At 40.9% G+C, this 571303-nt stretch overlaps 2 protein-coding genes across 5 annotated transcripts; one reads left to right on the top strand and one right to left on the bottom strand.

The window, feature by feature from the left end:
* The first annotated feature begins 23673 nt into the window (after nucleotides 1–23673).
* Nucleotides 23674–28856, top strand: TRIL (TLR4 interactor with leucine rich repeats). Its single transcript, XM_050783191.1, has one exon. It carries the CDS (start codon nucleotides 24146–24148, stop codon nucleotides 26579–26581), a length of 2436 nt encoding a protein of 811 aa, XP_050639148.1. The 5' UTR covers nucleotides 23674–24145; the 3' UTR covers nucleotides 26582–28856.
* Nucleotides 28857–150970: 122114 nt separating this feature from the next.
* CREB5 (cAMP responsive element binding protein 5) lies at nucleotides 150971–567155 on the bottom strand. Of its 4 annotated transcripts, XM_050783194.1 has the most exons (12): nucleotides 567102–567155; nucleotides 489175–489246; nucleotides 482726–482819; nucleotides 469923–470044; nucleotides 405640–405812; nucleotides 256935–257061; nucleotides 251417–251527; nucleotides 172382–172705; nucleotides 167522–167752; nucleotides 158723–158831; nucleotides 158111–158139; nucleotides 157708–157783 (listed from the first exon to the last, which is right to left on the bottom strand). In XM_050783194.1, the coding sequence occupies exons 2-11, from the start codon at nucleotides 489226–489228 to the stop codon at nucleotides 158135–158137; spliced, it is 1350 nt and encodes a 449-aa protein (XP_050639151.1). In that variant the 5' UTR covers nucleotides 489229–489246; nucleotides 567102–567155; the 3' UTR covers nucleotides 157708–157783; nucleotides 158111–158134. The 4 variants fall into 4 exon arrangements, with proteins under 4 accessions (XP_050639149.1, XP_050639150.1, XP_050639152.1 ...); XM_050783192.1 differs by lacking the exon at nucleotides 158111–158139 and having other exon boundaries at nucleotides 150971–157783; XM_050783193.1 differs by lacking the exon at nucleotides 158111–158139 and having other exon boundaries at nucleotides 150971–157783; nucleotides 167522–167749.
* Between the last annotated feature and the right edge of the window lie 4148 nt (nucleotides 567156–571303).

Below are 571303 nucleotides of genomic sequence, written 5' to 3'. Positions count from 1 at the left end.
AAATCAGTTACCATTTATCCTAGGTAACGCTGTTTCATGTAGTAAATGATCAGTATAAACTATTTTTGTTCAATATTACAGTGAATATAAATGTTACGGATAATTAACATAAAATATGAGTACTAAAACCTGTTCCTTTACATGCCTTCTTACCTTTTTCCACTGAGTATTGGGAAAAACAACCCTTGCACATCTTCTAGGATTCAGCCCCACAAACAGGAAATGTGATTTAACCGCATTTAAGCTTCTGCGAGTTAAATGGATCTGGCCATTGATTGCTTACCAGCATTAGGTGGGTTATTAGAAATGTATTCTGTTAATTTGCCTGACAATGGGATTGACAGCATAACAGCATTACCACCAAAAGCAGCTTTGGTTTTAATCTCTAGAACTTTTGTAGCAAAGCAGCTTGGATTTGCCAGGGATTTGTGTTTTAAAGGGATTATGTTAAAGATTATTAAAGTTGAACCCTCAAGGAACAAGGCTGGATATTCATGCTAGAAATGCAACTCCATATCTCTACCGGCCAAGTCGCTTGTGAATGTTTGAGGATTCCTGTCACACTCTAAGTTGCTATGAAAGTGTAGACTGGCTTAAGAAAAATCTTCCTTAGGAAAAGGCTGATGGGGAGTTGGGAAGGCAACTGTAAACAGGACCCAGACTTTCCCATTTTAGAACATTCAACAAGTCTAAGAGCTGGAAATGGAATGGCAGAATCATCTGAATACCTAAAAGTTAAGAAGATAGCAAAAGTGCGCTTCACTAATTAAAGAAGATAAAATCAAGAAGCAGAGTTGGGGGATGGAGCTAGCAAAGAGCTAAAGAGGCCTTCATTCTGTGGTCAGTGGAAGCAGAGTGTCAGATGGGTGACATGGCCTGAGGCAGCCTCACAGGGCTGAGGGCATTGGACAGGTCCAGGCAGCCCTCCAACCCCGAGCTGGATCAAAGGGACTGGCTGCACAGGCTGAATAAGAGGCACTGCCCACAAATCAATTAAAATATTTCATAATTAAGAAAAAATCGGCCGGGCGCGGTGGCTCAAGCCTGTAATCCCAGCACTTTGGGAGGCCGAGACGGGCGGATCATGAGGTCAGGAGATCGAGACCATCCTGGCTAATACGGTGAAACCCCGTCTCTACTAAAAAATACAAAAAACTAGCCGGGCGAAGTGGCGGGTGCCTGTAGTCCCAGCTACTCGGGAGGCTGAGGCAGGAGAATGGCGTGAACCCGAGAGGAGGAGCTTGCAGTGAGCTGAGATCCGGCCACTGCACTCCAGCCTGGGTGACAGAGCGAGACTCCGTCTCAAAAAAAAAAAAAAAAAAAAAAGAAAAAATCATTTCTAAAGCACAGTGCCCCATGAAAGGAATTTGGAATAAGCCCAATAATAAAACAAACTGGACCTCTATTTGAGCTACTACCCTATGTGGAAGTGCTGGCTGTGTCATGACCTCCTTCCTCAAGAGAAAACCTAAGACTTATGCAGGGCTCTTCCTAAACTGCCAGTAGGATGACACATTCAGGTGACATGAATCGCAGAGGAGGGAGGTACTACCAATACCCCTCCCAACGTGACACATTTACATATTCCAAAGATGACAAAAAATCAAGCCTCCGCGTGCTTGCAATTCATTTGGAAGAGATAAGGCTAGGACATACCCGAACAATACTTCAAAATACTTATTAAGCAATAAATAACCAGCTGCAGTTGAATGCTCTCTGGATTCCAGAGTCTAGTTTAATCCTATTTCAGCCATTTAGATTCCTGCATAAGAGCTCTGGCGTGTATAATTCCAAGTGGGGTAAGACACAAAAATTTCCAAATATATGCCTTGATAATACTTTCCTGAAATGGAAATGTACTTACTACTCTTACTGATTAAAAGAGCAGATTGAGAGCAGCCTAAATATCCATTATTGGGTCTTCTCATATAAATATGATGTATTCCTGTTTGTGTTTTTTTTTTAACTAGAGAATGAGGAAACTCGCTATGGACTGATATGGAAGGAACTATGTATCATTCAGTGCTCAAACACAAAAGTAGAAACCACTCTATGTCTCTCAAGCAGAGTAGGATGGAACACAGGAAACTGGTTAAAAACTACTGGAAGGACTGAGGAGCAAAAAAAGAAGGGGCTCTTACCCAAAGAGGCTGGGAAGCTGCCACTGTCCCTTGACTGAATCCTGTCAGGGATACTCAGTGTTGATCTTGTCGAAACTATCCCTGGACTGCTGGAGCCCAGGGCACAGGCAGTCCAGGTCAGATGGGAAAAATGGCTAATCTCCTCCTCCCACACTGGAATCTAGCACCAGCACCTCCCATGAAACCAGCTGGATGAGTGAGTCTGGGAAAGGGGATGGAGGATTATCCAGAAGGGTGGACTTCAACTTAAGAGTCAAGAGACACAATCCGGCACATCCACCCTTTTGCTACTCAGCATCCACACATTCCATTGTATGCACCCAATAGCAACATCACACTTCTTCCTCACAGAATGCAATTTTATTCCTCACATAAATGAATACAAGTTCACTCTCTCCCCAAAAACAGAGAATTCAGAGTAAAACCACTGTAAGATAGTGGCCTCAGCCCACTGTATTCATCCCAGGGTGATGTTAAATTTTTCCCTCTTTTCAGTCACCATTGCACCTTTTATAATGGATGTTCTACAACCTAAAGGCTAAGTTGTAAAATTAACCACCAATACTCAGTGTTATGCAGAGTAGACAAAGAAGGAAATGTGCATAGCTGCATAGCTGCTACAGGTTTTGTTTTGGTGACTGCTAACAAAACTAGTTGACTGATGATGATAATAGTTAAATAATAATTGAGAATGAGCTTCTTCCAATGTCCATTCTATCTTCCTTTTACCTTCAGCCAGCACCTGAAGTTAGTTGTCTGGGGTTCTTTTTTTGGCAAGATTATTTAAACCTTCATTTCTGAAGGGTCTAAGTCTTTAGTTGTCCTGCAGGTTGCAATATTATTCCAGTAACTTTTACTCCTGGACATGGAAGTGCTAAGAGGCACCCAGGAGAATTTCCTGGGCTTCAGATGTAATCCTCCCTGCCACCATTGTGTGTCATGGCAACCCAATTACTTCCTGGTAATTCTGATCAGTCACCCCAGCCAGAAAAGTCACCCTCTTCTTTGCCTGTCCATTTAGTGGCAGAAGAAACTTGAAATGGGCAGACAGAAGTATCAAATTCCAGTTCAGTGGAATGCTATTGTGTCCCCTAGAGGAAGCATTCTCTCCTTGGAATCAAGACCTTTAAACCAGCTGATCTATGTTTTGTAGAAAGGAGGGCAAATATTCCGTGAGTGATACTCAGGATGTGATAGTGAGAGGAGCCACTCCCATTTTTACCCCTTGACTCAGGTCTGTGTATCCTGACTATGAGAGACACAGCACCGCTCATTTGTTGCTGATTCAAAGCATAATCTGCTTGCAGTAAGAAAGTCACCTAGACTGCAGGCAGTTATCTTCCAGATGGTACCATTTTTGAAACTTCAGTTTTCTATTTCTAAATTTTGTAATGATAACTACTTTTGGGTGCTGGAGTACATGGTAATCCAGTAAGTCCCATGGGCATGATACCAATGCTGTATTTCTTTTGCTGTAAAATTAGTTCTTTGATCATAAGCAAAGAACTTCTCTGGTCATAATCATCATGCTATTGAATAAGGCTCTGTGTTAAGTTCACAGATGGTGGTACTGATGAACCCATTGCAGGCAGTGAATGCACAGCATATTTAGAAATAGTGTCCTGGGCAACATAGCGAGACCCTGGCTCCACAAAAAAAATTTTTTTTTTAAAAAAGAGCTGGGCATGGTGGTGAGTGCCTGTAGTCCTAGCTACTTGGGAGGCTGTGGCAGGAGGATCACTTGAGCCCAGGAGTTCAAGGTTACAGTGAGCTATGACTGCACCATTGCACTCCAGCCTGGGTGACAGAGCGAGACCTTGTCTCTATTTAAAAATAAATAAATAAATAAATAGTGCCTATTCCAGAGGACAAAATCATGTCCTTCATAATAGAAGTTCCATGCAATAATCTGATGGCTGACTGGTCCCCCTGGGGAATGACTCCACATCACAGACTAGATGGTAGAGCCCCTGTCAGCAAGTTAGTCATTTATCAGTGACAGGAGCCAGACCAGTTTGGTGAGGGGAAGTCCACATTGTTGAACCTATGTCTGGCTTCTCTCCCTGCCACAATGGCCATGCTCTTCATGAGCCTATTAAGCAAGCCTTGGGATTGCTGGGAATGGACTGACCGACATCCACAGAACAGGCCATCCTGTCAGTGGCCTGCTGAGGGCCTCATCAGTGGATGCTCTCTAACAAGAATTTACATGTGACAGTGCCCATAGGGAGAGGTCCATCTGCAAACCCTTTTCCTAGACTTCCTTGTCACCAGTACACTAATAAAACCATTAATGACCCGTACATTGGTATATATCTCTACTTCTGGCCATCTCTCCCTCCAGACAACATGCTCAGTGTTTGGTCCTGAGAGAGCTCCTCATACCACGTTCCTGATTTGGGCTGCAATGCTTCAGCAGTCCACATCTACCTGGTGCCTCCAAACCAGGCCCAAATGTTTTCTTCCTCTGTCAACAGTCAGTCCTAGAGGTCACAGATGTGGACTAATTGGTGAATTAAAATGGCAGCAAGAGTAGATGCTATGGGAGTCACAGCCACTTGCTCTTGAAACTTACTTGTGCCTGAAGGACCTGCTCAAACTGAACCTGGTATATACTATTTTACTACTTACACCTGATGATGGATTTCTGCCATGTATGCCTAACCTTACGGCTCAGAGGACTGGTGTATTAGTTGTCTGAGTATCCTGAGTAATAAATTACCCCAAAACTTTGCAACATGCATTTATCATCTCACAGCGTTTCTGAGGGTCAGGAATCTGGGAACAGCACACTTGGGAGAATCTGGCTGAGGGTTTCTCACGAAGCTGCAGTCCCAGTTGTCAGCCAGTACTGTAGTCACCTTAAAGCTTAACTAGACATGCTGTAGCCCAATAGTTCTCACCTTAAAGTTTAACTAGACATGCTGTAGCCCAATGGTTCTCCAATGGGGGTGATTTTGCACCCCAGAAAATATTTGGCAATGTCTGTAGACATTTTCAGTTCTCAAAACTATGGGAAGTGATGCTACTAACATCTGGTAGGTGGAGGCCAGGGATGTTACTAAACACCCTGCAATGCACAGGACAGCCCCACAGTAAAGAATTGCCTGTTCCGCAAATGTCAATAGTTCTAAGACTGAGAATCCTGCTCTCTCTTGAGCCCTTTTTTGCACTGGTCCCTACACAATACTTGCAGTTTAGTAGGTAACTCAAAACACTGCTCTGAACGTTAGACTCTAAAAGGGTGTATGTTACCTCAAAAATAAAAAGACTCACAGAATACTATAGCTCTTCTTCGTGGTAGGTGGTACAAAGTACAGTACTTTGTCTTTCACTTTGGAGAGGAAATGCCAATATTCTCCAGACCACACTGGACCCCTAGCATCTTCACCAAAGCAATAGGCCTTTGATTTTTCTTGGGGATCATCTCCCACCCTCTGGCATACATTTGTCTTATTAAGGCACGTACGATATTTGCTCCTTGCTGCTCACCATGTCAATTACACATCAGCAGGATGTTCTGCAGGATACCAAGACAGTCCAGGCTCCTGCAGACTATTTCTTGTCAGAGAGCAGGAGAGGCAACGCAGGCCTGAGGTAAGATAGGGAGGTGTTTTGCCATTCCTCCAGCTGGTTGAGAGCAAACTTCTTCTGGTGATCTTTGCTAATTTGGTATTGGGGGGAAAAGCATCCACCAGATCTGTAGCTGCATACCAAGTGCCAACAGCACTGCTGTGTTATCCAATAAAAGAGACTACATCTGGTCTAGTAACTGGTTAATGTTGTAAGAATTCACAGTCATTCTCCAATAACCATCTTCCTTCTGTACGTGCCAGACAGAGGAGCTAAATGAGGACAGAGTAGAACAACTCCTGTACTGTTCTAACGTTAGATAGAAGTACCAATCTCTGTCATTTCCCCAGGGATAAGGTAGTGCTTTCAGTTTACTCTCACATAGGAAGGAGAAATCCCAAGAAGTTTTCACTTGGCCCTGCCTACCATACTAATACTCACCACACAGGTCAGAAAATCCATATGGAGGTGCGCTCTTTTTGTTTCTGAGATGACAAGTCCATTCAGGAATGGCAAAATAACCACACCATGGGTGAAGAGACCCATTGGAATCCAATGAAGCAGCCGCAGGTCCAAATTTCATTTACTACCTGATTACCAATAAGTGATACCCCGCCTCCAATGGGTCAGTCAGAGGCATTCTGGGTCTCTAGAGATTAGCATAGACTCAGAACCAATGTCCAGAAATCTACCAAAAGCCTGGATACTCCTCCTTCCTCAGTACACAGTTACCCTAGTGAATGGCTGCATGTCTTTTGGGGAAGACTGAAAGGAATATTTATGCTAGATACTTATAGCAATGTTATATAGTCCTTCCTCAAACTTCCCAAGCCTCTCCTTCATCTAAACTTCAGGGTTCTCAAGCCTTAGCATGCATCGGAATCAGCTGAAGTGAAGACTGCTAGGACTTATCTCCTGAGTTCTTGTGTCAGTGGGTTTGGGGGCAGGGTCTGAAAATGTGCATTTCTAACAAAGTCCCAGGTGATGTTGTTGCTGGAACTTCTTGGCCACGGTTTGAAAATCAGCAATCTAAGGATTTCTATGTTTTAGAACTGACTCAGATCTGGAATGTAGATGACAGGCAATGACTCTCCATTGAACAACTCAGGTTTCTATTCACTAGACCTAGAGATTTTCTGATTATATAAATCAGATAATTCTTAGCAGACTGCCCATCTAGTTTGGTCCTAGGGCCACTATGAATAGTGAGCCAATAGCAAAGGTCTCTGTGTGCTATGACGTTCCACTTGCTGCTCCAGGCTCTCTGACCATTATGGCAGCTGTCCCCAACTTGCTCCTGGATGATAAGAGCTGCCACCTGGTTCTGCCCCTCCAGGAACCCATCATCCATTAAATTCAAGAAGTCTATTTTAATGAAGAGGTCTTCTCTCAGTGGGGATTCTTAAGAAGCCCCAACAAGACAGTTGGCTTGAAACATCTGCCAACTCTGGAGAAACCTGACCACAATAATGCCAATCAAGAAAGAGCTTTTCTGCTCTTACCACTCTATCTCCCTGCATTCCCTGCATCCTGGAGGGGCCAGAAACTGTGGCGTGCCTGAATTTCATCCAGGCAACAAAAAAGAAATATCTCAAGGATTGGATTTTAAATGATATTGGGGGCCAGGTGCAGTGGCTCACGCCTGTAATCCCAGTACTTTGGGAGGCTGAGGCAGGTCGATCACATGAGGTCAGTTCAAGACCAGCCTGGCCAACATGGTAAAAACCCATCTTTACTAAAAATATAAAAATTAGCCAGGCATAGTGGCATATGCCTGTAGTCCTAGCTACTCAGGAGGCTGAGGCAGGAGAATCACTTGAACCCAGGAGGTGGAGGCTGCAGTGAGCCAAGATGTGCCACTGCACTCCAGCCTGGGTGACCCAGTGAGACTCTGTCTCAAAAAAAAAAAAAAAAAAAAAAAAAAAAAAAAAGATATTGGGAAGTACAAATAAGGTTGCTTTATAATTGAACCCTCTAAGACCTGTTTGTTCAATGTACCAGTAATAATGGCAAATGGTGTGAAAACATATGGCGATAGTTATATCTCCATAGAGAAGGCAGACAACAAAACAGCATGTTCTCAGACACAGCCACAGTTTCCCAGATCCCCAAAAGACCATGGAGAAAGGCAGCTGTGGATGGTCCTACCGTGAGCCGTGAGAATTCTGCCATGCCCAAGAAGCAACCCATGGGTTTTAACACCCACCTGGCCCTCTCTCACACCTGATTACTCTGAAGAGTCTGCAAATGTGCCTACTCACTCACTGTGTGCAAAACTACCTCAAGGCATTTCTGAGTGTTAAATAAAAGATCAAGCAAAGTGAAAGGCAGTTTCATGGAGCAACCCCCCAGGAGGTCCAGACTTTAGCCTGTCTGAGTTCAATCCTGAATGTCCCCATTTGTTGGAGAGCCTATCAATTCCTCTCCTTAGTGAATAAAATGAGCTATTTAAATGAAGCATTTAAATATATACACAAGTCTGTTTCTGGATTCTGCTCTATATGGGCACCAGGAGAGCAAAAAGGCTACTGGGACCACGGCAATGTGAGCAAGAAGGGTAATAGAAGGTGAGATCAGAGAGGGATGGTTTGTGTGTGTGGGTTGGGGGGATATCACATACAACCTCTAAATGCTCAATGAGACGGGAGCCATTGCAGAGGTTTGATCAGAGGGGTGACATGACTTCATGAGTATTAACAGGATCGCACAGCTGCTGTGTTGTTCTATGGAGAACAGACGGTGGGGGCAAGAGTAGAAGCAGGAGAGTGTGGAAATAATCCAGAGGAGAGAGGACTGCTGCCTGTACTAGCGCGTTGGAGATTAAAGTGATGCGAAGTGGTCAGAATCTGGATATCTACTGAGGCTAGAACCAATGAGACTTCCTAATGGACTGGAGTGTGAACAAAAGAGTGAGGTCAAGAATGAGTGTAAGGGTTTTTGTCTGAGTAACTAGAAGGATGGAATGACTGTTGCCTAACGTGGGGAAGAATATGGGAGGAGCAGGTTTTAGGGATAAGACCAAATTTTAGACATGTTTAATTTGATATATCTCTATGGTATTTTAGTAGAAATGTCCAGTAGGTAGCATAAGACACAAGTCTTGTGTTTAAGAGAGACATCAAGGCCACGGACAATTTGGGTGTCTTTAGGGTAGAAACAGTATTTAATGCCATGTGATTACAGTAGATCACTGAGGGAGGGAGCACAGAAGGGATAAGATCCAAAGACTGGGTCCCGGGCACACCAACATCAAGACATCATGGATACAGGAACAAATCAGCAACAGAGAGTTCGAAGGAGCAGTTAAGGTCAGAAGAGGGTGTGGTATCATCAAAGCCAAGTGAAGACAGTGGTCCAAGAAGAATGCATCAGCTCTATCAAAGGCTGCTCAAGCAGAGTAAGATGAAGGCCAAGTACTCACCACTAGATACAGCAACAGTCATCAGTGACTTGCTAAGAGCAGTTTTGGTAAAGTAGTGAGGCTGAAAGTCCTAACTGGAGAAGACTTGAGAGGATGGAAAGAGAAAAACGAAGACATGGAGTTTATACATCATTTTTCTAGAAGTTTTGATGCAAAAGGGAGCACATAAATGGAGCAGTAGTTGAAAGGGCAAGTGAAGTCCATTAAGGAATTATTCTTTCCAGATGTAAGAAATGACAACATGTTTGTGCTGTGATTAGAATGATCCAGTAGAGAAAGGGAGACATTGATGAGAGAAAGGAGAGAATCGTTCAAGAAATGTATGGGTGCCCATGAGGCAAACACTCTCAAACACTGTTGGGTACTGGCTCAAAAACTGTATACTGGCTCAAGCTCTTTGAAAGAAAATTGGGCATTATATATAAAAATGAGAGATGCACATACTCTTTAGTATAGCTGTTTTATTTTCGATATTCTATTCTGCACTGAAATGCAAAGACATATTTACATGTTATTTATTACAACATCATTCATTACAAGATTGTAAAAACCAGGAAAAAACATTTAAATGTATATTGATAGCAATGGTTGAATCCATACTTGGAATATTACACAGCATTGAAAATGAGGTGATCTACGTGTGCTGATATGGAAGCATCTCCAAAATTACTCAAGTAAAAAATACCAAGGTATAGAAGAGTACATGGTATACTTCCATCTGTGGGGGAAAAACCAGAATAAAGTAACACAAAGTTATATAGAAAACAGATTTTTACATGTGCATAAAACACTTCTGAGAGATCTTATAGAGACTTTCCATTGAATATGATTTTCCAGTGTTTCCATTTAAGAAATTAATTTATTTTTCATTAAAAATTAATGAAAGTATAAAAAAGGATTTACCCAAAAGAAAAAAATAAATTTAATAATTCTGGCTGTACATTATTTTATTAATGTAAATGTTCTTACATAGTGTTTAAGGGATAAATACCACTATCTTCTAGTGTTGTTTTGGAAGGTAATGAAAAAAGATACCCAATAAATTTTTTTAAATACATTTTTACTGAACCAGTAACCAGCAAGGTCTTTATTCAATAATTTGCAATTTTAGAATATAAGTTCTCTCTGTATACCCAATGTAAAAGGCTTTGGGTTTCAAAGTGTGTTTCTGTTGGGCACACTACATGCATTCAATAAAAACTTGTTGGGTTAAATCTGATCACTAATTAGATTAATGTCAACCCTATGCATTTGGGAAATAGAATTTAAATAGGAAACACTATCAAGGCTTCCTCTTTTTTAAAGGTGAATTTGTTTGTGTGTATACATATATGTGTGCTTGATAAAGATTAGCATTTTTTTATTTTCAGCCTATTGGACAGAATATAACAATGCTATGAGCTAAAGCAGAAAGCCATTTTGATATAATTTAGCAAACTATTTAATCATATTAACAAGTGAGAAGTTATGAATTAAGGGTGAAAAGGAAAATGAGAAGGAGAAGACCAATTTCCAGAAGCAGAAATTATCCCTGAGGCTGGAGTTTAAACATGTAACTATACTGAATTAACAGGGTATATATTGTATATTTGTATATATTTAAATATAAAGGTTTTAGAAATTAATAGTTCTTAAAAATAAAGAACTATACCCATTAGGTACCTTTAATTGGGTATAGATGGGAAAAGGGAAGGTGGAAATTGATAATTTTTAGTGTCTGTCAGCTAGGAATCTTTTATTTAGTACTTCATGAGCAACACTGACAACCATATTGATGATCCTGATGGATGACAAGACCTTGAACTTCTTTCTAAAGCATCAAGACTACATGTTTTTCAATGTTTCTGGTATTAAGCATACTTACTGTAATAATTTTTTTTAAACTAGCATTATATGCTACATATTATCATATGTAACAATACCCTGATTTCTCACCATAATAATTTATTTTATTTTATTTTTTGAGACAGAGTCTCATATAAGAATATTTTAAGCATTAGGGTGTCTCTGCTGTTTAAGCACACGTTTTTCCTTTCATCTGGCTTACTGAATTATTTATTAGTTCCAGAGTATTCATGCTCTGTGCTAAGAACCACTTCTCTTCCCTTTTGCAACTGAAGTGCAAGTACATATTCTATTTCATTATCAGTTTTAAAACCTACCTGAAGCTAAGGAAGTAATTATTCATAGGGATGGAATCGCTGGGGTGGGTGTATATTTTTAAAAACATTAGGACTTGTTTTTAATACTGGGTGTATTTGCTGCTTTTGTTTTGTTTGCTAACAGACAATAATATATAGGCAATGCATAAAATCTTCACGCTAAGGTGCAATTATTTGTAGTCAAGATCCACACGATGACAGGCTTCCAAGACTAAAAAGGCTAAAACTTGGTTTGCTGACAAAAGGCGCATCCATCTCAATTCAAACAAAAAATGATTGATGAAGCATTTGCATACTTATTTGGGAGACTATGCAAGATGCTGTAGACAAGTATTTTTCAAACTTTATCGTGCATACAAACCGTCTGGGGGTCTTGTTAAAATACAGAGTTGAATTCACAGATCTGGGGTGGACCAGGATATTCTGCATTTCTAACATGGAAATGCTGATGCTGCTGGTCCACAGACCCCACCTTCAATACTGTAATCCTGGCTGCATATTATGGGGAAACTTAACTGTGCAAACCAGGAAGACAGCCCTCACCAAAACCTGACCACTCTAGCATGATGAACTCAGACTTTCCAGCCTCCAGAACTGTGAGAAAATAAATCTGTTTTGTTTAAGCTACCCAGTCTATAGTACTTTGTTATGGCAGCCAGAGCCAACTAACATACCAGGTGATTCTAATATTACACAGCCTAGGTTGACAACCATTGTTGTGAAGGGCATTGAGATGGCATAATCATAACTCTGTTCTAGGACATTTACTTACTAGGGAAGCTAAGACCTAGGCCTTAAAAAGTCACAGGTAGTCGAGTGGAAGACTGACTAGTAGAGTATTAAAAGGTTCAGAGTAAGACAGCAGCCAGAGTTAGAGTAATAAGTGAAGTGGACTGTGTCTCTGCTTAACGAGTTTGCTAAGGGCTGCATTTTAAAAAATTAAAGGCATAATTTAAATTATACGATTAAAAGGCTGCAGAGATATTCATTATTCAGTTTTGACCATTCTATAAAGGTATGTAATTAGCACCCTAAAAAAGATACAGACCATTGCCATCAACCCAGAAAGTTCTGTAATATCCTGTCCAGCCAATTCCCACCATTCTCAGAGGCAATCACTGTTTTGATTTCTATCACCACAGATGAGCATTGTTCCAGAATGTCACATAAATGGAGTCACACAGGAAGAGCTCATATAATCTGAGCTTCAGTAATGGTGGGCACTAGATGGCACATGCCTTCTTATGTAACTTCAACTGAAACATATGACAGTGCCCAAGATGTATTCCAGACTAAATGTATTAACGTGAACCAGCCAAACTCTCAGATCTCAATCACAAATTATAGGAAGTACAGAGAACAGAGGAACAAGCTATACTGGACAGTATGGGGAAGTAATCAGACAAGTACTGTGAAGAAAAATTAGTAGATGAAAAGAAGAACAATTTTAGATTTTAAAATAGCTAAGCACCACACAAACCAGATGTAATGGATGATCCTGACCTAAATCCTGATTTGGACAAGCCAGCTTTGGGGAGACATTTGGGAGAGAATTAGGGTAATTTGAATATAATCTAGGTATTAGCAATAAAATTTTATTAACAGGGAAAGAAAAATACTACAAGGAAATAGGCAATTTACAACATTATGATCTGATTTTTTTTTTTTTTTAAAGCATACGTATGTGTATAAAAAGTTCTAGGCCAGGCGCAGTGGCTCATGCCTATAATCCCAGCTCTTTGGAGGCCGAGGTGGGTAGATCACTTGAAGTCAGGAGTTCGAGACCAGCTTGACCAACGTGGTGAAACCCCCTTGCTACTAAAAATACAAAAATTAGCTGGGCATGGCGGCATGCGCCTGTAGTCCCAGCTACTCGGGAGGCTGAGACAGGAGAATTGCTTGAACTCGGGAGGCTGAGACAGGAGAATTGCTTGAACCCGGGAGGCAGAGGTTGCACCACTGCACTCCAGCTTGGGTGACAGAGTGAGACTCTGTCTAAAAAAAAAAAAAATAAAAAGATCTAGAAATACATATAATAAAAGGTCAACAGTTATAATCACTGGTTGGTGTGTACATCAGTTTTCTACTGCTGCCATAACAAATTTCCAAAAATTTGGTGGCTTCTAGCAATACAAATTTATGATCTTACATTTCTATAGGTCATAAGTCCAAACTGGGTCTCATGGAACTAAAATCAAGGTATTGGCAGGATTGCATTTCTTTCTGGAGCTTGGGAGAAAATCCATTTCCTTTCCTTTTCCAGCTTTTAGGGCCTGCTGGCATTCCTTGGCTCCCCCTCCTCCATTTTCAGAACTAGCAATGGCTGGCCAGTCTTTCTCACATTACATCACCCTGAACTTCTCTGCCTCCTTCTTCTACTTTTAAGGACCCTGGTTATTACATTGAGCCCATCCAATACTCTAAGACAATCTCCCTATTTTAAAGTCAATTGCTTATCAAGCTTAATTCCATTGGCAACCCTAATTTCTCTTTGCCATGTAACCTAAACATATGTACAGGTTCTGGGGGTTAGGATGTAAGTATCCTTGAGGGACCACTGTCCAGCCTACCAGGGTGGGAATAAGATGTTTTATCTTCTTGCTGGTTATCTTTATCTTCTGACTTTCTACACTGCACATACACTGCTTCTGTAATAAAAATCTAATCTTCATTTAAAAATAAATATAATGGTGGAGGAGAAAGTAATACAATAAGTGGTAATACTGTGGAGATCATGAATACACACCTACAGTAGGAATGAAGAAAACAAACATAATTATATGTGAGAATAGGTATTGGTGGCATGGAAAATTGACACTGAAAGAATCATATTTAAAAATGCTACAGTTCAAACAGTATGTATGAATGGGCAGATGATTTATTCTGGAAAATGTTAAGTATCAGTGACTCTAGCTATGACAAGGACACTGTGATGAAAGATTCTTGTGAAAAGTATGCATAAAAATTTTCAGAAAATATTAATTCAAGTCCCAGCATTGTCATCACTTACCAGCTGTGTGACCTTATGCCAGTTACTTAATCTCTCTTTGCTTTGATAGCTTATCTATAGATGGGACTAACTCTACTTTCCTCAGGGGTCCTTGAGGGATTAAGTGATTTAATACCCGTAGAGGGCTTAGAACTGTGCCTGGCAAATGACCAACCCTCTGTAAACGCTAGTCATTACTGTCGCAGGTATTTGTAGCCACCTGTTTCAGATGGAAAACCACTCTGGAATTCTAGTTAAGCTGGTGCTTACATGCCATCACTCAGGGAATAATAAGAGTCACCTGCTGATTACCCATGAGGTTCTTACACCCAAGGATACTAGCTTAATTAGCTAGTATCAATAGCTAATTAAGAATTTATATACTGAAACTAGAGAAATTCTTCCCAAATGGCTAGGTTTCCAGGAAACACTCCTTCCATGTTAGCCTGGTGACTAAATAATACTTCTGAAGAGTCAACAGCTATTTAGCCCAGATCTTTAACATGCCAAATGGTGCTTTCAACTATGGGGTTCTAACGCCTATATCCTGATGGAAAGAAATGTCTAATAATTTGCTAGTTTGAGTGACAGCTTGGGGACAAAGCAAAGAAGCTTTCCAGAACTGTGAGAGACTGGAGACAACTTCAGTAAATATTTTCCTGCTCACTGTGGATTAATGTTAAACCGGCTGGTCGGATACCATGAGTTGCTGAATTGGTCAAGCACAACGTGGAAAAGCACCTTCCACTGTAGAATGTGACAATTTTATGTAAAACATTGTATTCAAAGAACTGTATCATCAACAAATTTCAATGAATTCAAAGTGTTCCACTGAAGAAATGCAATCAATTCCTTACTGTTTAAAGCTAGAAGGGCTCTTTGAAAACATGTAACCCAGTGTTCCTCAAACTAGGTCAACAGTTCTATCTCCCATCCCCCATTTCTTTCTTTGTTTTCTGTAAGATTTCTCAAAGCTTTGTATATACTATTTCGCATTGTGAATCTCCAAGACTTAGACGTGGTATTGAGGGCCAGTATGACTACTGGCTCCTTTTCTTTACATGTAATCTTTTCATATCTCAAGGGCCACTAATGATGACAAGAACCTTCTGGGCAAACACTGATGTATCATCACAGACATTACATCAGACAGCAAGAAACTAATGTCCAGCACTGTCAAGTGATTCGCCCTGTGAGCTCAATGACTGCAGAGCTGGCCCAGAATCCAGGCCTGTCTATGCAGCTATCCAGAGAGAACCTGTGGGTCTAAGATGTGTGCTCTGGGCCCAGGTGGCCTGGAGAAGGGCTATGAAACCATAATAAGATGGCAACAGAATGTACAAGGAAAGACAGTAAAGCCAGTCACCTGGGAATGTGGCTTCCTCCTCCTTGCTTTTAGCTCAACCTAACATAAAAGACCTACAGTTTCAGAAAAGACCCTATGTTGGATGTTACAGAGAACACTACAAAGCTGTGCAAAAACTTGGTTCTGCCCTTGAGGACCTCAGATTCTCCTTGAAAAAACACACGCATGAGGTTGAAATGTTGGGAACAATTCTATGTTCATACCATTTGTTGTGTTCTAAGCAGTTTCACATACATTTTATAAAACTCTTACATTGGGCAAGTGTGATTTCTCCCTTTTTATAGATGGGCAAATGAGCAACTGATCAGGGAGACTGTGATGTGGCTCAAGGGCAAGAAACATAGCAAGTGGACCCCACATACACCACATGGGTAGTTTATGACAAGCACTGGATTTTTAAAAAAAATGACATCTGCAAATGCCTCTGGGGTTTTACACTGTATACAATAAATTGTCTGACTAACCAAGGTTACTTCTAGTACCAAGATAGATGTTTAAAAAATGTTTCTAAGAAAGACATTTGTAACGAAGCAGGGCATGGCAGGACAATGGAGAAAGCAAGAGTTGATATCCATGGCATCATATACATTTTTACTGAAGATTTTTAGCTACAAAAACAAATGTTCACTGTAAAAAAATTTTGATTGTAGAGAAAAATAAAATGAAGAAAAAATATCTTCGGTCTTACCAACCAAAGAATAGCAGTGTTCAGCAAACTCTTATCCTCCAAATTTCTAAAGCCATGCACGCTATAAAACCTGATCACTTACATTAAGCTTCTGAACATTCTTCAGTTCCAAATATCTAAGTGGTAACAACACATTTTCCTTTTTCAATCTACAACACATTATAGCAGGCAATGAAAAAGATGACGGAAGCATTCATGTTTGAGTTTTCTCAATTATATTTTGGATATGAAGTAGGGATGATGGGGGGCTGGGAGTGTCATTATGGATCTATTAGCATTCTACGACAGAAATATTTGATCCTGCCTACAGCAAGGACTCCAGTGTTGTGCGTGGAGGCTTTGATCTTGTGTCCCACTCCAGCATATGGTGTTACTAAGCAAAATCAAAGTGCAAATCTTCATAGAAAATTACAGAGACTGAAAAGGGGATGGACGCTTCCTTCCTCTCATTTCCTTTCCTGCCATGTTCCTGGTTTTAAGTAAAAGAAGATTTGGCCTTTTGATGAAATCTGCAAACACTTTTAGGGTATTTACACAGTATAAAGTCAATTATTTAACTGTCTAAGATTATTTTCATTACTGAGACTGACAGAATGTTTCTTGCCAGGATAAAGCCCCAGTTTTCGGCAACATGGGTCTAAAGCTGCCTCCTTTATTTGGGCCCTATACAATGACATTAGAATAAGGAGACATTTACAGCTCTGGGGAAGGGGAAGAATAACCCATGCACCATCCAGGTTTGGATAATAAATATTTGAAAATTTACAGGATAAGTTGCTAATCGTTTTTGTTGTTGTTGTTGTTTTGTTTTTTCTGAGATGGAGTCTCTCTCTGTCTCCCAGGCTGGAGTGCAATGGTGTGATCTCAGCTCACTGCAACCTCCACCTCCTGGGTTCAAGCGATTCTCCTGCCTCAGCCTCTCAAGTAGCTGGGATTACAAGAGCCTGCCACCATGCCCAGTTAATTTTTTTGTATTTTTAGTAGAGACAGGGTTTTGCCATGTTGGACAGGCTGGTTTCAAACTCCTGACCTCAGGTGATCCGCTCCCCCTCGGCCTCCCAAAGTGCTGGGATTACAGGCATGAGCCACCGCGCCCAGCCGAGTTGCTTATCTTTTAAGCTGATAACTCTTCAAAAGAGATAGAGGTGCCCTCCTACAAATAGTTTTAAGCCATTAATTGTAAAAATTCAGACCAAGTGGTGAAAAAATAGAACTTTTAAAGAATTAAATTCCCTTTGAGTATATCTGTCAGCTCCCTGAAGACAGTGGGAGACCATTTCTGATTTATAAATTGAAAATAAAACTCACGTTTTTGTCAAAGTTAATCATCTTCACCCTCTCATCAACGTGCTATTGTTGAGTATGAATGACTGTGATGAACTTGGGCCCAGGGAAGTAGGCCCCAGGCAAGTTTGCAATTTGGAAGCATTTGGACCCAAGAAGCCTCTGTATGTTGTTTCTCGTGGTTACTGACTATTGTGCCCAAGCATTATGTAAATTGTTTTAAATAACATCATTACCAAGAAAAAAAGTGTTACATCTAAAGCATCATTCAGAAATTTGAATCAAGTACAGGCGAGTCCACCTGAAGCTGCTGGACACTGGCACAGCAGGGCTGGTTGTTCCTGGCTGCTGTCTTTCCTGACTGGTCAGTGCCCAAACCTGACTAGCCCTTGCTGTACCAGTTGTTAAATAGTTTGAATATCACACAGAACTGGTCCCACTGCTTGTACATATCGGCAGATATCAATGGGGAACCTGCTGAGGCTCATCTGTTTCTATCGTGGTCTGCACTCTCCCATTACAGTGGTGGATCATTCCAGAAGTTAGCTAACCTCTCTAGCTTTTAGCATCCTCTCCTCCAAACTGGAGATATGAATAATCCTCACCTAATTCCCTCCTGAGATTTAGATTGATGTTAAAACCAGATATTAGATAGGAAAACTTACTAACATTTAAAAAATAATTTAGAAGAAATACATAGTATTTGTATACCATTTAGAAAATGCCAAAAAGTAGAATGAAAACATTTACTTTCTCGCCACCTAAAGACGGTAACTGTTAACATTTTTGTTTCTTTTTCTTATCTTTACTAAAACTTTGACAATTCAACAATAGTTGCTGAGCATCACAAAAATGAAATAAAATAAGCCTTTTGCCCTTCCAGTTTGGTGGGAATATAAATGGCTAAGTAAATGTTATTAGGGTCATGTGCAGAAGGCCAAATAAAAGAATAGTGGCAAGTGGTATCATAAAATACAATTACAGTTCTGGTTCCCAGACAGGACAAATATTTTAGTACTTAAGAGATACATTTGTACCTAGAGCATCTCCTAAGGCTACTCACTCAATTTCATTCTAAGGGAAGACAGCATTATATTACTGCTATAAAATTTCAGTTACATGTAAACAAACTCCATACTGTAACCATACACAACATTTGGATCTGTCTTACCCCCTAACTCATTACACTCAGTCCACATCTGCCTTGCCCTTTTGGCTTGCAGAAATGCCTACAGTTCACTGCAGTTCTTGTAGATACACAGTCTGTTTATACATGTTCGTTTCAAACAATCAGGTCTCTTTGAACTAAGGGATAAGGATTTTCCTTGGACATAAAAATCCAGAGTGTTGGAACAGTCACTTTGTAAATGGCCTGCGACACATACAGTGTTCGCTTTCCACAGAGGTTTTCGTTCTTCCTTATTTTCCTCTCGAAAAACAATTGCTATTACAGCATATTATTCTCACTGTATTACCCTAGGATCGTACTATCCTTCCGGATTATTGTCTTTTGTACATTCATCTTCCCAGCCATGCTGAGCTTGCTGAAGGTACCGGCTTTGTCTTATTCCTCTTTCTATCCTCAGCCTCCCAGCAAAGGAGATACTTCAATGTCTCAATAAGCCCTTACAAATTCTAGTTTTGTAGTTCCTAAGCTTGAGTCTTCACCACGCAATATCTGGTAATGTGCTAAATAAAATCTCTAGGCCCTATTATGAAGGTTCCAAATCTGATTTTCTGGGGTTGGGGCTAGGATCCTGTATTTTTAAAGAGCTCCTCTGTAAAATGAAGACAATAACCATTTCTACCTCACCAGGTAGTTATGGAAGTAAATGAGCTATTTTATGTAGAGTGCTTAGATCACTGCCTGGCCCTCACTAAGCACTACATAAGCGCCAGTTATTATTACATTATTATTATTGTTACATGATCAGCCAATCATAAATAGGTGTTTTGAAGTATTGTCTATTGGTTTTCTCAAACTTGAGTGTGCATAAAAATCATCTGGTAAGCTTACAAATGCAGATGCCACAGCTTTGCTGCCCAGAGATTCTGATTTAATAAGGCTGGTACCTAGCCATGGACCTGCATTCCTGTATTACCCAGGAAATGGATAATTGGTGGATATTCTGTAAACCAGTGGGTATCTCATTCATATCTCTGATCCCAAAGAAAAGAAACTTGTCTCTCAGGCTAAGATGCAGCTCACAGAAAGACAACTTTGGGGGGCATTTGATAATAAGCAAACTAATCACTGGGGAGTCTCCTGTTTCCTACATCGTCTGTGTCAAGGACCATACTACCTGTCTGGGGTTGGCTCCCATGAGGGGAAGAAACTGCTACCATTCCTGCAGGCTGCCTGAGTAAGCTCCAGGATGCTGCTCCAGAAGAACTGGGCTAGCTCCACCTCCTCGCATCCCCTGCAGCCAGACCTCTCCTCCCCCTCACCCATCCCACACCAGAGCACTGCCTGACCAACTGCTGTCAGATCCAGGGGCTGCTGAAGACATGGCCTGGAATCCTTCATGCCTCTGTAGCTGAAGTTCAAGGGAACCACAGGTTGCTTGGGAAGAAACAGGTGTACAACCGTGGCAAGCTCGCGAAGATTTCATGCCTGGGCAAGACCCCTGAGAGTCCTTACAGCATATGTATGTGTCATGGACCCAGCCCAAACGCATTTGTGCTTCTGACCTCTGAAACTACCCGGCAGTGCACTTGAGATTTAAAGTGCAAGCTTTCCAAAAGTGAAAAGACAAAGTTCTTGTATTTTCTCATGAATGGCATTCCTTCCTGGATTTCCAGTTGTGATTATGCCAATTATACACTTAAGTATAACCAATACTTGAATCTCCTGGAACCTGATCAAGTCTGGATCCATCCATTAACAAAGACTTTACATAGTTAAGAGACATTCATTTACCTAGAGACAATTGTGTCCTTGCTTTTACTAAAAAGCACTGCTTTTTATAGAAAATTAGTATAGCCTATGTTACAATAAAGTAGAACTTAACATTTCTAAAAACCACTTTCCGGCCAGGTGCGGTAGCTCACGCCTATAATCCCGGCACTTTGGGAGGCCAAGGGGGGTGGATCACCTGAGGTCAGGAGTTTGAGACCAGTCTGACTAACATGGTGAAACCGTCTCTACTAGAAATACAAAAATTAGCTAGGTGTGGTGGTGCGCGCCTGTAATTCCAGCTACTCAGGAGGCTTGAGGCAGGAGAATTGCTTGAACCTGGGAGGCAGAGATTGCAGTGAGGAAAAAAAAAAAAAAAAAAAAAACCTGCTTTCCTTCAAACTCCTGATTTTTTTCTTGAACTTTCTGAAATCAAAGTACATTTACTTTCTTCCCTCCTAAAATAACTACATATAGACAGGCCTGTCTTTAAAATTTGAGAAGCCCAGGGTTAGAGTGTGAAAGGTCACTCACTGGCCCACGGCTGTCCTTCCCAGCTCTGGCTCCTGCATTATGAGAGGTCTTCTGGGGCCTCCCAGTGGAAACTCCACCCTACATCTCCAGATTCTTTTTTGCATAGCTGACCCCTTGGTCTTCCCTTGGCCCTAGGAGGATACACACTTGTGGCATGACTGGCCACTGGGAAAACAGATGTGAAGACAGCCTACATATACTTAGGCAGTTACACGGGGAATTCCAGGGTCTAGAGAACTCTGAGCAGGAGGTGGGATATAGGTGTGCACATCTCCTTCGAGGCCTGAAATCCCACTCTTATTGGAGGGACACAGCCAGAGGAGGACTGGAACACAGCCCTCTAAAGCACAAGGTCCACAGACAGGGCCCACATGGGCCTGGTCAAGGGAGGTGCATTCACAGTATCTACAGGATGCCTATGTATGTGGTATAGCTGAATGCCTCAGTCTGGATGCTCTATCCACACATCTCACACCTACTGCTGTCACAGATTTCAAGGACCTAGAAGGCAAGAACTAGGAAGACATTTTCTTTGTATAGCACCTACTTTGTTTATTTAGGCAGAGATTCCTCTTGAGGTTGTAGTGCAAATATGATTACATCAGCTACCTGCTGAAATCCTTAAAGGGGAATAAAGGAATATTTATTTCAAGTCACTGTATAAGCTAGGGTGTATGATACTGTTAAAGAATAATAAAGCTCACTCTAAATATGTAGACAGAAGATGTGGAGGTTTCTAAATCCCTCCTTGCATGTGTCCCCAGGCTTCTCCTCCTTGAGTGCCTGTTCACCCTCCTCTAGGTAACATCACTCACCCCTCAAACTCAGCACAGGTTTCCCCTCTTCTAGATGCCTTCCTCATACTCTCAGGCCAGGCGCTGCTCCTCAGGACTATCACAGTTCTACCCCTCAGTGCTCATCTCCTGGAATTATCATTGACTCACCTCCCTGCAAAGCCAAGGTCCCTGTTCACCCATGAACGATCTCATCTTTCTCTAAATTCAGAACTTGCCTCTATCACTTGCCTATATTAATTGCTAAATGAGGCAATTACTGTGAAACATGGAATTATTAAAAATTATTTGTCACCCTGTGCGGTGGCTCATACCTGTAATCCTAGCACTTTGGGAGGCCAAGGTGGGAGGATCGCTTGAGACCAGGAGGAGTTCGATACCAGCCTGGCAACATGGCAAAACTCCCTCTATAAAAAATACAAAAATTAGCTGGACATTGCGACAAGGGCGTTAGTGCCAGCTTCTTGGGAAGCTGAGATGGGCAGATCACTTGAGCTCTGGAGGTCAAGGCTGCATTGAACGGAGATTACGCCACTGCACTCCAGCCTGGGCAACAGAGTGAGATCCCTTCTCAAAAAAAAAAATCATTTTCGTTTTTGCAGTGTTCTGTATTACTGCCTTACATTATTATCTAACCTTTCAATGCACTGCCCTTCCGACTAGATTGTCTTTCTCTTGAGGTGAGGATCTGTATCTTTCCTTTAATTTTCCACATTGTTGCAAAGTATGTTCTCAAAACTTACGTTTTCTCAACACCTTGGATGGGGGCAGGGCCCTTATTTTTTAGCAAGACGGTTTACATAAACAAACAATAATCAATAATTAACAACTCCTCCTTGTGTATTCTCATTCTCAGCAGGGGCTGACCCCAAAGGAGCCATTGATTAAATGCTCCATTCCCTATAGATAATAAATAATAATGCTTCCCCAACTGAGCCAGGCCTAAACATTTTTGGGCCTAAAGACTTTGAAGATCACTGCAAGTCCAGGCATAAAGCAGGAGGGCCCTGCAAGGAGTGTTTACTTTAGGATCTGTGAAGGTTATTAAGTGTGTGCACATGAGCAGAGCCTACTCCAGGGGCTCTATTACTGTAGGAGAGTTAATGGGACTGAATCACCAAAATGTGGCTGACATTTTCATGTTGGCAGAACCAGTTCTGTTATTTCTTCATGTTCTAGCCCACAGCAGGATGGAGTAAACGCTCCCTTCAGACACCTAAAAAGGGGTGGTGCCTCTCCTCAGCTACTAGTCCACGTCAAAACCCAAGCAGCAACCGTCAGACTGGGTTCACCTACCCTCTTCTGATGGCCTTTTGCAGGCAACCTTGCGCTCCCCCAAACTTCCTGTAGAATGCTGGCAGACTCCGTGCTGCTCAAACTTCCCGCAGGGTGGCACCTGGAAGAGCAAGTGACAAAAACGAGGAAGGCCAGCCGCACTCCCACCGCTCAGAAGCGGCTGGTCTACTCGTCTAAAATAAAAAGGTCTCTGTCTGCAAATCCCGTTTGCTAGCCCGGTAATCCTCCCCCGCCCCCGGCCTAGCATGTCCGACCGGTACAGCTGTTTTTAATCCCTACTTTTCTCACTTGGCATCCCGGGCTCGGGCTGACCAGACGCGGAGCCACTTAGCGTTTCCTCCTCCCCCTGCCGGGGTCTGTCCTCCCTCCGCCGTCTCCTCTTTCTCCGCCAGCGTCCCCGCGGGCAGAGTGTGGGAAGAACGAATTTCCGCCCGGTTTGCTCTCCGCTCGCCGACTTGGGTCCCTTCCAGACGCAGCCCGCGTGCTCCCCGAGCTGTTGCACCGGGGCCGCGCTCCGCGTCCGGGACCGCGAACGAGAAGGTGCCGTCTGCGGGGGCCGAGCCGCCGGGGCTCTGCTGCCAAGCCGCGCCCCGAGAAGCTCTTGGAACGGCTCCCGCCTGCAGCTGGGGAATCCACTCGGCTAGGAGAATCCGCACCAGGGAATCCAACTCTCCGGACTCAGCTGCAAACAAAAAGCGCCGGGTCTTGCTCCCTCCCCCCGCCCCCCGACGCGCACCCGGAGAAACAGTTTTCCACAGAAATGCAACAAGTAGCACCCGGGGTCTGCAGAGCGCCCCGCGCCGCCTGACTTGGCCGGGCGAAGCCCGCCTGCAGAGACCCGGGCCGGCCGCCGGACAAAGGACGGAGGAGGGGCTGGACGGCGCTGCGAAGTCCGAAAGAGGCCATTTAGCGACTCTGGTCAGGCCAAGGGGAATGCAGAGGAGACACAGAGCCGGCGGGCCAAGAGGACGATCCGGCCGCAGCACGCAGGGCGGGCGGCGATGGAGGCTGCCCGCGCCGTGCGCTTCCTGCTCGTGGTGTGCAGCTGCCTCGCGCTCCCGCCGCGGGCCAAGCCCGTGTGCCCGGAGCGCTGCGACTGCCAGCACCCCCAGCATCTCCTGTGCACCAACAGGGGGCTCCGCGTCGTGCCCAAGACCAGCTCGCTGCCGAGTCCCCACGACGTGCTCACCTACAGTCTCGGCGGCAACTTCATAACCAACATCACGGCCTTCGACTTCCACCGTCTGGGGCAGCTCAGACGGCTGGACCTGCAGTACAACCAGATCCGCTCTCTGCACCCCAAGACCTTCGAGAAGCTCTCGCGGCTGGAAGAGCTGTACCTGGGGAACAACCTCTTACAGGCGCTTGCCCCGGGCACGCTGGCCCCGCTGCGCAAGCTGCGCATCCTCTACGCCAACGGGAACGAGATCGGCCGCCTAAGCCGCGGCTCCTTCGAGGGCCTGGAGAGTCTGGTCAAGCTGCGGCTGGACGGGAACGCCCTGGGGGAGCTGCCGGACGCAGTCTTCGCCCCCTTGAGCAACCTGCTCTACCTACATCTAGAGTCCAACCGGATCCGCTTTCTGGGCAAGAACGCCTTCGCCCAGTTAGGCAAGCTGCGCTTCCTCAACCTCTCTGCCAACGAGCTACAGCCCTCCCTGCGCCACGCGGCCACCTTCGCACCGCTGCGCTCCCTCTCCACCCTCATTCTCTCGGCCAACAGCCTGCAGCACCTCGGGCCGCGCGTCTTCCAGCACCTGCCACGTCTGGGCCTGCTCTCGCTCAGGGGCAACCAGCTCAGGCACCTCGCGCCGGAGGCCTTTTGGGGCTTGGAGGCCCTGCGCGAGCTGCGCCTGGAGGGTAATCGGCTGAGCCAGCTGCCAACCGCGCTGCTGGAGCCTCTGCACAGCCTGGAGGCGCTGGACCTGAGCGGCAATGAGTTGTCCGCCCTGCACCCGGCCACCTTCGGTCACCTGGGCCGGCTGCGCGAGCTCAGCCTGCGCAACAACGCGCTCAGCGCCCTATCCGGCGACATCTTCGCAGCCAGCCCAGCCCTTTATCGGCTGGATCTAGACGGCAACGGCTGGACCTGCGACTGCCGGCTGCGAGGCCTGAAGCGCTGGATGGGCGACTGGCACTCGCAGGGCCGGCTCCTCACTGTCTTCGTGCAGTGTCGCCACCCCCCGGCCCTGCGAGGCAAATACCTGGATTACCTGGATGACCAGCAGCTGCAAAACGGGTCCTGCGCGGATCCCTTGCCCTCAGCTTCCCTGACCGCTGACCGCAGGCGGCGGCCCCTCCCCACGGCCGCAGGGGAGGAGATGACGCCACCTGCAGGTCTCGCGGAGGAGCTGCCGCCGCAGCCGCAGCTCCAGCAGCAGGGGGGATTTCTAGCTGGGGTGGCCTGGGATGGAGCCTCCAGGGAGTTGGTAGGCAACCGCAGCGCCCTAAGGCTGAGTTGGCGGGGCCCAGGCTTCCAGCAGCCCAGCCCCTCCGCCGCTGCCGCCGCGGGCCCGGCTCCACAGTTCCTAGACCGGCACGAGAAGTCCCAGCGGGGCCGTCCGACTCCGGCAGATCCCGCCCACGCGGAGCCCACCCCAACGGCCTCTCCCGGTTCCGCGGCGTCGCCCGCTGGCGACCCCTGGCAGCGCGCGACGAAGCAACGCCTGGGCACGGAACACCAGGAGCGTGCCGCCCAGTCCGACGTGGGGGCCGGGCTGCCGCCGCTGGTGTCCGACCCGTGCGACTTCAACAAGTTCATCCTGTGCAACCTGACGGTGGAGGCGGTGGGCGCAGACAGCGCCTCGGTGCGCTGGGCCGTGCGCGAGCACCGCAGTCCCCGGCCGCTGGGCGGCGCGCGCTTCCGCCTGCTCTTCGACCGCTTCGGCCAGCAGCCCAAGTTCCACCGCTTCGTCTACCTGCCCGAGCGCAGTGACTCGGCCACGTTGCGCGAGCTGCGCGGGGACACCCCCTACCTGGTGTGCGTGGAGGGCGTGCTTGGGGGCCGCGTCTGTCCTGTGGCTCCCCGGGACCACTGCGCAGGGCTGGTCACCCTGCCGGAGGCCGGGAGCCGGGGCGGCGTCGACTACCAGCTGCTGACCTTGGCCCTGCTGACGGTCAACGCGCTGCTGGTGCTCCTGGCCTTGGCGGCCTGGGCGTCTCGCTGGCTGCGGAGGAAGCTGCGGGCCAGGCGGAAGGGTGGAGCCCCGGTCCACGTTCGCCACATGTACTCCACCCGACGGCCCCTGCGCTCCATGGGCACCGGCGTGTCCGCCGACTTCTCGGGATTCCAGTCTCACCGGCCGCGCACCACCGTGTGCGCGCTCAGTGAGGCGGACCTCATCGAATTCCCCTGCGACCGCTTCATGGACAGTGCGGGCGGCGGTGCGGGCGGCAGCCTGAGACGGGAGGACCATCTCCTGCAGCGATTTGCCGACTAGGTCCAGGGCATGTAGAGACCATCTCATTGGCCCTAAGGAGCCGCCTCTCCCTGAAGCCCACCAGCCCACCTCAGGGGAAGTGCCCTTTTGTGCACTTGCCAGAGAGGCCAGTGGGGACAGAGGGCCAGTTCGGGCACCATCTCCCAATTCCCAATACTCAAGAAGTAAATGGATGGTACTTGGTGGTCAAAGCCAGAGTAGGGGACAAATGGATGGTGGGATGCTGAGGTTGGAGTCTTCACTTGGAGGCTTTGACACAGCTATGCAAATGGCTTTTGTAGCATCGCAATGCAGAAGCCAGGATTTGGGGGTAGAAAGGGGGTGCTTGTGCCCCCAACATGGCCAGAAATATTTGGGTGCATGCTTTTTGTTTGCTCAGTGTCAAACAGAGAAGTTTTGTTTCTATTTAAGGAAAAAGGAACTTATTACCATTACAAAGGAGGCTTGGCCAGGGACTCCACTGCTTTGGTGATCTCTGCCAAAAAGGGGGATGTAAACAGGTGGTAAAGTTTAACACACCAGCCAAGAAACTCATTTATGTTGGCTGATAGAGCATGCAGGATACCTTAAAGTTTAAATAATAAGAGAAGCTTTTTTTTTTTTTTTTTTTTTTCAAAAATGTGAAAACTCTTGACATTTAACGAACTGACCAATAGACTCAAGGACTGTTTTAGTTGGACTGGGCCATTCTATTATGTTCCTTTTAATATTAACAGTAGAAGAGCGCTTGCTGACTTCGAGGATAACTAAGATTACATACTTTCTCAGGAGAAGGCTGCATGCAAGACTTCTCTGTCAGGGTTGCTCCTGTGGCTTTTTTAATTTAATTTTTTTAAACCTATATATGGAAAAGGAAATTTCAATGCCAGATTTGATAAAAGAATGTGATGTATATGTAGCTGATGACCCACTGGGGAAACACCAGCGTTCCAGTTCACTTACCACATCTGTGACAGTGTGTTTAGATTGGAATAAATGTGATGTGGTACTTCTCCTGTTTTTATCAGTGACATGGTTGACTGTGCCCTAATTCTCTTGAGTTGCAGTTAAGCAATGAAGGTGATTTCCTAATAGGGAAGCAAAGGGTGATTGTCAATTGATAGTTTAATGTTTGACCACATTAGTGTCCTCGTATGAAATAGTAGAGGGGAAGAAATTATAGAAAAAAAATGTAAAAAAAAATACACCAGTGGGTATCTTTTCTACTAACACCAGAAGATTGTTATGAGTACTTAAACCTCACTGTGAATTAATGATATATTTTGCAATTAATTCCTCCCCAACTCAGTGTCTTACTGTGTTATTAAATCTTATCTTTTAGTTAATAGTTGCAGTATTTCTTTTAAATGTTTTTGTTTTAAACTTAGGGGTAGGAGCCTTTATTTGTTCAGTTGTTTCCAACTATTTGGGATACTTTCATTCCCTGCTATTTATGAAGTACATGTTTATCACTAAGTGTAGTGGTTTGGTTTACATTAATAATTTTATGTATGGTCTAAAAATGCAGTCACTAAGAGAATATACACTGTGGTTATGTTCACAGTGGTTATGGATTTATTGGCAGTGGAGTACCATGGAGGTCACTGCAATGGTGCTAAGGCTGACAGTGGAATCTTCTGTTTAGGGCCTTAAGCCGCTGAGGGTCCTGGTGACTCAGGGAATCCATCACAGCCCCTGGTCTTTCACCCCAGTTCACTCCTTTTATGTTTGACCTAGATTGACCCATGCCTGCCCTCTTCTCAACAGCTGAGTAGGGAACCAGCCATCTGAATGAGCTGATCGTTGTTTATGTTCAGATGAGTAAATGTCCAGACCACTGAAACTACAGCTGCTTTTCTGGCAGTCTTGTCTGCGGGGCAAAAACTTAATAAACCACAGGAAATAGACTGTCATTCTTAGTTTGCTGCCAGGGCTTATTTTAGATTCAGAGCATACTGGTACATGGGAGCGGTAGTGTTGTTTGCTCTTATTTTCAACCAGTGAGCTGTCTGGCACCTTTTGTGCTCCTGGCTTTTTTCAGTCATAGCACTATTGCATCTCTTAGCTATTTCTTTTGCCCAGCAGGGTAATATTGAGTCCCATTGCAAGTATGGACAAGGCCTCTGGTTCTCCTCACCACCCACCTTTTCAGCCATAGAACATCACTGAAAATGCCTAATGCCTGGATCTGTGTTCTACTTTAGTTTCACTGGGAAGTCTTTCAGTGGGAAATGAATAAATGTTATACATTGTTATGTTCAGTTATGTCAATAAACCCACTTACTAATAGAGATAATTTGTTGGAGTTTCCAAATATTTTATACACTTTCACAATGATACAATGCAGTTTCCACTTACGGAAATGAAACATAAGCTTGACGTCTTTCTGTCCTTTTTAATGTTTTTTATTTCCATTTTCATAGTGAATATGGACTTTATTTTTAAGAAACAGATGTGTGATGTTATGCGCAAAGGAACAATGAAATGGCTCTAAAAGCAGATGGTCAGCCACAGTATGAAAGTGCTGTTGGAAACCAGTGACATTAAGGTGCAGATGATCGGGTCTCGGCAGGCATTGCCTGTTTAAAGGAAACTGATGAAAAGTTTCTGAAACTGATGAAAAAAGGCTTGACTAGCCCTTTGGCTCTCATGGTCAAAAATATGAAGGAATTATCTTGAACTGGAAGTCATTTTTGATTTTTGCCACTACACAGCTTATGAAAAGATAACATTCCTAAGGAAAAAAGAATAAACTTGTTATGAGTTAGGAGTATTCAATGAAAGAGCCACTGGCTAGTCTGCAATGTTGTAGGACCTTCAGGTCAACCAATGGGATTACTGTTTCCATAATGCAGGGGATTTTGCGGTGCTACCAGGTAATAAATAATTAGCATGTGATCAGAACACCTTGCTAAATTGTCACACACCTGATTTTCACCAGAAGTACAGCAACGTATATTAAACCATTAAAAGAGACACTGGATTGCCTGGTATTTGTGTTTAACCACTCCCTCCTGTTCTTGTAAGACTGGAAGGTAAATGGTGATGAAGCATACTAGTGGTAGAAGTTTATTCCCAATTCCAGACCATTGCCTAGTATCAATATCGTCACCATCCTCAGTATAGCATCATGAAAATCTGGAATGATGCTAAGGAAGTGATGAAGTCACTTAGTCATTAGAGGGTTGCATTCATTCTTTTTACCTGATCTCTACTTCAGCTTCCTCATCAGTTAAAATGGGCAGCCTAAGAATCCTGATTGCATAGTGCTATTGTGAGGCATAAATGGGTAAGTAGCATTCAACAACGCCAGTTACACCACAGATGTTCAATAAATATGAGATGTAGCAGTGGTAGTAGTAGTATTCTTTACACAGGGCAACAAATTGTATGATTAAGGAATTTCAGGGACAGGCATTTCTGCTTAAGCCATAACCAGCCAGAGAATTCAGATAATGGAATTATGGCAATCCTTCTCCTCCTCTTTTTCTAGTTAATTGAAACATTCCTGTATTTCTTTTGAGAAGTGTCTGTGCGTGTCTTTTGCCCACTTTTTAATGGGGTTGTTTTTCTCTTATAAATTTAAGTTCCTTACAGATGCTGGATATTAAACCTTTGTAAGATGCACATTTTGCAAATATTTTCTCCCATTCTGTAGGTTGTTGACTCTGTTGATAGTTTCTTTTGCTGTACAGCAGCTCTTAAGTTTAATTAGATCCCACTTGTCAATTTTTGCTTTTGTTGCCGTTGCTTTTGGTGTCTTTGTCATGAAATCTTTGCCCATTCCCATGTATGGGATGGTATCGCTTAGGTTATCTTCCAGCATTTTATAGTTTTGAGTTTTACATCTCAGTCTTTTATCCATCTTGAGTAGATTTTTATGTGTGGCGTAAGGAAGGGGTCCAGTTTCAATCTTCTGCATATGGCTAGCCAGTTATCCCAGCACCATTTATTGAATAGGGAGTCTTTTCCCCCTTGCTTGTTTTGTCAGCTTTGTCAAAGATCAGATAGTTGTAGATGTGCAGCCTTATTTCTTGGCTCTCTATTCTATTCCATTAGTCTATGTGCCCATTTTTGTACCAGTGCCATGCTGTTTTGGTTACTGTAGCCTTGTATAGTGCAAAGTTGGGTAACGTGATGCCTCCAACTTTGTTCTTTTTGCTTAGGATTGCCTTGGGAATTTGCCTTCCCATTAACTTATAGATAGTATCTTCAAGTGTCCCTTTACTTAGTTTACTTAAAACAGTATTTTGCATGCACAAATACTTTTTTCCTGGGGATTTCAAGTCACTTCATCCTTTTCAGTCATGTGGCAAATAGTATTCTTTTCATTTTACATGGGTAGACTGAGGTATTTGGAGATTATGCTTAACTATTTTAATTACTGAAATAATTAGGAAAGAACATACAGTTTCCTGATATGTACTTGCTTTATGTTAGGGCAGAGTACCTAAATATTCCATTACAACTGTTGGAAAGATTTTTAAGTTACAGGCGGTGAGATTTCTAATTGACACAGAACCGTGAGTGGCTTTATTTGGCTGTGAAATGGTATCAGATGCTAGAGGGAAATAAATTGTCGTGTCCCAGTATTTCAAGCAACAGCATCTTCCAACTATGTAAATCCACAAAATTTCTTTCAAACTAATGAAAGCTTTATAATGCTAGCTCTATGCCATAGTTAATGCTGACAAGACAGCCCTGTTGCGTATTAAGACCAGCTGTGGCCATGTAGCGGGCTTCACTTTGCCAAATTACAGTTTTTTGGTTAAGTAATGCTTACCCCACAGCTGATTTCACAGTCGGCTCTTAGTATATGGATACTGAAGTGTGTAGAAACACACTTTGAATGGTGGCCACCATCCCTTATTCCATTCTCTCCTAACTCTTGTGTCCTTCTAAGGATTGTTACTTTAGGAAATTAAAATAATCACAAATTAAAACAAATACCCGTATTAGCACCACTCAGTAATAGTTAACATTTTGTAATGCTTGTTTTCAGCCTTAAATGTCTCTATTGACAGATACCTCTGGTTTCCTTCTCCACACCTTGTCCTCAAAGCCAACTACCATTGTGATTTGGATGTTTCCTTCTAGTTCATGTTGAAATGCAATTGATTCTTGTTATTCACAGTTAGTTATGTTCTATAAAGTCACCACAAACACTGGATTCGTGAATACTGAACCATTGCTCCTAGGGGAAATACAGCGCTGGGTTCCTGCAAGCCTCTGGTCACATTTTCATCAATCAATATGTAACCTTCATTTATGTGTGTTTCTATTTAAAGACACCTTATGTGGTATATATTGTTGGCTAGATGTGGTAGCTCACACCTATAATCCCAGCACTTTGGGAGGCTGAGACAAGAGGATTGCTTGAGCCCAGGAGTCTGAGGCCAGCCTGGCAATATAGTGAGATCCCATCTCTATAAAAAATAAAAAATTAGCCGTTCATGGTGGCATATGCTTGTAATCCCAGCTACCCAGGAGGCTGAGGTGGGAGAATCGTTCGAGCCAGGGAGGTTGAGGCTGCAGCAAAGTATGATGGTGCCACTGCACTCCAGCCTGGGTTACAGAGTGAGTCTCTCTCTCTCTCTCTCTCTCTATATATATATATATATATTTTTTATATATATATATATGTGTGTGTGTGTGTGTGTGTAGTTGGTTCATTAACATTGAACTCAGCCAACAGCACTGTGACTCATGCCTGAATGGAGCTTATCTAACATGCATATTTTCTCCATAAGACAGCTTCCTGCGCTTAGGAACACTAAGAGCACTTTGGCACTATGCTTGGGGAACCGTTTAAACAGCAAAGTCACCAGCAAAAAGCACAAAAATGGGGAAAACACGGCATTAAATAGACTAGGAAAAGGACTCTTGTTAACAGCACGAGAACTGAAACAAAAAGGCAGGACATCACCTTGTTCAGCCTCAGCTGGGAAGCTGAACGGCGCTCAAATTTTTCACTGCCCTCAGCATGTCAGCAAATGTCTGTGACAGTGCTGTGGAGTGTTGATTCTAGGGTCACAAACACATTTTGGTGAGAAAATGAATTCACAAATACGTAATCTGAGACTCAGGAAGGTCAGCTGCACTTTTTATCCTCCCAGCTTCTTCTCCTGTGCCCCTTACCCCTATTCCTTTTCTTTTTTGTTTTTCTTTTTGAGACAGAGTCTTGCTCTGTCACCCAGACTTGAGTGCAGTGGTGCCATCTCACTCATTGCAATCTCTGCCTCCCAGGTTCAAGCGATTCTCCTGCCTCAGCCTCCCAAGTAGCTGGGATTACAGGCGTACGCCACCATGCCCAGTCAATTTTTGTATTTTTAGTAGAGACAGGGTTTCACCCTGTTGGTCAGGCTGGTCTTGAACTCCTGACCTCAGGTGACCTGCCTGCCATGGCCTCCCAAAGTGCTGGGATTACACGTGTGAGCCATTGCACCCGGCCCTCTTTTCTAGATGCCATAAATTACCTTTTTTTTTAAATTTAAAATATGCCTGTGAGTAATCTTGTCTTTTAAATTGGTAACCACACCTACTTTGGGATTGTTTGATATTTTCTAGTGATGCTCCTATGAGTTTTGTTCCCTTGCTACATGTGCACAGTTTTCAAAAAATTAAATTTTTTTTTTTTTTTTTTTTTGGAGACAGAGTCTCACTCTATCACCCAGGCTGGAGTGCAATGGTGTGATCTCAGCTCACTGCAACTTCCGCCTCTCAGGTTCAAGCGATTCTCCTGCCTCAGCCTCCCGGGTAGCTGGGATTACAGGCGTGTGCACAGTTATTATTTCTTCTTTGGGGATGCTTACCAGACATTAAAAATGCAGCTAGTCTTGTGTCCTTTCTCCCCTCTACCCACTTACTACTTCCCATTTCTCAGGAAGGGCTCCATAGATGAGAAGGGCTAAGTATATCTCCTTACCACCATCTGGCCCAGGCTCACCCTTCAGAAGGTGTCAGTTCCTGTATCCCTTTTATTTGGAAAGGCTCTTTGACACTCTCTTACTCTATGGCATTCTTTTATTTGCCAAGGAAAAGGGTGACTGGCTCTGAGAAGAACGTAGTTTGCTTCTTGGAAGCTCTTATTTGTGTACATTTACTGCCTTCACACTCACTATTTGGTGAATTTTTTTTTTCTATTTCTGTTTTAACTTCTGAAAACACACACACATGGCTTTTTGTTTGTTGTTTTTGCTTTGCACATAATTTGACTTAGGCTGTTCTTCTTCCTCTTTGTTAGTATCACTAATTATTTCTACTTTCTGTTTCTCATTTGGTTCTTCTAAAAAACACATAATTTTAAACTTACCAAAAGAGCTGCAAGATTATTTCAGAAAACTTCTGTATACCCTTTGGCCAGCTTTCCCAATTGTTAATATTTGCCCTGTTTCCTTTCTCATTCTCTCTGTCAATTACTTAAGAATAAACTACAGACAATTATAGGGTTTTTTTTTTTTTAACCACTAAATATTTCAGTTGTATTTCTGAAGACTAGGACATTGTCTTACATAACCACAGTACAATTATCAGGATCAGAAAATTTAACACTGATAAAATCCCATTATCTAATCCACAATCCATATTCAAATCTATCAACTGTCCTAATAACATTCTTTTTAGCTATTGCCTCCTGATGCAGTCTAGGATCATGCATTGCATTAGCTATCGTATAGCCTCTCTTTCCATTTTCTTTGTTTTGATTTTCTTCTTTTCTAAAGTAAGGTATATTGAGGTGTAGTTTACATACAGTAAAATGTACCCCTTTTGAACGTACAGGTCCATCCATTTTCACAAATGCATACAATCATTTAGCCACCACCATAATCAAGATATATATATAGACCATTTCCATTACTACAAACAGTTCATTTGTGCTCCTTTTAATCAATTCCCTTCCCTATAAATTCAATCCCTGGTGATCTCAGATTTCATTTCTCTCCCTATGGTTTTTCCTTTTCTAGAATGGCATATACATGGAGTCATACAGTATGTAACATTTTGTGTCTGACTTTTTGAGTAGTATTCCATTGCATGAACATACCCCATATTGTTCATTCATTCACTGGTTCAAATTGATTTTAAAAATAGATCCATACCTTATGGTGTAAGATATGGATCAAGCAAGCAAGCAAGATTAATGTTTTTTGTTTTGGTTTTATTTTTTTCCATATGAATATATAGTCTAGTACATTTTGTTATATATAAAAGATAACCAATTTTTTCTGCTTTGAATGACCTCTGCAACTTTGTTGAAAACGATCAGTTGGCCGTTTATGTGTGTCTATTTCTTGAAACTCCATTCTGATCCACTGATTCATATGTCTCTTCTCAGTCCAGTACCAAATTGTCTTGATTACATAGGCAGTCTTGAAATCAGGTAGCATAAGTTCTCCAAATTTATTCTTCTTTATCAAAGTTGATTTTGGCCAATTAGCTTTGTGATGTTCCATATACATTTTATAATTGGCTTGTTATTACCTGAAGAAAAATGCCTGGTGGGATTGTGATTTTGATTGTATCTTAGTCCATTCAGGTTGCTGTAACAAACTACCATCATCTGAGTAGCTTGCAAACAACAGAATTTTATTTCTCACAGTTCTAGGGGCTGGAAAGTCCAAGACCAAGACTTGGGCAGATTCAATGTCTGGTGAGGGCCTGCTTCCTAGCAGACAGCCATGGTCTTGTTCTAACCTCACATGGTGGACAAGCCAAAGGAACTCTCTGGGGCCTCTTTTTATAAGGGTACTAATCCCATTCATGAGGGCTCTATCCTCATCACCTAATCACCTCCCAAAGGCCCTACCTCCTAATACCATCACCTTAGGGGTTAGGATTTCAAGGTATAAATTTGGGGAGGGAGGAGACACAAACATTTAGACCGAGGTATATTGCCTTCAATCTATAAATAAATTGGGAAAGAATTGACATCTTAACTGACTCTTGATCTGTGAATGCAGTACGTCTTTCAATTTATTTAGTTCTTTGTAATTTATCTGATAAATGTCTTAAAGTGTTCAGCCAACAAATCTTAAATCAATATTGTTAGATCTATAAGTATTTCATGATTTTTGATGTTATAACATCGAAAGTATACATGGCACATTTAGAAAAATTCAGTTTCCAATTGTGCATTTTCTAGTCCATAGAAATAAGTTGGATTTTATACATTGACCATTAAAGTTAGTTCTTGTAGTTTTTTTAATATTTCATGCATATAATCACATTATCTGTGATAAAGATAATTTTATTTCTTCCTTCTCATTGGTATGCCCTTTATACATTTTTCTTGCCTTATTGCACTGTTTAAAAACAGCAACAACTCGGGAGGCTGAGGCAGGAGAATCACTTGAACTCAGAAGGTGGAGATTGCAGTGAGCCAAGATCACACCATTGCACTACGGCCTGGGTGGCAGAGCAAGTCTCCCTCTCAAAAAACAACAAAACAAAACAAAACAAAACAAAACAAAACAAAACAAAAAACCAGCAACACACTATTTAATAGCAGTAGTAAGAGAAGGCTTCCTTGCCTCACTGCTAATCTTAGGAATAAAGCATTCAATCTTTCACATTAAGTATGATGTCAGCTCAATGTTTTCATGACACCTTTCATCAGATCAAGGAAGTTATAATTTGCTGAGAAAGGATGTTAAATGTTGCCAGTTGCTTTTTCTGCATTATTGAAATGACAGTATGATTTTTCCTCTTTAATCTGTTGACATGGTGAAAATTACATTAATTGATTTTTGAGTTTTGAACCAACCCTGCAACTAAGTGGGACAATATATAATATTATATATTATCATTTTTGTATACTACTGGTTTTGAATTCTTCACATTTTATTAAGGATTTCTGCGTTTATGTTCATAATGGGTTTGTCTCCAGTTTTCTTTTTTTTTTTTTTGTAATGTTTGTTTTTGGTTTTTGTTTCAGAGTAATGCTGGCCTCACAAAGTAAGTTGAGAACTGTTTCTTGCCTTTCTACTTTCTGGAAGAGCTTCTATAGAACTGGTATTCTTTCTTTCCTAAATGCTGGTAGATTTGCCAGTGAAGGCTTCTTTGCTTGAAGTTTTCTTTGTAGAAAGTTTTTTTCCCCTTATGAATTAAATATATTTAATGGATTTAGGACTCTTCAGATTATCTAATATTCTTGGATGAACTTTAGTAATATGTGGCTTTCAAAGAATTTGTTCATCTCATCTAAGCTATCAGATTTATTAGCATAAAGCTTGTTGGAATATTTTCTTCTTCTTATTTTTAATATTAGTAGAATCTATAGTAATGTCCCCCACTTCCATTCCTGATACTGGAAATTTGTATCTTCTCTCTTATCAGCCTTGGTAAAGAGTTACCAATTTTATTCTGTCACATACAGATTTGTTTGTCAAATAGCATGTCCATAACCTTTAAAAATTGTTTCTTTTTTGTCAGCATTTATGTCTAGTAAAAAAGTAAGTTTTTTTGATTTGACAGGCTATGTTGTTTGAGACTTTGTACACATGGACAGGTATTCTTAAATTTGTGTAATAGTTTAGGCTAATATATACAAATTAGCACCCAGAAGTATATTTTCTTTATACTTAGCTCTTCTCTGTCCTCAACATTATGTAAAACATGGGGGGAAACCCTTTCCAAATAAAATTAATATGAGACTCCTTTTATAATGTATCGGGAGAACCTGCTCCCGATGTTTAACGTGGGTTCTTTTCTATTTCCTAAGTATCTCAGCTGGGTTGAGAAATAAAGGGAAAGAGCACAAGAGAGAGAAATTTAAAGCTGGGTGTCCGGGGGAGACATCACATGTCGGCAGGATCGGTGATGTTCCCCGAGTCGTAAAACCAGCAAGTTTTTATTAGTGATTTTCAAAAGGGGAGGGAGTGCACGAATAGGGTGTAGGTCACAGAGATCACATACTTCACAAGGTAATAAAATATCACAAAGCAAATGGAGGCAGGGTGAGATCACAGGACCATCAGATGAGGTGAAATTAAAATTGGTAATGAAGTTTCCACATGCATTGTCATTGATAACATCTTATCAGGAAACAGGGTTTGAGAGCAGATAACCTGTCTGACCAAAAATTTATTAGGTGGGAATTTTCCTCCACTTAATAAGCCTGGGGGCACTATAGGAGACTGGGGCTTATTTCATCCCTTTGGCTGAGACGCCTTAAAAGGGGCCGTCTATAAGTCTACCTTCAGGGTACATTCTCTTTCTCAGGGATGTTCCTTGCCGAGAAAAAGAATTCAGCCATATTTCTCCTATTTGCTTATGAAAGAGGAGACATATAGCTCTGTTCCATCCAGCTCACTGGCGGGCAGTTCAGTTACCTCTCTTGTTCCCTGAACATCGCTGTTATCCTGTTCTTTTTTTAAGAGCACACACACACACATACACACACATACATATATACATACACACATACACATGTATTATTTAATTTATGTAAGACTCATGAAACATAAACTACTTTGAGGCATAAGGTATTTTGTTTATGTAATTTAGCAGACCTTTATAAGCATGTATTTTGTGTCAGGCATGATTTTAAGAGCTATTCCTACACTAATTCATTCAGTCCTCATAATATCTATCATCTGAGGTAGGTACTGTCGCTTTCTCAGATGAGAGAGGAGGAGACTGAGGCACAGAGAAGTTATGTGTCTTGATGGAGGTGCCTGAGTGGGGAGCTGTCGGAGCTGGATTTGAAGTGACACTGGCTGGCTCCAGAGTCCTTGCTGTCAATCCTGATAACTTTTGTCACCTCATGTGTACACATGATGAGTGATAAAATCGAGGGATTGCTCTTAGGGTGCATGGTGAAGATTTTCCCCCTCCCATGTAATGCTAAAACCCATGCTTTAGCTCTAACCAATTTGGCCTTTTTTTCCCACCTATTTCTCTTAATTTATGTAACACATGTATGGGGCGCTATCCAGTGTTACATTATTTATACTTAAATATTTAATGAAGGACGTGCAGTTCATCTTGCAGCCATAAATACTTCACTCTGTCTTGACATGTAGGGTTAGTTCTTTCCACTGGTTTGTGAGCTCCCTAAGGACAATAATTCTATCTTGTATTTCTCTTTGTGTCTGCACAGGGCCTGGCTGGCTTTGAATAGAATTCCTGGATACCTGCTTATTGATGAGTGCTGCAAGGCAGCTGTTCAGTCCTTTCCCACTGAGACACACGTGCCAGACACTGTTCATAAAAAGTGATATTCATTTGTGTGTGGGGCAAGTCACTTACTAGCTGTAATTTCACCCAAATATACATTTATATAGTCATGGTTAAAAATTGACAGATACTGTAAGATGGTACATTCGACTGGAAGCACAATACTTTTTCTGTCTTTAATGTAGAAATATAGTTTTTAAAAATGAGCATTTGGATAATTTAGTACAGATTTCTCCCCTCAGCACACTCTTTGTAGATTTCATATTGCATATAATAAATCTGGGATTATGTCTTATTTATGTCCCATCACCTAGAATAGTGCATTTCACAAAGTAGGTTCTCAATAAATGCCAGTCAAATTTTTAAAGCCTTGGTAAAGCATCAGGCCTATTAGAAAGGGAGTGATGGTAGCAGAAATTTTTCATCAAAGATCTTTTGGATCTACTGAGTCTGAATTTTTGCTTTATAGGATATGGAACAGGATATTGTTGCGTGCACACTGATGACTTATTTTTCACCTCGTCCCCATTCTTGAGTAACTTCTTCCCCCACAAAATCATGACGGAGACAAAAAACAAAAAAAATCCAAGGCATAGCAATAATTTATGAATTTCTTTCTGCACCAGAAAGACATAAGACAAGTGTTTTTGTGAGATAAGGAACATTTCAGCAACACTGTGAGGCATGAATTAAGGTATAGGCAACTGGTCCCACCAGGTGAATGATTATCTGCAGTTGCCAGAGTGAGCTGTCTCAATGGCTGATGAAGCTGCTGACCTTGACATATTTATCATCATTACTCCAGGGGACAGGCACCAATATCTCTATTCTTGTGCATACATAGCCGGAAAAGGAGGCACAGTCCAGTGGAAAAGAATTTATGTATATAGGTGTGTGGTGTTTGTGTGTGTGTGTGTGTGTGTGTGTGTGAGAGAGAGAGAGAGAGCGAGAGAGAGAAAGACAGAGTAGTTGGTTCTTACATCTTCCTTCCTCTTTTAACTTTTTTCTGTTTTTACTGAAAAGGGAAAATGGCATTAGGCTCTCCTCTAAAAGATCAGATTCACAATAGCTCCTCAGTCTGCAAGACTTCAAGGGGCATAGTTTTTCCTTATAAGGGAGCCGAGTAAGGCTGCAAAAAATAGACAATCTGTGTTACCATCTCTCAGGCTAAGATTGCCGGATTGCCATATGATTAGAGGAGGCCAGAGTGAGGGATGTGACCCTGGATACTGCTGGTGCTGTGTCCTCCCCTCACCCCAGGATGGTGCTGATTGCTTTCTGGCTTGGAGTTAGAAATCTGTTCCACTGTCCCATGCCTCTGGCCTGGCTTTCTGTGTTTTGCTGGCATTCTTGGGTGTTCATTGGCTTGTGGGCACATCACCCTGATCTCTGCCTTCGTCTTCATTTGGTGTCTTCCTGGTGGGACTGTCTGTGCATAAATTTCCCCTCTTTATAAGGACACCAGTCACATTAGATTAGGGGCCCACCTTATTCCAATATGACCTTGCCTTAACGAATTATACCTGTAACAACCCTATTTCCAAATAAGACCACACTCTGAGCTACTGAGGGCTAAGACTTCAACATAGACATTATAGGGGAGACACAATTTAACCCATAGCAGCATCCAAGCCATTGATGGTGATTCACTTGGGAGCTTTTTCTTCATTATGAGTTAAACAAGGAAGAGGCAAGAAAACAGCAGAGGAAATGGTGGAACAGTCGATCTTTTCTGATAAAGGATCTGGATGTGGAAACACGAAGCCTGGGGGATGGAGCGTAGACCTCCTGCTCGTTCATCAGAACAGTCACCTTCTGTCAGAGGACCCTGAAGGTATCTGAGTTGAAATATGATGTACGGGTCAAAGAGTGCTTAAGGCTCCAAAGCTTTTTGCAGACTCCCAGTGGCATGTGAATTTTAGCTGCCCAGGCAAAATTACTTGAAATCCTTGGCCTTATGCCTCTAGAAATCTGAAGGTGCTCACCTAAGAGGCCTGCCTTCTCCCCTGGTTCTCAAATATGGAGGGGTACTGCTTGTCTGGTCTTCTCAGTCACTTGACTTCCTAATAGTACCATGTTTTAAAAATAAATTTCCTATTTCCTTAACAAATATCAAAGTAGAATGAAATTCAGCCAAGACTGGGTGCTGGGAGCTTTGTTAGACCCTTGTATGTCTAATCTCAGTTCTCACAGAAGCCAACAATATGCCTATTTCCATTTCCAGATGAAGCCACAAGGCTCAGCGTTTAGTGGCTTGCCCCGGGGGCTCAGAGGAGGCGAGCAACAGCCCAATCCTATGCACTTTGTATTTGGGTGTCAATTTTTGAAGGACGCAGATTGCTTTTTAAAAAATCTTAAATATCACATTGAGATAAGAATTCATTTGACCCTGTTGAGTCTTTCATGTAAAATGAGGAGTCTGGATTTAGATGATCTCTCTGTGCCTGTGCAGCCCTAAAATGCATCTAAAATTATGATTTTTGTTTTCCTGTTTGGGATGTAAGAAGGAGAGGATGTAGGCTGTCCATCTGTTTTTTTTTTTTTTTTTTAAGATGGAATTTTTAACATCTCATTGTGGAATTTCCTGGATCTCAACCAAGTATGCAGATCCCCATCTTCCAGAAGCTCATCTATTTTTGACTGCAATAGAATTAGAATCTGGTCATTTGGGGGACAATCCCTTTGGAGGGGTATTTTTCTTTTCTCTTCTTCAAATATATATTTCTTTCCTCTTCTTCAGATATTCTTGTGCTCCTATTGCTTCCACAGATGTTCAGAGCTGGCCACACACAGCCTCATTTGCACCTGGCTGACAGGCAGTAGCCTGTTGCACTGGCCAGAGAAACACTACACCTTTCTCTGCAGAGACCGGATTCTGCTCTGGGCACCTCTCCTGTGGAGCAAAGTGGGCCAACCAACAGGCATTGACTGATTTATTTCAGGAAGACTTGCTTGTTGATGGATATGGTAATCATGCCAGTAAAATTCAATTACTGTATCCCTGAGGACTGTAGCAAGCAATAATAAATTAGGAAACATGAGCTTTGGAGTATCTGAACTGAAATTATAATGGGGTTATTGAAAAACAAACAAACAAAAATCCAAAGCATTCATTTAATAATAGATGCTGCAGTTTTCCCCACCAAAAATTAGTTCATCAACTAACCCTTTGTTCTTGTCATAAAAGAATATGCCTTATACATAGCCAAGATCATTTTGTCTTAATTACTTAGTATTGTTGTAGCTCCCAGAGCACCCCTGCCATCTGGGTAACGGTACACAGGGAGGAAGCAGCCGTCTGGAATGGCCTCCCAAGGCCACCGCACTAATCCATGCTGGGCTCACACACGCTCGCTGCTCATGGCCTTGGGTTTCAGGTTGCCATCCAGGGCTGAGGTTTGAATGGAAGTTGTCATCTCAGAAAGTCTGCCTAGCGCTGAACCACGGACATCCATCAGGACTGTCAAGTTGCGCATTGTCTCATTAACTTGAGCCAGCTTTCCTGTTATCAGATCCTTTTTCATTCCTGGCCTTTGCACCCTGTCTTTCTTCCTTTGTGTAACAGTTTATGGCTTCTCCTGTTTGTGCCTTCCACCCGTGAGTTGTGCACGCATCTCCCCCATGCCATAAGTAGAACTTACAGAATTAGCTGACATTTCTTGTCCGACATAAATTTTAAGTGCTTGAAGGGAGAAAACATTCAGGCAGTCTGGTTATATCTGCAGACTCTATGGTCTATCCCCAGATAATTTTAAAGTTAAAATGGTTTGTCATGAATGTCCTCCTTCACTTTATTTTCTTTCTCATCTGGATCCCAACATTCAAGTAGATAACACAGAACTGATGACCAGGGGAGATATGGTGAAGATGACAGAGGACCTAAAAATATTTTCTGAATCAGTAGCAGTAATTTTCCACCAGTAATAAATGTCTTTCAGGGTATCCACTAAGACCAAGCCTGTTTATTGGAAAACTGCTACCCTCTCCCCACAAGTACATGAAGGACTTTAAGCCTGGAACATGCTTAGTTTACATGGCCCGACGGAACTGGCCAAATCCTGACCCAAGCTGGGCTCCATAGAATTTTTCTCCCAGAAGTTGAAACGTTATCCAGTTGATTGGTTTGCTGGAGTTTGGAGATGGCAGGGCTCTGGAGTTTGGGGTCATTATTTTTAGCTATGTGAACAGTGCCATGTGCACAGGAAAGGGAGAGGTGGTTTTGTAATGAAACAAGTGTCGAGAGAAACAGAGAACAGAGATGGTCCAGACATGGGCAAGTCACTGCTTTGGTTCTGGTGACTGTCACATCCTGCTTCTAGAATGCTCGTGAGACCCAGCTGCACTCCATTGCCTGCCCTTAGGTCTTCCCAGTACATTCCCTTTTTTTGCTTTGGTTGGTCTCAATAGGAAGTTTTGCTATTTGTTTGTTTTCTTTTTTTTAACTGGCAAAAGAGCCTTGAGATGTTATAATACCATCTAATGCTTTCTTGGACTTGGATGGCATATAAGGACAGAGGAAGGGCTCCGGCATGACACTTCGAACAGTAATAGTGTAGTCATGGTAGTAGTTCCCATTAGCTCTGTGTTAAACGGGGGGTTAGAGTAGGCCTGGCAGTGAGGGTGGCCTTGCTGGAGAGGGTTACTGTCCTTTGGTAGAGGAAAATCCCCCATTTCACCATCTGTCCCTGCTCCCGTGCTGGTGTACACTCTGTAAGTCTTTGTCCCCAGCGCTGCATCTCAGGCCTCACACCTTCATTACCTCTTCACTATTTTGCCTTTTAGCCAATGCCTCTTCCATGCCCATCTTCCTAGGACCTTAAACATTTTTCTAAGACATTCACAAATGATGAAAAATTATAAATTATTTCATTTGGGCAAGGGAACTGACAATTCATGGCAGCATACTTTAGGATTTGCCAAGATTAGGGGTGATTCTTTCCATTACAACGAGATGGACTCTTCAGGACATCAAGAGACAAAAAGCAGCCAGAGGAGCTTACTGTCCCTTTATTTCCCATGAAACAATGCTGCACAGTGCCCATATTGTGCCCACACTGCTTCCTGTGCTTCGCCAAAGCAGAGATTTCATCCAGCGTCCCAGCTGTTCTGGAGCCTGTGCTGGGGTGGCTGGCTGGGAACAGGGGACACAGAAGGGTGTTGCTTTCATGCCACAGCCGTGCTTGGGCCCTCTGCAGAGGCAATCAGTGAGTTCCTCAGGGCAGAAGACTGTGGGAATCTCCAGTCTGACTCTGTCCTCATTAGGCCCATGAAGAGCAAATGTCCACTATCAGAAAATGAATCAGCAAATACAACCTCCAAATAAAGGGGGACTTGCAGAGGAGATTGTAGTTCTCACTCCCTTGATGTGGGCTATCTTCTGGAAAAAAGGCATGACACTTAGTGTAACTTGTTTAAGAACCATAGTAACAATTTATTAGCCTCTTCTGTTCTTAGAGGGGAAAAATCACAACATAAGGTGTTCAGGTCAACCATTACACAAATCCAGGTATGCCCAGCCCTGTACTAGGCGTCTTGCAGCACCTTATTTAGATGTCATAGTGGTTCGACAGGAAGACATTATTACTACAAATTTTCTAGCAAGTTATGTAACATGCTGAAATAATCACCCACCTGGAAAATAACTGACACGGAATGTGGACCCGAGTTTAGCTGACGCCTAAAACTATGCTAATTCCACTGCAGTGTCATTCGGTATTTCTTAAGTTTGTCTGATGGGACACTCAGGGTGAGGTGAGTACTTGTTAGAAATCTGATCCCAGGTCATGTTGCAGATCCAAGACATCAGAATCTTTTAGAAATGGGTACAGGAATTTGCTCCAGGTGAATCTCATCAGGCAAGTTAGATAAATGCTGCTGTAATGCCTTAAAAAAAACAAAAAACAAAAATACACAGTAATTCTTAGTGAGGTGTGTGCTAAGAGTCTTTTTTCTTTTTCATAAACTTTTTATTTTGCAATAACTTTAGATTTGCACATAACTTGCAAAAATAATACAATTTCCTTATACTTCCTCTCACCTAATTTCCCCTAATGTTAACCTCTTTAAAAAGCCGTGGTACATTTGTCGTAACTAAGACACTAACATTGGCAAATTACTATTAACTTCACTCCAGATTTTATTCAGCTTCTACCTATATTTACCCTAATGCCCATTTACTGTACCAGGATCCAATCCAGGGTACCACAGTGTGTTTAACAGAGAGACTTTTGGTAGTGCATATGTTCTGAACTAAAGCTAATCATGAGTATACCTAATGGCACAGCAGTCGCACTCCTGTATGTATTTGTAGCAAATGACATGTATGAAAATGTTTACAGCAGCAGCCTTCAGTTGAGATAAAACCCAGACACAACCCATCCATAACAGAATAGATAAATAAAATGTATATTCATGCAATGGAATATTGTGTAGAAACGAGAAGGAATAAACTATTGCCTGTTGTAATAATGAGGATGAATCTTGCAAACACGATGTTGTGGATACGATGCAATGCAAGAAAGAGCAAACACTCTAGGCTTCTACTTACACAAAATTAAGACAGGCGAAACTAAACTATGCTATTTGAAGTCAGAATACACCACACCTTTGGGAGGGGTGGTGACTGAGACAGGCAAGAGATTTTGGGGTGTCGGAATGTTCGATTTCTTGAGCCGGATGCTGGTGCCATAGGTGAGTTCACGCTGTGAAAATTCATCAAACTGTGCACTTCAATATTTGTGTAGTTTTCTGTATATATTTTATTCTTCTTTAAAATTCATTAAACACAGACTGAAGTGTTTCTGTGGAAAAGCAGCACCGTGGGTTTGGGACAGCAGCTTTAATTTATATCTGAAAACAAATTAGCTTGATGCTGCAAATTGGATACAATGGACTGTGCAGTCACCCTGCACTAGGAAACAAGCATGGTTCCTTGGCTAATTTACAGACACCGGGACATCCTCCTCCACGCAGAAATGTTCGTTGCCATGTGCTTTTAGGGCAGGGTGTGACTTTTACAATAAAAAAGCTTTGCCAGCTGGTGGTGTGAGATGCATCCTTCCTCGTGGAGTGAGGCCATGCTGCTGGGACACATGGAGAGACATGCTGGCCCCAAGCATGAGGAGCAGCCTTTCATGTGCACAGGTGACTACCAGAAGCAGGGTGCAGGCCACCCTTCTTGTCCTGGTGAGAGCTGTGACATCAGGTAGGACACATCACCAAGGACTGGGCATAGTAAGTAGGTGGTCAGATCAAACATCACCTCATAACCCCTCCCTGTCCCAACTGTCTCTGTCACCACTATCCTCTCTCCTTCTGCTCCCCCTACCCAAGCCAGCTTTACACAGCAGCAGCTCCTACCAACCACTAGTTCCACTAACTCTGTTCTCAAATCCCACCCCAGCCCCAACTCTTTCTCATTTAGAGCCCTCTTGTGTCTTTTCTGAAATTTTCCAGTTGTTTCCCAATGCTTCCCTCTACCTGCCTGCTATCTAGAGGTATAAAAGTGGTCCTTTCAAAAACTGAAATGTGCTTGTTTGGATTCTGGGATTAAACTCCATTATCTCCATAGCTGTGAAGACAAAGCTTGCCCCCTTGTACTAGCTATGGTCTGCATGTGTCTCCCAAATTCATATGTTGAAACTTAACTGCCAATATGATAGTATTAAGAGGTAGGGTCTTTAGGAGGTGCAGAGCCCTCATGAATGGGATTAGCAACCTTATAAAAGAGGTTGAAGGGAGCTCCCAGGACATTTTTGCCCTTCTGTCATGTGAGGACACAGCATTTGAGGCACCAACTTGGATAAAGACAGCAGCCTTCATCAGACACCAACCTGCTGGTGCTTTGACTTTGGACTTCCCAGCCTCCAGAACTAAACAAGTTTCTATTATTTATAAATTACCCAGTCTCAGGGATTTGGTTATAGTAGTACAAATGAACTAAGATAGTACTCAGGTCTCATATGCTCCTTCTAGAATGTTCTCCCCTTAGCCACCAACAAGGCTTGTTCTCTTGCTTCCTATAGAACATGTTTCAAATGTTCAAACTAAAATGCAACCTCCTTATCCTCCTCCTCATGGGTGTAGTTGGCTTTAGTCCTTGTCATATAACATATGCTGTGCATCACCTGTCTTCTTCAGGACCTTGTTCCACTCTGTGCCAGTGGAATTTCTGCAAAGGCAGGGATTTTTCTCTATCCCAGTTGCTCTCACATTGCCTGGCACATGGTAGGGGCTCGATGTGTTGAATGCACTGTGGAATGAATCTGAGCTTGGCTTACTTCTCCAGGTTTATCTCCCGCCATATCCCTACAAACTCATTGTGCCCCAGTCCCATTGATCCATGAAGTTCCACATCACTCCCCCACAAGGCACTGCGTGCAGTCCCTTCCTCCCGCAATACCTGTCTCCCCTTTCTACACATGCCAAGCTCGTCTTCATCCTCTGGATTCCACTGGAGCTTCAGCAACTCCATAATGCCTTCCCATGGTGACACATAGTGCATGGACCACGCTAAATGCTACTGGCTTGTTCAGGCCTCAACCTTCCCCGGAGACATTAAGCAACCCCAGGGCCAGACAGGGCCATTGTGTCTTTTCCTCCAGCCTGGTTCTTTAGATGTGTGATGAAAGAATACATAAATGGCATGCCTAAAGACATACAGGCAGTTAGTGGCAAGGAACACACTCGCTTCCAGATATGCTGGTCTTCCATTCATGATACTTCACTTGTTATTTCCGTTAGAGAACTCCTTTGAGAAGACATTCTCACCAACCTTCCTGAAACTCACAATTCCTCAAATTCCTTACATTAATCAAAATGTCATGTGATTAATTACTTTTCATGAAGTGGCTCCTACTGCATAGATTTTAGGCATGAAGATTTCTGTGAGATTTTGAGATGTTTTGAAATTCCTCAAGCAAAAGAAAGATATCCTGGGCAAGCTGAAGGTTATTGTAACCTCAAACCTTTTAGCTGAAAGTTTGAAATGCTCCCCTACTTTCTTTCCTGGATGGGTGGAGCTTTATCAAGGCCTTCGTATTCATTTGAAATTGTCTTCTCTTAGAGTCTCAGTCAACGGTGGCTTTGGAGAACTGAGCCCTTTTTCTGGCTTATCTCCAGGCCCTTTGAGGGCTGGTGCCTGCACCCACCTTCTACAGGCAGCCTAAATGCCAAGGTCGAGGTTGAACTTAGGTGATGAGGTCTTTTCATTTGCTATCTTCCTTGTTGGTCCTGGCATCTCCTCAGCATAGTGACCAGTTAACACTAAGGGGAAAGCATTCAGATTAGCGCGTGCCCATGGCCACACAAACCCAACCAGATTAGGCAGGGCCCTGTGTCTCCCCCTTCTTCACTCCTCCTCCGCAGCCTGAGGCTGGTTTTCCCTTCCTGCTAGAGCGCTGCTTGTTTTCACTGGTTGCTAAGCAGCATGTAACATGCTGGCAGGGTTTGCAGCGGTCTCTCCTCTCCCAGCAGACTCTTTGGATTAACCCCGTGTGGAAAAATGGAGTTTCAAAACATGGGGCTGTGTCACAGTCCAGAGAAGCCAGACCCAGAGTTGATAACAAGCCACGCCTTGCTTTGAGGGGCAGGGATTCACATGGGCCCCAGCTCCCAGGCCACTGGCACTTGACTTTGAGTTCTGGCCCCACCCCTTGGTAACTGAGTGACTTCTAGGAAGTAACTGACCCTCTCCAACTAAGTCTTGGTTTTCTCATATGTGAAAGGGGTTAGGCCAGGTGTTGTGGCTCATGCCTGTAATCCCAGCACTTTGGGAGGCTAAAGCAGGTGGATCACCTGAGGTCAGGAGTTTGAGACCAGCCTGACCAACATGGCGAAACCCGTCTCTACTAAAAACAAAAAATTAGCTGGGCACGGTGGTGCATGCCTGTAATCCTAGGTTCTTGGGAGGCTGAGGCAGGAGAATTGCTTAAACCCGGGAGGCAGAGGTGAGCCGAGATTGCGCCATTACACTCCAGCTTGGTTAACAAGAGTGAAACTCTGTCTCAAAAAAACAAAAATAAAAACAAAAACAAAAAAGAAAGGGGATAATAGTACAATTTCTGCATATGTTGTTCTGAGGATTAAATGAGATAAGTGTGAAAAGTACCCAGCACAGAGTCCATTATGTGGTAGGAACCCAGCACTCACGGTTAGCTGCTGGTCATGCGATTTTCACAGCACTGTTGTGCCTATGATCTGCCTCCACATCACTACAAGGCACCTGGCTAAGGTAACTGTTGATATTTCCATTTTAAAGATGGAAAACACAGGCACAGAGAGGCAAGGGGAGTTGTTCAAAGCTAAACAACTGAACTAGTGTTGGAGTCAGGTTCCCTAATGACTTGTTTCGTGTTTTTCCTACTTTGTCACAGCACCCCAGAGGTACCTAAGTCTCAAGGTTCCTTCCATCCGGACTTTTCTTTGAGGAAGAGAAATCAATTGGAGGCAAGTGAGTCTGTGCACCTTGCTTCCCACTTTGAAACAGTTTCACTTTTGATCATTACTAAATCATCCCCAAGACGAAAATTATGTGTGCATCCATTCTCTGTCTAGCGTAATGGGAATGAACAAATAACATGGACTTCACGTGAGACTATGAGTACTGGACAAGGAAAAATTGGCCTTGAAGTACGTGGTATGAAATCATGCTTCCAATCTATAGAGTGACAGAGCTGTAGGAAAGCTGAGCTTCATAAAATCAAAAATAGTGAGAGTTTGTCATACCACCCAGGGAAAAGTAGGTAATTTTAAGTCTTTTTCTCTGGACTCCTAATGACTCTAATTATACTGCTTCTGCTTTTTAGAGTCAGTTAATTCAGCTGGTTGCCAGAAAGGCAGCAAATTTGATCCTTGAAACTAGTTTCACTTTATTCTGTTATAGCCCTGGGCTGCACTTTACCCTAGCCTGGTCCAGGTCTCTTGGGAAACCTGGTGAGAAGAGGTGGGGAGTGACTTTCCACTCTTTTGTAGAATCAACTCCAAGACTCTAAGCACTCGGTGGCATTTGAGTATCGCTTTCAAACATTTTTGTTATGTCCTGGACCATTATGTAGTTAATATTTTCTTTAAATTCACTCATTTATAACCTTAAAAGTTTTAAAATACTGTTGTATTAGTCAGGATAGTCTAGGCTTTGTTACAGTAACAAATAAACCCTGATATTGCAAAGGCTTAACACAGCAAAGGTTTGGTTTTCCATATGAACAAAAGCTCAACATCACTGATCATTAGAGAAATGCAAATCAAAACTACAATGAGATACCATCTCACGCCAGTCAGAATGGCGACTGTTCAAAAGTCAAAAAAACAATAGATACTGGCAAGGCTGTTGAGAAATAGGAATGTTTTTACACTGTTGGTGGCATGTAAATTAGTTCAACCATTGTAGAAGACAGTGTTGCGATTCCCAAGGATCTAGAACCAGAAATACCTTTTGACCCAGCAATCCCATTTCTTGGCATATACTCAAAGGAATATAAATCATTCTACTATAAAGACACATGCACATGTATGTTTATTGCAGCACTATTTACGATAGCAAAGACTTGGAACCTGCCCAAAAGCCCATCAATGATAGACCGGATAAAGAAAATGTGGCACATACACACCATGGAATACTATGTAGCCATAAAAAGGAATGAGATCATGTCCTCTGCAGGGACATGGATGAAGCTGGAAGACATCATCCTCAGCAAACTAACACAGGAACAGAAAACCAAACACCACATGTTCTTACTCATAAATGGGAGTTGAGCAATGAGAACACATGGACACAGGGAGGGGAGCATCACACACCGGCACCAGTAGGTGGTTAGGGGAATGAGAGGAGGGAGAGCACTAGGACAAATAGCTAATGCATCAGGGCTTAAAACCTAGATGACGGGCTGATAGGTGCAGCAAACCACCATGGTGCATGTATACCTATGTAACAAACCTACACATTGGGCACTTGTATCCTGGAACTTAAAGTAAAATGAAATAAACTAAAATAAAAAAGGTTTAGTTTCCATTCATGTGAAATCCAATGCAAGTCAGATGACTTTCCAGGGCAGCTTTTCTTGGAGTTAGATGGCAATGTCTAGATCCATGCTCATTCCATTGTATAGTGCCACCATCTCAAAATGTGACCTCCAGGGCCACTGATGCAGAGGAAGAATGACTGGAGGGCTGTGCACCTGCTCGTCAATGCCTTAGCCCAGAGGTTGTATAGGTTTCTACCCCGTTTCATTGGTGAAGACCAGTCACATGACCCCCCCTAAGTGCAAAGGGGCTGGAAGTAGAGGGGCACACCAGGGGTATTTGCTGAGTACAATTGCCTTACCCAGAGATGGAAAATGAAGACTGATGTTACCACTTGCTGTGCAGAAGAGATGGTCATAAACAGATGTATTGAGAACAATGTGTTAAATTCCAGGTAGATATTTTTATCTGCTAAACATTCTTGACTTTCAGCCTCAGGTGTATTTAGTTTGTCCAAAAGATGTTGATGGGGAGAGAGAGAAAGAGAGAGAGAGAGAGAGAGAGAGAGAGAGATTAAGACATATGACCACCAGAGACTTTCTCCCTGAAGAAATCAGAAACGTTGGCCAGACATGGTGGCTCATGCCTGTAATCCCAGCACTTTGAGAGGCCGAGGTGGGCAGATCACCTGAGGTCAGGAGTTCGAGACCAGCCTGGCCAACATGGTGAAACCCCATCTCTACTAAAAATACAAAAATTAGCCAAGCATGGTGGCGGGCACCTGTAATACTAGCTACTCGGGGGGCTGAGGCAGGAGAATCGCTTGAACCTGGGAGGCAGAGGTTGCAGTGAACCGAGACTGCATCATTGCATTCCAGCCTGGGCAACAAGAGAGAAACTCCGTCTGAAAAAAAAAAAGAAATCAGAAATGTTGAAGGATCATTGGGTAAGGAATAACTTTCTCATTATATGATTCAATGTTGTTTTATACCTTGTCCATGTCCTATCTAAAATCACCATCTTTCCACCTAAAATCATCTCAGCTGTGGTCCACATGCCACGCTCTGGGAAAATGCTGCCCTACTGGCCTGGGCCCATGACTTCCAATCAGCTTCCTGTGGTGGTGACTGTGGTGTCCAAAGCAGTAGCAAACATTTATGAAGACTGACTGTGCACCTGGCACTGTGCCTGGGCTGCAGAAGACAGAGTTGGCAATGAACGTCCTGCCTTTAACATTTCATAGAACGGTCAGGCACGGTGGCTCACGCCTGTAATCCCAGCACCGAGGTGGATGGATCACCTGAGGTCAGGAGTTCCAAACCAGCCTGACCAACATGGAGAAACCCGTCTCTACTAAAAATACAAAAAAATTAGCCGGCCGTGGTGGCGGGCACCTGTAATCCCAGCTACTCAGGAGGCGGAGGCAGGAGAATCACTTGAACCCAGGAGGCGGAGGTTTGCAGTGAGCTGAGATCGTGTCATTCCACTCCAGCCTGGGCGACAAGAGCGAGACTCCATCTCAAAAAAAAAAAAAAAAAAAAATTCATAGAATGAGAAGAAGAATAAACTTGTAGTTACAACACAGTATAAGAAACACATCTGGGTAACTACAAGATGCTGATATAGTGAGTATCTGAGGAGTGATCCTTGAAGGGCAGCAGATTTTTTGAGAAAAAATCTGTAATAATCTAGTTGTGTAGTGTTCACTGTGTGATGTTCTTTCCTTTAAATTTTTCCTTCAGTGGTATTAGTGGTATTCTATTCAAGGTGAAGTCCAGTCCGCTGGTAGAAGAATGAAAAACCCAGCTAATATTTTCTTGGTACTTTGAATTGAGTGTCCCTTGAGGCATCAAATATTCTCAGAGGGCAAATGATAAGCCACACAACGCCATTGCAGGATATGGGGAAGCGGATTGCGATTCACAGAAAAGGTTAACAGTGTCAGATCATGTACCATGGTTACTGGTTGAAGCAACTAAATGTAGGCCAAAAGGAGTGAGCTGTGGTGTTGACTGGCAGGTCTTGGTCCTGCTTCCCTACTGTGCACCATTGACTCTGTGGTCGAGTTGCCTTCTTAGTAAAATTAGAGGACTGGGCCAGATGTGGAGCTCCTGCCCTATGGATGTTCTCAGGTGCAAAGGAAGCTCTCTCCTCAAGCCCCCTACCTGTAGATGAATGACCTTGGAATCCTGGCACTGTAAATTTAGCCTCAGCCATCCCATCAGTTGTTATTCTGGTGCATTTAGATTGGATTTTTAGGTGTTGGGGGAAATAGTATTAATCTCATCACCATAGTTTTCATTTATTTATATCTTATTTAGTACTACTACGTGCCAGGCACTGTTCCAAGTACTTTTCCAATATTTATTAATTTCATCTGTACCATGATGGGTACTGTTATCACATCCATTTTAGAGGTGGGGCAACTGAGGTTCAAGGAGGTTAAATAACTCACTCAAGATCAGCTGTCTAGGGAGGGGCAGAGTGGATTCAGCCTCAGGCAGGCTGGGTCTAGAATTGGTGATTACCACCCTGTACTGTCTCTGGACAAAATAATTGAATAATAATAACACTGAAAAGAGCTGAAGCGCTGAGGACTGAACCACACCTTCACTTGATGGAAATGCATCTACAAGCTGTGCACCCACATTTAACCAGGGTTCCACAACCTTGGCACTATGAACATCTGGGGTGGATGATTCTTTATTGGAGGCTGTCCTATGCATTGTAGGATGTTGAGTGATATCCCTGGCCTCTACCTACTAGATGCTAGTATCTATGTCCACCCCGTCCCCCCAGCTGTGACAAACACAAATCTCTCCAGACAAGGTCAAATGTTCCTTGGGAGGCAAACTCCCCTCACTCCCTCACCCCGATTGAGAACCACCACTTTGATCTTATACTCTGGGCTTACGAACGGTGAAAGCTTCCAGAAACTACCCTGTTCTGATGTCGAGGAGTTCAATATTCCCTAAAACTCCTTCCAACTCTCAGAAATTAAGAGAGAGAAAAAAATGATGGGTTAGCTTCTGCAGTGCAGATACTTTGCCATTTAGTTAAGTGTGTATATTTGAGGGGGTGTATGGATATGGAGAACAGGGACTGGATAAGCCTACTCACCACACTTCTTCACAATACCTCTGTTTCATTCTATCTATATGCTTATTATTTCAGCTCTTCTTATGCGCGATCAAATTCTTATTTTGCACCATATTGCCCTCTAGCGGTCACTTCTCTTTGTAGCACGCGGAAGAGAGGCACAAATACAAACCACTTTTTAGAAAGAATGAAACCCAGGCAGGAACTGGCCGGGGATGTGGACGTGGTTCCAGGAGCCGGGTAACTTCTGGCTTCGCGGATTGTGAGCAGCCTGTTTCTCCTCCAAGCCGCGCCTTTTTCCTTCCAAGCCCCACCCTTCTTCCTGCAAGCCCTCACCTCCACGTTCCAGCACCCAGTGGCACTTTGCGTCTCCCGCCAGGATACCGGACCTTCTCTTTGCAGAGAGAATTCAAATCTACTTCTATTTTAAACAGAAAGAGCATCCTCGGGGTAGAAATATCCGACGAGAAGCGTTTTCCGAATGCCCCGAAGGGGGCTGTTACGTGAAAAATACACACGATGCGCTGAAAAACTGTATAGATACTTTGTTGTTGCTTTTGGTTCTCAGCCGGACCTCAAAAACAACCCCAGGATTTTTTTCCTCCGAAGTGGAGCCAGCTACTTTGCAAGTGCCCCCTTCTTTCTCCTTGCCCATCCCCAGACCATTTAGTTAACCTCAGCGGGACAGGAACCGTCCTACAAATGCGCGTGTTTGTCATCTTAAGAGCTTTGGTAAGCCTACTTAAATTTCAGACAGCTGGAGACTGTCATAATGGCTTTGTTCTGTCGATAGGTGACATTGTGTAATTAGTAACCCTATAAAGCCCTGGAGGATAGCTTCTTCTTTTCAAAATGGAAACCCAGAGAATTAAGACAAAGAAAGCTACTCTGTGCAGTTAAATGTCATCTTCGAGGCGGAAATTTTTACAAGTACCTCTACATCTACACGTGGGCTTCAATTATATGTTTAACTGTCTCCAAAGTACAGCACCCAAACGTCAAACCACTCAAGCCTGGATGGTGAATTTGTGATAGAGATTGACTTTTTTTGTAAAATAAGTTTTCTGTTTCCACAAAATAAAATTGTATTTAGGGGTATAGGCGCCAGAATTTCTTTTAGCAATTAATCAAAATGAATGACCAAAAAGTTTAATTCTAGACTAGAGCTATTAAATTAATTCCCAGCTATGAAAGCAGTTTTGATTTTAGGCCACATCAATCCAGGACAACACAGAACAATGAGCCTGGAGGGTCTGATATTGTGAAGAGTACATTTGCAGAAGGCTTTTGGGTCGGCAACAACTGGGTTTCCTTAAGATTTATGGGCTTCATAGGATAAACACACACTTTATATCTGCTCTGTCTGAACACACAGCAGATTAAGTTCCACTAACCCCTTTCCCCAGGCCCTACATTTCAAAACCTTTCTCCTTCTCTTTTCTTTACTATCTGTGTGAATGGCTTAAACAGCAACCTGTGCTTTAGAACCATAAAGCATGCATACATGTTTCATTAGAAGAAATGGAAAAAATAGAAATCTCCAGTGTGAATATTTGTTTAGGAGATGATTTCACCCCTTTTACTTTATCACCTTACTTGCTCTGACCCTGAGACCCTAGAATGATGTGGGCCTGAACCCTAATCCTCGGGTGATCATTCCTACCTAAAAGCAAAGGTGATGTCTATGGAGGGGCATAAAACAGGGTTTCCCATCGGGGGGCTTGCCAGTCTGATCTGTATAACTGGTGAACCCAGATAGTGTGGGTCCAGAAAGTTGGTGTGACGCCGAGCTCCCCACCCTCAGAGGGCTCTGGCGTTCTCCCTGAGGACTCGCATCCCATTTATAGCTTCGTAGATGTAAGCAGCCAAGATGATTTGGGGGAACTTCTGTGTGACAAAGGAGACGAGAGGCTGTGGAAACCTTCCATAACAAATAGTTGAATTGTTTAAGGAATTTTCCAAACCCTCTAACTGGAGGATCAGGATGAAGGCAAAAGAATACGTGATGATCATTGCTGGCTAACATAATCAGGTGATTTGCGTTAACAATATGCCACAAAATCCCAGGAGCAAAGTCTAGGTCCTGTCTTTAGCCATGTCGTGTCCATGGCAGTGTGAACCTTTTATCTTATTACTGGATGGTCCATTGAAACCATCCTTAGGAAGTTAGAACCTTCATAAGAGAAGATGAGATCCAGTCTATGTGGAAGGGTGCTTTTTTTTTTTTTTAAAGAGGTGCTCGTAATGGTGGTGACTTTCCTACCTTCACATTAAATGAATTACTATCTCTACATATAATCTTGTGCATATCTGTCCTTCTTCCCTTCCTTCTTCCTCCCCTCCCTGTCCTTTTGCAGGAAAACTATATTTCAGGACTATGCCCAGCAATGATGGCTTCAAGATCACAATAAATTGTTTAGCCTTTTAGGAGATGAGAGGCAACATGTTTAACCACTGGAAAAAGGCACAGGCAGGTAAGATCCCGATTTTGTGAAGCCCAAAGCTCATATGATTTCTTTTAAAAAGAATATATAATTACAAATACAAAATTAGGCAGGAACGTGAACATTTCTTTAGAATGAAAAATGATATCGCAAAAAATTATTGGAGACTTGGAAGTTTAGATCCTTTTTCTCCTGAAGATCTCTTTAGGCAATTTACCAAAAATGGCCGATTAGAAATGCTTTCTGATTGCAACCCAGCTTCCTCTCTTCTCCCGGAAAACTGGATGACTCCTCCCAGACCTCACAGAGGCCTATGAGGAAGAAGGGCCGCAGGCTTCAGCTTCACTCGCTTCTCGCTTCTCGCTTCTCGCTTCTCGGGATTTTGTGTCTGGTCTCAGGTGCCATCTATTTAGAGTGGCCAGCAGCTGATAGCAGTTTGTATCCATACAGGTAGGTCCTGGCCACCATAGCGCCAGGGTCCTGGAAGCAAGCAGGGCGGCTCACAGACGAGGAGAGCAGTTTGGGTGAGCAACACAAGGTCTGGATTCAAGTCCTGCTCAGTACTTACCAGGTGGGTGAACTTGAGGTACATTTACTTCTTGGAACCTCTTTTTTTTTTTTAATCTTATCTGTAGAATAAGGATAATTAAAAGAGACTGGGTGCGGTGGCGCACTCCTGTAATCCCAGCAGTTGGGAGGCCAAGGCGGGGGGGAGGGGTGTGGTATCACTTGAGTCCAGGAGCTCAAGACTAGCCTGGGCAACATGGTGAGACCCTGTCTCTACAAAAAAACAAAACAAAACAAAACCCCCCATAACAATTAGCTGGTAGTCCCAGCTACTAGGGAGACTGACGTGGGAGGATTGCTTGAGCCTGGGAGGTAGAGGCTGCAGTGAGCCAAAACCGTGCCACTGCACTGTAGCCTGGGCGACAGAGCAAGAACCTGTCTCAAAAAGAAAAAAAAAAAAAATCACGTATATAAAGCACACAGCAAAACATCTGGCATAGGACAGACACGCAATGAGCCTTTGAGAGTGAAATGTATTTTAAAGTTTGATACTGAAAGTTATGTGTGTGTCTCTTTGCATTTGTCTCATTCCCCACCTTCCCTTCACTGTTGACTACAGGAGACATTGAAAATCATTGAAAAATCCATTCCCTAGTTAATGTTCCCCGGCTTGCCTTTTATACTATCTGTCGGATCCAATCCATCATGTACGTAATCATATTTTACATTGGCTGCTCTATGAATAAGAAATGAGTGGAGGGTGTTTTGTTTTCTGCCTCTTCCCTATCGTGGGGGACTAGGTACAGGATGCAAATTTCAGCTCCACAGCTGAAGGGTACAGATAATAAATCATTTTACATGTCTGGGATGGAAGACAGGCTCCTTGGGGATTCTGTGATGATGGTGGAAGATGGGCCTTCTTCCTGATTAGCACTTTGAGTGCCAGCCTGCTCTGGTCAATGGGAAAGAATGGAAACCTTAGAATTCAACCATATCTGCCTGGGCGTGGTGTGGGATGAACTAAAAAACCAGAGCCCCAAGATGGCTTGGGTAAAGTGGCTATTGGAATTTACACTTTCTCACAAGCGTCAGAAAGATGTTAGGACACAAAAACCTCTTTTGTGCTGCAGAAGATTTTGCCATCTTTGGGTGCCTGGAAGGGTTTCAGTTTCCTTAGCTGTAAAATAGAGATCAAAGCCCCCTTGCATGCTTCACTGGATCACGTGGAGAACAAAATATAAGGATGAAAGTGAAAACGCCTTGCACATCTAGGGCGAGCTTACAATATTGCTATTAAAAGCAGTAGCATAAATTAACAGCATGAAGCATTTATGGATCATTTAACAACCCACTTTTCAGCAATGATTTCCTCACATTCCTTATGTTTGTATTTTGGTGCTGTTTTGTTGTTTAGATGATACGAATTAATGCTAAATGTTAAACTCTACTGGATTCTGTCCTTCAAATTGGAGTAACACAGGGAAGGCAATTCATGGATTCATGGTCTTCCGTTTTCAGGGGCCATGGTCTCCTGTGAATTGCTAAAGCCTTTCTCAAGTATGATGAAACAGCGCCACCGTGTGGTGTCGAGGCTTACCACACTTCACTCATTTGCCTTTGGATTTTTATGCAACATTGGTCAATAAACATCAGAGTATGTGTAAATACATACTGAAATAATGGAAATTGAGGTAAATTTGGTAGAATCCTCCCATAGCGGTATTTGTGAACACTAATTAGAGAAATTATCCATTCATCATTGGCATGGACATGCTTGAATAATGTTTGTGACAACAAGCTTAATATTGTCCAAAAGCCTATCTTTGTGATGGTGGTAACTAAAAAATGCATTTTCCCAGAATATCTCCCTCTATTCTCTGATGAAAAAGTCTATATAGTGTTAATTTCATGAAATGCATTTTATTGTATGCGGAGGGGGAGAGAGAGATATATACAATGCAACATATATTTAACAGAAAATAAGAATGAAAAATGGTAAAAGTCTTCTTGTCTAGAGCCACTCATTTATCCTGAAGTTAATCAAGCAACCAAGGCAGAAGCACTTTGGGGAGCGGCGTGGTAACTATGCATTGGACTGTTACTAAATAGATGAGCCTTTGCCAGGAAATATTTGTTAGGGATAATAGCACAGCAAGGAATGGTTCTCTCTCTCTTTTTAAAATGGCTTATGAATGACAATAACAATAATAACTTATGGTGTTTATTTAGCTAGGGGCTGTCTGGAGCACTTTGCCTGCATTGTTCCACATATTAGTTGGAGAGGAGTTCAGTAATGGCCATTTAAAAAATATAATCTAATTTAAAAAAATACTAGCCAGTGTAAGCAGACACACATTCAAGCTGAGAGCGAAGCAGGTGTCGTTGGCGCTAGACTCAATAGCTCTGAATTCGCCGGGTGGTTGACTCCCTCTGGTGGCCATTCTGGGAATTTACAGATGTAATGCAAATGTCACCCAGTACTGTAATAATCACGAACACTGGGATACGTGTTGGTGAGTGCCGTCCTGTCCAGGGAACATGAAGCCACTGGGATGTGACCATTAGAGCATGACCATCTTTGTTCTCATTACGTTCCTGCTGTAGATGAAAGAGTAAGTGAATGATCCACTGATGTGCTAGGATGCAATATGGAATGTAGGAAGGAGCATACAAAATGATGGGCGTTAATAAGGGGCTAACATGACGCTCTCTGTTTTCCCCTTCAGCTCTGAAATCAAAGGGTTGAAAACGTTAAACAAATAACTGAATGGGTAAATAAACTGTGCTGTATGCATTGGATCCATTTGAAACAGAAAGCTTCTTTTTGTAACATACATTACATCAATGCTCATGCATTTGTGTGTATCTATACATAGAAGAGATCTAGAAGGATAGATACCAAGAAGCTAACAATCGTAACCTCTGGGGATGAAGATGAGGAGAGGGCAAGAGAATGAAGACTTTTGTCTTTTATTTTATCATGCATTTATTAACACAAACTTGTATTTCTTTTTTTTTTTTTTTTTTTTTTTTGAGACGGAGTCTTGCTCTGTCACCCAGGCTGGAGTGCAGTGGCCGGATCTCAGCTCACTGCAAGCTCCGCCTCCCGGGTTTACGCCATTCTCCTGCCTCAGCCTCCCGAGTAGCTGGGACTACAGGCGCCCGCCACCGCGCCCGGCTAGTTTTTTGTATTTTTAGTAGAGACGGGGTTTCACCGTGTTAGCCAGGATGGTCTCGATCTCCTGACCTCGTGATCCGCCTGCCTCGGCCTCCCAAAGTGCTGGGATTACAGGCTTGAGCCACCGTGCCCGGCCTGTATTTCTTTTATAATGAAACAATCAAAGTAAACAAAAGAACCAAATATATGCCCCTCTGAAATGTAACATGTCCTGAAAATGTGATAAGTGGGTTAGGGAAATGTTGTAATTTATCTTACGATTGAGAACTTCACAATATATAGCTTTAAATATTAGCAGTCATAGAGCCCCTCTGAAATAGAGTACTCTATAAACGTTTTAGTAGAATTCGTATTAATTCCCTGATATTTTTCTTCCTTCTGAACTTATGAAATGGAGGAGCTTACTTGACCACAGATCTAAAATATTTTCATTGCCTGCAGAGGAGTGTGTGAGCCACCAGTTAAGGCAAGAAATTTGGAAGTCTGCTTCCAAGTTCCAATTTATTCCTTTATTTGTTGATCTTATTAAGAAATGTCCTTCCCTACAAAACCAACCTGAAAAGGCACGTAGTATTTTGTACACCACAATTATTAAAAATCACTCTGGTTCCATGTATGTATATTAGAACTTTGAATCAAAACATTTAAGGTGGTTTTGGAAATCTATATAGAACACATAAGATAACATGACATAAAATAGACATCAGTTTTGGGGTGCGGGGTAAGGAAAAGGGAGGAAAGGAAAGGGTAAGGACATGAAATGGGGTCAGACGTGAGATGAGTCCACAAAGTACACTAATGAAAATGAGGTTCTGCAAAACTTTTGGTAAGGGTGAATCATAGATTCGGTTTGCAGTTTACTAGCAATTCAAAGAAACAGGGTAAGCTCCAGGAGTCACAGCCCTGCAAGGCACAGATGAGTCGATTGTTAAGGAGGAACAACAGCTACTGGGCTACTAAGACAAGAACAAATTGTCTTCTGCTTGACTGGCTTCTAGTTAAAAATAAGATGGGGTTCATCAATTGCAGAGGAAAACGGAGGAGAAGGAGATGGGATCCAAATCCTGGCAGGCTCCTTACTCCTGGCTTGGAGGGAAGACAGCTCTGCCCCCAGTCCCTCAAAAATTTTTATTTTCCATTTTTAGTAGTCTGCCTTTCCCGTCTACCCTGACCCCAACCTGAACTTCATCGTTTCCTCAGTGGGCCCTGAAACGTTCCCCAATTCTTCTTTATCAGACTAAGCTCAATGAAATGGATTTACTAGACTTTTTCATATTTATGTGGGAGTGATTAATCATAGATTCTGCCCCTGCCCCACTTAGGGCATGGGCATTTATTTTTTGTTCTCTTAGAGTGGCAGCTGGGCAGGTGGTCTCAGTATACGTTTGTTATAACAATGGTTACATTTCACTTGGCAATATCATTTATCATCTCCTGTGACTTTTCACTGTATTTACAAATTCTCCTTTTGCTGTAGAGATCACAAGTGAACTCTAACAGATTAAATTATGGCAGCTTTATTTACTGCATCCTGGGTACTATCTTCCATATATTTTATTCTAGAATTGTTTATTTTCCTACAGCCGTTGCCCACTGAAATTCAGGGTAGGGTCTACTATGACCCCATCATCTTTTAAATCAGTCTTTAAACAAGGCCATTCATTCCCAATGGCTGTTTGTGTCATTTCCCCTATCCGCCCGCCCGCTTTAGTGTTCTTCATTTAGCATCCAAGTTCACACATAAAAAACACATTGTGCAATGACCGACTGTGATGGCTTGACCCGGGGCAATAAATGGACTATTCATCTCACCAACGTCTTGGCCTCAGAAGGAGACTTGAAAGGAAAATAAACAAAGTTGTAAGTTTGCGTAGGTGGAACCTTCCAGATTTCCTTTCCCAGACAGCACAAGAAAATTAGGCCGAATGCCCATAAAAACGTAGGCTCTGACATTCTTTGATTCTGCACAGTTTTCCTATACATAGGACGGGAACGTGGTGTGAGCCCATCAAGCGTCTTACACTAGGTAATGGATGGGCCAGTTCTAAGACTGGAGATTCTCGTTGGGGCCAGTGTTCCCGCTAATTAACTTGGGTCATGAGTGGACAACGAAGGTCTCAAAGCAACAAAATTTACTGAGTGGGCACATGTGGACCAAGGTCAGTGATGGCCTTGGGGAGGAATTGAGGCAGCAAGGAGCTTGGAAACCTTCTTCTTCCACTTTGGCCTAACCAATGTTGCAGCATGTCTGCCATTCCGTCTCATTCCAAGTGTACTGTGAACAATAAGAACACATCATCACTTCCCTCTAGGAGGGTCCATGTATGGGACCTGCCATCAAGTAGCTGGTTGATTTACCAGGAACAGAGCCATATTACTTTACAGGTTTTCTGCCAAAGGAGGTGGCAAGAGTGCAATTGGCCTTAGCGAGGGGGCATTCACGCTGTTGTAGGCTATGCCTCGGCTGGTGTGAATTATTATGTATATACATCTGGATTATTCCGCAGCTGGTTGATGCCCAGCATGCACCTACCAATACGCTTTTGGTAACTATTTTCTCTTACAAATATTTTGCTTTGTATCAGTGGATGGTAGTTTGTTTGAGGCATAGGGGTTTGCAACGGATTACCTTTATGGTGGATTAATCTGTTGTCAATACAGAAAACCATTCTTTGATTAATGCAGTATTTCAGGCTGTGAATTGCTTTTTCTGATATTATGATATCAGAATATCAGAATATGATTGCTACCTCTGCTTACTCTTAGTTTGCATTTGCTTGAAAACACAGCCTAAAATTTGCTTTGAATTTTTAAAAAGTTTACAGTGAAGTGTGACAAACATACAGAATGAGAATAAATAGCTTGATGAAAATTCCACAGTGAACACTCCAAGGTAACCAGTTCCCAGAGCAAGAAATGGAACCAGCACCCCAGAAGGCCTCTTCCCCAGTCTCCCTCCCAGGCACAGTTCCACACCCAAAATAAACACTAACCTCATTTCTAACACCAGAGACTAGTTTTGCCTATTTTGGTACCTTATATAAATGAAATCACACAGCTTGTACTTTAACTCCTTTCATTCATCATTATGCTTATGATATTCATTCATGTGCTCACATGTAAAAATAGCACACCAATTCTCATTCCTGAATAGAAATACATTTTATTGAATATACCACAATTTATCCATTTTACTGGTAATGCACATGTGGATTGTTCTGGTTTTTGGCAATTGCGTAGTGCTGCCATGTACATTCTCAAACCTATCTTTCATGCATGTATGTATTTTTTGGCTTGAGAGAAAACTGGATTAGAATTGCTGGGTAATTGGCCATGGTAATATTCAGAGTAGATTGTGCCGAAGAGTTTTCTAGAGTAGTTTAACAATCTCACTCCCAGCAGCAGTGGATTAGAGCTTTGGTTGTCCTACAGCACTTGGTATTTATTGCCAGTCCTTTTACCTTCAGTCATCCTAGTGGAAATGCAATGGTAACCCACTGTGGTTTCCGTTGTAATTTCCCTAATGTATAATGATATTAAACACTTTTTCCTTGTTTATTTGCCAATTGAACATTCTCTTACGTGAAGTGATTGTTCGAGTCCTTTTAATTTGTAGAAATTCTCTGTATATTCATCATGTAAATGTTTTGTGAATATGCATATTGCAAACTATCTTCTCCCACTCTGTAGTCCGTCTTTTCACTCTCTTACAGGAGTCTTATAACGAATAGAAGTTCTTAATTTTAATAATATATGATTATTTTTTCACCTTTATGGTTAGTGCTTTTTTTGCAACCTGTTTAAGAAATCTGCGGCCGGGCGCGGTGGCTCACGCCTGTAATCCCAGCACTTTGGGAGGCCAAGGCGGGCGGCTCACGAGGTCAGGAGATTGACACCATAATGGCTAACACAGTGAAACCCCGTCTCTACTAAAAATACAAAAAACTTAGCCAGGCGTGGTGGCTGGCGCCTGTAGTCCCATCTACTCCGGAGGCTGAGGCAGGAGAATGGCGTGAACCCAGGAGGCGGAGCTTCCAGTGAGCCGAGATCGCGCCACTGCACTCCAGCCTGGGCGACAGAGCGAGACTCCGTCTCAAAAAAAAAAAAAAAAAGAAAAAAAAGAAAAAGAAATCTTTGCCTACCCCAAGATGATGAAGATATACTCCAAAGACTTTTTTTTTTTTCTTCAAGTAGTAGCTTTATTGTCTGTCATACTTATATTCCTCATTTATCTGTAATTATTTTTGTGAATGGTGAGATGAGGGATGAGGGGATTATGGGAGCTTCTCTCCACCTTCCCTTATGGCTGTACAAATTAACCTAACACCATTTATTGAAAAATATATACTTTCTGTATTGTACTGTAGTATTACCTCTGTCGTAAGTCAAGCAACTGTAAAAGTGTGCTTCTGAATACTCTATTGTGTTTCCTGGTCGATTTGTTTATTCTTGGACTATTGCTGTACTCTCTTAATTGTCTGTCATTTATTTTTAACTTTTCTTTGTCTTTTTTCTTTAGACATGTCCCTTATTAGCAGCATATAACTAGATGTAAACGTTCTAAATCCAGTTTAAAAATTATCATCTTTTTGGTTGGGCATGGTGACTTACGCCTGTAATTCCAGCACTTTGGGAGGCCGAGGGAGGCAGATCTTGAGGTCATGAGTTCGAGACCAGCCTGGCCAACATGGTGAAACCCCATCTCTACTAAAAATACAAAAATTAGCTGGGCATGGTGGCGCATGCCTGTAATCCCAGCTACTTGGAAGGCTGAGGCAGGAGAACTGCTTGAACCCAAGAGCCAGAGGTTGCAGTGAAATGAAATCATGCCACTGCACTCCAGCCTGGGCAACAGAACAAGACTCTGTCTCGGGAGGGAGGGGGAAAAAAAAGAAAAAAAAGTCTTTTTAAAAAGGGATTTTTTAAGGTGACTATAGCTAATAAAAATGTATTGTATGTTTCAATATAGCTAGAAAAGTGGATCTTGAATGTTATCACCATAAAGAAATGACAAAGGTTTGAGGCAATGGACATACCAACTACCCTGATTTGATCATTATACAGCATACACAGGTATTGAAACACCCCACCGTACTCCATGAACATGTACACTGATTACATGTTCGTTATAAACAACATTTTTTAAAGGGGGATTTTACTAAGGCTTTTGTATTTTTTGTTATGGTTGATGTGTTTGGCTTATTTTTATGTTTCCTGTTTTGACTTATTTCATGTTTTTTTCATTGCTTTATTTTTAAAACGTCGGAACCCTACATAATTCTAACTATTAAAATTGGAAAGTTGACATGTATTAATTCACTTCTTTTCAGTCACCTCTTTGATATCAGCTCTGCTGCGGCTGCCTGGGGTTTTTTCTCTGAGTCCCAGAGCTTTAGAGGTCCAATGTCGTTTTCTGCTTCCACAGCTCCCGCCTCTTACTGGCTTCGTCGTTTTTGCCTCTCTCTTGATCCTCCAAGATATTTACCCACCTCCTTGATTTTTGTCCTAAAACATCACTTTTGCTCTTAACCATTTTACTGCCAATTTTATTTTTTGTTATTGGAATTTTAGCTTTCGAGTGTTTTGCTGAGTCTCAGCCTCTGAGCCAAGAGAGAGACCGGAAGAGACCATCAGGGAGGAATAATGCCTGTTTCTGCCTTGTTTGGTTTTGGCCTGGCGGGTTTTGTGTTGCTAGCAAACCTCTGGGCTTTACTGCTCTTCTGTTTTCAGTCCAGCCCCGTGATTAGTAGAAGCTAATGAAAAATCTTCCGAGACTATGGTAATGAAGTGACTGTGAGTCTAAGTTTTTGATACTATGAGATTGCATATTTTCTTAGAAGTGGACAGATTTTAGAAAAGCATCGAGGGAGGTCCCCTCTGAAATCACTAACAGTTATAGGTACTAGAGTATCTTCTTCCACTATTGTATATACATCTTTCTAATGTACTTCTCCACAAACATCTTTTTAAACAATAACAAAAACTATCAACATAGAGACTTCACGTTTTAGCAATCTTTCAATCTTGTTTTCTCATGAATTCTTTATAATATCCAATGCCATTCAGTCACCTTTTTAATAGCTTTTTTAATGAGCCAGAGCGTTGAATCTTCTGCTTGCTGTCTGACCTTGCATGAGTCGCTTACACACTGACGATTTGGGTTAACTCGATCCAGATAATGAGGTAATTACATTAAACTGATTTCTAAGATTTCTTAAAATAAAAAATTCCACACTTTTAAAACATCATACACAATCATGCTTGTGTTTAAAATTATACCCAGATTGGTCACAAAACAAACCAGTTTACAGAAATCACAGTTCTTGGCACTAATAAGCTCTCTTTCTTAGCAACTTCTTTTCATTGACCAGAAACTGCTGGCATTGTAGTAGTAAAGTGCTTGTTCATAACCAAAATATGTCTGATCTGCTACTTCTCACTGGTTAGGATGGTAAAATGAATGCGTCAGCACCAGATACACTTATCTATAAGACCTTTGCAATCGCCACTTCACAGACTTCTGCTGAGAACAGGGCATGGCTAACATATTAACCCACTCCTGGGTGACAAACAGGATCTTGCAGTGGGGAGGTAAGAGGAATCTTTTAAATTCTCTGAAAAGATAAAATAAAGAGATATTAATGATGCTAGAAACATGAAGTTGTGATCTATACATATATGATCTCTTTCATGTACATACATTTCATTGTTTTCCATGCTATTCTACCCAAAAAGGAAAACATTTCTTTTTTTGCACCATATATGTATATATGTGTATATATGTATATCTATATGCATATATATGTGTATATCTATATATACATATATGTGTATATATACATATATACACGTATATCTATATATACATATATGTGTATACATATATACACATATATGTATATATACATATACGTGTATATATACATATACACACACATTTTTAAATTTTTAGTTGTGGTAAAATGCACAGAATGTAAAATTTATGAGATTAACCATTTCTTTTTTTTTTTTTTCCCAAGACGGAGTCTTGCTCTGTCGTTCAGGCTGGAGTGCAGTGGCAAGATCTTGGTTCACTGCAACCTCCACCTCCTAGGTTCAAATAATTCTCTTGCCTCAGCCTCCTGAGTAGCTAGGATTACAGGCGGCCGCCACCATGCCCGGCTCATTTTTGTATTTTTAGTAGAGACAGGGTTTTACCATGTTGGCCAGGCTGGTCTTGAACTCCTGACCTTGTGATGCGCCTGCCTCGGCCTCCCAAAGTGCTGGGATTACAGGCATGAGCCACTGTGCCTGGCCGAGATTAACTATTTCTAAGGGTACAGTTCAGTGGTTTTAAATACTGGACGTCCACATGGTTGTACAACCATCACCACCATCCATCTTTATAACTCTTTACACCTTGCAAAACTGAAACTCTGTTTCCATTAAACAATAAACCCCCATTCTTACCTCCCACCAGCCCCTGGCAACCACCATTCTACTTTCTGTCTCTATGAATTTGGCTACTCTAAGTACCTATCTAAGCAGGATCAGAAAGTATTTGTCATTTTGTGACTGGCTTATTTCTCTTAGCATAACGTTCTTGAGGTTCATCCATGTTGTAGCTTTTACGGTTGAATATTCTATTGTGTGTATAGACCATATTTTTCTTATACATTCATCCATTGATAGATATTTGGGTTGCTTCCACCTCTTGGCTATTGTGAATAACGCTGGTATGAACATAGGTGCACAAATACTTCTTTAAGATCCTTCTTTCAGTTCTTTTGGATATCTACTCAAAAGTGGAATTGCGAGCTCATGTGATACATCTTTTTAAAATTTTTGAAGCACTTCCCTAATATTTTTCATAGTTGCTGTTGCATTTTATATTCCTACCAACAATGCACACATTTTTAAAAATAGCACTAGTTATTTTCTGGTTTTGTTTTGTTTCTTTTTAAAGTAATATTATTATTTATATATACATTTTTTGTTTCAATAGCTCTTGAAGTACAAGTGGTTTTGATTACATGGATGAATAATATAGTGGTAAAGTCTGAGGTTTTAGTGCACCAGTCACCTGAGTAGTGTACATTGTACCCAATATGCAGTTTTTTTATCCCTCACTATCTCTCCCACCCTCCCCACTTCTGGGTCTTCCACATCCACTCTGTCACTCTGTGTGCTTTTATGTCTTCACAGCTTAGCTCCCACTTATAAGTGAGAGAACATGCAGTATTTGGTTTTCTGTTCCTGAGTTACTTCACTTAGAATAATGGCCTCAGCTCCATCCAAGTTGTGCAGAAGATATTATTTTATTCTTTTTTATGGCTTAGTAGTATTCCATGGTATATATGCCACATTTTCTTTATCCACTTATCAGTTGATGGGTTGGTTCCATATCTTTGCAGTTGTGAACTGTGTTGAGGTAAACAGATGTATTTTTGATACAGTGGCTTCTTTTCCTTTGGGTAGACACCCAGTAGTGGGATTGCTTGATTGAATGGTAGATCTACTTTTAGTTCTTTGAGAAATAGCCATACCGTTTTCCACAGAGGTTGTACTAATTTACATTCCCCCTAGAAGTGTATAAGTCTTCCCCTTTACCACATCTGTGCCATCATCTGTTGTTTTTTGACTTTTAAATAATGGCCATTCTGGCTGGGGTAAGGTGGTATCTCATTGTGGTTTTAATTTGCACTTCCCTGATGATTAGTGATGTTGAGCACTTTTTCATATGTTTGTTGGTTATTTGTATATCTTCTTTTGATAAATGTCTATTCAGTTGCCCACTTTTTGATGGGATTATTTTTTTCTGCTGATTTGAGTTCCTTGTAGACTCTGAATATTAGTCCTTTATCAGACGCATAGTTTGCAAATATTTTCTCACATTCTCTGGGTTGTCTGTTTACTCTGATGATTACTTCTTTTGTTGTGTAGAAACTTCCAAAAAGGAAGACATTTCTGTGCAGCATTTCTGTTTGCTTATTTAAACCAAAATCAGTCCCTTTTGTAGAGTACCATTATAAGAATAATTTAATGGGTCAACGAATCATCACATAAAGCCAAAATATCTAGATGTGAATAAAAGAAAATACAATTCCAGCCTGAATATTTTATCTCAGCACTACTGTATGGGGTAGTTTGCAGTCACTGCAGAATGGGCCAGCTTCTCCTCTCACTGGACATGGACCTTGTGAAGTGGGCACAAGTGCAGGATGGCACTGAGGTGGCAGTACATTTCTTTCACTGTCTGAATGACTTGCTATAAAATGAATAATAAAGCTGGGCTTGGTGGCTCACACCTGTAATCCCAGCACTTTGGGAGGCTGAGGATTACCTGAGGTCAGGAGTTTGAGACCAGCCTGACCAACATGGGAAAACCCTGTCTCTACTAAAAATACAAAAATTAGCTGGGTGTGGTGGTGGGTACCTATAATCCCAGCTACATGGGAGGCTGAGGCGGGAGAATTGCTTGAACCCCAGCAGGTGGATGTTGCAGTGAGCCGAGATCATATCACTGCACTCCAGCCTGGGCTACAGAGTGAGACTCCATCTCAGAGAAAACAAAAATAATAAAATAAAATAAAATGAATAATAAAATAATTTTAAATGTTAAAAAAAAGTTTTGCTAAAGATTTTAAAGTGTCACCTCCAAAAAATTTTTCAGAGTTCACTATGGGAATGATTTTAGCATCAAAGACATTGTTTCCAGTCTGTAAAACACCATTTTTACCCACAATGAAGCTAAGTTTAATCCTCAGGAAAGTAGGGTTAGCACAGACCTGTGGTGTTTTAGTACCAGAGATTCTTGGAAATGACCTGTGAGATTTATAAAAAGCTTCCACCAGTGAATTTAGAGAGAGGCAAAATGAAATGTGTCCAACACCCTGCCCTGTCTGCATTTGTCTTGCAATGAAAAGGACTTTAAATGAAAACAGGTGTTGCTCTGGAGCTAGGTGAGACAGTGTTCATAAAATATACATTTATCTACTTGAAGGGTGCAGGGCATGTGACCATTTACATCAAAGGCAGTGTTGGGGTACCCAGAGATCCTCCAGCCAGGCTACACAGACACCCACAGGCCAGGATAGTTTTAAAACAAAAAAAGTTGGTGAGAAAAAGTTTCAAACAAGAGGCCTCTGTTTTGAGGTGTTTTTTATGTTTTTGCAAATCAGAAATGTAGGAAATTTAAAACAAGAATAGAAAAAAGTAACTACAAAGAAAAAAATAGTATAACATGTATTCATAATCTGTCAAGAGTTATCACTTTGTGAGCAAAACATTGTCCAGACTTTTTATTAAGGGGGTCTTAGACATTATCTAATCTAATGCCTTTGTTTTATACTAATTCTGGTCACAAACATTGATTCAGGCCTACTATGCACCATGCAAAAAAGAAAATTGAGGCCAGAGGAGTTAAGTGGTTTTTCCAACGTCAGGTAGGATCTAGTAGTTATCCATGTAGGTAACAAATTACTCAAAAATGTAGCAGCCTAAAGCAACACACTTATTATTTCACAGTTTCTGTTGGGGAGGAATCTAGGCACAGCTTAATTAGATCTTGGCTTCAAAGTCTTCTCACATCCCTGCAATCAATGTATCAGCCAGGGATGGGATCTCATCTGAAGGCTCAAATGGGGAAGAGTCTGCTTCTGAGCTTATTTATGTAGTTGTTGGCAGAATTCATATCCTTGAATGTTGATGAATTCAGGGCTTCCTTTTCTTGTTGAATATTGGGTTGAGGTATCTCAACAGTTTGTTTCATCTAACCCAGTAAGATAGTAAGTCTGCTATCAAAATGGAAACCATCTTTTATAACCTAATCATGAAGTGACACTCCCCCCATCACTTTTGCCATATTCACCTGGTTAGGTAAGATAAGTCACTTGGTCCAGCCAACACTCAACAGGAAGGGATTCCATAAGGTCACAAACACCAGCAGATGGGCATCACTGAGGGCTACTTAAAAGTTTGTCTACTACACAGAGAAAATGGCAGGACTTAAAAAATACTACATTGTGTTCTCTGTGCTATAGGCAACAGACTTCAGGTACATAATAGAAAATTAAGTTTTTCTTTTTTTGAGCCAAGTGGAGTGGTTACTGGAGAGAAATTCAGTCAGTTTTCATCAATATAAGTTTAATTTTGTTAATATCCAACTAATTGCTTAGTAATTTAAGGAGATAATCAAAAAGGTTTTCCATATACCAGTCATAATCCAAGGGACCATTTCTTCTCACTCCCTACATTAATCCACTTCTATTAGAGTAACCATATAATGTATCATCCAAACCAGGGCACTTTGGGAAGTGGAAGGGGGTACTATTAGTATTTACTTCAGAAACTACAGGAGTAATCCATGGTCATCCCTGATAAACCTGGCCAAAGAGCCACCCTACTTGTAGCCACGATGGAAAGCAATCCTGAGCCAACTTGGAAGCTCAAAGCTTGAGTGAGAAGGAAAAAAAGAGAGGCTTGAAATCAACCCTGACCATTGGTGAGGTTATAGGTCTGAAGCCAGATACCCTGCCATCCTATATGCCAGCTGGCTTCTCTGTGAGCCTTTTCATGCAATCAAGGACCTCTGGAAGCCATGAAAGAGTCTTAAAGCTCTTTTATCACCTTCCCTGTGGTCACTTCTCATTTCTCTCTCTGTTGATTTCATGAACAAATATGAGGTGCACCATGCCTCTTTCAGAGTTTTGTAATAGCTTTATTGTTCTTGAGCCCTTTTGTTTCATTTTAATATTTCAAAATACAGCCATGCAGGATATATGGGCAAGTTTGCCCACTATTGATGTTTGAACAATGAAGTTATTTTTTGAAAAACATTGACACCATGTTTTCAATGGAAAAACATTACTCCAGGATTTCAAATGCTTATTTATCAGTGAAAACCTGAAATATCACTATTAGTTGTGTATTCTTCTTCCTCATTTAACACTCATTCTATACACTTCCAAACTAAGCATATAGCAGGCATTCACAGAACTGCTTGATTAATTAAAGGCAGTGAGCATTTGAAACTATTTGTTAAAGCTCATGGAAATACTAACTGCCTGCAAAGGAAGCATTTATTTGATAACAATATCTGTTGAAACAAATTATTTCTTTGAGAAACAAAGTAGGTAAAACATTTACTTTGTTTGAATCCATGTACTTACTACTTTAAATAGAGTTTTAAAACATGAAAATCATTTCTGTATGTACATGGCATCAATTAAAAGCGAGGTCTAGCAAAATCCCTCCTATAAAAGACTTTTAGGCTGGTGCAGTGGCTCATGCCTGTAATCCCAGCACTTTGGGAGGCTGAGGATGGTGGATCACATGAGGCCAGGAGTTTGAGACCAGCCTAGCTAACATGGCGAACCCCCATCTCTACTAAAAATACAAAAATTAGCCGGGCATGTTAGTACCTGCCTGTAATCCCAGCTACTTGGGAGGCTGAGGCGGGAGAATCTCTTGGACCCGGAAGGCAGAGGTTGCAGTGAGCTGAGACTGCACCACTGCACTCCAGACTGGACGACAGAGCAAGACTCTGTCTCAAAACAAAAAACAAAAGACTTTCTAAGAGTGAAGTACAGTCAGCCCTCTGTATCTGTGTGTTTCACATTCGTGGATTCAACCAACCATGGATTGAAAATATTTGGAAAAAAACTGCATCTGTACTGAATATGAACAGGCTTTTTTTGGTCATTATTCCCTAAACAGTACAGTATAACAAGTATTTTTTTTAACAAGAGAAAACCAAGCAGGTTTATTATCATGTGGAGGGCACATCATGTGTGAGAAATGTCAATGAAAAGTAACTCAAAGCAGTGGCTTAGTATTTTACAATATAATATCTAGGTTTTTTTGGTATAACAACTATTTATATAGCCTTTGCATTGTATTAGACATTATGAGTAATATAGAATAATATAAGTAATATAAAGATGATTTAAAGTATATGGGAGGATTCCATAGGCTATATGCAAATATTATGCCATTTCGCATCAGGAACTTGAGCATCCAGGGATTTGGGTATCTGCAGGAGGTCCTGGAACCAAACCCCAGAGGGACAGCTGTATACACATGACTGAGCTGTCCTCCGATGACACCTTCCAGAACAGCACGTCTATGTCTTAGCTGTCCACCGAGGCCTCTTCCTTGTTTTCCATCCAGTCAACTGCGGTAATCTTCGCAGTTCCATTTTCCCATCTCTTTGCACTTTTTCTTGACGACAAAAAGAATTCCACATTATAGCTGATAAAATATTTCAAACTTTATAAAAAGGCACATAATCAAATACATACAACACTACCACTCCCCAGAGGCAACTATGATTTAACATTTAAAAAAATGAATATTACTTTGATTGATAAATCATAATTGTATATATTTATGGGACACAGTGTGATGTTTTCATATATGTACATAATGTGAAATGATTAAGTCAAGCTAATTAACATATCCATCACCTCAATTACCTATCAATTTTTATGATGAGACATTTGAAATATACTATCTTAGTTATTACTCAGTACACTATTATGGATTATAATCATCCTGCTGTGCAATAGCTCTCAGAGCCTATTCCTTCTGTCTATCTGAAACTTTGTATCCTTTGATCAAAAATTACTGTTTCCTGCCTCCCCACCTCCTACCCTCAGTCTCTGGTAACCATCATTCTACTCTCGACTTCTATGAGTTCAACTTTTGTAGATTCTACATGTAAGTGAGATCATGCAGTATTTGTCTTTCTGTGTCTGGCTTATTTCATTTGGCATAATGTTCTCCAGATTCATCCATGTTGCAAATGACAGGATTTTCATACTCTTTTAAGGCTGAATAGTATTCCATTGTGTAAATATACCTCATTCTCTTTATCCATTCATTTATTAATGGACATTTAGGTTGATTCCATATTTTGGCTATCGTGAGTAATGCTGCAATGAACATAAAGGTGAACTTTTTTTCCCCTGACATATTGATTTTAGTTCTTTTGAATATATACCCAGAAGTGGGACTAATGAATCATGTGATCGTTCTATTTTTAGGTTTCTGAGGAATCGCCATACCATTTTTTATAATAACAAATGTAAATCCCCACCACCAGTATAAAAGAGTTCCTTTTCTCTGCATCTTTGCTAACACCTACTTTTTCTTTCTCTCTTTTTTTTTTTTTTTTTTTTTTGAGACAGGGTCTGTCTCTGTCACCTAGACTGGAGTGTAGTGGCGTGATTTCAGCTCACTGCAGCCTGCACCTCTCAGGTTCAAGGGATTCTCGTACCTCAGCCTCCCAAGCAGCTGGGATGACAGGCACCCACCACCATGCCCGGCTAATTTTTGTATTTTTAGTAGAGATGGGGTTTCACCATGTTGGCCAGGCTGGTCTTGAACTCTTGGCCTCAAGTGATCCTCCTGCCTCGGTCTCCAAAAGTACTGGGATTACAGATGTGAGTCACTGTGCCTGGCCAGTTTTTTTCCTTTTTGATAAAAGCTATACTATACTAATAGGTGTGTGGCAACATTTCATTGTAGTTTTTTGTTGTTGTTATTTTTTTTTTTTGAGGCAAAGTCTCACTTTGTCACCCAGTCTGGAGTACAGTGGCTCGATCTCAGCTCACTGCAACCTCTGCCTCCCAGGTTCAAGTGATTCTCCTGCCTAAGCCTCCTGAGTAGTTGGGATTATAGATATGTGTCACCACGCCTGGCCTCATTGTAGTTTTAATTTGCATATTCTTCATGCTTAGTGATACTGAGATATTTTTCATGTGCCTTTGGCCATTTGTATGCCTTCTTTTGAGAAATGTCTATTCAGAACTTTTCCCCATTTAGATATCAGATTATTTGTTTTCTTGCTATTGAGTTGTTTTAGTTCATTATATATTTCAGATATCAAGTCTTTAACAGATGTATGGTTTGCAAATGTTTTCTCCCACTCTGGGTTGTCTCTTCACTTTTTGTTTTGTTTTTTTGAGACAGAGTCTCGCTGTGTTGCCCAAGCTGGAGTGCTGTGGTGCCATCTCAGCTCACTGCAAGCTCCGCCTCCTGGGTTCACACCATTTTCCTGCCTCAGCCTCCAGAGTAGCTGGGACTACAGGCGCCTGCCACTATGCCCAGCTAATTTTTTTTGTATTTTTAGTAGAGAAGGGGTTTCACTGTGTTAGCCAGGATGGTCTTGATCTCCTGACCTTGTGATCCACCCATCTCGGCCTCCCAAAGTGCTGGGATTACAGGCGTGAGCCACTGTGCCTGGCGCTCTTCACTTTTTTATTGTTTCCTTTGAGGTGCAGAAGCTTTTTAGTTTGATGCTGTCCTATTTGTCTATTTTTGGTTTTGTTGACTGTGCTTTCAGGGTCATATCCAAAGAAATCTGTTTCACAATCCAGTGTTGTGGAGCTTTTCCCTTATGTTTTCTCCTACTAGTTTTACAGTTTCAGGTCTTATATTTAAGTCTTCAGCCATTTTGAGTTGGTTTTTATATGTGATGTGAGACAAGGGGGTAATTTCATTCTTCTGCACATGAATATCCAGCTTTTCCAACACCATTTATTGAAGAGACTGTCCTTTCCCCACTGTGTGTTCTTGGGATCTTTGTCAAAAATCAATTGACTGTAAACATGTGGGTTTATTTCTGGGCTCTCTAGTCTGTTCCATTAGTTGACATGTCTGTTTTTACAGAGGCAACCATTATCAGTAATTTCTTATGTAGCCTTCCAGAATTTTTCTATGTGTATACAAGCATATAAACATTTGTGTATATATTTCTTTTTTCTTTCATTCTTGTATTATTTTGTTCTTATTTACACAAAGAGGAGAATACTATCATACTTAAAAAAAATACCCTTAACAGTATAGTTGGAAGATCTTTTCATATCAATGCTTGCTGTTGGTCTTCCTCATGTTTAGCAATGCTCCAAGTATTTCACTAACGGATGTACCGTATTTAACATGGCTAGTCCTAAGCCCTTAGATTGTTTTCTGTTACTAAAAACTTGCTCTTGTGTACATCATTTATCTCTGCATATGAGTACAAGTATATTCATTTGTAAATCTCTGGAAGTAAAATTGCCAGGTCAAAAAATATGTACTTTTTTATTGTGCTAAATATTGTTAAGTTGAGTCCATTTATACCCAAGATATCTCTAAATACGGAACCAACTCACACTTCCATCTACAGAGAATACACATCTTATTTCGCTACTTAACTTGTGTGTCATTAAACTAGCTCCTCGGTTTCCTAGGTGAAAAGCTTTCCTTTTTTTCTGAGTTGATTTTCTGGAATTATGACTGTGGCCAAGTATCTTTTCATATATTTGTATTCCATTTAGATTTCATTTTCTGGGAACTACATGTTTTCATGCAGTTAATACTTGCCCATTTTTCTATTAGACTCTTGGTTCTCCCCTACCCACCCCCTACAATATGAAAAGTTCCACTAGCTCTGAGTAGAGTTGTGCATTTATATAGATATATACCAAATCCTGGATCAAGGGTTCTTAGGAACAATCTAACTACCATAACGTCTTATATACGAGTTTTACTACCCTTTAGTCGTTATGGCTCTGGGCTTTAAAAAATACACAAGGTCTGTCTTTTACAGAATGGATTTCAATTTTTAGCATCAGCGCTTAGGAAGGCCTCTCTCCCATCTTTCCCTTAATGATGTGCTTGTGCTCAGCACAGCGCACAGCTTTCTGGTTCTATGAAGGCATTAACTCGGGTTCTGGTTTTCATTGGTCCTCTCTGGATTGCTGTCAAATACTGTGATGATAATAAAAATAATTCTGTGCTTCACTTTGAAGTGTTAAAGTTGGGAGTCACTTGGAGAGGCTGATTTTATCTGGCCAATGTGGTGAGGGTTTATGAAACTGGGACGTGGGGGTTTGTCTTGATCTAGCTAATGCGGCTCTTCAGAGAGGCTGTGTAAATAGAATATATTTATCCATTCTTTTGATTTATATATTTTCTTAAAGGTCATGATTTACATTCCAGTTCTCTATCTCTCCTTATGTTGCTTTCTGAGAAATGCAAAACCCGTGGGGAGAGAGAACTGTATTTCAGGATCTGGCTTTTGGGAGATTTTCAAATGTAATTCCCATTAGTATCTTTGGAGGCGGGGCTGCCCAGTCCTTCCTAAGCCGGCCAAATGCCTGGAGGGTAATGGATTATCTACCTCTCAGCGGGCTCCATGGGAGATATTCTCAATGGTTTATGCATTCTGGCTGGAAAATGCTCCCTGCAGACATGAGGAGAAAATTCTTCCTGTGTTCCCCAACAGAGGTCCACTGGGATTGCATCTGGCTCACGAAGTGTAAACCCCATGTACTGTAAAGAGAAGATCAAGGGCAGCGTTGGCACTAAGTGGTTGTTCAAAAGGTTCCAACTGTTCTAAGTTTTCAAAAACAGAGTGAGTGCTTGTTGCTTTAGCCTCAGGGAATACTTGAAAAAGGTGTCTTTAAACACCTCCTCAAAATGCCCAGATTTTAGCAGGAAGAAAGAAGACCATAATGGGAACAAAGCTATTGGTTTCACTTTTGGCTAAGAAAATAGAAAGGCAGGAAACAACAAAACAAAACAACAACAACAACAACAAAAAACCAAATCTTCTGGAGCAAGCTTTTATGATTCTCTGTGCAGAAAACAGTTTCAAATTGAAAGCCAAACCATGGGGAACCAAAAAATTATTTGGTACTCAAAAATACTTCCTTGACATAGAATCGTATTGTGTTAAAGTTTAGGTGTCTGTAACATTTTTTGTGATGAAGCAACTGGTAAGCTTAGTAAATGAATAATGTGCTTTTGGAAAATCAGCAAGAAAATCTTTGAGAGCAATCCAAAGAAACAAAAGTGCTCTCTAAAAAAATCTTTGGGGTGGAGTTGTTTCTGTATCTCAAATCTTGGATCAGGAATATTGGAAGATTGATACTATTACTCAGTGTGCATTAACCAATGTAACTTTATCATGTAATGTTTTTGTGGTTGTTCTGCAGAGCTTAAAGGACAAAAGGTTAGCAAACACTTAAATTACTGGTCACATTAAGCTTTTGTTTTGTGATCCTTAGGCTCAGGGGAGGCCTACAATTGGGGCTTGAGTTGATAAAAGGCAGATTCAGGGAATTATTTATTTTGCTTATTTTTTTTCCATCTGGGCTTCCACATTAATTGAATGGATTCATTTGGTGCCATTTTCTTTCCCTTTAGAATTTTGGTCATGAAAATTAAGAATCATAATTCTAATATCTCACACGGTCGGTGAGTAATGGCAGAATGCTTTATGGCTCTGACCTTTCTAGTTTTCTAAGTTTTGATTTGCTGAGTTCTTTCCTCTTCTTTCTTGCAGTTTACTTATTATGATTATTAATGAGGAAGCAGAAAAATGGCCATTCAGTCAAACTTTAGGGAATGGAACATAATAAACGGTCTCTGTCTGGGATCTAACATTTGCCCCTAAATACAGTAATTATTAGGTTGCCTGATGATGTGCTGAATTTTACAAGGCTCTTATTAGGGAAAGAAAAAGAACATAATAAATCCACTAATGTGGGTAATGACTGGTATGGAAATTGAAAATGGTTCAAAATTAACCCACTCTTTTTTTCCATCTTCTAAATGCTCCCTTGGTCTTAATATTATTCATCATATAAGTATGCTTGTTTTTCTCTCATTTTGACTACTTCTACATTGCCAAGAAGCTCCAGAATTATTTGCAATTAAGTGCTATCTGGCCTTACACAGGCATTGCCAACAAATTGAACAGAATCTGATTTAAAAAATATATATAACAAACCTACATTAGTAGACTGATTCACAAACTGGCCCTTAAGGCCTTTGTGTCTTACTTATCATTAGTTCCCTCACACACTGAGCAATGGGAACAGGGAGGCTCATGGTAAGTGGGAGCTCTTAGCGTCACCACTAGATACTCAATGATGCCTGCTGAAGGGTTGCTTAGCTTAGTTTTCTCTTTGGGCTTTCCCACTTTTGTGTGATAAAAGGCAATCTTAGAGTAAATACAGGACTTTCAGTGTGCCTTTTAAAGAAGCCAAAAGACAATGGGTAAAGTGGGGTGTGATGAAGATTGTGGCAGGGAGACTATGAAGTAATGTGTTCTACTCTATAGCTTGAAAAATATCGGAGGCCTGAGTCTTCACTATTTGCAATGCTATTGTCTAACTTCCAGGTTACATTAAACACTGCATTTATAAAATACATTTTTTGTAATACATTCGATGCCTTTCTAAAATGTAGTTATTTGTTGAGGATAAAATTGAAAAAAATAAAGCGTGATTGAAAAGAGACTTTAACGTCACCCCAAATCTCTCTTCCACATACCTTCTACTGGTGTTTAATTTTTTTTTAAAGTGTAATTGAAATAAAGATGCTATTCTACTAGGAGCAAATTCCAGCTCTACACCACAAAATAAAAATAAAAAACAAGTATTTAAAATAAATAGAAAAGTATGTCTATTCAACAAATGGTTTGGGATTTATTGGGATAAGTTGACTCACTATTCAGAAAATAATAAAACTAGACTCCCACTTGATACCATGTACTTAAGTAGATTCCAGATGGCTTAAAATGTTCAACATTGAAAACAAACCCAAAGAACTATCAGAAAAAAATATAGGCTTTTTTTTCCCCATAACCTGAGGCAGAGAAGACCTTAATAAGCAAGATAGAAAACTCAACAAAACAAAACAAAAAGCCTCTGTGTGATATCATAAATAAAATAAAAAATCATGTAACAAACTGGAAGGAAATAGCTATGTAATAGACAAAGGATTAATTTTCAAATCTATAAAGTGTGCCTATTAACAACAAATTATCAAGAAACCACCAGAATAATATACACAGGAAACAAACAGTTCATTCACACTAGAAATACTGTAAGTGGTCAAGCAACTTAAGAATTCTAAGCCTCGGCCGGGCGCAGTGGCTACGTCTGTAATCCCAGCACTTTGGGAGGCTGAGGCGGGTGGATCACAAGGTCAGGAGATCGAGACCATCCTGGCTAAAACGGTGAAACCCCGTCTCTACTAAAAATACAAAAAATTAGCCGGGCGCGGAGGCGGGCGCCTGTGGTCCCAGCTACTCGGGAGGCTGAGGCAGGAGAATGGCGTCGGCCCGGGAGGCGGAGCTTGCAGTGAGCCGAGATCGCGCCACTGCACTCCAGCCTGGGCGACAGATCGAGACTCCATCTCAAAAAAAAAAAAAGAATTCTAAGCCTCATTTCATTAGTAATCAAGTAAAATAACGAAATACAGCATATTACCTATCATTGGTAAAAATGGAAAGGATTTATATGTCCAGCATTGTTTAACATGAACAAAATGATACTGATGAAGCCTTTTTGAAAGGTAGTTTTACAATTTCTGTCAAAATTAAAAGTTAATTATATATTTCGAGATTTCTCTTCTAGTAACATAGCCTAGTGAAATATTCACACATGTGCACAAAGATGTATGTGCAAGGCTGTGCGAAGCTGTTCACCAGAGAGGTCTATGTAAGTGTAAGACACTGGGGTACTAGTTTGCTAGGGCTTCTGTGATGACAGATTGGGCGGCTTAAGCCCCAGAACTTCATTTCCTCACAGTTCTGGAGGCTAGAAGTCTAAGAATAAGGTGTTGGTAGAATTGGTTTCATTCTGACGTCTCTGTTTCTCTCCTTGGCTTGTAGACGGCTGACTTCTCTCTCTGCTTTCACATGGTCTTTCCTCTGTATGTGTCTGTGTCCGAATCCCCTCTACTTACAAGGATATTGGTCATATTGGATTAGGGTTCACCCCAATGACCTTATTTAACCTTGATTACCTCTTTAAAGACTATGTATCCAAATAAGGTCACATTCTGAGGTTTGAGGGGTTAGGACTCAACATGTGAATTGTGAGGGATGGGGCACAACCTATAGCATATGAAAACACACTTAAAGTAAAATAGGAAGTGATTGTGGTTCATTCAGGCTATACGTTAGTATATAGTCATTGATAAGAATGAAGTAGACCAATGCAAGATTTTCAAAATATTAAGTGAAAAAAGAGTCACAGTGTATAGGTGTATCGTGTGATTCCATTAATGTAAATAGAAGAGGAGAAATGGATTTGAGTATTTATCAGTATATATTTCGAGAGAAAGAGAGAATTGGAAGGATGTACACCAAAATGTTGGGAGTGGTTGCTTTGGGGAAGAGGTGGAAATGGGGTCAGGGTGGAGGGAAGGGTAGCAGATAAAGGGTGTTTTATTTTTTTTCTCGGCATACTAATATTTGTTTGGATATTTTACAATGGGAACACAATTTTAAGTTAGGAAATGACATATACACATACACAAAAGGAAATTTCAAGTTTTGTGTTCAACAAAGGAAAATTTGTAACTATTTAACTTATTAGCTGTTTTAAAATTTCCATTCTCTACAGAGTTGAGAGCAACTCTCATTCAGTTTCTCTGCTCTGTGCCGTTTGCTTTCATGGGGAACATGGATCAGTGCCCTAATCAACTAGCACAGTGACATCAAAGGACAAAATGCCAAAGAGAAGCCAGAGAAGGCACCTACGAGCTTTTCCTCCAGAAGCGTCACTGGGGAATGTGGTGGGGAAAGAGCTAACTTGCTAGCAGGGCAAGGCTCTGATGAGAGCAGGGCAGTTGCTGTCTTTCTGCTTACTCTCCACCTCCCTCTGGCCTGGGATCCCAAGAACTGTCAGAGAGGGGATTGGGGGCAGCAGCTGGCCCTGAGCTATATCTTCAGAACTGGCTGGGGATTAAGCCCCACCTGTTGGGAAGCTCTGAACTGGAGCTCAGCAGGAAATTATACTGGTGAACAGGGAGACAAAGAGTGGCAAAACTTCAATCCCTGTCCTCTGTAATCTGAATGTTTCTTGTCGCTCTCAAAACCTTAGATCTAAGTATGACACTCAGACATTATCACACATGCCATAGTTTAAGTAAGAGCAAGTATAAATGATTGGTTTATTCAACTAAATGTTGCTTCAAAGGTGTACTCCAAAGAGTTTTCCTCCCCTATATAGTATACTATATACTCTCTTCTTACCACAGGGAGCAGAGTTGGGAACATAAGCTCTGAGTGTCATAATATGAAGATTCTTGGGAGAAAAGTCAATTTGCAACCCAGTATTTTTTGAAAAATGTGTCATGGTGGATAAATGTGTCAGGATTGTGGAGCTTTCAAAGAAAGTGGGCTTTCAACAATGACTTCTGCGGCATGATAGGCTGGGGAAATCAGAGAGGTGGCCAGGAGTTATAGTGAAATAATCAGAAAGAGGGAGATTATTTCTGGTAAAAGAAAATCCAGAAGAAAGGCTCAGTTATGAGAGTGTGAACTAGTGAGAAGGGCTTGCACAAAGAAAGCTGGAAGGTACTCACTGGGGAGGAATGGAGTTGGTGATAGAAAGTGGTTTATTCTTTTTCTGCCCCTTTTCCTCCATATGAAAGTATCAGACATGATACTGGTCACCCACCTTAAAAGCATGGTGAAAATTCATGGATTCATTCTCAAATGTACTGTGAGATATTAATGCCCTTATTTACATATATTGCTGTTTTCATTGTATGATGATTATTAGAATTATCCCTAATTTCAAGGAGCAACACGGCAGCCACCACTTCTACAGACTCATGGGGAGAAAAGTCTGCTTTGCCAGGTGCCCTTGATGTTGTCCAGCATGGACGAGGGGCCACATCCTAAAAGGAGGAGCTTTCAGAAACAGATGAAGTGAAAAGATCAACCAAGATTTTCCATTTGTAAACTCTTCTCAAAATAACAAGAAATGGAAATGAAAAGATGTACTAAAAGTAAATGTCTCCTGGGTAAATCACATGACCTATTCCTAAACCCAGTCATATTCTGTAAGAGAAATTACCCAGCTTTACTCTGATATAATCTCATTCAGTATCCCTTAGCATTCACCCTGTCAGGCAGCATTCATATGCAATAGAGCATTAATTAGAATAGATTATGCTTAACTAATGAACAGACACCTTTAGAGTATTCATAAGGTAAATCTGGTCCCGGGCCATCTTTCTGCCTTTTCAAAAAACGTTTATTGAAGTATAATATACATATTGTACAGTGCACAAATCTTCATAAGCTCAATGGACTTTTAACAAAGTGGATGCACCTATGTCACCACCATTCAGATCAAGATACAGACCATCCTTATCTCCCAAGAAGGCTTGATCATGTTTTTTTTTTTTTTTTTTTTTGAGATGGCGTCTCACTCTGTCGCCCAGGCTGGAGTGCAGTGTTGAGATCTCAGCTCACTGCAACCTCCGTCTCCTGGGTTCAAATGATTCTCCTGTTTCAGACTCCTGAGTAGCTGAGACTACAGGCATGTGCCACCATGTCTGGCTAATTTTTTGTATTTTTAGTAGAGATGGGGTTTCACCGTGTTAGCCAGGATGGTCTTGACCTCCTTACCTCGTGATCTGCCTGCCTCGGCCTCCCAAAGTGCTGGGATTACAGGTGTGAGCCACCACGCCCGGCCTTGATCATGTTTCTTTTCTAGGCATTTTCTCTTAAAGGTAACCATGATTCTGACTTCTAATTATTCTGACTTCATCATAATTAATCTTAACTGATTCAGAATTTTCTTAATCACATAAGTTATGGGCTTTTGCATCTGATTCCTTCATGCAGCACCACATCTGTGAGAGTCATTCATGTTGTTATGTGAGGTCATAGTTCATTCTTTTTTGATAATTCTATAGCATTCCATTGTGTGACTACACAAGCCAATATATCTATCCATTCTATTGTTGATAAGAATTTAGGTTTGTTTCTACCTTTGGAATCGGACTGTTCTAATCTGTCATGTACATGTCTCTTCGTGAACATATGTAGACATTTCTGTTGGGTGCAAATGTAGGAGTGGAATTTCTGGGTCATCAGGTTTATGGGTGTAAGCTTTAGTGGATATTGCCAAAATACTTTTCCAAAGTGGTTATACCAATTTGTACTCCATTCACAGAATAAGAGAACTCTACCTCCTTGCCAACATGAGATATTATCATCCTATTTAAAACAATACCTTAGTAGGTGTGTAGCATCTTCTTGGAGCTTTACTTTGTATTTCCCTAATGGCTAATGATGTTGAGCATCTCTTTGTATGCTTATTGGCCATTTGGGTATTGTCTTTTGGGGTTTGGGCAGTAATTTCAAAGGATACAACCCTGAATGCCAAAATCCCAAGTGATCAAAATTCCTAAAGTCTAAAATTTCAAAAATCAGAATCCCAAAAGATCAAAACTTTGAAATAAAAATTCTGGAAAAAATAATTGTAAAAAAAATTCTTCAAAACACATTTATTTACATTTATAAAAGGGGATTTGTTTAAGAAACAAGAGAACACTTCATAAGCCATTTTACATAATAAAATAGATAATATATTTTTGCAAATGTAAACAGGTATACTAATGGCAGTCACACAGGTGTAATAATTATGAGCAGATAAACCATATTTGTAAAGAAATAGGTCAACAAGCAAAATGTACAGGCATACCTCATTTTATTGCACTTCACTTTATTGTGCTTCACAGATATTTGTGTTTTTTACAAATTGAAGGATTGCGGCACACCTGCATCTAGCAAATCTGCCAGCACCATTTTTCCAACAGCATGTGCTCATTTCATGTGTTTGTGTCACAATTTGGTGATTCTCACGATACTTCAAACATTTTGCTCCTATTATATCTGTTATGATAATCTGTGACCTTCGGTGTTATTGTAATTGTGTGGCATCAGGAACCACACCCATATAATATGGTGAACATAGTCTATAAATGTTGTGTGTGTTCTGATTGCTCCACCATCCAGCTGTTGCCCCATCTCTCTCCCTCTCTTCAGGCCTCTCTATTTACTAGGATACAACAATATTAAAATTTGGGCTGATCTATACCCCTACAATGGCCTCTAAGTGTTCAAGTGAAAGGAAGAATTGCACATCTCTCACTTTCGATCAGAAGCTTGAAACTATTAAGGTTGGTGAGGAAGGTGGCATGCTGAAAGCTGAGACAGGCTGAAAGCTAGGCCTCCTGGGCCAAACAGTTAGCTAAGTTGTGAATGTAGAGGAATAGTTCTTGAAGAAAATTAAAAATGCTACTTTAGTGAACACATGAATAACCAGAAAGTAAAATAGGCCTATTGCTGACATGGAGAAAGTCTGAGTGGTTTGGATAGAAGATTAAACCAGCTACAACATTCCTTGAAGCCAAAGTCTAATCCAGAGTAAGGCCCTAACTCTTTTTGAATCTATGAAGGCTGAAAGAGGTAAGGAAGCTGCAGAAGAAACATTTGAAGCTACCAGACATTGGTCCATGAGGTTTAAATAAGGAAGTGGTCTCTATAACATAAAACACAAGGTGAAACAGCAAGTGTTGATGGAGAAGCTGCAGCAAGTTGTCTAGAAGCTCTAGCTAAGATAATTGATGGAGGTGACTACACTAAATAACAGATTTTCATTGTAGACGAAACAGCCTTCTGTTGGAAAAAGATGCCCTCTAAGACTTCCATAGCTAGAGAGGAGAAATCAATGCCTGACTTCAAAGCTTCAAAGGACAGTCTGACTCTCCTGTTAGGGGCTAATGCAGCTGGTGAATTTAAATTGAAGCCAATGCTCATTTACGATTCTGAAAATGCTAGGGCCCTTGAGAATTATGCTAAATCTACTCTGCCTGTGCTCTATAAATGGAACCATACCTGGATGACAGCACTCTGTTTTCAGCATAGTTTACTGAATATTTTAAGCCCACTGTTTAGACCTATTGCTCTGATCAAAATATTCCTTTCAAAATATTACTACTCACCCAAGAGCTATCATCCAAGAATTCTGATGGATATCTACAAGGAGGTTAATATTTTCATGGCTGTTAAAACAACATCTATTCTGCATCCCATGGATCAAGGAGTCATTTTGACTTTCAAGTCTTACTTAAGAAATACATTTTGTAAGGCTATAGCTGCCATGGATAGCAATTCTTTTGATGAATTTGGGAAAAGTCAATTGGTAACCTTCTGGAAAGGATTCACCAGGCTGGGCGCAGTGGCTCACACCTGTAATCCCAGCAATCCTAGAAGTCAGATTACTGGCTTAAAAAATAAGTGCATGTAGAGTTTTGTTAGGTATTTCCAAATCTCCTTCCAGAAAGATTGTGCCAATTTGTATTTCCATCAGCAATGTATGAGAGTACCTGTTTCCTCACAGCTTTGCCAACAAAATGTATTGTCAGGCTTTCTAAGTTTTGCTAATCAGTTGTTGAGAAATGGTATTAATGAATGGTTATCATTTTACATATGTTTTGGAACCATTTTAATATGTTTTTATGAATAGTTTATGCCCTTTTCCATTTTTATATTACATTTTGCTTCCCAACCTAAATGCTCATCAACCAAAGAGTGGATAAAGAAAATGTGGTATATATACACCATGGAATACTACTCAGCCATAAACTGGAATGAAATAATGACCTTCACAACAACTTGGATGGAGCTGGAGGCCATTATTCTAAGTGAAGTAACTCAGGAATACCAAACATTGTATGTTCTCACTTATAAGTGGGAGCTAAACTATGAGGATCCAAAGGCATAAGAATGATATATGTACTTTGGAGATTCAGGGGAAAGGTGGGAGGTGATGAATGATAAAACACTACAAATTGGGTACAGTGTACACCTCTTCAATGATGAGTGCACCAAAATCTCAGAAATCACCACTAAAGAACTTATCCATGGAACCAAAAACCACCTGTACCCCCCAAAACTACTGAAATAAAATAAAAATAAAAATTTTTTTGGTTCCTTGGCCCTCAATTTTTAAGCATTCTCTAGCCCTTTATCTGTAATATATGTTCAAATATTTTCTCCCAGTTTATCAGTTATCTTTTGACTTTTTAAATTGATATTTTGTTTGTTTTTGTCATAAAAACCTTTTTATTTGTCAAAAGTTATTTTTTATCTCTTTTTTTATTGTGTCTGTATTTTGAGTCATAGTTAGCAAGGCTTTTTCCTACATTAGGATTAAAGAATAATTCAAGTACTTTATGTTTTCACTTTTTTTCTTTATATCCCTGAAGTATTTGGAGTCTATTCTTATGTATACTGTGAGATATGGATCTCATTTCATCTTTTACCAAATGTCTACTCAATTGTCTAACATCATTTATTTTTAAACTTCTTTACTCCAGTGGTTTTAAATGCCATCCTCATCATATACTACTTTTTCTTATATGAGTCTATCTCTGAATTTTCTAGTCCGCCTCACTGGCTATGTGCCTGTGCCATGTTGTTTTAATTATAGAGGTTTATAGTATGTTTTAATGTCCACTACTCCTGCCTCATAAGTATTCTTTTCCCACATCTGCTGGTTATTTCAACATATTTGTTTTTCCACATAAAAACAAATATGGTCATTTTTTGGTTTATAATACAGGTAAGTTACTTTGTTACTGCTTGTACTCTATCTTGAGTTTGGTGTCACCTTTAACTTCATAAAATAGCTTGTTGGTACTTTTATTGGGATCGCATTTCATGTGTAAATTATCTTAGGGAAAACTCACATCTTTTATAATATGAAACTATCCTGCTTAAGAACAGAAAATGCCTTTCTATTTGTTCTAATCTACTTTTTTTTTTAATCTTTCAAGAGTGTATTAAAATTTTCCTTATAAATATTTTACACACTTCTTTTTAAGCTTATTTCTAAATATTTTATCTTTTTACTATTGTAAATGAGGTGTTCTCTACCATCATGTCTTCTAACTTTTCATTGTTTGTGGATATGAAAGCTATTGATTTTTTGTCATTTTAATATCCTGCTACCTTACTCAATTGTTTTATTGTTTGAGTTAGTTTCATCATTGATTGTACTGGGTTTTGCTAGTATACTGTTACAGCATCTTCAAATAGAGAACAGTTTACTTTAGCTTTATCCATTCTTAGGCCTTGATTGATTCCCCTTACCTGATTACTTTGGCTCATAACTCTAGTACAATGTTGGATAGTAGAAGAGGTAGTGGTCATCCTTGCCTTGTTCTTTATCTTAGTGAAAATGCCTGTTAATGTTTTATTAAATATGAAAAATTATATTGAGTATGAAAAATTATAGAGAATCTGAATAGTTATTTTCCTGAATTTGGAAATTAATTTTCTTCTAGTGGGCACATAACAAATGAAAAAATCACTCTTTGATCTAGTTGGGAACTGTCAATTTCTCAAGGTATGTTACCGTTCAAGTTTTCAGGTCAAAATCATTGAAGACTTCTTTTTGTAGGTTTTGGGCCCCCATTTTATCTTCCCAGGACTATAAAACTGTCAAAATCTCTACTTAATAGATACTTTTGGTTTAATTTCACAGATCTCACCTTATACGTGTACATTTTAGGAATCAGCAAGTACTGCGAGTGGAAATTAATGCAGAATCTTAAGGTCTCCTAAGAGTACTTCTCCCCTGAATCTTAGCCATCATTGGGTATTCTCTAACATCTTCAAACAACTGGATTTTTTTCCCTGTGTATTCTGTCCGGTTTTGATGGTGGCCTCAGCAGGACAGATGGTCTGATACCAGGTACTCCATTAAGCTGGAAACAGAAGTTATCTTCAGGTCATATTTCTCAAGTGAATGCTATTTTCTGGTGAATTCTGAAGACCTAGTAAGACTAGATTTTGAAGATAATTAAGTACTCACATTGGGGATTTATGCATTTTTACTGAAACTGATTACCACATTGGCATGCAAGAAATGCCATTGCCTCAGGCCACTGAGATTGGAAATCCGAATAGCTGTGCCCTAGTAGATTTTGGTTTTAACAGATCCCACTTTGAAATTATTGTACATCTTCCCTGGTTATAATACTCAGATTAGAAATCTTAAATATTTTCAGGTCTCCACTCTCCCTCACTTTTCTTATTAGGTGAGTTGCAAAAACCTACGGATTTTTGCCTCTTCTATAACTCTCCTCTGTCCTTCCCTTTCCATTCTCAATGATAATGCCCAGATTCAGACCCTATTGTCCTTTTCCTGGACTACTTTTGTAGCCACTGTCTGTGCTTCCAGATTCTCATTTCAAATACCCATCTCCCTTCTAATCTATGCGATATGCTGCTAACAGAGGTGGTCAACCTAATAAATAGTTCAGAGTATGTAAATCCCCTCAGAAACCTCTCCACTACTTAATGAGGGAAGTCCATCATTATCTGATCTCACATTAGAATCTCCTCCACAACTTCTCCCATTCATTATCCCATGAATCTGTGATCCAGTCATTCTGTCCTTGAACATGCCATACAATAGCTCACCTTCAGCTTTGGCTCATGTTGTTTTCTTTGATGAAACCATCCTTTTAAAATCTTTTCAAATTTTTGAAATCCTACTCATCCTTAAAAACCCCACAGAAGTTCCAGAAGCTCCTTGAAATCTTCCCTAGTCCTTCTAGTCAGAATTAATTGTTCCTTCTTTTGTATTCCCATAGCATTGCTTGTAATAATATTTAGCACTTGCCTTGTATAATATGGAGTTAACATACATTGAGTACTTACTGTATGTTATGCTAGAGAATGAGCTAAGCTCTTGACAAATGTTATCTCATTCATTCCTCTATATTCAGTGAGAAAAGGACTAAGAACTATTGTTATCTTCATACATAGAAGAGGAATTTAGAGTGATTTATGTGTCTTGTTTACATAATACAAACTCATTCAAAGTACAGATCTGATAAATTAATACCTACTATTCTAGTGCTTTCTATAAAGTAGACTCTTGCTAAATAAATTTTGCTGAAACAAAGAAGCTCTTTATTGGATGACCTCCCATTGGCCTGAAAGTCTTATTATCAACAAGAGATTCATTCATTCCCTTCAGGAAACTAAGCCGGGTAACATTCATTGAACACTTATTATGTGACCATTTATATATTTCACATAATCTTGAACACAGGTTCTGTTATGTTTCCCATATTACAGATGAGAAAACTAAGGTTTGAAGGAAGTTAAGGAACCCACCTATGACCACACAACTAGTAAGTGGTAGAGTCCAAACTGGAGTTATTGCTTTCTGTCTCCAGAACTAGATCTCTTAACCATTATGTTATACTGTCTTGTAGAGCTAATGGTAATTGTAATTGATTTCAAATTGGATGTGTGAGGTGTATTTATCTTTTCAAATTTATCTTTACTTTTTTCTTGGAGACATAGCTTCCCAGCTAGATACTAAATTTCCTGACAATATTTGCAGTTAGGTACAGCTATGTGGCAAAGACTTCTTTGCCAATGAAATGTAAGCTTCAGAGATGTGAATGATTTCCACATTACTTGTCAAAAAGAAAATTATTTGCCTTGTTTTTCCTATTTTTCTCTTCCTCAAGAGTTTAAAACCAGGCAAAGCAATAAGCCATTTTTGATAATTTAAATAAAGACAACATTTTAGGAATGGCAGATTAGCAAGATGAAATAAATCTAAGTCCCTCAATGGTTTTGTGGAATAGAACTGCCCACTATCTGTGTATGTGAAAGAGAAATAAAATTCAATCTTATTTAAGCCACTATATTTGGTGGTGGCAGGGAGCTAGGGGAGTCTCTGTTATAGCAGCTTAGCCTTTATTAACCTAATACACCATTTATTTCAAATTGATGCTAAGGATGCTTTTCTGGAGACAATTGGAAGCTTCTCATCACCATATTCTCAGAGTAGAGACAGATATGAACCAAGCAGTTACTTACGAACACATCAGCAGCAAACCAAGCATCAATGAATAAATTACAATACTAATGACACAGTTAAAATGTTTTCTCTTCATGTTTTATGATCTCCAGTTTGAATCTCTTTCCACTGTACACTTCATTTATGTAACCAATATACTATAACTTGTGATAATAGCTTACAATCCAGTCACAGGATGTTAATATTTTTCTTCAGCTAATATACGGCAAACACTGAGAATTTTAATGGAATAACCAGCTGGGTGACACTGAATATATTCTTCTCAGTTCACTAGATGCACACAGAGGGGAAGAACACTACCCAATCAGGGGATTACAAATGGGAAGACACCTGGCCAGATGATAATGAGAACCACACCAGTCTGGAGAAGGGAGAGTAGGCGCCAGAGGACTATTCAAATACTGAAGCGTCCGAATATGAGAACTGTCCAAGTGAAAAATCATCTTTATTCTATATGTGCCATGAGCCAAGGTGGGACTTGGTTTGAAAAGCTAAAAACATTTAGGTTAGCAAGAAATCCAGGTTAAGAATGAGAAAATGAAAGGTGAGAGCAAGAAGAAAGGAAGGAAGGAGGGAAGAAGGGAAGGAAGAAAAGGAAGGAAGGAAAGAAGGAAGGAAAGGGAGAAGAAGGAAAAGGAGGGAGGGAAGGCAAGGAGGGAGAGAAGGAAGGAAAGAAGAAAGAAGTGGAGAGGAGAGAGAATGTTTTGGAAAAGAAAAAACTACACAAGCTGGAGAGGTAGGTTAATTTATGTTCCTCCCTTAGAAGTCATAAAACTTTCCTTTGGCACCTCCCTCTGCAGATGTGTGACACGCCCAAAGGAAGTCGAAGCAGGGGCTCAATGACACAAGAATCACACCTCATCTCAAGGCCCTTCCAGCTTCTGGCAAGGCTTTCTGTGAACTTGACACTTATGCAGAGTTTTGTTCCTGAGGCAGGCACCTCCCTTGTACATGTAGGAAAAAGTCAGAGGTGACTTAGAAGCAACTTGGCTCCGAGGTCTAACTGGAGGGATTTTATATTTTCCAGTGGTCTGTTTGCCATGCCACCATCTATGCCATGGTAGCTAAACCCTGGGCAAGTTAGGGACTCCCACGTACGTTTTCTCCTAGTCCATCACGTAGAGCAGGAGGTAGATTAGGCTATCCATAGACTTCCCCATGGCAAGTGCAGCCGGGGGTCTGTCCTATGGTAGAATATGGGAGCCAAGTCCTCATAAATATCCTTCAGGGATCTCCATATATATTCCAGTTTCCTAGTGAAGTTCATCATTACAACCTTCACTCCTTGAAGAACTCAGCCTTTTCACATTATGTACAAATTTTTTCCCCAGAGAACTTTGGTGAGTGGTCCCTGGCATGGGAGTTTTCAGCTATAGCATTCTTAATGATGAATTTGCAGTAATTTATACTGATGGTTCAGGAATGAGAATGTAAACTTCCATAGCCCATCATTTCCTGGAAAGATTTTCTCTTCCAGTAAATATGAAGTCTGATATGGACTCATATTTCACAGCTAAATGTTTTCTGGTTTGAATCATTTGTACTTTCAAAAGCATCACTGATAAAATGTTAAAGAGATACATTTAAACATTATTTAACAAACCAATCTCAAGAGTTTGTTTAGAAGACCATGAGAGATAATAGAAGGATATGTTATTTACAAGCTATTAGGAGAGGAAATGAGACAATTAAAAATATCTGATTAAGCTAAAAAGATAGGAAAACACAAAAGAACAAATAATAGGTGGGACATGTAGAAAACAAATGGCAAGATGGCAAATTCAAACTCAAACATATTAGTAATTATATTCAATGTAAATGAATGAAAAACTCCAAATAAAACATAACTTTGTTAATAAATAACAAAACATTGGTCAGGTGTGGTGGCTCATGCCTGTAGTCCCAGCACTTTGGGAGGCCCAGGAAGGTGGATTGCTTGAGTCCAGGAGTTCAAGACCATCCTAGGCAACAAGGCGAAACCCTTTCTCTACTAAAAATACAAAAAAATAGCTGAGCATGGTGGCCTGCACCTAAAGTCCCAGCTACTCCTGAGGCCATGGTAGGATCGCCCAAGCCTGGGAAGTTGAGGCTGCAGTGAGCCAAGATTGTGCCCCTGCCCTCCAGCCTGGGCAACAGGAGTGAGACCCTGACTCAAAAACAACAACAACAACAAATATGCCACTTACACAAGATTTACCTTAAATATGGAGAAAATAGAAAAGTTAAAAATAAAAAGATGGAGAAAGATATACAATGCGCATATTAAGGTAACAAAAACTAACATAGTTATCTTATTGTGATGAAAAGTGGACTTCAACATGAGTTATTACTAGAGATAAAGAGGAACATTGTATAAGGACAAAGATCTAGCAAATTCAATCCTGAATTTGTGTGCAATAAATAACATAGGCTTACACTGTAGAAAGAGAAAAAAATTGGCCGGGTGTGGTGGCTTATGCCTGTAATCCCAGCACTTTGGGAGGTTGAGGCAGGCAGATCACAAGGTCAGGAGTTTGAGACCAGCCTGGCCAATATGGTGAAACTCCGTCTCTACTAAAAATACAAAAATTAGCCAGGCGTGGTAGCAGGTGCCTGTAGTGCCAGCTACTTGGGAGGCTGAGGAAGGAGAATTGCTTGAATCCAGGAGGCGGAGGTTGCAGTGAACCGAGATTGCGCCACTGCATTCCAGCCTGGGGGACAGAGTGAAACTCTGTATTAAAAAAAAAAAAAAAAAAAAAAAAAAAAAAAGAAAAAATAAATTAACAGAACTGAAAAATAGAAATAGCCATATCTACAATCATAGCTGTAAATCTTAACAAATCCCTTTCAGTAACTGACAGGCAAACATTCTGCAAACATATAGGAGATTTGAAAAGCTAGAGTAACAAATTTTATAAAATTTATATACATAGAATTCTACATTTAGCATCTGTAGAATACAATATACATGCAACATTCACCCAAAGAAACCATATACTTGGCTATAAAGCAAGTCTCAACAAATCTGAAATGATAGAAACCATGTAGAATACATGATCTGAATATAATGGAATTAAGGATGATAACAATAACAAAGAAACACTGGGAAAATCCCTGAATGTCTAGAAATTAAGCAATATACTTCTGAATAACCCCTTGGTATAAAAGCAATTACAATAAAAAACTTTAAAAAATAAACTAAATAAAAATATGACATATCAAACAGTGGGATGCAGCTGAAGTTGCACTTAGAGGAATACATATAGTTTTAAAATCAGTAGATTATAAAAAAAGGCTAAAAGTGAACAATTTAAGCATATATCTCTAGTAGCTATAAAAATAATAGTGAGACAATTCCAGTAAAAATGGAAGGAAATAATAAAGATAAAAAGTAGAATAAATGTAATAAGAAATAAATGCATAATAGAGAAAAATCAACAAGGCCAAAAGCTGGTTCTTTAAAAAGACCAACTGCTACCAATAAGTTCCTACCAAGAAAACAAGAGAGCCAAAGATTGCTAAAATTGGGAATGAAGAGGGAGGCATTTGTAGAGAAAAGCTTCAAGCTTTTAAGGAAAAAATAATGCTAATTTTATACAAATTCCTTTGGAGAGTTAAAAAAGGGGAAACAGTTTCCAGTTCGTTCTATAAGGTCAACAAAGAGAACCTGATAACCTTACAAGGATAAAACCAAACCTGAAAAAGAACTTTACAAGGAAAGAAAAGCATGGGTCCATCTCTTCCATAAACAGATTTTCCAAATCCTCAACAAAATATCAGAAAATGATTCTTCATGACCACTTTGGGTTTCTTCTGGGAATACAAGACCGGTATTTGAAAAACTATGTAATTCTTCACATTATTAGAATAAAGAAGAACACCTAAATAGCTCAACCCAAACATCTCAGTAGCTGCAGAAAAAGTATTAGATAGAATAAGCCCCCATTCTTGATAAAAATTGTTAGCAAACTAGGAATGGAAGGAAACTTTGCAAATTTAATAAAGTGTATATCTAAAAAAGAAAAAAAAGTCTAACTCCAACTCAGTGTAGAAATATTGAAAGCTTTCGCTGGGTGAGGTGGGTCACGCCTGTAGTGCTAGCACTTTGGGAAGCCGAGTCGGGTGGATTACCAGAGGTCGGAAGTTCAAGACCAGCCTGATCAACATGGAGAAACCCCGTCTCTACTAAAAATACAAAATTAGTCAGATGTAGTGGTGCATACCTGTAATCTTAGCTGCTCAGGAGGCTGAGGCAGGAGAATCGTTTGAACCTGGGAGGCAGAGAAAAAAAGATATTGAAAGCTTTCCCTGTGAGATTGCAAATGAAACAAGGACATCTGCTGTCACTGCTCTGTTCAACATTGTACTGGGGAGGTCCAACCCTGTACAAGGCAGAGACTGCTGGAGCACTCAGAAGCGGTAGAATCTCAGGAGAGGGTTGGCCCTTTGAATGGAGGAGCCTCAAATCCAGCAGCCTCTTCCTAGAGAGGTCTGTGATCTCAATAGCATTGCACTTAACAACAGGCATGAGAAGGAGCCTTAGAGAATCTCTCTGGTAATATCTAGGATTGAAAGAAGCTGTGGGGACTCCTGAATGACCAGGAGAGAGAAAGGTGAGAAAATCCTGTTTCAGAGAACTGAGAACATTCCTAAGGAACCTTAGTGGTGTGTGAGAGGCATATAAATATTAAAGTACAATTATGCACAGTATTGACGCTTCCTCAACTTTTAAGAACTATTTTTGTTTATTCTGTGAGATGTCCAGGCTTTCATTGTACTGTACAGAGCACTGGGGGAGAGGAGAATTGAAGGTGGCAGAAAGGGCTCAAGTGGCCTCTATAAGAAAGATAATTTGGAGATCTGGTGAATGGAAAGCAAGAATATTGGTGGTTGGAAGAAGGTAAGAGGGAGGACAGAGGGAAATGTGGGAGAGAGTCTAGAGGGCAGGTGTTGTTTTCAGTCAGGAGAGATAAGAGAGATTTGGGAAGTAGTCAAGATGAGTAGAATCTGCCGGTGAGAGTTGGGATAAGAAAATTTTTAGAAAGAGAACTCCAGTGAAGTAATTACATTACTTTTCAGAGCTTTATGAAGTATTTAATTTTGGGTGGTGGTCGAGGGGATGTGCAAAAAATGCCCGGTTTTATTGGAGCTACATATAGAAGATCCACTAATTGGAGTTGCTAAATACAGGATGCTCGTGGCCAGGCCCGGTGGCTCATGCCTGTAATCCCAGCACTTTGGGAGGTGGAGGTGGGCGGATCACGAGGTCAGGAGATCGAGACCATCCTGGCTAACATGGTGAAACCCCGTCTCCACTAAAAATACAAAAAAAACTAGCCGGGCGTGGTGGCAGGCACCTGTAATCCCAGCTACTCTGGAGGCTGAGGCAGGAGAATGGCCTGAACCCGGGACGTGGAGCTTGCAGTGAGCCAAGATCACGCCACTGCACTCCAGCCTGGGTGACAGAGCGAGACTCCATCTTAAAAAACAAAACAAAACAAAAAATAACAACAACAACAACAAAAACAGGATGCTCAGTTAAATCTGAATTTCAGATAAACAGTGAATAATTTTTTAGTATTAGTACATCCTAAATATTGCATGGGACATACTTATACTAAACAACTGTTTCTTTGCAATTTATTTACCTGGGCATTGTGTATTTTATTTGCTAACTCTTGCAACTCTATTGATACAAGAATTATAAATAATATTGAAGAATTTTGATTATTATATAATTACCATCACTTACCAGTTGCATTTGCATTTATATCCATAAATACAGATCTAAAAATGTAAACATTATACTTATTTTCTTTTGGTAAAATTTCCTTCTAATTTATTGTGGCCAGTGTGCCCCTAAATGCAGAGTTTGTGTTGCTGTTAGACTGTTGAGTGGAGAGATTTTCCTAGGTTACTGGGCACCAAGAAAAGTGTGATCTGAAAGGAGGTTTTACAAGTGGAGAGGGAAGAGAGTTTATGGGTGCTCTGGGAACCTGGGTAGAGAAGAGGGGAAGCTGGGAAACTGGGAGCACCCGACAAGCTTTAGAGAACGAATTTTGAGCTACTCTTACTTTGCAATCACAGCAAAAATCAAACTTCCTTTTATTGCCTTTGTCCCCTGCTGGAGCTCGTTAATTGTGATTGTTTTTGTCCACCTCAGCAAACACTAAAAGTGCTGTTCTATAGACACACCCTTTTCCTGCTCTAGCCAAAATTACTGAAAAAAATCATCCCCTATCATTTTAACACTTATATTTGTTATGGAAGAGGCTGTGGTTTCAATTCTGCTTTCTTTTCATTACATCACTTCTCTTGCCTAAATATATTTCCTGCCTGTATTTCAATTTTCTTTTTTTATCCATTTTATCCTTACTATTGATTCCCTCTCTTGAACCATATTCATGTTCCCTCTAGTAGATAGTGATTTTTAAACATACATTTCCAATGTTTTCGACTTTAATATTTTTCATTAGCCAATTTTCAAAGTTCTTTAAAATATGCATTTCTATAGGTACACATTTAACATGCCCAGGGCTACTTTTTATGCACTCTACCATGTACCCTACTGGCCTGAGCATTATGTGTACTACATTCTCTTTCTGTACCTTCATAGAGAATATAAAATCCATTCATAAACATGACTTACAATACATCCCAGCCACAACATTGAAGATTATTTGGTTTGTATGAATATATCTCCACTGAGGAAGTCCAAATAAACAGCCTAAGGAGTCAATGTCACCACTGAAAAGAATTTATTCAACATTCACTGATGGAAAATGCTCAGAAGATTTGTGTTGTTTATACAGAATGAATTATACAATGTGTGGTCCATAGAGAGCCGAGAGAGTTTATAGCAGAGTTCCTAGGACCCCCCTGAGAAAGCTTCCAGTTCATCCAGGCACCTTGTCTTGGCTTTATAAACATGAAGCTCTATATAAATAATACTGAAGAAATGCAAGACATGTTAGCATTAAAGCCCCTTCAGAATAAGCACAGAAGTTAACATTTTCATGTGCCTTTATTTTCTAATGGAGCAGAAAGTGTTGATCATTTTTTGCAAAATAGCTGATGTCTTGAAGCAAAAGCAGAAAACCAAATTACCACCTTCGTCTGAATCACTGGGAAGTCTGAATTATCTGTGTTTTAAAGCAACAGTTCAGTGACCTGATAATAGGGTATAAGCAAAAGCTAAAGTAACTCGTGTGCATTTCCAATGGCAGCTACCTTAGACCAGCCTTAAGGGGCAGAAGTTAGATAATAGATATCATTTGTAAATAAACTGGTGGACCTAAACCCTTAACATCTTTCTATCTCTCATTCTCTTAATTAGAATGTTTGAACCTCATTCTTTCCCTCAAAATCTAGTTGTAGCCCAGTTACCAGGAGGGCCTACCTGATATCAAAACTTATTATAAAGCCAGAGTAATTGAGATAGTGTGGTTTTGGTGCAGGGAAAGACACACTGATCAATGCAACAGCATAGAGGGCCCAGCAATATCTCACACACATGAGGCAATCTGATACAAGGAAGAGGTGGCATTGCAGATGACTAAGGAGGTGAGTGAGTGAGTTTGTCTCTCTCATTAAATATGTTGATTGAGATAATGGGATATCTACATGGGGAAAAAAAAATGAATCCCTACTTCACATGATAGGAAAAAAAAAATCCCCAATAGATTGCACAAAGCGAAACTTCAAGACTTTTAGGAGACAAAGAGAGTATCTTTATAAACTTGAGGAAGGAATAAATCCCTTAAAGAAGACACACACACATACAAAGAAAAGTTTGATACATTTGACTACCTCAAGGCTGGGCATTTCTGTTTACCAGAGGTCACTCAAAAAGGAGTGGAAATGTAAAGCCACCCAATGGGACGAGATATTCATACTGTGCGTAATTGGCAAGAGATTAACATTCAGTATTAATAGCAGACTATGATAAGTTGATAAGAAACTAACAGAAACTAGAAAATAAGCAAAAAAAAAAAAAAAGTTCACTGAAGAGGAAACATACATGGTGAATTAAACTGTGAAAAGATGCTCAACCTTATCAGTAATCAGGGAAATACAAATGAAAACTATAATGGGATTTGTTTTATATTCTCTTGATTGGCAAACATTTAGAATTTTGGTAATATGCAGTGTTGATGAAACTGTGGTTCGGTAAAAACTCTCATCCTCTGCTAGAGGTTTTATAAACAGATACAACCACTAATGGAATAAAATTTCAAGTAATAGTTGAAAACCTTGTAGCCCAGAAACTCCACTCTGAATTACATAGTCCAGAGAAACTCTTGGTCATTGTGTTCCTGGAAACACATACAAGTTTGCTCAGAACAAAACTGTTCATAATAGCAAACACAGAACAGTCTAAATGTTTATGGACAAGAGAAGAAATACATACACTATGGTGTATTTCTAATAAAGGACATTGTGGAGCAGTGAAAGTGAATGAAACTCAGCAGCTCCCACACCATGAAATAATTTCAGGGACATAATGATGACAAGGTGCAACGATTGCATATAACATGACAGCACTTCTATAAAACTCAAATATGAGGAAAACTAGGTAACACATTGTTCAAGTCTATGTACATACAGGATGTAATCGTTTTGAAAAACAGCAAGAGAATAAGTACAAAATTCTCGTAGTAGTTTTCTTCAGGAAGGAGGTGGAGCACACCAATAAATGTAATATAGTGGTTTAAGTTGAGTGATGAGGTCACAGGCTCATTTTATAATTATTTTCAAAGTTTATATATGCTACATATATTCTCTTTCATGTATCAAATATTTCATTCATTCTTCATCATCATCATCAGAGTCATCAAGGACTCTTGTAAGTTTCGGAGATTTTATTTTTTTGAGATGGAGTCTTGCTCTGTCACCCAGGCTGGAATGCAGTGGCGTGATCTTGGCTCACTGCAATCTCCACCCCCTGGGTTCAAGCAATTCTTCTGCCTCAGTCTCCCCTGTAACTGGGATTACAGGCGTGCGCTACTGCGTCCAGCTAATTTTTATATTTTTAGTAGAGACAGGGTTTCGCCATGTTGGTCAGGCTGGTCTTGCATTCCCGACCTCAAGTGATCCCCCTACCTTGGCCTCCCAAACTGCTGAGATTACAGGTGTGAGCCACTGAGACCGGCCAATTTCAGAGATATTATTTCAACTTCCCTATCGTTTTGAGATCTAGGCCACAAGAGCTTCACAGAAAGGTTAACCTCCTTCCATTCATTTTCTCAGAGGACTCCTTTCCGGTGTCTACTTACTAAACCCTCCTCCTCCCTCCCCTCATTTTGCGTTTTCTGCTGTTCACCATTCCCCTGGACCCTTGGCCCAGACAGTCCTCTCAGGCTCAGGGATTCTCATGAACACATAAGCAAGTGGGCTGTATCTAGTCTCCTACAACTTTAACCTCGATTCAAACCTTAAGTCCCACTGGCCTGGGAGGGGTGATTGAAGAGCAGCACCCAAGTGTGGCAGCCTGAGATCCACAGAAGCATTAGCAGAGAGCCCAGGTGAATAATTCTGATGCTTGAACCAAAGGACTTGACCACTTACTAATTCATTTAGTTAATCCTTAGAGCTATATTCCTAGAGTACATACCTTCTTTAGCCTAGGCTTGGGCAGATTCTGAAAATAAGTTGGGATAAGTTGAATAAAAGTTTATTGTCACATAATGCATTAACTGAACTTGAATTCATAGTTCCAAGGCTCTGTGGATTATTTAAACAGCATAGATTAAATTTTTATTGCATATTCCCATGATGAATTTTACACATGGGTTGTGGTAGATTGAATAATGGCTTCCATTTCTTCTCCCTTTCTTGTATACATAGTTTTTGCCATGTTACTTTGCAGTTCTCTCCTCTAGAGGTAGACATCCCTGCCCTTTGATTTGGGTCCAGGCATGTGACTTGCTTTGGCTAATGAATATTGCAGGTGTGACACAAATGGAGGCATCACAGATATGCCACTGGTCCCAGTGGCTGGTCCCAGGCAAATGACAGCTCTACAGAGCAGACCTAATTTGGACCTGCAGCCTGGAGTTGAACACAAATGAGATTAGCAAAGCTATCCCAGCCAACCTGCAGATGCATTAGACTGAATACGTGCTTGTTATTGTATCCTACTGAGTTTTGGGTGGTTGACACAGTGTTATTTTGACACCAGGTAACTGATACCCTAGTGTAAGAATTGCCATAGTCTTTCAAGGGACATCAGGTATCACCAGGACTGCTCGGCAGTAATGGCAGTTTTTACCAACACATCATTATCATCTCTTATCACCATCATTATTAGGAAAGTGTCAAGGGTACAAACTTCTTGTCAAAGGGTACAGACTTTCAGTTATAAGATGAATAAGTTGGCCGGGCGCGGTGGCTCAAGCCTGTAATCCCAGCACTTTGGGAGGCTGAGACGGGCGGATCACGAGGTCAGGAGATCGAGACCATCCTGGCTAACACGGTGAAACCCCGTCTCTACTAAAAAAATACAAAAAAACTAGCCAGGCGAGGCGGCAGGCCCCTGTAGTCCCAGCTACTCGGGAGGCTGAGGCAGGAGAATGGCGTGAACCCGGGAGGTGGAGCTTGCAGTGAGCTGAGATCCAGCCACTGCACTCCAGCCTGGGCGACAGAGCGAGACTCCGTCTCAAAAAAAAAAAAAAAAAAAAAAAAAGATGAATAAGTTATAGAGATTGAATGTATAGCATGGTAATTAGAGATAATATTATAATAGTGTTTTGTTTAGTTAAAATGTGCTAAGAGAGTAGATCTTAAATATTCTCACCAAATACTTACGCGGCACAGAAAAGGTAACTAGATGAGGTTATGGATAGGCTTGATTGTGGTAATCATCTAACAACATATACGTATGTCAAAACAATACATTGTGCACTTTAAATATATGCACTTTGTATTTGTCAATTATATCCCAGTAAAGCTGGGTTGGTAGGTGAGTGTCATTGCTGAGAACTTTGAAGCAGATTTTCTGAATTTCACTCCTGGCTCTGCTTCTTAATAACTGTGTAATCCTGGGCAAGTGACTGCTTTAAACCTTACTTTTCTTATCTTCTTACTATGTCTACCTCTTGGAGTACTGGGGTATTCTCAATGCTTATTACCATACTAAAGGATCTGAGAAGTCCCACAATAAAGACAGCTTTAAATTTCTTTAATCTGGTTTAACTTTGAAATCCTTTGATTTGCAGACAACTGTTCAATATCTCAGGGCACCCACATCACTTGGGACATGCTAGTGTGCAGCCGTTGAAGAATGGATTTCAAATGTGGCTTAGTGTCAGCAACATAGTCAAATGCCTTCCATTGCAGGGGCCTTTGCCAGGTTCTAAAACATTTCCTTTCTAGCAACAATAAAATATCACTGCCCTTTTCTCATTTTCTTCTTGTATGATAATAATTAGCAAAGTCTTACCTTAACTCTCCAATTTTAAGCATTAAAACCTTTGGATAACTTCTCAAATGTAAGACAGAACTTGATCCATTTAAAAGTGGGAGATTGACATTGAGATTATATTGCCCACAGAATCACCAGTTTTTCATTATTTTTTTCATGTCTGTGTATACTGTTCCAAAAATCAACACATCTCTGAGCTCTTGCCAAAGAACCAAATTCACATTTTCATCTGCCTGCTGAACAGTTTTACTAGCATCTGAAATTCAAAATGCACCAGTCATTAAATGGAACTATCCTTCTAATTTATTCAGTGGGGTTAAGGCAATACCACTCTCACTGGGACCCCAGTGGAACTCCCAGAGTTATTGGTTCTTTTTCATGTCACCGTCTCCCTAATCCCGAGCATTGCTGAGTCTTACAGATTTTGCTCCTCTTCTATCCTTTATATCAGTCACCTCTTTTTACTTCTGTTATGATACTCAGGATCAGGAGGTGGAAAACTCTTTATGGAAAGGGCCAGATCACATATTTTGGGTTTTGTGGGTCCATATGGTCTTGATTGCAACCATTCACGTCTGCCATTGTAGCTTGAAAGTAGCCACGGATGAAACCTAAATGAATGGGCATGGTTATGTTCCAGTAAAATTTTATTTACCAAAAAACACAAAAAAACAAAAAAACCCAGGTTAACTGAATTTGTCAACCACTGCTCTAGGTCATCCCTCTTTATCTCCACAACTAGAACTTATGTTTGTTTAGGGATTTATAGGTGCGTGTGTGTGTGTGTGAGTGTGTGTGTATATGTGTGTTAATGCTTTGCAAGCTCCCACACATTGCACACCATAAATATTATCTTAGTTGGCAGAGAAAGAAAGTGAGATTTGGAGGAATTAAGTGACTTCCCAAAATCTCTTAGAGAGGAAGTGACAGAGCCAGGATTCAAACCTAAGTTTTCTGCCTGAAACTCTAACACTCTGGCAATGGAAATTATCTGGACCACTGTCTCCTCCATGGCCTTCTGGACTTTTGCTTGCATCCTCATTGCTCAGCCTCATAATATGACCACACCATTTTTCCAAGGCACAGCCTGCTTCATGTGATTCCTCTGCTCAAAGCCTTCAGTGGATCTTGATTTCTCCACTGTGTACAGACTCATCTAGTCTTCAAGACCTTCCACAGAACGGTAGAAATTGCTTTTCTGAAAATAACTACCCGGCTGTTGTGCTGAAATCCTACTTTGTACCCAAGGCCTACTTTATGCAGCACCTTTACTGTGAATAATTTTCTACCCAACTATCATGAGTTGGTTCTCATGGAAGCAATCTCTGAGCTAAAGTTTAGCCCTCAGGAATGCCCTTGGCTCAACACCCCTGGAAGAGAGAAGAAGAAAGCAGGAGCTACAATGAACCACAGATTCAGATGACACGAGGGGAGCTCGGGAGCTGGAGTGGTCCTTAAGAAGTGTCCCAAGTGAGCCTAGGTGATCAAGCCTTTTACTTCCATATCAATCAGGCAGGGCTGTGGGCTTCTCAGGAAGGGGCATGACCTTGGACAAGGTGGCTCTCTGCAGATGGGACAGTCCCTGAAGGGCCTGACAGCTAAAGGTTGTATGTCCCCAGCACTCCCAGCAGCTGGGATGGGCACTTCACTGAAGGGGGATTATCACAGCATCCACCATATCAATCATATGTTGGATTTCTTTATAATCCCTTAATTCAACTTTTTTTTTTTCTTTTTTTGAGACGGTGTCTTGCTCTGTCACCCAGGTTGGAGTGCAGTGGCAGGGTCTCAGCTCACTGCAAGCTCCGCCTCCCGGGTTTACGCCATTCTCCTGCCTCCGCCTCCCGAGTAGCTGGGACTACAGGCGCCCGCCACCTTGCCCGGCTAGTTGTTTGTATTTTTTAGTAGAGAGGGGGTTTCACCGTGTTAGCCAGAATGGTCTCGATCTCCTGACCTCGTGGTCCGCCCGTCTCGGCCTCCCAAAGTGCTGGGATTACAGGCTTGAGCCACCGCACCCGGCCAATTCAACATTTCTTACACAATTTCCTATAATCTACTTAGTATTACAGTTTTATATATACTTGCATTTCTATATTTCTATAACTCTATGTCCCTTCTTTGTGAGCTCCTTCAAGGGTGTGGTATAGAAAAAGCATGGACTTGAGTCAGATATACCTGGGTTAACTGTCAGCGTTACCTCTTACTAGCTGTGTAAGCTTGGACAAACCCCTTAACCTGACTGGGCTTCTGTTTCCTGATGTGGAAATCATAGTACCTATTTCACAGAGTTGCCATGAGAATAGCAGGAAATGACAAATAGGAAACGCTCGGTTTCATAGGAATGCTTGATAAATATTAGTTTTCTTTTTCTTGAGGGAAGAGACTCATTTAGGTGTTCTCTGGAGCAATTGTCATAGCGTCATAAACAAATAACACTTGATACATCTTTGTTGAATTAAATCTTTGAAAGCTTCTTTAAATTCATTCTGACTACTGGTATGAATTCCTCATGCATAAAGGGCATATCCATATAGGCGCTAACCTAGAGACTTTGGAAAGAGGAAGAAGTGAAAGAGAGTGAGAGATGGGGGTTAGGAGAGGGAGAGTGAAGGATCTTTTAACATTTCTTTGTTTGTGTGGGCCTGAGTGTCTGTATATTCATGAGACTATTGGGACCACTGAGTAAACACTTCATGAGTGTCTCTTGTTGAAAATCCATCACTTGAGAACCACAGGACAGCAACAGTCACAAAAAATTAACCAAGGCCTTTGTTCTCATAGTTGGCAGTGCTAATGACAGTTCTGGCCCTCTGCTTGAGGCTGTAATCTCTTTTGCAGCAAACAGCAGTAAATGTCAACTCTGAAAGCCACCCAGTTTGACAACAAGTGATTTAAGCACTAAGGGTGACAAGAAGACTATATTTTATGGAGCCATTGGCTGGCTTTGAGGACTTCCTTGCTGGCATTTTATATCAGATGGGCAAAAATGCCTAGAGTAGCAGATGGGGAGTGTCAGCCTGGGAGGTTTCTTTCTTTCTTTTCTTTCTTTCTTCTTTCTTTCTTTCTTTCTTTCTTTCTTTCTTTCTTTCTTTCTTTCTTTCTTTCTTTCTTTCTTTTTTCTTTCTTTTTTTTTCTTTCTTTCTTTCTTTTTTTTTTTTTATAACTCTCAGCTTGCAATAAAGTGTAGAAACTGGAGCTGATTTGTTACTTTAAAAAAAGAAGAATTTTGGAAATTCTCATGGACTGTATTAAGTGTAAATCGGTTATTCCAGAGAATGATACCATGTTAGTCTCAATTAGAAGCTAATCATGCATCTTAGATGCTATTACTTGTAAATTTCTAAGAAACCTCTGAGGTTGGAAGCAATGTCTTTATTTATCTGAAAATTCATTATTATTTCCATGGAATATTGTCAACTGAATTTTTCCAAAAGACAAAGCTTTACTAACATGCGATGGCTCTTATCATCGTTGTTGCCTGAATGCAAACCCACAGCAGGCTATGCTCTTCACAAAGGTGCCCAGCCAGGGAGGTGAATGGGGGATTGAAATCGAGTCTATGTTCAGGAATCAAGCTCTGACTGCATCCACCATTGGACTGCATCCAACACAACGAGGCCTCCTTTTCTAAAACCTCAAATGCTTTCATGGAGGACAATAATTTTCATAATTCAATTTCTCTTTATTATGCATAAGAGTGCAGAAAACTCAAAGAAAAATTGATGCCCTATGGGGAGGAGAAGAGGAGGGAGGTGAGTGTAGTAATAAAAGGCCAACACAAGGGATGACTGTGGTATTGAAACTGTTCTGTATCTTGACTGTAGGGGTCATACACAAATCTACACATATGATAAAACTGCTTGAAGCTTAATACACACATATACTCGAATGAGTACAAATAAAATGAGAAATCTGAGTAAGATTGATGTAGTGTATCAATGTCAATAATCTGGCTGAGTGATTTTCCTATAGCTTTTCTAAGATACTACCATTGGAGGTAACTGGGTACAGGTCACATGGGATCTCTATTATTTCTTACAACTGCATGTGAATCTACAATTACCTCAAAATTAAAAAGTTTAATTAAAAAAACAGATGGTCCAGGCCAGGTGTAGTGGCTCGGCCTGGGTGCGGTGGCTCACGCCTGCAATCCCAGCACTTTGGGAGGCCAAGGTGGGAGGATCACTTGAGGCCAGTAGTTCAAGACCAGCCTGGCCAACATGGTAAAACCCTGTCTCTACTAAAAGTACAAAAATTAACTGGGCATGGTGGTGCACACCTGTAGTTCTAGCTATTGAGGAGGTTGAGGCACAAGAATCACTTGAACCCGGGAGGTGGAGGTTGCAGTGAGCTGAGATCACACTACTGCACTCCAGCCTGGGTGACAAACAAAAAAAGAGTTCCAGACTTCACAGCAAACTATCCCTTTTACAGGGTGGTCTTCTTCCTATTTATGGCAAAGCTTCAACTTTCTCATCTAGTGAGAAAAGATAAATGGCTTATCCTATTTTATTAATAATAGCATAACTTGGCCAGGACCAGAGGGAAATGATTCTTAATCACTGTCTGCGTGCATTATAATCACCTTATCAAGAAGATTTTTCCCATTGACATTTAAGAGAGAATATAAATATGGGTGTGTGTGTTTTAAGTAAGTCCCAAGAGACAGAAGCTTGAGATTACAAATCTTCAGAAGTGTTTTAATAGTCTGTCAAACTCAGTTGACAATGTTTTATCAATTATGGAAGCTATTTCCATAATGATAAAATTAATGGTTTAGAAGGAGATGAAGAATTTCTTTGACCTGTAAGCACAAAAGACATCCCAGGGGCTGTGCAGATAAATCAAACCCAGTGTTCCCTCTGTTAATGAAGAGAATCCATTTCAAAAGTGTACTTCTGTTCCAGAAACATCATTAGCAGGGGAAGGAAATAATAAAGTACAGGGAACGTTCCAGGGTGTCAGATAAAAGGCAGCCCAGATTAAGAAAATATTAAATGCTAACTAAAATGCAATCAAACATCACCGAAAACACAAACCACACTGTGGGAATGGTGGGGATTCTGGTTTTCATGCTGTCTGTATTTTCAGTTTGAATAAAGGATTTTAGGGGCAGAGAGACATTTCCTGGGAAGAGTATTTTTATCTCCCCTTTCTCCACTCTTTCACAACTCCACACTCAGCCTGTTTTTTTTTTCCTGGAAAAATAAAACTATAGGCACATGGACAATGGGCCCTTCTGAAAGCTTATCAAGGAACCCGCTTTTAGATACTATTAGTGCACCACCGTCCCTTTCCCTATTCACTTCTGAATTCTGCCTCTTTTTCTTCCATGCCTATTGTCTCTTTCAGATTTCTTTAGTAGTGTTCCACCCATGCTGGAGGAAACTTAAGGATTGATGCTTTTATCCTTTAAGTAGCTTTAAAGTCAAAAAAATGAATATGCATTACATGAATCTGATGTATAATAACACTTTTTATTTTCCTAAGCTATTTCAGGGAGGGGTGATATCCCTCACACAGAAAGCACTAAATTCCCTTATGCTTCTGTAGTACAACTGATGGTTCCATTGATTACGGTTAATGCTAGCTATGCACTGGGCCAGTGAGTTTGTCTAGATCAACCGAACACAGTATTTCATACAAAACCTCACGAGACAGGGCCGGCGCCTGTAACAGGCAAAAGGCAGATGAGTCTTCCCTGTTGTCAATATGAGAATTACAGAAAACTTAAATTTTAATTGTTGAAGGAAATGTTTATTAAGTGGGAATACAGTCGTGTATTGCTTAACGTTGGGGCTATGTTCTCAGAAATAGGTGATTTTGCCATTGTTTGAACACGGTAGAATGTACTTACACAAACCTAGATGATGTAGTCTGCTACACACCTAGGCTGTAGGGTATATATAGCCTATTGCTCCTGGGCTACAAACCTGTCCAGCATGGTACTGTACTGAATACTGTAGGTGATTGTAACACAATGGGAAATATTTGTGTATCTAAACATAGCTAAATATAGAAAAGGTACAGTTAAAAAAAACTATACAAAAGACAAAAAATGGTGCCCCTGTATAAGGCACTTTTCATGAATGGGTTTGCAGAGCTGGAAGTGCCCTAGGTTACTCAGTGAGTGAGTGGTGAGTGAATGTGAGTGCCCAGAACTTTGCTGTACACTACCACAGACTTTATAAACACTGTACACTTAGGCTATATTCAATTTATTTAAAAATTATCTTTATTAATTTAGTTATCATTTTCTACATGATAAACTTAACTTTTTAAGCTTTTTGACTCTTTTAATACATAGCTTAGAACACAAACATACTGTACAGCTGTACAAAAATATTTTCTTTATATCCTCGTTCTGTAGGCTTTTCTCTTTTTTTTTTTTTTTTTTTTTAATTTTTAAACTGTTTAAAGTTTTTTGTTAACAACTAAGACACAAATGCACACATGAGCCTAGGCCCACCCAGGGTCAGGATCGTGGTCGCCAGCTCCTTTGTCATCTTATATGGTTTATTGTCAACTGAGACGTCATCATTCAGCCCATGACTGTAGCAGGGTTCAACAGGTTGATTCCAGATCATTCAGGGGTCTCCTGATCATGGTCAGAAAGAACTCAACAGGGCTATTTTGTGAATAAGCTTTACTCTTTCGGAACCTTTGACCAGAAATCATTCATATTCATACCATGTAAGTTGTCCTTTAGCAAATTGGACATTTTGGATTAAGATCTTTGAGGACACAGACCATTTATCTTTGTATCTTTTACAAAAACCTCTCCCAGTGTATGCGTGGTAACTGCCTGAATTTCCACCTGTGGGTTCATGTTTTTCTCTCACACTGTCTTTTCCTGCTCCACCCACCCACTGTGAGCCTCCAGTGGATTCCCCGTGCTCTTCAGCTCTCAGGATAATGGCTAAAGTCATCAGCACAGCTGTCGAGGCCCTGTGTGATCTCTCTTACCTCCTTTCGCAGCCACCCTGACCCCCATCAACTCCCCAGCCCCACGGCAAGGGCAAATCACGTCCTCGTGGAAGTCTTCCCTGATCTCTTTGAACAGCTCATTCCCCAGTTAAAGGTACTCAGAGCACACGCACCTTTCCTGGCAGCCCCATTATATGGCAATTTTACATCTATTTATGAGCATTAACATTTAGTTCCTGGCCCCCTCACTAGACAGTAACTTTCCTGGTGGCAGAGACTGATTTTAGTTTCTTGCTTTGCCATTAAATCCCCAGCACCTAACATCATGCCTAGCACATAGCGAGTGTCCAATAAATGTTTGTTAAATGCATGCATGAATACACGACACAAAGATATCTTATGGTTGGCCAGGTCTGGAAGTGAGGCATGGGGGAGTAAAATCATCGAAGCGAGTATGGGCAAAGCAGAGAAAAGGGAGTCGGCATGGCATATCTAATTACTCTACAGAACAAGGAAAGAGCATGAAATTACATCCCAAATGCAAGAGAATTGCACAGTGGAAATTCAACCCACATGGAGATTCAGGGACAATGTCTCAGTTAATTCATTTTATAAAAGATTTCTTAAGCACCTACTAGGGACTGTGCTCAATTATGGGGCACTGTGATAAACAAAACAGCCTAAGTTCCTGCTTAAGTGGGATTGAGTTTTATATTTGCAAATAAATATTTATAAATTGGGGTAGACCTACATAGTAAAATTAAGTAGGATGAGAGGAAGGGCATATTGAAGGTACTATTTGAGATAGGATAGTCAAGGAAGGTCTCTTGCTAAGGTAACATGGGGCAGAGACCTGAATGAGGGCAGCAGGGAGCCTTGTTGATCCCGGGATGACAGTGTTCAGGGCTGAAGGAAGAGCAATTTCAAAGGCTTGGAGAGGAAAGGCTTCTTCAGATATGGGGTCGTTCATGCTTAGCACTCTCTATCAGTCTCTCCTTCTTCCTTCATTGGATAAGTTTCCTTATACCTGGTCAGGAAAGGCTCTGCTCCTGTAAGCTATGAGGAGTCCTTGTATCCCACATAAAGGTGCCCAGCAAACAGCAACTCTGGAGGACCTTGCAGCTGATTCTGTCTTGACCTTTTCTTATTAGCCATCTACCTTTCCCCATATTGTTCTCATCTCACTCTTTATGCCTAGCTGCCAGCTCTGCCCCTGCCTTCTCTTGACTGTGACCCTCACTTAGGGCTGTTAGGTTGACCTGACCTGAGAGCAGGTTCTCCGTGGCACAGACTCTGCTCTTAGGGGTGCCTCCTTAGACTTTGTTAGGTTCCTGGGGTGCTACCAGCATGGGTTAACCATCTGCAATCCTTGCCAAGGTATTCTCTGATAGACTTACAGTGTTAGCCTTCCACAAATGTCAATGTCAAAAATACTGAGTAATTCTGAAATTCTCAAACCCCAAGTCTTGCCTTTTAAATGGATGCAGAAGAGATTTCCATACAGAGGAGGGGGCTGCCTATGCTTAGCATGCTTAAGCCACATCTCTGATATGGTCCCCATGTGATTAGAACATTGAGCTGACTAACAATATCATTAACAGTCCTGTTACCTTCTGGGAGAGGGAATTCACAGTGATGATGGCTCCCTGGGTCTTTTCTGGATGATACGCCTGTAGAAAAGGGTGTGGAAGATGAACATCAGCACCCTCGCCCTCAGAAGTATACGATAATGTTCAGTGACGGCTTGGAATCTCACTGGCCAAGTTTTGTCTTTCCTCTGGAATGCGATGAATGTTTGCATTTTTTCTTAGGAAGACACTGTTAATCTCAAGAGACATAAAATAACATGCAGTTCCGTGGTAGTTTAGCTTTTAAGAAATGCGACGAATCATTTCTAAGCGGTAGTGGAAAGGATTGTAACAATGGTGGAGATGGAGAAAGTTATGAAGCCACTGTTCCTAATGATTGCCCTGACATGCTGTTAAAATAAACTCAAATATTGTAACAAAGAGAAATAATATTGCCTCCTTCCAAACTTGGATAGAACAGAAGGAATTCCTTTATACCCCTAAGGGTTTTTACAAGATCCAGTTTACAAGCATCAGCTATTAAATTACAGTCAAGAGCTTAGTTTCCAGATATACATAAGCTGCAAGCGTGCAATTGAGAAGAACAATAGAATTTTCTTGTGGTCTTTCTGCTAGCAATGGTATGTCTTCCATGATTAGAATCATTAGATTATTGGTAGAAAGGACCTCTTTTGACACATTTGTTCCAGCAAATAGTTGGTTACTTGAACAATAGTTTCTGTTATAAGACTTACTAGCACATCAAACCAATATTGAGTAAGCCTTGGTAAATGATACCTTACACTGGCGTCTACTCATTTGTTCATGTATCTAATTTGCCCTATTTCTAGTGTTGAGAGATGAAGGGCTTTTAACAGGATCTTTATTTGCTGATTAACTCAAGGCAATGGTGAATATCAATCACTACGTATACCTTTTCTGATACACATGCAAACACAGAAAGTATGCTGGGAATTTAAATAATAAAAGTTCCACACTTATGCATTCAGTTGATGATTACTTTAATATATAAAATGAATATAAATAAGAAATCAAAGTGTAGATGGGTTGAACTTTGTGATGGGCATGTCCTCATTTCTGCCTGCCCGTTTCTATCTGCATTCCCATTTCCTTCGGGGAAAATGGATCTCAGTGGAAGCCTCCTAGCAGATCTGTGGTGTAAGAATGCATTTGGATTAAGTTGGCCAGAAAATGTTTCTTTAGCTTTTAACTAAGGATCCTAACTGATGTGTACTTTATGAAGAACAAAGAAAAGAAGTAAATAAATAGACCGGGTGCAGGGGCTGACTCCTGTAATCCCTGTACTTTGGGAGGCCAAAGCGGGTGGATCACCTGAGGACAGGAGTTCGAGACCAGCCTGGCCAACATGGCGAAACCCTTTCTCTACTAAAAATACAAAAATTAGCCAGGTGTGGTGGTGGGCGCCTATAATCCCAGCTACTTGGGAGGCTGAGGCAGGAGAATCTCTTGAACCTGGGAGGTGGAGGTTACAATGAGCTGAGATGGTGCCATTGCACTCCAGCCTGGGCAACAGGAGCAAAACTCCATCTCAAAAAAAAAAAAAAAAAAAAAGTAAGTAAAGAGTGATCAGAATTTAAGACATACTTAATAACTGTGAACCTGAAGAAAAACTAAAAAATCAATTCTGCTCTATATTCCCCAAGTTGATCTAGTGGGAACGGAACTTTCCACTGAGGCAAATTCTATTCAAGCACACAATTATCTTCCCCTCTACAATGACATTTTCTTTAGTCTCCTCCCTATAAATAGCAGATAGGAAAAGAACATATTTTAACATTAACGAACATGGTGGAAATAAATGGGTTATTGTTCGTGCCTTGTCTTAAACGGCTTGGATAGAAAGTGCTCTGTTAGGACAGCAGGTTATGATTACTGACAGCTCACTGGGGGATGAAGAGGAGAAAAATCAATAGTCATAACTTCCCTGGTCAATAGTGTTTTCTAAATCCCTATGTGGTCTGACCTGAGTTATTTCACTTTTTAAAACTGAGAGTCATGAACAAAACAATTAGCATAAAGTAGTATGCGTCTAATATTTTAAAAGACTACTTCCTACTTATTCTCCTCTGTTGTCTGCTCGTTTGAGCCCTGTGTGTGCAGCCTGTTGCTGACAAGGAGAGTGGGTCTTCGGGTCCTTTCTGTATCAGCATCAGTACTGAGGCTGAATGGGCTGGAACCAGGCAGATCCAGCAGTGTGGGGAATGGCTGTTTCCTTCCCAACCCAAGCACACTTAGTTTGCCACTAGAACACCTCCCCATAGGCTGCTGAGATAATGAGCCATTTCCTCCTAGTGTTGTTTATTTCAGACCTATGCAATGTTAGATGTAAACAGTCCTTTCGAGACCCTTTGGTTTAATCCTGTCACATTTTGGAAAAGAAAACAGAAGCCAAAGAGAGGTAGAGTCTAGTCTAAAATAACATGACTAGTTTGGGCATAAGAGAAAAGACTGGAGTTTTATTTCTAGATATGACTTTTAGCCTTTAATGGGAACCACTGAATTTGTCCCACAGAAATAAGTTTGAGGCATGCTGTAGTGGTCAGTACTTTATCTAGTGAAACCAGACATTGGTTTTATATTGCAGACAACACTGTCCCGTAGAGCTTTCTGTCACAGTGGGATAGTCCATCTCAGCACTATCCATGTGGCCAACAGGCACTTAAATGTGGCAAATGTGACTGAGGAACCGAATTTTCTTCAACTTTGTATTGTGCAAGTGCAGAAAGCCCTGTGCACCCTTCACCCAGCTTTTCCTGATGTGAACATCTCACAGAACCCACTCAAACGAAGACATGAACCTTGGCCCAATGCTATTAACTAACCCACAAACTTTATTCAGGTGTCATCAGTTTTTCTACTACAGTCGTTTTTTTTTCTGTTCCAGGATCCAATCCAGGACCCCACATTGCCTGTGGTCATCATGTCTCCTTAGTCTCAAAGAACTGAATATTTAATTGAACTTCATTTCAATTTAAGCGGCTGCCAGTGGCTAGTGGCTATTAAACAGAGAGTGCGGCAGGAGTGGACAAACCCCTTCACATCCATTGCCTCCATGAACGCTGATGGCAACCCAATAAGGAGGCATCGTTACTTCCGAGCTGCAGAGGAGGAAAGTGAGGCTCAGCCGGGCGGTGACTCACTCCTGTCACGTCACCAGCGAGCAGCAAAGTGGTTGAAAGCATCCAGGGTTTTCTGACCCTCGGCTGCATGCATTTTCTACTTTGCCACAGCTGCCTCCCCAAAGTGACATATGTGACTTAGAACTCACAGGAGACGCTGCTGTAACATTTATTACTAAGATATGTGGAAAAATCTATATGTCTTAGGACATCTTTTAAAAAGCAAACAGCCCTCTGGAGTGGAAAAGGTCTCACTACTCTGGAAGAGCAGCTCCTCCTCTCCCTGCCCTCTGGATCGATGTTGGATCCAAGGCCCCAGTCTTGGGACCTCTTCTGTATTTACACTCTCTTCCTAAGTGATCTCATTCAGTTCTGTGGCTTTAAATAACGTTTATAAACTGATGGGCCCCAAATTTATATCTCTAGGCCTAACCTTGCCCTGAAACTCCACCTGCTTCCCTCCCATAGTCATGTGAGTGTCTACCAGGCATTGCAAACTTAGAATTCTTGATATCGTACCTTCTCCAATGCCCCCAGCGCAGGCTTCTCCAAGCCTTGCCGTCTCTGTAAATGGTACCACTGCTATCTGTTACTCGAGCTGAAAACCTGGAAGTCAGTCTCAATGTCTTTCTCTCCTGTAACATCCAAACCATCTGCAAGTGCTCTTTCTCCAAAATACCAATGACCAATCACTGCTTCAAGCCCCATTTTTCAACCTGGGCTACCGCCACAACTTTCTGCTCATCAGTCCCCAATTAAATCTTGTAACTTCTCTCTTTAAAATCATCTAATGGCTTCCCATTGCCCTTAAAATAAAATCCAATCACTTTGTGATGGCTCAAAAGACTTGAAATGATTCCCCGCTAGGTCTCTTTGTTCTCTTTACTCTCCACTTATGGCATTTCAGCCAATTCAGAATTTTGTCAAGTTGAAAAGTCAAAGCCACCAAATATGAACTTGTCCGCCTCAGGGCTTTGCAGCTTCTGTTCTCTTTGTCTAGAAGTCCCACCTCCAGATCTTTGCATCACCGGTTTCTATTAATAGCTTAACTGTCACCCTTTCCTAGAGATCTCCTCTCACTGCCCTCACTCTCTACCACCTTGTTTCCTTAGTAACACTTACCCGCTTGTTGAAATTATCTTATGTATTCTTTTTGTTTCTGTGGTTATCGTAGCTAGAATGTCAGCTCCATGAGACCCAGGACGTTGCCACTCTTGGGCACTGGATCTCTAGCACCTGGAAATGTTGGGTACATTGTAGAAGCTCAATAAATATTGTTGAGGAAATGAATAAAAGAGGGCTCACCTGCTAATACTTATGTGTTGGGTCCTCAGTTGTAATGAAAATTCATTTCTATTGCCCACTGAGTGATTTTCTGAGTGGCATTCCAGGGAGAGGACATTGCTGGATCGGTCTCTCTGGTGATATTAAGAAAATGGTCAGCCACAGCTCGGTGAGCCTCACAGTCACATAGATAACAGAATGACACACCAGAAATCACAGCCAGTATTATTAGGCAGGCTAGGCTAGGCTGCAGCAACAAATACATGCAAAACCGAAGTGGCTTAATAAGACAAAAGCTTTTATTCACACAAACTCCATGGCAGGCTGGGTCACTCTCCAGGGTACCTCTTCTCCATGTGGCAAGTCAACAATGGGGGCAGCTTAGATATTATGATGGTGTCATCACAGTGAGTGGCTTCCTGGTATCATCACAGCTGGGGAAGAGAGAGTTGGCCATTCCCACTCCAGCTTCTAAATACTTTGGCCCAGAAGCAACATACACTATTTCTGATCACTGCCCAATGGCCAACATTCACCATGAGATCTTGATAAATTGCAAGGGAGCTTGCAAAATGAAGGATTAAATGAATATTTGATGAGTAGAAAATGTCTATGCCATAGTCTACCTTGAACACACATGAGACAACTAACACCTCTCCGGGGTAATGATCTAAAATTCCGTCTGGTTATTTCATCTAGCTTGAAGTCCAGGATGTCTAGGTGATGTGTCCATCAGGACACGGTGAGGCTCACTGTGGTCCTGAGACCTCTGCACTAAAATGATGTGATTTTTCCTCCCCATATACACCCAGCATACAACAGCGGTGCAGGAAAAAAACATGCTCCCTTTTGGCAAAGAGAAGATTGTGGGACACACAGCAGTCTCTGGTCAATACCAAAGTCCAGAGTTTTCCATGGTCTTTGATTCCACCCTTTAGAAGTTTCTTCCTTTTTTATTATCCCCTTTGGTCAAATATAAAGTGAGTGTGAGGGAATGTGCCCTTCTAGAGAGCTGTGTGGCTTTCTCAGATCGTCTCCTGCTTGCAGAATATTAGGGGCCAAGGTCATTTTAAGTCTCAAATAGTCTCTTTCAAACCGAGAGCAGTTTTCTCATCTATCTGCTTCCAGTCAATTCTATGCATCGGCAACATAACCTTCCACTGTTCTTTTAGAGAAATGACCTAATCTTTATTTCCTTGCTTTCTGCACGACTCTCCACGACTCCAATGTCTCAAGTTAACAGTGCTGTCTGCTTGGTGGGAAAACTGTCCCTTTTGGAGGATTTTAACATGAGTCTTTCAACCCAACAGAAAGGTCTTCTTGGACGCCACAGCATGAGTCTCATTTTTGTCCTGGTTTTCTTTGTGTCTTTATTGCTCAAATGTTTTCTTAGCACTATTAGGAATCAAGAAGTGGTCCCTTGACCAGTTTTGATCAGGTCTTAAATTTCTGGAATGTATTTTGTTTATTTTCTGCTTGCAAAACAGCCCTTTCCGTCTTGAGCTTATCTGCTTCTCCTAACATCTTGCCACACATAGTCCATAACAACTTCTTTTCCCTGAAGCAGTAGGCTCACTACTCCTGCGACCTCCTACACCATGGTTTCCTATATCATGGCAGGCCACAGACTGCATAGTATGGATTACGATTTTTGTACAATTTGACATTAATCTCCTCCCCGCCCATTACCTAACCACTGAGACAGTGCCACATATTTCCAGTTTGAGTTCTCTTGACATGGCAGCATCCCTGGATTAGGTGATCTCCAAGATCCCTTCAAACCATAGTGCCCTATGATTCTAAGATGATGCATTTGGCTTCTCCCACAGTAGAATCCTGTTGCTCAAACAATATTGTTAAAAGTGTGTGAATTACACCCATAAAGAAATCAGTACTCTGAGTAAATACTGATGTGTATTTTCCTCTTTTGCTTGCTTTAAAAGAGCAGAAGGAGATAAAAGAGGCAGCAGTGTGAAACACGTGAAAGCCTAAAATGAGATAAATCACACATGCTCTTACCACCTCTGGATAACCACTGCTAAATTTGATGTATGTGCTTCCAGTATTTGTTCTAAGCATGGCTATATAAAGGTGGATACATATATTTTTTAATTAACATGGAATTATTCACCCTATAAAAAAGCAGTAGTATAACTTCAGTGGTTAAGTCTTCCATATTTTTGGTGTAATGGTACCATGCTGATCCAGTAAAAGAAAGACAGTCAGGGAAAAAGCTATCTAGTGTGAGAAGGCAGGGAGGAACAGAGGCTAAGGAGGAGGGGGGAGGGGTAATTTCTATGGCCAAACAGGGTGTGGTGGGCAAAGGCAAGAGTGATTCCACCTTTCTGAGTCTCTGGCAGCCACACAGGAAGGAGTTAACGGCAAGTGTCAGCAAATGACCCCAAACAGAAGCAGGATTGACAGCTGAAGCCTCAGGTCTTAGCACTGGGAAGGTCAGGCTTCAGCCACTTTCTTCAAGAGTATTTGAAATTCTCATCATCCCGGGCTTTGTAAGAGAGACAGTCCAGTTAGGGCATGGGATTATGGTCATGGTGGGAACCAGTGGGGCCATAGGAAAAGCAGGGTCCAGGGGCTGTTTGCCTTCAGAGCCAAAGTTCTCAGAATGCTGGGTGAGAAAGGCAGTTGTGCCTCTCCAGGGGCAGTCAAAGTGGATTAAGAAGACTGACTCAGCAGAAAAAAGCATTTAAAAAGATCTTTTTGAATGCTTCCTCTACCAGTAATTAGCTATTTGACAACTTTGGGCAACTTACCTGATTGCTATGATTGTCACTTTCTTCATGTGTAAAATAGAAATAATAGAAATACTGAGGTTGTGATGTGAAATCAAGATGGTGAACATAAGTAGCATGCCTGTGATGGTTGATACTGAGTGTCAACTTGACTGGATTGAAGGATACAAAGTATTGATCCTGGGTGTGTCTGTGAAGCTGTTGCCAGAGAAGATTGACATTTGAGTCAGTGGGCTGGGAAAGGCAGACCCACCCTTAATCTGGGTGGGCACAATCTAATCAGCAGCCAGCACAGCTAGAATATAAGCAGACAGAAAAATGTAAGAGACTGGCCTATTCTCCCAGCCTACGTCTTTCTCCTGTGCTGGATGCTTCCTGCCCTTAAACATTGGACTTCAAGTTCTTCAGCTTTAGGACTTGGACTGGCTCTCCTTGCTCCTCAGCCTGCAGACAGTCTATTGTGGGACTTGTGATCATGTGAGTTAAAATTAATACTCAATCAACTCACATATTGTATTCTAATGTGGTGAAGAATGGTTCTCAGGAACAGTGAACGACTGTGAATTTATTCACTCAAGCATTTTTTCAACAAATGTTTACTCAGTCCTTTTACGTGCCAAGTAATCTGGCAAGTTCTGGGCATTCAGAGATGAACAAGAAAGTTTTCTTGAGGAGCTGATGGCCAAGTGCAAGAGCTTAGGCAAGAAAATCAACTGCATACTTGGGCAGCAGTAGCTTCAGTGAAAGATGGATCACATAGGGATCTCACCTACTTTTATCATGGAGAATTTCTTTTAAAAAGATGTACTGAGCACTTTGGGAGGCAGAGAGAGGAGGATTGCTCGAGCCCAGGAGTTTGAGACCAGCCTGGGCAATATAGTGAGACCTCATCTCTACAAGAAAGAAAAAATAAAAATTAGTCAAGCATGGTAGCAAGCGCCTGCAGTCCCACTTACTTGGGAGGCTGAGGTGAGAGGATTGTTTGAGCCAGGGAGGTTGAGGCTGCAGTGAGCCATGATCACACCACTGCACTCTAGCCTGGGCTACAAGCAAGACCCTATCTTAGGGAAAAAAAAAAAAAAAGATGTACTGAAATTAATAAAATAAAATTTTGTTCAGTTTGAATGGTAGGTATGTGTTAGTTATTTTGTTATATTTATGTATGTTTGAAATATCTTATTAAATAAGAAAATGCTACATTGTGCCAAGAGCAATGGTAGGGATTAACTTAGGATATGAAAGGAACAAAGAGAAATCCACCTGCCAGCTAGCCCAGCGAGGGTGTGGGAAGCAGTGGAGAGAGTCGTAGAACGCTTTCAAGAAACCACTGACACTTTAAAAAAATGTCTTTAGTTTTAATTGACAAAGACAAATTGCATGTATTCATACAATGGGGTACAATGTGATGCTATGATACATGTATACATCATGAAATGATTAAATCAGGATGTCACCCCACATATTTATCATTTCTTTGTGGCAAGAGCATTTAAAATCTACTTTAATTTTTTAGCAATTTTGAAATGTACAATACATTATTATGAGCTATAGTCACCATGCTGTGCAATAGATCACCAGAGCTTATTTCTCCTGTCTAACTGGACTTTGTACCTTTTGACTATCATCTCCCCCTTCCTTCTCCACCCCCACATACAGTCTCTGACAAATACCGTTCTGCTTTCTACTTCTATGAGTTCAACATTTTTAGATTGCATGTATAAGTGAGATTTTGCAGTATTTGTGTTTTTATACCTGGCTTATTTCACTTAGTATAACGTCCTCCAGGTTCATCCGTGCTGTTGCAAATGACAGAAAATGTGGTGTACATATACAATGGAATACTATTCAGCCTTAAAGAAGGAATTTTTGTCATTGACATTTCTTTTAAAGTAGGGAGATATCATAGGGGGATTTGCATTTTAGGAAGATGAATGAGAGAGAATAGCAATATGGAGGCAGAGAGACCATTAGAAGACTATTTGCCCCAAGAGGAGATTTGTGAAGGCCTAAACCTGTGTGGGGATCAGAGGGAAGAGCAGGGACTAGAGGTACTCTTCAGAGAACCCATACATCTTGGGTTCCAGTTGGATGCGAGAGCTAAGCAAGAGGAAATCTCGAATGCCTCTTAAATTTCTGTCATGGGCTCCTGGGAGTTTCTGGCATCATTAATTCAGCTTGTGTTTTACAGATGATTAAGAGGTTAGAAGCAAGGGAAAGAAGAGTTTCCTTAACAAAGTGTTACATTTGTGGTTCTTATGGTATGCCCAAGTGTCCACAGCAAAAGAATAATGAATTCAGGAGAGAGGTCCAAGCTAGAGATAAGGACTTGGAGGCCGGGCATGGTGGCTCACGCCTGTAATCCCAGCACTTTGGGAGGCCCAGGCGGGTGGATCACGAGGTCAGGAGATTGAGACCATCCTGGCTAACACATGGTGAAACCCCATCTCTACTAAAAATACAAAAAATTAGCCGGGCCTGGTGGTGGGTGCCTGTAGTCCCAGTTACTGGGGAGGCTGAGGCAGGAGAATGGCATGAACCTGGGAGGCGGAGCTTGCAGTGAGCCAAGATTGCGCCACTGCACTCCAGTGAGTGCACTCCTGGGTGACAGAGTAAGACTCTGTCTCAAAAAAAAAAAAAAAAAAAAGATTTGGAGGTCAGCAGAGGTCTGGTCGTCTCTCAAGGAGGGAGAATAGATAGGAATAAGGTCAGGAAGGTGGCCAATACAGAGCCCTTGAACACACCTACTTTAAAATCTGGAGGAGTGGGGGTGAGAAGGAAATCCTTCCAAGGAGGGCTGAAAAGAAACAAACAAGACAAAGAGGAGATAAAAGCCAGAAAGAGTTGTGACTGAGCCCAAGGGATGGTGTGAATCTCCAGGAGAAAATAGGCCAAGAGGTAAAAATTCATGGAGAAGCCAATAGAATATCCATGTAAGTTATCCACTTAATATAGCAAGCCATTTGCAGGCCAATGATAATTACAAAAGCACTTCAGGACACCAGATTGTAGAGGGTGGACTTGTAGCATGGTAGGTGTTCATTAAACATTTGTTGGATGGAAATACACAGGGTTACTGCCATCCTGGAACAGGCCTTGGTGCTCAGGGAACGGGTAGATGTTAGAGAAGGAATGAGGTCTTTATTGGACATTCCAATTTGGTCTAGGACCAGTAGCCCTGGATCAATCTAGAGAGGAGGCTTCCTCTTCCCAGCCTGGTTGAGTCTTTGCCAACATTTTACTGCTCCGATCCATTATCAGTGTGTCACCCCTTTGCCATGTATAGAAACAGTAAGTGCAAAGAAAATGCACTGTGGGGGTGGATGACTCAGGAGGTTTGGCAATGGATAAACAGCATTTTACCTTTAGTGGTGATAGACTGAGGGCCCGCAAGGCAAAGACTGCTGTCTGCTTCTCCTCACTGGCGTCCTCCTCCTACTGTATTTTTGTATAGCTCCAAGCATGCCACAAGTACCCACAACAAACCATTAATTAAAGCTGGCTTCTGGTCTAGGTTTTAAAACTCCAAAGTTGTCACATGGAGGTGTGTGTGTGTGTGTCAGAGGGAGAGAGAAAGAAAGAGAGCTTCACAAACCTTTATAGCCACTGCCTCTCTTATTTACCCACCTAACTTAGCACATGGGGTTAGCAGCAGGCCCTGAAGCCCAAATCAAAGAAGAAACCCAGTGTGCTCTGTCCTTGGAGGCATCTCCAGAGTACAGTGTCTTGTGCCTGCCACTGCTCGACATTCAGAGAATACTGACTGACAGATAGGAGGGATGAGGTGGCATTTTCTGGCACTCTGAATTTCCTTAGTGCTTTTTCTGATTTGGATTGCGTGGGTTGTACCAGCTAGTGTTTAACCTCAGACACAGAACCAATATATCCATTCAGAGATGTCTTACTAGGAATTGGCTTATGCTGGCCCGGCGCGGTGGCTCAAGCCTGTAATCCCAGCCCTTTGGGAGGCCAAGGCGGGTGGATCACGAGGTCAGAAGATCGAGACCATCCTGGCTAACACGGTGAAACCCCGTCTCTCCTAAAAATACAAAAAAATTAGCCAGGCAAGGTGGCGGGTGCCTGTAGTCCCAGCTTCTTGGGAGGCTGAGGCAGGAGAATGGCGTGAACCTGGGAGGCGGAGCTTGCAGTGAGCCGAGATCCTGCCACTGTACTCTAGCCTAGGAGACAGAGCAAGACTCCGTCTTAAAAAAAAAAAAAAAGAAAATAAATTGGTTTATGCTGTGTGGGAGCTGCCTAAGCACACCCAAAGTCCACAGGACAGGGAGTCAGGAGGGGGAGCTCAAAGCGGAGTGGAGCTCTGGGCACCCCTGAGCTGTTATTCATGGGTGGCACCTCCTCTCTGTCTCTGTCTCTCTCTGGGGAGTCTTGGCTCTGCTTTGAGGGCTTCCAACTGATTAGGCCAGGTCCACCCAAGTTATCCAGTATAAACTCCCTTACTTAAAGTGAACTGATTAGTGACTTGAATGACATCATCAAACCCTTTCACAGTAACAGCCAGATTAGTGTCTGGTGAATCAATGGGAACTTTAGCTTAGTCAAGTTGTCTTACCACAAAAGCCATCACATGGGGTTAAGAATAATGTTAGAGATCCTGTGAATACGTAAAGAATAGGGTGTGTGTGTGTGTGCGTGTGTGTGTGTGCACGCGCATGTGTAGGGAGGGAGGGAGAGGGAGTTGGAAGTCATGGGACTATCCTTTCTCTTCCTTTTGAAATCTCACAAGTCTGTCGGGGGAAGATAATTGGTGTCTAACACCTTGTCCTGGGAAACCATGCCCTGAGGTTCTGCAGCCCCGACACGCTGATGGAAGAACCATGTTTCCTGGCAGAGCCCCGTCCAGTGCTTTAGATAGGTGGCACCCACCCCGCCGGCAGGGCTGCTCCACGGTGTTGTGCGGCATGGCGCCTGTGGCCGGGTGATTTCCCCACGGCGGCGCCAGAGGGCGCCCGAGCTGAGGATTCGGCACTGGGACTCCCAGAGGAGACCAGCAGGTGCGGCGACGCCCAGGACTCCCGCAGCCCGTGGCCCCGGCAAGGGCACCGCATCTTCCCTGGCTACCAAAGCTACCTCCTTCACGTGCACGTTTCAGGGATGGGCAGGCCGACTCCTGGGAGAAAGGGGCCGCTTGTCTTTGTAAAGGGAGGGAGAGGTGCCCCGGCTGCTGCGGAGGGAGGCGGCAGCCGCAGGGCCCGGGAGGCTCCGAGCCTCTCTAGTCCACGCTCTTGGCTCCTCCCTCTTAGTCTCAGACCCAGGGTGAAGTTTTCCTGGGGCTTGGGCTTTCAGAAGGCTCGCTGTCCCGGGAGGACGGCCCCGGCATGCGCTCCCCGACCTGGCCACCGCCTCCCTGTAATCCCCCGTGGGTGCGCATCGTGACCAGGACTCAGGCGAGGTGCCCCTTCCGCGCGCTTTGCATCTAGGCTGCTGCGGACTGCAGCGGGATCTGCGCTTCCCTCCCACTTAACCACCCCTCGCAGCAGCCCCTGCCCCCTAGAAAAGTCAGGGCCCGAGGCAAAGAAGCAGGTCTTTTGCTTAGTTTTTGTTTTGTTTCAATCAGGAGATTAGAAAGGATGTATACTAATGTCACCCTTCTCTCCGTTAAACGTGCAGAATCTTAATGCAATGCTTTTAAAAGCAATATAAATTTTGAGGGAAAGAAAAATCACTAGAGGACTTTATGGTTAAAGGTTTAAATGCAATGGTAGTATCACAAAAATAACTGGCATAGTTTTTTTGCAATTCCCAAAGGTAGTGGTGAACAAGGACAAAATAGATCAGACAGTTGGAAATGATAAGGGCTTCTGCACTCATAATTTTCACTCAGAGTACTCATAATTTGCACAATTGGAACAGTTAAACACTCAGTGAGACTAAGCAATAAGCACATTTCTCACTCAAACATAGCAGAGGTCAGGGAGGGAAGCCCGTGTTCTTCTTTTCTTGTCTGATGTAGGCACCTCCCTGGCCACAGCTTATTTGTGTGGTTTTGGAAAACTCTGACAGAAATGAGTGTCTGGGAGGCTTCTCAGTTGTCAAGAAGCTTCTTATATTTCCTAAAGAAACTCAACCTAGATTCATTAAGCCAAGTCACAGAGCAAAGATAATTAAATATTTTTCTAAGGCTGCAACTAATCCTGAAACTTAAATATAGTGGGGGAGGGGAATCTGACATATGAAAGGTCTGTGATATTTTTATGGCAAATGTATAAAGATGTTGTGTTTAAATATCCTTAGATGAGGAAAAACGGAATTTTTTTTTGTTTTTTCAAAACAAAAACCAAATGATTTTCATCCACCTATTCCCAGACCTCTCCTTATAGACTTCAATTAAGTAACATAACATCTTTTTTTTGAGTCATTTAGGAAAATATTTATGTCAGTGAAAGCAGGGAGATCCTTTGAAAGATCTTGCTAATGTATGTTAGGGTAAGGCCAACCCTTGTAATTATGATGGTTTTTCTTTTTCTTCGAAATTGTAGGCTCACATTAAGGATTTCCCCCCCCTTTATAAACATCAGCACAGTGCCGTACCTTCCTTTATTTGCAATCAGTTATCCCATGGTTAACAAAGAACTTTTTTAGAGAAAAATGTGGCCTAATGAAATTCAGTAATTCTTTATAGAAAGAAAAAAGGATCTTTTATATGCATTTTTATATGCATTAAATATATAAGCATGGTGTGTACCTGGTAAAGTTGATTTCTGCTGACGGTGTAACGCAGGTAAATCAACATAGGGTCTCTAGCACATTATAGGTACGCTTTATTGGGTTTTACCTTCAGGTAAAGACTTCTATTAAGAATATACAAGTGCCTGCATACCTAACCTGCCTTGTTTTCCACAGGGCTGTATACATAATCTCTTTTTAAAAATTTGTTTAATCAAAGCTTGCTATATTGAATACATTTAATTGGAATCCAGTGGTTAAAGAATATAAAAATTTACTGCTGTAGAAAAGTTTTGATTAGTGCTTTCCATTAGTGAGTGTTGTTGAGTAAACCCTCTAACAGCATATTTGAATTCAGACAAGAACTGACTTAGCAAAACAGGTGATGCTTTCAACTGTACAAATATATTATTTCCCATAAATATTCCTAATGAAAGAGGTGGTCTGTTTCAGAGGAAGTAACTGCAATGACGACTTTTAAATAATCGGAAAAAAAGTTCCCAACCTTGATAAATATGTGCATGGGGACTGAAAGGGTGAATTATTAGGTGTGGAAAGGTAGAGTCTAGAAATCCTGCCCCATGTATGTTATAAAGTAAGCTGCACAAAAGCATGGCAGATAGCATCTGTGAGCCAATGCCATTCTCCTGCATCAAGATCTTACCCTTTCTTCTTGCATCCAAAAAGTGAATTCAAATACCTAGAATGGATGTTTTACCCAAATGAAAAGTTTCAGGCAGAAGAAAGTTTGTGCTTTTTTTTGTTTGTTTGTTTACAAAAAAAGAAAAAAATGTTAATACCTTCGAACAAAATTAAAATACAAGAATGTTCAATTCTCAGAATTTTAAAATTAATTTTCATTCAGTGCTCAGCTATCAACTACAGACTATTAGTTAACAACAAAAGTAAAGATAAGATGCAGGTTTTAAAGGGAATTTTGGTTCCCATTTTCCCATTTATGATTCTTCAATTCAGGAAGGGCTACATTTCTTTTCAACTGTGTGTTTAAATCTGGAATCAAGATGGGAGTAGTTAAACCACTGGCTGTGTCATGAAGTAACAAGTCAGGGTTCTGCGTCTCAGATGGCAGACGTCTGACTTCACATATTGCATGGAAAAGCCCCATGTACTGGAGTCAGAGGTCTGAATCTAGATTTTTTGACGATAGAATTCCAGCCCATTTTTTAGAGGGAGCTAAGTGCTGTGAATATCTTCATGCACATGAAGAGGGTGTGTGTGTATATGTGTGTGAAGGTGACACAAGTGGCCTGGGCAGTAGGAGAAAGGGAGAGGAATTGGGGATGCAGAAAGCCTCTGCTTTGGAATATTACATGTTTTACTTTTCTATTATTCACAATGAATTTAAAGAAGAATATTTTATAGAGAAGTAAATCCCCCCTTCTTTTTCAAAATTGGTGACAGTTGTAGCAGACTATTTTGTTCTACTATTTTTCAGATGTAGTGTATGAACAGTGTCAGGGATGTAATGTATGACTGACTTGTGTGTGTGATACCCAAGACTTATAGATTGAAAACTGAAAAAGTTCAGAGAGAAATTTGTGTATACACAGTTGTTCTCGCTTTCTCTTTCAATATCACCACTGTTGGCTGACAATGAAAATGTGAAGAACATCTCATTTTGTGTAACATCCCAATGTTCTATCTTTGCAAAAGTAATACCTCAATATAATGGATGGAATTCAATGACAGTGGCAAACAATACTAATTACAATGCTATGTATGAAAAGAATGTTATACCATAACAGTACATTGCATAAAAATGACATTTCACGTTAGAATTGTTTGATTGTGGTGAAAAGAAAAATGCTAATGTACTCAAATAAACTAGTAAGCAGTCAAAAAAGCAAAACATGTAAAAGCATCTGATTTTTCAGATGAAATATATTTGATTACTACTCATCTAACATTCTACTACCAGTTTAAATAATTTTATTAATTCAATCTAAAATTATATAACATATTAATCTTGTAGACTAAAAGGGGAAAAAATAGTTGAAAGCCTGAATATTATAAAATGAAGTTGAATTATTTTTAGGTATGAGAAGAGCCCTTTTCACAGTTTTACTTCCAAGTGGGTTTGACTGACTATTGATAACTTCCATTTGTAAGTAGCCTCATTTGCATATAAGCCATGTATATTATGTCATTCAATAATAATAATTTTAAAACTTATTAAGCACACTTGAGGTACCTGGCTCTGCCCAGAGTGAATTTACATGAGGAATAAGAAGAATCCAGCTTGTTCCCTGGAAGGCACAGTCGGATGTCTTAGAAAAATTAAACAAGTCACTATGGAATCCAGTGTACTTGTTGTTTAATAAATGTTTCTTATTGACTAACATTCAAAACATAATCTCCACTCAGCCCCAAAAGACTTTTTACAAATTCTGAATTTGTGTGGTTTTAATTAATAAAATGTTTCTGTAGCATTTCCAAAAAATTGTTTAGGTTGAGAGTTTTAAAACAGCCTGGATATATGATCATTCACTCTTTATTACCATTCTATATCTTGAACACGTCTTTATCACCTATGCCAATTTTTCTATACACTCTTCCCCTCTAAAAGTGTCTGTGAAGACAGGGATCTTTCTAGCTATCCCAGAACCTTCTGTTTTGAATGAAATAAAAAGCTAACACATTTAGAAATGTGTAAAAAATCCACATTAAAAATATTTTAATTGAAAATATTGTTCTTTTAATACAAAGTAATGGATACTCTGAATTAAAATGAAAGTCATACCATAAATAAAAGTATAAGAAATAAAACAAATAACCCTCATAATTCTCCCCAACACTCAGGAATGGGGAGTGCTTACCACTGTTAGCATTTTGACATATATTTTTGTCTGGACATTTTTCTACGGATATATGCACACCTTTTACAGCCCAAAATATGCATTTATATTATACAGTCTAAACTACTTTTTCACTTAATGTATCAGGAGCACATTTTGATATGAATAAATACAGAATCTTCATGACTATTTTAAAAGATTTTAGAACATTTGATTTGATTGTGGTGAAAAGGAAATGTATACATATCAAAATTAATTTAATCAACTTTCTATAATTATCCATTTGTACTGTTTTGGAGGGGGTTGTTTGGTTTTGTTTGTTTGTTTTTGTTTGGGTATGCCATCATAATTTACAAACAGTGGTGAAGAGTGCTTTCTCTCTCTCCAGCAAAGACCAGTTTTAAAAACTCCATGCACGCACTCAAGAGCCCATTTTTCATTATGTCATTATTCTGCTGCACTAGAGTGCTTCAAATCTTCCCCCTGAGCAGTATAGTTTTAAAGTAAATTTGGTTTCTTTAGCCATGTTTGGAGTGGCAGGAAAAGAAATATGGAATACATGGATTCTGCCTGCATGACTTATAAGTTTGGGAATAAGACATTCTGCAAGTAGAGACAGCAAATCACTCCACAAAAAGGCACCAAACAATTGGAAAGCCTTGACTAAAGTGAAGATCTCTAGGAAGCCACATATTGCTATGAAAAAATCTACTTCTAAAATCTGTTACCTTGTTATGCAGGCAGCAATGACAAAGTCTAAGAAAAAACGTATTTGTAAAATACTTCAATTCTTCATTTGGAAATGATAGGTGAAAGAAATACGGAACTTTAAAAAATGATGGTTATTTTGTAGATGTTCAAATTACAAAATTATGGCTTAGAAAGGTCAAGAAGAAAAATGGCTAGAACATTTCACTGACTGCCTGTGTTCTTGATCACACCCCACGGGGCCTTGAAGGAGTTACAAAACTGCTTGCCTCCGTGCTACCCTTTCTGGTCATTTTAGAACACACGAGTCATGATTTTTCAGTAGCATCTCCATTGTCATTTACTTATGGCGCTGGAACAAGAGACTGGTATTTTCTAGGATGCTATGAAGTCAAAAGCACCCAAGACCCCCTCCCTAGGGCATGTGCACTAAGGAGGGTACAAAAGAAAACAGGGCTGTCTAACCAAAGCTCTGTCCAGTGTGCACAGAAAGTTCTAGAAAGAACAAGAGTACTTCTGAGTGTCGCTAGGTGAAGATGCATCTAGGGTGGTTCTAATCCTATTACGGAATTCTCTGATTTCACTGACATCTCCAGTTTTAGTCTGGACTAAAACCCTGGTCGTAAATGAAAACCCAGTCCTGTGTGGGGTGGGGAAGGAAGCCAGATCCCCTGTCCCTCCTTGCCTTCTCCCCTCCATCATCTCCCGCCGGGAGGGCCACTGTAAGTTGGGCCACATTTGGCTTGCTGTCACAGTGAGGATGATCACAGCCCAGGGCAGCCTGAACAACAATCTTCCTCTGTCATATTTTGATAGTTCCCTACTGTTTTCCTAACACAGATGAGGCCGGGTGAGCCTCTGCGAGGAAGTTACTGTTTCTTTCCTGAGATGGTCAGCTAGGCCAGGGTGGGGAGCAGGGAGGGCCCGGCTGAAATCCTGGCGCGAGCCTGAGAGTGGACCCCACCTAAAAGCTGACAGAACACACGGTCTCGGCCCAAGCTGTTCCACATATGTAACCGGTTGCCTCCCAGCTCCAGCTGATGCGGCTTAGTGGATGAAATGGCATCTTTCCCTGAGGAACTTCCACTCCTGAAATGTCACTCAGGAGATGGGCTGCCTGTGATAACCGTGCAGAATCAAGACGGCCTTTCACACCCAGTCCTTGGCTGACCTGGGAAACAGGAGACAGACCCATGGTGAAGGAAACCTGTGCAGAGAAGTCCACTGAACGGCCACATCCCCTTGTTGGTGGTGGTGACACTCTCCCCCCGCAGAGCTTGGTGGCTGGTGTGGGAGCCTGGCCACATGTCCCAGGGCGTTTGGGGATGAACTGAAGCAGGCGTCTGGAGCTGCTGGTCTAGGTATTTATTATTTCATGGAATTACTGCTGAGTGACTAGGGCTCCTTGCATCCTAGCAGACTGGCATCCATGGAGCATATTTTTAACGTGAATTGCAAAAGAAATAACAAAAATATAAAATGGCTAATTAGCCATTTCACAAAAGTCCTGCCTGATGACAAGTTTCCTGGTCAGTTTCACCATTTGCTTGTTTTCAAGTGGGATGAAATCAGAGTCCATGAATCCTGGACTCAGCTGAGGCTGAGGATGGAGGGGGCAGGGAACGAAGGAATAAGGCTGAACTATTCAGTCTACCTTAATACATTTATAATGTATTGGGTGAGTTAACTGCTTTTTGGAAAGCTCTGGGGGACACCTCAGTTTTTGGTAGAATGGGGACTCTTAGTCACATAGCACGTGATTCTAGTCTTGTCTCCTCTAAGACACTACAATGGGACATGACTTTGCTCTCTGGGGGACTTCAAAAGCCTTCAAAACAGGAAACCATGCTGTTGACATCGGATGAAGATCTAAGTCTATTAATCTGTGCAGGAGTATGCCTTTGGAGTTAATACTTTTGGAGATAAAAAATGAACAAAAAATATTTCCTCCCTTATTTGACAAGCGAACACTTAAGTAACTTCTTATTTAGAGGTGGGGGCACAAAGAAGACAACACACTGGTAGCTTCCACAGATTCCACACAAGATCTTTCACCCATGAGGAAGGAATATTATGAATTCCAATAGTGTTTACCTTTGACCTACATAAAAGAAGATCAGTCCCAGAAGGAGAGTCAAGCACACACCAAGTAGAAGGGAATACAAAGGAACTCAGATTTCTCTTTTAATATGTATGGGCTAACAGGCTAACATCCTAAGTCATGTTAAGAATCTATTTCCCTTAGCATTATATATCCATCTTAGGATCTTGGTGTTTTGGTGAACATTTCACTGCACAAAATATCCCAAAACGTAGTAGCTTAAGCCAGCCATTTTATTTTGCTCACTATTTCGTGGGTCAGGCATTCAGGAAGGGCTTGGCTGGGCAGTTCATCTTTGATCTATGTGACATCAGCTCAGGTTTTGGGGACCAGAGGCTCCCGTCCAAGATGGCTTCTCCACTTACATGTCTGGTACCTCTGTGCTCCTTGGCATCTCTCTCTCTCTCTCTCTCTCTCTTTCTCTTTGTCTCTCCCTCCCTCCCCATTCCCTTCCTCCCTTCCTATATGGCATCTCATCCTCCAGAACCTTTACATGTGGCTTGGCTGGCTCCTAAGAGGCAGGAGGTAGAAGAAGTCAAGCCAGCTAAAGGCCATGCCCAGAACAATGAATGTTGATTCCACTGAATTCTGTTGGTGAACACAGCCACAGGGCCCGCCCACATTCAAGGGCTGTGGACACATAGACTCCTCCTCTTACTGGGGCACAGCAGAAAGATATGTGGGATGAGAGGTATTGTCACTTTTGGAAACTATCATTTGTCACAGGAAGAAACAAAAACCTAAAAGCTATGCTTAAGAAAGTTTTTATTGTTGTTACATCATCATCTATAAAGTGTTCATTTTCCACTCTGACAGCAAAGGTTGCATTTCTGTCATAAATCCCACTTCCTCAGTGCCCGTTGGGAACCTCCATGAGAGTCCCTTTGTTCAAGCACCCACTCTTCCCTGAAGCCCACCAGACCATCCGTCACCCTTGCTCTCGGCCTCCAGCCCTGTGCTCACCTCTCAGACACCACTTGTCTAACGTTCCTTGTGCACTCTCACTGCTGGATTGTGAGTCAAGGCAATAATTGTGTCTTTGTCTTATTTGTCTCTATAGCTTTTAAGTGAGTTTCTTTTTTTTTTTTTTTTTTTTTTTTTGAGACGGAGTCTCACTTGGTCCCCCAGGCTGGAGTGTGGTGGCGCCATCTTGGCTCACTGCAAGCTCCGCCTCCCGGGTTCACACCATTCTCCTGCCTCAGCCTCCAGAGTAGCTGGGACTACAGGCGCCCGGCACCACGCCCGGCTAATTTTTTGTATTTTTAGTAGAGACAGGGTTTCACCGTATTAGCCAGGATGGTCTCGATCTCCTGACCTGGTGATCCACCTGCCTCGGCCTCCCAAAGTGCTGGGATTACAGGTGTGAGCCACTGCGCCCAGCCCCTTTAAGTGAGTTTCTTAAAGCTCAGTTCACTTACATTAACTGGCTTAATAAATGAATGAATGTTAGCCTGATTCCAGGAGCTTGGCTCAATAGTTTCGTTCATGTTGGTTCAGATAAGTGAATATAAACTGGAAAGGGAAGACTGGTATGTGGGTGGGAGTGTTTTAGTCTCCAGAAGTGGCAGAGAGAACCTGGATTTTCAGATGCAAAGGTAGGGAAAAGGAAGTCATCAAGTCAGGGTGAGCCAGCTTCAGCTCACCTTTTCCCACTGCCGTCATCTTTCGACTTTGGCTCCCTGGAGACAGTTCCTACACCAACATGGCTGCAGGTCGGTGGCCTTGGAAGGACTCCTTCTGTTATTCAGAACACTGGCATGTGCAGATACACACATGCATGCCTATCTATTTATCTATATCTAGCTGTCTACCTAGAGAGAGAGAGAGAGGGAGAGAGAAAAAGGCACTGAAAACATGACTTTGATAGTAATATCACTGATCAACATTACAGCCTTTTTGTAGGGAAGTTAAAGACTAGAATTACTCTAATACTTCTCAAATCTAGGACATATTACAGTGCATTTTACATATATTATTTTCTCCAAATACATTTCACCATAAACAAAAAACCTGAGGAGGCCGAGAAGGCTTTTATTCTACTTGCATGGGGGTGAAATGAATCCACATCTCCTTCAACTGATAATACCACTGACAAGAGAATTGAAGAGCTGCAAATAGCAGCTAACTAGCTTGTTTATCTCCAGAAAATATAATTTAATTAAACATTGTTTTCAGCAGCTTGTACCAATCAAAGAATTAGGACTTCTCTGGCTGCCAATTAGAACCTCTTAGGAGGAAATTATCTGGAAGAAAGATAATTTTCTCCACCTTGAGCTGGGAGTCAGGGAAAATATGAAAACAAATATTTTTGGTTTTATGTTTAGCAATTTTAAAATTTCATATTTAGCTCTACAGTGTCTATTTTTTTCCTTTAGGCCAAATGTCATTTTTGCTCAGAACATTGCAAGGTAATTTTCTGGCACTTTAATTGCGTTTCTGTAGTTTATCACCTTTGAGCTTTGCCTACTGTCCAGAATGGTTTATTTGTTACACCGAGGAGAATGTAGACAAAAGTTTGTGCTTGCCTAGTTGGGAAGCAGATTAGAACGCCCAGATAAAAAGGGTAAGTTAGTGATCTGCTCTGAGCAGAAAGTCCTGCAGGTGGGGGCAGTGAGGTCACCGGAGGCTCTAATACTACAGGAGACTTAGAAAACCCCTCCCAAATTCAGCACCATTTAACATGCTTATCTGATAAAATTGGTAGCACCAAAGCTATCGGACATGAGGTCGGGAAATGACTGATTTGGGGTAAGAAGACCCACTGAATCAAAGGGATGGTGGCACCATTCAGACGGAATGCAAACCAGGGAGCCCAATGTGACCTCCTGAAGGAGCACAGACATGTGGTTTTGGGCTGGAGAGTTCTCTGAACCCCTGGATGAATGGCTCTCCCAAGGCAAAGCCAGTGAGAGATGGCCAAGAGCTGCCCTGTGCACTTCAATCCACATGTGCTTTTTCAGGGAGCTTGCAAGTTACGTGTTCATCATGTGTCTATTATATGAACTGCCCGAAGGAGTTCTATGAGAAAAGTGAAGGCATAGCCTGTGCATTGTTAGGCAAAATATTCTTGCATGTGGGTATCAGAGCCCTTACAAAGGATTTTTAAATTTTCATTTTATGGGGGGGCCAACTGTGTGTATGTACATGCCAGACAGGTGATAGAGGTGATACATTGATAGACACTAGGGAGATAGATAGTAGGCAGATAGATTGTGTATATTTCTGACATTATTATGGAAGTTAGTGGCACATATTCAAACACATTTCTGAGCCTTTTCTCAGTGCCAAGCTCTGTACTAGGTGCCATATGGGGTTATAGAAATGAGTAAGCTACAACACCAATCCCACAGATGCTATAGCTTTGTGGGAAAGAGAGATAAACACAAATATTGATATGAAGTACATTTTGATAAGGCTATGATAAAGACACAGCTGAAGTACTGTGAAAGTAGCTGGAGAGATAACACTCTAATTGGCAATTTTTGGAAAGGCTTTGTGAAAGAACAGGCAGTGGGCCTGGGCCTGGAGAATGCAGGAGCTTGGCAGGCAGCAATCAGGGTAGAGGATCAGGTAGTGGAGGGATTCCGGGAAGAGGGAAATGTATGAGCAAAATTATCCCTGGAGAAGATACAGGCCTTGCATGGGAAAAGGCATCACTGGGTTGGTGAGGGCAGAATCTAGGGGGAAGAGGCTGTAGATGATGGAGGAAGATGGAGGAAAAAGGTAGATTATGGTGATTCCACAGAATCACATCTGGATGCTCTAAATTATTGAATCTGGGCTTTGCTTCATAGACACAGAGGGGCCACTGAAGGTGTCTAAGTTGGGGTGGGAGTTATGTTTTGTGTGTGTGGGCAGGTGTGTGCTTGAGTGTGTGTATGTGTGTGTACACAAGCATGTGTGGTGAGTGTATTTGTGTGAAATGTCAGAGAGAGAGATGGGGTGGAGGGAGAGGGAGACAGAGAGACAGAGATCTGTGCTTTAAAAAATACTGGGTTGGCAGTTTGGTGGTTACAGGGACATGAATGGAAGCAGGGCAGGCTAGGTAGGGCGTTGCAGTCATTCAGCTCGGAGCTAATGAGATCCTACAAAAAGGAAGTGGACACAGTAAAAGGGAGGCAGGTTTAAGTTTTATTATGAAGCAAACTTGCTAGGGTTTGCTAACATTAGAATGGGGGGTGAAGGCATGGGAAGTATGAATAGGGGCTCTGAAACACCAAACTGGCATAGTCTTACCAGGTTTGAGATGGGGAAGGAGAAGAAGGAACAAGTTTGCATATCCAAGTATTCATTCGTTAATTGGATTAATGGCAAATCTTTGGCAAACGATTATTGAGCATGCTGCAGGCACTGAACTAGGGACTGAGATATAAGGACTAGGGCAGATATGGTGCTTCAGGGGCTTGGAGCAGGGTGTCATGGGAGTAATTAGGTTCAAAGTTAGAGATTTGGGAGTTGTTCTTCTAGAAGTGATCCATGAATCCAGGGGAATAAATGGTTCGTTAGGGAGGAAGTTCTTTGGCAATCTGTGGGAAGAAGATTGTGGAGTCCTGATAAGATACATAAGCAACAATGTAGAAGGGCCCCAGTTGTGGGAGGCCCCCAGTGGGAAAGAACAATGAGCAGTTGTTCTGAGGGATGGCTAATCACAAACCCACAGGCACAAGAACCTTCTTTCTAGGGCACAACCACCTCCCTCGTTCCCCACGAAGCCCCCTCCAGCATGATCCTTTGAAACTTCTCCCCAGCCCATCTCTGCAGACAGCCCCTTCTCTACTGTGCTGCCCATTGCAACCTTGCAATGTATTTTCATAGTTTAATAAATCTGCCTTTCTTTACCTACAACTGTCTTGGTACATTCCTTTACTGCCTCAGTTACTGGCCCCAGATAGTAGCTACCTGTGACAAAGATCTCATAAAGTTATTTGATCCCCTCATTCTCAACACTTAATTCAGCATGACTTATATTGTCTCTCTTTTCTTTTTTCTTTTCTCCTTTCCTTTTCCCTTTCTTTCTCCTTCCTTCCTTCCTCCCTCCTTTTTTTTTCTTTCCTTCCCTCCTTCGTAGAAAAAGAGCACTAAGAAAGAGTGATTGTTTCAGGGATTCTCCCCACTAAGGAGAAATGCACACTTGTGCGTGCATGCATGCACACATGTGTGTGTATACATGCACACACATGTGTGTACACATACCTATGTATAGCCATTTGGTTCCTGAAAGATATGTGAGGTAAGCTAAAGCATCGTAGCCTTGCAGGAACACCTGTTCTTTACCTTTTCCTGATTGCAATGTTTCAGGCACAAATATTTTAATTTTTCTTAAGTGAGATTCACCTAGATGCAACTTTTCTTGAACCTAGCTAAAGTAATAAGAGACAATCACATTGGAGAATTGCTTTTCAAGAAGCATATTGGGGTGTTTGGGCTCTGAGCTTGTGGTAGTCCACACCTTCACAATCTCTTCTCCCTATCAGCGCCATGGCCGCTGCTGAATTGTTCTCCCAGTCCTTAGAGACTGACCTGCTCAGGTTCATTAATGGTTGGACTTTCCTTGGTATTTGCTTACATAACCATATCAGGACACATATCTTTAATATTTTATCAGGTTTAAAGGGTAGTTTTCCTAACATGGCATTGTGTGGCCTACAGAACAAGGTATGAGGGAGAAAGAAGGGTCTTGGCTTCTACTAAGCAATATGCCTTTAATATACATTCTAACATTAAACATTTGATTAACTTGATAACGAGACTACAGGTGGGTATTAAGATGTTGGTTTTCCCCTTATCATAAAGACAGCTATTAAAAATAGTGTACTTTACTTAAGCGCATCTCCCTTAGCTGGTGTAATGGACTCCTGAACATAAAGTCACATAGTCTCAACCTGTGTCTATGCTGCCTGCTTGTTCTGGAGAACCGGGCACGGTCTAGTTGTTTGATTTGGCTGTTTGCATATGAAAGTGGAGTTCAAATGCTTCTTATAAGTGAACACTTGGAAGGCGAGTGGAAATGTATCCATTAGCTGAAAGAGCCGAATGCACTATAGGATGTAGAAGAGCCACTCTACTTGATTATTAAGTGTTTTGCAACCAGAAACTGTAAGTTAACAAGAATAAAATGAAATGACCCAGGAGTAGAACATTTCTTTTAAACCTTCAAATGAGAGAAGCAACACCTCCTGTGGCTACTCTGAGAAATGGCCAGGATCCTTTTAGATATTTTCTAGTTGGCTAGCTGATTATAAAACAGTGTCTGCTTGGGAAACATCATATAAATAAATATTTCAGTGTTTCCTACCAATTAAAACCACCCTGGGAAACAAGTACTTCCACCTAAATGTTTAAACAATCGAATGTCTCAAGGCTTGCCTTTGAGTAGGCTGGCTCTTAGGATGGGAACCATGACCCTAGCTGGAAACATTTGCAGCATGTTCTAGTTTTTTCGATGAAAGCTCTTTGGCTCCCTTGCTGTTTGCCTTCTTGATGGTTATATTAAATTAACAATGTTAAAAGAAGGAGTTTTTGAAACTCCAAGGAGTTTTCAAATTTGAGTCTCCTGGAGGGCTTGTGAAGACACTGCTTGCTTGCCTCACTCCTAGAGTTTCTGGTTTAAAAAGTCTGAGGAAGAGCATGCAATTTTGCATTTCTTACAGCTTCCCAGGTGATGCAGCTGCTGTTGGTCCCACTGAGAGGTGACAGCGTGCTAGCAACCCTCGTTCGCTCTCGGCGCTTCCTCGGCCTCAGCGTCTGCTCTGGCCCCTGGAGGAGCCCTTCAGCCCGCCGCTAAGCTGTGGGGGCCCCTCTCTAGGGCTGGCCCAGGCCGGAGCCGGCTCCCTCTGCTCGCGGGGAGGTATGGAGAGAGAGGCGCGGGCAGGAACCGGGGCTGCAGGTTCCAGGTGGGCGCGGGCTCAGCGGGCCCGGCACTCGGCTTGGCCGGCCGGTGCCTGCCGGGCTTGATCAGAGGCTGGGTCCCGTGTGTGGACCGCCGTTCCCTCTTCGGAGGGTCGTTGGCCCAGACGGCCGGTCTCCGTCTCTTTCTCGCTTCCCCTCTTTTCCTCTTGGTTGTCTGGGACGAGCTCCCTCTGGACTGCAGGAGTGCCCGGACTAGGTGCCACAAAGTCCCTCGGCGAGTGCCAGTGAGAGGTGAAGCCGGCTGGGCTTCTGGGACAGGTGGGGACTTGGAGAACTTTTCTGTCTGGCTAAAGGATTGTAAACGCACCAATCAGCATTCTGTGTCTAGCTAAAGGTTTGTCAATGCACCAATCAGCTCTCTGTAAAATGGACCAATCAGCAGGATGTAGGTGGGGGCCGATAAGGGAATAAAAACACATCTGAACATCTGAAGGAACAAACTCCGGACAGACTATCTTTTTTTTTTTTTTTTTTTTTTTTGAGACGGAGTCTCGCTGTGTCGCCCAGGCTGGAGTGCAGTGGCGCGATCTCGGCTCACTGCAAGCTCCGCCTCCCGGGTTCACGCCATTCTCCCGCCTCAGCCTCCGAGTAGCTGGGACTACAGGCGCCCGCCACCACGCCCGGCTAGTTTTTTGTATTTTTAGTAGAGACGGGGTTTCACCATGTTAGCCAGGATGGTCTCGATCTCCTGACCTTGTGATCCACCCGCCTCGGCCTCCCAAAGTGCTGGGATTACAGGCTTGAGCCACCGCGCCCGGCCCAGACTATCTTTAAGAACTGAAACACTCACTGCAAGGGTCCTTGGCCTCATTCTTGAAGTCAGTGAGACCAAGAATCCACCAGTTCCGGACACACCAGGACCACGCTTGGAGTCACAAAATTCAGTGATTTCTCAGACCCCATAGGTGCCCCTAGCAGTCCAGTGAATTTAATGGAAGCTTTTCTTTCACGATAATTGATCAACTAAAAAAAAAAAAAAAAAAAAAAAAAAAAAAAAAAAAGAAAAGAAGCCTCATCTGATTTCTGTTATTCAGAAAACTAGCTAATCTCTACCAGAAAGTAAACTTTTTATGACAATCTTAGGTGTATTTAATTAGAGTAAGTGGTAGAGAAATGCAACCTGAAATGCTGGATTGTTTTCCCAAGGGAAGTGTGAATTGATTGTTGACATTTCTATTTATGAGTTTTGTTTATCAATGGAATGAGTTGCTACTTGATAAAAAATTTAAAGTAGGCATTCAAATTGTAAAATATTTCTCCTTGATGGAGACCAGAGGCATAAGTTAGGGCCAAGCAGTGTCACTGGGTAGAAAGAAGGTCTGAGGCAAGTGTTAAAGAGAGGAGTGAAAAAGGAGCAGAGAAAGGCTGAATTAGAAATAATAGTAGATACTGCCTACTACATGGTTTTTTCTATGAAAGCTCTTGGCTGCCTTGCTGTTTGTCTTGATGGGTTATATGAAATTATCAATGTTAAAGAAGGAGTCTGTAGAGGCAATATGTTTGAGTGGATGAAACATGTACCGTATCAGTGAGTACCTGTGGTCTTCTTAGGTTCTTTGGTCCTGTTTCTGCTACATCCTTTGTATAATTAAGGTTTCCAAACCAAGGCCACCTGATGGAGAAACTCTAAAGGATATCAAACTTTAAAGTGCTCATGGATGACCTGGGTTCTTATTAAAATGCAAATTCTGGTACATTACATCTGGGGCAGGGCCTGAGGCTCTACATGGCTAACCAGTTCCTAGGTGATGCCAGTGAGGCTGGTCCATGACCACCAAGGCCAGCTTCATGGTCATGAACCAGTGAAGTTGTGCAGAATTGGGCCCTAAAGCATCACATTAATTTCTTCTGATCATTGCTTTATCCTCTTATCTTACAGCCACGACATTAAATATTTGGTTGGCTTGTATAACTGTTGCCACATACTAAGCTAGGAGTTTTATGTTTCTCTCCACTTGATCTAAGTGGTCCTGACACTCTCTAGTTTGTAGCTGGAGATTATTTAGCAAATGCTCTCCTTTGCTGTTTTTCAAATCTCTTTCTCTGAGACAGGCTTCTTTCTCCTGTGCTAAATTGTTAGTTTGTCTTCGTTTTTCAAATCTCATTAACTGGGTTTTGGGTTTTGAAGTCACCTGTAGTTTTCTGAACCTTCCCCTTGCCTCTGGGCCACGAAGATGTTTAGGAAAAAGCAGGCAGTGACCCCCATGACTGCCTTTGAATCACCAGTGTGTCAGTGATAAGTAGCTCCCAGCCCAAGGAATGGATGATATCTGGTGGTTCTTTTTACATGAACTTGCCAGCTGCCTTCATTTGTATAATTTCAATTCTTTTCAATGCCAGATGCATATTCAATCCCAGTGAGCTGCTGAGCAGGTAGTTTAATAAATTTTCATTGATCATCTTCTGTATTTAAGGCACTCATAGGATACTAGACTAGGTTCTCAAGTTGGTCATAATCCAGCAGAAAAACTTGGATGGAAGGGAAGTTTGTTGAGGTGAAGACTGACAGACTGTTCTACAGAGTGGTGATTCAGCAAGTAAGGAAATGATGCTGGTGTACTGACAATAGGCTTGCAGGAATCAGGAGTACAGATAAGTGTCTTCTTCCTGATCTTTTCTGAATCCCCTCAACTTGGGTTTTCAGCATCCACGTTAGCCAAAGACAGATCTGGCTACTTCCATGAAATTGTCGACTTTTTTGAACTTTTCCTATAGTCAACATACTCAGCGATTATGTTTTGTAGCTAACATGGGGGAAGTCCGAGTTTCTTAATCTGCAGGCTTTTCCTCACTGTTGTAAAACAAACATTGTCTAAGCAGTGGGCTGGCATTCATGTAACGTATCATAGGCATCTCATGCGATATGTATTGTTTTCCTGTTTCTACAAATGCAGTAGCTGAGGCCTGGAGAGGTTAATTTGCAGGTTAAACAGCCAGTGATAGAACCAGCATTCAGGTCTGGAAGTGCTGATTTCAGGTCCATTATACTTTCCACTGACTCGTGGGATTTGTGCATTTGAAGAATGTTCCTTAATGCATTGTTCATTTCTAATTTTTATTTTTATTGTTCCTGATGAATTTGCACTCTACTTTACTGTTTAGAAGAACTTTAAAATTGTTTAGAAAATGAATAAAACTAAGTGGCTTTGGGAGATTGTTTCTGGAAACTCTCTAATTTGAATATAAATATTTTAATCTTTTATTAGTTAATGCTATTTGGTTTAGTCAAGAACGGGCCCAGGCTCATTGGAGTTAAGTAACATCATTCCATCATTAATGCTTAGTGCACAGTGCTTGCATTTAGAGACTATTGTTATAGTAACTGGTCCTCCCATTTCAAAGTTCCCAGGATTTTAGAGGCAGGCTGCTTACCCAAATAGACAAATTAGGCCATGTAATTTGGACAATATTGGGAGATTTTTATGTGAATGAGTTAAAAAATCAATCCATAGCCAGTTTTAATTTACTTGAAGTTTAGTTAAATGCCATTTTCTTTCCCTTTTCTGTTTTATTTTAAAAGAGAATATTCTTATTTTGTTTTTATAAACTCAATTTGGAAAGCAATAATGTGTTTAATTCCTAGGGCCAATAGACAAAACGAAACAAAACATTGGCCTAGAAATCAGGAGGCCTGGTGTCCAGTTTCAGTTGTGTGACCTTGACTGAGTCATTTAACCACATTGGGCCTCTGATTCCTCACGGTAGAAGGAGAAGTTTGAACTAGCTGCTCTCTGAAGCTTCTTTCCAGTTTTAAATCTGATTTTGCTATTATTGCTTATTTATACTAGAAAAAAGCATGAACGTAAATGTTTTTCCCTTTCTTCTGCATTACTCAAATTAGGTTAACTGTTATTAAAAACAAAACTAACAAACAAAAACCTTAACGGATTAACAGAATGGAAGTTAACTTCTTACTTCTACAAACTCCAACATGTTGGTCAGCTCTCTTGGGCATCCCTCCTACGTGCAGTGACTCAGGGATCCAGGCACTTTTCATGCTCCTTTGTCCTTCTGTAGGTCCTCTGAATCCTCTGCAAAATCCTTGTCAGGGGAGTGATGTGAGTCTGGGGCATCTCGCAGAGGTGTTAGGGGCCAAAGCACACTCCATGGGCTATAACGTCATGTGACCCCACCTGGATATGGTGGGCTTAGGAAACGTAATCCACCTGTGATTGCCCAGAAGGAAGACAAAAAGATTTGCATAGCATGGTCTCAACCACAGTTCATTAATTCAACAAATATTTATTGAGAGCTACTCCATACCATTTCACCATAGCTGGCACTGGAGTATGGCAACCTACTCTCTTCCTATGGATCTAAATTCTAGTGGGGGAAATCATGTGGCTAGTGTGTATGTGCATAAGCATGTGTATATCTATGTACATGAATATGTATGTATGTAATCTATTTCTAAAATATGTGAACTCTGAGATTAAAAATAATATCACAAGTAATAACATTTTAAGAACTTGCTATAGACTAAGCATCATTTTAAGGGCTTTATATATATATATTCTTTTTTTTATTAATCCTTGAGCAATTCTATGCAGTAGATGCTATTGTTATCCCCATTTTCCATATTAGTAAACTGAGACACAGAGAGTTTAAATACCTTGCCCAGGATCAGACAGCTATAAAGCAGCAAAGCCAAGCTACAAATGCAGGCAGTTTGAAGCCAGAGTTCACACTCTTACTTGTTGCTCTGAAAGCATGTGCCTGACTAGAGGGACAGTTCATCTAGCTGTGTCTTTCTTGGTACCTGCCCAAATTAATTAACTGAAAACTAAGGAACACCTGAAAGGGGATGTGTGAAAGCACTTTGCAAACTGGAAAACATTATAATATGACATGACATGTTGCTTTTTCACACTACTCCCAGATCAGTTTGGTTAAAAAAAAACAAAAAATCAAACATATCCCCCAAATCAGCTATATCAGATCAGTTTGAAAAAAAAAATTAAACTATTCCCAGCCTTAAAATCTCTGATGGCTTCCTGTTGTCTGCTGTCTACAAAACAGAGTTTAAGTTCTTTGGACCTTTACCATCTTGCTTGTTTCCTTCTTCACTCTTTCTCACACCCTACCCTACTAGACAAATCACTTTCCCAGAATAAGACCCCAATATTCATGGCCTTTTGTCTGTCCAGTTTCAGTACATCATTTCCCTGCATCCTAGGCCAGCAGTAGGTCTAAATCACCTTTGTACCCTCGATAGTACTAGCGCACAGTCAGTGCTAAATAAATGCTTGGCAAGTTACACCAAAGGTCAAAAAGTGAGGGCCATAAATAATACAGAATTTAGGATGATCAAAGCTGACTCAGCTGTCCCCATGATGCAGGTAGCATGGCTTTGCATGAGGTGTTTTGCTCTTACAATCTCTGTTCTCAGAGGCTGGAAAATGGCAAAGAAATAGGAAACAGCGTAGCCCTCCCAGTTTAGCCAGAACTTTGGCTTATGGTTGGCAAAGAATTCGGTTCAAAATGGAGTTATTTTGTAGGATTGTTTTGAAGGTAATTGGGCCATTCTCCAAGACATATCCCTGGTGGAAGGGGCTATGCAAGGAGAAGCTCTATTTAATTGCTTTGTACAGGAGGTCTAGTCTTCACATACCTTTAAATGAGAGCTGAAGAGAAAAACATACATAATTAATCAATGCCCTGAATTCAGTGGAGTGGACGCTTATAATCCATTGTGGCAGATGCTGTTGGGCTGCCGTCCATTTCTAAATCTTCTTTGCCAAAGGAACCTCTATGCGTTTGGGATTGTGACATGCCCAGCCTCTATGGATGGATGGCGGATGGTCTCAGCCAATGTTTCCAAACATTTTTTTTAAAACTTGCCACATAGAAAATCATTATACTTGTATAGTACTCTCTACTAACCTGGCAGGGGGAGATTTGGAGACATCAATATGAGATTTGGAGAAAAAAATAACCTATTGTATTATCTTCATATCATATAATTACTATAGGAAAAATAAATATTAATATTTTGAAATATATGAATTATTGAATTTGGATAAAATTTCACATAAAATATTTTCTAAATATTTAAAATGAGAAACTCAAGGTGGCTGATTAACAAAAGCTTCCTAATCAGTTTTTAGGCTTGAAATGGTTAAATGTAATTTCTCATACAGATTTTTAATGATGACTTCTTCAAATTCTTGATAATTATTGCAATTTTGCTCACCAAAATCAGTGGCTAAAAAGTTAGAACCATATTTATAACCATTCAAAATTTGTAGTAGTTTAAATCACTTTTAAAATGTTTAACATTCCTTGACAAATGTAATATAAAGTTTCATGTGATAATGAGAATGTGTTTCAAATCCAGTCAAACTTTTTATATTAAGTATTTAAAAATCATGATGGACTGGGCATGCTAGCTCATGCCTGTAATCCCAGCACTTTGGCAGGCCAATGTAGGAAGATTGCTTGAAGCCAGGAGTTTGAGACCTGCCTGGGCAAATTAGTGAGACCTTGTATCTACTTTAAAAAATTGCAGTGAAGCTCTAATTTGCAGAATGTGTCCTCAGCCTGCAGGTAGATTGGATGCTACTAAGACAATACATCAATTGCACATGGACAAAAGTTTCTGACACAGGTGAAGGCTGAAATCAGAGGTGGTCAATCAATCAGAGGTCAGTCTGCCAGAACCCCCATTTAAATTCCCTGATCCCCAAACGCTAATGAGTACACCTTGGGTGGTATAGTCTCCTCCTTGGACACTATAGAAACCTCTTCGATGGCACCACAGGCCACCTGTCCCCACGTATCACTGAAGGCCCTGAAGCTGACTGCTCTAGCGCATGCCCAGGTGGGACGTGCTCCCATGTGGCCAACAAGTACCAGATGTTTCTCCCTGTACTCTTCATCTGAAGAGACCACAGGGGATGTCATTGGATGCCACTCACTCAGGCCACCTTCTAAGGAGCTCTGGAAGAGTGTGCTTATAGCCATAAACAACCAGCCAGGAGGCTCGAAATGAGCAGATCAGTTTTACACAGAATAACTGTAACCTATAGGCCTTTCTCAACATAGCACACTAGTTGGGAAGTGTGGGTCAAAGGAAGCATAATGAGCCTGTTCCCCATGATTTCAGCCTGTTTTAAAGCGAAGAGTGGCCAAATTACCCCCATTCTGGCCAGGGTTGAGAGTAGTTCTAGGAAAATCTTTGTTTTATTGATAAAAGAGGACAAAAGAGGATGTGTCTGGTACTGATTCTTCCCCTTCCCTCCTGCCTTCATTGGAGGTGTGATGTAGAGCTTCAGCAGCCATCGTGTCATCAGGAGATGACAAACATCCCTGAAAGGTTAATAGTACCACAGAGCTGCCAATACGGTTTCCAAATGTATGCCAAAGGCTCTATCTCCAGATTTCCTACTATGCAGGAAGAGTAAGCTCCTATTTGTTTAAGCCACTGGAAATTGGGTTGTCTTGTATTTGTAGTCAAAAGTATTCCTCATACTTTTTTTTTTTTTCATTTTATTATATGCCTAAGGACATATAGGGAATGAAAAGCATTACCTTGGAGTCCTTTATCCATTCATCAAAGTAGGCAAGTATAATGCTAATTTTGCAAACATTCCTTAAGAAGAATAACTTAACTCATTGTGAAATAGGTGTGGATATTCTAGAATAAATACAGCTTGTTGGTCCAGGGAGCCACCTCTAGGGCATGTTCTCTTCAAGTATGGTAACACTCTGATGTATGGAGCTGCATGTCCTTGTGTTGATTGGGCAACTTCACATCTCCTCTTCTATGCCAGTGTAATATAGACCCTAAGGGCCGAAGATGGTCTTCAAGTGGCTTCTTATGGTCACTTTAAGAATAGACCTCTAGGCCGGGCGCGGTGGCTCAAGCCTGTAATCCCAGCACTTTGGGAGGCCGAGACGGGCGGATCACGAGGTCAGGAGATCAAGACCATCCTGGCTAACACGGTGAAACCCCGTCTCTACTAAAAATACAAAAAATTAGCCGGGCATGGTGGCGGGCGCCTGTAGTCCCAGCTACTCGGAGGCTGAGGCGGGAGAATGGCGTGAACCCGGGAGGCGGAGCTTGCAGTGAGCCGAGATCGCGCCACTGCCCTCCAGCCTGGGAGACACAGCGAGACTCCGTTCTCAAAAAAAAAAAAAAAAAAAAAAAAAAAAAAAAAGAATAGACCTCTATTGCTTCTAAGTGATAGAAACCCACCTGAACTAATGTAAGCAAAAGGAGACATTTATTAGAAGGACCTTGGGCTATCTGATGGTAAAACCATGCTTCGGGGAGGGTTGTGGTTGCAATGAGCTATTATGAATTGCTTAAACAAGGCTGGACTCCATGGCTCATGTCTGTAATCTCAACACTTTAGAGGCCATGGCAGGAGGATGGCTTGAGCTCAGGAGTTTGAGACCAGTGTGGGTAACACAGTGAGACCCCGTATCTACAAAAAAAAAAAATTAAAAAATGAAAAATTAGCCAGGCATGGCAGTGCACCTGTAGTCCCAGCTATTTGAGACTGAGGTGGGAGGACTGCTTGAACCCAGGAGGTTGAGGCCGCAGTGACCATGATCATGTCCAGCCTGAGCAACAGAGTGACAGCTTATCTCTCAAAAAAAAAAAAAAAAAGTTGATAAAAAGAACTATTTAAACAGGAAATGAGCATTTCCAGAACTCTCTTTCTGCCTCTTCCTTCTGTATCTGCTGTGTTGATTTGACTTCTCTCTCTCGCTACTGAGTTCCTTTCCCTGACAGAAACATGGCTTCTGGCAGCTCCCAAGTTTTGTATCTTTTGGATTCAGCTGCCAGAGAGAAAACCCAACTCTCTGGGTTCCCTGTCCCAATATCTAGTTGTTGGGATTGATGATTCCACTGGGAGCTAAGGGCCGAGTGTTAGACTAAGAGCATAAGCCTGGAGGCATGGTTATGGAATCTCTTGCAGACGCCAGCTGGATGGAGTTGGGGGAAGAGAAACTCTCCAGAGAAGGAGGTAGTTGTGGTGTTGGGCAGAGTTCCATAGAAAGCCACTATAGAAATTATGCCCACTTCACCCTGAGTATGTTTATACTGACAAAGGAGACAAAGAACCAAGATTTGTGTTTGTTTAGGTCATATAGGAAATCAATAGATAATTTGGTATTAAAATACAGAACTATTAGTTCTTACTCCAGGTTTTTAGATTCTTCGTTAAGTGCTTGTTCTACTCTTCTTTGTAGCAATACTCTTTGCTTTCTTGGAGGCTTATTGATGGGAACTGCCCTGTTTCCTTGTCACAGAGATTTATTGAGATAGTTAATATAATACTTGGAGGGGGTCTGGGGACAAGAGTGTTTCCTGACCCCATCCTAGAGAGACATTATGCCAACATCCTTATAAACACTAACACATTGGAGTCACCTATGAGTTTATAAGAACAACATAGCAGTAGTCCTTCTTGGAAAGCATATGTGTAAAATCAGTTTAAAGTAAGAGAACAGTAAATCATTATAAAACATGGCAAAATAAAATCTCACTCTTGCTGATGGTTAACTTTTATATTCTGGATTTTATGGACTACAAGCTAAGCTATTACGTCCACAGAATCTCTAGCTTTGTAAAGTTACTTATGTTATCTTCAACAAATATTCGATTTGCTTCACTTCAAAGCTTTCAATAAAACAAGAATTCGTAGGGCCAGGAGTGGTGGCTCATGCCTGTAATCCCAGCACTTTGGGAGGCCGAGGCAGGCAGATAACCTGAGGTCAGGAGCTAGAGACCAGCCTGGCCAACATGGTGAAACCTTGTCTTACTAAAAATACAAAACTTAGCTGGGTGTTGTGGTGGGTGTAATCCCAGCTGCTTGGGAGGCTGAGGCATGAGAACCACTTGAACCTGGGAGGCGGAGGATGCAGTGAGCCAATATCACACCACTGCACTCCTGCCTGGGTGACAAAAGCAAAACTCCATCACCCACCTCCCCAAACAAATAAACAAAATAAAACCAAGAATTCATTAACCATTCATTCAACAAACATTTGTTACCATCTACTAGATGTCTAATTTTGTGCTAGTCTCCTCACTGTACTTTAATCCCTTGGTAGGTTTTAAGGGAAAGTGACTAGATTCTTATGAGCTAGCTTTAGAACCACCAATTATTTCTTTTTAGCAATCATTTTCTCCTTTCTGGAAATCCTGCTCTGTCTCCAGAAGTAAGAGCATGTAATCCTGCTTCCCCACACATAGTTGGTTGGACTAGGGATACAGGCCTCATCTGATATGGCCAATCAGATTCTCTCTCCTGAGAAATTGGAATAGAAAGATGGAGGCATTATCAGTTGGTTGGGTGCTTGAATTGGAAGCCCATAGATATGCTGGGGGGTGGGGGTGAGGCTATTGCTTTGGAGAAGAAATGATGGGCCAACATAGAAGCAGTTGAGTGAGTGTACAAATCAATTTACACAGAGAGAGAAGCAGGCACAGAGCAGAATGAGAAACCATGTGGCCTCAGAGCCAGAGACAAACCAGGAGATTAGCCACTTAATGACCTTCTGGAAGCCTCCTATAATTGCCACAGTGCCTGGTTGAGCTCCACTAGCTATCCCTTATACCTTTATAAGTAATCTCCTATCATTTGAGCCTACTTTATAAGGTTTCTCTTTCTTAAAGCAAATCCACTTTGACTAGGAGGTGAATCAATCAAGATCAAAGTTGGTGGACTAGATTTAAACAGAGAATGCTCTGTTTAGAATAACCCAAATGTAATAATAGTAGATCAAGGACTTGTCCTGTGTATACACAATAAAACAATCAATCTTAGATGGTTGGAACAATTTTCTTGCTGTAAGTGTATTGAAAAATAAGACTGTGTTATGAATGAACTAGAATATTCCTATTTGATTCATTTAAATGAACATGTAGGCAACTCTTCCTCCGAGGAAGTACAAGTGCAAGTGACTTATGGGAGACCCTTTATAGCCTGTTGGATCTATATATTGGAGTAATATTGGAGTAAAAAGATTTATAGAAGATTGCTGACAATTGCTATGATTCGGCCTCCAGTTAGGTATGAGGAAATATAATGTTGGTGAAGACACAGTATTTGACAACATATAAGATGAAACTTTATGGTTACTAAAAGCTGCACGGCTTTATTTCTAGGTTTAAATATAACAATTTTCAATAATAAGTTTTGCTAGGTCTACTAGCTAACAGACAACTATTTTCAGATGTTATAATTTATCCATCCTTTCAGCCATTTTTGAAAAGCCATCTACAGTTGCTGAAAAGAAGTATCTTCTGAAGTATGCAAGTCTGAATCCAGACTCTATCTTTATAGATTTAAACTTAGTCTTTCCCCCCAGCTTCTTTGGCAGCCTAGTTTTTATGGCTGGTTTGATAAAATCAACCTTACTGCCATGGGAACAGCCCTATCAAAGTGGCTTGTTTTCAACGACTTTAAAAAGAGGGCCCATCGTTGCTCCAAATTTTTACAATCTCTTAATAAACATACTTAGGTCTCAACACACAAAGCAGGTCAACTTGATAAAAAATTATTTTTGTTGGATAAGAGAATATGTAATGCAAAAGTAAAATGTGATCTAGTCATCAACCAGTTACCAGCCACATCAGCAAGTGTAAGATAAAGAACACTACAAAGCTCCAGGGACCCACAGAGATGACAGGTAGGATAGAGATTAGAATTGGCTGCATTCAAAGTACAAATGTAGGATCATAACAATTTTTTTAACCAATAGTAATGGCTTTTGAAATTGCAAATGAGTGTGGAATGGGCATTAGAAAGACACTCCTGGGAACTATGAGAATACTGAGTGGTCTAAATGTAAATGTAACAGATGGGACCGCCATTAGAACAGCGATCTTTTCCCCCAATTGTTTCTGTACCGATTACAAATATCCTCTCCCACTGCCATGTGTCTGATGACATGTCTTGGTACTGGTTTTAAAATACAGTTGCTTTGGCCGGGCATGGTGTCTCACGCCTGTAATCCCAGCACTGTAGGAGGCTGAGGTGGGTGGATCACGAGGTCAAGAGTTCGAGACCAGCCTGGCCAACATAGTGAAACCCCATAGCAACTAAAAATACAAAAATTAGCCAGGCATGGTGGCGTGTGCCTGTAGTTCCAGCTACTCAGGAGGCTAAGGCAGGAGAATTGCTTGAACCCAGGAGGTGGAGGATGTGGTGAGCCAAGATCATGCCACTGCACTCCAGCCTGGGCAACAGAGTGAGACTCAATCTAAAAAAAAAAAAAAAAAAAAAAAAATACAGCTGCTTTGGCTGCAGGAACAGGTGGAAGGGTTGGAATGTTCTGAGAATAGGAGGAAGATAGAAAAGGACAGGTCATCTATTCCAGAAATGTTTATTGTGTGCCCATTGTGTGTCCACTGTTCTAGATCTTAGGCACAAATTTAAACAAAATAGAAAATACCTTTGCTCTTGTGGTGGCAACAAAAACAAGTAAATATAAATTATGGTAGGTGGTGCTAAATACTATAGAAAAGATAGTCTGGGCAAGGTAGACAAGTGATACAATTTTGTATAGGAAGCTAAGAAAAGGCTTTACTGATAGGAAGACGCTAAGGGTAGTGAGCTATGCTGATATTGGGGTGAAGAATATTCTTCACAGGTTGTGAAAAGGCTCTCAGGTGGATGGTGCTTCTGAGGTTTGTGGAACTGCAAAGACATCAGTGAAGCTGGCGAGGGGGAGAGGGAAGAGAAGTGATAGGAGATGAGTTCAGGCAATAAATGAGGTGGGGGTGGGTTACAGAACTTAAAGTAGGTGGTGGGAGAATTTTTGCTTTTACCTGATTTGAATGAGGTGAGGAGTCCTTGCAGAGTTTTGAGCAGTGAGGGGACGTGGTCTGACATCCATTTTCAAAGGCTCCCTCTGGTTGCCAGTTAAAAGATTATTGTAATAATCCAGGTGAGAGATGTTGATGGCTTGGTCAGGGCATAGCTGTAAGATTGGTGCTACATGATGGTTGGATTCTGATCTTGCTGATGGATCAGATATCAAGTGTAAGAGGAAAAGGAGAATGACTAAAAAAAGAAAAAGGAATAAAGCAAGAGGAGGAAGAAAGGAAGGGTAATATCTAAAAGAATGCGTAAAAGGACTAAAACTACCCTTAGGATTCCTCTGGAGATCAAAGAAAGAACCCCAGGATTTGATTGTCTGAGAAGCCAGCACGTGATTCTTGGTTCCTAGACATGGCTGGAACATGACCTTAGGCTGCTTTTATTTCTTGACTGTTAAAATCTGCTAATTCCAAACTCACTTAAAGTGAAATTAAGTTGTATGGCCAACCCACTGTGAATGTGTTGGATTAGTGGCCTCAGTTGGGAAGTTGGATGGAAGAGGCAGTGGGAATGTAGTGCTGGTTTGGGAAGGAGAAAATCTGATCTCCTTTTGTCCATAAATAATGGTTACCCTGAAAGGGTAAGCCTTGGTTTATAAGTCATGAATGAGACTGTTATCGGAAAGGGGTCTGGGTCCAGACCCCAAGAGTGGGTTCTTGAGCTCGTGCAAGAAAGAATTCAGGGCAAATCCATAAAGCAAAAGCAAGTTTATTAAGAAAGTAAAGGAATGAAAGAATGGCTACTCCATAGACAGAGGAATTTTTATGATGATTTCTTGATGATATGCTAAACAAGGGGTGGATTATTCATGCCTCCCCTTTTTAGACCATAATAGGGTAACTTCCTGACATTGCCATGGCATTTGTAAACTGTCATGGTGCTGATGGGAGTGTCGCAGTGAGGATGACCTGAGGTCACTCTTGTCACCATCTTGGTTTTGGTGGGATTTAGCTGGCTTCATTACTGCAAACCATTTTATCAGAAAGGTCTTTATGACCTGTATCTTGTGCCAACTTCCTATGTCATCCACTGAGTTAGAATGCCTTAATCATCTGGGAATGCAGCCCAGTAGGTCTCAGCCTTATTTTACCCAGCTCCTATTCAAGATGGAGTTGCTCTGATTCACATGCCTCTGACAAGAGTATGTGAGGAATACATGTCATTACCCCCAATCCCAAATTTCATCATACAAAGGTGACATATATTATTTGCATTTGAGTGCTTTATTATATTGGAATTGCAGTGATATTAACATTTGTACAAATGCACAAAATCTTGTCTCTTCTTGCTAGAAAGAGATGTAAAAATCTGACCTAGTTGAACAGTCTTAATGAACTCATTGTCCATTGGTAACAATAAATGTGTTCACAATGCAACAAAAAGCTTAACAAAAAATTAAACATATTAAATGCTGCAGCAAGTATTTACATGTATGTACCCCTTTTTTTCTCCTTCCAATAAGGAAGGTGGTTGCTTTACAAATAGACAAACAAACACAAATGCTTTGCTGTTTACAAATACAAACAACCCCAAGTCCAGAACTTAAAGTGACAGCACCTTTTTGGGACTTCCTCTGTTAACACTTACTTTACACAGTGCTAAACTTTTTTCTTTTAATTATATTTTTGGACAATATTTATATTCCAATTGTCCTAGAACATTGTGTTAGAACTGAGCTATTTTTCTGGGCCTTTTCAGAGGATCCCAAACCCTATGTCCTCTTTAGAGAGAACATTTCAAGCTTATCTTTTCTCCAAGACAGTTCTCAAAGGCAACATTCCTTTCTCTATGAGGCAGATGTGATTTAGCAGAACTTAGAAGGGAAAAAAGTGAGTAGGTTGTATTTTTTACTGGCTGCTGGTTGGGAAGGGTCCTTTCTCTTAAACCCACTCCATTCAGCACAACTGATACCTTTCATTATCTCCTGCAGTGTCTGTGGCATTGGTATTCTAAAGGAGAAAACTAGAATCTAATGAGCTTATTGTGCATAAGATTTTAATGATGTATTTAAAGCTAATTTATTCAGCTTCCACATTCTCAGTCCTGAGGCTAAATTATTCTATTGTAAAAAATCCAATCCTATAAAGTTCTATAATATGAAGCTCAATGTAAGAATATCTTAAATGGCTTAGAAGGAGCTTTCTAGATCCTGCCTTCTAATGAGCTAGATATTGTAAGTTGGTCTAAATACAACAGTTGGTAATTATTGATTCCTTTCTGATGACAAGTTGGAAAGGTATCAGAGTGCCACTTAAGAGTATTAATCTTTTAACAAATGTTGGCAATTTGGCTTTACCCCCCACTTCAGCTGTGGTTAAATAGTTTTTTTTTTTTTTTAAATAGACAATTTATAAGGAAAAAAATATATAAACACTCTTTAAGCAATTTGGCTACAAGCATTACAGCACTGAAAAACTCCACAAGAAATAGTAAAATATTTTGAATGGACATACACTTTTTCATTTTCACAACATGACAAGCTAGGTTTTTTGTTTTTTAAATTTCTTTGTGTTTGTTTTGGTATTGAATTTTACTTGTAAGTTTATTGCTGCTGTGTCGTCTTATCCTACCTTAGATTATAATTGTGAATTAGAGGTGCTGTCCCTAATTATGTTACAAGGCAACATTGTATTTTTGAGACCTAGGAATGAAATCGATAGGGCCACTGTTCTTTCAGTGGCCTCAGAGAGTCTATGGCTAGGACAACAGTCAGATGTGCACCAGGGTGCACAAAAGAATAAGTCTCCTGGCTTATTCAGGACACTTTGGTTTGGAAGATGAGAGAAAATTCTTAAGTATAGCTTAGCTGCTGCCTCACATCTGTTGCATAATATAACATTTTTTTAAAAACATGCTATGAATAAAGGGATAAAGAGTATAAACCATATAGTGTACTGGCTCTTCTCCTTGGCATTCTTGTAGTATGCTTCACCTAGGCTGATGTGAGACACAGGTCTCAGCTGTGCTACCAATGGATGCACATAAATGTACCTGGTGCAAATATCTGTAAAGTATTTTAAATGATGCCGCTCAGAGCCTTGGAGGAGGGGTAGGGGGCATTGTAAAGGAGAGCAAAGGCAAGTTTGAGGACAGAGAAGAGGTTAGAAAGAGAGTAAGAGAAATACAAAGGGATCAAAAAGCTAAAGTGCAATTTTAAAATATAAATTATTTTAAAAGCAGAAAAGAGATTCTAAATTGCTGTTCGCATAGGCACGGTTTTATTCAAATTTAAATGGGTTGTTTCCTTTCCCTTCTCAGATATACTGCATAATGGAGCTTGAATGGCTTAAAGCTACTGCATATTGTTCGGGAAGGGACAAAAAGCACTAAGGGAGCTGAATAGTGCAAGGCTTTCTAGGAAATTGGGGTGGGGTGGAGAGAGGCAGAGATGAAGTTGTTTTTACACTTCTACAAGAAAGCTGTTCCAGTTATAGTTACTGATTCCCTTTAGCTGAACTCTGCTTCCTAAATGAAAGAGCTTACTTTAAAAATGAAAAAAGAAATAAATGTTTTAATAAAACTGTTCAGAGTGTTGATTAAAAAATAACTCACAGAGCAATAAAAATCCTTGAAATGTCTATGCACAGAGATCTAAGCAAACATTTCCACCAAATGATGGAGAATAGCCATTTGAAACCCTGAAAAATGAAAATACACACAACTATAGTAGTTTATTATGGACTAACACTTTAAAAACAAGTAGATCCTACAGAATACTGTTCAAATGGAATGTTTAAAAATAACATTTATTAATAAATATCTTATAAAATTCTAAATTAATAGATTCCTGTTCAAATTTTGCTTTGGTCCTTGAATTCCACTGTATACACACATACATACATATATATTTTCTTAGATGGTTTTTTCTTTTTTTAACCAGAAAGAAACACATTCTATCCTAACTGGATGGCTAGTTTTATAGCAGTTACTGAGGCTTAAAACTCCCCAGCCAAAGGCTTGTCTGTTACCGTAGCTGGTTTATGATTTTAATGACAAACTCGACTTACACACTAAAGTTTACTTAACAGGCAACAACCACCAGAACATTCACCATCGACATCCCTCTATCAGAATACACTCTCCCTGTTTCACTGACTACATAGGATCTGAAGAGTATTTGCTCTAAGTCACCCTAATTACTATAATATATACTGTGAGAGCACACAAACTGCTTGTCTCCCACAGGCTGTGTTAAGATTGTGACTTGCATCCATTGATGTGGGAGCAGGAGAGGGCTGAGTAGTAGTGTGACGGGAAAACATCCAACTTAACACTTGGCTTTCAAATCAGTACATTCATCCATGGCTGGGATTTTCGCTCTACTTCTCCTGGCATCGTGGATTGAGAAATATGTCAAGGAGAAACAATTAAGATGTGGACACCTCCATTTAGGTGAGAGTTTACCTGGTAGAAATGCTCTCAGGTGTACTTATCTGAGTTGTTAACTCCCATCACATAAGGCAGGGGAGGTACTATAGACATTCCCAGGGAGGCTGGCAGTGACTTCAGAGACAGATCTCGCTGATCAAGAAAACCACACATGAATGGGGAGAGGCAGTGTGGCAGGATTTTCCCTCCTTAGGACAGGTGCTCTGAAGGCCATGATAATTGATTAATGAACACATGGATGGGTGACCCAATAACTGGTTGAGGGAGGAGAATGGAGTACAAAGATATTCTCCCAAATAGGCAAAAAGTGTAAGACAAGGAGGAGGGATTTTTCAGGCAGATTGATTATTCTGTTGTCTGGTGACTGATGGGCCTTTAGGTAAAAGACTTAATATTGATAAGCCATGTGTTGGATCTGACCAATGTATCTTTCTGTTTGGAATTTTCAAGAAGCACTGACAACTAGTTGGAATCTTTCATTTACTGTATTTCCATACCATGAATGAACACACCTAAAGGCCCTGAGTAGAACAAGAAGACGGTTTATTCTAATTATATGTTGAGGCCGGTTTGCTAATGTGTGTGGTTGGTTTTCCTACTTAGCATAAAAAACAGACATAATTGAGCTGTATATAATGCACATCAGTCAAACTGTCAAGTTGCTGAACGACGAAAACTCAGGCAAGTTCTTAACTGCAGAGGCTTTCAGCCTAACAACTAAATATTTCAATCAAAAGGTGGAACAGAAGTAAACTAAACCATCATTGTAACGACAGTCACTCCCTGGACATTCTGATATTACTAGTGGATTTTTAAAAAATCCATTTTATTAAGTGCTATGCATGCAGTAAAGAAAAAATTTTACTTAAAACAAAGCAAAACATAAAATAAAAATTAAAAATTAAAAAACCCAACTAAACATTTTAATGCACTCTTTTTCCTTTTGTGGGGGGAGGGGAGACAGATAGTCAGTCCTAGGAAAGAATTTTGAAATATTATTTTTGATTTCAAAACAGAGATATGAATGTTAACTTCTTTTTAAAGCTGAGTCTTAAACATTTCTTAGGAAGCCAGTCAGATTAAACCATTCAGCTGTTACTGTTGGAATTTAAAAAACAACAACTATGAATTCAGTATTTAAAATACTTGAAAATGATATGTTTGTCTAAAATATAATAGAAAATTATTTCATTTGCATTTTTTCTTTTTTTCTCTTTTCTTTTTTTGGTTTTTTTTTTTTTTTTTTTTTTTTTGCTTTTGTTTTGATTCTTCAACCATATACCCAAGTCATAAGTTTCACTGGACACTCAAAACCATCTTTTGAAAGCACTGCATACATGGAAAGATTGTTGATAAATATTGATTTAAAAAGTAAGTTATTAGATAAAACTGAAACTAGTTATATAAAAATCATGCTTCGAGACCCTCATATTTTCTTTTTTTCTCCAAAATAGATTCTTATACTATAGTGAGAGAAAAAAACACATCCTTCCCTTTTCTGAACTCTTATAAAAGCTACACCTTTTGTAAAATACTGTTCTTTTAAAACCCATGAACACACACACACATACACACACACACACACACGTTAAGATGTCAAGCATTCAAATGGAGATGAAACACCAGCACCTGCCTAGATTGCTGGAGAGAAACATTCACCCCTGTTATTTGTGAGATGCGATATTAAAACATTAGCACAGTAGAATGGCTTGTTTCAAGGAGGCACGACTGTGGTTCAGGGACTATCTGCTTTGTATCATGCGCAAGTTCACAAAAGTTGTTGAAAATAAATCAGAATAATTCAGAAGAGGGAAGTAGGCTGGGTGCAGTGGCTCACGCCTACAATCCCAACACTTTGGGACGAAGAAGTAGGATCTTTTGAGACTAGCCTGGGCAACGTAAGAGAGACCTTATCTTTTATTTTAAAATAAAAGTAAAAATAAAGTAGCCAGGCATGGTTGTGTGAACCTGTGGTCCCAGCTACCCGGGAGGCGGAGGTGGAAGGATCGCTTGAACTCGGGGGTTGATGCTGCAGTGTTCTGTGATCTGTGATCTGCAGTGATCTGTGAAGTGCACCACTGCACTTCAGCCTGGGCAATAGGTGAGACTCTGTCTCAAAAAAAAGAAAAAAAAGAGTGAAGTAGCCTGCGCCTCATCCATGGGGTTCCTTCAGCAGTCAAAGAGTGCTGAACTGTCGTGGGAAGGCTAAAAGTGCCCCTATGGAAACACTGGGTTTTCTTTCTCTCTTTGTTTCTCCAGTAGTTAGTCTATTTTCACCCCCCAGAACAGCAAAGCCGGTTCCATAGGCTTAAGAAAAAAAAAAAATAAATCTTAGGCTATTAGCAGCTGATGATTGAACAATGTAATCCGTGTAGTGAATAGAGCCCTTCTGAATTATTATATAGTACATGGATTTTCAATGTTATAGACAGGTCATATAAAACCAGTTGCAATCCAAGGGTGTCATGTTATAGCCCCACATCAAAATTTGGACTTTCACAATCAAGGCTTACAAAGCTCCCTTCCCTAGTGTCTCCCCAGCTGGTATTCAACCGTGCTTCACTTATAGCTAAACCACCTTTCATTTGCTCTGATTATTAAAAACATTAAATCAGGCACATTAAACATCTCCTGGTTACTATTTTGTGAAAAGCAAGAGTTGAATGAACTCCAGCTGTGGGTGACGTGTAAGTGAAGCAATGGTTAGGTCCACGTTTTGGAGGTTTGCTTTTTTTTTTTTTCCTTTAAACATTATTTTCTTCTTCACATGCAATGCTAAAGGGAAAAAAAATAAAACAGAAGGAAGTCAAAATGAAGAGTAAACAGGGAGCCCAAGAAAAAGTGGAAATGGAGAAGAAAACTGGGCATTAGCAAGTGGACCAAGAGGAGAAGGAGAAGTGAAGAGACGCTCGGTGGTGTTATTTGGACATCAATGAATCTTATAATATTTTATAGTAAGAAACAAAAAGTTATGGGAAAGGCTGTGTGTTTATCTGGGATTCTGGTGACACCACAGCACAAACTCAACATGAGTTAAGATGTCAAAAGATTTTCTACCCAGTTACCTTGGATCTGTCTTACTTGACATCTAGGTATGCCTCATTTTGGCTAAAAGCTGTGGTTTAACAAGATTCAGTGTTTCAGGCAAAGGGCTGGACTGATAAGAATGAAACCATGGCTATATACAGAAAAGGTTCAGTTTATAAACAAGTAACTGGTACCAGAAAATTGGAGAAAAGCACCAAAGCGTTTCCCAAGCTGATAGATATTAATTGCATAACTCCCTTTTTTCTTATATAACTAAGTATAAAAGACAACATTTCCATAATAACTATAAAAATGAAAGCCAGTCTTTGAAGAACTGAGGAGTCTTCCAGGTCTGAGTTAATTCTAAAAATGCCCTTAAAAGAAAGGACGCATGGTACGCTACAGCTCTTCTTGGAGGCCAGGTCTGATGGTGCATTTTAAAGAATTGGATTCAGGTCTGTTCTGTGAGTGGTGAGCTGGCTGAGGGTGGAGCTTCCTACCACCTCGCTGACTGATGAGGAAGTAGTGATGGTATTATGCTGGATGACTTGTTGCTGGGAGCAAGCTGGGACAGGACTAGCAGGAGGGCTACTCTCCGGACCTAGAGAGAGAAAAAAAAAGACAACACACACACATACACACACACCAATATAGGTCTTTTTTGTATGGACTTGTGGACTTCTCAGAGAAATAGTACCGGATATTTACTTGAAATAGAAGTTTCGCACATTTTCTTCTGAAAGTTAATTTCAAAACTTTATTTTCAACTGTTGTCACAATGCTATGCCTTTCCAGTTTATATCTACAAGCAAAGCCATGCTTTCTGTATCAGTAAAATGATTTGATGTGTTTAAGTCATGGACATGTGAACTTCCCCATCTTGTCTTTTAAATAGCCATCCATATATCAAATGTGGAAAAATACTCACATGTGGTGGGAGAATCTGTGTTGCTCAATCTAAAAAATTATTTGAAAATAAATTGACCTTCAGCCATGAATCCCTGCTCCTCCCACCATCCCTATTCAACTATCATTTAACCAACTGGCATTCCAGATGCAGAAACCGGGGTCTGAAGGAAGGGATCATGTTACATATTGATAAACTGAGGTCAGTCACTAGCTTTTCAGCCTAGGGAGTAACATGCAGTGTTTCTGGAGGCACTGGATGTAATTCACCCAAGGCCTGGGTCCCAGCCCACAGATTTCTGAAGGAGACTGCTGGGCCACTGGTACTTGGGCTTCAGCTGGCTCTTTTCTTACTGGCTGCAAAATTGGAATTTGGTATTTTTTTTAATACTTCAAGATGCCAGGGAAGGAGTAGCCAGAAATTATCAGGAGGTGGTAGGCATGGTGTTGCACAGGGGTCAGGAAAAAGGGATCCCCTTGGAAGAATAGTCTGGAAGCCACTCAAGAATTCTTGTATATCTGCCTGGAAGTATAATCTACACTTTACTTTTGCTCTTTCAATCAAATTCAGTGCAAACTTAGTGGCAAAAAAAAAATTGGACACTAAAGAAAAGTGAAAAAGTCGGTGACTTACTTAGATATCCTTGTGATTCTTTCTGCATGGCTGTTATTGGGCAGTCTTTATGTGTTAACAACAACTGTTTCAGCTGGGCCACCTCATTTTTCAACATAGACACTTCATTCTAAAAGAGATGTATTAAAACCATGTTGAGAAGACCAGAGGATACAAACCCAATGCCCTGTGCACTTTCAACAACAAAACTGGCAAACTCTTCTGTTATGTCTAAATGACATCAAGAACATTATTTACTGTGGTTCGCCTGAAAGTTTGTAGCTTACCTTTAATTTGGCCCTCATATTTACCAGGGCCTTTCTGAAGAGATTAGGTTTTAACTCAAGAGCTGAACCTTATTAAAAGGCTAGACCACACCCTTAGGTGATGAGAACTGAAGCCAGGTGAGAATCCTTACTCCACACTGACTGCATGACCTTAGGTAGATAACACAACCCAACTGAGCTCCAGCAACCTCGTTATAAGATGGTGATAAGAGTACAACATTATTTGTGTTACTGTGAGGATTAAATACGGTAATAGATGGGAAACAGAACAATACCCAGCACATACTAAGCACTTAATACATTTAACTATCTTAACCTTCACAAGCTCAGGTTGACATCCAACTGAGAATGTGAATATGAGGCATGCATTGGGCAGAATTATGTGGTAGGATTTGTGGCTTCCACCTGAAATGCAATCAGAGTAAGCTGACTCATCTACCATCAGATTTTCCAAAAGAAGTATGTGTTGCTCAATCTAAAAGGAATATCTGAAAATAAATTGACCTTCAGCCATGAATCCCTGCTACCCCCACCATCTCCTACTCAATTGCTGTTCATGGGCTACTGTTGAGCAAAGCACGTCCACTTGCCTGATGCCCACTAAGCAGGAGGCATGGAAGCACATAGTGCACACGTTGGTCAGCTGCAGGTGGATGATGTCAGCTCAGGGTGGCAAGAAGCAATGAAGTTTTGGGCCATGATTGAATTAATTTGATTGAGTGCATTGATTATTTGGTCAATTTCGGTCTATAAAATACTCTTTCCCTCCTCAATATCAGGATATTGTGGATGGTGTGGGGTTTTCTTCTTATTTACTCATGTAAGTGCCTCGGATCTCTACTTTATCTATTAATAGTAATTCACAAAGGCATGCTCATAGCTTTGTAGAATAATGAACTTGGCATCCATTGTCTACAAATATAGACACAAAATAGATGGCGGCTCCGAGATGCTTCCACTTGATAAAAGTGAACTGTAAATGTAGTGCTGTCTTGAATAAGCCATTTAAAAATTGTGATCAGTAATATCCTCTCTTTGGTCAAGGTTTATTTGTGACTGCCAGGCATTGTACTTCACATGTAGGAAACTTAAAAAATGCATGCACACAGAAAAGCACGATTAACATTGCTGTCATTAAGTTGTACCTACACTTTCAATATGAACTTGGCTTTTCAGCCATGTATTTATCACCTAGGAATGCATGTTTGGGATTCCAGAAGTTACTCTAAAAAAAATTGAAATCTTTTTAAAGGAATATCTCCCATTTCTAAATTTCTTTGTGAAATACATTATAAGCAACCACATATTGAGTAATATTAATAACAAAATAATAAAACAATAATAAAACAATAACAATAATAAAAATCTCATCTACAAATCTCATCTCATTCCCTTTCTCTTCCAAACTTTATTTTTACAAAATAAAAATGACTATTTGGGAAGTTAGCCTTAACGATGAATAAATCACTTAATCAAACAAGAAAATTGGTCTTACATCTCAGAACATACAAGAAGGCAAATTGTACCTCCCAACTCCAAATGAATGTGATTGATAAGGGGCTCTGTGGAAACCAAAAGTGACTCTGTCAATTCCAGGGTCAGTGGGATAACTTACAGGACAATTTATTTTAGCCTTAAACACTACCTTCTTCCTCTTTGATTTTACACCTATCTAAATTCAGATGGCCTTCCTTCTTTTTCTCAGTTCTCCCTCTGCTCAAAATAGCACATATAAAAGAAAGTCACTTCTAGACCATCATATGAAGGCAATCTCTTGTCAAAAACAAACAAAAACAAAACAAGGAAACAGAGATGTGTTTATGTGTGTGTGTGTGTGTGTGTGTGTGTGTGTATTTATGTATATTTACTTCAGAAGGAATGTCATATTATTTGCATTAAACTACAGAAATAACACTTTTCTGAAATCAAAACTGCCAGACACCTTGCCCCCTGAGTAGAAGCTCTCAGCTGCAGATAATGTAGACAATGGATCTTAGAAAATGGAATCAAATTCCAGTTTCTAGCGAATCCACACTTTTCTACGTAGAAAACAACAACAACAAAAAGTATTAAAAACAAAACTGGGTTCTCTTGCTTTCTTATACTTTTGGAAGAAAAAACACCCCCGCCTGTGGCCATCTTGGAGAGGTTGAACTTAGTCTCCATTTCTTCCCCCACTATGTCCCGGGCAGTGAAACCCTTTCTTGGCAGCATTCAATCTCCCAGGCACAAAGTGTTCATTGCCCCTTCCTTAAGAAAACACTCTGAATTCTATTCTCTGGGTTTCTACAGTTAGCAAAGAGCTAACTGCCTATGATATTTGGCATGCCCCAAACAGTTTCACAATAAATTTTTGCTTTCATAAGGCTGTTTTACTATAAAAAGAGCACCAGTCAGCACATGTGGTGCCCTGGCCTATCACCAAAACTCCATACAAAGTATATGACTTTGGTGGCATTTAGTCTATGAACAGCAAAACACTTTATTAATAAAGCAATATGTTGTAAGTACAGAGACCAAAGGCCTGAGTGTTGTGAGGGTCTGTAAAAATGCAGAACCCTGAGAATATTGAGACAGCTGACCATCATTTAAAGATATATGTGAATATGAACATATTCTTTTTTTCTTTTTTCTTTTTATAGAGACAGGGTCTTGATCTGTCGTCCAGGCTGGACTACAGTGGCACCATCATGGTTCACTGCAGCCTCTACCTACTGGGCTCAAGCAATCCTCCCACCTCAGTGTTCTGAGTAGCTGGGACTACAGACATGTGCCACAATGCCCACCTAATTTAAAAAAATGTTTTGCAAAAATGGGGTCTAGTTATTTTGCCCACGCTGCTCTTGAACTCCTGGCCTCAAGTGATTCTCCAGCCTCAGCCTCCCAAACTGCTAGGGTTACAGGCATGAGCCACTGTGCCTGGCAGGACATATTTCTTAATGTAACATGTTAATAATTATGTTATTTAGCCATGTTATGGTGGGAAAATGAACACCAATGAATGTCAGTAGAGAAGGGCAATCAGCTTCTTGTTTATACCATATACACGTAACTACGATGCTGCAAGGACTAAATAAAGGCCTAATAACCACAGAAGCCATAGAAATTCATGGGGCAGCATCCAATAGGAAAAGGAACTCTCGCCTGAGAGTTGAGAATAATAGGGTTTGAGTTCTCAAGCTGCCATGCCAACCAAGTATAAAACACGATGGTTTTATACTTCATGTATAGAAGTAGAGAACTACTTCTCTAAGTTCCTTCCAGAAAGAATTTTTTTTTTTATTCTACAAGCATTTCTGTGTCACCTTCTATTGAGAAAGCAAATTACCCAATTATCTAATGAAAGATTCAATCTTGACTTTTATTCATTACTTAACTACTTTCAATATGCTCAAATATGCTTATAATTTTGGTCTTATCTTTCATAAGGGAGCCAGTTCTATCACCTCTTATGCTTCCAAATCTTAGTAAGGCAGATTCCAAAGCAACATTTATAGTTTCATTTTATAACAAAATTTTGTATGTCCATTTATGTGTCCATATTGCTGAGACAGCATCTATGGAGCCTTCATTATATTTCATAAAGGGTCTTTGGCTTAAGAAAGGTCAAAAATCACTATCTTGGAGAAAGAAGAATGAATTGTGTGGTGAGCACATGCATAATCATCTTAAAGATTCCATAGTGAAAGAATGATTAGTATAGGAAATGCACAAATACTAGACTATATTTTAAGTAAAAACCCTTTTCAGGGGAACATAAGTGGAATCACCTTGAATTCATTTTGGAAGAGAACAACCAGATAGCAAATGTTTCAAAATGCATAAAAGAAATCAAATGTGGCCTGGAAGTCTAGTAGGGAAATAAAAACCAGGCCTTCTGGAGGCATTTTCTTACTCTGAATTACCTTGTTTTATAAATTGAGGAAAATCACCATTTTTTATTCCCCTATGTAGGTTATAATCAGAGTTTTAGGTCTTAATATAAAAGTACTTTGTAAATACAAGGTATTAATAATACGTATCGATTGTCTGGTAGAAATCAACTCTTCATCTTTTCATTTTTCTAAATGAATTTGAGTTTGCTCCTCTAAAGCAGTTAGCTGTTTAGCAATTGTAAGGTCCAGTTGGACTGATCTATTTTTAAACCCATAGTTTGCCTTGGGGTGAAGCAGCACTCCATAGAGATATTCAATACTACAATAACATACTTTAAGCAAGCACTCCAACAAGTCCCTAATAGCTACATTTGCAGTGTTCAGCTTTGGGGATGTCATTATTTATACGATAAATCCACAGTGCTTTTTGGTGTAAGCAGTAGTTTGTGCCAAAAAAATAATTATCAAAATGGGCCCCACAATATACCCTCCCCCAGCTTTTTTGTTTTGGTAGATTAGCTGAGACCAGGTTTGGTTCACTCTGAAACAAAGAACTTTCAATTTGTCAAGCAACAGTTCCCATCTGGCCTATTCGCTTGCCAAGTCCCAGACCTGGGCTCATGTGTCCAAAATTTCAGCAGCAACTTAGACCATGTGTCTTTGCACTAAGAAAGAAAAGCAATTATTTCCATGGGTGACCAGATGATTTCCATATCCTCTACTGAACCCAGACGTTCTACTGAGTACCACAGCAGTTGATGAATTTAGAGCTGATCTTAGTCACTTAGTATCAGAAAAAAGAACATGGATTTCTTTGGCTTACGGAGTTTCTAAAATAAAAGACCACAAAGAAGTGGGTTAGGTCAACAAGAGACTTCCCTGAGTCCTCATTCTGCCACCTACTCATTGTGTGACATTAGGGAAGACCCCTCATTTCCCTAACCTCAGTTTCTTTCTCCATAAAATGTCAGATTAGGTGGTTTCTAATATTTTCCCCAATTCCTATACCTTTTTGGACCTCTTGGGCAGAGATGTGTTGTGAGACTAGGAAATGAAGTCTGGGAGTTTGATTTTGTTTTCTTAGGTCTGGTTTTTCCAATCTGAAATGCTGCAGCCTAACCAGAGGGTTCTATGCTGGAAAACAACTCAAAAGTGGCAGCTGGCCATCCAGACCTTGGATATTCCATTTGGCTGGAGTTTGTTTGCTTAGCACCTTCCATTTCTGTTTACTTAAAATTTGGCTCACTGGTCCAGCCTCAAGAGAGCCACCTTTTTCTTTTGACAAAGGTCCAGTGAGAGGGAAAGGGTCATTCAAAGGTAGCGGAATCTGCAGCATCCTCTCCAGCATCCCAGGGCCTGATGCAGGACACTCAGCTTCACAGAGAACACTGGGCGGTTGTGGCTTCTGTCCCTCCAAGGCAAAGCGGTGGTTGGAAAATATCAACAATTTAGTCTGTTCAGAGACTGTCCCTTTTTTGGGTACTGTTTTAACTACCAAAATATTGGTGCCTGTCACATGAACTCAGTAGGAATTTTTTTTTTTTTTTTTTTTTTTTTTTTTTTTTTTCTGGTTTTGGGAGCTAGAGTTCTAGTTCCTTTTTTTCCTCAGCCATTTGGCTCTAAAGAAATGTGAAAAAAAATCAGTGCATTAGGGTCTAGCAAAGGGTAAATTTACCTTGTATATTTTGTAAAAGCAGTCATAAATACGCATATGCCAAGTCACGAACACCTCTGGCCTCAAAGTCAATGGACATCTTTACTTTCCTGGCTCTCTGCTATGATCCCTCCATGTTTGCATGCATTAGGATCACAGTCAATACCCTGAAGGAATTCTGCAAGGACTCATTTTAGTTAAAACTGATTTAAAGCCTTGGCAGCTGATATGTGCCAGCTGGCTATTTTTGGCCCCTTCATCTAAGCAGTGGTTCCTAACTAAGGCTGATTTTGCCACCCAACTTCCCTTCCCAATCACCACTAGGGGACATTTGGCAATGTCTGGAGACGCTTTGGTTGTCATAGGTGGAAGGTGTGCTCCTGATACATAGTGGGTAAAGGCCAAGGATGCTGCTAAATAGCCTGCAATGCACAGAGAACAACAAAGAATGATTGAGCCCAGAAGTCAATAGGGCCAAGATTGAGAAAACCTACACGTCTGCATCATCCTCCTGCAGACCTCAGAAATGGTGGCAAATTCCTGGGTTTCCCCAACTTCAGTTATCACAGAACCACTGCTGTAATATTTACTAGGTTCACATATACAAGAACTTTTATTTACTTAACATGTTTGTGCAAATTAACTCAATTTTGAATAATTTAGCCTTCTTACTAATATCTTTGAAATTGCAGATTTGATCTTCTAATTACATTTTTCAATACACATCAAAATTAAAATATGATTATTAATATTAAAAATGCTTGGCTGGGCATAGAGGCTCACACCTATAATCCTAACACTTTGGGAGGCTGAGGTTGGAGGGTTGCTTGAGCCCAGGAGTTTGAGACCAGCCTGGGCAACATAATAAGACCTTGTCTCTAGAGAAAAAAAAAAAAAAAATTAGCCAGGCATGGTGATGTACACTTCGGGAGGCTGAGGTGGGAGGAACACTCGAGTCCAGGAGGTCAAGGCTGTAGTAAGCTGCCCTCCAGCCTGGGCAATGGAGTGAGGCCCTGTCTCAAAAAAGAAAAATGCTTAACCACATTCTACCTAAAAGTTTCTCAGATACTACTGTGCCTATCAGATTCTACAAGTGGTTTTAAAGGTGTTTGAGTCCAGCCATTTCTCTGGTGGCTTGACTCCCTGCAATCACATCCTTGCCAAGTAGTCAAGCAGCCAATTCTTAGACACTCCAGCAATGAGGAATTCATTCATTTATTTAACAAATGGTTACTGAGTGTAGACACTATACTATAAACAGGGGAACCCATTCATTTATTCAACAAATAAGTTACTGAGTGTAGACACCACACTATAAACAGCAGATAGATAGTGGGCGGAGGGAGTAGCAAGAGACAGTCCCAATCTTCCCGCAGCATGCAAGTTAGTGCAGGAATCATTATCTTATTTTCCTCACATCTGCTATATGTTTCGCAGTTTCTTGCTCATCATGTCTATCACAAAAAGAATGACACATTTAGGGGGAAAAATGAACATCCATAAATTATGAAATTCAGGCCCTCATACAACACACACTTTCCTTATATACTTTCAATTTGTACACTGGAAGCCCCAAGCCATCTCCATTTAATGAAACTGAATATGCAAAGGCTTTGGGGTTTGGCACCCTAACTGTTCCTTTCTAAGGATGCACAGAGAACTAGGTGTGGGAAGAAGATGAAAGTAACCTACCAATGCCTAGCCATTAACTGTTTTTTTTTTTTTTTTTTTTTTTGAGACAGAGTCTCACCCTGTTGCCCAGGCTGGAGTACAGTGATGCGATCTTGGCTCACTACAGACTCTCCCTCCTGCATTCAAGCCACTCTGCTGCCTCAGCCTCTTGAGCAGCTGGGACTACGGGCCTGAGCCACCACGGCAAATTTTTTTGTATTTTTAGTAGAGACAGGGTTTCTGCACCTTGGCCAGGCTGGTCAAACTCCAGACCCCAAGTGATCCCGCCACCTCCCAAAGTGATTAGCCTCCCCAAGTGCTGGGATTACAGGTGTGGGCCACTGCACCCAGACCCCATGAACTCTTAAAGTGCAGAGTCTCCCTATGTAGGGTACTTTCCTCCCTGCCCCACTCTCTTTGGCCATTCTCTCAGCTTCTGGAAGCACTGGAGTATAATCCACAACTCTTAATGCTCTCCCTGGACTGTGGGTCACATACGTGTCTATTTACTTGCCTTTTTTTCTGCTGATAAATAGTGCACATATTTTTAACATTAGAACAAATGCTCTGAACTACATCATTATAAACTATAAAGTCTGCCGGAGAAGCCCGGGTACTAGAGTTTCTTCCTTTTCTCTTAGACACGCCCAGACACTTCTGGGCCTCATTATAAAATCTCCCCAGTGAAGCCATTCATAAAAAGCAAAAATTATGCAAGATTCAAATCTTGGTGAGTTGGCAAATGAGATGAAAACATGCCTTTTCTTTCAGAGCTACATAATGACCATAAACCTTTCTTTCTTTCATGTGAAACAAAAATAGACATAATCAAGTATAAGCCAAGGCAACCCCCTCAACCTAGTGAATATAACGAACAGCTCCTTTTCAGTTGAAGGTTTATTATGGGCCAGGCACTGGGCAACTGCTTTGGAGACATTAGTTTGTTTATTCCCCCTAATGTAACAACTCTATAAAGTTATGATTCCCATTCTATAGAGGAAGAAACAGAGCGCCAGCGAGTTAAACCTAGCAAGTAATTGCTGAACCGGGTTTGGATCTCTGTCGGATTAAAGCCTGTGCTCCCAGCCTACAACTTAGCTGGGTAGGTCCCCCCTTCTCAGAGCTCTGTGGGCAAATTGATTGAAAAACTGAACGGTTAATTTTGTTTTGTAGAGTGTCCCGGAATTAATAAAGCTCGAGGAGTGAGGCTGCGGCTCCTCTGTGGACTAAGTGTGTGGCATCACTGCTTAGGTCAACAAGTGCCTGTCGGGGCCGGAAATGCCCGCGGAGCAGAGGGCCTTTGAGTCCCGGGGAAAGACACCGTGGGCTGCACCTGAAGCTGCATGTTTGTCTGGGTGAGTTCTTCTGCTTTCTTTTCCAATGACATCACCCAGACCTTCCTCTTCTGTCTGCAGCGGGTGGCAGCTGCCCGGTTCCGTTCCAGAAATTTCCGCCGCCTCTCGTCAGGATCCTCGTCCACCACCCTTCGCCGGCGCCCCCCTGTGGGCTGGGGTGGCTGTATTGTCTGGGTTGGCTGCATCTGTTGTGTTGCTGGTGAAACCTGCTGGGACAGAGAGGGAGGAGGTGATGGGGATAGGGAAGGACGTGTTAGGTAAGGGAAGAAACCCAAGCTGATGTTGAAATGCAAAGCACAGAAAGTCTATCGCTTCAGTCAGCATATGAGACTTGCCTCCTATGAATGAAATAAATGATGAAATCACACTCAGAAAAGAAAAAGTATCACTGACCTATATATTCTATGATGTGTTGGCAAGATATAGGAATGACTTGTGAAAAGATGTAGTCAGATGGATTTTTCCCTGACAGGCATTTAGCCGAATCATGGTAGAGGAAACATTTATTTTTCTCCTTCAGCTATTAAAAATGTTTTACTGACGGTGTGTTTAAAGTAAGGGTCAGGTGTGGCAGGAGGATCATTTGAGGCCGGCAGTTTCAGACTAGCCTGGGCAACATAGCAAGACCCTGTGTCTACAAAAAAAATGGAAAAATTAGCCAGGTATGGTGGTGCATGCCTGCAGTTCTAACTACTCAGGAGGCTGAGGTGGGAAGCTTGCTTGAGCCCAGGAGGTCGAGGTTGCCATGAGCTATGATTGTGCCACTGCACTCCAGCCTGGGCAACACAGCAAGACCTTGTCTCTAAAAAACAAAAACAAAAACAAACAACTTTAAAATAGCCAATGTATGGCTACAGGGTGAAAACAGAAAGGTCAGGGTTATTATCACAATATGGATGACTCAACTGTCATCTGCAGAAAACCTCTGAGCAGGTTGTGGGCTCCTTTCATTCTAATAGTGGTAAAGTTGTGTTGCTAACATACCTCTGGGACATCGTTGCCACTGTGGCTCCTATCAAAAGAAGCCCATGAAGCCAGGAAGGCAGGTGAAATCCTATTGTGACTCTTTCACAGTTCTTAATGCAGAGGACTAGCCGGACCTGCACACTCCACCTGGGCCTGCCTGCCCCTCAGAGGGCTCACCAGGGTGAAAGGAGATCCAGGAGAGCTTTCTAGGTGATTGGGAAGCTGGGCCTTTGAAAGCGTTAAATCGATGCCTGAAGCAGCACTGAGCCCTGTCACACGCTGTGTGTATGAGATAGTGAGAGTTGCTTGTGCATTACCATACACTTACATTAGAAGGAAATCCTAAGAGTGGCAAAGCACTTTATTAAAAAATTTTACTATGCTTATAGAGTTCTTGCAAGGTCTGTGTGAGACTCAGCAACATCTAAGGCTTAGAGACCTCCACACATACAGCTTTTTTTCTATTCATAAGGCAGACACACGGCACCTTGTGAAATTTCTACGACTGACTCTTTATATGTCTGGACACCTAATGCTTTCCCTCATGCACTTCATTCCTTCCTCCTTCTTCATTCTCAATAAAAGGCGGTTTTTTTTTTCCTCTCCCATTTCTCAGTCACTCAGGTTTATGACTGTAATACCTATAAAGTTGTTTTACAAGAGACATTTAACCTGCAGAAGTAACAGGCCAAAAGTTTTAAAAATGAAGCCCAACAATCTTTTCTACCACATTCCAGCACTATGATTGAAATCAATCAGAATGACTGTAATTGCACTAATAATGGCTACTGGTTGACATCAGTTGACTGATGGTGATATATTTTAATCCAAAACTCTATCAAACCTTCTATGACTAACTGTAAAAGAATCAGGCCCAGGGTTAAGGTTGAACTGCATCTCAGTAATTTTATGTAAAGCAAAGACATTTTCTTTTTTTCTTGAGATGGAGTCTCTCTCTGTCACCCAGGCTGGAGTGCAGTGGCATGATCTCAGCTCACTGCAACCTCTGCTGCCTGGGTTCAGGCAATTCTCCTGCCTCAGTCATCCAAGTAGCTGGGATTACAGGCACCTGCCACTGTGCCTGGCTAATTTTTGTAGTTTTTAGTTGAGACGGGGTTTCACCATCTTGGCCAGGCTGGTCTTGAACTCCTGACCTCGTGATCCACCCGCCTCGGCCTCCCAAAATGCTGAGATTACAGGCGTGAGCCACCACACCCGGCCAGCAAAGACATTTTCTAGAACTGTTTGTTGGTGACTATTTTCCTCCTGATTATAGAAGAATAACAAAATAAATTAACTGTGTAAGGTCTTACTCATCAGAATTGCTAGTGAAGACATCATCCTTGTTATTGGCAAAGGCTTACCACTTGCCATTTCGGATGGTAATTCCTGAGCTAACTACTGCAAAGAAAAGCATTAAGAGGGAATGTGCTAACTGCTTGGATATTTTTGCCTTTAACTGTTTCCTTTTGTGAATTATGATCTCTTATTGCCAGCCCCAGACAAAACCCTCAAAGAGGAAAAAAATGTTTTCACATCTCCATTGCAGGGACTTATCTTTCAATTCTGTATCCACCTACCCTAAGTTTAATCAGTGTAACCCATGACACTTTTCGTGTGTCTTCACCCAAAGGCATAAGTGACGTGGTTTCAGGTGTAATGTAGGTTCAGGATTGGTTAAGAGAAATTCCTTGAAACCAGCACTCTACTATCACATCCTTACATGCAGGAGGAGCACAAGAAGCCAGGAGAAAATGCAAATACATTCCTAAAACCAGAATCTGTGTAACTGGTAATTATTGTTGCTTGTAATTTTATTTTTAAAGCAGAATTCTCTTGGCATAGATGCTCTGAAAATTGTGATCGAAAGTAATCAATTATAATTTCAAAAAGGCAGAATTTATTCCAAATCATCTTAGAATCTCAGAGTTCAAGGATTCTATTCCTACTTTCAGATAATCATACAATTAAGAAAAATGGCAAGATCTCAGTAATCAGCCAAGTTAATACAATTTAAAAGTGGTGTTTTGGGATACTGCCTAAATGATCTGGTTCAAATTTTAGCAAGACCAACCTGGGCTCTTTCTTTTTAGTATACAATTAAAAGAAGTAACTGTTCATGAAGCTAATTATAATAGCAATTAACTAATTGCATATACAATTGGCCACTTACTGACTTGAAACAGAGGGCAACTGGCTAATTGGTAATTAGCTAGTGAATGGCTTTTATATTCAAAGAATTGTTATATAACTTGCCTGTGAAATAACTTGCCCACAAAGGTGACCAAACCTTGATGTTCTTGTTTCCTTATAAACTAGGTACCTATGTGAATCAATTTGACCATCGTTGACTTTGTAGTTTTTTTTTTTTTTTTCCTTTCTAAATACATGTTCTAGTATGGCATTTGACTAAAAATGTGACCAAAAAGGTTCTCTGGGTAACGTTTGATTGCTATACAATTTGCTAAACTTCTATTATTTTGGTTTGGAATAACATATTTTGAACACTGTGCCAAGGGCTTTACAGAGATTCTCTTATTTAATACTCATAAGAGCCTAGAGTTTAGTCTACTATTACCCAGCCCCATTTTACAGATGGAAAAACTGAGGGTTGGAGAGGTTAATCGTTTCTGTTCACAATCACACAGTGAGGAAGCCAGGAAAAAAGTTAAGGTTATCTCACTCTAATGCTCGATTCTTATTCACAATGTAGAACACCTCTAAGGACCTTGCAAAAGACAGTTTATCTAATAAATAGCTTAGAGAGTTGCTTGTGCCTGATCCATTCTGTGGATGGCTGTCCAGGTTTGGTGCACGTTAATGGAGGGGGGCTCAAGAGTTCAAAAAGCTGCCTGGTGTAAGGTCTCGTCTCCAGGGGCAGATGACAGAGGAGACGGTGAATAAGTGTTATTTGATGGTTCCATGCTTCCGACACCCTTCTGATCCAGCTGGTTGGAAGCTGGCAGTGTGGACTGGGTGGAGGGTATGGATGAAGGTCATTCTGCTTGAGGATCCAAAGTGTCTAGGCCCAGCCATGCTCCTGGACATGCCCTTCATCCACTTACTAAAACTCACTCCAGTACAGGACTCGCCTCTCTTCTTGGCCGTGGGTGACATAATGTCTGCCTGGTCCCCCAACCCTCTTTCAGTTTTGTCTAAATGCTGGCTTTCTTTACAGCCACTCCTTGTGACTCTCCCCCACTGGGATTTGGCCTTTCTCTTGGTCTGATCATCTACAGAACTTGGCTCTCTTTCTGTTCCCTCCAACGCATTTCTCATTCAGGGGGATGAGTCACCTCTCTTCACCATTTACACAGCACCTTATGCCCTAGCATCCGTGATGGAGCTTCTTTGTCTGCCTTGAATTGTTAGTCTTTAGATTTTTTAACATTCACTGTTACTCAGAAGATTGCCTGTTGTATTTAACTTCCATTTTACAGGTGACAAAATTCAGTCTCTATGATGTTTTAAAACAGCAGCTAGAACCAGGGTTAGAATTAACTTGTTTTTCTCATTCTTAATTCACATCTTTCTTCACAAATTTAAGTTCTTCCTAATCCATCAATTCATATTACTTTTGGGAGGGGCTAACTTTCTGACACACTGCAGAAATAGATTTTGGAGAACTTAAAGTTTATACTTGCCCTTAGAGACTAGACCTGATATTATTTAGTATATTATTTATAGGAATTATGATCTGGTAGGGTCTTATGGGTAAGGGTTGCCTCCTAGGAGATAAACAGAGCTCCCTAGAATGTGAGATAGAACACCTGGGCTTGTCAAACAAGATTGCTGCAAATGACCCCAGCATTAGAGCTTGCACTGTTAAGAAAGAGAATAAGAAGGGGAAAGAGATCACAGAAAAGGTCTACCTGTGCTTGGTTGCCGGTGTGCAGGGGCGGATGTGGCGAGGTCTGGTGATGTGCTGGGTGTGCATGAAGGTGGGAATGGGAGTGGTGATGTGGATGGTTCTGCTGGTGATGGGGTTGAGGGTGAGGATGGTGCGCTGGGTGCTGGTGCTGGTGTGGGTAAGGGTGGTGGGGTGGCAGTGTCTGGTGCTGATGTGGGTGCGAGTGCATGTGATGGTGTGGCGTCTGGTCCTGCCGGGAGCCCATCATCTCCATCATGTGTCCCATGGTGTTCATGTTCCCATTTGACATGGCAGCAGGGTGGTGAGTCAGTGCAGCCTTCAACCTCTGAAACAGAACAAAAGGGAGGAGAGGGAACAACTGAAGTCAGTCATGTATATGATAGAGATTTAAAAGCAAAATGACTCACATTTTCAATTCTATATTTTAGATACTATTGTTAATGTTTCCTACCAGTAGCTATCTTGCTACCAGTACAAGATAGCTTTTGTATTAATTTCATATTTTCTTACATATTGTGGTCATTAGGAGGGTCCATGTCAGCCAAATAGGTTAATTCAACTGTCAAAGCCAATGGACAGGATATCCTATCAAGAATTACACATTCTACTAAAAGGTATTTCCTATTATCCAATCATGCATTATATCGTATCTACAACTGAATGCAAGCATACACCAAAGAGCACCATTCAATATGATAATGCCATTGAACAAAGAGCCTCCATCTGGTGTGCCACTGTATTTTGTTTTTTAATTTTTTTTTTTTTTTTTGAGATGGAGTCTCACTCTGTCACTCAGGCTAGAGTGCAGTGGTGCGATCTCGGCTCACTGCAACCTCTGCCTCCTGGCTTCAAGCAATTCTCTGCCTCAGCCTTCTGAGTAGCTGGGATTACAGGCACCTGCCGCCATGCCAAGCTAATTTTTGTATTTTTAGTAGAGATGGGCTTTCACCATCTTGACCAGGCTGGTCTTGAACTCCTGACCTCGTGATCCATCCACCTTGGCCTCCCAAAGTGCTGGGATTACAGGCGTGAGCCACTGCGCCCGGCCAGCCACTGTATTTTGTAAGAGTCACAAGAACAAATGCTCTTGCTTCTCAAAAGATTTCTCAGACACAGAGAATAAATAATTTCAAAATTTAAAATGTAGAGAACTAATCTGATTTTAGGGCTTAAAATTAGAGTTAGTAATTTATGAGCTTTGGAGGTAATGTGTAGGTATTTTCTGTTACCAATATCTTTCTTATGGTCCCTTCCAGTACTCTAATTTTTCTCACTCAATAGCTTTCTTTTGACTTTGAGAAGGGAGTGAGGAAAATAGAAGAATATGGAGTATAGTACCTCCTTTGATGGCCACATCAACCGGCCAGATATATTTCTAACACAGAAGCATTATCCATTCATAAGCAGACATGCACACAAATAACTTGTACCTGAGTCTAAAGGAAGGGTCAGCAAACTTTTTCTATAAAGAGTCAGACAGTCAATATTTTCTTCTCTTATCTTCTCTGTCTCAACTACTCAACTCTGAAACTGTGGTGCAAAAGCAGCTGCAGACAATGTGTAAATGAATGAATCTGCTATGTTCTAATACAACTTCAGGGACAGGAAATCTGAATTTCATATAATTTTTACATGTCATGAAATGTTATTCTACTTTTGATTCTTTTTCCCCAGTCACTTAAAACGTAAAAACCATTCTTAGTTCATGCACTGGACAAAATTAGGCAGCGGGCCAGATTTGGCCCTTGGGCCATCATTTGCTAACCCTGTTCTAAAGGTTCAGTTGATAATCAGCTTAGTCCCAGTTTCTTCAAATTGTTTCTTCTGTGACACAGTCAATTATCATCATATCCCGAGGGGCACAATATGCTAAGGACTGTATAATGCAGTTACTCGTTGGAAATATATCTTATGCAGAGATGATTGTCTAATTGGCAAGCTCCCATTGGCTTCATGAAGTATTTACCAGGGGACTCAAAGTTCTCTCCAGATTTATGTTCTTATCTGATCCATGATAGTGGTGTATAATTGCTGGGCAAGGAAACAGTTGTATTTAAATGATGATCAAAGCTACCATGTGCTAACATTGTACAATATTAATGATTCTCAACCGGTTACATACACTATTGAAAAATACCAATTCAATTAATCAAAATCCTTAGTTAAACATAAAAAGCCTCTACCTGCTAAGAAAAAAATAAATAAAAAACAAGAGGAAAGGATGGTAGATTGTATGTTAATATGAGATCATCATTTCAAATATTTTCGCATCCTGATTCAGTAACCACATAGTCCACTTCTCGCCTCTTTCATGAGCAACAGATACTGCACAACAGCTACTCAACTTCATAATCCTGAAGCAGTTCAGCATCCTAAATGTCTGGAAAAGATGAGATGCTGGGTGCTGGGTATTGTGTTTCCTTTTTTTTTTTTTTCTTTTTTTTTAGATGGAGTCTTGCTCTGTTGCCAGGCTGGAGTGCAGTGGCACGATCTCACTGCAACCTCCACCTGTTGGGTTCAAGCGATTCTCCTGCCTCACCCCCCCGAGTAGCTGGGACTACAGGCGTGTGCCACCATGCCCAGCTAATTTTTGTAGAGACAGGGTTTCACCATATTGGCCGGGATGGTCTCCATCTTTTGACCTCGTGATCTGCCTGCCTCGGCCTCCCAAAGTGCTGGGATTACAGGCGTGAGCCACCATGCCCGGCCATGTTTACTTCTAAACAGAAGAGTGAACTAACACTTCTCATCTCCAATTTTGAGCAATGATTTCATTGTTTTTATAAAAATGCTTATTATAAAAATTTAAGCAATGCTTTGCAATGAAGTCAGCAACAATGAAGCCAAACGTGTTGTTTATATCTGGTGGGTGAACAGCATTCCAGACAACTCTATATATGTATATGGAGAGATGAAAGAATAACTAGAATAATTTTATAACTGTGGAATTAAAATAGCATGTAATTATAAAAACTTTTATTTGACTATGGCATAGCAAAGAAATGAAAATCCGGGAAATTGCTGGGATTTAGATACATGTTTCTTTACCCTAAGAAAAGTTTTTAGATGATATCTCTGAATTTAAGGATGAAAAAATATGAAAAGAGGTTATGTTGAAATCATCATGCCTTTTAAAAAAACTGACATGATGGAAAGTATGGATGGACTTTTCTAAACTATCCCTTGTAATTTCATTACTATAAAAGTATACTTTTTATAATAAAAAATCAATTACTACAACAATATTAGATGAAAAAGTAAAAGCCACTTGCCTAGCCTTCTCCCCTAAACCCCAGTCCCATTCCTCAGATGTAACCACCACATATCCTCAGACATTTGCTTTGCATTTATTAGGATACATTTGTGCAAGCCCTTTTAATACATAGTTTTGTATCCTGCTTTTTGTCCCTTTAGCAATATATCCACAAAATAGGTAATAATAATGGCTATCATTAGCTAAGTACTTGCTATGTGCCAGTTCTTGTTCTATATGTTTTACAAATATCAAGCCACCTAATCCTCAGAACAACCATGTAAGGCTAAACGAGAGGCAAAGCCACTCTACCTCCAAAGCTTGTTCTCTAAACCAGGAGAGAAGGTGCCACAAGCCATGCCATTCACACTTTGCCAAAAACAGAAATGTACTGTGTTTTGCCACCGCCCCATCATCAAAAGGAAAAGCAGAAAGAGTGAGAAGGGGCTAGAAGAGCTGACAAGAGGAGAAGTTATTGCTGCATGGTCCAGCAATGGCCACGTGCAAGTGTTACTCAGCACACAGCTAGGGACCTGGATGCGCTCTTTCTGAAATTTAGTGGAAGAGAGAATGGATGGTAAAGAATTTCCAGGAACTTCATCTGCAGCAAAGAAAGGATTATCCAGGGTTCAGCATCTTCATCTCCCTTGTATTTGTGAAGAATTGATACTTACATTTCCCCAATCCAAAACACAGACATGATAAGGGCCATGCATCCGTTCTCCCTGCCTCTACTTCCTCACCCTTGGCTTTAACCCTTGTAAGTCTGTCTAATGCTCAGGGGATGAAGGTCAAAGCCCTTAATATGGCCTAGCTGTGGTCCCTGCAGGGCATGGGCCTGCCTTCCCATCAGCCCTTTCTCTTCCCAGCCAGCCACACTGACCAACTTTCAGTGCATCATGCACCCCTAGATATGGGGCCTTCGTGTTTCACAATCTTCTTGCCTAGGATGCTCTTTCCCTTTCTTCAGACATTCCCTTTCTTCAGTCCAGCCTTCTCCTTAGTAAACTTCTCCCTGGTTTCCTAGTGTAAATCAGTTCCTGTTATATGATCCTAGTAGAACCATATTTCTTTTAAAAAATAATTTAGTTTGTAGCTATATACTTTTAGTATGATTAATTAATATTCATCAACCATCTCAGATTGTAAGCTTAGAGCAGAAACCATGTTAGAATTTGCTAAGTGTTAAATTCACAGCTTTAGCACAGAGCCTGATACATATGATACGCTGAATTCATATTTGTGGAATGAATGAAGGAATGAATGAATTAAACTTTCTGAGACTTATGATAAATGCAGCATTTTAATCTTGGATCACTGTATCTGCTATTTATGTGGGAGGATGATTTTATTAGTCAACCAAGGTTAGCAGAATCAACTACAGAAGTCATGTAGGCAGATGGGCTGTAAAAATACAGTCAAAACAGTTTCCTGCTCCACACCTTGCCTGCCCTTTAGAAAACAGTAACAGAGAAAAGAAAACAGAAGTAAGTAAGAGGAATGCCTGTTAATTTTATCTTGATGTATTTTCCTTGAAAATTTGGCAAGGAAAATAAAAAATCTATGTAGGAGTGGGTCATTGTGCCATCCCTTCAAAGCTACAAGCAACTTTTCCACCTTTAATTAGGAGCAAATGGAACCTGACAAATAAATATGATGCACCAGATCTTCATCTCTCAAATAATTAGCTTATACTGTTAAGGGAAATTACTTGATTGCCTCAAGTCTATTCTTGTACTGTTCAGGCCAACACAATAATGCTAGCAATGCTTATAACATTCTACTTAACTATTTATTTACTCAACAAATGTTTATTGGGCTTCAACTATGTGCCAAGTACCATAATAGGCACATTGTTATTTGCCCACTATTTGAAGGAAATGGAAGATGCATAAAGCCAAGTTTTTTAAAACACCAGAGAGAAGAAATACACATTTAGATGTGGAGATGAAGACTTTTGATCACCCCTCAGAAAATCACAGGCCTCTGGGTTGAGTCTACCCTCTGAGCAGCAGCTTGTGTGAATGCAGTGAAGATAAGTGATTATCCAGCTGCTCTGCATATACCACATTGAATATTCTCCGTGTCATTTCAAAACAGTTTGGGACACTCCTCAAAGTCCTAAGGAGCCTACTGCGTCCCTGGATCCTGGTGCCAACAAGAGCCGCAGTTGCACTGTAAATCATTCAAATCTCCCAAATATAGAAATTTCTACTCCACTCTCTTAGGGATGATAAATGACCAGTAAATGGGTCTAGGCTGTATTTTGCAGAATGATTTTTCTTTTTGAAGTTGAACTGTGTCTTGTTTTAAATAACATTCCACCTAATACCAAGAAAAGGCAGCATTCCACCTAATGCCAAGAGAGAGGAAAATTAATGAGTAAATATACATATATTTTTCAGCTATAAAACCCAGGGCTATTACTGACATGACTGCAAGAAAGAAAGAAATATGATTCTTGTCAACTTTCTGTCATCTTCTTACCATGTTCATTTATATGAGAGAAAATTAGGAGAGGCGGCGAGAAGCCTGACGCACAGCTAGTTTCAGTCGAAAGGGGTCATTTTCATTTGGTCCATGTATTTTCTAAGCTCCTGTCCACTGTCTGTGATGGGAGGGTGGGCCTGCTGCCGGGTTCTTGGTAAGGAACCAACTGTCCACCTCCTCCCATCCCAGTGTGGCCACTGCTGTCATGGCCCAGCCCTGGTCCCTCTTTAATTTCCCGTTTAGCTCAAGTTTGCATCATGGCATGTCGGGTGAAGCCTGGGTACACCCACACGTCATTACCGCCACAAGCATGCATGCTTGTGTGCCTGCGTGAGTGTGCACACACACAGCACACCCACCCACACCCACCCAGGGCAATTTATCTCCCATTAGCAAGTGGCTCATGCCAATTAGAAACATTTGTGGAACTGTGAAAACATCACTTCTCCATCTTCGACAAGGCTGACTGCTTATGCTTTATAGACTCTGAAAGCCAAGCCGAATTATTAAACATTAATTGAAATTCAATTGAGTGAGAGTGAGGAAGGTTGGAGTATTCTTTCCAGAAAGGGTTTAATTATAAATGGCTGTTGGTTTTTGCTCCAGAAAAAAAATGTGAAAATATCAAAAGGTAGTGTTTCTGGGTTGACCACAGAAGTAAGAGGCTGTCTACATACAAATATGACAAAATCTGAATTCATATTTCCTTTTGAATACAAAATAATTGTCCTCTGTAGCCTTTCCAAAGCATTACTGTAATTTCTCTCTTTTTTTTTTTCACTTTCCAAACACAGTTGATCCACAAAAGCAGTCAACACAGGCTTCTGAATGGTCCAGTCAGTGGTTTGAGACCAAAAGCCTTCACTGCATGAAGCCTTCACTTCATTGCTTTTAATAGCAATGATTACCGACTTCCTCTAGGTATCAAAGATTTCTGAAATTCTTTCTGAATTACTAAAGAAGCCCAAATTGATATTTATCCACTGACTTTAACAACTATAAATGGCCAGCTTAGATCCCCAAATGCTTTCAAAACTTGGAGATGTGGCAATAGACAGAAAAACTGTTCTGTGCTGTGCACGGGATTAACTAAGATCATATTTGGCTTAATCACTTGGAATAAAATCTGTTCCTTTAAAACCTTTCATAAGGTAATTCAGTTTTGATGGTTCCACAATTTAAGTATTCTGATTTAGATTTTGGTTTGCTAATAAAACTTCAAATAAGTCCGCCAGGTTGGAAGGAAACATTACCCAGGAGGAAAAGGATTCCATAAGACCTGGAAAAATAAATATTCCTTTCATTTGTCACATTACATCATTCAAACTTATTAACTGAAGATATTAGAAAGGATATAATTAGTAAACACAAAGGAGTTGTATTATATATAAATCAATACTCTGGTCCATTGGCAAATGATGCACGGAGTATCACAGGATGAAGTACCATGCTAGCTCATGAGTAAGGATGGTATTTCAGAAAAGTGGAACTTCCGCAGATCTCATGTAAGCAAGAAGAAGAATTTGGTGCTTGATCAGACCTAACTGCTAGGTGATACATTGCACTTTGATGTCTAAAAAGTCAAACCCCAGAGACAAATCTTAGCAATTTCCCTGCCAGCCTTTTTCATATTAATATCTAAATCATATATTAATTACAGTTCTGTAAGAGTGAGCTTTTAATTTATTCTTGCTGAATGAAGAAATTAATGAATGCACATTTATAGAATTATTTTATTTCAGATACCAATTCCCTGTGTCTCTTATATTTCAGTGATTGTCTTTTATAATTCAGCAGGAGGGTGAGCATTTTAAGAGGCTGTGCATTTTGGCAACTTTTAGAACAAACTGCTATTCTGAGAGCCAGAGCTAGTCTTAGCTCTATTATAAGGCAGCTCTAGGTCCTTAGAGAAGTAAACCACTTAGCGCCATGTGCCTTCATCTATCTAACAAAGGAGGGCAGGATTCTTCATTCCCCATTTCATCAGAGAAAGGATCCAAGCTGAGGTTTACTAAGTAAAGAAATGTGTTGGAGAAATGAGTTGGGTGAATGTCTAAAACAAAGAAAGAAAAGTTATCATTGCAGAGAACTTCAGAAAAACAACAGAAGACTTAGAGTGAGAAGTCTTGCTTTTAAAGCCTGGCTCCAGGATGTTGGGTATTCACCTTAAGCTTCAAATTCCTCTTCTGTGAAATGGGGGTACATAATGAGATGAGAATCTGTGTAAACCATAAAGATATACAGCAGAGTCGATGGAACTGAGTAGAGTTGTTTTGTGGATGAGGAGTGGGTGGGTAGGGGTGAGGTTAATAATCAGCTTTTGATGAAAAATAAAGCATAATGAATATTATTTGTCCATACAGAGGAATGAAACACGGATATATCCTACAACATAGATGAATCCCAAAAGCATTATACTAAACGAAACAAGCCAGACACAAAAGGTCACATTTTGTATGATTACATTTACATAAAATACCTAGAAATACTTAAATCATAGAGACAAAAAAACAGACTACTTATTGCTGGAGGCTGAGGGAAGGATCACGTCACTGCTTAACGGTCCCAGGGTTTCCTTTTGAGATGATGAAAATATTTTGGAACTAGACAAAGATGATAGTTGCACAACATGTCGAATGTACTAAATGGCACAAAAATGCACACCTTAAAATGGTTAATTTGGGCCGGGTGGGTGCGGTGGCTCATGCCTGTAATCCCAGCACTTTGGGAGGTCAAGGCAGGCAGATCACTTGAGGTCAGGAGTTTGAGACCAGCCTGGCCAACGTGGTGAAACCCTGTCTCCACTAAAAATATAAAAATTAGCAGGATGTGGTGATGCGCGCCCATAATCCCAGCTACTTGGGAGGCTGAGGCAGGAGAATTGCTTGAATCCCAGAAGGTGGAGGTGGCAGTGAGCCGAGGTCGTGCTACTGCACTCCAGCCTGGGCAATAGAGCAAAACAAACAAACAAACAAACAAAAAACCAGTTAATTTTATTTTATGTGGATTCTATCTCAATTTAAAAATGTTTTAAAAAGTAAAGCAAAATGAGAACCTCTTCTGACAGTGGGCTGATATAGAACGCTTGACTTCATCTGAGACTTACTGCTATTTATTTTGATGTCACCTTATGTGAAACACTGTATTATGAAACAATGAACACCAAAAAGATATTTGCCCTAGAATGGCTAAAGTCAATGCCAGGCTTTTAGTATTTGCCTCAGAATTTGGCTCCTCTGCCAGATACTGGTACCCTCCTTTTCTTACAATTCTATTATCTACCAGCTGGCTTAGAACCAAAGAGAAAATGCAGAAGCCACAGCCATCCAACTGTGTATAATACAAAGCTAGTTGAGAGTGTTTAACACACTGGACGAAGAATCAGTATCCGCAAAGATCTTGTCTAATGAGAAATTTAACAGGAATCAGTATAACATCTTATGCTTGGTTAACAAAAACAAAACAAAAAGCATCTACTATCCAAAGCAGCTTAGAAAATATATAGCTTGGTGCTAACATATATGTAACAGAAGGGTGTGGGGATTTTGACTTCATAAAGCATCATTATGCAATGCAGACATCAAAATAGCTGATGTGATTTTTCTGCTGTATCAATAAAACTAGATTAGAGAACTCAAGAGAGTGAGTCCTGTTCTCTGCAGGGCCATGATGTGAGCCATACAAGTCCAGATCCCTCACCTGCCTGCCCCCACCAAAGATCTAAACATCACATCTAATAGTGTTGGATTTTTCTCTAGGGGAGTATCTCAATTCTGAATTGATGGGCAGGCATGCTGTTTCTATTTTTCCTCTATAACACTGGGATGAACATCCCTATATACACATCTTGGCATGTTTGATGATTTCTAAAAAGTGTTCATTAGTTTTTTAACAAAATCTGATGAATTGATCCATTTAGTTGGGTTCAATTTCTGGGCAGAGACAGTGGTGGTGGTGACAGAGTGTGTGTGTGTGTGCACATGTAGGGAATGAAGGCTGGGTGTCTCTTAAAGGATATCTAAAGGGAAGAAATGCCCTGACAAGTTCAGCTTTAAAAAGCCTTTTTGGGGGTCTGATTTTCTTATTCCATTAATATCCCCATACTCAGGTGAGATATTATAGATCCCCTGTTCCTTTCCGGCCACTGAGCTCCTTAAGCATTACGGCATAACCTCAGGTACTAATTTGAATCTAGAAAATATTATATCCTAGTTTCCCTGGGAATTTTAAAGTCACTAAATGCACAATGGATGTAGAATAAATATTTGTTGATTGCCAGCCTGCCTGCTGCCTGAAAGTCTCCAGTAGTAGTGCCTAATTTTGTAATATCTTTGAAGCTGTGGCCTATAATTTTCTTTACAGAAAGAACACTTTCTGGTAGTGACTGCAGGGAGAATAATGCCCTTTGTCTTGCTAACAAACACTACTCACCTCTAATATCTCAGCACCTGCAAACCTGGGTAACTTTAGGTGAGGGCTTATTTCCAGCTTTTATAGAAGAAGAAAGTTCTATTGGAAAAAAGTAATCCCTTGTTATTTTATTTTGGATGAACTTTTAATCAGAAACACAGGCAGTAACATATGTTAGAAAAATACATATGAAACATAGAACTTTGCATTTATAACCCACCATGGAAAATGCGTGCTAATGCAGCATTAACTTTGGGGTTTTAATTGCACAGAAGTCAGGAAATTCGGAGTTCAAGTTCCCACAGCAAACTTTACTCCACATGTGTATCACAGGGCCTTTCCTGAGTGGGTGACCTAATTATTTGGCAAAAAGGGGTGCAATGAATAGTGATGGAAAGGATTTCTCTTCAATGCTACACGTCCCCAAATCCCAAGCAAGATGGACAGAGGGCAACTCTAGCTACATAAATGGCACCTTTTCAATGCATAGTAGTCATTGGGTATGTGCTTGGTGACGATCGTGACGACAGTCCCTTTGCAGTGCGTGCTGCAGGAGGTGCAGGATTTGGCAGTGTGCTGCTTGGGTGGGACAGCCAATCGCTACCACATCACCCAGCTCTCTAGCAGATCCTCCCCCACGCCTCTGGGAGGGTGGCTATGCTCGGCTCGCTTGATGGACACTGCCCCTTGCTCCATTCCCAGAGGGCATCTCAATAACTGATGCTTAAACTTTTGAATCTGAAATTTGACTAAAAAGCCCTTAGGGGACTGGAGATGGAAGCTTCTCCCAACACATGTCTGCCCTTCTAGACAGCTGTCATCTGGCTTCCCTCCAGTTGTTGGGAAATAGCAAGATGTGTACCATTGGGCCCCTGTTGTAGACATTTGGTGTTCTGGCCAACAGGGCCTCAAACTTTTTCTAGTAAGAAGTCTCCTGGTTTTTCTAATGATAGGGTAAGTTGATTGTATGGAAGTTTAGATTGTCTCGTCCCTTGGTATCCATATCTGAGACTGTCTAATGTGCTCTGTGGGCGTCCAGTCCTGCTTTTTCTCCTTGGGAAAAGAGTGATGGTGTATTTGGGTCCTGCTTGCTATCTGTTGCCTCTGAATCTCACCCCTGCCTGAGACCTCAAAGTGTGGGGGCCCCCAGTACTCACCACTGATATGAGAGGAGTGGTGAGAGGGAGGAGAAGTCAGTGGGGGTCAGGGGAAGCAAGAGAGAGAGGGATTGCAATACTCTCTGATTCTTAAGCAGCTGCCTTACTTCCTTTTTGGACTTTCTATTAGTGGTCCAAAGTCATCGGACCAATAGCCAAATCAACTTGCTGTGACAGTTCTACCATCCTGCTAAAGAGGAGGTCTGCCTGTGAGTGGTCTGGATCATATGGTACCCAACCCAGCAGTCACCTGACCACCCAAACAGCCCATTTATAAATAGCTCCTGGACTCTGAGCACAATGAGAATCCATGATGCCATTTGTCCACTGCCTGGTCTCCCTGAGCCAGACCTGTAGAAGCCTCTGAGGGACACAGGATGGAGGCCAGTCATCACTGATAAGAGCATGGTCTTCAGTATTTCAGGTAAACCACACCAAGGAGAAGAAAGCTGTGCTCAAGAAAGCCAGAACAAAAAATACAGAATCTTTTCTTCTTTCCCCTTCATGTCTACATTCAAGGCATTTAAAGAAGAGTCATTCATAATCTACTAAGAATCTGGTGCTCTGTGTGTGTGTGTGTGTGTGTGTGTGTGTGTGTGTGTCTAGAAAGTTATGCTTAAAAAGAGCTTTTGAATTATGCCCAAGAAGATGACAGTGCACAGCATTTCCAACTGAAAAATGAGGAACAACTTCCTTCTGAGCTGATATGCATCCAAATCATACTGGTTCTCAACCAAATTGTTAAAATTTCAGTAATAATCAGGTATTAGAAAATATTGAGCATTCTATGCTTTATTCTAGTTTCAGAGTTTTTCTAGTTTTGCTTTGTTTTTTTTTTCATGTGATATGACAATTATTAATTATTTGGCAATTTTTTTTTTTTTGAGACAGAGTCTTGCTCTATCACCCAGGCTGGAATGCAGTGGCATGATCTTGGCTCACTGCAACATCCACCTCCCAGTTTCAAGCAAGTCTCATGCCTCAGCCTCCCAAGTAGCTGGGATTACAGGCACTTGCAACTATGCCAACTAATTTTTGTATTTTTAGTAAAGATGGGATTTCACCATGTTGACCAGGCTGGTCTCGAACTCCTGGCCTCTAGTGATCAGCCTTCCTCGGCCTCCCAAGGTGCTGGGATTACAGGTGTGAGCCACCACATCCATCCTATTTGGCACATTTTTGACAGTAGAATCACTGGCCCTTGCTAAGCTATCTTTTTACATCTCCATTTCTATTGTCTTTATGGTGTACAATTCAATGAACCAGATATCTGAATCTACTATTTTACTGCCTACAACACAAGTAATGGGGGTGGTGGGGTGGAAAGTGTGGAACCATCTCTTTAAATCACATTGTCACAACTGAGTACCATTCTAAAAATGCCAAATAGAAAGCTTTCTGGTTGATTTATTAATTGAAAATGGCCTCTCTAAAAATTTATCTTCTTACAAGCTTAAGATATCATTTTCATGATCTGTCTTCCTTTCCAGCTCAAGCAATTTCTTTTCTGACTCCAAATTTCTTTTAAGCAACTGCTCACCAGGGACTGACAATAATATGTAGTAGCTTGCCCTAAATCAGTACCTTGCAGATATTAAACTATGAAATAGGTGACAAAAATTATTCCCTACCTTTTGGAGATGTAGAAAATTCCTGTGAAGAAATGTTAAGTGATCTCTTAGGAGTCACTAAAGGGAAGGAATTTGAACCTCCTGCTTTTCTTTGTGGTGTGACCTACTTAGCTGGAGAGCCTCTTGGTTAAAAGAAAGATAGTGGATGATAAAGAGCAAGATGGGGAAGGCAAGAAGAAAGGTGAGAAACAAGGACAGACAGAAAGAAAGAAGATGCGTGAGAGTATCAAGAAAGAAAACAAGTTAGCTCTAGCTGAAGGTAGAAAACATACATGATCCAAGGGCACTAGTATTTATAAATGTATAATGATAAGGCAGAATCATTCCAAAAGAGAAGTGAATACAAGATTGAGTCAAAGTATTCCAAACTCAAAAGAAGCTCAATTCCTTTTTTTGGAGAATTGTCCACTCCACCCTAGTTTCCAGATAAATTAATCACCAAAGGGGTATTATCAAGTGGGTTCTTCTTTTCACCATATGCCAGCAAGATTTGGTGTGGATTTGGTGTGGCAGATAAGGAAGGAATTGCATCCTATAGGGTTGTTTTTATATGCATAAGATTATGTATGGAAATTTTCCCACTTCTGTAAGGTTTTCAAACCATAAGTGGTTAACCAGAGGCTAACAAAATGGTTAACCAAATGTGTCAACCGCTAAGCCAAGTGGAAATGGTGATGGCAGGTCTAGCAGTGGGGAGTTCTCCCATTTCTGTGACATGTTCCAACCAGCCTGACTTCATATGAACAGCATCATGCTTAAGGAGCATATCTGTATCTGGAGAGCTCACAAAGGTGAAGCTCAACTTACCAGGGGAAGGGCCTTCTGCATTTAGTGACTGCTTCTCCTGCTAGGCAGATGTTGCTACTCTGGGTTTGGATTGAAACGTTTCCTCCAACATGTCCCCAAAAAGTGAGCTCACCACTTGGTTCTGGTCTGACTAACTGATGGGACCAAGCCCATCTGAGTGTGAATCTTTTTTAAAGTAGAGGAGGGATTGTTTTCCTTGGTACTGATTCAGTGCCTGCTAGTTTTTCCCTTTCTTTTTTCTTTCTGCTAAAATGTATCCTTTGATTGCCTTCCAAAGCCCATTCACTACGGGAAGTAGATCATCATTAAGCTTCCTTGGTGAGACACCACATATTGCATACTTTGCCAAGGAGGGCAACTGTCAATAGCCAAATACTCAATTTATTATGGTTGGATAACATTTGCTATGAGTAGGACTATTTTTTAAATGAACTGAACTGATTTGTATTATTTAGAAGCTTAAAATCCTTTCTGGAAGAAGGAGGGATACGTACTAAAATTCAATTTGTAAACAAAGAAATAAATAAATATTATACCGTTCTGCAACCAACCCCAACTGTTTCCCTAAACAAAAGTAAAAAAAAAAAGTTTTAAAATCAGTTTCCAACAAGAGAAAATGCATCTAAGTGCTTTCATTCATTCTATTCAAAAATGTTTAATTCAATCTGGGTCTACAACATTGATTTCCTTGGTGTTCTTGGGGTGGAAGATTGGACAGACAGAGACAGAGGGAAAGTAAATGGAAACAGAGGCATATTCTCATTCTCCTAACTCTCTTTCTTCTCTCACCCCAGGTTCTAAAATTTTGATCTATTTGTGTTTTTTAAATTTAAGGATAGAGTATGTATCATTAGATAGAAATCTGGGACTCTAGGAATGTGTATTCATGACCCATGCTGATGAAACTGATACTCATTGCTGTATGAATCCACCTTCTGAAATGACAGTTACACTTCTCTTTGAATCCTAATTTTGAGCCTTGGTTTCATGTGCAGAGATGGTAAGTCCTACAAATGTGCTCTTTCTACTCCATTGCTCTTTGCTTAATTTTGATCTCACAATTAAAATCTCTGTAACATCAGTTGTTAATTAACTATATTATCAAAAGGATGCTACGACAGAGAACATTTTGTAGAGTGCTGATAAGGCAGAGTGTTTCCAAAGCACTTGCCATTCAAACTCAATAAATGGACCTATTGGGGAGACCTATTCTGAAACTAAGACATCCCCGGTGAGGATGGGGAGTGGGGACTGAAAGATACGGTGGAGCACTAGTCTGGTGGATTTCCTCCTAAATGACGAATACCCAGCTAAGAGGTGAACACTCTCACAATAAATCAACTTTGTTCATTTCAGAACTTAATGATTACAAAGTCATATCAGATGAAATCCACAAACCTCATGAATCAGACCTAATGCTTGCATTCAGTGATTCAAATAATACCTATAAAACAACAAACATGAAAACAAACTCAATGCAGTACTAGCATCTATAGTGACACATACAGGTGGTTTCTGTGTATTCTGAGAAAGTTAACTTGTCAGGACAATGGAGTGAAACATTTCAAATGCAACTTAAAGTCATACTCTTCAGGCACATCAGAAAAAACAGTAGGACTCCCATGTTAGGGAGATTAACATGGCAGATGCACATCTGAGATTTCACAGTCCCATGCCACCAAAATATACGTCAATGTAGTAATACAGAAGACGTAAAGCAACTGAATCTTTTACTCTTATTTCCCCTTAGGGAGCCTGGGTGATGTACAGCGTGGGCTGTGATGTACTGAGGCTCGTCATTAAATGTTCCATGGCCTTTTTTTTTTTTTTTTTTAACCAGAAGAGGTTTTTAACCTGGCTTCACTTCAGCGAGGGTAATGGCAGCCTCCCTCCCAAAGATTCCTTCTACCCTTCCAACTGGCAAACACTTGCTTCATTTCCTCCTGTAGAATAAGAATCATGCAGAATGACTGCCTGAGCATGGCAGCTCCTCATTCTGCACTTCTCTGGTGTTTTGGAGCAAGTTGTTCATTCTTTCAATAATTTGCTAAGCGTTTACTCTGTGCACGGTAAGAATACCAAGACAAAGATGATATTGCCTATTTCCAAAAAACTCGAAATGCAGTAGAGTCCATTGCCTGCGATGCACTGTAACATGATAGATTAAAGGGATTGTTTCTGTCGAGATTTTAGAATGAGGTTAGATTGTTCTAACTTGAATTAAATAGATGGTACTATTGCTCTGGGGCTAACTAGTGTTTTTAGATGGTAACACATCAAATCTATGTAGTTAACCCTGGCCTAACCTGGTCATGGCTTAACCTAGTGGTTCTCAACTGAGGGCAGTTTTTCCCTTTGGGTGACATTTGGCAATATCTGGAGACACTTTTGATTGTCACAACTTGGGGTGGGAGGAGGGTGCTGTGGTACTGGCATCTAGTGGGTAGGGATGCTGCTAAACAACATTCTACAATGTACAAGACAGACTACCTGCCCCCTCGCCCCACAGCAAATAATTATCCAGCCCAGAATGTGAATAATGCCACAGCTGAGAAACCCTGCCTTAACCTGACAGCCAGGTTAACTAAACCATGACTAAACGACATTTATCTATGTTATTTATTTTATTACTTTGAAGGAGACAGCACAGGACCACTATCATGTGGTATTAAAATTGACTGGTATCAAAATTCAGCTAAATAACAAAATGTCTTTGTGACATATCCTCTCTGTCCTTAATGAAGTTCATCAAACCACTCTGTGGTTCAAGAATGGCAATGACGATAGCAGAGTTAAGAGTCTAGTTTTCAGGCCAGGCGTGGTGGTTCATGCCTGTAATCCCAGCACTTTGGAGGGCTAAGGTGGGAAGATTGCTTGAGCCTAGGAGTTTGAGACCAGCTTAGGCAACAAGGCAAAACCTGTCTCTATAAAACATACAAAAATTAGCCAGGTGTGGTGGTACATGCCTGTAGTCCAAGCTACTCAGGAGGCTGATGTGGGAGGATGGCTTGATCCAGAGGTCAAGGCTGCAGTGCAGCCTGCATTTTAGCCTGGGAAACAGAGCAAGACCTTGTCTCAAAAAACAACAACAACAACAAAAGAATTTAGTTTTCTATTACCGTAGGATCTAATAACTGAAAGAGATGTGGAGCCCACCTGGCCCAAGAATATTTCATTTCACAGATTAGAAAACTGAGAGCCAGTAAGATTAAAAGCCACTGTGACACATGGCAAGTTGAAGGTTGAAGGTGTATTAGAACCCATGCCTCCTGATGGCCAGTCCAGGCTTTCTCTGCTGCCCTAGGGACTAGTCTGGCACTCAACTGCATCTAGAATACTAAATAAGAAACAAGGAGGAAGTATGAAAGTGCTAACAGACCATGTACTATGTAATTTCTGTGGCATTGAGTCAATGTGTTTTGAGGCTGGGTCACTTCTTTTCAGGAGCCACAGAGACAGTGTCAGCCACCGGGCCACATGCGGAGGGGCAGAGTTAGTTAAACCCACAGGCAGATGTCTCTTCTCAGCTGGGGACAGGTGCTGTCCAGGTAGGATCTGCCAACCTTCTCATCCGCACAGCAGGTACGGGCAGACCCTAGAACTCAGGAGTGTTATCCAGGCCATCGCCCAATTCTCCCTGACCAACAGCAGCTGGAGAACTTCTCTCAGCTTTCTTCCACTGGCTTCCTAACATGGTTTTAAACTATATTCTGTTATCTTTCAATAACTCCAACCCTACGAAGTTCTCCGAAAGCAATTACATAAAAAGCTTTAGCCCTGACATTCTCTTCTCGGTGACTTAGTAGATTTGCACATGGACTTTGGCTCGTGGGGTGGGAGAAGAGGCACAGACTCCACTTGTTCATAGGAGAACAATGATAGTGGGGCCCTGAGTTAGGTAGTGACTTTAACACTTTAATTTTCCAATAACACTCACATAAACCTTTTTAGAAGACAGACTCAACCTTTTCTTAGTCAGTAAGAGTCGGGAGGAGGATTTGCCTTCCATCCCCACCCTATCTTTTATCTGTAAGGAATTTCAAGAGAGGGGCCTGGAAATATTCAAATTAAAGTACCTAGGTAGGCCGTAGGCCTGGCGCGGTGGTTCATGCCTATAATCCCAGCACTTTGAGAGGCTGAGGTGGGTGAATCACCTGAGGTCAGGAGTTTGAGACCAGCCTGGCCAACATGGCAAAACCCGTCTTTACTAAAAATACCAAAAAATCATCCAGGTGTGGTGGTCCGTGCCTGTAATCCCAGCTACTTGGGAGGCTGAGGCAGGAGAATTGCTTGAACCTGGGGGGGCAGAGTTGCCGTAACCCGAGACTGCATCACTGCGCTCCAGCCTGGGCAACGGAGCTAGACTCCATCTCAAATAATAAAATAAATAAATAAATAAAGTAAGTAAGTAAGTAAGTATCTATTCTTTTCTCTACTAAGTATTGCCTTCTTTTCTCTACTTAGATCTTCTGTAAAATCCAGGGCACATCAAAGCCAACTTTAAGTTTTAATGTTCTGTTTTATGCTACTCATTTTCTTTGAAAAGGTGGGGAGAAAGGCCTGTAAAATGGGCAGCCATGAAACTGAATACAAATTGGCTGTATCTTCTTTCAGCCTTCTGACACGATCACTAATCTTCTTGAAACTATCATCATCTGTCCCCCTGATGCCATTGGATCTGCCCCATGGGGGTAAGGGGAGGAAGGAGGCATGATGACACATGACCACGTTCTAGATATAATGTAGAAGTCTGCTCAGAGGTTTCTGTATGGCCCTTTAAACAGGATCCTTATTGGAATTTTTGGATTCTGTCCCATGGAGTTCAAGTGCATTCTTCAGGGCAGCCGGTTACAGTTCCACAGAGGTGTGAATGTCCTGGAGTTTCACAAGCACAATACTTCACATTGTTGGTTCAGAATTACTTTAATTCCTCCCTCCACTGCCCCAGCCCCACCCCACTAAGAAGCCCTGGATCTGCGGAGGGACCTAGCACAGCCAGGACTGAAAATGCCAATGAAAGCACAAAACCCCTCAGTAAACATTCTAGTATAAGAATATAATCAAACATTAACAAAGAGTGTGGGCTCAAGTTTTGCCTGATAGTGGTCAAGGTCTGACTTAAGCAATGACATGAAGTTTTCCCAGAGCTCTGTTTTCCTGCAAAAAACCGTTGCTTTATCCCATTTTAGGGCAGTGGATGGAAGTTCTCCTCCATACAGGCAGTGAAGAGCCTATGCTCTGGAGAAGAGCTCCTTCAAAGTGTGTTTAGAAGCCCATGAGTCAAACAAATTGAGAACCCTGCATTCACGCAACCTACATCTGTTGCCAGTTCCAGGCTGTTCCATGCACATGATTTGTATATTATTACACAAGGCGACATCCTATAATGCAAGCACCTCTAAGAGAATTATGGTGTTAAACTGGGACATACGACCCAGATGCTTCCCAACCCCAGTGAGCCCTGGGAGGTCTCCACACCACAGAGTGAGCTGACACAGAAAAGCCTAATGATGTCTACACATGAATTTAGCCTGATGGTGACTGTTTATTTTTCTAACTTGGAGAAACTGCACTGGAGATCATCAGAAAAATGAATAAAGAAAAGCCTCCTTAAATTGTACAGGACTATTAATAGGTTGCGTGATTCCGGTGAACAATCCTGAAGAACGGCTTGTAAAAATCAATACCTTTAACAATTGTGACTTGAAATGAGGCCCTAGGATACAAAGAAAAGAGGGTGGAGGGAGAAACTAAAGCAGGTTGCTAAGGTGCAAAACTGGGTGAAAAGCAAACAGTGCATCAGGCAGCCGCTTCGATTCCCCACAACTCTGGTGAGGCCTTTGCACTCATTCCAGAAAGGCCCAAAAACTGGCATTAAAGGTTGAGCGACAGAAAGCAGACATCATAACCCTTCGTTTCGCTCATCAACCACATCACACCCCCTCCCTTAACAAGAATCTTGTGGGCTTAAACCACAGGCTCATATCCGAACCTTTCCTGCCAGGGTAGCCGACAAATCTTGCTTTCCCACACACTGGCGCAGAATTTCTGCATCCCACCGCCCTGCCGGGGCTTAAGGATCCATTATCGGGGCAGCCAGATACGTTTCTCCACTCACTTCGACTGTATCCTGGACCTCAGCCAGAGTGAGAAGACCAGGAGGGGGAAAAAAATCCTATAGCTAAGCAAACTGAGCAGGAGGGAGGGAGTCCCGAGAAAGGGTTAGAGTGGCTAATTTTTCCACTTTCTCCCTGCTGTGGTTAAAGCAGTGACAGATAATTTATCACACATTTTGATTGCACTCCAGCTGGCTGTTAAAAAAAAAGAGTTGTTTATTAATTCAATTAGCTGGCTTATTTATCAGGGCTGGGTCAGCAGGGGCAGTGAGAAGCCAAAGGATGCCTGTGTCAAGCCGTCTCTCTCGCGGGCCCTGCAGGCAAGTGGAAACACACACCCTCAGCCCCAAGACTCGAAGTGTCCCAGAGCTGTGTTTACCCTGAATGCTTGGAGCACGACAAGGAAGCCCATCAGTTGCAATGAAATACTAGAATAGAAAGATGCTCCAAACAGGACAAAGTCATCTGAGTGACGGCAGTCATCACTGTTCATTACCCTTGCAGGGGCCACTTTCAGATACAATACTATGTCCTTTCTAGGTGCATTTTGGTGGTTGCCTTTGCTTTGTTCTCATTCGTTGGTGGGTATTTATTAAATATATATGAGGCTGCCAGTGTATCAGCACTCTGTCCAGGCCAGCATTGCCCAGGATCAGGGAAATCATTCCTTCTGTAAGTGGCTTAAGAAAATCTATGAAAAGTTTATCAAGGGCCTGCTTCGTGCCAAGCTCCGTTTGTTGTACTTTCACTGAGGCTACCGGTTAGAGTTAATTCCCATGCGGTAGATGAGGTTTGGTCCCATTTTACCAGTGAGTCGGATATGGTAGAGATTGTAATGGATTTACCCAAGGCACCCCACCAAGGCCCCTCTCAATTCAGTGCAGCTGTTGGTGACTCTAGATGACACATCTGCTGCTAACCCTGTAGTAGCAAGTAGAGAAGAAGAAAGAAAAGGAGGGAAAGTTTTACTTTTTTTATTTCAAAATAACCTAATGGTAAGCAAATGGTTATAATGCATGCATTTTATTTTGTTTTTGTTCAGACTATGACAATTTTTCTCATGAGTCTTACAAATAAAGTGCTTTACAAACATGAAGGAAGTCAAATTCTAGACAAATGTATAAGAATACTAATTGTCATGCATCATTTATTATAGAATAAGTGACATTGTGGATAAAAAAATGGATGGTGAGAAATGAATCTAATATAAGAATATGATAAATTTTCTGGTTCATCAGCTGGCTAATCAAGCAGCAAATGTGACATGAAAATGATGCCACTGATAAGGCCACATCTGTAACTTTAGTGTGGACATTGCATATTAAGGAGAAATGTGATTTTTGATGCTGTACTGGGGCCAGGTCTCAGGGAGGTGGAGTGAGGCACATGAGTATTTTATTGAACATTAGTATTCTGGAGGAGTATTTCGCTAGCTTCTCCATATCATGCTAACAGTTTGAACCTCTTCACTGTTTCACATCAATCCCCAATTATATGGAAGCAAAGGTTTTTCTCAACTTCTGGAAGTGTCTTAAATCATCATCTTCCTTTCCTCCCTCCCTCCCTTCTTTCCCTGTATCTTTCATGCACACAGTACCACGTTTGAGAATAAAACAAAATGTCAGGTGCACTGATAAATGGGTGTGGAAAAACTCGCAGCAGGATCACCTTGCTGACTCCTGGACTGTCTGCCCTGCACAACTTATCAAAGAGCCTGTGCTGTCTCTCTTCCCTCACCATTGGCCAGCTCAGTTTTTGGCTCACTGGTTGCTGAACTTAGCTTTTCCCCTGATAATCTGCTAATTTCTAAAATTTCCCCCAAGAAATGCCAAATCCTTAATGTTAGCTCTTTTTGATGATATTTCCGACACTCGCATTCCAATACCTAAAGAGTGTCTATTGAGTTGAATGCAATCAAGTGGAATTAAATTCCATCTTCCTATTCACTTCTTTTGCCTCATCACTTGCAATTGGTGGGGAGCTTCTGCTTTCAAAAATGGGAAGGAAGCATTTTAGGGTGATGTGCTAGTATTTCTTTCATTTCTTCTTTTTATTTTCAGATCAGCTTGAGCAAAAAAGAAAAATTAAAACTGACATATTTTATCTCATTTTAGGTATTCAATTTTTTGTATGTGTTCAAATTTTATAATTAAGTGTGTTTTCAATTTCTGCTGCTGACAATATATCAAAATAAGATTGTAAATATTTTGTATGATAATTATATCTGGAGATGGCAAGGCCAATATAATAATTACCCTTGCATTGCTTTAATGTTTTATATCTTAAAAAGATGCTTTGTTAACCTTTCAAAAATGTATTCAGCAGTCTTGGGTCAAAAACGCTCTTACTGTATTTCCAGCAAAAGGACAGACAGATGTGATGTATGGTAAGTACATTCATTTTTGGTTGAGAAGTTTACCCTTATGTAGAAAAAACTGCTCAATTTAAAAATCACATTGTTGGGGATTGCCTGGGATTACAGGCATGTGGTGCATGCCTGTAATCCCAGCTACATGGGAAGCTGAGGGGTGGATCTCGTGAGGCCAAGAATTTGAGACCAGCCTGTGCAATATAGTGAGACTCCAGGCTCAAAAAAAAAAAAAAAAAAAAAAAAAAAATCACATTGTTGAAATTTAATGAATATTTGTATTCAGCAACATCTCTAGTAAAGTTCGGTTTTTAAAGTTCATTTTAAGTTTTTAAAATTGTGGAACAGTCCAAACCCTCTGCCCCAGTACAGTCTAAATACTATGTATACTGTTTCCAGAAAAAAAAAAAAAATCAATTTTCGTACCAGACAATAGACTATTTGATTGATAGGGAATTTCACAGAAGCATTCATAGCTCCTCTTTACAAGTATCTTGTCCAGCCTCTTGATTTATTTGAAATGAAAAGTCATACTTTTAAAAGTGAGAGAAATATTCTTGTCTAGCATGAGACCACCTTAGCGCTGAAGGTCTGGCTTCTTAACTTTGGTAGGAAATGCTGTGGATGATTCATCCCTGGGCACTGCTTGATCTTCACAGAAGTATTTCTCAGGTTGACTTCTGGGGTTTGCTTCTGGAAGGTTCTTATGACTGAATACGAATTTTACATTTCAAGCCTGATTCCTTTGAAAACGGAAACATTGCCAGATCATTTCATTCATGTAGATTCCTTAAGACCACACATTAACATTTTAGAAATTTTTAATTTCACCATGGAAGCCTTTCAAACAGCTCTATGAGAGCAAGACTTATAATTTCCATATAAATCAGGTACATTAGGGATTTTTCAGAATTTCTCTTGATATTTTCCATAAGGAATGGGAATACCATCTGCTTTGTTGAATGCAGGATAATCGAAGGGCACTAATCTGTCCAAATGGCCTCATTCATTACTGTCTCTGGATCCTCCAGAGTGTCTGTCGCTCAGAGAGTCGACTCAGCTACAGTCTGGGCTCCAATATATGTCACAACACAGCCAATCCAGTCTACACCTCCTTTAGGATGCAAAATGCTTGGAGATGTACTAGCAGGAAGGAATATTTTCTCCCTCAGAGTTCAAAGTTACAGAAATAACATAATTCTATTCCTCAAGTTCTGATTTAATATGCATTCAGAACCTAGCCCTATTTTGGCTAAGACAGTTTGAATATGTTTTACTGTTTTGCCATCTTAAATGCAAAACTACACAGTGTACAAAACTACAGTGCAAACAGGGAGAAAATAGTCTGCAGTTACTGAATGCTGAAATAAAAAAGCATTATCTTGTATGCTGGGTAAATGCTTCAGTATATTTCAAGAACAAGAGTTGAAAGAACCACTAGACTCATAGTATAGGGAATCTAATAAGCTTTGATTCTGAATCTGTGGCCCAGGCTGGAGTGCAATTGCACGATCTCGGCGCACTGCAATCTCCACCTCCCAGGTTCAAGTGATTCTCGTGCCTCAACCACCTGAGTAGCTGGGATTACAAGTGCGCACCATCATGCCTGGCTGATTTCTGTATTTTTTGTAGAGATGGGGTTTCGCCGTGTTGGGCAGACTGGTCTCAAAGTCCAGACCTCAAGTGATCTGCCTGCCTCAGCCTCCCGAAGTGCTGGGATTGTAGGCATGAGCCACTGCTCCCAGCCCTGATTTTAAATCATTTTAATATAGGATTAATTACATTGTGAATTGTGGAATACCTTTTCTACTACTTAGTTGAAGGCTATTTCTTCCATTTCTGCAGTGCAGAGTACGCTGACTCTGGCAGGGCATTGTTTGTTGGGGTAGTTCCAATGGCATTCAGCTTCTTTCGTCTCCTTAGTGCAAGGGTCTGCCGCTATTCTTCTCATTGCAGTTTCCTTGCCTAAGCCACAGGAACTAACCAAACAGGGCTGACGATGTGTGGGAGATGAGAAGGAGTGGAGAGAAGCAGAAGATCTGGCTCCTACTCTCAAGAAACTGACTGTCCAGTTGGCGGAATAAAAAGTATGCACATGGCCGGGCATGCTGGCTCATGCCTATAATCCCAACATTTTGGGAGGCTGAGGAGGGCAGATCGCTTGAGCTCAGGAGTTTGAGACCAGCCTGGGCAAAATAATGATACCTCTGTCTCTATAAAAAATAAAAACAAAAAAATGTACACACCACAGCTTAACGATCAAAGTGGCACAAGTGTCAAATCAGTGAAAGAGAGAGAAAGTGGGTGTCAGAGAAGAAAGAGCCTGACAGTATCTGGCTATCATTTTATGTGATTTTAATCACATAAAATCCAATTTGGAATTTGGATGGGTTTTATGGAAGGGTTTGAGAGGAACAAATTCCAAATTTCTAACAAGGCTTAGAGAACTAGTCTAGTTGACAAAGAGCTTTTTGGAAGATGTCCCCTTCTTTTCTTCCTCTGTTCATGACCAAGACTCATTTTTACAGTGACCCCAATTATTTATTACCTATCTAAGTCTACCTTCCTAACCAAAAGCAGGGCATGCATTTGTTTGATCAATTTCATCTGTTAAAAAACAAACAAACAAACAAAAACATGGGAACTGTCACCAGTTGAGGGCAGTTAGGGTTGACAGACCTGGATGAGGGAGGCAGCATGATTCAGAAAAATGCATTATTTGTGCTATAAGAATACTCAGTTTCCTCCCTTCTCCTTTATCTAAGGAGGGCTGTGCAGAAACAAAAATTCCAGTAAATAAACATCTCAAGATAACAAGTCCAGTGAGCCCTTTTCTTTACATTTTAAACTGAGAACTTCCTTTGTGTCTATCCACCCTGCTTTCTTCTCCTCTGAAACAGAGCTGGATATGGCAGGCTGAGTTCCAAAACAGTACCCTTTGCTCTTCTTCCAGGAAAGAACTTCTCAAATAAGGTCCTAAATGCTCACACAGTATTAGTGAGCACACACACACCTACACATGGTTGATACATGCCAACTCCTGACATGAGAATTTTCAGAAGCACACCAAAGTCTCTGTTTGATTTAAATTTATTTTTAATCACATAAAATCCAATTTGGAAAATGGACGCATGGGATTTTCTGAGTCACCAGAAGCTCTTTGTGAGATTGCAAATGCATCCAGAAGGAAGAACTCTGTCTTGGCATGGCGGGTATTTCACAACAACTATAATAACAATCAATTTCCTCAGTTTAGAATGAATAAGTTTAAAAATCTATAAAAATATGTGATTAAATCCTAACATAAAGTCAAAATACATTTGCTATATCTGACTCATAATGAAGAATGGGAAGAGTAGTCACCATTTTGAAATAAGTGTTGGCTTTCTTTTTCATTGTATTTAATTATCCAAATAATGTTTAATATTCTGGATCTGATTAATTAATTATAATAGTGATCTTTGCCCTCTATGCCCAGTCATGTTTTGTTGTTTTTGGCACTATACTAGAACATTTTCTAATTCCTTAAGGAGTTCCCAAAATGATAAAAGTAATTTGAATTCATTTCATACTTACTCCTTATTATTTATAGGCCCATGGAAATAGTCCTTGTGTTAATATCCGTAAGTAGATTTGTTGAAAAAAAGCATGACAATTTGTATTAAATCTAACTAGTGCCACGTCTCCACCATGATCAAGAATCACAGATTTATAACAATGGTTAGTTCTAACGATAATCGATAGCTGTATCTTAAAATTCAGGTGTGTAGGAGTAACTTCCCGTCTCTACCAATCTGATGTGCCAGACATCCTTAAAGTGTTGCTTGGTCTCTTTCTATGCACAAGGGATCTTCTGCTTTTAATTCAAAAGCTAATGCCTTGTCACTGGTGGGTTTAATATTACATACCTTTTTACTAATTGAATAGTAAATTACAAAGTACAACTAGAAAATTCTGTTCACATAAAGATGTTTTCAAGTTACTACAAGTTCCTAGTATTTTCTTATGAAACTTTGTTTTCTATTCTTCCTAGGGGAAGGCTAGGCAGGTTCTGTATGCCTGTGCCATTTTTCCCACCATAATATGAAAACAGTATAGAAACATCAATAAACAATATGGAAAAGATCAATAAATCATTCTCCATTGGGGATGGTTCCATAAATCACAGTAAATTAGTATGGGACATGTCATTCAACCAGAGAAATTACGTTTTCAAAGAATATGCATGCATAGACAAAAGACCAAAAGAAAATATTCTGTTGACAATAGTCGTCTCTGAGTAACTGAGTTCTAAGCTACTTACTATTATTTTTATTTTCTTTTATCTTTTCTTGGCATTACCTAAAATTGTTTTTGTTATTAACACATATATCTTTCAATCAGAAAAAATAAATGCTCTAATTTTAAAAATTCACTGAGCAAAAATTCGAAAGAAATATTGCGAACGTTTTTATTTATGCAGTGAAGAAAAGCCTCCAAAAGAGAGTGAGTCACAAGTCCCAGAACTTTTGACAGGCAAACATCTGGAAGGCGGATTAATTTGTTCTCCTGATTGTTTTGCAGTGGTGTTTGCAAGACTTCCCACTGTCTTATTTTTTCTTTTCATTCACATATGAACAAGCTACCTTGTTAATGGAATGTAGTTACACAACGCTTCTATATTTTTAAACCAGGTGGTATTTTTCTACTAGTCTTTATATATCAGAGCCATTTAAATTTAGATGATAAAATAAACATGGGATGGAAATTACTACAAGGATTTTCCTTACAATGAAGCCATATTGAATTGAGGCTAATGTAAAAATGAAACCTGGCATAAGACTATTTCATTCACAAAATGGAAAGGCAAGTATAAAAGTGTTAGATATAAGCACCAGATAGTAGCACATCACTGTACAATGAGTTCAGACATTGTTTTAAGGTTTGGAACACTAAATTGAGGACCACAATGAAGACAATTAAGCTAGAAACGTCTTTGGAGTGTTGAGTTCCTTATAAGAACCTACTGTGTAAAATGGTTCAATTGCTTTGAAAAACAATTTTGCAGGTCCTCAAAAGATTAAATAGAGTTACTATATGACCCAGCAGTTCTACTCCTAGGCATATACCCAAAAGAACTGAAAGTATTTGTTCTCATAAAAACTTGTGCATGAAGGTTTATAGACACATTATTCATAATAGTCAAAGAGTGGAAACAAGCCAGATGTTCATTCACTGATGAATGGGTGAATAAGATGTGGTATAGCCATACAATGGAATAATATTCAACAATAAAAAGGGATGAATTACTGACACATGCTACAACGTGGATGGACCTTAAAAACATTATGTAAGTGAAACAAGGCAGCCACAAAAGGCCACATATAATAGATCCCATTTTTATGAAATATCCAAAGAGGCAATCCATAGAGACAGAAAGTAGATTCCTAGTTGCCAGACGCTGGTGAGGAAGGCAAGATAAAGGAATGCTTACAGATAAGGGATTTTTTAAAAGGGTAATGAAAATATTCTGAAATTAGATAGTGTTGATGGTTGCACAACTTTGTAAATATACTAAAAACCACTGAACTGTGCACTTTAAAAGAGTGAATTTTGTGGTATGTGAATTATAGCTCAGTTTAAAGAAAGTTTAAAAAAATTCTCTTGCCTTCTTATGAGATGCAGTTCCTTCAAATAAAAAGCAGAAATAATATAAATTTAAAATTTTTCAATGCCAAATTCTGAACTAAAAAATTCAAAGTTTTATGAATATAATAGGGGAGAATGATTGTTAAAATAGCACGCTTAACTTTCTAGTCAAGCTCACCACAAATTCTAACTTCTAATTCTGTATCAGATGTTAATTTGCTGTACACATGGGACAGTTATATACTGTCCCATGTATATAAATGGGACAGTTTCCCCATTTGTAAAAAGGTGGTAATATTTGCTGGCTCTCTTGCAAGGATTTAATTCAAAAGAACAAACATACATAAAGCATCTACTGGAACTGTGCTAGGCTGAGGGCAAAACGTATATAGGCAACTGACCTGTCTATGGTACAATGTAGTAAGTGTCATAATAGTGATTTAAAAGTTATAGGAGATCAAATGAAAATACCTTAAATGTATACCAAGAGAATGATCAGTAAATTTTAATGATGAAATATTCTACAGCAATGGAAATGAACTAAAGGAAGTCAACATGATAAATCTGCTAAACATAAATGTGAACCCCCTAAAATCACTCAAGTTTCAGAAGAATACATAAAACAAAAATCCATTTATAGAACACTTAAAATATGCTAATATATATGTATGGTTAAGGAATATATAAATATGGCATAATATATTATGTGAGAATGGGAATGATATATACCCAAATCAGATAATGGTCTTCCAGTTCTCAGGGGACTTCTGCATGATAGGTAGTGGGTAGATGGATGTTTATTGTATCATTTCTTATACAGTTCTATATGTCTTAAACATGGAATAATAATTTTTAAAAATTAGACTAAGGCAAAATTGATAGGTCAATTTCTATTGGGTGAGGTGGGGGATCAGGGAAGACTTCTAGGAGGAGGTAGCTGAGCTGAGCCTAAAAGACTCAGAATTTCAACAGGCAGAGAGGAAGCAGGAGGTATTGCAGGCGACGGGAATAGCGTACAAAAATAAAATACGTCAGGGTTTTAGCGTTAGGGACCACAGGTTTCTTTAAGACACACAGAGTATTTTAGGTTTCACTTCCTATATATTTTTGAAATGCAGAATTCAAAGGACACAGAAAATTTCATGAATCATGGTGCCGAAAGCCTGATACACTAAAAACAAAATATAACCAGAATCTCAAACTGCCTTTGGAGATTGCAAGCTTGTTCCTTCTTTTTATTAGTGAGAACAAATTGGGATCCCTGGACTATACCACTTGGGAGATGGTGGGAGAATAATTTTATCCACAAGTATTAAGTTGTTGCCTGAGGACAGCTGAGTAAACAGTTTGCTGAAGTCTGTTTGAGGACTGCCAGCTAGTTACACCCATAATTTCATCTCTATTAACAAAAACAACGCATCCTGTCGTAGTGCCCTGCTTTGGCTACCCCATGGTTTGCAGTATGTGAGTTATGGAGTGTCACTTGAGTAACATTCTATAGCAGTGGGGGCTGTGTTTTGATGTCCTTTCGTTACCCACCCCCACTCTGCTGATTTATGGCATACCGTGCAGAGACCTAAATCAAAACTAGAAAATACGTGTGAAATAATGCAAAACAGAGTCGAAGGGTTGGCAATTCCGTAATTATACCTAAAGGGAAAATAATTATGTAATACCATATGGCAACAGTCAGTCTCAGAATAACACATGTCCGTACTGTAAATGCAGGATTCCGGGAAGAGCACGCAGGGTGTTTGAAGAGAAGCCGAGGACAAGTTCGCCTTTGAAAAGGACCTATAGACAACGTTGTGAATGGTATTTGGCCTTTGATAGTCCTGTTTATTAGCCCAGGAAATGAAGGCCGGAGTGAGTGAAGTGACATGGCCCTGACAGATGAATGCTAAAAAACGGGACAGGACTTGAGTTATTTATTGTTCCTGCTCAGTCTAGACTCCTACTTGCAATAGCCATTGGTTTTAACCACCAGTTGAAATTCTGGAAATGTGAAAGCAACTTATTGATAGAAAACAGAAAACTCTCCAAGTCTTAACAGCGACTATGAAATAGAAGGTAAGTCAACATAAGAAATAACTCATACTGGTGACCTTTCAGTTAAAAGAAGGAAAGAAAGATGAAAGAATTCCTTGGTAGTCAAGAATATGAAACTCTCCTCTACAAGTTTATCAGTGAATGAACAACCTCTACGTGGAGGGAAATAGGAGAGAAATGACCTGGGCAGTATTGCAGCTGAAATCTTTATGTTGGAAAACAAACCTCCATCCACCTCGACATTGTAAGGCGTTGGCATGGGAACTGAAATGAAAGACGCTAGGAAAAGATTAAGTGACTAAGGCTCTTACTGGCCAACTTTCCTCACTAAAAATTAGCCCTGAATTTAAGTGTTCCCTGAGTCCTTCAAGTCACTCACCTGGTTGGAGCCATATTAAGTGCTGGTCTGAAATACTGTGAACTCAATGGACAGGGGTGACAATTAAAACCATTCCAAACAGGGAAAGCAGAAAGATATGGGTTTCTTTAAGACAGGGGTTGGCAAACTATGGCCAGCTGATTTTGTAAATAGAGGTTTATTGGAACACAGCCATGCCCATTCATTCAGGTATCGCATACAGCTGCTTTTGTGATACGATGGTAGACTTTGGTAGTTCTTATTTATTTACTTTTTTTGAGATGGAGTCTCGCTCTGTCGCCCAGGCTGGAGTGCAGTGGTGCGAACTCCGCTCACTGCAAGCTCCGCCTCAGACTTGGGTAGTTCTTATAGACATCATATGACTCACAAAGCCTAAAATATTGATTATATGGTCCTTTTCAGAAAAAGTTTGTCCAATTCTACTTTAATATACTATTTATCTGGAATAGCTTCAGTTATTAAAAACTTTAATTAATAATTTATAAGAATAGCTCTAAAACTGGAAACAACCTTTAGGTAATTATGTTTAAGCTTTAGACCTGAAAACTACCTCCTTGGGTTATTCATGGTTATTTTACTTTCCTAATTAAGGGTAAATATATGTTATATATTTGGTCCTAGCTTTGAAAAAATTTTGCTCTGCACAAAAGAACCTGGCAATAGAGGTAGATAGAGTTCCACATAGTCAAACAGTCTTAAAGAGATTTTTTTTTTTTTTTTTGAAACCAAGCTATTTAAGAAAGTATTAATTTTACAAAACAGATATTAAAAAGGAAATGCTAAATGGGGGCTAAAAGGAGGAATTTACATGTTGAAAATAACACTAACAATGTCTAAAGCTCTCGAAAACGCTGCCTTGTAATCACGTATTTAATCCTTACAATAATTCATACATTAGATACAATGCAGCTCATTTGAGAACAATGAACCTGAGATCTAGGAGGTTATGAGAGCTGCCTGTAATCACCAAGTAGTGAAGTGGTAGGCCAGAGCTGGTGCACAAGTGTCACTTAAATCCAAGTATTTTCCATACTCTGCCCGCCCCAAAGTGCAGTGGATGAGAGGAGGAGGACTTGCTCAGGAAAGCTGAGCTTCCGCATCTTAAACCTGAGTGAGCCTGGACGAGACTTTTAGTCTCTCCAGATAGCAGTTAGTTTATCAAAAAATGAGCGCTGGTGTTCTATAAAGGCTTTACTGCTTTGCACTATGAAACTTATAATCGAGAATTTTGCTACATTTAGCTTGAAAATGTCTTTCAAAGAGAATTTAAAACCTTCCTGTGTTTCCTTTGTTACAACAGTTTTTGCTTGTTTCCTTTCAAGTCTTTGGTGGAATGAACGGGCAATTTCATGCCTGGATTACCCAGTTTTTCAGTGCTGGGCGCACCTGCTCCCACCACTCTTGCCTTTCTGCTGCACCTAAAAAAGTGGTGAGGCTCGAGCGGCACCTGGGCTCCCAGCCTTTGGTAGTGAGTTGGGCTCCCCGTTCCACCTGGCCTCCTGAGCGCCCTACTCTCCACTCCCAGTGTTGCCTCAAGCAGTCACCCCTCGAGCTGCCCAGGTCACCCTGCAGCCCTCATTGCTCTTTTGCCCCCACTTCCAGTGGTTTTCGGCTACTAACCTGAACATTTTTTAAACCTGAGCCAACAGGTCCCAAGTGTCTAGCCGTCTGAAGCAGAGTCTCTCTAAAGAAAGATTCTGCCAAATTCAGGAAATTTGGAAATTCCACCAAATTTCAGGAAACTCCACCAGTGTCTGCTCTCTCTGAGGAAGTGGATTTTATAAGTGAAACTATCCCATGTCCCTTAACGTCTGGGCTGGGCAGCCAAGGTAGGTGGTGGCCCGAGAAAGTGGGAGTGTTTTACAGAATGACAACTGCCCTTTGCTGTCTAGTTTTTACCAGGCCAGGAAGAAAAAGGTGACTTTCCTCCTCACGGGAAATTTATTGCCAAGGGAAAATAGAGACTGACACATCAGCCACACAGAGGAAGGCTGGGATGCTCCCTGAGTTTATGGAGCACACTTACTAAACCTTTTTTAAATGACCAAAGAAAAATGTTACAGACAAGAAAAATGTCTTCTCCTGAGAGATTGGCCCCACCCTCCCACCCACGCACAGGGAACTATAAATTAGATATTACAGGCACAGCAAATTGGCAGCTGATGCTTTAAACATTATGAAGTGCCAGGTCTGGACCTCAATACAGATACTTTTTTGTTTTAGGTACTTGCCATTTAAAAATACACTTAGAAGTTTCTGGAAGGGGTAGGGCTATAAATGAAATGCCCACACAGAGAGATCATGACACGAGAAGGGTTGCCCTGCTCCTCACATGTACGGGGAGCCTGATAAGAACCATTTCGTGTGTTCACGCAACGACTCCCTGAGGAAGGCATCGTTATCTTCCTGTTAAAGAGGATGAGTGGCCCTAATGGAGGCAGGACACCCCCAGCCTCCTCGTGAATCCCATGTCTACATCAGGCAGTGTCCAGAAGACAACCAGAAAACACATTTGATAAAATCCCCCTATTCTAAGGTGGCTCCCTTGATGAGGGAACATAAACTGACTCTGAATTTTTTCATTGAAAAGTCTTGAAAATGTGGCCCTGGAATTTCAAGCCCTGTATCTCTCCCCTAAAGACGGAGCCATTTTTTTTCTCTCTGCTTACAGAACCACTGGGGCATCAGATATCAGATCATCCAAACACCCTTACAGAACAAAGCAAGAAATTAAGGCATTGACATGTAGGGTGATTTATGCAAAGAAAGAAACTAATTAGTGGCGAAACTCCTATTTTTTGGCTGTACCACTATTTCATACTTTAAAAAATTACAGCTTTATTGAGGTATAATTGACAAATAAAATTTTGTGATTTTCAGGTGCACCACAGGACGATCTGCTATCACATATTTTGTGACATGATTACCACAATCAATTAACACATCTATCACCTCACCTAGTTACCCCTGCTTGTTTTGTTTTATGATGAGAAGACTTAAGCACATTTCAAGTATACCTTGAGTATTGTTAACTGTAGTCACCATGCTGCATATGGGATCTGAATTTACTCATTCTATAACTGAAAGTTTGTACCCTTTGACCATCTCTTCTATTCTCCCATCCCCCTGCCCCTGGTAACCACCACATATGTTTTTTAAACATAAGAGAGAACACCCCAGTCTGTGAGAGAAAAGATGTACTGCTAATGTCACAATTAAAAATTTACGTACCACCCACATTTTTCCCATTGGCAAAAACCATCATTAGATGATCAATTCATAGCATGATCATTGATGTAACTATCTTTACCACAATTGGGTTTTCTCCCCTTTTCCTTAGTTATTTTTCTAGTCATGAAAACCAAAACATTAAGTGGACTAATGAATAAAAAATGGATCATGATGAAAGGTATAAATGTACCCACTCATATTAAAAAAAAGTTCCATTCTTTCTCTTTCTCATACTTTACTCAGGAGGGTTGGCTAACACAGATGTTCTTTGGCAGAACTACAAGAGAATGTGGAAATGCTCTGGGTTTTGTTGTTTCCCTTTCCCTACCCAACTCTAGTGGTGAGATTAAGCTTACTAGTAACTAGAAGCTCCAGTATTACAGGCTTTCATAGATGCCCAAGAAAGACTGCAGGGAGCTTGTTCTTCCAAGTGGCCACAGGTCTGCTCTGGAAGGCAAAACAGACCAAGTTGAAGATGAAGCCCTGTCATATTAACTCCACTCTTCTCTCCCCTTTCTCTACTGGCTCCTCTTCCTTACAGCTCACTTTTTCACAACTGTCACCTTCTATACGAAATTTTCCATTAGAGACAGGAATACGGCTGTTGCAAGAACTTGTTGTGGGGACCTGCTCCACTCTGAGCTCAGGCTCCATGTCTGTCACGGGCCAGCAGTGGCTCACTCTGGACACAGTTGTACAGAACTATGGAGCCTATTGCCAAGAACTGTCCCAATTTCACCATTGGCAATAGTAGTCTCTTTTGTGGTCATGGAAAGGTCTGATTCTAAGGCTGGAAGAATGCTCTAGTGATCCCACTCATCTTTTAAATCTGATCTCAATTTCCAGCTTCCTGGATTGTCCTATTGAAATAAAAAATGGCGGTCTTCATTTTAGCCATTGTCATACTCTAACTGCCTTACATGGCCAAAAAATTACATCTTAGCCAGGTACCCAAGGAGTCTTCCCTGATTCTCTTTAATAAGGAGTTAATGCCAAGCCTTATTCTGTCCACCTGAATGTACAGTTAACTAAACTATTTCAAAGCATCAACAAGACATACACCTTGGGGTCCTAGGACTTTTTTTGTTTTTTAAAAAATTAATCTTCAAATTAATTTTTATTAAATTAATATATATTAATTTACTAATTTAATTTTAGTTTATTAGTATTTGACACATAATTATACATATTTATGGGTATATGTAACATGTCAATATACGTATACAATGTGTAATGATCAAATCAGGATAATTAGCATATCTCTCATCTATCAAACATTCATCATTTTGTTGTGTTAACATTCAAAATCTGCTGCTGTACCTATTTGAAAATATACAGTAAATTGTTGTTTATTATAGTCACCTTGTAGTGCCACAGAACACTAGGCTAGGACACGTTTTTTACAAGCACTAAAGGTTCATAGGCAAACCAGATATCCACTGAATGAGCTATAGTTTCAGGCCTAGTCAAAGCATAGCTAATTTATCCAGTTTAGTTTTGATAAAAAGAAAAAACTGTTGTTCTTTTAGTATCTCCCCAACTCTCTGCATGTTAATGCTTTATCATTCAGACCCCAAATAAATGTGTTTCCTTTAGTGTACCAGAGGACTGAGTTTACACTCAAGGACTCACAGCTAGTGGTCAGTGCTCACTCATTTATACCACAGAGTTTTCTGAATGGTCTGGAAGAATGAGAAAGCTCTTGCTTTGCCCTAGGGGCTGCCTGAGGACAGGCTGAGGCTGAAGGAAAGCTATCCTAAATGCAAGCAGCTCAACTCAGATCTTATCAACTGGATGAAACCACCTCCTTCTGGGAAGATGGCCAACACCGTTAACTCATTGGAGTGGGAGGAATTTCTCAAGCGGCATCATCAATGGTGGGACTAGATTGGATTCATGACCAAATTTCAGTGTTTGTAGGACCTTCTTGACACTCGTCAGGAAGTGAGTGCTTAAAACCTTACCCATGGAAGCAGAACTGGAAGACAATCTATGCAAGAATTCTCCCCCATACACCCACACAGTACCTTCGGAAGGTTACCATTTTATCCTCTAATTCAGGAAAAGTTCCCTGGCTATAAAGCAACTTCTTCCACCTCAAGGTAAGATCAGTTTTCCTGAAACTCTACCTCCTTTCTCACGCTGCAGATTTTCAAATATATGAGGATAATTATTTCATCTCAGATTAGATATTGGGGTTCCGTCAACCTTTTTTGTTTTGTGACATGGTTTTCAGATTCTTTACCCATTTGAGAAAGAAAACTATTCCCCCAAGAACTTCATCTCACTTCTGCATTCATGAGCAGATGAAAGCATTGGGTGTAAGTTCCTCCAATGACCACTGTCCCCTCCTTAAACGGCATCCATCCGCAAATCCTCTTACTTCCCACAAGAGTCTTTTTCTTCACTAGCCTGTCTTCTTTCCCTTCTGAGGAAACAGAAGAAGGCCCCTTCCCTGCACATGCACCCCTTACTCTGGAACATACGCCTCAGACTCTGCCTCCCCACCCCAACTCCTCTCTATAAGGCATATCCAATTCAGACTTAATTCTGTATTTTTAACCAAATAGGGCTAAAATATGCAAAATCCTTAGATTTTATAAATGATAGAATTAGTTCCTATCCTTATGGGGATCTTAGACCAATTTTCAAATACTTTAAAGACTGCTCTTTAAATTTTATCTTTTTATAATGGAAATTAAACTTTATCATATTTGTAAGATCTGAATGGATGCAAAAATCCCTTGTGCAGAGATTAAATTCTAGATGGATCATGGGAAGGACTGATGTTTAGAAACTACTTTTAGGTTGAAGAGGCATTAGGCAAAATGAGCTGCTTTTGTTCCCCTATTGGGAGCTTGGCAGCTTGGGCTGGATGGATACAGATGCGATGCAACTTAATAATTCTGAAAGTGACTTTCTTTTATGTGGAAAAAGCCACAGAAATAAAATTGAGGGTAGTAGAAAGGATGTGTGCCAATTTGCAGTGTGTCGCTCCTCCCCCCATTCCCACCCCATGTTAAAGGTTAAAAATGTTCCTCAGCCTATGCCAATATCTGCCCTGATTCATCTTGGAAACTCTGAGTCTTTAGGGCCATGTTGGGCTGAATGGTTATTTTGCAACATCTCTAATCAGAACCATTGCCAAGTTCAAAATAAACCCAGGTTTGTTAAGATATTTTCTAATAGGAAGATTCCTGAAAGGATAGTGCAAAGCTCAAACAAAGAAAATAATGTCATGAATATATCAACTCAAGAGAGGCTGGTTAACCCATCTCAGAATTTCCGTTCTCTTTCTCTCTATGTTCAATATGCTTTCCAATTTGTCAGTGTCACACTGCCTGTAGCCCAGTCTGGTACACATAATTACAATGAAAATAAAAAACAAAAATAAATGCATACATGGAGTGGGGCAGCAAGAATTTTAAAATGGGCTAAGTTACGTGGGTACATAAATTGTGAATGAAGTCATTTTGATTTTGTAAAAATTAAGTCATGACATGAAGACAAAACACAAGGTCCTGGGCAATTCTCCTTCCAGGATTTTTCCCCTAGTATGCAGTTTAAAACCAAGTGTGTATTGCTCTTTGTTAAAACAAAGACACAAACAAAAGAAGCAGAACTTGACATCAGTATAGAAATAACGTTTACTGTCCAATTCAGTGTTTGAACTGGAGTGCAGATGACCTGTCCTTACTCCATACTCTAGAGAGGTTTGAAGTATGATATCACCCTGTCTCCAAGAGGTATCTTGTAAATAGAACCTCTCTTTGATGAAGACACATGATCATCCCTACCTTTTCCCATGGATACTAGTGGGTGATGGGATCAGAAAGTCAGGAAAGTTTACCAATCTGGCTGAGCTGGATGCTTGAGGGAGTCTTCCTCCTCACTATTTAGGGCTTAGTTACCCACAAGGGCCATTCTGGTTTCCATTTCAACAACCAAGCAGCTATACAGCCTGAAGGGCAGTGTTCAATCTGGGTCGACATTCCAGCCCGTGGGTGCTCCAATGTTTGCCATGCGCTAACACATTCAGCTTTTCCTGCGCATTCCAGGGTAAGCTGGATAACAATTAGAAGGCATTTGAGAGAGATCTGTTTAAATCCTTTGCTGAGAACCAGTTGAGAAATTTAACTAAAATTCTGGGAAAAGAAGCATGACTTTGTCATCTTTTCAACAGACTTTGCATATTAATGCTTTATCATTCAGTCCCCAAATAAATGTGTTTTCTTTAGTGTGACTGAGTACTGAGTTTACACCCAAGGGCTCATGGCTAGTGGAGTTGGGGTGAGGAGGCAGAGTCTGAGGGAGCTTGTTCCAGAGGAGGGGGTGCCTGTGCAGGGAAGGGACCTTCTTCCCTTTCTTCAGAAGGGAAAGATGACAGACTGTTTTTTATTTCTCATTTATCTTTAAAGTAACTTTAAAGAGATGGTGCATAACAAAGAAAATAAGGATAGTGGCTAAACATATGTAATGAGTTCTCACTATGCCCTAGGGATGTGCTTAGGAACATACAAATATCTCATTTTTTTTTTTTAGTTGATGTGTTTTAGGACTTCTGTTTTACACTCTGGAAAAATGTAGCTCCAAGAGATCTAAGTAACTTGCCTAAGGTATTAAACACACTAGTATGATTTCAAGGCCCTTGCTTTTCCCTGCTGCACCACCCAAAGAAAATGTCTGAGATTAGAGTCAGTGACAATTTGATATTAACTCTCGAACTGTCTTGCACATGGGCAATAGCTGCAGCTCTCTGCCACCACTGGGTAGGAAGAGGCTTGAGGCATGGTGGGGGCCCATATTTGGAAACATACTTTATCTGTTATCATTTTCTCCCTACGGGCACAATACTGCGTGCCCACCATAAACACTGCTGGTCTTGAGATCTGGTGCAACATCTGAGAAACCTCTGCTATAAATACCAACAGGCAAAGAAGATATTTCTTCTCGCAGCCATTCATATCTCTACCAAATATTTTCCTGTCTTTTTATTGCTGGTGCTAGCCCTCTCCTTCAGTTTTTTTCCCCCCTTTCTCCCTTCCTGTCCACTTATATCATGGCTCCATGGGAGAGAAAAAATACATGTACACACAAAAGTATGGATAGGGCAAATATGATTTTGTGGCATTTGCTCCACCTGAGAGGGGAATACCAAACGAAGAAAGAACAACAACTAAATATTTCACTACACACCTAAAACACATTCATGTTTGTTGGAATGAAATGTTGATAAATAATCTTGAATAAATATTGTCACATTTTAAAGTGCTGGATTTGTACAAGGGTAAAACACTTAGGAAGTACAGACTCTTATGTTTCTGACCCTGCACCAAGGTCTAGATTGTGTTCAAGAAAATCATACCACACCAGGCTGTGGGCCATGTGAATATATCCACCATCACCTCTACTCCATACACAGTTTCTGTCATGGCACACATGACCACAATAGATGAAATGTAAACACACATTGATAAAACAAGCCTGCTTTGGGACCCTTTTAGATATTTTGTACTTCAAAATAATGAAAATGTCAGTGACATAAATACGGTGAGATAATTGGCTCATCTTTGTCATCATTTTGGTGATCCATGTTCTAGATGTTTCATGGCTGCCTAAACAGAGAACTGGAGTATGAATTTCGGAGCTCGAGGCTGCATACCTACATCTATGAGAGACTATGAAAGGCAGCAAAACTGTGGTCACCTAAGACACCGAAGTGACTAAACATCATTTATGAGATAGTAACAAAGTGTAAGTGACCCTTCTAAATCTCATTATTCTCAGAAATAAATTCCTTAAACAATGTAAACAGGAATTGTCATCGACATTTATGTTTAGACTCTAGTGAAAAGAATTAAATCCTCAATCACCTATGAAAACATATAAAACTGACCCAAGTTTTAAAAAATATAATAGTCAATCCATGGAGAGGAGCATTTATTTCTCATAGAGAGATAGTAGCTTTACAAATCAATATTTGCAAAGAGTTTTAAAAAGTGGGAAAGCCTAATATGAAAATAGAATACAAATAAATTATAGCTCAGACTTTCTTTTAACCCACCGAAATCAAAGAGTCTAAGACCATCCAACAGGAATATTTGCACCAAGCAAATATTTGTGCAAATAAACTCTCTGGTTTTAGTTTTGATCTTTCTCTTAAACATTATGAATTTTATAGCTTGGCAAAGTGTTGTGTTTGGCATCCAAAACCCAAATGGCTAATGGTAAATTAAAAGTGTAAACTTCTGGGTCAGTTTTTTTTTTTTTTTTTTTTTTTTTTTTACCGGAGAATTAGGGCCTTTCCTGCATTTCAGCTCTGGCTTATGTGTAAAACTGTATAACTTGTTATAATGTTAATGTTATATCATTTATATTTTGCTTGAAATTTTAAAAAAAGAGTAAGAGAATGTTAAAGAACCTAGGAGTGTATTCAGGTCAATAAAAAATTATTTTTGTATCTATTGAGTAGTCCTTGAAGACAACTTCTCCAGCACCATGAATGTAATTTCTGTACTACTGACAATACATAATATCCTTAGGCGAGGCACGGTGGCTCACGCCTGGAATCTCAGTGCTTTAGGAGACCAAAACATGAGGATTGCTTGAGGCCAGGAGTTTGAGACCAGCCTGGCAACATAGTGAGACCCTCTCTCTACAAAAAATAAAAAATAATTAGCTGGGCATGGTGGTGCACACCTGTAGTCCCAGCTACTTGAGAAGCTGAGGCAGGAGAATCATTCAAGTCCAGGGGCTTGAGGCTGCAGCAAGTATGATCATGCCATGTACTCCAGCCTTGGTGACAGAGCAAGACCCTGTCTCAAAAAAATCAAAAAACAAAAAAGTAATATCCCCACAGTGATGACATCATGCTTTCAAATCTCATGAATAATAACAAAAAGTAAGGAAACTTTTCTCCTGGAAAAGTATCTGTTATAGATCACCAAAACCTCAGAATAAGAGCAGGATAATTTACAGAAATACTGAGAATCCACTGAAAATATATTCAAGGGCCCTTCTTAAGTTCAGGTCTGTGCTATAAAGTGGCAAGGCACAGAGGAAACGTTATATGTTGTAGCAAGACTCGCTTTTAAAGGCTAAAGTGTGGTAGGATAATTAATTGAAGGTTTAGGGTAAAGTATTTAACTGCATGGGGAACTTCATAAGTTGCTTGACAGTATTAAAGCAATAAGCCCAAGGTTTTTCTATTCCTAAAGACTCAAATTTTCTCCCCAGGCTCCTAAGAAATAGTGGTCTGTCTTTAAAAGCAACTTACAGAAAGAAAGGGGACTCTCTTTGAAATAGAAGGTATGGCAGTCCTAAAAATAAACAGGCACGTGTGTATAATGTATGTACATGTCACAATTTGAATACCTATCAGTAGCTACTAAGGATGCAGAAGCACATCTAAGTGCTTTTCTTATTTGAGATGATTTTCTTCTTTGCATGTTTTTATGTTAAAGAGTGGAATAGATAATCAGGAAAAAACTCATAGGAAAGACAAGGGAAATTCTGATCTGATCACCCTCAAGATGCCCTGGAACCAACAAGATGCACAAGTTATACTTTAAGCAAGGTTAGGCCTCTTTCTGTTACAATTCCCAATTTTTTGGTAAAGCTCCTGACAATCTGTGTGTCTTGTCTGGGTAAATGCTGTGGAGGTAAGAAACAAGGCCCACATCTTAAGTGGAATATAAATAAGATCTTTGGGGACACTGTATTTATTCTAAACAATGATTAGAGCCAAGAGTCTTTCTTTAATGGATTTGTTATGTGTTACAGCTATTAAGCAAAATGGAGCATTGAAGATGTGTGAAGAAATAAATGAATGAAAAGAAATGCACTTTCTCTCAGTTTCATATTGTATCAAGGTCATCTGACAGTCTCAAAAAAAAAAAAAAAAAAAAAAAAAGAAGAAGAAGAAAAAAAAAAAAAAAAAACCACAGCCAAGAGTTTAAGTTTAGGACAGATGGCTATTTTGCTTAGGGAAAGATCAATCCACTTAGGTTTATCAGAGTTTTGTTTTGTATTCTTTTGTGTTGGGTAGAAGGGAAGGTTTAAAGCACAGAAGGTTCTCGTGCATGGTGATAGAGAAATACAATTATCAAATGGTCACTAAAATTTTATCATAGCATTATTTTGCTCTAAATTTCATATAATTAGTTGTGTTGTAGCAGGATATTTGCATTTAATGCTGCATGTACAATTTTAAGTCCCTGTCAACATTAGCAGCAGCAAATAATAAAGTTACTAAATAAAGGGTTGCTGGAAAATCCAAACCACCAAGCACAATATATTGAAAATTCCTTTAAAAGTAATGTAACCTGAAAATGTGAGCACATCATTTCTGACATCTAAATATTTAAAATTCTAACCATACAAAATTTCTTTCTGTAAAATAATTATTTATTTTATCTTAGATTTACTTTGAAATGTGGGGTTTTCAAGTTCATCGACCCAAATTGACAACCAAAATAATAGTTTATGCCAGATGTGGTAACCATAAGTTTAAAAAACAAATATACAAATATGGGTTGTGCCATTGCAATGCTGCATGAATATCTGGGAAAATATATAAAGCTTTCATTTAAATGACTTAGCTGGTAAGTTTGCCTTTCTCCTCATTACAAACTTTCTTCTGCTAGAAGTTTCAGAATGAGATCAGTTCTACCCCCAACCAGTTATTTACATTTAGATTCACATGTTTCACACTACTTTATCTTTATGTTGCAAACTCATTTCTAAAAATTATTCTGCTTCCCAAAGCAAGCAGGATCACACTAGTTTTAAAAATGATTTAAATATTTAAGGAATCACTGAAATCTTCTCAAGTCTTGGCATATACAATTGGCTTATTTTCCTGAGTTATCACTTTTGACCCCCCCACACACAAATATTTCCATAAAACAAATGATCTCACACACACACACACACACACACACACACACACACCCCTCACATCATTTAAAGTGATTACATATAGGAAAGAATTTGGACTCTCTCCCAGTCACAAAATGTTAGCTATATGACTTGCTCCAGCCAAAAAAGCCCCATACAGTATTTGCATTTCTGATATTGGTACGATGCCATGAAAGAGAAATCTTTAATTGAGGCTTGAGTTTAAATCTAATTGGATAAATGTACTGATTGGGGATTTATGCCATGTTCCTGCTCAGCAGCTAAAAAGTTGCCCCCTCAGAAAACATTCCCCTGAGACCCATCTCAGGAATGAAGCCTTGTCTATTGACTTGCCATCTGCCCTGAGCAGAAACCTGTGAATTTCAGATCAAGAAGGATCTTGAGACCTTCTCTCTAACACCCACAATTTACAGTTGAGGAAAGCAAAGTCCAGAGCGGTTAATATCTTGCCCAAGGGTCCATCACTGGTGAGCAGCAACTGTGGAACCCCATCTAGGGTCAACTACATATAAAAATATATTTCTTTCCACTTTAATTGACTCTCCCCTTAAACTTGGGATCACTGGGCATATGCTCATTTATTTAGAATTTCTGGATATTTGAATTCCTTTTCTTTGTCTCTCTTTCTAACCCTGTCAGTTGTACACTGTTGTGTGCTTTGTCAGTTCTCTACCTGACAACATTCATGCTGGTTTAAATGTGTGGCTAGCAGGAGGAAGCGCATGTAGCAAAGTCTCTAAGGGTTTTCCTGTAACGTGAGCCCCCTGTATGTGCTACGCTGTGTGCAAGTAGAATAATATATGTTCCTACTACTTGAAACTATTATGGAAGATTAATTAGTTAGCATTTTCAAAGTGCTTTGAAAATGAAAAGCATTATTATTACACCTAATCAAATTTCTCTCTTATATTCCGCAACAATTCATTTGTATTTGCTTCTGTGCCAAGAAAATAACTGTAGGCTCATAGAGACATTACTATGAAAGCCAGTCATAGGTAGGCTTTACTACTTTCTTTTTCTTCTTCTTTTTTATTCAGTTCTTTTATTACTCCTTCTTGTCTCTAGACACAGACCTGCCCTGAGTGGACACATATTCATAAGACAATGCTATATTTTGGAGGCAAATATTTCTTAATAGGTTTTCATGTGTGGCAAAACAGTCTACTAACAAGGTAAATGCTGATTCAGAAAGAGACAGCCACAAATGATAATATATGCCCTACATGAGTTATGGTAAGACTGCCCATCAGATGAACACAAACATGCGGAGGCAGCATGGGTTGAAGCAAAAACTTTGGCGGGTCTGAATCATTCTCTGGGATCTTCAAGGTGGTATAATCAGTGGGACCTTGTAAACATCTTTCCCCACTGGCTAGGCTACTGTCTTAACCTGCCGTGATGCATCAGAACTGTAGAATAATTTGGTTGGTCTGGTTTTGCTGCCACATGTAGATACCCAGTGGAGTCTCCCAGGAGAGGAAAGAGGTGTGTGTGGAAACTCAATCAGATTTAGAAATCAACTCCCCTGTAGGTAATGTTGTGTTCTAATAAAGACCTGGAAATACAGACTCAGAGGGTATAATTAACAGAGTTGGGAAATCAACAAGCCGGAAAACTGTTGATAGAGAAGTATTTCTATTGTTCAAAACATGTTTTGTGCATTAGGAAAACAAAACCAAATTCTTTCTCTTGGCATCTACCTTTAAAAGCACATCAGCTAATGAAGGGGGCATCAGAACTGACATCATGGCATTAACCAGCAGCCTGAGACCTATTTGTATGTGGTTAGAAGCTAAATTCTAATTTACTGCCCATGTCATTAGTCAAACTCACATTAGTGATGTGAATTGGCAAGCTTTCCATTTCTTCCACATAATAAACAACCACGGCATACCACAGACAAACATAAACCTGAGCATGTCACACATTCTGAAAAGTTGCGTGGTATGTAAATTCCGAACGGTTCCCACTGCCCAGAGCTGCGGCAGCAGAGAAAAGCTGAAGTGATGACACAAGACCTTCCTGTTTTGCATTCTCTATACAAAGGAAAGTGACCCTCCATCCTTGCCTGAGCACAAATGAATGGGAATGGTTTTGCAGCAAACTTACTTAGCTAGAAATGCTGGCAACCAATGCTCTACTTGGTAAACTCAGCAGGAAATAAAGAAAACTAAGCCCTCATTTAAGGAACATGGTTTGATCTGCATGAATGTGTACATTGTAAAAATCTAATTGTGCATCTATAATTTCTGGTAGAGTGCACATATCTACTGTAAACCTCACAAAGAACACTGCACATCTGCTCTGGCTATTGAAATTCTGAGACAGCGTTCTTCAAATACATTTTTCTAAGAAGCCCCGTGTAAGTATAAATAACCAAACTCAGAGTTCACATAGCTGGCAGAAGTAAACATCAAAATTGGGTAAATTTATATTTTATTGTTTGTTCTCTTTGTTTTGGAGCTATTTCCTTTTACTTGACATGATATAACATATCTTAGCTCAAACTCCGCTGAGTTTCCAGTACAATCTCTGTGGCATATATGTTGTCAAAAGTACACTGGGTAGGTGTTCCAAAAGCTCAATTAATCTTTATTTACTTGCTTTATGAACAAAACATATGTATCTGCGTGCCTGTACCTGTATGCACACACAAACACATGTATCCATTGCCTGAATAATCTCCGGGGGTTTCTACCAAAGTGTTTCCTAACAAGAGAAGCAGTTGAGTTAATCACCCCCATACAAATTAGGGGTGCTCAGGACTGAACCATTTGCTCTTCCATTGGCCTCCTGACTGTGTGTTTTTCATTAATGCTATTCCCTCAGTGGAATTACTGACGTCTCACTTTAAATACACTTTTCTGTAAGTCAACTAACAAAACTAATTAGGAACTGTGAAAGGCCATATTGATAGGGTACAAATACATAAACCAGCTCTGACAATTTCTCCTGGAGGACTCCATACATCATGGGACTTTGTGCTCAACTTTGGGTTCTTTTTGGTTAGAATATAAATAAACTAAAGTAAAGTCTCTCGTGTTAAAGTGACTTTAAAGAACCACACATTTCCTGAAAGAACCATTTTCAAATTGCATATAAACATGTTTAATCAATCTTTACTGCTCTAAGTGGCTGGGGGATTTCACAGGGGCATGACTCAGTGACCTACTGACGGGTAGTACAGACCCTGGTGGTGTCTACATGGGGCTATGGTTTGATCTGTCTCACTGAATTGACAAGCTAGTTCAGTCACAACTAATTTGACTGACTTTCCCCACTGGACTTCCCTCTATTCACATACCAGCCCTCACACTTCCAACAAACTGGTGGCTTGAACATGACAGAGACTCAGCCAAGGATAACAACAACAACAGTGACAACAAACCTTTCAAGTGCCATAGTGTATGGCAGCATGGCCAAACTCATGGCCAAGCCGCTGAGCAGGAATTTCTGCAAGCTACAGAACAGCCATTTTCTTCTTACGTGAACATCCTGAGGGGCAGCAAAGGACTCAGATACCTGTGAGCACAAATCCTGTTCTGCCACCTACTCGTTATTAGGTCTGCCTAAGCCTCAATATCTTCATGTCTGAAAGGAGAGTACAACAACCAGGGCAACAGAGACAACGATGGCTGCTTCTACCGCTGCACCAGGACAGTATGACTACAGTGCTTACTATGTTTTGCACTGCTGCTGCCGCTGTGTCTACACTACTGCTACAAAACAACTACTATTATAATAGCACCACCATTGCTGTCATACTACTGCTACTAGGACTACAGATTGAACACCCCTAATCCAAAAATCCAAAATCCGAAATGGCCCAACATCTGAAACATTTTGAGCATCACTGTGACACTCAAAGGAAATTCTCACTGGAGGATTTCAGATTTTGACTCTTCAGATTAGGGATGCTCAACCAGTGTAATATAAATATTCCAAAATCTGAAAAAATCTGAAATCTGAAACACTTCTGGGCCCCAGCATTTAGGATAAGGGATACTCCACCTGTACCATCACCACCACTACTACCACAATTCATACTATTATTTTGTTTCCTTTTTTCTTTTCTTTTCTTTTTTTTGAGATGGAGTCTCGCTCTGTTGCCCAGGCTCGAGTGCAGTAGTGGGTGCGATCTCGGCTCACTGCAAGCTCCACCTCCCGGGTTCACGCTATTCTCCTGCCTCAGTCTCCTGAGTAGCTGGGACTATAGGCACCTGCCACCACGCCCGGCTGATTTTTTTGTATTTTTAGTAGAGACGGGGTTTCACTGTGTTAGCCAGGATGGTCTTGATCTCCTGACCTCGTGGTCCGCCCGCCTCGGCCTCCCAAAGTGCTGGGATTACAGGCGTGAGCCACCGCGCCCGACTCATACTATTACTTCTATATAGGTTCCTTTCCTCATGTTGCTGCGCATTGTTATAGTGGCATAGTAGTTAAAGGCATGAACTCTAGGAGTGTGGCTGCTGGGTTTAAATGTCAGCTCTGCTATTTACTAATTGTGTGACTTTGGGTAAACCATTTACTCTTTCTGTGCCTCAGTTTCCTCCTCTGTAAAATAAGAATGGTATTAGTAGATGTCTCATATATGATTGTTGTAAGAATGTACTGTGTTACTATTTACAAAGCATTTAGAACAGTGCTTGGCTTGGGAAATTCTATGTAACAGTATGCTAAAAAAAAATTAGGGTGAGTAACTGAAAACTGGCAATAATGCAACATGATGGGCAGTAACTGTGTTTAACTTGGTAGCTATAAACAATATGTTGCAGATTGTCAAAATTTACTTATTAACAGTTGACTATACAATCTTTGAAAGGTGAGCGCCTGAACCAATCATCCAACAAATTGTAACCAGCAATTTAAACACCTTGCAGAGATAGCCAGCTGATCTCTCTCTGCCTCTCTCTCTCTCTCTCTCTCTCTCAAAAACTGCTGTTGTCAACTTCCAATAAGTGTTTCTGAACTTTACTTAAAGCATGTGCCCAGTTCAGAGTATACCATTGTGGTTGACACTAATAACCAATATGGTGCTTGAGGAGAGGGCCGCTTTGGAGAGCACCAGTGGTAGTCATGGTGGTTAGGGATATTTTGAGTCCTCAATGAACACCTCACACTTCTGGAAGACTCCATCCTGCTGAAATGCAAGGGCTACTTAGACTCAATGTACTTTTTTTTTTTTGGAGATGGAGTTTCGTGCTTGTTGCCCAGGCTGGAGTGCAATGGCGCGATCTTGGCTTACTGCAACCTCCCTCTGCCTCCCAGGTTCAAGCGATTCTCTTGCCTCAGCCTCCCTAGTAGCTGGGATTACAGGCATGTGCCACCATGCCTGGCTAATTTTGTATTTTTTTTTTAGTAGAGATGGGGTTTCTCCATGTTGGTCAGGCTGGTCTTGAACTCCTCACCTCAGGTGATCTGCCCACCTCGGCCTCCCAAAGTGCTGGGATTACAGGTGTGAGCCACCGTGCCCAGCCACTCAGTGTACTTTTGTTGAGTGAAAAATGGAGATGGCAAGCCCTTCATTTGGCTGCAACTTGCTTTCCACTTTTCTCTTATAGACCACAGCATCACTGACCCTCAGCCAGGCCTGTGAATGAGTTCCAGCAGGTAGGTAAATCCCCCAAGGTAGGAGGGTTTGCATACAATAGTACTATATATGCTGTAAATTCTGGGCTTCTATACCTTCCTATGTTCTATATTTTTAAAAATCTATAGCAAATATAAATTTCTTGAGAAGATATATATTTTATTGTTCTTTATGCCCACCCCCCTGCCCTACCCTGGGACTATCGTGGTACCCAGCACATAGTAAGTTTGATCTAAATGAATGAATGAATGAACTTGAAGATCTCTGAAACACTTCAGAAACACTCTTTGGCCACTAACACCTACAGATTTTAGGGCCTACCTGAGTAATAATTGGGTCCTTGGTTCACAGCATTCATTTCATTCTTTTCACAGCGAGCAGCTGTCAGGATCAATGTTCTGCAGCCATCAGCAGAAACGAACAGGGTTCATCATTTAATCATTGTTTAACACTGTCTAGAGTGGAACTTGTAATATTCCTAGCTTAGTGAGATTTTTCTTATTAGTATTAGTTGATATGTGCTTCTTGCACATCCCTGCCAGATTTATCTTCCAAAAAAACTGATTTCATCGTGTCCCTCCCTACTCCTAATCCTCCAGTGACTCACTATTGCCTAAAAGATAATGACCATTTCCTTAGGCTGGCATTCCTGAGCCTCCGTGGTCTGGCTGGGATCCAATGTATCTCGCCAACTGGACCTCCCTTCTCTCATAGGAATCGACCCCTCAACTCAACAGGTCTACTGCTGATCCCTGAACAGGGAGAGGTGGTCATCTGTCAGTCGACTGATCTAGTCCAGAGTTTGTATCTTCAGCAGCTGTTATAAATACGGCACCAATACCCTTCTCGTTACACTATTTTTCTCAACTGGAGATGCCCAAGCCTGTTCCTCCTTCAGTGACCTCTCATTTTCTGTTTCCTTTACCAAGTATTTTCTCCAAGTCTCCCAGATCCAGTGGCAGATCCTTCCCTGAACTTCTAAAGCACTTCCTCTTGGCTATAAACTTACAAAGGGATCATGTAACCCCCATAATGCCTATCCTAACCAATCTTATGCTCTCATTTATCCCCAGTACTGATCCCCAAGATGAACTCTATAGAATTTGGTTAACTTAAAGAATCAATCTTACCCATTCTTGAAGTTTTGGTTCAGGGAGGGTTATCTTTTCACTTAATGGGAGTTTATATGCTCAGGCCTTAGGTGTGAAAACTTTCCAGGAAAGATTTTAAAAGCTGTTGTTATTCCTGGTATCATGGCACCTTCCACGGTAGGCACAAGCAAAGGCATGGTACCCATATCTTGAAAATATCTTATTATTTAAATTGGATGCTGCTTGATGCTGACTGGAGAATAAAGGATCCCTCTCCATTGTAAAGCAGGAGGTAAAATGTTTGGAGAGCTTGTTGGGGTGAAAAAGGGTGAAGTTTTTTCATGTTCTCACAGCTCTAACGAAGATCGTGTTGACTGGGAGCTATGTGCCAGCATGCTCTTGGCAACCAACTTATTCCTCTAAGTTAGTAGGATATGTAGGTAAAATATGAACTGACATGCATCTTTAACCAATATTCTGGTGACTTAGCCTGCCACTGCTTGGGAGGGAAGCACACCACAGTGGGGTCCCCATAACCACAGCAGCGATCCCTCGTGAATCTTGTGGCAGGGGAGCAGGAAATGGAAGGTACCATCTTTTCCTTTGAGAACAGGTGGCCAATGTGGATGTTTAAAGAAGCAGAAATTATACACTGCTGAGGTTCTGGCCACATGCTACTCCTTGAAGTTCTGGCTCTCCTTTGGAACACTTGAATTATTCATGACACACAGTACCATCACTACACACAGGCAAGTGGGGCTGCAGCCCGGCACAAACAAACTGAGGGCCTTTGGTGTGAGAATGGCAGTTCTGTGGCTTTAAGAAAGAGCTGGTGCACCACACTGCAGAAAGCCTGTAGATTCAGCTGTGTTCTTACCTCACTCTCCCTCTGCAGTGACCTCACCCGGCCACAATGCTACTATTCATGCAGATGGAGTGGAACACTGCATACAAAAGTTTCATTTAGGCACATAAACATGAATATTTAGGCCTGCTTGATTAAAAATGAAAGCTAGATATTTGGCTTTCTGTAATTTGATGAGGTTGAGGGAGGGTTTTTTTTTTTTTTTAATGAGTTTAATTTTAAAGACTAACCTTGAAAAAGAATAATATAAAAAGATCTTTTTATTTTATTTTATTTTATTTTTTCCTAAAAGACTGTATTCCCTGGTAGGGTTAGCTTTCTCTCATCATAGCCCTTACATCCTATAGATTTTCTATTTAGATTTAGAAAGCCAACCATGGAAAAGCTAGATATTGAATTTTTTTTCTCCAAATGCACATCTAATTTAAAAAATTTTAATCATTTCACTTCATCATGCAGTTCATTCTGGCTCTATAAATGTGTATGTGCATGCCTATACACATAAATATTTAGAATAAATTCAACAAGTGCATGCCATTTAGTTTCTTTCAAAGTTGTAATCTACACAGGGTTGAAAAAGAGGAAATGTAAAGGTATTTCACAGAATCTATCTCCCCAAAGGGTACCTATGGAATTACTGCTAATTTTCTCAAAAATATCTTCCTGTTGTTAATATAAAAAGATTATAGCACAAGAATTGGAAAACTAAAAAGCATAAAGAAAATAAATATCAGTCATGATTCTAATACCTACAGATAACTTTCTAATCAGTATTTCTACCAATTGTATGAGTGTGTGTGTGTGTGTGTGTGTGTGTGTGTGTATACATGCACAAGAGAGAGAGATTAGGGACATATTGTATAGACATTATTTCTATTTTTTCCACATAGTATGTTATTGTGATCACTTGAACATGTTTTTGTGGCATTTGTTTTTGAAAACATGAATTGAATTGTTGGACAAAATCCCACCATTTCCTATTTATTGGGCATTTAGATTATTGCCAATTTCCCAAATCACTTCCTTAATACTTTATAATAGCACTGTAGTAAATATCTTTTAACATAGATCTCTGCTTGGGTCTGTGATTATTTTCTTAGGACAGATTCTTTGAGGTGGAACTCAAGGCTTGGTACATTTTGCCAAATTGTTTTCCAGTAAGTGGAATCATGTGTATGGCATATAATTGATATCCTCTGAGCCCATCTACTTTGGTATTATGTTATAGAACATTATCTCTGAAAATTTATTTCCACAAAAAATGTATATTTTCCTGACCTTCCCACTATTTCTGACAGTAAAAAAAAATCCCTTTCGAAAAGGATAAAGAGTAGAAGATTTAAGCTCTGTTTCTTCTTTCAGTGACCTACCAGGTAAGAGAAATTCTGCTGTTTTTTTCTCATTATATAAGGGGATAAGAATATATGTATGCATTATTTGAGAAGACAAACATTGTCCTCAAAGAGACCATTGTAGCAAACATTGTCTCAAAAAGTTAACTGTCAACATGTATTAGACAAGCCGTATGTTAAATGTACCAGAACTGAGATTGTTATTTAAAATTGAATCCTGGGGTGAATTCTTTGGAAAAGTGAAGAATTCCTTTGTTAATGCAAGAAAATACATCAATACTTATTTCATAAGTTCAGGTTTCTATGTGAAGATTTTCCTTAAAGCAGGGTGTTCATTTGTCTCAAAATATTCTTCTGAGATAAATATTAATTACAAAGAGAAGGTTGGGCATGATGGCTCATGCCTGTAATCCCAGCACTTTGGGAGGCTGAGGCAGGGGGACCACTTGAGGTCAGGATTTGAGAACAGCCTGGCCAACATGGTGAAACCCCGTCTCTACTAAAACTATAAAAATTAGCTAGGCGTAGTGGTGGGCACCTGTAATCCTGGCTACTTGGGAGGCTGAGGCAGGAGAATCACTTAAATCCAAGAGGCAGATGTTGCAATGAGCTGAGATATTGCCACTGCTCTCCAGCCTGGGCAACAAGAGCGAAAAGAAAAAAAAAAATACATAGAGAAAGATAGGAACTTGAGAGTGGAGAACACTGGAACGTCCCACCTTAAACAGGTGATCAGGGTTAATATCACCAGGGATTTATCATCACATACTCCTTGACATGACAGAACAAAAAGGGTACAACATCACCTCTGAAGTATTCCAAACCATGCATAGCTTCAATTTAATCATGAGAAAACATCATACAAACAAAACGGGGGAAATTGCACAAAAGAACTGACCAGTATTCTTACGAAATGTCAAGATCTTAAAAGACAAAGGAAGACTGAGAAATTGCCATGGATTGGAAGTCTAAGGAGACATAAAAATGAAATGCAATGTGGCACTGGGTGCTGGAACAGAAAAAAAGGCATTGGTGAAAAAAATAGGGAAATATGAATAAAGTCTGAAGTTTAGTTAATAACATTGCACCAATGTTAATTTCCTGGTTTTGGTAATTATATTATGATTGTAAAGATGTTAACATTAGAGGAAGCTTGGTGTGTATCGGAACTCTCTGTACCATTTTTATGACTTTTCCATTAGTCTAAAATTATTTCAAGATAAAAGTTAAAAAATAAAACAATTACAACATTAATAAGTAAAATAAAATACAACACGTGCCTATTCCACATAACTAGGGAGGCAAGCCCTATCTGGAAGGCACTGGATCCTCGTAGATATTTGCAAACCACAAGTAGCTCAACGACTGAGTGGAAAACCGCTCAGGTCTGACATGACGAATTTAACCTGTCTTTGCTGAAATCTGAGAACACATTATGGACAAAATCCACTGGATCTTCACACAGGACAACATGCCAATTCCAAATGTGTCAGTTTCTCTTTTCTGACAAAAGGATAATAGTGGCAATCCTTTCCAGCAGAGCTGTGGCCTTCTTTGAATGCTGGGGATGGCATCTGAATTAGTAGAGATGTGTAGAGAAGAAGGAATGCCTTTCCTCTCCGCAGTGCCTGTCCCGGCCCATGTGCAGTCAGCTTATGCTTCCTGATGCTTCCCAGGCTTGTGGGCAACCAAGTGGCTTCATTTGTTGGTTAATGGGGAAAGGGAAAACCTGCCTTGATATTTGTTTGGCAGAAGCCTAGAGAATCGAAACTGAAACCTTTCACCCAGGGATATGGCATTTAATTCTTCATGAGATTATCAAACATTTCATTTCTAAACTTAAAATTTTTCCGAATCTGTGCTCAACCAGATGGACAATTGAAAGGTTCCATAGGAGTAATTAGGCCTATGTGTAGTACAGTTCTGAAGGCTGATGGCAACCTGAAATTACATTACCTGATAAATTCATTCCAAAAAAATTAGATTTCACCTCATGACGCTTCAATTACACATTTAAAATGAGTATTTAGTGCATATTTAATTTGACAATTATTACATGCTAATTAGGTGTAATAGTTTCATAGAAAATATATCTTCTCTGGGTTTAATTACCACATTGCAGAAACATCAAAATAAGGCTTAATTCTTATGTTTTAATCATCTTTTACCAATTAAAATACAATAAATATGGAAACAGCAAGCATCTCTAACTCTAATAAAAAAAGAATTATATATTTCCTATTAATCTTCTACATGTATGCTTACATTTCTTGTGTATCACATATCTATGGTAGAGGTTAAAAATGATTTGCGTATGGGGCCATTCTCTTCCTTAAAATGAGATCCACAAATTTTCTTGTCAGAAGTTTATAATGTTAAGTGAAAAAGCAAGCCCAGACAACTCCATTCTATATACCATTTCATATAAAGCTCAAAAACAAGCAAGATTAACCAGTTTCTGGTTAAATATGCATACATTTGTGATAAAACTACTTTTTAAATGCCAAAGGATGATGGGCCCCAATTTCAGGAGAGTGACGACCCCAAGGGTGAGGCTGGATGGAACATGGAAGGAACACACTGATAGTTAGAAATTAGTGGTGATGCTCTGGTTCTGGGTTTGGGGGCTGGGCTCGTAGGTATTTGTTGTATCATTGAGCCCTACAACATAAAGATGTGCCACATATATTCTCATTTAAAAAATACTAAAGGAAAAAAGAAAAAATGCTTATTTCCATTTGAAATGTTGTCTATTGCTGTGACCAACAGTTAGGAAACTTACTTTTCATTTGCACATATTGATTAATTGTTAAAAGTTATATTTGTAGTCTAATATTATATCTAGAAAAGATATACTGAGCTTTTTATATTATGCACATTAAAAAAAAAACTATCAGTTGCCAAGAATGATGTCAAATTTCAGCTCTTGGCCAACTTCTTGGCCAATTGGATTCTACTTCTGAGACATGTAAAACTATTTATCTTGCATAAAAATCTGGCAACTGCATTAAACCCTTCTTCTACTTGTACTGATGTATTAGGTACCCCTAGCAACCTAATAAACACAAAATAACCTTAAAGATTGTCTTGAAAAAATCAGCTGACTCCATCATTATGGACGTTGTTGTAATGAGACCTACAAAATGCAGATGACTGATTTAAAACCAGCATCTATAACCTTTTGTTTTAATACATGCAACAGACAATGAACATATGGAAACTGATCCTATTTGGCCAAATATACAACTGCTTCACAATGTGCAGTATCCAGTGATTTCTTGTTCAATAATAATTTCATCCACGTTATTTGTATTCAACCCACTCACTTCTTTTAACTGTCACTTTAAGCAAGTAGATGCTCCAACCGCTGGGTGCCACTCAATGGGCTTGCAGCGGAGGAAGCAAGAGTGACTCAGATCAGAGGAGTGCCTTGTAAATCAGCCACATGCAGCACTGAGACATCCATCAGGGCGGTGTGCCCTTTCTCCACTGCTGCAGTCATGAAGTCATGGGCCTGCCAAGGGGCTAAGATATTATTAAAATAAATCACTGGCCTGAAGACTTGTATTTAAATACTAATTAACTCATAAGTAAATGGGAAGGAGCTGACTTGTCTCACCCAGAATGTTGTTTGGAAAAGTTGCTGAAATTACCACTCTGGGTTGAGGCCTCTGCTTTCACAGATGCTGAAACATTCAGAGAATAAGGGGTTGGAGAATACACCTCAGAAGGTCAGGCTTGGATTCTGCTTACAAATCCAAGTTGCAATTGGCTCAAGGCAGTTTTAGTAGGAGCCTGAACTTTCAAGAATATTAAAGCCTCATTGATTGTTAAGTGTCCGACAGTCAAATACATAAATCCCAGCCACCCACTCTTTGGTTGCTTTCTTTGTCCCTTCACAAAAGCAGCTACAACACTGGGAGAGCCCTCTGGAATAAAAACTTCGTTCAGATTTTCCTCCCCTCTTGCATTTATTCCTTTCCAGGCAGAATCTCACAGAGGCTTGCAAACTCACTGTCTGGAGGGCCAAGACCTACAAACCATCTTAAAATCCTCATTGCACGCTGGGGCCTGTGCAGGCTGCTTTTCCTCGCTGGCATGCCATGGTAACTCAAGTCTATCTGAGTAGAGGCTTCCTTGCTCAGCACTATGCTCCGATGCCAAGTTCTAGCTTAACTAGTTCCATGGATACTGAAGTCTCACTTCTCAAGGATGAAGGTACCTCCACAAAGCCTGCCCAGGGTATTTAAAGAATTTTCTCCAGAACTCTGAGATTCTTCTTTTTTTCATAACACTGAGCTCTAGTAGTTCATCCTCCTTGGCTTGGACACATTCTCTCTAGTTTTAGCAGGGTCACACTCAGAATGCTCTCTCTGTCCTCAAGATCGCTGGTTCTGGCTTGGAGCAGAGCTTTTCCTTGCCCACACATTGTTCTTCCTCATGGTGACAGCTAGAGTGATAACTGGGATTTCAGAGAAGTCCTACACATATATTTGCTCGTCTCTTTCGTAAAATCCTGAGATACCCACAGATCACAGGATTTACCACAAAATTTGGCTTGTAGAGATTTAGATTTGCATACAGTACCCATGAAGACAATTCATTTTGCTTGTCAAGAAAACAAAGCAAAACACTACACATGAGCTCTATGCTGTCCCTGTCCCCAGTGACCTGCAGACATGTTATTAAAACTCATGGTCTATTAAGTCATTATTTTTTATCCTGCTTATCCAAAGCCATCAGGTAACAAAGCAAAATCTGCAGCCAGCCACATGGCCAGAGGCCCAGCTGGAATACGTTCATTGACCCTGGCCTGTGGTTCTGGCTTTCCTCCTATGGGAATGGAGACGCCACTGCGAGCAGTGATTCTAGAAGGGCCTGTTAAGGACGGACATCTTCCAGAATTCTGCTCCCTCTCCCACATCCAGCTGAGAAAGTGTGTTCCTTCAGGGGAGGGGCGCCCTTAACAAGTTAAAGGGCAAGACTGGGAAACAAGGGCTGTTTTTCAGCATCCATTACATGCTGGGAGGCTTTGATCTTTGTGTTAGGTAAAGTAGGGTCAGGCTACGCTTCACCATCACTTACAGGACAGGCACTGTGTCAGGCTGGCCAGCCCAGCCCATTGTCTGAAGCTTTCTCAGAGGGAGAGACTGGAAAAAACACGCTGGGACTGGTCTTCTTTGCCTGCTGTCTGGCTTCAAATTAGGGCTCAAGAATGTGTGTGTCTACTCTGTGCTCGGCCTGGGAGCAGAAAGGTGAGTCCCTTCACCACTGCAGGTTCCAGACGGCTACCAGCTAGCCCCTGTGACACAGCTTCCTTCCTCACTCAAAGGGAATTTGCTGTAACTCCCTTTGGACAGAATTCTGCTATGCTACAGATAACTGTCTTGTTGCTCAGCCACTTCACTGGTCTAAATGCCTCTTTCTCATGATGGGACTCATTTTGCCTTCACCCTTAATGAGGAGGGAGTGACACATTTATCAACTATTACAGAAGCGATGATGCTGAGAAGATTCAAATACAGACTTACAAAGAACATTGAGGCACCCAGCAGGTGCTGTGTGTGTATTTGTACACAAGTGTGTGAGCACACACATTTCTGTCTTCCTGTATCTTTTCCTCTCCATCTGTCTTTCTCGTTTGTATAAGATCATACACACTGGCAACCCTCACATTGTTTATTTACTGCAGGGGAAAGGAATTCCACAACAGCCTCAGGAAAAAAAAAAATTCTTGTTTCTAGTGTGGAAAATGATTGAGAGGATAAGGATTTAGAAAAGAAGGTATGAAAAGCCATATTTGAAATATTTCTTCAGGGGAAAAAAAGAATCTGCCTTGTTTTGAACTGAAAACTATTTTCTACTCTAGAGCCTCATGCTTCCACCTTCATCAGCCTTCCTGCCCTAGGAGCCTAAGAAACGTCTGGGAACCAATAATGTTTTCTCTGGGGATTTCATTACTGAAAGGGCTCATTAGGAAAGACATTAAAATACGAATTACCTCATAAACTATTTAGTTGTGTACCCAGTGGGAGTGTGCTTATTAGGGCCTGAGCTTTTCACAAATAGAGCTAATCAATTAAGCTTCATTAGAAACTGAAGGGGTCTCAAACAGGATGGATAAGAGAGGGACCATCTGCAAAAGGACTTGATAGGAAAAAACCATCACCTCTAACAACTGCTAAAGTTAATTATCAGCTTCTGGGTAGAGACAATTCAGATCTTCCTGTCTTTGGATAGAATCTCTTAAGGTTCAATAGTTCCTAAAACAGTGCTTCTCACAACTTAATGTGCTTGCGAACTACCTGAGACTCTTACTAAAACGCAGGTCTCAGGTAGGGCCAGGGATTCTGCCTTCCTAAAGAGCTCCCCGGTGGTGCTGTGGGTCGAGGGACCCCACTTTGAGCAGCAAGGCCTTAGATTATTAAAATTTAGCTGCAAATAGCCTTTGAAGTATTAAAACGAGCCTCTACAGACTAATGCCACGTTGAACTTACAACTTTTCTTGTTGCTCTACATAGAGTGAAAGAATGAGAAAGTTACAGGCAGACTGACCTTATAACGAAAACTTCTCTCCATGTCACTAGAGAATTCATTTTTGCTAATATTAATGGTGCACCTTCCACGTAATACTAAAAAGGGGGGCTCATTGCAAAATTAGCTTTGTACCTCCTTAGAGAGCAACTTCTAAAGGAAATTCTAGGGTACGTTTTGAACAGTCAGATGGAAGGGTAGAGGTGGCTTTTATTTTCCCTCAGAATGATAAAATTTTATCCCCTCAGAATGATAAAATATTTCATCAGGCTCTGCAAATTCATGGTAAGGCACTGAGCTGAGGAAGTGAGTAGAAGCTTCAATCTGGACTTCCTCCAGGAGGGCTTGAGCAGGTTCTTGGAGGAAGCGCATGTTCTTAGGCAAAAGCAGGGAGCCAGAGCACTAAAATGTTCATCCTGAAAGCCTGGGACTTAGCTGTCCTAGCTGGTCTATTAGAAAACAGCAACATTCACTGCCTCACTAATCACACCACTGCTGGGAAGAAAACAGCATTGCTTCCACGGCCAGATCAATCACTGCTGAGGGTAAGAAGGAAAGCTCTCTCCTGTCTAGACAGCTCCGGCCTGTTGCTAGAACAGCAGCATGCTCCAGAGGTGTGGATCGTCTGCTCCAGGTCTTGGAGCTCTGCTCTGCCATAGCAGAATGGGTTTCTAAAGTTCACGGCCACAGCCACTGGCAGAGATGAGGTGCATCTGCACCTGCTCCGTTCTCAGAATAGAGCTGGACACTTATAAGAGGATCATAACACTGAAACAGTGCCAAAGACCTCAGCATATTCTGAGCCTGGCTATGGATTCACAAATCAAGGCATGGAATCCCTTCCCAAATCCTGGGCTGTCCTCTAGGTCATCATCTAGCATCAAGGCTAAGAATGTGGCCAAATAAAAGCAAGCATGCCATTGGGTTACAAATGTAGAGATATGGCACAAGGACTCCAAAATCTATTCCTGGTTCAGTGGCTGTTACTATTAACAAGGAAATGACTTAGGACGCCTTCATATTCCTTCCCCCAGCCCATGTTAACAATCACACTATCAGTCAGCTTCTGAGAACACTTGAATACTAGATGTTTGCCAAAATGTCATTGAAAGAGTGATGTGAGGACAACTTATAAATACTATTTGCCTTCCTCTACAGAAGTGCAGGGACCAGGGTGGAGCAAGAGAGATGTCCAGGGCACAAGATTTAAAGAGACATTCACTCTCAGAGTTGTGCAAATGCACAGTACACGATCAGCATACAGACAGCCGAGAGCAAGCTCTTCCTATATTTGCACCCTGGGCACCTCTCTTGCCTGCTTTCAGCCTCAGAAATGAACCAGTCTGCAAGCTACAATATTCTCAAGGGAGAGCTCTTCCTGAGAAAGACCAGCCCAGCACAGTTAGGCTTTACAGATCCTCACAGAACTCCCACTGGAATCCGAGATTTGATTTTGCAAAGGCAAATCATTGCATCCTGGTTAGGATTTTGTTTAAGATTTTAATATTTAAGCAATCTTCAATTTAGGAAACTGCTATCAGCTGAATTTTGTTCCTCCCATACCCTACCTCAAATTCATATGTTGAAATCCTAACTCCAGAACCTCAGTATGTGACTGTATTTGGAGACAGGGCCTTTAAAGAGGTAATAAAGGGGGCCAGGCATGGTGGCTCATGCCTGTAATCCCAGCACTTTGGGAAGCCGAGGCAGGTGGATCACCTGAGGTCAAGAGATCGAGACCGTCCTGGTCAACATGGTGAAACCCTGTCTCTACTAAAAATACAAAAATTAGCAGGGCGTGTTGGCGTGTACCCGTAATCCCAGCAACTCGGGAGGCTGAGGCATGAGAATCGCTTGAACCTGGGAGGTGGAGGCTGCAGTGAGCTAAGAGCACATCATTGCACTCCAGCCTGGCGACAACGCAAGACTCTGTCTCAAAAAAAAAAAAAAAAAAAAAAAAAAAAAAAAAAAAGGTAATAAAGGTAAAATGAGGTCACATGGATTGGCCCTAATCTAATACAATTGATGTCCTCATAAGAAAAGGAGATTAGGACAGACACAGCAGAGAAGAAAGACCAGGTAAGGACACAGGGGGAAGTTGACCATCTACAAGCCAAGGAGAGAGGCCTGAAACAGATTCTTCCCTGCAGAGCCCTCTGAAGGAATCACTGCACTGACACCTTGATCTTGCACTTCCAACCTCCAGAATTGTGAGACTGGAGAAATGAATTTCTGTGGTTTAAGCTACTCAGTCTGTGGTATGTTACTGGGATATCGCTAACAAACCAATACAGAAACAAACAGTTTCCTAAGTTTTTTTCTTTCTTTCTTTTTTATTTTTTGAAACAGGGTCTCACTCTGAAGCCAGGCTAGAGTGTAGTGGTGCAATCACAGCACAGCTCACTGCAGCCTTGACTTCCTGAGCTCAGGTGATCCTCCCATCTCAGCCTCCCAAGTAGCTGGGACTACAGGTACACACCACTATACCCAGCTAATTTTTGTATTTTTTTGTAGAGATGAGGTTTCACCAGGTTGCCCAGGCTGGTCTCAAACTCCTGGCCTCAAGCAGTCCTTCTATCTTAGCCTCCCAAAGTGCAGGGGTTACAGGCGTGAGCCACTGCACTCGGATAGAGACAAATCATTTTCTAATGTCCACTTCCCTGGGTTTCCTCCCTGCCGTATTTTTGCAAAAAATAGCCTTGAGTCACCACGGACAATGAGCTATAGCACCTTAGGGCCTGCACTGTCATCCAAGTCTCATCCCTCGATTAGTAAAAGCAAAATAAGCCAGGCACTGTGGCTCACGCCTGTAATTCCAGCACTTTGGGAGGCTGAGGCGGGCAGATCACTTGAGGTCAGGAGTTTGAGACCAGCCTGACAAACATGGTGAAACCCTGTTTCTACTAAAAATACAAAAAAATAGCCGGGCATGGTGGTGCACGCCTGTAATCCCAGCTACTCAGGAGTCTGAAGCAGGAGAATTACTGGAATCTGGGAGGCAGAGGCTGCAGTGAACCGAGACAGCGACATTGCACTCCACCTTGGACAAGAGTGAAACTCCGTCTCAAAAAAAAAAAAAAAAAAAAAAAAAAAAAAAAAGCAAAATAAGAAAAAGCAACAGGGTGTGATACTACTTGAAAATTTCCCAAGTATATCCTGAGAGGTGAATGTGGATTAGTGAGATAGTAACTTATATTTTGAGAAATCATGAATATAATTTCTAGGTGGCCAAAAATGTCAGACAATGTTGGTGTTAGTAATGATGAGGAGGAGATGAAGGGTTTGTTCATTTTCTAATGTGAAGTAAGCATACAGAATGCTTCGATTAGTTCAGACCTTGCAGTGGGTAGATTTAATCTTTCTGTAGGTCATTTCCATCACTCCCATCTCTGGTTTCAATGTTAAAAAGAATCAATTGATCGGACATCAAAAAGTCACAATATATTAATTGAATGTGAGAACACCACAGTATGGATTTTTTTTTTTTTTTTTTGAGAGGGAATCTCACTGTTGCTCAGGCTGGAGTGCAGTGGCGTGATCTCTGCTCACTGCAACCTCCGCATCCTGGGTTCAAGCATTTCTTCTGCTCAACTTCCCGAGTAGCTGGGACTACAGGTGTGTGCTACCACACCTGGCTAATTTTTGTATTTTTAGTAGCAACAGGGTTTCACCATGTTGGCCAGGCTGGTCTCTAACTCCTGACCTCATGATCCACCCACACTGGCCTCCCATAGTGCTGGGATTACAGGTGTGAGCCACCGTGCCTGGTCCACATTATGGCTATTTTTAAGGACTATGAAAATATTAATATCTTGGCAGATGGGCGATGCATGCCCTTGCTAAACAACGAATCCAAGGGATGATAATTTTGATTGTCATATGATCATCATTCCTCTGGTTTCGAAATCCAGTAATGGTGCAGAACAGTCATGATGAAGATCACGATAATAAAAGAAGAGATAGTTCAAAATGCACTTAATTGTTGTTATTGAGCTATCTCAAAGGAAAGAAACACATCTTGGTTGATAAACATTCACTCTACAAAAAACCATTCCAGGGATGGTTTCAGAGAGAGAATCCACTCAGAGAGAAATGTGTTTCCTTTCTTTCTCCCTGAAGTCCAGGTGGCTGCCTCAGCAAATAAAAAGTGTTGCCCTCAGGGATTGCAGGGTGGGGGTGGACGGGGTGGATTTCTGTCCAGTACTACTCCATTCTTCGCTCAACAGATGGAGGGAGGCTCTTTCAGATACATTATGGAATAAAAGGCTTTTGTGGGCAGCCCTGGGAAAGTAACCATCTCTGACATTTCTTGTGAGGAAAACTGTGTTTTGAGTTCTGAATGACTGACTTTTAAACACACTTTGGGAACACCACTCATGAGTGTGCATGGAGGCCTGTTTTTAATGGAAGGATTTGTGGAAGCTCCACCTTGGAATTCCAGAGGAAGCACTGTAAAACTTCCTGAATTGTGCTCAATTCCACAACATTTTTGGTAACTCAACAACCTTTAGTCAAGTAGAAATCAGTTAATTCAACAAGTTTGTTTAAAAAAAAAAAAAATTATCCCTGCATGGCCAGGTAATATGTTCATAACGTATTATCGGTCTTGAGAAACTAAAAACATAATATTCAGATAGAATATGTCCCTTTTGATTTTTTTTGCCTGAATAAATATCCAACTACATTTAATTAAATTTTTAAAATCACATTAGGTAACAATGAAAAAAATAAAATTTCCTTTTTCTTTCAAACAATTCATGCCATCTTTCTAATCACCTTTTTATTTTTCAAAGAGTTACATGAGTTTCAATAAAAGGATTTTCTACTGGAAAAGAATGAAGACGCAAGCCTTGGTTACCCCATTTCAAAGGAGATTTTAAAGAGTGATCTGGAAAACTGTTTTTTCCTTTATTTCATCATCATGTTACACAGTTTCTAAAGATCTGATCTCAACTTTCCTCTCAGCACTGGCTATGATTTTTTTTGCTAAGAAGATCCTTTTCTGTCATTCTCTTGAATGTTTCTCTTCCTGGATGACTGGGAGAATTCCTTCAAAAGGATTTCTGAGACTGGTGTTTCCCAAACAACAGAGAACATCATACCCCTAGAAATAGAGGACCAAGTGGCTTTTGTGATAAGCAAGATTCACTTGCACTTTGCAGACACTCCCAGCAGAGGAAAAATACCAAACAGAAAGGGAAAGTGGTCATTGAACAGATTCTGATCCCAAGAAATCAGGGAATAAATGGCCAGGGATGAGTTTCATAAGACCTGAATTACACAATTCAGAGAACAAAATTCATAAATTTATATAGTTGTTTACTGACAATTTCATTCAATCTGCCTAAGTTAGCTACCCCATAGTTCACCTAGAACTGTTTCCTAGTTCCCTCACCTATTGGTGCATAAAAACTGCTTTCACACATGTCTCCAGTTTCCAACCTACATATCAGCCAGTGATTTGCATAATCCTTAACCCCCCACCCCCAATCCTTTTTTCAGCCACCTAATGCAAACAAGATCTGGCTCAGGCTTCCCTAAACTAATCCACGGAACACCATTTAGAAGGGAGACTATTCCGTGTAAGTTGGCACGGCCGAATGAGATCTCTATTGTATAAGGGGCAGTCCTAGTAGAAAGACATTAATGAATATGCCAGTGGGGAGAGCCTCAGCTTCCCAGTTGCTTGCTGGACCCTAAAGCTATAAGAACTTTGTGAAACTTGAATGTTTCTTTTTTTAACCAAGGTAAGGAATTTAATGCCACTGCCCTGTCTGAATCCTTACAGTTCATCAAGACCCAGGTCATAAACAACTTCAGGAAGAATGAAGCCTAGCCTGAGCCTCCCTGCAAATTCTTCTTTTCCCTACTCACTGCTTCACACTTGAACTAACCAGTCTGTCCTCTAAACTCAAATATGCATTTTTGGTGGTAATTTATGACCCCTACCTTGCCCATAAAAAATGTAAGTTCTTTAGAGACTGAGACTGTGTTTAAGCATCTTTGTAAAACCCGCGGCTTGTTAGCACAAATAATAAATGTTTCTTGAATAAATAAATACATACGTTTTAAAAAATAACTTGTTATTTTAAAACAGTTATTTAATGCGTTTTCCCCTAGCATCTCCAGGTTTCAGCTCACTCTTTGTACTCTTCCTCCAAAACTCCTCCCCTCTCACCTTTGAGATCTGCTGAGACCAACGCTATTGAATAGACATAATGGAAATGTTCCTTATCTGTGGGGGCCCATATGATAGCCGCTGACCTCATGTAGTTATTGAGCACTTGAAATGTGGATAGTGGAACTCACTGATTTTTAAATTTTATTTTATCTTCATGTATTTAAAACTTACCTAGACACAGGTAGCCACTAGGCTACTGTATTGAAGAGCACAGGACCTTGACTCATCTCAGAAGTCTTGCTGAAGAACCACTCTAGACACCTCCCGGCCATCAGTCTGAAGGCATATTAGGTGCTTACCTTGTACTTGACTTTATCATAATATTTATCACAACATACTTAGTTTTCTATTTATTTACCTGATTTTTTCATTGGACTGTAAGTTCTTGAGTCTTAAGTTATAGCTTATTTACCATTGTATCTCTGAGAACTAAGTGTAATACTGGTATTTAAAAAGTGCTCAATAAATATTTTTGGAGGTAAAGGATGAATGAATGAACTGATTGCTCAGTGGACGGCTAGAGACATTTTTTTATATATAAGAAATCTGCAAAACAGACCTGTTGGAACAGTGAGCTGGGAACTAAGAGATGAACGATGGTGATGTGACAAATTATCTTTGTCTAAGGAGCATATGCAGTTCTTTAGCTTATCTTTCCTCACAAGCTCAGGCCCTGTCTTCTGCTTCACTGGAACACAGGAACAACTCGCTTGTAGACTCTCTGGTCATTAAGCCATGACTTTGTCCAGACTTGCCCTTTAAGAAAATTCCCAGGAGATAAAGTTCACTGCAATGATGGAGTGAGATAAACATGGTTTTTGCTGTGATCCCATGTTCTCACATACCCCATACTGGCCTACCGAACAGCTGAACTCATTCATCAGATTTGAAAATAATCAGGTTTTTTACACTCTGTTATCACGGGTATGGTTGTTCCAGAGGGTGTGTTGGCAAAAAGCCTACTGAACCATGTCTGGGAGACCCAACCACCTCCATCCAGGAGCCTGGGGAGTTCTTGCTCCTTTGCTAGCATTTATTCCAAGTACACTTGCAAAGCCTAAGGGAAACTCTTATGCAAATCAGAAATGATCCTAGGTGTTTAGGAAAAAATAATGGCAAAAGTTGGCATGGCACGATTCATGTCATTTTAGGGTACCTAGATAATTAAGTCTCAGGGCTAGATGTATTCCAAATATTTGGATAATTCAAAGTAATTTGCACAGACAGTAAAAATCTATTTGAGGTGACGGAATTTAATATATATTTCTTGGTGAGCCTTTAGTCTTTGTGCAATTTTAGCCCTAGTATTTTAACATTAAAAGGTTTAATGTTATAAAGTGTTTTTGTACTTATAAGCTTGTAAACTAACAAACCATAAAACAATAACATGTGTTTAAATTTTGAAAATATACTGCACTGAGCTCTGTTTTCTAAAATAAATTTTGAACTATTTGTGAAAAATTTTAAAAGTCACATTTACTTTTTCATATTTCAATTAATTAATTGGTAAATTCAATGTAACAGCTGTGTAACTCCCATGAGTTTCTCTATCCAAGTCTCTACAAAGGACATGGTAACTAAATCCATTAATCAAAGCTAGGAGTTGAGTGCTAGAACTGACTTTTACCATATCTTTGCTGAATGATCTAAAGTAAGTTACTTAATCTCTTTTAGTCTCAGTTTTCTCCTTTCTAAGACTATGCACCTTGAACAAGTATGTTTTAAACCATATGAATTAAACCAGTGAAAGAAACAGAAGTATCCTTTGAAACAGGAGTTAAAAGTATTTCTATATATACACATATATATACATACACACAGAGAGAGAGAGAGAGAGAGAGAGAAATTAGTATGTGCTAAATGATTTCTCTGTTACCTCATTTAATCTTTAAAAATTATCCCCATTTTGTCAATGGGGAAATGAGGAACAGAGGGGTGAAGAAACCAGGAGGTACAGATAGATCTGAAGCTAGGTAGTCTGATTCCTTGTTTTTGTTTTCAATCAATGCTTCACCTTGCTTCTTAAAAAGAACAACAACAACAACAACAACAAAACATTTTATTCTTAATTCCAATTGAGAGCTATGGTTTCCCTGAAAAGATAGCCTACTGTCTATGTGAAAGTTATGAAAATGTTTCCTAGTTCTTAAAATACGAGCTAGTGGTCATTATTAACATTATTGTTAATGATACAGAGACTTGGTATTTTCCAATTTAACACTCGAGATTTCGAATATTAAAAAATACCCCCCAAATTCCATGACCTATAGTGGTTTGCGCTTCTGCTGGGGTATAGATTTGAGCTGCATTTGCTCCACAGCTCTGGGTGGGAACAGGATGATGAGCCTGGCCCTCCATCTGGGGTCAGGATTACAATGTGGTTGTGTTCCCCACTTGCTGCCCTGGGTGCAGGGAAATGATGTGCTCCATGCATGGGTCTAGGGATTCATAACATGGCCAGGAAAAACCCACCGAGGAACATCAGGGGCCTACTGTTAAAAAAATAGAGAGAGAGAGAGAGAGCCTAAGTACACAGTTGACATGGATAATAAGCATTTGCTGGCTAATTGTCGCTGCTTCCATGCATCCATACCTCCTGAAATCCACTCACCACGTTGCTTTAAGGTAACCAAAGCAAAGACAGCATGGAAGGGTCAGCTAGTCCTCTAGGGTTACTCAGAATGTAAGCTTTGAAACCAGAGCTGGATTCAAATTCTTGGTTGGCCATTTGCTGGCTAAATGATCCTGGGCACTGTCCCCTGTACATCAGTTCATTTGTCTACAAAAATGAGGACACCTACCTCATAGGACAGTGGGATAATTAAAGAAGATAATAGACATAAGTGCACAAAGTGCTTTGTGTGGGACCAGGCACAGTGGCTCACGCCTGTAATCCCAGCACTTTGGGAGGCCGAGGCGGGCGGATCACCTGAAGTCAGGAGTCCGAGACCAGCCTGACCAACATGGAGAAAGAAACCCCGTCTCTACTAAAAATACAAAATTAGCCGAGCGTGGTGGCACATGCCTGTAATGCCAGCTCCTCGGGAGGCTGAGGCAGGAGAATCGCTTGAACCTGGAAGGCGGAGGTTGCAGTGAGCCGAGATCATGCCATTGCACTCCAGCCTGGGCAACAAGAGCGAAACTCTGTCTCAAAATGAAACAAAACAAACAAAAACAACACAAAGTGCTTTGTGTGTAGTTCCTCACTGACTCCTTACCACATAGCAAGCACACGGGGCCAGGTGTGGGGGCTTATGCCTGTAATCCCAGAGCTTTGGGAGGCCCAGATGTGAGGATCACTTGAGACCAGGAGTTTGAGGCTGGTCAACATAGCAAGACCCTGTCTCTGTAAAAAGTTTAAAAATAGCTGGGCATGGTGGCATCTGCCTGTAGTCCCAGCTACTTGGGAAACAGGTGGGAGAAGCCCTTGAGCCCAAGAATTTGAGGCAGCAGTGAGCTATGATTGGAGCACTGCACTCCAGCAGGGATAACAGAAAAAGATCCCATTAAAAAAAAAGAGACAGAGAGAGAGAGGAAGCACATAGTAACATGGCCCATGATTGCCACTCAGTGCATGTTTAATACTGTTATATAATTAATTATTCATATTTATTCATTTGATAAATAGATATTTTCTAGCAACTATATGCCAGGTGTTCAGATCCCTCCCTTTCAGGGAGCCTAGACACTAGTAAGGAGGTTACAACCTGGTTAACAGAGGACTCACTCAACTTTAAAATAATATTCCATTAATAACACTTACGCTCCTTTTATTTTCTGTTTAACTTTCTTGCTTGAGATCGGAGTCAGCAACACTTACCCATCCAATGATAATGATAAAGTGTAACTAACATAAATCTATATACTTACATAGTGACCAAGGAAATAAAAATGGCCAGAGATTGATTTGTCATAAATGGGATAAGAGCAGGATCCATGTAATCCTACCTCAGAACATTGTGAATGACACAAACACATCTCTGATTTATTTCAGATACTTAAGCATATATTTAAATAATCAAAGGCTTGGTTAAATAAACACAGAAAATGTGGAAGAGCCACAGTAATACTCCTAGAGAAGCCAATATTTTTGTATCACATAAGTTGTATAACTATAAAAATCAGAAAGCTTAAGATTAGAATAAAAACCAACCTCTAAACACCGCTCCCAAACAAAAAAAAAGTAATACAAAACAAACACAAAATCCACAAAATAAAAGATTAAGTATATTTTTAAAATTATTCATTTAGTCTTAGCGAATGAAAGTATAATTTGTAAAGTAAGGTGGTGAAGCTGGTTAATTAATAAGAATTTTCAAAATGCAGCAGAGGAAGGACAATCTACTCTATTACTAGTTCCCTGGACCACAAGGAAGAAAAACCACCTTTACCTTAAAGTACAGAAATTCATCAAAGAATAAAATCAAGTGGCCAAAAAATATTTAAGATGACGTTCAACATTACCTATAATGTAAGAAATGCAAACAAAAATTTGGCAAAGTCTTGTTAAAATGATAATGTTAAATATCTCTGAAAATGCTGTAAGATGAAAATCCTCCTATATTATAGAAATAAAGAAAATTTAGTATAAATTTTAAGAAATTTGGAAGGGTTATAATGTTTATTCCCTTCAACCTGTGAATCCTAATTCTGAAAATCTATCCTAAGGAACTAAGTAAAGATGTAATTAGTTTCAGATTTTTTTTGTCTTTCTAATTTTTATAATCAAAGGACTATTTCTAGTACAGAAAATTCAAATATCCAGAAATAGAAATAAGGAAATAGTTAAATTTTTAAGTGATACCCCATAACATAAATTAGAAAATTATTAAAATGTTTTCAAAAGACACTTGATAGGAAAAAATACTGGTAAAATTTTTAAAAACATGATATAAACTATATTTAGTATGAACCCAATTTTGATGTATTACATATATGAACAGAGAAAAAAGGCAAAGGAAATTTTCATTTTAACACATTCCTTTGCCTCTATGTATTAAAGGCAAAAAGTTTAGTTTACACCTATATGTTTGGACCAAAATGACACTGGAATCCATTAACCTGTGTGTGTGTGTGTGTGTGTGTGTGTGTGTGTGTGTGTGTATGTTTAAAGTACTAAAGTCTTGGGCCTACAGCAAGAGGATTTTAGCACTACAGTGCTAAAGCATTTGATATAAGGCCACCACACCTTCAGATGGTACCACACCAGGGGTCAAGAGGCCTCATACAGGGCTTCTCTGCAGAACTGTACTTGACTGTGGCTGGCAGAGCCCCCAGGTACCAACGTAGAGATTTGGGGAATTTGGGGTAGAATTCACACCTGTTCAGTGTCTCTCTCCCACCTGCTTATTATGGGTCCTTGAATTCTACCATTATGATTAAATGGTAGAATTAAATTATGATTTAAGTCTCATCTTCTCCCTGGAACTTAAAAAAAAAAGTAGCCCACAGTGTGGGATGACATATTAAATCACAGTAACACCACCTCAATTAGTTTATCAGATTTTCTTCCTTCTTTCTGTCAGCAAACCTTTACTGGGCACCTAGCAAGTACAGGAGAGATGGCAAACTGGGGACATGGAGCTGAATCAAACTGGCCCCAGCTCTTATGGAGCTTGCAGGCTGGCAGTGAGGCAGGTCCTTTGGACAATGACAACACGGTAAAGCTCCATGAGGAAGAGACAAACAGTGCAAGTGAAGTCTGTCCTAGAAGAAGGCATGGCTCCTGCCCACCTAGGGAAGGCAAGAAGACTTCACAGGAAAGGTGTCTTTGAGCTGAGTCTTGACAAAAGGAGTGGAGTTTGCAGCAGCAAACAGGGATTGTATGCAAGTGTAGGCAGGGCAGCCAAAGGCAGCAAGAAGCCGTCAGGAAAATGCTGAGCTCCTGAGAGGGGCTCCTGGAGCGAGATCATGGTGTGCAGAGATGAGTGGAGGAGAAGGGGCTGGCAGGAACACTGGACCAAACTGAGGCTCAGGTACCACGGAAACATGGGTGTGGCACGTTCCTACGCAAGATGCCAAAAGGGAGAAGGAAGTTCCAGGAAAGGGTGCATGTGAAACACTTTACCAGCTCTGAAATTCTGCCCAAGTGTGCTCCTTACACCTCAGATCCTGCCTCTATTTTGAAAGCAAGGTTACAGACTTGGCTCTCTGGTAGCTCTTTTAATCTCTGGAATACAAGGCCACAGTTGGATTAAAATCTCGTCCTCCTTGAACACTTCTGTCCTGGGGACTGTGTATACAGTTTTGAAATAAAAATAACTGAGGCATGCTTTTATTGTCTGGGACCTAAGTATCCTAGGAAGTTAATGGTTCGTCTTAGTTATACTATGGCAATACAACAATCATTCAGTACAATCCAGCTTCTCAAACAAGTGATAAAAAGACAATTTTAAAAGAATATCAAAAGGGAAGACATACTCTTTATAGTTTAAACTTCAAGATTGGATTCTTGGGTTTTAACAACAACAACAAAAAACCCTAAACCTTTAGGAAAACTTTGCCTCCACTGTCTACCTGAATGCCCCACCTTCCATCCCTTTCAAGGCACAAATTTCCTGTGCTTCCCACAAAAACAAACAAAGAAACAACAACAACAACAAAAAAAAAAAAACAAAGCAAGACAGAGTCATCATCCCAAAGTGCAAAGCAAACTTTCATTATTGGCTGTGCTGGCAAAAATCTTGGAAGTGTAAGCTACACACATTCCAAGAAAATGACCAAAATATATCTCTGCAAAGCAGAACTTCCCTGTAACAAGATTGTTAAATTTCCTTTTTTTTCCCCTGGCTTCTCTGACACAGCCGAACTTATTTGCACAATGTTCCAAAGCAGACAGGGACACACGCGTGCTCACACGTCCACAAATACACAAGAAAGAGGCGCCTGAAAACTTTGTCTGAGAGCGGGTGTTCTGACCCAAACCATATGCGGCTTCTTTTTTGCCCAGATGCGTCTCAGTTCAGGCTCAGGAACAGTAAACAAACATAAAAACAAGACCCAGCAATGCGCGTGCTGGGCTGGGTGACAGGCAGCTAGCAAATATTGGGATTGTATTTCACCAGTTGCCGTGGTTACCAAAACAGGGTGGATACTGGCAGAAAGAGAAAGAAATAAAACTGAAAAGACAATGAGTCCTAGGAGAATGTCTGTCTGAGTGTGTGTACGAGGAGCCGGTTGTGAGGGTGGAGAAGGTAGGGCCCGGAGAAAAGATGGGATGGAAAGGGGTGTTTTGAAACCCCTCTGTGCTTGTGTGAGCAGTGGATTCATTCACCACTCCACACCCAGCATGACATGGAGCTCTAGAACCTGAGTAAGATCCATGCAGGCTCAATGAAAACAGTGAGACAACACAGGGATTTGGGTTGGTGGCAGGCAAAACCAAAGCATTTTGTACTGGGTGCCAAGGGTGCCAAGGGATGAAATCCTCAGCTTGTATTCATACTCTGGCTGGCTAATAAGCCAAGTCAAGACCACCAAGTCTCTGGCAAAATCATAGAGAATTGAGCCCATTCCTTTGGGCGATTTGATGATCAGCTTCAATTCCCAGTTGACATAGAAGGGAAAAGCTGATCGGCCTCTTTCACCCCTGTGTACTTCACTTCAATAACCCAATTGCAGAAAATGCTTCATAAGCTATCACCTTACAAAGGTCACTCTCACAGCAACCAGCGGATGACTTTCCCATCAAACCCTGATAGTATATACAGAGGGAAGTTCAACAAACTTGAAAATCAGGAATCTGGGTTCTAATTCTCCTTCTTCCACTCATTAGCTTTGTGACCTTAGACAGGTTATTAACTTGAACTTCAGGCCTTTTTTTCCTCAAAAGAAAGGATTTTGCCAAAAGAATCCCTGAACTCCCTTCCTATTTTGGAATTTGGTGATTCCTAGGCAATTAATCATCTCTCAATTCTTGTTTTCAAGACACATAATCAAATGTATATTCTCGTGCATCTGGAGTTCTGATCAGGTCATGGAATACAAACTCTGTAAGAACTTACTCTTCCCTGTATAAATATAAATAGATGGTTGCTAGCCCTTCTCTTATCAACGGTCTCATAATCTAATCATTTACATTTTATTTTTAAGATGACATGATGTATTCCCAAATTAAACTTTCTACAGTTTAAATGGGCAAAGTGGCAATGGCATATAAAAGTCATACTTCCAGCCAGCAGAAAGGAGATGGGGCTTCTGTTAGCTCTCAAAGTGTTAGTCTCAAAGTGCTATTGCTTTTAATTCTTTAATAACAATTGCTAAACTCAAATTCAGCACTTGTCTCGGCCAGACAGAAATATAGAGAAGACTCCTCTCCAATATTTAGCTGATGAGGTCTAGAGAGTTTAATAGGCATAAGCAAAGAGGTGATGGGGCCTGAGCTACTAATTTGAGCCTAATCTTACTTTATGCCACTGAGCTTTATTTTTACAAAGGCACACTTTTATTCAGAATAAGTTACCATGGGAACGCCAGGGCTAGCATGATATAATAGAAACAGGACAAAAATCAAAGAAGACCTGGGCTCAGGTCCTGGTTATGCCACTGAGTGATCCTGAAAAAGTCACTTAACCTCTCTGTGTCTATAAAACAAGCATAGTAATTTTCCCTGTTGATCCTACAGGGTTGCTATGAAGCCCCAACAATATGATGTACATGGAAGCACTTTGCAATTTGTAAAGGGCTCTACTAATGTAAACTCATAGGATAACAATCCCTACTGCTGGCTAAACATTACAATTAAGGGCTAGAACCAGGAGCCCAGTGCTTGGGTTCACATCCCAGACCATATTTTACCAACTGCGTGTTCTACAACATACCCAACCTTTCAGTTTATTCATTCATAAAATAAGATAAGGAGAGTCTCTGGGCCAAGTGTGGTGGCTCATGCCTGTAATCCTAACACTTTGGGAGGTTGAAGTGCGAGGACTGCTTGAACCCAGGAGTTCCAAGATGAGCTAAGCAACATAGGGAGACTGTGTATCAAAAAAAAAAAAAAAAAAAAAATCTGGGTGTTGTGGTGCACCTGCAATCCTAGTTACTAGCTGCACTACCTAGTACGTGGGAGGATTACTTGAGCCTGGAAGTTTGAGGCTGCAGTGAGCCATGGTCCCTCCACTACACTTTAGTCTGGGTGATAGAGCAGGATGTCTCAAAAAATAACAAAGAAAAAAGAATATCTACCTCATCAAATTGTTCTAAAAATTGAGAAGATATTGCAAGATGCTTAACATAGCTCCTACTACATACATAAGTGCTTGATTCAGGCTGGCAATAACTACTTTCTACCATGGTGTTTTCAGAAGGAAAATCGCTTTTAAAGTGAGACACAGCATATATACGAGTGACAATATAGATTGTTATTGTTGCTGCTGTTGTCATGGAATCTTATGTGATTCCTATTCATCTGCATGGTGGACGGTGGTTTTCACAGCAATGAGGGAGGAGGATTCTGAGAAATGTGGTCACCTTACTTCAGTCCATCATCTTCATGTTCTGATCACAGGCTACAGGGTCACATGGCTGCTGGCATGATTCAAAAGTTGATGAGAGCTTCTTTAAAGTCAATAGCACTTCCTTCCTGGTCAAGAGCTTCTGAGAAGCAGACAGCCTATTCATTCATAGTTTGTTAATCCTGGACTTTTAGGAAGTGATGCTGGGGATGATTAAAGCAAATAGGCAAATCGAAGAACTGCATTTTTCAGGAGTGGCAGAGACATGTTACCTGGAGACTGTCTTTTCATGTGTATAAGCTTTCCAGGCAACCCCATCTGGAGCCAGGCTCCTCTGTGATTTATCTGTTGGACAGTGGGTGGCCAAGGGGCACTGTAGGCAAACAGTTATCCAGCTCGATAATTAGGGAGGGGAAAGGCAAACACAAACACACCCAGGTTGACATTCAAAACAAAGTGGATATGCAACCATACCTCCCTAGTTCTTGTCTGCCAGGCTGTGTGGAGGAAACCACGAGCCGACAGAAGCACTGTTAGTAATGTATCAGTGCAGCTGACAGAGAAAGCACAATTCTAGGTAGAAATGTGAAGGCCCAAGCTCAGGGTCCAGTTTTGTGTTTACAATAAGGCTTTATCTCCCTAAATCTTTAGTGGGCCTTGGTGTCCTCACTTGTGAAAAGGGGAAATTGGAGAAGGTTCTAACTAAGTAGTCTCCATTTCTAAGATGCCTTGTCTTTCTCGTCCTTTTAGCTTCTTTCATTGATTCATCAACGCATTTACTTATGTATCTATTATGTATCAATAAACTGCAAACCTAACTATAGATGAGGTATGGACAATAAATGATCAAAATACGGCATGGCCAGTCCAAAACAATGGAAGAAATGGCATTTAGTATTGATTACTCTCAACTCCAAGGAGGACAATGACATTCCAACTTCTGTTTTCAAAGGAACAGACATACTGCTTTTCTCTCCAGGAAAAAAAATATGACAGATTTAGGTATTTTTCAAAGAAATCAAATGAAGTCAGCTACTCTTGATAGGCTGATTACTTAGCTTAGAATTCATCTGGATTTATCCCACTTCATCCCACCTTCATCATCATTGCTAGGGTTGGTTCCTTCTCATTATTTTAATTCAACTCAACTCAACTCAATTAAATTCATTTCTCATTTATGGGACCTTTCTCAGTACAAGGAGCTTGCAAGATGCATAGATTATTTTCAAGGAGCTTTCAGTCAATCAAGTGAGAGAGACACATGTGTAAAATAAGAAAAGTCAAGACAAGAATGTGTTTGGATAAAGAACAGTGAAGCTGTACCAGTTAGTGAGGCTACAGAACCCTGTTTAAACCAAGGGGGAATGCTACTAACTACTCTACATCTTTTCCAGGTTATTTGGAGGTATAAACTATCCTTGCAATCCTTGTCTCCAATTTTTATGTAAATAGAAATTAAACCAAGAGAATCTGATTTAACCTGCTGGTTACTGACATCTATCAGGTAGCCATATGATATTTTTATCGAAGGATCAATGTTGTGATCAAAAAGCTTTGTTATTGGAGTCTGAAACTTTAGTCTTTGCTAAGTGGTGTGTCACTGGGCCAGTTTTATTAACCGTTTGTAGCCTCAATTGCCTCAGCTGTAAAGTGGGGACAACAGGCCAGGCATGGCGGCTCATGCCTATAGTCCCAACACTTTGGGAAACTGAGGCAGGAGGATGTCCTGAGGCTAGGAATTTGAGACCAGTCTGGCCAACATAGTGAGATCCTGTCTCAACAAAAAAAAATTTTAAAAACTAGCTAGTCGCACACTTGTTATCCTAGCTACTCAGGAGGCTGAGGTGAAAGGATTGCTTCAGCTCAGGAATTCGAGGCTGCAGTGAGCCACAGCCATGCCACTGCACTCCAGCCAGGGTGACACAGTGAGATCCTGCCTCAAACAAACAAACAAACAGTAACAATATCTCTGTCGTGGGGCTGTACTGAGGAGAAAATCAGGTCGCACCTGTACATACCTTTTTCCTATTCTCATTCCTAGTATCAACACTCCCTAGCCTTCACTAACTCTGTCTAAACTTAAGGTGAAATCTGGGCAGAGTGGTCAGAGCCCTCCATCATTTTAATCAGTCGTATACAGTAGTAACCAACTCATAGATAATGAGACACAAGACAGGTGTATGGCCAAGTCTCCACCCCCAACCCCCACTGCTTATTTAGCTTCCAAATCGTTACTGGTTTCTTTAAAGTAAAAACAATAACTTGTTTCAAAGCTAAATAGAATTGGTCTAATTCCCATAAATAGAAATGAACACAAATCTACAGAACTCTGAGAACACCATAACCACATTACTACAGAATTATTTGCATGTTGCAGAGACTGGAAATGTGTCCCAGTATGGTTTGCATTTCCCCTACCCCCTCCTTTCCTCCTTTTCCCCTTTGAATGTTAAAAATGTCCACCAGGTATCTATCCAGTGAAATTCTTTCTAGCAGACCCCACTTTCATCTAAGACACACATTGCTCCCAGGAATCTAGAAGGAAGAGCCTATGATGTTGAGAGGTTAGAAAGACAGAAGGCTCTCAGAGCTCTGAGTCTCCTCTGACCTCCAAAAGAAATCCAATATGTGCATTGTGAAGCCATGTCTGTTGACTTAATTCTTCAGAAAATGAATCCATAAAATGAAATTATAATTAGCCAGAATTATGATAAAAATAGCTTGGACAGATGTGGCTACAGTACATTGATACTAATGGACATTAAATCAAAAGATTTGCACATGTGCTTCTTGATCTAGGCTGTCGTAGATTAATGCACTGGAGAGCTTGTTAAAGGCACTTGGTTTGCTTTGCGCTCACAATAGAAATTACTAATTTGGGGCAAAGAAAACAGATGCACTCTAATGGGCAATCACTAGTCAGAAAAATTCTAACAAAGTTGTGCATTTAAAGCAATCCTGTCTTAAACTTTTGTCCACTTCCAAGACCTCCAACTTTCGCCAGAGATTTAGGATAATGGCTTTTGTCTGTGGCCAACAGGGAGCTCGAAATGGACACTCTGACAGCACTGTCCCCAGGAGAATAAGTCTGCAGTGTTTTGGTGTGGGCAACACCTCCCTTGCAGCTCTCTGGTTACTTGTGTGCTCTGGGAACACACCCTGCAGAGTGCATTCATCACAATAGTCCATGTGTGACCTTTGGAAAAGTCCTTGAAAATAGTGAAACAAGAGTTTTAGTTGAAATCTGGAATCCATTCCAGTCTTACACAGGAAGAAAATGAGGCATAGAACAACAAAGCCCATAGTTCAGAGAAACCTGGGGAGGCTCTGGCTGACATTAAAATCGTGCAAGTTTTTTTTTTTTCCTTCACTACTTTGTATTTCATAAAAGCTTTTCATCTGAGCAGCCCAAAGCTGTTAGAAAATACTATATGGTTAGTATAGGGCAATAACTGATTTCTCCAGTAAAAACACAAGCATAATAAGAACAGAGATGCTGAGTGACATATTCAAATTCACTTAACACTTTTCCAGTGCTATTCTTTCAAACATAAGCAGCCAATGCTACCATTTTTCCCTTCAAATTGATGTATTGGCAGTAACAGGGGTAGAGGTGGGAGCTTGAGCAGAGAATAGTTGTACTCCCTAAGGCCCAACCCTGTGATAGAGTTAATTAGCTCAGATGCTGTGGACCTGGAAATATTCATTTTCTTAGAACATGAATCAGCCTTGTGGTGTGCTTACTCAGTAAATTTAACCCAACAAACATTTGTGGGGTAAAACTATTTTTATAAGTACGGACCAGTTCCCTTTGTTTCCAGCTGACATTATTCACTATTCATTTGCCAAATCATGTGATTTATTTCATACATATAAATGAGCATAAACCTATACCACCTTTGGAAGCATTTTCCTTCTTTGACAGCAAGAAGAGGAGAAGGACACTTTTGAGTCAAGCAGTGGCATAAAATCCAGTGAAAATCAATTGGCAGAGACATTCAGTTTGGAATTGTTTTAGAATCTACCTAACATCTATCTGGAAGGTCCCTCCAAAAGGTACAGACCCTGAAGCAGATAAGAAGATTCCGAAGTAAACCACAGGGAGTCACATCTCAGACACAGACCCTGAGCATTTATTCATATACATGAAGAACTTACATTTATTTTTCTTAAGTACCTTCACAGTTCATTTTTTCTTTTCTTTCTTTCTTTTTTTTTTAAACAAGATACATGGCATTACTTTGGTCTCCAAAACAGATGCCAGTTTGAACTTTATTCTGCCAGCAAGTATTTGGTTTGGCTCAGCAGGGCTCAAGTTGAAAAAATATTTGCCGATTCCAAAAAGATTTAACGAGCTTTGCTGCAGATGCTGGTGCCATTTGGCACATCACAGGGACTGTGGCATAGCAAAGAGAACTCTCTCGACCACAGATTTTATTTGCCCAAGGTAGCCAACACTGGGAGCTCAGTTGATTCCTTGGGTCAAGAAGCTGCAAGTCAAATGCGTGAAGTTTCCAAGAGAAAGTGACCAAAGCAGGCATGAGAAAACTCTTGCTGACACTAAAAAGGAAGTCACTGGGTCTGACTCCACCCTGCACAGGAATTGATGGCTAACTTTCAGAACTATCAACAACATCCTCACACCAACCATCAGATACAGTCTCTAATTCTGCCAGTCAGCAGACCAGATTAATCTCCAACTTCTAGCAAAAGCTATCCTTATCCAATATCAGATGCTAGAAAGTTTGCTGCAGTCTACTTTGTAGTCATGTGATACCTTATTAATTGTGGTAGGAGAATTAAACTTTATGTAAACTAAATGACCTATTTCAAGTAACGCCACTAAATATAATCACCAAGCTTACTTCATATTGCAAAGACAGACACGTATTGCATTGGTTTTGCTAATATTTGGTAGAATATAGATGCATAACTCTATCTGTGATTGGAAAGACTGACCTTACTGCAAACATACATCATATGTTAAAAATCACTGAAGATTTTCACCTGAAATCATGCCTTTCAGTAAGAGTTGCAAGAAAATAAGAGCTCTCATCCTTTCAAATCAATGTCACTTCTGACAATATAACAGAAAACACAAAACATTTTCATGTTTTGTGGGTGCTTAAGCATCAAGCTTCTGTCTTAACGAATATGGGGACAGGAAGAGTGGCATTGAAACTGTAACTACCTTGAAGAATGAGTAGTTTTGTATTATTTTTATTATTTCACATGTTGAGCAAACATATACATACTTGGGTATATCCTACCCCAACTTGTATGGATCTACCAAAACTCCTAAACGTTCCTTTCATTAACACCACATGCCAATCCAATGCTTGTTACATGATTATCTGACTCCAAGGCTCTGTAACAAATATCCTCAAAAAGAGGGGCAGTCTCTGCACTGCCTTTCATTCACCAAAACAAAGACGGAGCCCTCTACCTGGCTTAACTAAGATTTTGGAGTCAGAGTAAAAGTCAAAAGAAAAAGTCACAGAATAATGAAAGGGTGATTATAACTGTTACTTACCATTTTGGCTTCTGAATGCATTGGCTGGACCTGGGGAGAAGCACAGGGGTTGCTGAGATTTGGACCTTGTATCCCCATGATGCTGGAGTTCACTGACATTTGTCTCTCCATCTAAGAGAAAGGAAAGAAAAGAATTAGAAGTCTGCAAAAGGCAGTCTAGGTCATTAGACAAAGCTGTACTCTTTCTGTCCAATGGATCATTTAGTATTTCTTTGAAGAAATCCTGAGAAGCCCTATGGTTTGGTGTGTGGTAAGCAATGCCCTCCTGAGCCTTGAACTCAAGCACATCAAAGAATCATCCAAAGCCATGCTTCTATACACGGTGCCCCAGGCCAAAGAGAACTACATTGTCATGGCAGATCACTTTCAAATAAGATTACCAAATATTTCCACTTTTGTATATATTCCAACTACCACCAATAGTGCTTATTTTTGTGGATGCAAAGAATAATATATCCATACGAAAACTAAATGATCTATTTCAAGTAACTCCACTAAATATAATCACCAAGCTTACTTACTATGAAAGGATAAATAATATACCAAATGGTTAACTTGGGATATCTATGGCTTTTTTTTCTCTCTAAATTTTATACATTAAACATAAATCTTTTGGGCAGTCAAAATAATTAGTTAGAAGAGCAACACTCTCAGAGGTGGTGGGCCTTCCTGTCACCCTGGTTCCCAAACACAATCGTTATGATCCAGCCAGGCATTTGAGGTGCTGCCCAGTGCATCTCTTCTTCCTTGTTACCCTGTTACTCTATGCAGCCACAGTTTCAGGCCTGGCTTCATAGCAGGGCTAGGTCTTTGGGTAAGTGAAGAAAGCGGCCGAGGGTTTTGTATTTCACATGAATGGCTGCTCTCACATTGTCTTCCTGCTGGCCTGCCATTGTGTCTAAAATGAACATCGTTCAAATACCTGAATCGAGTTCTGGCATTTTAATCTCCAGGGTGCTCCTGTTAAGAAGTAAATACAGCAAAATGTCTACTTCCATCCAGGAAGGGTGTGCTTGATTAATAATGTTTTCCATTTGGTGGAAAATTAACACTTTTAAAAGAATAAGAATAAATCAAGTACACTTAATACTAAAATCACACAGAAAAGAATTAGACTTTCCTCAGGGGAACAAGAATAGATTCTTTAATGCAAGCGTGTTTCCATTTGCCATCGGATGGAAATGAAAACAATGATTGGTCATTTTAAGAAACCAGGTTTCTGCTTAAAGTTAGCCTAGGCAGTTTTGGAAAATACAGAGTTGCTTACTATTGGAGGTGTTCAAAGAGTGGAGGACTGAAATCTCATGAACGAGAGTGAAGCTTGATAGAGATCATTGAACTAAATGACCCTTAAACAAGTCTCTTCCCTTGTTGCGATTCCATGACTGCAATTTCTGTTGTGTCTGCCCCGGAGGCAGGGGTATAATTATGACATAAATCTGTGGGTTAGTAGAGGTGCTAGCTAAAAGCTTTCTCTCAATTGACTGGTAGCTACTCCCTGTGACAGTTAAGAGCCATCAGCCTTACCTTAGCCTGAATGAGCTGATCAGTCATCTGGCAGTGTACAGATGTGTGAAACTGTTTCAAGAGGACCTAATAAAGGTGAATTTTCTGTACATTTCCAAGCATTTCCGTACAACTTTGTGAGGCCTTGACAATTCAGTAAAATAAAATGTTCACTCCCACACACCCCTCCTAAATCTCTGAACAGCTACTCTAATTTTTAAAATTATTTTTATTGTGGTAAAACACAAATAACATAAAATTACCGTTTTAACCTTTTAAAAGTATCATTAGGTACATTAAATTCAGGGCCATTAAGTACATTCATGTACTGTAATTGTAAATCATGAAGAATTCAAGAGTTTCACTGCTTTAAAAAAATTCATGTTACTTTTATCTCCCCTTCCAGAGGCTGGTGGATGGGAGAGCTGGAATAGTATTTGACCCCTTATTCCGACTGGTGACCCTCTCAGAGAGGGAAATCGAATTCCAAAATAACTTTTGCTTCCAGTTTGCCAAAGAAGGATCTTTCAGGAGTACAGATAATTGTCCAGAGCCTTCCAAGCTACTAGTTATATAAAGAGGTAAGAGTAGCCTGCTCACAGCTTCTGGAATTGTAGTCAGCAATGCTTCCCACTTTTTGGAAAAGTTACAGTCTCTACCTAACCTGTGACTCACAAAATGCCAGTTTTAAACAGGCTGATTTACCTATTTAAAAGAAGTACATTTCCAACTTCATGACCGTTGTCTTACAGACCTAGAGTGTCAGCAAGAGCCTCTTCAAAATAAATATTTGGTGCTTTGGACTAATAAGGCTCTGTCTGCACCAGGAGCTTGACTTTAAGGAGTTGATTAGAATAAAAAGCCTAGAAGATGGGAGTGGCTTTGCTGAATTCTGGGCAACATTTGGCACTGCAGGTAAAATACCCGTGTAAAGGATTTCGCCTTCTGCACACACTGGAAAACAGGTGCTAGCATGTCTGTAGTTCAGTGAGGTTCTGTCATTATAAATGTGTGTTCATGCTTCCAAATTATTAAAGCATTTGAATTTCAAGATAAGAAATCACAACCCAGTGAACTCCTTGAGGGCAATGGCTGCCTTGTTGTTCATCCTGTCCCCAGCACCCAGCACAGTACTTGGCACACAGAGGTGCTCAGCAAGTTTGTGAAATGGATGAATGGGCAAATGGATGAAATAATACATCATTTTGTTTCACGCCTAGACTTCATAACATGTGTGGTCCAGCAGCAGGCACTACAAATCTGTGAAGATTCTTGTCCTCACTTATAGACACAGTCTTATCTTTTATACCCAGGGAATCATGGTCTTCCAGGGCAGAAGCTCTAGGGGAAGAGGCTCCCCTGTGACCAGGTTTGAAATACCCAATTTATAGTACAGGAACTGGTGACATGATAATAAGGAAGAAAGGGAGTAGGCTTCTAGGGCCTGGAACTCTTACGATATGCTTTTTAGAGATCTTAAGTTAATGTTTATTTGTTACATTCATGTCCCTCAAGACGAGGGCTTCTCAACCTCAGGCCTGTTGAATATTGGGCTAAATAATCCTTCATTATGGGGGCTGTCTTGTGCATTGCAGGATGTTCAGCAGCATCCCTGGCCTCTACCCACTAGGTGCCTGTACCTTCCCACTGACCCTGATTGTGACAACCAACAGAGTCTCCAGATATTGCCACATATCCCCTGGGGGACAAAATCACCCCCTAGGTGAGCATTGCTGCTCTAAACTGACACCTATTCCCATGGCAGCTGTACACATCAATGTCACAGGTTTGGGAGCTCTTGACCATGCAGCTGAACCTTTGCTGCTACTCTGAAGCACTAACAGGAGGTCAAGCTGTAGGAATAAATTGTGTGGTAGAAACTGGTTTCTCTGGGTCTTTTTAGCCTACGTGTCTCATCTTTGTCCCTGGGAATCGTGCACAGCTTAGCCAAATTAAAAAAAAAAAAAGTCTCAGCAGTGGTATTTTTCTGGGCAATGGGCAATGCATGGAAGTTCTAAAAAAATAGTTTTTGGATGGGAACAACTTAAAGCCTAAAAGAAGACAGCTCGTGATGGAAGTCTTCACATAATTGGTTGGGTTGAATAAAATGTGGGATAATTGCATTGATGGTGCTGTTTTCTTTCATCTAGAGGGGTCTAAGGAGAGCAACATAGCAACATAGGTAAAGTCAACCAACGTGATCTGTCCTCTGGCCCAATGTTGCAAAGACTGTTTCTAATCTGGACTACTCAGTATTTAGAGTGGGCAAGTCCATTTCTCTAGACTGAGTCTGCGGACCCTTCACCGTTCCCCTGCTTACACTTAGATAAATGAGCAAATTGCTCAACCTGGGATGATCTGAGCTACTCAGTGTCAATTGAGATGTGCGTTCCAGCCACAACTCTTCACTCACAAGCTGTGTGATATTAGACAACTACCTTTAACTTCTTCTTCAGCTTTTCATCTGTAAAATGAGTATATCAATAATTACTGCTACTGCATCCCCACAGGATTGCTGTGAGAATAAAATGAAATAACAATAGAAACAATTTCTTAAAATGCTAAGAGGCTTTGCAAGGCGTTGTTAATATTGTTGTGGGAAGGATTTTAATTGAGTTGTTATAGTGCCTCTAGGGCTTCTGAGAACTCCTGTGGCCCTGTGAACACACCAACCAACGTCACCAAAACACAATGCCAGGGAGGATGAAGAACAGGTACAGGGAAGAGGTCCATGGAAGGAGAGGAAGGTTTCTTCTGGAAAACTGGGTATCTCCCTTCTATGTTTATCTGCTATTAGTTTTTGTTTTTGTTTTTCGAGATGGAGTCTCACTCTATCACCCAGGCTAGAGTGCAGGGGCGCGATGTCGGCTCACTGTAACCTCTGCATCACGGGTTCAGGTGATTCTCCTGCCTCAGCCTCCTGAGTAGCTGGGACTACAGGTGCACGCCACCACACCCAGCTAAGTTTTGTATATTTAGTAGAGATGGGGTTTCACCATGTTGGTCAGGCTGGTCTCGATCTCCTGACCTTGTGATCTACCCGCCTTGGCCTCCCAAAGTGCTGGGATTACAGGCATGAGCCACCATGCCTGGCCTTATCCATTATTTTTATTGTTTGTCATTAGATAATGATTATGAGTCGAGACTCAGAAGTCAGAGTACCTGGATTTAAGTCCTAAATCCATCACCTGCTAGCTCTGTAAACCCAGCCAAGTTACTCAGCCCCTCTATACCTCAGTCTCCTTATCTGTAAAATAGGCATAGTAACAGTGTCTATCTCACAGGTTTGTTGTGAGAGGGAAAGGAGAGAGTGTGTGCATATCATATAGTAGTTAAGAGAGTGGGCTCTAGAGCCAGAATTCCAGGGTTCAAAACTCAGCCAGTTCAAAAGCAGTTCAAAACTGCTTCTTAGCTGAGCAAGTTACTTGCCTTTCTTTCCTCATTCAAAAAGTGGGAACAGTAATACACCCCCTTTGTAAAATTGTTTTGTGTGTTGACAAAGTGCTTGGATGTGACTAGCATACAGTAAACACTCAATAAATACTGCTAGCATGATTAACAGAACAACAGAACATGATATGCATAAATGTATGTTAGCAGCTATTATGTATCATCGTTGTTATTGTTATTATTATAGTTATTACCCTGAGTCCTGGTGAGACCACTCACTGGCAATTTAAGGACACTCTGTATACAACCCAAACTGTAGACTTTGGAATAGATACGAAACAGCATCTCCCTGAACAAATTCCATTCCCTGGGTGTCACAGGCCCACTTGTCACCACGGGACCATATCTCATCGCAAAGCACTGAAGGGTGGGGAAGCCAACACAATGCCTGGGGATGGGCAACTGGGCCCTCAAAGCAAACTGGCACACAGCTCAACCCTCCATTCAGAAGCAGTCGCCTTCTTTCCCATCAGCTTGGATCTCAGAGTTTCCTTTGCCCTTTCAAGAGTGGCAAACCTCAGTGCAAGTGACAAGCTATTGTGAGACACATAGAAACACTTACTGGCATCAAGACGGCGGAAGATCCTGGCATTGTGGGGTTGGGCAGGGTCCCAGGCATGGAGGCTGGCATGGGCTGTCTCTGTCTGTTGTGGAGATGTAGCAGAGAAGATAGAGAGCCTGGGACAGGCCTGGGACAAAGAAAAAAAACAAACATGATTCCTGGTGCCCTGGGCCTGTTTCCCCAGTGTCCAGAACAGCGGGGACAACAATGTCACATGTGCAGCAGATCAGATCCACTGATGGGAGAGTCACATAATTGAGGATATTAGGGAAATAATAACAAATAAAACACAAGCCTGGCTTCCTTTGCTGCTTCCTAGTTAATATATCAAATTCCACTTCATTTCCTGACCTCTGTTATCTAACTGATGTTCAATAGGAACAAGCCAATAAGTCTCCTAAACTCTCGCATCTTAGGGAAAGAACTTGGTGGTGAAATTCTTTGTTTACTCAGAAATCTCAGCCCTCTGAAGTGTCTTAGAGCCTGAGATCTGCGTACATTTATTTTAGCCACACTCTCCCACACCTCTGCCTGGAAGCCTGCCTGGCTTTGCTCTGGAAACACTTTCGCTCTCTGGATTTGCAGAGCAAACTTCATTCATGAATTCTCCACAGAAATCTGTTTTGACTCTTTCATCGTTCTCCACCGTGAATGGAAAAAAACAAACCAAAGAAGCTGGATCCCGGGGCGGCAGCACAGCTGGCCTTTCTCAGAGCGAGTCCGGAGCCTAGCCTCCAATTACCAGCCTCTCATTTCATAATAATGTGAGGTGTTAGGCTGTTTCACAGAAACTGATTTGGGCCTGACCTACAAGACTTGGGTAAGCACTCCTCGGGGGAGTATTGTACATAGTTTGAGCTTTTGCTTCAATTTGCCAGAAAAAAAATTTAAGGGCCTTAAATTGATTTAATGAGCCAGAGAATGTGGAGCTGAGGGAAAAAGGGAATTATTTGTGTTTATTAAAAATGGCAAACAAGTGACCTCTCCACATAAATTCTCAATCTCCTCACGCTTTTGCTCTAGGGAGCTGTATAAATGTCAAATCATTAAATTAAAGACCTAACAACAAACAAACAAAACAAAACAAACAAACAAAAACCTCCCAGGACCTCTGAGTCTTCCATGTTAAACAACCTATCCCGAAAGTTATGCTAGAAACTAGTGCTTCCAGAATGAATGCATTCTGTTAAGAGAGAGAGAACAACACACACACACACACACACACACACACACACACACACACACACACACACACGGGGAGAGAGAGAGAGAGAGAGAGACAGAGAGAGGCTCCCTCGTGCTAAGTGCTGGGCAAAGGTTGCAGACAGAGATGTTCTGGGTAGGACAATGCTTTCCTGTGCTTCTGAAGACAGCCCTGTCTAGTACCCTCAACTAGAGTAGGAGAAGGAGCTGCTTCCCCGGAGTTCCTTTGACTCCCATGAAAAGTGGAAGATTGAGGTGGGGGAGAGAATGCCAACATATTCTTCCTTCACATGCCTATTACAATTTCAAAGAAGATAAAGTTTTCCACTCTCTTTGCCCAAGAGCTCTTTTGGAAATAGAGCTAACCACCAGAGTCACACATCATAGAACGATTAGTCATTAATCAGTCAAGATTTATGATCAGTTTAGAAAGGTGTATATATGAAAATATAAAAGAATATAAAGAGTTTGAGACCAGCCTGGCCAACATCATGAAACACCATCTCTACTAAAAACACAAAAATTAGCTGGGCGTGGTGGCACATGTCTGTAATCTCAGCTACTTGAGAGGCTGAGGCTGGAGAATTGAGCTGAGAATCCACCACTGCACTCCAGCCTGGGCCACAAGGCGAGACTCTATCTCAAAAAAAAAAAAAAAAAAAAAAAAAAAAAGAATATAAAGCCTTTCCACAGAGGTTATGCAGATGTACACAAATTACACCCAGTTTTATTAGTAGAATGTGTATGTGAGGAGATACACAGAGAAGCTAATGGAAGCAGCTTGTAACGATGATGAGTGCTTTCGGATAAGCAGATGAAGTGCTATGGGTGTTTCTTGACATGTACTCTTGGACCTCTGGAGTATAGATTGACAATAACGACTAAGAGGGCCTTTGAAGGTTCTTTGGCTTTTACAGATCTAGAAGACTGCTGGTTTCAATTGCTCCAAAATACTATGGCAGGTTGTGCCTTCACTAGGTCTTAAAGTCTCCTTCAGAGGTGGATAGACCGAGTCAGTTCGGTATAGGATGTGGTTTAGTCAACCAAATTTGTCGATATCCTCCAGTCTTAATGTTTTGTCTGGAAAATTTACTGAATAGAAAATAGTAGAATATCAAAGTATATAATGTTTAATAATGGTCAGTTCTTCTAAATCCAAGATAAATAATCCAAACTCCCTACCTCCATAATGAGAAAGATTCATTGAGAGGACCCCAACATACAGCTAATCATCCATCTATATATCCATCTCAATAGATGTACACAATACATCTATACACACATACAGCCTTTTACCATATGTTTGTATTCCTAGTCACCAGAGGGGAATGTTTTGAGTATAGACAGTTAGGAACAAGTAAAAATATTATAGCAAAGACAGCTAAAAACATTTTTTTATTATGTTGGTTTACAATATCATGCTCATGGGACAACGGGCAACATACTATCATCATTTACATTCTGTCTCCAGTGGGACATACGAAAAATAATAGTGTTCATTAGGATTTTTTTGAGGCGTTCTTTTTCAAAAAGAAATCAGGGGATCTCTCTGAACCTATTCTGGTTCAGGGGATTGCCCATTTAAAAAAATAAAAATTAAAAAAATTAGAGAAAAAAATTAATTAAACAACTTAATGGTTATGCAAATGGGGATGCAAAAGTAATTACATTTAAAATGAGTTTTTATTCTTCCTGAAACCATGGAAAACTCTCAGTTATATAAATAGTTTGGGAATGGTATGTTTCATTTAATTCAGTGTTCTTATTAGGTAAGTTATTTCTACACTTTGTAGAGACCTACCAGATTTTAAAATATCAAGTACTTCCTCATTAAGATAGCCTTTCAGGGTACTAGATTCTCTTGGGATTATAATAATAATTTCCTAATGATACTGATCAGGCTAATTAGTGATGTATAGAAGGGAAAGGATTATTTGCGACCTCTGTATGTTTGGATTCTGAATAATTTTGAGCTTAGAGTGTTCTACACAGATTCCATAAATTATTTCCCCACCCCCCCACCTACCAAACCAACAGAATTTTCTCTCCATTTCTTGCTTGAATTTTTAAAACTACAAAACCTGAAAAAAGTAAATAAAATGACCTGTGCCTACCCATCACTAGGTATATAAAGGACTAGACTGAGGCATGTAGCTACGTAGCTAGGTCCAAGAAACAATCATTTGTCCAGAATGCTCATATCGTTAAAGTAAGCATGGCACTGGAATAATTGCATTGTCTAATTCCCTTTGTGTATATTGAAATTAGGATTATTATTTAATACATTATACTTGCATAAAACTTTTTCTATTGCACTTAAATAACGTTTCTTATTTTTTAAGGTATTTTATTGTCCCTCACTTCATGTGCCCTGAAACAATGCAGTGAGGTAGTTAGGTCATATTCTTCCCATTTAAGTCAGGAGTATGCTGAATTCAGAGACATTTAAATTTTCCCAAGGTCACATGGGTCATGAACGGGAATGGGGCTTATACTCAACTTGCAGTATAGGGCTTCCCCCATCACACCTGGATGGCTCCCATAACTACGTTATTATTGATTTTTTATGCTAAAAAATTCACAGTTCATTTCCTTTGATATTCACACTGCTCCCTGGACTTTCTATAAAGTAGTAAAATCCTGTAATACTGCTAACGTGAGAATTCACTCATCCACATGAAATTACATTTTCTTCCTTGAAAACAAAACAAAACAAAACTTCCCAAACAACACATCAGTTAGACTCTGAAAATAATATGGCAAATTGCAGTAAAGTTGTGAAAACAAAGACCCAACAGTCCTTCTCCAGTGCAGGCTTGTTGCCATGAGCTAATAATTCCAGACTTTGTGCAGGCCAAGCCTCCCTTTTAATAACCATATGCCTCTAGGTAAAGTATTCCTACTAAAAATTATTGAGGCATGGAACAAGGTAAGATGTGTGAGCTCATGTTGGATTGTTCAATTACTAAACTGAGTCCTGCAGCATTAAGAGTTTTCCAACTTGACAGATTATTCCTCTTTCTACACTTGTATAAACATACTGCTTACGGTTGAAATCTATGTAAGCTTTTCTTTCAATTAAAATGTCAAGGATGACAGACTGTGTTTTCACTGTCCTTAGCAGAATGATAGGCACCGCAGCGAGAGATTTCATGTCCTCACTTTCCCCCCGAAGGATGTTTTCCTGTCTAGGGGTGTCTGAAAAGTCAGAACTGTGTCTACAGGTCTTCTTTGCCCTGGGGTAAGCCTATCCTCAGGCCAGTGCTTTGGTCTGGAAGGTGCGCAGGGGTTTCTCCACCCTGCTCTCCTTTCTCAGGTCTTCAGAAGATCTGTGGCACACTAGGACTATCTGTTACACTCTCAGGACAGACAGATCTGCCACATATGTGGCCAGGCAAAGGAAAGAGGGTCAATAATGAAAAGAAAGTAGGTTAGAAGATGGGAAGATATTGATCTTCCCATTTTCTTTTAATGAGTATCAAAAGTAGACCATAGGCTGGGTGCAGCAGCTCATGCCTGTAATCCAGAACTTTGGGAGGCAGAGCCGGGTGGACCACTTGAGCCCAGGAGTTCAAGACCAGCGTAGGTAACATGGAAAAACTCTGTCTCTATAAAAGGAAAAATATACAGAAACTAGCCAGGCATGGTGGTGCTTGGAGGCTGAGGTAAGAGGATCACTTGAGCGCAGGAGGTAGAGGTGGCAGTGAGCCGAGATCACACCATTGCACTCCAATCTGGGAACCTGGGCATCACAGTGAGACTCTACCTCCAAAAAAAAAAAAAAAAAGCAGACCATAGATATGGAAGAAATCTTGAAAAAAATTTTAATAATAACATAAAGACTTGGTGGAGAATAGAATTAAAAAGCAAAAAGCTTCAGGGAGCAGGAGGATATCCAGATGTCATTGTTATTAAAGTTACTGACTGGGGGAAAAGACTCGTAACTTTCAGGCTCTCCATTTCATCATCTTCTAATGAACAGATACGCCTATAGGCTATCTCAAAGGCTCTTGAAGCTCTAAAATTCAGATTTCAGGCCTTGAAAATAAGATGTTCTTAATCCAACTAGATTATGACTTCCATCATGATAAGGGTATCATGCACTGCTCACTGCAGCATCCACAGTGCTTAACCCAGCATCTGGCACACAGTAGGTGGTCAGTGTCTTCATTCAGTGAAATCAAGCTGGTCCAGCATTTAGTTCTTCATATCAAAATTGCACTTAAAACACGACTAAACCCCAAATAGAAGGTGTTCCTAAAAATTAAGAGAAGTTGATTAAAAAGGCTTTACATTCCATGGAATTCATACTTCTTTCTCACTTAAATACAACAAAATTTCACACACAGACCACAAAAAGAGTATTTGCTCATTGTACTTGTATTTGCTTACGCAAAGAAATGGTGCTTCTGGTCAGGTGAGGTGGCTCACGCCTTAATCCTACCATTTTGGGAGGCTGAGGTGGGCGGATGGTTTGAGCTCAGGAGTTCGAAACCACCCTGGACAACATGGCAAAACCCCATCTCTACAAAAAAATAGAAAAACTAGCCAGGCATAGTCCCAGCTACTTAGGAGACAGAGGTGAGAGGATCACTTGAGACTGGGAGGTCGAGGATGCAGTGAGATGAGATCTTGCCACTGCACTCCAGCTTGGGCAACAGAGTGAGACTTTATCTTAAATAAATAAATAAATAAATAAGTAAATAAGTAAATAAATAGATGTTTTAAATGTGTGCTTCTTTTGGAACTTCTTAAATGAAGTCTTGTAGCCTAATTTGGCAAACTATTTTTTGTTTTGTTTTGTTTGTTTGTTTTTGGTCTGGGATAGGAGACTGAAATGCTAAAGAGAGGAATACAAACTCTTAAATCTTAAGAGGTGGCAATTACTAATGCAAAATGCTTATTCCTCATTCTTCTCCAAAGTGGAATCTAAAAATTTCTATTTTTGGCCGGGTGCAGCAGTTCACACCTGTAATCCCAGCACTTGGGGAGGACGAGATGGGTGGATTGCTTGAGGTCAGGAGTTTGAGACCAGTCTGGCCAACATGGTGAAACCCCATCTCTACTAAAAATACAAAAATTAGCCGGATGTGATGGTGGGCACCTGTCATCTCAGCTACTCGGGAGGCTGAGGCACAAGTCACTGGAACCCAAGAGGCAGAGGCTGCAGTGAGCTGAGATCATACCGTGGCACTCCAGCCTGGGTGACAGAGTGAGATTCCATTTCAGTAAATAGCTGGGATTACAGGCGTGCACCACTATGCCAGGCTAATTTTTCTATTTTTAGTAGAGACGGGGTTTCACCATGTTGGCCAGGCTGGTCTTGAACTCTTGACCTCAAGGGATTCGCCTGCCTCGGCCTCCCAAAGTGCTGGGATCACAGGTCTATTTTCATAAAGAAAGAAAACTGTTAGAATAATCAAGTAGAAGGTTAAATAGAAAGACAATATACTTAGCTTCCTTGGCGGGTAATAATTACATTGTAAAATGCAGTGATGTGTAAAGTGAAGGACATGGGCCAGACTACCAAGGTTGGAATCCTAGTTCTATCACTTACCAGCTGTGTGACCTTGGGCAAAATTACTTGTCCTCTCTGTGCCTCAGTTTCCTCAACTATAAAAATGGAAATCATAGAGATATTTATCTCATGATACTAAATGAGCTGTTGAATATACTGAGTTATTTTTGTTATTATTATTCTGAAATGTTGATCTAACAGCAGATTAATCACCATACTACAATCAAAAAATTATGGCTTGCTCTGAAACACCAAGCTTTAGCTTTAAAGAACCACAGTCCAACAAATGTAAAATGCCCAACACTGGCTGCATGTAAGATATTTCTTTAAAAATCCATCAACTTTAGATTTCCAAACCCTTCTACAGACGCAAATGAACTTCTCTCACCCACAACTTTACAGAATTTCAAAATGACTTCACACTATTTCTCAGAAAAAGCCCTTGAAAATATTTCCTCAAAATGGAACAAAACTAATTCCCCAGTATCTTGTTTTTCCTAAAAACAATGACAAAAATTGGGAACACAGAAGCAAGAATTAGGAACACAAGAAAGCTGCCTGACCCATATTTTTAAAAGACATCTTATTACCCATATCTTTTTGTGAATGAGCTCATGCTCTGAACCAAATCTTACCATCAAGCTCCTAAAGATAGACAGCAGATATAATATTTCCCCTTTTAACAAATGACACAAAGAAGTAGAAATATTTAGCCCTAGAAAAGGCATCAAAATGCCAGCAGACTCAATTAAAACATGTATTCTCTCTTTCCAAGCTTTCCTAGGCTCAAGGGAGGGCTGCTGGCGGAAGATCTGGGATTTCCCCATCTGCTTTTCTTTTGGTGACACAGAATGTTGAGTGTGCAGGAAGAGAATTTTGCCCTTGTATCTGTAGCCTATTCTCTGCCTCTTCCCTAGCCCCTATCCTGTCCTAAAACAGTCACTGTCAAACAGCGAATGCTCTAGCTTATCAGGGAGAACAGTAAGCCCACCTCCCTGTGACACAACATGACAAGCTCCAAGACCTTGCACCATTGGGCTTCTGACTACCTCTCTCGCTCCTTGCTCTGGGCTTGGTATACCTGCCATAGTGATTTCCTTTCACCTTCATGGAAGCACCATCTGTCTTCCTGCCACAAAGCCTGACATATGTAATCTTCACCACCTTCTCTGGGCAACCACATCAGACTGGAGCCCTTTCTCGAGTGCTCTCAGTATACCCTGTACATTTCTCTAGGAACATTTGTCACTATTCAATCAATGAATCAATCAGTCATCAGAGATCAATTAAACAACAAATATGTGTCAGGCTTTGTGCACTCTCTCATTTTAGAAAAGAAAACTGGTTTGGCCAGTTAGATCATTTAATTAATAATTTAGTTACAAATTTCCAATTGGTGTATATATAATGATAAATTAAATGTGTTCTGTAGGCTCTTAGAATGTATCATCTCAGCTTCCTGATTGTAATTCATCAATGATTTTTGTTTAATTTTTAAAGATGGGGTCTTGCTATGGTGCCCAGGTGGGTTTAAAACTCCTGGGAGCAAGAAGTCCTTCTGCCTCAGCCTCCCAAGTAGCTGGGACTGCAGGCACTCACCATAGCATCTAGCAATTCATTAATTTTGAGTAATTTTTTAAAGTGTCTCTTCTCCCAACTAGACAATAAACTTCATGAGTCTGATATTATGTCTACCTGTTTACCGCAGCAGATATTTCTGAAACTTAAGAGAGTACATGGTACCTAGTAGGTGCTTAATAAATATGTCTTTTATTAATGAAAACATAAATATCAAGAATCACTCTAACAACGGACAGTCCAGGAATCATGTTCGGTAGATATCTTCACTTACTAATAAGAATAAATTAACTGATTTACAAGTCATAAGTGAAACTCCATTTTACATTAACAGCTTAATACAACTCATTTCTGTTCTTGAAAAGCATAAAAGGTAATGTGTAGTTTTTATCAGCACCCCTTAAACTCAAGCTTTTAGATGAGTTCTAGACCCATTTGTTTTCACATCAATTAAATCAATTTCCACTTGAAATTATATTTTAGGCATTTCATAAGAAAAGGCCAAGGATAATTCAGGAACACTCATCTGTCTCCAATCTACACTATGTTTTAAAAATTGGATGCCTGCCCTGCAATAAGGTTGTACTTTAGAATGCTCAAAGCTCTGCACAAGGAGGCACCAGTTACACCCACACTGTGGTCAACTAAACATCTCATTTTTGCTTTGCATGGACTTACCGATATTGACAAGGGCACTTTTGGATCATTATCACCAGGGTGTTGGAAATTAACTTTACCACACGAGGTAAATTTGGGCCTCCTTTTTATCAATTTGGTACTACTGATGCCTTTATTTTATGGATGTAGTATCTGTTGTTTTGGAAATAACTTCTTCTTCTTCTTCTTTTTTTTTTTTTTTTTTTTTTTTTTAAAAAAAGCCTGGCTTCACGAAAGCCAATGGTAGTAATAAAACATAATACAGCTAACAGATCTGCATCCTGCTGGAGCCTTTGCCTTGTTTTATAGCATATACACTGCATCTACTTAGGCGGAGGAGATGTTTACTAGGGCTTTCAAGCGTTTTAAACACAGAGAGCAGTAATAGGAGGGGAGATCCGAATTTATGATCATTCTGTTAAGACTATTAAAGCAACCTCTTTTTGGCTTCTTTAGTGACTGATTTCTGCACCATTAATCTGAATTAGTCATGCAGTCAGCTTGATTCATTTATTAACCAAAAACATGGCTGGATTGGTTTCTAATGTACTATTGTCAAAAAAAAAAAAAAAATTCCATCTTCAAAATCTGATTTTTTTTCCTTACAAAGAGCAAAAAGCTTTTTATAAAGACCTTTCATTAAAGACTCTAAATGCCTGAACAGTTGGCTTTACCCATAGGTCAGACTTACAGACATGAAGAGATGGCTTTTCAATCAGCCAATAACTTCTCAGTTGCATCAATTATTCATAAAGTTACACTTAGAAAAGGCAAGTAAATGCAGATCAAAAGATGAAATGCAAGATGATTTTGAACGCAGCTTAAACAAGTGCTGTATGTCTGATTATTTGGGAAAAAATATCCTCAGAAAGACATCTCTCAGTTACATTTCTTTCTGTTGTGAGTTGTTAAAAAGATTCCTCCTTGCCTCATAAGGACAAATAAGTAGCCCTCTGATTATGAGTCTTGTCATTTACATGTGATTGCTGCTTGCATTCATTCACCATAAATGAATAATTCATGAAAACATTCACTGGCACACTTGCCTGGGTATTCTGTAGAGGCAGAGAGTTCCCTGAGCTCAGGGCCACATGGAGAGCCCCACCCCCATTCTGAGCTCTAAGTCAGCAATTCTGTTTAGGTTTGAGCTTGTCGGTTAGTGTATTTTAATGAATAATCTGTGGCGGAATCCACACCTCACACAATCCTCCAATATCTGTATTCCAAACAGATGATGGAATTTTGAAGCCAAATGACAATAGCTCCAGCAGCAAGAGACTTCCATGAAAACAGAACTCTTGTAAAGATCTATTGGATCTTCCGGGCAGCCTCTGCTTATCCGGTGCCTCCTGCAAGGCTCTTCAATTCACTGCTGCCCTCACTCGTGCTTATTTCACCCTTTCGCGAATCTCAAGGCAGGGTCTCTTAGGCAGTTTTCAAATACCTCTCCTGGGAGACCAAATTTATGACACCCTCCACCCAGCCACTCGCCGGGATTATTTCAGCTCTTTAAAAGGCAGCGCTAGAATTTATTAGCTCCACGATACATTGGCAGGGGAGGGATGTGTCAGTGGCCCAGAGGGAGTGGTTTTCAGCAGCTGTGACTACATGCATGGACTATGCAACCTTGGGCTGCTAAAAGCCTGATTTCTCAAGTTCTATTCTTAATGATAAAGTGATATCGTGCTGAGAGGATCACTTATTCTCTAAGGAAACACAAACAAGGAAAGGGGCATCGCCTAACAAGGCTGAGCAAACTCTTCGCTGGGTTACATCCTAACAGGGAGCTTCAGGCTCTATCTCAATCACCGCTATGATCAAATCACTGAAAACGCTGGGAACAGAGTGAGGATTCCCAAAGAGATCCTTGTCAGGCATCATGGGGAGAAGGGGGATGTGTGGAAAATTTGGAGAAGGTTCCAGAGAAGCATAAGAAAATACTAAAAAGCCAGAAGGGAAGACTTACCGGAAAAAGTAAAGGGAATAAGACTTCTTTAGCCCATGGGGGAGACATTAGAGAAGGCTGGCAGATAATGATGATGATCTTCAAAGTTGCAAATTACTATAATCTGAGAATGGTCACCAGTTACTTTCAAACACAACTGAAGCAGAATAGTAACAGTACATCAGCAGCATGTGGATTTAACTTAGAAAAGAATATCTCCCAAGAACAAATAGTGTAAAACAATTAAACGGCTAATAGAGGTTTTGAAATTTCCTCTTACTGGGCTCTTAAAAAATAGACTTGTCCCTGTCTGGCTTGCTTTCTAGGGAGAAGGAGGAAGAACTGGCAAACCTCTTGGAGTCCTAAATTAGGTCTATTATTTTCACTTATTCCAGACAGAGTGGCTGACAGAAATGATAGAGATAACGCTGACTCCCATCCTTAACCAGGAAATCCAATAAGGTAGCCTTGTAGGGCTGACAGGCATAGGCTGTTGGCCGCCTGGCTCTGCCACTGCCCAGGAGTGTGTGCTCTTAGCAAGACATCTAACTCCTCTGTTTCCTCATTGGCAAAAACCATGTGGCTGTATTATCCATGTCACAGGTATAGCATGAGGATGACTTCGGAGAATATTTTGAGTGTGCTTAGCCCTTTGAAGATGATCAATGCCTAATCTATTTAAGAGATGAGTGATCTTCTGTAGAAAATACAGTTTATAAGACTGCCGTTTTAAAACACAAAGTAAAGCTATATTGTTCTAAATTTGGGGGTGAAGCATTTGGGGAAAAGACCCAGAAACATCCAGCCTCTCTGAGGGGTATGGGTGTCTCCTCCATTACTGTGAGTCCCCAGTTATCCCCTATCATCTTCTCGGGGAAGCCGGCTTTCTCTCCATGCCAGACCTCTTACAGCGGGTAGCAGTTTTTCTCCTAGGCTGAAGGGAGAATATTTGAGAGCAATGAGCTTGGCACACAATAGGAGCCCCACAGAGGTTTCTTAAAAGACGTAATGAAGTTACCTCATGGTCTACTATCTCTTATTTCCTGGCAGCTATACCCCTATGTCACATTCATGACAGGCATCTTTTTAAGGGCTATGATAACTTGAAACACTATCCCGATTTCTAGGGACAGTCAAGCTACCATTGGCTTGAACAGAGGGCATGGGGGAAGGGTGAAGTTTCTAGGAAACTGTGTGCTCTCTCTTGTGCAACCTTCCCTGAGCTACCTTTCAAGTTCTCCCACTTTGCAAGAGCACTTATCATGAAGCAGAATTGATATTAATCTGAAACACTTAGTAAAATAGTAGCAATAAAGCTCATAATAATGATACTTGGCAGGTACTTTACACTTTGCATTCAAGGATCTCAAATGGCTTTTCAACCTGGCTTTGCTATTTTCCAAGCTACTCATGGACTGGACACACAAGCAAAGACACCACTGAGTATGGCTTCCCTGCAGACAAAATTGATTCCATCATTAGGTTCTGAGATTGACATTGTGTTCAATCTATGTACACAAATACACCTGCTACATACAAACACCCACAGATACCTACATCCTAAAAGGCAAAAGTGCTAGAAAGACTTTTTTTTTTTTTTTGAAACAGAGTTTTACTCTTGTTGCCCAGGCTGGAGTGCAATGGCGCGATCTTGGCTCACTGCAACCTCTTTCCCCCAGGTTCAAGCGATTCTCCTGCCTCAGCTTCCCGAGTGGCTGGGATTACAGGGAACCATCACCATGCCCGTCTAATTTTTTGTATTTTTAGTAGAGACGGGGTTTCGCCATGTTGGCCAAGCTGGTCTCGAACTCCTGACCTCAGGTGATCCACCCGCCTCGGCCTCCCAAAGTGTTGGGATCACAGGCGCAAGCCACTGCACCCGGCTGAAGATTTTTTGTCTCTAACACACTTTTGCCTGTATTAGCAGGAGAAACTCTGGAACCCAGGTTTACATTTTAATAGACTTGTTTTATTTTGATGTGTCTCTCAACCCTCTTCTCAGGGTATTTAAAAGTACAATTGAAATGTCTGTGTCTGTTTGTTAAAGGCATGGAATTTTAAAAGACTTACTTTTCCTTTAAGTTCATTAAAGAATATTTTGTTTAGGTTTAAATGATTACTTAAAAGCCACACAGGGGTTTATATAAAGTGTTTCTTCTAAGGTACGTTTCCCTTCCCTGGTGGCCCTGCATCTCGCCAAAGAGAGTGACTTGCTCAGTTTCTCAAGTTATTCCTCAGACAGTCCTATTCCTACTTGCAAACAAATGTGGTATTTGGGGTTTCAAGTTCAAAATGTAATTTGGTATCATTTCAGATGTCTTCCTACAGTTTAATAAACATTTTCCCCAGAGGGACTTGGGGTCTGATTTTAATTTGTGGTAGGGTTATGGGCACAGTAAATGTCAATTTTAGCTATAGACAATAAGTCCCTAGTATAAATAGAAATGGAAAGTGACTGACAGTACACTTAAAGAACATGCAAAACATTATGCTTGTTCACTGGTGGTAAGTGTTCCCCCAAAAATCCCTTCACTGGTCTGTCATGATAGCTTGGTTTTCTTTTTTTTTTTGAGTCAGAGTCTCACTCTGTCTCCCAGGCTGGAGTACAGTGGCACGTGATCTCAGCTCACTGCAACCTCTGCCTCCCAGGTTCAAGCAATTCTCCTGCCTCAGCCTCCTGAGTAGCTGGGATTACAGGCGCCTGCCCCCATACCCAGCTAGTTTTTGCATTTTTAGTAGAGATGAGGTTTCAGCATGTTAGCCAGGTTGGTCTCGAACTCCTGACCTCATGATCCGCCTGCCTTGGCCTCCCAAAGTGCTGGGATTACAGGTGTGAGCCACCACGCCTGGTCGATAGCTTGGTTTTCTCTTCAGATTGCTGACAACTAGTCACACCAGAACAGAAAGGCCAAATTGTGCTTTCTTAGGATGTGTCAACTTGAAGATCATAAAATGACAAAGTGAAGTAACTGAGTCCTGCATGGTATGGCTTTGAATATGGATACACCAGCAAGAGTGTCTACTGACTCAGCCAGTCCTTTACCTGGTGATTTTAGGCTGTGTCCTCAGTGCCTCTGAGTTTCCCTTTCTTCATGTACAAAAAAAAAAAAAAAAAAAGGCTGAATCAACAATCTTCAAGGACATTTTCAACCCTAAAGTTAAATGAGTAGACATGATCAAGAGAGGGTAATCCGGTTGGGTGCAGTGGCTCACATCTGTAATCCTAGTGCTTTGGGAGGCTGAGGTGGGAGGATCTCTTGAGCCCAGGTTTTCAGACAAGCCTGGGCAACATAGCAAGATCTCATCTTTACAAAAAATTTAAAAATGAGCCAGGCATGGTGGGGTGCCTGTAGTGCTAGCTACATGGGAGGATCACTTGAGCCCAGGAGTTTGAAGACACAGTGAGCTATGATCGTGTCACTGCAGAAACAGAGACTCTGTCTTAAAAAAAAAAAAAAAAAGTGAGAGATCCAGAACGATTATTTATTTCAGGGAAGCAACAAACACGTCAGTTAAAAGTAGATTTTCCTCAAATTTGGACACAAATAGATGAGTAATTCCTTACTGGTTGTTCTTGGACTTTCCTTTCCTTGAACAAAAGAAAGGCTCCAATGATCTCTGAGTGCAAGTAACATTTAGCTGAGGAGGGCAGCAGGAACCAGGAATCGTGATGGGTAGGCGAGGAGGTCATTTCTTCTCACATATGAACAATAATCCTTTTGATGAGCAGGAAATAAAGGTTTCACTCTTTGTGCACTAGAATAAGTAATTTATTAGTAAGCACAATAACATCTTTTAGGAGAGGTAGGACAGGTCCCCAAATAAGCAGTTCTGTCTTTTCAGTGTTGGAGCCATCAGACTCATTGGGACTAGGTTTAAATCGCACATTTTGAGAATGACAAAAATCCTCCAGGTCTGCCAGGAAAAACATTTCACTACTTCACAGTACATGCTACCTGATACTACCTGCTAAAGAGCTAAGACAACATTCCCTAAGTGCCTAGGTTGAGCCCTGTGGATGATCCAGTCCATGGTACCTGTGATGGTAGGTTTTATGTCAACTTGACTGGGCCATGGGTTGCCCAGATAGCTGGTTAAACATTATTGCTGGGTGCCCCTATGAGGATGTTTCTGGAAGGGATTGACATTTGAACTGGTAGACTGAGTAATGCAGTATACCTTCCCCAATATGGGTGGGCTTCATCTAATCCACTGAGGACCTGAATAGAAGAAGAAGGTGGAGGAAGGTTGAGTGATCTCTCTCTCTGCCTGATTGCTTGAGCTGGGACATCTGTCTTCTCCTGACCTTAGTCTGGGAGCAACACCATTGGTGCTTCTGGTTCTCAGGCCTTCAGAATCCAGTTGGAATTTACACCATCTGCTTTTCTGGGTCTCCAGCTGGCAGATGGCAGATCATGGGGGCTTTTTAGCTTCCATAATCTGGTGAGTCAATTCCTTATAATAAACCATATCTCTCTCTCTCTCTTACTGGTCTGTTTTTCTGGAGAACCCTGACTAGTACAGTGCTCCATCTTTAGATCTTTCCCCTCATATTTCCTTAAATGTATTTGGTAGAAGTGAATTAGCAGATTTCAGGCATTAACTTTGAGATTCCTCATCCTGTACTTCTAATCATTCACCAAGTTCTATTCAATCCACCCCCAAAATAGACCTGAAATGTATCCACTTGGCTCATCCCTACTGCCAAGATCCTAGTCCAAAACACTGCGTTGTTTCTCTTGGTTTCTTCCAACAGTTTCTGCCTCCAGTTTTGCTCTTCTTCTATCCAAACTCTGACTTGTAGCCAGAATGATCTTCATAAACCAAAGATATGGTCATGACATTTCCCTGTTCAACATTCTTCCATGATTCTCCTCAGCATTTAGGATGTGTTTTCAGTATCTTTTAGATGTTCTACCTCATTGATGCCTGTAGTACTGACTTTCCACCTGGCTTGATAGGGTCTTTCCACCCTAGCTTCCATTCATTTCCTAGAATGTGCCACGCTGTTTCCTGCCCCAGGGCCTTGAAGCATCTTTTGATCTTTGCCTGGAAGGTTTCGCCATCTGCTCTTTTGTTGACTAATTCTCATTCATCCTTTAGGTCTCCTTTTAAATATCCCTTTCTTAAAACTTTCTTTGACCCCCAAATTAAAAGTCAAATTTAGCAACCACAAATTTAAAGGGTCACATCGCCCCCTCTGGTTTTCCTTCATGCTATTTCTAAGAATATATTAATAGGTATGGCTATTTTGTTTAGTATCCATCTCTGTGATCAGTCTCAAATCTCCCTGGAGGCAGGGGCTATGCATTTGGGTAAAATCATTCTGGTTTCCTTTCACCATTGGGAAAATGTACACTTACTTTCTGGAGGACACTGCTCTGTCTGGATGGAGAAGCAGAAAGGAGAACATCATAACATAGTTGGAAAGGCTTCTAGAAGTGAAGAAGATTGATCCAACATAAGTGAGCACCAGAGTGCTTGCCTCATGCTATTGGTAATAGATCTTTCTGCTTTTCTGAAGCCTGAGGCTATTTCTCTTGACAAGCACAAAAGTGAAAATGCCAAATGGAAATGTTTTCTTTCCAAGGCTTATAATTTTGCTTTCGGGTAATGCTGAAACATTCAAGTGTTCTTATGAAAGTTAAGTGCTTTCCATTTTTGCCATGGTTTCAGTTGTTGAAGCCCTCCAAAAGGATTAAAACGTATAACTACTTTTATATAAAATTGCCAAGTATCAAATATATATGCCAAACAAACCTCTTTAATTAAAACAAGGCTGAAAGAGCTATAATTGTAAGTGCCACGGACTGCTATTCCTTATAAGGAAGAAAACTGAAAAAAGATCTTCTGTTATATTACTCAAAAACAAAGCAAACAAAATCAATGATTTCAAAGTCTAGCATGGCTGAGAAAATTCATTTTCTTAATATGGATTGAACTTCAGAGTGATAGGGCAGAGTGGACATACGAGAATGACTGTCTACAGCAAATTTCTGGCAGACGCTTTGGCCTATTGGTTCACAGCCAGTATTTGTCTTCATAAATGAATTCCACATCTTTATTAAGTATTTCTCTTTTTATTATTTGAAACATACTTTAAATATTTTGTTTTATAACGTCCTGGAAACTGATACAATTCCTTCCAGATCAAGGAAGATGATAAAAATCAATTATATTTTTTTTACTTTTAGAGCAATTACAAGAAATTTATGCTCCAATTTGTCCATTACTATGAATATCATTTGATGTCACATGTAAACAACTTGGGCAGCCAGAATGAAAGGTATCCTTCTGACTAGGTAATTTTTCAAAGAGCTCTAAGTGACTATTAGATAGAAATATATACCCCTAGTTTGAGTTGATTTGTAGAAGAGTATGTAGTAAGAATTATAGATTTTAAATTGGAATCAACCTTTTATAAGAAAATCCCCTGCAAGAACCAACCAAAACACATCAAAAGCCTGAAGTGAGCCTCCAATGTCAGATCCTTTACAGAAGCAAGTCACAGTTTGTAACTCAGAGAATAAATCTTATTAAAATGAATTTTATCTGCCACGGATGGAATTTCAAAGTTGGCCCATTTACAAATGAGTTAATTTGCTTTATCCAAAATAAGAGGGATTTTGGGGGTCCATTTAAATCATTAGAATGGCTGGTTCAGGGTGCAGAGAGGGGCTGGACTTCATCTCCACAGCCCCCACAGAAACTAGACTTGTCTTCCCTGTGCCTCAGAACCCAGTTCTCAAAGCCTCCTAATGGGTTTCACTGTTTTCTTTCCAGTGCTTATCATAATCAGGGAGCTGCACATTTGCATCCCTAATGGACCTTTTTCAAAAGTGTGTTGACATTTCAGTAGGTTTCGAATAGCTCTTAATGCTTCTCTCAATTTGGGCAGGTGCCCACAAATCTCCTTATATGGGTCTCCACATACAGACTGTCTACTTTACTCACAGGGTTGGTGGGTTCTTTTTTTTTTTTTTTAAATCCCTGGGAACCTATCTTAATTATATTCTTAAAAAAAATGAAAACTCAGAAGTTGGATGACTCAGAAAATGACCATCTAGCTGGGTGCCTACACGCAGGGCAGCATCTTAACTCTATCTGTGAAACTTAGGCCTGAGTTAAAAGTATCCTCCCTCGGTGGTAGATTCACTTTTTGGAGCTTCTATTTTTATCGAAAGGAAATAGATATAAATAAGGCCATCAAGATAAACACAGGTTACAGGAGAGAGTTGAAATCAAGCAGGAAGCTCATCATCTGAGCACAAACTCCCCTGCGTTTTACTCCTCATTTTTCCTAGGAGGACTAAGAATCCAGAAAGCATCCAGAGGGGCAATTTTAGTCCCACCTAACTTTGGGTGACTTCAATAAACATTTGATACAACAGAAATACAGCTAAACTTATTTTTTTAGGCTTTTTGTTGTTGTTGTTTTTGTTGTTAAACTTTTACTCAGCTTCTGCTGTATCTCAGGAACTGTGCTGAGAGCCTAGCGTGAATAAAAGATCATTGCTGCCCTGCAGGAATTCATCATTTATGAAGGCAAATAGCCAGGGAAGTCAGCTAATGGTGTAATGGGAGATACCCCCCAAAGTGTTATTTAATACCCTGGGGGTTCCAGGGGATGGTCCTTGAAGAGGAGACACATGAATTGTTCCAGGAAAGATGAGAAGTTAGCCCTGCGTCATGGGCACACGCATGTATGTGTGTGTATGCGCGCATGCGTTTGTGAGTCAGAGAGATGCTGGTAGTAGAGGCTCCAGAGCTTACTGTCTGTGAAAGGTGGGTTGTTAAAATGTATCAACAAAGGCTGAGAAGATATTAAACAACTACTGTCATTCATAACTTAATAACATGAAAATGATCTCTGGATGATAACAATCCTTTCTAGAAATATCGACTGTCTGATGTATGTCCCATTTAGATGATGCCCTTGTATACATCAAATTGGGAACTACATACATATAAAAATGTTAAAACTGATTTCCCAGTATTTCAGGTAGGTGCCTGAGTTACAAATTAAAAGAACCATTTGATAGACTATACTGTACACTTTGGTCATTTTTGCATTAGAGAGAGACATTTGGGGTAAGTTGCGGGGAGGCACTGGAGCTCTCGGGCAGGGGACTCGGTATTTTTCAGAATTAAAAAACCCCTTCTTGACCCTATTGTTCTATATTAAGCACCTTTGGAAAAGGTGAAAATAGAGCCATAATTTGGCCCTACTATTTCTGTTTCTAAAAAGCCTTTTCCAAGACAGAAAGTTGATATAACATGTTTTCTCTTCAGTATTTCCAGTTTTCATTTTTTTTTTATATACAGTTCAATAAATACAGATAAGCATAAGATGGTGAGAGTCAGGGGGTAGATTTTATCAATCACTGTTATGCACTATCTTCCCTGGAAGTACTGAAAGTAGTTTTCTGAGTTTAGTGTGACATTTCCTCTCCCTTTTAGGTACTGCTTTTGCAACAAATTAATTTTGGTTCCTAGAGAGCACACTCCTACCTCAAAGTGCTGTGTAAGATGCTCCCCTAACAAGAGAATAAATAGATTTTTCCATGACTTCCAGCATAGAATTAAAACATATAAAGATAGCTTTTTCTTGGCTACATTGACTTGAAATATTTTGAAAAAATACATTGTTATCTCCTAGTTTCTTTTCTTTTTTTCTTTTTTCACTTTCGGAGGGCAGCAAAGTTAATACCCTAGTTTCTAAACCGATATTGGCAGTCACTGAATACACCCTTTCTTTCAAATGAAAAAAAAAAGAAGAAGAAGAAGAAAGGAAGGAAGGAAGGAAGGAAGCAAACCTTGGTCATCCTGGCTTAAATATGAAAATGAAACAAGAATATGAGACAAGGCAGCCTCACAGAGCAAATGGCCCAGCCCATGGCTTCCCACCCGGGCCCTCTCCCTCCCTTATTGTGTGTATCTCGCTCAAAACCCACTTCTGTGCTTTTGCATATGAAAAATGAGGCTGTAAAAGGGTCAGCCTGTAAAAGGCATAGCTAGTAAAAAATAATTGGAGGGCATTGAATACAGACGATGTGCACCGTTCATAAGATAATTAGTCCCGGGATCCTTACTGTGTTGCTCCTGAGGTTCCTCATGCCAGGAAGAATTCTGAGGTGTGGAGAAGTTATATCACAGCTTATTCAACAGAGAAGCTATAAAAGAATGCACATTTCCAAGACCATTCCCAGCAACTTGAAAGCCTCATCTCATATCTTGCCTTCATAAAACATAGCATTTCCACACTGTGGCTGTTTTAATAAACCAATGAATAGTTCTCTCCAATCTGTTTGCTTTTAGTGGACTTACTTTCCTTCTCCAAAGATGCTGGCACTATAATGTCAGACAAATGTCTAGAATAACCATGCACTGCTCTGGACACAAATGAATAAAATATAGAAAATACTGCCTATCCTCAGAGTGCATTATTCCACTTAGAAAATGGTAAATTGGATAGTATTGGGAGAGGATTCATGTATTTTTGAGTTGTGGGGTTACTTTCTGGTAATCGCCTGACTTGAAACTTTAATCAGGAAGTTCTCTTAGCCCTGTGAGTGATTTTTTTTGGGGGGATGGGGGGGTGGGGGGTGGGGGGGTGGAGGGGGTGGGGGGAAGGCAGGGAGGTTGGGGGATGAGGAAGGAGAGCATTAAAGAATTGAGAAAATGACTAAGCCCCACAGGCCTTTTTTTCTTGTCATACAGTTGTTGTCAAAAAGATTCACTATTATGTCTGGGATAGGGAAACTCCATGGCATTTTGCGTCCAGTAAAAATGTCTCAAACCATTTTTCAAACATTTTGAGGTTTGGCACAAACCTGAAATCCATCTTGCCAAGCACTTTCCCCCCCTTAATTCTTAAACCCATGTGTCTTTCAAGGGAAATTTAATCCGTATGTTTCTGATTCATTTACACTTAACTCATCAAAATGGTGTTTTGTAAGAGCTATTTGATGTTCAAGAAGTCTTATGAGCTTCTCTTTTTATAAGTCTGAAAAGCCCTTCTTTCTGAGAACCCAGAAAATTGTATTTTACCAGCTGTAGGCCAAATGATTTGAGCTGTGTTAAAAATCAAGAACCTGCTGAATTTAGGAGGCATACAGCAGACACAATGACATAAATAAACATCCCCATGTGTCCATCTGCTCATACATCAACTGAAGACCTTTCTAACTCATTCCTTCCCCGAAGAAGTCTATCCTTTAAGGCCGAAGAACAAATTACAACGCTGAGGCAGAAAAGAACGATGGTCCTATAGCAAAGATCCCCATTGGTTCTGGAGATTCCCAATTGAGATTCCCAGCTCAGCATCCATGGGAATAAATCCAGTTGCATTTTGTTAGATGAATCTATTACCTGAGAAATAAAATAATCATTGAAGGCCAGAACTAGATGGATGTCATGAAATTTCTAATCCAGTAGGATTTGGATTTTGTTCCAAGGACCTCTGAGTGGGGGTGGGGGTGACTTATGGGAGGAGATATGGACCATTCAGGGATCTGTTTTCCATACTGGGCTTTTCCACAAGAGGATTTCTTAAGAAGTAGTCTCAGGATAACTTCAGTTTGAAAACAAATACCTTAATTTTACATGAGGACACAGAGTTTGGAGAAAGGAATCTTGGAGTTGGGACAGAACTTGAAATACAACCCAGGTCCCCTGATCCTTGCCCAGCATTCCGGTGGCCTTTCTATGATACCAGTGTGTTTCCAATGCTGGTTGCACTTCATTAGGGGGCCAATTAGTGAGAAATTGGTGAAATCAGCTTAATCTGACATTACCAGCATTTTAGAACAATACATACATATCTAATACATCAGATATCCAAATAATGTTATACAAAGTAAAAATTAAGTATTATTCCATAAAAATTATGTGTGTATATATAAATATGTGTGTGTGCATATTATACACATAATCCAATGTATATTCACATATACACACATGTATATATTTCCATGTGTATATACACAAATATACACATATACACACGTATATATTTCCATGTGTATATACACAAATATACACATATACACACATATATGTAAAGTATATATATACACACATATATGTGTATGTAATGTATGTATATGTGTATATATATGTATATGTGTGTATGTAGTATGTGTATATGTGTATATATTTGTACATATGTACATGTGTAGGTGTATATATGTGTGTACATATATATGCATATGTGTGGGTATATTGGGCTGTGATACAGAATATATTTCTCACTATTGCTCATATCAAAAAAATTTTAAAAATACTATACAGAAAACCACATTTTGTTCCCTCATGGTTCAGTCAATAGTGGTTTTCAATTTGCCTCATTAAAGATCACGTGGCTGGAAAAACCCAATAAGATCCTTCTCACTTCAGTAGAGGAAATCCTACAAAACACTGGTCCATTTCAAAGGGCGCTTAAATACACAGCTCAGAAGAAACGAATAAAGAAAAAGAGGAGGAGGAGGACAGATAACTCTTTGAGAAAAGAAAGCGTCATATCCATCTTCCTATGATTTATTTACAAATGGCAGGAAGGATTTCTGATTTGCATTCAGTGCATCTGCACAGCTGAAGATGCAGACATATGAGCTCCAGCATAGTTCCACAGTGCATTTTCCAAGCACTTAACAATCATTAATTAGTTAGAAACATCCTTTCAAGGTCGGGAGACACAATAGTTCATCTCCACACAACGGAGCTTTGGAGGCTCCCGGGCAGCCGAATGGTACGGCACCTGGGTAATGACTGTGGGAAGATTAATTGGGTTAACTGGCTGTGAAGAATCTTGTGAAAATGCTGCTCCACTGCACTGTCAGATGTCAGAGAAGGCCAGCGTCCTTTGTGCCTAACAGCTGAAAGCTGCCTCCATGGGAAAGGATGCAAAGTCATTAAAACAACTATGAATTACCCTTTGCTCTCTTTTTTTCAGAATCATAATGAAGTGACAAGTTTTCTGTGGTCACAAAGTGCTGGAGTCTCTTTGGGATTAAAGTGCAAAGTGGGGCTGTTTGGGAATTGTGGTCTAAAACTGTTCCCTAGGTGGGGAGGAAGAGGGAGGAAGCAGTGTGTTCAGAGCCCAGAGGTCACATCCTGCAGGTGGGTGGGTGCTGGTTCTGGGGCAGCTTCCAAGCTCTGTCCTCATCAGACATGCACTCAGTGTAGCCAGGGCTCAGGCAGGGAGAGGGAGGAGAGAAGAGACTGGTGGGAAGCAAAGAGCTGGACTCCAGGACATTTACCCCAATGCTATTAGGGCCCACAACTTCAGGGCCCACTAACTAGACCCAAGGGGGGCTCATGGCTGGAGGCAAAAAGCAAGTTATCTTGTGGCCTCTGCACCCCTCTCTCCAGACCAGAGGGTGGAGTCTCTGCACAGCTGCCTGAATGATTTCCAGCGTCTCAAGGGCCTGCCTGTTGGTTGCTCCCTCCCACTCCACCATCCCCAGGAGTCAGAACTCAAAAAGGGACTGCAAAGCATTAGCCTGGGCAATATGACAGAATTCCTGGCACCAGGAAGCTCACTGGCCTGGCAGGGCAGAAATGTGCTCCTCACTGCCTTAGAGCTTGGTCTGGGCCCCGACACCAATGGTTTTATGATATAGAATAACTCTCTTCATATTTTTGGATGACCTCGATTTCTTCTCTTCCCTCCCTCCCTCCCTCTCTCCCTCCCTCTGTGGCCCAGGCTGTAGTGCAATGGCGCCATCACGACTCACTGCAGCCTGGAACTTCCAGGCTCAAGTGATCCTCTTGCCTCAGTCTCCAGAGTAGCTGGGACTATAGGTGCATGACACCATGCCCGGCTAATTTTTTTTTTTTTGTAGAGAGGAGGTCTCCCTACATTGCTCAGACTAGTTTCAAACTCTTGGGCTCAAGCTATTCTCCCATCTTGGCCTCCCAAATTGCATGCTGTGATTACAAGAGTTAGCCATCATGCCTGGCCTTTGATTTCTTAATCTGTAAGGTGAATGGGTTGGGTTGAAACATCAATCTTTAGGTTCTGGCTTCCTCAGTGCATTTAGAATTATAAGACTGGACCAGGCTCAGTAGCTCATGCCTATAACCCTGGCTACTCAGGAGGCTGAGGCGGGAGGATTGCTAGTGTCTAGGAATCTGAGACTAGCCTGGGCTACACAGGGATACCCAGTCTCCACAAAAAAATTAAAAACATAGCCACATGTCATGGTGTGCACCTGTAGCCCCAGCTACTCAGGAGGCTGAGGCAGGAGGACCACTTGACCCCAAGAGTTTGAGGCTGCAGTGAGCTGTGATTGTGTCAGTGGGTGACAGAGCGAGACACTGTCTGTAAAGAAAAATTTAAAAAAAAAAGAATTATAAGATGATTATTCTACTACTAAGGAAGTTCTGGATGGTGAGAGCAAATTCAAATCAAATGACGTTTCCTGTGACCTGTACACGTCACAGGGAGCTTCCTGTTTGCCCTCACAGGAAGGAAATGGCAAAAAGCAGCCATGTACTGAAGTAGGGCAAGATCTGAACTCAGAAAAATAATCTGGCTATAGAGAGGCCACTGCATGATCCATATTAGGGCGGATGCTGGCGAGAGCAAAACTAAAGGTGAAAATGCTACGCAAGAGCAATTTACATCTACGTTTATACTAAATGGGTTTATTATAATTGCTGTTATTATGATTAATTTCAGAGGAATTAAATGGGATCAGCCCTTTATTGCAAAGTGTTGCTGAGCTGACGGAAGTGTTATGATAAATAAGAAGGTCAAGAAGAGGCAGATGCAAAAGAAAAGTTACTCTACGTCATCTAAAAAAGAAATCTACTACTTAACTAAAAGCGGTGAAAAAAGACCCTGCCCTTTTGATGTTGAAATAAACTACAGTACATTGAAGTGAGAGCTGAAACCTCGTTTTCTGACCAATGACATGTACAGCCAGAGTATGATTCTCTCTTCACCTCTCCACCCGCTCATGACCTCACCTGCATTCTGTGACTCGGTTTACTTTTCTTGGAAGGAACTGTTACATGACAGTATTTCTCTCTACATTATTAATGCCCAAAATATATTATTATCCAGACTTCCAAAGAAGTCAACTGGTTCCATTATTAAATAACTAACATTTGCTAGCACTCACTATGCTAACTAAGTGTATTATGCTCTTGTGGATTCCATTTCATAGACAAAGTAACCGAGGCTCAGAAATGTTCAATAGAGTGTCAAAAATCACATAATTAGAAAATGGCAAAGCCAGAGTTTGCCCCCAGATCTGTCTGACTCCAAAACAATCCACAGGGCCCAATCGCATCTGGCCATATTGATTATGAGGAATTAGGCTTCCCCTCTCTGCACAAAAGTTTGTTTTGCAGACTTTTTCTTTTTTTTTTTTTTTTTTTAAGCAGTGATACAAGCCCCATTGAGGGCAGAGGGGCAGAGCCAAGTGGGCAGACAGGCCCAAAATGCTGCAAGAGGGCCAGCTGGACTGTCTGCCGTGTTAGCACATGGGTACAGCTCAACATGACTTCAATTCAAGATCTTTGACTTGCAAAATAAAAAGTTTGTGGAATCCTAAAATATGGTAATTCATGGTAGGCATTCCAGTTCACACAGCGCAGTCTCCTGACCCCATTTTCCCATTAAGATGAGTGATCAAATCTATGCATTAATAGGTACTTTGACATTCATTGGGGGCCATATTATTTCTTTTTCTAGGCTTTGCTTTTTGGACACGTCCAGTTCTATTTTAGTTATTCAGATGGAAAAGAAAAAAAATCATAAGGTAGAATTCAGTGTTTTGGTACCATGTGAAGAGAGAGAAAGAAAGACTTTGTTGCTAGCTAGATGAGTCTTGGCTATTGTCTAACTACTGTCCCACTCTCCATAATAATTGTGAACTATTGATTAATTCTTCTTGGGTGCAGCATTGCTTCATCAATCATTAAATAAGTTCTCTTGCCAGTGCAGGTACAGGAAGGAAAGATGTATGGACTTGTGTTAAAGCGTTTGTGTACTATGGAGTGGATTTTGGAGTGCTAAGTCAATTTCAGTTTTCAACGGTGCGTAAGTCTTTAAGAAATTACTCTTGTTGTAACCCAAACACATGAAATGCACGCCTCTGAAAGCACCCAGTCTTTGTTGTTGTTGTTTGTTTGAGACGGAGTTGCTCTGTCGCCCAAGCTGAAGGGCAGTGGCGCGATCTCGGCTCACTGCAACCTCCGCCTCCCAGGTTCAAGAGATTCTGTGCCTCAGCTTCCGGAGTAGCTGGAATTACAGGCATGTGCCACCATGCCCGAGGTTGGCCTGGTTATCCTCAATTTACATAGAAGATAGAAACTCTGGCACAGAGAGGTGAAGCGGTTTGTCAAAGTCACACAACCAGTAAGTAGAAAAGTGATTGAATCCAGGCCTTTTAAACCCCAAAGGCCATGCACTTTTCAGGAGACCCCACCTGGCTTCTCTGATTAGTAGATGCCTGTATTTTTAGTAGAGACAGGGTTTCATCACATTGGCCTGGCTGGTCTCGAACTCCTGACCTCAAGTGATCTGCCTGCCTCGGCTTCCCAAAATGCTGGGATTACAGGCATGAGCCACCACCTCTGGCCACACCCGGTCTTATAGCATACATTTTAATCACAAACAGCAAAGCCATTTAAAAATCACAAATTGAAATTCAGACCACAACATTTGTATTGGCCTGGCCCACACTTACCAATGCCACCCATTTTCCTTCCTCTTCCTGGCCATTCTCCACATCCCTGCATTGTGACTGCCCACTCAGATACTTGCACATGCATCTTTCTGCAATATCCAATGTAAAAGGAGTCCCCTTATGAAGGTCAGAATCCCAAAAAAACAAACAAAAAGGGAGCAGAAAGGAGAAGCTAGTGCTTTATTCCACAGCTGCTTCTTTCCACCTCCCAAGTTCAAGCAATTCTCCTGCCTCAGCCTCCTGAGTAGGTGGGACTATAGGTGCATGCTGCCATGCCCAGCTAATTTTTTTTTTTTTTTTTTTTTTTTTTTGTATTTTGGTAGAGACGGGGGTTTCACCGTGTTGCCTAGGCTTGGTTTCAAACTCCTGAGCTCAGGCAGTCCACTCACCTCGGCCTCCCAAAGTGCTGTGATTAAAGGTGTGAGCCACTGCGCCTGGTCACAGCTGCTTCTTTTTAAAGTACACTTCCAGATTGGCCCAGCCCATTTTCTGTCAGGCACATGACAGGGCTCATTCTCAGTCTACACTAATTTCTGCTTCTTAATGTTGACCTGGCCTTCCTGACCAAAGCTTACTAAGTAAAATCTGAGACAATGCTTCTTTCAAGCAGCTTGAGACACCATAGGCTCTTTTGCAGCTTAGATTCGGGGATCCCAGCATGGAACTCTCAAGATGCCTCTTGGGCCGCATAGATGTTGTATAATTCCACCACCCGCCATCCTCTCTTCCACTTGCCTCCTTGGAAGTCCCTTTCTCTTCAGTCTACAAAACATCCTTTTTTAACCGGAGTCTCGCTCTGTTGCCCAGGCTGGAGTGCAATGGTGCAATCTCACTGCAACCTTTGCCTCCTGGGTTCAAGCAATTCTCTAGCCTCAGCTTTCCAAGTAGCTGAGATTACAGGCAACCGCCACCACACCCGGCTAATTTTTGTAGTTTTAGTAGAGACAGGTTTCACCATGTTGGCCCGGCTGCTCTCGAATCCAGACCTCAGGTGATCTGACTGCCTTGGCCTCCCAAAGTGCTGGGATTACAGGCGCAAGCCACCATGCCTGGCCTAGAAACTTCTTTTAGTCAGGCTAGGAATAGAATTCAGTTCTCATGACTGAATTCACTCACCTCCATCTCACTTTCTTTTCTTGTTCACGGTGCCACATGACCGTGGATGGGCAGTAAGAATCCTTTCTTCCAAACTGTGACGTCCTGTGTCCCTCCCTCCACCCAGATCATGGGAAATTTGGCATTTTAATCGCTAGTATCCTCACGTCACTTCAGTCAGAATGGTCCTTGTACTTCTCTGTTTCTAGGACCTTGTGTGATCTCAAACCTGCTTGATTTCCAGAATTTAAAAAAAGGGCATAACAGAAGAAAGGCTAGAGAAAGAAGGCGGCTGAGTAATGCTGGGACAAGAAGCCCAGTTAGAGTCAGGGAGGCCGTACCTGCAGCAGGGACTGCTGTGAGGAGAATCCTATCCAACAGAATCCTCAACAACACAAACCACCAAGATTTCTTCCCCATCGGCTCACTATGTGCCAGGGGCCTTAAAACCTTATCTCCCTCCATCCGGCTTGGGCAACAGACTGAGACTCTGTCTCAAAAACAAAAACAAAAACAAAAACAAACAAACAAACCCTTATCTCCAACCGTTGCAATGGCTCCATGAGGTCAGTCTGGTTATCCATAATTTACAGAGAAGGTAGGAACTGTGGCACAGAGAGATGAAGTGCCTTGTCAAAGTCACACAGCCAGTAAGTAGAAGAGTGATTGAATCCAGGCCTTTTGAACCCCAAAGGCCATGGTCTTTTTGGGAGACCCCACCCTGCTTCTCTGACTAGCAGTGCCTGCTTGATGTTATCCCCATCCTTCCTGTCACAGAAGGTCTCACCAAGGGAAACATGGGAGGGCAAGGAGGAAGAATGTGAGTTCAGCATCGCCCATGGTGATGCTTCGGCATGGACAGTTGGCACTGTTCTGCTCTGTGTCTGGTGGGCAGAGGGAAGAGATTGATGCATCTTTTGTTGTGCTAGCAAAGCCATCTCTCCTCCTCCACCTGCTCACCTGTGGAGCACAGCCCCAGGGACCCTGTGGAAGGCAAACCCATGGAATGGCCATGTCCCAAGGGAAGGTAAAACACAGTCACTGTCACCAGGACTCCCCAACTGGGTATTTGATGACTTTCATTGACAGGCAAGGGCATTATGCCCCTTCCCTTACCAAGTCAGGGTGGTGATGGAAAGTTTGTTGGTGATGGTGAGCTAGACCTAGAGTGAACTGGACTCCAGTCGCCAGAGCTTATATGTACTTGGGTAAGCCTGACTCTCAGTTTTTACATTGACAAAAACAACACACACACAGACACACACCCCAAATACAAGCAAAATGGGAGAATTTACAGCCCATAAACTTTTCTAAAAGATCCTGCACATCTTTCAGATTCATGAAATGGTGTCAAAAATGCAGAAGACACACGCTCTTGTGCTTCAGTTGCTCGCAAGGAGCAGAACAGTATTTTTAATAAATTTATTCCCCCAAAGATTGCATGACTACTTGATAAGTTCCTATAATTTTAACATAAACTCGAGTTGTTAAAGGAGATTTAGGGCTACATTTGAAAACCTTCAGAAATCATGAAAGGCAAAACTGTGTGCTTGTTCATACCGGAACGCAGAACAGGATGGATGGATTGTAACAGTGTCCATATTTTGATTGTAGTAATGTACTACCACAGTTTTGCAAGATGTTACCATTGAGGATAACTGGGCAAAGAATACATGGGAATCTCTCCATATCATTTATTTACTTTTTTTTTTTTTTTTTGAGACAGAGTGTCGCTTTGTTGCCCAGGCTGGAGTGCAGTGGCGTGATCTCGGCTCACTGCAACCTCCGTCTCCCGGGTTCACACCATTCTCCTGCCTCAGCCTCTGAATAGCTGGGACTACAGGTGCCCGCCATCACGCCTGGCTAATTTTTTGTATTTTTTAGTCGAGACGTGGTTTCACCGTGTTAGCCAGATGGTCTCGATCTCCTGACCTCGTGATCCACCCGCCTTGGCCTCCCAAAGTGCTGGCATTACAGGCATGAGCCACCATGCCTGGCCCTTTCCATATTATTTCTTATGAATGCATGTAAATTTACACTTATCTGAATAAAAATTTTTAATTAAAAACCAAAAATCTAAACAAAAACCATGACACAGAACCAAACCGTCATCAAACAGTGGAATTAATTTGTAGCCCTCTGGGTTACTGTGGGTAAGTGTAATGAGCTGAGATCATGTAAGTGCAACCTGGTATCACAGCTGGCATGGAGAAGCCACAGACAGGCTAGTGCTCCTGGCCTTGTCTCTGTCAGTCACAAGCAGAGCATTTCTGAATATGAGTGAACAATTCGGAGCCAAGTCAACATAAATTGTAATGCTCTAAAAAAAGAAATCATGCCCTCTTTATTCCTGAAGAGTCCCAAGCACACACTTGGCACTCATCAAACTATGCACAATGACTAATAATCTTCACCACTGGTTTCATTTTAGCTCTGGGTAATTTCTTCCCACAGATAGGCATAGTTAAGGTCCTTCCCTGTGCGCAATTAAGCTGGGCCCATAAGTACATAAATACATACTTTACAACAAGGCTACTACCCCGGATACATAAATATATACTTTATAATAAGGCTACTACCCTGGAATTTGGCTGAAGAATAGGAGTATTGTCTGGAGAATTATCTAACAAGCACATACAGTTTTGCCTTTCATGATCTTTGAAGGTTTTCAAATGTAGCCTTAAATCTCCTTTAAAAACTTGAGTTTATGTTAAAATTACAGAAACTTATCAAGTAGTCATGCAATCTTTGGGGGAATAAATTCATTAAAAATACTGTTCTGCTCCATGTGAGCAACTGAAGCACAAGGGTCTGTGTCTGCTGCATTTTTGGCACCATTTCATGAACCTGAAGGGTGTGCAGGATCTTTTAGAACAGTTTCTGGGCAGGTGAATTCTCCCTCGTCTACTCTGCCACTCTTTTTGGCAGTCTTACCTAGGTAATTTATCTCATTGAGTCTCCTCAAAGGTAGCATTTGAAAACTAAAAAGTTTACCGTGTTTGTTTTTTTGCCAAAAAGCAAAAAGTAAACAAATAAAAATCAAACTTCAAAGTGGAGAAAGAATACTCCTGTCCATCCTCCCCCATTCACTTCTTTTCAAGTACTAATTCATCCTGAATTTCAAATGTACTTTTCTCTGAAAAGCTATGCCAAATACTCTTTAGCAAACTTTTGCATAGAACATGGATATACACACAGAACTTTCAAGTGGAAAGAGACTTCAGAGATTATCTAAGATTGGTTCCCCATGCGGCGAGCAGCTTCTAGCCCACCTTGCCCTTTCCTGACCTTTAGAGCAGAGCCCAGGTGGTTTAAATGATTTGTTCAAGGTCAAGCATCAGAATTAACACTCAGGCCTCCCCACACATCATGCTATTTCCTCCAAAAATTACTTCTCCCCACTGCTCCCCACTTCCACCTCTGCCCAAAAAAGGAGGAAAGAGAGAAGATCCATAAAGTCATAATTAATGATATCCAAAACATGCTTTAAATAAATAAATATAGACATATTTCTGGTATGTGCCGCATGCCTCAATATGCATCCAGCTGTAGAATGATCACAACTAAATAAGCCCAAGAGAAGTTGTGAAGTGCCCAGAATGAGAAAGTGTTGGACTTGCCCTCTTGTTTCAGAGGGTTTCAGTTTATTACTATCTAATAATGCTGGATGGTGTCAGAAAGCACTCAACCCAGGCAGCATATCACAATACGAAATCTCTTCTATGAAACAGAAACGTGGTAATAATTTTCGAAACATCAAAGTCTCTCTGAGTACACGAGATCCTTAAAACATTAAGAACACAATCCTTTGCCCCTCTCTTGCTGTATTTCATGTTAATTTCTTACTCTCAAATATTAACAACTCAATCAAGAAGTCTTCATCATCACCCCCTCACTACTGAAGCATATCATCTAAAAAATTAATTCAAGAACATCAAACTCTTAAAGACAGCACCGGATTAATTAGCACGTGGAACAACAGAAAGTCAACACGCTCAAGTAAATGCACAATTGCTGTTAACCTTCGCTGAAATAATAGGGGAAAGACTATAACTACTTTTAAGGATCATCATCTATTACTTTTAAAACCTGCAGTATATTCTTAATAATAAATGGAACAGCACAATCACTTTTCATACAACATACACACAGTTTTCCAGTCATTTACAATTCACCAGTTACACTCAAAACTCACCCCCCCCAACCGCCCCCCGCCCCACCGCCACACCATCACTTCCACCTTTTATGAAAAGACAACAGTTTTGAGCCACTTAAAACAGAGAGAGAGAGAGAATCCTGGCAGAAAATAATACACAGCTGTGATAATATCGTGTTATTTTAAAATACCACAATATAGTTTTACTTTTAATAATAAAAGATAAAAAAGGAGCGTCTGTGAATAATTAGAGATTGCAGTCTGAAGCCGGTTACAGTCACTGCAATTGATAATAAACTGAAAACCCCTTGAGAGCAGGTAAATGCTTTGCAACCCTGACCCCCTCGCTCTCACATTACTTAACTACCCTGCGGTTCTTGCATTACATCACCATTCAAGCGATTGGTTCCTGCATTTTAACTCTCTCCCTGTCTCCTCCGATTAGGAGCGACACCGCAGCAAAGAAACTTCGCCCGAGTTTGCTCTTTCTCGCTTCGCTTTTTATTTGTGGCCCTTTTGCTCTGGTTGCTTTGGTTTGCTCTGCTTTTTTTTTTTTTCCCCCTTCAACCCGGCCTCTGTTCAACTCATTCAGGTCTCTGTGCTAGAACAAAAACTCTGATCGAAGTGAAAAGAAATGCCTCTTCGGGCAAGAAGAGGAGCGGAGGGGCTGGGGAAAGAGGAGAAGGAAGAAGAGGAGAAACAAAGACGGGCAGAAAGGGAGAAGGGGGAGAAAATGAAGAGGAGGAGGAGGACGAAGGCTCAAAAACAGAAGGCAGCAGGGGCAAAAAAAAAATCTATAAAATCAGGAGAAAAGAAAATAAAATTAAAAACAAACCTCATGGACATCACTGAGGCTGAATTCCCTCCTGAGGTGCAGAACATGAGAGCTCTGGAATGAGTGTGTGTAGAATTTGAGCCAAAGCTTAACTAGCTTGAGTGAGTCATATCCTTCCCATTTGATTCCAGGCCAAGCGATGATGTAATGTGCTGGCCCTTCTTTTGCGCCTAGCTCTGGCTCTCCCTCCGGCTGGGCTCTCGCTCACTTGCTCTCTTTCTCCTGGTCTCGCCCTCCTCCCCCTTCTCCTTTTTAGCTCAATGCTAGTGAAGTCACCATTTAAATCTGGCAGAACTGAAGCAAAAACTTCAATGTAACCAAAACAGCCCCAGGCCGAGTTCCAGACTCAGAGAGCCTTCGTGGTGCACTTGCCCTTAGAAACGGGTAAACAAAGGGGGAAACAGTGCCGCTGGGGATGGCCCTACAGCTGCCATCAGAGAGCTCCAAGAGGGACCCGGAGTTCTGCAGGCAGGGGTCAGCTGGTTCTGCTGAAAAAAAAAAAAGAGTGCCCTGTGTTTGGAGAAAGGGAAATAACATCAAGACACGTGTAGAGATGGGGAAGCAGGGAGTGAAAGACGGCCGGTTGGAAGGTCTGAGTGTTAAAAACCAACCTCAGTTAGCAGCTTGGGCTTTGGTTCAGAACCAGGTGACAGGGTTTCCATCGCCCAGGGCTCTTTTTTCCTGGAGCTGGATGGGATTTTCTGTTGCTGAATGCCAACCGCCACCCCTCCGGAGAGTTCTCGCATCTGACCTCCCTGTCAGCAAGGGCAAAACCACTTCTGGTCCAAACATGTGCCCGTGTCTGGAGCCACCAAGGGCTGTGAAATCAGTCACTTCTCCCTTGTCCCCTATGGGTCACCCTGTCATGTGCTAAAGGAAAAAGACCCCAGCCACAGGACACAACACTTGCCTTTCTGAGATCAGCACTCCACTCTCAGGTAAACCTTCCAAAGGAGAGGGAAGGAAGACAAGTCCCCCCTTAAAATCAAAGACAGGCTGTGCCCCCACAACTCAACTCGCTGGAGGGGGTGCTGGTGCGGGTGGAGCCGTCTGTGACTTTAAAGAGGAGAACAGACAGTATGTGTGTCTCTTTTTTAATTACAGAGTGAGGAAAAACAGCCTGGGGAGGTGGGGGCAGTCAAGCATGATCCTTCACAAATGACAGTGAAGCCCTTTTAATGGCTGAATTCTACCCCTCACTTCACACCTCCCCACTCAGGGTTCCACCAGGACAACACTCCAGACACTTCTCTACTCTATTAACAGGGCTTTTTAACCCCATCGTCTCTCCGTTTTGCTATTTCTCCTTACCCTTCATGCTTCCTTCAAAAAGAAAAAAGTAACATGAAAATGGGAAGTTCGCTAGGATTTTTTTTTTTTTTTTTTAAATACCACAAAAGCAGAAGAAAGGCATGAAGCTGCAATTTTTTTTTTTTTCCTTTTCCGAAAATGACCATGGCTTGTGCTACAGTCTATTGCCCCTAAAGCCTTTTGTGGCCAATGAATCAGGTAGATAAGACAAACATTTGTCTCTTTGCACGTTGCAAAGCAGAGAGGAACTTGACTTCTAAACTCTGTTTTTGGAGGAATCTCTCGGCTTATTAAAGATGTCCACTGATGGAGGTCAGGGATATTCATCTGAAGCCCCTGGAATTTAAATCACAGCTTCAGGGAGTGTCGCTGTACTCAGGGTGAAGAGTTAAAAAGCAATATTTGCCCAAGGGTCTCCAGGACCCTGGGGGTTGGGGTGGGGAAGCGCTTTCTCCAGCAGGCTGCCCTTTGGTTTGACATCCTCAATTGATGCCGATGCCACAGTGGCTCCGAGTGACACCTTTATCAAGGCAGGCAGCTCTGAATTAGAGGTGATCAGCCATAATTACAGCTGGCGCCACTGAAGCCTGTGGCCTGACAGCGGCAAATGTGGTTGTTATAAAGTTTGGTCCACCATGTCAGTGGCCTGTATAACTCATTTACGTCTGACTTGCCAAGCAGCCATTGATTTTTTCTTCTGCTGAGGAGAATAAATAAAACAAAATTTTCAATAGCTTCTACAAGCCTTTACACTTCAAGGCAGGTTGGCAAGATTTTGTATAAACTACTTTTTTCTTTTTTAAATGAGCCATTGACCATCTTGGTTAATATCAAGCTATGGACTTTCACTTTCCCTTCCCTACCCCCTAAATCTCCCCTCCCCACTTTACTTTTCTTATTAAAATGTTTTCTTTATGTTATTATTTTTAGTACAAAATGGATATGTGGTAGAGTTTTCCAAATTTACATCTTTTTGTAAGCTCAATGGGAAAATGTTCTCTGCAGGATTTTTCTTACACCATATTACAGGGGCTGGGTGAATCCACTAGATACCAGGCTTCTGCGGTTTTTCAGTGACATAGGCAAAAGGGACCCTGTGCTTTAAATAGAGGTGATGTAAAGATGGCTTTCCAGTGCCTTGCTTGGGAAGTAACAAAGGAGATGATCGCTTCGGCCAATGCCAGGCACGGACCTCAGATGAGGCCCACCAGCATCATTGCTTCTACCAGGAGGAGCAAGAGAACAAGAGGTTTGAAGGCGGCCAGTGTGCCTCTGATCAGGGAGTGAAATCGCCAATGGGTACAGTGTTTCTAAAACCCAGACAAATGCCAAGGACCCAGAAATGTCTGTGTCTGATGATGATGCCATTAAGCCACCAATGTGTCAGAACACTTCCACATCCCAATAAAACAACTTTGGAGTGCTGGCCTGAATTGAAATCAATTTCAGAGTTCAAAGGGTCTGAATATTTATATTTGCACTTGTTGTTCAGGACGTAAGTATTCCCTCCTGCCCCTTCCAAATCAGGCATTCCACTGGCTGCTGGGTGCCTCCCCACTTGAAAAGAAGCCCTACTTTCCCATTTTCCTTCCTGTGTGCAGCTAAAGAGAGATAAGATGCTGTTCCCAAAACAAAATTCCCCTCTGACTCAAGAGATTCCTTTTTCACCCATTTGGCCTTCTCCCCTACCCCATGTCCTAGCTGCTCCTCTGAAGAAGGGGGGCTTCATAGATAGAAGTCATAAGATGCTGTAATTCCAGAGGGAGGCTTCTTAGAAGTAGCCCCCGGCCAACAGGCTAGGTCTCCAGATTAGCTGGCTTGCTCAGGAATGCTTACAACACCCTCCTTTGCAGAGCGTGTCATCCTTGGGGAGAGGGTGGTGGGTACCGCGCAGCTGTTCGGTGTAACTCACTCACACACTCCCAGCTCCTGATGAAATGTTCGGCTCCGAAGAAGTGGAAACCTTTGAGATTTGAGCTCAGAGTTCAGAATGCTTTTGGACTCTTTCCAAACAACCCAATAGAAGAGACACAACTTGGATTGCAGGGATGGAGGGGCTCAACAGCCGACTAGAGTAGACTTTTTGTGTGCCTGGGTGAATTTCTGAGTTCAGACACGTTATGAGAAATACAGCAAATATAAGAAACAATGGAGATCCTTCCTAGAGAGAGCTGGGGTTTTTTTGTTTTGTTTTGCTTTTCCCCCCTCTTTTAGGTTTGAATTTATTCTCCTCAAGGAAAAGCATATCATCTTCTTTCAAACATTGTTTTTAAAATTTAACCCAAGATTTCTACAGTCCCAGTGGAGTTTGAAGGGCCAGATAATTTCAGAGTTAAATAAGCCGTAATGACTATCACATGTACCCAGCCATAAACCTAGTATTAAAAATTATTCAGAAAAAAGTGGCATCTCTTCCTTTTTTAATTTACAATAACCATTCAGGTGGTTTTCTAAGGCCTCCTTTGCAAATTGCTTCCAGTGAACCCTCTGGTCACAGACCACTGCACACCCACATGGTGTCATTCAGCATTCCCTTCAACTTGGGTGTCCCGTGTTTTCACAGTGGACAGAGGATGAGGGGCCGCCTAGGTGACCCGGTGCAGCATGCATCCTGAACCATGTGCAAGCAGGATTCGCTGGCTTAAATTGTCAGCCCCGCTGAAGTCAGCTCCAGGTGCTCCCAGAGAGAAGACAGGCGAGTGATCTGCCCTTGGTGACTCCTGTCGTGTAACTACTGCACCTCCTATACCCCAACCCTGGTTCTAAGTACCCTTAGGCAATTCACTAGCCTTTCCTGTGTCAAAACCTATTTGTAATTCACGGATGTGGTAATGCTGAATATGTCTCAAACAAAGGAATGAATTTATAATGGTGGAGGCATCAGGAAACTTTTGGGGATAGATATTAACAAGTCACAACAGCCGTTTGATTAGCCCTAAAATAATATCAATTCTGCTTCCAATAGTGTTTTTTCTCTAACTTCTTAAAATGTGCAAGTCATTGTATCACTTAAACCTAAACCAATGTCTGAAAGACAGTTGACACTCCTGGAATATTTGTTGAATAAACGAATATGTGAATGAATGAATACAATCCTCAGCTCTGGCATTATCTTTTCCACGGTCTCCTTGCTGGGCTACCAGGCTGGTGTAGGGGTGGCCATTACTCTGTGCTCCTTTGGCATCCTGAAGCAGATTCTATCCCAGCAATAAGCCAACTATGGAGAGGATCTCTTCGTGCTTGTCTTCTTCAGCAGCCATTTGCTCCTCCAAGACAGAGACTGTGCTATTTGTCTTTCTCTCCCTAGCACCTAGCACCTGGCCCATACATAGTAGGTCCCTAAGAAATGTAACTGAGGCTGGGCGTAGTGGCATACATCTATAGTCCTGCTACTGGGGCTGAGGTGGGAGGCTGAGGTGGGAGGATCACTTGAGCCCAGGAGTTCGAGACTACAGTGAGGCATGATCGCACCACTGCACTCCAGGCTGGGAGACAGAGCAAGATTCTGTCTCTAATAATGATAACGATGATGATAATAATAGTAATAAATTAATTAAAGAAAAAGAAATGTAACTGAGCCTGAACTAGTAGCAACACAGACTGCTCCGTCTTCCCTGAATATATTCCCTCCTGAAAGTTCTTTTTCCTGTTTGTATTATTGCTCACACTTTTTCTGCAGCTTCCTTAGGATCTGAAGCATCTAGAAAACCTAGAATAAGAAAATCCTAGGAAATCTACTGGTCGGCCTTCTCCATCCCTGCACTATACCTTTTCTCCCTGGAGGGCTTCAGATTCCTCTTGCTCCCCTTTTCTTGGACCCCCACAGCAGGGATGGCAGAATGAGCACTAAGTGGTTGATGTCAGAGCAGTTGATCCTAGGCTATTGTCACCAGCTTCCTACATGAGGCATCCAGGGAAATTGGAACTTGAGGTGAGAGCAGCTAAATATTCTCCTGTTGGGACTTCTTGCATGGTTGTTGAGGTGCCCTTAAAAAAGAGACACTGCCTCCAGGACTTTTTCATGTCCAAAGAAAGGTCATGTCAGTTCTAACCAATCTCTATGACTAGAGTGGGAACTACAGGAAGAACTCAAATAATGGTGGGGGACAGGAGGTCCAATTTTTTTTTTTTTTTTTTTTTTTTTTTTGAGATAGGGTGATATAGGGTCTTGCTTTGTTGCCTAGGCTGGAGTGCAGTGGCATTTCAGCTCACCGTAGCCTTGACCTCCTGGGCTCAAGCGATTCCCCGACCTTGGCCTTCTGAGTAGCTGGAACTACAGGTGTGCACCACCATGCTTGGCTAATTTTGTTTACTTTTTGTAGAGACAAAGTCTACCTATGTTGCCTAGGCTGGTCTCGAACTCTTGGACCCAAGCGATCCTCCCAGTTTGGCCTTCCAAAGTGCTGGGATTACCGGTGTGAGCCATAGTGCCCAGCCAAGGAGGTCCAAACTTTTGTGGGTAAAAGTTTATATAGGATTGGAGCCTAACGATGTTATCAGACTAACTACACTGAATTCATGTTCTGGTGTGAGTGGAGCCAAGACAAGGCATAGTAGCTGATCAAGACTGGCTCAGAGCAGCTATGCTTGGGAGAGGTGGACAACCCAACTGATGATGTGGGAGAAAGAGGCCTTTCCTGGATGCTCTATGGGGAACCTCGGTTAAAGGAAGTTATCAACCAAATTCCTCGTTTCCCCTTTGACCAAGTGTGGTGACTGGACCAGTCCAGGTTGAAGCAAGTGAGGTGCCTAGGGTGCAAAATTTAAGGAGGTGCTCACTCTCAGGGGCAGGTCTGCAATTGTCCAACTCTGAAAATAATTGCCCAACCCTGAAAATAATTGCCCCTTTAAATGTTGAGCCGTAGGGGGCTCATTTGTGCCCCTTGGTCCAAGCCTTGTTTGGAGATGATTTTCTACTCTCTGTGTACTCATGAGCATTGATAGGGTTAGTAGAATAATATCAGGTGAAGCTCTGGGCCTGCCTGGCTCTTTGGGGAGATGGGGAATGATGCCTGCAACAGACTAGACTCTTCCTTAGAGTGTCAACTTTCATCAGTCTTTCCTTCTTCTCAATTAGCCACTGTGAGCTGAGAGTTGAACTAAAAGTTGTCTGATACCAAAGTTGGGAATGCGACCATTCGCTGCTTTGTACTGGTACACTAATACCTTTTATAATCCAGGTGTTCCTCATGACCTGGGTTAATTCATGTGTCCAGAAGCAAGCACTGCTATTGGCCCTGGAATCAGGAGAGGCAATGTGGGAAGATGACGGTCTTAGGAACATCATGATTCTGACCAGGGAGATTTTCCAAGGGATGAGGGTTGGAGTAGAGGCAGAGAAGAATAGAGCATTTTTAAGGCATAACATCAAAGAGTAAGAAACACAGAAGGTCACTTCCCTCAGGTCCTAAGAGGGCCTTACACTGCTCACCTGGTCTTCGTCCCCTCCCTTTTCCACCCTGAAATCTCATCAGGGGCCACACTCTGAGCCAAACCTGCAAAGTCAATGCCTGCCCCTTTCCTGGAACCCCCAAGCTGCTGGTTTCCGACGCTCCCCTGGTGGGTCTCCCCATTTCACAGAGAGGAAAACTTGGGACTGCCAGAAGCTGACCCTCATTCACTGAGAATTTTTATCTGGAAAAGCAGTTCACGGGGACTTTCAAAATCAGTGGAAAATTGTTGTCCCTTTGCACGTGATAAATTCAAAACACTGCAGTATCTACTTTCTGAATATTCTCCCTCTGTCTCCCCTCAGCACTTTGCAATTCCACATAAAGACCCTCAGAAAAGGATTACTTACGTATCTATAGGATAACCCTGAAAATATACTCTGCTGGCTGTTTTCATTGTTAAAACATGTTTAAATGAAAAAAAAAAAAAAAAAAAAAAAGAACTACAAAAGTAAGAATGAGTTTGAAGAGGTTTTGAAGGTATTACAAATAAAAAGGCAGGCTTAAACTAAGGAATTGTATTTGTGGTTTCATTTCTTTCCACAAGGATTCCAGCTGTAGAGCTCTGTGTCTATTTAATAACTGACCTTCTCTTACACTGAGCAGAGAAGTTCACCAGCACTGATTTATTAAGAGGGTTTCTGCAAGGAGAATTCGCCCTCCAACACTTTTGCCCGGAGGGGATGAGAAGAATTTTTTTTTAAACCCCAAACATGAAGCTCTTGGGTCTTCCAAATGAAATTATCTATGTTTTTATTAACTGGGCCCCTGAGTTAAAAAGTTGGTTTTGATAAGGGTGAATAAATGAAAGAGAAAACTGCTGACATAATATTTTGGTTTCCAAACCCACTTCCACATTCTACTGTCCCTCTCAGGCCCGTACATGACTGTGGTTTCTCTATTTACACCAGAATCCTGGAGAGAAAGGTGCAGTTAATCCTGCTTTATGCTAAAATTCAGCTCTAAACTTTAATAAAATGATCATAGTGACTCTTTTAAACGCTTTGGTATAAGTTTTGATTTTTCTAGACATGGAGTACTATATGATTTAGACATAATGCAGGCTTGTCTTTTCCTTTTATTTTATTTTTTTTGAGCAGAGTCTCACTCTGTCATCCAGGCTGGAGTGTAGTGGTGCCGTCTTGGCTCACTGCAACCTCTGCCTCCTGGGTTCAAGCAATTCTCCCACCTCAGCCCCCCAAGTACCTGGGACTACAGGCACACACCACCACACCCAGCTAATTCTTGCATTCTTAGTAGAGACAGGGTTTCGCTCTGTGGGCCAGGCTGGTCTTGAACTCCTGACCTCAAGTGATCCACCCGCCTTGGGTGGATCCCAAAGTGCTGGGATTATAGGCGTGAGCCACCCCACCCAGCCACTTTTCCATTCTTATAAGAGGAAAAGTAGATATTATGATGTCCAAGGGGATTTATAGATTTAGGAGTAAAAAGATCCTACATTTCTCATTTCTTACAAAGTTAAGAATTCTTCCTTTATTAATAGAAATAGAAATGGGAAGGAAAATGAGATTCATGCACTGTCTGGGTCAATCCCAGTGCCCTTTCTTTAGAGATGGGGTCTCACTGCATTGCCCAGGATGGAGTGAAGTGGCTGTTCACATGCACAGTCATAGCTCTCTGTAGCCTCAAACTCCTGAGCTCAAATTATATTCGCACCTTAGCCTCCCACATAGCTGGAACTACCGGTATGTACCACCACATCTGGCGAATTCTTTTCTTTTAGCACCCACACAAACTGGAAAGCAGGCATTTAAGCTGGTGTTAGAACATACTTTTCTTGGGCAATAATCCTCCTTGAAAAAATCTAATGAACACTCTGACTCCTCCTTTTAACCATGGACCCCAGGTTAAAAACCCCCAAGAGAAAAAGCATGCTCACTTTGTGCTAAACTTCAAGCTATGCTCTTTCACAGGTAAAGAAAAGCAGGCACAAATAAATGAATCTCAATCCCTGACCCTTGGCCCGGCACTCAAACCAGCAAACATCAGTCAGTGGTTCTCAGATGTGGTGTGCCTGAGTATGTCTGGGGAATAGATTAAAATGCAGGTCTCCAGGTATTACCTTGGAGATTATATAGGTCAAGGTGGGGATTTATTTCTGTGGTGCTATGACAGAATATGTATATTTAAGCAAAACTCCCCAGAGATTTTGATGCTAGTGATCCATAGTCCACACTTCTAGGTGGTCATCCTATGGTCATGGAAATTTTATAAATTAATTAAGTTGATAAAGTAAGTGAAAAAAATGTATAAATACATGTGTATGTCTCTGCCCTCCATGCTCTAAAGGAGCTGTGATTTCCTGTCCCCTCTTCTATTTTAAGGTAAAAAGTATACAGTAATCTGTCCTAAAGTGATCAAGCCTTTAGACATTGGCTATAGTGGCTTTTCCAAAACAGGATGCCCACAGTGGATGGAAAGAAAACATCTGCGTTCGCAGTAACATAACACCCATCTGAACAGTCTATGGCATTATGGTCTCCAGGACCCATGATAAGATTAGGGTTTCCTGTGGCTAGTTTTGCAAGACATTTCTCTTCTGTGTTTACTATCAACATTTCCCGATGTTTATTTTGCAATATTCCTAGTCTCCTAAGGTGACAATCATGAGGAGGGTGTGCTGGGATGGGGGAAGGGATACCAGTGGTAACTGAGAAGTCCATTACAGGGTACCCATCTACCACGACTCTGGCATACCTTGATTGTCCTCTTGAACTTTAGTTACATATCAACAGTGGTCTCTGGATACGAATGATTGCACAGGGTTTCCTTCTCTGGGTTTCTTCACCCATCACCCTCCCAAAAGGATGTTAACAATGTTTTTCAAAAGTCTTGAATTTGTAGGCTTGTAAAGAGCCACAGCACTTGAGAGGAGAAAATGCCAGTCTATCCACAGACCCAAAAACACGAGTGACCCAGGAAGGGGAATGAGGATCACGACCTGTGAGTCATCAAGGGCTGCATCTCCTGCTAAGTGGAAATTAAGTGTCTGAATTACAATGAGACTCCTACATAATTTCTATTTGACCAACTCTTTGTCATATTAATACTGTCACAGCGCCACAGAAGCAGCCACGGAGACAGACACCACACACACAAGCCCAGGGAATAGACAAAGTGAAAAACCTGGGTAGGTGCTGAATGTCTGGGAAAATACTAACAATAATAATGCAGTAATCTGTGTGTAGATTTGGACGAAGAGGCAGTGAACCTGAAAAGTAATGATAGTTATGATGAAAGCAAGGAGGCCTCCTACCTAGTTCTTTGGTCACGTACTATCTTCTAGCCTAGGGCCACCAAGCCTATTTCATCCTGACCCTTGCTGGAGATTTTTACACCCCCTTACTCAGAGAAGCTTTGTGTTGACAGAAGAAGAGACCCTCCAAGACATGGAGAATGAAGAGACAGTGATTGTTAGGAATGACACAAATCTCTGAATGAATTAGCTTTGGGGCAGTAATCCTCTTTAAAATTCTAGAGACTTTCAGAAATAAATAAGCTATAAAAAAGCCTGTAAGTCACCCTTTCCATTTGGTAAAAATGTCCTTGGTGTTGACTTCTTGTAGGCGAACCCAGAGTCTTCCTCATCTCAAATCTGCATTGCCATCATATGCATCAGCATGTGAGCACCTTATCCCAAGCTGAAATAGGATCCACGCTGCACTATTTTGCAAGGGTAGGTGGTTTTGAGTCTAGAAGGCCCCATAACTCAGTCTGAGGCAGTTCCGTCTTAATTTGTCAAAGTTTCTGTTATTTTAACAAAGGCTATTTGGTGTTACTTGATCCCTCCTGGCCTGGCCAAACCTCAGCACAATTGAGATCCTTTTGTTTCTCTCTCGTCTCCCCTTTCACTACCTCTCTCTATATTTCCTGATACCCTCTTCTTCCTAACTGGTTTCAAGTCATCTCACAAAAGACTTTAGCTGAGAAAGACAAATTATCCTTATTTCATATGCTGATAGCACAGGGAAAACCAAAGTCATAAGTTCTTAAGGTGGGCTCTGAGACACCAGGACAAAAGATGCTGCGGACTGTGTTTTGTACAAGGATGCTGTTGAGTCCTTGGCTCTGTTTCAGAGACACAGGAGAACACAAAACAAACAAGATGTCAGACCTCAGGGAACCAGCATTCTAATGGGTCGAAGGAGATAATCAACAAGAAAACAAGCAAATACTCTTATTTTAGATCGTGATAATGGCTACAAAGAAAATAAAACATGGTGATGACAGGGAGCATTGGATGTGGTGAAGACTTTTAGATCAAATATTTAGGGAACTCCCCTCCAAAGAGATGACATTTTACCTGAGCACTGATTAGTGAGAAGGAGCCAGGTATGGCTATAGGGAAGAGGTATACAGAGAGAACCACGTAGATAAATACCCTAAGGCAGGAAGGAAATTGGTGTGTTTCAGGCAGGAAAAGAAAGAAGACCTTGGAGGGAAGGAGAAAGAGAGGGAAAAGAGATAACCTGGGAGAGGTAGGTGGAGTCTTGCAAGTCACTACAGAGTTTCTATTTTATTTTAATTGTTGAGAAAAAGCCATTGGAAAGTCTAAAGAAGGGACTAGCATAATCTGATTTTTATTTTAAGAAAATTGCATTAATTGCTGTGTGGAGAACAGACTGTCAGAGGGAAAGAATTGGAGACTGGACAACAGGTAAGATATTTTGCAACAGTCTGGATGAGTAGTCATACAGGCTTGTGCCAACTGTGGTGAAGACGACTGTGATCACATGTGGTTTGAAAACATCAAGAGTTTTGTTTTGGACATACAGGTGGAGCAATCAGGAGAACAGAGGGGTAGGAACGTCTGAGCTCAGCAAGTCGGTCAGTGCTGAACACATCCAACGGGAATCAATTCTGATTGACTTTCTTTAAAACCATAGGCGGAGTAAATCTCAGAAATGAGTCATGTAGGATACTCTCATAGTAAGAGGTGGGCAGAGAAGGATTAGCCAGTGAGCTGGGAGGAAAACCAGGAAGGGGGACAGGAAAGAGTCCTGGAAGCCAATGTCAGTACAATAGTCACTTCAGATGACTCCAAAGTACACATTTGTTAGACATCAACTATTCAGTAGCTCCTGTAGCTGGGTTCTGCTCAGGAAGGAGATTAAAAGTCAACTCACTCTCAGCTGAGGGGGAGAATAGTCCTCCTTTTACCTAACCCCTTCCTGCAAACACTCCATCCCTTTTCCCTATGGTTGAAAATATCAAGAAAGGGACTCTCGTAATGCAGAAAATTTGAAGATCTTGTTTGCAGGCAAGAAAAGATAAAGAACTTAAAAAAAAATCTACCTGGGTCCAAAAGCTTTTAAATACCCTGCTGCCTATGCCCCCTGTCCTTTTACCATCGATTCTCTTCGGGGAGTTAAAACACTGCTCTAACACCTAAATAAATATATGTAGTTTTCATATGCAAGATATAAACTGGTTGGGCATGGCGGCCACACCTGTGATCCCGGCACTTTGGGAGGCTGAGGTGGGCAGACTCCTTGGGCCCAGTAGTTCGAGACCAGCCTGGCCAACATGAAGAGACTCTGTCTCTACAAAAAATACAAAAATTAGTTGAGTGTGGTTGTGGTGTACACCTGTAGTCTCAGCTACTTGGGAGGCTGAGCGGGGAGGATCACTTGAGCCTAGGTAGGTGGAGGTTGCAGTGAGCCGAGATCACACCACTGTATTCCAGCCTGGGCAGCAGAGCGAGACTCAAAAAAAAAAAAAAAAAGGAAAAAAAAAAGAGAGATAAACTTCATGTCAACACAGGCTCTGCTTTATTCATTACCACTTTTGAAACTTGGCAAAAATGATAAAATTAAAATTGCTCATGGACATGAGAGGTAGACCTTCTTTAGTTTCCAAGTTTAGAGAGTAAGATGAAAAAGAGAATCATAAAGCATGTTTTAAAGCAATGCACTTTATTAATGTATGCGATTTTAAGACTTCTATGACATTTCTCACTTTGAGAGGCTCCCAGGGCAGTTTGGGAATGTGGGCTGCCCAGTGGGTTCTAAGAGCTGCTTTCCAGGGGACCATAGGAGCAGATGTTTTCTGGATTTTTCTCCATCTGTGAAACAGGTATCCTGGGACAGGTTTTAATGTGGGGAGGTCCTTTTAGAATGTGTGATGATAGCCATTGTATTAGACCCAAGAGGCCCTGGGTATAAAAACGAAAGGAAAGATTTGAGAAATTCAGCATCCCAGATTGCAAACACCAATTAATACATTTTAAGATTTAAAAGCTAAGTTGTGGATGTTTCTGAAAATCCTTGTATTTCCTCTGGGTAAATCCAAATTTTGCTCAACAGTAGTGGCACTGGGTTAAATCAATCTTTCCCTCCCCAGAACATGGCCTACACTGACTTAGAAAAGGGCAGCAATAGAGGTAAGGTATGGGGCAGGTGGTTTCTGGGGTCCGGGGGAGCTTAAGGTAATCTAAGAGGCCAAATGCTATAATGGTTACTTCAAATTTAGGGAGAAAGAACAGGAAAATATCCTAAAAATTTCTAAGTACTTTGTTAACACAACCTCAGGCAGTGTTGGAGCATGACAATTTTAAAGTCTAAATTTCCTCATTCTGCAGGTGAAAAAAACTGAAGTAGGGAGAAGTTAAGCTGCTTACTTGCTCAGCCACTCCAGACCCCTTCTGAGTATTTCAGAGCTCTCTCTATGACAGCACTGGGAGGCCTGGTATCTCTGGATTGTAGGGGAGGCCTCATTCAGTAATTTCCCTGAATTCGTTGTTGGCTTTGGGCTGGGGAGTGGAAGATGTGAACCTGAACAATATGTCAGCCTTGGGTCTGGGGCCCAGGGTACTTCCCGTTAACCCGGTCAAGACAGCCAGTCTCTGTCAGTCAGAGTTGATCAGAGCCTATTTTATAGTACATTATTAAATGCCATGATGTTTTTGTAACCCAATAAATGCATTATGAACCGAGCATTTTTTTTTTCTGCAGTTCTCTACAACATCCTGGATCTGTTCTTAGAAGCAGATAAAAAGCAATAGGGACTCTAGCCACAATAATCCCAATTTATATGTGTTACAAAGCGATTTGTTATCTCCTTTCATCTTCTTAAAACTTTTCCCAAGGAGAAAGCTGAGGTTAGAAAGGTGTAATGACTTGGTCAAGAACACAGAGTTATTAACTAGATCCCAGGTCTTTTAACACCTAGTCCAGTGTTTTTTTTGGGGGGGTGGGGGTGTGTGTGTGTTTGTGTGTGTTTTCCATAATACAACTGATCTCCCTGTCTGGTGTCCTGAATGTGTGTTGTTTTATTTTACAAAGTGATTTTTGTATTTAATTGGTTGGGATGATTGCAACTTGTTTTTTAATTCATTGTAGTAAAATATACATAATAACAAAATTTACCATTTTAACCTTTTTAAGGTGTAAAGCTCACAAGCATTAAGTACATGGTTGAAACTTTGAAGGTAAAAAAGATTACAAAAGTGTAATAATAATTATAATAAAAATAAAAGCTAATTAGAAAGTCCTTGCTAAATGCCAAGCAATGTGCTAAGAGCTAATCTGTAATGTCTCATGAAATTCTAAAAGTAAATCTGGCTATTTTTATCTTTCTTTTACAGATGAGGAAACAAAAATTCGGAGAGGTTAAGTAACTTGCCCAAGGTCACACAGCTGGCACGTGGCAGTCCAGTCACACACTCAGGCAGTTGATTGATGTGTTCACACTATAATCCACCACACCTTGTTGCTTTTTCTTTGAGGCCACTAAACAAAACAAATAAAAACTGAAAGGCTCAATTCGTCTTTCTTGGCTTCTCTGTCTGGTTGTAACCTTCACATGTTGACCAGCGACCAAGCAACCCAAGTCCTACCAGAATTTTAGAAGAGGTACCTGAGACAGGGAAAAAGGCCAAAGTCTGTTGCTTCTCCCCAATCTGAAAAATTAGGATTGCTCTGTTCTAGTTGAAATGGCAACATCTAAGAGACCCAAGGTACCCCAAATTATGCTTATGGTAAAGCAAGTGATAAGAGAACCTCCGTTTTCTGGAAAGGGATCATAGAAAGCAGGAAACATATTTTGAAAAAGGAAGCGTCTGAATTCATTTGACAATAAATATCGCTAAAAAACTCAACCAATTTAGTATACACTTTTTTTTTTTTCTGAGACAGGGTCTCACTCTGTCACCCAGGCTGGAGTGCAGTGGTGAGATCATGGCTCACTGCAGCCTTGACCTCCCACGCTGAAGCAATCCTCCCTACCTCAGCCTCCCATGTAGGTGGACCACAGGCCTGCCCTGCTCATTGTTAAAAATTTTTGTAGAGACAGGGTCTTGCTATGTTTCCCAGGCTAGTCTCGAACTCGTTGCCTCAAGCGACCCTCCCGCCTCAGCCTCCCAAAGCACAGGCATGAGTCACCACTCTCCGCCACAGTTCTGTTTTCTGCAACAGTCCGTTATCAAAAAGTGTGTGGCGAAGTGCAGTCACCTGAGGCCAGGTGTTCTAGACCAGCCTAGTCAACGTAGTGAGACGCTGTCTCTATTTAAAAAGAAAGGGGAAAGGATTTTTACCAATTGTTTTAAAGAAATGTAATGGTAACTTCCTTAACAAAGCAGGCCACTAGAATTGTGGAAAGAATACACACCGTATCAACATACACACACCTGTACATTTTTATATTAGTGAACTTCTGTTGTTTTGACTTGTATTGATTTATAGTTTCAGGTTTTTTAGATGGCACATGGAAGATATGTAGAATTAAAGACAAACTTAAGACAATTACCTCATATAAGCTACATATCCCCTTATGCCGTACTCTGTATCAGAGTAGTCATAGATGAAATATGTTTATATTATTTTGGGGTAAAGTGTCAGCTTCTCTTAGTCTGCATTAATGACTATAAAAAACATTCCTAATGATGGAAACACAGTAGCCCAAATTCAGGTAAATGGTCTTAATGGAGAGATACATTTAAAATCAGCCACTAAAAGGCAATGGGCTCACATGTAGTAACCCTGCCTGATTCACGGCTTGGCTTCCTGCCGTTTCAGTTACCTGCGGTCAACTGCAGTCAGAAAACAGGTGACTATGGTACAATGAGATATTTTGAGAGAGAAAGAGAAACCACCTTCACATAACTTTTATCACAGTATATTGCTATAGTTGTTCTACTTTATTATTAGGTATTGTTGTTAGTCTCTTACTGTGCCTAATTTACAAATTAAACTTTATCACAGGTATGCATGGATAGGAAAAAGCAGTATATAGAGGGTTCGGTATGATCCACAGATTCAGGCAGCCACTGGGGGTCTTGGAAAGTGTCCCCTGTAGACAGGGAGAATTACTGCAAACACTTTTCAGACCATGTACCAACTGGTCTCAAAAACATTTTATTTTCTCTTGCATGTGGCAGAGAACATGAGAATACCGTCAAAGGGGATAATGACAGCAGGAGAACTGGTACAGAAAGCAAGAAGAGAAGCCCAAGGAAGCGGGGGCTCCCCTTGTTGTGCCTGGTGTGTCTGTCCCTTGAGCAGCCCTTGGCTTACATCCTTATGGCAGGGCACAGGAAGACGCAGACCCTAGGAGCAGGTGAAATTACAGCAACAAAGATTCTTGACACAGGAAATAGATTTCCAGAGCTTACAGTAAAACAGTAAATGCTTTACGTCTATGAGCTTGGCTTGTAGCCACTGTTGTAAAAATCAGCCAAGCCGTCCCCTGATGCCCTTGATGTGATGGGCCTGTGTTGGAGATAGAGTCCCATAGTGGTGTTTTGTTGTTGTTTCTTTTTATTTTGAAATAACTTCCGATTTTCAGAAGTGTTGTAAGGCTAGAGCAGAGCCTTCCTGTATGCCCTCCACCAGCTTCCCCTCATGGTAACATCTTACACAACCCTGGTACATTTACCAGAACTGAGAAACTGACGCTGGTATAGTACTATTAACTTAGCTACAGGCTTTATTTGGATTAGTTTATTCCACTAATTTCATTTCCAGGAACCAATCCAGGACACAAACATAATGGGGTTTTAATCATTTTATTCCCTTACTCAAAAAACAAGCTCTCAATTGCTAACAAATCAAAGTAAACGCTGCCTAGTTATTTTGTCACATCCTATATTTTAGTGTCATCTGCCACTATTCACCAAGACGTACCCTATACGTTTTGGCTAGAGCCAAACTGGACATGATTGTTTTTTCTCAATATATCTTGATCTTCCCTACATCTACAACTTTGCTTATGCTGATCCTTCAACCTGAAACATCCTCCACAGCTCATAGTTGTGCAGTTTCTATGAGACTCATATCAAATGTTTTCATTGCAAGAAAGGGTTCCTGGTACCTCAAGCCAGATGTGTTCTCTCTTGCCTAAGAATTCCTGGTGCACAGTATCGGTGCCTTTCTCATGCTGCATACTGGGAAGGATACCACTACACGGGGCCTCAGAGCAGGGCAGAGTGAAAGGACAAGGTCTAGAACTGAGGGTCAGCAAGAGAGCCCCAGCCTCTGAAAGAGGAGGGTAGCAGTGGGCCGTGGACAGAGCATAGTGGTGAATTTGATATGAAACTTCACACTCTCACCCACCGGTAAAACTGAATGCCATAGCACGCTTGAGGCCTAACAATATGATTTGATTCTAATACAGACTGAAATTATAGAAATAATATAAAAGAACCAGATAGTTCCTACCTAAAATACTCCCCATTGCTTTCACTGTAATAAAACCTATTTTCATCCAAATCTGTTTAGAAGAAAACCTAACCCTTTGTAAACTCATTTTGTTTTGATTTTTGTACATACTTCCTTCTCCCTTCCTTACCATATTAAAGATTAAATCAGTATTTTTTGTTGTAACATAAACTTTACAGGAAAACATATATTTCATTGGCTACAGCAATTCTTTTGTAGTTGTATAAAACTACACTCACATTTGCATAATTACAACAGAATTCTGTATAGTTACAAACATATAATAAAAGTAATTACTAAAGTAATGAGAAATAAACTTTGACATATCCAGAGATGTTTATAAAACCCAGACAATGGAAAAGAATATATGACCCTTCATATTGGAATGCAAAGCACTCATTTTTTCCTTCAATTAAAAGATGCTATACTCTTTTTATTAGTTTTCTTATATATCTTTTAGCATTAAGTTAGCAAAGAATTTAATAAAAACTGAACAGCATAAAGTGAGGTCATGCATTAGACCTGGGAAGGGAAACTTCATGAAGTTTCTTTCCGTCTCCTCATAAGAATGAGTCCTGAAACAAGTAGAGCTTAATAGAGACTTAAATGTGGTACAACCTAACTGTAGATTAGTTTATGAAAATGTGTGATTTTTATATACAACTTTGTAGTATTCAAGGCTGGGGAAATTATGCAAGAAGAAGTATGATTAACTTCATGTGACTGAAAGGCAGACGTGCATTTTTTAAACCTTTACATTGTCTCACGTAATGTAAATATTCTTCTTTTTAACGGCAAAGCAAAAGTTTGAAAACTTTGTTAATAAGAACCAAATATTAACCACTTGCAATTTTTTTCTAACACATTTATCAAAGAAAAGTATAAATGTGAACTAATTTCAAGTCCATTGAACAGGTATTTGTTTTCGTTTCCTGGGCTTTGTCATTTTATGTAGTCAGGTTGGATGTGACTTCAAAAATGGTTGTATAGAAAAACGTTTATTTTATTTGCAAACTTAGAAACATTTTGTGAGTTTACAAATAAACAGAATGAATTCTTATATAACACCAAGAAGTTTTTTTTTTTTAAACGGTTTCATCTTTTTTTTTTCCTTTTCTCTCTTTTATTTTTTTAAAACATCATCTACTTAGAAAATGATTCCTATCCCAAAGAAAATATTTGGGCAGATTTATTCATATCCTTGGTTTAAAAAGGATATAAGCAGGCTAAGCATATTTCATGGAAGAAAGGAAATATGCCCACAGTTTCTTTTATATATTAACAAGTGCTTTTTATTCTAAAACCTCAAAATATTCTGTATCTTTAAAAATTTGAACACCCTCAAGACAGCAATTTCGAAGGGATCACATAGCATTTTAATTGCCCCAAACAAAACTTGCTGGCAGTTTCAAGCAACTAGATAGGACGGGTAAGCTCTTATAAGAACACACTCATGCCAGTAAATAGTATCCTTGATCATTCTGATTGGCATTCCAGCTCCAAAAGTGGGATTCAACATGCCCCCCAGGGACAGCATGCACCTGAGAATTGTTTGAAGGTGCATCTCTTTTGGATTTGTTTAGAGTGGCTTGGTCAGGGGTAAGACAGAATTTTCTACGTGATTCCAAGAGCATCAGTCCTGGTTTCACTCTCACAAAAAAGCAGATCCCCAAATCTTGTCACTGGTGACCCACTTGATCCAAGCAAAGTTTGTGACAAGTAAGCTCCACTATAATCAAATAATTAGGGGAATCATTTTGAGGTTTTTTTCTCCCTAAGGAAGGGTCTCTGTCTTTTGTCCAGGCTGGAGAACAGTGGCATAATGATAGCTCACTGTAGCCTTGAACTCAAGTGAGCTCATGATCCTCCCACCCAGCCTCCAAGTAGCTGGGACACAATCCTGGCTATTTTTATTATTTTTTATAGAGATGGGGTCTCATTATGTTTCCCAGGTTGGTCTTGAACTCCTGGGCTCAAGTGATCCTGATCCCCCTGCCTGGGCCTCCTGAGTAGTTAGAATTATAGGCATGAACCACCATGCCCAAGTTTGATGACATTTGTTGAAGTGGGATTTAGCTTGCAATGTATCCATTTTCTCTGGCTCTGTTGTACCCTTCCTTTTCCTCTTCCCTTTCTTTGGGCTATCTGGACCACGGCATTTATTTTAAATTAAAAAAAAAATCTTTTAAAAGTAAACAGGGTTTGGACTCATTCTCACAAAAGCCGCACCTGCATGTGTAAAGGATCCGTTAACATCAGTAAAGGAAAGTGATTTGAGACTGACTCAAGTCAGGGAACTACCCACTGAATCATCGCTGACACCTCCAGGGTTTCTTTGGAGGTCTCTCATAAGAGCAGGGATCTAGCCCAACCCTGTTCAGCTTATGAGAGCTTAGCTGAAGGTGGTATGGCTGCCGGCCACATTACTCATTGGGGATATTGAGTCATATACATTTATAAGGGGTGGGCACAGAATATTAAATATCCCTAAGGTGTTTTGTAGCTTGAATGGTGTTGCTGAGTGCACAGAGGGACAGAGCTCAATTTCTAATTTTGTGTATGACATGCAAGTTTCATCTTCACAACATGCATTTCTCATTTATTATCCAAACTTTTGGCAATCATTCCTTATAACTCAACATTCACAGGTTTCCAAATAATAATGTTTACTGTGTTTTTGAGAGATGAAACGAAAAAAGACAGCAAAAAATCGATTCTTCTTACTGTTTTTTCTTTAGAAAGTTTAGGCCATTTGATCCACCATGGGTGGAATGACTTTTACATGGGATATTTTTAAGGATGTCAGCAACACTCTTTGTTCTTCCTTGTGCTTTAGACTTGCCTCTTAATTCTACTTGCATAAGTTAACCTCAGAATATAGATCACGCCTACAGTATGGTGCCCAGACTGGTCTCAAACTTCTGGGCTCAAGCAATCCTCCCACCACAGCCTCCCAAGCAGCTGAAGGCTGAATGTGATCTTTTGAATAATGGCTTTGCAAGAAGACAGATAAATCTATTCTCTCAACCACTATTTTCTGAGAATTATCAGTTCAAGCCATATTCCCCCTATATCTGGCCAAATTCTTCTTTTTTACCAAATTAAAAAAATGGACAATCTTGCTTGTCTGTTTTTCCCCCTACTTTCTTTATAAAGTTCCTAAATACATTCTTTTAAGTTTCATTTAAACTAGGGCATTTGGTAAGTTGATAGTTATAGCATGCTCACAGCTGTGGGAAAACTGACATAAAAAATAACCAGCTCAGAAAAATGGCCCATGTACAACATCTTTGAGTTTTTATGTTTTATTAGCAATTTGGACTCATTACTGTTTGGGGGAGGAAGGAAGGGAGGTAGATGTTTCTGCAAGTTGTTTCTTTAATGTATTAAGCAGAGTTTTCTAATCAGGTTTAATGCAACTCTGCCTGGCCCTTTTAGCTGGGCTGTAGGAGACGCAGGCAACATTGACCACTGGTTTCCGCTCTCCCCCACCCCACCCTCCCCATATACCTCCTTGGCCCTCCCTGATGGTCCTTCATGGAAATTCATTACCCAGCAGCAGAGGTCAAGCTACGTATTTTGTGATGTTTCCATAGAAAAATGAGATAACCTCCTTATCGCAACCCAATATGCTCTCTGATCTTTCCCAGCTTTTGTCTTTTTCTTAGCCTTTTGGGCAAAGGCATGATAACCACTTGGCTCACAACTGGCACACTGTCACTGTGGTTTTGAATTATGATGACCAGAAAGAGGTGGGTAATATTTAATAGCCTGAGATCACAGACTTCCCTGACACAACACTTAGCCAGGTCTGTCTTCCTTTCAGAACCCTCATTATTTGTACCTGTTCTGTGACTTCTGGGAGAATACACTACCTCTAAAACTCTCTCTCTCTTCCCTTTTTGCTCTTCTGGGATATTAATTTCCCCTCCTCCACATGAAAGGGCTGTCCATTTTGTTAACAAAATGCATTAATGCAGACTAGAAGGGTTCCGTTCCTAATCTTTTATGAATCTTGGTGAATCTTAGAAATATAAAAATAAACTGCATGCTGAAATAGTCTTCTGTGGCATACTTCAGGAAAATCACCAGTGATCACATTTGAGAAAATGTTAAGTACACAGTTATCATGTCTTCCAACTCAATGGTTACCCTTTCCCTAGGAACACAGGAACTATGATGGAAAAACAGTAGGCACAAGAGAATTCAGAAGAATAAAATGGGAAATCTCATTTTAGTCAAACCTTCACCCTTGGAGAGAGAAAGGAAGGAAAGAAGGAAAGAAGGGAGGAAGGAAAGGAGAGAAAGAAGGAAAAAAATGGTAGTATTTTTCATCTTTTCTTAGATAAACTTTATTCTTAAAGTCCTACAAGGCATTGAAACTGGAAAAGATTTAGAATCTAAAATACCAAGTTTTACTTGAAGGGCTGAATTGGCTCTTCAAGCTAATCAAACCAAGGATTTGATGTGACACATAGCTAGAAGACAAGAATGCTAATTCCATCTCCATGGACAAGATCACTGTTCAGCTTGTTTTTCATGATGAAGTTGAAAGCTCTCAGAGAGAGAGATGTTAGAAGCCAAGTGAGCAGAAAAGTCCTGGATCATGGGTTTCTAGGAAAGCACAGCTCTTAATTGAAGTCCTGGAACCAGCAGCATCATCATCACCTAAAGACTTGTTAGAAATGCAAATTCTTAGACCCCACTTGAGATCTCTGGGAGGGTGGAGCCCTGGAATCTGTATGGTTTTCCAGTTGTTCTTCTGCATGCTAAGTTTGAGAAGCCCTTGTAACACTCTCCCCCAGAAGAATTTAGCCTGCACTTTGGGAAGGGATAGTAATTACTAAGCCCCCATTCAATGAAACAGCAGTACCTGCAGTACTAAAGCACATGAAAGAATTCAAGGAGTAGAAGAACATGTTTATTATGAGCAAATGAGAGGAGGGGAAAGAATAAATTAACACAAACACACTAATGTAAACAGAGATTATTAGAATCTCTGTATCTATTACAGATTACAAACATTAAATTTCTAGAAGAAAAATAAATACTAGGATTATGTGTGTAAAGAAATGAGATCACCATATAAAAGCAGGCTTTCAGTTTCTGATATTTCCGTGTAGAAACTAGAGATGGTTCCAACTGGCAAGTATGAAAATGGAATCTTAGGCCAGAGATCTTGCCTTAGAGGATCCTTGAGCCTTCACTCAGAAGGGGAGAGCTGGCCGAGTACAGTGGCTCACACCTATAATCCCAACACTTTGGGAGGCCGAGTCAGGGTGGATCTCTTGAGCGCAAGAGTTTGAGACCAGCCTGGGCAAAATGGTGAAACTCCATCTCTACAAAACCCACAAAAATTAGCCTGACTTGGTGGTGCACACCTGTAGTCCCAGCTACTTGGGAGGCTGAGATGGGAGAATCGCTTGAGCCTAGGAGGCAGTGGTCACAGTGAGCTGAGATCACTCCACTGTACTCCAGCCTGGGTGACAGAATGAGACCCTGTCTCAAGAAAAATAAAATGAAGGGAGAGCTTTTTCTCTAGGCAGTAGCATGTCCACTCTAACGATACACAAAAGAAGTAGATTTTAGTATGGGGGAACAGTTTGATCTTTCTTCTTCTTCTTCTTTTTTTTTTTTTTTTTTGTGAGACAGAGTCTTGCTCTGTCACCCAGGCTGGAGCGCAGTGGCGCAATCTTGGCTTGCTGCAACCTCCACCTCCCGGGTTCAAGCAATTCTCCTGCCTCAGCTTCCAGAGTAGCTGGGATTACAGGCACCCATCACTACGCCTGACTAATTTTTGTGTTTTTAGTAGAGATGGGGTTTCACCATCTTGGCCAGGCTGGTCTCGAACTCCTGACGTCATGATCCACCCACCTCAGCCTCCCAAAGTGCTGGGATTACAAGTGTGAGCCACTGCACCCAGCCTGATCTTTCATCTATACCGACATCCTCGTGCATACCATCCTCTGCAGCAATCAATGAGTACTAAACAGTAAAGCTGATAATGAAGCAAAATGGGCAGACAATAGCTAACTCATTCACCAAAGGCTGTTTTGCCCTTTCTTATCCTTCCTGGGGAGAGAAACAGACAGAACTTCCTCAGCGCCTCACAGCATATTCACAGGTTATCTCATCAGGGCTATGTGTTGCAGGGAGCTGGAATTGGGGGTTGAGTAGCTCATCATCTATAGGTAAGTGCTTAAATCAAACTTTTCAGAGAGAGATGACAAGTCAGCTTTATGGTTTGGCCCCCAAAGACTTACTGTGGGGAGCAAAAATCAACAACCCTGCACTGCACAGGTTTGAGCGGGCCAAGTTTAACCACCGCCATTTCCTGCCGAGGCAAGCACGAGAGCACACTTAACCCACATTGCGTTTGGAACTCCTCTCAGTAGCTTGAAATACAGTGCTGAGCTGGGGCGAGGCCACCTGGTGAAGTTACTTACCCTTAGATCTTTTTAGGTACTTGAAGGTCTCTGCCTCGTAAAAGCCCAGGCCCCTTCAACATCTTGTCCAAACCATGTTAGGTTTTCTCTCACCTTTTAAATCAAGGGTGATGGCTGACCCTGCGTGATAAGGAACCATTTCAACCCATGAGATCATCAAAGGAGTGACCTGGCTTTTCTTCTGCTCCTTTTTTGTCTCCTCTCGTAGTGATTTTACAAAGTTCTCTGGAGGATCAGGTCTAGGCCGCTGGAAGAGCAGCCCTTTTTTCTGCTGTTCGCTTCGGGGCAAGCACCTTGTCCCCAGGGGTTGGCATGCACAGACCTAATGTGAAATGCACTCACAGGAAACGGATCCAAACAAAGAACTGTGTTCCCTATTACATGATGTTTCTGCCCAAGTACAGAATGTCAGTTTCCTTCACAGCTGGTGTGTTTGCAGATTGTTACAGGAAAAGCGGTTGTCATTTATAACGTTTACAATTTGCCTGCAACTTTCATGTTAAATCTTCATTATCTTCCTCCTTAAAAATAACATACATTAGAGTTCAAACTTTCTGTAAAGAGAGGGATTCCTAGTACATGGACAATAAATGAGTGTGCTGTAAACCTAGAGTCAGAATGAACCTGAAAAACCAATCAACTGTTGCTTGAGAGAAAAATAAAATTCGGAAAATATCAGAGCTTTCCTGAATTCTGTGACTCTGTTTCAATAAAGATAGGGAGTTATATTTATGAAGTTTAGTCTCTAAATGCAGCAAGTAATTTATGCTAGCAGACATGCACATAGCCCAGAGAAAAAAATAGATGATGTATTGAGAAAATTTTGATTTTGTGCAGAATGAGGGAGAAGCAGTTTCCCCTCCTTGACATGTACATAGAGCCTGGGCTCCATGGGAGCCAGAGGGGTGGGAAGGGTGGATGGGGAAATGAAAGAGAGAATATTTATGGGAAAATCTTTATTCTCATTCATTATATGAATTCAAGAGACACTGAGCATCCAGAAAGAGTGACACATACAAATCATAAACAATTATGATATAATAAATGCTATGGCAGCAGAGTGGGCTGTACCAGGGGCTTAAGGAGGAAGGAAGCAATTGAAGAAGGCTTTACTGAGGACATTACATCTGAATTAGGGCTTGGAGGCTAGGAAGAAAAATACCAGAAGCAAGAGACAACAAGATCCTTGAAGAAAAGGCCATGTTTTCATTTCTACTTCTCCCCTCACCCGCATTCCCACCACCCCATTCCCTACTCTCCCCCAACATCTCCTGGGATAAAAGCTCAAAAAGTGCTCAGTAAATGAGTGTTGAAATTTATTCAGACAGAGAAAACAGAATTGATGACAAGAAACTGCCAAAGCGGTTGGAACGTTCAAGGCCTGGCAAACAATAGAGAATGTCTAAGGGAGAGGTTTGTGAAGAGCGAGGCGGGGGAATGTAAGCTGGGGTCAGACTGAGAAAAAGCCTAAAGGTAGTGCCAAGGAGGATGGCTTTTTCCTTTGGATTCCAGCACTTCCCAGAGTGAGTTGTGGGGGACACAAGCTCCATAGAATATTAATGTAAGAATAAGAATGGGAAGAAGAAGAAAGGGAGGAAAAGGCGAAGGGGTAGGGGAATAATTCCATATTTAAGTAAGTTTAGGAAACATTAGGTTAAACAAAGTTCTCTAGACTTTTTTTACTGTAGGATTTCTCAGTTACTAATAAGATAATGTTTTATTTCCATGTCTGCGTAGACAGTACTGGATGGTGCAATTTATCCCTGTCTGTAATTTTCTATTTGAGTGATTATCTCCACCTCCCCATGTAGATTATCAGCTTCGAGAGGGCAAGGACCAACTCTGCTTTTGCTTACTATTGTATCTCTTCAGAATAACAGAATGCCTAACTCATAGTACATGCTCAAAAAAAAAAATTGTTGAATGCATAAATGATAGTTTGGCTGGGTATAGAATGCTAGGTTCAAAATAATTTCCCTCAGTTCTTTTGAGGACAGTGGTTCTTTGCTTTCTAAGAACACATGGTGCTGATAAGACATTTGAGGCCATTCTGAATTCTATTCTTTTAATTGTAACTTTTTTTCTTCATAAAAAACACTTATAGGATGTTGTCTTTGTTTTTATAGACAAGCTATAAGCTATCATAGCAATGCTATACCATGAGGGATTTCCAAATGAAATGAGAATGAGAACCATTTCAACCCATTAGATCATCACATTTTTGGCACCATTTACAGACAAGGGAAACTGCCAATCATCTCAACTCATTTCAGTGCAGTTCTTTAATACATTTTTGCTCTAAGGCCACTGCTGCTCTTCAATATTGTTAAAGTTTGGAGTGTAGCTGAGGGACCTGAGGAAGCACCCACTTTCTCCTGGTGTTTAGGGCGGCAGTTTCCTTTAATTTTTCTCTACTGTTCTTACTATGTCTTCTAGAAAATTCTCAAAATGTCTGATCCAATAATGATACCACTGTCATTTCCCAGTGCTGTTACAGTTTAATATACATATTTCTTATTTTTATTTCTTATATCAAGAGGAGGTTATGAGAGGAGGTGGGTATATGGACTTGGTTTGCCATCTTGAACCACTGTATTTGTATTTAATTTTTGTATTTTAAACTCATCATTCATTAGAAATATCAAAATCATACTGAAATTTAATTCAAATTAGTCCATATTGCATCAGATTTTTTTGTATGTTTAAATTAGGAGGCAGCTTAAAAACTAGAAATAGTTGTAAAATATGTTGTCACAAAGAGTTGTATATTTATATAACTTGGTTTCCAGCTCCTTCTGCCAAAGGATACCGTGAGGATTAACAATAATGTTGGTCTAGGGCTTTGTGCTCTCTGCACGCAAAATATATCTGGCTATAGGACATTGTCATAGCATACTGAGAGAAGAATAAAAAGGATTCTTGAGTTTAGAGTGTTCTGCAGCTAACTTTAAACTTCCTCATAATTGGAAAAAATGCTTTGTTGCCTCTTTTAAAGCTCAGTTTGCCCTTCTCTTGCATAAAATATCCAAGCTCCTAAAAGGCATTTAACTCTGAACACCATTTCCATCTTCTGAAGTGCCACAGGAACCAATTCCAGTTGCTGAGAGGGACTTTCCAGATGCGAAATAATCTCCTGCAAAGACCTTACTCAGGCATCCCTGATAAACAAGAAAAATCCCATCCACCTAGTATGTTTATTAAGTAGGCTGTTTAAAACATGGATTCTCCTCCACATTTGTGAAAGGAATGAGTCAGTTGGTCAGTGTTCTGAGGAAGAGGACCAAATAAAGTATTCATTCTCATTTCATTTTGGAAATCCCTCAACATGAAAACTTACTATAAATTATGACATATATTTTATATATATATATATAATATATATAATATTTAGTGCAATGATTTAAAGATTAGAGACCGAGTCAATAGAGGGACCATTGAGAAAGCATTCATTTATTGGAAATAGTCTGTAGCCCACGTCTATGCTGTTTTTCCCCCTACAACAGGAGGCTGCTATTGCTACCCATGGTTTTCACCAGTTGTACAGCAGCTGTCAGCCCTTTCCTTATCCTCCTCCCAAAACTGGAGACTCAACATGGCCTTCCCATCACCCCTTGCTTTAATCAGTTCAGAGTCTGAGAAAGCCAGGCTGCATCCTCCTGGGAATGCCATGAGCTGCTGGTGGGCCACTTGGCCAGGCCTCAGTGAGCTGTCTATTTGATAGTGTCTCTCACGTTTCTGTGTGCATGAGTGCAGACGTGCTTTGTTCTGGGATGCCTGAGCTCCCCAGCGCAGCTGCAAGGACTGGCTTCTCTTGCAATGAAGATAATTGCTGCATGTGCAGAACAGAAACTCTTGCCTCCTCCACCACTGTTAAGCATCTCCAGTCTGCATGAAACTCCAAATAAAAGTCGATCTAACAACAAAGCCTTTAAAGCAAAACGAACACTCAAATCAGTTCATGGGCAGAGGTAGGTAGGAATTATTGTTTTGGCCACAATTCTGTTTCTTTCTGAGTTCATACAACCACAGAGTAGGTCATAAAATGAATTTTACTCTTTGACTTTGGAAATTTTATCCTGATTCTTTGAAAAACAAGTCTGCGGCATGCATGAGAGAAATGACTCCAAAAGGCAGTTAAAAACTCTTTCTCTCATTTTTCTAGAGCCATAATTATCCCTGATGTGCAAGCCGTGCTCCACCCTTATGAGTGTATTTATTTTTATCACATGCTCTGCATTAAGGAGGACAAAGGTGTGGAATAAACGATGCTCATGGTCACAAATATATTGTTTACACCACAGTAGCCTAAGATAGACTATAATGTGCCTGCTCAGTGAGCAGACAAGAAATGGAACAAGCAGTTCATCATTTTGTCCAATCAGTGTTCTCTGTGTGCAAACAAAGAGATTTATACACACATAAAGCCATAAAAACATCCTTCAGAATATTTCTATGAATTAGTTTATGACTGTACTCTAATGAGCCATGCTAACATGTATCTAAGCAGCTGGCTTAGGATAGCTGATTGGTTCCACTACTTTTACAAAGGAGACATAATGACTAGAATAGTGCTTTGGAGTAATTTTATTCTTTTTTTTTTTTTTTTTTTTTTTGAGACAGAGTCACGCTCTGTCACCCAGGCTGGAGTGCAGAGGCACGATCTCTGCTCACTGCAACCTCCACCTCCTGGGTTCAAGTGATTCTCCTGCCTCAGCCACCTGAGTAGCCAGGTCTGCAGGCACCCGCAACCATGCCTGGCTAATTTTTGTATTTTTAGTAGAGACTAGGTTTTACTATATTGGCCAGGCTGGTCTCGAACTCCTGACTTCGTGATCTGACTGCCTCGGCCTCCCAAAGTGCTGAGATTACAGGCATGAGCCATAACACCCAGCTGCAGTTTTATTCTTGAAGTGTAGGCCAAGGCAATATGGCGGTGGGGGTGGTGGAGAATATAACTGCAACAGCAAGGGGAACTGAGGATCAACACCGCTCTAATATCACTAGCAAGAATTATCAAAGCAGGCTCTGGCTTGGTCCCTGAATTCCTTCTGACTTGATAGCGTATATATTTGGAAACCAGTCATTCAGAGACACCCCCTTGAAACTTTTAACTATCACCTACTTCTCCAACACATGCCACGAAAAAATTATTTTACAACTACATCCACCATGTACTTATGGCCCTTTGTAAGTATGGCAGGTGTGGGTAATGGGGTTGGTGTCTTGCAGATGGGACAGGTGTATTTCCAGGGGGATTATGTGTGCTTGGGATCCTGGCTGCATGGAAAAATATTACATGCACCCAATCACTTGAAATTCTCTCAAAAAGTCCTTTTTTTTCCTTACTTTTTTTCCATACACAATAATCGTCTCTTGTGTTGTCCTGTGAGTTGGCTGTCCTGACATATTTCCGAAACAAGAGGACACTGAGAGAAGGGTTAAAACCTTCTTAGTGGGTCACAACTGATCCTCAAAAGAGAAAAAAAAAATCTTCTTAGATGTAAATGTACAAGGTCAAAAAATTGGTTTGTAATAACCAAAGAGAAATGCATTACAAATAAAGTGCCCTGGACTAAACATCTCTCTCAACTCTCAAGGTGCATGAAAATGCTGGCTGAGCAGAGATGGACTTTGTTAAACAGGTCTCCCCTGTTCACACACTCCTCAGCCCCTTTTCCCAAGAGAGGTCAGGAGCTTGGACTGACAACTGTTGAAAGTGCAAATCCAAGGCTGTGGCCAATTAGCATTGTTGGAATATTGCTATTCTCCATTTTATACTTTGGATTCAGGCTTTGGATCATTTATATACGACGCTGCTATGAAAATAAACTGATTTTAACTTAGAAATATTGCAAAGCGGGAAATGATTAGGTATAAATAAATGAGAGTGATTTCTTTTTGGTTGTTCATAAGAATGTTGTACTCCGTGATATTACTCAAGAGGCTAAACACTATATTATCACGTTGACTCTGAGAATGAGGAATGCTATGTCCATGATGGTATGTTTAATCTTCTTAGGTTTCATAATTATCTTAAAAAACTCTCTCTTGTCTTCATCTTCATATTTTCTTTGTTGTTTTTATTTTCAATTGAAATAACTTGGAAAAGATAAATTTGTGTTCAAATAGGTTCTAGATTTTGTTAATTGTGCCTTTTTGGTTAAGCTTATGAGGAAATGTTATGATGTTATGTGACCAGTCCACATAGAGGTAAAGCTGGGCTGAATTTTAGACAAGTACCTAAACATATCTCCATTTATTTTCTTTTTTAATCAATAAAAATTATATTCAATATGCTCAATGTTCTACATTTTTAAAATGTTTTAGAATGTGTTAATGAACTGTTGACTTTTTTTTTTTTCTGCCTTTTCTTTGTCCAGCTCTAACTGTTGGCCTTGATGGGGGTTAATTAAATCCTGTTATTCCTATCATAGTCTCTGCACAAAGCTCAGTTGACTGTGGACATTTAGAGTTCCCCAATCTGCATCAATGTGTAAAACAAACAAAGATATAAACAAAAATTCCAAAATGTGTTCATATGCAAAGATGGTACCATTATGAAAACTAAATGTACTCATAACATGACTAACAGAAACCTTTATTTTTGTGACCAAAAAAAACACATTATATAAACATTTATCATCTTAACCATTTTTACATGCACAGTTCAGTTTAACAGAAACCATTTTAATCTTAAATTAATTAATTAATTAATTTGTGTTTTTGAAACAAGGTCTCTGTCACTCAGGCTGGAGCGCAGCGGCACGAACATGGCTCACTGCAGCCTTGACCTCCTGGGCTCAAACAATTCTTTCTCCTCAGTTTCCTGAGTAGCTAGGACCACAGGTATGTGCCACAGTGCCTGGCTACTTTTTAAATTTATTTTGTAGAGACAAGCAGGATTGCCATGTAGCCCACCCTAGTGTTGAACTCCTAGAATCAAGCAATCCTCCTACCTAGGCCTCCCAAAGTGCTAGGATTATGGGCATGAGCCACCATGCCCAGCCTTATTTTGTTCAAATGCTTTTTAGTGTATGTTTTCAGACAGGCAAAAATGTTTAAAGAGTAATACAATAAACACCTACATGCCACCACTCGAGCTAAGAAATAAACATCAGAAACAGGATGGTGCCTCACACAGTGGCTCATGCCTATAACCTCAGCACTTTGCGGGGCTGACACAGGCAGATTTCTTGAGCTCAGGAGTTTGAGACCAGCCTGGGCAACATGGTGAAACCTCATCTCTACAAATAATTCAAAAATTAGCCAAGCATAGTGGCACACACCCAGCTACTCTGGTGGCTGCTGTGGGAGGATCACCTGAGCTCAGGAGGTTGAGGCTGCAGCGAGCTGATACTGTGCCACTGTACTCCAGCCCGGGTGATGGAGTCAGACCCTGTCTCAAAAAAAAAAAAAGAAGAATTTTCACCTGTAAACCCCCACTAGGTCCGAGTCATTCCCCTCTTCCCTGCTCCGAAGGTCACTGGGGTCTTGAATTTATTAATTATCATTCCTATGCCTGGCTTTAGACTTTTACTACGTGTGTGTACATTTGAACTTCTCATTTTTCATCAGGATGCCTCATTGCTATCCATTGTGATGCTTGTTTACATGGAAGATATTAAAATACAGTAATTCTTTAGTTTGAATGAATATCGCCTATATACCACCCATACCTCTAAACCATTTACAATCTCATCACTAGCGACCCTGTTCTGCAAACTTACAAAATGCAGTACAGCAAAGGTAAATGGATTATCCTGGATCACAGGACATCTCAATCGCAGAATGTAGAAGAAAATAGTATAGAGGGCTCCTACCCTTGCCTACCACTAGCTTATGATGTTGGTATGCTCTAGAGCTTCATAATATATTTATAAGTGCTCCACAATATGTAATAAATCATTATGTATTGATTTAAACAGTGCCATTTGCAAGCCTCAAAGTGCTGTACTGTATTACACACATAAAGGAATCAAATCACTTTGCCAGCCACTGACAGGCAGAAGCAGCTCAGTTAGGAGCCCAGCTATTCGAGTGGTGTCAGCAGAACCCCTCAGTAAGCTGAGAACTAGAAGAGGGGGAGTGAGTTGTATCGACTCCTGAAAGCAGCAAGCCTTGGGCTAATTGCTGAGGAAGTATGTGCTATAGTATATCTTAGATTTTTAACGGTTTGCATAAAGAGGCAATATCTTATTTGTATAAATCAATGTTTACATTAGAGGTCTGGTGTATCTGGAACGTCACAGGTGTAATGTATATTGGCTACTGGAAATGAAAAACAGCTTTAAACAATGCAGTAAAGGAAAGTAAATGGGGGAAAATCCACATGCTCCTATATACAGCTTCAAGTGACAGGCAGCTGTCAGCTTCATTAAAATGTCTCTGGATCCAAAAGAAATTCAAACGGTCAGGGCTTGAAATTCTAAAATCTGCTCCGAAGGGAGTAGTGTGGTGGGATCAGTTGTACTTGCTTTGCCAGAGCCAATTGGTTAATGGTCAGGAATCTTGCAAGCAGGTTCGTAAACTGTTGGTAGCTTCACATGGACCACAATAAGAGACTTTATGCTGCAAAACCCAGCAAACACTACAAATCAGGGCTCTTCCCCCAGGGAGTTGGTTTACCAGCATACCACTACTTCTATGCATCTTTGGGTGGTAGATTTTGGACTTTAACTTTTACTGAATTCTGAAAAGAGTCTTTGAACGCCTATGGATTCATTCTCAGATAGCTGAATGCAAAAATATCATCATACCTGACAGGTAAATAATGTGAGGTGATGTCTAGCATGCTCTCTTGGTTGAGTAGTAAACTCACATTTTCCCAAAGTGTAACACAGGAAATGGCTAGCATGGAAATAGCTACTTCTAAAGGGATAAAATAAATGTATAATGAATGTTTTCACCCACACTCAGTCAGGCTCAATGAAACACTACTTGCCTTCATGCTGGAAATCTGAAAGGGCATGCCATGTCAACACACTGACAAGTTACAGAATGACTTCTGTTCCTTAGAAAATCACCTGCATTTCAAAATCCCATCACCCTAAAGTGCCTCAAGGAGAAAAACAGCACAATCTTATATATGTTTAGTGAATACACCTAGTTCTATTTTTCAAATGATAGCTATAATTGATTTATGGATGGCTCTTCCAGAATAAGAGTTGGTGTCTTCACATCTTTTGATTAAAAGGAATAGTTTATATTTGACGTTACACTTTACATGGAAATTTTCCAAGGCAATCTCTTAAACTCTCTGCCAAATCACACACAACTTGTTACTCATTTTCCTAATTTTATTCTCTTCCTCATTTTAATTTCACTCATATCTGTGGCTACAGAGCTCAATGCCATACCAAGTCTAAAGATTTTTCCTAGACAGAAAAAAGAAGAATGAACTTGGAATATCCATTACAAAGTTTTTTACCTTTGGGCATGTGTGCAAAGGCAACTGGTTACTAATCATCTTTTATTGAATCAGAGTTTCCCTATACTTAAAAGACAGCCTACAATAAAATTACACATTTGGGTAGCGTCATAGGAATCCACTGTGATCCACCCATTAGCAACAGGCACAAAAGCCTAAAAGAATTTATTCCCAGGTGAATATGTGTAATAGGATAGTTACATAATAACAGTTTATTGTGCACCTAATCTGTGCACAAGGCATTTAGGTGCAATCTCTCTAACCCTCACAACATTACTGCAAGATATTATTATTTAATCCCATTTTATAGATGGAGAAACTAAGGCTCAAAGAAAGTAGAGGGACCACACAGAAAATAGAGGAGACAGAATTCAGACCCACTCTGGCTAGCCTCTTTCCACTCTACCACCTGTTTCCAATACACTGCTATCTTAAATAGACCACATAATCATATTCTTTCATCTATGCTGGCTTTCCATAAATACTCATGTTTCTGACACTTTACAAATTAGAACCATTAAAAGTTTAGGTTACTAGAATAAATAGCTTTAAAACCATAGTGTGAAACCATAACTTTCATTATAACCTTAAAGCAATTTGAAAATAGGAGCTTTCACAGTAGGAGTGAAATTATGACATTATAAATTATGAAATGCTACCCTGTTATTCTAATTTTAATAACTATTATTGAGAGGAGAAAAAGTCATTAATATAAATTATTAGATATGAGAAATTCATATAAGAATTGAAATATGGCTATCTGTTTACCTTAAAACAAAAGTTTTTAGTCAATTATTTTGGGAGTAAGAGATTACTCCATAGCCAAAATTTATGATTTGGTTATTTTTACACATTTGTTTAGACTTCTAATAATAATAATGTCAATATCTTTCACTTTTAACCACAAAAGGCCAGTAGGTCAAATATTATTTATCCTGTTTTACAAGTGAGGAAGCTGAAGCTCAGACAGGTAGAAAGTCACAGAGCCAGAACTGGAATTCAGCTCTCATGATTCCTATCTAGTGGTGCTTCCTCTACCTTGCTACCTAGAACCATGAGTTTACAAAAGCTTGAAAGAGTGAAAGTGCAAGAGACAGGTGTAGCACTTCCAATAAAGGAATAAAATTAAAATTAAAATCAAAATGTAATATGCACAGTTAAGAATGCAAAACAGCACCTTGAAAAGATAGGTACATTTGGATAGGAGGAAAGAAAGTTCAGCAAAAGTTTACGTCTGACACATGTTGGTATCGAGTGCCTGGCGAAAGAAAAAGGACCAGGAAAAGTTGAAACAGAAATAGAAAGGTCCAGAAGTCTTTATTTTAATTTTTTTGTAGAGATGCGGTCTCGCTTTGTTGCCCAGGCTGGTCTCAAACTCCTGGGCTCAAGCGATCCTCCCACTTTGCCCTCTCGAAGTGCTGAGATTACAGGCAGGAGCCACCATGCCTGGCTCCGAAGTCTTTCTGAAACCTGTGTTTCAAGTTCATTTGAGGCTTATTCTATATGCTGCTATGACATTAACAAAGCACCTGGCCAGGCCACTTTTTGAATATATTTGGTGGGAAATGCTTTTTCTCCATTTGGCCCTTTCCCCAAGAATGCATTTACAGCCTTTTGTATTATTTTTAGCACAGTCTCCATCACATTCTGAAAGGACAGCAACAGTAGTATTCGTCTACATTGGCCCGAAGTCATTACTATGATTTTCAATAAAAATTGCCTGGCGTATGCCAAAGTACATTTGTTAAAAGATATATTTGTTTTACAGGTTAATTTGCCAGAAGGTGCAAACCTATTTTTCCTATTAATTGAAAAAAAAATAGTAAAAACAAAATCCTGTCCTCTAGCAATAAGCTGTCTTTATATTCCCATTCTCCCTTTTACTACCACTGCCAATGTTGGGTTGCTGCCATTCCTGAAAATTACCTGTAAAAGGCGTTCTGTTACCACTAATCACAGTACTTGGCTTTTCTAGGGCACAGACCCTTGCCATATTTATGTGAACCAAGTGAACACATCAGAAAACTTCCGTCCAATATGCCAACGTCCAATAATCAAAGATGACTAAAATCACCATTTGTTGTCTCTTTTTTCAAAAAAGATAATTGAATTTGAGATCTAAAGAGCCGTCTGCTACCACTATAGATGAGCACATACTTAGTTTGGAAAATAATTGCTAATATTCTTTTTCTTTGCTATTAAGAAATATGTAGTTCAGAAATTTCTGCTTTTTTTTTTTTTACATCATTGAACACAATAACCTTATGATGATTTGTTTCCTACTCATCTGAACATTAATTTCCTATGGGTGGGGGGGAACACACAAGGCTAATTCCTAGTAGCCTGATGTTGTGATGTTTTAGCCTTCCACTTGAAGGATTTTAGACTATCTGGATCTACGTGATTGAAATGGCATGACTGTGTCCTGGCAGAAGCAATCAGTTCAGGCAGCTAAATGATGTGTAAATGGAAATGGCCACACAATTGATTTGACCAAGGCAATCAATACTGCTTTATGAAGACAGCAAAAAACCAAACAGATCAGCTGGGCCACAGTCCCACTCCATGGCTACAAGTAGATACAATTTACCAGGAATGCTTAAGGCAGAAAATCTTGTTCCAGAGAATCTGAGTTTCAAAGTGTATGTGAAATGCCCACGTCAGCACCTGGCACAAAGAAGGTGTTTAACAAATATTACTCTTTCCATTTCTCTATTCTGGACACAGAATTTTTCAAATGTTTCATTAGATTATGTGTTTTCGGTATTAGGTATAACAGTGATTAGCAGATACTGGGGACTATTGGTGTGTACACAATTCAACAGATGTAAATGGGAGTTGGACAAAGTTATCTACTGGATTTGCACATTCCTTGTGACATGGTCACGAGTCTGCATGTTTCAAAGGGTGGTTTTCAATTGCAAGAGCTTCTTCTGTAACACTTTACTGTTCTTGATATTGTCCTAAGTGTTTTCTAGTAATCAACTGACTATTTAGCTCATTACTTCATGAAAGTATTATAATCCCGATGTTTCATATGAGGTAATAATGAAAAGGTAAGTCATTTGCTTCAACATTATTTATTCATTCATGCATTTAATCATTCATCAAAAATTATTGTTCACCCTCTATTTCTAAAAACTACAGAGAATATAAAAGATAATAAGATATGGTCTATTCCTAAAATCAAGTAGCATTTATTTGGAGAATGATGAAAAAGGTCTCAAATGAAAGGCAATACTACCCTTTCTATGCTGAGTCAAATATATTCCAAGTGGGTTCAATACTCTCTGGTGGCTTGGAGGATGACCCGAACTATACATCATCCGCAAGGTCAGAGGTTGGCAAACCTTTTTTTAAAGTGCCAGATAGTAAATATTTTCATCTTCACAGGCCATCTGTTCTCCATTGCAACTGCTCCACTCAGCTGCCATAGACAACACATCAATGAATGGATGGGGCTGTGTTCCAATAAAACTTTATTTGTGGACACTGACGTTTGAATTCATTTAAGTTTTACATGGTATGAAACATGGTTCTTTTTATTTTTCCAACCATTTAAAAATGTAGAAACTATTCTTAGCTTGTGGGACGTACAAAACAGGTGGCAGGCTGAATTTGGCCCATGGGCCATGGTTTACCAATTCCTGTCCTAGGTTGAAGGCGTTTTGGTGGCTTCCTTTCCTTGGAAAATCTTGCTGGTGGCCAGGAATTACAGAGATTTCAACTGCCTGCTTCGTGTATAGTTCACCTTTGACCACATATGTGAAGTTACCTTTATAATTTATTTATGTCTTCCAGGGAAACCACTGTGGGCTTTCTGCACACCTACAAAAACCAGTCCCTTCCTCTCTGGTGGGGTGTAACTGCCTAATGTTGCTTGTCATCCAGAAAAGCTCTATTTAGATTCCAAAAGCACAAAACCTTTATTGGTACATTAAAGCATTCAAGGCATAGCTTTAATTGGAAAGAGAGCAAAAGAAGAGAGACTTCAGAAAAGCACAGGCTTCCTTTGGTTTGGTTTTGTTTTTAAATAAAGGAATCTTTAAGTATATTATGGAAATTCTCAGTAATATTTTAGTAATAAATTTAATAGCACCTTTTCAAAGTTGTCATCTTTTTTTTTTTTTTTTTCTTTAGACAGGGTCTCGCTCTGTTACCCAGGCTGGAGTGCAGTGGCATGATCATAGCTAGCTCACTGTAGCTTCAATCTCCTGGGTTCAAACAATCCTCCCACCTCAGTCTCTTGAGTAGCTGGGACTACAGGCATGCACCAGCAAGCCCAGCTGATTTTTTACTTTTTATTTTTAGTAGAGACGAGGTCTCACTATATCTCCCAGGCTGGTCTTGAACTCCTGAGCTCAAGCAATTCTCCTAAGCCTCTGAATGTCCTGGGATTACAGGTGTGAGCCACAGCACCTGACCAAAGTTATCATCTTCCTATTCCTCTTTATATCTCAAGAGGTTCAGTTTTGAGGGCAATACAGCTTGTTCATTGTCTCACACCAGTGTTTATGTTTGTAAATTGAGTTGGACACTCCTTTTTTTAAGGGCTAAATCCCATAGTCTTTATATCTCCTCTTCAAATAAAAGACTATCAAGAGAAATCACACACTTTGGTGCTAATCAGTGGTCTTTTTTCAACATAAATTCTTTATGATCCAGTTATAATTTATCTTACCCCTGAGAATGACAGTCTCTATACTCTCCCAGACCCTGTCACCAGGTATAAACCTAATTATCTTGCATTCAACATATTTTGCATTAAAAAATAACTTCAAACTTGCTATGAGTTTCCCTTCCAACTTTATGCTATGATGCTTCCAACTCTATGCTATAAGTTGGAATATTCCTTCCAACTCTATGCTATGATGCTATGATTTTTACAAGATTTCTTCTAGATCTGCTATGTTCAATACAGTAGCTGCTAGCTATATGTGGTTATTTTCAAATTCAAATTGAGCTTAAACTATGTATTTTTTCATTTTCTCTTATTTTTTTTTTTTTTGTAGAGTTGGGGGTCTCACTACGTTGCCCTGTCTGGTCTCGAACTCCCGGGCTCAAGAGATCCTCCTGTCTCAGGCTTCCAAAGTGCTGGGATTATAGGTGTTAGCCACTGTGCCTGGCCCAAATTGAGTAAAATTAAATAAAATTTTTAAATTCAGTTCCTCAGTCACACCAGCCACATTTCCATTATTGCTGAAAGTTCTACTGGACCATGCTGAGCTAGATTAAATAAATAAAAAGACAATGCAGTTATGTCCGTCCATCTTGATTTATTTATATCAGCTAAGAATTATCCTGGCCAACTTGGCTCTTAATTTCTCCAGAAGTTACAGATTTTCGGAATTACAAGTACTAATAATGTCTTAGTATTAGAAAGCAATGCCTTCTAATCGTAGGCTGGATTTTTTGTTTGTTTACTGCAAGCCTTCTATCTCCCATGTTTAGGAGCAGAAATTAGCAAAATACATTTAATCATACCACCTACATTAAACACGTGCCATTTTACAACCTACTTTCCTCTTTTGAGGGGAATTTCTGTTGAATCAAGTCTTAGCGGAGCACACGATGCAGACTTGGTCAATTGGATGCTCCACCCTAGTCTGTGATTCTAGGACAAGTGAGGCCAAGAAAGGGAAGACTGAGCCCTTTAGTGCCATGTTTGTGATGCTGCTCAGCAGTGATAGTGGCCAGTGGCCAGTGCTGGCAGCCTTGGTGTCTGGCCACTGGCCACCATCACTGCTGGCCATCTGGAGCTACTCTGATCTCTGCTTCTTTAGCGTGGTTGATTCCTTCCAGCCTCTGGCTAATTTTGGGAGTCCTAATATCTTTGAATAAATTCCCCTTTTCTGCTTAAGATAACAGGAGTGAGCTTTTTCTTCTCATTGCCAAGATACATATCCACTGATGTATCACTGGTGTGTTGCCCCTATGTTATTTTCACATTCTATAAATGTCTTTTACAGGTTAGTCTAGTTTTCGGCCAATGAAATAAGCCCAGATGCAAACAGTGTTGTTATTGTTGCTGTTGTTGTTGTACCGGTAGCTACTTTAAAAAAAAAAAATTTACAATCACTGTTAGTTGCCGGGCGCGGTGGCTCGTACCTGTAATCCCAGCACTTTGGGAGGCTGAGGCGGGCAGACCACAAGGTCAGGAGCTCGAGACCACTCTGGCTAACACCGTGAAACCCTGTATCTACTAAAAATACAAAAAATTAGCCGGGCGTGGTGGCGGGCGCCTGTAGTCCCAGCTACTCGGGAGGCTGAGGCAGGAGAATGGCATGCACCCGGGAGGCAGAGCTTACAGTGAGCCGAGATTGCGCCACTGCACTCCAGCCTGGGCGACAGAGTGAGACTCTGTTTCAAAAAACAAACAAACAAACAAAAATCACTATTAGTTGCAAAATAAATAATGGTGGCAGCTCAATTTTTTTTAAAAGTCTCATTTGCAAAAGGATTATTTTAGTCCACAAACAAATAAGAACATTAAAAAAAAAAACACATTCCAATTTTTAATTGGGTTTCCATGTCAAAAACATTCTTTCCTTTCTGGACAATTTCTTTCTTCTAAGTTTAAAAGCTTTGCTCTCTTTTATCCTTGGTTAATGCTATCATGGTAACTGGCATATCTCTCTTGAAAACACATGAAATAATCCTGATCCGAAGGCACTCAGAGGATGACCTTTTGCACTGTTAACATAGTCAGTGCAAAGATGGTGCAAGTGGGATGGTTTTGAAACATACAGCAGTTATCACCTCAAATGGTTCCTTCAAAATGTTTAAGGAGATGACAGCACCAGGCCTTTAGAGAAAGATGTGACTGATGTTTCTCTTTTCCACTTTCTATTGTTTTTTTGTTTTTTCCCCCTAACCACTAGACTACCTGGAATGATTTCTCTAGGTTTGCTTGGGATCTTTGGACTGAAAAATTGCTCATGGAAAAATAAGAGTGGAAGGATTTCTCACTGAAGAGGAAATTTTAGGTTTTTCTAACTCTCTAGCTTCTGGTCAGGGTTCTCCAGAGAAACAGAACCAATGGGAAATAAAGAGATAAACAGATTTATTATGAGGGACAGGTTTACATGACAATGAGGGCTTAGAAGTCCTATGATCACTGTCTGCAAGCTGGAGGCCCAGGAAAGCTGGCGGTGTAGTTCTAGTTCAACTCTGAGGCAGAGCCAATGGTGTAAGTCCCAGCACAAGTTCCAAGACCTGAGAACCAGAAGCGAATGGCTGAGGGCAGGAGAAGATGGGTGCCTCAGCTCAGACAGCAAATTCACCTTTCCCCTGTCTTTCCGTTCGGTGCAGGCCCTCAACAGATTGGATGATGTCCCACCTGGATTGGCGAGGATGATCTTTAGTCAGTCTTCTGATCCAAATGCTAATTTCTACTGAAAACACTCTCATATACCCAGAAAGAATACTTTACCAGCTATCTGGGCATCCCTCAGCCCACTCAAGTTGACATATAAAATTAAAGAATACACTGGCAGAGCTGTTTTTCTCCAAACAGTAGAAGCCTCATTTGCAGATCCGCTTATTTCCTCGTACATATCAGCATCATAGAAACACTGATCATAGGCATTTTAGTTCTTCCTCTGACCATTAAGAAAAACAAAAATCTCCAATCATAACATATGATTAAATATTCTCTCTCTCTCTGCACATTTCTGTATTTTATAATTAACATCAGCTCAGGCATTTACAAGAGTCCTGTGTATGCACAACACAGATTCTGAGATCAGCAAAATCACCCTATTGGGCACAGTATCCTATGATGCTAACAACTAGCTTTATTCAAAACCCACAAGCAAACCAGCCACTTCATCAGGTTTTTCAAATAAGAAGTACAATCACCATCCACAGAACAACTGTAGTTTTATGTTAGTATCCAGGGAGATTACATTTCCAGTCTGAAATCTTCTCCCTCATGAAGATTCAAAGGTAATTAGGATTTTATCACCATAGTAATTATAATATAAAGGGCCCACAGATTGCAGGGTAAGAAAAGAAAATTATTCTTAATGCTGGCCATCATCTTTCCATGGCCTCAAGTCGTTCTAGGCTTATTCTTTATTACTCAGCTGAAGGCTGGGCCAAAACCTAGCCATCAGATTCAAGGGTTGGGGGGCTGCAATCAGGGTAGAGCAGAACTTGATCTGGATATTCCTATCTTGACAATGGCACTGGGGATCTTCCATCTGAAAAGAGGGTTGGCCAAGTTGCACGTTGTTGATCAAGAGTTTCCATCTGTGAACCTCTTCACATGCCTTTGCTCTAACTGGCATAAACACTCATTGGATTTTGTGTGCTAAATAAAACTGATCCTCATTCTCAAGGAAGAGCAATCTAGAAAAACTGCTAGAAATTGATATTGGTGGGACAACAAAACTAATTAGCTCTTTGAAAATAATAATAATAAGAAAACCCTAATGCTGCAGATCAGTAAGCACTGTTAATTTTAATAGAGAAAAAATTTAGATGCAGACTGATGCACCAGAATCTTTCTGGATTTTGTCTTTTCTTTTTAACCACCTGTAATATTCACCAATAAAATTTCAAATTGAAACAGAATGTTTTAATCCCTTGACCTTCACCCCCCTCCACGTTCATTCACAGATAATGTCCTTTGTTCCCTAGTGAGGCCCGAAAAGTTCTTATGCTAGATAGAGTTGTGTTTTTACCATAATGGGACTCCATTTTATTCATAAAGTCTGGCCCCCCAAAATGGGTTTACATCAAAATAATCTGAAATTCCCACGGGTAGGCTGAAAACACTTCCTCTGGTGCTATTGTGGAATAGGGAAGGGAATGACAAAAGGGTTTGTACCTTTTGAAGAAAGATGATAAGCCATCAGGCAGCCCAAGGCTGAGTGTGAGACACAGGAATCACCCAGTCTGCTTGTCCCAAGACACTCGGTTACACTACAGGAACTCTTTTCTTTTCTCTTTTCTTTTCTTTCTTCTTTTTCTTTCTTTTCTTTCTTTCTTCTTTCTTTCTTTTTTTCTTTTCTTTTTCTTTCTTTTCTTTTCTTTCTTTCTTTTTTTTTTTTTTTCTTTTCTTTTTCTTCTTTTCCTTCCTCTCCTCTCCTCTCCCCTTCCTTCCTTCCTTCCTTCCTTCCTTCCTTCCTTCCCTCCCTCCCTCCCTCCCTCCCTCTCTCCCTCCCTCCCTCCCTCTCTCTCTCCCTCCCTCCCTCTCTCCCTCCCTCCTTCTGTCCTTCTTTTCTTCCTTCCTTCCTTTTCTTTGTTTGACACTGAATCTTGCTTTATTGTCCAGACTGGAGTACAGTCAGAGGATCCTAGCTCACTGTAGCCTTGACCTCTTGGGCCCAAACAATTCTCCCACCTCAGCCTCCCTAGCAGCCGGACTATAGGTACACACCACCATGCCCAGCAAATTATTCTCTCTTGTAGAGATGGGGTCTCCCTATGTTGCCCATGCTGGTCTTGAACTCCTGAGCTCCAGTGATCCTCCTGCCTTGGCCCTGCCAAAGTGCTGGAATTCCAGGCATGAGCCACCACACCCAGCCAAGACTCCAGGTTTGTGGTTTATTTATTTTTTATTTTTTTGTCCCATGAACTATTCATGAGACTTAAAGGGACAACTTCCTTGTGGAGATTTGCCACTAGTGCAAAGTAGTGATGGTGATTGTGGTAAAACCTGACACTTCTTGACTTCTTTAGTATGTATTAGGTACTTTCTAGCCTCCTTACATATATTACCTCATTTAATCTCACAACAACCTGTTGAAGTAGGTATTTCTATTATCACCCTATTACAGATGAGCAAACACAGGATACAGAGGACTTAAATAACCTACATCTTATAGTTCCATTTAATTCAGAGAGGATGTGTATCTATCTGTGTAAGGTAGGGGAGGGTGACGGCCAAAGGTTACTACGGGACCAGGGCAGACACTGAAAGTGAATGGAAAAATGAAACATTCTTCTCTAGCCAGTTTGGAATGGAACTGGAGTGCCAGACACATACAGACACCTAGAAATTTGACCCATATACTTCACCCTGTCAGTGACCTTGGACAAATATGCCCTAAACTTAGCTGGAAGATTCCCTATGGGAATTTGCAAGTGTTTTTGGAATTTCCCAGGAAGGCTGCTTCCAGAGGCAGATCTATGACTCTGTTTATGAATTCGTAGATATACTCACACTGTTCCACAAATTGAGTGAGAGAAAAAATTCCTAACACCTACAAGTTCAATGCAGGTACCACTGCAAACCTTCAGGACCTAACAATTGAGAATTTATTCTTGAGAAACTGGCTTTCTCAAAGGGTCTTTAGAACTTTGGGGCTAGACAAGCCCAAAAGAGAGAGAGAGAGAGAGAGAGAGAGAGAGAGAGAGAGAGAGAGAGAGTGTGTGTGTGTGTGTGTGTGTGTGTGGTGTGTAAATCTACCTTCCTTTCAGCTTCTTTCTGGCATATCTTGAACAGATCTGTATACACTCTGGGCCAAGGTTTAGCATGCTTGTGTTCATCCGTCTTGAAAAATATGCTAGCTATTACATATGCCATTTACATCTGCTCCCATCTGTACTCCGATCACATGCAAAAATTCACGATGGGCAGTTTAGTCGGCTAGGACTGCAAATAACTTTGTTAACAGAATTGAGATGAGACTAATACATGAGTAATCAATTGGAACATTTTCAGCAGAAAGAGTGAAGTTCACATCTGAAGTGTACACAGAGGCCCTAATAAAAAGTATTACCCAATTGCCGGGCAGCATGTTTATTCCTTGACAGATATTAACAGGCTGATTGGCAAATTGTATTAAAGCATTAACATGCAGAAAAGGCCTTTGTATGTGAAATAGCAAAAAAAGTTCAGCCTGAACTATTTTTAAAAATGAAGTAAAAATGAAGTTGGTAAATGCCTGAGTCTGTTGAACTAAATAGTTATGTTTGTATTAGTAACAGCTTCTCACTTTCTGGAGTTTTAATTATGTCTCTTGGGACTGGGAGAAGGGTGAGGGCGGGGCATGTAGATTTTAACAGCTTATTTGGTTGCTATCCATACCTTTACTGCTGCTGAACTACAAAAATCTCCACAGGCAAAAATTCTTTGCATTGCAAATAAAATAGTTTTTCCCTGGTTTTTATCAGCATAGGTCCCACAAGGAACCGACAGCAGGTTTATGTCAATGAACAAGACTTATTGTTTTCAGATTTATTTTTTTACAGCAAAAAAGAAAAAAACCAGTTCATGCTGAACTTAAAACAAAGGCAACAAAGAACAATGAAGACTCTAATACGGGGTTCCAGCACAATTGCTGGGTTGGATAAAGGCCATCTTGCACCCAGGTATTTGTAGGAGAACTTGTTAATTTTGGTCCTCCTATAACTTGCTTCGCATTGTGAGATGCACACTCAGGCACATGTGCACACACAGGAGCCCAGACACACGCATGCACACGCGTGCCTTTTGACCCAAAGGACAGACGCGTTTGCTGTGTGTGTATTTCCAGTTTCCATGATCCATCCATAAAAACTAATGGGACGGGGACTGCAGGTCAGAGGAGCAGAAGGTAAGGAACGAAAGAGAAATCCTAAAGGATTTAGGATGTTTCATCTGGGATAAGATTGAGGAGGTGACAACTCTTCTCGTGGAGCTGAATCTATAAAATCTTTTCAAATTTTAGTCTCACTCACCATTTCCTCTCTCGTAGAGAAAATGATGTAGCTAGAAACGTGAAGGACCCAAAGCCCATTTTGGGTGTTTGGTTTAGTTTTATTTTTTCCCCTGAAGCAAACACCACCTGCAGTGTCCACATCTGCCATGCCCGAAGGAGAGTGCGCTCCGGCAGAGTGGAAAGAGTATAACCTGGAAGTCAGGAGAACCTTGTGCTGCTTTTAGCTCACCACAAAGTTGCTATGTGGGTGTTGGCAAGTCACTAAATTTCTTGGGGGTCCAAGTTTCTTTGTCCAAGCAATGGATTTTGCAAGGGGACTGCCTAGGTCCAGCTTTTCTTGATTCCACAAGAAAATTCCACTTTGAAATTTTAGCCCCATCTTCCCTAACCCAAAGACAGTCCCTTCAGCCATCACCCGATGCGGGGTATTCCTTCTCATGACCCTGCAAACCCAGCTTCTGGATGGTCCCCTTCAAACTTATTAAGCAGCAGCTCCTGAGTTCTGGGAGAATCACCTGGGCCAAATCATCCTCTTTGGGGCATTAGCTAACATTAACCTGAGTCAGCTCCCGGGAACACTGCATTTCCACTAGGGATTCTTGACTCTTGAATGAGGATAATGGAATGTAGGCCCCTGACTTGATGCAGAGACGAAGGGGTCATTGTGGGTGATGTTGTTCAGGATGACACTCAATCATCTGGAGAAAACCAACATTCTATAACGGGCCCCAGCTGCACCAAAGATTTAGAGACAAGAAGTTAAATGTGCTTGAGAATAGAACTCAATTTTAAAGCACTGGCTCTCACAGAAAACAAACTAGATATTAAAACTTCTTCTCAAGGGTGCGCTGCTGCAATGAGCGATGAACTGAAGGTGAGGAAATCATTTTCCCTCAGTACTCTGGGGAAGGGGGTCTCGATCTGGGGAACTAGGTAGGAATCATCAGTTTGAAGAAGGGGAGGAATGAGCATCGTACATTTGCAGGAGGTGTGTAATTTTAAAATGCTGTCCTGGCAACACACCCAATTCCCAGGCTCATTTTCTTCCAGCATGTGGCCAGCCCATATTTTGTACTATATCCTAATTGTGGAACTTACCGTATGAAAGGAACTTTCATAGTTCTTTCTTGTGATCGCCATAAAATATAGAAACACTCTCTATGTCATTTTTGTTAATCTAATTTTGTCACAAGTAGTCATGTGATAGAAATAATATAAAAGAGGCATTTTATCCAAATGGTAAAATGAACATCCAAATAGCTATAGCTCTGGTTAGTTGTTGCTGAAATTCTTATTTCTGCGTTGTTGGTTTTTGAAAGATGTTTGGTAAGCTTTTCACCAATATCATAGCGTTTGGGGCATTTTTTACTTCATGTGTGATCAAAATCAAAATACCACAGAAATGTTGTCATCGAGTTCACATGGTAAACATGGAAAACCTGTAGGCAATGCAGGGCAGTAAAGGTTGCTCCATCACAACATTTTTATGGTGTGAGCAGCCTGGATGGAGAATTAGGCTCTGTGGCCGAGGCTCTTGCTTTATTATCTAGAGTTTCACCATTTAGGGCTGAGTTGAGAGTGCACAGTATCTGAGAAGGGAGAGCAGACACACCCACCTACTCTGCTCTGGTGCAGGTAACTAAGGTTAACAGTTTCAACCAAATTCTTCCTGCACATCCTACAGTCTGTGAGGCCAGAGTGAAGAGGCATGGGAATGACGGTGGGATTATATTCCTCATACACTAAGGAAGTACTTGTCTTTTACATCTAACTGATTTTGTACATGTGTGTGGCATCATTTTTTGCAGGAGTAGGTTCATAGAAAACCACAAACATAGCCAGTTGTGAGTTTCAGGTAGGATTCGTGAAATCGATTTTCACCGTACAACACTGCTGCTGGTCTCAAGTTGACATGCTTTTAAGTATCAAAGGAAGCTTGTTGATAACAAACTCTTGCCTGTCCCAATTCAAATTTAGTGGAGAACTGGGTTCTCCTACATAGCAGGTAAGACATGATTTCAGGGCTCCTTGAGGTCTGTTACTGATGACTGTCAGGTAACGCTTTGTGAGGTCTTCAGGTCCATGATTAGTGCCTGTCCTCCACAACTCAAATTCCAGTGAGAAACCAAAGCAGCGAGAAATGATGGAGGTCTTGATTCCAACTTACCCTTGTATTATCAAAAATTAAAACATGGATTCCTTTTATTGAATTTACATATATTGTTCAATGCTCATTTTTGAGGAAAAAGTATGCAGCTAAGGCAGAATGTAATACCAACAAAAATCCATATTTCTGTTTCTATTTCTTTCTTTTTTTTTTTTTTTTTTTGAGACAAGAGTGTCGCTCTGTCGCCCAGGCTGGAGTGCGGTGGCCGGATCTCAGCTCACTGCAAGCTCCGCCTCCCGGGTTTACACCATTCTCCTGCCTCAGCCTCCTGAGTAGCTTGGACTACAGGCGCCCGCCACCTCGTCCGGCTAGATTTTTGTATTTTTTAGTAGAAACGGGGTTTCACCACGTTAGCCAGGATGGTCTCGATCTCCTGACCTCATGATCCGCCCGTCTCGGCCTCCCAAAGTGCTGGGATTACAGGCTTGAGCCACCGTGCCCGGCCTTCTATTTCTTACCACTTAGAACACAAAATTTAAGCCTCCCAAAATGCCTAATCCCTTTCTAGAGCTAAGGAATGCCTGTTGATATTTTACTACAGCCTATTTGTTTTAAGGAATTTTGTTTTGTCTTCTAAGAGCAGACCCATGTTTGCATCAGAATATTGGACTTACTCTAGAAAATGCTAAAGGCCAAACAGAGATAAGATTAAAGCCAAGAAATTTATCACACACCCTAGTTAAATATCAGGAGAAATTGAAATCATTAGTCTGACTCATAATTATTCAAATAGTCCAGAGGAACTAATACTACAAAGCATTCATGAAGCGTGGCGTGGAACAACTGGGCCAGGTATGCACACCACATGTTCCCAGCTTAATATATTTCATTAAAAAACTTTAAGTGTAGCCAAATATTCAAAATAAGCAGATCTGCTAATTTTTCTCTCATACAATAAATAAGCAGGGTAAGAAATGAATATAGACATTTTATCTCTCTGAGATTTGGGAAGAAGTATACAAAGCACTCTCTACTTAAGATCTGACCACTTTTTTAGAGGAGCAATATTTCCAAGTTTTGTTCTCTGATTTGCTATTGGAGGTGAAAAAGATCATTCGCAGATTGTCAGGTTTTTCATATATAAAATGAACTAATTTATAAACATTACGTCGAGTGTATTATTATTAATTGCAGAAGTTGTAATCATATCAATTGTATTGGTGCATTCTCTCTTGTTTAAGATTAAGAAACAGAATGTGGCCAGGCGTGGTGGCTCACACCAGCAATCCTAGCACTTTGGGAGGCTGAGGCTGGCAGATGTCTCGAGCCCAGGAATTCGAGATCAACCTGGGCAAAATGACGAAACCCCGTCTCTACCAAAAAATCAAAAATAAGCCAGGTGTGGTGGTAGGTGCCTGTAGTCTCAGCTACTTAGGAGGCTGAGGTGGAGGACTGCTTGAGTCCGGAGAGGTTGAGGTTGGAGTGAGCTGTGATTGTGCCACTGCACTCCAGCCTAGGCAACAGAGTAAGATTCTGTTTCCAAAAAAAAAAAAAAAAAAAAGAATATGCACACCTTCCATATGCACACCTTCCTAGCAATCAACCCTCACTCTGTGTGTGTGTGTGTGTGTGTGTGTGTGTGTGTGGTTTCTTTCTTTAAGATAGTAATTTGAATGAAGGCTGGAATCAAGATTTTCTTAACCAACACTACAGTGATTGTTCCATATTAAAAATTCTTAGTCCATATCTTTGCTGATAAACCTCATTTGGCATATAGTACAAGCCCCCAAATTTGATAAACATTGGAAAAATCCAGGAAAGGTCATTAATTAAAAATCATAAATCAATGTTTACACTCAGGAAAGAGTCTCTGTAGCTAATGAGGCTAATGATGAAGATTCCAAAAGATGCATATTAAGTCACCAAAAACGATCTCAAGCTACAATTTGACAAGCCCATGCAGTCTGAAGCAAATTGAGCTGTCTGAATTCCTTTTCATTTCCATACCTAGTCTAATTTTCCTTGGCCAAACTATTCACCAACTATTGTTGGAAAAACACAGTAAAAAGTAAAAAATAACAACTGTAAATGCATTGTTTAAACCAATATTTTATGTTTAAACATAAGTTCTTAATTGGTTGACTTGTAGAAGTTGAAGGACTCAGATATCTTTAGCAACACCCTCAACTCACAGACTAAGCAGTGCAAGTTCTTCCCCACCAAAGGACCTTCATCCTGTTGTTTCTTCTGTGCAAATGGTTTGCCGTCTGCGTCTTCACACAAACAGCTCTTTCTGATCCTTGGGGTCTCATCTGAAATGTCACTTTCCAGAAAAGCTTTTCCTACCTAATCTATCTAAACCATCTCTCCCTCCCCTTCTGCCCCTCTATTCAATCTCCATTTTAGCATCTTACTTGTTTCTTTCACATTGACAGTCATCACGAAGTGTAAGTCCATATTTTAGTATCGTGTATTGTTTTTTATCAGTCTTTCTCACTAATCTGTGAGCATCTTGAGAGCAAACTTTTATGTTGACTTCTACATAAAAAGCCCCCCCAAAGAGTGTCCAGCATACTATGGCTTCTCAAAGCTATCTTTTGAGTGAATGAATAAACGAATGAATGGATAGAAATTCACTATCTTCACTACTGAAGATAAACATAATTTGAATTCTAATACGAATTATGAAACATAATTCATGTGGTCAAATTTTCTTTTCTTTTCTTTTCCTTTCTTTTCTTTCTTTTTTTGTTTTGTTTTTTGAGACAGGGTTTCATTCCGTTACCCAGGCTGGAGTGCAGTGGCATGATCAGGGCTCACTGCAGCCTCATCCTCCTGGGCTCAAGTGATCCTATCACCTCAGCCTCCCAAGTAGCTGGGACCACAGGCGCACATTACCATACCTGGGTAGTTTTTGTACTTTTCATAGAGCCAGGGTTTCACTATGTTGTCCAGACCCGTCTCAGACTCCTGGGCTCAAGCAACCTGCACACCTCTACCTCCCAAAGTGTTGGGTACAGGCATGAGCCACTGCACTTGGTGAAATTTTCACTTGAGAAAAATAGCTCTAGCTGCAGGAGTGAGGAGGCTGGATAAAAGAGACCATTTAGAAAACCAGAGAAAGGGTGATGAGGCCCTAAACTAAGGCAGGTATGGTAAGGATGAAGACAAAAAGACAAATATGAGATTTTCCAAGTAGATAAATAGCATGTAGAACACAAACTTTCAAGGTGTAGGTTATGATTGAAAGGGAAAAGTCTTGGATGACTGTGTAATCCAACAAATAATTGGGGATGTCACAGGCAGGCGTAGTATCTCTCAATCATCATGGAGTTTAGGAAAGGGAACATTAAACAAAGAATTATATAAAGGATTGATTCTTTTATAGCAGAAATAAGTGCTACACAGGAAAGAAGTGAGCAGTATATGGTGTTTGTCCTCAAGGAGGGAGGCAGGGGATACAGGAGGGGCAGATTTGGAGAAGGAGGAAGATGATAAAGTCATCAGTACCATGGTGTCCATAATTCCTGCCAATCTTTTCACATGTGATGAAAATCCCATGTTGGAATGCTCTAAACACATTCCCGACTCCTCTTCCTCTGTGTCCTTCATGCCTCCCACCCCCCAGTGGAGAGCCTTAGACGTGGTCCCTCAAAAAAGGGCATGCACAAGCAGCACACTCTGGCTTCTGGCCACAGCTGTGTGATCCTGCCCTTCGTGTTTCTCTTTCACCAAGTGAAGGGCATTGTGTGAATACATTATTAGAAAATATGAAAATATAAAAATAACAGAACAGCACACTCAACTTAAAGAACTCAAAGAGGAAATTGGAACAGATGATCTCTTAAGGTTTCATCCAGTGCAAGAATCCTTTGATTTTGTGGCTCAATAACTATTTATTGGTTTTATTGGATTCTTTTGGCATGCTCAGCTGAGAAGTTGCTGGACATGCTTTGCTAATCTCTTCAGAAAGCTGGGCTCACAGGTCTGAGCTACATGCAACAATGGCCTGGCTCAGGAGCAATTCTGAATTGTTAGGTAGACTGCCAGGAGTTTGGGAGACACCATGTCAACTGGCATATGCCAATCTGAAATGTGGCTGGGCCCAGAAAACAAAATGAATGAATGAATGAATGAATGAATGAATGAGTGAATGAATGAAAAAGTCGACAAAGACCTAGTGGAGTAGAAAACTGAAACAGGTGGGTACAATAATAAAACCCTAAACCAAAATTAACATAGATAGATGATGATGATAGGCAGAAAGTACACAAGAAACATGAAGAAAGAATAGTGTTGACTAAATTGATGAGTTTATGGATTCAAAATGACTAGCATCTTTTGATTCTGCACCTTGTCAGCTGAGGCGGACATTCTAGTAAACCTTCTTCTCATGATGATCAAAAAGACTGAAAGATGGTCAAAACTGGTCTACTAATTTAAGCACATATTAAGTGCTTAATCGTGCCTGGCATAGTTAAGTGGCCAACAAATATTAGTTATTTCCAGGATTATTACCACTACCACCTCCTCTAGAACTGTGCATTCATCTTTTAAATGGAGAAGAAATGTTAAAGAGTGGAATAAATGAGTGTAAGATATAGCAGAGAAATAATGTGCCAAATTGAAAACCTATTAGCCAAATGTGTATTACACCTGCAGGATAAAATATGAGCAATATCAGTGGCCTTGTGGTAGGTACCCTCAGCAGGCTCACTCGACAGTCATTCCAAGCCTCCTCCTTTTCTTCATGGACTGTAGAAGCTGAAAGGTGAAGCCCTTGGACTCCTAGCTTCTTTACTAACTAGAAGTGGTATGGGACATAATTCTGGCAAAAAAAAAAAAAAAAAAAAAAAAGAAAACACACCCAGAAAAAAGTCCCTGGAATAAACAGCCCCAAGTAAATTCCTTGATAATACCCTTGGGTTAGAAGCCCTGGACTACCTGCCTCCAAATTTCTTGTAACATGAGAATAATAAATGTCTTTTGTGTGTCGTTGGGATTTTTTTTTTACTTGCAGGCGAATGCATTCCTAACTGATATAGTGTTCTACCCTGAAGCTGTTTCTATCTCCTTGAAAAGACAATAGTAATCTGTATAAAACATAAAAATATATGAAAACATACAATTAAAAGAAGCCATCAGAGATACAGTCTAAATTCCTCTAAGAGTTCAGAAAGGGAGATGGACCAGAGCTAGGAAGTGAGGGAAGAAGGCAGAACTTGAAAAATGGGTAGGTATGAATGCAGCCCATGGAAAAAAGAGAAAATGGTTCTCTTCAATGCCTCATATCTAGAGCTTTGGTAAAGACTAAATGTTTTTGGGATTACCATTTTGACAACTGAAGTAATAAGGCATGATACACAGGGGAGGGCTTGTAAGGCTCTTAGAAGTCAGGCACATGGGAAATTGTGGCCATCTAAGGTTTTTGAGCAATGAATGGCAGGACGAAAATAGAGTTTCATGATATGCAGCCCATCATAATTTTTAAATAAATATTTTCAAAATGATGTAACAATATATATTTTAAAATATTTTTCATTAAGAATAAAGGACATGATAGACATGCATAGACACCATTTACCCTTCCAATTAAAAAATACCAGTTTAATTTAATCCATGAGCATGCATTAATCTGTTCAACTGGTCTGAAAGGGAAGTGACACAATTGAAGCTTTGGGTGAAAATATTTTTTTAAAGAAAAAACTTCTTTTGGAGTCAAGACATGCTAGTTGCTGTTCACAGACGGGCTGGATGGGCAGATTAAAGCTCAAATGAAATTTGTGTGGAAATTTGCCTGCCATTTTACAAGGGTATAATGGGAAAGACCAAGATCACACTTAGGAAACACTGTCAACTTCTGAGAAACAGATGAGGCTCAAAATGGTTATCAATTACCTCCATTTTACTTTTTATTCTGGGAATCTTAACTGATCAGATAGCCAAGAAGACAGGCTAAAGTTTCAGACACATTGATTTTCTTTTCACTCTTTTGTTTAAGAGGCAGACTCCTGGCTACAGATAACAGTGATTTAGAGATTTGGTCTCACTTTATAGGCAGCACAAATTCTGCGCTGCCGAATAACTGGAGACAGGCTAGATCATTATCTTTTAGATTTGAAGATGTATGACCAAGGGAACTCAAAGACAGATGTAGGACCACTACCTCTGTCTTTATGTCTTTGGAGACGCTCATGGAGTTCACACATTTATCATCCTTTTTCTCAACTCTACCATGAACCCCACCCCCACTACTGTCATGGCTGTTAGCTTCAGAGTGTTCAGACACAAAGCAACCTGCCAGTCAAAAGGATGGCCGGTAAGTCCACAACTCATCATTCTCAGCTTGGCCTGACCACTGTGTGAGCACCTTGCACAGGTTAGAAATGGAATTTGTAGATAGAAGAAAAACCTTCTTTACTTCTTCATGTGTTCTCCAGAGTGCTTTTTCTCTGAATGCAATATAGGCAGAAGTAGAGGTAACTCTTGATAACCCAAGAGTTCTAGCTGAGAGAATATTCAGTGTTTGAGTTTCTGTATTTCATTACACACACACACACACACACAGAGACACACAGACACACACACACACACCCAAGAATGATTAAATCCTTGGTTTAAATTGATCAAGCTTCTCATTTGTAGGAAATAATTTTGTTGTAAAAGAGCCTTGTTTTGGTATCACCAGTATTTCTTTTGGAATAAAAAGGCATCCTATAGAGTGGATAAAAGTACTTATTCTATAGCCAACCAGTCTGAGTTTGAATTGTCATTCCAGCATTTATTACTGTGTGACTTTAGACAAATTGTTTTGCTTCTCTGTGCCTTAGTTTACTAATCTGTAAATAAGAACCATCCTAGTGCCTACCTCATGTGTTTATCAGGAAGGTGAAATAAATTGATATGTTTAAAGTGTTGAAGTAGTACCTGGAACAGGATAAGAACTATAGAAGTCTTAGCTCTTGTTATCACTCAATCCATTCAAACATTCATCTTTCAGCCATTGAGTGCCCATGATATAATACACTATTATACAAACTGGGGACACAGGGTGAACAGAATAGACGCCAGCCTTGAATTTACGGTGTTTCTATTTTAGTGGAGGAGGTAGATGATAAACAAAAAATTAAAAACACAGTATCATTTTAGACAATGATAAATGCTGTGAGGAAAACAATGACAGGTGATGTCATGGAGGGTGACTGAGATCAGGGGCTGGCTAACCTTCGAGCCAAGGGACAGAAAATCCTTCCTTGGTGACACTGGAGCTGAGACCTTAACTACATCTCCTGTAAGAAACACTAAGCAGAAGCAAGTAGCAGCATTCTCCGTCCTCCCAGGATCCCAGGACAATAGATCCTTCCTGCCTTAGCATTACACGTTTTCTTTAAGTTCCATAGATATTTTTAATGATGGTGAACAAAATTTTAAAGGCCAAAACACTTGAAAAGAAAAGAAGGAGCTTGTCCCTGCAGACAGTCACCCCCAAACGAAGGCACCAACAGGAGAGAGGGAGAGAAGAATCAGAAAAGGACCCTCACTGCTCCTTTCCTGACATCTCTTCCTAGTCCTGGCCAGGCGGTTCAGACTTCAGACATCCATGTCCTGTCATCAGTCAACTTCAGGAAATTTTTCGAAATTGTTGCCCAATCTGCAAGGACAGGAGGTAGAGGAAATGGAAAAGTGAGAGAGGGAGGAAGTTCTGTTCCTTGGTAGATGCTGGAAATCAGGGGAAACACTGGTGCTTATGTTTGTTCAGTCCAGGCACCTACAATTTTGGTGTAGGGGGATAAAGGCTGTTATCTTGTGGAAATGGAACAAACTTCACTGGTTTGGAATGTTAGTCTTGACTCTTATGGGAAGAACATGGTCCAAGCTGTGCTTTGCAAGTGGCCAGTGCTATTTTCTATTTGCAAGAGAAATTTCTGACATGGGTTTAGCCTACTTTAGTTACAAAGTGCCCTTATATGCATAAAATGGTGAATTTTCATTGATTCCTTTCCTCCAGCACAGTCTTTGAAGATGCCATGCCTAAGCCTGTCATTCTCTCTGCTTGTCTGTTGGCAGGTGCCTCCTCATCTTTCAAACACATTGTCCTCCGAGACAACATCCCTGGCTGCCTTGTGGTGCTTCCCTCTACTCAATTCCTCAAGGTTGAGATTTCATTCCTTTTGCAACTCTTATCCCAACTTGTGATTATTCATATAATTGCTTATTTCTTTTTGTCTAGCTTCCCTACTTGACTGCAAGCTCCACAAAAAGGCAGCACTATGAGAGGCTGAGGCAGGAGAATCGCTTGAACCCAGGAGGCGGAGGCTGCAGTGAGCTGAGATCATGCGACCACTACACTGCGGCCTGGGTGACAGAGGAAGAGAGGGAGACTTCATCCCCCTGCTCCCCACAAAAAAAGGCAGCACTGGCATCTCTTTCATCTGCAGCGCGTACTCAAATCTTTGCCAAGTGTTGGACACATACAAGATGCTCAATATTGGTTAAACAAAATAATTCATTCCATAACCCTGGGAGGTGGTCATTTTTACAAATGAAGAAATTGAATCTCAAGGGATTGAGTGCCTTTCTCAAAGCCACACAGCTAGTATTTGGCAGAGCTGAGGCTTTAACGCAGGGCTTCTAATGCTTGGTTTTTAAGGCTCCTTCGATTACACACCCCACAGAAGGCAACTCCCAAACGGCTGTGACGGGTGCTACAGAGTATCCCAGTTATTTCAGTATCCCAGTGGGAGGCAAATTAAAGCAGTCAACGATTAGGAATCAACATCCCTGAAATCTTTATCACAGAGAAGAAGAATCAATGGCCCTGCCCAAGATACACTCAGAGCGGGTTGGTATTGAAAAGTTTCTGTACGTCTCTGAGTCCCTGTGGTGGCTGAGCCATGTGCTCTGGGGTCAGATCTCTGGATTCTGACTTCAGTCTACCCACTTACTTGCTGTGTAACTCTGGGTAGTGTCCGGAGCTGCACGCCCCGGCCATAGCGAATAATAATTAAAGATTAAACGCCTGAGCTAAATTCATTTCCACCCCACACACCTTCTCCCTAGATTTACCTTCTTCCCTGTATTAATACCGCCATTAAAAGATGGCGCTCTTCCTGTTTCTTCTTCATTCCTTTTTCCCGCGCCCGCGAAAAGACTACCTGACTGCGCAGGCGCAACATGACGTCCGACCGGGGAAACCGAAGCCTATCTGGCCACGCCTTCCGCAATGAGGTCATTTCCGCCTTAGCCCAACCCCTTCCCCTCCAAATGTATATAAGGCATTGCATTACCGCCATTAAACGAGACTTGATCAGAGCACTGTCTTGTCTCCATTTCTCGTGTCTCTTGTTCGCCAAATTCCCACCCCCTCCTCCAGGGCCTACACTGACTATCCCGCGGGCCGGGATAGGGTAGGTTATTAATGTTTCTGCCTGGTTTCCTCATATCCTACATGGGGGCAAGAGTCATATATACCACATAGTATTCTGTACCACACATACTCTGCCTGGAATACAAGGGAGGTAGTCAATAAATTAATGTTGACTAAATATTGAAAGAATCTATAAACATATGTCTTCTGCATGCAAAACGTCACTCTCTTAGCAAGTAGGTGATCGAAGTAGAAAATGGTTGAAAATATACTTGGAATTTTTTTTGAGACTCTTAACCACACTATTGTCCTTTTATATGGAAATCTACTTAATCAGAATGATTATAATTCCCCAGCTATAAACCAAAATGCTTTATGCATTGCTTGTTTTGCTTCATCATGTGTCCCTCTGTTGCTATAGTTTTGAGCAGCCACATTTTTTCGAACTTTTTCAGCTGCTGCACACCCAGCATGATGCCTTAAGATGCAATATGTCAGGTGAAAATGAAAAACATATGTTTTTTTCAGCACTTGGTTTCAAGTATTCATGGGTTTCCAAAAAGCACAGATTTGAGAATAAGATTTTCAAACAGACTAGACTGAGATGTACATTTCCCATTGTTCCTGAAGTTGCTATTTGGAATAGGTAATTAATCAGTGGGCACTGGAAGTGAGCAGTTAGTTACTTTCACAAATCGGGTGGTACTAGAGAATCATGACAAATGACAAAAACTTTACCTAACTGAGATTTGGGACTGAAAAGAGAAAATTCAAGAGAAACAAGACAGGTATGATTTGGGAGAAGAGATTGATGGGCTTAGTCAAATTAGCAGAACTAAGTCCTACGGGCAGAAATACCAGAAAAATATAACTGGCTCCATAGAAGTAGTACTTTCTAACAAATCAGGAACAGTTCAGGCTATCCAAGTAGCCATCATATGAGCAGTGAGTCCACAGTTTCACAGAATGGCTGGGGCAGAAGGTGTGTGGCCACCTCTTAGGGCTGTTTGGAAGTTGTACATTGGATTGGAAGGTTGGATTGGGAGGTCTCCAAGGTTCCTTTCAACACTGAGAGTCCATGTTTTCTGAATGTGCCATAGAAGTCTATCCTTTCAAATCTATACTCCTTTGTCAATCATTGGCCAACAGTTCTACTTACAGAAGCATAATCAGTACTGAAGATTCTTTGAGGGTGGACACTCAATACAGGGAAGAACCTTTACATGTTTATGATGTCTCTGACAAACAAAAATGAACTTTTACAATGTATTAGATGACATCCCTTATACAAAGCTGAGACAGCAATTGGGAACATATGAATCATGGATGGTCAGAGTTTTGAGAATAAGACTCATGACTCCCATGAAGCAAAGGTCATCTCAGGAGAATGCTGTGGCTCTGTGTTTAAAGGGGCCCTTCCTAACCCTAGAAGGCCAACGTGTTTCCTGAAAGCAACACAACTGTTCAACCCCTGACTGTCCCTGCTATCGCTTAAAGCAAAGAAACTCCCTGTTTGCCAGCCTGCCTGCTCAACAGTGAATACAGAGTTGTCTGTTGGCTGCCCCAGATCCTCTCTGCTCTGTTTAGAGAGGCCAGAAAGAAGAATTCAGGGACCAACAGCAGCTGAACAGCTTGGCTGACCCGCACGCTGGGCGCCTGATTCCAGGACAACTCTCCAAGGAAAGGGAGGAGGTGGAAGGAGGACTGGGCAGTAAATTAGCCCCTTGGACTTCCCTGCAGAACCTGCTGCTGTGTCCACCCTCAGCTTCTCTTTTTAAACATATGCCAATGGATTAATGTTAGCAATCTAACCTTTGTTGAGTGCTTGCTATGGGCTAAACTCATCTCTGAGGATTTTGCATGCATTGTTTTATTTAATTTCCACAACAACCTGTGAGTGTTTCTATTACATCAATGTTTAAGCAAGTAAACCGAGGCACCATTTGGTCCAAGATGACACAGTGACAAGAGGCAAACTCACCGATTACAGAGACAACCTGGTTTAGAAGTCTGGGATCTTAATCAGTATCTTAAGTTAAGCGGGAAGAGGGGACATGGGGGAGAAGAGGCATTGGAAGTTTGGCTTAAGGGTTTTTGTTTGTTTTTAATGTAGTTAAATCTATCAATATTCAATGCCTATCTAATAATCTTTTCTCCCCCCAACTAGACTGTAGTTCATGAGTCAAGTCTTTCTTCTTCCCAACTATTAGCACAGTGTCTGGCCAATGAGAGGGACTTAGTCACAGCAGAGGAAATGTCTATAAGGATTTTCCTAGAAAAGCCAGATAAATGTTGCATGAAAATCAACAACATGCAGCATATTGTCTCTAGCACCTTGGATGCTGCTGTTGGACCCTACGAGGCCATCCCTTGGCCAGCATGTCCCCTCATCTCCATGACAGCCACCCACCCACCCTCACACAGTAGGATGTTCTCGAAGTTTACACTTTCTTCTGCCCCGGCTACCATGGTCTCCTCCTTCTCTTACCCCTTGAAATGCAGATTTCCTGTGCTTTGTCCCGTGGGCTCCAGAGAAGCCCGTTTATTTTCCTTGGGTGCTGAAACATCTTCTGGAAGGTTTTGAGGGCAAAGTAGACTGACAGATGCTAAGCCTTCTGGGGCAAATCAGAACTATCAGAGGCGACCAGACAGGAGACAGACAATAAGCAGGCGTGGTCGGTTGCTGTGGCTGCCCCAGTGGTAAGAGGTTTCAGTAAATAAACAGAGGTAAGTTCAGGAAACCTGCTCAGTCTTATCGTTTGTGCTACAAGTGTAGACCACAAAGTTCCTGGATTGCTGTCAGTCTTTAGGGTCTTACAGATGAGAGATATGACAGCCATTCCTCTCTGACATCCCTGAAAAACTGAGCAGATCCTGTTGAGCAATACCGTAGTAAGAAGAGGAACTGGCTGCCTGTTAGAATAAGAGAAATTCCCTTCACCGGACTGAGAAGTTTCCAAATCACCGGAAAAGAGAGGCATTACTGCTGCGTGATAGTGGGTAGATCAGGATATTTCATATAAACTATATAAACCGTACGCAATTTGGCGAGGTAGGTATCATTGCTTCTATTTCACAGATGAGAAATAGAAGCAACCTCACACCATAACAAGAGCCTCTGCTTATTGGACTAAGTCACATACAGATTTTGATCCAAGGAACACTCAGTACACCAGCCACTGTTATGAAAATAATTTCTAATGAATGCCCTGAGGTTTGTCTAAGGCTGAAGATAAGCTGAAAAGAAGAGGATATGGCCAGAGGAGGTCCAGGGGTGGGGGTGGGGGTGTGCTTAGAAAGTGTGAAGAACTTTATGTTATCCCATCAATCTGTGAATGACTCTCACCGCATGGTGAAAACCCTTTTTTTGCATTTCAAGAGGCAGGTCATGGGAGCTACAACTGGTCATTTAAATGAATTTTACATATTTCTGAGCCAAGGCCTTTCAGGGTCTTGGTATTCAAATTTAAGCCAAAAGATTAATTTAGCCCAGTGTTTCTTAACCATGACCTCATGTAAAAAAAATACTGATGCCTGGGCTCCACCCCAGAAGAAATGATTCAAACCTTCTGGGGATGGACCCAAATATTGGTATTTTTTTAAAGCCCCCAAGTGAGAGCAACAGGTAGCCAGGGCTGAGCCACTCTTTCAAACAAATGGTTAAAGCATCATTTTATCTAATGAAAGGAATCAAGGTCCCAAGTTGCCTTGAAAATTCGAGGTGATCTTAAATTTTTCTGTATCAAGTGCTGAGCTATCAGAAACTCCAAGCCGGCAACAGCAAGCCAACTGTGATAGACATTTTGGAACAGATGCCCAGCAGCCACGGTAGAAGACAGTGAAAAAAATATTATATGAACCACCATGTTAATTATGGAAAACCAGACACCCTGGCAGAAGGCCGGGGCGTGGCAGAATGGATAGGGATGGAGGACAGGAGAAACTTTAGGAAATTAGAAATTTTGATAACTTTGTCCGTCAAGGGCTGCAAGTGGATGTCGACTTGTTTCTAATTTATTGCAAGCATTGAGAGCAAAAACAGATGAGAAAAGAAACTCCTGTATCACATTCTGGCTGCTTTTTATTTCTCCAGCCTAGGAACAGAAAAGAAATGATGCCTTCCTGGGGCCCCTTTCCCTAAATCCGATGAAGGGCCCCCAGTAGGCTCCCTTTCTGAACACCAGGGGGAGTAAGACATAGTTTGCCTCGTTCACCATGCCTTTCCATAAAGCATGAGAAAGAACAAGTTCTTGCTTCTTGTTTAGATTCCTTCTTGAATAGCTCTTCCTTCTCTCCCTGGCTAAAGAGGACGATCTATTTGCACTTGTTTAAAAGAGTAAGTAAACGCTCTTTAGAAGCAATAAAATCGATTCTGTTCCATCACCCCAGGGTTTGAAGTGGCAACAGAGGGGAGGGGTTAAGAGAGCAGATGCTGGCGCCAGACTTCCTGGGTTTGAATCCCAGAAACAGCACTTAGTAGCTCCTTAGCTACGGGCAGGTTACTTAACCTCTCAGGTCTTGGTTTTTCTGTTTTTAAAATGGGGATAGTCATAATAACACACCTCATAGGATCGTTGTAAGGATGGGTGGGTTAATACACATAAAACTTGGAACAAGCCTGGGCATATAGCCAGCAGTCAATGAGTATTAGTTAGTGCTATTATCCAAGGGACTACCAGGAAATTTTCAATTCAAATTTGAACTCTTCCACACTTCAATCATTCTAAATATTTTATATTAAAAATCATACAACTCAAATCACAGGAATGGTAAAGCCAGCGGAGCATTTGATAAGAAGCGATCTTTTAAGGCAGAAATAAATGACTTATTGTAGTGATCTCTACTAAGAAGATACAGAAACAATAAATTATACTACCTTAATGTGAATAATACATACGTTAAATAAAAAATGACACACCTGAAAAGAATGACCTCATAAAATGAATGTACTCCAATGAAGAAAGACAACAATCGGTTAGGATATCATTATCATAAACTTTTCCCAGAGGGTGTAAGAAATTAGTTGAAGAAAAGCATATGGTACCTAATGACAACTTAGATACTTTTTAAAAAGACTCTGACAGTAGTTATTTTACTAAAATGCATGTACTATTATAATTTCAGAAAATTATTTTTTTATTGAAATAGATGATCCTCTATGATATTATGTCATTTTAACAAAATGAGTGGCCAATAAGGAAGACCTGTGTTGATTTACTCCGCATAAAGGCTGATAGCACATTTTCCATGGATGGAGGCCATGGAATAAACATTGCTGTATCAAACATTCCTGACAATGAGGGAGAACTCTGCTTGCATGTTTTTTTCATCCTAGCACACATAACTTTTTTCCCCTGTGGATCTTCAGCAAGGCAAGGCAGTTGCCTTGGCTGTATGGAATTCAGCAAACAGAAATGCATGACCAGTGACCACACACTCGCATCTGGATGAGGTTTTGGCGGACTGTGCTTTGGGATTTTAACTCCAGCCACTAACAAGGAGCCCCTTCTTTTTGACTATATAAGTCAACTCTGAGAGCCATGGGGTAGAATGACTTTTTTCTGGAGTTCCTTCCATGTCTCCTGCGCACTGAGAATGTGGATAGGAGAGAACAACTCTCTTGTCCTTTGCACTTCCCGTAGTTGGAGGTATCAAAGTCTGGCGAGAAATCAGAATGATGGAGGAAAGGGCCATCTTAAAGAGTAGAATGAAACATCGTTTTCTCATTCTATCAACATGTGTGGGTAGAGGATAAAGCTCTCTGATGGAGTGGCACAGAGGTCAAAACAGGGCCTGGGCCTGGCTTGAATCCGACTCCATAAGTACTAGCCCTGTAACTTGAATTCAGTTGCTTAACTTCCCTAAGCCTCATTTCCTCATCTGTAGAATGGGGTTAATAATAGTTTCTGCCTTATAATGTAGCCATGGGAATTAAATGAAATGCTGCTTGTAAAATCCTTTATCTTACCCTGTATTTTTAAATCCTCACAGAAAAAAAATCCAACGTGGTAGATACTATTGTACCAATTTTGTTGATGGGAAACTGAGGCTCAGAGATATTATATAACTGGCCCAGAGTCACCCAGGCACATCAGTGTAGGAAACTGGGCATGAACCCAGGATTGCCTGGCTCTGAAGCTGATGCTCCAAGCACTCACTGACCCATATCACAAAGTGAGCACTAAGGGCTGTCAGACCATCTGGGCCAGCTTTTCCTTTTATAGGGAAGAGTTACAATTAATAGAAGCTCAGCGAGTAAACTCAGGGTAGGAGGCAGGCATAAGAAATCAGTTCTTCAAGGTTTTTTTTTTTTTTCTGCCTCTGTTGGCGGAACAAGGAAGAGCAAAGCGCAATTTGAGAAAAATGTTCAACTTAGACACCAAAGTAACAAGAGGATTTACTGGGGTGAGGCAGAAGTGGAGGCTTAAAGGAGGAACCAGATAGACCCTCTTTTTGTACACGGCCTGCTAATATTTAAAAATGTTGGCTACATATGTTATGAAATTCAACTTTTTTGAATTGCAAACAAACTTGAGATTTCCACACTGATTATTACTTATTAATCATTCATTAAGCATCTGTTATCAAATAGGTCTTAGCCAAACCAAAGAGCAATTAGCTTTTTCAAGAGTAAACAGAAAATGGGTTCACAAATTCCCAACTGTTCTTCCCTGCTTCTGACATAGGCCTCGAGTATATGCACTCAAGAACTTGGAAGAGAATATTAAAATGAAATAGTAAATGCTCGATTCTTCTTTGGCTTTAGAATTCATGCAAATTAGACCTGCAGAGTCTAAAGGATTTCCTTATTTAATTGGCCTCAATATTTCTTTTGCACTTATGTATTGGTCTGTGTATTTCAGAGTGCTTTATCTATTTGTACCAGCTTCAGACTATCTGGTTTAGGTTGAATACCTGTAGAGGGCAGCATGTCATATTTATTTAAGGGATGAATCCAGAATCTCTGTTAATGGTGATAATGGAGGTAGTCATCATCACCACCATCATCATCACCATCATCATCATTGTTCCTATCGTATCCCTGGGTTTTGATCTTAGAGAAAATCTCTGTTACAAAGTGGCAAGGTAGACAATACAATCTCCCCCCATCTTTATGAATGTTAATATTCTGCATAGTTTTCTGATGCATTACTTTGTTCAAAATCAAAAAGATTCTCTTACTTGCATACCACAAAACTCCTCTGCTATGTAAGATGTTGGCATAAAATTCTGTCATTATGCTGTTAAATAATTCAAAACGGTTTAACATGACATGAAGAGACTTACCATTAAACCATGGGCAGGGGAATCAAATGGAAAGAAAGTTCCTCACTGAGATATGTTTTCACTCAAATTAGTCTGTGGTCAGACACAAACACTCCCTGTAGAATCTGTTTCTTTAAGATTCTAAAAATAAATCTTGATCTGTAAGTGACTTTGCTGTAATACATACAGTGAGTCAGATCAAGGAGTAAGAGCCATTTATAGAAGATGAACTAACTCTGGCCTGAGACAACCATTTAACCCTCGCGAACAGAGAAGCGGCATTTCAGATCGTGCAGAGTTTGATCTATAAAGCTATTTTGACATAAAAAGACTCTTTAATAATGACTCTGGCTAAAAATATTAGAATATGCCTAGAGGCAATCACAAGGTCAAAACATTTGGTCACAGGAAGATTGGCACGACTGTACATGGTACATCTATGTGTGCATGCTCAGAACGTATTCTAGGTATGCCTCTATTCCTATGGGCTGGACGCAGTGATAAGTTGCCATTCCATGCATTCTCCTATAAAGAAGTAGACGGGGACAGGTGCGGTGGCTCATGCCTGTAATCTGAGCACTTTGGGAGGCTGAGGCAGGCGGATCACCTGATCCTGAGGTCAGGAGTTCAAGACCAGCCTGGTCAACATGGTGAAACCCTGTCTCTACTAAAACTACAAAAATTAGCTGGGCGTGGTGGTGGGTGCCTGTAATCCCAGCTACTCTGGAGACTGAGGCAGGAGAATCGCTTGAACCCGGAAGACGGAGGTTGCAGTGAGCCAAGATCGCATCACTGCATGCTCCAGCCTGGGCAACAGAGCAAGACTCTGTCTCAAAAACAAACAAACAAACAAACAAAAAACAGAAGAAGGTGGGAGTATTTTCAAAATTATTATTACATTCAAAAATAGAGATGGGGGGTCTCACTATGTTACCCAGGCTGGTCTTGAACCATGGGCTGAAGTGATCCTTTCGCCTCAGCCTCCCAAAGTTCTAGGATTACAGGCATGAGCCACCATACCCAGCTGGTGGGAGTATTTTAACTTGCATTTCATGGTGATTTGGAATGGCTTGTGTGCCCATAAATAAGTCATTGAACATCTCTGAGCCTCAGTTTCTTCCTCTGTAAAACGGTAATAACTATAATCCCTACCTCAAGAGGTTGATGTGAGGATTAAATAAGAGAAAGCATATAAAGTACTCAGTACACAGAACACAACTTTAAGAAATGTCAGCTAGTATTCTGTTCTCCTCAGCCCTGGCAGTTATAGAATAGTGTAATTTCGTTTTGTTCTTTCTATGTCTTTGCATGTCCCTTCATTTCTAGAGCATGTCTTCACAGTCATGTAAATAGCTGCCTTAGAGGGCACATCTGGTGGCTACAGGTGGGTAAGGGTTTCCTTTCTCCTTCTGCATGGCTGATGTAATGAACATCTCTAAGGGGATATATGATTGAAGGGTGTGTGTGGGGTGTGTGTGTGTGTGTGTGTGTGTGAGAGAGAGAGAGAGAGAGAGAGAATGTGTGTACATGTATAAGAATTCATGTTGCAAAAAGAGAAATTTGCCACCCTCCTCACCAAGTTTCACTCACAGGCAAACATGTTAATCGTTGGGTAGTCACACTGCTCGCACACTATCTCAAACCTGGCACACTGCAAAGAGCTGCTTTACAAGAAATATGACTTCATATCACAGTGTTAATCATTGACCTCCACCCTGGTAATAAGATCTTTTTTGGCCTTGTACAAGTAGAATCCACCTGAGACTTCCTAATCATCTATTTGCTAACAGATTGGCAGAAGTATTAGGAAATTCCACCTTGGCGTTTGGGTGAGTCTTTTCCATCGACATGGTTTATTTGGATTACAGGCTCTTCCTCAATTAAAACAATAAATCAGCCATTTTCATTTTCTTTTCACCTCTGGATATATGTGGTCCTTAATACTTTAAGTTGCAGTCAGAATGCTTGCTTGGTATGACGACATCATCCTGTCTTTCAGGTGTGGTTTCAGGGTCACACAGAACACTTGTGTCCGGAAGGTTGACTTCAGAGCGCACCACAGACACATTCTGCTACTCAGGGGAGTGAGATCATGGGCTGGCATAAATTTATCACTCTTTTAAATGAACAGGGTTGAATTCTATCTACTAACCTTGATCAGGAGGCTAGTGATACTGGCTGTGTAAAACAAAACAGACAAAATAAACAAGGGAAAACCACAGCACATGTGGCCACTTTGTTCAGAAGGTGACACTACTGAATTTAGTCTGTGAAGGTCTTGTCACATGAAAGCCTAGAAATAGCTATGACCTAAACATGGGAGTAGAAGACAATCCAGTTAGAAATGAATGAACGCATTCCATTGTGCTTGTATAGTGTTTAAAATCTATTTTGGGGCAAAAGGGGTATTGTAAATACTTTCCCTTGTTCATAACTATCATAACCCAAACTTTCTGGCTCTCAACATTTTCCAGTGACCCTGCATGCCTATAATTTTTTGCACACCACCTGACCTGGCAAGAATTATGCTACCAGAGATGTGGATGCCCTGTGATCACCACCCCCTAACCCCGAATCCCCAGGGCAAGCCAAGACTAGATTGGACCTTATGACTGATTCTAATCTGGATGTCTCAAGGGGCTGTCCTAGTCTCACTGCACAATTCCGAGGCCACTCAGTTCTGATGGCCCTTGGGAGATGCTGCCATATTAGGCCTGTGGAAATGGTCACATCATTCTAAAATTATTTTGGAAGTAGAGATTTAACATAACTTTTTGGATTAGCATTCAATTCCAAATTTGGGGCTGGGATTTAGGTGAAATTAATTTTAGGGACTTCTTATTGGGTTTGCGAAATGTTAATTCCAGCAAGTATTCCTTTATTCTTTAATACTGACTAGATCACAGACTGTGTGTTTTTTCCATTTTATTCTCTCTTTGGTAACAGGATTTCTAGGAAGACTTGGCTATCTGTATAGACAACTCCTGACTCTAAAGTGGTTGACTGGATAGGCTTATTATTGAATTCAGGTCAATTCGTGGCCTCCTTCTCTTTGACCATAGTGGCTCTGGATGTCAATGAGAGGGTTAAAATGGGGCCAGCCTGAGGCCAGTTATGGAAAAGAGGAGGGAATAAGCATTTCCTGGATATACAGTTCCTAGTATCTCCACGAGGCCAAATATAATTTGTATCTAGAAACTGTTACCTTCTGCCTACCTTCACTACCTGAGAAAATTTCCTCCAGAAATAATGATGATCTTTTATCAGGCAACAGAGTGTGAAGATCTGGAGATGCTGAGACATGGCCTTAGAGGTGTGCTTGCACAGGGAAAAGAAGCTCCATGATTCTTTAATCACAGAACTCCCTTATAGCACTGTTCACTGAGACACTAGATATGAGTGGGACCCCCCCTTTCCAAATGGATTTAGTTATAGAAGAAATAAAAGGACTTCTGTATGGAAGAAATTAAAGGACCAGCCTGGGCAACATAGTGAGACCTTGTCTCTTCAAAAATAATAATAATAAAACAAGAACAAAGTGAAACAAATTCTAAAAAGTTTGGTTTGTCCTGAGTTTTTCTAGAATAATCTATGAGAAGATTGCAAAAGTTGTTTCCCTTATCTATACAGATTAAATATACCCCAAGTTAAAACTGTACCATTTTAAAAGTTATTATTTTGAGAACCTTCACTTCATCAAGTCTATTTTATTAATATGATGCCCAAATTATGCAGAGGCTTACAGACCCATCAAATTTCATTTTTAAAAGTATGGCATGTAATGTATAGTATTTCAAATAATTTTTACATCTTTTTTTATAACAAAATGGGCAGAAGAGGCTCTGCCTCTTCCTTAATACACCTGAGGCTCAGAAAATACAACTAACCTAAGATCTCACCTTTAACACATGACCACAATCCAGGTTGTCTGGCTCTGTGTTCAGTGCTATTTCCTATGAGCCTCTACTCCCCACAAGACTTGGAAATGCCCTCTTGATTCTCAGGGTTTCCTTCATTGTCATCCTGGAGTAACAGGGATGGGCTTATTTTATTTTATTTCACAAATGATGGTTTTATGTATGTGACACATTTATTTTAGAGATGAGGGTCTTGCTATGTTGCCCAAGCTGGTCTCAAACTCCTGGCCTCAAGTGATCCTCCAGCCTCTGAAGTAGCTGGGAATACAGGCATGAGCCACCATGCCTGGCTCAAGAAGGGGGTTTATTTGTGTGGTTTTCTCACTGAAGAGGATGGTGCCTGTCTCAGCGTAGAATGACAGGGAAAAATAAACAGGCAGCAAACAATGTTCTCTTTTTAGCGCTCTCAAAGTCCACTCTAGTTATAACAGGCCAATAAAAGAGAAGACATTTGTCCAGCAGAAACATTTACCAGTGAGGAACATTCCCTGTGAGATCCAGGTGTCTTCTTTGCTGGGTGAATGGCAGATTTGGAAAGATCTTCTCTTCCAGACCCAAGCTATAGGCCATCTAGTGTAACCTTGGAGCCATGATGGCTGAGCTCAAACCCCACCTCTACCGTTTACTAGCTGCAGGCCTTTGAGCAAGTTCATAACTTCTCCGTGCCTGTTTTCTTCAGCAGCAAAATAGGGACAATAATGATGATATCTGCCTCATAAGATGATTTAAAGGCTTAAATGAGTTAAATCTAAAGTGTTTAGAATAGGACTTGGCCATGTGCCCAACAAGAGAGGCTATTTTTGTTATCTTAACAAACGAATTCCTTGATTTCTTTATCTATAAAGTGAGAATGATCGAGCCTCTAACAAGAATCAAATTATATCCTGTTTTGGAAAGTTCTTTATAAATCATAAAATTCTCTGAGCATGTATTAAATGCCTGCTGTTAACCTGAAGAGAACATTGCAATATCGGAACCATACCTAACCTCCTATTTGCAAGGAATTTATTCTTTCTCATTAAATTGAGAAAGAAAGTCATTTATATTAAGATTGCTAGCCAGACTCCATTGGTAGCTTGTTATCCAGGAATCAAGGGGTTGGGGGTGTTGTCTAGCCAGGTGTGGGTGTTCACCCAAGGCCTAGTAGGCCTCCACCTCCCAGGGGAGGATCACAGAGATCGTGCCTGCTGGGATGGGAGGCAAGTCCCAGCTGCATGTGACTGTATCTGTGTATAGATCTGGAATCAGAGAGCCCTACTGGTCCCGCAGGATTACCGAGCCAGAGCCAAGAGGCCGCCTGGAGCCCTGAAAAGTGGGACAACTGTTTACTGTGTGGGTGGCTACTCAGAGGAGCCTAGGGCGATACGAGGCCTGAAACCAGAACAGCATCTGATAAGGAAGCAGATGTGTTGACTCAGGGTAAAAAAAAAAAATAGATGAAACTGATTTTTTTCCAGAGTTTGAGTAACACGTTATTTCTAAAAGGATCAGGAGGAGTGCAGTTGGTGCAAATGAGGGAAATTTTTAAAGCATCTCCTTCTTCTCTAGCTCTGTCCCAGCTTGTATCACGGTCTCACCCAGTGGCACACACAGGGACACCAAGCTCTAATGGTCTTTAAGAAAGACATGGATGCCAAGCAGGACAGTTGTTTCCAACAACCTTTCCTGACTCGCTGTACCCTCAGGACTGATGGTCCCCTCCAGCTCCCCCAGCTGAAGTTCTATCCAATTTTTCACATTCAGCATCAATATCATCTCCTTTATTAAGCTGCCCTGCAACCCTCCACCTAGAAGGGATCTCTTCCCATCACGTTCTCATAAAGCTTTTCTCTGTGTACCTTTAATGCAGTGCTTTCAAAATTTGCCTCATTTCATAATGAGTTATGTCAAATGTCTCTGCCCTACTAGCTTATAAGGAACTGATTCCTGTCATCTCTGTGCCATTATGACACCTATACTACTGCTCAAAGGAGTCATTCAACAAATATTCATCACATGAATAAATATTTGTTGGTGAAAACTTGAACCTAGAATTTCACGGCCTCCAAGAAAGGCTCTGTTTTTTAAAAATAGAGCACTGCTCTTTTTCCCCCTCTACTATTCTTTAAGGTTGTTTCATAACATCTCCTGCCAGGGACAGCTTCCAACTCTCATTATTGAATTATTAAGTGCTAGGAGAATAGCACCTTCTATGAATAAGAACTGGGTGAAACTGTGAAGAAGGGAAGCCCCCATTGCTCTCAGTTTCGGAGGTGAGAACTGTAGATTTATTTATGTGCTTCCTCCATCACAAACCAGTGTGATTCAAATGGTGGATTCTGGAATTCTGTTTTCTGCTTTCCTTTCCCTGTTCAGCCTCTCAACCTTAGCGACTGTTAATAATGCACACACTCACAGTGGAATATAAGATGCAAATGAGAAAGTAGGGTCCATATTCCTTATTTGGAACCGGAGACTGTCCTTAAACTACACTTCATGCTTCTGACCTGTATGCATTCATCAGTTGCATGGGTAAAAAAGAAATGGAAAATGGGTGGAGACGGAGGAATCACAGATGAGGTTTTTGTCTTTACAGTTTCAGATCAACATTATCATATAAACAATTAATGAGCAGTCTCCAGATGTTCTAAATTGCTTTTCCCTCCCAGGGATGTTGTTAAATATTCCCTAAGCTGGCTCTGCATAGCAAGCAGACTTTCCATGGGGAAAATTCCAAGTTTAGCTCTCATGTACCTGGAATCCTTCTTGTGGATGACTTTTAGAAAGACTTCCAAGAATTCCAGCATCCTTTCCTCAACTCTGTGCATTTCAGGCTGAGGCTTCAAGAATGGTGCCTCCAAGTGATCCCCAAAATGCTAGTGCCTACAATGTCTACACCTAAGCTTTATGCTTTATAGGGACTTAGATAGTATAAACACTTGTTTAAAGAATGGGCAAATAAATGAACTATTGAATTAATAAATGAAATAATGCATCTTTAGAAATAACACTTGGTTCTTCTTGGTCATCAGATTGCTAAGTTTCCTAACATGGACTTGTTTTTTTTAAATCATAAATGAAAATCATAAACTGTTTTAAGCTGAAAGATACCTTAGTAATAAACTGCACACAGTTTTTTTTAAGGCTGTAGCTTTATCTATTTAAATGAAATAGAAAAAACTGCCTCTCTGGTTGGAGTGTAGATAGAAGCCTGCAGTCCATTAACTCTGAGAAATTACGCAGCTTGTCCAACATCACACAGGTGCCAGAGGTTGAACCAAGAGCCTGAAGACCCCTGTTCTGGGGTATTTCTGCTGCTCAATACCTCCCTTTATGGGTGAGGTTTTATTTCCTATAGTTGTTTCTGGGTACCCGTTAGGTACCCAGAAAAAGGGCATCTCTCTGAAACTAGAATAAGTGGGTCAGAGGCTTGAAGAAGTATTGAAATGGACTTCAGGGTAACCAAAGAGTTGATGAGGAAAAGGTTCTCTTCATGGAAGTACTCCAGCTAATAAACAAAGCAGGAATGACAGAACCACACTTCACCATTTCATAGTCCCTAAAGAAATAACAGATCTAGACCATGTCAGTGACTGCCAATGGCCCAAAGAGAAAACCAAGCCAACCACTGGTCCCTCCTAATAGAAATGTACCACACCACATGGGAAGTATTCCTGCCAAAATATGAACTTGACTCTAAATCAAACCTAGAAAGCCCCTAATTACCAGTTTACAAGAGATACAAGAAACAGAGAAACTTATCAAAACTGACACTATGGAAATGCAATCAGCAATACTCAGATTATACAAAACTCTACAGGCTGTTCCACAAATAAATTGTCAGGAAAAGCAATGGAGAATTCAGATCTGCGATTTAAGAGTCTTAGAAGACATGTGAACCAGTTTTAAGTATGAACCTTATTACAGTCTTGATTCTCTGAGAAAACACCAATGACAATGACATAGTTGCTACTCCGGGGCCTGCAGTGAGAGGTCATGACAGCTCTGTGGAGGCTTTGGCAGCTGTGTCCAGGGTCAGGGTCACGAACCTGGCCTGGGTCACAAAGGCAAGGCCAAGGCCAAGGAGTGGTTCTGGGCCACCATGCAGGACTGCCTGCCCAAAGAATGAAGATCAAGGCCCTGCAGGTTAGCCATGATTTCTCCTTGCCCATCGAGGAGTCTAAAATCATTGACTTTTTCCCGGGGAGGTCCCTCAAGGATGAAGTTTTGTGTATTAAGCTCATGCGAAAGCAGACCTGTGCCAGCCAGCAGACCAGGTTCAAGGTATTTGTTACCCTCAGAAACTAATAGCCATGTCAGCCTGAGTAGCTGCTGTCATGGGCAAGGCCAACATCCTGGTTGAGCTCTCCATCACCTGTCTGCTCGAGGACACTGGGGAGAACAAGATAGGCGATCCCCAAGTGGTCCCTTGCAAGGGGACTGGCCTCCGTGGCTCTGGCGCATCTCCTGGCTTCCAGAGACACTGGCATCATCTCAATCCCCGTGCCCAAGAAACTGCTGCTTAAGGCCGGTATCTATGAATGCTACATGTTGGCCAGGGGCTACACTGCCACCTAGGGCAATTTCACCACAGCCACCTCTGATGCGGTCTCTAAGACCTTCGGCTATTTTACCTCCCAACCCACCTCTGGAAAGAGACCACATTAACAGAGCCTCTTATCAGGAATTCACTGACCGACTCCTAAAGACTCACACCAAAGTCTTAGTGCAGAGGACCTGGGCTCCCACTGTGGCCACCATGTGGTGTTTTTACACAAGAAAAATAAAGCGAATTAATTTAAAAAATAATAAAGGACAAAAAAAGAGACATCAAGCAAATTTGAAGGATGTATTCAGAACATTAATATACTACGGGTAATATTTTAGGTGGAAAAATGGTATTGCGGTTACTTTTCTTTAAAGACTACTTATCTTCTATATATCCATGTTCAAATATGAATGAAATGCTGTGATAACTGGGATGTGCTTCATATGACCTTGAGAGAGGCTAAAAGCGAGTAGAGACAGGGATGAAATATGATTGTAAGTTGATAATTGTTCAGGTTGGGTGATGGAGTTCTTGGGATGGGGTCATTAGCCTAACCTTTCTACTTGCATAACATGTTTTAAATATTCCATAAGAAAAAAAATTAAGAAACTTTGTCCACAATTATAACAGAATGCTGTTTTTCTAAATTCTTAAAAATTAAATTAAATAAAAAAGCTGAAAGCTAGGAAAGAATTTGGCGTGAAAGTAAGAGGCTTTTGGAAGTACAAGGAGCTCTCATTAGGGGTGAGGCATAAGGAGTCTCTCAGAAAGTTTCCAGTCTGACTGAAGCCAGACTAGATCAGAACATGGAACCTACTGGTGGGGAAGGTGATGTCTCATGGGAAAGGGCATAGTCTCACTTAGTCTTGGTCTCATCCATGTTATAAGTGACAATGGCAGCTTTGGCTCTGTATCTTTAAACTATTTATAGGACATTCTGAAACATACATTTTGCAATGTCATTAAAAGATCATCCCACAACCAAAAGATCAAATCCCAAATGGATATAGCACAAATGACTGCCATCTGAACAAGCTTTAAAATGTTCTGCCTGGGTGCAGTGGCTCACACCTATAATCCCAAGACTTCAGGGGGCCAAGAAGGACGGATCGATTGGGCCCAGGAGTTTGAGACCATCCTGAGCAACATTGCGAAACCCCGCTCTGTAAACATACACAAAAGTAGCTGGGTGTGGGGTTGTGTGCCTGTAGTCCCAGCAACTCAGTAGGCTGAGGTGGGAGGATTTCTTGAGCCTCGTAGTTCAAAGGCCGCAGTGAGCTGTGGTTGCACCACTGCACTCCAGCCTGGGTGACAGAGTGAGACCCTGTGTCAAAAAAACAAAAATTAATAAATAAAGAATAAAATGTCATTCAAATAACACCTGAGACATAACATTCCTGAAGCTGATCTAAATGTTCCAACTGGAAGAAGCCTCTCTGAAGTTCCCCTGAAAGGATCCACTTTCTGGCACTTTGAACTCTGACTCTAAGCCACCCTGAACCCATTTGTGAACTACTGTGGAGGCCATTTACTGAAATTGAGATTTGAGATTTGATGACCCAAAGAAATCAAGATTTCCATAAATGCCTGCTGAGTTTGTTGGCAAGATCTGGTCCAAATATCAAGAAATATCAAATACAGCAATTTTCAAATGAGACACAGGGCAGGTAATGACCAGTAATCGGTGAACAAAATCAAAGCAGAAGGAACAGACCCAGAGCTTACCTCTAACTTTGTCCTTCAGGAACCCAGACCTAAGGTAGCAATCATTCTTCATTCAATTCACATAAAGTCAAAATAATCTTTCATTCTGGGTGTAATCACTTGATGGTTTGACACCTATGAGTCATAAGTGGCCCCGTTGTAAAGAGGATAGGCTCAAGCCGGGTGGCAATGTGTTAGGTCACATTTAAGCCTCAGTTGTTTCACAGTCTGTTCCCACTCAGGCTTCTGTCTTCACTGCACCTGGGGCAGGATCTGGGCCCAGCCTCACCAAGTGCCATCAGTTTCAGACCCAATATATTGCAATGAACCTTAAAAATTCTTAGACGGTCACATATTTGCAATGAGAATATTTTTCAAGAGGAAAAATATATTTTTAGTTGTTTGGCCAAAACAAGCAAAACTGCTCAAAATGTTGAAATAGAGGGGCCCCTGCTACTTCATGAATGGTTTGCTGACGTATAGAGGTGGAACCGTTTTCCTCTGTAGCCCCAGTAAGCAGGCACACATATGTTTATCGATTAGGACATACTACAGTGGGCGTCCAATCAGATACACTAGTCCCCTGGGTAACTCCAAATTCCTGCTTGAAGTTTGGCTTCATTTCCCATAATGACTACATTTGAGGGATGAATTAAAATGGCCAAAATTTTCAATACATCTTTGAGAAGGGTTAAGTACAAAAATGCCATTAAACAATAATGGGATTTGTATGTGAAACATTATACTCTTTGAACATTTTTTAGAAAGTCACTCTCCTCTTTCCCCTTCGACTAATAACAATTCAACATTATTTAACATAATCCTACTGACAGGTAATTTCTGACACGAAATTTATTACTGGCTTGCCCTTTGAGGGCATGTTTCACTATTAATGTTTCCTTTTAAAAGCTATAGCATACATTAGATTCTCATACAGAGTTTCCCCCATGTTTTCCTTGGAAACCCCTACTTTCTGTGGTATTTTACATTACTCAAGTCTGTTTTAACTGTATCCTTACACACACACACACACACACCTCTTCTCTAAATGGCCAGGACTACACTTAACATTGAAGGATTTTATTTCACCATTATTGGATATACCTATAACTGAATAAACAACATCATTGGCACAGCATACATTTTTTAAAATTGTCTCCTGTACCTAACTGAGTATGTGATTAAGTGAGCTACAGGGCTTGAATTTACCACTATCATTCTGGGAAATGAGAGAGCCACGGCTTGTAGATGTTGCCCATATAGGGCCAGTGAGACCTGCACACAGCCATTCTGATTGGTGCTTCAGGCCCTTCCCCATGCAGGACGTAGGAGACTGTTCAGAACATATTTGTGATTCTGACTCATTCAGAGAAATGATTTTTTACCTGGTGAGTCAGCACGAAGCTAGGTATTTCCCTACCTATGCTAACCATACAAGGGCATTGCTACCTGGAGAGCTGAATCATCTCCCCTAGAAGGAAACACACACCATCTCTGCTTTTTCTAGAACAGCTTTCCTGGCATCATGAGCTCAGAGGTTGGAGCTGACTATATGGTGTCCTTCCTTCGAGAGGGGGCATCATCCAAATGGCCTGCTGGTTGGCAAAGCAGCAAGGGGACATGCGAAACTATTACTTATTCTTTCTTCTTTTCTTTTCTTTGTAGCTTTAGGGAGGTCAAGTTTGTCAAGTTATAATTTACATATAGTAGAATTCACCCTTACAACATGCAGTTCTATGGGATTTGGCAAATGCATACAGCCATGTAACAACCACTGCAACCATGATATAGAACACTTTCCTCACGTCATTCCCTTTCCCCCTTTGTAGTTGACCCCTTCTTCACCCCACGCCCTACCTCGCACATATGTATTTTATTTATTTATTTATTTAGAAGACAGAGTCTCGCTCTGTCACCCAGGCTAGAGTGCAGTGGCGCGATCTCAGCTTACTGCAACCTCTGGCCTCCCATGTTCCAGCAATTCTCGTACCTCAGCTTCCTGAGCAGCTGGAATTACAGGAATTACAGGTGCGCACCACTACATCCAGCTAATATATATTTTTAATTTAATTTAATTTTTTTAGTAGAGATGGGGTTTCACCATGTTGGCCAGTCTGGTCTCAAACTCCTGGCCTCAAACTCCTGGCCTCAAGTGATCCTCCCGCCTTGGCCTCCCAAAGTGCTGGGATTACAGGTGTGAGCCACCGTGCCCAGCTTCTACCTGGCATATACATATTTAAATAATATTCAGATGACTTACAAGAGAGGCACAGATTCATCTGCAGGTCGATTCATGAACATCTTTGTAACTTATCCTCAGTAGAGGGGTGGGATTTACCGGTGATGAGCTCTGGGACCTTTGATACTACCAGAAGATTGAGGACACATCAGGGGAGACCTGTTGCCTCACTTTTGTCCCAATATGTAACCTGTTTCCACAGAGAAACATGCAGGAGTAATTGCACAGGTAAATTCTTAACTTCTTAACTCTTCCTGTAAGTTTAAGAGGAAGATCTACTTCCCCACTAAGTCAGGGAAAGACAGTTCTCTTAAATGTCTCACCTCAACCAGATTCCAATAGGGAAAAGCTGGGGACTCACACAGACACCCCTATCTTGGCCCATGCCTCTCGTCCCACAGACAACCATACATAAACAACTCCGTCTCTCACACACACACACATGCACACACACACACACACACACATGCAAACCAAAAACCAAAAAACAAAACAAAAAAAAGAAGCAACACAAAAACTGCTAAGGCAATCTGTTCTCTATAGTGGTCATTAACTTTCCAAGGCCCCTGACTGGACTTTCCAGGCCCAGACCTGTGCAGAAATCAATGTTGAAAAGCCTCCATTCCAAGAAAGTGAAACTTATCTGAGGTCCCTGAGCATTAGGGAAGAGTTAAATTTTTAGGTTACTGGGCCATTAGCAGCTCAGCCATCCATTTTTCATTTGAAGAAACCTTTTTAAAGGTTGAATTCTTATCTTGGGGAAGCCTGTAAATGCAGTTCTTGTGTTTTCATTGGGTTTATTTAGCCTGGGGGATTAAGGTCCCTCTGTTTAGGCAGTAAATTTTCCCCTTTGTGTGAATGTATGCAGTGAATATACTTAAAAATCCATCAGGCCAGGCTAACAAAAATGTAGCTGCCTTTACACAGCAGTATTTGGCAAGTATATAGTCACTCAGGATGGCCGCGTGGTGCTTATAATTGAATTGTGGTCACTAAGCCCAGTGCTATCAACTTCTGTAAAAACCCAAAGCTCAGATACCTCTGAGCACGCCTTTCACCGCCTTCCCTCCAGCCCCTCCCCTTGCTTCCAGCTCCCCACTGTTCACCCAGCTGGCAGAGGGGAACACGGAAAGAACCCCAAGATGAACAGGAGACATCCCTGTACCTCTGAACGTATACCATAAAAGCTGTACCCCAGGGCCCAGAAGGACAGAACGGAAGATCTAACAGCATGAGTTACAATGCTTGGGAAGCCAGAGAAGTTCTTCAGAAAAGAAAAGCTACAAAGTCTGCCTTAAGAGGCCCTGGAAGGCTTCCAGTTCTTGGTTGAGAACCATGCTGACATTTAACCATTTGAATCAATGTTGTCTGGCACTCAGGGCACAGATTCCTGGCCCCTCAAAGTCCCCCTCACAATAGTAACTCAGACAATCTAAGGCCTGCCAGCTGACCTTTTCTCCTTCCTCTTCTGATGCCATGTGTCCACCTCTCTAACATCAGCCTCCCTGGCACTTGTGCCAGAGCCCTGTCAACCACAGGCGAGCGTGCTCAACAGCTGTAGGCTTCCAGCAGACAAGTGCACGACCTTTGCAGCTCAGAATCCACTCTTCCCTGCAAGAGACCAAACTACCTCCACGCACCTGGTGCATCAAACTCAACAAGGGAGCCTTGGGTCCTGCCAGAGTTGAACCAAAAGAAAAAGCCAGCTCATTGAACAGAAATGCAGGAAGACAGAAAAACACAATTTTTTCATACAATTGTCCCAAAGACAAACTCAAATCAAAATCAAAATACATGCAAGAGGATCGTTCTATTTTAAAACTACCTTTTATCATCAGGCTAAGGGCTAGCAAGATATTTTCTATCCATTCCAGGGATTACATTCACTTAACAAATATTATTCTTAACAGGCCCTTGTTAAACATAACATTCATACTAGGGCCCTAATAAACCTAGAAGCAGATAAGGTCAGGGCTCCGAAATTCAACAAGACAAAGAACTTAGGAAGCCCAGCACTGTCCAAAGCAATGGACAGACTTCCCCACAGACCTAGGACCCCAAAGAAACTAAGCCATATCTAAAATGCATGTCAGAGAAGCACATGTTTCTCAAAAAGTAATTTAACATACAACTTACTATTCAAGATCTACATATTAATTCAAATTATTGTTGCTTATCCTTAACAGTGACTACCTCAGGTCTGCATTTTTAGAAAAATGTATCTGCAAGGCTATTTAAAGCTGCACTTCTATCATCCTGTCTTAGATGGTAAGCTCCAAGACGAGTTCTTTGAGTTTCTTATTACAACTACAGATATACCGTGATATACAAGCAGGTCATAGATTACGAATGAACACTGATGACTAATCGCTACTGGTTAATGTTTATGCCAATAATTGCAAAATCTCCTTGTTAAATTAAGATAATTTAAGAAGAAATGTCACGATCCTGTTCTTCTCTTATTTGAGCCAGACAATACTTAGCCTCACACATAACCAACAGTCCCTATCATTAGCCTTTATTGGCCTAAGGATTATTCATACATCAACACATGTCAACCATCATGTTGGCCATGTCTGAGCAACTTCAGTGCCCTGGTTTTGTATGGTAATGATTTCTGAAGGAGTAAACGATGAAGTCTGATTTTAAAAATAGTTTTAAAGTTACTGATGTAAGTCCTTATGCCTTGGACTTTAGCCTGTTCAATGTGCTATGCTGGTGGGGAGGGAGATTGGGGGCAGGGTGGAAGAGTGGGAGCCAGGGAGGCAGGGAGACTGGGACTGAATAATATGAAGTTTCAGAGCATCATCCTTAACAACCAAAATCTGCTGGCTCTGACCACAGGCTCATTAACAGTTTCAACTACGTACTGTTTCCCCTTTAACAACTCAGTTTTCTCCCATCTGTTTAAAAACAAAACAAAACAGAATTCCCAAAAGGATCTTTCTGGTATTTTACTGCTGAAGTCCTTTATTTACCTGTTACACCCCTTACCCCCTACCCCTATCAAAAACTCACAACCAAAAGAAAAGTGAAAAGAACACGGGAAAATACGAAACATGGATACATATCAGGGGGAAAATGTCTTGGTCCTGCCTTCTCCTTTAGGAGTAGGGAAAGACACAAACCAAAATGAAGGGCAAAGAGAGCTTGAATATGTGTGTGTGTGTGTGTGTGTGTGTGTGTGTGTGAAAGATGCATGGGTGTGAAATCTGTATGGTGTAAGGGGAAGTCATATAAGATCTCTCGGTGCCCTGATGTCACAATTAATAAACAAAGCTCACAGCCAATGACATTACCCAGGAAATACAATGTATGGCGCTGTTCAGTGCTTGTTTTCAAGGGCAAAGTCTGGTGGAAAACAGAAAAAGCCAGAGGAAGGAAGGGAAATTCAGTTTAACTCTTCTACTTTGAACCTTAAAAGCAAGCCAAATCCCAAGGCTGGCTTTGTTAGAATACTATCTTTCCAAGTATGCACATGGTAAAAAAACAAAACACACACACACACACACACGGCCCTGTGGGCAATGGTCTTATTTTGGGTAAGAGTCAATGTTCTTTATCATTTTGTGGTTTAACAGATAAAAAGACATTAAACCACTTTCCTTCCAAAGCATTTCACTTCCAGAGTTTTGTGCTAGAACAAACTGAGCATTGTGTATTTCATTTAAACTCTGAAATCCTATCTGGTTTAATGTTTTTCAAATCCATAAGGCAAATGGTGAAGCACACACCTTTCTCCTATGGCAGCAAAGTGAACCCACCTTATTTTTATGGATTGGACCCTCCTGTCAATGAGCGCGCTCCAGATGTATTTGCACGTTCCAGTGCCTGGAAGGCCTCGTTCCGCCCCCAGTGCGTGTATGCAAACACTCGTTCATGCCCACTCAAGGGACACTCTGTGCAATGGTATTCCTCTTCCTATTTCTCTTTGCATTCAGTCTTGAGGCCTCACACTGTACACATTTCTCGGTTAGTTTTATCCACAAGCTCAGATTTCTTGAATATTAATTAAAAGGTTGTCAGTTAGCTACAATCTCTCTAAAATAGGTCTAAAAAGATGGCCGGACAATTACAACTTCTAGTTGATCTCATAGAAGTAAGAAGTAGAAGAGAGTATACTGAGTCTGGGAAGGGCAGGGAGAAGGGAAGGATAGGGAGAGATTTGTTGAAGGATACAAATTTACAGCCAGATAGAAGGAATAGTTTCTAGTGTTCTGTACCAGTGTAGGGTGATGAGAGTTAGCAATAAAATATAGTTTCAAATAGCTGGAAGGAGGATATTGAATGTTCCCAACACAAAGAAATGATAAATATTTGAGATGATGAACATGCTAATTCCCCCCTCTGATCACTACACCTTATATATATTCAAACATCACTATGTACCCTATGAATATGTACAATTACATGTCAATTAAAAATTAAATTTCAAAATATGACCACAACTTTCATATCTGTCTCAGAAGCCTAACTAGAGAAATCATAATCCAGCTTTTCAAAACGATCACTCATTTTGTCACCAGATAAACCTGTATCTGTTTCTGACAATCTTGTATGAGCAACATAAGACGGTCTCCCTGAGCCAATTAAAAGGAAAAAGGAAAAGAGGCACATAGATAAAAAAGCCATGCTGCAACAGAATTTGCAGGGGCTAAGTAGAGATCAGTTCTGATAACAGCTTTTTATTACTGAGAAGCAGAGGGAAGATGGGCATGAACCACTTCTGACTGCTGAGGGTCCTGTTTCCAGGGATGGATGACTGTTCGCACACGAAGACCGGACAAACACACCAGAAATATCTGCCAGGAGGCTCACATGAAGGTGTGATTTGAATCAAGAGGATGTGGGGGTAACTCATCAGGTAATTATTCATACTTTTTAAAAGCAGGACAGCAATAAAATTGTAAATTTTATAAATTGTAACATCGTAAATAAATTTTTGTAAAGTAAAAAATAAATAATTCTACCTACACGCATGAATATCCTGAAGCAGAGAATGCAAACATCTCTAGTGAAGTAGGACAATCTTTCTTGGTGAGATAACTTGTTTTTCAGTGGTATTTCATGGACATTTTAATCTTTCGAAATGTAAAAAGTGGTGGTTGCTATCAAAATATTACCACAACCACTTTCTCTGTATTGAGGGCAAGATTAAAGGACAATTAGAGAGTTGGCAGTAATGCTTTTCCAATCTTATTCTAATTGCAATTTTTAAAAATCAACTTTATTGAGATAAAATTGCATATAGTGAAATTTATCCATGTCAAGTGTTCAGTCATTGAGTTTTAGCAAACGTATAAGCCCGTGTAACCACCAGCACGATAAAAATATAAGACATTTTTGTCACCCCCAAAAATTCTCTCCTGCCCTTTGGCAGCCTCAACGGATCTGCCTCTGTCACTTGAAAACATTTTGCCTGTTCTAGGGTTTCATGTCAGTGGAATCAAGGACCTAATGCACTCTTGCGTCTGACCTGTCTGATCTCAATTTTACCAAACCCCTCATTTTGTTCAAAGCCCCGTGCCCCTCACTTCTTTGTGTCATAGGCGGGAAATCAACTTCAACTTCAACTCTGAAAACAAGACCAGAGATGGACGAGTGCCATTTTTGAGAAAGTTGTTAAAATAGCAGGAAACAAGGAGCAGGAAGCAGTGAAGATCAACTCCAGTTCATTTCCTCTTGGAGTATTAATTTTAGCACATTGTTTGGGTTTCCCCAAAAAGATATTTTTGAAATAAGGGAATTCCACGCATGAAGGCCAAAAATAGAAAATAAGAAGACTGGATACTCTTTTCTACACAGTCCTGAAATGTCATGTCTTTGACAAAACAAATGAGAGATAAATGCTTGATGATGGAATCAGAGGAAAAGGTGGGTCTTCTCATAATATCTAGATGGATTCAGGCAAAACACAAAAGTAGAAAGCAATTATGAGCTGTTTTTGAATCTATCAACATTGCTCTCACTTAAAGTAAAAATGTCCTATGTTTATAAATTAGTAGTTTACCTACCATCACGTCCACCAAACATGAATACTTTCTGTTTCTGAACCAGGCAAAGGTATCCAGTTCTTTATGGACATGGTCTTCGCTATGTAAGTCATTTCAGTGTTACAAGAACCCAAATTATTAAAAGTTTTAGGCTCTTGTTTTTTCATGTCCTTCAATACCTTCCTGTGTAATATATCTCTTTTTTAATGAGAAAAGGCATAAATTGTTCTGTATCCTAAGCCCTTATATAAACCATCAAGTTCTGGGTTCTAGTTTCCATCAAGCTGCTGTCACATAGTGACTGGAAGAGAATATATTAATTCTCCCAGTTCCCTGGGGTAGGATGCAAATACTAAATCATTTACATCTTTTAAAAAATAAAACAAAGGAGACTCCTAGTTTAAAAACAGTTTATTTAAGAGTAATGTTTATCATTAAAAACATTTCTACATCAATTAAAACAATTTTGGTCCCAATGATACGGTTATTTTGATCTGTAGTATAATGGACAAAAAAAAATCTTGGACAAGAAACAGAAAACAGTCAACATGATATACATCAAGAAGAAATACAGCGAGGGCTGTACTCATGACTTTTATTATCTTATTATTTTATTTTATTATTTAATATTTTATTATTTACTGAGAAATTATCTATTGGGTTCTTGCCCTAGGTAGAGAAGTTCCTCAACTGGATAGATTATCTGACCAATGAAAGAAGCAAGGAGTAGGTTAATCCAACCACTGAAATATAAGTGGTTATTTAAAAGAAGAAAGTTTTGATTCTTCTGAATGAAATGTTAGCACCAACCACTATTTAGTAGGCAGTGTTGCCTTCTATTATCTAGTTCTATAAGAAAATGGTTATTCTTAATCCTTCACCCACAGAAGTATATGGTGGCAGAAAATAAACCCAAATCTCACCATAAGCATAGATTCCCTCAGATATCTATAGCTAATATGAAAAAGAAATGGAACTTATCATATTTCTTTAGTATCAAGTATGCAGAGGTGGTGAGATCTAGTCAAAAGGGCACCAAAGCCAATACTTCATAAACAGTTCTTGAGTCCTCATTTCCTGTGGTGGCGACCTTGAATAAGTCACAATCCTTCTAACTTTCTTTTTTTTCCCCCCCTTTATTTGTTAAAAGAAATCCTGCCTTACCTGGATTTTGAAAAAACTAGAAGATGCACATGAGCTGGTTTGAAAACTTTCGAGTGTCACACAGATGCGGAGGATGGTGTCCTTTTATGCACCCCATCCTGCTAAATACTGTATGCTACATGTATTCTTACATAAGCACTGCCCTTAAACTTGTGAAACAACCCAGCTCTCAGCCACAGATCCCCTGAGGACACATTCCTCCTCACGTCAGCAATGGTTACACTTCTGTGAATACTTTTATGTTACCTAAAGACTCCTAAATCCACAGCAAAACTTCCACACTGTTTTCTAAACTGAAAGCACTGCTGGCTATAACTTACCAACCAACTAACAGACTAAGTAACAAACTAAAGTGTAGGGGTATAAAGCTTACCAGGTTTTGAACCACAATGAGGAAAATAAATTCAAATAAAAAATGTGGACAATGTGTGTGACACATTCAGATTGTAGTCATTGCTCATTAGCAGCCACTGTCAACAAAGACCTCCTTTGAGATAACTTCCACCAGGTTGGGATGACCAAGTTCTGCACAGCCTGCTGCATGCTAAATGTATCCACCTCCCTGTTCTGCATCTGGCTGAGATAGAAAGGTTACGAGAATAGTGACAGGGAGCTGGTACGACATGGAACAAGGATTCAGATGAGTGACTGCCCAATTTTACTTTCAGTGTGATCAAAAGGCCTTAACAGATAGGCTGTGATCACAACAAAACATACCAGATCATGTTGGCTAAGTTCTCAAAGGCTGTGGGAAAAATGATTCTGCATATTTTTTTAGATTTCATTCAATTATACACAAAGTTTTCTGCCATTGACTACTCATCCGGTGGTAGTGGAGTACAGTGAATTTATCAGTTTGGGGATAGGATGCAGTTGCTGACCTTTGGATGCTCACATTCAAAGAGCAGTCAGTCAGTCAATTAGGCCATCTTTTGAGTGATTATCATGAGTCCCTGTAAGGGAATTACCTTATTTTGTCATGGTACGATTGTGGAAATCGACCAAGTTAAAAATCAAATTAGAAATAAACAAATCCTTAATTCTTTTAACTTTATTTGGAGAAAATTATAGATTTACAGGAGGCTGCAAAAAAGTGTACAAGGAGGTTGGGTGTTCCCCTCACCCAGTATCCTCCAATGGTAACATCTTGCATAATTATAGTACAAGATCAAAACTAGAAAATTGACAGTGGTACCATACACAGAGTTTATTCAGATTTCACCAATTTTACATGCACTTTTGTGAGTGTGTGTATTTAATTCTGTGAAATTTTATCACAGGTGTAGATTTGTGTAACCATGACCACAATCAAGACACGAAATTGTTCCATCACCACAAGAATTCCTCATGATACCCCATAGATTCAACTCTAGCCTCTCTACCCAAACCTAACTCCTGATAACCACTAATCTGCTCCCATCTCTATAATCTTGTCATTTCAAGAATGTTATATAAATGAAATCATACAGCATATAATCTTTTGAGATTGGCTTTTTCCATTAAGTATAATTCCTCTCAGATCTGTACAAGTTATCATGTATATCAATTGTTTGTTACTTTTCATTGCTGAATAATATTCCATGATATGAATGTACCACAGTTTGGTTAAATATGAATGTATCACAGTTTGGTTAACCATTCACCCACTGAAGGATATTTGCAAACACCTTTATTTTAAAATAGTCCACTGTAATCCCAGCACTTTGGGAGGCCGAGGTGGGCAGATCACCTGAGGTCAGGAGTTTCAGACCAGCCTGGCCAATATGACAAAACCCTGGCTCTACTAAAAGTACAAAAATTAGCCGGGCATGGCGGTACACACCTGTAATCCCAGCTACTCGGGAGGCTGAGGCAGGAGAATCACTTGAAGGCAAGAGGCAGAGGTTGCAGTGAGCCAAGATCGTGCCAGGGCACTCCAGCAGACCATTTCATAAATAAATAAACAGTCCAAATTTGTGAATTTTGACACAGATTAAATTAGTATATATATATATATGATTGCCCTTACTCAGGAAAAAATACCACACCCTAATCTATTCAGAAATTAATTGTAAAAAATACACATTCACTTTATGTCTTTCATGTGAAGTTCTTAAGAATATGTCTTAATCTTATTGTACTTACAAAAACCTGTAGCAAAAGCTTTCTGTCCAAACATCCTGTTTTTGTCCTAGACTTTTATTCAGTAACTTAACTACTGTAATGCTTCAATGACTTCCACAGAATCCAGAATTTTAAAAGGTATCTATTTTTTCCAGATAGAAGAACCGAATTAACAATCTCCAAGACTGCTGAGTGGTTTTGATCTGCCTTGCTTACTTCTTCAGCCACTTTATATGCTGAAATATTTCCAGTGCAACCAGAATTTTCAAGTGTAAAATTCTGACTTTCCTCTTCTGTCATTTTAAGCTCTTAAGATATGTAATAGCAAATAAATGACAAGCCCTTGCCATGTGCCCAATAATTGTGGATTAACTCCTCTACATATTACAAATACCTTTTGAAATTGCCTCTATTATTTTTTCCATTTCACAGATGAGGAAACTGAGGCCCATAGGGGTGGAGGTACCTTTTCTCTGGTCATGCCTACATCCAGCAAATGGTGTGTTCAGGATTCAAACCCGAGGGGCTGCTTCTAGAGCCCATGCCCTTAACACTGCATGACTTCTACCTTGCCAACTTCAAAAAGTTCATCCCTGCAAATACCTTTTTCATTTCCAACTAATTCCTCCCTTCTTTGTCCCCACTCTTGCCTTTATGGATTTTTGCTTCTTGTTATCTTCCATGTCTGTAGAACAAATCCCCTTTTCCACCACCACCCCACACTAAAATAGATTCTACTCAGGCTAACTATGTGGAGTCCTCCTTTCCAAAAAAATAATTATAATAAGGGAAATGAAGGAAGGCCCAAGTTTCTCCCAAGATCAAGACCAACATGGTGATGATTTGGAGGGGGATAATCCATTCTTGAGAATTTTACATACTCCTTTCCTTTGGTCCTTTTGCTCTCTCATTTTGTGATTGAATGCCCCCAACTGGAAAGTGGACAGAGGAAAAAAAGAGAAACCATGAAATTAATATTGGTTGACATGACCCTTTATGAAAATCTTAGGGGGGCAGGGAAGCCAAAGAGGCTGTCACAACTCTTGGCTGAAACGTGTTCATCTGGGGTGAGCTATTTATTTATTTCCCTGAATGGTGACTGAGTCCCACAACTCCTATAGGAATAAACACATATTTAAAGACCCTAGGATATGTATTTAAATTTTAAACTTATTTTTTTGATAGCTCCAGTCCCTGTTCCCTCATATCTTTGGCTTTGACACAATGTGGATAGTGCTAGGGGTATAATTATTTCACATTTTAACTTTTATTTGCAATAGAATATAAATAAACTGAAAATGTTGCTTTTGCCTCACTCCTAATCTTGCTGCAAACTAAAATCTTCAGAAGCCTGTCTGGCCTGCACAATTTTTTACCTCTTCCATGAATAGCGCATTAGCCAGCCCCTCCTCATCATCATCACCTCCCTACCATCCTCAGTTTTCACATAATTAAATTAAACAAACATTGGCATTTGCCTGCTACATCGAGTTTTCTCCCAAAAAGGATCCTCAGGAAAGCCATGCTAAAAAGATTTTGCATATAAGAATTGCTCATCAGGTTCACTGTCTGAGCTTCATGAGGTTGGTCTGCTCTGATTAAATTTAGGTCTTGCACCTGCAAGTTTGGCTGGACACAGGGAGGAGACGTCAGGACAGTTGACGGTTTTTGCACCCATTCTCCATTTCCTACTCAGCAACTCCTCCATTCAAATAGCATTTTTCCTTCAATCCATCAAGGCACATCAGGGAGCTCAGGGAGAGGTAAGTGTAAGAGAAGAGAGGCTATGAGGACCATGGAGAAAGGAAGATCCAGGGACACAGGGATGTAAAGGGTGGGGGTACTGAATTGAAGGTGGGAAGAAAGGCAGTGGAGAAGCAGGAATCCCTACAATCTAAGTGCTGCTGTCCACCCCGCACCACACTCCCACTCCTACACCCAGAGCTCTTCACCCTCTCAATGTCACCAAAATTGCTTTTAATAACTCAATTATTGATCCCCTGTGATCTTTATAAAAGCAGAAATTAAGCCATAGGTGACACTGCTATAGCTGCAGGTCACATCACAAAAGGATGGTCAATAGTATCCTAAAGATCACTGTGTAACATTCTCATATCCTGGCTGCCCCTGACTTCTTAGATTGTGTAAAAGGACAATGTGATGATGACAGGATGCGGTTCTAACTAATACAATAAACAACACAACAAAACAAAACAAAAACACCTGGGCCTGCCTGGAACTTTCAGAACTAAAGTTACTCATTCATCAGCTAGAAATAGGTGTCGGAATTTTACTAATTTGCAGCAGTGCAGAGCTATGCCTGTCTTTATTATACACATAGGGGCACATGCTTTCTGGAGGCCATGCTGTGAAATGGGGCATCTGTCTTGGCCTATACAGTCCCACGTTACTATTAGACCAACGTGCCTGCAACTATCTTATGAAACTATTAGGTATTTCCAGACACTCTCATGGATGGAAGTTTAATCTGTGGGTAAAGATAAAATCCAAGTATATGTATTTATGGGCTTATTTTCCCATCCTTTATAATTAGCATTATTTCAGGAAGAAAATCCCAAATAAAATCTAGAATAATACAACACATTCATTACAATCTCTTGTTCTCTCTTTCACATGTATATATGTTACAGATATTATATATGTGTGTGTGTGTGTGTATATATATATATTCTGTATATATGTCAAATGAACTTAAACTTTGAGAGGCTTAAGCTATAAAAACTTAGTTCAAAGCTGGGACTTCAATCACATCCTACAGATCAAATTGCCAACATGATTGGAAGAAAAGGGAGTATTTTTAATCTCATGTAATTTACTATACAAAGGCAAGCATCTTTTTCTTACAGAACATTTTTTTGCTGAAATCTGTCAGCCAACAAAACAGGATGAGAGCTGAAGTTCTGTATCAGAACATACTGAGTTGGAAAGCAATGAATTTCATTTTGCCTGTTGCAAGTTACTTAAGACAGCAAAGAAAAAGCGAGGTGTCCCTTGTTTACACATATACAAAAATGAAAGCTCTTTAAAATACAACACAGCACAGAAGTAATTCTGCCTTACTTTAAACAAAGACTCCCCCGTCCCCATCCCCCTAAACTCTGTAGGGAAAACTTACCAGCTCTACCTATGCCACTCTTCTTAACAACATCAGGCCACCTCACAGTATGTAAATTGAGCCAGGCCAACTCAACAGAGGGATAAAGGAATGATGGATAGAGTGAGACGAAGATGGAGTTTGGCACACAAGATGTTCCATCACTAGTTCTAGGTTAGGGGTGAGTGATATTACAATAGCTTAATGGACTCACCAGTGCTAATTAACCTGGGACACAAGGAATGACCAAATGCATCATGAAAAGCTGCTATAATTCTTCAAGCAAGTCTAACGATCATAGAAATAATCCACAAGCCAGGCGCGGTGGCTCAAGCCTGTAATCCCAGCACTTTGGGAGGCCGAGACAGGCGGATCACGAGGTCAGGAGATCGAGACCATCCTGGCTAACACAGTGAAACCCCGTCTTTACTAAAAAAATACAAAAAAATAGCCGGGCGAGGTGGCGGGCGCCTGTAGTCCCAGCTACTCGGGAGGCTGAGGCAGGAGAATGGCGTAGACCCGGGAGGCGGAGCTTGCAGTGAGCTGAGATCCGGCCACTGCACTCCAGCCTGGGCGACAAGAGCGAGACTCTGTCTCCAAAAAAAAAAAAAAAAAAAAAAAAAAGAAATAATCCACAGGCCAAGTGTCCAAAGATGCTTGATGGTAGCTTTAAAAACACCCCACCACACACAAAAGACCCTCCCAGCCCTCAGAATGATTGCTCATCCCTTTCACACATTATATTAGTCCATTTTCACGCTGCTGATAAAGACATACCCAAGACTGGGAAGAAAAAGAGGTTTAATTGGACTTACAGTTCCACCTGGGAATCATGGCAGAAAGCGAAAAAGCACTTCTTACATGGTGGCAGCAAGAGAAAAAATGAGGAAGAAGCAAAAGCGGAAACCCTTGATAAATCCATCAGATCTCATGAGACTTCTTCACTATCACGAGAATAGCACAGGAAAGACCAGCCCCCATGATTCAATTACTTCCTCCTGGGTCCCTCCCACAACATGTGGGAATTCTGGGAGAAACAGTTCAAGTTGAGATTTGGGTAGGGACACAGCCAAACCATATCACATGTCTTCTCTTACATGGGCCAAGTTCATAAATAAATACATCCTAGTTCTAGCTCTCTTCCTTGCCTTTTCCTTTTGAGGGAAATCAACACTAGTTTGCCAAATATATACATATATATTTCCAGGTCCATTTTCTACCTTCTCAGAATTTAAATGTAGTGACCATGTATTGTCTCTTTTCCCTGTGGCAGGAAAATGTCTGATGACAAAAGTTCCTCTACTCCTGTTTTGTTCTCTCATGTTTGGAGACCATCCTGGTCCCCACATCAAGTGGGAATCCTCCCCAAGTGAACCCAGAAAGATTCAGCTAAGCTGTGGCTCCTCAGGGGCCCAAAGTCAGGAGACTGGGGAGGCTCTAGAGTTGAGAGAGAGGTTGATGTCATTCTAGGATGAGACAAAGAGGATCGATCATTAATTCTGCCTCAATCTGGTCTAACACCAAATTAAAAGAAACATCCAAACTGACCTTGGACTCCTCCCAGGATTATTTGCATGAAATATGACTTGTGTCTAAACCAGACCCTCCAGATCACTGTTTATCTTTCCTGATCTGGAATCAAGTCCCTCCGAACATTCCCCAAGGGCACCGTTAGCACGTTTTATTGGTGGAGAGTGCACTGGAAATGACATCTCTTTCAGGGTCCCCAGTGGACAGCTGAAAACAATTGTGGTAGAATAAGCGAGACCAGAACCAGGAGGTCAGCTTTCCATTCGCAAAGAGGTGTGCTCTTCTCTTGTGTCGCTCCTGAGAGGATGGCTGCTCCTGGTGGCTAAATGGCTATGCCTCATCAGAGAGCAATAACAGAGGATCAAATGCAAGGCCTCATGCAACTCACATTTTTATCCAACTCTTGGGTTCCAGGATTGTTCTGTCAATCTGCATTTTGTAGCAGGGAAAAGAAAAGAACTGCACTGCTTATCCTGCCAAGGAGATAATGGAACCAGTACATAATGGGACTAGTAATTTCTGAGTTTGCCTCAGAAAGGTTTAACTATCCATTAACCACACTCTTGAGCTCGGGCTAGAATATCACACATGTCAGGATTCACACCAAATCATGGGCTTGGTCCCAGTGCAAATGAAGCACTGAGTGTGTTGGGACTAGCATCCTATGGTATTATCTTGGCTCTAAGGTTCACATGACATTAAACATACTGGGATCCTTCCCACTACTCAAAATCACTATTATGTGCTAATAATAATAGCAATAATAATAATAGCTAATACTTTTGCATCTTTATAATGAACACAAGGCTAATTTACATATGTATCATCTCATTTATTTCTGATGACCACTATGTGAGTTGGTTGCTTATCCACACTTTAGGGATGATGTAACTGAAGCAGGAAGAAAGTAAACATGTCCGAGGTCATATAGCAGTTAACTGGCAGGGCCCAGGCTTAGACCCAGGTCTAGCTGGGTACAAGTTCATGCTTTTAACTGGTTCAAAAGACTTCACTTATAGCAAAAGGAACTTGTTTCATTTGGATAGGAAAACAGGAAGAGACAATTCTAGTGCATTCTCCTTTCAATAATTTAATATGAACTGTTCAAATGAGCAATTGAGATGCTTCTCAGCATCTGTGACTCACTCCTTCTGGATCCCAGAGTGCTGTTATGGAAATAAGTTGCAGTGTAGATCATACTTTTGTTCTAATACATGCAATGCAATGCAAGAAATTCAGTTCTGAGATATCCAAGGTAGTTGGCTCCTTTCTTTTGTCCTTTGGAAAGAGTAAAATTTCAGTTTGTTTGAGTTACAGCTTCTCTGACTTTGATGCTGACTGGACTGCTCAAATATTTAGTAAAAGTGATTTGGAAGAGTATTCATCATAATTGATTTAGGGGACTGCTCACTTATCTCATTCTACAGAGCTGCTTCACACCTCAAAGTCTCATAAAAATTATACCATATCATCACTGAGGAGAATCACCTGGTCAAAAAGGTGGCCTCTTGGGGAGAAGGCATTGAAACCCCAACATTTAGGTTTCACCAGCTAGAGGGGATTGCATGATACTGTGATTTAGGAGGTCTTGGCCTGGAGTGCGATGGTAAGCACGATGAAAGTGAGACCAAAGATCGTATTTCTCAAGGAATCCAGAACATCACACCAGAGGGAGGCATATGATATCTGTCTGCTGAGGTTAAGATACCAGAGAACTTCAACTGGGGTAGCATGAAAACTGGCCTGACCCCTCTGATTTCAAAAGCCTCAGTTCCTATCCACTTTGCTTTGATGGTGTGCAAAATGGGTCTGAAATATGATCTCTCAATTATTCCCAAGGTTGCTGCTGCCAGAAGAGCCATAAGCCAGATCCATTTCCATGTTCCATCTTCATCATCAGCTTTGAAATTAAGACCACGCTGGTGAGGAGCGTCGAGAAGTAAAAAGAAGGGACCTCTTTTCATTCAGACTTTGGCTAAAATTAAAAGTGATTTACTCCTAAAAGACCTCTTTAGTTGCACAGTGGGGTACTTGCTATATCAACTGTGAGATATAAATAGAATCCACCAGAGAAAGGGGTACATATCATGGGACTTGAGACAGAGGCAGACAGAAATGTTGAGCTATTTAAAACTTTATTTCAAATTTGATCATTGACTGGTCATTCATCATTTATATATAAAGAAACTATATGTCAGGCACTATGCTGAGCTCTATAAAAACAATGGAGGGAAAAAAAAACAGACACAATCCCTGAGTTCACGGAACATCCGACGTAGTGAGGGTGATGGGCATTAATTGAATATTTACAAACATACCTATAAAACCATAACCCACCAAAGAACCAATCCATGCTGCTATGAGAGTATCTAGTAGCAGGGCATGTCTTTGTTAAGAAGGCTAGGGAAGATTTTTCTGAGAAATATTGCAAGTTGAGGAAAATCACCATACCACATTAAGCTCGCCCTAGCTTTAAGAAGTGAAGGTCTTGTATTACTATGTAGCAGGCATAGAGGAGAACACAGACATTGCATTGTGGGGGCTCAGGGAGTTGGAGGGCTCAGCAAATACTCAATGAATGACTAAAGTTAGAAACACCCAAAGGATGTTCAGGGTCTGAAGCAGGGTGTAAGTGGATCGATCTAAGGCAACTGATGTTCCTGAACCATGTGAAATTCAGAGAACCATGTGCCCTTGTATAGTGGAAGTGGCTTGTAGAAAACAGAAGGAGGAGGAAGAATTCACTAAAAACTCCTTTGAACCAATTAGCTGGGTCTCACATGTATGAAGGGCCCTCTCTCCAGCGGGGTTCTCTGAAAGCAGATGCTACTACAGAGTCTAATATGAAAACTATTAGAGATAAAATGGATTTTTATCTTTAATGTTAATCAGCATTCTATTCTGCCTTGCTCCATTCCCCATTTACTCTTCAATAATTATTAACTTAATTGTCTATTGAGCTCCAAGCACACGATGTGTCCACAGTCTAGTTGAGTGATTGACATGTTAAAGTCACACAGGCATGCGGCAGAATGAGCCAGAGTCAGCCTGGGGGAATCAGGAGGGCTTGAAATTTTTCTAGAAAGCTCACTGCAACTAGACCAATAACCCCAGGAATGTTTGAAAGACTAGGCAGCCTATATTTATCCAGGCCTTAAAGAGAGTTAAGTGGGCTGTAATCCTTGAAACCAGAGTTGTGGAGGGCGGTAACTAGATTTACTTTACCTTTAAGTTGAACAGACACCATATTCATCTAGTGTTTGAATCCACTCCTCCCTCTTAATAACAGAACAGAAGCTGTGAAAACAGTTACCTATTGTAAGATACTTTAACCATTTGACTTCACCTATGAGGTTAAGAAAGAAACCAATGATAAGCTTTCCCTTTTTACATATGGTTCACAATTCTAAGTTTTGCTGGGAGAGTACAGCGGGTAGCATCAACACCAGTTTTCATTTTGTAAGGAAAAAGGAGGCAGATTTCTCCTCCACTGGGAGGTGGTGGCAGGGGGCCTGAGGGAGTATTTGCTAAAGTCAGGGAGATGAACTTGGCTTTGCCCGCAGAAGTGATTGACAAGGCAGTTTCCCACTGCTCCGGAAGGAACCCAAATTCAGGGGCTCAGCAGAGCCTCTTTGCCCACCAGTGGTTACTTGGCTCCCTGCTGCTGGGGATAACCTCTCAAAAGTTTGCAAATAAAGTTTCTTCCTGTAGTTTTACTCTTTCCCACTTGGCAGGCTTTATGTCACTAATGGATCTGAAATTAATGGGTCCTCCCTCCCTTCCTCCCTTGGATCTCTGGCAAAGTCAGCACATTCTGGGGAATGTGGCAGGCAGTTCGTTACCACCTATGGCATATCTCGAGGGGCTGGGTCCAAGCTATTCTCATCACACCAACTGCTCTCCCATCCAGTGACTAGAATCATGTGGAAATAAATGCAAAACTCATTTGCCATTTCTTTATATTATATTCATAGAAATGTCTCCACTTATGGATGGAGCACACCAACCATTCTTCTGAAGGCAACTACTATGTGTGTATAAAATTCAATTCAGGCCAGGCACAGTGGCTCACACCTGCAATCCCAGTACTTTTGGAGGCTGAGGTGGGTGGATCACTTGAGGCCAGGAGTTAGAGGTCAGCCTGGCTAACATGGTAAAACCCCATCTCCACTAAAAATACAAAAATTAGCCAGGCGTGGTGGCGCATGCTTGTAATCCTAACTACTCAGGAGGCTGAGGCAGGAGAACCGCTTGAACCTAGGAGATGGAGTTATAGTGAGCCGAGATCACGCCACCGAACTCCATCCTGGACAACAGAGCAAGACTGTGTCTCAAAAATAAAATAAAATAAAATAAAAATATTTTTAAAAATAAATACAATGAAAAAATTTGATTCAACCAACACAAATTGAGTAGCTATGGTGGCGCACACACTGCATGCTGTGATATGTGTGAGTGTGGTTATCATCATGGTTAATTCTTTCTTGGCATGAGACCAATACCTCAGGTTGAGGCTTATGCCATTTGCTCTCATTATCTGCAACTGGATTTATCTTTGAGTATTTGACCTGATAGAGCGATATGTTGTGGTTGTGCCAAGCACACCCTACTACTTGGGTTTGAATGCTGGTCTTGCCATTTATTATTTACATGACCTTGGGCAAGTAACTTAACCTCTCTGTGCCTAAGTCTCCTCATCTGTGAAATAGGAATCATAATAGTATCCCTATTTTACAAATAAGAAAATGGAGATACAGAGGGATTTGGTAATTAGGTTACCAAATTAGGTTATGTGCTGGCACTGACTGCACCTAATACAGGGCCTGGCACACAGAACACATCAACTGATCACTATTGTTATCTCAGCCTCTCACTTCTTGGTGACCCTTTTGTAGACATTCGGGAAGAACAGACCACAGCATTTGAACAGGTTTTGCTTCTCCACCTCCTCCATATGAGACTAACTGATCCATGCATGGTTGAACTCTCGACCTCTGCAAACTTAGCACTGAGCCCCTGCCCACTGAGCTTACCATCCCCGCAGCGTGGGGGTGATGTAGAGCTACTAACTACCACATTCTCAGTTCAAAAGGATGTCAACCCCCCTTGCTCCCTCATCCAAAATCCCTTCAAGATTTAAGTATACTTTCTAAGTTAATCTGTTTCAAACATTTGCTTAAGAAATAAAAGAAGTAAAAGCGCCTGCTGCTTTACTCCAAGTTGAAAATGGAGATACCGGTCTCTCTTTCTGCATTCTATTCCCCCAAAGTTCTTTGCAAGACAAAAATTATGTTGGCCACAGTTGCAATCAGCTTTAATTCATTCTTTATTGCTGCTCTGGTTTTGTGTTATTTGAGCTGGTTTAACTGTTAAAAGCGTTTCAAATGTTCACATGGCCTGCATTAGGTTACTGAATTAAAACAGGAACAGCCCACCAAATGTAGCTCTCTGAAATGCAAACCACATGAGTTTGATTTCTTTGTGGTATAACTTTAATTGGGTTCAGAGGTCTCTGAGACTTACCTGTCTATCTGCTCTGTGATGGCCTGATCTGATAAGACTAACTTAAAGGGTCTGAGAAATCAGAATTGCTTCAGCTCTAATTTCAGAACCAATGACCATGGGTTCTGCATTATAGCTTCATCCAATTTATGACTATCCAAATTCAATTCAATTGGAAATCTCAGAATACCCCCTCAGGGCTTCTTCACTTGCTGTTCTAGCAAGTGTCTGGCACACACAGAGAGCCTATGAGTCCCAAGCACAAAGTGCTGGGAAATTACTAATATAATAGTATTACCAATACTATATTAGCATTGCATATAGTCAGATTTGGCACTTACCTCCACTCCCTACACCCCACAATCAGATAGGCCATATATTCTTCCTTTTCTGACACAATACAAAAGAAAGCTTTGGGCTCAGATTGTCCCTTTTTTGGTCTTCTGATAGCACTACCAACCAGCCTCCCTTGGCCCCTGTCCACCTTCTGGAAGAGCTGCTGTAGCTTCTAACATCCAGTCCTAAACTGGACTCCCCTTATTGTTTCTGAAGGCAGGTGGAAGCAGCAATTAACTGTGGTTTAGTTCTTAGGAAGAGCTGAACTTCCTCCATGTAGGTTTCTAAGAAATAGTCTCAGGATACAGCAAATCTACAAATGTTTTCTGAGTATTACAAGCAAGGTACTAAGCAAACCACCATAAAACATGAGGCCTGGGAAGGACTGAGGGGAAAAAAAGCCAATTGAACCTGTGGCTGATTTAATTGGGAGGGCAATGGACATGAGAAGCCAGAGAGGACTCCTCTTAGCCCGACTGCTTGAAGGAATGGCATTATGCTTGGGTGAAAAATAAATCACGCTGTGACTTCAAGCTACAAAGGAAGACCCAGAAACTGTGTAGAGGAAACATGATGCCCTTTGGCCATTGCTCTTCCCTTGCTAAGTCTCCAGGGACACAAGAGAGAGACATGGTGAGGAAAATCAGATGGTCATCCTGTTTGGAGTAAAAGTAGACATTTTATGTGAGAATAAACAGTGCTCATGTTTATTAAAACAGTGGGGAACAGGGACATTTTCAGTATTTTCTCAAAAGTTCATTGATCATGCAAAAAATTAACTTTGGCAATCTGAAAGGCATCAAAGTCTTTCTAAATTAACTATACACACAAATACACTTACTCCTAACCACACACTGAGCAGGTAGTTAGTGATAACAAAGACGATAATGTCATTGAGGACTTTTGCTATATGCCAGATATTTTTATCCATTCTTATGGCATCATCACCACAAGCCTTGGAGGGCAATATCTTCATTTTAACACACTAGGGAACAGAAACAGAGGCCCTGAGTGATTAAGTATAACTTTTCCGAAGTCAGTGTAACTCGGATTTCAGTTTGGGTTTTATGATGACAAAGCTGAGTCCCATACCACCAGATATAATGCCTTTCCTATTGTCACAGCAACAAAAGACTTAAGACAAAGGAGATGATACAGAGGGAGTGAGAAGCTGACATAGTTTGTCTGCAAGAGTAAGGCCCTTAACATGGAAGCTTCACACAGTTCTTTTCTCTTCCTGCTTCTTCCTCACTAGAATAAATACTCCTAGGCAGAGAAAAAAATGGAATACTCACTACCTAAATATACAAACTGTGGGTATTATAGAATCTTTTTTCATCTTAATGATTACCTTTTGATAATGAGAGACTCTAGAAAGGAAAATGACATCCTATATGAAAAGTGGTGTAAATATACTCAAGATTTATGCATTTTGCTATTTGTAAACAGCAACAAAAAGAACCACAAAAAAAATCAACTCTATTAATGTTATATATGCTGAATTCTATTAATGTTATATATGCTTAGGAGTAAAGTTACTGATGTCTGCAACTTACTTAGAAAAGCATCAAAAAATAAGACAGATTGATGAATAGATGTACAGCTATATGATAAAGTATAGCAAAGAGCCATTGTACAATGTTCGGTGGCAAATATACAATTCTTCATGCTTTTCTATGTGTTTGAAATGTTTCACAGTAGCATGTCAGGGAAAAGTGACCACAGAGTGAGTCTTACATTTCTAAGCTGCTAGTTTCCTAACTCCACACTTATTTAGAAAGCTGGGCAGGTGGGAAGAGAGGAGCTACGTTGCTGGGAAGAAAGCCAACATTGGCCAATAATAATGTTGTCCCTTCCAGGGAAAACACAGGCTTGGAGAACAACTGCTTGACCACTTCTAATCCAGATTCACAATCTCAAAAATATTCTCATGCCAAGAGAAAACAGAAGCCAAAAAATAGGTGAGAAAATACAGCAGGGGCAAGGAGAAGATGCCAGATTTCAACATCGCCACACATTATGTCATAGGCAGAGCTGCACATGAAAGCTAGAACTGTGTACAGTTTTGTATGGTTTTGGAACCTAGACTTGGAAGGCTCTAAGGCTTGTGTATCCCTAGAAAAAAACAGGTCCTTGGTAAATATTTGCTGAACGAAGGATGCGCATTTTGTTGAAAGGTACTGAAGAAGATAGAAACGGTTTTGCAACAACTTATCTTACCTATTGATCTCTTCCTGTTTAAATTAAGAAGCTGCACATATGTGATGTCTCTTTTCAACCCTTTGTGCCCATATGTGTATGCATACTTACACCAATATAGTTCCTCCGTACTAGATAACATGCTGGGAGTTTAGGAGATTCAGAAATGAATAAAGCACAATTTCTGCTTTACAGACTTAAAACCTAGGTCGAAACAAACCCCATGTAACTATAATACATGGGATCTGATGTAGTAAGCACCATGAACAACAGAGGCCTCATATTGTTTTGTTAAGACCTGACTTTACAATATAGCTCCTACATACTGTATTCAAGTCACTGGAAACAGTACAGCTACATATAGGAAACGGCCCCCTCCAAAAGATGGTGTGATCCAGGATACCAAGAGACCAAATTTAGAACTCTGTACTGCAAATCAGAGTCTTCTGGAGAGCCTGAGATCTTTCCTCTATTTTAACCCAAAGGGTTGAATTATCCCTTTGTGTCAAGAACATGATCTTGCACAGAGAGTTGGCCCCAAATGGCCCTGGGCCCCTGATCTGCAGTGAAGAGCCCCCATAGCATACGTGGGTACACTAATGTAACTAGACAAGTACTGGTAAAACCAGGTGGTAGAAAAGCAGTCAGGAAATGGGATGGGGAAAGGGCAAAATCTGTGCCCATGGAGACATTTTAGGTATTGAAAAGGAGGTAATGTTTTCCACTAAAGGGCATCCAGTTGGAGACTGGTCTGAGCTGGCTCTCATTTTATAACCTCTCAACACATGTGTGTAGTCAAGGCTGAATTTAAAACCTATACCGTGAACCTTAGGAAAATAAACCACATTAAACAAGCACAAATTGAAAATATTACACAAGAGATTTCACAGGAAATTGGTCCAAATTTAGCCTTGCTCTTTATGTATTTAAGCCTCTTATTCATTGCTTAGAACTTTATATCAGGATTTTAATATGAGTCTGTCCTCCCCCACCCCCACCCCCAGCCCAGTCCAACTCCACAATGGTCTGCTTAGTTTTACAAAATGTATTTTTTTAACTCCCAAAGAATCCTGCTACCTTTGGCCTGCTCTTTCAGTGCTCATTAACACATGTTCCCAAACAGCACACTGATGACTCACAGCATCAATGGTGAGGTGAGGCTGAGCATGTACCCAAAAAGTCCCACTGCAGCACCAGAGACAAGCTCCACTGTGTGATCCCTGCACCAGTGGATTTCAAGGCTGATTTTACATAAAAGATGACAGCGATTATGAAAATGTCATTAGCAGCAAACCATTTCAGTGTCTTTCAGTCTCAGAATTCTCTAACACTACTTTCCTTTTTTCTGTAGACTTGTTTTGTTTTGCTTTTAATCTTGCTGTACTGTACTTTCTCTGAGTCTCCTCAAATCCTTTTCTTGGAATGAAGCCAAGTATAGATAAATACATGAACAATTTAGAATCCCATCAATGTAACAGTCCACCTTTTGTAATGACATTTGAGTTGATCCGATGTTATCTTGGTTGGTCACATAGCAAGAGACTTCCAGAAGCAATGGCTGGACCACTCTTTCTACCTCGGGTCTGGATTTTTGCCATCAGAAATGCCCTGTGGGATGCTGCCAGGACACTCTGGTCTGCAGCCCTTCTGAGCCAGGCATTTGCCAGGTGGGAAAAGTGATGCCAAACCAAAGGGTGGTTTAGTGGGATGGACAAACATTCCCTGAGGCCATGCTGGGGCATCCCATTCTTTCCCACTTGTTGCTGCCAGACAGAACGTGATTATTACTGGAGTTTGCTTACAAACCACTTTTAGAAGGCTTATTAAATTAGAACTTGTTTTGTATTTAGTTTGGAATTTTTTAATGATTTCGAGGTCTGGAATTCATGTTGCTTCCCTACTTCTATCACACCACAGGAAAATGCTTGCTGGTGAATGTGATTAAATTTACTCTGACCTCTTTTCTTCACCCTTATAATTCTCTACTCTTTATGGAAGTGAGAAAGCTCCAAAAGAATTGAATAAAGAGCCCAAGGTCAGACTTCAACTGGAAAGGGGAGGGGGCTGTCCAGAGGGCTGGCGGGGACAGGTACCCTATTGCTTTTACTGAGGTAGAACTATAGGAAGTTTCTTTACAATTATTATTACGTTGCTAATTCCTATTTTAGGAAGATTAAAAGAACACCCTGGGCCTCTCCCAGAGCTCTGAACTTCTCTGGGGAACTCGCTGCCCCTTCTCCTTGTCATCCTGTCGTGGCAGCCACCACACTCACTGAGGGGTCTTTCATCAGGACTCTAGAGAAACATGGGTTTGGAAGATGCCCATGCAGATTTCTGGCCCATGACAGTGAGGACCACAAGGAGCATGGGCTTTCGGAGGTGTCTCTTCAAACCAACTCAGTGGTCTGACTGGGGGAAAGTGCTTCCATTTTCTGGCTTATTGAAAATAGTAAGGGAATCAAGATGACATAGTGATTTGATGAGCCCTTGAGAAATAAAAACCCAGGATCACTCCGTCCAAAAAACAAATGCAAAGTTCTAAAGATAGGAGAATTCAAACAAACAGGGAGGTTAGGCAGCCAAAGGGGCCCCTTTATTATCTGTTAATGCTCAAAAGTAAATACACTTCCCTGACTGAAAGTATTAAATTTTCAAATGTTCAAGTAATTGTTAACCTAGTTCCGACCGCACAGGTGTCTGCAGCCTGCACCCATCCTGACTCAATGAGAGCCTCAGACAATGAATATGTCTCATTGCCTTTAACACCCTCCCATGCGGGCTCACTCTGGGTGGTCATCTCTTGCCCCCTCGTGCCCCAGAACAATTCTGGTGGTGGGGCTTTATTGGATTTCTCGGAGCATTAGGTTTCTGGGAGCATATAAACTCAAGGACTTTGCCTTTAAATCACTCAGAGCCAGAGAAGGAGGCAGAGGATGCTTCAAAAAGAATTAGGGAAAGTTAACAGATCAAAAGAACAGTCCTGTCACATAAGCTACTTCCTTTTTCAAAAACATGTATTAGGAGTGCAGCAGTTAAAACTCTGATCGCTCATGAAAATAAGCCCTAGCCCTCCGGCTGAGGGGCTGAAATGCATTAGGCACCACCTGAAAGAAAATTCTCAGTGATTAAGTTCAGTGTCTGCAGAAACACACACACACACACACACACACACACACACACGGAAAAACAAGGCCCACCCTGGGCTCTCCTTCCTCAGGTAAGTCCCTGGTGCCCTTTCCTTCCGTGTCCACACAGGAAGTTGGTTCAGGGCTGCTAGAATGTCACTAGTTGCTAAGAACGTCTTAGAAGGCTAAGTTGAAAAGCTCCCATACCTCTCTGCAATGCTGATCTTCCATTCTTTGCAAATTATAGGGCAGACAGCTTAATCAACAAGAAGTGTGTGCTTCAGAATCCAGCAAATACTACTGAGCAGAGCATTCAAGGCTAAAGAAAAAACTCTCTTGTTTGCCTCAAAGTGGATGTTTATGGCAGTGTAGGTGTGCAGCCCAGGTAAAATGCATCTCTACTAAGATCTTTCATAGAAGATTGTCACGGTGGATCTGTTTGATCTAGAGCAGGTCTCTTCATTCCCTTTCTGTACAAATGGAGAACTGAGAACTGGGGGCATCTCACCAAACAGGTCCCAACAGCAAGATAGCTGCTCTCCAGAGAGTCGTCTTGTTTTTATTCTTAGTTGGCTTTTTCTCTTAATGTATTTATCTCCCACATCTGTTACAGTTCAATAAAAGGAGAATGGAGTGATAGTTTTTCTCTTTTTTTTAAACCACGATTCCGTTGGCAAAGCAGATAGATCCATAATTACATGGAGACACATGTATTCGTTTTCTAGGGCTGCAGTCACAAATTACCACAAACTGGGTGGTTTAAAAGCCACAGAAATGTATTTTTTTCACAGTTCTGGAGGTTAGAAGTCTGAAATCAAGGTGTCAGCAGCAGGGGTTCTCAGGGCTCTGAAGGAAAGTTGCTCCATGCCCAGCTCCTGGCTTCTGGTGGTGGCTAGTGGTCCCTGGTGTTCCTTGGCTTACAGCTCCATCCCTCCAATATCTGCCTCTGCAGACACATGGCGCTCTCCCTGTGTGTCTGAGTCCCTGTGTCTCCACATGGCCTTCTTATAAGGACATCAATCATTGGATTTAGGACTCACCCAAATCCTCCACAATGTCATCTTAACCTGATTACAGACCCTATTTCCAAATCAGGTCCCATCCACAGGGGCCAGGGGTTAGGACTTCAACACATATTTTTGAGGGGACACAATTCAATTCATGACAACATACATGCAATAATTAAAGAGGGAAACCACGGGGCCTTGCCTGTGAGATGAGGACATACTGAGCCTGTGAAGGAGGAAGTAAAGGACTGTCCCAGGGCCTGGGCACCGAGAAGCAGGTCTCAGGAAGTCATCATTATGTTCCATTAGGTATTCCCACCGGCAGAGTTCAGGCTTGACTGTGGCAGAGGTGAAATTGTGAAGAGAGAGGAAAAGATAATAGTGAAATCCTGGCAGATTAAACTGAAATGTGGAGTAGAGGTGTGCAGGTTGAAGGTGGAGGCTGTGCTGGGTGCGGTGGCTCACCCCTGTAATCCCAGCACTTTGGGAGGCTGACGCAGGCACATCATCTGAGGTTGGGAGTTCGAGACCAGCCTGACCAACATGGAGAAACCCCATCTCTACTAAAAATACAAAATTAGCCGGGCGTGGTGGCGCATGCCTGTAATCCCAGCTACTCCAGAGGCTGAGGCAGGAGAATCACTTGAACTCAGGAGGCAGAGTTTGCATTGAGCCAAGATCATGCCATTGCACTCCAGCCTGGACAAGAACAAAACTCTGTCTCAAAAATAAAAATAAAAATAAAAATGAAGGTGGAGGCTGAAGCACAGGTGCTCTGCCCATGAATGCTGCCACTCTGCTCCTCTTAGGGCTTAGTGCCATGGGCACCTCCTTGCAATCATGTGTGAGTGTACCCTGCCTAAAAGGGTAGATTGAAATGATACAACTTCCTTTGTTATTGTTGTTCTACCCTTTCCTGAGAGATTGAAATGGACAGATCCCCATGAAGTCTCTATGTTTCCCTTCTGATGATTTTCTTCCCTCGCATCCAATTGCTAAAAGTTGTTTCATGTTTTATTCTCTCTCCAGTCACCTTGGAAGCTACAGCTTGCCTGTCCAATCTCATCCACTTTCCATGATGATGATGGCATCACTGGTTCTCCTGGAAATTGATCTACAAGATGGTACCTACTTAATCATAACCCAATAACTCACTTTTCCTCTTGTTTGTGGTACATAGAGAGAAAAGCATCTTCCAATTTTGTAGTTTTCAAACTATGTTCTTGCTGAAGAGCCCTTTGTTCAAAGAAATGCTTATGCAGAAACCCAACTAAGTTCACACATGTGAAGCTGCGGTGGTTGAAGGCATACCTGGGAGATGGGGAGCCCTGCCCACCTGGCCAATCTCCACACCCCTCATCCTTGGCAGCCCCTGGGCAGGCTCTGGTGGGCCCAAGTTAGTAGATTCGAGGTGCCCATATTTTAATAATTCATCTTTATATTATGGCACCCAGATTTCACATTACAATGTTCTGGGATCTGCCTGCTATTAATTAATTAATTAATTAATTTAAAAACCATCAGCTATCTTTTTTTTTTCCCCAAGAAACTTAAATAGTTTCCCAAGAATTGTCATATGTCAGCCTGTGTTCTGCCCTTTTCTCCCTCGGGGTCTGCCATCTAATTTTCCTCAAGGCTCTGATGGAATCCAGCTCTGTTTGGACACTCCTCTAAAACTCACCACACGTCTAATTTCAGTGCAATTAACAAAATTTGCAAGCTTGTTTCATTTCTTGACTGGAAATAAGAACTGAAAATTAAGTCAATTAGTAGAGAAGATAATGTATACTGGAAGAAAAATGAGACCCATCACCATAAAAACTGATATAACTGTTAGATTTTGGAAAACTCCCAGCTTTCCAGAGAAATCCATCATGGAAACATGAAGGATCAAATGCTTTTCATGGAAACACCTTGAAAACAAGCACTTCCTATCATAAGACTAAAAAGAAGTTGATGCAACAGGGTCTTTGATGTAAAAGTTAACAATGGAACTCATTAAGTACTGATACAAACAATACACTACTGTGACTTTGTAAAAATTCAGTTCCTCTTGAAGGTTACCATTGAGAATGAACCAATTAAAGTTCTGTCTTTATTAAACTCCTTGCTGATGAAGCCCATTTCCCTTGGCCTTTCTCTACCCTTAAATTCCAAGAACAAATGAAAAATGAAAAAGCAGCAACTCTACACTCCCATGAAATTTTACCTAAGGACAGGCTTTAATACTACTGAGAAAGTGCTGGATTTCTGTTTCTTTACAGCACTATTTTGTCATCTTTTATAAAAATCCAGACAGGAATGCTCCTTTGTAATATTTTCCCACTAAACAGTTTTTCTATATATAATATCCAGGACCACAAATCCCCGGAAATCACTACAGTACAACTTTCATTTACTTCTTATTCTTACAGGGGCATTCACCCAAAGAACCTTTTGTGCCAAGGGTAATAGCAAAAGAAGTATCTTTCCAATGCCTAGAATGGGAGAGGAGGTTCTTCTTTGTCACCCCACTCTGGCAGTACATCTGTGAGAAGGTGTGCACCAAGTCACCTGCATTCTTGACAGGCGGACAAGGCATTGATTACCCAGACATGGCACCTCCCTCGCTTCTAGTGAGGTCACCCGGGTCTTCTTTGCCCTGTCTAAAAATCACAGTTGGCTTTGCGATGCTTGACAGATCGTTTGGGTGCCTGTGAAGACAAAGCTAACATTCACTGTACTGAGGTGGGCCTGACACAGTAACTGGAGGCTGTTGGGTGTTTTCTTCTGATTCAGCCTTTTTTAGGAAGCTCTCAAGGGTCTGATTCAGCCATTGAGCTACAAACAACCACTATGGGAGGAAGAGGTAAAGGGGAGGAGAGAGACACCCGCACTTGAGGGCGTGTGCTATTCTCTTTAAGCACCCACAGGCCTCTGCCTGTGACTGTGGTACAGGCCTTGGCAAGGAATCAACCAAATCTACAGGAAAAATAACGTCTGGAAGAATGTCTTGTCATATTCTTTTCTCTTTAGTGGCTTGGGGAGGCTTTTCACCAGGCACAGCTTCTGTTGTGAACACTGTGCTGGTTAAACATCCCCTGACCACACTTTCTGAGATCCCTAAAGAGGGTTGGAGGAATATTCAGGCACAGTTATTTCAAAATGATACAGCAAAGGAAAGAAGAAATAATACAAAATCTGGAATCTGGAGTTTGTGTGCAAGAAGGTTAAACACATTGGGAAAAAAATTAAGTTCAAGTTGTCACTGTTCTGCCTCCTAAACAGCCTTGCTGCTTTTTGGCTTGGGGTTTCCTCATTCTTCTGCACTTTGTCTCTCAGACTATTTTGAACCTAGCCTCTAACTGAAGACCCATCTTGTTATTTATTTTTCTATTTTTAATTAGAGGAACACAGTGTGATGAAAAAAGTTAACTTTCATCTCCAGACTTGAGAAAAGCCACGAATCCAGACTTCCAATCAGAAAAGCTTCCTGAGTGCCGGCACTCATTCATGCTGGTTTTGTATCTGATGCACTTTTCATTCAATTTGAAGCTCAATGGGTATGAAACCCAATGAAATGAACCAAGAGAAGGATGTCGTCCAAACATGTTGAAGCACTTGTGGGTGATTGGTTGGGACTTTGTGTTCTGTGGCTCCTTTGAGAAGCCTCTGTCTCAGGCAGGCTGCAAACTGCCAACTCAACCAAGCAAATAATAATTATTCCTAATGGCAATAATAATTATGGAATGCAGCGGCCCCAATATAAGGCTGGTTGTCTGTGGCTTCAGGTGGGGCAGCCAAAGTTTCACACACTCTTTTCATAAAAATCTCTCTCTGTCTCTGTCTCTCTCTCTCTCTTTCTCTCTCTCTCTCTCTCTCACACACACACACACACACACACACACCAATTTGCCAAATGAGATTTCAACAAACTCACTCCTCTGATTCTCTGCAAAGTGCCTGACTACAGAGCTGCATTAAATAAGTAGCAGCTATCTACTGTGTGCGTGTGTGTGTGTGTATGTGTGTGTGTGTGTGCGTGTGTGTGTGTGTGGTGGGGGCGGGGGGATTGGGACAAATCTAGCAATTTACACCACATGGCCCCGCCCCCCACACCCCTCATTTTCCTTTTAGTTAAAAGTCTTCAACTTTCTCCAATTCCAGACTTTTATTTCATCAGATTTTTATTTGGGTGTACCTGGTCTGTAAAATTCCTCAGTCACCTCTAACAGTATGAAGCCTAGTTGGATTAAATTAATTCTTTCAACGCTTTATAAAGTCTATGATTTGGAATATGCATCTATAGTTTGCCTTTTGTTTAGTTTTGGCATTTAAAATATACACTGACTCAACATGGGGCTTTGGAAGGAAGTGAGAATTAGACTGGTTTCATTGAGTTTGCAGATTCATCCAGTAGGCTTCCCTCCCACAACCCAAACAATACTGGAAAGGAATCAGCTACTACTTCATTTATCTTCTCTTTAATCTAGTACCTTACTGCTTATCTCTTTAAATATGCAATTTGAGCAAGACTCTTGAGAAAAATGAGATGAAGTGACATGCTAAGCAGAGATCCCTGAGAGTCTGTCAAATGCTTAGCCTCCTGCCCCGACAGATTCTAAGAATGTCATTGCTCATCTGACAAGTGTTCAATGGCTCAGTGATTTGGGGATGGGTATTTGCTCTTACAGGTTCCAGTTATCATTATGATTATTCATGTAGAAAATGTTAATGCATTCCATAGACTAAAAATAATACATTGGGGGTCAGCTGTAAAGTGCTGTGTGTTTGGCTTGTGAATTACCATCGCTGGACCAAGATATGATGGGTATATGGTTATTCAGGAAGTCATTTCTAGCATTTCAAAGATGTTTGGGGCCATCTGTTCTCTGCAAAGGTCTGTGACCCTGCAAAAGCAAACCAAGCACATTCCATCATGTCGCTACCCAATGCTCACAAGGGTCCTATCATTTTACAGACTTTACTGGCCTAATCATCAGCCAGAATGCACTTTGCCAAAGGGGGGAAAACTATAAAACCCCAAATTCCTTTAAATGTGTCTGGTACCATTAAGAATGTTTATTACTCTGCAGGAACTTTTAGTTGATATTTGCCAAAAGCACAACATACCTGGCAAATGGATTACTAGACTACCTGTTAAATGTGAATGTGTTTTGTAGAATTCTTCTTCAGCAGTCTAGGTCAGCCAAGCAGTGTTGTTGTAGGGTGTGAGCCATGATAAGGAAACACACTTGTTCCTAAGAGCTTGTTTCAGAATTATTGGGAATTTGAGATAGGAGAAGGCATTTATTAGACAACCTAGTTTCATTCTTTCTTTTTATAAGATGGAAAAGTCAGGTCCCCAGCAAGGTAAAGAAGCCTGTTCAAAGTCCAGAGCTCATGTATGGTACAGTCAGAGTCATCAGCCTTGGCTTTCTATCCCTAGAGCAATGGTGTTGCACTGCCTCATTGAAATAGGATTCCATCTGTATATACCAGAATCTTAATATCAATGATTCCCTTTACATTCAAAATTCAAGATCAAATTGGATGTTTATGTGTTATTCTGATTCAATCAGAGTAAAATGCTAATGGTATTTATGTAATCTTTAAATCTTCATTAGAAGGGATATAAAAGATGATTGTAGAGAAAATTTATTTGGTGAAACATAAATTAAAAATGCATAGGAAAGAACCTGTTGAATGAGCTATCTTTTGAATCTCAAAGTATCTGATTACATGAATATAGCATACATGCAAAGGGCATCATAGGTTATCTCCAAATTTCTAGATTAATGCTTCGCTTTTAATTCAGAATCTATCAAACAGTTCAGACAAGTGTTATTTACATTTTGTGAGACATATAGTATTATGGAATATAAAAGCTCCAAATATCTGAAATGCCCACTGGGACATCGCCCTATTACTTGGACATGTTCCATCTTCAAAAAAGCCAAGTGTACTTCCAGTTCCAAAGGACCAGCTCTGAATTACCAGGTTCAATTCAACCTTCTCCTAACATGCTCAGTTCACACAGGGCACTGCACATACTAATCATTTTCCCATGTTAATACTCTTTTTGATATCCTTCAATAAATGATTATCCTCAGTCATGGGACTCTCCCTAAACACCATAAGCCATGTGAACCTGCTAGGTTTTCATTCTTGCTTCTGGATTTGTAAACAGGAAATACTGAGCCACTCTTGATGTAGGAACTATGACAAGTGCAGAAAAGAGCAGTTAATTTTTGCAGTTTGCATTACGGGAGACTACATACTCTCATTCCCAAATATTCACTCACAAGGCACCTTATCGCTTACACAGAGGAAGACACTAACCAGTGATATGAGCTAAAGTTTTGTTTCAGATCTTCCACAAAATAATTCCCCAAATAATAATAGTTCAAGAATATAAGACAGTGGACTGCATTTTCCCATAGAACTGTGTCTGGCAAAATCATCATCCAGATCTCTTATGTTGGATTGGACTTGTTTCACATGTTTACTATTTTAGGTGTTTTTCTAGTTAAAGCTCCAAAAATAAGCCACTGTTAGCAAAGTGAGAATAAAAGAACAATTTCCTGATAAGATTACTTCAAGAGAGGAAGCTATACCTAGTCATGCACGCAGCAGTGAGTCCCCAGAGAAGTTACCTTATCAAGTAGTTTACAAAATTAAATTTGTTATGAAAATCACTAACATTTTAATGCTGAAAATAATTTTGAGAATTTTCTAATGGTACCCACCCCCCTAATTTTACAGGTGATAAAACTTAAACCTGGGCAAGTTAAGTTTCTTGGGAACTATGGGATAGTGCATGGAGTAAGTGGTCTGGATTCGAGTTCTGGCTCTGGCCATTATCACTATGACCCGGGGCAAGTCACTTAATCTCTGAACCTGACTTTACTCAACTGCAAAATGGGTGTATTAATTCTCAGGTAACAGAATCATGCATGCTAAACTAGTAGAGATGTGCCTTGTAAACAGCACCTGACAAAGAGAAGAGGTTGCTGTTATTCACCTAAGAGCTGAGCCTACAAGTCAAGTCTCTCTGATGTCATATGCTAGGACCCCTCCCTTTTACTGCTGTGGGCTTCTCTTCCCAAACCCTATTCTGTTCTCACTCTCTGGGCTATGTGAACATATCTAGGAAGTCAGATAATCTAGAGCTTCTGCCAAACTTGGCTCCTGGAAGAAAACAAACCAAAAGAGAGAATAAATTTGAGACAGAAAAGAGGCAGTGAATGAGAATTTTGGAGCTGAGACTGACTCAATTAATTGGCTAACCCCTTTATATGTAGGTAAAGGAAACCAGGTCTGGGGAAGCTGAGTGCTTAGCCAAGGTGGCAAATCTTTTAAATGGCAGAGCCTGAATGTCTAAAACCCATGACAATGCTTTTCTTTGACTCCCCTCTGACCTGACACGGTTTTGCTCCAAGCAAGCTCTTGTCTTCCAGGCATATCTTTTCAATACGTTGCACAAAAGAACAAATGTCTAGATTTATTATAAGCACAGAAAGAATAATCCCAGGCTAGTTGCTGTAGAAGTAGTCCCTCATTTGTGCCTATCTTTTCCAAAAACAGGAGGGAAGAAATGCACACTGAGACACTTACATGGAAGCTTCAGAAACTCCGAGGGCCAGGTTCTGTGTAGGAGTTCCAGAAATGAAGTCTTCCTCCAAGTCACCTGTCCCCTCAGGAAGTGGAACAAATCTGGAAGTTGAACTGCATTTGGGCAGGGAATAGTGGTCTTCCTGCAGGCTAAGAAGCCAAATGTAGAGCAACCAAATGTTGGCAACAGGGCTGTCACTTCTCTGTGATGCTATGGTTTCCTTAAACATGAGGGGATGAAGTGTTTGTCACTCTAACCAGATAGACTGAGCATTAGCTAACTCCTGTGCATAGATGATTCTGCCAGTCTCAGGCACACTCATGGGTCTTCCATGGCACTGGTATTGCCATGGTCAGGAACATGGGGAAACATGTGCTTTTGAGTCCAATAGACTCATTCAAAACTCTGTTTATCTCCCTGGCTGGGTGACTTTGGACAAGTTACTTTTCTTCTTGGAGCACTAATATTGGGGTAAATAACAGCTACCTCTCTGAGCTATTGAAGAATTACAGGAAATAACATGCAAAGCTAGCTCAGTGCCTGGCACATAGTAGGTCCTGAATAAATATTAGCTTCCTTTCTCTTCTTCAGTGTCAGTATCAAGGCCCTTTCTAATGAAGGGCTTGAGCCATCGAGGAGCTACCTCCGATTTTCTCTCCCAAGTAGAGCAGGCTTACTGTGTTCCAGGTGGGAAGCTGAGACGACACCAAGACACAATGCTTGCCTGAAGAATCAGAGGCAAGAACCAGATTCAGAGATGAGAGCTGGGGTATTTTTCTGCCTCTTGGAATACCCAGCCATGTGCTCCCATGTTCTGGCTCTACCCCCTTCATCTGACCACAATACCATGTGGTGTTACAACTTTTGAATGTTAAGAAACATTATATTTCCTCAAGTATCAGTACTTAATGTTTCGTTCCACACATAAAACCCTGTGAGTGGAAGGCTGCCGGCCCCCTTGTCAGAGGTAATTTCTCAAGGCTCTGCATGGGATTTAACGGGAGCCATATGGTTAAGTCTGTCAACCCTCCCAGAAAGCATCCCCCGGAAGGGCCCTCGTAAATGTTTTTGGGGCTGTGAAAGATCCAGCAACTTTCCAACAATAAAGCTATGTTCATAGCCGTGATACTCAGCAAAACACAAAGCAGGAAATAATGACTTCTGGTCTGCATTACTCAAAGGGGCTTCAAGTTGTCCTGGCTAAGGGCTGAGGACCAGTGACAAGCCGGGACCTGCTGCCCCGCTGCCTCCAGCAGGAAGGAGGCTGGCCTGAATGTCCCCAGCATTAGCCCATAGTAGACAGTGACAGTCTTACTCATGCTCACTTTGGTTCGAGGAGCTTTAGAAAGCTCTTAAAAATGGATTCATACACATACGCATTGACAAGGCAAACACATTCTTAACCTGTAAGCTGCTTTGTTATTTAGGTCTTCTTTAAGCCGTGACCTTCAGTGATGGCATCATTTACCGATTTTTCTACTGTTCTTTCCCCCAACCCCAGCAACGATGACACAAACTCCTCAAATCTATTAACATTCTCATCTTGAGGGAACACTGGGCAGGAACGTTAACTCACACAGCAAAGCCACATGATTCGTAACATTGCTTTTGCCACCAACAAATTTTGAGATGTAATCAGCTTTTCTTTTTATTATTATTTTTGTTTGCTTGTTTGTTTTCCTCAGTTAGGTCAACTGAACTACATCTAATATTCTGCATGACACATAGCATCTGGGATTGCAAAGAGAAAGGGGATAAAGAGGCACAGAAAAGGTAAGAGGAGGTACAATTTATGGTAAATCTTGGCACCTCTTTATCTTTACATAAAACAAGATTTTTTCTATGATATTTTGTATAAATTTCTGGCTAAGTTTTATGTCTCTACTGCCTAGCTACAGCCCCATGCAAATAGGGTTTATAACCAAATGCCTAAGCCACGCATCATGTGGAAATATATGTTCCAGGATTAAAATTGGTGTAAAATCAGGGAGGATTTTTTCACATAAATGTCTTCATATATGCATTCTGTTGAACATATTTCTGAGTTTCCTGATACAGCTGGCCAATTCATTCTCTTCACCAGAATACTCCACATTTGTATATTCTGATGTTAGACATATTTGGCCAGTGCCCTACAAAGAAGTAAAGGGTAAGAAAAAAATGTGTAGAATATTTTGGAAGTGTCTCCCATAACCCATCAGAACTCTGTATTGATATCCATTCTTGTAGAACTCCAAATTCCATATTATCTTCATTGCTCTCCTGAAGAATTACTGAGTGTAAATTATCTACTATAACTTATCCATAAAGAAGAATCAACTTAGTTAAGAAAGCTGGGATCTATTAAGATTACAGCCATCTACTCAACTGACTATTGACTCCTACAAAAATGTCTTAGATGATAAGAAACTGAGAGACAGAGAGTGTGTGAACTTCTAATAGTGCTACCTACCCTTCCGCCATTTTCCCAGGCTTTGCTGACTTGAGCCTGAATTAATGAGCCTGTTACATGATAGCTAATAAAAATGACAGGAGGAGAGATACTGTTTGGATTCTGCCACATATTTGGTTCAAGGCTGAATCGATTTTATCTCTATTTAATACATGCTTGTTTTCTGTCTCACTTGTCTTCCCCACAGCCCATGGCTCACTCTTTTTTCCATCTGGGAAACTTATCTCTGAAAATGCTACCATCAGTCAGCCAAAGACACTCTTCCCGGCAGAGCGTCTGCCAGTTTGAATAAGCACAAGTAGTCACTAGTTTGGGGATGCCTCCCACACTCTCTATAGTTGTGTGTTTTTCTAGCCTGCCCAACCACACAAGAGCAATTTGAGATATTCATATTTACCTCTGGTTTCTATTGAGGTAATGGCATTACTTTCATAGAATTGAGCACAGGGCATGGTATGAATTGCTGTGGTATGGAATGGAAGTTGCACATGTTGTTTGTCTACTTCCTTTTAACATTACTTCTTTGGATTTTTGCATTTGCACTCATTTTGGTCTGGTTTGGCTCAGTGCCTGTTCAAAAGCATGAAAATCAAATGCTTACAAGGATGCCTACCCTTTGTCCCCAAAGTCCTCCCTGATAACTGGCACTATTCCTATTTTCAAGTCTTTTATGTCGATAGCTCTCTCAATACATTCAAGCCTCCAAGCTTAAATTTTGCACTGTGAAAAGAGGGAGACAGAGAAGAGCGAGAACAGGGGGTTGCCTGCAGCAGCCAAGCACTGGTAGAAGGGAAGGGAAGATGGGGGAGCAGGAGCCAGGCGGCCCCCTCTCCCACACAGTCTCAGCCGTGACACACCCGCTGGCCGCAGCACAAGAGCACTGTGCGTGGGCACAGGTGGGACCCAGCCTTTCTGGCTGGATGCAGCTTAAGCGCTGAGCCTGAATGAAGACTTTCATTGCTGTTTGCTGTTTTTCTTGGCCAGTAGCCATGGCAAACATTTGCAGGTGGCTTGGCCAGATTTTGACACTTAAATATTTGAGGTTGTGATAAAAATCAGAATATTACTACAATATGGTTCTGTGCAGCCTCAAAAAAATAAAATAAAGTAAGAAAAAAAAAAGCTATCTGCAATTTCAAATGCTCATTTAAAGACACAGTCCCCAGAGGGAACTCATGTTTTCAAATAAGTACTCATTTCCTCTTTCCTGAGAGAAATAAAAGAGTCAACCATCCCCAAATGTTACCACCTAGAGTTTCATACTGAATCCACTGGTGAGATGGATTGGGTTATTTCTTGCTGAGTCTCCAGGATCATCTGGGCAAGGTTTTGGATGGAGAAAAATGGAAATGACAAGATGTGTGGGTTTGAATCAACATGGCAAACACACCAGGGAGGAATCTGAATGAAAGAAATAGCCTCCCTCAGGCTTGGCAATGAGACAGAGTCCTAAAAGTGACAATTATCTCCTAGAACACACCAGGAGCGACACACAACACCCCAGGCTGGAGAATAAATGGGAAGATGGAGTGTGTCCAAAAGGCGTCCATACCAGAGAAACACCCGCCTCCATCCAGGCATGGTGACACGGCCTACAAATGTCACCCAAATGTACAGTCCTGGGCCAGCTGCGTCAATTATTGACAGAGTCAGCACTCATCTTAAACTTTAGTGCTAGCCCTCAAAAGACTGTTTCATAAAGACCAGCTTTGTGCTAACAATGGCTGAATACTAAAGGCCTCCAAAAGGGTAGTTGGTGGGGGGTGGCAGGGAGAGGGAGGCAGGAGAACTCCAGGGGGGAAGGAATGCTGTAAAACCGCTAGTAAACTCTAGCACATTTTATGTTTTTTCCCCTTGAAAGAAAAATAAAATAATTATAATTAGCTGGCCTAACTGTGAATTGTCTGCTGAAAGCCAAGCCACTTGAGAGAAGTCCCTGGAGATTTAGATGCTGTCTTTAATGAATCCACCCCACTCTCTTAGCATACTATGGGTTCTTGATTTAGATAGCGGCAACATTTGCTCTCATGGTCATTTGAGAAGAAAAGAAATCTTCAGCAGAGATACTTACCAACCTAGCATTGACTCCTTTCAACAAAGCCAAGCATTCAAAGGGCCAGGTTAATATTCTGTTTCTTGAATAGAAAACCAAATGCACCCATAGCAAACTCACAAAATGGTCATTACCCATTACCCATTACTCTCATTTCTTAAGGTGGGTCTTAATGTGTCACAGCCCATCGTGGTAAGTTGAAAATGTGAGACAAGGTGCCCCTTCTGGAAGATCCTAGGGAGGAATAAGCCAGTGTTCCCTGCGGGTCTGGAATTCTTATAGCACCGAAAAACAAGAAGGAAAAGACCTACTGACAAATTGTGGAGCAGTTTCTAAGTTTTTAATGATCACATCCAATATTTGACTGAAAATTCAAACTGAATGTTGATGCACATACCAAACACAGCAAGTGCCCCTTCTCATTTTAAAAAGAGAATTCTGGGAGCGTAGAGCAGCCAGTTCTCAGCAGCCAGCAACAGAACTTTATCACAGCTCTTTGGCTTAAACTTATTACCTTTTCTTCCTAAGAATCCATGTGCTCTTAAATCTTTGATTTCATCTTTACTCTTGTGAAGTTGGAAAGAACAGACACCATCCTCATTCTGGGGATAAGGAAGCTGGGCCAGAGATACTGCGTTTCTGAGAAGCTCCCTGGAAAATGTCCCCGCTATGGATCCTCAGACCACACTTCGCATAGCAAGGGGCTAGAGCTAATACAGGATACCCAGAAGGGAGAGCTCTTTCCATCACATGACATGGAGTGTCTGGGGTTCAATGACAGGATCTTTCCACCAATTTTTCCTCAATGCCTCAGTATTGTCTATTTGCATAGATGACAGAGAGGGGCCTGCTTTCTTTGTTTTGTCTACTCCGGGAATCAGCATGGACCAACGTAGAGGAAGGAGAGGGCTAATAAGGAGGCAGTAACAAGAAGAAGAAGCAGGGAAGAATGAACAAAGGGCAGGACGACTAAGGAAATACAGTAGTCCCCCTTATCTGTGGTTTTGCTTTCTGCAGTTTCAGTTAATCATGGTCCAAAAATATTAAAAGGAAAATTCCAGAAATAAGCAATTCACAAGTTTTAAACTGCTCACCATTCTGAGTAGCATGATGAAACTTCATGCCATCCCAAGCCATGCCCCCCAGGATGTGAATCATCTCCCTGTCCACCATGTCCAGGCTGTGGACACGCCCCACCCAGTAGTCACTTAATAGCTATCTCAGTTATCAGACGGAAAACACATATTATACACAGGGTTTGGTACTATCTGCAGTTTCAGGTATCCACCGGGCAGCCTGGAATTTATCTCTCACGGACAAGGAGGGATTGCTGCACACGGAAGATGAGGTGATGAGTGTGGCAGCTCCCAGGAAGGGAAGGGCACACTCTGTTGGAGACAAGGTGAGCTGGTAGAACTTCCCTCCACCATGTTTGTTCTGTGCACTATAGTCTGGTCTCCTTAACAACCGTGGGTTTTCCCACAGTCATCTTAAAGTTCACAAATCTTGTCTGAAGAAATGACACAGAATGACTTCCTCACCACCCCACCCCTACCACCCAAAGTCCAGGATCAAAACAGCTTCTACCAAGCGGAGACTCCTCCCTTCTCCCATCAAAAGCATCACTCTGTGCTCTAGGCAATATCATGCCGGCCAGAAAAACCAACCAATCTGAGCATCAGAAACCAGGAGAAAGTCCAGAACATTTCCTGAGCTCCAGCCAGGACCCAGGGACAGCCGAGAAGGGCTCCTTACCCAATCTGGCGGTTGGTGGAAGGTGCCTGGGTGATGACGGAGCTGGACTGGGGTGACGGCATGGCTTGCTGAATCACAACGCTGGTGTCGTGGTTGGGCAGCCGAGCACTGCTAAGCTGGTGAGTTCCGGGCCCTGTCATGGCCCCACCAACTGCATTATGCATTGAGATATTCTGCCAAGAGAAGACACAGTGGAAAGGTCAGGAGGAGTCAATGTTTTTATTCTACTCTCAAGCTCTCAAAGGCCAAAACTGGGAATCTAGTCATGTCAACTATATAGAGAGTTATGGCTTCCGGCAAGCTGTAGGCCCATTCATCTTGTTATAATATACAGCTACGAGGAGATGAAAAATAACTACTCACCCTTAGAGTAAAGCACGTGAGAAAATGCCTTAAAGTTTCCTTATCACTGTCCTGCCATCCTGATGTGAGGTTTGCATCAGAGACTTTTAGTGCGTGCCTTCTCTGACTGGGAGGATGAATATCAGATTTGAAAATGATTTTTGTGATAAGTGCATAATACTGTGATTTAGTGAATAGTCATTCTGCATCCTGCTTTGCATGACAAGCACACTGGTTTTTTCCTTTCATTTTTAGTCCTATAAGAGTGCCCAACCATATATATATATATATTTTTTAAAATTTATTTTAAAGAAAACGACTACCTTTCCAAATCATAATCTGAGGACTCAGGACACAAGCTCAGTAACCTGTGGAATGAGGTTGGATGACTGGAATACATGACAAGACATCTGAGATCCAATGATTAGAGCAAGAGTTACCACTTTCTGCTGTATTTTCATAAAATCCATCTCTCACAATGCATGGAGTAATGGAAACACAGAACAATAATCAAGCATCTAGTTACTTGTTCCCTGTCTTTTCCTCTGGAACATAGGATGTTTGTATTCACAGCTCTATCCCATGGTGCCTGGACCACAGTAGGCATTCAGTAGATGTGTGTGTGTGTGTGTGTGTGTGTGTGTGTGTGTGTGTGTGTGTGTGTGTATATATATATATATATATATTTTTTTTTTTTTTTTTTTTTTGAGGTGGAGTTTCACTCTTATTGCCCAGGCTGGAGTGCAATGGCACGATCTCGGCTCACTGCAACCTCCGCCTCCCAGGTTCAAGCAATTCTCCTGCCTCAGCCTCCCTAGTAGCTGGGATTATAGGCATGTGCCACCAGGCCCAGCTAATTTTTGTATTTTTAGTAGAGACGGGGTTTCTCCATGTTGGTCAGGCTGGTCTCGAACTCCCGACCTCAGGTGATCCACCCGCCTCAGCCTCCCAAAGTGCTGGGATTACAGGCGTGAGCCACTGCGCCAGGCCAGATGTATATTAAAAGCATGGATAAACCAGTGAAAGAACATGAGATGCCTGAGTCACTGACAGGACCTAATATCATGTATTTATTTCTGATGCCTTCAAATGAAGGCTTATTTGTTTAAAATTCAAAAGTAAGTAAAATATGTGAGAGAGCTCTTCATGGAAAAGAAAGTTACTCAGACAACCAGAGAAAATTCACATTGAGCGGAGAAGGCTGATCAACACATTGGGACCAAAAGGTCAGAAAGAAATTTAGAAACCAGTAAAGAAAGAGAAAGCGGCATAGTGCTTATGCCTGTAATGCCAGCACTTTGGGAGGCTGAGGCAGGAGGATCACTTGAGCCCAGGAGTTTGAGGCTGCAGTAAGCCAGGATTACACCTCTACACTCCACATTACAGCTTGAGGGACAGAGTGAGACTCTGTCTCGAAAAAAGAAAAAAAAAGAAAAAAAAGAAAGAAAGAAAAGAAAGAGAAAGAGAAAGTTCTTGGCCAAAAAAGTAATAGGTAAGGGCAATAAGTAAATCTCTACAAGTGGCAAGGTACAGCTCTTCAGTCTAGAAGGGTGGGGAAATTTAAGAGGTCTATTAGACAATAGGTTGAGGATGGGAGGGGGAAAATGGAGTGTCACTAGCAATTTACTAAAGAAAAAAAATACATATATCTGTCTGCGCTTCGTTGTTAGCAAAGAAAAAATAAATGTTACCCAAGAGAACTAGAAGTGGTCCTTTGAAGTTCTTCTGCAAAGAAAAGGATTTCCTGCGCTACGTGTTAAATGATGGTGATAACATATATGGTATTTGGGGTGGCTGTGTCCATCACATTGCACCTTTCCCAGGTTTCTGATTTCTAAATCCTGACCACACAATTTGTCAGGAATCCAGATGGAAACTGGGCACCTGGCTTAGACTGTGAGCCTACTGTGTTGTCGTGGGACCCCAAAGGCAGGAACAGGCTTATATATACACTCACAGTCCAAAGGCTTCTCTTATACACTGGAAAATTTTTCTGACGTGGGAAAATACTGTGATTGGGTAAAGTAAGATGAAAAGAAATGGCGATCTGCATTGGTGGCAGTGCAGGAACACACTGTAGTTCTTTTTATAGGATCTAGAGATTTAGAGAATTGGACTAAAAATGATAATGAAAATAAAGAAAATTGTGTTATTTCTTTTGAAAGTGAACCTTGACAAACTTATTTCCCTGTGTCTTAATGAGGTCAGAAACTATAGGTATTATTTTGTCTATTGTTTAAGTTCAAAGACACTTAAAATTTTTCATCCAGCTCACAGTCACCTGCTCTATCAATAATAGATCCAAGGCACAGAACCATTTTTGACTCTCCTTTCAGAATTATTGATGCTGTACAATTTAATTTTTAAGATCACAATCTTTAAATTCACAAAGAAAATTATAAAACATATGGACTCTCCTTGAATTATCCTGGATGCCTCTTTTCCATCACCCTCTTAGGCAGTTTCCAAGTCCTACAAATTTAACTAAGTGTCCCTCATCTCTTCCAATCTTTCCATCCATCCTTCTACCAACCTATAACCAACTGCCATCATCTTCTATCCTTGTCTAGACAATGGTCTCCTTCATGCACTCTGGCTTCTCTTCCTCCTTTTTCCCCTACTACAGCCACTGTGATCTTTTCAAAATGCAAAAGTCATAACATCACACACGGCGTATGTGAGGTTCACCTCCCACTCCCTCCCCAGAACATACACCCTAAGCCATCGGTTTGGAAGTCACTGGCAGCACTCCTTGTATGCCTCCGAAGCCCGTGTAGGACTCTTTCTACCTCCCAGCTCAGCTCACACCACCTCTACTCTTGCTCCCTGTGATTCATTCCACATTCTAATTTCCTACCCTCACACTAACCATACTGCGCTCCAGCATCGGGACTTGTATGCTGCTTTCTAACGCCAATGCCCTTGCCCTGCCTGTACCTTCAGACCTCAGAATCAATCATCATGTAGGCAAGCCTTTCCCGCCCACACCCACCCAAGTGATGGGCACCATCTCCTTTTCCTTTACAGTACAATGGCTTACAATTGTTCTTGATTGTTTGATTAATAGCTGTTTCTCCCCTAGACTGTGAGCCCATGAGCCCAATGAGAGAAGAAACTAAATCTGATTTTACTCCCCATTATGTCTCCATTGCCTAGCTTTGCGCCTGACATATCAGAGCGTTCAATAACTATTGAGTGAATGGGTGAACTATAACATTCCTAGAATATTCCATATTATGAAACATTACCTGTTTGTTCCCTGGTCCATTTTCGAGAGTGCTAATGTCCTGTCTGTTCACCTTGCAATATGCAAGTATGCAATAATGCAGTTTTAGATATTAAGGTATTGTTAAATTATGGTTCAGTTGTGGGCTGAGGAAATAGAGAGGATCAGGATTAAGAAGAAAGCCACAAGCCTTGTATATATATAAAAAAAAGTAAAACCTTTTTAAAAATATTAAAGGGGCCATTGAAGGAAGATGCTGAGAGTTGAGCTTCCAATATTTGAGCACTTTGGCTCAAATGATGGACACAACCACCATTCCTCACATCCACCATGGAAAAAGACAAAGAAAACTGGCTTATGCTGCAGCACAAAGAATAGGTTTAATTTCTTCAGAGTAAAGCATGTTAAATAAGAGAAAGAAGTAATCCCCTCTCCCCAAAAAAGCTTAAGAATCTTTCTGAGAATCACCAAAAGGAATACTAATCACTATCTAGGAATATGTCCAACATTCTCCTTCATCAACACTTTAAAGGCATCTCTTCATCTCTGTGATCTCTACAGAAATGGAAAAGGCTCCTGAAAGACATATTCTAGCTCTTCTGTAATCTCTTCTTTACCCAGCGCATAAAATCTGCAAATTCTCCAGTCTTCTCCCAGATCCAGAGAGTAATTTCAAAACATTTTGGAAAAATAAACAACCCAGCAAAAGCATTATCATTTCACACTAAGAGAAGGCAATTTTTTTTTCTTTAAGCATTACATAGTAACTCAAACACGAAATTACTTCCTGAGTTCACATTGTCCCAATTATGGGTTCAAAACCTGTCTTCATCGATAAAAAAAAAAAATTGCATTTTACCTCCAGATAAATTAAATCTCCAATTTCAAAAACACAAAGAGTAACTCTATCTTGCTGAGTTATTTCTGATAGTACAGGTGGGTAGATGTGAAGCTGGTGAAACAATATCACCAAACTAGTGGATGGATGTCAGTATGCAGGGAAGGACCAGAGGTGTTCCTCGAAGCTGCCCTTGGCCTTTTCTTGTTCAACATTTTTTATCAACAGTTTGGATGAAGAGGTAAAAATCATGCTTGTCAAATCTGCAGTTGACACAAAGTTGGGAGGCATAGCTAATGTTCTGGATAGGATAATCAGGTTTTACTTGAGCCAACTGTGTGATCTGGCCTCCAAAAATGCTAACATAAATCTAGGTTGCTTTGCGAGAAGTGAAACATCCAGATCTAGAGAAGTAATTATTCCACTGTAGAGTACATTGGATTGACCACATTTGGCCACCACATTTTAAGGGGAAAATTGACAAATTAGTGTGAATGAAGGCATCCAAAATGTATCACAGGAAGAGCAGTAGAAGAATCAGAGAATATTTAGTCTGAAGAGGAGACTTAAAGGGTCATGCTAACTGCTTTAAAATATTTGCAAGATTAGACATAGTCTGTGTTGCTCCAGATGGCATAATTTCATTTCTTTTCTTGGTTTTTTTGTTTGTTTGTTTTTTTCAATGGAGTCTCCCTCTGTCACCCAGGCTGGAATGCAATGACGCGGTCTCAGCTCACTGCAATCTCTGTCTCCTGGGTTCAAGCGATTCTCCTGCCTCGGCCTCCTGACTAGCTGGGACTACAGGCACATGCCACCACACTTGGCTAATTTTTGTATTTTTAGTAGAGATGGGGTTTCACTATGTTGGCCAAGCTGGTCTTGAACTCCTGACCTTTTGATCCACCCACCTCCCAAAGTGCTAGGATTACAGGTGTGAGCCACAGCACCCAGCCAGAGTGCATAACTTCAAAAATGTAATAATGATGATAAAAGTCAATAATAATTACACTTTGAGTACCTATGTTGAAGCAGGCACAATGGTAGATGCTTTATAAACTGCATCTTTAGTCTTCACAATGACCCTTAAGAGTTAGGCATTACTATCCTTATTTTAAGATGAGAAAAAGAGTAAACTCCTCACCAACACCAATACCATGCCACTCACCTCTGGCCACCCTCACTCCTAACGGGATGATACTTTCAAGGTACAGATACGACCTTCTGTCAGAACAAATTTACCAATATGTAGAGATATCCAAAGACACAACAAGCTGCCTGTAACATACTGAACTTCTTGGCACTAGAGTTAAGCCAGGATGAGTGGCCATTTGTCAGCTATGTCACCAAAAGGATTCCTGCCTCAGAAGGGAGATGGCACCAGATGACCTCCAAGGTCTCTTTTATTGCTAAGATTCTCTCATTTATGATACATGGTTCATGCTTTGGCTCAACTGTTTCCAAATGATTAGTAATGTGTAATAGTGTTGAAAATATACAGGCTTGGGAGTTAAGAGGTCTATTCTAGTCCAGTTTGTCTACCGTTCCTTGTAGTCATGTAACCTGGATGAATCATTCAACCTCGCTGGGCTCAGTAGCCTCATCATTAAAGGAGGGGGCTGGACCACATGGTCTTCATGATCTTTTCCAGCTCTGATACTCCACAAGTCTCTTCCTATGTTATATTTTATGAGACACTAAATATCCAAACAGACTTTTAGACTCTGATTCATGGACCTACAAACGTTGATTTTTCTCCATAACCATAAGCTTTTGTAGAAGTGAGCCTTCCAAAAATTATAGCTTTCTGCCAAACCCCAAGGGATCATGATTCAAGAAACAGATCTAAGAAAAAGTACAATCTCTCAACCACCAAAGATGAGAGCTCCACTTTAAACAAACGATCTTCACCGAAATTTCTCCCTCTTTGATTCACATTTCTCAGCATGTCCTTTGACTTCTTCCTTTCCTCAAGTATTTTGGGATGCTTTGCTCTCCATTCATTATTGTTCTGAGACATAAAGGGTGTGAATGAAATGAGAAGCAGGGGAATAATGAGTCTTGATTGCATACTCCTGAGCTTGAGGTAGAGTGGTAATTGTCTTTCTGCATGCATGGGCTTGGTATACAAAATGCAAAAAAAAACAATCTGATGCACATAAGTATACATCCATGTTCTTAAAAATAACTATAATTTTAGGGTGTGGTAATGAAGGATGAAGGGAATGGACCACAATTGAAAGTGAAGGTTGGAGCATATAGGCAACATGATGTTGATTCCTGTAAGGTCTCAAAATGTTATCTGCAAATCTATATTCCATCCAACTGCCACTGTGGGGAGACTTTATGGGATTTTCCATAAAGAGCCAGGGTCATCTTAACTCACAGTTACGAGTTGTGCAATCTTAGAGTTGTCTGCATCTTAATGATGCCTGGGCAGTTATGAAGACTTTCAGAAGTTCCCAGATGTAAACATCCCTGAACTGCATCCAAAAGATATGCAAGACATTCACAGAATAACGAAGGTTCTAACCCTCTGGAAGCTACTAGGCTTTCTGGAGGTATAGAAAGGATGTTAGAGAGTCCTGATTCCCGCGTTTTGTGCTCTCAGGAGCTATCTATCAGGACAGGTATTTTTTGGATCTTACTAAGAGGACAGGCCGCCCCATGACCAAGGGGATAGTGAGGTGTCAGAGGAGACATGGAGTAGAGGAGGGCTCCAGGGACCATGCAGGCCACCTCTCCCTCCTAGCATTCTGTGCAGCACAGTCACACAGGGCAAGGTGGACAACACAAGGTAAGAAAGCATCTCAGGTCATCTCTTCAGAAGGGAGAGGAGAGCACAGGGGACTATGAAAACTCTAGCCTTGATATACACATTTACATTCTGCTTTTTAACTAAGAAAATTAGCCAGGCATGGTGGCACACACCTGTGGTCGCAGCGACTTGAAAGGCTGAGGCAGGAGGATCGCTTGAGCCCAGGAGGTTGAGGCTGCAGTGAGCCATGATTACACCACTGCACTCCAGCCTGGGGGACAGAGTGAGACCCTGTCTGGAAGTTAATTCTTTCATTCATTTTGCTTTTTCAGTTTGCTATTTAACTCTGACAAATTCCAAGAGGTACCATAGCATAAAAGAAAAACATAAGCACTAGAATGGACCAGACCTAGGATCAAGTTTGCATCAGCTCCGTCATGTCTGGGGCACATCATTGAAGTCCTCTGAGCCATACCTTTCTCATCTTTAAAATGGAGATAATCATCTAAAGGACAGGATTAGCATCAGAATCATGTGAGATGACGGATGTCCCAGCACAGTGTCTGAAAACAAAAATGTACTTCTTTCCTTTCAGTAAAGTCCAGAACATGAGGCACAGAGACAAAACGTACAGTCTGGTGGCTACTCCCCATGACTGATATTAGTATTAGTAATACTAATAATGGCTAACACTGATACAGCATTACTGTATGTCAGAAAACTCATTTAACCCTTCTCATCAGTCTAGAAGGTAGGTATATGGTTACTACACAGTTGAGGACATTGATGCAAAGAGGTTAAGTGACTTGCTCAAAATCACACAGCCAATAAGTGGAAAAGCTCAGCTCTAGGCAGTTTGGCTTCAGACCTCTTAACCAGGCACATCACCACTAAGTCCTGCTGCTTCTAAAGTCTTGTTGTACAAATATTTTTTGTAGAAATTGACTTGGCAAAAACTAAGGTATGCCTGCTATTCTTACAATGGGCACTATAAACGAGTGATTAATTAATATTGGTATGTGGTCTGAGAAATACACAACAGTATATCTGGCATACCACTAATCTGGATCAATGTCATCACCACCACCTTCACAGCTGGAAAAGCTTGGATATACACCGTGAATTCATTTCAAAATATCTGATGAGTGTCCCTTATCTAAAAGTCATGCTGCATGCATAGGCAGCTCCCCTTTGACTTGAGGGAAGACATCACAGTAGGTAGAGAGGCAGCTTGCACACTGATACAATCATCAGTGGCTTTAGCCCCCTCACCCATTGCCAGAAGCAGACGGCCCCCATAAGGGAGGTTCTAGACTTGAGGCTGTCAGCTCCTGAGCAGCAAGATCTGTCCAACTTGCTGAGGCTCCCCTCCAATCCCCAGAGCTCTGTCATTCTTTCTAATACTGGGTTTGAGGCAATGGAGCCCTGAACCATCCCTGTGAGCATTTTACAGCTATTCATTTAATCCTGTAGTCAAATACTCAAGACAACAAATACCTTCTCAGGTGCCACCCTTGACTGTGAGAAACAGTTTCCAAGTGTCTCTCAAAGAAAGATTCTGCCCCTTCCTGGTCAGTTTCTTAACGCCTTGGACTGTCCATGTTTCTGTTCTCATCTCCCACATTACTGTCTTGGTTGTCTTTGCTAAATACAATCATATGGGTTAAAAGGAGAGAAATAGCTGTACTTTATTCAGGTTACTGGAATCAAGATTGAGCAAATTTCTTTGATTGATGTATCCACCAAAATCCTGGACGTCAGAAACTAGTCTCATGCCATTAAAAATCACGTCACTGGCCTGGCTGGTGGCTCACGACTGTAATCCCAGCACTTTGGGAGGCCGAGGCAGGTGGATCACCTGAAGTTAAGAGTTCAAGACCAGCCTGGCCAACATGGCGAAATCCATCTGTACTAAAAAATACAAAAATTAGCTGGGCATGGTGGTGGATGCCTGTAATCCCAGCTACTCGAGATGCTAAGGCAGGGAGAATTGCTTGAACCTGGGAGGCAGAGGTTGCAATGAGCCGAGATCACGCCACTGCACTCCAGCCTGGGCAACACAGTGAGACTCCATCTCGAAAAATAAAAATGACATAACTGTTTACTGTTCCTGGAGCAGAAAACATGCTGTGTTCACCTGAAAATAACCAGTGCCTGCCTCCATGCTGTGTGCTTGGTAGATAGCAATGGATTCAATTATTCTGCAAATAAATGAATGATATGTGATCTTCAGCAAGCTTATAGCACCTCTGTACTTCAGTTTTCTCAGTTGTTAAATAGAGACAACCCTATCTGATAAGGTTTTTGTAAATATTAAATCAGGTCATACAAGCATAGCATTTAATGCAATGTTGGACAATTAACTGTCCAATAAATGTTAGCAGCCATTATTCTAATTATCACTATTCTCATCATCATTACTATCATTGCTAATACCAGATAGTATCAGCTAAGTATTCCTTGGTCCTCCACCTTATCCCACACACACTTCTTTCAAAGCCCTTAGAACACACTGGTATATGTATTATGTTTAAAGTCAGTCTTCCTTCTAGCTATGAACACTTTGATGATGGGGACAGGTTCTGATTTCCTATCATTGTCCTCAGGGCCTAATACAATGCCCATTACATAGATGTTTGCTGAGTGAGTATACAGAACAGTACAATGAGTGCTGTGGAACAAGAGAAAATAAAAAGTCAGCCCTCTCCTTACTACAGTGAGCCTCCAACTTAGAAGGAATATGAAAAGTAGGGAAGAGAAGGGATGAAAAACACATGAATCTGAAAAATACCTTCACACACACACACACACACACACACACACACACACAGTGGAAGCAGAGAAAGATGTGTCACCGAGAGCCAATTATTCCATGTTCTGAAGGGCAAGGGGCTGGTCAGCAGGTCTGTGTTTTCATCTAAACTCCAACACTAAACACATGATCCTGCTGAACTTCTCCAGTCTGTCGATTTTGTCTTCATGATTCCCACATCCGCCTTGCCTTTTCTTGACCCTCCCACTAGCTTTACACGTCTGTCACCTCCTGTCCTGATCATACAATTGCTTCCTACTGATATAGGAGCCTGGTTCCTGGCTTCCAATCCTTTTAGTCCCTCCCCGAACACTCCAGACCCTGTTCTCCAATTAATTGATGTAATTCAGCACTTTCCTAATGCTACTCTCCAGCTCTGAAACCTGCTATAGCTCCCCATTACCATCAGTAAAAACCCACACTTAGCCTTGCCTTCAAGACCCCATATTTCCGGCCTCATCTCCTACCACTATCCCCTGTGCAAACCCTAAACTCCAGCCACACTGGTCTATTCATTATGCAACAGGTGACTTCAAATTTTCACCTTCATACCTTTGCCTGTCCATGCCTCAGACCTAGAATTTCCTCTCCTTCTCTCTGCCTAGCTAAATCCTGTCCTCTAAGCAATAAATGTGTTGATTGATCAATGACATTTTCTCAAGTACAAAATGAGGATCATGTACCCTTGCTTCCTTTGACCTATAAAGTAAAGATATAGCAATGGTTTGAAAAGAGCTTTAGTAACATACATATTATCTTACAACCCTGCGCTTCTCTGCTCTGACATCCTTGTTCTTAGAATGATTCCCTTTCTCTCCCCTTTTCCAGTTCATCTTAAACGTCACCTCCCTAGCTAAAGGTATTCCACCTGTTTTCTACTTCAGCAGCCCAATCCTTTCACCTATAGCATGTTTCACAGTGTGCAATTGTCATTACTATTATTTCCAGTTCACTGTACAATAAATTCCAGGAAGAAAGGAACACAGCCTCTCTTGTTTTCTCTTCTATCGCTAGCACCTAGCTCAGTGCCTGGCACAGAACTATATAAATTACCATTGGTTGGATAGATAAATGAACTGTGATTTTTGAGGTGTTGAAATGTGACTAAAGAGCAACTGATAGACAATTTCCTCTTGTCTAAGTCAGGAACATGGTCATCTTAAGCCTGTGATCCTAATATGAAAAGATAACATTGGCTGGGTGCAGTGGCTCATGCCTATAATTCCAGCTCTTTGGGAGGCTGAGGTGGGCGGATTGCCTGAGCTCAGGAGTTTGTGACCAGCCTGGGCAACACGGTGAAACCCTATCTCTACTAAAATACAAAAAATTAGCTGGGTGTGGTGGTACATGCCTGTAATCCCAGCTACTCAGGAGGCTGAGGCAGGAGAATCGCTTGAACCTGCGAGGTGGAGGTTACAGTGAGCTGAGATCATGCCACTGCACTCCAGCCTGGGTGACAGAGTGAGACTCTGTCTCAGAAAAAAAAAAAAATTGCTGATTTGTGTTATCCTAAGTCATATCAACACGCAGAGGCCAGAGGCCAGCAGGCAGCTTAACAGTCTCCCCAATTTACCACGTGTCTGGTCAACCAGAGCCACTGATGGAAGTGAGGGCCCTTCCAAGTGACTGGAAAACTGACAGGAAAAACCAAAGCAACGTGACTAGAAACAAGTGAGGAAAGGAGTCCCGAGGCAGGTGTGGGGCAGATAAACAGAAGGCAACAATGACCTTGCCAAGCTCTCACACCTGTGTAGTGTGGGAGACGAAAGGGTATTTAAAAATCACAAAAGGGGTGCAGCGCGTGCAGAGAAATGCTGAGTATTTGCACACTGCGAATCTAGTCTGGCCGTGCAAGAGGCAAATGGCCCATTCTAGAATTACTAAACAAATGTCTCTCCCTTCCTTACCAGAAATTTGCAAAGTTACTAAAAATAAGGACACGTATAATTACCACGAGGATGCTGAAGGGTCTATTTCTTCAGCATTTCAAAGAGACTCCAATGCATACCTACTTAATGACCAGAAATATAAATGTAGCACTCTCTGGAAAGCTGCTAATGATATATTACAGATCTAAGAAGAGACTCACCTTTGCCTTTCCCTTGCCCAAGCCCCCCTTTCTCAGCTCCTGTTCTCTCCTGGCCAAAACAGCTGGAGGGTAGGGCTGGCTAAGTTGAAATTGCTTGAAAACTCCCTTGCCTGGAGCTTTGGTTGGGCACCTGCATTCTGGAATAGTTGGCAAATTATACTCTTAACATAAAATAGAAATGCTATCTTCAGTGGAAAGGAAAATGTGCTACAAGTTAGACTTCCTCCTCCAAAACAATAAAGAAAAGAGGTGCTTGCTGCTTTATTTCACTTCTGGTGGAACCTGTCAGGTAGCTCTTCATGAATGGCCTTGCATTGTAAATTGTCTAGTAGTTGCAAATGTAAGTTACTGCTGTGCTGTTCTAATGATCAGTGTTAATTCAGCAGCCTATTTCTATCCTGGGAAGTGGTTGTTTCACTGGGGAATAAGTACCTTTGAACCACCGTTGCTTCCAACCAAACTTAATCGTCATTAACAGTATTTCTTTTTTCTTAAAGCAAAAATCAAACTAAGTAATGCAACAGAGAAACGCAATGAGAGGCTTAGTCTGTCTTATTTTATGACATCTGAAAATAAAGAGATAACATTTTTCCTTCATCACAGCGAACAAAACAGCATTTGTTATATAGCACAGGGGATAATACACTGGCCACAACTGGGCATGATAGTGCCCAAAGCAACTTCTGGAAATCCTGTCTGAATATTAAAAACAAACTTCATCAATTTCTCCCAGCACAACTTGCGTTCTCTGGATCCTTAGGGGTCCCTAGTGCAATAGGAGTCACTGAGGTAGTTTTCATTTTTACAGCTCCTGCAAGGTACCCCAGAAACCTGCATGCTATAACCTGTTACCACTGTGATTTCATTTCCTGCTATTCTACCCCATCACTCTGTTATTGCAGACTCATAAGGACCTCCTTGATATTCTGTGAATACACAGGAACCTTGGCACCAGCCATTCCCCTAAACTGGAAGGCTTCTTCCCACATATCCCCAGTTCCTTCCCTCATCTCTTCCAAGTCTTTCCTTAAATGTTACCTTCCAATGAGGCTCACATATGAGGCCTGGCCACTTGATCAGAAATTGTAGCTCTGTCTCCTTGAAATCAATTTCACCCTTACTTAATCTATCCTTTCCCATTCATGACATCCTCCCTCACTTATTCTGATCCAAAAGCACCAGACCATTTCTGATCCTTATTCTTCAAATAAGAATTAAAAAAACAAAAACAAAAAACAGAAAACCTAATGGTTCTATTTTTTTCTTAACCATCAAGGATCTCTTTTATGATTTCTTTCTCTGGGATCTCATATCTTTAAAATGCTTCTTTAAAAGTCATGAATTCATTTTTCTATATAATCCCCTGCCTTCTGAGTCTATCATATTCCTTAATTTTTAAAATTTCATTTCACTTCATTGTACCGTGAGACTCCACTGTTTTTCAGTATTGTTAAAATTGCAGTCAAACAGAAAGAAGGTGATGCTTTAGTCTGAGAAGACTGCATACAAATGCACAATTTCAATTAGAGAGTTTGACTACTTTAACATCTGGGATCCCAGTAGGAAACAGCTAGTACCTTCAAACTGGGTAATGTGAGGAGCATTTAATAAAGAGACTTTTTGCAAAGGTGGAAACAGATTGTAGGAAAGCCACAGATGGTGTAACACCCTGGGGCCAGTTTCAGCAGGGAGCTACAAGAGTAAGAGAAGGAAGAGGTTACCAGGACTCAGGAGAGAGGAAGCCAGGGAGAAGTCAGCAAGACCTGGGAACAAGAGAGAACCATGTGGGGAGACGGCGCTTGGCCAGACCTGTGGCTCCTGGTCAAAGAAAGCAGCCAACTGAAGGAGCTAGGAGAATAGATGCCCAGTCTCTCCCTGCTTTCTTCCTGGAACCTACAGTGATGACTCCATGGCCATATGCCCAAACCGAACAGGAAAACACCAGTTAAAGGTACTCATTAGATGGTGTGTATGGGCCAGCCATTCAGGGCAAGAGCAGAATCAAAAAGGGACAGAATGGGCTTGGATGGATGATCAGAAAATACCCAGTACAATTATGTGTTCATCAAACGTGGGTTATTTTTATTTTATCACCAATATATCCATAATACACATGTTCATTAGAGAAAATTTATACAAGAAAAGGTAAGTCAGAAGCGTAAAAAAAATCATCCATCAACCTAACACGCAGAAAAATAAACTGGCTCTGCATTGACCCATGCACCGAAAAAATCATAATTGGGCTGAGAAGAACAATAGATGGCAGAGCTAAGACGCACCCATCCCATGGTGTGCCCAAGTAACCTGGCTCCACCCCACAAAGATGAGCTCGGGCAAGCGTGGCTTCTCTGAACCCAGTTACACGCCCTGAAATCCAGGTCTCACTTTAAGGCCACAGCTTCCTATCTGTCTACATTCCTCCCGGTGAAACAATTGGGCTTAGAATAAGAACAGCTTTATATGTGGGAGTCACAGAAGGTAGAATTTGGCACCTGGTGTTTATGTACCGTAAAGCCATTACCGTGCCGAGCTCAACTCCACTTTCCGCCAAAATTACTGAGCAGGAGGAAAGTGAGCACATCTAGAAGCTGCATTTCTCTACCTAAGACAGCCAGGATATATGGGTTGACTCACTAAGCAGAAGCGCTAATGTCAGTGACATCCGTATTTTTATTGAGGCACTCTCCCTGGCAACCTCTCATTCCTGTGAAAAGACACCAAGTCTGCAGGTCCCTGGTCTTTGGCAACTGGAACATGCTGTAACATTCCATTTTAAGTTCATTTTCATTCTATTGTGCTCTACTGATAACTTCAATGTGGAACAAATTTACTGATTATTTGATAGACTAAGAAATAATATCTCTAAACCTAAACTCTAGATGAGATCTCAGGGGAATCAGGGATTCACATAAGAACCACACCCATATTGCTGGAGCTTTCAGTAAGTGAGTTCCTGGACAAAAGGCTTTGTAACATTCCCGTTGTGATGATGCTCATGTTCTTATGTTAATGATATCTATATGTTTGACTGTTTTTTTTTTATTTTGCTCTAAGATCTGTTTTTTTTTTAAATATTTGAGTGTTGTCCAGTTACTTTTAAAGAAATCCAATTACAGCCCTATATGTAAAGAAATACGTTTTTCAGATGTCTTTTCACACCTATATAGTTTGCTAGTCACTTTATGAAATAATTTTCAAAACCTATAAATGGATTTAGAAATTTAAATCTGCCCTAAAAAGTCAAATAGAATCTCAGTACAAAACGCCTTTTTAAAGGTTTATAATCATTGATATAAGGTATGGTCAGGGCAAAAGATAAACCGCAAAGTATTTGAATTTCTTATATTATCTTCATGTTGGTGAAGTGGCTTTGCCTATGAGTCAATTATGCATTTGTACCTAGTACTGATTTATCTGGGTAGCTAACTACTAATCTCACATCTGCTGGCACAGGAAGAGAGAACAGTTGCCAGCCCTCATAAATGCCTTGTCTTGTATGTTGCTCCATTTATTCTAACATCCTTGCACACCACCATGTTTGATAAAGGTTTAGGTAAGCCTATATGCGGGAAGCTTTTTATTTACACACACACACACGTGCACACACACACACACACACACACAATGCAGCTTACAGATCTATGACAACTGGAAGACCTCTAGTGTGCTGAGTCCTACCACCAGCTGAATAAAACTCCAGTGAAGGCGGAGGAGAGGGGAGGAACACTGAGCCAGAATGGGGTGCTTATGGTCTTTTATCTTAATTTTTGTGACATGATCCAATTATATCTATTCAATAGTGCCCTCTAATTACTAGTGGAGATGAATAATGAAAGATTCTCCTTGTATTCAAGCTCTCCCCAAGTCTGCTTCCCTCCTTGGCTTGCTCATGTGAACAGTCTGGATTCACATATAGAGCATACCTAGAGCTTGTGGCATGCTCAGCCAAATAAAGGGTCACTTAAAAAACTAGAAATGCCCTCCGGGCCTCTGATAAGAGGCTGTGGCCCAGAGCCGACCTTGTGACTAGCAGGGTGGAATGGAAAGGGACCCTGTCCTGCCTCCAGACACAGCGTCTGTAACCAAATGGGTGCTGCCCAGTAGAGTTACATTTTCAATATGCAAGATTTGATTGTTAGGTTTCAGTGGTAACTTAGGAAAATGAAAAGAAAAAAGCAGATCCATGGAAGTTACAATAATTCTTAACAGAGAGGAAGCCAAGGCAGTGAAAAGGAGGGGAGAAGGCTCCACCCCAACAGGAACAGAAACAGGAATTCAGACGGATAAACCCAAAACAGGGGGTCTGGCTTGGATGCAGGCTCGGAGACAGGCAGGAAGAAATTCCAAGTCTGAGGTGAAGATGTTTTAAATGAAACTTGTCAGTACTTGCACATAGAACTTCAGAGTTGAAATATACCATGGAGAGCCTTGAATCCAACTCCCTGACTCGACAGAGAAGAAGGTAGAGGTCAAAGAGATGGTGTGACCGGGCCAGTGGCCCACATCTAAACGGGGGCAGGAGTAGGACTAGAATCTAGATCTCTTGACTACTAATTCAGTTTTTTTTTTTTTTTTTTTTTTTTGGCTACGATGGGTGATTTTAGAGAGTGTCATTTCTGCAAAGGGGAAGGAACGACTTTATTTCATGTTCATATTTGGATCTCCATACACTGGACCAGTAAGGTAATTATTTCACTTTGGGGAAGAGAAAAGCCCAGGGGGTCCACTCAAAGGAGGCAGGAGTGAGGGTCAAGTTCAGCAGATATCCATCTGTTGGACATCACTGTTGGGGACTGAAGTGAAGGGAAAGGAATTCTGTTTGACAGACACACTGACCTTAGGGTCCTGTCAACCTCCCATCAGCCAAGGAATCTCTGACCACAGAAGCCTGAGGACATTTTATACTGGAAAGACATTCAAGCTCACCCAAAGCACAGTCCAGCTATAAGGCCGAGTCCCAGTCGGTCACTTAAAGTATTTTCCCAAAAACAAATAAGAAAATATAAACAAAATCCAGCAAAGAATCTCTTTCATTCTGACAGTTTTTCCTCATACTAAAAGTGCCCAGCATGATTAGGACCATTCCCTCTGTGCACACTGGGTTAATACTCTGATAAAAAGCTTAAACTGCAGCGTGGCTGCAGGGACAGGAAAACAGGACTGCCTCTATGGTTTCATATACAGATTGTGTCACACTTAATGCTGAAATCATAAACTATATATTTTTACCCCCTCCAAGCTGCCTATTGTGTGCATATAAACAGGAACCTGGCAGCATGTCAGGGGTGCAAATTGATTTCCTTTCCCAAATAAAATTTTAAAAAGCAAATAAACAAGGTTATGTTGGCTAATGAAACATTACATGCCAGGCTGGGGAGAATTCTTTTAAAATGTATTTTCTTGAGCAAAGGCAACACAAGGCATCCATGAAAGGCTCTTTCATAAACAACATGTTTACATAAAAATGCATTACTTGAAAGACAGGAAAAGGCACGGTGCATCTCCCATGATATATTTGGATCGTGTTTTATAAAAAATAAATGGGGGGGGGGTAGAAAGTAGGGAGTCCCTGCAGTGCTGGGGAATTTAGAAATTAACTGAAGCTGCTTAGAAGTAGGATGAAATTGCTCTTGTTTAGAAAATGTTATGATCTTAGTGTTTTTATAATTTACCATCAAGACCTAAGAAGCCCATGTTGAAGGTGTATTATTGGCATGAAGATTTCAAGTTGGGAGAGAAAACTGAATTGCACCCACCACCCTCAGAGACATATGAATGGCTAGCCTGGTTGATTATCATCAGTGGAAACATCTCCTGGAGAGTGGCCTATTTCCTAACAGAGATGTCGAGACCAGCTGGAAGCAGTTTTAGTAATCTAATGCGGAAGAAGCATCTCTAGGTTCGTGCCTACCTCGTACTTCACTGCAGATAATTCATTTCAACCTTGTCCTGGAACAAAAGCCATCCCTAGTGGACTGTGACCCCTGGATCAAATCATCCTGTACCATCTCCTTCTTTCTCTGTCTTCCCATCTTTAAATTCCTTTCTGCCAGTGAAGCCAGGTAGCATGAACCCTGATGGCACTCTAATGAGTAAAGTCACAAGACAACATGACATGTGGCTGAAAGATGGGGCTAAAGAGGGTCAAGGGGAAGGCTCAAGACTGCCCAGGAGACAGATGAATTGCTGTCTGCTGATGGCCATTTATGAGCGTGGGGCATTTTACCTGTTGTTCTGAGCCCCCGTGATGTACCCTTCTGTCAGTTACTGTCCCTCCTCAGTGGATGGGCATGGTGTACCGGAGACCAGACACATGAGAGGCAAGTCTCCATGGTCTCGGGATGGCCTCAATAACAACAAAAGGAGATGAATCTGCACAGGAACTTCCATTCAGGCTTAAAGCATAACTCAGCAAGCTAGTTAGAAATAAATCGGTGGCTCACTCATGCCTGTAATTCTAGCATCTTGGGAGGCCGAGGCAGGTGGATCGCTTGAGCTCAGGAGTCTGACACCTGCCTGGGCAACATGGCAAAACTCCGTCTCCACAAAATATACAAAAATTAGCTGGGCGTGGTGGCAGGCGCCTGTAATCCCAACTTGGGAGGCTGAGGCAGGAGAATCACTTGAACTGGGAGGCAGAAGTTGCAGTGAGCCAAGATTGCACGATTGCATTCCAGCCCGGGAGACAGAGTGAGATGAAAGGAAGAGAAAAGAGAAGAGAGAGAGAGAAAGAGACGAGAGAGAAAGAGAAAGAGAGAGAGAGAGAAAGTGAGAGAGAAAGAAAAAAAGGAAGGAAGGAAGGAAGGAAGGAAGGAAGGAAGGAAGGAAGGAAGGAAGGAAGGAAGGAAGGAAGGAAGGAAGACCAGAAATCATAAAGGTGACCCTGAGACCCTGCAGACCCAAAGGTCCTATGCAGGTTTTAGGAGTGTGTGGCATGGCAGGTGTGAGAGCTGGGAGGCCTGAGACAGTGAGTTCTCCTCCCTTGTCCCCTCCCGACTCACCAAGCAACCTTGGTCAGGTCTCGGGACCATTCAGAGCTTTCTTTTTTCCACCACTTTTAAATATAAGGTAAACACTGTCAGGCTGATGGCTGCAGTGATTAATGGGGTAACATTTGTAAAATGCTAAGAGCTTTCCAGAGCTCAAATGCAAATGCTTTAGACCAAATACTCTGGATAATAGTTAAAACACAAAAAGGGTTAGTCACCAGTTGGCTGAGAATATGAACCCGGGAAGGAATTACAGAGGGGAGGTGTGTTTTGTGAAAGGATTTGGCCAGGGGTGGGTGGACATCAGAGGAAAGGAAAAAGAAGGGGAAGGAAGCTTGGGGACTTGCAAAATCTGAAACACGAACTATTCTGTTTCCAAAAGAAGCCATAAACTTTTAAAACTCTGTACCCTTTCAACAACACCAAAGATAATTTAATTACAGAAAGATTTTTTTCAATACACATAATCCTGTAGGGTTTAATCCAATGTATGTATGAGAGTAGATTATACTGATTTTTTTTTCCTATCCCAAGAAAATGATACTTGAATCTGTGGGAGGGGCCATATACCAGTCGGCTTGGCACTGGTAACCATCAACTCCACTTGCCCCATTTTCTGTGCAAATGGAAGAATCAAATTAATCACTGGTAAATTTGATAACAGATGTGTTTCTCAGCAAATCCACATCAAGCATTCAGAAAGTAATTACCCCCTAAAGCTTGTTGTGTTCTTATGTACATTTGGCATCAACTGAAGCCTTCAGCCAGCTTTGTTTTTATCTGACTTGAAGCTGAAGCCTCAGGGTGATACTCCAAGTGCTGCTTTAGATTATAAAGTCTTAACGGCCCCTGGCTTTAGGGCACTGTGTTTATTGATGCTATGTAAGCAATTTACAGTCCCTTAATAGCGCATTCACCACAATGTTACAGTGTTTAACTTGTTAAATTATATTTAGAGCTTCAGGGAAAATTACCTCATTGGCTTCACTAGCATGGGTTATTGGTATCACACACGAGTTAGGCAACATCCACCTGACTGGGGACAGCCCAAGAACGTTTTATAGGCTGGAGGCGGAGAAGGTGAGGAAGTAAGGGATGGATGAGAGAGATAGAAGAGGCAGAGATGCGGGGAAAGAAGTCAGGGAAGAGAGAAGAGGCTGAGGAGAGCTCGACCATAGAGTCACTTTTAAACTGTAAAGCAAAGGAATTGGCAATGGTGGCCATTTTTATTCCAACTTCTCTTTCAGCCTCTTCTACAACTAGGCATTGCTCCATTCCCAATTCCCAATCTCCGTGTCCCTTAGAAGGATATCCTGCATCTAGGGGTCTGGGAGACAGCCCTGACCTCCAGCCTCTATAATCACTCAACAAATAGGCTTGATATTTAGTGTTTAGCTCTTCAGGGCTAAAATATTCCAAGGGAAACTATGAAAACGTTAATAAGAGAACAAGAAGACAGAAGGAGAAGAGGGAGGAAGAGGAGGAAAAGAACAGCAGGAGGCAGAGGAGGAGGAGAAGAAAGAGGAGAAGAAGAAGAGGAGGAAGAGAGGAAGAAGAGGAGTAAGAAAAGGAGGCAGAGGAGAAAGAGGAAGAAGGAGAAGCAGCAAAATCTTTTTCAGACTAAAGAGAGCCATAAAGTATGGATAAAATATATTTGAGCCTGAAGCTTAGTGATGTCATGAGGCTTCTTCAGAAAAGCAGCCAAAGGCCAAGGTATTAAAATCCACTGAAGAGGCTAGAAAACAGGCATGAGAAACCAACCAAGTGGCTGATGTGCTCTGGGGTCTTAGTTCATGTGACATCTGCTTGCTCACAAAGGGCTAAGGGTTTGAAGCAAGCGATCGGCAGTGACAAGCTTTGCAGCATGTAACATCTAAGAGAAAATAGCATTCTTTTTCCCACTTATGTAAGCTCTGTACTAGGTTTCTCATACTCAGGATACTCGATAATAATTAATAACCAAAATAAAACGGATGTTAAAAAACAGGCATCCAATGAAATAAACAACATTGCTCACCAGGCCATCTTGGCCAGCATGATTACTGACAAGGAATTAGAGAAGGAAACAGCAGACTGCATGCATTTCCAAAGGTAGAAAATTAGAAGGGGGGAAAATGCTATCCTGAACATAAGCACATAGCTTCCTAAGGAAGTGAAGAACAGCTAGGTGTGTAGGTACTAAATACCAGATGTGATCCCTAGGAGAAATTTCAGGCTTAAGTATAAATCAGAAATTCCCATTCTTTGTAAATTTGACAGATTTGAATGTTGGACCTAATCATTCATGTTTAATGTGTAGGGTTGCAGTTTCCAAACTGTGTGCCCCAGGATGCTGTACTGAACTCACAGGGATGACACAGAATATGTTGCATTTTGAAGAATACACAGCAATATTTGACATCTGTTGGACACTGAGAAAACTCAAGATTATCAGCATTTCAACATTAAATCATACTTATATGCTTTTAGATTATTTCACATCTTCACAAAGCTGAATTTTTGGTGATTGCTGTTAAAAGCCAATAGCATGCAAAAATAAATGTGGAATGGAGATGAGGGTGGTGGTGTCCAATTCGATTCTAAGATTTGAGAAGTTGTGCAGAGCTCAACAGGTACCTACACGTATTCCATTAGGAAGTAATTACACTTATTTAAGAATGAAATAAGACTATTCCTCCTTTATCTTTTAATATCTGTGTATTATTTATTTCAAATATCTACATAGATGCCTCCATGCTTATTAAGTAGTTTTGACCTAACTATTTAATAAGCAGAATAGTAAGCTATTTCTTTTGGCCTAGGCATACCAGAAGAAAAGTTATTGAAATACTGAGGATGGCTGGAACTGAAAAAGTTTGAGAACCTCTGATCTAAGGAAAACTGATAAAGAAAATTAATAACAGTAATATTTAACAAATAAGTAATTAGAAAAAAAAACATAATTCGGGCTAATTGGCCCTTAGGACAGCTGGTTGTGTGATTAAAAGAAGAATATGCTATGTTTTCCAAAGGTCAGTAGAGATTCCAAAGGCTTGAAAATTTACTGAGCTAGCAGCATGGGAATTTCTATGCTCTGAATTTTGGAAAGTTCCCAACACATATAAGACCGGGAGCCAGATATTTCTGCATGTTTAACTTTCTCCACATTCATTTGGCCCCATCAATGCCCTAATGCCTAATTATCTTACTATAATTATTCTTTGCTTTTAGGGTGGTACCATAAATGTCATCTGTCACTGACATGGTCATTTTTGGGGCAAGCCTGAGACAGTTTAACACATTTAGAAGACATTTCACTGACAGCTAAGAAAACTACAGAGCTCAGGTCTATTGGAGTTTACTGAAGTTGGGATCCAATATCCCAAAGTCTATTGGGGCATTATGCGTTCAATTGTAAAATGTATGGACTAGGAAGCTAAAAAGTGCTAGAGGAGATGGAGCTGCACATATTAAAAGGAAATTTCAAGTTTCAGAACGTCCCACCAATGGCCCAATGTTTCAGTTGTGAAAAAGACCAAGAAAACAGCATCAAATTCATGGGCCAATTTCAAAGAGTTTAAACTCAAGCTGATGAAAAGCCTGCCTGTTCACAAAATTTACCCCATTAAAATTCCAATCAAGAACTAACTGAAGAATGTGTTGAAGTCTTTTGGTTTATAACTGAAGAGTAAGAGAATGGGATGCAAAATACCCAAGTTCTATTCTTAACTCCAAATATTTACTTTGATGTTACCATCAAAAAGCTACTTCTCCTGTGCATTCATTTTTGGACACTAGTTTATTAAGCAAGATCTGTGTAGCACCTCACTAGGCATTCCAGGAACCCCATAAAAAGTATAAGATACGGTCTTCGTCTTCAAGGAGTTGGAAAGGCAAACCTATACACTTCCAAAGCTACACACCAAAAGATGACAATGTGAGAGATAGCCTGCCTTCATATAATTATAAGACAAATAAGTGGTTCAGGCAAGAGTTCAGATGTGTGATGGTTAATTTTATGTGCCAACTTAGCTAGGCTATGGTGACCAGTTATTTGGCCAAACACAAGTCAAGACATTGCTGTGAAGGAATTATTTAGATGTGATTAGATTAGATTTAAAGTCTACATTTAAACCAGTAGACTTTGAATACAGCAGATTATCCTCCATAATGTGGGTGGGCCTCATAATACCTCAGTTGAAGGCATTAAGAGCAAAGACTGAGGTTTCCCAAAGAAGAAACACCTCTGCCTCAAGACTGCAACATAGAAACTTTACCTGAGTTTCCAGCCTATCTATTTTGGACTCAAGCCCACAACATCAGCTCTTATCCGAATTGACCTGATGGCTTATACTATAGACTTCAGACTTGCCAGCCCCCCACCCTCTCATCTCTCTCTCTCTCTCTCTCTCTCTCTCCCCCCCCGCCCCTCCCCCCCCGCCCCCAATAGTAGATAGAGAGGTATTGGTATAGGTATATCCCCTATTGGTTCTGTTTCTTTGGAGAACCCAGTGAGCACAAGAGGAAATAAAAGGTGACTGTTGATTGGCACAGTCAGGGAACCCTTTAATAAGAAGGCTAAACTAGATATGGGCCTCGAAGATCACCTGAGATTTAGATCAAGATGCACTTCCTTGCTGCCATATTCACTGTTAAGGAATCAAACAATAAACATAATGTAAGATGTGGCCTCCTGACCTAGAAAGAAAGACGACATAGATAAGACGAGCTCTTCAAGTGGATCCTATTCCAAAGGGAAGATTGAGCAAGTCACATGGGCCAAACATACAACTGGGAAATGTCAAAAGAATTCTTGAGAAGGGCTCTCCCTGAATTATTGCTCCAGTTCTGGCCAGTGTGACATGGTTACCACAAGCAGCTTCCTTGGTGTTCACTGACCTTTCACCAAATTTGAGCAAGGCAATATCCACCAATATCTGACAGCATTTTTGCCACTCTTTGCAAACACCATTTCGTAAGCACCAGTGATAAGCAGGGAAGAGTGCAGGAGAGATGCCCCACTCTCTACCACACACACACAAGTTTCATACAAGTCTATTCTCAAACTTATTCTTAAGAAAGAAAACATGACTTAATTGTAAAGGCAGCAATCTAGAAAGTCACATGCTGAATCCTCATAATTGTAAGGAGTAGACTTCCTTAGGATCCATGTTGGAGATGATTTGCCACCTATTTCTCTCATATACATGTGGGTGATGTTTCTAAGTCAAGTCAATGCTGACATTTATTGGAAGTCATTGCTTTTCCTGGATCCATTGCAATTTAAAAGTTGTTGCCTTTCTCCTTACTCTCTCTCTTTATATATGTGTATCTATATATATACACACACTCACATATATATATCCTGATATATATATGGAAAGATATATATATATATCCTGATATATATGGAAAGATATATATATCCTGAAAATAAACATGAAAGAGATAGAAAACTTGATAGAAAATGGATACAAAATGTAATTAGGAATCCAAAAAACAGAAAGTCGAAATATCTTTTGGTTAGACTTTCTCTTTTTGAATTCCTGTTCATATTTTGTATCCATGAAGAGATGCTCAAACTTACAGTCAGAGAAATGCAAATTAAAACAAGGAAAACAATGAAAAAATAGAAAGGTAAATAATTACAGGTGTTGGTCCTGATATGGAGATCTAAGAATCCTATTACTATTGATGTAAATTTCTATGGTCATTCTGGAAATTGACCTAGATGAACTCAGGGAAATTAAATATGCATAGACTAACTGTCCCTATATTCTCACACAGGTCCATATAAGAATGGTGATCAAGAAAAAGCACCCCTCTAACATTTGTGGGGCCCAGGGCAAGAATACACATGGAAGCCCACATCCCAGATAACTAAATTATTTAAAGTTACCAATCAAGTAACAAATATATTCTACCTTCAATCTTGACAAATATATACATTCATAATGGCCTGGAAGGCCAGGTTTTAATTAGTAATTGCAACTCCTTGGGGTCCCTATTCTCTAGTTCTGACCCCCAACACACCCCTGCTTTTTTTCCCAACCCCAGATCTATCCACAGCGAGAGCAGCCCCATGTGTTTGCATGCAATTTATAAATGAGGAAGCTGAGGCTTGGACAATTTATTCAAGATCACCAAATAAGTAGCAGAATCTGGGCTTGAATTTAGGTTTCCTGACTCCAAATCCTGCAAAACTGTTATTTTCAGTGAACAAATTTAACCAGAGAATTGCTCGTAAAATAGTCCTAAAATTGAGTTATCAAGATGAGGTGGGATAACCCTGGATGATAATCATTGCCATAAACAAATGGCAGTCCACATATACAAAATCCATGCACATCCCTCATATGAGCAGATCTTGGCCACTACTCAGGCCAGTGATGCAGTCTGTCCTTACAATACTGGATCCCAACAGGAACCCTGAAATTCTTGGGATTGTAAAATGGTGCCGCCATTTTGAAAAACAGAAAACAGTCTGGAGGTTCTACAAAGAGCTAAACATAGAGTTACCACATGACCCAGAAATTCCACTCCAAGTTTATTCCCAAGAGAAATAAAACTCATGTCCATACAAAAATGTGTACACAGATGTTCCTATCAGCATTATTCATAATAACCAAAAAGTGGAAACAACCCAAATGTCCATTACTGAGGAATGGATAAACAAAATGTGGTACATCCATACAACGGAATATTATTTGGGCATTAAAGAGAATGAAATTCTGACACTACAACATGGATGAACCCTGACAACATTATGCTAAATAAGTAAAACCAGTCACAGCAGATGACATATAGTATGATTCCCATTTATATGAAATGTCCAGAATAGGCAAATCCATGGACACAGAAAGTAGATTCTGGTTGCCTAGGACTAAGGGGATGGGGATGGGGAGTGACTCCTATGGGCATTAAGTTTCCTTTGGGGAGGCTGAACATGTTCCAAGATCGATTGTGGAAATGGATAAATAAAATGGGTGCATTCAGACAATGGAATGCTGCAGAGCAGTTAGAAGCAATGAAGAAGTGTGCAACAAAAAGAAATCCTTAAAATGGTGTTGCATGAAAAAAGTAATAGCACAAGAAATGCACATTACCATTCACTTCACGTACACAGCTATTTTACATGGAAACACGCAGAAGAAGAGAATGGGCGTCGAAACTGAAGATAGGAGAAAACAGAGCAAGAGTGGGCATTTTCTCACATCTGTGATGACAATGATCTCTGATCTGAGAAGTCAGTTTATAGTGTTGATTAATTCAACTGTCTGTACTTGAGGTTTGAAAACAATTTTAATACTAAAATATTAACAGAATAAATCTCAATCCAGTCCACTGAAGAATAAAGAAAATGGAATTTTTGTTTTGAAAATTCTTTTTCACGCTCTGTGTTTAATGTAAAAGCAGGGCATTCTGCAAATGTTATCACAGTGCCACGTTCCTATGAGGCTGGTTGGAGTCCACATGGGGAGTGGGCAATGTTAATATTAAATGTTAATATTAAAACAATTCTAATAAAGTAATGTAAAAGACATTATATATGTGTATATATATATATACACATATATACATATATACACACATAAACTATACACACACACACACACATATATATATAGTTTCTTAAAGAAGCGGTAGGCGTGGATGATCTTCTAAGTTTCTGAAAATAGCATGAACAACAAAATGACCCAGGTGTAACACCCCCGGAAGAACAAGGAAATGTGTCTGAATCTTTCTCTGTATAGGCTAATGTAATACCTAGGTGAAAAGAAACGTATCATAGCTTTGCTTAGAAAGGATAAGGTAGTGCCTGCACAATAAGTAGGCCATCAATGAAGTAACTTACACCAATCAATCATTCTGAGAAATGTCAGTCAAAAGATGTTATGCAATCCCCAAGTTCCAGGAAGAACTTCCAAAAGTAGGGGGAAAGAGTAGAAAGAAAAAGGAAAACCTTCTATTCTTTCTCGGTTATTTTGTTTGGTTTTGGTTTAGACCTTGGCATGGGCAGTGAAGTGGAATTCTTAGATTTTATTTTTAAGAAATTTTTCAAAAATGGAAACTTTACTAATTTGAAGAGGGCTGTCTCCAGGGCCATAATATTGATCTAAGCAGTGCTGAAATGAAAACTCCTTCCTGGTGACAGACAAAACGCTGCCCTCCAATTCTTTATCTGCCTCTGCCTACCATCCCCTTGGCTAATGCTCCAGGAGAGGGGCTGACCCTGCCAGCCAATTACATTATGCTAATTTGTCAGTTACTCTAACTCCGGCAGAGGCATTCACTAAGCAGAGCTGTTCCCAGATTTATATTGTCTCTTGCAGCCTCTGCACACTGACTGGGTTAATGGATCTTTCTGTTCCATACTCCCCCACCCCTACCCCGACACCTCCCACCTCTCCAGCTCCCTTCTGTTTCCAGCCCTGGGGATGCTCCGCAGTAGGTAGCATCTGCAAGAGGCAACAGCGTGCTTCCCAAAGGTCAGTTCTGCAGGCTCAGTGCTGTGTAGAGGCGAGCCTGGGCATTATCCTGTATGGCTCCTCAGATTGTACTGTTTATCTTAGGAACTCTGTCCTCTGGAGAAATTTGTTTTTCTAAGAAAATATATTACTGCCTTAAAAAACGACAACAACAACAACAACAAAACCATATTGCAAAGTACTAGGCAAGTGTGTCAGCCTGATGAAGTCTCTGTGTTTTATGGAGCACATGTCACTTCACAAGAAGTCTAATGGAGCACAAGTTAAATTTAAAAGGTGTGCATACTAGGAAATTTGCAGGAGACTGTTGTTATATTAAAAAGAGATAGTGCCAGGGCTTTGGAGGGCAGGTTGGAACACACATTTGAGAATGTGAACTTTTCTTCCAAATTCGCCAATTCATTGACAGTCTCATGTAGCCAGCCTCTCAATACAACATCCAAAGCTCACATATCTCTGGATCAACCAGGATTTACAAAGCCTCGGCCATGTGCCAGGCTGTGAGAGAGAAAATGACAAGCAAATGAAGCAAAACGTAACTATAAATCAATGAGACCAGCTCTTATAAGTCACATTTCAAAGTCACTTTCATTACATTAGAAGCATGCAATCTATGGGACAACAATAAATGCTAAGTTATAAAAAGACAATAACCATTAAAAAATGAGCCTCTTGTAAGGAAAGTTATTTCATCAGTTATAGTGTAGGAAGAAGCCTCAGAATACTCATAAAACTCACCATTTATCGAGGCAAAAATAATCATCTCATTTAATGCTCATGGCACTCATATGAGACAGATATGATTAACCTCGTTTTACAAGGGAGAAAGCTGAGCTCAGATGGGCTAAGTAACATGGTGAATCGCATGTTATGTGACTGGTCTCCAGGCACCTGGTCCAAAGTGCTTCCCTCAACACCATGCCCACTCCCCTTGTGGACTCCGACCAGCCTCATAGGAACATGGCACTGTGATAACATTTGCAGAATGCCCTGCTTTTACATTAAACACAGAGCATGAAAAACAATTTTCAAAACAAAAATTCCATTTTCTTTATTCTTCAGTGGACTGGATTGAGATTTATTCTGTTAAAATCTGGCTCATTCAAGCCCGTCTTTTCAACCAGAGTCATCCTTAACTCACACATTTTTTTAACCTAAAATGATATTTGAAAAACAGACCTCTAAATGGCTGGTATTGTTATGTACAAAAACTGATGGAAAGCTACTTGTAATGATATGGACAGATGCCTAGGATATATAATTAAGTATTTTAAAAAGACATTGGGCAAACAATCCCATTTGCATAAATCGAAAAGGAGAAGTGGATAGACAAATGGCTAGGCAGGCAAACATAAATGCATAACACTTTTTTCTGGAATGCTATAAATTTTAGTATATGAATACATTTTTTGGAATGATATGAAAGAAATCCTTAGCAGGGATCACCTGTGGGGAGAAGCACTTTGGAAGGCAGAAGGAAAGGAAACTTTACTTTTCATTTTATGCCGTGCTGCACTGTCTGAAAGTTTTCAATGTGCACAGATTGCTTTTATTCTTAAAAAATGGCCAGCAGACATTTGTTCCATATAACACAAATAACTAAATTTCAGATGTTCAAGAAGAGAGAAGAAAGCAAGTATTGAGGTTCATAGGATCATATATGCAAAACGCTCTGTAAACTTAAAAAAAAAGTTATATGGGTATAAGGTATGCATGATGATGATGATCAGGGCAATTATGATGATAAGGAAAATAAAAATCAGGAGAAGCAAGGTGAAGGAGAACAAAAACCCAAAATCAGGGGGCGGCTTGGAGACCACTGTGGAATGGGAACAGCCAGATGGCATCAGCTGATTTGTTTTTAACAAGATTTAACATTAAGTAATGTACCCCCCAAAATGTACACCCAGTAAATTAAGGCTGTAATTCCATCTTGGTGTTATGGTGACATGAAAATCCACTCAAGCTTTTCTGTCAGGGTTTATGAAGTTATCAAAGCCCCTTGATGGAATTACAACACTATTATGTACAGCTGGAGGGACATTACTCCTTATCTTAACAGCAGTTAAAAGCACAGTGGCACAAAAGGGCACTAAAATACCGGTTTCTTCTTGGTGAGCAGCAGGGAGAGGGTCACACACACACTCACACACACACCCGTGCACTCACGTCCCTCTGCATTACTGATGATTGGTCTGAGGTGTTAAGTGTTACATTTTCCACACTGTCTCTTACGCGATTTAACAGAGTTGTTCATAGATAACAGTGACTGTGCAAAACAACCAGTGTTTTACCACCTTCTAGACATAAAGGAACATTGGCAGGTAATCAATCTTTGTTTCCCTCTGCCCCTGCCTCCCGAAGAGGGGTCATAAACATATTAAGCAGGAACAACGACTTAAGGTATCTAAAAATAAATAGCACAGTGGTTATGAGCACAGGGTCTGGATTCCGTCTGGCTTGGAATCTGGCTCCACCACTTGCTAACTGTGTTACTTTAGGCAACTTACTTTGCCCTTCTGTGCCTCAACTGTCCATAAAACAGAAATAATAATGAAACTTACTCTTTGGTAGTTGTGAAGATTAAACAAAATAATATCAGTTAATGCTTAGTACAGAGTCCAGGTACAGAGTAAGTCCTTGTCACACGTTGGCTACTGTGATGACATCAGCTGCATTTTTATTCTCTTTGCTTAGTGGCAAACAAGCATATTTTATAATATAAGCCAAAACCATAAATAGCTTTAAGTCACACACTAAGGAATTTAAGAATCATGGATCCACAATAAGATTCTCCATAGAAACTAGAGAGAATGGTCAGGATAGCCCTAACCTTTGAATTCAGCATAAAGGAGAACAACGATGACCTTTTCAACCACAGTAGAAGCCATTGAGACAAAGTTGTTAATTGGTTAACTAAAAAGTTGAATAAAGGGGAGATACCATAAACATGACGGGTGTACATTTTCAACATCTTTTTAACTTGAAATGTATAAAAGCACCTGACTGCCAATCTTCTGATATAGGACTAAGGTTTTGGTTTTGTTGTTGTTGTTTGTTTGATTTTTGCAATGGAGTTTTACTCTGTTGCCCAGGCAGCACTGCATAGTGCCATCTTGGCTCACAGCAACCTCTGCCTCCCAGGTTCAAGTGACTCCTGCCTCAGCCTCCCAAGTAGCTGGGATGACGGGCATCCACCACTACGCCCAGCTAATTTTTGTGTTTTCAGTAGAGACAAGGTTTTGCCATGTTGGCCAGGCTGGTCTCGAACTGCTAACCTCAAGTGATCCACCTGCCTCGGCCTCCCAAAGTGCTGGGATTACAGGCATGAGCCACTGCACCTGGCCAGGATTAAGGTCTTTTCTCTGAGTGTGGTCTGCTGACTGGGTTCTGCATGTTCTTTCTTGCATAAGTCACACTCCTAATATATGGCCGATGACTTCTAGTTTTAGATTTTTGACAGTAGAGCAAGAACGTAAAGACCAGTGAGAGTGCAGAACCTGTGTGTATTTCCCTAAATACTTTCACAAGCTTTTACACTTCTCATCCATACTTAATTTAATAGCATTTCTAAGAGTTTTTCCTGTATCAGGTTTTTGCAAGCAATCAAATTAGGTCTTTCCTTTCATGCTCATATTTTATTCACTTACACATTATTTAATTGAGTTATTGAGTTACAACAATAGACACAACTGGTATTGACAGTTCGGAAATACAACTGATGTTGGTAAGCACAGGACAGGACTGGTGGTTGCAAGCATTCAAGGTGACATGGGCATCACTGGGTATGTTTTCAAGAGAGAATGAAGAGCATCAATTAATTCAGCAGGTGGACTCCATGGGGGTCCATGAAAAGAAGCTCTTCCACATGCTCATGAGTATCATGGCAGAGGGAGGTAACTGGGCTGAAAGAGCTCTAGGTGTCTTTCACTGCAAGAGCTCCTTTCTGACCTTCTTACAATCCCACCTTACTTTCCTGATCTCAACTCTTCTTTTCCATCAACACCTAATACGACCCTAAAAGCTATCTAAGACCAGGGAGGTAAACAAACGTGCCAGAACAGAAAAAGAGCAATTTTTAATATAATCACAGAATTTTGTGACATGAGAGTAATGGTGTTACTTCTAAAGGCTTACAATAATTACCTAATGGAATGGTGTAGAAAAATTCATTTGGATGTATGGTGTGAAGATGTGGGCAGAGGCAGCCCAGGGGAAAACATGAGGCCTCCTCCTGTATCCTTTGTGCAGCCTCAGACTACTGTGCTCTTTTACCCAGTACTTCCAAATACAGATGCCTATTAGAGCCATCATCTCCTCCTTCCACCCTGCCCTCCTCAATCAAACTCAATGCTTGTTCTTAGGAGCCAGTCGAATAAACTCATTCACCCACAGTATTAACAATTAATGGGACTTGATATTATTTTTCCCAAGGGATTGTATATTAGACCCAATAAACAAAGTATCAAGACGACATGTTAAAAGAACAAATTTCAAATTGTGGATTTACAGGGCAACCAAGGAGATTTAAGATACTCAGAAAAATTATACTAGGCCCTTTGAAATCACACTGAGCAAAAGACCAGGTGGTCGATATTATAAAATAGGCTGAGAAACTGGTACGGTTTTAGAAATGCCCTTTATAAAATATGCTAAAGTCTTCAATGTTCCTTAAAAATATAAACTAGTCTCTCAAGACTCTAGGCTTGATGTCAAATTTCCCTGAAAGACCCCACATTACACGTGTACCATGCATCCTTGGAAACAGCCATAACAATTTATGCCCAGTGAATGAGAAAGAATGTTGATTTCACTTGCTTTACAACTTAGGTGATGGTGGGCTGGTTACCAAAAATGTCTGTGCTTATTTTCAAAACTGATACCATGACGGTTCATCAACCACCATTTGTTGAGTTCCCACAAGGTGACGAAGGTAGGTTTTGTCTTTGGAGGATGTTAAGAGCTGGGAACCTTGACATGTGTTCAGCCCTCAGGGACTGTGCCTTTACTCAGACAGAAACTTAGTGACTGAGGTTAGGCTAACCTACTGATTAGGGAGCAGACCTTCCCATGGCCTGAAGGCTGTAGGAGTCCACAGGCAACACCTGAAAATGACGTCAACCACAAAAACACTTAATTGCAAAACTATTACTTCTTTTATTTGTATAGAATAAAAGATGAGCAAGGAATATAGATGTGAACTAGATAACAGGCTATTGCTAATATCTTGAGAAACAGGCTTTCATTCAAGTCTTTTACTTACTTTGTGCCTAAATTCCCTTATTTGTAAAACACGGAAAATAATACTTACAGTGTCTTGGGAATTCTATGATACTTAAGTGATATTTAAGACATATGTCTTAAAGTTTAGCAGCAAGTAAGAGCAGACAGCCAAGGTGGGCTGGTGACAGGCAGTGGATGTTTCTATTCGATCCAGCAGGATAATCAGTCATAATTTGAATCAACTAAGTAATAATAGCTAACATCTCCTGAGTATTTACTATGTGCCAGGTACTGTTCTGAAAACCTTTAATGTATTACCAAATTGAATGGCCACAGGACCTCTTTGAGGAAGACGCTGTTGTCATCTCCATTGTACACAAAAGAAAACTGAGACACGTAGAGATTAAGCAACTTTCCAGTGATATATGCAATAACTCTCCAGTAGATGTACAAAAAGATGTCAAACTATTAAAGTAAAATGCAATAGCAGGTTATTAGTTTCAAGCCATAAAGTATGTCTCAGCAAACAGCAGAGAATCAAAATCATACTAAATACATTCTCTTGATCACAATGGAATTAAGCTAGAATCGATAATAAAAAGATACCTAGAAAACTCCTAAATGTTTGGACTTGAAACAAGATGCTTCTATATCACTCATTGGTTACAGATGAAATCACAGTGAAAACAGACACTATTTTAACTGAATAATAAAAATGTAATATATCAAGTTTGTGGGATACAGCTAAAGGAGTGCTTAGAAGGAAATGCACAGCTTTAAATGCATATTTTAGAAAGGAAAAGTGGCTGAAAATCAATGATCAAAGTATCCATCTTAAGAAGTTATGAAAAGAAGGGCAAATTTCACCCAGAGAAAGTAGAAAGTATAAAAAATAAGTAGAAATCAATGAATTAAGAAACAAGCATACAATAAAGAAAACTGACAAAGCCAAAACTTGATTCTTTAAAAACACTAATAAAATTGATCAATCCCTAGCAAAGTAGTGAAAGAAAAAAACAGAAGAGTCATATATTATATCAGGAATAAAATAGGGGACATAGCTACATATGCCACCAAAAGATAAAGACTTTAAGCTAATAAAGATTTCATCACAGGACAGAGTCCATGTGCCTACTTAAAATGGATTAAGAGGCCAGGCATGGTGGCTCACGTCTGTAATCCCAGCACTTTGGGAGGCTGAGGCAGGCAGATCACTTGAGGTCAGGAGTTTGAGACCAGCCTGGCCAACATGGCGAAATTCTGTCTCTACTAAAAATACAAAAATTAGCTGGGCATAGTGGTGAGCGCCTGTAATTCCAGCTACACAGGAGGCTGAGGTGAGAGAATCACTTGGACCCGGGAGACAGAGATTGCAGTGAGCCAAGATTGCACCCCTGCACTCCAGCCTGGGCAACAGAGGGAGACTCTGTCTCAAACAAAAATAAAAACAAAACAATAACCGAAAAAAAAAAAAACAACAACAACAAACAAGAAAAACCAATAGTTAAGAAACCATGGAGGCAAAATGCAGATTTTTTCCCTCAGTGTTTTTGTAATTGACATTTCCCTTGAACTTGGTCACATTCAATGACAGAGAATTACTAGCGAAAGGTCTAAACCTTCCTGTACATCAAGACAGAGTAAGGCTAGTAGGTATGTGGGTAGAAACCCAAACTGTATTCAAATCTGCTACATATAAACAAAGAATGGATGTAAAAAAGAAGGATGTGCATACACTCACTCCGATGTGCAGGGCTTGAAACTGACATGAAGTTCTCCCTTCTCATGACAGACTCTTCTTATTTTTTACTGTGATTGGTTATGGATTTTTGGGATTTGTAAGCATAATCTGTTCTAAATTCACATTTCTTTAATCTGCCTCCTACTTTTCACTCCCCACAGAACATCAAGCAGCTCCCAAGTTCTGCCTCTGTTAACTCCCCCTGTATTCATGTAAATAAGCCATACTTCAACTCCATCCAGTAACCCCAGCTGTCTCTGCCATCTCCCATCCTTGTACATCTCCATGTCCATTTCTGAGGCATTTACATCAGGTGAGCTGTCTCAGAGTGTAATTTTAAATGGCCATATGCTCAACATAATTGCAGATACTGTGCTATGTTAAAAAAAAAAAAAAGGCTTTAAGTGTATGTTGTACAAAATTCTTTTGTGTTTTGCTGGTGAAGTTCAGAGCTGTTCTAAACATTCATTGGGGAAAAAATGGGTAACCATATGAGATGATAGATACGTTAATTTGCTTCACTACAGTAATCATGTGTCGTGCATCTCATGTCTCTCATAACATCATGTCATATACCTCAAATATAGACAATAAAATGTATTAGAAAAAATTTGACTGGACTTCAATGAATATACAAGAATGGCACAATTCAACCTCTCTAAATCTCAGTTTCCTTACCTTAAAAACGGAGCCAATCCTCCCATCTTGCAAGATGACTGTGAGAATTAAATAGGACTGTAGGCATTAAGCTTCCAGCACAATTGTGGTATGTAGTATGTGCTTAGCACAGTACAGCTAATATTGTAGGGGATCAGCATGGTTAAGCAGTGGTACCACTTTTGGAAAAAAACAAACCAGGGTTAGTTAGATTTGGGCTTCTCCACTTACTGGTAGAATGACCTTAGGCAAGTAACTTAACCACCCTGGGCTTCAGTCTCCTAAGCTGTAAGATGGATATAAAATAGCTACTTTTTAGGGTTGTGTGAGAATTAAGTGAAACCAAATAAGATTGTGACTATAGACAATACTGATGGACAACATGTCACACTCACAAGTCATTGGTATATGTTCCACACCTGGTAAATGTTCAGTAAACAGTAGTAGATATTATTAGTAAAGGCACTAATGCTATAAAAAATGTTAATTTAGGACTGATGAGCGGCTCTTGCCTGGAATGCCAGAGGTCAACCTGATTCAGTAGGTGATTCCACAAGCCCCAGGCTGGCCAGGCCAGTACAGTGCTGCCTGGTGAAGCCGCTAAACCCTAACGCAAAGAAGTTCAGGTCTGAGCTGGGTCAGGCCTGAAAACAGCAGGGACCGCGTTCCTACCACTAGGAGAATCACTGAGCTTCAGAGCTGGAAGGGAGTTCTACAGTTGGCAGGCAGGCAGCAAGGACAACATTCCAGGGAGATGCGTCTCGTGATACAGTGGGAGAAAGGAAACAAACAGACTCTGAGAGGGGATCAGGAAATACAGGTGCAATGTTAGACGGCCTCTGTGAAGTCCAAGGCACGCATTTCCCACTGTTCTTTTGAAACTATTCTGTGACTTTGAAATAGAAAGAGGAAACTAAACAGCATCCCCGCTCATGTACCTTATAGGCTCGAGGTGCTTTTTAAGAATTGGCTTGCTGGTTTTCTCAGCAGACGTAGGCAGGCAGTGTGTTTTTTCTGCAACATAGATGGGGAAATCAGGACACTCTATGAGGAGTGACTTGTGACAATAAATACTTCAGCAGGCACAAGAAAGACCCAGGGTCTCTGAGGGACCCATTTTCAGCACTGGGCTCAGAATTATGATTTGATCTGATGTGTTTAATTACGTTGCAACATAGTTTTTTTCTTTTTCCGTCCTTTTAGATTGAAAACCTGAAGAGCATAACCAAGTTGTACCATGTATGCTCTGGGTGGGACAGAAGTTAGCACGGCCCAACCAACGAGACAAAAGGAATGCAATAGAAATGGTTAGCCTAGGAGGGTGGAAAGAATATCTTTCCTAGAAAACTCATGCTTGTATCAATAGCATTATTTTCTCCCTTTCTTCTTTCTTTTCTCCTTTCCATTATTTCTCTTTCTTTTTTCTTCTTTCTTTCCCTTTCTTTTCTCTCCCTTCCCTTCCCTTTTTCCTTCCTCCCTCTTTCTCTCTTATACAAATTAATTTGTATAAGCACTACATAAATATTTGTTAAGATGATACAGTGTCTGAAAATCCAAGGTTTTTAAACAAGCATAAGTGAAGGAAAGTAAGGTAAATGAAAGAGGAAATCGAGATGAAGAGAAGGAAATATTATCTGAGACTTCTACTCCCATTTCTTCCTTCCTTCTCTCCTTCCTTCCCTGCCTCCCTCTCTTCTTCCTTCTTTCCTTTTTTTCCTCCTTCCTTCTTTCCTTCCCTCCTCCTCCCTTCCATCTTTCCTTCCTTTCTTCCCTCCCTCCCTCCCTTCTTCCATTTTTCCTAAAGAAATTGGTTTAACCATGGAGGACTACATGCAGCCAGTAGAGGAAAAGCCTCTACTATGTAATCCTCAAGTATGAATGTTCCTGCTAAAAGACATGAGTTTGTTACCAAATTGGGCCCAACCTAGCCTTCCTAGTAAGGCTGCCTTCGTGTGACCACGCTGGGCCTTATTTAAAGAGCAGGTGTAGATGGGGTGACCATGGGACAGCAAAGGGGCCACAATATCCCGTTCCTAATTAACCCAGGACCAGGAGGAACCAGAGATGCGAGCTGTAGTCCGCAAGCCCTCTGATAACAAACACATGGCCAGGGATGAGTACATTTCTAAATAGAAATAGATAACTGGGAGGTGACATCAGGGCCTTGAGAACTCAGACTCCAGAGTCAAACTATTAGGTTCAAACCTGGGCTTTGTCACTTGGTAGGCCTGTAACCCTGGAAAAGTCACTTTATCCCTCTCGGCCTGTTTTCTGATCTCCACAATGGGGGAGATAATAGTGTGTACCTCATAGGGTTATTGTGAGGATTACAAAAATTAATTTGTATAAGCACTACATAAATATTCATTAAGACGATGATACAGATGGTGTCTGAAAATCCAGGGTTTTAAAACAAGCATAAGTGAAGAAAAGTAAGGTAAATGAAAGACGAAGTCGAGATGAAGAGAAGGAAATATTATCTGAGACTTCTACTCCCGTTTGAAAATTCTCATGTTTGGAGAAAAGTGGGTGCAGAAGAAGTACCCCGTTACACTGGATGCTAGCTGGAACTGTCATCTTGCTGCAGTAATTTCTCTGAGAGGCCCCATGATTACAGCAGGGATTGCCTCAATAGCGACATAGCTTATAAGATGTTTTTCCTTCAGCCTAAGGCAAGGGGTCCACCCAGCCCTTCTCCTCCACTGGGAGAGGGAGTAGCTGAGCTGGAGAGGGCTCGGCGGGGAGGACGCAGGGTGGGCTGAGACACTGAGGCCAGAGCATCTATCTGCCCTTCCTAGAAGGCAGGGCCTCCCCATTCTACTCAATAAAGAAAGACTTCCTTGTTTTTCAGCACACAGAGTAATCTCTGAAAGACTGCACTCCAATTTGAAAATGAGCCAAGAGCCAGTGGGAAATTCTCCAGCAAATTGCACAGGGAGACAATAATACGAAGGGCAAGTGGATCAAAGTGCCCTTATTTTTTTCTTCTGGAAATTCCTATTCCTGAGGCCTGAGGCCCTGTGGGTCTGAGACTCTTTTCCCCCAGTGTTGTCAGGATCATACTGTTCACAAAATAGATACAGATTTGCTTTTCCAGCATTGGGGTGACAGGATGTAGCTTCTCAGAACATAACTGAAAGCCAACTCGTGTCAAAAGTAAACGTTGGAGTCCCGCATATGACCTGTCATTCTGACTCATGTTTACTCTTGGTTTTTATTTCAAAAAAAGATGTTAAGTCAGCCTATGTAGCACCATTTAGGAGAAAAGGAGGAGGAAGAGGAGGACAAGGATGACTCCCCATGAGAGATTCGACTTGGGATGGGAACCTCACAATATATTCAGGTTTGGTTGTTGTATCAAGAAGTAAAAGAATTTCAAGCTGCTTTAAAACAGAAGAGGAGGCAGCCTCTGCCCAATACAGGACTGAACTCACTGAAAACTTCTCAGAGGACATCATGTAAAATGGAGAGCTCAAAAACCCATAAAAATAACCCTTAGCCTTTTAGAAATTATAATTGGGGAACTGAGTTCTTATCCAATAGAATTTTAAAACGCTATGTCCTTCAGGAAATCCTATGGTGCTTTCTGAAATGACTGACAGTATGACTGAAGTCAGGGTCTCCATGCAAAGTGCAGGTACGCACAACAGGAAAGGACAGCAACAGTGCGGGGACGGGTATGGTCGCCAGAGTGTCCATGTGTCTCACGGCCTGGAACAAGTTATCTGGTTTTGCCATCCCTTCTGTCACTGTCACTGGGGGCAATTACTTTTTTCCCTAAAGTTTATGATGCTCACATGTTTATAAGGTTAAGGGAGGTAGACTTAAAAAGTGTGGTCTTGCTTTATTATTCAAGCTTTGACTTCTCATTTCCTTAAAGGCTGGCTCTTTTTTTTTTTTTTTTTTTTTTTGAGATGGAGTCTTGCTTTGTTGCCCAGGCTGGAGTGCAGTGGTGCGACATCAGCTCACTGCTACATCCACCTTTCAGCATGCGCCACCACACCCAGCTAATTTTTGTATTTTCAGTAGAGACAGGGTTTCACCATCTTGGCCAGGCTGGTCTTGAACTCCTGACCTCGTGATCCAAGGCTAGCTCTTTCAACAAGCATCCTATGTCTCTAACCATGGGACATTTTACGTCCTAAGTGGATCTTCCCACTCTTGTGTTCTCACATCTTACTGTGTGCTAAACACAGTTCTGAGTTATTCCCCACATTAACTCTTGTCTAAGAGGTTGGTGCTATTACTGTTATCCCATTTGACAGATGAGAACACTTAGGGTGAGAGGTATAGTAACTTCCTATGATTACATAGCTGGAAAAAGCTGGGATATAAACATAGATCTTTTGGCTTGGAATTCTGTGCTCTTACCACTATGTTATCCTGCTGATCAAGCGGACAAAGTTCTTGCTTTAGCCTAATGTGTTTGTAGTTGTAGTAAATAAAATATACCAATTTTCAATTACTTTGTTAGCTCCTTTTTCTCCATATCCTTGAAAAACAAAAACAAACAAAAAAGAAAACTTTCCTATCCATGAGACCGGAGGCACTGTGGGTCTGGGACTCTTTCCCTCTGAAGTTGTCAGGATGATACTGTTCACAAAGTAGAGGCAGATTTGCTTTTCCAGGGTTGGGGTGCCAGGAGCTGTATTAGATCTTTGGATAACAATTTTGCAATGCAGCTGCTGCATAACAAATTACCACAAAATTTCGTGGCTTAAAACAACATTTATTATCTCACGGTTTCTCTATGTCAGGAATTCAGCAGCAGCTTAGCTGGGTGGTTCTGGCTCAGGCACTCTCATGAGGTTGCAGTCAAAATATCAGCCAGGGCTACATTCATCTGAAGGTTTGACTGGGACTGGAGGATCTGCTTCCAAGGTGGGTCTCTCCTATAGCTGTTTGGCAGGGGTCTTCAGCTCCCGGCCACATGGCTGCTCGAGTGTCCTCATGGTATGGCTCTGGCTTCCCCAAACCCTCCAGAACCCTGTTTCACAAACAAATGTTGGTGTCTTGCATTGAACTAATAATTTTGCACTGATAAAGTTTTAGCCTCAGTTTTTATTTATTTATATTTTGAGACGCGGTCTTGCTCTGTTGCCAGGCTGGAGTGCAGTGGCGTGATCTCGGCTCCTTGCGACCTCTGCCTCCCGGGTTCAAATGATTCTCCTGCCTCAGCCTCCTGAGTAGCTGGGAATACAGGCACGTGCCACCACACTCGACTAATTTTTTGTATTTTTAGTAGAGATGGGGATTCACCATGTTAGCCAGGATGGTCTCAATCTCCTGACCTCATGATCCACCCGCCTCGGCCTCCCAAAGTGCTGGGATTACAAGCGTGAGCCACTGGGCCCGGCTAGCCTGTTTTTAGTTAGAGTCTCTCTACCCCTCTCTGTTGGCCTAGTTTCAGAATTCCTATGTAAAATAAAAGTTGGATGAAGTCTGTGAGATGCTGTTGTGCGTTGAATTGTATCCCTCCTTTTCAAATTCATATATTGACGTTCTAATCCCCAGGACCTCGGAATGTGACCTTGTTTGGAAACAGAGTCATCACAGATATAATTAGTTAAGATGAGGTCATTCCAGAGGAGGGTAGGCTCCCAATCTATCATGAGTGGTGTCCTTATGAAAAGGGGAAATTTGGACACAGACACACACAGGAGGACCATATGAACATGAAGGTGAAGATTGGAGTGATGCATCTACAAGTAACACCAGAGATGGCCAGCAAAACACTCAAAGCCAGGAGAGAGGCTTGGAGCAGAGCCTCCTTCACTGCTCTCAGAAGAAATCAGCCTTGCCAACATCCTGCTCTCGGACTTCTAGCATCCAGAGCTGTGAGGCAACAAATTTCTCTTGTTCTAAGTCACCCAGTCTAGGGTACTTTGTTACCGAAGCCACGGGGCACTAACAGAGATGAAAAGAAAAAGACCTAGAGTCCAAGAGACTATACAGGACAAGCAGGCCTGGCTACTCTGCACCCATGGATTGACCATGGGGCTTTCCCCAAAACTATATTGTGCCTCTTTCCTGCCACCCACCGGGAAGAAAAAAGAACCAGTTGACCTTCAAAAAGCACACTCCCCAGTAAAACTGGCAAAACCTCAGAATAGACAGTCAAGGTGTCCTGATCTCACCCAAGAAAACAGCAATTTTATTACATTCCACGACCACAGGTTTTTTCCTAAGCTCATTAAGCATATTTTTTCCCGCAGAAGACCTTGTCTTCATAAGGCCACCACTATCCCTTTCCTCCGGCCTCCATCATCAGCCGAGATAAAAGGCAGGAGTGCGGGTGGAGATGAGCGGCCACTCTAGAGAGTTCCAGCTCTGCTTGTTTATTTTGAGACACACTTGTGCTTCTACTTGGGCCATCACAACCGTGGTCAAAGGACTCGGAATCTGAAGAACACAAACAAAGCTAACTATGGCGAAAAGCCAGGGTAAAGTTTGCTTCAGCAGTGTAGAGGGAGGACCATTTTGCATAGCCTTTTATATGATAATCGCAGCTCCTTCATCTGTATTGAACTTTGCAGCAAGAAGGAAAAATAAATAAATAAGGCTGACTAATGGCTTGTTTCCCCAAAGGCGGCTTTTTATGGGATCATATGTTTTTTCAGCTTTTCAGTCACAGTTTCCTGCCTGGACATTAGGAGCCCTTGACATTGGCTATGGCTTCATGCACCCTGGACGACAGCCCAAGCTGCCCCTGAGCGGCTCGACTGGGGTCCAGCTGGACCAGGGCCCCTTCCTAGGTCTCAGTGATGGTGAACCTTGTTCCCGTCGATAAGCTGCACACAGCAGCACGTCTTTCAACACCTTCCAGATCAAGCGTGGCTCCTCTTATCTGACAAGCGAGGAAAACCAATGTGGGTTGGATCAGAAGCCTGGATCTGGAGCCTGTGACAGTGTGTACCAATTCAAAAGCAATCACAAAAGCGATTCTGAACTGCTTTTGCTCCTGTTGTATTCAACACTGTTCCTTCCAACATCAGAGGGGACTTTTAGAATTGGGCAGTCTTGAGTTTAAATCCCAGCTCTGCCATTGGATGACTAAGGACAAATAGCTTAATCTCTGAGCTTCATTTCTTATCAGTAAAATTACAAGTGATAAAACCTGCCTCATGGAGCTGTGATGATGTCAAGAGATAATTCTGTAAGATACCTGGCAAATAGTAGGTGCTCAGTAAACAATAGCTGGTGTGATTATCAAGTGTCCCAAATAGCCTCACCATAGAAGAAACTTTCCTGGCAGATTAACGTACAGAAAGGTAAAGCAAAGTGTGTTGGAGCTGAGCACGTCTTGAAGTTGGGTTAAGGAAACAAACAAGCAAAACATGAGTCTTCCAGCTGTCTCTGTGCAGCTTCCACTTGACTTCTCCACATTTGGGTAGGAATCAATTATTCTGGAAATCCTGACTTGCTCTTCCTCTCAGGGGGCCATGGAACAAGGAAATCGGGTTGGGAAGAAGGGAGAGAGACGGTTTTTGTTCTTTATTGTCCCACCTTGGATTCTATGTTTGAGGGAATGAAGGGGTTGATAAAAATGTACCACCCTCTTACTCTTGAGTAATTGCAGTTTAATTATATTTAGGCCAGTGGTTTTATCATGTTAAATTTGGGGAGAAGTCACAAGATGAGTCATGGAAAAAGTTTTGATAAAATTGTGGAAACTTGGGACATCTGTGAATTTCTTTCTCTTGCCTCATTCCTTCCCTACTTTCCTGGTCCACCCTTTTCTGCCTGCCAACAGGGTCCTCTGCAGGGAGACCACAGGGAAGTCCTTCCCACCTTGGCACCTCCTTCAGGGCATTGGCTATTGCCTGAGTGGTCAATTAGCAGAGCTCCATAGTCAGTGACCTCTCTCGTGCATTCTTGGGTGGAAAAACTGGAGCCCAGATCCCTCCAGGGGTCAGCTGGTCTCCAGAACCTCCAGATGTAGCCCAGCAGGCCGCAGGAATAAGCGACAGAAACCAGTTGTGCTCCAGGTCATGGCTTTACAGTTGCTCCCACGGAAGAATCAGGAACTGTTGCTGTTGCTTTTCCTTATGAATCACATTCTCCCATCTCCAAGTTTGTTGCCTCAGAAGGACTGGTGTGTCTCCTTGGTTATGAGGACTCATTGCAAAGTCAATTGATGTTCTGCCCTCTCATGACCTCTCTAAGGTCCAGTCTTAAAGCAACAAGGTCAGGATATCCCCGAAGTTGTGGAAGCCCCCAGAGAGATTCTGAGCTAATGTTCAGAGTAAGGCCAAAGAAGGGAAATAAATATCATATTCTTCTTTAAAAGCGGGAAACACACCTGTTCTGCATGGGCAAGCCTTTTTTTAACCTAAAACATTGGTTAAGGCAGTAACAATTATAATCACACTCTTTTTTTTTTTTTTTTATTTAGATGGAGTTTCGCTCTTGTTGCCCAGGCTGGAGTGCAATAGCACAATCTCGGCTCATCACAACCTCCGCCTCCCGTGTTCAAACAATTCTCCTGCCTCATCCTCCCGAGTAGCTGGGATTACAGGCATGTGCCACCACACTTGGCTAATTTTGTCTTTTTAGTAGAGACAGGGTTTCTCCATGTTGGTCAGGCTGGTCTCAAACTCCTGACCTCAGGTGATCCTCCCACCTCGGCCTCCCAAAGTGCTGAGATTACAGGTGTGAGCCACTGCACCCAGCACATACTCATTTTTATAGCACATTGAAGTTTTTAAACTGCTTTTACATAATCGAGAATTAAAATATTAAGCATTCTGGATGTCATAGCATCTTCAAACACTATCCTGCTGGCTGTTTTTCTTCATCATGAAATATTCCCCTTGACAATTACAGAGCAATTAATGCTGACTCAGTGATAGCCTATGTCAGGAAGATCTGCTCACTTGCAGACAGGTAGAAGCAATGGGCCCCAAGTTTCAAGAAATCTTTGGACTGTACATTCAAAGTGTCTTGAAGTGTCAGTACATCCCAAGAAATTGTGGGTGCAGCAAATGTCAGCATAGCTCTGGTCTGAACTAAACAAAACATGCTTTCCATTTAGTAAGTATATTCTATGTGCAAGGCAATTTGCTGGACCTGCACATGTAATTATGCCCAAACCTCACTATAGCTTTGCAAGGTAGATAAACATGGTGGCTCAGAAAAAGTTAAATGACTTGGTAAGGCCACATAGCCAGTAGGTATGGATAGCTCAAGCTCTTTCCATTACAGTGGTGCAAAGTAGGTTCCAGAAGATCCTCGCTTCAAGAAAGGAATAATATTAAACAAACAATAAGTATATTTCACAAGAGAATTTTTTTTGAGACAGGATCTGTCTTTGTCACCCAGGCTGGAGTGCAATGATGCAATCAAAGCTTACTGTAACATCAAACTCCTGGGCTGAGACCCTCCTGTCTCAGCCTCCTGAATGGCTAGGAATACAGGCATGCACCACCATGCCTGGCTAATTTTTTAAAAACTTTTTTGTAGTGATGATGTCTCACTATGTTGCCCAGGTTGGTCTTAAGCACCTGTCCTCAAGTGATCCTCCTACATGAGCCTCCCACAGCACTGGGATTACAGGCATGAACCACTGCACCTGGCTGTCAAGAGAATTTTTAGACCAGTGGTCTTCAAAGTGTGGTCCCAGACCAGTAGCATCAGCATTGTCTGGAACTTGCCACAGGCTGGACAGAGTGAATTGGTCCAGAAGAGGCTCCAGAATTTGTATTTGTAGCACAGTCCCAGGTGATGTTGGTAATTCCGATGCAGCAAATTTCTCAGGAGTACTGTTCCAAAGAAGGCATTTGGTAAGCACTGAGATAAAAAGCAGTTGTATGGCACTGATCTTTGAATATTCAGTTTCAGTAACAACAAGAACAACAGGACGGGTTCTTACTGGGGCTGAGAGTTGGTCTTCTAGCTTTTTCTTAGGAAGGAGTGGTAGTCATGGTGGTTGTGATAGACCCAAACTACTTCTTGGATGTTGGAAAAACATGCTAAGGCATGGCTCACTGCAACTAACCAGGTTTTCATGAAAGGGTGTATGTCATGTCTCAGCTCTAATTCCCTGATGAGTTGTCCTCCTCAGATACACAATGGAGAGGTCAAGGTTCTGCCACCCACCCTTGGTTTAATATTTCACTCTTCACAAGGGGTGTAGAGCACGTGTCCAGGTGTTCAGCACCTGCTGTCACAGGAGTAATAAGAGACGGATGAATTAGATACCATGAGTACAGAAGAGAGGACCTCCCTGGGTCTGTGACATTTCTGACAAAGAAAGAAAACAGGAATGAATGAATTATATCATTCAGTGCCTGTGCTCCAAAACTGTTTGGGGCCTGTGCACAGACCCCATCCCAGGAGGACAGGATCACCAGGCAGGCAGCACCTCTTTCGTGCACAGTTGGCCTTGCAGCTTCTCAGCATGGCCAGTCCATGTGGCTCCTCAGGCTGCTTTCTCCAGGCAGTTCGAGCTTGCCTAAATCATGGACTCTGCTTTGACGGTAAATCTTCCCAAAGCAAGGATTTATTTTTCTTTCCTAACAATGTTCTGTAGTAACCAAAACTCTGGTAACTCTAAACAGCCAGACATAGTAAGAAGTATGTCTTTCCAGGAAGTTACTTAAACGCCACCAAAGAAGGCAAAGTAAGATGGTATAAGCAGGATCCACAGTTTTGAGGCTAAGTAACTGAATAGGTGAATGTGTTCCAAAGATGACAACGTTTCACTTCAGTTTGTCCCACGGGGACTTCTATTATATTGCTCTGAACATTTTTTCTGACCTGGAAGTCAGCCTACCTAACATCTGCCAAACCTTCCTAAAAATAAATATTGGGCATACTGCATTGCCTAGGTTGTAAAGCAAAACTTTGGGGAAGCCCTTGGACTTTTGATTTATATAATAATCACCTGTAACAACAGAAAGATTATTTCCTGCTCAGTATGGATCATAGACACTAACCCACCTCTGAGTTTTGACTAAGGCTTTTGGAAGGTTTTAGTCTCTGGGCTCACTGCAGTAATGAAAGGGATTTCTGAGTCACAACTACCACCTAAAAATCCAGGAAAAATTGTGAGTGTAGAGTATGTGCCTAATTCCCCATCCCAGATTTGGCACTGAAATCTCAGCAGTCTCTGATTCTTGGATATACATACAGTGAAGGGAAAGAGAATTAGAATTATTGAGAACCCCTAAATACAAGCTACAGTACTTTATATATGAGTGTATATATATATACACTTATATATATAAATATACTTATATATACACTTATATACATATATATACTTCATATATATACATATATATACACTTTATATATATAGCATCCTGTGAGCTAAGTAATTATTAATGCTATTTTACAGACGAGAAGACTGAGGCTTAGAGTGTTAGGTTAGTTAACTAAGATCTGCCATTGATATCCACCACCCTCCCCATCATACACACACAGACACACACACATACACAATACTGGGTTAGGAAATCTTTAGCTTATGTCTATTATATTTATGGTACAAAATATTTGTCACACCTTATAATAAGTGCCTGTGGTCTGAGTGGTACCTTACTGCATGCCAATGAGAAAACATGCAAGTGTCCAACAGATACATTTTTTTTTTAAATGCTCACCATCACTAATTATCAGGAAAATGCAAATAAAAACCACAATGAGATATCATCTTACTCCAGTTTGAATGGCTACTATAAATAATAACAATAATAACAAATGCTGGTGAGGATGTGGAGGAAAAACAATTCTTACACACTGTTGGTGGGAATGTAAGCTAGCATAGCCACTGTGGAGGAAAGAATGGATATTTCTCAAAAAAAACTAAACGTACAATCACCACAGGATCCAGCAATCTCACTACTGAGTATTTATCCAAAGGAAATAAAATTAGTGTATCAAAGGGATACCTGCTCTTCCATATTTATTGCAGCACTATTCACAATAGCCAAGATATGGGATCAATCTAATAATCTATCAATAAATAAATGCATAAAGAAAATGTGGTATATATATATACAATGGAATACTATTGGGCCCTAAAAAAGAAATCCTGTCATTTACAGCAACATGGGTGGAACTGGAGGTTGTTATGTTAAATGAAAGAAGCCAGGCAGAGAGAGAGAAATATCATGTGTTCTCACTCACATGTGATGCCTAAAATGTTTATCTCATGAAGGTAGAGAGCAGAATGATGGTTACCAGAAGCTGGGAAGGGCCAGGGGGTGGGGTTGGGGGAATGAAGAGGGGTTGGTAATGGGCACGATCACACAGATAGAAAGAGTAAGTTCTACTGTTTAATAGCACAGTATGTAATTATAGTTAACAACAATATATTGTATATTTCAAAATAGTTGGAAGATTTGAAATGTTCCCCAAAAAATGGTAAATGTTCAAGGTGATAGCCTAAATAATGCTACTTAATCACTACATTTTCTATGCATGTATCAAAATAACACATCTATCACATAAATGTGTGCAGATATGATGTATCAATTAGAAAATTAAATAGATAAAAAGAAAAATTTAAACTCACAAAAACTGTTGAATGAACATAAGCATTTCTAATTAAAATTCTTCTTGCTTTCAATTCAAGATTCTCTATCCAGCATGGCTATTAACCAGTAACTATGTCATTAGGTATTTTTATCCTTAATAATTCTAGCTCTTTCATGAATTGGCAAATTTTTCTTTTTTTTCTTTTCCTTTTTTTTTTTTTTTTTTGAGACAGAGTCTCACTCTGTCACCCAGGCTGGAGTGCAGTGACATGACCTCAGCTCACTGTAGCTCACTTCCAGGTTCAAGCGATTCTCCTGCCTCAGTCTCCTGATTAGCTGGGATTAGACGTGTGCCACCACATCTGCCTTTTGTGTGTGCGTGCATGTGTGTGTGTGTGTGTGGTAGTAGTAGAGGCAGGGTTTCACCATGTTGGCCAGGCTAGTCTTGAACTTCTGACCTCAAGTGACCTGCCCACCTTGGACTCCAGAAAGGCTGAGATTACATGCATGAGCCACTGCACCCAGCCAGCAAATTTTTAAAAAAAGAAAATGTATACTAAAGCTGTCTAAGAGGCATCTTACTTCAGAGGTAGAAAGCACTTCAGTTTTCCTTGTCTCAGATAAACTGAGTAATGTAATCTTGTTCAGTGAGGACATTCATTCACTCTTACATGTTCATTCATTCACTTATTCCAGTAATTCTTCACAGAGCTTCTTCCACGTGTAAGGCAATGGTGCTGAGAATGACAGGTGGAGACAGGCAGAGCCCTGTGATAACATGGCTCACAGTCCCAGGGGGCAGATTCAGCAAATATCAAAACACAAGATAGGAGGTGAGGTGTGCCATAAGCAGTGTTGAAAACACACTGCAGGAATCCAGGAAAGATCAAGATTGCATCAGGTGAGGGGAGATCAGAGAAGGCTTCATGTAGGTGGCAGCTGACATGAGCTTTCATGCATGGGTCAGATTTGGTCAAAGATGAGGGAAGAAGACCTTGCAAGAGGAAATAACTGCATGGGCAAGCACAGCAAGGTGGTGAAGCCACAGAGCGGTTTCAGGGAGGATGGCTCATTTCATTCTCCTGAGCAGAAAAGACATGAGAGACAAATGGGAAAGAAAACTGGAAAATTGAGTTGTGCTCAGAACATGAAGAATACCCAGTTAAACTGAGTAGCCACCACCAATACTATTCCTACTGTACACATGATCCCAGAAGAGTTTAGGACCCATCAAAAAAGTCAAACTTTCCTTTATATCACTAGCAGTTCCTCCACTAGAATGTAGCCTTGGCTTTGGCCCAACCAGCACAGCACCTGGGACACATTAAGACCTCAATACACGTTTTTCGACTGAATTGGGAGAACACAATGGAAGCATTCCCAGTGGTAGAAGCTGGGCATAGGTATAGGGAGGGTGTGTGGCAGTTTCCTTTAAGAGCCAACATTTAAACAAATTAATACATAGCACAGCCTAAATACCAGTGATTAATCTTTATCCTACTGCCAAAAATCCTATGACACCCAAAAGTGATGGCATAGCAACTCCCTGAATCCTAAGGTTATGCTCTAAGAGACCCAGGGCAGTGCTCACCTAAGCATGCTCTCCTCAAGGCAGTCATTCAAGCAGATAGTGCTCTTTTAGAATCTAACATAGGCCCCAAATACATCTTCACTCACCAAATGTTCATTTTACTCTAGGAAGGTGGCAGTCTGTACGACCAGGCACAGAACAAAATGCCTCACAGCATGTAGATGTCTCTCACAGAACTCTGGAGACGAGAGGATTCCCATGCTTGGTTGGGAACTGGAACTAACGTATCTTGGTAAGCAGAGCAGTCATGGTGGGTTGCATGCCTTTGGCGGCATTGAAGAATGCATTACGAACAGCAAGCTACCTTTCATTGCTAGGTTTCAGGGCCAGCCACGCTGTCTGCAGCCACATCTGCAGAATGCAGGCAAATCCAGAGCTAAGATGAAACTCAACAGAAGTTTTACGAAGGACTTTTAAAAGACAAGGATATAGCCAGGCATGGTGGTCTCACACTCGTACTCTCAGCACTTTGGGAGGCTGAGGCAGGTGGATCACTTGAGGTCAGGAGTTCGAGACCAGCCTGGCCGACATGGTGAAACTCCATCTCTACTAAAAATACAAAAAATTAGCCAGGCGTGGTAGCACATGCCTGTAATCCCAGCTACTCAGGAGGCTGAGGCAAGAGGATTGCTTGAACCTGGGAGGCAGAGGTTGCAGTGAGCAGAGATTGTGCCATTGCACTCCAGCTTGGGCAACAGAGTGAGACTCCATCTCAGAAAGAAAAAAAAAAAAGACCAAAATTTAGTCAGTGCAGTCAAGATATTTTCATGTGTTTGTCAAGGTCAAGCATGGCTTAATGTTCTGCAAAACTTCCACCAGACATTTTTTCAAGTAAATTATATTAAAATGCATTGCACACATAAAGAAAGACAGGAAGAAGCAGTCTGAAGTAGCGAGAAACACTAATTTTCCAGCAGACAGCCCTGTATACTCAATCTGCAACTTCCCAGCTTTGTGTCTTTCAGCAAATTATTTAAACTCTTGAGTTTTAACTTCTCATTGAGTAAAATGGGGGTAAAAATATCATCTTCTAGGATTGCTATGATGAACAGGGGATAATACAAACAAAACTTCTAGAACAGCACCTGACAAATAGTAGGAGCCCAAGGAATGATGACAAATTTTATTATTACTAGTTTATTATCTCAATTCTAATAATGTGATGTTATATTTCCCTACTATGTCTAAATGTGTATAAAACAGGCTTTTCATTTATCTCTCTCTTGGAAATTGTGAGTTGGAAAGAAACTAGGAGTCATATTAATATAACTCAACTGAATGTAATCCTATAGGATAAATTAATATCCTTTCCTAACACATTCTCCTGGCATACAAACTCTCTGTGCACTAAAAAACAGCCCTTCTGTATCTGGTCAGAGACACTATATTGTGCAGAAGTACCATGGAAGTGGCTTGAAGAATGCCAAGTAAGATTGGCATATACATGACTTCTCTGTAGAAGGTTTTTTTTAAAAAAAAAAGTCCAGTCATTTGGTAAGAGCTATTTGCTGTTTTAACATCTATTAAATACAGGGATTGAAGCAGTAGAAGGATTATAAATAAACAATAAATCATGCAATTATTACTGTTTGAATTTTGGCAAGATAATAAAAAAAGCAGGGGTATAATCAGGGAATAATAGGAAAGATCTGCAAGGCACCCCTGCAATTAGTGATAAACAGAGCTTGGCTCAGAGTCGGAGCTCCAATGTGGCTCTCATTAAAGAGCCTTGGGACCTGTTCTCGGGGCAGACCTCCGCGAGGTTGGGGAGAAGTGAGGTAACCAAAATGTCAGTGCACACCCTCTTCCAACTTCAGATAATCTTTTCCTACAGTATTATAACCACCTGGGCTGAAATGACTACCTTATGCCAAGTGAAGACCAATCCATGGCCTTCCGAAACTCTAATTGAGATGTTTCCTGTTCTCAGCTTTTTTACTCTTTCCTTTGTAATACCATAAACACACACACACACTTATACACACGTGCACAGGCATACTTGCATGCACACATGCACATGCACTGTGCAATGGGTACCTTGGCTCATTTTTGCTTCCCCCTTTTCTTTTGCCTTCTTTTATTAATGGTACCTCTTAAGGAGATAAATGCTCCCACACAAGTGATACCACTTAAACAGATAAATAGTCTACACTGGAGAGACCCAGAGCACAGGAGAAAAAACCCTGTCTTATTAGACTGGAAACAGACACACTATATTAATGCAAGAAATCAGCATATGGTTCTAATAGGCTTTCTTAAAATGATTTATCAGCTGTGATTAAGCCCTCAACCAGCCTGTCTATCTTCATAAATAAAGCAAAAGTGCACCTTGCTCTAAAATGTATCTGCAGTATCTTATTACCCAACCCTGTACACTGCACTCCATTTACAACACGGCTCTGGGGAGCCAAGAATTTCTGTGCAATCACAAAGTGTGTGCTCTGAAGAGACTGCCAAGATTTAGAACTCTTATCTCAGAGATAGTCTTTCTAAAAATCCATTACAATGAAGGCTTATCCCCTCTCTCTGTGCCACAGAGCTCGGCCTTGCTGAAATATGAACAGGTAATTAAAAGGGTATGCCTGATTTTACAGTCAGCCCAGTGACACAGAATCGCCAAACAGCTGTTGGGAAGGGGATTTGGCCCTAGGAGCAAGTTACCTCTGCCAGGGAGTTGTAGGAAGTGGGGATCACTTCAAAATTCGGACTTGGTCTCTTCTTTTCTATGGATAGGAAAGGAGAATGCAAATATGAGTAATCCTCATTTGGACCTCATGCCCCCACTGGCTAATATGTCAAACGGTCTCAGTGACAAATGTGAAAGGGAAGAGGCCTCCCAAAAGCCTGAGGCAGGAGGATGAGCAGGCAAGTGCTACCACTTGGAAACTACGAAGGAGGAAGTTGGCATAAGTGTGTGAGCATAGCAAGTTATAAACTGATGTTTAAAACCTGACCTGAGTCAGCTACTTCATACTGAAGGAACACGGCTCTATTGAAGTAGTACCTACTTAACCTTTGATGAAAAGCCAGTAATCCAGGCGGATGAGCAGAACCCATACCACAATGCAACTAAACAAAGTATTTTAGTGGATCAGTTCCTTTCAAGCCATTCCTAGCACACACCAAAGCACCATTCCTATTCTCCCTTCTAACACCAACTCATATGCAAAGATCAGAGACACACATGTCCTTCTTTATGAGTTTCTTGTCCATTTTCAGTTTGGTTTAATGCACCTATGTGAGCTCTCGATGCTTTTGTATAACAACAAACCACTGTTACATGATTTAGTTATGTTTGGCATCCTGAGATTTTGTCAAAAAGCAGTCAAATTTAACAAGAGCAAAATGTAAAATGGAAGAGAAAATAATGCTGGGAATATTCCATCAGTGTTATTAACAGATGTTTTTCCTGCTAAATACACCAGTACATTGTATGAGAAGTATAGCACTGAGCAGTTGTGGTCTATGACTGTTGCATTCAATTAGAAGGACTACTTTAATGAGGTCAAAGTAGTGCCTCTCTCCCACCATCACAGGCTGCACCCCTGGCCCTGGCCAGCTGTCTTACAATATGTGCCTCTGGTTGCAAAGAAGTCTGTGGGAGGGCATGTGTGTTTGGATCTGTGCAAATCCATTACCACCAAGAATAAATCAACTCTAAGTTCACCCCCAGCTTCTGGGTAAATCAGTGATGCCATCTTCAAAATCAAAGGGCAGCAGGTAGATATACTTTGATAGCAATTATCTGTTAAAGCTGGCGTTGAATTGAACATTACAAACAATTTAGGTGTAATCAGAATGTCTGCCAGAACTTCCTAGAAATTGGCATGAAATTGTTCCCAAAGTCTCAATTTCCAACTTTGCCTAAAACATATACACATGTATGTGTGTATTGCTGTAATACAAATAAAGAAAAAAATCTAGCAGAGATCTGGATCAAGGAATTATTTCCTTACTGCTGGCATGCAGGAAAAAGACACCTCTTCCAGGCAGCAATGTCACAACGGTGTTATTGTCTCTGTGAATGTGGAGTTTGGATTCCTGTTTCCTGCTCACCTTTTTGGACACTTCTTGTAGTCAACATCAGAAAGAATGTCCAAAGTGAGATGCTCTAGTGATGTATGAATCTAGCAAGCCCTACCTAGGAACCAGTGTTAATGTCAGTTCTTCAGATCTCGACATATTCTAACTTCCTATGTTTTGAACTTCAAAGTTGTCAAAAGGCCCATTTTACCGGCGAGAAAATAAAGTCATGTGTGACTTTTAGAGAGCGATGGAATGGAGCTGACTTCTTGCCCTCGTCCTGAGTTCAGCCCACACTCCGAGTCACATCCTCACAATCCACACGGGGGTAGTGTGGATGGCACAGGAAGTGTTCGGAGGCCAGTTTCCGGTGGCCTGGCAGCATGGGGAAGAGCTCTTTGGCACGACACACTGAGGAAGGGGTTGCCAGAATTCTGGGCCATCTTGTTTCTCTCTAGCCATTTGAGGACCAAGTAGAGCTACAAGGGTGGGACTCGCATGCCCACCACGTTCTAGAGCACTGAGAAGCCCAGGCTTCCTTACCCAAAGGCTTGTTGCTCTGGTTAGAGAGCAATGGACAAGGATGCCCGGGCCAACCATGCCAACAAATTCAGCAATAACCTTATGTTCATAAATCGTCTGGGAAAGTTCCTAAGCTCTGTGTATAACAAATCATTCCGGGAGAAGGCAGGAAGGGGGATGACTTCTTTGAGAGAGGCTGTGATTCAAAATGCCCAGTCCTGCATCACCTGTAGTCAATCAGCCTGACATTCACACAAAACATGACTGCTTTTCTTCTTTGGGGAGGTGACTGCTTGCAGAGCCTGAATAAGCCCCCACCCAAGCACAAAGCCCAGGAAAAGGCTGTGCCCAGCACCAACTCAGGCAGGATTCGGTCAGCACTATGATTAACTTTCAAAGTTTTCTTAGAACAGATGGTGTATTTTGCACAAACCTTAGATCTCAAGGACTCTGCTGACTGCAGCCACACTAAATCCAAAATGTGAAGTCCTCATTTCACAGAGAGGACTGGGAAGCAAGCTGCTCCCCCACCCCCAGCGCCAGACAACGAAGGGAAAGCTTGCAGGTGGGACAGCCTCCTTCTAGCTTCAGAACTCTCAAATAATAGCTCGAATGGTCTTGTCTTGCCAGCAGCAAGTGAGGTCTATTAGCAAATTTGTGCTTAGAGGAGATGCTGAAAGTCAAGTCCTTTTGGAATTCTACTTCACCCGAGAGCCAAACAAGAGGACTGGACCGGTCACACAGAACAGAGTCACAAGTTCTAACAAACTGAACAATAGCTTTGAACATCCCAGAAAGCAAAGCACAAAGGGAAACCTAACAACAGTCAAGCAGAGAAGCCTGCGACAGATAATCCCACTGCACACAGGAGGAGCAAGGAAGGTGACACTGTGCATGGCCACCCAAGGAAAACAGCCTAGCCTCCTCTCCAACCCAACCGGCTCGTAAGCCCCATCTGGCTCACCAGAACAGCTAGTTCCAAAAAGTACATGAACATGGTACCAGTAATCCAGGGGGGGGGGGGGGAAATGCACTGTTTGATCAACTTTCCTAAGTCTTTGGACTTTGGTGGTACTTGGGTGAAGAACAAGGGAAATGGCCCTGCGTGGTTCTGAAGCTAAAATCAGTCATTGCACCACAGGTTTGAGCTGACAGCCAACGTGCTGGAAATGCGGATGGGAGGAATGCTCGGAATCCCAGTTCCTGGCCTCAGACTTTTCAGTATGGAAATAACTTAACAACACACAAATGCTGGAGCAGAGTTCTCAGAGTAAATCACTCCCATACCTGCTCCTAGCCGTACTTAATGTTCACCTGGATTTATGAGATGATGGAGGCAGAGACGGTTTCTTGCAACTATTATTTTCCCTTCCTCTTTTTACAATGCCAATTTTTTTTCACGTCTCTGTGAGGGGCCCAGGTAAGTGACTTAGCTACAGATGCTCACTGAGTCTGTCATTTGGTCCAATTTTCCAAATGTGAGTGCTGTTTTCTGCCTAGAACGGAAGCTTCATCTTTTAGTCATTTAGTTTTAATCTGGCCCAGAAAACAGATCTGTTTTCCCACATGCCTTTGGGAGTATTAATGCAGGGCCTCGCGGAGGACAGTGTGAGCTTCCTCTGCAGATGCAAGGGCCTCCTGAGCCCAGGTACACACCCCACTCTGTGTGCCTGTCTGGCACATTAGAAATCCTGAATTACTCACAGCTGGAAACGGATTCATTCGGGGAAGAGTGTCCATTCGATGTTATGATTCCATTTGGGTTAACACCTTGAAATTGCAGGCTGGCTTGCCTGCCTTGGGACAGGTAAGAAGTGATTTAAACAAGCTGAGAACACGACCCAACCTGGAATTTAAAACAATCACCCTGATGAGAAAGTTCTCTGCTGGGAGAGAAGGCGGAGCTTCCTAATTGTTTTAGTGAGGCTCATCCCAACCACCAGAATCCACTTGGAGTGATTTTCAGCTACAGTAAGGCTGCCTGATGGGAGGGCAGGGTGGGCCCAGCAAGTGGCCCTTACAGGCTGCGCCCAACAAGTGGCCCTTACAGGCTGCAGCTGAGCTGAGGGCGGTGCCTGCAGAGCTTCAGGGCTGCACTGTGGTTTTGGCTGTTTTGGGGTTTGTTTTTTCTGTCTTTTTTTTTTTTATTGCCCCTACTTCAGTCCCAATGTTGTAGCACCAGGATCAGCTGACCACATGCTGCTGTAGTAAAATACAGCATGAGGCTGTGTTTATAAAATTTCCAACATATCCCCTTTTCATGCCCACCATGTCCCACACCAACCTCTCTAACTTTGAACAATGATGATATTTGGAGGAACTTTTCCTTTAGCCACAAAGAAAAGGCAGACAACTTCAAGAACAATTGTTTTCTTTACTTTAAAAAACAACAACAACAACAAAACAAGGTCTTGCTCTGTCAGTCGAGTACAGTGGTGCGATCATAGTTTGCTGCAGCCTTGAACACCTGGGCTCAAGCAATCCTCCTGCCTCAGCCTCCCAAGCAGCTGGGACTATAGGTGTGGGCCACCAACCCTGGATAATTTTTTAATTTTCATTTTTAATACAGACCAGGTCTCACTATGTTGCCAAGGCTGGTCTTAAACTCCTGAGTTCAAGTGATCCTCTCGCCCCTTGGCCTCCCAAAGAGCTTGGATTTCAGGTGTAAGCCATCATACCTGGTCACACTTTTTTTTTTTTTTTTTTTTTTTTTTTACTTTAAACATTTCCGTTAGTTTTCATTTAAAAAAAAATACATTCAATTTTACAATAATACTTATTACAATAATATTTATTGTTAGGTATCTCTTTAAAGTTATGTTAAAGGTCAAAAACCTCTTGGAATTTGCAGCAATAACCCAGTAGGAAGTAAGAATGGTCTAGGCTTGAGGTAATAGAAATGGAAAATAAAGGGAAGATCTGAGGACCGTGTCTTAAGAAAGTTGATTGGGAGTGGAACAAAAGAGGGTAGGGAGGGAGCTGAGGGAGGGTGAAACTTGCCTCTAACAGAACCAGGGGAGTAGGGCATGGTGGTGAGTTTGTATGGGAAAGCCCTGGGTATGGTGTCCAACATGTTGAGTGAGGGATAGCAGTGGTATGTTCAATGGGAACATCAGTAACAGCTAGAGGCTAGAGGCCAATATTTATGCCCGTGCAAGGACTAGATGTACAAATAAAGGAATTGTCTGGGTGGACTTGACTCTTAAACTATGAGAATGTATGGGTTTTCTGAAGAGAAGGTATAAACAAAAGCCAACTGAGAGTGGATACATCCAAAAGACAGGGAGGCAGAGTTGGACACCCAGAGAGGTCAGAGAAAGGCCTGGACGTTCCACGTAAACCACTGGCTCCCTTTTTGTCTCTCAACAGTTTATTTCACTGCATTTCCAATGGAGAAAAATATTACTAGTATAACCACTTTCAATTATTCCCTGTTAACTGAAGAGGCCCAAATAAAATTATCATTAATAGCATGTTTAATGGACATTAATTCATGTCCATATGTGGACATGAATATGCTTTATGAATATGTAAGTCCTTTGATTATTACCATCCCCAATCACAACTGAACAGGAAATACTGGTGCAAGAAAACACGATTTTACTGTGCAATATTTCCAACACGAATAGTCTTTCCCAAAATTAATGTCCAGCTTCCTCTAGCAATCATCATTATAGAAATAAAATAGGGTCCAAGCATTCTCCAGTCCCTCCTACTCCTCCTACTCTGTAGCTTGAAGGGAGACTTTAGTACCTCTGATGATAACACCACAGGCGTGACATGAATGCGCAACCTTTCTAATTCAGACTCCAGCCTCTGAAAACCTTGGGCCAGTTCTCAAGAAGACATCAGACAGAGACTTCTATCTTGCCAGAACAAATGTCCTGTCATAGCAAATATAAATAAAACCTGTGATAAATAATTTAAATAATTAATACTGAACTCAGAGAACAATGAAATCTGCCACAGGCTAGGAGACATTCGTCTGAAATTACTGTCACAACCACCTCCCCCCTTCACTTTGCCTGATAACACTGGTTGAAGACAGAGCCACCAGCTGCCAAATAATCAAGCACTCAAAATTGAATCCCCAGTCGCAAGAGATAAAATACTTTTTTTTTTTTTTACTGTGAAAATTAGCTTGTAAGGATTCATCAATTAAGATCCAAATAACCTGAATATGCAAACTCACCAAGGGAGATGATGAACAAATATCTGTCACCATCTCAGTCAGTATTCCTCTAAGAAGCTGTCAGCTTCCTGAGCTTCTCTTATCATCCACATCAAACACTTAATATTAAGTGTTCACTCTTTGCAAGACAAATAGACTATGTATATTGCAGCTTTCAGGATACCCTGTCTTTTCACCAAAAACCCCCCAAACAAACCAAAAATGAACTCCTATGAGTTGAAAAGAGCCCTACTCCATTTTAAAGTTGAAGCAGAACCCGAGATCACATTCATTCACATATGTGGAAGTAAATACCAACTCTTAATAATCTCCGCTAAGATTGTACTCATTATTCCTAAATCCTAGTGACCTAAAACACATGAAATAGCTTCCAGTTTATCCACTGGTTTAGTCATTCCCCTGAGTGGGATGCAAAGATCAAGCCAAATTCCCTTCCAGCGTCAAATTCCGCCTAAGATGAGGGTATAATTTTAACCTACAAGGAGAAAGTTGAACGTGATTTACATTTGTAGTGCACCAAAATGGGAGGACAAAAAGAATCCTTCTAACATAAGCCTTAGGGTTTTCAGTCATTGCGGTGGTGGAAGAAAGAGGCTGTCATCTCCAATATCATTGTCAATGGGTGTTTCCTTTCAGTCATGCTGATAAAAAAAAAAATGGAAAGATCAAAAGCAGCCTCATCTGCTAGGATTAAGCAAACATGGGGACATTTTCAAAACCTGGATAAAACCAAGTTTAGGTTTCAGAATATTCTTTTTCTCCACACTTCGATGGGGAGGGAAGGATTGTTTTACACAAATATCAGAGAAGCAACATGTTAGCATAACCGGAAATGTGAATGTGCAGCTGTTGCAAGTTTGTTCAACTTGGCATCTTTTATTTTCCATCCAGCACCACTCATACCTTCCCCACGGAGCAGCTATGCTGGCTAGCGGCTGATAGGCACAAGACAGTGTAAGAAGGCAAAGTGCCTCTCTCTCCGCACCTTCTTGCCCAAGTAATGGGTGGCATCGGGTAACATGATTTCCAGATACAGAATTTAATCAGATTAAACAGCCCGCTTTGCGGAGCTGAGGCTGACCCCACCATGCCCTGTTCTGTGACTCCTGTTGAGCTGGGATCCAAGATCTTAAGATTGTAGCTTGTCCCTTGTTCCATGTATTAAACAGTCAATACTCTCTGGGGATGGACTTCACTTTTAATCATTTTCATAGGAATTCTAGAGCATGGAAATGTCCTAATTTCCTATTGCTGCATCAGCATAATGAGTCTGATTTAGGTCCTATGGGAGAATAACAACACTTAGCACTTTATACACCACACTTTTCATCTTCAGGGTCTCTAACCACGTTAGGCTGTAATGTTATATTTCTCTTAGCAAGACAAAGGAGTTCATTTCTAGTCCCTTCAATTACCCTTCCTTCCTTACACACACACAAACACACACACCCCCCCACTATTATTATATGATGAAGCTATTTCCCACCTCCTAGATGTGCATTATGCAATTTCTTTTTTTTTTTTTTTTTTTAGTCATTAAACATAAAAGGAAAATTCACCTACGTCTTTTTTTCTTTTTCTGTTACTTGACTTCATTCTTCATACCTCATGGTCTCCTGCGTCATCTCTGGCCACTGAGGGGAGTGCAATCCTCTGTGTCAGAGAATTCTGGAAGACTCTGCCCAGCTCATGCTCAGACTTCTCTACTTCATCTCTATTCACTTCTGGCTCAGATGACTCCACCCAATCTCAAATATATAAACACTGTTTCTACATTAGTGACTCCCAAATCTGCATCTCCAGGCTGGTCTTCCCCCTTGAATTCCAGACCTATATATCCATCTGCTGATCCAGCATCTCCACTTAGCAAATCTAAAAAGAAACCCCCAATGTTCCCCTTAAACCCACTCCTCTCATAGGAAATCCCATCCTTCCAGTTGCTCAGGCCAAACACCTGGGTTCATCCTTAGTCTTGCTGCTTCTATTACTTCCCAGTCTAACCCGTCAGCAAATCCTGTTGGCTCTCTCTTCAAAATGTATCCAGAATTTTCCCACTGCCTCTATCTCCACCTTGAGTCAACCTGCTATCATCTCTAATCTAAATTCTTTCAATACCTTCTCAACTGGTCTCTCTCTCTCAGCCACTGCCTTTTGATAGTTTGCTTTCAACTCAGCGGCCAAAGTGATCTTTCTAAGACGTAAGTCAAATCCTCTCACTCTTCTGCTCAAAACTGTCCTGGCTGGGCATGGTGGCTCATGCCGGTAATCCCAGCATTTTGGGAGGCTGAGGCGGGCAGATCACTTGACTCCAGGAGTTTGAGACTGGCCTGGGCAACATGGTGAAACCCCATCATTACAAAAAAATGAGCCGGGCATGGTGGTGGGTATCTGTCGTCCCAGCTACTTGGGAGGCTGAGGTGGGAGGATCACCTGAGCCCAAAAGGTCGAGGCTGCAGTGAGCCAAGATTGCACCACCACACTCCAGCCTGGGCAACAGAGTGAGAACCTGTCTCAAAAAAACAAAAAATTGTCCTATAGTTTCACTCAGTTAAAGCCAAAGCCCCTTAAATGGTATACAAGGCCCCCCAGGATCTGCCCTCCCAGACCAGCTTTCTAGCCTTATTACACCCTCTTTGGGTCTCTTTGTAATTCCTCCAACATGCAGAGCATCCTCCAGCCCCAGGCTTTTGCACTTACGTGCTTTCAGCTTGGAACATTCTCCCCAGTATGTACCTGGTTCAGGCCTCCTCCCACTTTGGGTCTCTGCTTACACATCTACTAACCAGTGATGCCTGCCTGACCACCCCCAGCAAGCCCTGTGCCCCTTCCCTGCTACATGTTTCTGCATCACACTTATCACCATCTGACATGTTACACATTTTTTTTTCACATATTTATTGTTTCTCTTGCCCCCTAGAGGTAAGCTACATGAAGGCAGGTATTTTTGTTTGTTTTTTATCATCTTTATTCAGTGGTATATTCAACAATGCCTTGGACAGTGCCTGCTATGTGGTGGGCACTTGAAAATATTTCTTGAATGAAAAATGATAAACAAAAGTTTCTTACATGTTTCAGGATATGAGCTAGTCTGAGTTCTAAGCCACTGGCAAGTTGAGATTTATGATACCTGATAGTGAATTACAACATGCCTTTCTAAGGGGAAACAATCCTCTTACTAAAGATTTATGAGGTTATAAGCTTCTATTAATATGGAAATTGAGGCTATTATGGAACGTATTGTCTACTATATATAGTATTAATACAGATAATGAGGCCTTTCTCCAGTGGACATAACCTGCTTACAGCCTGCATTGATTCTATATACACATTGGGACGCTTCTGGAAAAGGATGCTGGGATTAGAGACAGAGTCTGTGAAACAGACTTTTCTCCAATGGACAGCCACATGGGCCAAGTAAGGATCAATTCTCTATTTGCTCTTTAACAGAATTTTCTAGACCAACTGCAGCTAGAAGTTTTAAAGGTGGTGTGCAGAACCAGCCCAATCTTTCCAATATTTTTGTATAAGACACATAGAAAGTTCTAGCAAGAACCTTCTTTAGCCAAATTCTCCAGATAAATTAATCCATCTTCCACTTTACTAAAACCTAACGAGGGAACCAATGCAAGTCTAGAGACTCAAAGGAAAAGAAATCAGAAGAGAGCTAGAGATGTAGAATTAAAAAAATAATAATAATTGTCTGAATGTAGACCAAAAGGAAAAAGAAGAGAATACTAAAAATTGATAAGATAGTCACTGAATAAGAACCTGTGTTTTTTCTTTTTAAGCAGGGAAAGAAGAGCTGGGGTGGCAGGATGCCAAGGATGTCGACAGCTGGAAAAACCTGGTCAAAGGGGTAGGTAAAAGAATATTGTCAGGTAGGGGAGCATTACTCCTACTCCTCATTTCCCTGACCAGTGACTTCCAAAGAAATGCCAGAGCCAAAGCCACCAACGCAGCCCTCTTTGCTGCCAGAGGAGTCATTGTGGTTTAGACCTCAAGAGAATGCCCTCTCGTGTAACCATGGCCACCTGAGGCTATATTTGGCTTGGTTTGAATGGGGCAAAGGAAGAAGAAGCTTCAACAGCCTGAATATTGTCCAGCCTCCCATGCGTGCAAGTGAGGCTGGGGCATGAGATGGTGGTGTCCTGAGATGCTGGCCCCAGACCATGGGGAGGCTGGCTGTTCCCCACCCACACACCTATCATGAAAGCATCACACAGCTATAAGCAACACTTAAAAGAGAGAAAATAACATGTTTCTACAGCTGCAATAGTTCCTTTTCTTACTTTGGTTGCTTAATTACTTTAATTTTTAAAATTTAATTATCTATATTCTTTTTCAACCCACAAGAAATTTAAAGCAACTCATAAAACATGTACAGCATGACAATGTTTTTAAATTAAAAATCAGAACCAGAGAAAATATAAACTAGAACTGAAAGTCTGGTCTAGGGAGGAAGTAAAATATGCTCATCACAACGTTTGAAAAAGTTCTCAAAGTTTAGCAGTAAACTTGGCTTTGTGTTAACCTAGCAGTCAAAGCGAAAAGAGAAACAGAACCAGTTACACGATTCTCATGTCCATGAGGAGAAAAATATTTCAGTTCCTCCGGGGAAGCAAACCATTTCCTGGAATTCAGATCTGCAAGAATTTCCTCATACAGGGCTTCATATAAGAAATCATGAATAATGCAATGGAGACTATCTAAAACCACACCCCGACAACGGGCTTCATGAAACTGTTCTAGGAAAAATGCCTTTAGTAAAATCAAGGGCATACACTTGAGGTAAAACCATTCTATCAGAAATGAAGACAATATGGACAAAATGCACATCTTTCTTATAGTTCAGTTTAAGAAGCCAGCTTTGAATATCTAGAGGAATGAATGAACTTAATTCCTTAGTCTTCTACATACATGTCTATCAAAAAAACTAAATTTGTTACTCAACCAAAGGAAGTTGACTAGATGATGAGAATTTCTTCCTCTCTTGCATACTATTTTCATGGTTTAAAAAATATATATATAATATATGTATATTTCTATTACAACAAAATATAGAATGCATGTCTTTTATTTTTATTAATTTTTTAAAGTGCTCAGAACTTTATTATTTGACTGGCAAATAATAGTTGCTGTATAAGTGCTTGTTTGAAAAAGAAAAAAGGCACTTCGTATCCTTTGAGAGGGGAGTGGAGGAGACAGTCAAGCATACATGACAAATGAATTATAAATAAATAAAACAAGTTGACTGAGATTTTATACCCCTCTTGTAAGCATCACCTACTTTCATGGTTTTTCCTGAAGCTGTACAGGCTAAATACAAGCCCTTGACTATTATGACATGAGAATGTGACAGGAAAAATCTGGTGGAGGGGGGATTATTATAATTTCACATAGACAAGGACTAAAAGGATTTTGAAACACTTAGAGAAATATCAGAACCTTTTAAAATTTCTTTTCCGGATGGAACAGCTGGACTTCAGAATTCATTACTACCTAACTGGTCTTTCCTTTCAATCACCTTTCACATTCTGAATTTCTGTTCACAGACTGTATCTAATTTGTTTCTTAATACAATGTGGGCCTTGAATAATGCTGTATAACAATGAACAAAATACCAAAAAGCATCCTCATCACATTGACTTGTGACCACCATCTCCTTTCATGAATCTTGTAAAGTGATTTTAAATTTCAGCACATTCCTATAAAAACCGAATATATTCTGAAGGGTTTCATAAAGTGATTTTCCTACATTTTTAAGAACAAATGATTCACAGTTGTACTTAACCTATTTGTTTCAGCAACAACAGATGTTCAATACTAGGACAAGGTAATATGACCAGGAAATAATTATGAATTTGGTGCAGAATGACTGGAAAGATTATAGAAAACAGACAGTTACAACATGGGCCAAAGTCTGATGAAATCCTCTCTTCTGCCATGAAGATTACTCGCCTGTTCTCTCACCCATTGACTCTATTCTTCTGCACTCACTGCTCACATAAGGTTTGCTATTAAATACTTAGCAAAGTAAAACAACTGGTGGGGAAAAGAAAAAATCTATAAGTTTGACTTTGGTTCAAGATTCTGAATTTTTTTTTCTGCTAGAATTTCGTATTTCAGATACCTATTTTTCACATGATTTATCTAGCTTTGAATTCTGCCATAATCAAGGAATAATCATTTTTTTAAAAATGTTAGACAAATACTCACAAATGGCTAAAATACTTCAAGGCCACATCAACACAATCTGCAGTGCAGAGACACCTAGTTTCCTCGTGGAAGTTTCTAGCAGGACACCTCTCAAGGCGTCCATCCAGGCAAACCTACCCGCTTGCTGCTCTCCTCCTCCTGGGCCTTCCTGAACTCATGCTCCAGGGAGCAGTCGAGCTCGCTGAAGAGGCCCACCTCTTCGCAGTTCTTCAGGAATCTCGTTGGGGTTGGAGTTTGATCTGAAAACAGAGTCAGAAAGCTAATAAATGGGTCTTTTTTTCTCAAAAGCCAGTAGCAAGCATGAGCTAGATTCACTAATCCCCTCCCCTTGCCTTAATTAAAATGTCCACTAGCCATCCACAGTCTCTTGACCCTTTAAGTAACATGACGATATGCAAGAAAATAGCACCGTAAATTCCGAAGCAGGAATACAGTAGACAGAGGGCTGCAGTCTGCGAGGGCTTGCCGAACTCCCTCCAGACAGCTTCAGGAGATCTCACTCTCCGCTTGCCTGAAGTCTGTACCATTTGAATACACAGTGAAACATGTGGAATGACCCTCTTTATTTATTTTAAACTTGAAAAAGAAAATGATTTTTGCTAAAATAAGGCCAAAAAAATCTGACCCAATGGTAAGCCTGACTTCAGGGGGCTGGAAAGAAAAAGGATTTTGCAAATTCTTAGAGTAAACAAAAAGAAACAAACAAGCATGTTAATTCCTTTTTCTTAATGGAGAAAGTAAACTTAACAATTCTATCTCTCTTCCTGAAAATCATAGAGGGATGATAAAAGGTTCCAAGTCAAACACATTCAGCTTTCATCCTTTAAAAATGTCATTATTAATTTTATTTTCCTTTGCTATAGCCAAAAAAAAGAATGTTCTTTAAATGCTCTTTAAAAGGAAAAGAATTTCTTTCACATTTTTGACTCTACAGAGCTTTCTACTTATAAAACTGAAGAATCTGAAGCCATTATTTGTAGCTTAATATATATGCAGCATTTGCAGTTAATAAAATATTTTCATACAATTCTTGAGAATCTAGATCTCACAAGATTCTATTAAATAGAAGGTAAGTAGAGTAGAATTGCGCTTTCTTCATCATTGAGTACAATCATCTTCCTTGGTGAAGATGTACTTGAGTTGAGACAAATAAAATTGCGTAAATTGTCTTTTCTCAGAAACAGGAGATGTTAGAACCAGAAAAGGACCATGGAAGAAAGCCTAGCCATGCTAAATTTTTACCAATCAGAAAAACAGAGACCCAGAGTAATTAACGGTCTTGCTCAAGGTCTCCCAGGTAGATGGTGGAGACACCAGGATTATAATCAAGACCTCAATCCTATTTGCACTGTGTACATGTATTATTCCCACCTAAGCCTGTAGTAGACTCTACTAGATTGACTATGGCATTTTCCCAGCTTGATCTAACACTCTCAAAATCTCTGCATAGTTCTCTAAGCCATTAACCAGTCAACTGAAGAGGTGCCCTCAAGTTGAAACAAATTTGCCATTCCTGCATTCTCTTTATATATTCCTATATTATAAGAAACTAGAATTATATTTACTTTTCTAAATCATACAGAGAATAGTTAAGCCCAGTAAATCAGTAAATGTCTGATTCAAAGAATATCTTAATACCCGTGAAGCAGAAAATGGTGTAATATCCCCCATCGAATCAACCCTTTAGAGGCAATGTCTCTTGATTTCCTATGGGCAAGGACCTTTCAGCACCCAAATGGCTTACTTGGATTCCATGCAGCAAAATCTCCATCTGCATTTTTTCCCATTATTGACCTGATCTCCAAGATACTGAGCTCCTTGCATTTCACAGAGAGCATACCACAGCTGTTCATAAATTCGGCATTACAGATAAGGGATGTGTGAAAGAGTGGGTTTTGATGAAAATTGTTTTATTAGCAACTAATTTATTTATTAAGATGCACAAATATACACCTAGGTCCCTAATATATACATATAACTATTGTGTATTTATAGAAGAAAAACTTTTTATGCAGGATTTTGCAATTTACAAACATTTTCACCCACATTGTCTACAATCTAGATCTTGCATGATTCTATGAGGCAGCAAGTGTTGATACTATTTTATAAATGAAGAAACAAGCTTCCTTGTACAAGGTCACACAATTTGCAACCATCTTATCACTACTAAGTCCTCTCTTACCTTCAGACACAATCCCTTCTTTATCTAAATGTGCTTTGCCCTCCCTGATCCAAAGGGCTCTGTTGTGTATGCAGAAGACAATTTTGACAACCCAGAAATCTAGATTTGAGAATACTGTAATATGGGGGAATTTACCTATATTCTCTGGACTTCATATTCCTCATCTTTCAAAAAAATTTCTAAAGTTATATGATCCTATAAATCCTAAAATCACCATCATAATGGGTTAGCTTTAAAAGTCACTGTTCATAGGCCAAAGAAATATGTGACTATTTAAAGGATAGTGAAATGGGAACAAAAGTAACAGCTGGAAGTGTGATACTAATAGGTCAGAGGCAAGGGCTTGCTATACAGATAAAGAAGTTTTCTGAATAGAAGGTATATAGACAAGGTCTGAGAGTGAAAATAAAAGGGTGTGTGTGTTTGCATGTGTGTGCACGTGTGTGTGTGCATGTGTGCATGTGTCTGCGTGTGTGTGTGTGTGCACATGTGCATAAGCACATATTCTTCCATTTATTGGGTGCTTACATCATGCTAGGCATGATGCTAAGTGCTTTGCACACAGCATCTAATTAGTGTTTACACCAACCATATTATGTAAAAATTATTTTTCCTCTTTTACCTATGAAGAAAATGAGACCTGCCCCAGGCCTGATAATGTGACTGATGGGGTAATTCCTAATTCATAAGGCCACGTTTGTAGCACTCTGCTGGATCGATCCACAAGTAGTCTCAGCAAGGCAAGTATCCCATACCTACCAATTTACAGAGGCAGTGAGTCCATGCAAAGGCACTCCTTTCTTTCAGCAAACCAACTCAGCAAGGGAACCAAACACCAAAATATGACAAATGTTGCAAAGGAGGTTTTTTAAAACTCCTTTTGGTGCCAATCTTTCTTGTCAAAGAAATCCCCAAGGATATGTGAGACAGTGAGAGAAGTGGGTAAGAGTTCCTTCTCGCATTTGCCCTGGTGCTTGGGTCTCCTGGGAACCTGGTGTGCTATTTGCAGACTCTCTGGAGAGGGTAACACACAGGTGTTTATGCAGTACCACTTCAGATTTACAAAAGCAATAACACACACAAAAAAACTTTCAACTCTCAAACTCAAAAGTTACTTGTTTTTAGTTTGGTTTGAGATTGGGGTTATTCCCTTCTCTCATTCAGATGGTCCCCACTGTAGTTGAAGCACTAAAAGAACAGTGAGTGGAAGGTGGAAGGCCTGAAAAAATCGTCTTGGCTTTGAGTTCTTATTGAAACCAGTTCCTGTAAACCCCCCAAGGGCCTCCTATCCCTACTCAATGAGCACACGTTTGATATTATCCACCAACAGAGTATCCGCCATTATTATTTAGGATCTAGAAATCACTGGTGCTGGAGCCGACTGGTGCCTGTTCTTGGCTCTAAAGAAGGTGTGATTTGCAAGAATTTTAATTTTTGGCCATGGATATTGCCCACCATCTTCAGGTCTAATTTCAGCAGAAATGGTTATTTGACAAGGCATTCGTGTGTTGATAGATTTAGCTGCCCCCTTTTTTTAACATCTGCACATTTTCTGGCTTACTTGGAACTGGTACCATGTGAGATCAAAGATAACAAGAGACCTTGTATTAATTCTTATAAATGTTAAAACAAAAGTTAAGCCCCATTTTCTGGTTCTTGTTGTAACTGGAAAGAATAGCTCACTCACAAAAAGAAAATGAATTAAAAATTTGGGACAGTGTGCCTTATCTATTCCAAATGTGGATATCAACTTTGCTTTTCTCTAACTATATCCTACAGCAAAGAAAATCACATTTGGTAACAGCCCTGGGACCTTTTTCTGGTCCTTCTGCTCTGGGGGTGGGAGGGAAGCAGTTGTCTTTGCTGTCTGTGGCTCCCCTGGCCCCAGAGCTTTTCATTTCTCCGTGGCTGAAAAGACTGCTGATGCTGGACTGTGTCAATCCCATGCCTGTGCCATCCTCCCACAGCCTCCTTTGTTCATGTGTGTAGGTGTATACTGGTATCTGGGAGTAATATTTTTAAGAGCAGACAGAAAACATCGCTCAACTTTGCTTGGGGCTTGGGCTCTCACATGCCAGCTTGAATTCAATTTCATGGACCATCTCATGACCTCATCTCGGAGTTCAGGAGCCTGAGAGAGGCTGCTAGGATGACTGTTCTCTTTACCTCTCTGTGAATCATGGCCCTCAACTTCTAAATCTCCAGCAAAGAAGCATAAAGGGATAAAAGGAAGATTAAAAACTGGCAAACTCCATTCCCACTGATCATGGGAAGTCTAATATTTCCATTATCTTATGTGATGTTTTCTCAGGTGTTTTAGTTGCAAAACTGTTCCTGTAAGATAGGAGTCAGCAGGATTGCAATGCAGTTCTATTGGTGAGTGATATGAATGATTCCAAAATATTTCAAAAGAACCAAAAGTTGTTAGGATTATCAATTACCAATCAAATTATATGACACAATTTCCACATCATGGAATCACTGCCTCTGTAAATTGGTAGGTACAGGATACTTGCCTTGCTGAGACTACTTATGCATTGATCCAGCAGAGTGCTACAAACTTGGCCATATGAATTAGGAATGACCTGATCAGTCACATTATCAGCTGGGCAGACAAGCATACGGCTAAATGCATATGCGACTCTCAGCGCTTCCTATCAGTTCATAGTCTGCCTAGCACCAGCAGCTTCAGCCCACCAAGTGCAATTATTCCAACATAAAACTAAATGACAAGGAAAATGCCAAATTCTGAAATCCGATTCTTCTCTTAAAAAGCATTTAGTCTGCTCTACATTTAATAATAGATTGCTACCTTACTCCCTTTCCAAGCTGCATTTGAATTATGTGTTTTTCTGTTTCATTTTTCTCAATGGTTAAAAAAGTCAAAGTGACAAATCACCAATTTAAAAAAGAAAAGAAATGAAAATGCAGGGTCCCCATCATATACCAGAAAAGAATATTAACTTCCTAAGCAAAATGTTCTTTCCTATTGGTCTGATATTCTCAACTATGGTATTACTAAAGGACTGTGAAAATAATGTTACATCATATGGTATGAAACTGATAGTGGCTAGTAATACTGTAAAAGGCCTCATTAGTTACAATAAAGGTTATTTTGAATTAGCGGCCATGTAATTACAGGATATTCTTTAAAGGCGATGCATTTTTATTATTTGCATGACTCAGATTCAACCAAACAAAAATGTGGGCTAATGGAATTCCTCAAGAGGGCCATTCAAATCAATGGAGAAAAATATTGGAATTAGTATATCTATTTTAGTAAGAGTTAGAGTTATCTAAAAAGGTATTTTTCTTAGGTACTTTTGATATTATTTTATTGGTTACATTTATCTCATAAATATTTCAGCAAATGGTTTCTTTAAAATACTCCAACTTAGTCCCTATCTAAATTTTAATAGAGTCCTAATTTAGGATAATTTACATTAAATGAATTTTAATATACATAATCCTTTGTAAGAGCGATAATCAATAACAACTCACAGAATTCCATGGAACTTTAGACTTCTTTGCAATAAATGTGCCTTTTATTGAGTGTGAATATATAATAGGAGTCTCTCAGTAACACTGATGTTACTATTTCCCTGCATCTGTCCTGAAAGGCAGTGCTACAATGGGACAAACCAAGGCAAACCTGGTTTTTAAGCAATGGATGTGGAATGCTTAAAAACCATCCTGGCCAGGGTGATCCAGGTCAGTCGGGAGATGGAACACCCTCTCACACTCTTGACTCATATGCTGGCATCCATTCATTGCCAAGATAGATAACTGTTGGACTAGATGCTCTTGCAAGTGCCTGTGAGTCCATTAGACAATGCTCTGACAAAGGTGTCTCTTACAACACATGCTTAACTAGCTCCAAAATACACCATTTTAGATTTAAAGTAACCAATTTTATATTCTACACCTACTCACGATCAACCATGAGCTACCCCAAGTGTTCCAACTGCAATCAAGCCACAATTTCAATTTGCTTTACTGAGGCTAAGCTAGTAAGAAGGGTTATTAACACCAAGAGATCAAGTCTGCTGGCTGAGTGAACTAGGGGACCCAAGGTGATTTTATTATCAAAAATTGTCCTAAATAGCAGAAGCTAATGCTTAACTTTCCACTGAGTCCCTGATTGCCTGAGTTCTCCTGTACTCTTAGTCAAAGGGGACTGGTTTCCAGGTAGAACAAAGACTGCAAGCAAGCTTTTCATATAAAAAAAGAATACTACAGAGCAAGGCCTCCAAAGGATTCAGGGGAATTATTCAAAATTCCATTTTGCTTGACCAGCTAAGAACATGGACAAGAAACGAACAATTCCTATAAATGCCAGTGCCACTTACATTCTATTTGTCACAATGGATGAGACAATCTGATTTTAAACCACAACTCTTTGTTCTTTGCAATGCTTATGTGTTAGAAGAATCTCCTAAAAACTTTTGATTATTTTCTCCATTGGATAACTATTAAAGAGATACCAATAATATAAGAAAAAGTAGTTCAGGATTTATATCCAAACATACAACTGAGACCAAAATGTGTTCTTAGTATGTATAGCTCACACATCTAGGTGTATGGTAAAAAAAATTACAGACACATATGGACTTTGAGCAAACTACTTATTCCTTTGATCTTGTTTCCTCATATGAAAAAAAAAGTGGTAAGGATTGAATGACCTAATGTATGTAAAGCACAGGGCTCAATGACTGGTAAAAGGGAAGGCAATAAATGGTAGCTAGTATTATTACCATGCTGCCCTCTGGTGCAAGCCATCTCCCCCACCCTCTGCTCCATAAAGATCCAATTAATTCACACAGTGGGAAGTTACTATATACCTTTACTATCAATGGAATTGCCAAGAAGAAGAGGTAAGTATGGGTCGTGTGTGTGTGTATGTGTGTGCACGTGCGCGCGTGTGATTTATTTACTCAGTTTTTACAATATCCTAACTCATTCTAAAAAGAATTTGGAGTGAGATATGCCATCTTCCCTCTGGCTTCCCCCTTAAAATGGCCAGGGATTATTAAATAGACTCTTGTGGCAAAGAACCATGAGCAGTGGATTTGGGTTCTGTGATTGGATCACGATTAGCCTCTTGGGAACAAATGTTTTACTTCCCTGAATTACTTTCTTGCTTTCTCCATGGTGAGAGTTAGGTTTAGAGCCTGGAGCTAGAGCTGGGCCCTGATTCTAGACCTAATCCCGGGACACAGTCGGGTTCTGAAGGACTATACTGTCATTCATGTTAGATGCTCCCTATCAAATGGTGAGTCCTGAGAATCTGATGAATGAAGGAAGATGGAATGAAGAAGCCAGTCTTTCCTGCCTTTCTTCAGTGTCAGCTCAAGATGTAGTCAGCTGTGCCACACTTGGTCTTGTGGTCTTACCCACATCCAGTCCCACCACATTCAGGGGTCAGGGAGAAAGGACCCCTGAGCCTAAAGTTCCTAGAGGCCTTTCCTGATCCCCTTTCCTGCTGGTCACTTGCTATCACAATCATGTTTTATCTTCATCATAGCACTTGTCACTAACTGATACTTATTTACTTATCTGAGTTTTTTGCTGTTATTTATTATCTCCCTTCCTCTGCACCCCACTTGAGTAGTAAGTTTCATGAAAAAAGAGACCTCACCTGTCTTGTTCGATGCAGCAATTAACACTTATTGTAGGCACTCAATGAGTGTTTGCTGAATGAACGAATCACATGGCGGTAGAAGAGCAACTTCAGTCCCTCTTCCTATGCCTTGACTGGTGCCTGCCCTAACCTCCTTCCAAGCACAGACCAGTTGCCTGTAGCATTAGCTGGGCCAGAATGTCAGCGGGTAGGCTACCGAGGCATTTAAAAGACACACAGTTGGCCAGGTGCTGTGGCTCACGCCTGTAATCCCAGCACTTTGGGAGGCCAAGCAGGGCAGATCATCTGAGGTTGGGAGTTCGAGACCAGCCTAACAAACATCGAGAAACCCCGTTTCTACTAAAAATGCAAAATTAGCCGGGTGTGGTGGTGCATGCCTCTAACCCCAGCTACTCAGGAGGCTGAGGCAGGAAAATCACTTGAACCCAGGAGGCGGAGGTTGCAGTGAGCTGAGATAGCGCCATTGCACTCCAGCCTGGGCAACAAGAGGGAAACTCCATCTCAAAACAAAAGAAAACAAAAGACACACAGTTACGTGTGTCTTTCTTATCTTACGCTTCCCACCTGAGATGTCTGTCAATTGGGTTTTACCTTGTGAGAAAGATCCACAACACCCTTGAACTTTATCTTCCCCTCTCCCTGAAGGCAACACAATCTATCATCTTCTAGGTCACACACACACACGTGTGAGCACATGAGAGGACACATGTGCACACACAGCCCTACCTTGGAGGGCTGTCTCAATCTTTCTCCACAGGAAAGATTGAACTTGCTGGTATCAAGATTTACAGTGGAGATGGAGAAAAAGTCATGTGCTCCATTTGAGTTTTTGTTTTAATAGGAATTCTTATTTGGAATATTATTTGTTTGTTCAGCTATAAATAAGATTGCACTTTGATTCTCATTCTGGGTCTTTCCCCGCACCCGCCCCCGCACAGAACCCAGGAACTCTATAAAGAACTCAGGGTGGGGACATTTAACAAGGCAAGATTTGCCAATTCCTAGGTACCTACCCATAGTACCAGGGAAGTAGACTCAAACACCACCCTCTTTACCACTATACTGAAATTTGATCATGATTTTCAAACCAAACATTGCATAACATAATAGCTGTTAATTTTGAAAGCTGCCTGCGGATGTGCATTGTCCTCTACACATTCCCACTTCAAACTTGGCACTCAAAAACCTTCTACATCACGACTTCCCTTACTATGAAATTATCCTTCTTCACAATGAGAACAGCTGAAGGAACAATTCACATCCATCATCACATTAGGACTCTAGAAATGCATCACATGGACCAAATAAAGATGGGAGGACCCAGGCGAAGGGTTGTGCAAGTCTCTCAAAGGGAGTCTTGGACTCTCAAAGTCCAACGCTGTCGTCTCCATTTGTGTCTCTACTCTGTCCCTTTGAATAAGGGGTTTATGTTTACTGTCTATCCAGAAGATAGGGCTTATTCTACTAAAACACGGAGACTGTCACTTTTAATACCTTACCTGATGGCATGTCAAAAATCATTTACAATCACTTTTTAGGAGTGACTCTACCTGGCCTAAATGAAATGGACCTTATGATAAAGCTGTGAAATTATTTCTGATCTTTCTACCTGTTGGAAACTTAGAGTATATCTGTGACATATTAATGCCTTCCCCAACTACAATAGTTACAACTAATTAAGGATAAGGTGATTTTCCAAAATTTTCCAAAATAAAGGTTAACCAGATATTCTGAAGTTTGTCATATAAATATCTATTATATTTTATCTTCTTAAAATATGACAAGCCTCAACTCATCTGAAATAAAATGTGTAATTGAATATTGCTTGAAAAAATAGTCCAGGAGGAACTTGAAGATTTTTGCCCTGATGTTTTGATTTACATTATTTTTATTATCATTGTTACTATATTGCAAGTCATATAAAATCATTCATCTTCATGAGAGGCCACAAAATATGATAAAGTAAATAAAATTTTAATGAGCATGTTTGTTTCTTTTCCAGGACCAGAAGGCTTTAGTGTGAGTTCTAGCAATCTTTTAAGAAAAAAAAGTATTCTAATATCACATAAACACATAAAATAAAAGAGAAACTAATTTTCAAACTCATAAGATACTAAAACTCATCATGGACAGTATGACAAAATATAATTACAAACTAATTTGGCCTATGAACATAGTTTTAATAAAAATATACTCTGAAGCTTTTAATAAATCAAATTTAAATCAGGCAACAGTCAAGTAAAATCTTGTCATATGTGTAATCATAATCCAATATGCCACAATTAGCATTATGGAAAATGAGGCTTGAGAAAATAAACATTGAAGGATTTCCTAGGCAAAAAATTAAAAAATAACAAACTAAAAATGCCCAACACAATAGCCTATTATAATTCAGGATGAACAATGTTGGTATATTACATCGAGTTCTCTAAGTGCAAAGAAATTCATCCAGACTGTATAGCTCTGCATTCCCTTCCAGTAAGAAAATTCTATGAAACTAAGAACATGCAAAGTGGGTAGCAAGTTTTAAAATTTAGCACTTCATTTCATTAGGAGTATTAAATGGCCTCACACCAACCTCAACATAAACCATGAGAAAGCAAAAGAAAATATGTCAATATATTACTCATGCTGTTTTTCCTCATATTTATTTCTCTCTTCATTTTCTCATTCTAAATTTGACATAATAAAAATTAGAGTTACTTTTCTCCAAATAATTTTCCTCCTGGCACTGCCAGTGATTGGCAGCAACAGCCTCAAATTAATAAGGATCCGGTAAGAACAATTGCAAAGCTGCAAGAGATTAACCAAAAAAACCTGCTTTAGGCACTATATAGAAAAATGCTTCATTTCAGTGTTCACACATCTTCAGCTGCTCTTTCTCAGACTTTCAGATGGGGCTCCTTAGAGGACCATCCTGGCAGCCTGCCTGAAAGACTGCTCTGGTACTTACACTATAGTAGTAATCTCTCTACATAATCATCATTCCCTAAACTCACCTCCCACTCCTTTACCACCAGGCAACCTATTTGAGGGATCCAATTTGGGAAAAATAAAGGGAGAACTTTTGAATTTAAATATTGGGAATTGCAGAGTCTACAAGCTTGCTACTTGTGTATCTATGCTCACTGATGAACCATTAAGTTATACTACAGGGACTCTACAGAACATGATGGATACAAAACAAAAGAATAGGCCATCCTTCCTAATCCTTCTAGGCTGTTATAATTCTTATGAATTTGAGTTTCTCCATCTCTGTTTGTAGACTTAAAGAAAGAACAAACAATTTTTAAAGAGCAAGCTCATAGAAAAACAACAACGAACAGAGGCTGACAGGTGGCGAGTGGTGGGTGAAGAGAAGGGCAGAGGCTGCCTTTGAACTTGGAGTCTTCCAAGCCAGAGCACATTGGCACTATCAACAAGTCACTGGATGTGTGGATGGCTCTGACACCGGGGGTACTGGGAGAATTTGACCGTGTCTATAAAGTGGCAAAGTCTGATGATGCAGTAGCCATGTGCGGGTCAGTGGGTTAGGACTGCAGCATCAAGGGCCCTCATCTTTTCCCTGTGTTCTGAGCCTGGGACAGAAGCTCCATCACCTGTGCCCTTTCTCCTCTGTCAGTAACAATGGGTTATAATAACCTGTCTGACAAAACTCGTAGAGGATTATTGATAATAGTGATGTCCTGCACATGTTTCCCAGAACTTGAAATAAAATTTTTTAAAAAGAATTTTAAAAAATTGTAATAACAAAGCACTTTTAAAATTAAAGTAACATAGAAACACTAAATTACATGAGCCAGGCCTGGCAGTACAGTTTGTTTCTCTTCTAATACATTTAAAACATATCCATAGGTGTGCTAAGGAGAGAAGGGCTAAGGTGAAAAATTTCTAGCCTAAGAAGAGTAACAGGAAACTGTTTGATTATCCTGCTAGGATTTATGCAACACTTTTCCTTACATTCTTTCATTGAATCTCCACAATAAGCCTGTGAAACAGACTTGGCAGATACAATCATTCCCATTTTTTGGGAAAAGAAACTGAAGCCCAAAAAGGTTCAATAAGTAGCTCAAGGTCATGGCCAGGTGAGGCAAAGCCCAGGATAGAGTTCAGGTTCCTCACTCCTGTCCCTGCACTTTTTCTAATTTACCATACTACTCTCAAAATCAGAAGAAATCACAATTAGCTGATGGATTATTGGTATTATTTATTTCTGCTCACATTTGCTGAGCACTTGCCGTTTCCATACATTCTCTCATTTAATCTCCCACATACGAGGCAGGTATTGTTTCCTAAGGACACCTTCACTGACCATCTCAATCCAAAAAGAGAGCTCATTCTACCAAAGTTGCATAGCACCTTTTCCTTAAAATACTCATTTGTATATGTCATGGATGATCCTTTATTTTAGCTAAGTTTTCATATGCATGCTATATTGTGATATCCTTGAGGACAGGAAGCATATCAATCTTTGCATTTCCCATGGCTCACAGAACAGTGCAGTGTGCATAGATGCCCAATTAACATTTGTTGCTTGAGTGTGATTACAGGTATGTAATTTTTTTTTTGAGATGGAGTCTTGCTGTGTTGCCCAGGCTGGAGTGCAGTGGCCTGATCTCAGCTCACTGCAACCTCCACCTCCCAGGTTCAAGCGATTCTCGTGCCTCAGCCTCCCGAGTAGCTGGGATTACAGGTGCATCCCACCATGCCCGGCTAATTTTTGTATTTTTTGTAGAGATGGGGTTTCACCATGTTGACCAGGCTAGTCTCACTCGAACTCCTGACCTCAAGTGATCCACCCACCTCAGCCTCCCAAACTGCTGGGATTACAGGTGTGAGCCATAGCGCCCAACCAGGTATGTAATTTTTAAAACAACTTATATAGAGCCAAGTTGCATAGTAATAAATATTTCATTTCACTTTCTAGAAAATGAGAAGTTGCCGCTCTTCAATCACTTGGGTGAATATTACCTGATTATATTTCTGCTATACCTTAGAAACGTGTATTTTCAAGGTGCACAATTTACCAAGAAGAACAAGTACCTTGCATGGAACGGATCTGATCACCCAAAGCTTCTTTTCCTGATGGCTCCTTACCTGATAACATATTGTCTGTTTTTATTGAAGGAAACTTCAAAGTCATTTCATGTTTGTGCCTATGAATCATCAGATGGTCCTCTGTTGGGAAGCGCTGTCAGACAAATAAAAAAAAAAAAAAGGGAGGGGAGAAGAGGAGCCATTCAGTTTTAAAAAACATATTTACCATTATTGAGAAAAAGACTTATTTAGCATTGCAAACATGACAGGCAAAACAAAAAAAAAAAAAAACATTTCTGAAAAAGTGTGAAAGCATGAGTAAGTGAAGTTGCAAGCCTTTTTATGCAAGCAAATGTGCTAGGATATTCCTTTAAATTACACCCAAATATATGCATTATAATTTTCATTAAAGTTTACCAAAGGGGTTAACTACAATTGCAGAAAAATCTGGCTGAGTACTAATAATAAGCAGAAAATTTTCGCCTTCTATACCTTCCCTGGGAACTTTTTTGAAAGGACTCTACTTCTTAGATAGATACTCCCTGGATATATCCAACTATGCTGACTAATCAGTAAACTATATATTTCTTTAGGAGCTATGGGTTTGCACTTTAAACTTTGTATTTAAAGAATAAAACAGGAGGAAGCAAATGAACAATACTGAAGGTATTAAAATAACATATATACAAAAAATGAGCTGTGCCCTAATGCCTACCTAAGTAGGCAGCATTTAAAAAAAAAGTGTTTAAATGAATGCTTATTTGTGGTCATGAAGTATAACTAATAATGGCAACATGACAAGTTAAAATTTTTCCATTTCTTCTTATACGTATGAGAAAACCATGTCTAAAACATGAAAGTGACTTTAGACCTGAGTAGCACTGGAATTTTGCAAAATCACTTGGAACTTTTCAAATGTAGTTAATGTTTTACATAATAGTGTAAAAATTAAGTGTAAGGTATGATAAGTATGCTAGACATTATCTATGAATTAACCAAAAATAGGAGAAAGGCATGATGAAAGAAAAGAATCGTGATTCAAGTCAGACTTTGGGAAAGAATTATATGCCATGCCTAATTATTTGACATATGTATCTACAAATGTACACTGTGAAATTTGTACAGTACATTTCCATTTATGAAGACTTTGCCCACCTATTATCTGATATTTTAAAATTACACATATAATTTTGGAGTAACATGACAAATTATTTTTAGTATTCTATGTTCTGTGCAACGTAATAAACCAATGCTTATTTTTAAGTTTCAGGGAATGATATTATGGTTGTCAAAAATGCTGCTCCCAAATGTTTTTGGCTGTCTGACTTCTGGTCACATGGTGGGACTGAACTTTCTGGCCCTCTTGTGGTTGCATGAAGCCATGTGACTAGTTCTGCCTATTAAGTAATGAATGAAAGTGACATGTCACCCAGGGGCCAGCATCTAATTCCTGGTGTAAGACCCTCTAGCATTCCCCCTTCTCTTTTGTTTTAACATGGCAACTAGCAATATTGGAAATAGTGGCTACCCAATCATCCTAAATCTCTGAGGCATTAGGAAAAGCATTTCTGAATTCTAAAGTATTATGAAGAACTTCCTGCCAATCTACAATAGAAATGTATCCTTGGGGAACAGAAATAAGCCTTTGTTGCTCTAAGCCATTGAAGCTTTGGGATAATTTGTTATTGTAGCAGATCCTAGCCTATCCTGCTTCAGACTAGTATGTTTGTAGTAACTGAACATAACAGAATATCTGCTTTATCAATGTCAAATGAAAATACAACAGAGGATGATATTTTCTGCTGAACATTTCCAAATCTTCAACAACTTAGAAAATCTTTCAGAGCTTCCTAATTCCTCAGGATAGTCAATATAAGTTTTAATTACATTTGTTCACTAGGGTAGAAATATTTTCTGCAAATGGCATGGATTTATGTTCATGAGAATGAAGGAATTCTCTGGGCTGAATCATATAAAATATTCTAAAAGTAGTTCTTTGCATAAATATCACTTATTTACTTGTCATTTGTATTATATAAATTGGAGAGCACTGGCTTTTGCAAAACATGGTAATTATGCCAGATTTCTGAATATACTGAAGTTTGCTTTATATGACATGATTTTTTTTTTGCTACTGGTTCATCCACTCTCTTGGTCTATAACACCGTATAATGACTGCACCAAATTTGTAGCAGTACCACGTGTGATTTAGAGACTGGGTTGCCTAGTCTTTCTGCCAAACAACTAATTATGATTTTTGTTTCATATATATACAAAATATGTATAAAATACACATATACATATATAATGTACTATAAAAATATTATATTTTATATATATACTATATTTCAGATATACTATATTTTATATGTATTTGTATATTCAAAAATATACAACATGGTAACAGCCTTCATTTCATATCTATAAGCCATTTTTTGACTTTGTAAAATAATAGCCTAAAGTAGGATATGAACCAGAATACTTCTTAAATAACAATAATTTCCATAATACAACATACTGACTACAATTACCTTCCAAGTGACATAATAAAGGACATCGTGATTTTTTTTTAATTCAGCAGGAACATAGCAGCAAATTGAAAATAACGAAAATATACAGTCTGCAACAGATATAGAGCTGAGAAAGGCCACTGGAATTCAGAACGTGGTTAATTCAGAAGGCAGAGAGAGAGTGAAATTAATATTGAGCTCTGTGAGATTACAAAGAGCAAGAGAAACTCTTCCTTCTGAGACAAAGATAGTGTCGAAGAGCAATAACATAAAAAATCTCCCACGTGACTGTGGTGGCTCACGCCTGTAATCCCAGCACTTTGAGAGGCCGAGGCGGGTGGATCACCTGAGGTCAGGAGTTTGAGACCAGCCTGGCCAACATGGCGAAACCCCATTTCTACTAAAAATAAAAAAATTAGCCAGGCATGGTGGCACGTGCCTGTAATCCCAGCTACTCGGGAGGCTGAGGCAGGAGAATCACTTGAACCTGGGAAGCGGAGGTTGCAGTGAACCAAGATCGTGCCAGCCTGGGTAACAAGAGTGAAACACCACCTCAAAAAAAAAAAAAAAAAAAAAAAAAAAAGTCTCCCTTGTATTATAGGCCATTCCTAATAGAGCTAAGTTTCTTTACCATGGGGGAAAAGGAGAGAAAAATCCTTTCGTTGCCCCCAGCACAGGGCAAGCACTGATAACTTCTATTTACTCCCCTTTCCAATTCTCAGTCATCCTGTCTTCTCAGTGCAGGTTCCCAGGCTGTGGGATGTCCCTAAAGTAAATACCATGGCCGCAACAATTGACTTGACTGTGAGTTTCTAATACCCCAGGAGACCTGTGTGACTCCTGGGTGACTGTTACATTTTCTTAATTCTAACACCTCTTCCATTGAAAGATGCACATATTTTTATAACAGCTTGTCAAGGAAAAAATACACTTCCACATTAAATGAAGACATCGAGTTTTAGAAGCATCTTTACATTTAAATCTGAAGTGGGGGAAGCTTGGAATTGTTCCTTAAAATCAAGAAACTTTGTCAATCCCAATTTCCATGTCGGTCTAACCATTTCCTCGGTCCACTCAGGCTTCTCAAGGAAATGACTTGCTCCTTCACCAAGAAGTTCAAGGTCATTCAAAATGAACTCCCTTCAACCTCTATTAACCACCTCTATTTCAGCATTTTCATGTCACTTCCTTGATTCTCTTTCCAACCCCTCCTTTCTCAGAGGAATTAGCACCCCCACTCCTCCCCAGGTTCATCTATACCCCTTATCTTCTGCGGATTAGCCATGTAAACCAGCATGCTCACTCCTTCTGTCTCACTGGTTTCTTGTCCTTGACAAACTCCAGCTTGTCTATCCTTTAATTTTAAAAAAGCTGTTTCCTTCTCAGGCTACCATTATATCACTCCGCTTCCCGTCACTGCCTAGTGCTCTTGAAAGAGTCCTCTATGTTTGCCACCTCCGCTTCCTCACCACCCACTCACTCATTAATCCCTTGCAGTTTGGCCTCCGCCCCTGCTCCCCTCTCATAGGTTGCCGGCAAGCACCCAGCTGCCAAAGCCAACAGCCTGTGCCCAGGCCTCTAGCTGTCCCAGTTCTAGCAGTGCCTGACACCAGTGACCACATGTCTGTGGCATTCATTTCTTTCTACCTTGCCTGTTGCCAGAAAGAAGAAGGGCTTAGAGCAATACATAAAATAGTTTGGGAGAACATGGATTAGAAGTAGATGACCCCAAAAGAGAAGAGATCCAAAAGAAAGGAAGACTAAAGCCAAAATGCAAATCAGAGGGTAGTCATTCTCAACCAGGGGCAATCTGGGCCCACAGGGGACATTTGGCAATGTCTGGAAACATTTTTGGTCATAACAACTGGGGAATGCTTCTGGGATCTAGTGGGTAGAGGCCAGGGATGCTGCTAAACATCGTAAAACACACAGGACAGCTACCCAAGACATAGAATTATCCAGCCCCCAAATATTCACGATGCCAAGCTTGGAAAATTATTTCATATAGTCCAATGACTAATGTGCAGCTCTCTTCTCTCTGACTTACCTAAATATTAGATACGGCTTACAGCCCCTTCCTTGAAACACTGTCCTCTACTGTCCTCCACAACCCTGGAGGTTGCTGGGAATCCTAACTCACCCTGAACCCTCTTTTGCCTTTGCTGGGTCTCTGGAGAGTCCCATTCCATTAAATGCCCCTTCCTTAGCAGAGACTGGCATTTACCTCCCCAAGTAAAGTCAATCCCTGTATTATACTCTTCAAGGTGGCCTATGGTCTTCCTTCATGGAAAATTGCAATTGACTAATTAAGTGATTTACTGATCATGTGACTATAGACTTGATTCCTAAACTAGAAGCTCTGTGAGGACACAGACACAAATGTCTTGTGATTATTGTTTCCCCAGAGCAATCAGATTGCCTGGCATATAGTAGGCTCCCAAAAAGTGTGTTGAGAGATTTGAGTTGAATCAAACTTAGTGTGACATTTTCACCACCAAAGCAAAGCAAACTGCTCAAATTATCTGATTCCCTGTGGCTATCAAGACTTCTCTTTAAAGAAGCTGAATGGGAATACGTTCTACCTTAGGAATTAAGTTTTAACTTAGTTACCCTAGTAACTTAGTAAAGTGACACTCTGTATCCACAATGAAGAGTCCTGGTCTAGCAGGATTTTTACCAGTTACTTATCACTCTGTTTTTTCCTAGTGTTTTCTTCTTCAAAATCATCTCCTAACCAGTTTGCTTCAAAATAATTTTTGCACTGCTCTTGCTATTTATAAGTTGGAAATAAGCATTGACATAAAGCCCCTGGTATAACTTCTAGAACCTAAGCAAAGGACTCTGGTTGTTCAGTCAATGGTTGATAACACCAGCAACAATGTCTTATATTTCAATGACCTCTTCCTTCCAAAAGGCTCCCAGAATCCTCCACAAACTCCCTGGGGAGGTTAATAAGAAGGGTCCTCAATGAACCCTTCTTAGTAAGCTCTCATCTGACTGCTAAGCATTGCTCCACGCTCTACTGCCAACCCCACCACATGAACAGCCAGGAGAGTGAGGCAAAGAGTGTAACTCGCCACACCTGAAAGACCCCTGTGCTCTGGGTTCCAAACCTGTCCTATATCCCACAGAATGAAGATCTAGGCATGAGAGTAACCACGTGTAGTCATTTTCCAATGACTGGAATGTGGAGATACCCAAAGGGTCAAGAGTAGAAAAAGTCACTGTCACGTTCCAAAGGTAAAGTGCAAAACTCTGATTTTAGGTGATGAATGTTTCTAATTTCTTTCAAAGAGATAGATTCCAATATAATAATAGTAGCAGCAGCAATAGTAGTAACAACAGTGGACAATAATTGAGCTCATATTGTGTGCAGTCCCTATATTAAACAGTCTACTGGCAGTATCTCATCGAATTCCCACAGTAATTCCACTTGATGGAAGCCATCAGAGCATAAAAGAGATTTAGTCCAACACAGCAGGACAATTTCCCTCTTAAAGTTTACATACGTAGGAAAACTATAGACTCTACAAGAGTTATAGGGAGTTTGGGGTTTTTTTTACTCAAATTGGAAAATAAAACAAAATAAAATTTAACCTGTGATATTAAGCTATTTCATCAGTAATCTCGAAGCCCAGCCAGTATATTCAAGTGGCTTTTGTAAAAGTAAGCACTCTCCTTCCCTCTTTCTGAAATGATGGCCCTGCATATTTGCTGGGCAGGATACACCTGGCTTGCTTCCAGGAGGAAGTTAAGGGCAGAAATGCCCAACACTGCTACTTCTCAGGGGATGAGAGGGAAGTATTTCAAACTATTCAAAACAGAATATAATGATGGCGATGAAGATGATGATGATCACGATACTGATGGGGAGGGGGACTTTGGTGGTGTCTTGGTAAAGAAGGAAAGCCCAGGGCGGGCATGATTGCCGGGTGAGAGTTGCTTCCCTTTTGGAAAGTAGGCTCTGCATGTCAGAGCATGGAGGATCCGCACACTCACCTGGGAGCAGCCTGGGGCACTGCAGACAAACGGCCTCTCCTGCTCCAAATTCATCTTGGATTCCTCATAAATCTGAAGGATCAGAGGGAAAGGGAGGAAGGAAAAAAGAAATCCATGAATATCTTCTGCTTCCACCTGAGCAACATGAGAAAGGCAATCACTCAGAGCCCCCTTTCTATGCCAATACCAAAATTAGATGAGCAGAACATTAACACGAATGCGCACAGGCCCTGATTGGCTGTAGTTCTTTGGGCTCACCTAGGTTGGGCTCCTATTGTCCTTTACTTGAGTGCCTACTAACTGTACTTGGAAGAAAACTGCTATGGGGGTGGTCGCACCAGAAATCCTCCCTGTGGAAAACCACCTGGTGGGTGTTACTACCAGGGAAGACCACACCTGTGGAGGAAGGTTCTCAGGCAAAGCGCACACCAACCCTTGTTCAGTACTGCTGAAAGCTTTTGGGATTTGCTTCTTAGGACAGCAAGAGGGGTGGCAATCACTGGGTAACTGCCAGTGTGAAAAGGCCACCCCTGAGCAACAGGCGAAATGAGACGCCCACAATCACCCCAGCAAGCTTCAGCATTCCCAAGGGACTACAGAGTAGCTGTGGCGCCAGATTAGCAAGCAATTCTGGTGGTGAACCGTGATCCTCAATTCCCTCTCATCTCAGGCATTTGATGTGCCTCAACAAAAGTTATCCAAGTTACGCAGGAGTAAATAGAAATTCAAAAAATTCCAAAAACATTACGTTGGATATTTCATTAATTTGGCCTCATAAGCTGACTTGAAATTAATATCAGATTAAGGTTGCTGCGCCCTGATCCAAATACATCATCTGGAATAAGGTAGCTTTCAGGAAAAAAATCTTATAATCAGACAGGCATGGTGGCTCATGCCTGTAATCCCATGAGGGGATACTGGGGCGGGCGGATCATAATGTTGGATTGCTAATGTAGTCTAATCTGAGGCGGGTGGATCACTAAGGTAACCAGCACTGAGGTCAGGAGTTTGAGACCAGCCTGGCCGTCATGATGAAACCCTATCTCTACTCAAAATACAAAAATTAGCCAGGCATCGTGGTGCACACCTGCAATCCCAGCTACTCGGGAGGCTGGGACAGGAGAATTGCTTGAATCCCGGGAGACGGAGGTTGCAGTGAGTCGAGATCACGCCAGGGCACTCCAGCCTGGGTGACAGAGCTTGCTCCATCTCAAAAATAAACATCAGACACACGTTAAATTACACTGTAGTCTTTTCTCATGTAGCAGTTCAGTTTTTGTTTGTTCGTTTTTTTAATAAAAATAGAGACAAAGTCGTGCTATGTTGCCCAGGCTGGTCTTGAACTTCTGAACTCAAGCAATCCTCTCACCTTGGCCTCCCAAAGTGCTGGGATTACAAGCATGAGCTACCACACCCTGCTGTAGTTAGTTCTAAGGCGCATACATTAGGCAAAAATTGAATGTAGTCAAAATTACCTTTGCAAATCCTCCCAAAAGCCAATATAAGTATAGCATACATGGTTTTGTGGTTACCAATCCACACAGTAACATATATATATATATATGTGTGTGTGTGTGTGTGTGTGTGTGTGTATGTATATATATATAATAGGAGATACGCATTTAGTTATTTAAGTTACACAATTTAAATAATTTTCTATGTCATACCCCCTTTTTTTTTTTTTTTTTTACCATTTTTAGAGTTATACTTGTGTGTTACATTACTGCTAACAGTATATGGCTATATTACTGAATTAAAACCTACTGCTTCTACTGTGCACACAGGAAGTAATTTGCCTCTTTAAAATGCCACTTGTAGGTGATTCCAATAGGATTCACAAGTCACCTTGTCCCCTGAAATAGGAAGTTCTACTTGGAGTCATAGAATAATCACCCTTTGTCTGAAGGAAGCTTCATTATCTTTCAACCCAAACCAATTATATGGTACTTTGTATATCGTTACCACCTTTCCCCCCCAAACACTAATATGTTTGGCAATATTCTTTGGGAAAATATATGTATACTTTCACTTTTCTGAAGCACAAAGTGAAAAGTCTTGCCTTAGATAACACTGTCAGTCAGATATTTTAAAGCAATATAAAGGAAATTTTAAAATGTAAACCTATTCAAACCACTATTTCTCACAATTATACAACTTTCACAGAGCGACGCATTTTCACTCTCCATTTGGCCACCCATGAATACAGAGATTACCATAATTTTATAGCTTTCCTGTATTAAGCATATTGTTTAAAATCCTTTACTGTATTATATTTAGAAGAAGAAAGAAACACAAGTATCTTTGGGATCTTTCTGCTTGCCCTTGTCTGGGGAGTGTTGAGCAATTAAAATAACTTCTCACCTTTCACTGTTCATTTGATTTTGCCATCTGTGATCATACAGCATCTCTCTTCCCCACTAGGAATACTGAGAACATACTACTAAGTCTCAAAATAAGGGGTGACTTTAAAGCTGAGAAAATGATTCTGATCCAAGACAAAATAAACAACAGAGTTGTCGGGCTATCCATTAATTAACTACATCTTAGTTTTCTAGTAAATTCATGTAAATGCTTTCCTGGAACTTCTCTGTCTCTGTAGCCTTCCTCTGCCTGACCACTGCCAGATCATTTAATTACTCCATGCCTAAGGCCCATACCTTAATAAGAGGGGTATAAAAACCAACCTTCAGCAACCTCATTCCTCTTAATATTGGCTATGGAGCCTGGTAGATATTTTCAAATTATGGAGAAAGGTCTGTATATTCGTGTGTTGTTTGCCGGGGTTTTTTGGGAAAGTGTTACTGAAACCTCACTCTAATATTAAATATTATCTATTTATAAAATTACAAAATATAAAGTACTATCTTATTTGCCTAAGATGAGTCTTTCTTGGATGCCACTTAAGAGCTTTAGTTGCTAATGTAGAATGTTATTCTTACCAGGTAACATTAGATGATGTGACGGTAAAATGAGAAAGTTTCATATGTGCACATTTATGGCCTACATCTGAAAGTGGTAATTAATTATAATAATTAGATTAATGTCCAAGCAACAGAAATGATCAAGACTGGAAGTGCTACTGCTGAAAGTTTAAAGAGATTCATTAATAAGCCAAAGTAGGGAAGAGATTGACCAAGCCCAGACACTTAAGTATGAGGAGAAAGTATTTTTCTACCATAATCCAACCCCATCCCAATCCCCGGCCCACCAAAGTACTGACCTTCCCCAGAAATTCAGGCCCATAATGCTAATACTTTGGCAATTCTTTTTGATGTCAACATTGTTTGCCTTATCTTAATTAATGGCTGCATTTGCATATGAGCTGCAGCAAATACTTTAGAATTACAGGATGATGCTGGTGCTTGAAGACAACAAAAGGCTCAGCCACATAGATTCTACTGTCTTCACTGAGTCTTCATGATGTGGATGTTATGTTTAGAGGAATACGAGCAATCTAATCTGTTAGCCACTGAGATATGTCAGTATAAGAAATCATGCCTCAGAAGACACAAGTTGAGAAATACAATTTGTCCTCAAATCACTTAGAGTTTAGTCATTGATAGGTTCTACTGAGTTACAATTGTTATGTTACTATTTTATTTTAAAACATAAGTGAGTCTGTATCAATGTATTACATGCCATGGATCCCATGGACCAAATATGTTTTAGCAACATAATACTGGAATAAAAGTCTTCAAGTGGAGTGGCAGTTGCTAAAATAAGTTTTCAGTGATTAATAAGGTCTGAAGTGAGTGGGTGTGTATATATAAGTGTGTGAACTTCAACTGCTTTATTCTGATGCCCTGCAGTTCCCACATTTAGCCCTCTGCAAATAGCATTCTCTTGCTAATTCCTTTCTGTGTAGGTGTTTGCGATAGTTTTTCTAAATGGTACCTCCCTACCATGTAGGCTTTATTACTTTTATCAACGAGTATGATCTGGTCTAGTGTATTAGTCAAGAACCATGGTTTATTTTTATGGTCTATTATTATGGTTCTTTTCTAGCACATATTGTAATAATTATTCTCTCAAACAGACTCTTATTAAATAAAGCCCTGCATAGATTCTTTAACCATTCATCAGGTGGGGGCAAATTACTCAGACAGGATTTGAACAAGGCTGTTCTCTCTCAGTCCTCATCCTCTCATTTCCCATTCAGTTGTTTTACTGGCTTGGATTTTTTAATGAACCAAGTTTTGCTTGGCAACTGCCATACCCTAAGCTCCACTGCATAAAGCTTACATAGTAGGCGTTCAATAAATATTTGTGGAATGGATAATGATCCTGAATCATCACAATACACTGCCCCAAACAGTTTGCCTATTCTCCACTCCTGAGGCAGTGGTTTTCAAACGGTGTTTGCCCTGAATCAAGTTATTGGTGAGGAAGGTAGTTTTGGGGACCACTCAGTCTACCTTTGACAGTTATGGCCAGAGAAGAAATCTCTCCAGATTTCATGGAAAAAAGTCAAAGGTGCTTTCAGTAGAAACAATGAGTGAATCTAGTTTTATTCAATCTCACAAGTAAACATATTAATTCATTATAAATTGTCTGTTAATGTTGCCATAGACATTGACATCATTAAAGTCCAGTTTATTAACCACATGTGGGCTGAGTATGGTCCCCATGAAGCACCTTTGGAAGACACTGAGTAGTCTGATTTCTTTGGTTAGACATTGTCATAATTGTGGCAGATGCTGCCTCATCATTTAACAGTTTCTAAACAGTACTCATTTTTGTTCCTCTTTTACAAAATTCAGATTCAATAGTCAATTAGAAAAAATGCCCCCTAAGTTTAATTTCCTTCAAATTTGGGGAAGATAACAAAAAAACTCTGATAACAAACCCTAATAGTACATAAAGTGAGTTGAGGTTTTTCATGGTTGACAAGGAGATGACAAGCTTGATTTACAATTCAAACCCTCGATTGCCACTGGATTCCTCTGGCCTCACAATGAGCAAGAATCTCTTTCATTGTTCAGTGTTTGACCCCACAAATTCCTGGTCTAAAATGGGAAATTGTCCACAATGGCTCATGCAATCCATTCAAATGCTTTGCCAGCCATTTAGGGATATACTTGGAAATACCATTTCACGAAAGGCAAACACTGCAAAAAGCAAATGATACTGAAAACGTGGACAGCCTACACAGTATACTGTAAATACCTATTGTAAACTTAAGGGTAACAACTAAGCCCAAAGAGGGGGAAAATTGACATCATCTGGTTTGCAGTAATCAGCCAAGAGTGATGTTTGCCCATGTAAATTGTAGAAAGTCATTACTAATCCCTAGTTAACATCAAACTCTAATCTTAGTGGGATGGCACAAGTTTCCTCCATTCACAGCAGATGGACTCATACAGTGATATTGAATTTGCAATAGTAAATAGTAAGACACTACAAGGGCTGTTCTAATCTGAAAACCTGGCATGTACTCTTTTAAATACCCAAAGTTATAGGAACTTCAAAGTTACGACCTGAAATCGTGAGTATCAGTGAACACTAACAATAATATGGCTACGTCCCCATCACCTCTGATATTGTTAATCTGGAAATGAATGCATTATAGATCTGAAAGGGGGGCTTGAATTTTAATTGTGATATTGACAACATTTGTCAGCATTTATCACTCTACTGTGAGTGTGGGAAGAGCCTTCTTGGCAGGACTCACATGAAACAGATCGTGCTGCTTTGTTGAGCTTATGAGACCTCAGAAGGGTTCCAGAGGAGGAAACTGGACCTTCCTGAAATGCCAAAAACAGCTGGAAAACAGGAGCACCTTAAGTCAGTCACACTGTGTGACACTCCACATCAATCCTGCTTTCTTCCTGGGAACAAATGTTGTTTATTAATTAAATTAGTTAAGGCCATGGCCAATTTGCACTTCGTGTTTCTGAAACAAAGCAAATATTTATCTCAATACATCTGTCAGAAGGGCAAGGGGACACACACAATAATAACCCAACACACATTCACCGAAAACACACTCTATTTATTTTCTTCAAAGATGCCTGGTTCTACTTGCAAAGCAAGGATGCAGGTAGGTTATCCCCACATGTGGCTAGCTGTTGGGAAGGAATTATATATGCAATTTGGAGCTAACAATGTCTTTCTTTGGGAGGGATATTGCATCTTTCATTATCTTATTTGCTCATCTGCAAAACAGTGCCATTGTAGTAAAACACTGTAGAACAGGACCATTCAAAGAGGTATTACGTGAAAACATAACTATTGGGAGCTAACTGTAAATTAAGAGAAAAGTAAGCCCTCTGGATTTCAAATATATCTTTATTTTTCAAACCTGAATATCACAATTTCCAATAGAAAAATAAACACCTTGAATTTCCATCCAAGAAAATCAGCTACTTTGTGTGTGTGTTTGAATCCTTCTGTGTGTCTGTGTGTGTCTCTCTCTGTTTCTGTGGGCATCTCCCCTGTCTCTTTGCGAGCCTATTTCTCAGTGTGTGCCTTTCTCTCCTCTTTGTGTGTTTGTTTCCTTATGCCTGTCTGTCTGTCTCTCTCACACAGACACACGCATATACTCATTTTATCAGTAGAGTTCTTACCGCATTACTGGTAAAAGGATCTAGTGGGCTTGTTTCCTGTTGCAGTGTTATTCTTGAAGCGGACTGCTGTCAGAATCTGAATTTCATTGGGCTATTATTATTTGCAGCTGTGTGACCTTTTTAACCCTGCTTTAAAAGTGACATTTCAGCCCTCAAGCTTGAAACGCCTGAATGCTACAAGGTTTTCAAACCAGAGATTTACACAGGGAACAAGACCAAGAGTGGGACTATACCTTATAAGCGAACATTTCACCAGAACTTGGCGTGAAGAGGATGTGTTCCTGGGCAGCTTAGAGCCAGTAGTCTCCCCCCGGAAGGCCTGAACTTGACACATAACACTGTGGTTAAAGACTACTATTCTGTTCAAACCAGAAAAATATCCCTGTTCTTCAAAGACATTTGCCATCCCCTGGTATCCCAAAAGCTCAGAATCCTACAACCTGAATCAGAGCCCCCTTTGGGATTGCGTCACACTTTGTGTTATGCTTAGGGGCTGTCAGAAGTTCCCCTCCAATGAGGCCCACTGTTCCCAGGAGGAAGGATTTCCAAACAGCTTTTGTCTCTGGAAACTAACCCGGGTCTTACTTCCCAGAGGGGGCCCTAACAGGAGAGAGTGCTGGGGGCTCACCTCCTCTCACGTACCTCTGCAGAGGTCTGTGGTTTTATTTATGTGGCGTTTATGCTGTGTATAGAAAAACATTCCAGTGGGATTGGGTTTTCATATGTTAGATTCCTCTTTCTTTCTTTTTTTTTTAAGTTTTCCATATGTTTCTTTAGATCGGAGGTATTTTTTTCAAAGTTACTGGCTAATTCTGATTTTTGTTTCGCATAATCCTGTCTTATAGCTTTCCTCTCTATGGGTTCAATAGTTCAGAACATACTTGGTAATAAGCACTTGTGTGAAGCATGAGAGACATTGTTGAGTAAGTCGCTGAATGCATGTGAGCTGCATTTAGGTCCTTGTCCCCTTGTTGCCATCTAGTACAATACACTTTCTTGCAGAAGACATCACATCTCTAAAAAAAAGGTTATTTGACATCACATCTCTTAAAAAAAGTTTATTTGACATGTGTGTGGTTAACAAAACACTAGTGTAGAGATTCTTAGGTTTTGAAGGAAATATTAAATGTAACCAAATAATTTGGCTTGTTTCTAATGGGACTTAACATAACCTCAGAAAACACGCCGAATGGTGGCGAACTCTCTTCCTTTTTACCTGCTGTCACCGTGCACAAAAAGGAAAGAAAACAAAAAGGAAAACTGAGAACAAAACATAGCCAAGGTTTGGGTTGACACTGTCATCTTTATTTTTCCAGAAAAGAAAATATTTCATTGTAATTTAAAATAACTGCCCCCATGAACTCCTGAGAGAAAAGACTATGATAGCAAAGAAATTCAGTGCAAAACTGGATCATTCTTCATACTGGTGAAAAGCAGCTTGCCTTTTGGAAAATCTAAGAAAAAGGTCAGCTGTACAGTTTTCTCTTCTCCCTTTGTGCCTTACTACAGTAAAATTTGCCTCTTTAGAATTGGAACACATTCCCAAACGGTACTACTCTGCCTCGAGATAGATACTTTTCAATGCATTTTGAGTGCATTTGATTTTTAAACAATTTTCATGTAAAATAAATCTCTTTAAATATTCTTAAGAGTCACAACTTTTCAGTCTAGTCTTAGTTTTCTTTTCACACATGCAGATGATTTTTATTGGATATTGTTGGGGGTTTTTTTGGATTTTTATTCTAGATAAGTATCTATATCTTCAGCAACAACATACATTTGGTCCATCCAATGTATGGGCTGAAGTCATACTCAAAACATCTGAAAATGTGTCTTTTTCTGCATGAATGTGAGCTACCACACGTGAGACTGCATCAAGCCCAGTGAGGCCCAAGCCAGACCACTCTGCTTTCGGCGAAACCGGGAAGAGACTATTTCATCTTACCATTAACTCTTATGATGACATCTACTGACTTCCTCTTGAAAGACATTTGAGAATGATGGTATCAAACTGGGTGCTTTTTTCCCTTGATCCCAGCAGAAAGCTGGGGCATTCCCAGGTTGTATTCTAAAGTAGCCAGCAGTTGTGTTCTGAGCCTGCGACAGCTCACGGTGTCCGTTGAACACAGGGTAAAAATATACCGAAGCCTTGTTTCAGCTTCCTCACACATTCTGCTTCAAATGTCAAGCGTGCGAACAATTGACAGTACTAGGAGGTCACTTAAAGGCCGTGTTAAGGCAAAAATCTTATGCCATCCGAAGATGCTCTCATCATTCAAACAAGGTTCTCGTTCTAAATGTTAGCAAAAGGCACATTTCATCTGTCTGCCTGGAAAAGGCATCATTTCCTTGGGTGGCCCAGTAAGGGGATTTGGAAATATGTGAAGCCAATTATTGACTGCTATTATTACTGAGGGGGTCACTGTGGCATTTAGTGGGAGGGGGCCAGGGATATGGGATATTCCGCAATGCACAGGATGGCTGGATCTGTGCAACACTGGAGTCTCCTGATCTGATAGCCAATAGTGTGGCTTTTGCAAGAATAATTAGAGTGTAAGTACCCACAACTGCCTCGCCCATGCCACCCAGTTTAGGGTAAAAGGCAAATTAAGAATAAGACAACAGGATGAGTGAGGCAATGAAAACAAAGACCACATACAGAAGAGATGAAAGGGACTAAGTGCGTCCCCACCTCTTTATACTTTTCTAAGCACTCTAAAAAACTCGGGCAAAGTTAAGCTTATGACAAGGCCAGATTCAATGCCAATTAAAACTTTATGAATATTCAAAAAAGTATGTGAAATTATCATTCCCTGTCAGTGTGAGGGAGGGCTGGGGTCTGTTGCCAACACTTAAACTAAGCATAAGCATACTCTTGCAGGTTCAATCCATAGAGGAGAGAGATGACTAAGCTGGTATCAATTAAGGTGGCTTTTTCTAGGTAAATGATCTGGTTTGGCCACCTACAGCTCCCACTGTCCAGATAACCTTTATCTAGAGCAGTGTTGACTCAACAGTAGCAAAAGAAAGAGTTGCCCTAACATACAAATATATCTCCTGCTCCGATGCCTTTCCACTTGTGATAATTGCCTTGTCGATTTTCTATTGTTACTGAGAGGACAGCTCCAACATAAAGAATGTGTTTTCCTTTTTTTTTTTTTTTTTTTTTTTGTACTTAAATAGAAAACATCACAAGCTTCTAAATTCCGCTTTAACGTTGCTGGCACCATTAGCCCTCCACTCACAGAATACGTATTAGGGAAACTTTTGCCTCTTAACCAACTTCTCAGTAAGAAAGCTTAATCAGTCCAAAAGAGCAAAAATACACACACATATACATATTTTTTTCTTTTGGCCTGTTTTCTTATTGAGAAGTTTATATATAATATATATAAATATGTATATCTATTCACACACTTTACAGGGATTCTTTCATCCTGATAAACAAGCTTAAGACTCAAAACTCATGCCTAGCTCGTATTGTAACATGAGGAGGATACTGATTGCATAAGGAAGCAACTACAAAACTCTAGGCCCACCTTTCTGCACAAGGTTCACCAGAGTGAAGGATCATTAAACATTTTTAAAGTGCAGAAATAAGCTGTGTGGGGTTTTGTGGGTTTTGTTTGTTTGTCTGTTGGTTTTGAGACATGGTCTCTCTCTGTCACTCAGGCTGGAGTGATCATAGCTCACTGTGGCCTCAAACTCCAGGGCTCAAGGGATCCTCCCACCTCAGCCTCCCAAGTAGTTGGGACACCACAGGTGTGCACCACCACACCCGGCTAATTTTTTAGTTTTTGTAGAGATATCGTTTCCCTGTGTTGCCTAGGCTGGTCTCAAACTCCCGGACTCAGCAATCCTGCTGCCTCATCCTCCTAAAGTGCTGGAATTACAGGTGTGAGCCACCATGCCCACCTAATAAGTTGTGTTTTGGGGGATTCCTAGAGTATTTCCATGGACTAGAAAAGTCCTTCATGTCTTTCTCAACTTCCTACTAAACAAAAGAATCACTCACTAAAGCCTGCTAATCCACTAAAACACTCTGGGAAAAGCACATGGAAGGAAAAGGCCTTTTCCTTGAACCCCACTACCCACGGGAGGTTAACACTGTGCCAGACTCCAATTCATCAAAAGGTCCAAGCCATTAACAAACAAACGCAGGGACTTTTCTTTTTATGCCCCAGGGCTCAGGTCCCCAAACAACAGCACCATTTTCAAATCCATACTTCAAATCAGCATGAAAAGGGAAAGAGGATTTCTTTAAATGCCCCTGTGCTCCCAAACCTAGGAGTCCTTCCTAGGCATGAATATGGTCTCTTTGCTCAGGGGAGTGTAGATCACATGCTGGGAAAAACCCAGAACCTGGATCCTTCTGAAAGGGAAAGAAAAAAGGGGAAGAGGGTACAGGCAGCACCCAGCAGGGGCATTGGAGAAGGCCTATGAGACATGCTTACTGAAAGGCTGAAGAAAGGGGAAGGGAAAAGGCCAGCCCCCAAATCCACACTGGGAAATTGTGGCTGCCCTTGATGGGGCATTGTTCACAAACTGCTTCAGGGAAAGTGGCCTGTGGACAGTGATTGATTACCCATCACAGTGAACTTGTTCAAACACGGTTCAACTTGGGCACGCACCAGGGGCAGAATCAGAAACCAAGGACACGGGTCTCATTCATTCATTTCTTCCCCACATCGTCACTGAGCACCTACCATGCATGAGGCCCCATGCTAGGAGAATGAAGGCTTGGCACAAACAGTCCCTGCCCTCTGGGCAATGATTCTCCAGTAGGAAAGGGAAGCGTGCCCAGATGTCTATGGTGGAAAGCAGAATTTTAATGACCATAAAGTACTTTTAGTAAAGTACTTTGAGAGTTCAGAGGCCATGAGAAAGCAAGACTGTTTCATTAACTACATCAAATATCATATCATCTCTTTTTTTACAGCTAAATATTTCTCATAATAAGATGCCAGTTCAAGTTGCACACACACATATAACCCCTGGAGCAATATTTTAATTCTTTTAGGAGTAAGGATTTTGTTTGCTTGTTTTTTAAATTTAGGCTTTATTTTGCTTTTAATGCTGAAAAAGTAAAACTGCATTATTTATGGTAAGCCTAACATTGTGATTAGTAGACCAGATTTTATGTTAGAAAATAAACAATTAAATCTCAGCTCCTTTGCTAATTAGCTGTGGGATCTTAGGCAAGTTACTTAACTCCTCTGAATATTAATTTTCTCCTATAAAAAGACACTACAGGTGATACTGATTTTATCTGACTCAGGGACATTGGGAGGATCAAGTGGGATATTTAGGAAAGCACCTCATAAATGTAAAGTGCTGTGAAATGTTGGTTACTGTTTTTATAGTACACTCAACTTGCAGACATGGACTTGCAGAGGTGGCGCATGGCACAGAGTTATGTATACACTTCGTGGCATATGTTGAGAGATTGAAGATTCCAAAGGACGTTGAAGGTTATGATCTTTTAAGAGGTCCTGACTTGATGATTCTCTGATAATCTAGCAATTATCAAGCAAATCCTGATCTGCCAACTTTTTACTTGAAGGTTCCCAAGTAGAATTATTTTATCTTCTACGTGATCTCGAGAAGGACCTTGGAGACAAGTCTGCGTTCCAACTTGGCTCTGCCACATACCAGTCAACCTATGAGCTTGGGTAGGTTTTGTCTGTGTGTTTGTTTTTCATTTCACTGCATTGGGCTCTTTTACAACAATGACAATACCTACTTCTCACAGTTGTTATAAAAGTTAAATCGCTGCCAGCCTACAGACGGGTGTAATAGGTCACGTGACTCTGGCGTAAAGTGTGGCTGTTGGAACCTGAGCAAGCCAGGCAAGAGGAACTCCTCATCCTGGGCTGGAGGGGCTGGGGATGGAGCTGCACATGTCTGTTTTCCTTCCTGAAGATGGCTCCTGGCCATAGAATACAAGTAAAGTGCTTTGCTGGCAAGGCCACGTCCCCATATGTGCCTGGCTACCCTGTCCCTGCAGTCCCAACCCCAGCCAGGCAGGAAGAGTTCAGAAGGCCCCTGGATAAGATGAGAAACTCAGCCTTCTTATCAGTAGGTGCTTTAGGCTTACCTGGAGGCACTGGATATAAGACTGACACAGATTGTGACACCCTCTTTATACCTACTCTCCACTTGAACTATCAAAAAAAAAAAAGTCCAATCTTCTTTTCATTATTACATTTTCGTTAGTACACTACATTTTCTTAATCTTAACACTTATTCTTATTTTCACTCTTCCTTATTTTTTTCTTTTCTTTCTCTCCTTTTGTTCCCCAAATATCCCATGTGATATTTAATTCTAAAAATGCTACTTTTTCTAAAAAATAGAGATGGAGTCTCACTATGTTTCCCAGAAGGCTCTTGAACTCCTGGACTCAAGCAATCCTCCCACCTCAGCCTCCCAAACTGCTGGGATTATAGGCGTGAGCCACCACACCTGGCCAAAAACAAGAAACTTCTGAATAATGCATGAAGTGTCCGTTAGCTGTGAAAAAAAGGAAGTCATAATATAATCAATGATCTGGTCATTTCAACCTCTTGAGAAAATGGAGAGATGATGTCTCAATAATAGCAACATTTCCTAACTTGGGGCACTGGGGAGTTAAAGATGAATAATCCAATACCTCTGTCCCTAAAATCTGGTCACCTCCCGAGGCAGAAAGGTTTATACATGTGGAAAGCCTAACAGATTTTGAATTTTTTACTGCTTGGGGGTAGTCAAAATTTTATATAATGAAAGCATATCTTTCACATACCATCACATCCTATGTGTCAGGCATTTTTAATCTCAAAAAAGCATTTTCCATCAAGGCTGAAAGAAAGCCTTGATTAGACACGGACTTGATTTATCTCCTCCACTAAGTGCCTCTGTACTAAACACAGCACAGGGTAAAGTCGTTAGAATATGAGTTAGGATGCCAAAATTTCCAGTTATTTCCAAAGCCCTCAGTGTTCCTATCCCCCTTTGCAATACTGACATCAAAGGATTTCTGGTCTTCTCGAAGTGATAGCATTATTTAAATAGTGACATCAAGTTAATGTTTGGAAGATGCCTCAAGGACCTTAAACTCAGTTGTAAGTAGTAGTATGATTGCTATTTCCTCATCCGTCCTCTACTGTTTCCAAAGAAACAGAAGAAACCACTCACACAAACACACACAAAAATCCTCCGGACACCCCAGTTAACCAGTGTCTCCTTTCTTCCCAAACCGCCAATCAGCCAGTCATCGGGCAAACAGCTCAAGCACCAGGCAAGGAAAACATGTTATTTTTCTGGGCAAGCCTTAACTTCACTGCCTACAAAACACAGCCCCACGGGGCACATCCCACACATGGGGAGAGCAAGACTCCCATCTCGCATTTGAAACCAATAGTTACCAGTCAACACCCGCGGAAACTGAGGTCAGGATTCCCCAGCATGCACCCTGCAGTCCAAAGTCACTTATTCTCCAGATTTCCTACACAGATCAGTCCTGACGTCCCAAGTCATTCCTGCAATCCCTCTCCTACTAGTAATACTCAAAGAAAGCTCCAACAAGAACAGCGTAAGAGAAAACTTCCCCTCCCCACAGAGCCTCATTCCCCAGCTGCCCAACACCCAGCAGACTTCTCAGAGGGGGAGAATTTGCTTGGTATCGGCATGGGATGCCCTCTGAAACAGGAGAGTCAGTGGAGTAAGATAAGAAAAGAAAGCGAAATCCAACAACAAAACCAGGCTTCAGACAGTCCGTTAAAAAATGAGGCTGTCAGGAGCCAAATTCCACAGTGCACAAAAGCCACTTAAAGGCACACCCTAAAACACTCGCTAGAAATCTTCAAAGAACAAGGGAGGCTCCCTGCCACAGGCCAGGGTCATGGACCCAAAGGTGACAATGAGACACTCCCAAGAACATCTGGCCAAATAAGCCGGGCACTGGGCCCTTCCAGACACGGGACAGCAGCCTTTGTCTGCTCTCATCCAGTGACCTCAGATCCCTGCCCGGGCTTGGCTGCTTCCAGCCTCATTCAGCTGAGCACGGTGCAGGGTCAGCGTTCTTAAGGCATCTGGGAAAGCCACTGTCTTCCTCATCTTCCCCATCTTCTGTCAGAAGACTCAGTCTTCCAGCGAAAGTCTCCCGAGGACCTACCAGGGCCAGGCCTTGTATCAGATGTGGGGTAGAAAACACTGAATGGGAAAGATGGGGCCTCTGTTCTCACAGAGCTTACCTTATAACGCAAAGAGACAAAAAACAAAACAAGCAAAAACACAAGCACAGAAACCAAGAAAGTGACCAAGGAAAGTAACAGCACATTTTGGAGAGTTCATTGAAAGAGATAAAGAGGGTGATGTGATAAAGAGAGGAAGGTGCACAAGGAAGCTTTTGATTGTTTTTCTTGGAGATGGGATCTTGCTCTGTCACCCAGGCTGGAGTGCAGTGGTGCCTTCACAGCTCATTACACCCTTGATCTCCCAGGCTTAAGCAATCTTCTCACCTCAGCCTCTCAAGTAGCTGGGACCATAGGTGTGCACCCCTGCGCCTGGCTAATTTTTTTATTTTTTGTAGAGATGGGGTCCCACTATGTTGCCCAGGCTGGTCTTGAACTCCTGGCCTCAAGAAAAGCTCCCACGCCTGGCCTGGGGAAGTTTTTTGAAGGAGGAGGTAACGCTTACCTCTCTGGACAGGTGACATTTAGTTTGAGGCCTGACAAATGCATATGAGCTGTTTGAAGAGTAAGCAGGGGAGGGTGGTCCAGGCAGAAAGGACAGCAAAAGCAAAGAGCTTGGCATGTCTGAGGGACTGAAAGAAGGCTGGCAAGGATGCAGCATGGCCCACAGGGAGAGAGAAGCCCCAAGTAAGAGAAAAAAGCAGGCAAGTCTTAAATCAACCAGGACTAGGATTGATTCTCAGAGCACAGAAAAGCACTGAGGAATTCCAGGCTGCAGAGAGAGACCTTGGGTCATTGAAGTACCTGTTCCTCCGTCCCCAAGTGAAACATGAGGGTCCTAGTAATTCACTTGGGGGATCCTGGGAGGACTAAAGGCATCTCAGGACCAAGATAGAGACTGACACAGAGCAGATGCTCACCTTCTCATAAAATAAATCACACAGCCTATCCCATGCATAAATAAATATTTAGACTTCCCTGCAAAGTAAGAATGTTGTCCTAGGGGTGAGGAGCAGAAAGAACACAGCCCTGTGACATAGCTACCACCAGCCAGCTCTGTAGTTGCAGCTTGAGGTCAAATCACTTGTGTAACCTTGGGGAGGAACTTAACTTATCCACACATATTTCCTCATCTATAAATAGAGATAATACCTACATCATAGGCTTTTTTGAGGATTAAATGAGCATATACACACATACACATATACATATAGTGCAGAGAATAATTTCTAGTATATAGTAAATATACAATATACATTAGCTATAATTACAATAATAAAATTTTTCTCCTAACAGAAGACACTTATTCACCTTGAAAACAAGATGTGAGAGCCTTTTCAATCCCATATAACCAAACCTAGGACAATCTCAATTACTATGTTTTCTTTCTTTTTTTTTTTTTTTTTTTTGCTTTGACTATAAGACGGCATATTTTGGGTTTAGTGGCTAGAGATTGTTTTTGTTGGGATGGAAAGCATGTCAAATAAAATTTTTCTCTCTCCATAGGTTAGATTTGTTTTGGTTTTGGTTTGTTTTACAGAACTGCGTAAAATTATAGAATTGGTTTATCCATTGAAGGTTGGTCAAAAACTTAATAATTGACAAATTGTGTTTTATCTTATTGTGATTTTATATGTAAGAAATGCCAAACATTAACAGATTTATAGTGGTTATAGCGGGACAATGAGATAATGCAGTTTTTGTATCTATATTTTATATTTTTTCTATTATGAACATTGATTGACTCTGTTCAAGATAAATTAAAAACTCAGTGTAAGATAAAACAAGTATATCCGGAAGTGTGTGATGACGGCAAGGATACCAGGAGAGTCTGTAGGGCCTGCCTCACTCCTTGCAGTTGATCATTTGTTTTATCTTGGACAAATGTCTAAGCTTCTTTGAATTTTAATTTTATTATTTATAATATGGACAAAACAATTCTTTTTCACACAGCATTGTGATAAAGATTAAATGCAGCATGTAGTGAATGCCCAATAGGTCCCAGCTCTGTAGTACTGTGTAGTGTTTTAGAGTATATGGGTTCACACAAAAGACCCAAAATAGCCAAATTATACTGAGCTATAGTAACTAAAAGAGCATGGTTTGGGCATAAAAGCAGATACAGAGACCAATGGAACAGAAGAGAGAACCCAGAAATGAATCTACACGTGTACAGTGAACTCATTTTCAATGAAGAGGCCAAGAAGATACACCGGAGCAAAAACAGTGTCTTCAATAAACGGCGCTGGGAACACTGGAAATCCATACACAGAAGAATGAAACTAGACCCCCATCTCTCATCATATACAAAAATCAAATCAAAAATGGATTAAAGATTTAAATCTAACACCTCAAACTATGAAACCACTACAAGAAAACATTGGAAAAACTCTCCAGGACATTGGTCTGGACAAAGATTTGAGTAATACCCTCAAGCACAGGCAACCAAAGCAAAACTGGACCAATGGGATTATATCAAGTTTAAAAGCTTCTGCACAGCAAAGGAAACAATCAACAAAGTGAAAAGACAATCCAAGGATAGGAGAAAATATCTGCAAACTACCCATCTGAGGAGGGCTTAATAATCAGAATATAGAAGACACTCAAACAACTCTAGAAAAAAATCTAATAATCCAATAAAAAATTGGGCAAAAAATTTGAAGAGACATTTCTCAAAAGAAGACATACAAATAGCAAACCAACATATGAAAGGGTGTGCAACATCATTTATCATCAGAGAAATGCAACTCAAAACTACAATGAGATATTATCTTGCCCCAGTTAAAATGGCTTATCTATATCCAGAAGACAGGCAATAACAAATGCTGGCGAGGATGTGGAGTAAAGGGAACCCTCATACACTGTTGGTGGGAATGTAAATTAGTACAATCACTGTGGAAAACCATTTGGAGGTTTCTCAAAAAGCTAAAAAATAGAGCTACCATATGATCCTGCAATCCCACTGCTGGGTATGTACCCAAATGGAAAGAAATCAATATATTGAAGAGATGTCCGCATTCTCATGTTTGTTGTAGCACTGTTCACAATTAGCCAAGATTTGGAAGAAACCTAAGTGTCCATCAACAGATGAATGGACAAAGAAAACGTTGTATTTATACACAATGAAGTACTACTCAGCCATAAAAAAAAATGAGATTCAGTCATTTGCAACAATATGGATGAAACTGGAGATCACTATGTTAAGTAAAATAAGCCAGTCATGGAAAGACAAACATCGCATGTTCTGTCTTCTTCATGGAATCTAAAAATCAAAACAAGTAAACCCGTGGACACAGAGGGTAGAAGGATGGTTACCAGAGGCTGGAAAAGGTAGTGGGGAAGTCAGGGGGAGATAGGAATGGTTAATGGGTACAAAAAAATAGAATGAATGAATGAATAAAGCCTAATATTTGGTAGCACAACAAGGTAGCTATAGTCAATAATAATTTAATTGTACATTTTAAAATTACTAAAAGAGTATTGGATTATTTGTAACACAAAAGATAAATGCTGAGGGGCTGGATACCCCATCTTCAATGGTGTGATGATTATTACACATTGCATGCCTATATCAAAATATCTCATGTACTCCATAAGTATATATATCTACTGTGTACTCACAAAAATTTTATGTTTAATAAATAAATAAACATTATCACGTTGGAAAAAAAGAGTATGTGGGTTCAAATCTTGGTTCTTTCAATAATTAGCTGTGTGACTTTGGATAAGTCACTTAACCTCTCTGTGCCTCCATTTCCTTGCATCTTATAATAATGGTGCTTACCTCCTAAGGATTATTAGTATGTGAGGATTAAAAGAGTTAACATCTGTAAACAATTGAGAACAGTGTCTGGCACATGGTAAGTGCTATGTAACTGCCAGCTCTTATTACATTATGAAATCTGAATCTAAAACTTCAGAAAAGCATATGGTTCTATAATCATGTAAATATGGTTTATTTTCTGGTGACAAAAATAACAAGCAAGAATAGCATGGCATTTTAGTATCAATCATTGGCAGAGACATTAATTTTTATTCATGTATGAACTTATGTTTATGTGGCAAAAAAAAAAAATCAAAGTCCTAATTTTTAAAATTTGTTTCCATATATTTAAACACAAGCTATAATTTCAGGACTACCCAGCAAACTCTTAATTGCCTGAGCTAATTTCTCCAATGAGTATTTTCTTTGCCATCACTCTGTCTCTGCATTGTTCCCCAGGGCACAACAGGATTCAGTAAATCCATAGGCGTATTTGTTAGATTATGCGATCACACAGCATGGCAGGTACACAGGTGGTCCACTTCTTATCTTTTTAATTTTTATTTATTTGTCATTTAGAGAGAGGGTCTCACCTGTTGCCCAGGCTGGAGTGCAGTGGTACAATCATGGCTCATTGCAGCCTCGAACCCCTTGGCTCAAGCGATCCTCCCACCTCAGCTTCCTGAGTAGTTGGGACTACAGGCACACGCCAGCACGCCTGGCCCTACTTATTTATCAAACGTAATCGTTGTCAGCTGCCTATCTTGCCTGGAACCATGCTAGGTGTTGAGGAGACCTAAATGAAGGAAAGATGTAGTCTCTAGGAGATCACATAGTAGTTGAGAGCATGGGATTGTGAATTTGAGCTCCATCCCATCTGTCTTTACATTAAGACGTACAGGATCTTGGACATGCTACTGAATTTCTCTGAATTTCCATTCTCTAGTCTGCAAAATAGGAAGAAGAATAATGACAACTACCTCAGAGGTCTGTTGTGAAGATGGAAGGAGAAGCTAGCTATAAAGCATTTAGCACATGGTAAACTCTCAATAAATGTTAGCTCTTGATATGTGGCCTTCAAGGCAGGCAGACACAAGCTGATAGCTACACATCTCCGTGAAAGTGAGATCCAGTCTCAAGGGAGACAATGGGAGCACAGAAGAGGGAGTTCAACTGATCTGTAGGAGTCAGGATTTAACAAAGGAGAACTGGAAATGCTATTATTCTTAGCACCTCCTGTCCCCACCCTGGTGCCTGCTCAACCCATTGCCCATGATCCTTGGTTGAGCAGATCTGTCTCTGTCTCAGACAGGTAAGACCCCATGTTCCATGTCTCTGGTCCCAGACCCAATCATCTAAGCTTGCCCTCATCCTCATGGATGGGGACAGTCAAGGTTATCTTACTCAACCACACCCCTGATGCTTTAGTCTATGTGACAACATCCCAAAGAACTTGCCATCCAGGTGCAGCCAGCAGACTGCAGTGACCGTGAACTTTTCCTGTGAGAGATTGGGCATTATCTTTAATGTGCTTGGCACTATTGGCAGACAAGACCTGGTCCTGGCCCTTGGAAGGAGCCTGTGACAGGTAAATTGCATCCCAGAAATGAGCTCACCATGTCCTATCCATGGCTTGTTCTGCCACAGCCGTTCACAGGCTCATTTCTATTCCACTGGTAAGCGCTCCTCCTCAGAAACTCATGACTTCCGTTCAGGAGGCTGGGCACCAACTCACACTGTCCCCATGCACTGTGTTCTGGATCTGCTCTTGGTCACGACTTCTGAAGTTCTGACCATTGTCTTAAGCTGTTCCTTACAGTAGCTTTAATGACCTCCTAAGGCCACTTGCCTGTCATCATTTTCTCTTATTGTTGATTCCTCCTCATAGAGAACTGTAACCCATCTCCCTGTAACTGGAGTTATCATGCCCACTCCCATCCTAGGGGCCGTCCTGAAGAAGTTCCTTCTGCAGTTTATCTTGGGATAGTCTCCCATCAATTCCATCTCTTTCCAGGGATGCTGTCCTGGCCCACTTGATATAGACATGAGGAAGATGATGGCTTTTCTGTTATCCATCCTAGGGAACATTTACATTTGCATGGTAGCTTCACAATAATGTGGGAAATTCTGACATACCTCCTATCGCCCCACAACAGCAACTTCTCTTTCTGCCTGCAGAATTAAAATAAAGAACTGCAAACATCACCAGGAGCAGCAACCTATTTTCAAAAATCCTGGGCAGGGTCTTGTGAACAGGTGCTAGGTCTGCAATATGTATTGCTAGAGTTGTGCCCTAGAATGCACAGCCAACAGTAGATAGGACTTATTGGAATGAAACCTGTGAAGTATTACGTATTTTCCTTTCCCTGCATGCAAAACTATAGAAAAAAACAGGGACGGACTAATGGGATGTGTTTGTGATGCCTTGTCCTGTAGTTCCAGGAAGTGGGGTAATTCTGCATAATGCGATGGCCAGTCCTAATGACCCTCCCTCCCTGAGAGGATGGCAAGTCTTTCTGCAGGCAATTCTTCCTCTGCCCTTCCAGATCCATTCTCTTCTCTTCTCTTCCCTCTGTGCCCTAGGAGGCTGCCCTCTACCGATTGCCCCTCCCTGACTACCAGATTCCTTCAACTGGAGGGCTAAAGGGTGGAAGGCCCTACACTGCCTGCTGAGCACTGGGGTAGTAGTGGCTGTGTCTCTCCACGCTTGACAGGCAGCCCCCCTCCAACAGCTATGGCCCTCCCCCATGGGGTCTTCCCTTGGCCCCCTGTCCCTCCAGCCTCAGGGGTTGGAAAAGTCCCCTGCTATGGCTATGACTAGTCCCCAGTTGGCCTGTATACATTACATTTTCTTTGATTACCCCTTCAAGTGTGCCATCTGTTTCTATGGGGACCCTAACTCATAGTGGTCTATGACTGAGGAATATGTAATCATGTTCTGATGCCCAGAACCATATGAGCACTACATCTTCCGGATCATAGCCCAGATTTGCAAAGCCTTGACCTTGGGGCTCAGAGAGATTCAGGTTCCACAGAGGAGTCAACAGACTGGAGAGATGTCACCTAAGCACCTTCCAGTATCTTTCAGAATCGGGACTCGCTTGAACCAAGAAAAGTCAGACCATTCAGGGCATATTTGGGATGAGGCAGAAGGACTTGTTTGGAAATGCTTCCTGATTGGTAACATTGGTCTTGTGATATGAAAAGCTTAGGCAGAAAGAAGAAAGAGAAGGCAACTCAGATTTATTGCCATTGACTTTGTCCTCACCACAACCCTACTGGAAAAGTATTTTATTATCCCCAATTTACAGAGGAGAAAATTTGAGGTAAACAATAGCAAGAGAGAGTCAGGAACCAAACACACAATAGGTGAAAATTCCCTTGCATCAGATGAGAGATAGGACATTTTCTTGGAGAACATTATCATTCTCGATTTTTATGAAGTACCAACTAAGCTAAACATTTTGGAACTGTTTTTTTTTTTTTTTTACTCCAGTCATATGTTAGGATGAAAGTGATTGGGTAAAAACTGGATGGAATTTACTAGAAAGACCGCAAGAGAAACATAAGTGCTTACTTATGTTAATAACACTTTTTCTAAATGAAGGTGTTATTATGCCCTTCAGGTCTGTTTTTATTTCATTTCTTCAATTTACCTGAGTCTGGCTTCTCAGTTGTCCTTATTTTGACTGTTTCTGCCCCAGTGAGGTGCTACAGATGCTGTGAAATCACTACTTTTGCAGCTGTGCTTGCTTCATTGCAGAGAGGCAAGAGAAATAGTCTCTCTGCTTCCCCTTTAAAACCTGACAGTCACACCTTCTACACTTCAAAGCCACACTGTATGACGTTAGCAGGCTGACATAAATGGACACTCATGCGAAAGATTATTCATTCAGTGGCTTTTTCCACATGGGGAAAAAAAATAGCCGTTAGTTAACCGTTGTAGAGTTTAACAGTTTACAAAGCCGTTTTCCAAACATTAATTTAATTTTGTTCTTAGAATGATCTATGTGATGGTTGTGTTTTTTTCCCCTCATTTTGCAGATGACGAATCTGAGATTTAGAGAGGGAAAGTAATATGACCGAGGTCACACCATCAGTAAAAGCAGAACTAGGACTTGAATTCAGGCCCTCTACCCCCAAATCCTACCTATTCTGAGAACAGAGTGGAACAACCCATTTTCTAGTACCCTGGGATGGTTTCTGCACTGCGTGGAATTAATCTAAGCACCTGTGAGTCCTGGAAATACATTTATGATATAAATACATGAATATTGCTCCAAAAGGCTCTAGGTCCTATAGGTTATTTCCAAAGAATAGGTCTCAGGCTGTCCCCTTGCCCTGGAGACTGGAGAAACTTTGTCGAACACCCTTCCACGGCCTAGCAGCAAACTGCTCAGCACTGCATCCCCAGTCCAAGCTCCTAGCACAACCCCTACACTTAAGTTTGAGGCAACCTCGAGGGAATAATTTGTGGAAATTCAAAATGTCTTCCTTACTCTCTACCTCTACAGTACCTACTAGAGTCTCATGGTCCCTAGAGCTCACCTGAAACTGCAGGAGTCCTGATATCCCTCCCATTAGCATCCTATCCTCTGGACCTCTGATGTTGTATATAAAGAAGCACCCTCCAATTTTCTTTTCTCCTAAGCTAAGCCTTGGAGAGAATGAGAGTACCCCTACCAGTAGTTTCTACTCTAAGTGTCCAGGTTATCTGAGTGCAATTACCAGTCCCATAGCATACCAATTATATAATCATATGTGCCTCTCTTTCCAGAATAACATAGAATCTATCTCAAAGGGTTGTTGTGACACTAACACTACGTATATTAAGTATTTTGCATCATATCCAATACACAGTAAGCATTTCATAATAGTTATTATCACAAGGCATGAACTGCATAGAACCCAGAACTGCATAACTGCATCATTCAGGAGCCCTCATGGTAGTATTTTCAAAAAGTTTAACAGTTTTTTAAAAAATAATAATAATAATAACGAAACAACTGTAGCATGAACAACTGTATTGTGAACAAGTTAGACAATCCTGATGAAAAGGGCAAATTTCTAGAAAGACACAAACTACCAAAAATACTCAAGAAAAAATAGAAAATTTGAATAAACCTGCAACAAACAAAGACATTGCATTAGTAACACACACACACACACACACACATACACACACACACACACACACACACACACACACACACCTTTCCACAAAGGAGAGATCAGGCCCAGATGGCTTCACTGCTAAATTCTACCAAACATTTAAAGAAGAATCAACACCAATGGTTCACAAACTCTTCCAAAGAATAAAAAGGAGAAACAATTTCCATCTTACTCTATAAGGCCATTATAGCCTGATATCAAGGCAATCAACAAGACAAGGATATCACAAGAAAAGAAAATACACAGCTATATTTCTTATGAATATAGATACAAGAATCTCCAACAAAATAAATGTTGGGATTTGCAACCCAAATCCAGCAACATATAAAAAGGATTATATACCATGACCATGTGGGATTCATCCCAGAAATACAATGTTGGTTTAGTATCTGAAAACCAATCAACATAATAGCCAAACTCAATAGAGTAAAGCATAAAAACTGCATCATCATCTCCATAGACATAGAAAAAGCATTGACAAATCCAACAGAGTTTCATGATAAAACACTTCAAAAACTTGGAACAGAAGGGAATTTCCTCCATCTGATGAAAGCTGCCTACCAAAAAAAAAAAAGAAATACACACAACAAAAATCCTATAGCTGATATCACATGCGTGTAACACTGAATGTTTTACACTCAGGCTCAGGAATAAGAGAAAGATATCAGCTCTGACTATTACTGTTTCACTGAAGGTTTTAGCTATGGCAACTAGTTAAGAAAATGAAATAAAAGGTATCCAGATTGGAAAGGACCCAGTAAAACTATCTCTATTCACAGATGACATATTCTTGCATATGGAAGAAACTAAGGAATTATCCAACTAAAAAAAGAAACTATTAAGACCAATAAATGTGTTCAGTAGCCTTGTAGGATACAAGGTAATATACAAAACTCAATTGTGTTTCTATACACCAGCAATAAGCCATCAGAAAATGAAATTAAGAAAACAATTTTATTTACAAGCATCAGAATATAAAATTATTGGGACTAAATTTAACAAAAAAGCACATGACTTGTACACTGAAAACCACAAAATATCATTAAAAAGCTAAAGTGTACCTAAATATATGGAAAAACATTCATGAATTGGAAGAATTAGTATCATTAGATGGCAATATTCTGCAAGTTGATCTACACATTCAGCACAACCTTAAACAAAATCCCAGCTTTCTTCTCCGCAGAAACTGGCAAACTGATCCTAAAATCGATATAGAAATTCAATGGGCCCATAATAGCTAAAACAATCTTGAAAAGGAACAAAGTTGGAAGATTCACACATTCTGATTTCAAAATTCATTACAGAGCAACAGTAATCAAGACAGTGTGGTACTGGCATAAGGATAGACATATAGACAAATAAAATAGAACTGAGAGTCCATAAATAACCCTTACATTTATCATCAATTGATTTTCAAGAAGGATGCCAAGATCATCCAATGAAAGAAAAAAGCAATCTTTTCAACAAATGATGGTGGGACAACTGGGTACCCATATGTAAAAGAATAAAGGTGGATCCCTAATTAAAAATATACACAAAAATTACCTTAAAATGAACCATAGAACAAAATACAAGAGGTAAAACTGAAAACTCTTAGAAGAAATCATAGACATAAATCTTCATCTTGGATTTGGCAAAAAAAAAAAAAAAAAAAAAAAATCCTTAGATAAGAAACTGAAAGTACCAGCAACAAAAGAAAAAATAGGTCAATTGGACTTCATCAAAATTAATTTTTTGTGTGCTTCAAAGGACACCGGAAGAAAGTGAAAAGAAAACCCACAGAATGGGATAAAATATTTGCAATTCATATATCTGGTAGGGTCTAGTATCCAGAATATATACTAAAAAAACTATTGCAACTAAACAATAAAAAAGCAAATAACATAATTAAAAATGGAGCAAATGATTTGAATAGATACTTCAATACAGAAAATATACAAATGGTAAATAAGTACATAAAAATATCGTCAACATCAGTAGTCACTAGGGAAAGGCAAATGAAAAGCACGGTGAGGTACCACTTCATACCCACTAGAATGGTCAAAATCAAAATGACACCTGAAAAGTGTTGGTGATGACTCAGAAAAATTAGAGTCCTCATATATTGCTGGTGGGTTTGTAAAATGGGGCAGACACTTGAGAAAACAGTTTTGCTGTTCTTCAAAATGTTAAACAAAGACTTACCAAATGACCCAGCCATTCCACTCCTGGGTGTACACCCAAAAGAAATGAAAACATATGTTCACATAAAAACTTGCAAACTTGTACATCAATGTTCATGGCAGCATTATTTGTAATAGCCAAAAAGTAGAAATAACCCAAATGTCCAACAACTAATGAATGGATAAACAAAATGTGATATAACCATACATTCAATGTTATTCAACTATGAAAAGGAATGAAGTACTGATATATGCTACAACATGGGTGAACCTTGAAAAAATTATGCCAGGTGAAAGAACATAAACACAAAATGTCATGTATTGGGTGATTCCATTTATAAGAAATGATCAGAATAGGCAAACCCAAATAGACGGAAAGTAGATTAATGGTTACCAGGGGCTATGGGGAGAAAATATTGGGGAGTGACTGCTAATTGATACAAGGTTTCTTTTTGGGGTGATGAAAATGTTCTAAAATGAGATAATGGTGATAGTTACACAATTCTGTGATCATATAGTACTAAAATACACTGAATTGTATACTTTAAAAGGGCATATTTTATGGTATATGAATTATATCTCAATAAAGCTGTCATATATATTTATATTCATATATATGTACAAAACTACAAGTGGGCTCTCTACATTGTACTCCAGTTTTCCTGTTTGAAAAATGACAATGGATTTACATATCTTCTGAAACAAAATCAGAACACATTGTGACATGAGAATTTTCTGCTTTTAATTTATTTAAACGAAAAAGTCTACATACTCAATCACATTCAGGAAATCATTTTACTAATCATCTGTTGGGAAAGTGTTACAATGACATGAAATTAGAGTTGTCACAGAAAATCCTAGAGGTACAGTTTCATGTAAGTCAGCCATTAGCTCACATCAGATATACATATTTCATTACTCAAGAAACATACCCTAATATATAGACTCCACTCATGATGAATTAATGGAAAATTATGACTACCAACAGGCTTTTATGCAGGAAAATAAATACCACCTATTGTCTACTCTAAACTCAGAGTCTGAACATCTAAACAACATAAATGCTAGAAAAGACACCCATCAAAGACTGCAGGAAACAGATCTTGTCTTGCTCATGGATGTCTAATATAATAGGCACTCCATAAACATTTGTTGAACAAATATGTGAATTCTCTCACCAAATCCTAGGTCTTCCTTCTTGTCTCTGTCTTTCCTTTATACACCTTCTCTGGGGATTATATCTTTTTTTTTTTTTTTTTCAGAGGCAGGGTCTTGCTCTGTTGTCCAGGCTGGAGTGCAGTGGTGCCATCATAGCTCACAGATCATTGCAGCCTTGAACCCCTGGACCCAAATAATACTCCTGCCTCAGCCTCCCGAGTAGCTGGGACTGCGGGTGGGCACCACCAAACCTGGTAAGTTTTTGTGGGGATTTCGTTTTGTTGTTTTGTTTGTGTGGTCGATAGAGATGTGAGTCTCACTATGTTGCCCAGGCTGGTTACAAACTTCTGGGCATGAGCAATTCTCCTGCCTTCTGAGTAGCTAGGCCTACAGGCACAAGCCACTATGCCTCCCATAAGATCCACATCTCCTTTACACACTTTCTTCCACTCCTTCCAGGCTTTCTTCTCCTTTTCCAGTTACTTTTCTCCCCTCTCACTTCCTTCTTTCTCCTCTCTCTTCCACCCACAACTCCCCCACATCTCACTAATGAATAGCTGACCTTTACGAAGAATTTACTGTGCAAAACGGCCTTCCTTTAATCCTCACAGTAACCCTACTGATGATGTTTTTCTTAACCCGTCTGTCTTATTTATTGCCAATTCCTATGCTCTTTAGAAGTCATCTTAGCTATCACCATCTTCACGACGGATACCCCACCTGAAGAACGAATTAGGAGACCCCCTTGTGACCTTCCATGCCCTTTTACCCTTACCCTCCTGAAAGCCATTGGAAGGCAAAACATACTAACATCAGAGTTAAAACTTCAGGCTCTAGAGTCAGATTGCTGGGCTTCAATTCTAGTTCTGCCACTTACCAGGTATGCAATCAGGGGTCTATGCTTTGTCTCTTTCTGCCTCAGTTTCCTCATCTGTAAATTAGGGGAAATAACAGCACTGGCATATATATCATTGGGTTATGATGAAGTTTAAATAAAATGACATGTGTAAAGCAATTAGATATGTCATGTATATATTTCTAGGTAAGTATCTTCCTCTTTACCTCTCCCTTTTGCCCTTTTTCATTTCTGTCTCTGCTCTTCATGCAAACTTTTATTTCCTTTTATAAACATAATGATATTAATATGACTCCATGACACTTGTAAAATATGTAATCCTTTTCAAAATTCTTCTTCCTCAAAGCAATTCTGGGAAGTTGGCAGGAGAAATGATTTTATAGAGCCATCGAATGTCTTTATACATCTCATTACAGTAGTGGAACAAGTTGTAATCAGCCGGTAGTGAAGTTGGTGTGAGTAACAGAAGACGCGATCGCAGGACAGGACCTGCAGCTGTAGGAAAATCCTTTGCCTCAAAGTCCTCTTTATGTCACTCGTTTACTTCTCTGAGCCTTGTTTTCCTCATCTATAAAATGGGGATAATGATGCCTACTTTTTAAGACTGTGGTGAGGATTAAACAAGATAATATACATGAAGCATGTGTTCAGCGCCAGAAACATACAAAACACTCAGTAAACATTAATTAATGACAGCAGGACCCCACAAGGGCAACATGACAGAGCCAGTCAAAGATGAGGCTAGCATAAACCCAAGTGGGAATCTCTGCCCCCGACCATGTCATCCTTCTTTCCCACCTGCACATAGCCTCCTCATGTTTCCAATACACATCAGCCAATCCATAAATGTGTATCCATGTCTGCTGTCTGCCTCGGGCTGAAGCAAAAAGGGAGAGAAGTAGGGAGAGAGGCTGGAGTGCGGAAGAGGGGATGTAACCCATGAGGCAACTCATGTTGACAAGATTCCAAACCTAAAATCACCCCATGGACCCTGTCTTTCCATGACCTAATGAAGAAACACCAGTGCTACATGACTCTAATCCGACAACGAGCCTCACTCTTCTAGGAGGTCTTTGCAACAGGAAAATGTTCCTTTGCCTGATCCTTCTTTTCAGTGCTTTCCCACTCTTCCAACCCAGAAGAAAAGACAGTCAACCTGAAAACTCAAGTTCTGACTGATCAAACAGAAAAACTGGATCACTGGACAAAGACTGAGACAGGTGGGGTGTGCGGGGGTGGCTGAATGGAAGCTCTGAAGATGGACGCCCACACAAACACACACAAGAGCATGACCACCACAAACCACTCAGGCTGAATTTCCCTGGAAGACTCAAATAAAGCCCAGTTTCACTGGGGCATTAGTGGATGGTCACTGGATGGGTGTGGGGAGTAGAATGGAGGCTCCGACGGCTACAGTCCATCTTGGCAGGGAGAGTGACAGGGTGTGGGTGTCCTGTCATCAGATCTGCACGACATCGACCCAGCCCATTACATCAGCAAGAATCACATCACTCAGGGAGCAATACAGGCCAGACCCACCAGGGTCATCACACCCACAGCACAGCATGCAAAGCCTTGGCTTCTCGCCTTCATGGCTTGTGCAGGACTCCCTGCAGGAACTACCATTTCCAAGGCCCACTGTGTCTCAACCACCACCTACGTATTGCATTTATGTCAATCCATTTAATTCCCATGACACCTCTTCCACGAATACTATCACATCCATATTTCACTGGTGACTAGGTTGGACTCAGAGAGGCGAAGTCATTGACCAAGATCACACAATCAGTGTGTGATAAAAGTGGGGTTCAAACCCAGATCTGTCTGAAACCACAGCTCATGTGATTTTTTTTTTCAACAAACTACATGTCATCTACAGTAACTTTGGGATCCCTCTCTTGACACAGCCCTTTCCTGCCTGCCTATATTTGCGATTATATAACTTCAATGTTCAATAATAGTCAAAGGCCTTTTAAAATTCAATAATGGTAAAAGGTCTTTTCTTAAATGTCTCTGTAAACTTAAATCCAACTTTACATAAGTGTGAATTGCTCTTTGACATGTTCAAAGCACACCCATGTCATGCACATTTGCAATCCACGAAACTAGGCCCCAATTCTGCCCATCTGTTTTAGAAATTGTACCAAGCCACATGGGGAATCACAACGAAGTTATCAGATCCTAGTCAGTTTATATCTTCTCATCACCCCCCTCCCAATTCATTTATTCAACAAATATTTGTCTAGTGAGTACTATATGGTCAGGCATCTTGCTAGGCACTGGAAGATATAAAATAAGTAACACACAGTCTCAGGCCTTTCCTCAAGATCTAAAACTAAGTCTGTTGCCAACTCTCAGTTTCTGCTCTAGGGTTCTGTCTTGGCTCCCTATTTCTGAGTCTCTGTTCTAGTCACCTGAGTAGGAACACAGCTTCCTCTTATGGGGGATAGGGCCCTGTTGTGCTCCACCAAGTCCCCTTTCCAGGCCTAGAGTCCTGTTCAATGACAAGAAATCTGAGGCGACAGCTCCTGTTCACCCTGAGGTCTTAGTGTGCCTGCCTGTTGGCACACCCTCCTCCTCATGTTGGACTCCCATTGCAAATCTCTCAACAGGACTGTGACCAGCTACTGCCACAGGCTCCAGGTTAAACCTTTTCTCAATAGGGCTGGCCCAAGATTCTGTCCTGAGGCAGGGACAAACAAACCCTGTTCCAAGCCTGCCTACCCCCAATCCTACCTTAGCAAGTAACCAGATCACATCCAGCTGACTCCCAGGACAAGATGGAAGTGGTCTCTTTGTTTCTCTGTCTGAAAGCCAGTCTCCTACAAATATCAGCTTTTCTGCATGTATCTAATATTCCCAAGCACATCAACATAAAATCCAATCCCTGGAATTGTCCACTGTCAGAAATGTATAATTCATTTTATTTGCTTCTTGTCTAGTACTTCTCAAAAAAAAATGTTTTTAAGTGTTAAAATTATTTTGGTAGAAAGATAAAGACTGTTTTCAGGTCAGCTACTCTCCAGATCCACCAATGAGTAGCAACTGCCTGACCCATGCAGGACACGGGGGAGGAGCTCATCCCTCTGCTTATTTCAGTGACTTCCTTCTCAGCGTATACAAATTTAGGTCCTTACAATGACCAGGTCAGTCCAAAATCTAGCAATGGTAAAATTCATAATCGCAGGTGCTATGGTTTGAATGTTGCCTCCAAAATTCATGTTGAAATTTAATTGCCATTGTGGCAGTATTAAGAGGCAGGACCTTTCAGAGGTGATTAGGTCATGAGGGCTCCATCCCCATGAATGAATTAATGGCATTATCACAAGAGTGGGTTAGTTGTCGTGGGAGTGGGCTCCTGATACGAGAGTACATTCAGCCCCATTTTCTCTCTGTCTTGAGAGCTCTCACTCTCTCTCACCCTTCTTTGCCATGTGATGCCCTCTGCTAGATTATTAAGTAGCAGGAAGGACCCCAAAAGATACCAGCACCATGTTCTTGGGCTTCCTCGGCCTCCAGAACCATGAGCCAACTAAATCTTTCTTTATAAATTACCCATCTGTAATATTCTGTTATAACAGCAGAAAATGGACTAAGACATAAGAGAAAGCTTCACTCAGCTTTACAGAGTAAAAAGCTTTACTCTTGTTCTGGCTGTTGCCAAACAAGAAGGGGTTGTGCCCAGGCACAATTCTGTAAAGAGAGAGCAAGAATAAAATAGGCGAGGTCTGTCTATATGCAAAATGGCAGACACAACACCCATATTTAAGGAAGACCTGCTTACCTGCCCCAGTGAAAGGGACTTCATCTTTAAAGAGGATTTTTTATTTACCTAAGAATTTCACAAAGACTTTGGAACTACAACACCATCCAGGGCTCCTTTCTGGAGAGAATTATTGTGCTACCAAAAAGGTCTTTAGAAGCAGCCTCTTGGCTGGAGGAGTAGTGCCCCCATTAGCAGGCAATCCTTCACAATGAAGCCCCCCATCCCAGCAAAAGACCATTGTCACATGGCTTTCAATGCCCAGTCCATAAGCGTGAGTGAGAGCATCCGAAACAGCACAAGAGAGATTTGTTTTCCAAGAGCAAAGGAAACAAACTAGGGGACAATTCTCCAAAGACTGAACCTTCCTGACCAGAAAATGCCTGCTGGAAATTTATATGCTGTGAGTGTAAAAGCAGTGAAATTCGATAATCTCAAAGCCACAGATTTGTAACGTGCACTTATGTAAATATTTATGGATTCTTTGGGGGAAAAAATCAATCCTCTCAGCCTTTCTCTTTAGTACATGCTTCAGAGGGAACATTTTTTTCCTCTCAAGAGGAGGATGTAAACTCTAGCTATGGCTTACGAAATGAAGTCAGCAGCCTGCCTAAGCATGATCTAAAGTCCATTTGTAATTTCACTTTAAAAGATTATAACACATTATCTTCCCCAATACCAGTGAGAGCACAGAGAAAACGCAATGGTCCCTTCTGTGGCCTGGCCTCATGGGGACTGAGGTTAAAAGTTGATCAGGTCAGTAACACTTCTCAGACAATAAGAAATAAAAGGGAAGTTATCCGTCCATTGTCCATCCTTACCAAGGAGTGAAATGCATGCAGATCTCTACCCATATCCACCAGTGTCAGGCACAAGCACATATAGGTCGTTCACCCAACCCTCTTGGCCAGAGCCATGGACAGTAGACTGTAATCAATCTCTTTCCTGCTTTCTCCCCTCTCTCATTCCTCCTTTACACTGTCCCCTGGGGGATCTTCCTAAAATACTGGCTTTACTGTGTTTCACCGCCCCCACCACTTTAACCCCGCATTCCCCCATGAAGCATCAAAGCCCCAAAGCGCAGTCTTCACTCCTGAGTAGGATGGTCCAGGTGCTCCACTCTGTAACTTTGATTTGTGTCCCCTGCCAGGCTCCTTCCTATCTGTGATCCTGAATCTCTTGCCACTACCTGAGAGCCTACCACATACGTACAAGATTTAATTTACAAATAGCATTTTTCTTCAAATAGCTAGTCAGCAGTGCCCTTTCTCCCCTCTATGTTTAGTAAAATCTTGTTCTACTTAAAGGCTTGGTTCAAATGCCATCATGAGGAAATCTCGGAGCCTCCCACCTTCCCCCCGTTCCACTCCCAAATCGTCATGAACTGCTCTCTCTGATTCCTCCAACAGATGGGAAGCTTTCTCAGTCTGTCCATCCATCTCCACAGCTCCTGCAGTTTGGCTCAGGGCTTCCACATTGTAAGCATTTCTAAATGTGTCTGGGAATTGACTTATGCCTACCGATAAATGAATGATTTTAATGCCTCAAGATTAAACGTGTAATTGATGACTTAAAGCAGGTTTCACATGTGGCTTTGCCCCCTTCTTCTTCTTTTGTCAAAAGCTGTGTTAAAAACCTCTATTCGTTATTTGATAAAAAGAACAGAAGTCAGTAGAGGTACCATGTTCACGCATGTCAGGGAGGTGCTCAGATCCCACTCCACACAATTACAGGGGAAGCTCCATTTAAGGACAAATGAGGTGGTGTGCTGAGGTCACTGTGAAATCACAACTTTACCACCCATGTGGAAGCAGGCACCAGTATACTCTGCTCTCCACTGCCCACCAGCCCTGGGTCACATTCCATTAGAGTAGGTCGGATCTTCCAAGTGATGAAGTTACTGTTCATGGTGGCATACCAACTCAACTCAGTCCTTTCCAAAAACATTTTATATGCTTAATAGCACCTGTAGAAATAATATTCACTCCAGTTGGATCTGGGACCCTGGGACAAGCACTGGCCTTAGCTCCAATACCTACGTTCACTGACAACCAAGCATCATGGAAATAAGGTGAGGGTGGACCTATCATGACATAAGCTGGTCATTAGACTCAGGAGAAGGTGAGGTATCCACAAGTGCTAAGAGGTGGCACCAGGAAGTAATTTGGCAAACATGGATGAGGAGGAAAACTGGAAAAGAGAAGTCCTGAGAAATGCCATAGGACAGCAGACGGCAGAAGGTCAGATGCTGCCTCACTATCCTCACAGGTGCCTCTGGAGCCACACTCAGGCCAATCTGAATGACTTCCAACAGAAGTTGTGAGGAAACTTACACAGGAATAAGAATTGGAGCCAGGCACAGTAGCTCACGCCTGTAATCCCAGCACTTTGGGAGGCCGAGGTGGATGGATCATGAGGTCAGGAGATTGAGACCATCCTGGCTAACACGGTGAAACCCCATCTCTACTAAAAACACAACAAATTAGCCCCGGGCGTGGCGGCGGGCGCCTGCAGTCCCAGCTCCTCAGGAGGCTGAGGCAGGAGAATGGCATGAACCCGGGAGGCGGAGCTTGCAGTGAGCCGAGATCGCCCCACTGCACTCCAGTCTGGGCGACAGAGCTAGACTCCCTCTCAAACAGACAAACAAAAAAGAATTGGAGAGGAGTCTCTTTCAGTTAGCAACTACTTTGGACCAGAGCCTCTTCCAGCAAAAAGGTTTAAAAAACCTGTCTCGCACCCCTAACAAAATAAAGAGGGCAGCATTTTCATTTACAAAGATTTCCTTTTGTTTTATCGCAATGCCCTTGGGGGCAGCTTGCACCTCTAGCAATTTCATGGGTGATGGTATTTATACCAGATATAGCTAGAACAGTAGCACATAGAAGGGCAGGCCCTGCTTCAAGGGCCTTGGGGAAATCGTTGGGGTGTTTCATTTTGTTTCTTACCACCATTAGAGGGGTGTTATGGGCCTTTAGTGGGCAAGGATCAAGGATGCCAATTGTTCTGTCATAAGCAAGACACGCCTGCCAGGCCCTTGCCTTGCACTCACCCACTTAACTCTCGAGTGCCATTCATGTAGAGGAAACATACATTTAAAATCATGTGAGGAGATAACTCAATTTTATATGTATAAGCTAAATGTCTCTGTGTGGGTTTTGTTGTTGTTGTTGTTTTGAGACAGCATCTCGCTCTGTCACCCAGGCTGGAGTGCAGTGGCATAATCATGGCTCACAGCAGCCTCTACTTCCCAGGCCCAAGCAATCCTCCTACCCCAGCCTCCAGAGTAGCTGGGACTACAGGCATGTGCCACCATGCCCAGCTAATTTTGTTGATTTTTTTGTAGAGATGGGGTCTCACTACATTGCCCAGACTTGTCTCAAACTCCTGAGCTCAAGCAATCTTCCCACCTTGACCTCCCAAAGTGCTGGGATCATAGGTGTAGGCCACCACGCCTGGCCACTAAATGTATTTTTGCATTGTTTTAAGATAAACAGAAATTTTCAGAACTGCAACCTGGAAATTAAGAGAAGATTGTATTTGGTTTAATTTAGAACCTTCCAGAGAGTTACTCACCATGTGGGAAAATCAGTGTTGCCAACACAAGGCACCGACGTCAGGCTGCACATTGATAGCTGCGAATTTCTGTTCATGGATAATCTTCCCTTCCTTCAGTCTTCCAGTGTGGCAGCCTGGCGTTTGCATGAAACACTGTGCTGCTTTCCCCATTGGACCCACCCCTCCTTGATCCATTCTCTGTGTTTCTCTGTCCTGCTCTCTCTGCCAGAGGCTGAGCTCTATGGACTGAGTCCCCCAGGCCTTTTCCCACTTGTTTCCAGCTTTCTGCCAATAAGAGGGAGTGGCAAGAGACCAGAGGGTAAGAAGAGAGAAAGGCTGGAGTATTCCTTCCCTGCCCCACATCTTGCCGCTTCCCTCTTTAGGCCCCAGCTCTCAAGGGGCTCTGGGAACACCATTCCCTCCGCTGCTCCTCCAGGGCTAGGGATGGTAACAACTTCAAGCTGTTCCTAGTGCCTGGATCCTTCCTAATCCTACCCTCACCTTCGTTCAGTTCTTTATAGTTAAACTCTTTTTACCATGCTGTTTCTTGTCAGGACCCTGACTGATACAAATACAAATTATTTTATTAAAATTACATTTATTTTATTTCTTTGTTATATTACATTTAGGGCATATTTATAATCATGTGTCTAGGGTGGGTTTTTTAGTCTATAAAATTCATTGTAAATTGTAATGATTTACTATAAAATATTTGTCATAAAGAAGAATGATTTGACTCTGATAGGGTTTGTTTTTTAATCTAGACAACTCATTGGAAAACTTATAATGGTTTATTATAAAATATTTGTCATAAAGAAAGACCATTTGAATCAGATAGGGCTAGTGACAATGAAGGCATGGTAGGGAGAAACAAAACTCTGACTAACTACAAAGTGCTGAGATTCTGCAGTGATGCTGACATCCATGATAGAAAGAAATCGCCACTCTAAGATGGGGTGGTGCAGCACTGAAATGGACCAATAGACGATGAAGGAAAAGCAGAGTCCAAGCAGGGACCTTTCTCCCTGGCAGCTAAAGCTGGCAGCTAAAGCTGGCAGCTAAAGTTAGTCCCATACAGAGTGACACCTTCATGCAACTTCCATTGTTGTCAATATGTATATGTTCAATGTGAATATACTTTAAAATGCAGTATCTGCTTGGGAAACCCTGTGGAGCTTATTCAAGAATGTGAGCTCAGGGATCACTTTTAAAGTAAGGCAAGTGAATTGCATGTAAAGCCAGCCCACCTTTACATTTAAGTTCCCAGGACCCAGGATGCAGAGACTATTTTAGCAACACTCTAGAAAATGGTACTCACATAGGGATGCTCCTGTAGGACCGCCATACTTCTGTACACATGCAACCTTTGGTTCCCTTGTCCCACTTCCACAGTATATCTACAGCATATGTGTTTGCACATGTACACACATACACACAGATGTACCATGAAACCTCTAGGCAGATTCAAAACACCCTATTTGTAAGCTACAACCTCACAAACCAGCTTCACTCAAGAATAATTTTCCAGGAAAAAGGTACATATAGATATAGACACACACACACACACACACACACACACACACACACACACACACACTTTGGCAAAGGGACAGAATAGCACCCCAGAAAAGTGGCTAGAATCCAGACCTATTGTAAAATACCCAAATAACCTGGGCCTTACTTGTTTATGCCCAAACCATAGAAAGACTTACAGAAAGCCTAACACAGCTGGGATAACTTTAGGTCTGAGGAATCTTAGATGCCAGCCACAGTATAGAATAGCTACTTTCCAATCAAGTTATTGTAATGAATGCACAAATTAAGGGGGAGCTCTTTCAGGAGGAGAATTACCAAGCAGAGAACCTCCCTCTGAATCATAATTTTACTTCTACTTCCCTTTGCACACCTCACACCCACTCCATAGGCACACACCATAGACCCCTTTAAAGTTTTCCAGATCACGGCCAGTGCTGGTGTACTTGTTACATCATTTACATCTGTTACAGCAACTGAAAAATCAGTAACATGTTTTGCCCAAATCACCTTGACTTGAGGCACAAAGAGCCAGGTTCCCCTCTATAGACCTAGAGTTCCTTCTAGACCTGCAAATGGTCAAGAATGGTGGATACTCGCCACATTTCAGGGCTTCCTCTGCCTCCAGGTTATAATGCCATAAAGATATGCATCTACTTCATCACCAATCACTCCAAATACCCCATCACATCAGAAAGAAAATTACTATTTCAAAAAGACATGAATTGCAGAGAATAGATGTTATAATCCACTGTATAAATTTTGCCAAGACTTGAGACAAATCTAGAAAGTCAGTGCTTATCTCCTGCCACCCTGTGTTTCCCTTCTCCCATCTAGGACCCACAAACAGACAGAGAGCAGGGGGTGAAAAGTTGTGACAGGTGGAGGATCAAGCCAAGTGGATTCAGCTCCTGTGGCAATCCATTATCTGGGGAAAATTATGGTTTAACATCAACCATTTGAGTTGCCACAATGACTCTTTTCTAAATCTGTGTTAGGCATTTCCTAATTGCATATTTTCTTCAGCACGAGAAACTGCAAGCTTGGTAAATTATCTATTTCAATATTTTGCATCATATGCGAGTCAAGCATCCAAAGGGCAGTTTAGAACAGCAGGTATCACACTTTCAAACTGGGATAATTTTTGAGATCTTCCAGGCTCTTCCTTCACTAGCTGTTTCTAGTGTCATATTATGTAAAGCCTTCGGATGCCCATAATTTAAAACTCAGCTAGGCATATTATAAGTACCCTTGGGGTTTTTATTATCTTGGTTCAACAGAAAGCATTAGAATCATTATTATCAGTCACAAGAAGATTCATTAATCAAACAGCAGCTATTATGCTGACATTCTCCTTTGTGAAGAAAAGACCAAAAATAAATAAATAAAGACAAAGAAAATTTAAACTCATTAGCAATGTCCATCGATTTTCCAAAATAACATCTTCTCTTGTTATTGCAGGGAATGTGTGATTTAATTCCGGTGGTCCAAACGAAGTCCAAAGATTCGATCTCTCCACTGACCGAGCTCCTCTCACAGGCTAGACCCTTAAATTCTGACAGCTCCTAAGTCTAAGAAAACTCAGTGGTATTTGACTGTTTCACTGTGAAGTAAAGGATGGGAGGGAGATAGGAGGAAGAGGAAAGGCTGACAGAAACCCTTTTAGGAGAGACTGACAGAGTAATCAACCTTAGTCAAACAATTTTAAGCAACCAATGAAGTTTTTTAAAAAGCTAATCAATGTGACATTGACATTAGGTATATTCTTCTTTGAGAAGCCCTTGAGTTACAACCTCAGGTCCCCCAGAGAAGGATCCTAACACATGATTTGGTCAAGCAACAAACACAAATTGCATAGTCATAATTATGAATGCAATTTACTGGTTTTTCACTGTTAGAGTTAGCCAAAAGCACAGAAGATATCATTGAGGTTGCAAGACAAAATATAAAGGAAAATCACTTAACAATGTGGAAGTAACTATGCAGATGCCAAAGGTGGAATGTAGAAGACAGGAGGACAAGGAAAGGATCCTAAGAGAGCTTAGAGCTCCATCTTTTGCAAAACGACGGAAAGTTGGTGGGCCACAAAGGGAAGGTTTAAGTGTACAGCCAATAGTGAAAGCAATAATGGAATAAAGTAATAAGAGAAGGCAGAGGTAGAGGAGACACAGGACAACTGAGCTGAATCCCCATCTGGCAAAGCAGAGACTTACGAGATATTATAACAGCTAATAAATAAAGAAACAAAGACAGAAGCATGTTATTGAGTTTAGCAGTAACTTCTCAAAACAAAAACAAAACGAAACAAAAATTTAGAAAAGATTGCCTTTAGTGAGTGGTCAGGGGAAATGATAATATTTAACTTAAGTTCTTCGGCATATGATTTACTTTGCTTCCATGTGCACATATTACATGGAAGATGAGAAGAAGAAGAAACTTGGCCAAAATGAAGAGGAGGGAAATGCCATTTTAAAAAAGGTAAGAGGGGATGGTAATGCTTATGAATTGATTAAGAAGCCAGAGTTTCATTTCTACTTCATCAAGGCTAGGTGTGTGAGCAGAGAATAGAAAGAACCTCAAAGTAGAAGTCACAACAGCCTGCATCCCAGTCATGGTGCTACTCCCAGCAGTGTGAACAAAAGCAAGTCATTTAACCCCTCTGGGCTCAGCTTCTATGTCTGTAAAATGAAAAGGTTAGACTAAATCATCTCTAACACCGCCTGGCCCCAGGGCCCACGTTCCTGGATTTACACTGAAAACCTGAAAACTCAGCTAGCTCGTCAATTCCTCCTCTTGTGACTCCATCTACCCCTGCAGAGACTAAAATATTCAGGCCTTACATGTTCTGGAAGGTATGGTTGGTGACCAGCCAAGCTACCTGAAGAATTTAGGAGGTTAAAGACTCACTTCAATATCTGAAAAGTCCTCCCGAGAACATATGAAAAGAGTATTAAAATCCAACAGCCAAGCCCACCAGCTACATGTCACTAACACTAAAGGTTCCTGGGCCCAGAAGAAAAACAAAGAGCCCAGAGAACCAAGAGCCTGCACTGGTGTCTTGCCACAGCCAAACTGAGCTCTCCAACACCACATTAAGCAGATCTAGAAAATATTGGAAGCAATAAAAAATAAAACTATACATACACTGTGTTAGTCAGGGTTCTCTAGAGGGACAGAACTGATAGGATAGATATATATATATAAACGGAACTTTATTAAGTATTAACTTGTATGATCACAAAGTCCCACAATAGGCTGTCTGCAAGCTGCTGAGCAAGGAGAGCCAGTCTGAGTTCCAAAAGTGAAGAACTTGGAGTCCGATGTTCCAGGGCAGGAAACATCCAGCACGGGAGAAAGATGTAGGCTGGGAGGCTAGGCCAGTCTCTCCTTTACACGTTTTTCTGCCTGCTTTATATTCACTGGCAGCTGATTAGCTTGTGCCCACCAGAATAAGGGTGGATCTGCCTTCCCCAGTCCACGGACTCAAATGTTAATCTCTTTTGGCAACACCCTCACAGACATACCCAGGATCAATACTTTGTATCCTTCAATCCAATCAAGTTGACACTCAGTATTAACCATCAATCACATACAGTCTCCCAAAAAGTCCTCTCACTAAAGTGGTTTCTTGCTACTTTTTGTGTTTTTCTTTAGTGGATTTCAACCTTAACAAATATCTGCTCTATGTAAAAAGGAAAAAGCCAATAGGAAGAAGGGAAAGCCTGAGGCATACCTAAGACGGGCTGGGAATGTGGGGCAGTTGTGTCACCAGAAGCTATGTTTTGGAAATGCCACATAAAATAAAGGACCCTTGAGTCATCATGTTCTTTATCTTGCTCTCCTAGCTATATTACCACCTCACCACTTCCCACAATACACACATACACACACACCATCACTCTCTTCCCCTAGCAGGTGCATGTGTAGCGTCCATGAGGTTGGGCTCAGTTAAGGCAAATGACTACATGAACACAATAATACCCTAAGACACCGAATGAGTTGGTCCAAATTCCCCCATCCACTCCCCTGTTGGTGTGCACCTACCAAATGAAGAAAGAAACATGTTTGAAGGGAACTTGCAGAGTTAAACTCCAGAAAACCTCATCTTCATTTCTTGGGCTCAGTCCCAGTGGAACATACCACCATGATCTATCACATGTGAACTGGAAGACTATTTAAAGAAAGCTTATGAAAAATAGAACTACCATTTGTTGAGCATTTACATTTACCATATTTCAAAAAACAGATGTGTGCCGGGCACTGGGCTTATAAATACAGTCAGAACAACTGCTAACATTCATGGTGTGCCCTGCAAGCCCTGTGCTACGTGTACTATCTTATTTAGGTCTCACAAGAATTCTAGAGGGTAGGTGGTGTCCTGATCTCCACCTTCCAGGTGAGAAGTTAGTAACTTGCCCAAGGACACAGAGTTAGCAAGGTGCAGAGTCCAGATCCAAGCTCAGCCAGTCAGATTCTACTACCTGTCACAGGTGGGAATAGGAAATGGTCTTGCCTCTGAGGTGCTCTTGGCTTAGTAGAGGAGATACTTCAATACACGCTATCTAGCACATAGTAGGCTCTCAATAAATGACTTTGTTTAACACCAACACCACCTGTATAAAGTGGGTAAGACAACTATTCTTTTATACATAAAGAATTGGATTCAGAGATGTCACCCAGCTATTAAAAGGCAGAGCCAGGACAGAAACCCCCAAATGTCTAGTTCTTTTGTGCTCTCTGCTCTCAAAGAAAAGGGTGATGAAGACTTCACACCCTAGAACACAAGGAACATTTGGTTTGCATTTTCACTGGTGTCATATTGTGGGAGCTGCCAGAAGCCACATCATTCCGCCAAGTTAGCTCCAAATGCTCCAGTTTGTGTATAGCTTCCTGGAGCTGGAGAGGCAGGAGATGAGTGTGTATGTGGGGTAGGGGGGACTCAAAACAAACAGACCAACCAAAACCAACAATGAAACGGTGGGCAGACTGTCAAAGGGAACGAAGTGGGAGCGGAAGATGGTCTGCCCGAAGATTCCCTTGGAGTCACTTGTATTTTCGGGTGTCTGGTATAGTTGACTCCAGGAAAGGTGCTCCAGCTGGGCCAAGGGCTTCCTTCAGGGCCAAGGGCTTCCTTCCGGGAAAAGGGACAGAATCAGAAAATTATGAAAGTAACATTCACTTTCTTTGTTGGCTTTTTGTTTGGTTTTGTTTGTTGAGGTTGTTTTGCCCCCACCATGAACAGGCCTTGGACATCCTCAGCAAAGCTGCAATCATTCCCTCACCCTCTCAAGTATGTCAGAAGAATATTGGCTCCCGGGAGCCACTTTCACTCTCCAGTAAAACCCTGCTCCGAGGTCCAAGGATTCTTAGTTTCTTCTTCCTCTTGACTTTGCTGTTAAAGTGCAAAGTCAAAGTAATTTCCTCTTTCCACAGCCTACTCTAGAACCTGATAGGAAGAGCCTATCTGAAGAGAAAATCCTTTTGTAAGACAGACGGCTGTCAGAACATCTAAAAACAACTGCTTTCGAAGAGGCTGGCTCCATCAAAGAAAGTCTGAGTATAAATGTATTAGTCTGTTCTCACACTGCTAATAAAGATATACCTGAGACTGGGTAATTTATAAAGAGAAACAGGTTTAATTGACTCGCAGTTCCATGTGGCTGGGGAGGCTTTACAATCATGGCAGAAAGTGAAGGAGGAGCAAAGGAACGTCTTACAAGAGAGTATGTGAAGAGGGACTGCCCTTTATAAAACCATCAGTTCTCGTGAGACTTATTCACTATCACAAGAACAGCATGGGAAACACCCAACCTCATGATTCAATTACCCCCCGACCAGCTCCCTCCCACCACACATGCGGATTATAGGAGTTACAATTCAAGATGAGATTTGGGTGGGGACATAGCCAAACCATATCAGCAAACTTTCTTTCTGGATTAACATTTAAGATTAGGAAGAAACCCATGACATTTATGACCCCACAAGAGTCATCACATCCCCACTCTGCTATGGTTTCAGTGTGATAGAGTTTCCTCTAGAATTCTTTCTTTAAAATTTTTCACTAATGGGATATTTTTCTGGCATCAGGGGGAATTGAAATGAGCCTAGAAAACAGAGCCAATAGCTTCAGATGCCGACAGGGGCAGACCATCAGGAGAGAAATTTTCTCTGTGCTATACTAATCCATGAATACAATGGCAGGGCTAAATAAGCACCAAGTCAGGCTTCTTTCCTTCCTGTTTTTTAAGGCATGGCTTCTTCTCTGATGGACAGGCCAGTGGAAGAGTCTTTCTCCTGCTGTGACTTGGTTGAAAGGAGCAATGATTGACCAGCTCAGTTTCACTTTTGTTTCCTCACCACAGTTCAAAGGCATGTATTCCAGCCACCAACCCTCTTCATTACTCCATGTCCACCTTTATTATTTTCCCAGGAAACTGGCAAACTAGCTTCCTGAGTTGGGCCTGTGTTGAGAGAGGAGAGAATCTGCAGCCTGAGATTCCTTTCTGTGGGCCGCAGGAGACCTCTTTGTTTGGAAAAGATGCGTCCAATCTTCTGTTGCCAGGACCTTATTTTTCTCCCCCAGATTCCAAATTCATAGTCATTTAATATTTTATGCCAGATAAATTCAGGCACAAGCTAGCATGAGCACTACCAAAATCTTTATAAAGTCATTTAATGGTTTGCACCTTTATATAAGCATTAAACAGTACTGATTAATTGATGGAGGGGGCAACAGGGAAAAGGAACCTTCTGAGTTTTGTAAAGACACCATATTAATTCCATCTTACAAAACTAAGTTTTCCATAACAACATTTTTATGTTTAATCTAACTTTCTAACTAGCACCATTGTCTTCTATGTGCCACTAAATTCCACCTCAAAACACAATTCTGACTTGTATCAGGATCTACCAACACCACTTCCACATCTCAGGCAAATGACCTATGGCATTTGGGTATCTGGGGCTGGGTCAACCTTCAGAGGAGGAACTTGAGGGCAGGAGAAACATGTGTCCCAAAGAGTCATCATCATCGTAAGTGAATTATCATTTTATATAATTAGTCATAAGGTGGGGAGGCAAGATGAGACAGTGGCTGAGGAGGAGAGGGGTTAAATGGGTAAGGGGACAAGTTAGTGGCCTAGAGCCTGTGTTGACTCCCCCTTCTCCAATTTTTAGCTATGCAACCTTAACACATACAGGTATTCAATACGTATTTCTGGAATGAATGAATGAATGATTCCACCTAAATCCAGTTTTCTTGTCTGTAAAATAGAGCTAATAACTGTTGGGAGACAGTCCTCCATGGGTCTCTCGCCATTATGTATGTCCTAGCAGCAGAGGCACAGATGGCCTTGGTTCTGGAATCTTTTCAAATACACTTGCACAGCAGAGTTAGAAGACAGACTTAGTGTGTCCCTCTGGAGCAGAAGGCAGGTTTGCTTACTGTCCAGTGTAATAAAGATATCTCCCTCAGGAGCAAAGATCAGGCAAGGTTGCTTCCCACAACATTAAAAGAGAGTGAGATTTCTAAGCCCAGAGTTCTTCAGCCATAATGTAAACTCCCTGCATGTTCAGCATCCACCTGGGTCACTCCACAACACTCTCACAGGACCTAGGAACGAGAGGAACTGATATGAACATGAGGCTGATGCTGCTTGCCAGCCAGGAGTAATAAAGAACTTTGTGTCTGACCCAGGAGTCCCATAGCTTCTGCCAGCATCCATGAAGCTGGCAGACTAGTTAGCTTGCAAGTAGGGGGAAATCTCAGCTCTTCACAGTTCTTGACAATAGCAGTCTTTACCTTATAGAGTTGTTCTGAAGATTAAATGAAATAAGGCTTATAGAGAGCTCTGCAGTGCCTGGTCCAAAGTAGGTGTTCAATTAAAATTAGCTTCTATTACTGTCCTATGTAATGAACGATCTTTGAATATCTGTATATTTGAATGGCATATTTTACATATGCATTTACCCTAATTATTCAAAAAGAGAATGTAATAGAAAAATGTGACTAAGTGAACTTAACAATATGAAGAGACTCAATTATGAATGATACTGACTCAAGATAAACTCTGATACTGAGTCACAACATTACAGTGATTAATGTGACTTTAACCATTTACTATACAATTTAATGGTTAAAACCCATAAAGGAAAATGCACATCAAAACCACAACGAGATATCATCTCACCCCAGTTACAATGGCTATTACTGAAAAGACAAAAAAGTAACACATGCTGACAATGTGGATGCGGGAAAAGGAAACTCTTATACGCTGTTGATGGGAATGTGAATAAGTACAACCATTATAGAAAACAGTATAAAGGTTTCTCAAAAAACAAACAACAAAAAGAAAACTACCATATAATCCATCAATTCCAGTACTGGAAGATTTTGAGAAACATATCAAAAGGAAAGGAAACCAGTATATCAAAGGGATACCTGCACCCCCATGTTTGCTGTGGCACTATTCACAATAGCTGAGATATAGAATCAATCTAAATGTCCACCAGCAGATGAACGGATGAAGGAAATGTGGCATATATACACAGTGGAATACTATTTAGCCATAAAAAAGAATGAAATCCTGTCATTCACAGAACATGGATAAGCCTGGAGGACATTATGCGAAACAAAATAAGTCAGGCACGGGAAGATAAATACTATATGTGCTCACTCACATGTGGGAGCTAAGAAAAATATTTTTGTTTAATCTTACGGAAGTAGAGAGTAGAATTGTCAGTATTAGAGGCTGGGAAGGGGCTGATGAGGAGAGGACAGTGGGAGAGGTGGGTTGACAAAGAGTTAGGATGAATAAGTTCTGGTGTTCTGCAGTACTATAGGGTGAATATGGTTAACTGTAATTTATTGTATATTTTCAAAAAGCAGAAGAGGGCATTTGAATACTCACAACACAGAGAAATGATAAATGTTTGTGGTGATCAAGTACCCTGATTTTATCATTATGTTGTATACATGTATCAAAATATCACTCTGTATCCTGTAGGTATAATTATTTTAAAACTAAAAAAAAAAGTTTTTAAAAACCATAAAGAGTTTAGTTTATATTCCAGCTTTTCCACTCATAAACTACAAGACTTTGGGCAAATGACACAGAGGTTTTATCTTCCAAAATGTGGAGATTAGAAGTAGCTCCAGTTCACCTGGTGCTATGAGGATTAAACATGATGGTAACTTGTAAAATGTCTAACATAGTACCTGCCACATACCAAATATTCACTAAAGGTTGAGTATTTATTATTTTATTCAAAGAACAATAACATCAAGAAAAGAGATGTGATGCTTTTGGTATCTTTGAACTTTTATATTAGCTTCTTTAATCCTCTCAATAATTCTGGGAGGTAAGCAAAATAAATTTTAGCCCAACTTTACAGACAGGAAACTGAAGTGAAGGGAGGTTAAGTGGCTTTTCCAAGATCAAAGATGTAGCAAATGGCAGACATTTTATATTTTAGAGTTTCTTTCCATGTGGAGAGCCACCAGAGATTATCAAGTGGTAAAGATCTCTCTGTGCTTTTGAGTAACAGGCTCACACATTACCAGGAGCTGGAGAATGCATTTGGCCCAGCTCGACAGCCTCATGGGCTTGGAGCTTTCAACCAAATGCAAACTTTCAGAGTGTGTGCATTTAGGTTTTGCCAAGAGTAGATGGCTTTCTATTTTTAAAAGGGAGGGGGAAAGAACACTGGAAGGTATTTAAATCAAGCTCCAGAGTCTTCTTGGACATCAAATAACTCTTAGAAAACAACATTTCGATGAGTTAAGTATAAATGAATCAAAACCATATGAATTAAATTTCCCTTGAAATACACAAGGGTCTAAAAATTAAGGGGAAAAATGCATTGATAAAATACATTTGGGATTTTATTGAAACCAAAACATTTACAAAAGTCATTATATATCCCAATGCTCCCGACCTTAGCGTGCCCTCTTGTGATGGCTGTGGCCAATCTCCATGGACCTCCCCAGTAATAGGCTGCCAAATATTTCCTTTCTTGCCAAAAAGAAAAGAAATCCACTGAACTCCAAACCACCTGATGGCAAGGTTCAAATCCTATCTCGTGTGTAGTTGATAAAACGCTTCCAGCCCAAATGGTGTGAATGCCAATCTTCCTGTATCTGGAAGAATCAGCCTTGATCAGATGGCTCTGTGTGCCCCATCTTATGAAGGCCTAATAACCAATTTCTGCCTCAGTGGTTTTATAAGTGGCTATTAAATTAAGCTTCCAACTTGCAGTCCTAAAGCTAGTAAACCATCGGGTTACTTTTCAGGCTTGTTAAATTAGCTAAAGATAAACGGAAAAGCTGGGGCACGGCTGGCCTGGGAGAATAAGGCTGCAATATATCATGCAACTGGCGGCACCACTGCAGTGGCTTCCAGCAAGCTGGCAATAAGCATGTGATATTAACTGAAGCCCTTAATTTAAGGAAATGGAATCAACCAACTAGTAATTAACAAATTATTCTTAAACAGGCCTCGCTTAAAAATTAAGTTGAACTACCATTTTTCTATAACTCGTCAGGAAAACGCTGACTGGTACTTAAAGTAAACACAACTTAAGCAGATGGTGAGCCCTCACAGAGCACCAAACCTATACTTAAATAAATCAATGTTGTCGGACTAGAGTGCGACGTGGATACTCAGCAGAATTCATGGGCATCTTTGCAAGATTTGGCAATAATTTACTGTCACGTGGAGAGGACAACTGAGAGCTCTAAGCTTTCCTGTTGGAATGTTTTGCGCCCCTGAGACAGGTAAAGTCTATTGGAAGAAAGTGTTTTTCAACTGATATCCCAGAAGCATGTTATAGACGGAAAGATGAGCCTGTTCCATCTAAGCACAGACAAGTGTTTCTGCCTTTACTCCTTCACTCATTCATTCACTCATTCAAGACATAGCTACAAAGTATTGAACCAGGTGACAGGCATTTTACTAGACCCTGGGCATACAAGGCTGAATGGTACTCAAAATTACTCACAGATCACACAGGCACAGAGAGAAATAATAATGCAACTTGATAAATTCTATTGCAAGGATGCCTTAGAAAACACTTGGAGAATCCTAAGAACAGAAGCGCTAACTCCGATTTGAGGCATCTGGGAATAGCTTCCTTCACCTTTGAAAGTGCCATCTTAGGAGATGGGAAGTGTGGGACAGATATTAAGAATACAGGTCCTGAGTGATAGACTGCACAGGTTCGAATCCTAGCTTCCTCATTTATTGACTCTGTGACCTTGGGAAGTCTACCAAACACTTCTGGGCCAGGTTCCTCCTCTGCAAACTGGGGTTGATAATGGCAACCACCTCATTGTAAGGATTAAATGAATGCCTGGCACATAATAAGTGCTATTGTCTTAACTGGCTATTATAGGGATTTATCCAACAAATATTGAGCAGAGAGAATATTCCAGTTAGCAGAACAGCATGTGCAAAGGCAGAGTTTTAAGAAAGGTCTGATAGTTTGCAAGGATGATGGAAAATTCAGTATAGCAGGTTCATAAAGTATACATGGAGAGAAATCAGGTGCAGATGATAGTCATATAATGCAAACCTTGTACGTCAAGCCAAGGAGGTTAAATTTTATCCTATGGGCAGTGGAGACCCAACAGAGGGTTGATATAGTCAGTTCTGGTTTTTCATTCTGCCCGCAGTATACAGCCTAGGCTACAGAGGATGGTGAAAGGTCTACTCAGGATGTGGACACAAAGCATCACATGAAGGGTCTGTTGTTTTGGTTTGGTTTGGTTTGGGGTTGGGGTTTTTCTTAAATCACAAGTAGATCTGTCTCTGGTCAAGGACAACGGAGTAGACATCGCTACTTTTGGTTGCTCACCAAGGAAAACCATGAGACATAGTCAAGTGCAGCTATTCCCAATCTTTCCCCTGCTCTCCAAGTTTTAGCAGTATCTCTGTTTGCTCCTTTCCCACAAAAATGTTGGACCTGTATTTCAAAATTTGCTGTTGGAAGCACATTTGTACTGGTCAATTTTATTAGTTGGAATGTTGTGTTCACAAATCACAGAATGTTAGAAGTAGATGGGAATTTAAGGCAATTGCTAAATCCAGCTGCTCCCCACTTGGGGGCCTCTGGATTCCTAGGAAGTCTGTGAATGTAATAACAGAGATCAGTTCAATTTTCAGTATTTCCAAAAGGTTAACGTGTATGTAAACTTTTAGTTATTCACACATAAGGAAGCTTCACGTGTCAAGTAAAATGTCAACTTTCTTTACTGTTGGCTGCAATTATTTTGATTCAGTATGGTAACATCAGACATCTCATGTTTATCACAATTTCTGATTGATAATTATGAATACCATTAATCTAAAAAGAAAAATGAATTAATTAATACTTGTCAGGTAGAAAAAAATCTTTCAAATATAAAAGTAAGGAAAACAAAGAGGCCCTGTATGGTCAAGTTGGGGGATCAGTGATCTCTAGCCCATCCTCAGTGGCCCCGACACCCACCTTTGACAGCAACTCAGAGTCTACACTCTCATTCCCATCTCATACCCTGCCCGCTTCTGGAGTATACATCATATTCTTTAGTGTGAATATCTATTGGAAGTGAAAATACAAATCAGTAGGTTAAGGTCATCTACATATTAAAGGAAACCCTAAACTCTAGCTCTCAAGAAATGAATGAGTTAAGCAATATCTACTCTTGGATGAAATTCTGTTACGTAACAATCAATGTGACCCTAGGTAGTAAGGTCTTTGGGCAGGATTCTTGTGCTTTGTCTCTCACATGCTGTGCCCAGTAAACACTTAAGACACTACATAAATGATGCATCATGATGCATCCTGACCACAAATGGCTCCTGAATAAAAGCCTTGTTGGATAACTGGAAAATGTCACATAGGGATAAATGACCGGTGTTTGTAAATTCACCCTGAGTCCGAAAGTCATCAGATTTTAATCTTGCAAATGTCTCCATCGTCTTTTCTGTTCCAGAACAGATTTAGAACTGTAATTCCAAATATATCATACAAAGAATAGGGAAAATGTTAAAACTTCGAGTGACTGCATTCAAGAAGTAGGATAATATGGCATTGTTTATAGTTAGCTGGATCATATTTTTAAATACGGTTGTTAATAATGTGATTCCTAATAATAGCTGTAGTTCTAATTCCATTTATTTAGATTATAGGACTATCCATTTATTTAGATTATAGTACTAACTACACCTTAAGTTTCCTGTTGTTAGGTAAAATTAGCTGTGCTCTTATGGTACTTCTTGAAATTAATGTCACTAAAATTAGGTTTTTGTAGGCACTCACTAAAATATTTGGTAACAAATTGAACCAACAAGCATCTAATACTGGTAGAAGGTTATAGAAGGAAGATCTATGGAACTAAGACTTGAGTGGGATTTGGGCCACACAGATAGCTTCGTCTGAAGAAAATGAAATGATGATCTCTCTTGGCAAGTTTCTCGAGTGACTCGGGGTACCAAGAAAGGAGGCTCCCATGACAGAGAGTGAATCCTGGCTCTGCAACTTAATAACTGCATGATCTTGGGTAAAATCCTCAGCTTCTCTGAACTTCAGTTTCCTCATCAGAGATAATAACACCTACTAAATAAGACAATGTAAGATTTGACATAGTACCTGGCCTACAGTAGGCATTAACTTAATTGGCTTATCTATTTTCTCAACATGCACAAACAGTAGTGTGAAGTCCTTAGCCATGGCCCTTAACAGGTGCTCATCTATGTTACTGCCGGTTGGGAGCGGGACCTTATGAGCGTGAGCTGAGTTCTCTAATGGATGCAGCCAAAGTGGAGACAAAATCATGACTGAATTGCACCAAACCAAAGACATTTGGCTGCTGCTTCTCCTTTGAAACCTGGGGAAAGTAGAGCCAGGGGCTTTTCATCATTTGCCTCTAATGCAATCTTTCAGTTACCTCAAGAGCATAGTACACAATTCCATCTTTAGAATGTTATGTAGCAGAGTAAATGCAACCTGTTCCCCCCAAATCCCATTAGCTTGGTAACACTTTCTTAAATCTCACAATCAAATGGTGTGAAAGGTGGGGCTGGTCCCATTTATCAGAGGCAATGATTAGTTCAAGTAATACTTCAGAGAATCTCAGTCTTTACTCTCATTTGAAACCTAATCCTAAAATTCAACATTTGATTATTTTCTAGAAAGAAAATGCCTTGGAAACTGTACTTGGTTGGAAAAAAATGGCAATTGCATCTAACTACAAGTAAATAATTTGCCATCATAAGTGTCAAAATCTTTGCACTTGGTATAGTTAAGGTAGTATCATTCAAGCCTGAAAAGGAACTAAGTCGTTTTAAACTTTTCTGTCCCTCCAAAAATCCACCCTGAACAGGTCTTCTTGCCACCCAACCAAAGGAATAATACATAGATAAGTAGTAAGAGGGCCCCATTCTGTGCCCACTTAATAGGGCAAACATGGGGGGCAGGGAACCACACTCTGCTGTTTTGGGGCAAACACACACAGGCTAAACACAAGCCAACACATTGTAACTGGGACTGAGTTCTCAGATATGTTTAAGAAACATTGGAAAGCATGGGTGGAAAGGCCATATGCACAAATGCACACAACACAGGCTACAAAGACCTCTGCAGCTTGAGCCGCAAGGGCAAGAGGCATTGATTTTTACTGGAGAGGGCATATCAGGTTGCAGGAATGCACACATTTAATTTTTATGAGACTGATGGCTCACAGAAACAAAAAAAATCCACTTTGTGACACATTAATGACGCCAGTGAAAGGCCACTTTAAAATAAAACAAAAGAAAAAGGCTTGATGGTGTTTTCAAAAGGTCTTTGAAAATAAACCATCATGCCACAAGCCACTCCGACATGTTCTGTGACACTTTCAGTCTGCTGGACAGAGAAATGTTACACCCAGGTTGCTTCTTCCAATCTTCTTATATAAATATGTGTATATGGTATTACTCACCCCTTTCTGGTTTCTGTAAAGAATATTTTTTCATTTTCTAGGTAGATCCAAGAGTCACCAATCTTTCAGCTCTCAGTCAAGAAGAACAAGCGAGCAATGGCAGAAATGTAGTTTCATACCAGAGCATCTTCTTCCAGCCAAATGTAATTTACAGCTGAGTGTTTGGTTCATCTGTCACATGAGAATTATACAACCCAACCACTTACCCTGAAAATAAATATGCGCTCCTCATTCAGGTAAATGAGATTGTTTCAGAAATAAATTGACTCCACCACTAAAACTTGCCTTTTGCAAAGAAAATAAATGTTTGAAATGTTTCTGCTGATGAAGACGATGCAGCTGACACTTAAATTTAAGAGGCTGATTATATGGCCCTCTAAGGCCCGCCCAGCAGAAGCTAAAGGCCACTAGAACTGGAAACATCTGATGATAACTTTGCTAAATCAACTCTCAGCTCTTATCAATATGCAAAATCTCCCAGGCCAAAAAAAAAAAAAAAAAAAAAAAAGTGGAGGGGATAAAGGTCAAAATGCACATTCCCACTGACCATCATACATCTGGAAACAAAATAACGTTGCCAAATGACACTGAATTTTTACAAGCCCACACAAGGCTTCTAACCACCCACCCCCTCCTCGGGAGTTCCCTTCATTGGAGCTTCACAACAGCCTTGTAAATTAGAGAAGGTATCATTTCTTAGTTTATAGATTGGGAAACTGAGGTGGCATGCAGTTACCTAAGTGTCCAAAACTCACAGCTAGTTAGAGGTTGAAGGGAGTCGGGGGGGAAAGCCAGGTGGCCTAGGTGATAATTCCAGTATTCATTGAATCCCTCTGCTTTTAGAGGAATTACAACACATAGTCCCTACTCTTAAGGTGCATATGATCTAATTAGAAAAATAAGACATTCGCGTGCTAAATTAAATAACATTAAAACAACGCCATTCAAGAAAAATCATCAATGCCAAATATACATTGTTTTAACTATTGTCAACTCAGAGTCACATTCTATGAATTTGTGAAATTGATGAAAAGATTCTTAATAAATTAACACCCAGTTCCAAACTTAAAATTGCACAATAAAAGCCAGGGCCATGGTTCAGCACATGTCGTTTGTAAATTATTTGTATTCATATGACTTTCCTGTTGAATATCTAGGTAAACTGTAATAGTCTTAGGTATAATTATTTGCCAGTAAACTAACCACCTCAGACTATATGACTCACATTGAAGGAAAAGTAAGTTAATGTGGTTTAAAAATCAACAGCCTCAAATATTTAGCTATTTAATTATTGAGTTACAATAATCTATGGAGATACAACATTTTGTCTTTTTTTTCTGTATTCTCTCTTCTTGGAGCGCCAAAATTTATAAATACTTTTAAAATCCTGTTGTTTCTATATTTTAAGAAATTCATTTAGCATGGGGTAAAATAATCATTATAAAGAAGCTGCTAAGATAATAGGCTGAAAAAAAGTCTACAAATAACTGGATCTGGGTGTTGAATTTTGGCATTTGATTAAAATTCTAAAAAAAGGAATGAAATTAATAATCTAATCATTATAATAATTAGTAATTATATTTTCAGAGCCTCCAAGAATAATTAATTAGTGCATACCTTTGAAGTATTATTCTCTCTATTATAAAATGAGGTGGTGGAGATGGAGCTGAGATGAGGAGTCGCCTCTGGCCACAGGCAGAAGCAGCAAGTGGAATGTCAGATACCTGGAATTCCTGAGCCCCCAAGCCCTTGTTAACTAATTCCGCTCACTCTGAGCCGGCATCAGGAAGGTCATTAGTTAAACGGAATAAACCAGAAGTCGTCCTTTCCTCTCCTCAACTATTTCTCTCAACTAGTGCTACTGACCCTCTAGAGGTCTCACAGGAGATTCTCTTCACACTGTGGTTTCTTTGGCAGGCTGCCATCTAAAAGTGGAGTTGAGTAAAGTGAGATAAGTAGAAGTCTGGATCTTTTAAAAATTTTATTACAGTGGACGAAAGAGGAAAACAGAAAAAATATAAGGAAGATTATAAATGAAGCTACAGGAAGCAGAAGTGGCGTGATTCTAAACGTAAACTGTGTTCACATATTCACAGACTCATAAATCAACCACAAGAAATGAAGAACCACAAGAAATTTTTAAAATCTTTTTATACTGAAAACACAAGCTATACTGGTGCTTCTAGATTTTAAAGATAAAGGGTGCATATCCTTCCCATATTAAAAAGATGTAAATTTTGGGCGGGTGCGGTGGCACGTGCCTATAATCCCAGCTACTCAAGAGGTTGACGTGGGAGGATCCCTTAAGCCCAGGAGTTTAAATCTAGCCCGAGCAACGTAGACAGACCCTATCTTAAAAAACATTTTTAAATTGTAAATTTTGATAAGCAAAATATTGATACCCTGAGAGAAAAATGGCCAAAAAGCATAGACAAAGATGAACAATTCATAAATTGCCAGCAAATAAATGGAAATAATGTTCAATACTCCTTTAAATCAAATAAAAGCAAATTAAAACAATTTTTGACCTAATAAATTGACAACTATTTCTTTTTGAGTACAATACCCAATACTCTTGGCTGAAAATCAGATGTGATACGCACTATTGCATAGCCTGGATATTTGTGAGGCAATCAGTACAAGCTGTTGTGAAAGCAATTTAGCAAAATGTATCAACACCTACTTATTGGAATAATTCCTTTGGAAAAATAAGAGATGCAGATAAAGGGTTATGTGCAAGATGGCTTATCACAATATTATTTATTACCAGGAAAAAATCAAAATAGACGATGCAACCAATATTAAGGAAAATGACTTAAGTAAATTATAACAAACAGAAAATTCTAAGGCTATTAAAATCATATTTTCAAAAAAAAATTAAGACCTTGGGGAAATGTTCACAAAATAATAACAAGTAGAAAAAATTCAAACACAAAACTGCAAATACTCTATGAAATATAACTAGATGATATGGATGAAGACATATATGAAGGATACGTATCAAAATCACCAAAAGTGATAATCTTTGGTTAGAATTTTCTTCTTCTTTTTTATTTTCTACAATGAGTATTTTTGAATCAGAAAATGGTAAATTTATCTTTAAATTTGAAAAAGAAGAAAGTTGAGGGAATCCCTGAACTTGAGATATAGTTATCATTTTTTCATGATTTTTGTTCAAGCCATCTAAAATTCCTTTATTCTTTTCTGACTCAGACAGAAACACACTAGAAAGATTTTAGGATTAGAACTGGTTGAATTCCAGTGTTAAGACTTAAGAACTTTTCCTTCCCAGTTACTCTTTCAGGAAAAATAGATGCAGAGTGTTCTTCTCACAAGGTCAGCTTCAAGGGAAATTTGGAGGAAAGAGAAATTACCAAGACCACTAATTTTAAATGGCACACTCTCATTTGAAAATCCCAGATGACCATTATGTGCCTGCCGGCTTGCAAAAGAGCCACAAAACTGCGTACAAGTGACAGCCGTAGATGACACAACCAAAAAATGATTGCTGCTTGTTTGAGAAAATATGCACAGATTATGCCAAATGACTCCTACACTGGGTGTTTTTCTGAATGAATTTCTTGTAAGTTCTGTCACATGAAACTAATACTAGGAATCCCTATGATCCAAGAACCTTGTTCCAGTTGCATCTACCACATTGTCCTTGCCATTGGCTGGGCAAAATATACAATGCTCCAACTCCGTGTAAAATACATTGCATAATTATAACACCCTATTATAAAGTTTCAGTGCATGTTTTTATCTTTGCCCAAACATGGCTTTTGGTTAATAGACATCAGAATCTCTTTCAGCAACAGCTCACTGCAATATAGCTAATGCAATCAGAATCAACAACAAAAAAAAGCAAAAAAAGGCATAGCTGTTTGCAGTCACCTCAAATCCTGTAAAGGTTCCCCATTGCATTTAGATGTAAATTTAAACAGCTATCTGCTCACCACACCTCCAGTGACCCAGGTCCCCAACCCAGAACTCATCTGGTCACACTCTCCCCTTGTCCACCACATTCTGCCCACACTGGCCTTTTTCCTTTATCTAAACCATGGCAAAGCTCATTCTCATACCACTAGAACTCCTCTGTACCTAAAATTTTCTTTTTCTTTGTCTTCAAGCGATTGGAAGAGCTTTGTTTTCAGGTGTTTGTCAAAAAAAGTAATCAAGTGAATGGAGGATACATCAATCTGTGAACTGGCAAATTAAAATTAAAATATTTTTAATTTTGTCACTCCTGCTTAGGAAAGACTGATCTTTGTTTACCTCCAATATTTGAAAGGTACCTTGCAAATACTTTCTTGCTAAATAGAGAGTGTAAATGCCCAAGCATGAGCCAGTGCCACAAGCAAAAGAAAAAATCAGAGTTGTTTACTGATTGCAACTCAAAATCTAGAAGGCTTTAACACCAATTTTCCTTGTCGGTCTTAACTTTAACTGTCTTGGGGGAACGATGGCGCTACCTCTTTTATTTCTTTCATTTCAAATAGTGTGACATTATGAATGCCATAGATACAGCATTAACTCATAGTCCTGTTTACATGTATTGCTGTGGCAGGCAGTCTTTGAGATGTTCCCAGTGACCTGTCTTCTGGTACAAACTTGTGTCATCTCCTTGCCATAGGTACAAGCTAAACCCAATGACATGCTTCTAATGAATAGAATATGGCACATGGGTTGGGATGTCACTTCAGTGATTTGAACCCAAAGAAAGACTGAGACTCCCATCTCTTGCTTTCTCCTCCTTGGAACCCTTGCTTGCTCCTGGGGAAGCCAGCTGCCATGCTGTGATCCCCTATGAAAGGCCCCAGTAGTAAGGAACTAATGTCTTGGGTCAACAGCCAGCAAGAATCGGAAGCCAGTCAACAGCCACACAAGTGAGCTTGGTGTGGACCACCTGAGGCCTGCAATACCAGGTGAGTCTGGAGGGAGATCTTCCCCTACTGAGGTTTGGGGTGACTACAGCCCTGGCAAGTATCTTGATCACTGCTCTGATCGTGACAGATCCAGAGCAGAGACACAAAGAAACCACACCCAGATTCCTGACCCACAGAAACTCTAAGATAATAAATGTATGTTGTTAGGGGGACAATGCTAATTCGTCATACAGCAATAGCTAACTGTTTCAATTGTTTACAAACTAAGTTACATACTTGACATTTTCTTTCTTTTTTTTTTATTAGGATGCTAGCAAAAGAAAACTTAACCCCCTAAATTATAAGGGTAAAACCTTAGATTGTATGGGGATAAAGAATATTCAAAACTAGAAAAAATTAACCAGTATTTATTCCCAAATAGCTATATTTTGCTACGTCAATCATAACAGCCGCTCATAATTTGTATAGCATTTTAAAATCCAAGTGGTGTTTTCACATTCACGGCCATTGACTCACCTTGAAGAGGCTGTGAAGTAGGAGGTATCACTATTATGCCCATCTTACAGAAGAAGAGATTGAGACTCATTCGATTTCAAAAGTTCCTTGAAAGCAAGGACCTCCTCTCTCTTCTTGGCCAGCGCTTCCCAGTGCCTAGCTCCGCGCTTAGCACTGCAAATGCTCAACTCGATACACATTCATGGAGTGGATGCCTCCTACAGCAATGTTAACTATAAAGATGGGGCCTCTTTCATGAATTCCCCAACAAACATATTCATACATCAATCGATCAATAATGTCTCTACATACACATGTAATGTGTAATACACAAATATGTACCCATGGAGCCAGGGTGTGTGTTTCCAAACAACACAGGCACCTCTGAAAGCTTACTCCAGCTTTTTTAAAGACAGTAAAGAGATCATTCCCTCATGTAATCCTGTTTTACATACAGCCCTGCGCTGCCAAGGACAGAGACCTAGAGCTCTTTTGTGAGCTAACAAGCCTTTCCTGGTAAATCAAATCTCTTTCTTTCATTATCATTTCCTGTCATCTCCCAGGATGAGGCTGGAGGCAGCAAAGGAGGTGCCAGCCAGCTCAGATCCCGACACAATGCCTCTAATGCTTCTCTGTGCCCCCAGCACCTTGGTAAACTTGGCAACTAGAAAGCAATAGGCCTTGTCAAAGGTCACTATAAAATAGCCTCAGGCGATGCTAGATAAAGGTGTCCATAGAAATGCAACGAAGTAGCTGACCAGGAAACAGGAGGTGGGGGATTTTGATTAGGAAGTTTATATAAACCTTAAATTCCTTTTCTTTTCAGAGTTTCAGTCAAGCAAGAATTCAATTCCCAATCACAGCCCAGTCCCTCCTCAAATAGTACCTATTAAAAAAGCATTTGTTCCCAAGGCATGTGGAGCCATTAAATTAAGAAGATAAGAAAACCAGTAAGGATGCTTCTCTTACCAGGAAAGGAGGTGCAGCGCATTGTGTGTAAAGTATTACATTAATAACAGTCATCGGTTCTTTCAGCAAATATTGAAGAAGTGTCTGCCATGTGCCAGATGCTGAGAAAATGGTGATGAACAAAACATGCTTGATCCCTGACATTTCAGATTTTAGATTCTGGTGGGAATGTGGATTTTAATTGTTTTAGGCCGGGTGCAGTGGCTCACACCCATTATCCCAGCACTTTGGGAGGCCTAGGCGGGCGGATCACCTGATGTCAGGAGTTTGAGACCAGCCTGTCCAACATGGTGAGACCCCATCTCTACAAAAATACAAAAATTAGCTGGGCGTGGTAGCGGGTGTCTGTAATCTCAGGTACTCAGGAGGCTTAGGCAGGGAGAATCGCTTGAACCAGGGAGGAGAAGGTTGCAATGAGCTGAGATTGCGCCATTGTACTCCAGCCTGGGTGGCAGAGTGAGACTCCATCTCAAAAAAAAAATTTTTTTTTAATTAAACTAAACATCACACAAAGGAATATAAAATTGATTTAAGTGCCATGGAGGAAAAGTTCAGGACATATTGAGATTGGGAAACCCGGGAAAGCACGGATGGTCTAGGCAGAAGGGGCAGCACAGACCAAGGCCCTGAGGCTGAGGAAGCTGTGGTCCCTGTGAGGAGCTGATATCCCAGTGTGGCTGGGGCTCACTGCGGAAAGGGCTGTATGCTGTGAGATGAGGCTGGCCTATTTGATGCCTGAGACTATGATCCTGATTTTAACTCTTATCTGCAGCTAAGACCCCTTCCCTGAATTCCGCTCTTAGCGTCTCACGTTGTCTCAGCATCTCTTTACATACAACATGCCCAAAACTGAACTCCTGGTCTCCCGCACTGACCCTGTTCTACCCGCCATCTTCCCCGTCTCAGTTGATGACAACTTCATCCTTCCAGTGTCTTGGATCAAGCACCTTAATATCTTCCCTGACTTCTTACTTATCTTCACAGCCAATCCATCAGCAAGTCCTGCTAGTTTTACCTTTAAAAGAAGCCATAATCCAACTCTTTCTCACCACTTCTCCCAGAACCTACCCAGTCCAGCCCACCATTGTCTCTTGCCTCCCCATGGGTCTCCCAGCTGCCACCCTTGCTCCTACACAGTCGATCTTCCAACCACAATGGAGGACTTTATAAGTGATGGATGCTCTACCCAAAACTATCCAATGGTTTCCTACCTAGCTGAGATTAATATACAGAGTTCACAGCATGTTTAAAGTCCCTGCATGATCAGCCACCCAGCGGCTCCCACTGCTTCCCTCCTTGTCTCCACATCTGCTTCCTTGCAGTTCCTCAAGCTCACCGTCCAAAACAGCAGGGCCCTTGTACCAAGCAGCCCCTTACCTAGAAAGCTCCTTCTCCGCATCTCCATGGGAATTCCTCCCTTCCCCGGTGGCTCTCCTCTCATACGTCACCTTATCTGAAAGTTCATCTTCCTGGGCTATTCCAACTGCAACATGAAAGAGCACACTTGATCCACTTCCCTGGCCTCATCTTTCTTTTTAGCACTTACTACTATATTAAGTATTATTTACCTATCTACATGGAGATTTTGTTTGTTTTGTTCACTGCCATATCCTGAGAACCTGGAAGAGTCCTAGCTAAAGAGAGCAAAGATCCACCTTTAGTGATGCCCTTGGCTGGATTATCACAAAGCCATCTCCGGAAGTCCTTTTGTATAATATTATAAACCCAGAAAGGAAATAGATTGAGTGCCTAGTGTCTTACTAAGATTGAGGCTTTGGAAATGCAAGAGGAGAGAGAAGTCTGGCTAGGAGGAGTGATGAGAAGGTCAGGGTTCATGGGAGGTAGGTCAGTCTCTGGAGGAGGAACGCAGACCCCAAGTCCCCGGGACAGGCACCATGGGGACATAGAATGCATTGAGAGGTGGGAAGGCAGAGATAGAAGGAATAAAGTGTACGTATCCAAAACAAACTCGGTTTCTGTCACAATTATGCCTAAGCTCAACCCTAAAGGAAGAGTTTTCAACCAGCCTAAGGGAAAGGAGATTAATATCGTCAGAGTATACATTTCTCTTGCCAAAAGATGGGTCATGTGTTTTTTACAACCATTTTTTAAAAATCCACAGCAAAGTTAAATGTCAAACAATAGGGGTTGGTTAAGAAATTATGGCATAGCAACTCAATGGAATATTATGCATAATCATAGTTTTGAAAACTATGTAGCGACATGAAAACATGTCTGTGGTGTAGTTTTAAGTGAAGGAAGCAGAATTTTAAAATATGTCTATGCTCTGATTAAAACTATTTACAAATTATGTTCCTCTCTAGACAAAGAATGCAAGAGAATGTAAAAATGAAAAATGAGTTTTTCCTTAGGGTTATAAGATTCTCGGTGATGGATTCATTTGCCTCCATTTTTGATTTCTAAAATATTATGACAGTTGTCTTTAAGCAACAGAGTTTAAAATTAAAGTGATACTGAGAGAAGGGGACTTCATCAGTATACCTAAAAAATCTTCCTAGGATGGTCCTCCAGGAACACTCACTAGGCTGGTTAACATCTAATGTTGATTCTAGGAAGTCTATGGCAACAATGAGTGAGTGTCTCTTTAGTCAGTTCATGCAAAATTAATTTGCATCTACTATGTGTAACCATCTACTCTATGCTAATTCAATGAAAGAAGTCAAAACTAAGCAAGATTCAGTTCTTGTTGTCATGGAGCTTATAATCCAGGAGAGGGAATTTATGAAAAACACAAAAATAATCACAATAGAAGATACATTTTTTTAAAAACCATAAGAAAAAGATTAACAAAGCACTAAGGAATTAATTAATTTTGCATTCTGCTTTTGGTTTTGCAGATCAGGAGATGATGACTGAGATGGGCCTTGGAGAGTACTGTTTTCACAGGCAGGAGGTGAATGTAGCACGTCTGGGTGAATGTATGCGCGTGTGTATCTGGAACCACTGTACTAGAGGATCACAGATGTTCCGGGGAAGAAGAGATTTTGAACATGCCAGAGAGGCACTCAACACAAACCACAGTGGATCTGTCTTGAATATGGGGTACACCTACAAGGATGTGGCTAAGACTGGCCTAGGGGCCTTGAAACAGGGCACCAGCAAAGGTTCTTGAGAAGGGAAATGGGATGTTCAAATCTATACAAGAGAGCAATTCTTGGTAGCTAGAATGGACAGAGTATGAGTTCAGGGACCAGACAAAACTGGAACCAAACCCAACTCCTCCATTTACTGGTTTTGTCCCACTGGTCGAGTCCCTCAACCTCTAAGCCTTATTTTCCTTAGCTATAAAAAGGGGTAATTGTAGCCCTTTGCTAAGTTTGTTATGAAGGTTGACATAGTAGAGCAAGAGAGGAGTCTCACTAAGGACACAGTAAATAATTCTCCCTACAGTTAACAGGAGGAATTGGGTTAGAAGGAGACAGGGCAAAGACATTGCTAAGGCAGAGTCCAGAAGATGTGACAACGATATGTTCACAACTACCAAGGAAAAGGGCCAAGTCAGTGAGGGGCATGAAGCTTCAATCTAGGGGCCCAGAGGACAGTGGTGGCCCTCACTGAAATGGGTGTGCCAGAAGGAGAACTAGTATGAGGATGAGTTTGTGTTTGAACAATTTGAAAATTAAGGAAAAGCAGCAATCCATTTAGAGGAAAATGTCAAAGGTGCAGCTGGAAGCGAAGGCCATTGCCCAGGAGAGAGGTGCAAGCTGGAGATACATACAATAAATGCTGCAAGACTGTGGTCTGAAATGCTCTATCAACACCTACTCATACCAAATATGCAGAGAAGCTGTTGGATCAAAATACCCTATTTGGCATGTATTCTGACTGAATTTAGCAGCCCATGTTTTCCTCCATGATGTGTTATCTTTTTTTAACAGCTTTGTTGAGACCTAACTCACATACCATACAATTCACTCACTTGAAGCGTGCAATCTAATGGCATTAGAATATTCAGATTTGTGCAACCATCACTACAATTGTAGAACGTTTTCATCACCCCCAAAAGAAATCACATACTCTTCAATGGTCACCCCTGAACTCCCCACCCCACCCCCAGTCCTAGGCAATCATGACTCTACCTTCTGTCTCTATGGATTCGCCTATTCTGGACATTTCCTATGTATGGAATTATACAATATATGGTCCTTTACGGCTGGATTCTTTTCCTGAGCATGTTTTCAAGGTTCATTCATATTATAGTATATTTCAGTAGGTTTTTTTATAACCAAGTAATATTTCAATATATGGATGTACCATATTTTGCTTATCTACTCAACAGTTGATGGGCTTTGGGTTATTTCCACATTTTTGGCCATTAAAAATAACCCTGATAGGTAGTGATGCTGGACATCTTTTCATGTGCTTACCGGCCATTTGTGTATTTTCTTTTAAAAATTTTCTGTGACAAAACAATCTGTACAACAAACCCTCGAGACATTGAATTTACCTATACAACAAACCTGCACATGTACCCATGAGCCTAAAACAAAATTTTTTAAAAAACTGTCTAGTCAGATCTTTGTCCATTTTAAACTGAGTTGTCTTTTCATTATGATGTGTTTCTAAAATGCAGAATTTTGCCTTTCTTTTCATTGTACAAAACGAAGGTAACACATACACATAAATTATTCATCAACAACCAGAAAATCAGAATTTTTTTCCTTCCCACACTGAAACATTTATACCTAATCATGTGTGTGTGCGTGTGTGTGTGTGCGCGCGTGTGTGTGTGTGTGTGTTTATGGGAATGGGTGATTTTTGTCCTTGTCAGGAAATATTAGCACATCCAAACAATAACTGTTAAGGCTGCCAGAGTAGCAGACTATACTTGTATTTAATTCTTTCTTCTTAAGGTTAAAAGTTGGTGTTACCCTTTCAGCATTGCTCTTTTAAAACTCCTGGGGACAAATTCAAGGCCAAACCAAGGATAATGCTTACATTAGCAAAACTTTGTCAGTCAGTGCAACACGTATGTATCTGTTTTTAAGGGTAGGCTTGTTTTCCTGTGTTTTGCTAGCTAAGTCCATAGTTGGTAATTAACATGTGGATCCCCATCTCCGAAGACTTGTTCCAAGTTTTTCCAGGGATCTATCTGAGGTTTATTTTCAGCATGTGCTAAAAAAAGTCTGATTATAAAACATATCACTCTCAATCTGCCAGTTCTAGAGTCCCATTATTACCTGACCTGGGTGCTGCCTGCTTGCTGGGCATACCTGCTGTGGTGGTTTGAATTGTGTTAACCTTAAAGGAGATATGTTGGAGTCCTAACTAAGTCCCAGAAAGTGACTTTCTTTGAAGATAAAGTATTTGTAGAGGTAATTAAGGTAAAATGAGGTCATTAGGGTGGGCTCTCATGCAGTATGACTGACATCCTTATAAAAAGAGGAACTTGGAGACAGCTATACGAAGGGAAGATCACGTGACGTCACAGAGAAGACAGAAGAAGGAAGGAGGCCTGGAACAGATTCCTCCTCACGGGCCCTGGGAAGGAACCAACCCTGCCAATAGCTAGATTTCTGACTGCCAGCCTCCAGAACTGTGAGAGAATAAGCATCTGTTGTTTAAGTCCCCGAGTTTGTGCTACTTTGCTACAGCAGCCTCAGGAAGCTAACACTCCCAGCCATGCCCTAGACCCCCTGAGTGCCAGAGCTGTGGCTGCCCTAGGCGGAGGGGGTGCCTCTCTCCCTGTGGAGCCACTCTGGGAGAAGTTATCAAAGTGGTACTGCCATGGAACCCAATAATGCACTGTACCTTTCAGTTAGAGTTGCTCTTGGCGTTTCTGTTCACAGCCATTTTCTGTTCTCAGGATGCAGACACAAGCCCATGGGCACTGGGCCAGAACCCATCCCCCAGTTCAGCACCACAAAGGATGACCCAGACTTTCTTACCGGGTCAGGCTTATCCTGACTCCATCTCCCCCACTCTCTGGTCCCCTCATCTTCCAGTTAATCAATCCCCAAGTCATACTGCTCTTGCCTCTTACATGGCTTTTGAACCTGGCACCATCATAGCTCAAGCCCTCATCACCTCTTGCCTGGATAACCACAATAGCCCTTAACTGGGTTTTCTGTCTCCAGGCTTGCACCCCCTCAGCCTCCTCCTGAAACACTAAATTGCAGTGACTTATTTGGTACAAGTTCTATGAGGAGTGGGTTTGTGTCTGATTTTGATCAGGTATCCCTGGTACCCAGCACATAATAGATGCTCAGTTAATATTTAATGAAGGAAGGGATGAAGGAAGGAAAGGAACTTAGGCTCAAACAGGGTGCTGATATTTGTGTTGGAAAGGAGCTGCTTGGTTTATTTGCGGTTGTTGTTGCTTCTTAGTAACAAAGAGCACACTTGGTTCCATAAGTGTATGTGGCTAGCATGGAGGCAGAGGGGACGGACAAAGAGAAGCAGGAGAAAAGGAAGAAGGGAAGGAAGGATACCTGAATTCCAGTTATATGTCTGGCACTTACTTTAGCTGGGACTGCACATACCACTTAAGCCCTGAGATTCTTAGTTTCTGCATCCATTAAAATGGGAAGGATAATATCTGTCCTTCACATTTCACTGTGTTGTCATATCACCCTAATAAGACAATTTCTATTAAATAACTTTGAAACTCCTAAACAATGTAAGGTGTTATTAATCAGTGGTTGTCTAGGTATGGACTATTGGGCAAACAGGCAGTTACTCTCATAGAGAAACACAAATGAGAATCCAATGAATGTGAATTTCCATTCCTGATTACACACATCACCGGAAGTTCATTAGCTCTGGTTACTTTCTTAGCTTAATACATGTAATGTATGTACCAACACATGTAGGATGAACCACATGAAACTGATCATATTCATTCAACCACAGCAATTTTAAGTTGATGTGTCCATATAGCCAGTGCATTGGTAAGCATCATCACTGAGCCCAGAGACTTTTTCATTCTGGAGTCCATGGCTTCTGGGTCCATGAACCTTCTCATGAACATTTGCCGATGTGTTACTTTTCTGTAAACTAGCTCATAGCTTTTACCTAATTGTTTAAAGTGTTCATAATCCAACAAAGCCAGGAGCAACTGACCCAGCCCTGCTTCTTACTGCTTCCAGAAACTCTTCTTATAATAATTCTGACACCCCACGCCAGGGAGGTCACTGCTTTCTGAGACAGTCCTTTCCATGGATGTATAGGTTCACTTGTTCCAAAATTCTTCACTCTTCGGAGCCAAAAGAGCAAACACAGCAAACCCCATCTCTCCACACAGCAAACTGTCTCCTTCCCGCAATTTTAACTGTTTTTCCCTGAAGCACAGAGGAAGTCAGAAATAGTATCCTCTTGTCCACAGACTGTTCCTTGATATTATGCACAAGCCTGGGTCTCCTCCTTTCTGAGTCAAATATCTCTAATTTCCTCCACCATTCCCCCTGTGATCTGTCTCCAAAATTTTCAACTCCCAGGTTGTCCCCCACAAACCAACTTCTCATTGGTCAGTGTTACTGTGAAGTGTGGGTTTGCATTCCCTGACATAAACTACAAGGCTACTTTGCCTGACTTTTTTCATTGATCTCAGTTGAATAGATATATATATATATATCCACATACATACACACACACACACACACCAAAGGCAATCAAGTAAATTTCTTAAAAACTGCTCAAATAAGGTCAAATGCATTTTCAAATGGAATGATACAGCTTTCTACACAGAGGGCTCACCCAGATCCAAGCCAGAAAAGAGGCATGCAGTGTTACGTACCTAGCTTTTAGCTACCCTGGATACTCCTATGCATCAAAATCACATCACGCACATACCAATGTCATCTCTCTACATTATCCCAAAGTGCAAAAGTCCTGTTTAGATTTTTGACCTTCCCATTATGACAGTAAAGTGGAAGCATCTCCAAAATCTCACGAATCACCACTAAAGAACTTACCTAACCAAATACCACCTGCTCCCCAAAAACCTATGGAAATAAAATATTTTAAAATATGGTATATGTATACCATGAAATACTACTCAGCCATAAAAAAGAATGAAATCATGTCTTTTGTAGCACCTTGGATGGAACTGGAGGCCATTATCCTAAGTGAAGTAACTCAGGAATGGAAAACCAAATTTCTGGATGTTCTACTTATGAGTGGAAGCTATGGGGTATGCAAAGGCAGACAGAGTGGTATAATGGACATTGGAGACTCAGAAGGGGGAAAGGTGGGAAAGGGTGAAGAACAGGAATCACCTATTGGGTACAATGTACAGTATTCCAGTGATAGAGGTACTAAAAGCCCAGACTTTACTGCTACATAAGTCATCCATGTAACCAAAACCACTTGTACCCCTAAAACTATTGAAATAAAAATCAGTGAATGCAAATTTAAAAAACAAAACAATACAAAAATTAAAGTGGATGCATCTAGCTTGAAACAAATGGTCTGTACATCCTATTTTCCCCCATATGGGGAATGGGTACAAGGAAACATTTTCCCGATTTCTTATAACTGTGGTAAAATATATATAACATAAAACTTGCCACTCTAATCTTTTTTTTTTTTTTTTTTTTTTTTTTTTGAGATGGAGTCTTGCTGCGAAGCCCAGGCTAGAGTGCAGTGGTGCGATCTCAGCTCACTGCAGCCTCTGCCTCCTGTGTTCAAGCGATTCTCCTGTCCCAGCCTCCTGAGTAGCTGGGACTACAGGCGTGTGCCACCATGCCCAGCTAATTTTTTGTATTTTCAGTAGAGACGGGGTTTCACCATATTGGCCAGGCTGGTCTTGAACTCCTGAACTCAAGTGATCCTCCTGCCTCGGCCTCCCAAAGTGCTAGGATTACAGGCGTGAGCCACCATGCCTAGCCTCACCGTAATCATTTTTAAGTGTACAGTTCAGTAGTGTTAAGTATACTCACACGGTTGTACAACCAATCTCCAAAACCCCCTATGTTTTTTAACAAGCATTAAATAACTACAACTATGTGAAGGAATATAAGACTTCTAAATAGATCTCCTAAAATATCTTCTAAACATTAAATAAAGATAAAGCAGCCACATGATTTACTCTTAAGCCTTCCTTTTAAAGATACAACCACGTTTGTGCTTTAAAAAAAAAGGAAAAAAGAAAGAAAGCACATTTCCTGGAAAGGATAAAAATGAACTTTAGGTTAAAGACTCAACCTGTCTGTCTTAAGAATGTCCCTTCCAAAGGGCATGTTAAGTAATTATACGTACTCTTTTTCTCCCTGATTTTTGTAAGCACTTCCAAAGCACATGAAAAAAAAAAAAAAAAAAAAAAATTGTACTTTGCTCATGCTGCCTCCATCCAATCAGCAGACATTACTGTTTTGTTTTGGTTTTTTAGTGTTTTGAATGGTTTGGAGATCAGCACGGGTGTTTAGCAAAAAGTACAATTCCAAATTACATGCTGCTGCATGGTGCCAAAACACTGCACCCTCATCTTTGATGACGTCAACACAGCACAGCCCTAAGAATGGCGGTGGTTAGTCATCCGATTTTGCAAAACTGGAAGACAAAATTGTAAACAATGTGTGCTTAGACAGGCCTTCTTAGAAAAAAGGAGTGTCTTAAATATGGTTTCAATTTTTTTAATTTCACTATATCTTTTAATCAACAATATGTACCTGAGTCAATGTTACAAATAGATACTTGTCCAATAGGAGTTACAGTTTGTCCATGGGCTTCCTAAAAAAGATGATAAGTACATTTGCAAGTATATGCCCTACTAACATTGTGGTCCTCACTGGCCCAGGTTTCTATGTATACACATATTTATTTTCATATAAGCATAAACACCATAAGCATGTATATGTATAAATATTAAAATTGCTTTAAATTTAGCATGATGCTTGGAGGAAAGAAGCCAAAATAACGGTTCCCTGGCACTGGTCAAAAATTGCACTATTAATCAATATCTCACCCATCAAAGACACACAAATGCAGACAGAGACTGCAAATGGCCAAGCCCAACCTATTATCATTATTAGGAGAAAACAAAAACCAAATACTCAAACACAGATGGCTCCAGACCAAGTGTGAAGACAGTACATTGGCACGACAAGGGCTAAAGTGTTTTATAAAAGATAATTTAGGAGCTAGGGCTAGAGTCTATCTTGCTCAATAAATGAATACGTACAGGCCTTTGCTTTCAATCCCCAAAACAGATGAGTAACTTACATCATTAATCTCATTGTCTCTCCACACAATCCTTTTAACAGTCAATCACAAAGTAGCCTGAGAGAAAGTTTCCCTGGATACTACCAAAAACACAGGTTTGCAACAGATGTCTCCATGCAACTTTTAAAACAGATTCCATGTTAAGAAGTTAATATATCCTTGTGTATTTACTAATCAATCCAGGTACATGTAGCCTGAAGCTGGGAAGTAAGAGGTATTAGCAAGGAAACCATTTAACTGCAAAGAATGCATGGGAAAGCATCAGAAAGAATGTTATTTATAAATACAAAGACAAGTGCAATAGTACAAGCAATTGGAAAATCCCTGCTTGGAAGCCACCCAAAGCAATGCTTCTATCTGGCATATCTGGAATACATGGCACTAATAAATGTGAGCTCTTTTCTCCTACTGACCACCCACCTAATCAATGAGCAGGATGCCTAGCCTTGGCAATCTCTTAGTTTTCCCATCTATAAAATGGGGATTAGAGCTATGTGTTAATAAACGAAGGCTAACATTCTTCCAATGAATGACATTACAGAAAACACAAATATCACCACGAAATGTAGAAAAACATGTAATTTTACATTTAAAACTAGTTTATAGTCATGCTTTAAAGGCGATATGGTCGAATAGACATGTATTTGGAAATAGATGGCTCTGCAGGGGATAAGGAGAGTGAGGGTCAGAGTGAAATGACTCATGAATTTGGGGATGCAGAGGCTCTCGCAGCATGAAGTCACAAGGGACTGACACCAAGGTCTCTCCTCCCCTTCACAAACAATTCTGTTTGTAGACTTCGCAAGAAGATGCGTGAGGAGTTTGGAAATTATTTTTTATTTTATACTTTTTGCATCCTTTAGTGAATGCACAGACTGGTGTATTATTAAAAACAGGTATATTAAAATAAAGCATTCTGATGTGCATTGAAAAATATTGATTCTTCTAATATTTTAAAAGGTGATAAATAAAAATGAATACCTTAAGTCTAGGAGGTTATAACTAACATCTTGACATGAGCAATTCTGGTCTAGACAATAACACAAGCTTGTTAAAATCTTGGAGGGAAGAAAATTCTGGGGGATCCAGATGTCTCAACTGGAGTAAAAATCTCCCTCCCCAAACAACTAAAGGCATGTATCTGGGGCAAAAGAGTAAGCTGGCAAAATACTGTAACTGAAATGTGAGGATCCTGACCTTTTCCAAAACAGAGAGTTTCTACGAGGCTACATGTAAATCAAATCCTAAATTAAGATTTCTAGGGAAGCAGACCACTTAAAACACCCACATTTGAAAGTTACACAAAACAGAGCTCATTTGTGGTGCAAAGAATTATTGTCTAAGTTATTCATTCTGTAAATTTTAATCTTTATCAGTTATATTTTCCTAAATATGTGTTGCAGGATACGGCAAGCTTGTAACAACCGCTTGCTGCCCTTGAACTCTGAATGAACGCTTTACTGCAATCCCTTTCCTTAAATAGAATCACAGAATATTAGGGTAGAAGATTCCTCAGAGATCAGTTAGAACTGTGGTTCTCAACCTCTGCTACACATTGGAAACACTTGTGGAGCTTTTAAAAGAGACAGAGGCCCAGGCCTTCACCCCAAACCAATTAAAGCCGAATGTCAGAGTGGAAGGGTATCGGTGTGTTTTAATAAGTTCCACAGGTGGTACTATTGGGCTGCCAGGATCATAAACCACTGATTTACCCTGTGTTGTCTGATACCATAGTCACTGACCACACATGGATATTTAGCACTTGACATGTGGCTAGTCCAAATTGAGATATGCTGTAGTTGTGAAATACACACTGGATTTCAAAGATTTCATATCAAAGAGAGAGAAAGAGAGAGAGAGAGAGAGAGAGAGAGAACGTAAAGTAGTACATTAACATTTTTATATGGATTATATGTTTAAATGATAATATTTTGGATATCTCAGGTTAAATCAAAGTGTTCTTAAAATGATTTCACCTGTTTCTTTTTAACCATTTTAATGCGGTCACTAAAACATTTAAAATGGCGTATGTGGCTCACATTTGTGGCTCTCACTACTGGACAGTGCTGGGTGAGCCCAACATTCTCATCACAAATGAAGAAACTGAGGCAGAGATGCATAATAGCTCAAGGCAGCTCTCTGGGCATTGCGTGCCTCCTGCAGTCTCAGGCTTCGCATTGTTGCAGAGCCACGAATGGACAAAGCTTGTTATCCCATCAGTCGAATTTCAACTCTTCTTTCCCCCTTTTGTTTTCCTAATTGTTTCTTCTAAGATTTGACATAAAAATCTATTTTCCTTATGGAAAAATATCCCTGCTCTACTGTGTACACATTTGTGACTTGTTACTGAAGGATTATTCATCAAGGCAGAGTAGTTGAAATGTATGTTAAAAAATGAATCTAGGGAAACACTAGCAGAAGGAAAATGCAGAGAATAGACAGAGAAAACATTTTGTCATATTGTAGTTTAGAAGATGACCCTGGAGGCCCCCAGCATTCTGACAGTCACCTTTGACACAGGATCATTCCCTGATATGATTTTAGAAGCTTGAGCCTATAATATTGTTTTTCCTCCTAGGAGTCAGTGTTTTTCTGCACAATGTTGTCATTGCAGTGAGGCAAATCAGACCCTCCGTAATGGTGCACCACACCATAGCCAGATACCCTGGCAGAAACGGACTTTATCCCAATGCCTTCTACTCTCTGATGCATGAATTAATACCTGGCCAGTCAGAAGACAACTTACTTAAAGAAGAAAATCTTGTTTTGTTAAAGTGAAATGGTCCTACCAGATCTGGCAAATAGAGATTACACCTATTTCTTCCAGTAGTCAGCTAACTCAAACAAAAACAAAGATTTTTTTGTTGCATATATTTTCCCCTTGGGAAGCCAACAGAGAGAGGACTGCATAAAACTGGCTGAAATGTGCTATATTTGAGAAATCATGCCTGCAACACAGGAGCTCCTCAGTGTAATAAAAGAATAAAAAGAGACCTGAATTCTGATCTAAAACCTCATGCAAACAGCTGGAGAGGAAACCTGTGGGTGAGGCCGAACAACACATACAGTAGATGCATTCAAGATTTCTATTTAGACATTGTTATTCCCCATCTTAAATACAGCACAGCCTAAATATCATCTTAAATCAAATGCGTGGTGCTCTAGAGCCCTCTGTGTTGCATGCATGAATTTTTTTAGTTATGATTGGTCAAGTTTTGCCAGTCAAACCTCAAAGAACATACTTCCAGACTCAATTCACTTCTCACCACCTCCAAACACACTCATATATATCCACCTGGAAAGATAATGTATTACAGACAGATCCTAGGCAAAAGTACACCTTCTAGAGTGAAAACATCACCCATTTCTCTATTTGACAAAAAAGGTTATTTATTTTAACTTTAAATAATATTTCAGATCCTGTCCTCATAGATGGTAAAGAAAAGACAGGAAGTAGAGAAAGTCACTGCCTTATTCTTGAGACAGTCTTTCGGACCATTTTTACTCTGCCTGGTTTTTACTCTCAGATGAAATCTGGATGGTGTGGTTTTACAGAGTATGTCTAATAACAATGATGATAAAAGGAGAATTTAAGTTAAAATTAATTAAGGAGGCCCATATTAGAAAAAATAACATTGCAGATATTATATAAGAATAAATGAAACTACAGCTTTTATGATTAAGGTATTCATTCCAAAGATCTGAAAAAATTTGTCTTTGAAAGACTAGTCATCAAAAGGTTTGAAAAGAGCAAAGGATACAAAGTCATGGGTTATGCCCCATTTCTGACAAGGGCATCTATGGCAGGAGCACCCGACCTGGAGGCAGGGACCAGGCTTCTCAGCCTGGTTTGGCTCTCTCTAGCTCTGGGCCTTGGGTGAGCCAGCGGTCTCTTCTGTAAAATGAAAAAGTTGGTCTATCAATTTGAGGCTCTCCCCTAGCCCTACCGTCCCCATAAAGGCATAAGCGTTTGTATCTCACCATCAGAATCTCTAGGCCTAAAGGAACTCCCTCTAAAATCAGTTCTAGTCAAATGCCAGCCTGGTAGTTTTCAATCCTTGTTAAGGATTGAAATCCTAAAATCCTTTTAGGGTTAAGATCAGAAATGTGACCTTAAGGAAATAGAAGAAAGCAGCTGAAATACATATTTTTAAAGTGATAAACTGATTCTGATCTATTTCTCTGGGGGCAGAGGGAAAGGCAATACAGTGAACTTGGAAAAAATAAATATTGAAATGTCAATATAATATCTTACACATTCAAGAATTTATCCTAAACTTTATCTTTTACTGGGAAAGTCCCAGAGTCCTCAATAAGAGCTTCAAAAATTTTAGTTGGGTTTCTGGAAGAATGCTATTACTATCTGGAAATTTCTAAAAGGCCTCTCTCTTTAAAAAAAAAAATTCCTATGTTAAATCTACGATTTGTCCAACAATGGAATACTAATGGATACTCAAAAAACACTAATTGCTCATTTTTTCCTAATTACAAAATGTAATAATTCTTTAGTGAAAACATTAAACATGATGTCATTTTTAAAGTGCCAGACTTTCTATTTAAAGCATTGCCACAAAGTAGATAGCTTACTTAGTTTACAAATAGCAACACAAAATGGGTCTTCTGTGTCTTTAAGTCTGTTTAGCATATCTGAAAGTGCTTCTTCCTCACACTTAGATATTTAAGGCAACTGCCCCCCAGTTTATTACCTTATCTCAATTGTTTAATTTTCTTAAATAGAATTCAGAGAAATAGTCATAGATTTAAATTTTTAAACACTACTAAAGCATTGGTTGATTCCCATAATATAGCTGGTAGTCAAAGTGGACAAGATAATGAATTGACTGAGATCACTGTTTCATCTTCATCCAAGAAAGCTGCCTCTAAAAAAAGACCTTAAATTGCTGTAGAAATCCAATTTGTAAGAAGCATATAGATGGGAAACACCAGCCAGGATCACATTAATTTTGTGACTACCGACATTGCTTTGAAGTGAAGAAGAAGAAGAAGGAGGAGGAGGAGAAGGAGAAGAAGAAGAAGAAAAAAGAAAAGATGACAAAAATAATAAGTCCACTCAAATCCCAATTTTAATCCAACAACACAACCAGAAGAAAACAAACTACAAATACAAAGTTCACATCTTAGTGATCTAGTGAACATGACACCCCCACAAAATAATTTTTAGCTTGGTAATAAGTAAACTCCAATGACAAGAAAATATTATAGGATTGTGATACCTCATTGCTAAAAAGTAGATTATAGTAAGAAATTGGGAGTCTCGGAACTTGCCATCATGGAAACTCCATGATTGATTGGTTTTGAACGTGTAGGTGTGGGAAACTGACAAATCATTGTAACAAAAATATTCAACTTACTAGAATTGAAAATCTATGCAGGAAAAGTCTCTCTGACAAACTACCATTCATTTAGCCACCTACTCAAATAAAAGCTGCGACATAACAGAGATCTAGAAATAAAGGCATGGTTTCCAATTTTTTGTTGGAATGTTCCAATAAACTATCTTCTCAGGTATAAACTATATAAGGTTGTGACTGACTACTGATTGACAGGCAATTTATGGGCACCAGCAATTTACATAAAAAATAGTGGGCTTGGAGATATTTTCAAATATGTTTACTATGAGTGAAGTTGAAAAATAAAAACCACTATAATCAGTAAGGATTTAAAAATAAGAGATCTATATAAAATGCTATAAGCAAAGGAAAATGAGAAACATTTCTGGGGAGACACAAGTGAGTTTTTTTATTATAAGTTTTAAAACTAAAGTAATAGCTGATATTCAACCAATAGCATCATCCTTTGGGGGCATACACATCTAGGTTTGAATGCAGAAAACTGTTTTTTTTTTTTTTTTTTAATTTTTAGGTTTCTTTTTCAAGAACTTTCTCATTAAAACTTAAATACTTATTGAAGTGATCCATGAAACCTCATAGAAAGGGGAATTCATGCTTGACACATTACTTAACATGCTTCATAGCTTCCCCACTGCAGTTCATATGCTCCTGAATATATTTTACCCGGGAAATAATAGTCTTATTCACACACACACACAACCTTCCACATAAAATGCTACAAGTCCCAGGAAACTGACAAAAGCAACATTAAAATTTTGTGCAAAATCAGAGCTCCATATCTGAATTCCATCTATGAAAACACAACATTGGTTCTATTTAACTAAGTGCAAAGTTTTCTCTCTGCTTAATAAGCATAATAAACATCATCCTTACCATTATCTGTAGAATAAAAGCAGCAACGTGTTGCTTCCTGCAGTCACCAAATCAAGGTTTTTCTTCCTTTCTTTCTAGTAACTTCTGTTTCACCAGCAAGATTAGGAAGAAAATAAGTCTTGAGTATTTGCCTCAGTATTTCAGACCAGAAGACTGTGAAACTAGCTCTTAGTAAAAAGAACAGGTCTGGTATTTTACAATTACTTCTGCAACCCAGAGGTACCTCCTAGACTCTGGTACCTCCCTCGTTCTCTAAGTTTCTTTTAGTAATGAGACTAATTTTTCCAGTAGCCTTGAACTCCCTAGATTTAACTGACATGGAAAATGTGACTAAAAATTTGTAGAACTGTCTAGCCTCCAACCCTACACAGAATCAACTTTGTTGTAAATGTTGAAGAACACCTCGCAAGCAGCTACATGCTCAGTTTCTACTCCTGCACTACGCAGCAGAGAACACCAAATAACAGTGCGCCATCTAGTTAGCAAGCTGCAATCTCCATGCTAGAAGGGGGGACACTTTCAAACCCTGGGAGTTAAGAACTTGTCAGGGTTCAGCTACTCTAAAGGTCCAATTGTTTATTTAAATAAAAAAAAAATATCGCTACTGAGATAATCCACATCTAGTGGATATGGGAAAATTTAGGTTATAATGGCACTACAAACTTTTACATCTAACTTTGATTTACAAGATAAAAGCAAGTTTTAAATTAAAAGGGCTTTCTGTTAATAGAGCTTATTATTCTGAAGACGGGAATGATTTTCTTCGAAAGTTGTCCCTGGGTGCATGCCTATTATCTTTGCTTTTCCCCTTCCACTAATGAGCATTTATCTAAAGAGCCTGTTAATCCTCTGATGTGTGCTTCTGGTCAGAGGTAACAGTTTGAATAAAACCACTAATCACTGATCACTAAATCACTGATCATTAATCACACTTTCCAGTGCCCATGACTGGGCCATTTTTTTTTTCCTTTAAGTCTATGCATCACAAACAAGAAGTTCAACATTTTCGATGCACACATATTGTGTGGAGGTTACACTATTTCATCTCTAGATGTGAATAAATACTAAATCCTGCCACAAACTTGGGGAAGTATGTCAATTAGACCCCAGACAGGAGTTTCACAAATGTCTACCCTACAGCATGGCTTTCACTTTGAAGAAAGTAGATCTAATTATAAGAAAACATGTGTTCTTCAAGAAATTCCTCATATTGGCAATATAAATATTTCTTTATTTAGTTTTCACCAACTCCAAATCAGGAACCACTCCAATTCCCTCTCCCGCTCTATCCAAAACTCTGTTAATACTTTTATAATTTAATTTCTGCACATTTCCCTCCCCCACCCCCCCGCCAAGAGTTCTTTTTACTTTGATCCCTTGCAACAAGTCATACACAGGGTCTTTATTTCAACTGCCAGATACGGAGGTTCTGACTCAATTCAATGACTTACGTATTGAACTTCCTCTTTCAACATAGAAACTTAAGGTTAAAAGCTAGAAACTAACGCACACACCAATTTATTGTATGGAAGTTTAGGTTCAACAACTCATATTCCCTTACTTTGGAAATGAAACGTTTAGTCTTGATCCTTTCAGCTAAACCTGATTTTGTCAGCATCCTGGCTTCTTCGTCTTCCCTCTTCTGCTAAAGGGCAGGCACTACGTAAAGTGAAGTACTTTGTTTGCAGTTGGTGTATTGCCTTCCTAAGTCACCACCACGAGGACAGAGTATTATCATAACGCTTGGAAACATTTCCTGATTTGCCTTTTCTATCAGGACTAAGCATTTTCGCTCTAGAGGAGAAGGCTTGCTGGTGCCTTTCTTAAATAATACAAAAGGGCAGATTGCGCGCTGATCAGGTACAGTGGTCCCCTCAGACCCCAGAAGCTTTTACCCACACTCCAGGGACTGTGCTCGCTCCAGGGAAAGCTGTAAAAGGCGGGGCCGGGGCTAGAGTGATAACAGTGTAGACGGGGGAGTGGTGGAGAGGGAGGGGTTGGGAAGAGAGGGCAATAAAGATGCCTAGGGAGGGGGCGATTGCACGAGTGTGTTGTGAGGAGGGTAGGGGGATGCACAGCAGAGTTGCTTTGTCAGCATTCTAAGCTCCTGAACCCTTGAGGAGCTCAAGCCGTTAATCAAACACTTACTGGCCTGCAGAATGACGTAATGGACCTGTATCCAGCCTTTATTCCTTGACACATGTCAGAGAAGGAGGGAAAAATAAAAATCAAACACATTCTGCAGACTGACAACGAAACATACAAGTAGCCCGCTCCAGACCCCGGCCTTGAACAAGCATCAAGTGGGGGCGGCACCGGTCCAGGGAAAGTTGGGGACGGGGATGAGAGTGTGGACAAGGTCTGGGGCTTTATCTACTAGACGTCCCTTAAAAACAACTCTATGGCAAAGAAGTGGATGCAGCTGCTGAGAGAAAACATCTCCTTGGTTCCTTCCTTCGCATCTTGCCCCTCTAAGAACTTCACGAAAAGTTCAAGTGGTTCTGCCGAGAATCTGCCGCAGGGGGAGACTCCGCCGCCGGGTCCTGGGAATTGCCTGGGCGCCGCCAAGGCTCGAGCCGGAGCTGTCATTTGGGGCAGCGGCCGGGAAGAGGTAACGATGCCAGCGAGAAAGCAGCGGAGGCAGGAGGCGGCCGGAGGAGTGGACGGGAGCGGACGGAGCCTCGCCGCTCTCCAGCCCAGAGCGCCTGGAGCGAAAGCCAAGCGCCCTCCAAGGGCGACCTCCCCTCCCCGGGCGCGCGCCAACCCACTGCAGCCAGCAGCCCCACGGGAGAAGTGGCAGCGGCAGCTCCGCACCGGGGAGAGCGAGCCCCCTGCGCGCGCGCCCACCCGCCCCCTAGGTGACCCGGAGTCCTCGCCGCGCCCGCTGGAAGTTTGCAAACTTTCTCCGGGGATTCCGCCGCCACGCTGGGAAGCTGGGGACGCGGGGGGAGGTTCCTGGCTCGCCGTCTCCGCTGCCGCTTGACCGCACTTCTGGAGGACTCCGCACCTTGCCAGGTCTCTGGAGGCAAACACACACCCCCGATTCATAACTGGTCCCCGCGTCAGGGGACTCGCGCGCTCCCACACACGCACGCACGCCGGGCGGACTCGGCGCCGGCTCCACGTTAGCATCCCTCCAGGCGCGCGGCGCGGCGGCCACCGAGCGCTCCGGCACTCACGCGGCGCGGGGTCTCTGGGGTGGCCTCAGGACACAGCCGAATTCCACAGTCTACCAGCACTCGGGGCCGGACTTCCCTCTGGTCCGCCAAAATGTTTACAAACACAGATCACCCTCCAGAAAAAAATGCATCGCATCTTCCCTACTCCTTGCCCTGTGACCTGCCCACTGGACCAAGTAACCTCGCGGCTGCTGCCGAGAACCAACCCCTGCAAACAAGTACGCTCCCGAGATGGCTCCCGCGGCAAGTGCAACAAAAGTGGCTAAATGCAAAAGCCCCAGAAGTGGCCGAGCCGTATTTTTAGGAACTTACCAAACAAGTGTGGAGAAGGCAAGAGCGGAGCCCGGGTGAAGGGACCACGTTGGACTGAGCAAAGATTACAATACATTCTATTTAGAGTGCATTACATCACCCCCCCGGTGACGTCACGTGGGATTCCTGAACTTCTAAATCATTGCGGTCCGCTGGGGAGGGACAGAGCGAGGGGCGGGGCCGGCGCGTCGAGGGGGCAGGCCCCACCCCGGCCCCGCCCAGACCCCGCCCCGCCCGCGCGGACCCTGGTGCACCCGCCGGGGAGCGGCAGCGGCGGGGGCGACTGCGCAAGCAACAGCTTGCAGAGCCCAGCGCCGTGTGACACGGCTCCCTGACATTAGTGGTGTGAGTCAGCTTGGAAACAATCCTTATGGTTTCAGACAGGACCACGGAGGAGGCGCGGGCGTGGGCTGTTCTGCGGGGAGGGCCTGATGGGGTTTGAAAGGTGTAGGGATGGGGGTTAGGGGAGAGGTGGGGAGGGGGATGCTGAAGGATGTGGGAAGAGGCTTTGCAAACAGAAATGCAGGACGCTCCTCCCTCCCCCACTGAGGATGTCCAGCTCCTTTTTGCTTGCGACAGTCATGACCTCATTTCAGTGTTCCCTGCATCCTGGCTTCTCAGAGCACTCACTTGTCACCCCTTCTTCACCGCCCCCCATCTCACCTCCTCCAGGAGAATAACTTCCTTATGGTGCACACTCTCATGAAATACACAGCCCCCACCCTTCGCGGGACCCCTGCTTCGTGCGTCTGAGAAGCTGCAGGGAGAGTTGCTCCTAAGGCGAAAGGTGAATCACAGCTAGAGCCAAGTGATGAGCCTGATTTAGACACGGCGTCAGAGCTGAAAGGGCCCTTGGCTGTCACTTCCAGAGCCTCTTCGGTAACTGGCCCAAGCTCACGGGCTGGGAAGCGGCAGAGCCAGGGCCAGACTGCAGGATCCGGGCGCCTGGTCTGCAGCGAGAGGAGCCTGGCGTCTCCAGCATCCGGCCGTCACCATCACTGTCACCATTCCCCTGCTGAATTTCCTTTCAGAAGTTCTCCCTTTGAGTAGGATTCAAAGAGAAGGCATAGGCTAAATCCAGCCCGATTCTAGACGACCAGTGCCAACCTCGCAGCCCCTCACACCTTACAAAGCATTTGCAACCACGTGAATTCCCTTGTTTCTCACAACAACCCGGGTACCATAAGTAGGACAGGTATTATAATTATCCCCATTTTACAGGTGAGCTAAGGCAGACACCAGAAGGTTAGGGGGCTGGCCTGAGATCACTTGATGAGCAAGGGGTGGCACTGGGCCCACCTCAATCCCTGTTTTCAAGCCCAGATCCCAACTGGGCTCCTTCATAGAGCCAGGGGTAAACATTCCCTTCTTGTGGGTTATTGGTGGTTGGAACCTCTGCTAAGAACACATTGGCTGGGAGGTGGAGCTTTGCTTAGAAACAGTTTAGCCCCCGTTAATAAACAATAATCATTTCTGACATTTATGTAACATCTGACATTTATATAGTACCTCTCATCCCAACGCATCACAACCATGACGGTGCAGTTTGCCAGAGAATCATGACTGGACTGGCTAGAAACTGTAATACATTGCCTGGATTGTCACATACTTCTGAGCTGGTTTTGACATACTAAATGGAAGAGCTTAGCATGTTATTTCTGTTTTTAAGTGTTTAAATGGCCCCTTGCCCTTTAGTGTTCCTTGAAACCACAGGGACTGATGACTGTTTGATCCTCACAGCCTTATTCAGAGTTCATCACTGAGTTTTCTACTTAGTGTTTTCCACATGTAGTCCTGAAGGAACTGCAAAAGAAGGGCTCCAGTCCTAAGCTGAACCTTAACCAATAAAACTTGAAATATGACATTTCCTTTATGGAAGGAAGCAATACCCTCTCAGGATCAGTTCTATGACCAGTACAGCCTTTTCTACCTAAAGCAGGTGTCTACCATCTTCTCCCTCAAAGAAAAAGTCTGAGCCAGTCAAGGAGCAATCTAGAGGCAAAAAGGGGATAAAGCCAAAACATACCAGAGCTCAGGCTAAGAGCTTATCTTTTTCCACAGCTGATAGGAGCAAAACAAAGGAATAGAATGGAGAATTGAATAAGTAAGTCTGGGTGATCTGCAAAATATTTTAAAAGTAGATAATCAAAATACAAATTTGAAACATTTAATTCTCAATATTCTCTACATGAAAGCATACATATATAAGTTTTAATGCTATAGTTCATCTATTTCTAACACTATCTAAATTATTTGTCTGTATTTATAAATTATTTCTGATTTTTGTTTGACTTGCTGTAACTAAACAATGCTCCTGCTTGAGCATTGTTATGCTCAAGCATGACATATGGGAACACACATCAAACTTTCCATGACTTTCCAATAACTTGATAATCATTAGGTTACTTGAAGTCTCAATAAATAGAGAATTTCTGTTAACATCAGCAGTATTGTTCATGATACTGACTCCTCCCTCAGCTTCTGCTATTGGCCCCTTGCCCTTTAGTGTTCCTTGAAACCACAGGGACTGATGACTGTTTGATCCTCACAGCCTTATTCAGAGTTCATCACTGAGTTTTCTACTTATTGTAGAAATAAAATAATTGCAATTTAATGCAAAAGGTTTTAGCTGTCATATTACAGACTGAGATTTTTACATATTCCAGATCTCTGTTACCAACTAAATCACACACACACACACAAATCATTTCTAAATGTAAACTGAAGAAAAGAAGAGATATTTATGAGTGCAGACTCTAGTGTCAGCCTGCCTGAATTCAAATTTTAGCTCTGCTACTTGACTCCTGGTTCTCTGTTTCCTCAACTATGAATGAGGATGGTGATGATAATCACAGCGACTCAAGTTCAGAATTCTATTACTTAAGAATTGTGCTTGGGGCCGCGCACGGTGGTTCACACCTGTAATCCCAGCACTTTGGGAGGCCAAGGCAGGTGGATCACCTGAGGTCAGGAGTTTGAGACCAGCCTGACCAACACGGTGAAACCCCCTTCTCTACTAAAAATACAAAAATTAGCTGGGTGTGGTGGCAGGCACCTGTAATCTCAGCTACTCGAAAGGCTGCAACCTGGGAGGCAGAGGTTGCAGTGAGCTGAGATCATGCCATCGCACTCCAGCCTGGGTGACAAGAGCGAAACTCTGCCAGAAGAAGAAGAAGCAGGAGGAGGAGAGGAGGAGGAGGAGGAGGAGGAGGAGGAGGAGGAGGAGGAGGAGGAGGAGGAGGAGGAGGAGGAGAAGAAAAGATTTTTGTTCGGCACAGGGCAAGTACGATGGAAGCACTCATTCTCTTTTTATTAATAAAGGTATTTTGGCTAATGCTGTGATAGGTGGGCATTCGGTGATTTTTTCTTCTTTTTTTACAAACTTAACTAAATAACTGAAGAGAGAACCTTTACCCAGTAATTCCCCCAGCCCCACATTGCCTTCTGTATGTGTCATCTGGGCCAAGCAGCCTCTCATCTGTCAAATGTGCCAGCAGAGCCCCCGTGTTTGTGGACTCATATTTCTGCCTCATGCTCACTCAGTCTCTCCCAGGATTTCTCAGAGCCAGAGTTTCATGGAGGCTGCAGTTACTGAGAGCAGCTATGCCAGAGCATCTCTAAGGGTGCCTCTGCTGGTGGTGGCCATGGCCTGGGGCATTTGCTCTCTGGGGTGCCAGCACCACCACTAGGAATGCCCTCTCACCCACCAGGTCTCCATCCATTGTGGCCTATCAGACTTATGGAGACAGGGACGCTTACATGAGAACCAAGGCAAACTGGCTGGGGTACCACCCAGCCAACATTCTCCCCAGGCTCATCCCATTTCTCCCCACAAAACAGGAGTACAGGCGGGACACAACCAGCCCTGGAGGTACTATTGGCGGTGGCAGAGAGATTGGACCTATGCAGAGCTGACTGGCACCTGCAGTGACCAATGAGAATAGGTGAGACCCCTGCGAGACCAGGAATTAACCCTTTAGTTGCTGGATCGCGGGCAGTGGAAGGGAGAGGACTAGACAGCTGGGCCAGTGGGGAAGCACTAGGCATTCACCAACTCCCACGGAAGAATTTTAATATGTTAAGAAATTTACAACCTTACTAGTACTTATCAGGCCTGAATAAAACCATCCCAAGACACCTCAGATGGGAAGAAATTCTTTAGCTCTCCACTTTGGGTTCAGTCATTTCTCCAACATTCAGCA

This window comes from Macaca thibetana, chromosome 3 (assembly GCF_024542745.1).
Source record: "Macaca thibetana thibetana isolate TM-01 chromosome 3, ASM2454274v1, whole genome shotgun sequence".
NCBI classification, from domain to species: Eukaryota; Metazoa; Chordata; class Mammalia; order Primates; family Cercopithecidae; genus Macaca; species Macaca thibetana.
The sequence above is the reverse complement of the archived record's forward strand: the minus strand, read 5'-3'. Positions and strand labels throughout refer to the sequence as shown.

Coding starts and splice junctions, on each gene's coding strand:
- CREB5 (XM_050783192.1), bottom strand. CDS start 489,228: ATGAATTTGGAGCAGGAGAGGCCGTTTGTCTGCAGTGCCCCAGGCTGC. Junction 251,528..256,934: donor CTTCCGCCGTCTTGATGCCA/GTAAGTGTTTCT, acceptor CCTTTCTCTTAG/ATGGAGAGACAAATGTCAGT. Junction 172,706..251,416: donor TGCATTCAGAAGCCAAAATG/GTAAGTAACAGT, acceptor GTTCTGTTTCAG/AGGTTGAAGGCTGCACTGAC.
- TRIL (XM_050783191.1), top strand. CDS start 24,146: ATGGAGGCTGCCCGCGCCGTGCGCTTCCTGCTCGTGGTGTGCAGCTGC.